We start from the raw sequence: 508,578 nt of genomic DNA, 5'->3' as shown, positions 1-508,578 counted from the left end.
GCAGAGCAGGCGGCCCCTGCACACGTTCTGTAATCGGTTTTCCAGCTTCGAGCTGCAGGGAAAGGTTCGTAGGTTCCCCGCCAGCGTCCCCGAGGGAAAGCGCTCTGCCGGTGCTTTGGTGTCAGCCCACGAAACCCAGTCTGGACTTCTGACCTCCAGAACCGGAGGATCATAGCTCTGCGTTGTTTTACGCCATTAAGTTGTGGTACTTTGTTATACAAGCAAAATGAAATGAATACAGTGGGGACGTGGAGTAAGCCTCCTGGGACACGTACCGCCCTTACTGTCACAGATCACTGGTCGAACTGACAGCGCTCCTTCGGCGTCCTCAGCTGTCCTTCACGGCACCATCCTGGGGGCATTTCTACGGAGGACGCTACCACTTACTTGCATACTTTTTTTTTTTTTTTAATCCTCACCCAAGAATATTTTTACATTTACCTTACACAGAGTGGGAGGGAGAGAGAGAGAGAGAGAAACATCGATGTGAGAGAGACACATCAATTGGTTGCCTCTCGCACAACCCCAACTGGGGCTGGGGCTGATCTGCAACCGAGGTACGAGCCCTTGACCGGAATCAAACCTGGGACTCTCTGGTCCACAGGCCGACGCGCTAACCACTGAGCCAAACAGGCCAGGGCGCTTGCATACTTTTTGCTTTATACATAATTTTAATACATATTGCAGTGTGGTTTCCGATTGTAGCAAAACTGGAAAACCTCTATTTTGAAGCAGAAATAATGACCGCTGAAAGGTAGAATATTAGCTAAAAGCAAGGAAAGAGGCAGGAAAAGGGAAGTAAAAGGGTGACGCCAGGACCCCGGTGCCGTCCTAGTTGAACCAGCTCTGCGAACACTATCAGTTCATCCCCAAGACCACAGCTATCTAACAGCACCAGTCCAGTGACTAGTGTCCATTCAGAACGATCAACAGGGAGATACTGCAGTAAATTATTTATGATGCACTGTTTAAGAAAGTAGGAGATTGCCACATAATATGTTTTGCAAGCTGTCTGTTAACATAATGCAGACTTTTATTGCAGCAGCTCTTAGATATGCTTCAGGTGCTGGGAAATTAACTTATGTGGAACACGTAGCTCCCCAGTGAGGCCAGATAATAACTGTCACTGAACTTCAGTTGCGGATAAATCCACACTGTCATGCGAGTCAGGGAAATATTGAAAGATTAGGCTCAAGCCCTGGCCGGTTTGGCTCAGCGATTGGAGTGTCGGCCTGCAGACCAGAGAGTCCCGGGTTCGGTTCCCACTAGGGGCACGTACCAAAAAAAAAAAAAAAAGATTAAGCTGTAATTGTGCACAGACCCTGTTGCTAACCTTTCCCTGCAAAATTGAGAGCAACTAAAGTAGCCCAAGAAGAGCAATGCCCTGGAAGTTCACTCCCCACGTTAGACCCCAAGCAGCAGCTTTGCTCTAACGATGAAGATGAAGAGGGTTTTTTTCTTTCAATTTCTTTAACGTAGCAAACAGCCACACTCGGCTTCCTGGGTGTGTGGTACTATTCTAAGCCCTTCGTATGTATCCACTAGTTTACCTCTCATAACCATAACTCTGTGAGTTAGGGACTGTCATTGTTCCCATTTTACAGATGGCAGAACTGAGGCACAGAGAGGTTAAGGAACGAACTCAAGTTCACCCAGCTGGTCAGATTCAAATCCAGGAAGTCTTAAAACTCCACGTGCCCAACAGTGATCTGCGCTCACCTCAGGGTCTTTCCGGCTCCGCTCTCGGGTGGCCTCCCACTTGCTTGTGCCCTCCCCAGTGGGGTTTGCGCAGAAGGTGCGGATGGGGTTTCTCTGTAACGCTCTTTGTCTTCATTCCAGTAACATTTTTGCCTGGGCTGGGCCAACGGTTCTTCTGCCCCATTGTTTCTGGAGTCCAGGTTTTATAGGGCTGCCTGACCTGATATCATTCTCCTTGTTTAAAGTCATGCAAGGTTTCCCGTTTCCTGCAGAGCAGAGGCCAGATGCCTCATCATGATGCTTGTATCATTCAAGATTCTTGGTTGTGAGCCAGAGAAGCCCACTCTGGTGGCTTTGAGCTGACAAGGAAGGCTGTGGGTGAAGCCTGGGTGATGGGCAAGAGCTGGGAGCACCGGCAGGGGAACGGGGAGGCAGGATGCTCCCGCTGGCCCACCCCTGCCCCAGGCACAGCCTCCGCTCCTGGCTGCCGCTGCCCACAGGGCATCTCCCACCTCCTCTCCCACCATCTCACCCACCACTGTCGCAGGCTGTGTCAGGGCCGGAGACGCAGGGCCCCACGTGAGAGCATTTGTTTGACCAGGCCCGGCTCACTTCCCTAGGGGGAGAATGGGGAGTTTTCCTCCTTGTTGCTTCTTTACTAGGATGGAGAACACCTACCTCCCCCAAGACGGCATTGAGAATTACCCCACATAGGAGTTGGTTTGTTTCCTGGCAGCCAAAAACAATGACAGACATCCTATAACACTGGTGCCCGAACTTTTTGTCTGCAACCCAGAAGGGATATACATGCATGTACCTGCCGGTGCACACACACACGTACACGCACATGCACACACACCCCTGTCTTCACTAAGAAAGATTTCAGGAAACACTGCTTATCCATGGACATGTGATAAACTGATCTTTTTTTGTGATAGTCTCATTTTACAAAATTCAGGTCATGAATCACTAAATTGATCCCGATTTGAAAGTCTTGCCCTCCAGCGGTCTCTGCAGCGGGTCACAGTGCTCCCGGCGGACCGCATTATGCACGAAGTGCTTGTTCATACACTAGGCAGCCTTCTCCTCACTTCAGCCTTTAAATGAATGTTTGAAAAATAGATCCTTCAGGAATGGTACTTGTTATCTTGACAACAAAGTAGGCAAAAGAAAAAGAAGAAAATATGAAACTGTTGTGTAATGAAAAACAACTTTGCCTTGGCCGGTGTGGCTCAGTTGGTTGGCGCGTCGTTCTGCACACCAAAGGGTGATGGGCTCGATTCCAGGTCAGAGCGTGTACAGAATGCAACCGACTGATGGATCTCTCTCTCTCTCTCTCCTTCTCTCCCCCTTTCCTTCTTCTTAAAATCAATACGCATGTCCTTGGCTGAGGGTTTTAAAAAAAGAAAAACTACATTGTAATTTCCAAGCAGAATACTCAATTGTACCACCAGAAAGTACCCAGTATAATAGTTCAGTGTGTTTGTGTATATTGCTTTCCAGGAAAATTTACATCAGTGACAGTTGCCAGAAAGTGACAGGGTTTTAGTTTGTGGCGCCTGTTAAACAGGCATGTCTCTGTCAACAGCGGTGCACCGAGGAGCTGCCCTGGTGTTGTGGAGGATGCCCAGGCGAGCCGGGCTGGGATCCTGGTCTCAAGGAGATGAAAGTCTAGTGGAGAAGAAAAGACAGGAGATAGAAAATAGTTGGACCAGGTACAAATTGACAAGGATCGTGAAAAAGGAACTCAGAAAATGCAGGAATTCAGAGGATGTGGCTGGTGCCCGGTTCCCGACGAGCAGGTTCTGTGGAACAAGGAGGACCTCAGAGGGCGAAGAGGGAGTTCCCCATCACCTGCCGTCCAGCCGGGTGCAGCTGGGGAGGCCACGGGCATCGGCACAGGCTTGCGGGCCACAGGGCATTGCTGCAGTGAGGGTTCCCGTCTCAGTTCCTCTGTTCCTGGCACTGCAACACCTTTGGCATGAAGCACGTGCTCAGTGCCTGGGGGGTGAACAAATTGCCCAGCAGCGCTCCCGAGGCCCTCCGGGGGGCTGCAGGGTGTGGGAGTCCCGGAGGGGAGGCAAGGCTGGGGCGCTGGCACCAAGCCCCGCAGCCAGGAGGGGCTGGCATCCACAGGCATGGCTTCATGGCAGTGCTTGCCCGGCCCCCGGTCAGCAATCACGTGTTACCTGTGGTCCCTGGAGTGCTCTGGAGTGCCTGTTATGCAAAGGCCCGGTGTAAGGATCTGCAGCTGCTGAAGGGCAGACACCTGCCCTAAAGAGCGGCCAAGCTCTGTGAACAGCAGGATGGAGGCTGGAGCATGTGCAGAAACGCCTGTGATCAGTAGGCAGAAGGGGTGAGGTGCAGGCAGGGAAGGTGTAGGCCCGTGGGCTCCGGCCACAGCCAGGTAGGGAACTTGACTTTGACAGGGGGCACCAGGCATGTCATGGTCTCTGTGTTACAGGTCTCTGGTAGTGATTCCAGTGTCTCGTAACCCTGCTTATTCCTCACCGAAACTCACCTCGTGCTGTTAGTTTAGTACTGGGTACACATCAGAGTGCTTCTGTGTACTACTGAGACTCTGTGAAGGCCGGAACCTGCTCTCTAGAGTAATCACCGTGGAAATAATGTTGAAAAGCAATAGCATCATGTCATCTGCCGTTACTCTTCCTGTGCCCTGGCAGATGGCCGACAGTAACTCTTCTTATCTGATTAGAGCCGATTCGTTTAAAGATGAAAGTCTGCCTAAGGACCACTCTCTTACAATGTAGGGAGTCAGTCTCTGGAAAAAAGGGTTATATTCTGTGTTGGTCGGCTGTGCAAATTCTAGAAGGGAGAGAAGGGTGACAACATAGCTGAGGGGTGGTTTGGACTGGGACCAGTGCCGGAGCCAAGGTTGGCAGAGGGCAGAGAGAAGAACCAGGTGGAAGTGGAGGATGTTCAAGGCTTCACGAAGGTTAGGTGCTGACATGGGCACTCTGTCCAGGGTGCTGGTAGGAACCGGCAGGGGCCAACAATTCGCTCTTGTGTCTGTGGGCATTACCCCTGCTGTGGCCCAGTCAACCATGTTGCAATGAGTTTGTGCCTTTTTTTAAAAAAAAAATTTGTTTCTTTATTGATTTTAGAGAGAGAGGAAGGGAGAGAAAGAGAGAGAAACATTGATGAGAAAGAACATGGACTGGCTGCCTCCTGCGTGCCCCACACGGAGGATCGGGCCCATGACCTGGGCATGTGCTCTGACCGGGAAATGAATGTCGACCTCTTGGTGCAGGGGTTGACGCTTAACCACTGAGCCACAGCGGCCGGGCTGTGCCTATTTTTTAATGCACTGCAATAATATTATCGTTTATTTAACACCCACCTGTGATAGCTGCATTACATACACCTGGCCCTTAGGGCCACCCTGCAGACTACTGTTTTCAGCTGTATTAAAATGCAGAGAGGAAACAGGATGTGATCAGGGAGGGACTACATAGCCGGGCTGATAGAACCAGGACCCAGGGCAGAGGACGCCACACTCCCTTTGCTTATTCCCGGGAACCTGCTTTGTGTTTACAGTGGTCACGTGCCATTCTGGGGGACCCCACACTAGGCAGAAACTCGTCTCTCCAGGCAGTGACACGGGACTGGGTCTTCCAGGCAGCATGCTTTTGACAAAACCTGCTGGACAATTCAGAAACATCACAGGCAACTGGGACATCTTAAAATTTGCTTCATATGTATCCAGATTGATGACACTCTTATGAAAGTTTGACTTTGTTTTCATTCAACAAGCTCAGCATTCAGCATTCCTTCCAAATCCTCCTGTGAGCTCAGGGGCGGGAATGTCCTCTGCAGTCACTTGTGCAGGCCACGGGTGAACCCGTCTGCCCCCCTCCGAAGGAACCGGGGACACCAGCGTTGCCTCCTGCGAAGCCGCTGCTGATGCCGTCATCGCAGGAAGAACGGCCGGGCATCCCGCCCCCTGATTGCTCAGGTCTCGAAATGCTCCGTTTAAATTTAAACCGAGAAGTCACTCTGTAGATGTTTGTAATGAGTGTGTACCTTCAGGTTTTCATTAGAATGATCTAAATCTTCACACTTTGCTTCAGCTTTTTAAAAATAATCCAGAAGGAAACAGTCGCTTAAAAGTGTTCACTTTTGTCCTGGCTGATTTGGCTCAGCGGTTAGAGCGTCCGCCTGTGGACCAAAGAGTCACAGGTTCTTTCCGGTCAAGGGCACGTACCTCCGTTGCGGTTTGTTCCCGGCCCTGGTTGGGGTCGTGCGGGAGACGACCAATTGATGTGTCTCTCTCACATTGATGTTTCTCTCTCTCTCTCTCTTCCTCCCTCCCACTCTAGCTGAAGATAAATGGAAAAGTATCCTCTGGTGAGGATTTAAAAAAGTGTTCACTTTCATTGCGATAAAAGGCTGTGACCAGACACTGGTGGCCTCTGCCCCTTCCTCATCCAGATCCCACCGGCAGAGGAGGTAGATTTCAGATCACTTTGCCGCCCCTCCTAGCTCCCCTTTCTAGCTCCCCTTTCTAGCCCCGTGCCCTGCTCCTGCTGCTCCTTGGGCTCCGCACAGCCCTGGGAGCTCACTGCTGTCACCCACACGCCCACCTCTCCCGTTCCCAGCGCAGGAAGAAGGCTGAGCCGGCAGACTAGTTACGTTATTGCACTGAATGTAAGTGACTGATGGCCGCATAGTGGACTAGGATGATCCATTTTCTTTTCAAACACAACTTTTTTTTTTTCCCTTCAGTTTTACTCCTAAGTCAGCGATTGCCACATGGGTCATTGCCAGTTTATTCTGATGTCCATCCTTTTGCCACTTGACTCAGTAACTTCTGATTATGCCAAGCCAGTCACTATGCAGGGGTTACTTCCGGGGAAGGGTTCTTTGTTCTGAGACCAATGTGGAAGGAGCTGCCTCCCCAATCACGTGGAGAAAAGACTTCCAGGAGCACTCCCTAAACAAATCTCCAGACACAGCTGGGCATCAGTGGCATTGTCTCCCCGGATCTGCCACCCACCGCCTTCTGTGTTTCTGTTCCAGTCGGGGGTGGGGTGGGGGGGGTCCTCTCTGGCCTGAGCACTCTTATTTTCTTGGGGGTTTTCCTTAGGTCCTCCTGTTCAGGATCCCGTCTTATTCATTTATATATTCATTTTGCAGAAGCATATTCTGTAGAGGTTTGGGAAATATATATTTGAACTTTTGAGTGTTTGAAAAGGAACCCATTCTGCACTCACACTTGGTCTGATGGTTTAGCAGAAAGTAGAATTCTGGATGGAGTCGCCGTCTCGGAGAGGCTCCGTCGCTCCCTTGACTTCGGGTACTTGTTATAACTGCTCAGATGTCTGCTGCAAGTTACTCCTTTGATTGTGATCTATTTTATTTCTCTGGAATTTCTCTTTATTCCCAGGACACTGACATTACATGATGCTACAGACAAGTTTTATTTTCTGTGCCCTCAGTGGGCCCTTCTAATCTGGACGCTTGTTTTCCTCCGTGCTAAGAATGTTCTTGTTTGGTTTCTGTGGTGATTGCTCCTCTTGGTTTCTTGGCTACCTCCCACCCCGCATTTCTGGTAGAATGCAGACTTACTGCGTTGACACGCTCATTATCCGGTCTTTGTTCTTTTCCTTTCAGGGGTTCTAAATTGGGGTTCTGATGGGAGAATTTCTAGATTTTATTCTTAAAGCCTCTTTGATTTTTTTACATTTTGTCATCATTTTAATCTGAGTTCTCATTTATTCTCTGTCTTTTCTATAGCTCTGTATTCTTGTTTTATGGACACTCTTCTGTCTCTGAGGGAATTAATTAGAAGTTTTAAATATTTTCTTCTGTCCTTCAACTGATGAACGGATAAACAAACAGTGTACAGCCATCCAGTAGAATGCTACTCAGCAATAGAAAGGAATGAATTATTAATACATGTAATAATATGGGTGAAGCTAGAATGCAATATGCATTCTATGTTAAGGATAATTGAAAATTAATTATATTAATACAATAACAATATAACAGTGTTATTATCTAGTTTCATCCAGTGAGAGAATTGAAAGAAGCCAGATGTAAGAAGTCAGATGCTGTGTGATTGTATTTTGGAAAAGGCCAAACTGCAGGATGGAGACTAGACCACTATTTGCTGGTGTTAGTGGGGGAGGGGCTAATTATAAAGGGCTGATGTGATAGAAGTTTTGGGGTGATACAACTGTTTTGTATCTTGATTGTGTTGGTGATTATTATATTTATTTGTCAAAATTCATAGGACTGTGCACCCAAAAGAGTGAATTTTATTGTATGTAAAGGAAAATACAAATTTTAAAAAGTTTTCTGTATTTTTTAATGCCTTATCTTTTTTTCATTTGAAGGCCTGCTTACGTATTTGGTAATTCTGAGCTGTTTATTCATATGAAGGGTGAGCTTGGAATCTGGAGCCACGTGGTATGTGTTGTATGCCTTCGCCCTTTTGAGGTGTTGAGAATGTGGGGGATGAGAAGCTAAGAAATGTTTACACATGTACACGCACACACACTTATGCACACTCATGCGCACATACTCACACGTGCACACTCACATATACCACTTCCACCCATAATCCACATACACTCACACATGCACTCATGCACACACACACACTCACACACTCACACACTCACACATGGAATTCCAAGCAAAAATGTGATAAATTACTGCTGACCATTTTCTCTTTCCAAAATGCATGGTCTTTTTCTTCTCTAACACCCCCGAGTTTTCCTTTTCTTTTCTCTCTCTCTTCTCCTCTTGCCTCCGAGCTTTAGGGGGGGCATGGAGAGTTTGCATTAACTTTCCAGTATTCCTTTATTCTTTGCACATTAATGGGAGTTCCTGTCATATGGGGTACAAGCTGCCGCTGCCTCCCCCTTGCCTGATGGGTTCTCGGCTGTGGGGCCAGGGCTCTCAGGACTGCGCCCAGCCTGTGCCTGGTGGGAAGCTCCGCCCGCTGCTGGGGAGGGGGTGTCCTCTGCTTTACTCCTGTCGACACCAGAGAGTGCTCCCACGGAGCTGGGCCACTCGTACCCCTTGTTTGCTCTTCCCCTCAGAGCTGTCCTCACACTTTAGTCAGAACCAGCCCCTAACAGTAAACCTGGAACAGATTTCTCCGGTTGGAGGAGGGTAGTCGGTTCGTAAACATGCTGATACCGGATATGGGATGGAGGACCATCTGGGCTGCAGACCTGGACAGCTGCCCCCCTCAGAGGAGCCGTCCCCAGGGTCGTGGGGTCAGAGCCTTCCTGGAGGCTGTCAGGACCACATGCTAGGGAGGGCAAGTTCGCATCCTTGCTCCCATTTCCATGCCTACAACATATGCACATGTAAGATGTGATTGTGAATCACTAAATGAAATCCTCTAACTAGCTTTTTGACTTTTTTATTTAGATGAAACATAAGATGACATTCCTTTGAGAGTCTTTGATTAAATGGGTGTTTGAGTAGCTCATGTTACTTACAGTGAATTTCTAAACTGTGATTTTAAATATTTAAAACATGCTCATTAGAATTCATATGTATTCAGGTTTGTGCTTTCTTGGATGTTTGATTCTTGTTGCTTACAGAAGCTATGTATTTTGGTATTTAGGATGTATAACTCAGATGGCATATTCCAGAAATGCCAGCAAGCCAATTTTCTACTCTGGGGTTGTAGGTTTGGTTGTTGTTCAAATACATGTCAACATGTTGCTCTTCAATAAAGCATTCCTGAATTTTGTTGGGAATATAAGTATTTTTGAACTTTTTTTTCAAGTTTTGGTAAAATATTGGCAGATTCCTACAAGTTAACTAAAGCAATATTATTCATTTTTCCCAGGTGTATTGAAAACCCAATACTTTTATTTTTATTGCATGTTTCTAGGCCAGGTAGGTTCCTAAGTAGTATATTTTTTCTTTTTCAATTTATCTTTATTTCTTTACCTCTTTCTAAGAGATAAAGGCATTCCAAGCATGGTGATCCAAAATGCCTTGTTTATTACATAGTGTTATAACTAATGAAAATACAGACTCTTAAAGGCTTTGGGCCGTGGAAGTATATGCCTTTCCACCTGGAGGTATTTGCGGCCACCGTGTACTTTATGTGCATACTTTCTGGTTGTTACAGACCCTTTGCTTGGACTGCAGAATGGTGTGAAGTATTTAGCTTCATCCTTCTAGGTATCTAATTGATTTGACAGGACAAGGTTTTGTGCTTCTGACAGAAGATAAAAGAAATCCACCTTTTAAAAAAAAAGGTTTGAACGAGCCTGTTTAGAGTAACCTGTGCAGGCTTTTGAGCTGGCGGTGATTCTGATTTATCCCCGATGATTTCTTTCTTCCTTTCAGACAGCACAGTCCCTGAGGTTGCAGCTGCAGTCCTGCAGACAGACGGGGGTCACGTGCCCCCCCATCCACTCCCAGGGTGTAGCGCACAGAAGAGGCCAGGGAGGTACAGCTTGAGCATGCCTACTACTGTGAAATTAACTCACTTGGAGAAGCTGGGTGAGCGGGGCCTGGCTGAGGAGTTCAAGGAAGTGTCTGTGCCGCCCCTCAGCGTGCACTGAGCTGGGAGTCACCTCCCCCCAGAGTTCGCCTCCCTCCCCATCTCATCATGGGTTCCCCCATCCACATTATGGAAGCTGACAGGGCCCTGGGCCTAGCGGTAGGAAAGACAGGATGGGTGGGTTTATTGGGAATATTCACCTAAGGAAGGCAATGGATGCATGAAATAGGGCAGTAGTGTGTCAACACTTGGGCAGGTGATGCGTAGGAGGAGAGGCCCTAAATCTGGGCGGGTCGACTGCCTTGGGTGCCAGGCAGGTGGCAGGGACTGCGAAGCAGCCGGGCGTGCGGTAACGGGCCGGATAGCTGCTGGAGAAGGAGAATCCCGTTTTTAAAAAGTGCTGCCCTCTCTTCCCATGACACTGGAACAAAACCTTGTCTGATCCAGCCCTTGAGATGCCAGTGGAAATGCCTTTGTTGGAATACATTCCCTTTTCTGTAAATCAAAAGTGTTTGCTCTTACTTAGATCTGAAGTCCCTTTTTAGTCTCCTGTTAGTAAACGCCAGTGCATAATAATGTTATCGGGAGAGCGTGGATCTGGAGAGAATAGTAATCGTCAGTCTGTCCGCTTTCTCACCGGTCTCGGGAGGTAACGGCAGATCATTTATTCCAGCTCTGGAGTGTCCAAGTCAGTGTTCTCGCTGCCTTCTGACACTGCTTGTCTTACACTACGTGCTGGCATTTCCTTCGCTGGCTAGAACACATCACTCTCAGGTTTTCTGGGGAGCAGATAGGGCTTGCAAAGACAAACGAGACCCACAGGTAATCCCCTGCCTCATCTTAGCTGTTCTTTCGCCCCACTTCCTCAGGAAACCCTTGTAGAGCAAGCGGTGCTCAGCAGATCTCATTCCATAGTGCTTCTCTCCCTGAGCATTTCCCCGCTGAAGCGAGCGCAAGGAAGGGGTGGCGGGGGACGCATCACCTACAAGTTCAGTACCCCAGCCACGACCGATGCCACTCATGGGTGCACATGAGAGTCAGGGAGCCAGCTGGAGTCTCTGTGAAAACACACACACACACACACACACACAGACACACACCATCCCCGCCCCCCCATAAATTGCCAGAAAGGGCAAAGATCTCATTTTCCACAGCCCCTCAGTTGGGATTTCTGCCTCCTCCTTGTCATGTGTTTCTCAGTATTTCTGCTCAGCAGCACACTTTACTCTGTCCTGCCTTGCTTGTGTTACCAGAGTTACTAGCTTTATGTACATATGTCCTCCTTCCCTCAGGGGAGTTTCATTTCTCTGAGGATTGGGACCTTTTATTGATCTTTTGTGTCCTAGTGTTCTGTGTACGGTGCTTTTCTGTTGGTCGACGCTCAGCCAGCTGGGTGTGTTTCAGAGCCCTCTGAGTCCTGTCGCCTTGTTCCCTCACCTCCCTAACTCCGGAGGGGCCGGGCCCCGGCCTGCTGTGACAGGCTTGGTGTGGGACTTGCAGTCACAAAGCCTCTCTCAGCTGTGGTTTCACATGTAAGGCAGGAGGGTCGCACTAATGGTCTCGCTCCTTTCCCGCCTCTGACACGCAGTGGTTCTGTGATTAGTACACGCCCATGAGACAGCTCCCTGAGAGCTGAGTAAATCAGGGAAGGTCAGATATGCCCCATATTCATTAGTTTCATCACTATTTGTTGAGTGCCTACAATGTCCTGGACACTTGGTCACTGGGGACCCGTGGTGAGCAGGGCTAACGTGACCCTCACCCTCCTGGAGCTGGTGTTCCAGAGGGAGACAAGGACCATAAGCGCCCGGCCTGGCTGGGGAAGGCTGCAGGAGCCAGGGGCCTGGCGACAGAGGCCGGCGTCAAGGGGCTGCCGGAGGAGGGCACGCTGACGCTGAAGCATGGGCTACGTGTAAGAAGGGTCCAGCCTGTGAGCAGCCCGGCACGGAGCGTGCAGAGCGGTGGTGCCCGTGTGCAGAGCCTGGGTGGAGGGGTCACTGCTGTTTGAGGAGAGCGGGAGGAGGGGTGCTGGGGATGGAGGAGCGTTCCACCAGCCACTCAGGTCGGAGCAAGGATGCCCTGGGAGGGTCGCAGCGGGGAGCCGGCCCCATCTGTCTCATACGCCCAGGCACTGCCCCGGCTGGCCTGTGGATGGAGAGTGGCTCTTCACAGAGCGGGGTGGAAGCCAGCAGATCTAGGAGGTTTGTACGTGGCTTACCTGGAGGCGGTGACTACAGAGATGCAGACCAGTGGATGGGCTGGGCGTGCACCGTGGAAGTCCATCTCACCGCCCGGATGGACTGGGTATGAGTCGTGGAGACAGAGTCCAGAAGCTTTCGAGATTTCTCGCTTTCGTGGTAAGGGAGACAATGGCGCCACTAGACCAGGCAGAGGGGACTGGGGAGGGCTGGGCCGGCCGTGTGAGCTGGGTGGCTGGCAAGAGGTCTTCTGTCCTGTCGTAACTCCCTGGAACAAGTCCTTCAAGTTCTGACGTCTCATTTTCTCTCAATAAAACCTGAATTCTGGAAATAGCTTGTCTCTAATGTTTGCCATTAAAAATAATAGTTAAAAAGCAGCTCATGTCTGAGATATGCAGTCTGAAAGAAGAATTGCTAATGCCACATGAAACGACCTGTAACCTCACCAGAGGTCAAGTAAAAACAAAGTACAGTAAAAACATTTTAATCCTCACCCAAGGATATGTTTTTGCTGATTTTTTTTTTTTAAGAGGGGAAGAGAGGGAGGGAGATAAAGAGAGAGGGAGAGAGAAAGAGAAACATCAATGTATGAGAGAAATGTTGATCAGTTTTGTGCCGTACATACCCCAACCAGGGTGCAAACCTGAAACCTAGATATGTGCCCTGACTGGGAATTGAACCGGCAGCCTTTAGGTGCATGGGAGGATGCTCCAGCCAACCGAGCCACACCAGCCAAAACTAAAAGAAAAAGTTTCAACCCATCAACTTTAAAAATGGTTGATTTATATCCATGTCCATCGGTTATGCGTACATGCATATATTCTGTGGTTTGTCTCTCCCCCAGCACCCTGTCTTCTGGGGATTGTCAGTCTGTACCCTACTTCCACGTCTTTAGGTCTACCCTGTTCCTCAGACTGTTATGTTCATTATATTCCACAAATAAGTGAGATCATGTGATATTTGTCTTTCTCTGCTTGGCTTGTTTCGCTTAGGATAATACTCTCCAGGTCCCTCCATGTCGTCTCAAAGGATAAGAGATCTCTCTTTCTTACAGCTGCGTAGTATTCCATTGTGTACATGCACCACAGCTTTTTTATCCACTCATCTACTGATGGACATTTGGGCTGTTTCCAGATCTTAGCTATTGTAAATAGTGCTGCTGTGAACAAAGCTGGGGACAGGGCAGGGGGGATGGGGAGGAGGGTGTCAATGAGGGGGGGGGGAACATCTATAACAAAAATAAATAAATTAAAAATAATAATAATAAAAACTAGTTAAAGACTCCATATAACACAATCATGAAAATAAAAGAAATAAAAACTAAAAAAAAAAAGAAAAAAAGGCTGATTTAGTGGAAGCTTGGAAAGGTGGCTTCAGGGCACGGACTGTGGGTTCAGGGTCAGCTCTTCCATCTGCTGTTGGAGGTTATTGAACTTTCTCTGCCTTAGTTTCCCATGTGTCAGGTGGGACAGTAAATCATTTAGCATCGGATTGCGATAGGATTAAATGCAGTGAAACACTGGATGCAGAGCCGGTATTGGTAAGTGCTATTCAGGTGCTGATGAAAATAATGCCCTAGAGTTGATCGAACTCTGTCCTGTTAAAAGATGTTTTTGTTCCTCTTCTGTGCCAGCTACGGTTCAGGCTTGAGACGAGAGGTGAACAGAGGAAGAGGTGCCTGCCGTCCTGGAGCTTCGGCAGGGTGGGGGAGGCGGTAATAAACAGGTCAGTGAGCACAGGCATCAGGTCCCCGGGGCGGGTGAGGCCTGTGTCCTCAACAGGGCGCTTGAATGTCCAGTTGACATCCGGTGTTATGGCATTCTGTCTGGTTTCGCATTTCTGAACTCTCAAGTGTTCCAGTTTCATATAAAAACTTATACACAAATATTTACAGTAATTTTATTTATAATTGCCAAACCTGGAAAGCGCCCCAGTGCCCCTCACCTGGGGACCGGGTACAGGGACGAGGTCTGTAGCACGGAGTCCTGTTTAGCCGTAGCCGGAGCTGACTGCACTGTGCTAGGGCAGCGATTCCATCCCTTTCCATCGCATGGCACATGCGACACACCAAAAATATATTTTTTCCCAATCTGACCAAAAAATAGGTATAATTTTGATTCATTCACACCGGATGGCTGTGGTGTTGGCTATTATCATTTTTAAAATTTGATAATCTAAGGGAAGAGAGGTCAGTGCCCCTGACTAAATAGTCAGATATTGCATGTTTTAAAAATTCTTGCAGCTCGGCCAGAGTGGCTCAGTTGGTTGAGTGTTGCCCTACAGGTTGCTGGTTCAATTCTCAGTCAGGGCACGTGCCTGGGTTGAGGGTTTGATCCCTGGTCGGGGTGCTTATGGAAGCCAACCGATTAATGTTTCTCTCTCAGATTGATGTTTCTCTCTCTCTCTCTCTCTCTCTCCCCCCCCCCCTCTGTCCCTCTCTCCCTCTCTCTCCTCTGTCTCCCCTCTCCTTAAGCATGTCCTCATGTCCTTGGGTGAGGATTAAAAATAAAATAAAATTTTGCTGCACACCGGCTGAAAACTGCTGTGCTAGGGGAAAGAAGCTAGACGCCAAGGCTGCATACTGTACACTTAGGCTAAGTGATTCTGGAAAAGGCAAAATGGTAGGAATAGAACTCAGATCATTGGTTGCTAGAGCGGGGGTTGGGGAAGGGTTGACTCTAGAGGGACTTGGGGAATTTCTGGAGCTCATGGAACTGTGCTGTATGTTGCTTGTGGTGGTAGTGGTCACAATTGTACTGCAAAAAGGGTGAATTTTACTGTATGTAAATTATTATTATTTTTTTTGTAAATTATTATTTAAAAATTTTTTTCTTTATTGATTTTTAGAGAGAGAGGAAGGGAGAGGGAGAGATGGAAACATCGATAAGAGAGAACATCAATTACTGTATATAAATTATACCTTAATATAAAATTGGTGAAAATTCTTACCCAAGAAAAAAGTGTCCCTATTTGAATGGTAAATGATTGGGTCATTCTAGTTGGGAAGAGCTTTGAGAGGGAGGAAATGGAGCAAGAAATAGGAAGAAAAAGGGATAGAATGAAGAGTGACACTTTTTTTTTTTCTTAAGGGTAATATGTGTGTATTCAACAAAGGATTATGGGACATCCATTATGTGTCAGGCCCCAGCATATAGTCTAGGCACAGGAGATGCACCTGTAAACAAACTCATACTGCCCCTTGTCAGCCCTGGTGGGTAGCTCAGTTGGTTGAGTGTCATCTAATACACCAAGGTTGCGGGTTTGATCCCCGGACGGGACACGATGAATGCATGAATAAGTGGAACAACAAATCTCTCTCTCTCTCTCTCTCTCTCTCTCTCTCTCTCTCTCTCTCTCAATAAAAACACAAAAACAAAACAAATACCCCTCAGGGAGCTTAGCATTCTGTGTAAAAACGCAATGTGCACACCTATTTCCACAGTGAGTCTAATCTCAGGAACATGTCGTAGAGAAGTATGGGATGCAATAAAGATATGCAGTCAGCAGTTCTCTGACAATAAGGGGACTGGTAGGTAAGTTCTGGTAAAAGTGACAATTAAAAATTATAAATTTATTACATGTATTTATGTGGGGCAGTGTCCGTGACATGGAAATGGAAAAAATGGAGTCATAGACACCCATTCCCTAAGTGTAAAATAAATCTGGGGTATTACGCATCAAGTCTATTTCTTGGGATGGGAGTAGGGACTTTGCTGTTTTTACTTTTTGTTATACAATGAGGATCCATTTCTTTTATATTGGCAGTTTTGAAAGAAAAATCCCATTCAAGAAAGACACAAAACAAAATAATTATTAAGCACAATAGGCAAGGAATTAATATCCTGTATTTTCTGTGTGAAATTTTGTCCTGGAAAGAAGGATTTGTTTTTTAAAGGAGAAAACAAGTGCTTTTTGTTGGCAAATTGAATGAGGCTTTTTTTTTTAGAGAAACACGCACATTTATTTTTTTATTGGCGAGACTTTAAATATTAATTAATAGAATATTTTGTTTAAATGTCAGATTGGTCTATCCTATGAAAAATGAAGTTACCTCTTTTCCTGGCCCTCTCTAAAGGGGAAATAGCAGCATTTCGTGTATGTCCGTAGTCTTCTTCACCTTCCTCTGGGAGATGTTCTTTCTGAACACAGTCCTGCTTATGTACTAGAATAAAATGTGGCACACGTGTGTTCTGCACCTGGACAAGGAGGGTGAGCAAGACCCCCAGAGCTGTTCTGTTTTACATTATTTGTCACGCTGTCCCGGAATTCAGCACCACAGAGAGCTACAGAGCCCCAACATTGCTTACCATTCCCCACCCAGCAAGTTGGATTTTAATCACGTGGTGAAGCCGAACCCATGAAGTTCGTTTAGTCTGCAGTGCACCGCGTTTTACATCACCTGTCATTGCGCCTGTTGAGAACAGACTTCACAGCAGTATGGGAGGGGCCAGTAGACAGCCTGGCTGCTCTTCAGTGGTCACAATGGCGGAGAGCAGAGGCATGAAACTTTCCAAAGCAGGTGAATACATTGGCTTGTATGCAAATATTTGCAAGTCATTTAATATAAAATTATCCTATTAAATATGGTGGAACATTATAGACTCCAAATAGATGCTCAGTAAAATGTGAACTAAAATTTGAATGTTGGGAGTTCGACTTTTTTTGCATTATTATACTTAATGTGAAATTTGGGGCTTATATCCTATACATTTTTCTGTATCTGAAGTCCTTCTGAAGGATAATTTATTGCATGGTTGGAGCTGCCGTTGGATGGAATTGCATTTATGTTCAAGGGCACAGCGCTTGAATATTTACATGAAAATTGGAAGCTGATAAAGCATGCACAGCGGACCTGGCAGCCCAGGAAGGCTGGACAACAGTGATTTTCCACTTTTAAAATCCATGCCTTCTTTTAATCATAAAAATTCTTCAAGCTTCTTCTAGTTTATTTTCTAATTAAATTAAGTATCATGGCCAATGTAAATCAAACAGTGATGGTCAGAATGTATTTTTACATGTCATTTCCCCGGGATATTCTGGGCCAGCCCTCCTGGGGTGAGGAGGAGAGGGTGCCTCACCAGTTACCCAGTTGGGAAGGGCAGCTTAATAATCTGTATCTTAGAAGACTGAGAAAAAAATAGGGCTTGTACTGCATAGAAAGTGGCGTCAACATTTGCCACTTTGAACTCCATTTGGGAGGAGATTGCTTCATCCCGAGTGCCTGCTGTGTGCAAATTGCTGTCCCAGACTCCGCGTGGGAGAGAAACAGAAGTTAGTATCTATTACCCTCCAGCCTAGTGAGTGTAGTCTAATAAAGGAAATTAGACACATATCGCTATAATAAAAGTAGGACAGCCCTGGCCGGTTTGGCTCAGTGATGAGAGTGTCGGCCTGTGGACCGAAGGGTCTCAGGTTCGATTCCTGATCAAGGACACATGCCTGGGTTGCAGGTTCAGTCCCCAGCCCTCATCAGGGTCGTGTGGGAGGCAACCAATCCATGTGTCTCTCTCACGTTGATGTTTCCCTGTCTCTCTCCCTCCCTTCCACCCTATTAAAAAAAAAAATCAATGGAAAAATATCCTCAGATGAGGAGTAAAAAAAAAAAGGGGGGGGTAGGGCACATGTAGATGTAATAAAGAGACACTCTTAATTATAATTTAAAAACATAATATGACAGCGCCAAAGGAAAGATGTGGGGATTCAGGGTATGAGGAGACAATCTCCAGCTCCTTCTGCACCATTTTTGGGCAGGGAGGGAGGAGAACATTTAGGAAAGTCCTCATGGGGGAGCTGGCCTTTGAGCTCAGAAGCTGGAGCTCCTACTGGACAGGGAGGGCAACCTCACAGGCAGGCGCGTTTAGTAGAGGAGTCAAGGGTTCAGTTTGGAAACGTGGGCCCAGTGTTCAGCAGACCTTGAATGTCAAACCATTACCAGAGATTGTGAGCTGGGGGGAGCTAAAGACGTGCGATTATTAAAGGTGGGCAAAGGCAGTTTTGTTTGCTAGCAAGGGGAGGGTGCAGTGCTCACACTACATGCCAGTGAGCCCGATGGGGAGCCCCCACTGGAGTTGAAAAAGCATTTGTGATTGGTGAGTTATGAGTACTGAGAAGAATAGACAGCGATCCTTTTGGATGAGAGGTGATGTTATAATTATTTCAGCAACACGTTTGACAAGGTTTCTTTCTTTCCAATGTTTTATTTTTATTTTTCAAGTTTTTATTCCTGTTCCTCCTCACCTTCTCCTTTGGCAACCATCAGCTTGTTCTCTATATCTAAGGGTCTGTCTCTGTTTTGTTTACTTATTTATTTTTAGATTCTACATATGACAGGATCATATGGTATTACCCTCTAGGTCCATCCTTGTTGTTGCAGATGGCAAGATTTCACCCTTTTTTATTATTGTTGAATAACATTCCATTGTCTATCTATCTACCTACCTACCTACCTATCTGTCTATAATAAAATAACTTTGAGAAATAACCAGGATTTGGACGAAACCTACATATCCATCCAGATGAATGGGTAGACTTCCGGTCAAGGTGGCGACATGGGTAAACATGCTACTCTCCTCCCCACAACCACATCAAAATTACAACTAAACTACAACACAACCATCATTCAGAACCGCCTGAAATAGAGCTGAATGGAAGTCCTACAACTACGAAATGAAAGAAGAAGCCACATTGAGACTGGTAGGAAGGGCTTGTCCCACACCCACGTGTGGCAGATGAAAGTCAGGAGGGACACCTCCGCTGGGAAGGTCCTCCCTGAGAAGTGAGGGATCCCATCCCACACCAGGCACCTAACTCAGGGTTTCAGTACCAGGAAGAGAAGTCCCCATAACTTCTGGTTGTAAAACTAGTGGGAACTGAGGCAGAGGGAGGATGAGGCTACTGGAGCCCCAGGCAGCTCCTCTTAAGGGGCCCACACATGGACTTACTCAGACTCGCTCCCTCTAAGCTCAGAGGGGAGGCAGCTTGAGGGGCACCAGAGACATACAGGGAAGAACTGAGCTGTTTGACCTTGGGATGAGGACTGGAGAGTTGGCTTTCTCCTGGACAGACGTGCTGGTAGAGGCTGATGTTCGTTTGGTGAGCCCTTCCCTGGGGCAACAGCTGCCATATCTGGGACTCCAGCAACCTGGCTCACACTTTGTCTTGCCCCGGTGACTCCCTGAGGCCCCGTCCCACCCAACTTTCAGGCCCACCCAAGCGGTTGCCAGTGGCTTTACCATAGGATTGGCCTGTCTTGGATCCTGCTTCAGAGTTTCCTAAAATCTCTCAAACAAGCAGCATCTGGTCTCAGCAAGCCCTATATCTGTCGTTAAGTGGCCCCAGGCCTGGCACTAGAAGCAGCCAGCCTTGGTCTACATCTTGGCTTTTCCTGGGCACCTCCAAGCCCAGCACAAGAAGCAGCCATTGGCAGATCACTGTAGCTTATGTCTGGTGCCCCGGGTAGAACACAGGCAGTGTGACCTGGCCTCAGAGCGAGCACACCTAGTGGACAGCTTCAGACCACATCAAAGCACCACCACCCAACCACTTCCACGAGTGACACACTCAATCAGTGGGTTCCGTGGGTACCAGAGCCCTGCTGAAGTAAGTCTTGCTCTGAGTGGTGGGCCCCTGCACAGCTGATCCTCCAAGGTAGTCAGAGGCCAGTGTTCAGTGGGCACAGCCAGTCCTTGCAGCTGATCAGCCTGAATAAATCCCTCCCATTGATGTGTCAACAGCAGTCAAGACTCAATTACAACAGAAGGGTATAAAGTCCACACTAGGGGTACACGTGGAGGGGTGATCATGGACGCCGTGCTACTGGATCCTACAGGACACCCACAATAACAGGCTACCCTAAGAAGCCTAGGAGACATAGAAACTCTAACTGATACATAGAAACAACCACAGGGAAGCAGCCAAAATGAGGAGACAAAGAAACAGGTCCTAAATGAAAGAAAAGAAAAAAAAACGGAAAATAATTAAACAAAATGGAGATAAGCAATCAATCAGATGTAGAGTTCAAAACACTGAGTTGCTCAGAGAACTCAGTGAGACCTTCAAGGAATTTAAGGAGACCGCTAAGGAACTTAGTAAGAACATCAACAACATCAAAAAGGACCAGTCAGAAATGAAGGATGTACTAACTGAAATAAAGAATAATTCACAGGGAAACATAGCAGAGTATGTAAAGCCAAAAAGGAAACCATTGATTTGGAATATAAGGAAGCAAAAAACACCCAATCAGAACAGCAAAAAGAAAAAAAAATCCAAAAAAGTGAGGATAGTGTAAGGAGCCTCTGGGACACTTTAAGCATGCCAACATTTGCATCATAGGGGTGCCAGAAGGAGAAGAGAGAACAAGAAATTGAAAACCTATTTGAAACAATAATGATAGAAAACTTCCCTAACTTGGTAAAGGAAACAGGCATTCAAGTCCAGGAAGCACAGAGAGTCCCAAACAAGATGAACCCAAAGAGGTCCACACCAAGACACATCATCATCAAAATGCCAAAGGTTAAATACAAAGAGAGACTCTTAAAAGCAGCAAGAGAAAAGCAGGTTGTAACCTACAAAGGAGCTCCCATAAGACTGTCAGCTGATTTCTCAAAAGAAACTGCAGGCCAGAAAGGAGTGACAAGAGATACTCAAGGTAATGAAAAGCAACGATCTACAACCAAGACGACTATATCCTCCAAAGCTATAATTTAGAATTGATGAACATATCAAGAGTTTCCCAGACAAGAAAAAGCAAAGAAACCCCCGGCATTGGGCAAGGAGACACCTGATTGGTGGTATTGGTCTTATATCAGTCAGGTGCAAAGCAGATGTACAGTCCTTAATTCATCCTAGCTTGATGCCTGTATTGGTGGCCAGAGCTGTCTCATGCCTGAGGCACATAAAATTATAATTTCTGGCTCTTTGAGGGGAAAAGATCAGAACACTGGTCTCATAAGTAGATTATTATTATTATTATTATTATTTATCCTCACCCGAGGACATTTTTCCATTTTTTGTTCAGATAGAGCAGGAGGGAGAGAGGAAGAGAGAGAGAGAGAAACATCGATGTGAAGGGACACATCGAGTGGCTGCCACCCTCACAACCAACCAGGGCCGGGGACAAACTGCAACCAAGGTACGTGCCCTTAGAGGGAACCGAACCCGGGTCTCTCTGTACCGCAGGCCGACGCTCCAACCGCTGAGCCAAACCGGCCAGGGCTCATAAGTAGATTATTATCTGAGGCTTAGGAGGTGTGGTTTTAAACTATTTTGTGGGGTGTTGTGATTACTCTGTGGTAATGTAAGTGAGTAGTTCTCATACAGCTCCACTCTACAACATGCTTTTTAAGAGTGAACATATCACCTAATAGTTTTTGTGGCAGCTGTGCAGTGCGACATGGATATGTGTCATTCTACACATAAAACTGGATGCTATGAGATCGAGTGTAAGTGGGCCACAGTTGGATTTCAGAAAGTTTGTGTGGGGGTCTAGTATGGTCAGCCATATTAGAATTATTTCAGAGAGCAGTTATTGTGAGTCATACGGTCTCAGGAACCCGAATGTGTTTGACAAGTGTCTTCATGATAGTGCATATCTGAGTTGAGGGGGGACGGACCATGGGAAGCACTTAAAATGGGGCCTGGTACAGTTGTGGCTAATATATGAGCACTTACCTTTTCTGAGTTTAGAATTTAAAAAAAAGGAAAAGCTAAAGGGGTTCATCACCACCAAACCAGTATTTTATGAAATGTTGAAGGGTCTTCTTGAAGGAGAATACAAACAAAAATATGAACAATGAAATGGCAATTAATATCTATCTATCAACAACTGGATCTACAAACAAAATGAGCAAGCAGGAACAGAAACAGATTCCTTGATACAGAGAACTTTTTGTTGCTTGCTAGAAGGGAGGGACTGGTTGGGGGGTGGAAAAGATGAAGGAATTAAGAAGTACAAATTGGTTGTTAGACTGATGAACCTCAAAGGGAAGGGGGGAGGGAGTGCAGGTTGAGATAAACCAAAGAACTTCTATGCATATATGCATAACCAGTGGGCACTGACAATACTGTGGTGAAGGTGGTGGCGGGGGGGGGGGGGGAGGGATTGGGGAGGAGGGGGTCAATGGGGATAAAAGGGAGGACATCTGTAATACATTCAACAATAAAGATGAGTTCAAAAAAATAGATGAATGAGCCCTGGCCAGTTTGGCTCAGCAGTTAGAGCGTCGGCCCGCAGACCAGAGAGTACTGGGTTCGGTTCCCGCTCGGGGCACATACCTCAGTTGCAGTTTGTCCCCAGCCCTGATTGGGGTCGTGTGAGTGGCGACCACTCGGTGTGTCACTCTCATATCAATATCTCTCTCTCTCTCTTTTCCTCCCTCTCTCCCTCCTGCTCTAAAAAAAAAAAATGGATGAATGGGTGAAGAAAATGTGGAATATTATGTATAGGTATTATCCATCCATCTGTTGATGGACATCCAGGTTCTCCCATGCCTTGGCTATTCCTTAGAGTGTCTTTGATTGTGATGTTCCTGTGGACAGGCTGGGCCAGGTGCAGTGGCAGGGCCTGGGCGGTGGAGGAGGGCCCGTGTGAACTTGCCCAGAGAATGCTGATGAGCAGATGAGTGTCATTGGGTTGCTTCTCCCTTCCACCAGATGCGGCCACGTGGTCCCCTGCCCTTTTCTGCAGACATTGCTATCAGTGAAACTAATGATAATATGGAGGGTGCACTTACCTCTTTGAAGATGGTATGAAAACAGAATGGACTGCATATATTTTGGATGAAAACTTAAAGGTCAGCCCAAAAAGTTTTGAATAGGCTAGAACAATGGGCCTAGACAGCAAGATGAAGTTCAAGGGGTATATTTTTAGGGTCCTCTCATGGGTGCTGAAAGCCAGTTATGAATTTCTAGGATTGAGTCAGTGTAGTTTAGGAGTAACTCATATAGTACTTGGCATTTTATTTGATGATATAGTATTTACAAGGTGATTTATATGCCCATGAAGAGGTCACTCTCGTAGGTTGTGTGATATAATTAAGGGAGTGAAGTCTTGTTTACACATAACCTTGGGTGATGCACCGAGGACTGGCGTACTGTGTGTAGCTCTGAGCACCCTACTTAAGAGGGCTAGGCCCCCTGGTGTGTGTGCTTAGATGGTGGGGAGTTTTCAAAAGCTGCTCCAAAAGTTGGGAGAATCTGAGTTCTCTTACAAGGTTTGGGGGAGAAAGAGAGCATCACAGCTCTGGACAAAGGATTGCATTGTTCTGTTCCAGGGAGGTGGGTATCAGCCTGGCTGGTCTGATGGTGGCCCTGCCCAGAGGTGTGGGGGGCTGCCTATGAGCTGGGGGATTTCCTGACACTGGGGTTTTCACCCTACTAGAAGGGGGAACTCCTTGGAAAACTATTAAGCATCTAATAGGCCACAAGCCTAGAAAAATCTTTAAATTTCTTCTGGACTTAGCACTTAATAGATTTTTTTTTCAAGATAAATTACCATTTACCTCTGAGGCCATTGTTCATAAGTTTCTACTCATGGATGTAGAGCACATGTAAGTTACACTTCCCACCCTGGGAAAATGCACCTCCATGGAGAGCGCGCACAGTTGGTTGACATATTTGTGTGTTTGTTTAATCACACACTCCTGTATTAGGAGTCTGACTTTTTAAAAAATATATCTTTTTATTGATTTTTTTTAGAGAGAGAGGAAGAGAGAAACATCAGTGAGAGAGAACATCGATTGGCTGCCTCCTGCATGCCCCTACTGGGGATGGAGCCCACAACCTGGGCATGTGTCCTGACCAGGAATTCAGCGGGGAACCTCTCAGTCCCTGGGAAGATGCTCAGTCCACTGAGCCACACCGACCAGGCATAAGTCTGACTTCTTATGATCATGTTTATATTGGGGAAATTTTTTATCTTAGTTGAGTACCCTGGATTGAAATCGAGGTCCAGGAAAAAGCTGCTGTTTATGTTGCCTTTGTGACTGTCCTCCAGTAGAACCACGGGGCTGCAGGGGTGCCGCCACCGGTGGCGGGGCGGGGCAGGGGTGGGGCCGGACACACCACCTGTGTATGAGTTCGCCTCTGTCATTGAAGAAGGTTTGGAATTTGACTTTCCTGTCTCCTGCGAGGTTTCTCTCCCTCTTTGGTTTCTGGTTTTGCTTTTTTGTTCTTATTCTTATGACAGTGACTTTTACTTTTATTCTTCCTGTCTGCTCTGTACAGTTTCACCAAGAGGCAGCTTTTCTTCTTATAACTTCCTTTTATTGCATGGATTTTCCTCCCCTGCCCCTGTCCTGCTCTTAGCTGTGTGACCTTGGGACTGTGACCCTCTCTGCTTTCATTCCCTTACCGGGAGAGACAGAAATAGTGCAAGGAGATGTTAAGATCTGTGTCTGGGGGCCATTATAAATATTAACTAGCTTAAATTAAATTAAAGATGAAATACAATAGGATTTAAAAATCAAATTTTACAAATATGTATTAGTGCTGAGAAAGAGTCTAGGCCCTGGGAGGTCCAGCTTCCCATGCCCTCAGCGGTGAGCAAACATTATTGTTTGCTGACAAAGGCAAAGACGAAGATCATCGATTAACGTCTCTAGCAGTTAAAATACAACTCTTTCTAGCGAGACCCTGATCTTAACCTGTTTGTCTCCTGCCAGCATCAGGTTGTGGATTGTGGTGTATGTGGTTTTGCTCGTCACTGTGGAGAAGAATTCTTTTCTTTCTCCCTCCCAGCCTCGGCAATTCAAACCGACCCGGGCTCTTGGTTTCATGCTTCTCATCCTGCCCCCAGAGAATTAGCGATGCCCTCTTTCTGTGGGTGGCCCATGTCTGTGGAGTTGCTTGCCCTCCCTGACTTTCTGGGACACCTGTTTTCCGGCCCAGGGAACACAGTATTCTTTTAAACTGCTGTCTTATTGATATGCCTGCCTGCTTTCTGTATTTGAACCTACAGCACATGTATATCTTTGAGAAGAACACTTTCAACATGGAGTAAGGAAAGAACGTGAATACAGAAAGGGGGTTCCTTGAGAAGCTCCTCTGTGCCAGGGAACCAAGGCTGGTATCAGAATAGCAGCGCCTTGGTTGGGCTTGAAGGAGAGGCCAGGCTGGGCCTGGGGTACCCCTGGCTTGCTGAAGTCACGCCTGGAAGATGAAAAGATAAGGTGATAGGGATGCGGAGAGTCGGGAGGACGGGAGCGGGGGTGCCCCGTGGGAAGAACAGAACAGTACAGCAGGACACAAGCGTGCGCACGTGTGCCGGTGTGCATATGTGGTAGGGTTATGGGAACATGGGGATGACCTAGATCAGGGTGTTAATGTGTCCTGGGGAGAGGGGGAGAAGGGTCAGATGAAAATAAATGGAATGTAAATTTGCTTTTCCTGTTTTGTGTGTGCTTTCTCTCTCTTATTGATTTCTGACAAAAAATCAGCTTATGGGAAATAATCTCATTTACATGAAAAGAATACTGTGCTTTTGTATAGATGTAAAAGAAATGAAAGGAAAAGAGAGGCCTGTCAGCATTTTGGGGTGCCCGAGGTAGCTGTCAGTGAAAAATTAAGTTGGGAAGGTAGGGGAGGGATGAAGAGGAGCATGGAGGTAGCTGCAAGTTATTGGTGATTTTTCCACCTTTTGTGTTTCTTGTTCATTATATTACTTTGTTTTATAACATATATATGTTATAACATAAATACACATAAACATATATAGACATATAGTATATGCTTATTATTTTGACTATATGAAATAACATATTAAACAATGATAAAGGGAAGACAAGTGGGTTGCCACATAACCAATTTTAGTAGAAACATCACAAGAGCCTCCCAGGTAATGTGTGTGGATATGTGCATGCACATGAGCTCACATATGTTTGTATGAATGAGGAGGAAGGTGTGGAAGACTATTCCCTTTGAATCTCTATTTAGGGAATTAGGGATGAGGCAGAACCTTTTAACTTTTTTTAAAAAATATGTTTTTATTGCTGTTGTTAGGTAGAGAGGAAGGGAGAGAGAGATAGAAGCATCAATGAGAGCGGAACATCACTCGGCCGCCTCCTGCACACCCCTCACTGGGGATCGAGCCTGCAACCTGGGCATGTGCCCTGACCAGGAATGAACTGGTGATCTCTTGGTGCATGGGATGATGCTCTAACCAAATGAGCTACCTGGCTAGGCAGAACCTTGTTACTTTTAACTCCAGGCCAAATAAAATGCAGTGATTGTGTGGTAATACAATGTTAGCTTTAAATCAAATGATTTATGGGTGATCTGTGAGTTCACTTTGATAGAAATTTAAATACTGTGTTGGGTTTTAAGCTCTATGAAGGACAGAAATAACACTGATCTTTACAACTCATTCAGTAATTTGTTCATTCATATTAAGTGCCTGATACATATGCTGAGTAGCAAAATTATTTTCTTCAGTGTCTTGCATAGCTGAAGGGTTTTTTAAAAGTAAAAATATGGGATATTATGAAAATTCATCATAGAAGTACCTAATCTATTCTAGTGGATCAGGAAGGCTTCCTGAAGAAAGTGGTATTTATATTGCAAACTGAAGAATATAAATGAGTTACTTGGGTGAGGTTGTGGAAGATTTCACATTCCATTTCTATGGAAGAGCATGTGCAAAGGTCCTGGAGCAGGGAGGAAGGAACATGGTGATGTGAAGAGTGTGAACAGCCTAAACAGTACGAAGGCAGTTAGTGGGGAGGGGGCTAGAAAGGGGTGTAGGGGCTGGATTGTGCAGGCATTGCAGGTTGGAATAGAAGCCTCCAACTTTTTATCTAAAAAATCTTCAAACCTACACAAAAGTTGCAGGCATGTTAGAGTGGATCACCTAGATTTTCAAATTAACATTTTCCTATAGTTGCACGCTCTCTGTCTCATTCACACACATGTGCATGCGCGTGCACACACACACACATTTTTCTCTTTGCTGAAACATTTGAGAGTAAGTTATAGACATGTCATATTAAGAAGCATATCATGTTTAAACACACGTATCTCCCAAAACCAAACATTATCTCTTATGATCACAGTACTATTCTACACTGAAAAAAGTTAACTCTGTTAAACACTTTTACTTAACATACAGTCCATATTCAAATCTTGAATTGTCCCAATAATGCACTGTGCTGACTTCTTTTTAATCCAAGGTCCAGTCAAGGATCATGCGTTAGATGTCTACCGGCCTTGGGGCCAAGGTTAGGCCCATTATTTTGTAGAACATCCATCAATTTAAATTTGTCTGATTATTTCCTCATGATGAAATTCAGGTTGAACATTTATAATAAGAATACTACTGAGTGACGTGAGGCTCTGAGAGCTACCTAACCTCAGGAACACTGATGTCAGTTTTCATTATTGATGCTGTTAAATTTGATCATTTAATTAGGGAGATGTCCACCAGTTTTCTCCATTGTAAAGGTAAAATTTTTCTCTGATAAGAAATAAGGTAAGCCGGAGGGTGGTGCCCTGAGATTCTGCAAATATTGTGTTCCCCAAGAATCGTTCACCCGGTAGCATCTGTCGGTACCCCTCACCCAAGGTGGTAATGACTCTGGTCATGGCAAAATGGCGATTTTTCTAACTGTTTAGTTTTTCCTGGTTACTTGGTAGTCTTTTGTGAAGAAGAGTCGTCTTTCCTCTTCCACCCTTTTAATCAGTATCAGTATGGGCTTTTGTATTTCTGAAATTTGAATTTAAGATTTAATATGGGTTTATTATCCATTTCTAATATACGAATTATTCTGAAGTTTCCACTTCCCCCTGTTTGGCCAGAAGGAAGGTTTTTGAGAAATCTGTGGATTGAATGAGTGAAATAATAGTATGAAAGTGCTGAGTAAGTCTGTGTTTAGCATGCCTTTTTCTTCCAGAATCTCTGTCAATCTGACGTGACTTTATTTTGCTTTCTCGCTAGGTCTCACGGATCAGTTGGCCTTTGTTCAGCAGGCCCCAGCAGATAAGTCATTGTGCCGTATATCAAGACAAGGTTCCGTTTTCAAACTGCTCTGAAAATGATTAAAAGCAGTATCTCAAGGTGACATTACCAGGGGGCGACAGCAGTTGCAGAATCTCCTGTTCATCCCACAGCAGCTTGGAGGAGGCCCCCTTCTGTCCGGGAGGGCGAGCAGCCCCCACTGAGGGTGGAAGATGAATGTCCCTTTGGCTCCCAAGAAATCATGTTATACTCAATTGCAGGACAACAGAAAGGGCGTGAAAAATAATAATGAGAGCCTCCTAAGTCTGGGCGATACGAACGCCAATCAAATCATGGTGGAGGTCCGTCCCCGTGATGAGTCTCAGACATGTGGCCTGACCGATGAAGTTGGAAATGCAAATTCACGTGAGCCAGGAAACAGTACCCATTCCCATCAGGACTTCCCCTCCCTTCAGGGCTCTGGGAGGGGACTGCATGCGGGCCCCAGTAGCCTGAAGGATTTGCACTTCTCTTCCACGGTCCGTGGGGAGGTAAGTGAAGGGCCCACAGTGCAGAGAGGCACGGCTCTCCCGCAGACCCCGCGGAGTGTCCAGGGACCAGGTCTGGCGGGCTGGCGGAATGTTCTGGGGGAGGCCAGTCCGGAAGTTTTGACTCCAAGGGATGCTGAGATGCCCCGGCGCCCTCCCAAGGATAAGTTGGCAAAGACCCTGGACAATGAGGAGCTGAGAAGGCATGCCCGGGAAAGGGGGGGCTCTGCAGTGGACACGGTCACGGGGGAGCGTGCTGGGACCCTGACGCGGCCAGCTCCACAGCCAGCCCCGCTGGACTCCCCTGAAGCCCTGGATTGTGTGCCCACAGCTGTCGAGGGGCCCCAGAAGATGGGGACAGCCCACGCCCCACGGACAGGGTTTCCTCCGGCTGACATCACCGCAGAAGGAAAGAGTGTGTGTCATCCTAAACCAGCTACCTCAGAAACCAAGGAGACCCCCTGCTTAGAGCCCCAGCCGGAGGGGGCGCACGGACCAGAAGTTAGCAGTGAGAGCACACGGCGTTCCACCCACCCAGAGCGTGCGCTGACCGCAGCATCCAAGGACGCGCCAGAAGCACAGCTGGGGCAGGGGAAGGGAGCGCCCGAGCTGGAGCCGCAATCCGTCCCGCCCTGGGCCACGCAGGAACTAATGGCAGCTGGGGCTGAGGGTCTGGGATGTCCCACGGAAGACAGCGTGGTGCTCCAGGAGAGGAGGGAGCCCGGCGGAGAAGCACAGCACGAAGCCCCCACGAGGGCAGTCAGCAGCCTGCCCCAGAGTGGTGTCCACCCGGTGGCCAGAGGCAGGGGTGTGCAGGACAGGAGCGCCGTCCACCTTGGGGAGCAGGGTTCTCTTCACACCGCCCCCAAACCCAGCGCTGCTCCCTTGCGACCTGCTGATAACCAGCCCCCTGGCAAACTGTTATCCACCTCAGCTCGGACACCGGGTGACAGTTCACGCGGCAGCATGTCCCCGCGTGATGGTCCCGCGCCCTCCATTCCGCAGGCCCTTTCTGACTGCGGGCCCTCAGATGCCAGTGAGGACCAAGGGGGGCTGTGCGGCGGGAGCCGGGGCAGGGCTGCAGTTTTTCCTTCAGACCCTTCTGTTGGAGAGAGCCAAATTGGGGTCCCCGAGCCCCTTGACCCTCAGAGCAGCAGCCCAGAAGCAGGGGAAAGCACAGGGGTCACTACATCTGCTGCTGAAGTTCTAGAAGATGCAGCTGAGACGGAAAGTTCCCCAGCAAGAACAGGTTCTCTTCTCCGTGCCCCAGCCCGTCTCCACCCAGAGACCGCTGTGACGGTGGCCCACCTGCCGGCTCTACCCAGCTCCGCTCCTCAGGACCCCAGCGTGCTGAGTGTGGACGCAGGGTCGTCCCCGGCTGCCCCACCTCCCACGGACACCTCCCCAGAAGTGCCCGACAAGGCCGTCTGCGTCAGCGGTATCCCCAAGCCTGTCTGCACACGTGTCGAGGATGCTCCTTCCTCCCAGGAGGGGCCGGAGAACCACCAGGTGGAACGCACAGAGGAGAGGACAGAACCCAGGCCCATCATTCTGCCGAAGCCCAAGCACGTGCGGCCCAAGATCATCACCTACATCCGGAGGAGCCCGCAGGCGCTGGGCCAGGTGGACGCTGCGCTGGTCCCCGTGGGGCTTCCCTATGCTGCGCCCCCAGGCAACTCGCCTCTTCCCAAAGAGGAGAAGGTGGCCGGCGGCGACCTGAAGCCAGCGGCCAGCCTCTACGAGAAGTTCAAGCCGGACTTGCAGAAGCCGAGGGTCTTCAGTCCTGGATTGATGGTCTCTGGAATCAAACCCCCGGGGCACCATTTCAGTCAAATTAGTGAAAAGTTTTTGCAGGAGGTAAGAGAATGTCATCGTGATACCATCTATAGGTTGAACACCCTAAACTTGGTCACGTATTTTCAATTAATTGTGAGAACAGAACAGTCTCCCATGGGAAACTGCAGATTTGGGTGGATACGCTTGTACAGAAGTGGATGTTTTTAATAGAGGAGGTTGTAGACAAACGGACGTTTTTGACTGGAGAAGCGTGGTGGCCACAATGAGATGGAGCAGCCATCTGAGGAGGCTCACTCAAATGCCGTGCAGTATAATACACAGCAGTTAGATGAGCATGCATTTAAACTGGCTTCCGTGTTTAAATAAGTGAACATAATTCTTCTATAAGCCAGGTCAATGGAAAAAGAAATCAGAAATAAATACATTGTTCAAAGTGGTCAGACTTCATCCTCTGAGGGGGATATGTCCCCTATAGGACACTCTCATAGTCACACATGTGAAGAACAGTGAGTAGAAAATTATGTGTTAGGCAAGGACCCTTTGTTTTAAGTCAGAATAATAATTACAACTGAAATTTAGTTGAGCACCTACTATGCCTTGGGATTCAGCTTTGTCAGTCTTCAGCAGTCGGTACTGTAATTCCCTGAGGTTGGGGTTGCTGTTTTCATTGTTGTATGGATGAAGAACCAGATGTGGAGGCGTCTGAGGAACTCACCCGAAGCCACAGACCAAGGGCCAGACCCAGATGCTCCCCTAGGCCCTTGCTGTTGCTCATGGTGCTACCCCTTTAAGTAACCGGGTGGTCTGGTGAGTCCTCCTCTCAGCACTCAGGAAACAGAGTGGTGTCCCGAAGCAGGCTCCTGGCAGGCAGAGTGGTCAGCTAACAGGAAAGCTGGCTCAGATCACTCCTCTCCCTAACACCCCTCAGGTCTGCCCAGGCCACTCAGACACAGGCTGGAGCCGGTAGGATGGCTCATTGCCTCCTGACTGCCTCTCCTTCCACCCTTCCGCCCTCCCTCTGCTGCCTCAGGCCTTTTGCACTTCCCTCTACTGGGAATGCTCTTCCCAGACACCTGAATGGCTTTCTCCTTCACTTTCTTCAGGTGTCTTCAAATGTCACTGCATTGGAGAGGCCTCCTTTCCTCTGAGACTCCTTCCTTTAGTTTCTTTTTTCTTATAACTTACCTCCCCTGACGTAGTCACCTTTTTGGTTTTTACGTCCTTAACTAGAATGTGAAGTCCATGAGAGTAGGGACTTTTTCTGTCTTTTGTTCCCTACCGTGACCTCAGAGTTCGTAACAGTGCTCGGCATAAACACATGTTCAAAAAGTGCTGAATGAGCCCAGCCAGTGTGGCTCAATGGTTGAGCATCCACCCATGCACCAAGAGGTCGCCGGTTTGATTCCCAATCAGGGCACATGCTCAGGTTGTGGGCCCGATCCCCAGGGGGGCATGCAGAAAGTGGACAGTCGATGTTCTCTCTTATCGATGTTTCTATCTCTCCCTCTCTCTCTAAAAATCAATCAAGTGTTGAGTGATAACTGAATTATGAACTCACATATGCTGGATCCGAACAGAAGTCAGCCCCAGCTCCGTAGAGGTAGAATGATCGAGTCCAGAGTTGGACTCTCTCTCTTGACTGACTGTATCAACAGTGCTACAGACTGTATTGATCACAGCAGAAGGTGTCATCTCTGGCCAGTCCATTCTCAGCAGCCAATCTTGACCGTGGCTGACCAGGTGCCCCAGCAAGCCAACCACCCGGCCTATCCGGCTCCCTGTCTTCTGCCTGCGCCCAGAGAGGCTTCCCCCTCACAACTCGAGAGAGAGGATGCTGACCCGAGAGTTCAGGAGTCCAGCCTCCTTGGTAGCGACTCAGCTCCCTGTGCAGGGCTGCATGGCATCCTGTTCTAGCCCTGGCCAGAGGACCTTAGGATCTGGCCTCAGGCAGTGCCATCTCACTAACAACGGGCAATTTGCCACTCTGGTTTATAGGTCAGTCTTTTAACTTGGTTAATGTGAGTCTTTCTCACATTTTCAAAAACGTATCCCCCTGGGCCTCTGAGACTCAGGGTCAGGCTCTGACTCTGGGCTCTTCTCCAAGGCCCCTGCGAGGCAACCACATACCCCCCTGCCCCAGGGCCCTGGGCACAGAGCTGGTTAAATGAGTGGACCTTTTTCTTTGCAAAGTATCACTGCAGAAGTAACCAACTCATGCAAGATAGAACCCCAGATACGGCACAGTGGAGGGACTCTTTGACAAGCACACCCTTGGGAGATAATGATAGTGAGAGCCAAGTTTTAGGCTGGCTTCTTTGTAGCCACTGGATGACTTCTCTGGTCACCAAGGCAGTGTGTCCATATGGGGTTAGCGTCACCTTTTCTATTCGTTGTACCCAAACATCCAGTTGAGTTCTTCATTGGTTCCATTTCTCCACATAAAGTCATTTGATACCTTTTCCCCCAGCCCCCAAAGAAAACGCCCCCTAGATTTATCTCTATAAAAAAAGGTCATGAGAGAAACTTTATTGGGAGATGTTGGCAAAAACTTACTGTCTACAATTCTCCCTCTGTGACCCTTCCCAATTTTTCTTTTGTGAATTTCTTTTCTGTATTACTTCATCTCCTTCCATGAAATAGAGAATAATTTCTATGTTATAGGCACATTTTCCTCCAAAATATTTTCTACACTTAACCCTCTGGAAACCATGCCCGTGTCAAGGAAGTGGGGTCGCAGGGGGTTCGTGTGGCTGCAGCAGTTCAGGAGTTGGCAGACCCCGCAGGTGTGGGAACAGCAGCCCTGCCCTGTGCCAGCCCCTCTACCTGGGGACCGTTTGCTGTCATAATCAGAGCCTCTGGGGCCCAGGCCCTATTCTCAGGCTACAAGACAGAGCAGAGAGCCCTGTGTGATGAGCGAATCTCTGTGACCATCTTCTTTAGTCAGAAGTGGGGGGAGGCTGGCCCTTGGCCTTTGTTCTGGTCTCTGTGGTGGAGACTCGTCCAGCAAGTCCTGGTCCCATGGTCAGGCCTGGCCGGGGAGGTCCGAGGGCTGTCATTGTGCCCGAGCTCCCCACAGGAAGGCTTCAGCCAGTCCCCAGGAAAGGAACACATTTCTGACCAGTTCCCACAGAAATATTTTTCAATTGTAGAAGTTATGTATGATTTTAATAAAAAGGGAAAGTCTTATAATAAAACCCAAACCAGCCTCAGCCTCGGCCCTCCTCACCACATATTAGACAGCATGGGTGGGGGTGGGGAGTGGGGGTGGGGAGTGGGGGTGGGGAGTGAGGGTGGGGAGTAGGGGTGGGGAGTGAGGGTGAGGAGTGAGGGTGAGGAGTAGGGGTGGGGAGTAGGGGTGGGGAGTAGGGGTGGGGAGTGGGGGTGGGGAGTGGGGGTGGGGAGTAGGGGTGGGGAGTAGGGGTGGGGAGTGGGGGTGGGGAGTAGGGGTGGGGAGTAGGGGTGGGGATAGGGGTGGGGAGTAGGGGTGGGAGTGGGGGTGGGGGAGGGTGGGGGTGGTGAGGGGAGGGTGAGGAGTGAGGTGGGAGTGAGGGTGGGGAGGGGGGGGGAGTGAGGGTGGGAGTGAGGGTGGGAGTGAGGGGGGGAGTAGGGTGGGGAGTAGGGGTGGGGAGTGGGGGTGGGAGTGGGGTGGGGAGTGGGGGGGGGGGAGTAGGGGGGTGGGGATAGGGTGGGGAGTGGGGGGGAGTGGGGGGGTGGGGGTGGGAGTAGGGGTGGGGTAGGGGGTGGGGAGATGGGGTGGGGAGGGGGTGGGGAGAGGGGGGTGGGAGTAGGGGTGGGGAGTGGGGGTGGGGAGTGGGGGTGGGGAGAGGGGCTGGGGAGTAGGGGTGGGGATAGGAGTGGGGAGTGGGGGTGAGGAGTAGGGGTGGGGAGTAGGGGTGGGGAGAGGGGGTGGGGAGTGGAGGATGGTGCTCCCCTGAGGGGGGAATACACGACATAGAGCTCCAGCGGTGGCCTTGAGGAGACTCTTGGGTGCAGCCATGCCAGGACGGTAAGACCTGCTTGCTCATGCCCTGCTCTCTGCTTTCAGAGCCCCTGAGCTCTCAGGGACACTCCCTCCTGCTGATGCCCAGGGGGAGTCTTTACATTTTGGTGTAGGGAAGTGGGCAGAAGGGGGCACGGGTAGGAGGAGAGCGGTTAGGCCGTGTGCTTGTGACATACAGAAGTGTGGTTTAGACTACTGTCCCTCTGTTTCTTGCCACCACCTCATCTCTGAAGAGCACTGTTTGTGCAGGGGTGTGTGTGTGTGTGTGTGTGTGTGTGTGTGTGTCTATGCATGTGTGTATGTGTCTGTGTATCTGTCTAACAAGACTTTTGGAGACTGGCTCATCCAAGTGTAGTGACTGGCAGGTCCAAGATCTCCGGGGTGGGCAGCCAGCGGGAGCTCCAGGGGGAGCTGTGCTGGCTCAGGTCCAAAGCCGCCTGCTGACAGGGTCCTCCTCTCCGTGGAGGGCAGACTGGCTTCTGAGGCTTTCGACTGATTAGACGAGGCCCATCTCATTATGGAGGGCAGTCTGGTTTATTCGCCATCTCTTGATTTAAATGTTGATCTCATAAAAAAAAATACCTTTATAGAAATATCTAGAATAATCTTTGACCAAACATCTGGGTACAGTGGCCCAGCCCAGTTGACACAATTAGTATCACAAGTCCTCCCCCTACAGCTGTCCCCATGTCTGCTCAGTGAAGCCCCTTGTTGACCCGAAACTGAGAAATGAAAATGAAAACATAGAGTATGAGTACAATATAAAAGCCCATGATTGATAGTGAGAGTAGGTAAAGAACACAACATTTTTCAGCAGAGTGCAAATGCAGCATGTTCTCTCACAGGAAGGTAATTTGCTGCAGCCTGAGTTTAGTCTGTCTATAGTAGCATTCATGCATATTTTACAGTGTGATTATGATAGAACTTTAAAGGCCTAATCCTTTGCTTTAATAATGTCAATTTAAGGAGAACTTTGTATCTATCTCAACATTAAATGAGTGTCATATTAAGGGGTTATCTCTTCCAACAGCTTGGATCAAGGCTTCATAGATCCTATTAAAAATATGGTTAATACTTGTGATTTCTGAATATGTATGACATAAAATATATTGTGACCTAGAGCAGAATTAATTAACAGATGTATTTTTTATGCATAGCCTCTGGCGCTATTTTTTTTTAAACTGAGAGAAAATAGATTATTGAGTTGTCATATTTTTTTTTTATTTTTAATATGAAGAAACACTGATAATATGAACAGGCTTTGTGAGTCCAGAATGGGTTTTATTTTAGTCTAAACGGTTAACTGTAGGAAGAAGTAACAGCAAGGGTCTGTTGTTAAGTTTAGGGCACAATAGAAACATGATTGCTTTATTTATTGAATACTTACTGCCCTCAGCTACGTGTAGACAATGTTCTAGGTGCTGTGAAGTCAGCAGACTCCACCTAGAGCCTCCATTCTGGTGAAACGTTCTCAGATGTCCCTGGAAGCACCCCCTCAGTGGGGAGGACAGTCAGAGGAGGTAAATCAGTCTCTCATTTTTAATGATGTAGATTATAGAGGCCTGAAAACACATTTTTTCCCCCTGTTAACTTCCCTATTCTTTCTAATTAGCCTTTTCTCCCTCATTAACAGTGCATATTTTATTTCCTAAGTAGCCTGGAAAAGACAACATAAATTGATGAAATCCATTTACTTATTATAAGACTATGTTATAAACATAGTCTTATAGAAATATATCTAAGTCTATGAAAAGTGTGCCTTTTCTCCTTAGGAATAATGAAACTCATAATTCTATTAACAGTTGCAAATTCTTTCCTTGCTTCCTTGACATTATTTATTTATAGATTGGCTACTTGCACAAATTCCAATAATTTTGTAGCAATCAAATTAAAAACTCTTACTGAGTGAGTTCCTTTTTGTCGCAGTGAAATGTAGATGTGTAGACTGTTAGAACCCGGGGGAATCGTCCAGGGTGTTGTCGACTCGGAGATGCGAGTGATCAGGGATGGAGCCGGTCTCCCGAGCAGGTGCCGTCCGCAGCCTGGGTGTGAGGTTCTCTGACTGAGCTTCCCTCGTCCTCACAGGTCACAGAACGCCCTGGAAAGGAAGACTTCTGTTCTCCTCCCTATGCGCACTACGAAGTTTCTCCCACCTTCTACCACTCGGCCATGCTCCTTAAGCCCCAGCTGGGGTTGGGCGCGATGTCCCGTTTACCGTCCGCGAAGAGCAGGATCCTGATCGCCAGTCAGAGGTCGTCAGCAAGTGCCGTCCACCCGCCCGGACCCATAGCAACAGCCACCGGTCTCTACAGCTCCGACCCTGCAGGTAACCGGTCCAACCAACCGCTTTTCTTGCTGCTCCTTGACACAGGGGTCACAGAAAATGTGGTGGCTGTCTAAGGTGGGATGCTTCTCACCCTTTAGGCAGAGCCTTTTCTCTTCTTCCATCTGACATTTATCAAGGCTCATCTGTGTATGGCAGTCACCCTTCATGCCACCTTTCACATGATGGCCCTTGTGACCAGCTCCTCTCTCCTTGTAGTTTCTCCCTCCTCCAGTACATCCTGTAGACCAGAGACGTTGTCTGTAAAGGGCCAGAGAGTCAATGTTTTAGGCTTTCCGGGCCACGATGGTCTGTGTTAACTGCGTGGCACGGAAGCAGCCACAGGCCGGCCGTGCGTGAGGGGTCGGGCGGCTGCGTTCAGTACCACGTAGTGTACACACAGGGCCGGCTGTGGCCTGCGGGCTGCAGTTTGTCAGAGAGCTCCTCCTAAGGACGGCCTGACGGTCATCTTGCTCCCCGTCCACAAACCTTGGGCGCAGAATGGCCCTGCCAGCTCTCCTGGCTTTGCCGTCTACCTGCAGTGCCGGCCAGTGTCGCCGCCTGCCGGTCTGCACGTCTTTGTTTTTCTCTTCATTCCTCTGCTCGTGTGGTTCCCTCTGGGTTTGAGCTGCTATTTTGTTATAGAAATAATTTTCTCTAAATTTTTTGAATACCGAAAAATAGGAAGAAAGTAATATTACTTATATTTTAGCACCTAGCCGAGTTAATACTATGGGATTTTTTCTTTCTTTTTTTTTTTTTATCCTCACCCAAGGACATTTTTCCATTTTTTGTTCAGGTAGAGTGAGAGGGAGAGAGAGGAACAGAGAGAGAGAGAGAAACATCGACGTGAAAGGAACACATCGAGTGGCTGCCACCCACACGACCGACCAGGGCCAGGGACAAACTGCAACCGAGGTACGTGCCCTTAGCGGGAACCGAACCCGGGTCTCTCTGGACCGCAGGCTGACGCTCTAACCGCTGAGCCAAACCGGCCAGGGCTGGGATTTTTTCTTTCCATGTTTTTTTCTATGCATTTTTCAGTAGCTAAAATAGCACTAATGTGAATTTTTTTAAAAATCTCCCCCGAGGATATGTTTTATCGATTTTAGAGAGAAGGGGTGGGAGAGAGAGAGAAACACCCATGTGAGAAACATCCATCAGTTACACACCACAACCAGGGTTTGAACCCGCAGCCTAGGCCTGTGCCCTGACTGGGAATCAAACCCACAACCGTTTTGGTGTATGGGACGATGCTCTAACCAACTGCACTACCCAGCCAGGCCTTTTTTTTTTTTTGAGGATTATAATTTTAAATAGGGTGGTTGAAAAAGGCCTCCCCGAGAAGATGGCTGTAAAGGAGGTGAAGGAGGGAGCCGCACGGACATCCTGGTGGAGCATTCCAGGCCAGGGAGGAGCCAGTGCAAAGGCCCTGAGGTGACGAGAGGCCAGGGAGGCTGGAGCAGAGTGAGTCAGCAGGAGGATGGTAGGGGATGCTGAGAGAGGTGATTGGCACTGAGGGAGTGCATGAGGCCTGAGAACCATTCTAAAGCTTTGCCTCTTACTCGAAGTGAGAAAGCCATTGGAGGGTTTGGAACTGGGCGGTACGATCTGATGTGTGCAACAGGCTCTCTGGGTCCCATGTTGAGAGCACACTCTCAGGGGACAAAGGCAGAAGCAGGGAGATGCAGTGACCTCGGTGATGTGGTGTCCTAGGCAGTGATGGGGCTGCTGACGGACTGCACGTGAGCCGGGAGAGAGAAAGAGCAACGAGCAGCGGCTGCAGGGCTTTGGGCCTGAGCCACTAGGAGGAGGGAGCTGCCATTTTGGGAGGAAGTGGTGTGCAGGGGAAGGTAGGAGCTGATTTAGGGCATGTTAAGGTTGAAATGCCTTTAGTCATCCTATGGAGTGAAGCACTGGATCTCTGGACGCGAGTTGAGAGGACAGGACAGCTGGAGACACGCACGTGTTGGTCAGCAGCAGATGGGCCGTGTTCAGAGCCGTGCTGTCCCTTGCCTGGTGGCCTGTGCTCTCCAGCTCCGTTTCACCTTCACCAGTGAGTCACACGTTTGATGGACATTGGATGATGCCCTTTTGAAATAGCATGATATAACAGACGTGAATTGTTTTACTTTATGTACAAAATTTGGAAACACTTAAAATTACTAAAAATAAACGTAGTTGAGATTCATCTTGCAGAGAAGTCAACTTTCAAGGGAAGCAAGGTGTTCTAGAATATGCCACTTGCCCGTGCCCAGGGGGGTGGGCATCTCTTCCACGGCCGGCTCGGCTCTGCTCCCACGTCGTGGCGAGACGGGCGCCTCTTCACGTGCAGCTCAGCCCTCACGAGGGCACAGGGAGGGACTCCCCCGCCCACTCCTTCCGAGCCCCAAACCTTTCCTCGGGCTTCTGGGTGTCTTCACGTAGAGAAAGGTGTGTGTTCACATGGCTGGTCACCGGGGACCCAGTGAAGCCTTGTGACAATGATGGGTGTCCCTCACACAGGACATTGAAGATGTGAACTCCTCAGTGCTGTGGGGCGGGATCGCCTGGTGTGGGTTCTGGGACAGTGAGAGGTTCTCACTTCAGATGCTGGGAAGCTCGAGGGTGGTGATGACTCGGCTCCGACTGGCCCCTGGGCACCGGCGCCGTGCCCGTGGCCCTTTGCTTGGCCTACGCACATGGCTTATCCCTGGCAGCGGGCCTCCCGTCCTGGGCAGCGCTGCCAGAGCCCCCGGCTCCCAGGCCCGGCTCTGGCAATACTCCTCCCTCAGTCCTTTCTGCAGACATCCTTCCATCTGTCTTCATGTTTCCCCAGAGGTATTCTCTTTCTCCTCAAACATTATCACCTTATAATTTCACAAGGTCTTTTAAATGATACCCAAAGAGGATGCCTTCAGCGGCAGGTGGGGACAGCTCAGCGTTCCCACAGAGCTGGGCTCACCTGTGCTTGGAGCAGGGGGCGGAGTCCTGGGCAGGAGTCAGGACTGTCCAGGGCCCTGGTTTTCGCCACAGGACATGGGGGGCAGGGCCGGATGACCGACAGACGTCTTACAATAGTCAGTCTGTAAGGTTGAGCGTCAAGAGGCTCAGGGGCAAGCAGCCTGGTAGTTGCCAACCTGGTTTGTCTGGAGAGAACAGGTTAAAAGCAGAGCCTGTGCTCAGCACAGGGCTCAGGCGGGGCTGCTGCGGAGCAGAGGAGCGGGGGTGGGGGAACCCCGGGGCTCTGCAGCAGCTCGGGCCCTTCCCGAGGGGCGGGGCGGCATGCAGGTAGCTGGCTGGGGGGTTCTGGCCTGGCGAGAAGATGGGCGAGAAGCAAAAGCCCGCCCCTCACCCCTCTCCCCACCAACACGCAGCCCAGCGGCAGAGCCTGGGTCTTCAGGAAACACAAAACCTATTTTCTTCTGTTTATCTCCCTTCTTTTATTACCATTATTATGCCTCTTATTTTTCATATTATCATGAAGTTGTTGTTTTTTTGTTGTTGTTTTTTTTTTATCCTCACCCGGGGACATTTTTCCTTTTTTTTTTTTTTGCACAGATAGAGTGGGAGAAAGAGAGAGGGGGGGGGGGGAAATCGATGTGAAAGGGACACATCGAGTGGCTGCCACCCACACGACCAACCAGGGCCGGGGACAAACTGCAACCGAGGTACGTGCCCTTAGCGGGAACCGAACCCGGGTCTCTCAGGACCGCAGGTGGATGCTCTAACCACTGAGCCAAACCGGCCAGGTCTATCATGAAGTTTTATGGAACTATTTCTACCTGTTCTGGTCTAAGACGATGTGCAGAGACGGGGTCTCTCCCTTAAGCAGCCCTGGGCTCCAGAGGGCTGGTTTCAGCAGTTGTTTTAAACACTCCTTCCAGCCACCAAGAGGATATTAGGGAGTCCAGTCTACACCTGCTTCTTCTAAAGCAAGTGATGCAGTCCCTAACAGCTCTAAAAACTCACCCTTCTTTTCTCCTAGACTCGCATATCTTGCAGTGTCTTGGGAGCCCCCCCCAATTCTCAAGTATCTCCCAGTAATGCTCCCAGTCTCCCCTGATGCCCACCCAGTCACTGTCATCAGGATCTTCTCCGCTCCTCCTGCCCATGCACAGTCTCACCACCATGGGACCCAGATACCCACCAGGCCTCTCTGTCTGCCTCCACCCCTGTCCTAGTTCCCCCAGGGAAAGGATGGAGAAGTTCCAGGCTTTCCACTTTGTAATTTGAGAATCTTTTAGATTGTGCTACATTGTTTCTTTTTGGACTCTCACTTATCTTTTCATTAGGGGAGGTCTTCCTGCCTAGCTCTTTGCACAAGAAATATGTTCCAGGTAGAAGGAACAGCACACACAAGGGCCCTGAGGTAGAATGAGCTTGGCGTGGTCAGAGAACAGGAATACGGTCAGCCTGGCTGGAGTGAGAGGTGGACGTAGGCGAGAAAGTAGGGAGGTGGATAGTGTCCAGATCACAAAGGGCCTTAGAGGCCGTGGTAAGAAGTGTGGATATCGGGGAGCCCCTGAGCATTGCAAACATGATCTGTGTTTACTGGCGATCTCTCAGGCCATCTGTGTGGAAGAGGGAGGGGTGGAAGTGGGAGAACAGTTAAGACCTGGGACCCTCATCCAGGTGAGAGATCCTGGTAGCTGGGCGAACAGGGAGAACGGGATGGGATTGTTGGGATTTATTCTGGAGATGGAGCCAGTAGGTCTGGACAGTGAGGGTGGGTGATGGAGAAAGAGGGGAGCTGATGAGGTCTCCTCGAATTTTGGCTTGAGGAACTGGATGGATGGTGATGCCATTCATTAAGACAGGTTGACTAGCCAGGGGAGCGGGAGCGAGCCTGGGAGGAGAGGAGAGAGTTCTGCGTTGGGAGATCTAGTGGAACCATCGCAGAGGCAATTAGATACAAGCCAGGGGCCCTGGGACAGGTCAGGGCTGGAGACCGAAATTTGGGGTTCCCCATATGCTACTACAAAGTCAAGGGAGTCAAGTGAATATCTGACAATAGCTAGGAGAATGGATCTTGAAAGTTCTTATCCCAAGAGAAAAACATTTTTTAGCTATGTGTGGTGACGGTTATTAACTACACTCAGTGTGGTGTTCATTTTGCAATATATACAAATATCGAATCATTACATTATGCGCATGAAACTAATATAATGTTATGTCAATTATACCTCAATTAAAAACGGAAGAAAAAAGTCCAGGGAATGCAGCGGGAGAGCAGAAGGCATCCCGGGGGTGCCTGGGTTCCCGCATCCATGCTCTGGCAGGGAAGGTGGGAAGCAGCCCGGCTAGAAGCAGGGACCCGGAGCCTGGTGTCCAGAAAGCGGAGGGAAGAAAGGACCTCAGAGCCGCAGAGGTGCTCAGCCGTTTTGAAATCTCCTGAGGAACTGGGTGGTTTGAGGGCAGAGACAGGATCGGTGAATTGGACAACATGGAAGTCATTGGTTATCTTTACAAGAACGATTTCCATGGAGTGATGGGACAGCACGCCGACCGGCTAGATAGACAAAAGGAAGTTGACACTCAAGCTTGTGGGCCGTCAGTGGCGAACAGCAGAAACGCAGGACGAGACAGTTGTATCATGATCTGGGAAATGAGGGTGGCTTTGTTGAGTTCAGGGTTTCTGGGAAACACTTTTAGAATGTGCAGAATTTCCCTGACAATGGCCTTTCTGGTGAATATGACCCAAACAGATACAGTACTGTCAGCTGCCCTCAAATGTGTATGGATGTCAAAAGTCAACAAACTTTTCAGGTAGTAACTGACAGTTTTATCTTATAGCTGTCAATATGTGAAATGTTTTCTGGGGTCCTTGTCCCAGGTCTGTTGCTCACCTTTTGGGAAACTGAAACAGCTGGAAAGGGAAGGCCTAGATGAGGAAGGAACATGAAAATGGTCCAGACAAACGAACAAGGCATTCGAATGGCTTCCTGCCACACAATCTCAGGAGGTGAGTCGAAGTTCAGGACGCCGCTGTCCCACACCGTGAAAGGTGTCTTTTGCAAGGCTGTGGGGCGAAAAGTGGTCGTCATGCTTTAGTGAGAACTGACTTGTTTTAAGGCTGAGCTTGTACACAAACTTATTTTGACAACCAAAGAATAGTGATGATGAAGACGGTAACCACTTATACTTGCAGAGTGATTATTGTAAAATTATCTTATTTAACCTGTAGAGAAATTTAGGAGGTAGGTTTTCTTTTCTTCTCTTTTTCTATCAGAGTAAAGACATGGTTTTACAGATAAGGCTCAGGGTGACTAAGTCACATTCACAGGGTCACAGACCTAATTTCGCATCCTGGTGCCCACAGGGAGATCTGCGGGTTAAGGGGTTATCAGCAGGCTGACAGAGCAGTGCCATTCATTGCAGAGGGAGGGCCCAGTGACTCTTTTCCCAGGCAGATGGGCAGGATCCAGTTTGGGGAGGTTTGCTTGTCAAGGTTACTATACCTTTATGTACCTTTGCAACCACAATGATGACACAGAACCTTTCCATTATCCCCCACATTCTCCTTTCCCCCTTTCCCAGACAGTCCCCACCACAGGCACATATACAGTCTGCTTTCTGTCATGGTGGATGACGTGCCCTAGACTTTCATGTTAATGGAATCACATAGCATGCGCTCCTTTGGTGTCTGGCTCTATCCCTCAGCATGTGTCTGAGATCCCCGTGACGATGTCTGTATCTGTACTCCGTTTCCCTCATTGCTGTGCGGCGTGTGATAGATGGACCACCGTCTGATTATCCACTCACCTGTCTGTGGACATCTGGGTTGCTTTCAGTTTTTGGCTATAGCAAATGAATGTACTGTGAACATTCATGTATAGATCTTTTTGAGGATCTAGTTTCACTTCTTTTAGGCAAAACCTAGAAGTGGAATTTCTAGTTGTTAAGGTTAGTGCAGACTTAATTTTAAATGAAACTGACAAACTGTTTTCCAAATTCGTTTTCCTGCCTCATAGTCTATAACATTTCCAGTTGCTTCATGTCCTCACCAATAGCTGGTTTTGTGAGTCTTTGTAATATTGGCCATTCTACTGGGCTACAGTTATATGAAACTATGATTACTTTTAATTTGCATCTCACTAATGACCAATGATGTTGAGCATCTCTTTATGTGTTTATTTGCATTTATATATCTTTTTGGTGAAGTGCCTGTTTAAATCCTTTGACCATTTAAAAAGTCTGTTTTAAAAAATAAATAAATAAAATATAAAGTCTGTTTTCCTATTTGGTTGTAAAAAGTCTTTATATATTCTGAATACACGTTTTCTTTTAGATACATCTTTTGAAAATGTTTCTTCTGGCATTTGTCTTGACTTTTTATTTTCTTAATAGTGCTTTTCAAAATATAGGCTTTTAATTTTGATACATTTCAGTTTAGACTTTTTCCTTTGTGGTTTATGATTTTACTTCCTATTGAAGAAACTTTGTCTAGCCCAAAGTTTCAAAGATTACTTTCTATATTTTAAGTTCTACAGTTTTATTTATTATGTTTAGACCTGTAATCCATTTTGAGCAATTTTTGTATGTGGTGTGAGGTATGGGTTAAGGTTCCTTTTTTGCATATAGTGCCCTATTGTTTCAAGTCCAGTTCTTGAAAATACTGTTGTTTCTTATCATTGAAAATGAACTGACCATATAAATGTACATCTATTTCTGGATTGTACATTCTGTTCCACTGATATACATGTCTCTCCTTATGCTAATAGCACTTTCTCTGAAGTACTATAGATTTGTAGTAAGTCTTGAAATCAGATAGTATAAATCTCACGACTTGTTATTCTTTTTCAAAATTCTTTGATTATTCTAGATCACCTGAATTTCTGTACATATTTTATAAACGGCTTGTCAATTTCTAATATATCTGTCTGTATCTATCTATCATCTATCATCTATCTTTGTTATGATTTTGATTGAGATTGTGTTGTACATGCAGATTAATTTGGAAAGAATTGAGGTTTTAACATTAGATTTTCGATATATAAATATGGTATATCTTTCAGTTTATTTGGGCCTTCTTTAATTTATCTTAGCTGGAATTTCTAGTTTAATGTGGAGATTTTGTATATTAAATTTTTTTACATATTCATAGCAGCATTATTCACTATATATATGTATATGTATATATATATATTCACTATATATATATATATATATATATGAATATTATTCAGCCTTAAAAAGGAAGGATGAACCTTGAAGACATTATGCTAAATAAAATAAACCAATCACAAAACATACTATGGTTCCACCTATATGAGGTATCAAGAGCAGAGAAATTCACAGAAACAAAGTAGAATTGTGGTTGCCAGGGGCTAAGGGGAGGGGGAAATGAGGTGTTGTTGTTTAATGGGTACAGAGCTTTAGTTTTACAAGATGAAAAAGTCCTGGAGATTGGTTTCATGACAATGTAAATAGACCTAACACTATGAACTGTACAGTTAAAAAATCTTTCAGATGGTGAATTTTATGTTATGTATAGTTTATTAAAATTACAAATTTCCTACATATTTTATGTTGTTTTATGTTATTGCCAATTTTTAAAAATTTCATTTTTTAGCTACATATTAAGGATTTGGGGTATTTATTTTTGTTATCATTCAGTTAAAAAGATTTCTTAATTTCTCTTGTAACTTCTTTGTCCTATAGGTTATTAGTTTGTGTTGCTACTTCCCCCAAATTTGGAGATTTTTCAGATACCCTTACATTGACTTTGGTTTAATTTCACTGTGGTCAAGAAAAATCCTTTGTTTGACTTGAGTCCTTCTAAGCTCATTGAGGCTTATTTGATGACAAAAAGTTTGCGTATGTTTAGTGTGTTGTTCTATAAATGTTTATTAGGTCTAGTTGGTTGATATTGCTGATCAAGTCCTCTGTATATTTACTGTACTTTTTATTTGCTCTGTCAGTTACTTAGAGAGGAATGATGACATAAATTTAATTGTGGATTTAAAAATTCTTTCAGTGCCCTGGCTGGTTTGGCTCAGCGGTTAGAGCATTGGCCTGTGGACCAGAGAGTCTGGGTCTGTTTCCACTAAGGGCACATACCTCTCTTGCAGCTTGTCCCTGGCCCTGGTTGGGGTTGTGTGGGTGGCAACTACTTGATGTGTCTCTCTCACATCGATGTTTCTCTCTCTTTTTTCCTCCCTCTCTCCCTCCCGCTCTATCTGAAGATAAATGAAAAACAAAAATTTTTTCAGTGTGCTATTTCTGCTTCATATTTTAAAATTCTTATTAAGTATATAAACTCATTGAGGATGTTGATTTACTGTATTTACCCCTTTTGATTGTGAATTATGCATATTTATTCCTGATAACGTTCCATGTTCTAAAGTCTATTTTGTTTGGTATTAATATGGAACATTCTAGCTTACTTTTGATTAATATTTAGCTGGTAAATCCAATTATTTTACTTCAAATGTATTTGTATTAATATTCAAAATGGGTTTTTAGAAAGACAACATGCTAATCTTTTTTTTCAAGTTACATTCAGTTTTGTGATGAATTCTGCTAGGGGCACGTACCAAACAAACAAACAAAAATACATTTCCTTTGGAGTTCCTCATGTGCTGCGGCACGAAGGGCCTGGAGGCAGTGGGGCTGGTGACCAGGGACCTCACCTGTTTGTTTCCCTCTCTCAGGGATCACATTCCTGTGCTGCTTGTTACAATGTTTCTGAAAACATTAGTCACCTGTATTTTGTTCTGTGTTCTAATTGTTTATGGCAGCTTCTACATCAATTAAATCTTCATAGGGGTCCCACCAGGTGTGGCTCAGTGGATTGAGTGTTGTCCCATGGACCGAGAGTCCTGGTTTCATTCCAGCCAGGGCACATGCCCGGGGTTTGGGCTTGATCCCCAGTAGGGGGCGTGCAGGGGTCAGCTGATCGATGTTTTGCTCTGACATCGATATTTCTCTCTCTAAAACTATGATAATAAATAAATCTTCATAGGTGGCATTTCTTTTACATATCCATCAAAGATTGCTAACATCAGATGGTGTGTGTTGTATCTAATAAAAACTTGCTTTCCCTTTGTGTTTATTTGTTTAGGTCCAGGCTGTTGGTGTAGTGGTTGTTTTCTTCTTTGTCATTATTTTAAGTATACCTAAATAATGTGTCTATATATGGTTGCACTTTGTGTTTAACTGGTATCACATATTTAACAGGTTGGATTCTCGGTCCCTCTTCCTTTGATTATTTTCTATCTTTATGTTCCATGGTCACTCGAGGCTCTGAGCACCATCACCCAGCAAATGGGAACTGGAGATAGGATCAGCCCTTAATGCTGCACCTGTACTTGAGCCTTTACACATTTCCAACCTTGAGTGATTGCCTTTATTCTGAATTCTAAGTCCTGGTTTGATGTGTGAATTGCATTATTATTATTATTTTTTTTTTCAGTTTTAAGGTAGGAAAACTCTTAGGTCTCTAACAGGTGGGTAAGCCTGTGGCTTAGACCTTGGGAAATTTCCTGATGTTTCCACTCCTGTGTTGGCTTTGTGAGTACCGTTAAGTGCATCATGGCTTTGGGTGGCCTAAAGGAACTGGATATGCAGTGAACGCATGCTGGCCCTCAAAGCAGACTGTCCCAGACTTTCTATGTCATAAGTTAATGCTGTTTCCTAAGGCGCTGAGGTCTGCAGATCTTGCTGCGACTGTGCCTGCTGAAGGGTCAGTGCACCTAAGCCCTTCCTTACCACTTACGTGACTTCTGCTTTTACACGCGTGTTTTCTGACTCCACAGTCAGGCCTAAAGCTGTGAAGTTGTACACTCTGCAGCCTGCGCGGGACCCTCGGCTGTTCCAGGGCTTGGCGTCCAGCAGGGCTGCTACCTCCCTTCGGGTGGAGGTGACATCTGATCAGTGAGACTCAGATGGTGCATGTAAACAGTTTGCTCTTAGACCCCTCAGTTCTGAGAAGTAAAAGGGCAGCACCTTTTTGTACTGCCTTTTTAGTAGATCTATATATTTTTATTTCTTCAGAGAAACATCGCTCACGGCCTAAAACATTATGTGAAAAGTGTTAATCTATACAGTGCACGGCACGCCAGGACATGGCTTGTGACCACGGAGACGAGTGTGCCCAGGGAGCTGAAGGCATGCTCTCGTCAGCAGCCCTGCTGGAAGAGCTGTGATGCTGTCTGAGAGGAGTAGTTCAAGGGTCAGAGTAGAACCTTTTTAAAAGACTAGGTAAGAATACTCCGTCAGATAAGAGAAGTGGGGACAGTTTTTCTCAAATGACATCCCGTTTGGTATGAAGTCTCCTTATTAAGGTAAGTTTTATTTTAGAAGCTAGCATACTGTGTGAACTTTCCTTTTGGTAGCTGCTGTAAAAGACAGGACGAATCCTATCGAATGTTAAACTGTAGACAGTTAGTGAAATATGTCTCGAAGAACAGGTGGGCCTTACGGGGACGTTGAAACGCAAGCTCAGTTAGCACTGGTCGAAAAGTCTGACTGGTCACGATAATGTCAGAAATGCAGCAGAATGTCAGCATATGGTCAGTGTTTCTAAAGTTAGAATTCTAAGGGGACAGCGCGATTCTTCCCTTATGGTTTCTGCCTTCTCAGTACCAAAGCAGGCAGGAATTCTGGCTCTTCTGATCTGTGTTGGAAGACTGGGTTGTGAGGCAGTTGCAGGACATGTCTTGAATACCTTCAGATAGCTGCAGGGTTTCCCCATCTAGCAGGGCTCAGTGATAGAAAGAATGAGACCTGGTGAAGCATTGGTTCATTCAGTAAACACGCCCAGCTCCGACTCCCTGCAAAGCACTGTGGTGCTGCTGGGAGGTGCTAATATGGGGGGAAGGTTAGCGGGGGAGTGGTGGGGTGACATGGGGGCTGGGCCTGGGGGAACTCATGGGATGGGCAGAGTGGTACAGTGAGTGCGGTCCATGCAGGCTTCTTTGGGAAAGAGGGACCAGTCTGAGGAGTCACTGGAAACAAAGACAGATGAGTAGACGGGACAGGTTTGTGACCATGATCATTTTTCAGTTGAGGGTCTACACTGTAGAATTCAGGTGGAGCAGACGGGAGGCTGTGGAGTCCACTGGGCTGAGCCAGACCGGGTTCTCGTCCCAGATTCTCGATTCATTGGCTCCTCAGTCCACACCTCTCTGAGCTTCCGTGTCTGCCTCTCCAAATTGAGAATAATAAGCGAACCTGAAAGAATAGATTGTCGAGAGGACTGAATGGAAGCTCTTAGAATAGCACCTGGCATTCAGGATGTCATCAACCACTCAGAACACCTGCCCTGGCGTCCAAGGCCAGGTCTGCTCTCCCTTCTCACCACACGCCGCCCGCGGCCCCACTCGGTTCCCCGGCATGCCAACCTCCTCCTGCCCTAGGGCCTCTGTACTCACCACGCCTTCTAGAACATACCTTCTCCAGCACTCTCCAAGGCTGGCTCTGTCTCCTTCTGTAGGCTTTAACATAAATGCCACTGCCCAGAAAGGAAGGCTGCCCTGACCCCCTGTCTGCAGTGACACCTTCCCAGCCAGATACTTTCTGACATGTTGCCCTGTTGTTTCTGTCACTGTCTCTTTCAGGATCTATAGTTATCTTATTTTGCTTTTGCATATTATTATCTCTCAGCCCACTATAATGTCTAGTATATGAGAACATCAATATCTGTGGAATAAATATTAGTAATGGCAGCAGTGGGAGTAATAGTTGCTGTTTTTTTCATCATTATGGAAAGTTGATCGGGTCCTGAGATATTTTGGAACAGGGGTGGGCAAATTCAATGCAAAATAGTAAATAGTTTAGCTTTGTGGGCCAAACAGCCTCTGTGAGAACTGCTGAGCTCTGCGGTCACAGTGCAGAAGCAGCCGCAGACGGTGCAGTGAGTGAGCCTGGCTGCGTTCCAGCAGCAGCTTTGAGAAAAGCGCGTGGCTGGCCTGCGGGCTGCAGTGTGCTGGCTGACCGCCCTTCCAGAGAACCAGCAGTCCTGGAGACGATCACATCGATCGCTTTATGTCTTTATTCAGTATTCATTCAGCTGTTCAACAAAGATTCTCCGAGGACCCGTCAAGGGACAGGAGCTGGTCTGTGTTCAGGATGCCCTGGTTAAATACATAGTCCCTGACTTTGAGGCACGCAGAGATAAGTCAGTAATTAAAACAGGAAGAGAGAAGTTCGTGATGGATTCATGAGGAGGGGTATTCAGTTTAGCCCAGGAAGACAGGGGCTCTGGGAAGATCCTCTAAATGAGGTGAGTTGAGATGAATTTTGAAGGATAAATAGGAGTTGTTCTTTCTCTTATCATTTTGATTTAATTTATGGGGTGATATTTGTTAGTAAAATTATTTGTTTCAAGTGTACAATCTATAATTAATACATCATCTGTATATTGTGTGTTCACCACCCAAAGTCAAGTCTCTCCGTCACCATTCATCCCCCTTACCCTCTCCTTCCTCCCCCGCCCCTTTTCCCTCTTGTAATCACCATGCTGTTGTTTGTGTTTGAGTTGTTGTTGTTTTTTTTTTGCTTAATCCCTTCATCTTTTTCACCCCACCCCCACCTCTGACAACTGCCAGCCCTTTTTCTGTATCTGTGAGTCTGTTTCTTTTTTTTTATTCTTACCCAAGAACATTTTTGCATTTACCTTCAGATAGAGCGGGAGGGAGAGAGGGAGGAAGAGAGAGAGAGGGAAACATCAATGTGAGAGAGACACATTGACTGAGTGCCATCCACATGACCCAACTGGGGCCAGGGACAAACTGCGACCCAAGGTGGGTTCCCTTAACGGGAACTGAACCTGGGACTCCCTGGTCTGCGGGCTGGCGCTCTAACCACTGAGCAAACTGGCCAGGGCTGTGAGACTGTTTCTATTTTGTTTGTTTGTTTATTTGTTTTGTTCATTAGATTCCACATATTAGTGAAGTGATATGGTATTTGTTTTTCTCTGACTGGCTTATTTCACTTAGCACAATGCTCTCTAGATCCATCTACATGATTGCAAAAGGTAAGATTTTCTTCTTTTTTATGGCTAAGTAGTGTTTCATTGTATAAATGTACCACTGTTATTTTTATCCACTCATCTACTGAAGGGCATTTGGGCTGCTTCCAAACTTCAGCTATTGTAAATAATGCTGCAATGAACATAGGGGGGCATGTATTCTTTCAAATTAGTGTTTCAGGTTTCTTTGGATATATTCCCAGAAGTGGAATCGCTGGATCAAAACATAATTCCATTTTTAACATTTTGAGGAAACTCCACAGTGTTTTCCACAGTGGCTGCACCCATCTGCATTCCCACTAACAGTGTACCAGGGTTTCCTCTTTTCTCCACGTCCTTTTCAACATTGTCGATGTGTTGATAATGGCCATTCTAACAGGTGTGAGGTAATATCTCATTGTGGTTTTACTTTTCATTTCTCTGTTGTTTAGTGATGTTGAGCATCTTTTCATATGTCTATTAGCCATCTGTATGACCTTTTCAGAGGAGTGTCGGGTCAGGTCCTTTGCCCATTTTTAAATTGCTTTTTTTTTTTTTTGGTGTTGATTTATATAAATTCTTCATAAATTTTGAATACTAACCCCTTATGAGATGTATCATTGGCAAATAAAAAAAAACTTTTTAGTTTGATGTAGTCCCATTTGTTTATTTTTCCTCTTTTTTTCATGGCCGAGGAAGTATATTAGAAAAAAATATATTGCTACGAGAAATATTTGAAATTTTATTGCTTATGTTTTCTTCCAGGATTTTTATGCTTTGCAGTCTTACATTTAAGTCTTTAATCCATTTTGAGTTTACTCTTGTGTGTGGTTTAAGAAGGTGGTCTAGTTTCATTTTTTGCACATTTCCAATTTTCCCAACACCATTTATTGAAAAGACTGTCTTTACGCCATTGTATGCTCTTGCCTCCTTTGTCAAATATTAATTGACCATAAAGATATGGGTTTATTTCTGGGCTCTCTATTCTGTTACTATTACTATGTCTTGTAGTATAGTTTGATATCAGGTAGCATGATTCTTCCAAGTTTGTTCTTTCTTGAGCTTGCTGTTGCTATTTGTTTTTGTGGTTCCAGACACATTTTTGGAATAATTGTTCTAGTTCAATGAAGTATGCCATTGGTATCTTGATAGGAATTGCACTGAATCCACAGACTGCTTTGAGTAGTATGGACATTTTAATGATGTTATGTCTTCCTATACATGAACACAATACATGCTTCCACTTACTTGTGTGTTCTTCAGTTTTTTCTTCGATGTCTTATAATTTTCTGATTCTACGTCTTTTACATCCTTGGTTGAATTTATTCCTAGGTGTTTTATTTATTTCTTTGAAGCAGTTGTGAATGAGATTGTTTTCTTAGTTTCCCTTTCTGATAGTTCATTATTGGTATATAAAAATGCAACCAATTTCTGGATATTTATTTTGTATCCTGTTACTTTACTGAATTCATTTATGAGTTCTAGTAGTTTTTTTTTTGTTCTCTCTAGACAGTATCATGTCATCTGAAAATAGTAACAGTTTTACTTCTTCCTTTCCAATTTGGATGCCTTTTATTGCTTCTTGAGTGATTGCTGTGGCTGGGACTTCCAGTACTATGTTGAAAAAAAGTGGTGAAAGCAAACATCTCTGTCTTGTTCCTCATCTTAAGGGAAACACTTTTCATTTTTTCCCACTGAGTATGATGTTGGCTGTGGGTTTGTCATATATGACCTTTATTACATTGAGGTATCTTCCCTTTATTCCTACTTTGCTGAGACTTTTTATCATAAATGGGTGCTGGATGTTATCAAATGCCTTTTCTGCATCTATTGATAGGATCTTGTGGTTTTTATCCTTCATTTGTTTATGTGTGGTATATCATGCTTATTGATTTGCGGATATTCTACCAGCCTTGCATTTAAGAAATAAATTATGGTGTATGATCTTTTTAATGCATTGCTGAATTCAGGTTGCTAGTATTTTGCTGAGGATTTTAGCATCTATATTCATCAGGGATATCAGCCTATAATTTTTTTTCTTTGTCGTATCTTTATGTGGTTTTGGAATTAGGATAATGCTGGCCTCATAAAATGAGCTTGAGAATCTTCCCTCCTCATGAATTTTTTGGAATAGTTTGAGAAGGATAGGTATTAGTTCTTCTTTGAGTGTTTGGTAAAATTTATCTGTAAATCCATTTGGTCCAGGACTTTTGTTTGTTGGGAGTTTTTGTTGTTTTTTATTACCGCATCAGTGTCATTAGTTATAATCACACTACTCAGATTTTCTGATTATTCCTGATTGAAGTTTGGAAAATTTTTTGTTTCTAGGAATTTATCTATTTTATTCAGATTGTCCAATTTCTTTACATATAGTTGTTTGTAATATTTTCTTACAATTGTTTGTATTTCTGTGGTATCAGTTGTTACTTTTCATATTTCATTTCTGATTTTATTTTTTGGGTCGTCTCTCTTTCTTGATGAGTCTGTTTAAAGGTTTGTCAATTTTGTTTATTTTTTCAAAGAACCAGCTCTTGATTTCATTGATCTTTTGTATTTTTCTTTCAGACTCTATTTTATTTATTTCTGTTCTGGTCTTTATTATTTCCTTTTTTTTTCTATTCACTTTGGGCTTTTTGTTTGTTTGTTTTTTCCAGTTCCTTTAAGTTTAAAGTTAGATCATTTTATTTGACATTTTTATTTTAACTGTGTTCCTTTGACATTGTCATCATCGTCGTCATCTCCTCCTCCTGCTCCTCCTCCTTTTCCTTCTTCCTTCTCTCTCCTCTCTCTTCTCTTCTTTCTTCTTCTTAAAGAAAACCCTTTATCAATTCTTGTAATACTGGTTTGGTGGTGATGAACTCATTTAGCTTTTTCTTGTCTGGGAAGCACTTAATTTCTCCTTCAGTTTTTTGTTTTTTGTTGTTTTGTTTTTTTATCCTCACCCGAAAACATTTTTCCATTTTTTGTTCAGGTAGAGTGGGAGGGGGAGAGAGGAACAGAGAGAGAGAGAGGAACAGAGAGAGAGAGAGAAACATCGATGTGAAAGGAACACATCGAGTGGCTGCCACCCGCACAACCGACCAGGGCCGGGGACAAACTGCAACCGAGGTACGCGCCCTTAGCGGGAACCGAACCCGGGTCTCTCAGGACCGCAGGCCGACGCTCTAACCGCTGAGCCAAACTGTCCAGGGCTCTCCTTCAGTTTTAAATGAGCTTTATTTGGTAAAGTAGTCTTGGTTGTAGATTCTTGATTTCCTTCACTTTGAACATTTCATGCCAATCCCTTCTTGCCTGAAATGTTTCTATTAAGAAATCAACTGACAGTCTTATGGGAGTTCCCTTGTAGGTAACTAACTGCTTTTCTCTTGCTGCTTTTAAAATTCTCTCTTTGTCTTTACCTTTGCCATTTTAATTATGATATATCTTGCTGTGGGCCTCTTTGAGTTCATCTTGTTTGGGACTCTCTGTGGTTTCTAGACTTGTATGCCTATTTTCTTCATCACATTAGGAAAGTTTTCAGTCATTGTTTACATAGGTTCTCAATGTCTTGCTCTCTTTTCTCCTTCTGGTACCTCTTTGATGTGGATATTGTTATGCTTTATATTGTCCTAAAGGTCCCTTAAACTGTCTCATTTTTTAAAAAATTCTTGTGTGCAGTTTTTTTTTCTGCTTTGTTTGCATGTTTTATGCTACGTTGTCTTCCAAATCACTGATTCAGTCCTCTGCTTCCTCCAACCTACTGTTTATTCCTTCTAGTGTATTCTTTATTTCAGATATTATATTCTTTATATCTGACTGGTTCTTTTTTATGGCTTTTATGTTTTTTTTTTCTTTCATGCTGTTCTAGTTCTCACTAAATTCCTTGCGCATCCTTATAACCATTATTTTTTATCCTCACCTGAATATGTTAATTGATTTTAAAGAGAAAGGAAGAAAGAGAGAGAGAAACATCTGTGTGAGAGAGAAACATTGATCGGCTGCCTCCTGCACATGCCCTGACCAGGAATTGAAACTGCAACTCTGGTATGTGCCTGCAACATTTGGTGTAAAGAATGATGCTCCTTCCACCTGAGACACCCAGCTAGGGCCTTATAACCATTTTTTATTTTTTTAACTCTATATCTGGTAAATTGCTTGTGTGCATTTCATTTAGTTCTTTTCCTGGAGCTTTCTCCTATTCTCTTATTTGGGGCATGTTTCTTCATCTCTTCATTTTGGCTGCCTCTTTGTGCTTGTTTTGTATTTTAGGCAGATCTTCTGTGTCTTCTAGTCTTGATAGGGTGGCCTTATGTACTAGGTGTCTGTGGGACCCAGTGGCACAGTCTCCTTGATCACCTTAGCTGGGTGCTCCATGAGTGCCCTTTATGTGTGTTATGTGGGACCTCCTATTGTAATTGATTCTTGATTTCTATTGACCTATTCATATGTGGGATACACCCTCAGGCTGACTGACTGTGCGGATCAATCCTGTACCTCAGTGTACAAGCTGCTGTGCAGGTGCTGACCACATGAAGCAGAATTCATCTCAGCAAGGTCTGGTGCCTGCCGTGCTCTCCCTTTGAATATACTGCTTGTGAAGCTAACTGGAGTCTGCTCTGATGTTGTCTGAAGCTGGCTACTGGGTGTGTCTGCTCTGGGGCCTCTTGGGAAGGACTCTGGTGCAGGTGAATGTCAGATACTGCTTGTAACTGACCCTGGTCAACCTATTTGGAGCTACAAAGTGATCCACAGTTTATGACTGCCTTTGTTGAGTCTGGGTGTGCATGAGAAGGACCAAGTTGTGCACCAAAGCCGGCTTCCACCAGCACCAAGTCCAGGGGCAGTTCAGCAAAAGGCCCAAAGTATTCCAAGATCAGCCTTTGCCTGCCTCTTGCCATCTGCCTGTTAGGGTCAGTCATTGAAAGATCCTCTGGTGGTAGTTGAGTTGCATGAAGAAGGTTCTCAGTGAGTCACTAAGTAAGGGTGAGTGATGTTCACCAGACTGATACAGGTTCAATCTCAGTTCCAGCTCTGTGTCTGAGGCTACTTAGCAAAAGTCCCAGTGTACATCAAGTCCAGCTGCTTCTTGCAGGGCGCCTGCAGTACTTCGGGTGGTGTGGGGGTCTCAGGAGATGGTCAGAGTAAGGCCAGCAAGTTTGTCAGACTCAAATACACCAATATTTGGCCATGTGAAGGGAGGGTTCTGCACTGGTCGGGATGTGCGGGCAAGATGGCCCCCACCCTCGAACCACACAGCTCAGCCTGTCTCAGATTCTGCCCGGAGCCCGAGCTCAGCAGGGCAGGGCTGCCTGGAGTCGGGTGGGTGAGGCCAGTACATCTCCTGTGAGGCGGAGTGCCAGTCAGACTTGGAGGAAGGAGGGAGGTGTGGTCTCCCCCAGACCCACACAACTCAGTCACTGATACCCCCTGAGTCTGCCCAGACCTTTACACCCCTGCTTCTCGACACCACTGCCCGGGCAGCTGACTCCTCAGCACGGGGTGAGCTCCGCAGTGTGGGCTGACAGGGATTCCAGAGAGTGGGCTCTTGCATTCCCCCAGCCGGGCCATAAGGAGGGGCATGCTCCACCCAAGAAAGATGGCAGCCTGGTGTGGGAGAGGGACTCAGCACAGGGGGCCTGGCAGCTCTTTCTTCCTCTCTCTCCCCAAAGCCACAAGCTGAAGTCTCTCCTCATGCAACTCTAGTGTGTTCTGCCCTCCAAGGTGAGTGACTGGAAACATGATTTTGTGCATTGGCCCTTTAAGAGGCCACCTGCCAAAAGGCAGGATTTGGGGCTGGAGAGAAGTTTGACTCAAAGATAAAGAGTCGTTTCCCCCTAGATGACAGACGAAGCCATGAAAGTGGATGAGCTGATTCAGGGATAGAGGAGGATGGAGGAAGGAAAAGGTCAAGAGAAGAACTTTATGCCCACATCTAGGGAATAACTAAAGAAAGGACCTTGCAAGAGACCGAGCACTGTAGGACAGGCAGGTGCGGGTTGGGGGCAGGAAAATGTAGTGCTTTGAGTATAAGGAAGAGGGAGTTTCCAAATTAGAATATGGTCAAAACTGCCTCACAGAAGAAAGGACAAGTAAAAATGCAAAGAGACCGTTAGGATTGGAAATTAGGAAGCAGTTGGTGACCTAGTTTTGAATGAACAATTTTAGTAAAACGTGGGGGTGGAAGTCACATATTAGTAGAGCGAGAAGTGAATGAAAAGTGTGCGTGTGGAAGCAGTGAGAATAGGCTGCTGTTTCTAAAAATGTCCCGATGGGAACACAGCGCGGGTGCCAGCTGGAAGGGAGGCAGGGCTGCGTTTCGTTTTGTTTTTCAGAGCGTGGTGGGAGAGATTGGAACTAGTTGCAAATGTGAGAGAGAGTGGGCTGTGGAAAAAAGTTGAGCATGTGGTGTTAGAATAAGACCCCCAGGAGGGTGATAAACAATGACATCGAGATCACACGTGGAAGGGTGAACCCTGTAATAGAAGTTGAACATTGATTAAGACCCAGGAGGAGAGGAGGAGATGGAAAACAGGATGGGCAAAGTGTTGATTCCTGTGTTAAGAATGAGAACAGTTTATTGACATCACTTAAGTGCCATTTCACTATTTTCATCGCTATTTTACTTAATTGTATGAGAAATAGAGCATCTACCAAAGAAGATTTAATGCAGGTGGGAAAACGTCCCGATAAGACAAACAGGTGAATTACTGAGATGGTAAGAAAGAACATGGCCTAATTGCAGTTCCTTAATGACACTGGATGACCTTGGGGCCTATCTGGGAGGCTGCAGTGACCACTATTCAATTTGTTCCACATACTATTGAAATGGACATGGACAGTGCCTGTATTTCCACTGTGCATTTAGCAAAGTTGTTCTATGCTGCACTTTCATTGCAACTGAGCTTGCCTAATAGGTCCTGGAGAAATTCATTAAAAAATGCAAGTTTCCTCAGCCCGGACCCAGAGAGTGAGCTGCAGTGGCTCTGGGGTGGAACAAGCATAACAACGATTATTTTCTTCATTTGAACAAAGACTGTTTATATAGTAATAAGTATGTATTGAGCACCTACTATGGGTTAAGTTGTTCTAGGCACTGAAGATACAATCATGAACAGGATAGAAGAAATCCCATAGGCAATTATGATACACTGTGATTGAACATTGTGATGGCAAAGTCTTCTGAGCTCAGGAGAACATAGGAGAGGAGTATAACCCCAAGTTGGGGTCCAAGAAAGTTTCTCAGGTGTAGTATGATATGAAGGGCTAAAAATGTAGGTGTGGGGAGAAGGATGAGAAAACGCTGGGAGTGGAAGAGAGGCTGTTCGAGCAGCAGCAATGGCACAGGTGAAGACTCGTGAGACGAATGTGGTGTGCCAGGAAAGGACGCAACAAAAAGATAGAAGATTGTGATGAGATGGCAAGATGTGTCGAAGAATTTGCCTTTTTCCCGAAAAACAAATGGTGCTGTTAAAGGGTACTAAGTAAGGGATTGATATGATCATATTTCATTTTTACAAAATACCAGTTGGACTGAAGTTTGGAGAATAGATTGAGGGACAGGAATGGGGTGGGGTTGGGCATAAGGATTAGAGGCAGAGACCCTTTAGGAGGCTTTTGCCATAAACCAGAATGACAGCAAAAATCCACTACTAATTCTACTATGACTCAGCTGAAGAGTACGACCCTCTTGATTGGCTGATTCATTTGCTTGCTTTTTAAAATGGTGGTAAAGATGAGGATGAGTAACACAGATATTTTTGTCCTGTTACTGTTCACATTGGCTGTTGTGGAATCTCAAGACATCCATCTGATCTACCATTGTGTATAAGTATCCAGCTCAGAGCTGGTCTCCCTGGATTTATATGGTATGGAAAGGGGCTGTATCCTCATCTTTATGCATTCTTCTCCCTTAATCCAAAACCGTATAAAAACACAACTTCAAAGCGTAGGTCTAGAAGTTGGAGAGTATTGAGTGGTAGGTAGAGTCTCAAACTGGAGTGAGGAAGGAATCATGCAATAAGTATTTTCTGTTCACCGGCTGTGTCTTAGATTTTCTAATTCAAGATGCCTTCTTCTGTGGGCCTTCTCAACTACATGTTGTTCTTCTGGAACTCTCTTCAGTTTTCTCTTGGGGTAGATACATGTGTTCTGCCCTTTGCATACCTTGTTTTGCTGGTATATCCTCAGTAATTTACCAAGAGAAAGTTTGAGGAACACAAACTAGCACCGTTTTGGCACTTCTGAAACTGTCCGTAGTCTTTATTTACTAGATTGAATACAATTTTCTACATTGAAAATGAGTTTCTTTAAAAACAAAGGTTTCCAGTGTTGCTCAAAAAAACCCTGATGCCAGTCCAAGAAATATTTTTCTGTAGGAGACAGATTTTTTTTCTCTCTAAAAGCTTTAGAATCTTCTCTTGTCTTTGGTGTTTTAAAAATTCACAGGTGTCTGTGTGTGTGTGTGTGCGCCGAGAGAGAGGAAAAGGAAGACAGACAAAGATATGACAGAGAAAGAGAGTGGGTGGGAGACAGAGCGAGAGACTCGGGGAGAGGAAGAGGGATTGATTGATCTTGTTAAGCAATTGTGAAACTCTTGGCTTGAGACTTGAGTTTCCCTTCAGCTTTGGGCTATAAATCATCTTCTCTGCTTACTTGTCAATTTCTACTTCTCTGTTTTCTTTCTAGAATTTCTACTGTTTGGTTGTTGGACCTCCCAAATTGATTAATTGTGCCTACTTTTTCATACATACTTTCTCTTATCACATGTGTTTCTTGTTCATTTTAGACAGTCTTACTGGACTTACTTTCTAACACTTCTGTTGAATTATTATTTGCGTATTTTTAAATTCAAGAATGCTTTCATGGATTCTGAATGGTTTTTTTTCATAACATATTAGTCTTTATTTTGTTGCAATTTCTAAATTTTTCTGAGAACACTAATTAGATTTTATTTTTCAATATATATATATATATATATATATATATATATATATATAATCTTTATTGTGGAGTGTATTACAGATGTTCCTCATTTTTTCCCCATTGACCTCCTCCTCCCCAATCCCACCCTCCTCCTACCTTTTCCCACACTGTTGTCTGTGTCCATTGGTTATGCATATATGCATATAAGTTCTTTGGTTTATTTCTTCCCACCCCCCAACCCCCCTTCCCTTCGAGGTTTGTCAGTCTAACAACCAACTTGTACTTTTTAATCCCTTCACCTTTTTCACCCATGCCCCCAACACCCCTCCCATCTGGCAACCAACAAAATGTTCTCTATATCTATGAGAATGTTTCTGTTCTGCTTGTTCATTTTGTTTGTAGATACAATTGTCGATAGATGTATTCATTGCCATTTTGTTTGTTCATATTTTTTATCTTTTTCTTCAAGAAGACCCTTCAACATTTTATATAATTATGGTTTCGTGGTAATGAACTCCTTTAGCTTTTCCTTGTCTGGGAAACTCTTTATATGGCCATTGATTCTAAATGACAGTTTTGCAGGACAGAGTAATCTTGGTTGTAGGTTCTTGCTTTTCATCACTCTGAATATTTCTTGCCACTCCTTTCTGGCCTGCAAAGTTTCTTTTGAGAAATCAGCTGACAGCCTTATGGGAACTCCCTTGTAGGTAACTAACTGCTTTTCTCTTACTGCTTTTAAGATTCTCTCTTTGTCTTGAACCTTTTGCATTTTGATGATGATGTGTCTTGGTGTGGGCCTCTTGGGGTTCGTCTTGTTTGGGACTCTCTGTGCTTCCTGGACATGTATGTCTGTTTCCTTCACCAAATTAGGGAAGTTTTCTGCCATTATTATTTCAAATTGGTTTTCGATTTCTTGTTCTCTCTCTTCTCCTTCTGGCACCCCCAAGATGCGAATGTTGGTACCCTTGAAGTTGTCCCAGAGGCTCCTTACACTATCCTCATTTTTTGGATTCTTTTTTCTTTTTGCTGTTCTGATTGGGTGTGTTTTGCTTCCTGATATTCCAAATCGATGGTTTGCTTCTTGGCTTTACCTACTCTACTAATGAATCTGTGTAAATTATTCTTTATTTCAGTTAGTGTCTCCTTCATTTATGAATGGTCCTTTTTTATGCTCTTGAGGCCCTCACTAAGTTTGCTGAGGTTCTCACTAAGTTCATTGAACTTCCTTATAAGCAGTGTTTTGAACTCAGCATCTGTTAGGTTGCTTATCTCCACTTCGCTTAGTTCTTTTCCTAGGGTTTGTTCTGTTCTTTCATTTGGGACCTGTTTCTTTGTCTCCTCATTTTGGCTGCCTCCCTGTGTTTGTTTTTATGTATTACTTAATGAGAGGTATGAGGATAGCTGAGACCAGATGCTGCTTGTTTGAAAGAATTTAGAAAAACCTGAAGCAGTATCCAATCCTATAGTTAACCAACTGACAACAGCTTGGGTGGGACTAAAAGTTGGGTGGGGTGGGGCCTCAGGGAATCACCAGGGTGGGGCAAACAGTATGAGCCAGGTTGCTGGAGTCCCAGGTCTGCCGCCCCAGGGAAGGGCTTACCAAAGGAACAAAATCCTCTGACAGCATGTCTGTCCCGGAGAAAGACCCCTCTCCAGCCCTTGCTCCGGTGCCAAACAGCTCAGTTCTTCCCTGTATGTCTCTGGCACCCCTTGAGCTGCCTCCCCTCCAAGCTTAGAGGGAGTGAGTCCACTAAGTTCGTGCGTGGGCCCTTTAAGAGAAGCTGCCTGGTACCTTGATTGCCATTTGTCCCCGGCACTGGTTGGTCGTACTGGTGGCAGCCACTCGATGTGTCCCTTTCACATCGATGTTTCTCTCTCTCTTCCTCTCTCCCTCCCACTCTGTCTGAACAGAAAATGGAAAAATGTCCTAAGGTGAGGTTAAAAAAATAATAAAAAATAAAAATAAAAAGTAAGAGGAGCTGCCTGGAGCTCCAGCCACCTCAGCTTTCCTCAGCTTCAATTCCCGCTGGTTTTTCCAGCCAGAAGTGATGGGTGATGGGGATTCTCTTCCTGGTACTGGAACCCTGAGTTGGGCGTCTGGTATGGGACGTGGACCCCTCAGTCCTCAGGGAGAACCTTCCCAGCTGAGGTGTCCTCCTGATTTTTATCGGCCACATGTGGGTGTGGGACCAGCCCGTCCGCCTCCGCCCCTCTGCCTCCGCCCCTCCTACCAGTCTGGATGTGGCTGCTGCTTTAATTCCGTAGTTGTAGGACTTCCATTCAGCTCAATTTCAGATGTTTTTGAATGATGGTTGTTCTGTAGTTTAGTTGTAACTATGATGTGGTGGTGGGAGGATGCGATATGGCGCTTACCTACCCACCATCTTGACGGAAGTCTAAAGATATATTTTGTTATTTGAATTTTCTCTATATCCTCAGAGGAAGTTTTTCTCTTTGTATTTTAAATTTTGTTGCTGTTTGTTTTATGCTGGAAGATTTTTCTCAAATTCTTTGTGATTATTCACTCTTGTGATTGAGTTGAATGAACTTGAAGTTCATTTGTTCCAATTCTTCTTTTTAAATATTTTTTATTGACGTTTTTTGTTTTAGAGCGAGACGAATGGAGAGAGAGAAACATTGATGTGAGAGAGAAACACAGATAGGCTGTCTCCTGCATGCCCCCTACTGGGGATCGAGCCTGAAACTCAGGCATGTGCCCTTCTTCAACGGGGACCTCCCAGTCCATGGGATGGCGCTCAATCCACTGAGCCACACTGGCTGGGCTAAAGTCTTTTTTGAATTAAATAATTTTTGGCAGTCAACGTCACCAATCACCAGAGAGATGCAAATTAAAACAACAATGAGGTATCACCTCACACCTCCCAGAATGACTGCCAACAACAAATCATCAAACAAGTGCTGGCAAGGGTGTGGAGAAAAGGGGACTCTAGTACACTGCTGGTGGGAATGCAGACTGGTGCAGCCACTATGAAAAACAATATGGTGTTTGCTAAAAAAAATTAAAAATTGAGCTGCCATTTGACCCAGTGATCCCACTACTAGGAATATATCCTAAGAAGCCTGAAACACCAATCAGAAAGAATATATGTACCCTCATGTTCATAGCAGCACTATTTACAATTGCTAAGATCTGGAAACAATGTCCATCAGTAGATGAGTGGATAAAAAAGCTGTGGTACATATACACAATGGAATACTATGCAGCTATAAGAAAGAAAGATTTCTTATCTTTTGAGATGACATGGAGGGACCTGGAGAGTGTTATACTAAATGAAATAAGCCAATCAGAGAAAGACAAATATCACATGATCTCACTTATTTGTGGAATATAATGAACAATATAAGCTGATGAAAAAATGTACGCAGAGACATGGAAGTAGGGTGCAGACTGACAAACCTCAGAGGAGGGGGGTACAGGGGAAGGGAAGAGATAAACCAAAGAACTTATATGCATAACCAATGGACATAGACAACAATGCTGGGGGGTAGAGGGGTGTGGGATCCAGAAGAGGGTGTCAACGGGGGGAAAAGGAGAAACATCTGTAACAAAAATAAATTAATTAAAAAATAATAAATATTTTTCGGCAACATTGGTTTCAAGTGTACAGTTTTATGATACATCATCTGTATATTGCATTGTATGTCCACTACCCAAAGTCAGTATCCCATCACCATATATTTGACCCTCTTTGCCCTTTACAACCCTCGCCAATGCCCCTTCCCTCTAGTAACCACTATATTGTTGTCTGTCTGTGGTTTTTTGTTTGTTTTTCTTGTTTGTTCATTTGTTGCTTTCAGTTTTATATCCCACATATGAGTGAAATCATGTGGTTTTTAACTTTTTCTGTCTGACGTATTTTGCTTAGCGTCCTCAAGATCCATCCGTGTTGTCTCTAATGGCAGGATTGTGCTCCAAGTCTGTGGAAGTCTCTTTCCTTTCCCCTTGGGCCTGGCTGGGCAGAGGTAGGAGGTAAACACCTTAGTTCTGGACACTGCACTTCTCAGCCCCTCCCCCCGCTCCTTCCCTTGAGCTGCGCCTCTGCGCCCTGGCTGAGGGCTGGGGTCCGAGGGCTGCTTGCTGTCCTGCGCACGGCACCCCTCTGCCCGTCATCCCGGGGCTGCCGTCTGTGTCCTGTGCTCCAGACACTGCTGTACTGGCCGGCGCAGCACATGCCTCTTCTCTGTTGTTCTAGGTTCAGACATGTAAATGCTTAACAGAAAGAGCCTCACAGATGTTTAGCTATTATTATTATTATTATTAGTTGTATCTCTTAAAATTGAATTCATCTTGCCAGGCTGGTTGAGCTTAGACCCGTGCACCAAGAGGTCGCTGGTTCAATTCCCGGTCAGGGCACACGCCCAGGTTGTGGGCCTGATCCCCAGTGGGGGCATGCAGGAGGCGGCCAATCAGTGTTCTCTCTCATCGATGTTTCTATCTTCTCTCCCTCTCTCTCTCTAAAATCAGTAAAGGAAAAAAAAAAAATTTTTTTTAATTGAATTCATCTCATTTTAAGGCATCTTTGCTTAGAGATGTGTTCTGTCTCCTGCCTTGAGCTGCATCCTCCTCTTCTGCTTAAATCTAGTCTGGGCTGCTTACCAGCACCTCTCTGGGGGCTGTTGGCATTGTGAACTCATGGCCAAGCATGTTACATCATTATATAATTCTCTGGGATTTTTTGTAATCCTCACCCAAGGATATTTTTCCATTTATCTTCAGGTAGAGTGGGAGGGAGGGAAGGAGTGGGGGTAGAGAGAGAGAGACAAAACAAAACAACTTTCACTGGTTCCTTTTTCTGGCCTGGATAGTAACTAATGCCAGTGAGTCACCCCGCTCAGCTAAGCTTTTCCTCTGCTCATCGTGCCTAGGTTATGAACACTTCTGCAGTGAGGGTGGCGATAGCTCTTTGTATGCTTTCGCCCTTTACGTCTGGGTAGGCTGAGTTTTTAACAAAAGCATGGGCTGGAAGCTCCCCTCCCTCTGCCCACACCCTGTTCTGTGCATCGGGGTCCACTCTGCTCTTCTTTCTTGGGCGCCTTCTTGGGGTTTGCTTGGCTGGCCGCAGGGAGTGGCCCCCGGCCGTCCAGCACTCGGTGGGAGAGCCTTCCGTGGGCTCTTCTGACCAAAGCTTCCTGATGTTCTCTTTGAAGGGAAAAGGATGTTCCTCAAGTTCCTCCTACAAGGTGTATTTTCAGGTGTGCGTGATCTCAGGGGGGCATGGCTTACCTACATGGTTTCCTTGGAGACCTCAGGTATGTAGGCCTTGTCTTTTCCCTATAACAGAGAATTACTCTTGACTCACCCTCTACCCGCCCTGCTCCACCCCAGTCAATCAGCGAGACCTGCTGATTCTGTAGCTTGAATCCATCGGCTCCATGGATTCCTGCTCTCAGACATGGACTTCTCTCCCTCCTTGCTGGCGCCCAGCTGACTTTCTCCGCCAGCCTTGGCCCTCTTCACCTGTCCTCCACAGCAGACCAAGCCCTCGTCTCCTGCCTTCCACGTTTTACAGTGTCTGTCCATTGCGGCCAGGAAAGGAGCCTGGGTGCCTTCATGTCGGCCAAGCTCTTCCAGCCTCTGTCCACCTCCAGACCCGCTCCTCCTGCCTCCCTCAAGCAGCTCCTCCCAACACACCTCCTGCCCTCTCTATCGCTGACCCACTTGCTCCCTTTCTCCTCTCTGACCCAGCTCAGTTTACCCCTGATGGGAGCTAAGGCCTGGGCTTAGGGATCCCCCACTTTGGCTCCCCCAGCTCCGGTGCTTGCCTCTGTCTTGTCACTGAGCACACTGGATTGTGATTTTCTGCCTGTGCGTGTGACGCTGATGTTTGTATTTCGGAAGAGCTGGGAAGACATCTGCTGTGTGCTCATTCGGTGTTTCTTGAATTCAGCCGAACTGAGTACAGCCAGAGGATCTGCCGTTCCGCTCTCCTCCTCCTCCTCCGTCTGTCCCTCCTCGCGGCAGTTCTTCCTCTGCCCCTTGCTGGCCTCGGGGCTGGGCCGCTGGCCGCCGCCACGCAGCCTCTCCCGTAGTCATCTATCTTCGGGGTCGCGCAGGGCCCATCTAGTCATCCGTCTTCCGCCTCATTTTCTGTATCTTCCATCTTGTCTCTGTATTTGTCTTTCTGGGGGCTCGTTAACCAGCCAGCCAACTCCAGGGCTTTCTGTCTCTGTCTCTCTCTTAGATAATAGCTTTACTGTGATATAATTTATATTTCATACAATTCACCCACTTAAAGTGCAAGTTCAGTGGTTTCGAGCCTGTTCACGGAGTTGTGTGACCATCGTCACCCTCGATTTTAGAACATTTTCATGACTTTAAAAAGAAAGAAGCCCTGTCCTCATTATCAGGCACTCATTTCGCCAAACCGCAGCCGCTGGCCACCACTAATCTGCTGTATTTGTCTGTACAGATTTGCCTGTTCTGGACGCTCCATATAATGGAGTCATGTACTATGTGTCTAGCTCTTTTCACTTGCTTTAATTTTTTAAAAGGTCATCCAATTTGTAGCGTGTGTCTGTACTTCATTCCCGTATTAGTCGGCTCAGGCTGTCGTCGTAGAATACCGCAGACTGAGCGGCTCACGCCACAGACTTTTATTTCCTCCCAGTTTGCAGGCTAGAGTGCAAGGTTAAGATGCCTCCAGGACTGGTCTGGCGAGGCCTTTCTGCATTTGCAGATAGTCACCTCCTCACTGCATCCTCACGCGGGCCTTTCTTTGCATGTGTAGAGAGAGATGGGCCTCTGGTTTCTCTTCCTTTCTTCTAAGGACATCTGCCCTATTGGGTTAGGGTTCTACCCTTATGACCTCATTTAGCCTTAATTACTTCTTTAAAGGTCTATCTCCAAATGCAGTCATGTTGAGGGTAAGGGATTTAACATATACTTTTTGGCGAACACAATTTATTTCATAACAATTCTCTTTAATTGCTCAGTAATATTCCATTGTTGTGGATAGATCACAATTTATTTATCAATTCATTAGATCATTGACACTTGGGTTGCTTAGTCCCTTTTTGGCTATTATTATTATTTTTTTTATCCTCACCCGAGGACATTTTTCCATTTTTTGTACAGATAGAGTGGGAGGGGGAGAGAGGAAGAGAGAGAGAGAGGGAGAGAGAGAGAGAGAGAAACATCGATGTGAAAGGGACACATCGAGTGGCTGCCACCCGCACGACCAACCAGGGCCGGGGACAAACTGCAACCGAGGTACATGTCCTTAGCGGGAACCGAACCCAGGTCTCTCCGGACCGCAGGCCTATGCTCTAACCGCTGAGCCAAACTGGCCAGGGCCTTTTTGGCTATTATTAATGATGTCACTATGAAGATTTGTGTACAAGTTTATATATAAATATTTGGTTTTGTTTTCCTTTTGACTATATCCCTAAGAGTGGGATTGCTGGGTCACATGGTAGATAGTTCTATATTTAATCTTTTAAAGTACTGTCCGACTCTTTTCCAAAGCAGTCACACCATTTTATCTTCCCGCCTTCAGTGCTTGAGGGTTCTAATGTCTTCACAACCTCTCCAACACTTGTTATGATCTGCTTTTTCATTCTGACCGTCCTCTTGATGCGAAGGTGGTGTCTCGCTATGGTTTTGATTGACATTCCCTGATGACTAATGATGTTCAGCATGTTCATGTGCTTCTTGGAAAATTCATGTGCTTGTCAGACATTTGATGTCTTCTTTGGAGAAGTATATAATCAGATCCTTTGCCCACATGTAAACTGGGTGTCTTTTTATTGTTGGCTTTCAAGAGTTTTTTGTACACTCTCAATACAAATCTCTCATCACACATATTTACAATTTATATTTATATATATATTTTTTACCATTTTGTGGCTGTCTTTTCACTTTATGAGTTGAGTCCTTGAACCGGAAAAGCTCTGTACCCACACTTTTCCATGCTCACCAAGGAGAAACCGTGCGAGGACGTGGTGAGAAGGTGGCCGTCTGTAACCCAGGAGGGGGGTTCTCACGAACACGGAGTCTGCCTGCCCCTTGAGTTTGGACTTCTAGCCTCCAGGACTGTGAGAAATAAATAAATGTCTATTGTTTAAGAAAAGGAGGCGGAGACAGAGATGGAGACGGAGGAGGAGGAGGAGGAGGAGGAGGAGGAGGAGGAGGAGGAGGAGGAGGAGGAGGAGGAGAAGATTTAAAAGTTGATAATGTTCAGTTTATTGATTTTTTTCCTCTTCTGCGGCCTATGCCTTTGCTATCATATCTAAGAGGCTTACCCTAACTCAAGTTCTTGAAGACTGATGCCTGTGTTTCCCTAAGAGTTTTATCATTTCAGCTCTTGAATTTAAATCTGTCACTCATTTTGAGTTAAGTATCGCATATGATGTGAGGTAGGGATCCACCTACGTTTCTTTGTATGTGGCTATTCTGTTATCCCAGAACTGGAGCCTCTCTTTTCAGTGTGAATGCTTTGGTTTTGCTGAGATGTTGAAATCATCACCAGTTGTTAGGGAATTTACCCTCCCCTCTGGTTGGTATGTCCGGTATTTTCATCACTCTTCACTGAGAGATTTCCCCCCAAATCCAGATTTACAGCCATTCTGTTATCTATTGCAGAAGTTGCTAGTTAAGCCGGGTAGTTAAAACTCTTGGGTGATCAACCATTTTGGTTAGTGTGGTAAAGTGCTGAGGGGTTTCCCAAGATGTGGGACTTTAAGAGTGCACTAGGAGAGTCCTTGTGTAAAGCTGAGACATCACTGCCCTGGTGGAGAGAATGCCTGTGGAATTGAGCCTTGTCCTCAAATCCTGAGAGTCAGGCGTTAGCTGAGCATCTGCCATCGGAAAGCTGATGGCCAGAGGACCCAATCCCAAGGTCACTAACAAGTTGGTGCTGGCTATTGACTAGAAACCTCAGCTTCCTCCATGTGGGTCTCTCTTTACACACAGTTGTTATAACACAGTAGTTGGCTTTCCCCAAAGGGAGCACTCGAAGAGACCAAGGAAGAAGCTGCAATGTATTTTGCTATATAACCTAAGAAGTTTCGTACCTTCTATATTCTATGAGTCACAGAAGGCTGCCCTATCTCACCGTGGGAGGGAACTACACAAGGGTGTGAAGACTAGGAGGTGAAGATCATTGCAGGGGGAGGGCATCTTGGAGGCAGGTTACCACTGGCTTCCAGTGATTTGTGCCCCTCCTACATGCAAAAAACACTCACCCCATTGATGGCCCCCCAAAGTCTCATTCTTAACAACATCAGCCCAACATCTAGAATGTCATAATCTGAATCAGGTCCAGGAATAAATGAAAATACTTAGATATAGTTGAGTACAGTTCCTCTTGGAATAAAAATCTGTAATCTAAAGAGATACGTTTTCCCCTCTACCCACCCAGTAGAGAGCGGTGGAACAAGCATAGGAAAACTTCAATAGACTCTCCCAATTAAAAAAGGGGGCATAATGTGAGGCACACAGCGAGAGGAGTCACTGGCCCATAGCAATTCTAAATGCAGCAGGGTACGTGTTGGTGGTTCCTTGATTAGGACTAAGTTGTATGACTGTCTCGTAATAATGTTTTTGTTGTTATTGCTGTTGGCCTCATCCTCTGGCTCTTGGTTCTCTTTGCCTTCCTCCTCGATGAAAGGTTTGCATTTTAGGGGTTTTCTTAGCCTGCTTCCTGCACGTGGAAGTTTGGATGTTTAAAGACCTCCTTTCATTTGGTATCGTCTCTTTCCTATTTCAGTGTGAGCTGACAGTATTTGTTAATATAATTCTCTTAAATTTTTTATGAATATTATTGGGTTAACTTCATTTGACAAAAGCCACACTCAAAATTCACTAGAAAACAAACCTTCTCTTCTTGGGCTTTTTCTGAGGCTACTGAGGGACAGTAATAAAGCTTCTTTGAGGCCCTATTATTTAAGAGTTATTAAGGCACTGCCTTAGATAGTTCTGAAGTCCTGTAAGTTATTTTACAGTTGAATCTTTGGCTTCATCAACTAGATCATATTTCCTAACAGTAGCCTAGATATGATCTCTGCCCAGAAGCCATTTCTTATTTTGGTGTCTAGAGAGGCTGGGGATTTTCAGCAAGTCCTAGCTCCTTTATGTTCAACAGCTCCTTTACTTTAACATCGTTAGCATATCCCTGTACTCGTCCATTTTACCAGAAGAGTAAGAAGCTGGGAATGTCTTCGGCACTCTGCCTGGGAAGCTCAGTAGCTAAATGACTAAGTTTATTAGATAGAATTTCTAAACTTCATAGCACAGTAGGTTGGTTGCTAAACCTTCTGCAACTGATTAACAAGGGTGCACTTTCCATGGGTTTCTTACTTTCTTTTAAGCCCTCACTGACAGCGTTTTCAAGGGCACGGGCGTATGCTAACAGCTTCTTTGAAGCTCTTTAGGCCTTCACTGATGCTCTCTTCAAGTTCCTTATAGCTTCTGTTCTGCCTGGTTCCAAAACCACTCCTAACACTTAATTCTTGTTATGGTAGCACCCAGGGGCCAGTATCCATATCGGTTATAGTTGCTGAATAACCAATCACCCACAAGCATAGTGGCTTAAAGCTACAATAATCATTTATCATCTGATGGTTTCTGCAGGTCAGGAATTTGGGAACAGCTTGGCTGGATGTTCCTGGCTTGGAGCCTCTTGTAAGGTTGCAGTCATGTTTGGTTAAGTCCATAGTCACCCAAAGGCTTGACTGAGGATGGAGGATCCACCTCCAAGGTGGAGTTGTTGCTCACTTTGACGATGAGTTGGTGCTGGCTGTAGGCATGAGTGCCCAGGTTCTCACCAGGCTGCTTCAATACCCTGATGGCATGGCTGGCTCCTTCCTGAGAGCAATCCAAGAGCCCAAAATAGAATCTTCAATGTATCTTTTTTGACCCAGACTGAGAAGTCACAGTCTAGAAGTTTATCATTTACCCAATATCCGTATCACACTTGTCACACAAGTCAACTCTGATTCACAGGTGAGGGTCATTGGAGAGCCATCCTGGGAATTAGCTAGCATGTACTGTGGCTTTTTTTGTTTTTGGTGGGAGATACTTTTTTCAGTTGTAACAATAATGGCATTAATGGTAGCAACAACAGTAATGCCTATCATTTACTGGGTTTTTACTACCAGGCAGTATGATATGCACTTTAGATGCAATTTCTCTATGGTCACTAAAATGGGTAGATGTTTTTGTTTTTTTGTTTTTATTTTCAGTGCTTCCTTTTTTTTTTTTGGTACGTGCCCCCAGCGGGAACCGAACCTGGGACTCTCTGGTCCGCAGGCTGACGCTCCAACCGCTGAGCCAAACCGGCCAGGGCAAAAATGGGTAGATGGTTTTATCCTGATTTTTCAGGTGAGAAAACTGAGGTTCAGAGAGTTTGAGTCTGGCCTGCAGTGACATGCTTGATGTTAATCAAGCAAACCCAGATCTTTAGGACAATCCTGAAAGGTACCAATTCCCTTGCTTTGTTTAATTGTGTCCTCATTTTGGTCACTATTTCCCAGTATGAAGGAAACTTAGTAAAACAGCTGCTCTTGACTCGTTCCTGAGCAGGGTGAGGGGGATGGTTTCTCGACTTCCCTCGGCTGTTTGAACAGAGCTCGCCACCTCCCTACTGAGTATCTGTGGAAGAAGACACTGCTCAAAGAAACTAGAAAGAACCACAGTAACTCAGTTTCTTTGTGTGGGATTTGAATATTTGATCCTAGAGGGTTTATGTTTATTTTATTTTGAAGTTATTTTGATGACTTTCTCCACCATGGCTATATGTGTTTGGAAGGGTCTTTGATGTGTTATATAACGCGTTTCTTTCACCTGCCTGTTAGAAGGGTTTTGTGGGGGGCTCACAGTGACAGACCAGCTCTCTGTCCCACACAGGCCCTTTGAGGGTGGAGATAATGAAAGAGATTGGGAAAACAGCCATTGCTCTAGCTTAATGTAAGCCTGGTACTGAACTGAAGACAAGAATTATTTATTCTTTTAAACTTAAAAATATATATAATAGCTTTATTGAGATATAATTCATATACTACATAAAATCATCCTTTTAGGGGATAGAGACCATTGGTTTCTAGTATTTTCACAGAATCATACAACCATACTGCAACCAAGATTGGAACATTATCATGACTCCATGAAGAAAGAAACCTTGTGCCCATGATCAAGCATTCGTCATTTCTCCCAAACGCCAGCGCCGGGCAGCCGCAAATCTCCTTTCTGTCTCTATAGATTTGCCTGTTTGGGACATTTCATATAATGGAGTCATACAGTCCGGGGCCCTTTGTGTCTGCCCTCTTTCACATGCCTGAATGTGTTCAGGGTTTATCCATACTGTAGCTTGTGTCCCTACTTCCTTCTTGCTGTGGCTGAAAAACATTCCAGTGAATTAGCATGCCACGTTTTGTTTATCCACTCATCACTGCTGTGCATTTGTACCGCTTCAACCTTTTTGCTGTACAAGTAATGCCGCTGGAAGTAGAAAACTGCTTTCCTTTCATACCTAGAAATGAAATTGTTCTGTCATATGGCACCTCTATGTTCAACCTTTTGAGGAACTGCAAGACTATTTTCCGAAGAGACTGCACCATTTACATTTCAACTAATCTCTCTACATCCTTACCCACATTTGTTAATGTCTGTCATTTTTATTATAGCAACTCTAGTATGCGTGAAGTGGTATCTTATTGTGATTTTTGATTTGCATTTTTCTGATGGCTAAAGATATTATGCATCTTGTCATGTAATTATTGGCTGTCTGTATATTTTCTTTGATGAAATGTCTATTCAATCCTTTGCCCATTTAAAAATGCGGTTATTTTTCTTTCATTGCTGAGTCATGCAGTTATACATTTTTGGATGCTAAAAAGTTATCAGAAATATAATTTGCAAATATTTTCTTCCATTCTTCCATTGTTGTTTCCCCCCACTTTTTTGTTAGTGTCCTTTGAGGCATAAAAACTTTCAATTTTGCCCTGGCCGGTTTGGCTCAGCGGTTAGAGCGTCGGCCTGCGGTCCCGAGAGACCCAGGTTCGGTTCCCGCTAAGGGCATGTACCTCGGTTGCAGTTTGTCCCCGGCTCTGGTCAGTCGTGCGGGTGGCAGCCACTCGATGTGTCCCTTCATGTCGATGTTTCTCTCTCTCTCTGTTCCTCTCTCCCCTCCTACTCTACCTGAACAAAAAATGGAAAAATGTCCTCGGGTGAGGATAAAAAACAAAACAAAACAAAAAAAAAACTTTCAATTTTGATGAAACTCAATATATCTATTTTTTCTTTTGTTGCTTATGCTTTTTGGGTCATGTATAAGAAATCACTGTCTAATCTGAAGTTGGGAAGATTTATAGCTCTGTTTTCTTCTAAAGGTTTTTTAGTTTATAGACCTACACTGGGGTCTCTAATCCACTCTGAGTTGTTTGAACATGAGGTGAGATAGTAGCTAACACCCGTCTTATGTATATGTTTATCCAGTTGTCCCAGAACGATTTGTGGAAAAGTCTGTTTTTCCCCCATTGAATGGTCTTAGCAGCCTTGTTATAATTCAATTGAGTGTAAATGTTGGGTTTACTTCTGGAATCCCAATTCTGTTATAGTAATAATAGTAATATCCTGTGTTAGTACCACACTGTCTGATTACTGTAGCTTTAAACTAAGTTTTGAAATTGGAAAGTCTGAGCCCTCTAATTTTTTTCTTGTTTTTCAAGATTATTTTTACTATTCTGTGTCCTATGAAACTGAAATCAGCTTGTCAGTTTCTGCAAAGAAGCCAGCTAGGATTTGTACTGTTGTTGTTAAATACATTACATTTCTATGTTAAAGGCTCAGTAATACGGTTATATACCTATTATTTCATACAATTGCAATTTAGGTTACGAGAAGAGAAAAAATATGTATTTATACTGTCCTTTATAATTACATAATTCCTTTACCAGTATTCTGTGTGTGTGTGTGTGTGTGTGTGTGTATTTGAATTATCTGAGATCACTTGCTTTTAGTCTGAAGGACTTTCTTTAATATTTTTCATAAATTGAGTCTGTGAGCAATAAATCTCTCACTTTTTGTTAATTTGAGAATCTTTGTTTTTGCCATATTTTTTAAAATATAGTTTTGTTGGATATAAAGTTCTGGGTTGACTGTTTTACTCCTTTAGCACTTGGAATATGTCATCCCATTATCCTTTGGCCTCCATTGTTTCTGATAAGAAGTTAGCTGTGAATCTGTTGGTATTTGCTCATACATAGTCATTTTTCTCTTCCTGCTTTCAAGGTTTTCTCTGTTTTTGGCTAACAAGATTTTTACCATAACATGTCTGGTGTAGAACTCTTTGCATGTATTTTATTTGGGTTTTGTTGAGCATCTTGCATGTTTAGATTAATGATTTTCATAAAACTTGGGAAATGTCAGCTATTGTTTCTTCAAAAATATTTTCTCCTTTCACTTTTCTCCATCTGATACACCCATTATTTGTACATCATTGCACTTACTGACATCCCACATTTTTCTGAGGCTTTGTTCATTTTTCTTTATTCTTTTGTTCCTTGAATTACATGATATTGATTGATCTATCTATAAGATGATGGATTCTTTCTCCCACCAGTTTAAATCTGGTTTGGAAACCCTCCAGTTAATTTTTTCATTTTAGTTATTTTACTTTTCAATACCAGAATTTTTGTTGGGTTCTTTTTTTCTTTCTTTATAAAACAGTTATTATCTCTTTGATGTTATGTTGTGTTTAATGAGACATTGTCATCATAGCTCCCTGAATTTTTTAACCATGGTTTCCTTTAGTTCCCTGAATATATTTATAACAGCTGTTTTGAAGTATGTACATTCATTAGGCAGTTTGCTAAGACATACATTAGGCAGTTTCTGTGCCTGCTAATTTCCTCCTATGTATGAGTCTTAGTTTTCTGTTTTATTGGCATGTGTCAAATTTTTTTTGTTGAACCCTAGACATTTAGATAATATATTGTTACATCTGTGGATACTATTTACCTAACTTCATGTCTGGGGCTTGTTTTTGTTTGCTTATTTATTTGTTTAGTTGTGTGTTTGGTCTATTTTAGTGAAGCCTACTTCCCCTGAAATGTGAAACCACTGATGTCACGCCACAGGGGGCACAGCCTTGGGGTGTGCATAGTCACTCTGACAGTATTTTAGGGGAGCTTTCTTTGTCTTTCTCCCTGATCTCTTCTGTTAAGCTATTCTCCTTCCTTTGATAACAAGTCCAGCTTTCAGGCTCCACTAATTACTGGCTGATTGCTTTATTGTTTCTACAGTGCCCTGAGGCATAAATGACTACATAGTGGGATCCAAGAAAATTCAGGTCCCTTTTCAGGGGTAGCTTTTGAAGTTGATCTTTGAGATTAGTCCTGAGTCTGAGAAGACTCTTCTTAGCTCTTTCCCTGGTTCTGTTTGGTAAAGTGGCTTACTGTAGTTTACCTTCATGATCTCATAGAGCTCCTAGCCTCCTCTCATTGCTTACCATAAGAATCTGCATTGTTTTCAAGAGTACCCTTAGGCTTGAACTTCTCCCATACTCTATTCCAAATAAAGTCAGTTTCTTTACACAGTGCTTCAGCCTTTTTTGTTCTTAAGGCTTGTCTCTACACTTGGGCAAAATCTTAGTGATGATTTTGCTAAGGAATGGGAATAGTGATGTGTTTCTCTAGAATGTAAACTGGAAATGGTGGTGACCTGCCTTTCCATACTGTAAGATACCATACTGTAACGGGGAGGAGGCCTGTCACCTTAGCCATACCAATCCAGAGTAGACTTTTCATCATGCTGCGATGGACGGGGTACAGGGAAAGTAGGGAATGGGTCATGGCTCAAGTGCCATCCACTGTCACTGTTCTTACTGAGATTTAATTGATTTTCGTATATAAGTGTTTCTTTATTTCCTGTGTGCCCTTAGAACAATTTCCAGAGACTTTACATTTTAAAAAATAATTTTCACCAATTTGGTTTGTTTCACTGGAGAATGTTCCATGGAGTTTTTCATGCCACCATTGTGGAAGTTGTCTCTCCTACATGCTCCTCAGTTTTATTATAATATTAATCACTATCATTAGTTTATCAAAGGCTTACAATATACCTTGATACATTATTTCTATCAAAGACTATGCTCTTGAATAGTCCAAGGATACAAACCACTTGAGAAAATATGTTCTGTTGACATGCTGGACTGGTTTGGAAAAAACAAAAACAGTAAGGACTGCATATTTTTATAAGGAACTAAGATTAAATTGAGACATATTCAATTAGACATATGAATGTAACCATTTCACAGGATGAGTTGGCATCTTCTGTTGAAGTTCTCAAAGTGTGGTCCAGGAAACTATCTGAATGAGAAGCACCAAGGTACTTGTTTAAAAAGTAGACTTTTGAACTCTACTTCCGACTAGTCCTCATGCAAAGAGACTAGTAGAAGTATTCAAGTCATGCTTTGGGCTAAATTAGTACAGTGCAAGCTTGGCTAATGCAAACTTCAAGTACACTTTATGGAATAATACTTGTTAAAACCAAATGATAACAGGTTTTACCTGTACTGCTGATGCTGGGGACTGATGGTCTAAAAGAGACTTGTTCCTCCAAACTCTGAAGGTGGATACTGTTTGTGAGATTTATCTGGTAGAAGGAAAGACAATAGTATAGAGACTTGATGTATACCATAGGTTATATGAAGTTTAGAAAAAGTGTATACACAGAGAGTTGGGACAAGTCATATTCCCATAATAGCTCCCACCCCACCCCATATGTGCCTTTATGAAAAGGAATAGCTGGCCTGAGGGAATGTGAAAGCTACAAAGTCATCCAGAGACCTACAGCCTGTGTACTTGGCATCCTGGGTTTTCAAGCCCTCCTCTCTCTACATGTACCATGGCTACCTTTCCACTGATGAAATGAACAATGACTAGCCCTGGCCAGTTTGGCTCAGCGGTTAGAGTGTCAGCCTGCGGTCCGGAGAGACCCCGGTTCGGTTCCCGCTAAGGGCATGTACTTCGGTTGCAGTTTGTCCCCGGCCCTGGTTGGTTGTGCGGGTGGCAGCCACTCGATGTGTCCCTCCACGTCTATGTTTCTCTCTCTCTCTCCCTTCCTCTCTCTCTCTCCCTCCCACTCTATCTGTAAAAAAATGGAAAAATATCCTCGGGTGAGGATAATAAAAAAAAAAAAAAGAAAGAAATGAACAATGACTAAATATAGGTAAGGGTAGAATAGGATAGATTTGTCTTTGAACATTTTCAATGGCTTAATTGCCTTACATAATGATTTAATAAACTTAGTTTTTATTCTTACATAAATATTAAATGAATGTTTACCACATGCCATGGTGCTCTGTTAGGAATTCTGACTTCTTTATTTCCAAATATGGATTTATTTTCCCTCCAAAAGTATTGTTTTCCTCACATGATCTTTTATAATCTTAAGTCAACTATTGATTAACTGGATTGAGAAGGTGGTTATCTATGATGAAAAAAGTATCAAAATGTGATGGGTTTAGCATATACTTATTGTTGAAATTACATCTGATTTTTAGCAATTCTTTTACTGTTCTACAGGCATCATCCAAAATTGATTTGGTATAAATTTATTGTGAAAATGATATCTGATATATGGGGACACTTTCATTGTTCTGGGGATATCATCTAAAAGTAAGCAAAATGACACGAAAGCAATTTAAAAACATTGGAAATGGCACTTAATTGCTAATGTAAAGGGGTCATTGCTACTTATTAAACAGTGATTATTTCTTCATTGTCATATTGGACCATTTTTTTTCTAAGCATTAGGACAGGCCTGAGTTGGGAATATACGCATCCCCAGCTCCCTGTTCCCTGTTCCCTCTCGCCGGGCTCCTCCTCGTCCCAGTCCTAACCCAGGCATCAGGAAACCACGGATGTTTAGGTTCCGCCTTCATCACACGTGCAGCTGCCCACAGCTCACTCTCGGGGGAAGCTGCTGGGAAGGGAGAGACACTGTAAACCCAGCCTGGATCTGGTTCTTTCTGGATTTCCACCCATAGAAACGTCCTAATATGTAGACTCTTCACTGATCTTTAGAATGAATTTTTTACAAATGAACCATTTTTTAACATGATGTGTAATCTGCATCCTGATTAATCTTTCACCGGATAATCACGAGTTATGAGTTGACGTGGCTGAGGGATCTGGATATAAGCACTCGCAGGGGAACATTGTGAAATGGCTTGGCTAAGAAAGTCAGGACACTGGGAACCTGGCCCTTATTCTTTTTAGATTTTGCATCATAGAGAATTTGTGTCTTGAGAGCATTCTGTTTCTGTCTGGTACTGAGAGGCTTCTTGTAGTGTTGAGACGATCATGGGAGCCCTGCTCAGACGTAGTGGTGCTGAGATGATGGATTTACGGCATGGTGTTTTATTATTCTAATAACTGGATTTGCATATATCCAGAAACTAGTTTTGAAGTTTGCACTAACATAAAAACAGGTGATAGAAAAAGGAGAAAAGAAACATAACATTAATTTGGCCATCTATCAAGTTCAGTGTTATAAGCGGGAATATTAAATCTAAACTTGCAAGGGCAGTGTTATGATCCTCGGTTCCTTCTGGGGAAGGAAACTGTGCTTCCTAGTGTTAGTGAGGGGCCCAGGATTACACGGCTGGTCCCTGAGATGGCCTTCATTCCGACCCGGCCAGCTCCACTGTCTGCCCTTCCACCTCCTTCCCGCAACCCACAGAAGGTTAGTAAAATGATTCTTTGTGCCTGTTTCCACGACTTACTACATATTGGTTACAGTTGCTAATGAATAGTTGCCACGAGGATTCTTTGCCCACAGTATGTTGGATTTTAAAGTGTATTGCCCTGGCCGGTTTGGCTCAGCGGTTAGAGCGTCAGCCTGTGGTCCAGAGAGACCCGGGTTCGGTTCCCGCTAAGGGCACGTACTTCGGTTGCAGTTTGTCCCCGGCCCTGGTTGGGTCGTGTGGGGGTCAACCACTCGATGTGTCCCTTCACATCGATGTTTCTCCCCCCCACCCCCCCTCCCCCTCTCTCCCTCGCACTCTATCTGAACAAAAAATGAAAAAATGTTTTCAGGTGAGGATGAAAAAAAGAAAATAAGAACCATAAAGTGTATTGCAGTTTCACAATTTCAGGGTAACTTGCAGCAGTAAGTACTCTCATTCCGTTCAGCTTCCTAAGCACTTTACATCTTTCTTTAGGACCCTACAATCGGGTTAGTTGTGTCTTCCGGTCTCATCCATCTTCTGCCTCCCCTGCACACCTTCTGCCTCTCCTCTCTGAGGCCTCTGAACGCCCGGCCCACAGTGAGGGGCTGTCTCGGAAAGGTGTGTTTGTGAATGTGCAAATTGGACCCTCAAGGTTACTCGTGGCCTGTTTATGCTAGAACTGGATTAATGGTCACACTCCGTCTATTCTCTACCTTGCTTTCAACTGAGAAAACATTTTTCTTTTGTTTGGGTTTATTTCAGCAGATTTAAAGAAAGCCTCCAGTTCAAATGCTGCCAAATCCTGTCTCCCGAAATCTGGACTCCGCCCTCCTGGATACTCGCGTCTGCCGGCAGCCAAGCTGGCGGCCTTTGGCTTCATGCGGAGCTCCAGCGCGTCCTCGGTCGCCAGCACCCAGTCCGCGGACAGCGCACAGCCCGAGCAGAGCCGGCCGGCCAACCGTGAGTGGGGCGCTGGGCGGGCGCCTGCCCCTTCTGCAGGGGCACTGTCCTGTAGGCGCAGGCCAGCAGCACGTGGCGTAACAGTGTCTTTTTATGGAATAAACTAGGAATTTGGGTTGACTAGCTTAATCGACCATTATTGAGATTAAAAAATAATAATAATCTACTGAAGAAAAGTAACCTATTTCACGCTGTTTTCTCAGTTATGGGGAATTTATGTGCTGGAGAAAAGACTTTTAAATTACCCTTAAATCTAGGAAGTGATTGTTCCGGGCACTGATTCCAGGAACCCTTTGCTTCGTGGATTCTAAGTAAGGAGTCCAAGATCCATAAAAGATGTTGCCACGTTGTGCTATCATGAAGCATATTAGATATTAAATATTAGTGGAAAAATCATTTTAGTCACTTGTGATTACCCATAATGCCTCCCTGTGGGTGGAGCACTTGAGTGGATATCTAAACGTTAGTTCAAGCCGTGAAGATAGGAGAGCAGAGCTGGGTTTCGTCCAGTCCGTGCCCGGGAACCTCCCATAGCTGACATACTGCAGTGCAGGCCTGGCTCCCGAGACTTAGGTTGTAAGCTATAGATATATATGGCTTATTAATTTATTTACTTTTGTTACAGATGTTTCTCCTTTTCCCCCCATTGACACCCTCCTCCCAATCCCCCCCCCCTCCCCGCCCCAGCATTGTTCTCTATGTCCATTGGTTATGCACACATGCATATAAGTTCTTTGGTTTATCCCCTCCACCCAGGTTTGTCAGTCTGAACCCTACTTCTGTGTCTCTGGGTCTGTTTTGTAAGCTATATTTCAAAGCATGATTTAATAGCCTCAGGGTATGTCATAAGAACCAGTGTCCTTAAAGAAGATCCAGAGGCTGCCCCATTTGGCTAAGCCTTTGATGACGAAATCCCATCTCAGCCTCCTCAACTTCAAAGTTCCTGTCACTGGATCTGAAGCCATGACGTCTCAGATGTTGGTTAGCAGACTGCTCGAGGGCCAGGGCAGTTTTAGAGGTTTTTGTGGGGAGAGTGTTTTGAAGGGATTACAGTAGTTGAATCAAGTTGGAGGAGGGAGAGGGAGAGGGATATCGAGCTGAGGAAGAGTAATTGAGAATGAGATTGATTTTATAATTTTTTTTTTTCAGTTTTCTTTCTCCAGGCTTGTTCTTTCTCTGTCTTGGGTTTATAGAAGTGATGTGTGGGACATCTGTACACTTACAGTTCTAAATTTTGGTCTACCTAGTTATTCCTAGAAGCATTGCCTTACATTTTCCTTTATCTTGATGTGTGTATAAGCAGTTCCCAAGACTCTCTGCTCACTTGGTTTCCTGAAGGTGCTATGGCTCAGACCTACTCTCCTACTGGATTCAATCTGAGAATACCATTGTGACTAGGGATTACGTCATGGCGCAGCAGATGCCTCAGACTCTGCAGCGGGAGTATAAGAAGGAGCTATTTGCAAATGTGTAACTCGTGATTGTAGACATGTGTGTGCATAACAATCTGAAGATGTTAAAATACAGGAGCGGCTCGTTGTCATCATTTTTAGTAGTAAAATTTCCACTGACACATTTCTCTTTTGGAGGGAGCATGAAGGAAACATATCTCATGTGGCATATATCTTCCTAAGGAAAAAAGTGAAGGTTTTGATTCCCTAAAAAAAAAAAAAAATTCACCTCAAGGTGAATCGAGCCACGTCCCCACGGCAGCAGCTTTTGCTGTGGCAGAGCTGACAGGTGTGGGCAGAACAATTCCAGCTGTGCTTTGGGCGTTTCTAATCTCTCTGCTTCAAAGGCTGCCGGATCGACACCGCCTAAGCACCCAGGGGCTGTGTGCCAGAGAAAATAGCTCCTAGTGTAAAGGCTTCCTATTGAGAGCAATAGTTAATACTGCTATTCAGAACGTTCTAGTTTTAAAACACAGTATGTTATAATTTATTTTGAATTATGTGCCACCTAACTGTATCCAAATTTGTAGTTGACCAGTAAATCACAGAAAAACTTCGCACGTATTTTAATTGATATCTTAGTACCATTAACCATTATTCTTATAGTTGTTATTATATTTAACGTCAAGATAATTTTTATTTTTGTTCCTTAGTGGAGAGAGAGTTGTCGACAAGGATTAAGTAAAGTATGAAGCTCTTAAAAGACCGGAAGTCCTTCGATCGTATCCTTAGGGCAGAGCTTTGTTGGTTTAGCTCCTAGGAGCAGCTAACGTGGTATCAGAGCTGGGTCCTTTTTTCTTCTTGGAATGTAGCTCTTTCTTCAGACCTACTTTCCCATCAGATTCATTATAGAAACCCCACCGCGCTTAGACATTACATCGTGCCACAGTAGATGTCTCAAAATCTGAAACGTGACTATAAAGAGGAGTTATTTGTAAATGTGCACTTCATATTTTTAGTTACTCGTGTGCCTATAACGTTGGAAGTGTCCACGGTGACTGTGGAATGATGCAGGTGATCCATTGTCGAATCCTTAGCGTTTCCTGGGCTAGCTTGGCTTTGCTGCAGCTGTTCTGTGCTGTATTCCTGGGTTCCGAGGGACAGGGATGAGCGTGGAGGGGGGCGGCCCGTGAGCCCCCGGGCATGGATCTCAGCTCCTCCGCGGGGAATCCACCCCACCTGGGTTCAGGCTCCTCGCCATCACTGCAGCCCCCGGGCACGGCTTTCTGTGCCAAGGCCCTTCCATCTCTTCTTCCCTTTTCCACACGATTTTGACAAATGGAACAGACACAGGGAAGTGGATTTGTCTCTAGGTCCTTTGAACCCAAGAGTATCTTAGCTTCCATTTTATAGCTGAGCACACTGAAATCAGGATGGCTCACTCGGGGTCCTGGGCCGGAGTTCTTCCTCTCTTTAGTTCTTAGAGCTGCCATGCAGGGCAAGGACACACCCAGGGTTCAAGCCTTTTCTTCTGTTAGTTGCCTTGAGAGGCTCTTCAGGCCAAGCCCACCTTCCCTGCCCCTTCCAGGCCATCGGCCGAGGAGCTGTAAGCGAGTGGGCTCTGGGAGTGGTGGGGAGCAGCCCGCCTTGTGGAGAAGCGGGCTCTCGGCTGGGCTGCTTGCTGTGTGGGCTCAGGCCGCCTCCCTGTAATTCCCAGCTAGCAGCCGGGTTCCTCTGGGGGAGCACAGAGCCCTTATCTTCTCTGTGCTGCAGGAGACCGTCCTCGGCGCCTCCCTTCTGTCCTTCACCGCCCCCCACCTGAAGGTTATGATGTAGGCCCTGTAGAACCTCCAGGAAACTTGAAGTTACATTAGCGATCCACAGCTTTGTTAAGACTGAAATTGAAGAGGAAAAAAAGTAATTCTCTAACTTGAAATTTACATTCAAAATCATTGTATTTGAGCAGGTCTGATCCAGGATATAGCTCATAATTTCTTTATAGTTTTCAGAGAAGGAAAAAAAAACACAAACCTCCAGCATATGCCTTAGGCACTAGAAACTTAGAGAAAAATAATTACTGTAGAGTTTGGTGTTGGTTACATGCTATAGACTAAAGTATATCTAGCTGTCAAATTATTCAGTAGTCAGGTGTAGACTTGATTTTCCCAGTGGGCAAGTAGGTATAATTTAAAGTTAAAACCTTTGAGTGTGTGTGTGGGGGGGAAGACTTGGGGTTTCGTGTATTAATCATTAGTGAAAGTAGATCCTGTCACTCAAGGAGAGAATGATTTATGTGGAGGGTCATACCTGGGTGTGTGTTCTGAATAGCACCTAACCTGCCGGGTGCTCAGAAACAGAAAACAGCAGAAAAGAGTATAAAGAAGGTGACATTTGCCGCTTCCTTTCCAACTTCTCCTCAGCTTCCTCCCTTTTAAATAGCATCATGTTTTCTCAATGAGGTGAGCTCAGACCAGAAATCATGAGACAAAGGAATTGAAAAGAGAAATTCACCTCTCCACCCCCAAAATAAGGTGGTTTTCCCCCTCTTGTTTTCCCTCCCTCCCTCCCTCCCCCCGTCCTTCCTTCCTTCCTTCCTTCCTTCCTTCCTTCCTTCCTTCCTTCCTTCCTTCCTTCCTTCCTTCCTTTTGGTGCAGGAAGTAGTAGAATATTTGGGAAAGTAAGGATATAGCTGAGGAGCTGGGCAGGGAGGCTGACACCCATGACACAGGGTGTACATGCCACAGCCTTAAAAATGACATGAAGTTGGACAGAAGTTCATGACTGGGGTGGAGGGTTGGCTTCTGATTAGGGTGATCATTTCTCAGAGGGCTGTAAGCTGGGCAATATTTTGGGAGGTGGAGACAGGTTCTAGGAGATCTTGGGGGTGCATCCAGAAAGCCTCCTGAATCTGAGGGCTGGTCATTTCTGCTGCAGCTAGCTGCCAGCCCATCAGAGAGCTGTCTGTCTCCTGACAGTGGGCCATGTGTGGGAGCTCCCCAAGGCTTGCCCATAGATGCACCTACTTCAGGGCTTTGGTCTCCCCTTTGGTCATCTTACCCGCAGCTTCAGCTCTCAGAACTTTGGGTTAGTGTTGAATCCACATTTTCAGCCCCAACCTGTCTCTAGAGCTACTCAGCTACCTTTCCAATGACCTTCCAAACAACCTCCACTGGGTGACTCAGTTACCTCGAGCTGAACATTTCCCCTAAGTGAATCTTGTACTGTATTAGCTTTTGCAAACCGATGCCTACTCTCCACGTTGCTCTGTCTGTTAATGATATCTATGACCTCCTGGCTGCTGAGACTACACATTTCAGAATCAACATTCTCTGTTGTCTTCCTTTGCTTTCTTTTGTGGTCAGTGATCAAATCAGATCAGTTCTTTCTCTCACCTTCACCTTGTCCTCTTTCTTCTCTCCTCATCATCTTAGTACCTCTCACCTAAACTAGTCCCCAAACATTTTCGCTCTCTAATCCATAAGGCACTGGATCCTCGATCGTTTTCCCTTTGACCCTGTTTGATTGCCCCGTGGTGCCCGTCGCTGCTTCTGCTCCTTGCTGGTGCCGCAGGCCCTCCATGAGCGGCCCGCCCGCTTCTCGCCTTCTCTGCGCCCCATCCCGACATCTGCCCTCAGCCGCCCACCAGGACCATTCACGCTTTTCTCTGCAGTGCCCCCCCCCTCCGCAATCTCTCTGTAGATTATGTCATTGTCAAGTGCAATTCAAATGCCGCATCCTCCTAAAAGCCTTCCTTTATCTGTGAACCCAAAAGTGTCTTTCTCCTGGGAGCTTCTACAGCCCCTTGCTTTTAGCACGTCTGTGAGTTCGCACGAACCATCTCGTTGGAGCTATTTGTTCCTGTGCCTTGTCCCCTGTGGACTGGAGGCTCTTCAGGAGCGGGGCCGTGTCTCAGTGGAAGTGTCCCTCATACTGCTCGCATGCCTCCCCCTAAATCTCTCCGTAGTAGGAGCATTTCAAAAGGCATTCTCTCCCGATGGAAGCTTCTCCCCTAGGTGAGTATGCAGCAGGAGGGACCCTCGAGAGTGACCTGGGCAGCTGTTCGAAGTATTTTGTACTGGGAATCATTTTCATTTTATCAAGATTTCTGCAGGTTTTGACAGTTGGTTTTCACAATTTCCTAGAATCTCTGAAATGCTGCTTGCTTTGACTGTGACGTACCTATAGATAATTTATACAGCTTAGAGAGTAGAACAGATAATAGGGCATTCAAAGTGTAATTGTATTCAGAGATAAATTATCATTGTAGACTAACCTCACAGTCCCACAAATGTCTAATAACCTATATCTCTCCTTGCACATAATTAGTCATTTTAAAAGAATTGGACTAAAACCCTACTGTTGAAGCTTTTCATGAGAGTATTGCAAAGTTTCCAAAATTAGATACCTTAACTTGGAGAGATCAGATAGTCTCACTAAATTCTAGAGTTTTTATTTCTTGTTGTACTACTGAAAATAAATACGTACATATTTTCTAAATTACTGGATAGAATTTAGGTTCTGGGCATATAACCTGAACTGGAAAATCCCTGGAGTTTTTGGAAAGTTAACCAGTGAAAATTAGGGTTAATGTGAAAGCCTTTTGCAGTGTTAACTTCAGTGTTTACACTCACGGGTATTATAACGTATATTTACATACAGGACACGTTTGGTTTTCTGTATTAGACATGCATTCTAAATAAGATCAGAGTTGACAAGAAGCATTGTCAGTGACTCCTACTGAAACAGCCAGTAACCGAGCTCCTGTTCCTTGGCAAAGAGGGAGTCGTTTTCATTCCTGAGGAAAGGAGCTGCAAGGTCTGTGAGGCCCGGTCTCGGAGGAGCTGTTGGCTGCTTGAGAGAGAGCTTTCTTCTCACCTTCGTACATCCTCCTTCAAGACACTCAGGCAAGGATCTGGTCCATCTAGAGATGAGATCAGACTTTAAATGTTTTCTGTTTTGTTTTTAAGAAAGTTGACCATTTATGGTTGTAAGTAAGATCAACTGTAATTTGGGGATATTTTTATTTGAAGAAAAATAATGTCCAGTTGAACTGCCTCATTTTTCTTGGCTGTCTGGTTTTCCGAAGGTCAGATGGCCCGTTTCGCCTTTCCCTGTCCCGCACACGTCACGTCTGTTCCCGGGGAAGGACGGGACTCGGGGCCGGCAGCTGCTATGAGCTGAAGCCGTGCCCTCGCCCCGTGAGTTAGACTCCGGTGGGGAGGCGGGGCGTGCAGGTTGGCAGGGAGCTGCAGTGTGACCGGGGTTGAGGACTGTAGGGCATTTGCTGGGCGGGTGGGGAAGGAGGTACATGCAGGAGGAAGCGTATGATGCTCCTGAGCGGGGGTGAGGAAAGATCACCCCCCCCCCCCAGGGCCTCTCCTGGCGACCACAGTGCCACTGCATTATATCCTAGGATCCAATTCTTCTCCACTGGTTTGAGATAAGGACAGTGCTCTGGATCTGCTGTCAAACAAGCCAGCCAGGAAACACAGCAAAGCAAAGCACCAATAAAAGCAGCAATGAAAGAAACATGATAAAAGATGAGTAAGTTCGGGGTAATCCTTGAAGCTGGATGATGGAACTGTGAGAGTTCGTTAGGCTATTTACTTCACTTTTTTGTAGGTCTGAAAATTTTTAAAAAGAAGGTTAAAGCTCCGTCTTCTCTCTGTAGTGGCTTTCATCAGAGACGACATAGCAGAGCGATGAAGAGTGTGGTCTCTGGCGGTAGACAGCCTGGGTTCGCATCCTGCCTCTGCTACTTACTAGCTCTGTGACTCTGGGCAAGTTGCTCATTAATTAACCTCTCTGTGCCTCTGCTTCCTCTTTGTAAAATAATATTAATGATAATAAATAAAGTGCAAAAAACCACCATAAGATTGGTGGGAACATTAAATGGAATTAATACGTGCAAAGTGCTTAGAACAGGGCCTTGCACATTAATAATACAATGTTTCTGTGGTCATTTCCGTCCACTGGCCACATGCATAGCATTCTGTGTTGAGAAGGGTTTGAAAGCTCACTTGGAAAAACGGCCGTGAAGGATTAAAGGTGGCTGCCATGGGGTAAGGAAAGTGATCATGATAACATACATCTAAGTCAGGCCATTTCATTTCTAAATTCTTATAATCATCTCTCTCATGGATGGTAAATATCTTTCTAACATTAAACAAAACCATAGGTCATTTATGAAGCCTTAATGCAGGAGTTCTGGGAGCTGATCAGTTGATTTCCACGGGAGTTTCTTTCTTTTGAGTAAGCTTATGGTTTGGGTATCAAGGAAAGTCGCGCTTTGATTTCCTTATCTGGAAGGTCTCTGCCGTGTCCTTAGCACGTTGTTATTTAAGAAAATACATCCAGTTGGGTTCCCTTTAAAAGAAGATATTTGTGCAAGGTGAGTGATGCATACCACATTAATCTCAGCTGATGGCATTGCAAACCTCTGCTCAAAATAGAAACTGAGAGTTGGACCTGACTCTATTTCCGTGCCTTTCTAACGTCTGAGGGAAGCAGTGGGGACATTTGATTTTGTATAAAGCTTCGCAGGGCTGCTTGTTCTGCTGGAGTCTAATTCCCTTGTCCTAGGGTTTTACTTGTCGAGTACGCAGCTATCGGGGGAGGGGGGGGAAGAGCAGAGTGAGAATAAAAACCAAAATAAGCCTCTGATCCCCTCTAGAAATGAGGAAGTTAAACACGTGTCACTGATGAATCTAAATATCTATTTCCCTGGAATCCGTAATTATGTAGTTTAAATCATTCTTTATAAGGAAAAAATAGAATCATTTTCTCTGAATCATGCTGTGAATTTTCCCAGTTATTTCCATACATTTAATTCATGCCTTTGCCCCTCTCTTTGCTTCCTTCACACACATTTACTAAGGAGACCGTGGCTCTTCTGAGTACCAGCCATCGCCTGTAGGTGAAAATACTTATTGCGTAAGTAACACCTGGTTTATCCACCTTGACTCCAATATGTGGGAAAAACTGTTAAAAAATTACATTGTTCCTCAAAAGTTTTATAAGTGCCAGATTCAAGCATGTTCTAGCTCACTTAATATATTTAATGGAGCCCGCTCAGTGGCTGAGCATCGACCCCTGCACCAAGAGGTCACCGGTTCTATTCCCGGTCAGGGCACGTGCCCAGGTTGTGGCCCCGATCCCCAGTGGGGGGCATGCAGGAGGCGGCCAATCAGTGTTCTCTCTCATGGATGTTTCTATCTCCCTCTCCCTTCCTCTCTCTCTCTCAAATCAATAAAGAAAAAATATAAATAAAATATATTTAATGGTGAAGGATACTTTAAACTACAGGAAAGTACTTAAGAAATATGCCACACTTGTGTGCGTAATATGCATCACAATCAGCATTCATGGTAATAAAATGATTTGGGGGAAGTCAGTTAACCTCCCTAGGTTCATATTTTTATTATGAAGTTGGGAGGGATTGAACTAAATCAACTAAATGACCACCTTGGGCTCTCAAGAGCTGGGATCCTGTAACTTTGTTCTATAGAAAGTTTGGAGCCATTATGGTCCTTGGTGAATAATTGTGAGTATTTGAGATAAATGAATGTGGCAAAGGTGAGCAGAGTCGTTTGGAGAAGACAGACTGAGGGTGAGAGAGCCTAGTTCTGCAAGTAGGCGCTTCCCTTTCAGACCTTGTTTTTGTTATTCCCTGCCACAGGAGATGGAAATTCCAGAATACTGATAGACAGAGAGCAGCTCAGAGGTGCTATGCCCTGGTTCCCCATAACGTGCAGGGCTAGACGTGCTTCGAAGTCGCCGCCTTGCCGCCGCACCTGCATAGCGCTGGGCACCCCGCTTACTGGCCCAGGACTGGAGGTGCAAACGGAAGGAAGGGTGATTGTTTTCATAGCTTTCATTGCTTTTGCCTTAGCAGAGATGATAGGTCAGAGGTAATATCCTGTCACAATTCCAACGTCACTTGGGACAACAAAGAAGACAGTGAAAAGCAAGCAAGCATGCCTCTAACCTCGTGCTGGCTCCTTCCAGGAACTTGGACAGCAGGCCGTGCTTTCCTGTGTCTGAGACATGTACGAGCTGTCTTTGGGGGAAGGCGCATCAAGATCCTTGCAGTGTCCTCCTGAGGGTGGAAGACAGGGTCACACGGTGACAGCTCCTTTTACTTTCAGTGAGAAAGAGAATGTACTTCGTGGTGACGTCCAAGGGTCCTTCGGCTCCCAGAACAGCAGCAGCTGGGGGGAGGGTTGGTGGGAGTCTGAAAGAGTGGCCGTGGGGAACGGGTCCGAGCTGACAGGTCAGGAGCACCTGAGAGGGTGGGGACTGGAAGGATAGGGGTGTCACTCACAAAACTGTGGGTTCGGGAGGACTGAGAGTTTGCAGAAGAGCATGCACAGAAATACATCCGGTGGACTTACAGAAATGCCGGCTGAAGTGAAGGGGAGCAGCCCTGGGAAATGCATGGTGTTTGGAACTAGGACTGAAAACCGGGGGGGTGCAGTGAGGACGAGCTCGCTGAGGGATGCCGACCGAGCCGCAGGGCGTCTGTCCGGGTCGGAGTGGGGACGAGACAACCCGGGCAGGTGTGGACGGCGAGGGGAGGAACATCAGGAAGGCCTGGGGAGGGAGGGAGAGAGGGCTGGAAAGGACATGACCAGTCACCACTGTCTGCGGCAGAGGCTGAGAGGGGCCAGTACTGAGGAAAACGGTCTGCAGACGTAATGGGGAGGAGGTCACGGGCGGCTCTGAGGTTAGCTTGAGCAAATGTCTGAAGGCAGACAGTGGGTTACGAGCGAGTAAGGAAGGTGGGGGTGGAGAACCTGGGTGATGTTCAGAGTTCGGAGGAGGAAAGACAAAGCACCGAAGCTCGGTGGAGGAGAAGGGTGCGTAGTAACAGATTGAAGAGGGAGCAAGGTAAGTGAGGACAGGGATGGAGCTGTTCCCGGGGCAGTGAGAGGGAACCGTACGGAATGCACAGCCGGGAGGTCAGCCATGGAGACAGACAGGGCGGGACCAGGGATGAGCACAGAGAAACGCTGGACAAAAGAGCTCCAGGGAGATCACATTAGTCAACTTCATTTGTCCCAGGTAATAAAAAAGTAGAGTTTTGGCGGAGCCAACATAATGGATTTGGGGTTTTGTAAAGGAAAAGGCGTTGAGCGCTTACCTGGAGTGACACAGTATGAGTCAGCGGGAGGTGAAGGGAGACTTGGAGGCTGGAGGGTGTGATTTCACTGGACACCACCTACCAGACTTCAGGACTGTCTCTAGTGATTGTGGTACATAGCCTTTTGTGCTGTAAATTAGAGCAATTCAAATCCCAGAGTAAATATCCTGTTTCTCAGGAGCTCTGAATCCACGGACATTTAAAAACAGCTCCATGCAGGCCTGGCCGGTTAGCTCAGTAGTTAGAGCGTCGGCCCTCAGACCAAAGGGTCACAGGTTCAATTCCTGATCAAGGGCATATACGTTGGCTGCAGGTTCGAGCCCTGGCCCTGGTTGTGGTCATGTGGAGGCAACTAATCGATGTGTCTCTCTCACATCGATGTTTCTCTCTCTCCCTGCCTCCCCACCACTGTGGAAAAGTCAATGGAAAAATATCTTTGGGTGTAGATTCACACACACACACACACACACACAGCTCCATGCACGCAGAGGTGCTGATTGACAGGGGATGTGGGGACCCGAGCCCTTGCTGCCTGTCCCCTTCCCACCTGCAACAACAATCTGTGTGGGAGTTCGTAGAGCACAGTTGGAAATCACTGCTTTTATACAAGTATATATAGTTGGCTCAAGATTTGGAGAATTCACTACTGTGGTCAGAAGAGTAGAATTCTGTTATAAAATTTAAATTCCTAATGGTCATTGCCATAAAAAGCACTTGCTTGTTCGGGCCTCCGTGGGTCTGTAAGCATCTCTGCCTAGTAGAACTTTCGGTGATGATGGAACACTTATCTGTGCTCTTGGTACTGTAGCCATTGGGGCCATATCACCAGTTAAATGTGGCTAATTTAACTAAGGAACTGAGTTCTAACTTTGGTTCATTATAATGACTTTAAATTTAAATAGCTACAATCGCCACAGTAGCTAATGGCTACCCCATCGGACAACATAGTCCTAGACTGTCATCAGTTTAGATTTTCTAAAAGATATAATAATGCCCCTGATGGTAACATCTTTAAGATTTATATGGCAGGCATTTCTTTTTTCATTCACAGGAGGTTTCCCACATGAGTCCCTGAAGACTGGAGCCTTAGGCTTCCGGGTTAGTGACAGGAACTAATGAAGATCTCATATTTGATCCCTTTAGTCTCGGATCGGGGTTAGGGCTGGGGAGACCCGCTGAACCCGTGGACGCTGCCTCTGACCCTGACTGGTTGTTCGGTAAGTTTGTACCATTGGTCGTCAGACTGGGTCGTAGGAGGTGGAATGAGTCCTGCCGAGAGAGCATCACCCCCACGTACAGGAACAGCAGAGCGCGTGTCGCCGAACGTTTTGTTTGCCGTGTCTTCGTGGGGTATGCACGTAATGACTTAGTCCCACTCTATCTGGACAATGTTGGACAATATCGAAACTAGAAGGAAAACGGTGGGGAGGAGAGAAATATATGAAGTCTGAGGAAGGATGGCGGGGAGGGTAGGAAGGACAGCGAGGGAAGTGGGGAGCAGGGGGTAACCTCCCGAGGAGGGGGTAGAGAGCCATCCGCTTCCTTCTGGTTCAGCTGTTCTGCCCAGAACAACCACCCCTTCCTACCCCAGGTAGGGGCCCCGTGAGAGCTAAAGTGAAAGCCTGAGGTCAAGGTCAGGGTCACCCTTAGGATCTTCTGAGATGCAGACAGTTGTATTTTCAAGTCAGGGGGATGCCAGACAATTGATGACATGTTATTCATCGGGTCAGATAAAACGTTTAAATGGGTGCTAGTAGGTAAAAAGCAAACTTCATTTCTGTGAGCTGCAAATCTTACCCTGCACATGTGCTCTGCAGACAGTGCACCTCTTAAATCCTCCGGGCGCCTTGTACTGTGCACGCGAGCACGGGCGGCCTGGGCTGAACGCCGGACGAGATGGGCGGGAAACAGTGTCGGTGACGTGCCAGATTGTTACCTGCTGGTGGGTGCCACCAGCTGAAATGAAGTGCCACAGGCTTTGTGATGAAGTGTCTAGATTGCATTAATGCCGTAACTGCTATTAATGGGGGTCTGTTCAGCCAGTAGACATAAAGCATTCTGTCTGGTGAGCATGGCAACCTTTGGAATCTAAACGGGCATCTCAGTGACGGTTCCTACACAGTCGAATGCATGCAGGTTGTACACGAGACAGGTTGGGTGGCTACCTGGCGATTTAGTAAAACAGATTCACCAGCTGGGTTGGAATACCACTGAGCAGCGGTGTGCGCTCTTGGGAACTGGGCATCCGGAGTTCCTCGTGGCTCTGATAGTATTGAGGACGAGCCCTGCCCTGGCTACATGCCCATTGGCCACGTGCTGCAGCGTGACCAGTAACCAGTCACTAAAAACTAGGTGGTGTTCTGTTTCCTTAGAATTTAGTTGGTCTTGTCAAAAATCACAAATTTAAATGTTGGAATAGTTGTTTGTACGTACTGAAGATAATCTACCTTTTGTATCTTTGTACTGAATGTATCTTTCATAGTAGTGCATGAGCATGCATTAGTTCCCTTGACATGAGCAGCGTGACCTGCAGGAGAGCGGGGGGCAGGAAGGCGCCCAGCTCAGCCGCTACGAGGGCCGTGCGCCTGGGGCGGTCCCGCGTCCCTCCTCGGGGCCTCCGGTCCTTCGCGGCAGTCAGACTTGGTGAAGTTCAGCAAGGGCCTCCGAATGATTCCTTACAGAAAAGTCCCATAATTTCAAGCTGAATGATAGAACAGATGTGTTTCTTCTAATGGTTGTGGCGACATAACAAAGTTTAATATCCACTGGGCCCACCAGGCAGGATAGGGTTGTTACCCCTGACTGTCAGTGCGTAGGTTTCTGGGAGTGACGTCCTCTTTAACTGGGAGCACCAGTTAGGGACAGGGACACTGGGGCCACATGGGCCCGGACAGAGAGCTCCTTGCCAAGCCCTTCGGGACCCCTGACGACAGCAGGGGTACCCTGAGGAGAAGGAACCCATACGTAGGATTAGATACATTTACTGTGGATCCAGGTGTTATTTCCACCCGAGCTGTGTGCAGTAGGTGTGTATTAAATGTGATAGGTTTTGCTGTAAGCGCCGAGTTCTTCCTCTGTAAGGTACGGGCGAGAACCTTCTGCCGGTGTAACTGTGACACTGTTTTCGGCGTCTTACTGCGGGGCCCTCAGTCTGCGGCTCTGCTTGCGTCAGTGCAGAGCTGACTCTGTGAAGCGTGTTGTCCCGGGCTGTGCTAAGGGTACTACTCCTTCCAGGAATTCTGAAAACGGCCCTCACGTCCGTTTTCCTGCACGAGGCTTTCTTACTGTCCCTGGTGTGTTCTCTGACGTCGGGCTCTGCTCTCTTTCCGTGTGCTGGGATTTCTGAGGGCAGAGGACGAGACACTTTACAGTCTTTCTTATGTAACGTCTTAATAAGGGGTGCAGGTGAACGTGGACGGATTTCTCTGGCCATCTCCTGCCTGCTGCCCCCTGGGGACTGCGGGTGAGGCGCCCGCTCCCCTGGTCTGAGCAGGCGCAGGCCGGCGCTCCTGGGCCAGCGTGGGGCACTGGAAGGCGGCGGCGTGGGCAAGGGTAGCCCTGCTGTCCTCCATCTTTGTAGGTAAGTGCCCTGGGGGTGTGCTGAGGAGACATGGGTCTGCTGACCCGCCCCCACTCACTCTTCCCTGTTTTAGGGTTGGCTGCTAAACGTGAGAGCAGTTGTGCAAGCATCCTCCAGACGGTCATGTCCATGAGCGAATGTGTGTAGGCATAGGTGTGCTAGTACATACTCTTTTTAAAATTATTTTAAATCCTCACCCGAGGATATTTTTCCATTTATCTTCAGATAGAGTGGGAGGGACAGAGAGGGAGAGAGAAACATCAATGTGAGAGAGACACATTGATTGGTTGCCTCCCGCACAACCCCTACCAGGGCTGGGGATCGAATCTGCAACCCAGGCACGTGCCCTCCACTGGGAATCAAACCGCAACTCTCTGGCCCGAGGGCCAACGCTCTAACTGCTGAGCCAAACTGGCCAGTGCCAGTATACACTCGCAACGTGGCTTTTCCAAAAGCCACCATGAAGTGTCCCACCCCACCTCTTGTCCCTGCCATAAGTAAGTGCGAAGAACAACAGCCCCCAGAATCGCCCACCAAGGCCACTGTGACGGAATCTGAGCCTGATCATTTCCTCGCGCTCTGTATGAGCAGTGGTGTGGCGGGAGGTTGAGACGACAGACAGCCTCAGCTGTCACCTGTCAACACCCTGTGCTCTGGCCCTTTGATTAGAACATAAAAAATGCAGCACGCCTCGGGCAGTGTCCCCCCACCCCGTGCGCCCCGAAGCGTGGTGCTGACAGAGGGCCTCCTGTTGCCACTGGTCAGGTTGGTTAATGAAGGCGAGTGAGCCTGGACAGACCTGGCAGAGCGGTTTCGCTGGACAGACTGCTGACTGAGCTGCAGGCCGGGGAGGGTGGTTCAAGCAGGTGCTATTGGTTGGTGACCAGGAGCGGGTCTGGAAGGACATGAGAAACAGTTCGTGTCTTCCTAATTTTGTATTTTTTCTTTATTGATTTTAGAGAGAGAGGAAGGGGGAGGGAGAGAGAGATAGAAACATCGATGAGGAAGAACATCAGTTGGCCGCCTCCTGCATGCCCCCCACCGGGGATTGGGCCTACAACCTGGGCATGTGCCCTGACCAGGAATCGAACTGGGACCTGTGGGTGCATGGGCCCATGCTCAACCACTTAGCCACACTGACCAGGCACTAGTTTCTATTACAGTTGAGGAAAGGGGTGCTCACTGGCTAGAGACTGGTTCTTGTCCAGGAAATAGAGTCCCTCTGGACAGCCTTTCTGTCCCGTGGGCACCTTCGTTCGCTCCCCGTCACGGCTGCCTAGCCTGTCCCTTAGTTATCACCCGGTGATTGTGGCCATTCCCCAGGGGGCAAGGTGGATGTCAGAAGAGGGAGATGACTTTTATCACTGTCCCAGGGTGATTTTGTGATGAGCCGGGGCTGGAGCAAAGGTCTGATGTCCTCATCCTGTGACACACACCAGGTGAGGCAGTAAAGGTCGCTCTGGGCTTTTGGGGAGAAAGGTGTACTTGCTCCACATGTAGCCTGAGTCTCTGGATGGGGAGGGCCCGCTGTCCAGGTCTTCCAGCTACTGGAATCCAGTTTCCTGTGATGCCCCTTTGGGAAGCTGAGTTCAGCTGCCTCCCTGACACAGGAGCCGGCAGCAGTGTGGAGATACCGCTCGAGGGTCCTCGGAGACGTGGGGTGTGAGTGTGTGCTGAGTGTGGGAATTGGCAGGACCCTGTGCTCCCCCAAGACCTCGCGAGGCAGTGAGTTGGAGTGAGGGTGAGTAGGATCTAGGAGAACAGAGACCTAGCTACGGACCCGGGCCATCCCCTTGGGGAAGTCACCCAACCCCTGTGGGCGCCTGGTGTCCTGTCAAGTGGGGGGGGGGGACCCTGGTTTGTGAAGTGCCTTCTGTGGATCTGTGTCCCTGGTCCCAGGCCTCCAGAGCAGAAGGTTCTCAGGAGGCCCCGGGGCCCTCGAGCACGGGTTTACTCCTTCTCACGTTTTCACTGAGAAACTGTCCGGAAGGACCCCTTTTATTTCCCATGCATTTTTCTTTTATCACAATTGGAGGACATACAAGTTATGCTTGTCAATAAAAATGAATAATTAAAGCTATATACCTAAAACGTGCAGATGTTGCATTAGCCCATTTAAGAAAATCTAAGCTCTTTTGGTCACATTGCTAAGAGGATAAAATCCTGAGTCTCGGTACGTGAATGTACGTCAAGCCATTTTAATTGAGGAAAAATTGCTCAAAAATCATTTTGTTGCTTTTGTTGTTGTTAATCCTCACCTGAGGATCTTTTCCCATTAATTTTTAGAAAGAATGGAAGGATGAGAGAGAGAGAGAGAGAGAGAGAGAGAGAGAAACATTGATGTGAGAGAGACACATCAACTGGTTGCCTCCTGCACAACCCCAACTGGGGCCGGGATTGAACCTGCAACCCAGGTGCATACCCTTGACCAGGAATCGAATCCATGACCCTTTAGTCCATGGGCCAACTCTCAAAACACTGAGCCAAACTGGTCAGGGCTCAAAAATTAATTTTTAAAAATCTAAATAATAGTAAGGCTATCTTGATCCCATGCCGTTGTTTTTGGTGCTCTGCCTCATATGTACTTCATTTTAAAAGTAGTGAACAGCCTAGTGTGTGCTGGAAAGCAATTACAGATCTAGTATTAAAAGTTTTTAATTTAAGAAGCATATGTGACAAACAGTATTCATATATTCTTTTATTAAGGTTTATAACTTACAAATTTTATATGTGAAAATTATATGATGATGATATTAAAGTAAAAAGTTAACTCAAATCTGTAGGGAAACTGAAAATAGAAAGAAGTGTCCTGATTTCTAATTCAGGGTCTGCCCCTCAGAACCTGACTTACCCCTGTGACTGATGACAGTGTCTGACTCTGAGACACTGTCCACCGACTGGCCCTGGCGGTGTCTTGACTAGTTTTTAAGCATATGGCATGTAAGAATGTATCCAAAACTAATGTTTATAGTTATAGCCCCAGGATATGAAACAAATGTATAAAAACATGCAATTAGCAAACGTCAGAACACGGCCAGATCGTTGCTGTGAACGTTTGGAACGAGGCAAGAAAATGCACTGTTACCACTGTTAATTTCTATTGTTCTAAAAACGCTGACCAAAGCCAGTTCTCCAAGGAAAAGGCGTGTGGTGCAATTATTGCAGAGGAAGAGACAAAATAATCATTATGATGATAAGATGCTGTTCATGGAAAAGCAAAAAAACTGAAACATTTTCAGAGCCAATTAGGAAGGAGGCCAGTTGTAATGAGCAGGATAAAAGTAACAGCGTTCCTCTCCAAACCGCTAAGGGGTGAGGCAGGTACAGAGCCACGGATCACAGCAACAAAGAGACGGAAATATGAAAATTAAGCTAAGCAATGCGAGGCTATGCGAAGGAAACTGCAGAACCTTGCCAAGGGAGGGAAAAGAAAATCTGAATAAATGAAGGTCCTTGTCCTGTTCCCGGATGGGAAGACTCAACACGGTGAAGGTGTTCTGGAAACTTTTCTCCTTAACCTGACTGATGTATCTGCTAAAGTGCCACGTAGACCCCGGCAGGACTTAACAAAAGATGCTAATATTCATCTGTAGGAATAAATGTACCAGAAACTATTTGATAATGAAAAGTTATAAGAAGGCACTTACCCTTCCAGTTTAAAATGGTTTGAGAGCCCTGGCCGGTTTGGCTCAGCGGTTAGAGCATCCGCCTGCGGTCCGGAGAGACCCAGGTTCGGTTTCCGCTAAGGGCATGTACCTCGGTTGCAGTTTGTCCCCGGCCCTGGTTGGTCGTGCGGGTGGCAGCCACTCGATGCGTCCCTTCCACATCGATGTTTCCCCCTCTCTCTCTTCCTCTCTCTCCCTCCCACTCTATCTGTACAAAAAAATGGAAAAATGTCCTCGGGTGAGGATAAAAAAATAAAATAAAATAAAATGTTTTGAGAGATTTGAAATTATTAAAATATAAGCAGTCATGTCAGTGGAATAGAAGATCCAAAAATAAGCCCAAGTCAATCAGTTAGTAAATTTCTTCAATTATATGTAATACTATATGTATATATATGTATATATAATATATTTTCTATATGTATATAAATATGTTACATAACATATGTAATGCACATAGTTGTTATGGAAAGGCATATTTTAAAATAAGTAGAATTGGGAATGAAAGAAGTTAGATCTCTTTTTTTATTTTTTCTTTATTGATTTTAGAGAGAGAGGAAGGGAGAGGGAGAGAGAGATAGAAACATCAATGAGAGAACACCAACTGGCTGCCTCCTGCATGCCCCCCACTGGGAATCGGGCCCACAACCTGGGCATGTGCCCTGACCGGGAATCGAACTGGCGACCTCTTGGTGCATGGGTCAACGCTCAACCACTGAGCCACAGCGGCCAGGCCCATCATTTCTTACTACTTTTGAAGAAGTAACAATATAGATTTTTTACAAGAAATGTATAAGCAATAACTCTCTCTTATTCTTGGAAAAGCTGTGTCAGTACAGTTTGACAGGTGTTATCAGGCATGAATCCCCGAAAATGTCATTGATCACTATTGTATTAAAAAACAAAACAAAACAAAAAAAACACTTCAGAAGCATTAACAAGCCCATTGTTTTTTCCTGTTCTTGGTGCTTAAGTATCAAGGCAGAAATATATGCAGATGATGAGGGTCTGGGCATTAAAAAACTTGTATTTATGTTATTGTTTTCTTTTTTTTTTATCCTCACCCGAGGACATTTTTCCATTTTTTGTTCAGGTAGAGTGGGAGGGAGAGAGAGGAACAGAGAAAGAGAGAGAAACATCGATGTCAAAGGGACACATCGAGTGGCTGCCACCCGCACAACCAACCAGGACCAGGGACAAACTGCAACCGAGGCACGCGCCCTTAGCGGGAACCGAACCCGGGTCTCTCAGGACCGCAGGCCGACGCTCTAACCGCTGAACCAAACCGGCCAGGGCTGTTATTGTTTTCTTAAGAAGACTTCTCTATGTACGGTTAGTTTTATACAAGGAATTACATATATTAATTTTGTACAGGCAATTTCATTCAGGTAAATGTGGGGAATCTTATAAAGAACTGTAATTATAATCCATCTGGTGGGGCTCAGTGGATTGAGCGTCATCCCATGGACCTAGAGGTCCCGGTTCTGTTCCCAGTTAGATCACATTCCTGGGCTGCTGGCTGATCCCCAGTAGGGGGCGTGCAGGAGGCAGCTGATTGATATTTCTCTCTCACATCGATGTTTCTCTCTCTCTCCCTTCCTATCTCTTTTAAAAAAAATCAATTAATAAAAGAGCTATAGTGATAAAGTTAAGTTCCGTCCAAGGCGTATTGGAGGCTAATACAGAGGCGTGGACGAGCTCAGGACTTCCCTGGGAGGACTGTAGTTCAAGTCCCCACTCCCCAACTTTCTCACTTACTTTTTCCCTTCTCCAAACCTCATTCTCCATGGTACTGGGAGAAAGAGAGCATGTGCTGAGGCTCCTTGTAGGCTAATGGGTCTAAAATGTAGTGTAGATAAGGATACTTATTATATAACTCAATCCAGAACAGAAAGCTGAACTCTACTGATGTGAAAAACGGCCCCTGAATTGACCCCTAACCCCCGAGTGTGGGGCAGTCATCCCAAATTAGCAGCTGAGGCTTTTTAGAGGGAGCAGAGGGGGCTGAGGTTTGGAGAAGGGAAAAAGTGAGTCAGAAAGTTGGGGAGTGGGGACTTGAACTACAGTCCTCCCAGGGAAGTCCTGAGCTCGTCCATGCCTCTGTATTAGCCTCCAATACGCCTTGGACGGAACTTAACTTTATCACTATAGCTCTTTTATTAATTGATTTTTAAAAAAAGAGATAGGAAGGGAGAGAGAGAGAAACATCGATGTGAGAGAGAAATATCAATCAGCTGCCTCCTGCACGCCCCCTACTGGGGATCAGCCAGCAGCCCAGGAATGTGATCTAACTGGGAACAGAACCGGGACCTCTAGGTCCATAGGATGACGCTCAAAGGACCAGGCCTCGGGGTGACGAAGGGCCTCGGGAACATCCCACTGGGAACGCGTGCTTCATGAGGAGGGCTGTCCGGACCAGCCTTCACCCGCGGGGTCTCAGAGACTGGGGCTGCGTTTCCTTCTCGCTAGCTGCACTGGCTTCTGCTGGTAGTTAAACTGAGGATACGCTTCCTACTACTTAATGCAAGACACTCATTTCCACCCTGGCTGACTTGGCTCAGTGGTTAGAGGGTCAGTCCGCAGACCAAACAGTCCCGGGTTCAATTCCGGTCAGGGGCATGTACCTCGGTTGCAGTTTGTCCCCGGCCCTGGTCGGGGTCATGTGGGTGACAACCAGTTGATGTGTCCCTCTCAGGTTGATGTTCCTCTCTCTCCCTCGTCCTCCCTCCCACTCTTTCTGAAGATAAATAGGAAAAAATATCCTCGGGTGAGGATTTAAAAAACAAAAGACACTCCTTTCCCAGCCGTATTCACAGCTGTCTGGGGAAGGTGGAGGCTGCTTCTGCGTCCCTCCTGTGTGGCCTCTGTTACTAGACACATTTTTGCAGTGTTGCCTAGAATCGCCTTCGTGTGTTTTTACTCCTGGTAAGTCTCGCTAAGGAAAGGGGAGGTTAGGAAAGAATCAGGCCCCAAAAGACACCTGTTTGATTTCCCTTTGCAGAAGCTGACATTTCCACCTGCCGAACCATCAGAAACAAAGAAAAGAAACTAAATGATGTGAGTTTATCTGAACAAATTCACATGACAACACACATCTCTGTGTCTTTCCTTCAATCCCTTTAAACTCTGTAAAAGGGATTTACCATGTGGAGAAGGAATAAAAAAATGTATTAAAGGACAGTACTGGCCGCCCTCCAGCGACTGTCAGCTTCTCAGCCGCTGGGTCTGCAGGGAGCCTCTGCCCCGTTCTGTGCCCGCTCTATGCCAGGGGCTAAGCAAGTGTTCAAGAATTGGAACTCATTCTCCAAAAAACTACGATAAAGATAAAAATTACTACAATTTCTAAAATATTTTTTCTTTATTTTTAGATTTAGCTTTTATTATAGTAACACATGCATATAATATATAGAAATAATAAAGTCTGAAAGGGTTACACCAAATCTACCAGCGCTCCAGCAGTGGAAACCACTCAGTTCTGTTACTTCCCCCGTAATGTAAACATGCTGCTTTCCTTCGCTGACTGTGGGTGTTATTCTTTCGTTATGACAGAGGAGAATTTTAGATCTTATCCCCGCCTCCCAGTCCTTTCACTCTTCGTAATATTCGAACGAGGGGGAAGATCCCTTGTGTAGACGGCCACGGACCTTCTCCGCACACACCACAGTCTGGGGGCAGTGAATGGTTACATTTAGACACGTGTCAGGTTTTTAAGAAACAACCCTATAAGTTCATTAGCAATTTGGCTAATAAGTATTTTGCAATAATATGTATGTGCTTCTAATTTCTGTCTCCTTGTTGGGGAAACGCAGATGGTAGAATCTGGAAGAATTCTACAGAAATTAAAGCAATCACACTTGAGAAGCTGAGGAAAATGCAGGTTTCTTCATCTTTAATGAAATGTAATGTTAGGAAAAATCTCCTTTTTGATTTTTGTCTACTAATCCACTGTTTTATTTCTCTTTATCCCACTTTCTCATTTATATCTTTTTCTACTGTTACATTGTATATATTTTTATAGGTTGCCATACATCTTTTTGTTGTTGTTGTTGTTGTTTTGGTTACTCTTCACCTGAGGACATTTTCCCATTGATTTTTATTTTTATTTTATTTTATTTTTTATCCTCACCCGAGGATATTTTTCCATTTTTTGTACAGATAGAGTGGGAGGGAGAGAGAGGAAGGGAGAGAGAGAGAGAAACATCGACGTGAAGGGACACATCGAGTGGCTGCCACCCGCACGACCAACCAGGGCCGGGGACAAACTGCAACCGAAGTACGTGCCCTTAGCGGGAACCGAACCCGGGTCTCTCCGGACCGCAGGCCGACGCTCTAACCGCTGAGCCAAACTGGACAGGGCCCCATTGATTTTTAGATAGAGTGGAATGGAGGGAGGGAAAGAAAAAGAGAGAAATAAACATTGATGTGAGAGAGCATTGTGAGGAGAATTTTGGTTGGTTGCCTTCTGCATGACCCCAACTGGGGCAGGGGATTAAACTTGAAAGCCAGGCATGTGCCCTTGATCAGAAATCAAACCCATGACCCTCAGTTAGACACTCCAACTGCTGAGCCAAACCAGCCAGGGCACCACAAATTCTTTTAAAACAAGGTATTGTATATATATAAGTGGAGGAGACTCAACTATATCTTGATGAATGAGTGAATAAACAAATATCTGTTCTCAGTCTTCCTTCCTTATTTAAAAAAAAATGTTTTCATTGATTTTTTTAGAGGAAGAGGAAGGGAGAGAGAGCTAGAAACATGGATGTGAGAGAGAAACATTTATCAGCTGCCTCGTGCACGCCCCACACTGGGGATCGAGCCTGCAACCTAGGCATGTGCTCTGACCGGGAATCAAACTGGGACCTCTCAGTCCATGGAATGACTCCCTCTCTCCCTCCTCTCTCCCTCCTCTCTCCCTCCTTCCCTCCCTCTCTCTCTTCCTTCCTTCCTTTCTTCTTTCCTTCCTTTTGTACTGAGGATACTGAGATCTTATGGATACTTGTTTAAGATAAGAGAACCATAAAGAGTTGGAAGCATAAAACGAGTCACAACACTATGCAGGCATATTCTTGATCTTTGTATGGTTTAGTTGTAAAAAACCTCCTATTTTATATTAATATCATCAATACCTGAAATATTTTATTTGAGTTTTCAATCAGTATTCATTGATTTAGTCTCATTTTAATAAGTATCACTTTAGGTTCCTTTCACTGTGCTTATACTTAACAATTATTATTTCTTGTTTATATAATTTACTAATTTCATATTTTCACTTTTCATGGATAGCTTACTCTGTAATACATTGTTTTCTTGATTTCTATTTTCATATTAATTTTTCTTCTCATGTTGAAGTTTTATTGTCATTTGTTAACACATTGGTATTTTTGCTTTTAATGTTTAGAACATAAAAATGTGCAAAGTACAATTTTCTGAACCATGAATTGAGCCCCTCTGTGTTAAACTGGGGATTTCCGCAGAGAATAAAGCCATAGTGTCCTGAGAGCGTGGCCACAGCCCCTCCTGGACCCCCGCCTCATTGCCTAGGCTGCCACCTCTTCCGACAGGCCTGCGCCCACCCCAGGGTGTCTGCCAGGTGAAAGATGTCAGGCCTCCAGGTGCCCCCAGTCACCATGGCGATGATTATAGTGTCCTGCAGAAAGAGCAAGTAGTTTCTCTCCCTTGTTATGGGGTCAGATCCTAGCCTGGCATTCAGGGTCTTCCTCCGTCTACTGTCACCTGGCTACTCACAGCCATGGCGTCCCGGGAGCGAGGGAGGGACAGGGACTCAGGAAACACATTCGGGACCAGCATGTTGCTGGCTCTCTGTTTTGAGTGAGGGGTATTCAGGATGAAGAAAACTTGGGTCCTGCCATGAAGGCAGTTTGTCAAAGGTCAGTGGAGAAGGAAACAGATGTTCTATTTAATGTAAAATATTACAATACAGTATAATACCTGCAGAAGTAGAGATATGAAAAAAATAAAGCATATATAAAATCTGGTTGTCCTTTATACCCATTAGGTTGGCAACTGTTTAAAAAAAAACAGAAAATAATAAGTGTGGGTGAGGACGTGGAGAAATTGGGACCCTGTGCGCTGCGGGGGGGGGGGGAGGTGTAAGTGGGTGCAGATGCTGTGGAAGACAGTGTGGAGGTTCCTCAAACAGTTAAACAGGATTCCCATATGATCCAGCAGTTCTGCTTCTGAGGATACACCCCAACGAGTTGAAAGCGTGGACTCGAAGAGATCTTTGTATACCCGTATTCATAGCAGCATTATTCATAATAGCCAAAAGGTGGAAACAGCCCAAATGGATAAGCAAAATGTGTTGTGCATGTATAATGGAATATTATTCAGCCTTAAAAAGGAAGGAACTTCTGCAATATTTTATAGCATGGATGAACGTTGAGAACATTGCAATAAATGAAATACGTTAGACAGGAAGGACAAATACTGTGATTCCACATATTTGAGGTACTGGAGAAGACAGTGTCATAGAGACGGAACAGAATAGTGGTCGCTGGGGCCTGGAGGAGGGGATCGGGGAGTTGGTGTTTAATGAGGACAGTTTTAGTGTTTCCAGATGAGAAGAGTTCTGAGGGTGGAAGGTGGTGACGACTGCAGGACAGTGTGAAGGTGCTTAGTCCAGACTTAAAAATGGTGAAGATGGTAAATTTTATGTTCTGTGTATTTTACCACAATCAAAAACTAAAAGGGATCTGGTGAGAGCCATTGACATAGTAACTATGAAGGAAATAGAGACCTAGAGCCAGTGGCCAGGATGTCATTCAGATGACATGGGCCAGCTCGTAGGCCAGTGGGACACGCGGGTAGCACGCGGCAGTGGGCGCATCTTACCCATCGAGATCCTACGTGTGAGCTTTGGGTGAGTGATAGGCGTCACATGCGGCTTCCTGAGCAGCTTCATTGGTTTAAAAATGGGTAGCTGCTCCCGTTGTTTGCAATTAAACTCCAGAAACACTTGGGGTTGCCAAGCAACACATGACTGCTGTCAACAGGAGCAGATCTCACATTAATTCTGTATCTCCTAAAGTGATAGGAGAACTGTTTAATCTAAATGTTTTCATTTCTACCTACTCTACTGAAGAATATAAACACTGGGACGTCGAGTGCTGTGCTGTATCCACAAGAACACTGCCCCCCGAGGCAGCTGTTCCCCAGGTTTTCTTGGCTGGAGCGCACCCCGTCTTCCAGGCCGGGCAGCGTGTGGCTATCTGCTACCGGACTTACACCGCGAGGACTACGCTTCACATGAGACCTTTGACGGTCGCTCAGCAAATTAAAGTCATCAAATGGCAACCTGTTTTCTTTACTGATTTTATTTTTTCAATCCGGAAGACTTCTTTTGGGTTCAGCGTGGGAGAAAAAAAGGTTAGGTTACTCATTGCACTTCCACACAGGGCAACAGAACCACCTTAAGGGCAGAGCGGTGGGGTCTGAGGCCATGGGTCCCTTGCTGATGTCTGTGAGCCACAGAAAGGAGCCGGTCAGAGATGCACATAATGGAGTGATTCAGCTAATGGGCCAGAGGAACCTGCAGAGGAAGGGATTCCTTTTCTTCTAAAGCAGCGGTTCTCAACCTGTGGGTCGTGACCCCTTTGGGGGCCGAACGACCCTTTCACAGGGGTCACCTAAGACCACTGGAAAACCATTCTGATGGTCTTAGGAACCAGACACGGCTCCTCTCTCCGTCTCCAGGCAGGTCCGCCCGCACACAGCATGAGGACCTGTATTAAAGGGTCCCGGCATTAGGAAGGTTGAGAGCCACTGCCTTAGAGCAAAACCAAGGCTTCCCCGAGAAAGAAGAAATTCTTCCCCAAGATGACAGCATCAGCTCCTACCGGAGAGTCTCCATGCTGCAGGCTTGCACAGTGTGTATGTGTGTGTGTGTACATATATGTGACTACACCTGTGGGTGTACGTCTGCCTACCTTCCCCTGGTCCCCTTCCCCTGGCTGATGCAGGCTCTGCCGGCAGCTCACGCTCCTCGTGCCGTTTGCTTCCGAATCTCTGCGCCGACGGTTACCCTCCCCGGTGTCTGTCCCACAGCTCCATTTGTATCCAGTGAGTCCGGACTGGGGACAGTCAGGCAGCATGTGCGACACACATCCCGAGCATAATAAAACTGGTCTCTAGAGAATAACTCCCCCAACTGGAGGGCGAGGCTCATCCCCCTGCAGGTGGAGTCCACACAGACGGGTCTCTTCTGTCTCCTGCTGGGCCAGAAAGGATGCTGTTATTACCATCATCTTCCAGTTCGCCCACTGGCTTCAGAGACAGAACCAGCCATTGATTTGACTTCGTGATTGATCCTTTCCCGTCTGTATGACCCCTTTTGGGCCTCAGCTCTGTAATTTTCCTTCTCGTGCATCATTTCGATGAGAACAATTCATAAACAGCTGTTCAGAGCTGAGTGACTTTTTCTCCAGACTTCATCTTTCACTGGTGTTTTTCACTTTCTGTAATAGAATTCTTTGAAAGTCCTGGCAACAGGTTTGTTTTGAAACCCAGGCTGAGGCCGAAATGCTCACGAAGATGCTGGTGTAGATTTGTGACGTGTTTTTACTCTCAAGTCCAGACTTTTCTTTAATGTTATTATATGAAATTTTTTCTTTTCAGAATGGAAGCTCATTGCACTGATCAGTATTTCTACTCTTTTGCCCTGACCAGTTTGGCTTAGCGGTTAGAGCGTTCTTGCAGACCAAAGGGTTGCAGATTCCATCCCTGGCCGCAGCCGGGGTTGTGCGGGGGGCAATCGATTGATATGTCTCTTCAACATCAATGTTCCTCTCTCCCTCCCTCCCTTCCACTCTATCGAAAAATCAATGGAAAAATATCCTCAGGTGAGGATTAACAAAAACAAAACAAAGCCCTGTAGCTGGAAGGATGGAATTATTATGATCTCCATTTTACACACAGATGACTCCAGCTCTTGAGTGACGTAGTTGGTCCCCGCACCCACATTGTCCAGCTCCAAGTCCACATTTTTTCACGAGACCGAAGCCAGCCTAAGCTGCTGCCAGCATGTGGAAACTCAGCTTCATATACTGGCTCTCTTACAGTCTTTGTGTGGTTTTTGAGTAAGTTATTCTACCAATACTTGATAACTAAAAAGATGGAAATCACAATATCTATCCCTTGTCAACTTGCATGGGGTGATTAGTGCAAAAGCTCACATTCTAGTGGGGAAACCATTGTTGAATGTCCTATTCAGTGAAATAAGTTCAAATCCCAGGCCCCCTCCCCATCCTGAGCCTCTCTTGGCTCTCGTCCTCGTAGCAACAACTTCACCTCCTGTTTGCTCAGCCCTGCATCGCGGTCCCTGTTTGCTCAGCCCTGCATCGCGGTCCCTGTTTGCCCAGCCCTGCGTCGCGGTCCCTGTTTGCTCAGCCCTGCGTCGCGGTCCCTGTTTGCCCAGCCCTGCTTCACGGTCCCTGTTTGCTCAGCCCTGCGTCGCGGTCCCTGTTTGCTCAGCCCTGCATCATGGTCCCTGTTTGCTCAGCCCTGCATCATGGTCCCTGTTTGCTCAGCCCTGCGTCGCGGTCCCTGTTTGCTCAGCCCTGCATCGCGGTCCCTGTTTGCTGAGCCCTGCGTCGCGGTCCCTGTTTGCTCAGCCCTGCGTCGCGGTCCCTGTTTGCTCAGCCCTGCGTCGCGGTCCCTGTTTGCTCAGCCCTGCATCATGGTCCCTGTTTGCTCAGCCCTGCATCGCGGTCCCTGTTTGCTCAGCCCTGCATCACTGTCCCTCTGAGGCTCCAGTGTCCCCCGACAGTGCATCCCTGCACTCCTTTTGGCACTTCTCAATTAATGTCAAGGAAGCACAGACCCTGGACGGGGTCTCAAAGGACACGGGACAATGACCTCCACTGTCTGATGACACTGGCTCCCCTGGGACTCGAAGCAGAGACACTGTTTCCCAGGAATCATGAGATAGAATGAATAGAGCTCCTTCCAAAGGGAAAAATGCCCGACACATTTCTCTCCCTGAGAAGTTATTTTTAGTTCCTTCAAGTGTCTCTGAATCCAAACAATTCAAGGAACTGTCCGAGTTCATAGTTTCAACGTGTTCCAACTTTGACAGATACATTGTGTCATGTGGGAAGAGAGCCAGCCACTCCTAACTGCTATGTGGGCCCTCAGCTGCCGCTCAGACATGGGGTCTTTATCAGCACTGGCAGCACCTAGAGATGACTTCTGAGTCCCGGTGGCCCCTTTGCGTTAAGTTAGAAAGGAAAGCAGGGCGTAGGTCAGCACTGCTTCAGATCAACTGACTTGAGGAGCAGAAATAATTGTTGTTGTTGTTGTTAATCTTCACCTGAGGACCAGAAGCAAACCCAAGACTCTCTGTCTGCCAGCCCCAGCCAGTGCTCTAACCGCTGATCCAAACCCACCAGGGCTACACAGTGCAGTTGTAAAGATGGGCACTGTAAGGAAAGAAAATACAGGCCAATGTTCCCAATGAATGTAGGTGCCAAAATCCTCAACAAAACATCAGCAAACTGAATTCACGAGCACATTGAAAGGATCATGTTCTGTGATCACGTGGATTCATCTCTGGAATGCAAGGCTGACTTAACATGTGCAAATCAGGAAACGTGATACATCGCATTAACAGAGCGAAGGATAAAAATCATATGATCATTTTAATAGATGCAAAAATACTTAACAAAATTCAATATCCTCTCATGAATAAAAACTCTAAAAATATTAAGTAGAGAAGGAATGTACCTTGACATAGTAAAGGCCATGGATGACAAGCCCACAGTAGACATGGTACTTGATGGTAAAAAGTTAAAAGGCAAATTTTCTTTAAGATGAAGAACAAGACAAGGATTTCCACTCTTGCCACTTCTACTTAACTTAGCCCTGGAAGTCCTAGCCATAGTAACTAGGCAACAGCAACAACAAACACAAAGAAAAGGCATCCGAGTCAAAGGAAGAAGTATAATGATCTGTTTCCAGATGATGTGATCTTATACAGCATATAGAAAACCATAAAGACACCACCAAGAAACTGTTAGAACTAGTGAATGAATTTAGTTAAGTTACAGGATACAAAACCAACATCCAAAAATCAGTCGCTTTTTCATACACTTAACAGTGAACTATCCAAAGAGAAATTAAGAAAGCAGTTCCGTTTACAATACCATCAAAACCAATAAAATACTTATGAATAAATTTAAGGATATGAAAGGCCTGTGCACTGAAAACCATGAGACGTTGATACAAGAAATTAAAGAGGACACAAATACATGGAAAGATATTAGATGCTCATGGATTGGAAGAATTAATATTGTAAAGATGTCCATAAAACCCAAAGTGAACTACAAATTTAGTGTCATCCCTATCAAAATTCAATGGCATTTTTCTCAGAAATAGGACATTTTATAAAATTTGTATGGAATGACAAAAAGACCCCCAAATAGCCAAAGCATTTATTTTATTTTATTTTTTTATCCTCACCCAAGGATATTTTTGCATCTATCTTCAGATATAGTGGGAGGGAGAGAGGGAGGAAGAGAGAGAGAGGGAAACATTGATGTGAGAGAGACACATCAACTGGCTGCCACCCACATGACCCCAAATGGGGCCGGGGACAAACTGCAACCGAGGTACATGCCCTTAGCGGGAACCGAACCTGGGACTCTGGTCCGTGGACTGATGCTCTAACCACTGAGCCAAACCGGCCAGGGCCGCCAAAGCATTCTTGAGAAAGAATAAAGATGTGGGCATAATGCTCTCTGATTTCAAGGTATATTACAAAGCTCTAGTAATGAAAGTATTATGATATCAGTACAAAAACAGCCACTCATGCATATATGGTTAATTACTTTATGGCAAAAAGGCCAAGACCATACAATGGGGAAAGAATAGTATCTTTAATAGGTGGTGTTGGGAAAACTACAGCCACATTCAAAAGAATGAAACTAGACCCCTATTTTAAACCATGCACAAAAATCAACTCAAATTGGATTAAAGACTTGAACAGAAGACCTGAAACCATAAAACCCCTGCAAAAAAAACATAGGGGTAGGTTCCTTGACATCAGTGGCAATGATTTTTTTGGATTTGAAACCAAAAGCAACGGCAACAAAAGCAAAAACAAGTGAAACTATGGCAAACTAAAAAACTTCTTCAGATCAAAGGAAACCATCAACAAAATGAAAAGGCAACCCACTGAATGGAAATCATACCTCTGATAAGGGGTTAATATCCACAATACACAAAGAACTCATACAACTCAGCAAATAATAATAACAATACTACTAATAATAATAGATTTAAAAATGGGCAAACAACCTAAATGGACATTTTTAAAAAGAAGGTACACAGATGGCCAGCAGGTACATTAAAAGGTGCTAAACAACCACTCATCCGGGCAATGGAAATCTAAGTCACCACGAGCCATCACCTCTCATCTAGCTGGGTGTCTATTATCCGAAAGACAAGAAATAACAAATGCTGGCAAGGATGTGGAGAAAAGGGAACCCTCACGCACTGTTGGTAGAAGTGTGAACTGGTGCAGCCACTAAGGAAAACAGTGTGGAGGGTCCTGAAGAAATTAAAAGTAGAATTAGCATATGATCCAGCAATTCCTCTTCTGGGAATACAGGCAAAGGAAATGGAAACAAGATATCGAAGAGATACCTCTATGCCCCTGTTCATTTCAGCATTATTTACAGTAGCCGAGATATGGAAACAACCTAAGTGTCCACCAACATATTAATGGATAAAGAAGATGTGGTTATGGAATATTATTCAGCCTCGAGAAAGAAGGAAATCCTGCCATTCATGACAATATGGATGAAACTGGAGGGCATTATGCTAAGTGATATAAGCTAAACAGAGAAAGACAAGTACTATATGGTATTACTTATATATGTGAAATTTAAAAAAAAAAAAAAAAAGCTCATAGAAACAGAATAGAATAATGGTTACCAAGAGCTGGGGGTGGGGGGCGGGAATAGGGAGATTTAGGTCAAATGGTACAAACTTCAGTTATAAGAAGGCTACATTCTGAGAATCTAATATGTGGTGACCATATTTATTAATGTGGTCTTACATACTTGAAAGTTGCTAGTGGATTCTAAACATTGTTAACACACACACACACACATACATAAAAGAGTAACTATGTGAAATGAGGGGTGTTTTAATTATATTAATCTTAGTAATTATTCCACAATGTGTATGCATATTACATTGTCATGTTGTATACTTGAAATATATACAATTATATTTCTCAATTATTTCTCCATAAAGTTCGGAGAAGAGATTAATGTTAACAAATGTCTTTGTTGACTATTTGCTATGTGCCACATTCCTTGTAAAGAAAGGGTGATGGATCCCAACCAGAAGAGACTCCATCCCACTTTCTAAGAGATCACCGTTGAAACGAACGTTTATAAGATTGTCTAACGAAGCTGTGTGCAGAGAAAGTGATCCTATTGCAAAAGTGTGTTTTCCTGGGCCATCAGAGGTGTGGTGGAAGAGGAGACCATGTGAAGGAGCAGATCCTCAGGTGCGAAGACAGAACAGCAGGGTAGACGCAGAGGGCGCAGGGCAGCCCTGGGTGCCGGGAATGACTGACTTGTGAGTTAAAGAAGACCACAGGGGACAGTGTGGGAGTGGGCTGGGGAGCGGATCTAGAGGGGAGGAGACCAGCTGGGCGTAGTGCAGACATGGGGATAGGGGCCGGAATGGGGCAGTGACAGTGTGGGAGTGGGCTGGGGAGCGGATCTAGAGGGGAGGAGACCAGCTGGGCGTAGTGCAGACATGGGGATAGGGGCCGTAATGGGGCAGTGGCAGGGTGGGGAGGTGGGGCTGGGTATATGTGGTATTTAGGATGAACCCACTTTATACATTGTAGATACCACAAAGTACCTGTATGAACACAAACATCATTGTGAGGAAGTGAAATCTCAGTACTGTTGATTAAAAACAAAAAAACTACCTTACGGTATGTGAATTATGCCTCGATGAAAAGGAAAAAGAGAACTGTCTGGGTCAGCAAAGTTCCCCACATCAGAAGTGACTGTGTCTGAATAGTGGCCTGTGGGGCAACTGTAGTTTCTCCTCCTCCTCCTCCTCCTCCTCCTCCCTCTTCCTCCTCCTTCTCCTTCTTCTTCCTCCTCCTCTTCCTCCTCCTCTTCCTCCCTCCTTCCCTCCCTCTTCCTCCCTCCCCCTCCTCCTCCCTCTTCCCCCTCCTCCTTCTTCTTCTTCCTCCTCCTCTTCCTCTTCCTCCTCCTCCTTTCTCCTCCCCCTCCCCCTCCTCCCTTCTCCCCCTCCTTCTTCTTCTTCCTCCTCCTCTTCCTCTTCCTCCTCCTCCTTTCTCCTCCCCCCTCCTCCCTTCTCCCCCCTCTTCCTCTTTTCCTCCTCCCCCTCCCCCCCTCCTCCCTCCTCCCTCTCCTCCTCCCTCCTCCTCCTCCTCCTCCTCCTCCTCCTTCCTCTTCCTCCTCTTCCTCCTCCTCCTCCTCCCTCCTCCTCCTCCTCCTTCTTCTTCCTCCTCTTCCTCTTCCTCCTCCTCCCCTTCCCCTCCTCCCCTCCTACTTTCCTCCTTCCTCCTACCTCCTCCCCCTCTTTCTCCTCCTCCTCCTCCTCCTCCTTCTCCTTCCTATTATTTAGCATCATGATGGCAGCCATGTAATAATAGGTGTACAGTTAGTACACACATAAGGGAATGCCCGGTGTCCTCCATCTGTGTTTATCGAAAACGATTCTTTCAGCTTTGATTCTTTCTATGCCTCAGTGTTTTGCTCATATATAAAAATATATCCAGTGAGTACATGGGAAACGAGAAGGAGGACACCCTTCATCTTCAGTGGCTTTGTATTCGAAATCACTAGATGACCTCAGTTTGGAAGGAAATTGTAAATGATAAAATAGAGGTGTGTTCAAGCCACAGCCAGCAACGTGGGCCTCGCGGAGCATCTCGTGGGCGGTTCTCAGCGCTGCCGCCGGCGTGACTTTACAGAACGATGGACCTGCCGTAACTTTCCCGGCTCATAAGTGTTTAGCACCACAGTTGCTCATAAATCTGTGGTTGCCGCGGACCTGTCCTCCTGGCAGTCTGTGTTCTCATCTGGAATGACATTAAGATTCAGGAAGGACTGGCTGTCATTTCGCTCTGTTGTTTGGGAGAAGGGTAGTTCCGTTTTTCTGTCCTTGGGCCCAGACTTTGTAGAATAATATTCTAATGTTCTTTTCACAATTGGACTTATAAAGGAATTTTTAGGTTTGATCGCAAGCTTTTCTGAAGGCCGGTTCTGTTCACTGTGCAGCAGAGTACAGGCGATCTTTCTGTTTGGATGCATTTCCCTTGTCTTCCCAGATTGCCACCGCTTCCACAGCAGGTTGGTGGACCGTGACTGTGAGGGAGGGGGACGCATGAGCTCGGCTGGCAGAGGAAGGGAGCTCTGCTCACACGCCGGTTCCGGCAGCCCCTTTGCTTCGTGGAGGGGGGGGTCCTGGCTTCTGATGCCGACGATACTCACGCTCTCTTCAGAACGTAACAGGGTCATAAATGGTCAGTTAACTTACAACACAGGAGGCAAGAATATAGAAGGGAAAGGATGGTCGTTTCAATACATGGTGTGGGGAAAACTGGCCAGCAACATGCAAAAGAATGAAACCGGGCCCCTATCTTACTCCATAGACAAAAATCTACTCAAAATGGATTACAGACCGAAACCTTGTAAAACTCCTAGAAGAAAATAGAGCGGGTAGGCTCCTTGATGTAGGTGTTGGCAGGATTTTTCAGATTTGAAACCAAAAGAAAGGCAATGAGAGTGAAGTAAGTGGGACTGCAGCGAACTCTACAGCGTCTGCACAGTAAAGGAAACCAACAACACGCGCAGGCAACGTATGAAACGGGAGGAAATATTGGAAAAGTATATATCTAACAAGGGGTTAATTTCCAAAATATATAACTCAATAAGAAAACAACAATCTGATTTAAAAATGGGCTGAATGGCCATTTTCCCAAAGAAGGCATACAAATGGCCAGCCAACAGGTCCATGGAAATGCGTTCAATATCACAAATCAGGGAAATGCAGATCAAAACTGCAATGAGACATCACCTCACACCTGTTAGAATGGCTATTATCAAAAAGACAAGAGTTAAGTATTAGTGAAAGAGATTGCTGAGCACTGTCAACGGGACTGCAATTTAGTGTAGCCACTATGCAGAACAGCATGGAAGTTCCTCAAACATTTAAAAATCGAATTACCATAAGATCCAGCAATCCCACTCCTGGGCATACATCTAAAGGAAACGAAATCACCACCTCAGAGATATCTGTACTCCCCTGTTCCTTTCAGCATTATTTACAGTAGTTAGGACATGGAAACAATCTAAGTGCCAAATCACGGATGAATGGATAAGGAAAATGTGGGCTTTATGCACAATGGAATATTATTCAATCATGAAAAAGAAGGACATACTGCTATTTGTGACAACACTGATAAACCTGGAGAGCCCTGTGCTAAGTGAAATAATTTAGACAAAGAAAGGCAAATACTGTATAATCTCACTTATATGTTGAATCTACGAAACAGAGCATATTGGCCCAGCCAGTGTGGCTCCGTGGTTGAGTGTTGACCCATGCACCAAGAGGTCACTGGTTCGATTCCTGGTCAGGGCACATGCCCAGGTTGTGGACCCAATCCCCAGTGGGGCACATGCAGGAGGCGGCCAATCAATCTTCTCTCTCATGGATGTTTCAATCTCTCTCTCCCTCTCCCTTCCTCTCTCTCTCTCAAATCAATAAAGAAAAAATACTTTTTTAAAAAAACCGAGCATACTGGTGGTTGTCAGAGGTGGGGGATGGGAAATAGGGGAAAAAAGTGAAGGTGATCAAAAGGCAAAAACTTCCAATTAAAGATAAATACTTTCTGTGGATGTAATTAAAAAATAAGAAAGTGGGGACTCAGGGGAGGGAAGTCATGCATGGTCCATTACGGTAAGAACGGGCAGGTTTTAGTTTGACACTTACATGAAGCTCCTGACCCTGTCCATCAGGATGGTCCTATCAGCTGGCTGGGTAACGTTGCTGTCATGGAAACTTTGCTCTCCTCGATGTTGCTTAGCCGTCTATGGGAGAATCGGGTTAGAGTCTCACCCCCATCATAAGGAGGGCAAAATGGGGTCCAAGTGATACCGTTATAATAACCCAGTTATTAAATAACAGGAAAGGAGCAAGGGGAAGGCAGAATAATATAGACATGCCATTTGCACAGCTTTGCCAGAAAGCTGCAGTTCTATTCCCTGCAGATCGATGGGGGAAGGGGCTGGACAAAGGCAGTTTAGACGCATGCCCAGTAAGGCCTGGGTGATGTGGGAAGATGCTTACCTGTCAGTCACACATGGAAACAGGTAGTTGGCCAGAATAGGTGTGGCCACTGCAAGGGCACGAAATCTGAGACATTTAAATTCCTAAACAAAGGAAGCTCTTGCCCTTGGCTGACTCCCTTGCTTGCCCATGTTCCTGGCTCTTTGTTGCAGGGGCCGCTCTCCCCTGCATTCGCCCACATGGCTCATGGCGCGTGGGACCACACAGCGGGCTGATAGACTGAATCTAGCCTGAGGCTGTGCCAGACTCAACTTCGCCACTGAACGGAAACTCTGGACACTGTCCCTGCTTCTAGCTCTGCTGAAACCCCAGCTGCATGTCCCCCAGGACTGGCCTAAGGGACCTGGGACTTTGCAACCCGAGGGATATGACTCCATGCAAATGCAGCTTTTTACCACATTTCATTCTCCCGTGCGAGTCTTAGAAAATTCCTTTTCTCAAGATGTCACAAGAACCCCACTTCCACTAGTGCTGGAGCAATTCAGCCCACTGATTCTCCGGCTGCTCCAGGAGGGAGCAGGACCCGGCCGCTCCTCGGAGCCCCTGCGAGAGCCCAGGCACCCGGCTAGGTTTCGCGCATGTCGTCAGTCCTCCAGGTCTGCCACCACACAGTAGCTGCGGTTGGCAGATTGTCACCACTGCTGGGGAGGATGGTCCAGTTTTGTTTTTTCATAGAAAGGCAGATGTAAAGCTCCTGGATGAGGAACATAGCGGCCGAAGTGATCATTTTTACACACGGAGGTCAGATCAAGTTCTCCACTGCAGAATCTCCAAAGTTTCTCTCATCCAGAGTAAAGCCAGAGCCCTTTTCAAATGGTCACCATGGCCCCATGCTGTCTGGCCCTCATTCTTCTCTGGCTGCCCCCCCTCTCCCTGTGCCCGCCACCTGCTGCCTGCTGCCTGGCCATTCCGCCGCACACCAGGCTCTCTCCTGCCGGAAGCCTCCGGCCCCCCGCCCTCCCGCCCTTCACGTCCTCTTCTCAGCCTGTGCTCAGCATCCCCTTCCCCACGAGGCTGCTGGTCACCCACGTCAGGGACAGCCTCGCCCACCCAGCACTCCCGAAGCTCATTTCTTTATTCAGCTCTAGCATTTTCATCTAGCACACGTATCTATTACATGTACTTAATGTGTACACGTACTTGACTGACTCATGTGTTCGTTGATTATCCATCTCCCTCTGTTCCACGCGGGGAACGGTCCTTGTCTTTTACTCATTGTTGTATCTCAAGCTCATGGCACATACTAGGCCCTCGAATAGATGTGGAAGGGAATTGATTAGACTCAGCTCATCGGTTATCCCATCTGCTCCTTGTGTGTACCATAGGGTTGAGTGGACATGAAAGGGTGGGGGTGTTTCAAAGTCCTTGAGGACACAGGTTATAAATCTCTAGATTACGTAATAGTAACAAAACCAGCACCTTTACTAGTAATACTGGCTTCTTACGACATGAGCTAATCACTTTACAGTTGTGGAAGTAGCTGTTGTCATCCTTATTTTACAGGTAAGGGAAGCTGAGGCCTGTAGGGTTTGGAAAGTAACAGAGCACGGGTTTGAATCCAAGCCTTACTGACAACCCACGGTCTTGGTGACCGTGATGTATGCCGCCTGGACTGGGTGATGCCACACCTGGGACAGGTGGTGTTGCTGGCAGAGCTCACACCGCAAGCTCCGAGCTTAGGTGCACAGGTCTGACCTGCGTTGGGCCAGCTGCCTCCAAGGCCATGGCAACAGCAGGCCAGGGAGGCATCTTCCTCTTTCAAAGGGACACAGGCCACCTCCGAACATCTGTGACACAGCATCAGGGCTGGGACCGTGCTCATTGGGAGCTCCTGGGGGTGATGACCCCTCCAGGTACTGGACCATACCTTCAGCTGGAGAAGCTGGGCCTCCCTGCTCACTCCCCACTTGCTTGATCGTCCCTCTGGATGGCTTGAAACAATGTTTACTTTCCGTATTTCCTCACCAAAGCAATACCAGTGCATCCCTAGTATTAAGTGAACGTCATCCGTAATTCTACCACCTGAGATGTTGATGGTGGAATGGTGATAGCTAATATTTACTGAGTGCTGACTGTGTTCCAGTTGCTGCATTAAGCACTTGGGGTGAATTTTCTCATTTGAAAACGTCTCACCACCCAGTGATCCCACTTCTAGGAATATATCCTAAAAAGCCTGAAACACCAATCAGAAAGAATATATGTACCCCCATGTTCATAGCAGTGCTATTTACACTAGCTAAGATCTGGAAACAGCCCAAGTGCTCATCAGTAGATGAGTGGATAAAAAAGCTGTGGTACATATACACAATGGAGTACTATGCAGCTGTAAGAAAGAAAGATCTCTTATCCTTTGAGACAGTATGGAGGGACCTGGAGAGTATTTTGCTAAGTGAAATAAGCCAGTCAGAGAAAGACAAATATCACATTATTTCACTTACCTGTGGAATCTAGTGAACAAAATAAACTAACAAACAAAATAGACCCAGAGACGTGGAAGTAGGGAACAGACTGACAGGTCTCAGAGGGAAGGGTTGGGGGCCGGGAAGAGATCAACCGAAGGACTTCTGTGCATATAGGCACAGCCCCCGGACACAGACAACAGTGCAGCAAGGCCCGGGAGGGGGGGAGACGGAGCCGGGGGTGGGAGTCAGCGGGGGGACTCTCAACAATGAAGATAAATTTAAAAACTGCTCACACAAGCCCGTGAGGGGGCCTCTTTTTCTGCGTTACTGCTGAGGAAGCGAGGCACAGAGCAGTTCAAGGGCCTCTCACCACTGTGTCGCTAGGAAGTGCGCCAGGTCTCAACCCAGATATGAAAATGACTCCAGAACATGCACTTTATGTGTACGTGTGTTATAAAATATACACCTATAAATATAAACTGTATAACTCAAGCACAAGCCTGGAAGGACAGTACCCAAAATTCATTGGTATAGGATTGTGGGCAGTGACTAATGAGTTGCTTTTAGAGATGATGAATATATTCTAAAATTAAAATATGGTGATGGCAGCACAATTCTGAAAGTATACCAGAAACCCATTGAATTGCATTCTTTAGATGGGTGAAGTTCACGGTGTATAAATCACATCTCAATGAAGCTAATAAAAACCTCAGCCAGAGTCAACACAAATCCCTTAAAAATGCAAATGCATAGGCCGTTTTTGCTGGAAATGAGCCAAAAGTATATGAATAAATATTTTGGAATAAGTAGAATGAAAAGTTATTTTTAAAAATCAAGTTGGTATTGTAATAAGTCTCAGGCACCTTAATTTTTTTTAAAAAAAAGGATCGCCCAGTTGCTTTGGAAAAGTATGATGAGTCTATTCCTCGCCATGCTCATAAATATATATATTTGTCACACAATTTCTAACCGGTGCATAAGATTATGGATGGAGCCAAGTTCCAGTTGAGGACTTGGAGGCCGTGTCTGATTTCTTCCCGTCTCTCTCTCTCGTCCCCACGCGGCCCCACGCGGGTGCCCCCGGGCATGGGCTCGTGCAGGCCACACCTGGGCGCACGCTCACACACATGACGGCCTCTCCACGCCCGCTCGCGGGTGGGAACACTGAACACGGGGCGGCTCTCTCAGCCCGGGCCGCACACTCATGTGTCTCCTCCTTGGACTCTGCCCGCGAAGCTCAGCTCTGCACCCTGCTCTTCTGATTTCCTCCAGCTCGTCACCTCTCTGTGAGCCCATCTTTGTGCTGTAATTAACCTGGGGGCACAGTTAGGCAAGGCTGGGGGTGCGGAAACCACGGAAAACGGTGCGTTCTCCACTCTGCTGATGTGAGAGGTTCCCGGTCGTGCCAAATGCGTATGTGGGTGCACGTAGCTCGGTGCTCTCTATTCTTCTTATTCAGTTCTGTTTGAGACAAGGGGTTTTCTTGTTCTTTTCACTCCACTTGGTGGCCGTGGTTTCGGAGTTAGGTCATCATTACATTTTCCTGCACCAGTGGAGAAACCGCCCTGTTTTGTGGATCTGTACAACGGTCCTTAGACTCATTTGTGTTTTTGTTGATTTCACCGCTTAGCTCCAGTCCCTTGTGTCCTGCCCTCCTCGTCCTGTGCTCTTACCTTTCGGGCTAACGCAGGTCGGGGTCTGCGGGACCCTGGGGGTGGGCAGAGGAACGCTCCCCGCCCCCTCCTCGGCCTTCACTCCCAGCAGCACAGCTTAGGTTGGATTTTCTGTCCGGCATCACCTGCCCTCTGACTGGCTACTGTGTCCCCAAACACGCGGCTGAAGTGTTAGATTGTCTGCAGTCAGATTGTCAGTATAGAGGGTTTTCTTCATCCTCGGATTTTCACAGATAAGGAACTGCACTGGGGCTGCCACAGATGCCATTTTAAATGCCCCTTTTAACTTTCCTCCATCAAAACAGAGAGGTTTCATTGATTTATGCATGCATTCATCAGTTCTTTCCTGATCTCTTCAAAATAAGCAGTGTCTTAAAGGAGGTGCAGACCCTCACTCAGGAATGAAGGAAGGAAGGTGTCACATTTCAGATCTGCAAACTCGGACACCCACCGCGTGGGCAGGCTGTCTTCCTGTGGGGATGGCAGCTGCTCGGGGCTGTTCTGGGCACTGCTGTTCTCTCTGCTCTGCTCTGAGACATGTGACCAGTGCACACGTGACCCTGCCATGGCATGGCTCAGGCAGTACCGTCTCCTACTGTGTGCTGGAGACAGTGCCCAGGAGCGGGGATCAGCCCCGAATGTCATAGCGAGTTTGGCAGGAAACCAGGGTGTGAGCACCTGGTGCTGTTGGGCATCGTCTCTGTCCCAGGGCTCACTGGCCTGGAAGGTGATCACCCAAGGGAATTTGTTTATTGCTTTGTTCACCCCTGCCTGCCCCAACGACCTGTTAGGTGACCAGGCAACTCCAATCGCTAGAAAATGACCTTTTCCTCACAAAGACCCACCCCTGGCACAGCGTACATGGAGCCCCGTGGGGCACAGTCTGGGACGCTTTCCTCACTGGGAACTGCAGATTGTACTTGAAAAGACAACCAAGTGCATGTTCATGCTTGTCCCCTGTCTGCCCTGTGCGTCTGGATTGCTGGTATACCCGCTGAAGAAAGTCTGTGTCCGCGTGTACTGGGTATCAGGAGGGGCACAGGGCCAGCCTTATGCGCCCCTGACCCCGTCAAGAAGCAGTAGTGATGAACTTCATTTCAATTCTGAACTGAATTTGTTGTTGAGGAAATGAAAGCATAGGAAATGTAATTATGCCTCGTGTTACATTTGACCTTATTATTTTTCCTATTCAACAAATGTTGAACACGTTACATGACTAGCACTGGACTACAACCCTGAGAAACCTGTCGCCAGGTGTTTGCAGTGCAGAGTAGTGGGGCAGACAGACAGGTGGACGTGGTTCTCATAAGACAGCACGGGAAATGCCAGGATGGGGGTAAATACAGGGAACCTCAGGAGCACAAGGGAGCAGCCCCTCACTATGCTGGAATGGGGTCGGAGAAGCGTCCCGCAGGGGGGCCCTGGAGGACACAGAGGGGTTATCCAGGCCAGCAAGGAGCAGAGAAGGACATCTGAGGTGGAAGTTGCCACCTAGAGGTGCTTTCGGGGGGCACAACCTTGTGCACGCCTGGCGACGGGGCGATGCAGCTGTGGAAGTGCACGGGGGCTCCGTGGTGGAGCGCGTGTGCGGAGCTCGTTTGGTGTTCTCAGCCTTGAACAGAGCTGTGGATGCTTGGTCACTTATTTTCTTTCCTTTGTACCTTTTGGTCCAAGGCGCTTAAACGTTATTGAACCGAGATGGTATCAAGAGACAAGGGGTGTTAGCCAGAGTGAGTATAAACTTTGGGCTCTGTGCTAGGTGTTGTGGGTGTTAAAGATAATAGTAGTATAGTTATGTTTTATCACATGCTTCCTGACATCTGAAACAGCTTACAATCTAAATGGGGGATCTAACTAAATTTTTTATTTTTTACCCTCACCAGAGGATATTTTTGCATCCATTTTCAGATGGAGTGGGAGAGAGAGATAAGGAGGAAGAGAGAGAGAGAAACATTGATATGAGAGAGACACATTGAGTGGCTGCCACCCCCACGACCTCAACTGGGGCCGGGAATGAACTGCAACCGAGGTACGTGCCCTTAGCGGGAACCGAACCTGGGACTCTCTGGACCGCGGGCCGAAGCTCTAATCACTGAGCAAAACTAGCCAGGGCCTAACTAATTTTTTAAAATGACATACTGTTGAGAGAACGGTGTCCATAGGTGTGTGTGCATGTATTTTTACTTATATGTTGACACAGATCAGTGGCTCTCAGACTTCAGAATGCATCAGAATCAGGCCAAAGGCTTGTTAGAACCATTTGCTGGGATCCACCCTCAGTATTTCTGAGTCACTGTATTTGAGGTGGAGCCCACGAATGTGTGTTTCTCAAGGTCCTCGGTGATGCCGATGCTGCTGGTCCAGGGTGCTGTCGGTGCTGGTATAAATGTGAGCAAATGAATGCAGTCCAGGTGTTTGAGGGGCAAAGAGCTGAGACCCAATCAGAGTAGGATAAGGTGGACCACAAGGGGAATATTGTACCTGCTTTTAAAGGAGAGAAGGGTTGAGTTGTTAAACATGAGCCAGGAGGGCATGTTGTCTGAAGGGCTGGCATATAAAAAAAGAAGTAGAGCCCTGCCCATTGGCTCAGTAGGTTGGAGCATTGTCCCGAATATCAAAAGGGTGCAGGTTCAATTTCTGGTCAGGGCACATACCTAGGTTACAGGCTCGATTCCAAGTCAGGGTGGGTACCAGAGGCAACCAATTGATGTTTCTCTCACACATCAGTGTTTCTTTCTTTCTGTCTCTCTCTCTTTCTGTCTGTCTGTCTCTCTCTCTCACCCTCCCTTCTTCTCCTCTAAAAATCAATAAACATATCCTCAGGTGAGGATGAAAAAAAAACAAAAAACCACAAGTAGAGAAGAAGTTTTCCTTAAAGGGGCAATGGCTAGTTACCCTGGCTGGTATAGAGAATTTCTAGTAATTAAATAATGAAAACATTAATAGAGAACATTAGATGGGGAAGTGTCTGCAAGGGTATTAACAAAGCCAGAAGGTTTGCACCGTAAGTGACGGGCAGGAGAGGCCTCTGGCTCCCTGAGAAGCAGCAAGGCAGAGCTCAGCACGGTGTTCTCAAGTCCTCGGATCAACACAAGTAAAGGCTGTCGTACTTTTCTAGGCTTAAGGTGATAAAGGTTTATGCCCAGCTTTTGTGTGTGGAAATATTAGTAGTAAAATATTAAATTGAAAAACAACAGATAAAACTATGGAGAATTTGAAAGTTAAACAAGACAGATGCCTGCCTTTGTTTAATTCCTTTTTTTCTAAATACAGTGCTTTGTATATTTTCAATACTTAACAAATTGATCACTAAGCAAATAACTTACAGGTTAACTCCAAAAAACATTTTCTTGCCCGCCTGGTATGATGACTCAGTGGATTGAGCATCGTCCCATGGACTGAGAGGTCCCAGTTTGATTCCCAGTCAGGGCACATGCCCAGGTTGTGGGCTTGATCCCCAGTGGGGGGCATGCAGAAGGCAGCCAGTTAGTGTTTCTCTATCATATCAATGTTTCTCTCTCTCCCTCCCTTCCTCTTTCTCTAAAAACAAAACAATAAAAACATATTTTTTAAAAAACAAAACATTTTCTTATGTAAAAAATGGGAATTTTATATAGCACGGCTACCTCTGGGTATTACATGTATAAACAACATAATTTGTGTAAAGTACTTTCATCATCCAAAGTCTGAATATGATTATTATTGCTAATGACAGAGTGAGAAATCAAGTACTCATGTGGATTTAAATGGGTTCAAAGAAAGGGAATTTGTGCTAATTCCTTTCATAGAAACAAGTTAATGGGGTGCCTTAGGAATTGGAGTCTAGCATTTGTTCCATTTAAACCAGGATCATTTTAAACATTTGAAATAATGAGTTGGAGAAAAGTAACTGGCTGATTGAAGTAGCTGATGTCACAAAATTATGTAGGCTAGTAAGAACCACAGAGAATTCTACAAAATATTCCAGAAGGATCTAATCAAACAGTATGACCAGAAACTAGGACAGCAGTTCCATTTTAATGAAGATAAATGACTTTATTAAGAAAGGAAATAATTTCAGTTTTCTCAGCATGTTGATTAGCCAAGAGATCATAGAGGGAAAAGCAATGCATCATGGAAGTTAATAAATACGCTGGAATGCTAAAGTGTCATAGTCATTCATTCGTTCGTTCGTTCATTCATTCATTCCCTAGATTATTCATTCAGCACACACTTACTGACCTCCTGTGTCAGACAAGGCTGCTGAACACCGGGGGGAAAAGTCAGGCAAGACCATCCCTATCTTTAAACTTGCTCAGGGTCCAGTGAGAGGGATAGAAAGGTAAACAGATGTGGCTACAAAACCACCAAACAAGTGTATGTATCAGTTTTTCTATTGCCCTGTAACAAATTACACTAATGTAATGGCTGATGGCTGACACAGCACACTTCATCTCTCAGTTTCCGTGGTCAGGAGTCAGACACCGCTTAGCTGGTCCGCGGCTCAGGCTCCGGCTATAATTCAGGTGTCCGCTGGCTTCATCCTCATCGAAGGCTCACTTAGGTTGTGGGCAGACTTTCCTCGTGACAGTGTGACTGAGGGTCCCAGCTGTTTGCTTGCTGTTGTCTAGAGGTCACCTTCAGCTCCAGAGATCCCTGCAGTGCCTGGCGACCACCTAAAGTTTCTTGCCATGTGGGCTTGCTCAATGTGACCCCTTACTGCTTCAAGTTAGCAAGGAGAATCTCTTGCTCCAGGCTAAGGTGGAGACTTATGGGACATAACCTCATCTCCAGAGTGACACCATCAGTTTAGCCTATTCTGTTGGTTATGAGCCAGTCCCAGCCCCAGCTGCACTCAGAGTGGAGGGATTACATGGGTAATAGGAGGTGGAGCCTGACCCGTGTGGCTCAGTGGTTGAGTGTCGACCCAGGCACCAAGAGGTCGCCAGTTCAATTCCGGGTCAGGGCACATGCCCAGGTTGTGGGCCTGATCCCCAGTGGGGGGCGTGCAGGAGGCGGCCAGTTGATGTTCTCTCTCATCGATGTTTCTCTCTCTCTCTCTCTCCTTCTCCCTTCCTTTCTCTAAAATCAATAAAGAAAAAAAAATTTTTTAAATAACAATAGGAGGTAGAAATTGTGGAGTGAGGCCACACCATAGGGTCTGTCCGCCACAGTAATATGCTAGTGGACTCCTAAAAAAACACATTTGAGAGACACATTCGGACGTTACCAGACGCGTTATTCATCTATTTCTCTTGATCCTTTTGGTTATATCTTTTGGAGCATTTAAGGTTAAGGGGTGACTTTATTACTGGACTGTCCTCATTAAGTTGTACTTTGTTATGCTATTAACTTTTATCCCAGTTCACATATAATGGCTATAAGAATAGTTACTATTGTGAACAATGGTCAAGAAGACACGATTTACATATTTTTGTAATTATTGGTCAAAAAACTATCAGACAAAAAAAAGAGACAAATTATTTTATTTTCATCTAAAATTCAAAAATGCTGACTTAAGACCAAGACATTTACAATTTCCAGTTCTGTTTCCTTTTCAGCTGAGCAGGCTCTTAAAGACGTGTGTGAAGTAGACCAAGAAAAGAGTAGTTCTAGGGTATTATACCTGCCACAACCCCTGCCCCATGGTTGTCTCAGACTCTGAGAACATCTTTAAGCAACTTTCCACTGTCATTTTCCTTAAAGCTTCCAACCTCTTCTTCACAGAAATCTCTCCTTGTGCATTTGTATTTCAGTTTATGGTACATGGTATACACCATTGATCACAATAGCAACTATTCTTGTAGCCATTTTAGTTAAGTTACATAAGTACAATAGCAAGTGTGATTAGCATAAATAGTTTCAGAAGCAAGAATAGCCAATATATGGTAGCACCCACACACAACAGCAACAACAGTGCCTTCCATTGGGCAGACCACCAGGCGAGAGTTAGGTCCCTGATGGACCTGGGTCCCCTGGCACAAGCGGGTGGCGCTCTTGCCCACTGTGCCCCCACTGAGGGGTGGCTTCTGCGTTCGTTGTAAAACTTTGTTCTTAGTGGTGGTGATGTCGCTCAGTTAATTCCCCAAAGCTTTGAACAAAAATGTGTCAAAATAAAGTCTCAAATAAACCTTTACCCTCCCCAAAGAAATACCACCTGTTTGTAAGAAAGGTAGCATCCTAAACCTGAGCGTCTCCCCTTGGCCCTGGCTGCTTACGTACCACAGCCAAGACGTGGATGTTCTGCGCGTGTCGGAACTTTAGGAATGGGCAGGCCAGGCATTTGATGAATATTGATATCTGTACCTGGCCTGCTCGTTCCATTCAAAACAAGATAATCTTAAGAAAAAAATTTGAGAATTAAATTTTTGAGAAGTATGTACTAGGATGTAATAGATTTACACTCTCATTTCTTAATCTAAAGATTTCAGCTTTTTACACAGAGGTTTTAGAACAGCAGTGACCAAGCACTTCGTATCACAGATCATCACACATCTGACTTCAGCTGCTGTCGTCACCATGTCGAGTCACACAATGTTTGCCCTTTCTGAACCTCAAGTCAACAGCTCCTCACTAATGTTTGGTAACCGTGCCAGGAGACAACTGTTTGCTTGACAGGTGAAATAAACAAATTATCCCATGAAAGGCTGCTTACTGTCTGTGCGGATGTGACTAGAGGCCAGCGTGAGGACTGATGTTCCTGTCTCTTGGTCAAGAGGGCTGGAGCGCACAGCGGCGCACAGACCTGGGCTCATTGACCCCAGTCTGGAACATGGAAGCACAGTAATGTCTATGTTGCAGGATTGTTTTATGGATAAAAGATAATTAATGCAGAGTGCCTAGCACACTATAGGATATGTGAGGTATGTAATACATGTTTGATGAATGAATGAATGAATGAACGAACGAACGAACGAACGAACGAACGAATGAACGAACGAACTGGTGAATAATTACTGGGTGTCAGTTTTCAATCAGGATGGAAAAACCAGTCAGCTATCAAACCAAAGAAAGCACGTAACAACAGTATTTACAAATATTCTTGTTAACCTTCGCAAGGTGGCTGTAGTACCCATTGCATGTGGAAGAAATTCAGATGAAGCTTGTATGTTATGAGGTCAAAGCTGAATGTAGTGCCCAGTTATTCTAAGCCACACTCATTAACCACCAATGAAGTACATTCAAGGGGAAGTAATGTTCATCTTACAAGTTTATGATATAATTCAAATTGAATTCATGGTTGGCACCTTGTAATATTTGCATATCAGCTCCTGTCTTGGAAAGCTCCCATCACTGATACAGTGGAGGCCACCAGCTAGCTGACCATGTATGATTTCTACTGTCACAAGGATCTGTCAGAGCCACAGTCTGAAATCAGACATGTCCTATATTTCTGATCAGATTCTATGTGAAAGGGGAATTTTATACATACAGTGCTAATATTAACTAGGCCTCAATTAATATTTTGCAGTGAATTTTCATTAAAGAATAGCGCTAACTCACCATAATAAATGTTGTCTGAGACATTAACACAGAGAGGAGTCCCCTAAAAGTGTGATCGAGATACTTTCATTTTTTTCTTTTTAATCTGGAGACTTAATATGTGGAGAAGGGAAAATACTCAACGGATATAAAAGATGCTGATCAGCCCTGGGGTTTCACTCAGAAGTTAGAGCATTGGCCCGAGGACCGAAGGGTCTCAGGTTCAGTTCTGGAAAAGAACTGAAAAGAACTCGGGTTCATACCTGGGTTGCAGGTTCTGTCCCCAACCCCAGTTAGGGTCGTGTGGGAGACCAATCAATTGATATGTCTTTCACACATCAATATATTTCTCTCTTTCTACCCCCCCCAACACATACCCTCCCTTCCACTCTCTCTAAAATCAATGGAAAAATATCCTCAGATGAGGATTAACAAACAAACAAAGATGCTGATCATTTGTGTGACTTTGAGAGAATCCCCTAGCTTTCTGAATTTCGAGTTTACAAAACATGAGTTGTACCAGATGAACTTCATAATGCCTTCCACTTAAATAGTACAGAGGTCTTTGTAAGTTGTGTGACATGGCCAGTCGGCAGTCCTGGTGGCTCGGCCCTGCAGAGCACTGTGGCAGCGCTGGTTGAACTGGAGCTGATCCCGTGTCGGGCTGCTAACCTGGTAACAGCCTGAAGACATCTCGGGTTCAAAACCTCACATGTCCAGTTTTGCACAATAGAATTTAACTGAGAATTTTTAACCAATTGTTCTCAAATACACAGTGATTTATTTCCTCTCCCTCCTTCTCCTCCTCCTCTTCTTCCTCTTTGGTTTTATTTAACAGTGTTTCACTTGGGTTGAAAAGGGGTCAGGTGATACTGCATCTTTTACCACTTTAAAGTCTCTAAGTTTTTTCAATATCCTGTAGTTTTCTGAAAACAGGTCTTTTACTCCTTGGTTAAGTTTATTCCTAGGTATTTTTGTTGTTGTTGTTGTTGTTGCAATAGTAAATGGGATTTTTGTTTGTTTGTTTCCCTTTCTGAGTGTTCATTATTGGTGTATAAGAATGCTGTCAATTTCTGGATGTTAATTTTGTATCCTGCTACTTTTTCAAGTTCATTTATTAAATCTAGTAGATTTTTCATGGAGTCTTTAGGGTTTTTTTACGTACCATTTCATATCATCAGTGAATAATGACAGTTTCATTTCCTCTTTTCTGGTTTGGATTTCTTTTATTTTTTCTTATTTTCTAATTGCTATGGCTAAGATTTCATGGATTGGAAACATCAACATCATTAAAATGTCCATACTACCCAAAGCAATCTACAGATTCAATGCAATCCCTATTAAAGTACCAATGGCATATTTTATAGATCTGGAACAAACACTCCAAAAGTTTATATGGAACCATAAAAGACCCCAAATAGTCACAGCAATTTGAAAAAGAAGAACAAAGTGGGAGGGATCACAATACCAGATATCAAATTATACTACAAAGCCATCATAATCAAAACAGCCTGGTACTGGCACAAGAACAGACATATAGATCAACGGAACAGAACAGAGAACCCAGATATTGGCCCAAGATAGTATGCTCAATTAATATTCAACAAAGGAGGCAAGAGCATACAATAAAGAAAAGACAGTCTCTTCAATAAATGGTGCTGGGAAAATTGGACAGCTTCATGCCAAAAAATGAAATTATACCAACAACTTACACCATACACAAGAATAAACTCAAAATGGATAAAAGACTTAAATGGAGCCCACGAAACCATAAAAATCCTAGAAAAAAATGTAGGCTGAAAAATCTCAGACATCATATGTAGTGGAATTTTTACTGATATATCACCTAGGAAAAGAGAAAGGAAAACATTAATAAATGGGACTACATCAAACTAAAAAGCTTCTGCACAGCAAAAGGAACCAGCACCAAAATGGAAAGGGAACCCACTCTCTGTGAGAACATATTTGCCAACGATACATAAGATAAGGGATTAATTTCTAAAATATATGGAATACTCATCCAACTCAACAAAAGGAAGACAACAATCCAATTAAAAAATGGGCAGAGGACCTGAATAGACACTTCTCCAAACAGGATATACAAATGGCCAGGAGTCATATGAAAAAAATGCTCAACATCACTAATCATCAGGGAGATGCAAATTAAAATAACTATGAGATATCACCTCACACCTGCCAGAACGGCCACCATCAACAAATTATCAAACGACAAGTGTTGGCGAGGGTGTGGAGAAAAGGGGACTCTAGTGCACTGCTGGTGGGAATGCAGACTGGTGTAGCCACTATGGAAAACAATATGGTGTTTCCCACTTCTAGGAATATATCCCAAGAAGCCTGAAATACCAATCAGGAAGAATATATGTACCCCTATGTTCACAGCAGCACTATTTACAATTGCTAAGATCTGGAAACAGTCCAAGTACCCATCAGTAGATGAGTGGATAAAAAAGCTGTGGTACATTTATGCACAATGAAATACTATGCAGCTGTAAGAAAGAAAGATCTCTTTCCCTTTGAGATGACATGGAGGGACCTGGAGAGTCTTATGCTAAGCAAAATACGCAAATCAGTGAAAGACAAATATCACATGATCTCATTTATTTGTGGAACATAATGAACAAAATCGTCTGTTGACCAAAAGCCATCCAGTGTCATGGAAGTAGGGAACAGACTGACAAACCTCAGAGGGGTAGGGTGGGAGCGGAGGGAAGAGATAAACCAAAGAACTTATATGCATATATGCGCAACCAATCGACACGGACATTAGGCTGGGGAAGGCAGGAGGGGGTGGGAATGGGAAGGAGGGGGTCAAAGGGGAAAAAAGGAGGACATCTGTAATTCTTTCAACAATAAAAAAAAGTCTCTGAGTTTAATTTAGTGGGAAAGAAAACTGACGGATATAGCTTAAGACCCACCTATACCCTCTGGTGCTCAGTCAGGAAGTTTTGAGCGTCAAAAGGGTATCAAGGTGGCTGAGGAAAAAGCAGCCACGGGCCCTCAGAGGATGTAACCTGCTCTTGAAGAGCGTAAATAGATGCTGGAGCTCAGTGTTATTCCTGTGTGGCTCCGGCTCTGACTTTGCTGTCACGTTGCTCACGGGTGCTGATGACCAAAATCCGAGAGAAAAAAACAGTTCTGTGTTCCGTACACCAACTCAATAGAAAATCAATTCTTAGTTCAGATCATTTAAGACTTATGGGAAAACTAAGTGTTAAATGCTGGCTCTCCATCGTGAACTACACCGTTGTTAAATATCTGAACTCATTTGTTGGTTTCTCTTCTGGTTGCAAATGCTCTTCAAATGTTTAAACGCAGTGGGAACTAATCCATGCAATCGGTTTACATATCTTGCCTATAATATTGCAGAAATTGAGTCTTCCTGAAAAATAAACAAATCAAAAGGCTATCATCTCATGCATTATTAAACATACATCCTACCACTGACTAAACCAATTAACCATTAACCTTCTCACAACACAGTGTGTGAGGAATCAATTTCATAAATAATACACTTTTGCACTGATAGTGTAAAGAGGGATTTCTGCTGAGCTAACACTAGAATACTAAATAAAAAACCGTGTTGGGGATGTTACTAGATACTTCTGCAGGAAAGCAATGCGTGAAAAGAATTCAAATTACCTGTCATTAAGCCATATGCTACAACTCTGGCTTACATAATCTTTAATTGTCCGACAGATTTATCACACTTGAAATTATTTGCTATGGCTGAGCTGGATTGGATTTTATGTGTTAACTACTAGCTGTAGTGAATTATTCCATTGTTTTAGTGTTTCTGCTTCTCAATTCATAACCGCATTGCTTTCCCTCATATTTTGAGAAACTGATCATTTCTTAAAAAAAGAGAAGAAAACATAGCTACTGGTACAAAGATGTAAGTCACATTAAAAGAGCCACTTTCACCAGGCCGGTGTGGCCCAGTGGGTTGAGTGTCATCCCATGGACTGAGAGGTCCCGGTTCTATTCCCGGTCAGGGCATATGCCTGGGTTGCGGGCTCGATCCCCAGTAGGGGGTGTGCAGGAGGCAGACAATCGATCTTTCTCTCTCACATCAATGCTTCTGTCTTTCTCTCTTAAAAAAAAAAAAATCAATGAAAACATATATATATATATATATATATATATATATATATATATATATATTTAAAGAGCCCCTTTCAACAGGGTCCATGGAAAACGAGTGAAGTTGAGCTGATGCCAGCATCTGCTGGTGGAATAAAATGCCACAAGCCAGAGTCCAGAACACATGGATCTGTAATGGGAAATCCTGGCCAATTTTTAAAGTTCTAATTTCATTCCTCTGAATTGAAAGGAAGAATTCTCATGGTTAGGAAGGTTGATAAGGATAAAATACAATAGCATCACAAAGGTTTCTGAGATTTGAAAGGTTTGCCTGTATTTGATGAAACTGTACTTTGTCTGATAGCACTAAGCAGGCTTTTCAGCTTGGAAGACATCGTGGGTTTCTGTCCCATCCCGATAGGGAAAATAGGACCTGAGTGAACAGGGGGTTTGAGGGGATCAGAATTTCATTAAAAGGGGCTGATAGCATATGATCTTTCCCTGTCTCTGTATAATTTGTAGTGCTCTTAGCGAAATAGAAAACATCAATAAGTCGAGTGCCTTTGATTTTATCACTGGAAAGACAGCGGCGTCCTCGTCTGTCCTCTTGCGTCATGCGTGACACTTCCTCCGCCCTCGAGCTGTGCCCCCGGGAACAGAACGGAGCCAAGGGGTGGGACGGCGTCACGGAGTGGCTGACTCAGGATGGGAGCACGCTAAGGAAAGGCTCCAGTGCTTAATTCCCACATTTACGTCTGTATAAGATTGTGGGAAATGTGTGATATAGAGGGCAAATCACCAGGAATTCTGACACTCTAACTCTGTGTGTGTGTGTGTGTGTGTACATATTTTTATAATGTATGCATATCTCTGATTTAATCATGGTGACTTCTGTTTCTTCACAATTAACTTTGAATCTGAAGAAGGGTGGTGTAAAGACACTCAACAACTGGAATAGCACCGGTACTGACACACGAGGTGTGGGCAGTAGCTGTTCAGAATGGACGCCAGCCAGGGGGCCTTTCGCCGAGACCCACGCACGCTGGCTCGGTACCGTTCTTATCCACTGCTGCGGAGTCTTCACGACGAAAGCATTCATCACTGACCTAACCACAGTTACCCAACCCCTGCTGGTAATAATTTAAGTTGCTATTATTTTTTTGTGTTACAAGTTATGCAATAAAAGTTGTTAACATCGTTTTTAAAAATCAGATGACAAACACCTATAAACTTGATTTTTAGCTGTGAAAACGGGAAGGTTGACAGTGGCTGGAAGGAATGAATCAAGAGTTTCTGGGTGGCATGTAGGTTCCAGCACCGCTTTACTATGGGATCTCGCATATGCCACTCAAATAGATCATAAAATAGCTAACTCTATTGGTTTTTCAATCTGCCAACTGAAAAGCATACCCATCATTGACAAAAAGTTCTCAGAGAATGTAATAAAAGGTACGGAAATGCTCGTTACCAATAAAAACGTCTAAAACGTTTTTGGATGGATGCTGGGGGGAAGAATGCTGAATTAGAAACCTGGGTTGAGTCCTGGCTGGACTTCTCACTGGCTGTGTGACCTCGGGCAAACACCGGCCACTCGGAGCCTCCCCTTCTTCAAAGGGAGGCGGCGTTTCTCACGACTGTCTTAGGGTTACTCCAAGGTACACACGAGAGTCTCGTCCACTCCAAAACACTTTGGGATGGGAAGAATTACTACTGAGTTCATGCAAAATATCTGTGTTGATATCTTTGAAAATCTATTCCAAACACAGAACACTGGAGAATAACAGAACAAACATTTATGGAATCAGCTCTCAAATGCGTAAATGTACGTTTTGGCCAAATGTGCCCCTTGTTTCCAGCCACTCCCAGAGGCACCTGGGGCTGACTGACGAGGGCTCCCCGTGCACGCTGCAGACCTTTCACCGTGGAAGTCATGTGTATCCGTGGATAAACAGCGTCTTGTGTTACGTGTCTTTAGATACCAGGACAAGCAGACTGTGTTGTAACTGGTTCCCCCTTTGTGAGATCCGCTCGTGTGTGAACACGAGCCCACAGCTCTGTCCATCCATTTCCACTCCTGTGACCGCTGTTGTGTCCTTCCCGCCGCTCGCAGCGTTTATGTTTGTTCCACGTGGGCTCCTGTACACAGGCTGTGAGCGTGGTGTGAACAGTCTCTAGGTCTGGAAGGGGACTTGGTGGGTCACGTGCTGACCTGCGCATCTCCACCTTCCCAGACACGGCGAAAGGCCCTGGAGGGGATTCTGACAGCGCACGGCCGCTGCATCAGCTCGTGTCCACGTGCCCAGCGGCTTCGGTGTTGGACGTTCTAATTGGAATAACATCCTTAAGTAAAAAATGGGCCCACAAACAGATGTTAGAATTTGATTTGATGTAGAAAATGGTAATGATGTTTTTGTTTCAGCACTGAACTGTGTTATGCGAACTAAACACCTGCTGTGGAGAAATAGAAAGTACCCAGGGCTTGAGTCCGAGACCGATGGAAGCCGGGTGCCACGCCCGCTGCAGGCTTCACACGTCTCCTGTGGGGGGAACTGGCGCCCCACACCAGGAGGAGCACGGGATGCTCTATGTGGCTGCTGGTCAGAATCACCGAAACTGAGGCAAGGAGTCTGCATTTCCGACACACTTCTGGGGGAGTCTTTATACCCAGGTCAGTGTAGGTAAACCGAGTCCTCAGACAGGGTGGGAGAGACCAGGTCAGCGTAGGTAAACTGAGTCCTCAGACAGGGTGGGAGAGCCCAGGTCAACGTAGGTAGACCGAGTCCTCAGACAGGGTAGGAGACCAGGTTAGCGTAGGTAGACCGAGTCCTCAGACAGGGTGGGAGAGCCCAGGTCAGTGTAGGTAAACCGAGTCCTCAGACAGGGTGGGAGAGACCAGGTCAGCGTAGGTAAACTGAGTCCTCAGACAGGGTGGGAGAGCCCAGGTCAACGTAGGTAGACCGAGTCCTCAGACAGGGTACGAGACCAGGTCAGCGTAGGTAAACCGAGTCCTCAGACAGGGTGGGAGAGACCAGGTCAGTGTAGGTAAACTGACTCCTCAGACAGGGTGGGAGAGCCCAGGTCAGCGTAGGTAAACCGAGTCCTCAGACAGGGTGGGAGAGCCCAGGTCAGTGTAGGTAAACTGACTCCTCAGACAGGGTACGAGACCAGGTCAGCGTAGGTAAACCAAGTCCTCAGACAGGGTGGGAGAGCCCAGGTCAGTGTAGGTAAACTGACTCCTCAGACAGGGTACGAGACCAGGTCAGCGTAGGTAAACCAAGTCCTCAGACAGGGTGGGAGAGCCCAGGTCAGTGTAGGTAAACTGACTCCTCAGACAGGGTACGAGACCAGGTCAGCGTAGGTAAACCAAGTCCTCAGACAGGGTGGGAGAGCCCAGGTCAGTGTAGGTAAACTGACTCCTCAGACAGGGTGGGAGAGCCCAGGTCAGCGTAGGTAAACCGAGTCCTCAGACAGGGTAGGAGACCAGGTCAGCGTAGGTAGACCGAGTCCTCAGACAGGGTGGGAGAGCCCAGGTCAGTGTAGGTAAACTGACTCCTCAGACAGGGTACGAGACCAGGTCAGTGTAGGTAAACTGACTCCTCAGACAGGGTGGGAGAGACCAGGTCAGCGTAGGTAAACCGAGTCCTCAGACAGGGTGGGAGAGACCAGGTCAGCGTAGGTAGACCGAGTCCTCAGACAGGGTAGGAGACCAGGTCAGCGTAGGTAGACCGAGTCCTCAGACAGGGTAGGAGACCAGGTCAGCGTAGGTAGACCGAGTCCTCAGACAGGGTAGGAGACCAGGTCAGCGTAGGTAGACCGAGTCCTCAGACAGGGTAGGAGACCAGGTCAGCGTAGGTAAACCGAGTCCTCAGACAGGGTGGGAGAGCCCAGGTCAGCGTAGGTAAACCGAGTCCTCAGACAGGGTGGGGAGCCCAGGTCAGCGTAGGTAAACCGAGTCCTCAGACAGGCTGGGAGAGCCCAGGTCAGCGTAGGTAGACCGAGTCCTCAGACAGGCTGGGAGAGCCCAGGTCAGCGTAGGTAGACCGAGTCCTCAGACAGGGTGGGAGAGCCCAGGTCAGCGTAGGTAGACCGAGTCCTCAGACAGGGTGGGAGAGACAAGTGTTGGACAAAACGTCAATCAGGGTTAATTCAAAAAGTTTGTTAAAGGGGGTTGAAGAGACAAAATAAAAATAGAAGTTTAATCACTATGTCATACATCTGAAACTAATATAACATTGTATGACAACAGTAATTGAAAAATAAATTTAAAAAATAAAGAAATTAGCCAAGATATGGAAGCAACCTAGGTGTCCATTGACAGATGAATAAAGAAGTTGTGATACACACACACACACAGGAATATTATTCAACAGTAAAAAAAAATGAAATCTTGCCATTTGCAACATGGGTGGACCTAGAGGGTAACTGGCTAAGTGAAGTCAGTCTAACAGAGGAAGACACATACTGTGTGATATCACTTACCTGTGGAGTCTAAAGAAGTGAATTAACAAACCAAACAGAAGCAGACCCATGGATACGCTGAACAAGCTGATGATTGTCAAAGGAGACGGGGTGAGGGAAGTGAAGAAAAAGAATTTAAAAAATTTAAAAAAAAAAACAAGGAAGGGAAGGAGGGGGAAGAAAGAAAAGCTTCTTGGTGGGTTTATGAAAATTTTGATATTATTCATACATTTTCCAAATGCTTGAACTGTTTTATTAAAAATAGAAGTGAGGAAAAAAGGTACAGACTGTTATAAAATCAATAATAGGGATTAAAAAACAAGCAACTGAACACTGATTTATGGCAAGAGTGCCTCCTCGTGGAGGATTTTAGTATCACAGCCTTCCAAACGGGCAGATGCCCTCACCCAGGCACAATCAAATGCTTCCTTTAGGGCCCTGGCCACCCGGGACGCCCTCACATTCCTGCTCCTGGGAGCAGTGCCCTGCAGAATGGACCGAAGGTTATTCCCTCTGGAGGACCTAGTGAGCGCCAGGCACCCATGCTGTCCACTGTTATTTAATTGTCAGGACGATTCCACACATTAGGTTCCAAAGCAGAAAGCAGGGACACAGAGCAAGAGCAGAGCCCCCGTCGGTGTGGGAGGCTGAGCTCCCTGCTGTCCCCCCAGACCCCAGGACCCCAGAGGGCCCGGGCGAGGGCAGAAGAGTCTGCAGCAGTTTGAAGGGCTCTTCTCTGTCACACAAGAGAGGCACAGCAACAAGAATACCTCCTTGGCTCTGTCACACTCGGAGTCCGAAAGAAATGCAGGGCACATGTGTTGCTGTCCCTCCCACCCCTGTCCACTGGTTCACCCCACACGGCGCTCGCCTCTCGGGAGGGGATGATGCGTGGATGGAGAGACAGCTCGTTGAACCCCAGGCTTCAGGTCCCTCCCAGCTCTTTACCAGAGGGATTTGGAATTATTTACATTTCAAGAAGTTTCGGGAACCCTCTGTCTCAAGATGGCAGTATGACAAGGAAGGATGGGGAGCAGGGGTTCTTCAGCACATCAGCCCGTCCTCCAAGCCGCCACACAGTGAAGGACATGGCAGAAGTCAGCAGAGCCCAGAAGCTGAGAGGCCTCAATGTGACAGAGCAGCGGCTGAGAACCAGCCCACGGCTGACCACAGGAGGCCTGTGAGACAGGCGGAGCGGCCTGCCGTGCGCTCTGGGCAGCTGTAAAACGGTGTTACAGAGCGTTGCCGGGGACAGTGGTCATGGTTGTTACTGAACAATTCAGGTAGTGTAATCCTAATTTTGTGTTTTCAAAGTGACATATGTATGTATATGTAAACTTTTTAAAAATATGTTTTTATTGATTTTTTTAGAGAAAGAGAGAAATGCTGATGTGAGACACAAAAATCGATTGGCTGCCTCCTGCATGCTGCCTACTGGGGATTGAACCTATAACCCGGGCATGTACCTTGACCAGGAACCAAGCTGGGACCTCAGTCCATGGGATGATGCTCAATCCACTGAGCCACACCTGCTGGGCTGTGTATGTAAACTTTTAAAATCTAAGAATGTTGGTGTTTCCTCAAAAAATTAAAAATGGAACTGCCATTTGGCCCAATGATCCCACTTCTCGGGATATATCCTAAGAAGCCTGAAACACCAATCAGAAAGAATATATGCACCCCTATGTTCATAGCAGCACTGTTTACAATAGCTAAGATCTGGAAACAGCCCAAGTGCCCTTCAGTAGATGAGTGGATAAAAGAGCTGTGGTACATATACACAATGGAGTACTATGCAGCTGTAAGAAAGAAAGATCTCTTATCCTTTGAGATGACATGGAGGGACCTGGAGTGAAATAGCCCGTCAGAGAAAGACAAGTACCACATGATCTCACTTCTTTATGGACTAACATGAACAAAAGAAGGTGATGATCAACATAGATTCAGAGGCATGGAAGTAGGGAACAGACTGACAAACCTCAAAGGGAAGGGGAGGAAGGGTAGGAAGAAATAAACCAAAGAACTTGTATGCACATATGCACAACCAGTGGACACAGACAATAGTGTGGGGAAGAGAGAAGGGTAGAAGCAGGAAGGAGGGGGTCAGTGGGGGAAAAGGGGTAAACATCTGTAATACAACAATAAGATAAATAAGTAAATAAAATCTATGAATGTAAACTTTAGAACACAAATACAAGACTGGAAGGACATATACCAAAAATTAATGGGTAGTTTTATAATAATTCTTGGAGCCATTTACTAATCTATATACGTATATGAATTTGTATACACGTGTATACACACATATGCACATACATATATACTCCAAACTATAAAAATTTTAGAAAAAAATAGGAAAAACTTTTTAAGATCTAGGACTAAGCAAAGAATTCTTAGATTGGATGTCAAAAGCATGGCCCATAGAAGGAAAAATTGATAAACTGGACCTCATCAAAGTGAAAAATTTTGCTTTACAAAAGACTGTTAAAACGATGAAAAGACAAGCTAAAGACTGGTAGAGATATTTGCAAACCAAATAATCAACAAAGGACTAGTATATAAAAAGGACCTTAAAACTCAGCAGTAAGAAAACACAAACAGTTAGAATATAGGCAAAGACATGAACAGCCACCTCCCTGAAGAATACGTGCAGATGGCCAGTAAGCACATGAAAAACATTCACCTCATTAGCCATTTGGGAAATGCAAATTAAAACAATGTCACTTCACACCTGTCATAATGACTGAGACAGAAACTGGTGACAACAGCAAATGCTGACAGATGTAAAAAGGCTGGGCAACCCCGCATCGCTGGAAGGAATGTAAAGTGGCACACCCTTCTGGAGGGCAGTTTGGGAGTTTCATATACAACTAAACATTCGATCACCCTGCAACCCAGCAATTATGCTCCCGGGTGTGCCCCACACCAACGAAGACTACGTTCACACAAAACACCCGACACGACTGTTCATGAAGCTTTATTTTTAATAACTGAACACTGGAAACAACCTGGAAGTCCTTCACTAGGTAAGTGATTAAACACCTGTAGTACATTCGTACTGTGGAGTACTACTCGGCATTTAAAAAAGAATATACTACTGATAGTCACAACCTGGATGGAGCGTCAGAGATTGTGCTGAGTGAGAGGAGCCGATCCCACAGGGTTCTGTGCTGGACTACTCCATCTATCTAACCTTCTTGAAATGACAAAATTGTAGAAATAGAGAATAGATTAGTAAGCACTTCAAGGGGTTATGGAGGGGAGATGGGGTGGTGGGACACAGGTGGGTGTGGTGATAAAAGACCAACATGAGGGGTCCTTGTAGTGATGACATTTTCTGCATGTTGATTGTGGTGGTGATAAAATTGCATAGGAATGTGCACGCGCGCGCGCACACACACACACACACACACACACACAGTGTGGGTAAAATGAGGGAAACTGAACAAGACCAGTGGATTGTATCCACATCCATACCCTGCTGTGATACAGTGCTTCAGTTTTCCATGACATGACAGTTGAGGAAAACTGAGTATAGGCTATACAGGATCTTTCTCTATTATTCCTAGTGACTGCATATACGTCTACGATCTCAGAAAGTTTGATTTTAAAAGTTATGTAATATTTATAAATATAAATGACCTAGCATATATTTATATAATTATATAACATGTAATTATAGCACAGCAGTCCCCTTTCTCCATGGTGGGCCTTTCTGGTTCAGTTACCCACAGTCACCTATGGTCTGCAAACATAAAGTAGAACATTTAAAAAATAAACAATCGTCAGTTCTAAGTTATGCAGATTTCTGAGTAGCAAGATGAAATTTCACAGTGTCCCACCCCTGCCTGCCTGGACGTGACTCCTTCCTTTGTCCGGCGTCTCCTCGGGTGTCCACTCCCTGCTTGTTGGTCACTCAGTACCCCTGAGGCATTGCAGTGCTGGTGCTCAGGTGGCCCTTGTTTTACCCACTGATGGCCTGGAAGTGAAGAATAGTGATGCTGGCAATTCAGAAGTGCCCCAGAGAAGCCATAAGTGCAAAGGTGTGTGTCGGTCCTTGTGTAATGTTTCGTTTATCATCACTGCATTGTCATATTTGAGAGAGAAAATCAGTTCCGGGCCAGGGCCACTGTGTGGAATTTGCCCGATCTGCCATGTTTCGTGGGTTTTCTGTGGGTCCTCTGGTTTCCTCCCTCCTCCCAAAGGTGTGCACGCGAGGTGAGCTGGCCGGTCTCCCCTGTGCCAGTCGGTGTGGGTGTGGGCGGCCCTCCGATGGAAGGGCATCCTGCCCGGGGGGTCCCGCCTGGGGCCCTGAGCTGCCAGCCAAGGCTCCGGCCTCCCAGAACCCTAACCTGGAATAAGCAGGTTGGAAAAGAAGGATCGTAGGTGTGTCTTACTAATCTTTCTTAACTGTATGTAGAGCCCACATGTGTGTCAGCATTTAGTGTCGGAAGTGTTTGGGGTCTTTGTTTAGAGGCTTGGTGATGTTTTGTGACCAGCAGGATGCCGTAGGAACTTAACTCTTGTCTGTGTCAATGACCTGTGGCAGAACCGGTTTCATTATGTCGTTTTTCTTAAGCTCGCAGTTTCCAAGCACCTGTCAGAGGTGTAAGGGAGGACTCACTGTATAGGGGACGGACAGTGTACGTAGGGGTGGGTTCTGCCTGTGGTTCCAGGCACCCACTGGGGGTCTTGGAACATGTCCCCAGTGGGTGAGGGGACTACTGTCTGTATATTACACTGTAGGGTGTTATTTAAAAGAAATATATTTATTATCAATACAAGAACTTGACCCATTTAAAATATTCAAGCATTTTGTTGCAACATACAATTAATAATGTGCTCTTTTTTTAAGCGAAATTCTGTGAAAGCATCTATTCTCATTGTAGCAGCTCTTCTGTCCTCACTCAAATCCACTTTTATCAGGATTCGCCAAACCGTGTCACCAAACAATACTGAAACCACATGTTGACCTCAGGCCACTTCTCGGCCCCACCTCTCCTGACCCGCAGCGCGTCGGACATGCGGGATGACACCCTCCTCCCCCGCATACTTTCTTCGTGTGGCTTCCTGTCCCCTCTTCTGAGAGCAGAGTGCCCCGGATCCGTGGCGGGACTTCTCCCCTCTCTGTCTGCATGTTCTGTGATATTACCCAGTTTACGGTGTTAAATTGCATTTATGTGCCAAGGGCTCGGTTTTCTGTTTCTAGCTCATTCCTTCCTGTTACCTGCAGACGCCCGGCGTATCCACCGCACCCCTGATACCACGACGTCTTAAAATTCAGCAGACCCCTACCCAAGCCTCTGGCCTCCAACACCATTCCCCCAAACAAGCCTTCTCCATCACAGTCTCCCCCTCTCGGTCGATGGCATTTCCATATTTCCCTTGGCTCGGGCCAGAATCCCTAGTGTCTTGTCTCTGACTCCTCTTTATCACACCCGACATCTGGTCTGTCAGCAAATCCTGATGATTCTACCTTTGAGATTTATTCGGGATTAAACGCCTTTTCCCCACTCAGATCTCTGCTCGTCTGGTCCTAGCCATCAGTGTCTCTGAATAGGCTACTACACTAGCCCCTACCCCTGTCTCCCAAGTCACCATAGCTTCCCAAGCGATCCTTTAGAGCTCAGACCAGATATCAGTCCTCCGCTCCAAACCGTCCAGTAGCCACGAGATGCAGTCAGCCAACCCGCTGCGCTGGCCTGGCCTCCCTGGTCACCTCTCGGCCACTTTGCCCGGGCACTGCGGCTGCGCCGGGCTCCGTGCTGTTCCTCGTGCGCTGGGCTCACGCCACGTCGGCCTGGAAGGCTCTCACCCCGGGAGCTGCGTTAGGGGTTCTCCCAGCTCCTTCAGAACTCGGCTCAGCTCATTCCCTGTGAAGCCTCCCTGACTGCCGCTCAGCAGTGAACACCCTCTCCCACGGAGAACGCAGCTTCCTCCGTGGTTCTTCCCGTGGTACTTGCTCCTTCCAACTCACAGCATCGGTTCACGGACCGCTGTCACAAGTACCGCGCATTGAGACACCTTACACAACAGAAATGTGTCCTCTCCGTTTTGGAGACTAAAGGTCCCAAATCAAGGTGTCAGCAAGCGTTGCTACCTCTGAGGGCTCCAGGAGGGAACCCTTCCTCGACTGCCCTGGCCTCTGCTGGTCGCCAGCAGCCCCCGGCGTTCTTTGGCTTGTGGCCGCATACGTACCTCAGTCTCTGTCTGCACGTGGCCACCTTCCCTCTGCGTGTCTGTGTACAGACGTCCCCCTCTGCGTAAGGATGGCAGTCGTATTGGATTCAGGGCCCAACTAATCCGATGTGACCTCACTTTAACTTGATGACATTTGCCAAGAGTCTTTATCCAAATGAGGCCGCATTCACAGGTCCCCGGTGGACGTACATTTTAGGAGGATACTATTGAACCCACACACATACCATATAATTATGTTATTGATTTATTTTGTTATTATAGGGCCCCCTGTTCTAGAATATACTTTTTCAGAGGCAGGAATTTTTGTCTGTCAGGTTCTGAGTCTATCCCAAGTTCCTAGTACATTGTCCAGCACACAGGATAATCTCAGTAGGTTGAACATACACTTCTGTATCACACAGTGAGTTTGAGGGGTTATTGACACCCCTCAGTGGTGTATTGCCCATGGATGAAGTCAGTCAACTCCTTAGACAGTGTTTACTGAACAAACAGACAAATACAAAATACCACGTGTTCAACTTAAAACTTAAAATGACCTTATTTGGCCATTTAAAATAACTCTTAGGTTTTCTAAATCAAATTATTCTGGCATTTTTTAGTGAAAATTTCCCAATACTCGAGAAGATTCGTGGAGGTAAGGGGCTGTGTCGGCCTCATTCAGATGCACGTGTACCTGTTAGCAAAGTGTGTTACAGGAGAGCCGCTTCTTTGCTTGCTTTCTGGTGGGCTGTGGAGTTCCTGGAGCCAGAGCAAATCCCCGGGATCTAAATAAACCCGGGGTGCCTGCGGCCTGCTGCTGCCCCTGATGCACCAGGCGGTTCGCTCCGTGTGTGCTAGGGGCTGCGAGATTAGCAAAAGGGTCCGGTGGGATCTGAGGGCCGTGGAGAAGGCTCTCTGGGTCTCGTCTCCCCACCCCTCAGAGTTAGACCTTGTCCAGTCCAACCGTGGTGTATGTGGTGTGTGCATGTGTGTTTGTGCATGTGGACACGTGTGTGGTATGTATGGCACAGGGCCAGAGTGAAGCCTTCACCTTGGGCACCCAAAACCTCAGTAATCCAGTAAATAATATTTTAATGCAATGTTTTTCAAAATAAAAAACAATGTAAAAAATATCTGCAACAAACAAATTACCAAAATCTTTAATTAAAGCAGGCCGTTGGGCGTTTGTTTTATGGCCCTGCATCATTGTACATGGGGGACGACCAGCCGTCCCTGGTCCGTGTGACCAGTTGTCCCACCCCTTTCGGGCGGGCTCCTGAGCGCTGACAGGTGTAAGGGAACAGATTGAGCAAAGTGGGTATTGTATGCAGCCATCTTTCATTGCAGAGTTTTGATTAAATGTTGTACTTGGTTCAAAGTATGAGGGGATGCCGTGATAAGTGTGTGTAGGAACACGTTTTTCCTTTTACCTCACACTCCAATATGGGTCAGCACACCAGTGTGCATGTGTGTTCATATGTGTGCATGTTTGTGTGTTCACTTCCCATTCTGGGCTTTGGCTCTGAAACATCTCTGGATGGTTATGTGATGATTGGTCAGATCCATTGAAGAGCATCCCACAGGCGTTGCCTTCATTCCTGCACCACTGCATGGCAGGTGCATCCTGGCGTACCCCAAGGTGCCCTGGCTGTTCCTGAGCCCCCAAGGGGACACGCAGCCTGGTCTCCCTAGCCTGGCATAATCGACATTGCAATCCATACACAGGACACTGTGGGACTTCTAAGAAATGCAGTCATTAATAAATCAACAGACAGCGCAGCCGGTGTGGCTCGGTGGATTGAGCATCATCCCACGGACTGAGAGGTCCTGGTTCGATTCCTGATCAGGGCACATGCCCAGATTGCGGGCTTGATCCCCAGTAGGGGGTGTGCAGGAGGCAGCTGATCCATGTTTCTCTCTCACATAGTTGTTTCTATCTATCCCTTCCTCTCCCTCCAAAAATCAATAAAAACGTATTAAAAATAAAAAATAAATCAACAAACAAAAAGTGCTGGTGAGGTTGTGGAGAAAAGGGAACCCTTGTGCTCTATCAGTAGGAATGCAGATTGGTGCAGCCACTATGGAAAACAGTACAGAGGTTCCTCCAAAAGTTAAAAATAGAACTATCATATGACCCAGCAATTTCACTTTTGTGTATTTATTCTAAGAAATTCAAAATACTAATTCAAAAAGACATATATACCCCTCTGTTCATTGCAACATTATTTACAATAACAAAGGTATAGACGTAACCTCAGTGCCCAATGACGGACGATTGGATAATGAAGCGGTGCATATGTGCAGTGGAATATGACTCAGCCATAAAAAGAACGGGGTCTGGCCACGTGGGAGTGGTGGGCATCAAAGTGAGGGGACTGAGAAGTACAAGTCCGTAGTCACAGACAGTCACGGGAATGTAACGGGCGGCACAGAGTGGACAAGAGTGGTTTACAGTTGTGAGCGCACGGAACACAGAGTGTGTTCTTGTGTGATTAGTAATTGTATTATTTCCTTGCATTACTATTATAAACCTACTTTTGCCCACCCCGGTATAGCCAATGACATGCTAATGACTATGTGGTACCAGCTGGGTACTAGACTTACCGGGCCATCACTTCCTAAGTTATGCAAATGTCTAACCACTATGCTGTACATCTGTGGGTAATACAATGCTGTATGTCAGCTGTAACTGAGTAAACAGAGACACGGCCATGCACGTTAGGGGAAGACAGTCTCCACGATCTTTTCCCCACACCAGGCACCACGAGTCCTGAATCCTTACATGGATGAAGACACCTCTGTCTTGAGCGTGTGCCTACAGCTCAGACACTGTTCAACTGAACGTGGATGAAAACTCAAGTTCCCACCCTCTCTTTCATTTATTAACTGGACAGATTTAAGGAAGAGTTGCAAAGCTGAAGGACGGATTGGCGGCTGCGGTGAGGAGGGTCCGGTTCTCCTTTGCACCTCCATGGCGCCCGCAGCCCGCGCCCGCGTTCGGTGAGCTGGGGCCGCGCAGCTTCGGGCGTGTTTCCTGCTCTTGCGGGAGCCACAGCTGCTCCCCAGCTCGGGAATCCCTCCGCTGGCGGTTTCCAACCTCTCACTGGTCCCTTCGGGCTCACTGCTTTGTCCGGGGACTGGTCTGGCAACAGCCCCTGCAGTGCTGTGGCTGGAGTTCCCTTGGGGACTAAATCTGCGAAGGGCAAGCTGGGCAGGAGCTGCAGATGGGATCTGGCCTTCTGCACTAGGCCCCCAACTTCTGCACTAGGCCCCGCCTTCTGCACTGGGCCCCGCCTTCTGCACGAGGCCCCGCCTTCTGCACTGGGGCCCCGCCTTCTGCACTAGGCCCCGCCTTCTGCACTAGGCCCCCACCTTCTGCACTAGGCCCCCGCCTTCTGCACTAGGCCCCCCGCCTTCTGCACTAGGCCCCCGCCTTCTGCACTAGGCCCCCGCCTTCTGCACCAGGCCCCCACCTTCTGCACCAGGCCCCCCGCCTTCTGCACTAGGACCCCCGCCTTCTGCACTAGGCCCCCCCCCGCCTTCTGCACTAGGCCCCCGCCTTCTGCACGAGGCCCCGCCTTCTGCACTAGGCCCCCCGCCTTCTGCACTAGGCCCCCGCCTTCTGCACTAGGCCCCCGCCTTCTGCACTAGGCCCCCGCCTTCTGCACCAGGCCCCCACCTTCTGCACTAGGCCCCCCGCCTTCTGCACTAGGACCCCCGCCTTCTGCACTAGGCCCCCCCCCCGCCTTCTGCACTAGGCCCCCGCCTTCTGCACTAGGCCCCCCACCTTCTGCACTAGGCCCCCGCCTTCTGCACTAGGCCCCCCGCCTTCTGCACTAGGCCCCCCCGCCTTCTGCACTAGCCCCCCCCCGCCTTCTGCACTAGGCCCCCCGCCTTCTGCACTAGGCCCCCACCTTCTGCACTAGCCCCCCCGCCTTCTGCACTAGGCCCCCCGCCTTCTGTGCTAGGCCCCCCACCTTCTGCACTAGGCCCCCGCCTTCTGCACTAGGCCCACAAGTGGCTCAGACGCTATGCCAGCATGAGTGTTTTCTGTGGCGGGCACCGTGCAGCTGGTGGGGAGAGTACTGCCAGGTAAGGGGGACTGCCGGCCCATGGGACTAGAGGTCATGTTTAGCAGAGTGGCTGCTGGGAGTGCTGTGGTTTCACTGTCCCTCTGTGGGTAACTGCCGGTTCCCAGGAGCCCTGGAGCTGTGGTCTTCAACTGCCCTGAAAGCGGCTCAGGGAAGCCAGAGCAGGTCCGTAGGCCCGCCCTGAGTGTCCCTGCGAGGACAGAATTCAGGGGAAAGGACTGTATGCAGCACTCCGCTGCCCGCCACCACAGAATCGGCCCGCCTGCTGGTGGCTGGCCGCGCGGACTGTGAAGTGGCAGCGGCTGTAGCAGCTCGCAGACCACTGGTCCCTGAGCCCGCACCCGCAGGCCCGCGCGCCTGCCATCAACTGCAGGGCCCCTCCGCCTTGGCTTCCCAGGCTCCACTCAGACTGTCGCGCCTCGTGGCATTTCCGTCTGCCCATTTTCGCATTGTTATTCTGTCTTAAGTTCAGCAGCATTGTGCACTGAGCTCACATTTTTGACAGCGATTTTGGCTTAAGTGCCCTGTGGTAGGAAGACAGGTGCCTTACCCAAACCTTAACGGTCTCAGCGATTAGAAACCACCATGACACTCAGAGATGATCTCTTTAAAATTGGTTATTGACAGTTCTTGGGGAAAAGCCTTTCTAGTATCAGACTGTCATGTAATATGTAGACTGAGGTATTCCCATCCTTCGTCTAGGGATAACACATATGTGAATTTAATTCACAGCATTTTTGCACTGGTGTGGGAACCCACAAAGAGAAAATGACAAGACAAGATCCTTTTCCAGGATATATAATAAAGAAACAATTTCTGGGAAATTCTGACACTACAAATAATTATGTATTGGTCTTATTAAATAATTTCAAGTAGGAAATAATTTTTTTTCACCTTAAGTAAAAGTAATTTAAAAGCAAGTGCATTACCAGCATAATTCTAATTCCAAAACCAGAAAAAGACACTACGAAGAAAGAAAACTACAGGCCAATATCCCTGATGAACATAGACGCCAAAATCCTGAACAAAATATTAGCAAATCGGATCCAGCAATACATCAAAAAAATTATTCACCATGACCAAGTGGGATTCATTCCAGGGATGCAAGGCTGGTACAATATTCGCAAATCAATAAACGTGATACACCACATAAACAAAATGAAGAATAAAAACCACATGATCATATCAATAGATGCTGAAAAAGCATTCGACAAAATCCAGCATCCATTTCTGATAAAAACGCTCAGCAATGTAGGAATAGAGGGATCATATCTCGACATAATAAAGGCCATATATGAAAGACCTACAGCCAACATCATACTCAATGGACAGAAACTAAAAACATTTCCATTAAGAACAGGAACAAGACAGGGATGTCCACTTTCGCCACTCTTATTTAACATTGTACTGGAAGTCTTAGCCACAGCAATCAGACATGAAGAAAAAATAAAAGGGATCCAAATTGGAAAGGAGGAAGTGAAACTGTCATTATTTGCAGATGACATGATATTGTACATAGAAAACCCTAAAGACTCCATCAAAAATCTATTAGACTTAATAAATGAATTTTGCAAAGTAGCAGGATACAAAATTAACATCAAGAAATCGACAGCATTCTTGTACATCAATGATGAACTCACAGAAAGAGAAACTGAAAAAACAATCCCATTTACCATCGCTCCAAAAAAATTACGATACCTAGGAATAAACTTAACCAAAGAAGTAAAGGACCTATTTGCAGAAAACTACAGGTCATTGAAAAAAGAAATAGAGGAAGATATAAAAAAGTGGAAGCACATACCCTGTTCATGGATTGGAAGAATTAACATAATTAAAATGTCCATACTACCCAAAGCAATCTATAGATTCAATGCAATCCCCATCAAAATACCAACGACATATTTCATAGAACTAGAACAAATACTTCAAAAGTTCATATGGAACCAAAAAAGACCCCAAATAGCCACAGCAATCTTGAAAAGGAAGAACAAAGTAGGTGGGATCACAATACCAGATATCAGGTTAAACTACAAAGCGACTGTAACCAAAACAGCCTGGTACTGGCACAAGAACAGGCATATAGACCAGTGGAACAGAACTGAAAACCCAGAAATGGACCCAAGGCAATACGCTCAATTAATATTTGACAAAGGTGGCAAGAGCATACAGTGGAGTAAAGACAGCCTCTTTAATAAATGGTGTTGGGAAAATTGGACAGCTACATGCAAAAAAATGAAACTAGACCATCAACTTACACCATACACAAAAATAAACTCAAAATGGATAAAAGACTTAAATGTGACCCGGGAATCATAAAAATTCTAGAAGAAAATGTAGGCAACAAAATTTCGGACATCATACGGAGCAGAATTTTCACTGATACATCACCTAAGGCAACAGAAATAAAGGAGAAAATGAACACATGGAACTACATCAAACTAAAAAGCTTCTGCACAGCAAAAGAAACAATCATCAAAATGCAAAGGCAACCCACTGTATGGGAGAACATCATTGCCAATGATGTATCAGATAAGGGGTTAATTTCCAATATATATAGAGTGCTCATACAACTCCACAAAAGGAAGACAAAGAACCCAATTAAAAAATGGGCAGAGGAGCTGAATAGACACCTCTCCAAACAGGACATACAAATGGCCAAGAGACATATGAAGAAATGCTCAACATCACTAATCATCAGAGAGATGCAAATTAAAACAACAATGAGGTATCACCTCACACCTGTCAGAATGGCCGCCATCAACAAATCATCAAACAACAAGTGTTGGCGAGGGTGTGGAGAAAAGGGGACTCTAATACACTGCTGGTGGGAATGCAGACTGGTGCAGCCGCTATGGAAAACAATATGGTGCTACCTCAAAAAATTAAAAATTGAACTTCCATTTGACCCAGTGATCCCACTGCTGGGAATATACCCTAAGAAGCCTGAAACACCAATCAGGAAGAATATATGTACCCCCATGTTCATAGCAGCACTATTTACAATAGCTAAGATCTGGAAACAGCCCAAGTGTCCACCAGTAGACGAATGGATAAAAAAGCTGTGGTACATATACACAATGGAGTACTATGCAGCAGTAAGAAAGAAAGATCTCTTATCCTTTGAGACGACCTGGAGGGACCTGGAAAGTATTATCCTAAGTGAAAGAAGCCAAGCAGAAAAAGACAAATACCACATGATCTCACTTATATATGGAATATAATGAACATAACAGTCTGAGGAATACAGTAGACCCAGACACATGGAAGTAGGGCACAGACTGACATCCCTCAGAAGAGGGGATGGGGGGTGGGGGGGTGGGAAGAAATAAACCACAGAACTTATATGCATGTATGCATGACCAATGGACATGGACAACTAAGCCGGGGACAGGGTGGAGGGGGGTGGGGTGGGGTGTGCCAATGGGGTAAAAAGGTAAAATATCTGTAACAAAAAAATAAATAAAAATTCATAAAAAAAAAAAAAAAGCAAGTGCATTACTATTAGTAATAAAGGAAAAATTGAAATAATTATATAGATATGTTTTCTGCTTGAGCATTGAAATTATGGAAAAGGAATTTTGCTTTAAGAATAGGGATGGATATTTCTCTGTAATCAGGAAAATATTGAAAAGCTTGAATGTAGTTGGCTGGCCATGGTTCTTAGAATAAAAACCACGCTGGCCGACAGGAGCTGTTCGGTACAGTGACTCTCCTTCCTCTCTTCACTCTGTTGTCACTAACCTAGCAGGCTGCCCTCACTCTCTCCACAGGCATACCCCTCACTGTCCTTCAGGTACTGACATGTACCTCCTGCCCCAGGGCCTTTGCATATTCTGCTCCCACCCCAGTCTTATCCTTCCCTTTAGTCTTCACACTAGTGAAGATCTCAGTTAAAGTATCCCATCTCCAGGGAAGCCTGTCCTGACCTTCCTGACTAGATCAACCCTCACTCCCCCACCCTCACCACATCAGCTACACACACAATACCCCCTTCAGAGCTCTTACCAGAGTTCCACTTTTATAGTTACACTGAAGAATGTTTAATAGACCCTCTCGTCCAGCCGGTGTGACTCAGTGGTTGAGCGTCGGCCCATGCACCAAGAGGTCGCGGGTTTGATTCCTGGCCAGGACATATGCCCAGGTTGTGGGCCCCATCCCCAGTGGGGGGCATGTGGGAGGCGGCCAATTGATGTTCTCCCTCATTGATGTTTCTGTCTCTCTCTCCCTTTCACTTCCTCTCTCTCTAAAATCAATAAAGGAAAAAAAAATAATCCCTCTCAACCTCTCTATAGCCCATGAGTGGCTTAAGAGCTGGGACGTAAGCCTGGCTTTGCTTATCATAATATCCCTTTTGTCTAATTGGATGCTTTAATACAAATTTTGGAAGGAAGTGAAGACAATCATTATGAGACCTGTTCATTTTTAATGACTAATTTATTGGCTATAAAGAATTTGTTTTAAAATCCTTGCTGTATTTCAGATAGAGGTTTTGTGTTTTGATGAGTAGACAATGTTAGAACTTTTTTTTTTTAGATGTAATTGACATAACATTGTATATAGGTGTTGATTTGATACAGCCAACAACTCCATCATGTCACATGATTATCGATTCTTTTTAATGGTGAGAACATGTAAGGTCTAGTCTCTCAGCAATTTCAAGTATATAACAGTCCTGTTGACTATAATCACACGCTGTGGACTAGATCTCCAGAGTGTACTCATCTTTTCATTGCAAATTCTTTTCTTCTATATTTGTTTGGCTCTCACTACAACATGTCCACTGTGGTCTGGGTGGAAGCAAATGTTTAAGATGCAGTTCCTGCTGCTCTGAAGCCGATCCCCACCAGTACAGGGTGGGGGAATAGCTAAGTGCCCTGAGAAACTGAATTTTCACAAAAGTGATGCAGTGATAAAGCATAGTTCTACCCAGACACTCATGGGTACAGCTACTGGGGAGACAACTCTGCCCTTACTGTCAAAAGAACGGCCTTTTGTAAGTTTCATATAATATCTGTTGCTCTAGGACTAGGGTTTTATGTGTTAACATCAACACTTCTGGATTGGATATCCAGGAACTTTGAAACACAATTTTATTGATCCATAGAATTAAAGAGAAAAAATAGGCTGATGAGGAAGACCAATAGAACACTGGAGTAGAATTCCATATAAAAATTTTCCAACAAATGAACCCTTCAACAGACCTTCCTGAGGTGTCGTTTATTACCGAACATGATGGGCACTTCCTTGCTCCGCAGTTCTAGGAGCGACCCTTGCATCCTGTAGCTGTTGATGGGTGTCTGCTCCAGGCCCGTGACCCACCTCCACCTCCCTGACACTTCCTTTTTCCTCTAGTAATTCTCAGCAATAACTATCCAGGTTTCAATGTATATAATTTATGTTTGTTTTTTTGTATTTCGAACATACTTAAACACATAGGTTTTTTTGTTTTTGTTTTTGTTTGTTGTTTGTTAACCCTCACTTGAGGCTATTTTCCCATTGATTTTTAGATAGAGTAGAAGGGAGGGAGGGAGAGAGAGACATCGATGTGAGAGAGACACATTGATTGGTTGCCTCCCACACAACCCTGACTAGGCAGGGGATCAAACCTGCAACCCAGCTATGTGCCCTTGACTGGGAATCGAACCTGAGACCCTTCAGTCCAAGGGCCGATGCTCTAACCGCTAAGCCAAACTGGCCAAAGTGGTTGGTTTTTATTTAGGAAGTCAGACTATTAGATGTTTCCAGTGATAAGTTTTCTAAGCATGTATATATGGATTTCTAAAACAAGTAGGTTTTATACAGACATATTTTTAGACTTTAGGTTCTGTAAAACATTGTTTGAGGATTTGGCATTTAAATCCTTATTGGATCATTAGCCCACCACTTGACCATAAAACTTAATTTAGTTTAAACATAATCCAGTGCAATTAATGATAAAAAAAAAAAAAAGTAAATGAATTTTAATTGCCTTTTAGTGTGTTCTATACTGCAGTCAGTTCAGTTCTTCCAGGAATGTGCTGTGTGGCTCTGTGGAAGAACGAAGCATCTGTCAAGCCATGTATTTTACATTTAATATCACAGATGGTTCTTGTGTTCGTGAGCTTAATTCTCAAGTATTCCCCAGAACTGATTATTAGGCTTTTAAAAAATAAAGTATTTCTAATAACTTAATCACTTTAAAAAAAAAAAAAAAGAAACTAATACTCGCTTAGTGGTTTATGTAATTTGAATTGTAATATGGTCTCTCCCAATATTGATAACTAAGAACACATGGCTTCTACATTTGATCATGAGAAAAAAGTTCATTTTTAAAAATTGTCTTATTTAACCAGAAAAGTTAAAATCAGAATATATACTTGGTAACAAACCGGAGCACAGGACCCAGCCGAGCACTGTTGCGCGGACCCTGGCAAGGCAGGGTGTGGCGCTGAAGGCGAAGGAGGGGCCTGAGCGGAGCAGCCCGGGGCTCTTCTGTCCTTTTTACTGCTGTCGAAAAGGGACACAGGGATATGCATAATTTTGTTGAGCTAATGTCATTTTAAATCACACCAGCTGTGTTTAGTGTATCTATTATGACAAATTAATTTAATGTGTACATTAATGAGGAAACTTGAAACAAGTCAAAACAACTCATGCAGTCCAGACAGCGGAGAGGAGGGCTCACTCTGAGTGCCATCTGAATGTTTTCCGTCACCCAGATGACTGCCCTTGAGTCTAGGTCAGTAAACAGAACTTTCCAAAACCCCCGTAGCCCTGGAGGAGGACTTGGAGGGTGTTTCCGATTTCAGCCGAGCTCCCATGTGTGGGCACACAGAAAAGCACCTTGTTCCTCAATAAATAATATTAGATGATCGCTCTGTTCTTGTAAAAAGCTTTGGATCTGACAGTCTAGCGGTTGGTGGTCTCTCTCTCTCTCAGCACTCTGCAAGACAGGTACTTGCTCTTCATCTCATCTCATAGTTGAACGGGTTAAATAACCTACCATTGCATAGGCGGTGCCCGAGCAAAGGTCACAATTCACGATTCAGAAACCTCTGTCTGCCTTTGCTTACTGAAGTTTTCTGCAAATTTCCAGTACAAACAAGGCAGCCCCACTGTCAGGCAGGAAGACGGACTAGACATTCAAATGGGATACTACTGACAGCTGAAATATTTTGTTTCCAGCCGTGTAAACAAATGCACCTTCTTTATTCCTCCCTAAGTCTTTGACCATTATTCCAAGATCACTGTATTCTAGTTCAAGGCCGGAGGAAGAGTTCAAGCTGGGAAATCCTGGTTCTGTGATTTAGCCTTGCCTCAGGGGGAGCATGCTCATGTTTTGCAGACATCCTCACACACGTTTGACACCTTGCACGCTATTAATACAAGTGTACCTGTGAAAGGAATGTGTCGTGTCGTCAGTGTCATTTCTAGGTCATGCATGTGTGCATCCTGCCCCAATACCAGCCGCTGAAGCTGGCACCCAGAGAACTCGCCAATGAGGTGACTTTCCTTTTAGATTTGTGACTTGCCCAGAGCTGTCACTCAGTAGGATAACCGCCTCAGCCTTCTGCCCTCCAGGCTTGTTGTGGGTGAAAGAGCAAATGAAGTCCAAGATGGACCTGGCTGAGTCTACTGAAACCGCATCGATATCGAAGAGAATGGACGATCGTGCTTGGCAGTTTATAAAGTGGGATTTAATAGTAAAGAGGAATTTAGCCCCAGGACTGGGTGCTCTAAAGGTCCTCTGGCGACGGGCCCTTCTCTTTTACAGCAGGAAAGCGAAGCACATAGATAGTGTGCGAATGTCTAGGTAACACGGTGTCTTAGCATTTAAAAGTAAAATACAAGTAGTTGTTTGCAGGAAAAAAAGCTTTGAGTGTGTGATTCATCCTGTTTTATTTTCATATGAGGTGGCACTTGTAGCGGTGAGCTTTTCCCAGAAGTGGGGGCTTTTAATTCGCAGGCGTGCAGAGCATCGATCAAGTATCTGCTGGGTGTGCGGGAGAGGTGCTGGGCTGGGGCACAGAGAGGCAGAGTGTGTGTGTATTTTATACCTATAAACATAGTTACATATTTCATTCTCATTTTATCTGTGTCTTTGCTCTACACGTATTGACTTTTCTGTTGTCCTGCTGAGCGTGGGTAAGTGGAGAGGACATTTTCAGCCAGCTCTCAGGTCGCCTTACATCACAAGGACCGTCTCACGAAATCTGCAGGCCGTGCAGGAGATGCCAAGAAGGATGCAGACAGGCCTGAAACCAAGAGTCGACACTTGGCATCAGCCTTTGCTAGTGCCTTACCTGTAGCCAGATCCCCCAGCCCTGTCCAGGGACCCTGGGCCCTTTGCTGCGAGGAGCACGTTGGTGTGTTAGCAAGGGCTCAAACCGAGGCGCAGCAGTGACCAGAAGAGCGTGGAGACATGAGAAAGGCTTCATAGGAGTTGCCTGTTAAAATGAGAACTATGAAGCGGGCACAGATACCCTGGGGAAAGGAGACACACTCAAGTGAAAGGGGCCCGACTGATTTAGGAAAGGGAGAGGGTCGTGTACAAGAATTCCACGAATCTGAGAAAAGGAAAACTTAGGGCGAGTATAGAGAGTTTTTAATGAGAACGAAGAAAGTGCAAGGAAGCTGGCTAATTACCTATGACTGTTACGGCTGTTACTCTGTTACTGTTGCCCTGTTACTGTTACCTCTGCTGACAACCGGAAACAAAATTGGGCACTGATGAATTACAGCTTAATTCCCACTCTGGGTTCATCAATCCCCACTCCTAGTGACATGCCACTTTTTATCAGCGCCTGCTTCTAAGAGAGCTGTGGAGTGAAGGAAACTGCACTGAATTTAAAAAATCAAATGACATCATTTATATAAAAATGCCTCATGCACTGCAAACTGAAATATGACTGTTAGTAATAGTAAGTCCATTTCTGACGGAGCCCATCTGTCTGGTTTCTTTACTGTCCCTCCACCCTGAGGTCTCCCAGCTGGGGTGGGGGTTTGCCCCCAGGTCCCGCGGTGCCTGAGTGAGGCTCACCTGGTGTTAGGGCTGACCCGCGGTTTGGAGAGATGCTGCAGACCCAGTCTGTCCTCCCTGGAAACGGATGGGTATTCTCCCTCTATTAAGTGTGTGCCTTTTGTTGTTGTTGTTCTGTAATGGAGTTCTTTAAGACAGCTTTCTATATGTCTTAATTTTTTTATTAATTTATGTTTGCCACAGATGTTTCTCCTTTTTCCCCATTGACACCCTCCTCCCGATCCCATCCCCCCACCCCACCCACAGCACTGTTGTCTGTGTCCATTGGTTACGCATACACGCATACAAGTTCTTACCTCTTCTCTGCCCCACCCCCTCCTCTGAGGTGTGTCAGTCTGAACCCTACTTCTATGTCTCTGGGTCTATTTTGTTCATCAGCTTATTTTGTTCTTTATATTCCACAAATAAGTGAGATCATGTGGTATTTTTCTTTGATTGGCCTATACAGCTTTCTATATGAAAAAATCATCTCTCTGGACTGTGACCGCCGTGGCAGGTAGAATTTCGGGGATGCAAGGCTCACTCTCTCTAGTCTGCGCATCAGGAAGGAAGCTGTTCCCTGACTCCGGTCTGACTTTCAGAAATCTGCTGTTCCTCCTCCAACTGCCTCTTCTCCGTCTGTGAACCATGGACTGCTGTGCACATTCTGGCAGGGAAACGTGGAGACACAGGATCTCCATATAGCGGGAGACTTGGTGCCTGGGGAGGAGCATGCTAGTGAACGGAGTTTCCTGCTCAGTGTAGAGCTAACAAGAATCTTTGTTCAGGTTCTGGTCACCAGCCTTTCTCCAAAGTTTCACTGTGCTCCTTTGCCTTATGAATATAGAACGTTGAGTCCCGTCAAATCCTGATTTGGCGACCAAGAATCTTGCAGGCTCCGAGGGTGCTCGTTCTCAGCGTCAGGGGATTTTATGCACTGCTGACAGCTGGGTGGTCGGGCGGAAGGTCGAGCTGCAGGAGGACCTTCTTCCTCTAAGTGAGCAGTGAGCAGACCTGTGCGGTGGGATGGGGCAGGTGTGGAGTTGTTCTGAGTCCTGCAGAAGATGAGTAGACTCGTACTTAGTGTTAGTAGTAGTGGAGGTGAGATCTCCAAGTAAAAGAAATCAAACGGAGGAAAAGACAAGGCATCTGGGTTCTGTCCATCAGGATGGATTTGTGTGCCACAGAAAGTCCAGCACAAGCATGGCTTAAACAAGGTAGAATTACCTTTTCTGCGCCGTAAAAGGAACCTAGAGAAATCTGGAAAGCTTGTATGACTGTGTTAGGGACCCAAGCTCCTCCTATTATATTTCTCTGCCAACTTAAGTTCAAAGCTTCTTCCTCCCGGTCCAAAGGGCCGTTTGAACTCCAACCATTACGCCGGCATTTTTGTCAGTAGGAAGGAACAGCGGCCTCACGTGGGTTAGTTTCTTTCTTTCCAAAGCAGTTTCTAAAAGATGCACTTTATGGTTCTGCTGACATTTCAGGGCTCAGAACTTAGATGCTTGGTCCTACCTAGCTGCAAAGGAGGCTGGGAAATGTCTTCTTTCCCCAGGAGGCCACGTGCCCTATTACAATGTGGAGTAGCCGATCTAAGCTGGAAGGGGAGCATGCACACGGGAGCATGCAGCAGCCTCTACAGGAGGCTGAGAGACCAAGGACGCTTGTTGTGTCGGGGAAACAACACCTGTTAGAGGGAACCATGACTGGACTCCCATGACTGCTTTGCTCCTGACCCCGTGCATGACATTGGGGTCAGTCACTGAGGCCAAGTCCCGTCGGTTTGAAAGTGTAAGTGCCGATTCTGTTCATCTCTCAGATCACTTCTCCCTTGAACTTGCTATGCCTTCCACCCTCCTGAAGGCGGTCGGTCAAAACCAGAGTGCCCCACGATTTTGGTTAATTAGCATTTAATGCCTCAGGGATTGACTGTGTGAATGCTCTTCAGCCTGTGAAAAGAAAAGTCACTCGGTGAATTGAAGCATTTAATACACTGAATAAAATGGTGTAATGAATTAAAAGATTAGTGAGACCTGATATTTCACAGTGAATTGAATGTTGGCAGCGTCCAGTTCAGTGTGTTCTTCAAGTGAGCATTCTCGACTCTGACTGAAATTAGCATGATAATTTATTATAATAAGATCCAGTTGCACACTCAAGCTTGAAATCGTTCAAGAAGATAAAATTACAAAAAGAACCCCAGGCAAGGGGATTGTTTATCTCAACAGAAATTTGAGTATCTCCTGATTGTCAGGGAGGGTCTTAGGGGCAGAGAGACATTTCCAAGCTGGTGTGCGGCACAGCCAAGCACGCAGAAGCCCGTTCAGGTGGGTCCGCGCAGTGACTGGAGTGTACAACGCGGCGACAGGAAATGGAGGAGAGAGCAAAGTGCACTGGACCCTGGAACAACATGGCTTTAAATTGTGCAGGTCCATTGATGTGCAGGTTTTTTCAATAAAAACCTGTAATCTGCCCTGGCTGGTTTGGCTCAGCGGTTAGAGCGTCTGCCTACGGTCCGGAGAGACCCGGGTTCGGTTCCCGCTAAGGGCACGTACCTCGGTTGCAGTTTGTCCCCGGCCCTGGTTGATCGTGCGGGTGGCAGTCACTCGATGTATCCCTTTCATGTCGATGTTTCTCTCTCTCCCTGCCACTCTGTCTGTACAAAAAATGGAAAAATGTCCTCGGATGAGGATTAAAAAAACAAACAAACCTGTAATCTTTTGGCTCCATGGTTGGGACTCTGGGTGTGGAGGGCCGGCTGTGTGCATTGATCTGCGTCATTTCATAAAGGGGACTTGAGCATCTGGGGACTTGGGTGTCCAAGGGGTCCTGGAACCAATTGCCCACAGATACGGAGGGCCGACTGTAGCTAAGTTTTAGGGGAGCCAAAAGTCATAGTCTTTGTGAGGGGTCAGAGCCCCTAACCGGCCTGCACTGTTCAAGAGTCAAGGGTGAGGAGTCGGAATGGGACGCCGTGTCTGGGGGGCGTGAGGGCCGTCTAGTGAAAATATGCCACAGGAGGTGGACATGCAGGGTAAGCAGGTGGGTTTAGAAACTGTCACTGTGTAAGTGCTGGACGGAATCACGGTACTATCCGAGCCCACCTTGGAAGTGGCCTGGACTGAGAACTCAGGACAGCGGCCACAGTTAGGGTAGAGAAAAATCAGTGCGGAGAGGCAGGGAGGAGCCTGGAGCTGACCCGATGGAGGAAACTCAGATCAGGGCTTCACAGGAGTCACTCCAGGAGAAGCAGGCCCTGTGTGCATGTGCGTGTGCATGTGCGTGTGCATGTGTGTGTGCGTGTGTCTAACATAATAAATGTTCATGTCTCACATGACACGTGGATTAAAGCAGCCCTTGTGAAGTATGTGTTAAAGAAAGGAACGAATGTAAGGCGCACAGATGAATGTGTGTACGTGTTAGTTAGGAACGGAAGGTGTCCATTGGATTTAGAAGGCGAAGGGCACTGGAGCTGTGGAGGTGGGGGACAGCCCAGTGGGGAATATGAGAAATGAGTGGGGCGCAGGGTGGAGAGGCCACAATCGCATGGTATCATGATTGTGCCCTGGGACAGGAGGGGGGTGAGAGATCTGAGGGCCCATCAGAAAGGAGCACCTTCGGGAACAAAGCCCCCGTGTGGCTCAGAGCCCGAGGGAAAGAAGAGGGAGAGCTGTGTGTGTCCTGCGCGGCACGGCGATCCGAAAGCCTAGGGAACCCCACGAGTCACTCAGAATGCTGTGGGAACCCCACGAGTCACTCAGAATGCTGTGGGAACCCCCCGAGTCACTCAGAATGCTGTGGGAACCCCCCGAGTCACTCAGAATGCTGTGGGAACCCCACGAGTCACTCAGAATGCTGTGGGAACCCCACGAGTCACTCAGAATGCTGTGGGAACCCCCCGAGTCACTCAGAATGCTGTGGGAACCCCACGAGTCACTCAGAATGCTGTGGGAACCCCCCGAGTCACTCAGAATGCTGTGGGAACCCCCCGAGTCACTCAGAATGCTGTGGGAACCCCCCGAGTCACTCGGAACGCTGTGGGAACCCCCCGAGTCACTCGGAACGCTGTGGGAACCCCACGAGTCACTCGGAACGCTGTGGGAACCCCACGAGTCACTCGGAACGCTGTGGGAACCCCACGAGTCACTCGGAACGCTGTGGGAACCCCACGAGTCACTCGGAACGCTGTGGGAACCCCCGAGTCACTCGGAACGCTGTGGGAACCCCCGAGTCACTCGGAACGCTGTGGGAACCCCCGAGTCACCCGGAATGCTGTGGGAACCCCCGAGTCACTCGGAATGCTGTGGGAACCCCCGAGTCACTTGGAATGCTGTGGTTCGAGCCAGGCGGCGTGGTGGGCACACGGCCTGTACAGGGAACGGAGCTCTGCACTCAGCACGCCCCACACTTGCTTTGCCGTTCTGTTGTCACCATTTTGAAATTTTTAAAAATTTTTAAACAAGGGACCTTGTATTTTCATGTTGCACCTGCAGATTATGTCATAGGCCTGGGTGCGAGCATATAAATCACGTTTTTTTATAGATTTTCACCCTCATTCTTTCATTGGTTTTTCACCCAACATATATCTAATGTGTACCGAGTGTGTGCCCGGTACCTTCTCTGGGACTTGTTTGTATTGGTTGCAGAATAATTGCACCTATTGTTTTGTTGTAAATTTTTTAATAACTTTTTTTTTTTTCTTTATTGACTTTGGTGTAATGCATTAAAATCAGTATCTGTATCTTCAGTTTTCACTTCTTAGAGTCAGCCACTCTACTCTCACGGAGGTGTCTGTTTGCAAACACGTCTGGGAAGGGTGCTGTCACTTGGCAGTTTCAAGCCCCAGGATGTGGGAGTAACTGAGGCAAAAGTGCTTATTGGCTTGAATTGCCCATTCACGTGCTTAATTGTAAGTCATATTTTTGTTTTCTTTAGGTCTTAAGGAAATCTGTGTGATTCTAAATAATTAAGCGTTGGTGTTACTCTCACATTGTCATTCATGTGTTTGTTTATAAAGCTTAGGTTTTGATCTCTTGCCCAGCTGTCTGTAATTTTCACCTGTGAGCAGAAGGGTTTATAATCTGAGCTATCAAGGCCTTTAGCAGTATGTTAACGTCTTTCATTTCCTTAGGAAAAAAATCACAGTTCAGAGTGAATGATTAGGATAGAAATAACATATTGATTCTCTCGCAGAGAAGGTCAAGATGATAAATTATTTGAACCCTTCTGAGGATATTATGACTGGGTCGGTACCACATTCAAAGAGATTACGTTGCTCTTCTCACTTTATTTGGTGGCTCAAATAAACATATTTTTTAAAAGCTCCCATTTGTCTATTTCTTGAATTTAAAATAGAAAAACATCTCTTTTGTATGTGTTATACCTAAACTCGGAATTTAATTGAGATGTTTTTATCTCTCCTCCCTATGTGAATATTTAGAGGATATTTTTCTTGTTCTATTTCAGGGATACAGACTTCTATAACTCCCTTCCCTCCAAGGCATACTGCAAACAATGCACTGTGCTTGATTTTATATTAATTTGGAACAACACGTCTACAAGTTAACAATTGCTTCACTCTCGTTTTCTCTTTAAATCAGCTTTTGATTTTTTACTTTATTGGAAAATGTGCTCCACTGATTCCAGATGTTTTCATGCTACCTGGGCACACTGTGATATGCCTGCCCCATTTATTTTGCACAATGTGACATATTGCATCTTTGGGAGCACTCCTAATGCATGCTGTTCACCTCTGAGATCATCAGGAAACCAATTTCCTGACAACAAAGGAAGGAGGGTCCCGCGGTAGTTTGCACATTTGTATTTACCGTTTACCCTTGAGAAATCCTTCACACTGGTTAAGCTTAGCAATTTAAAAAAAAACAGTGAGCCATCAGAACCAGAACGGTAGCTTGCACGCTCTGTTCATTAGTGTTTGCCATGGTTGTCCGTATTGAATTATGACATTTGAAAGTATTTTATTCCATGGAAATAGGGTTAGATTTGAACTGTAAAGATGAGTGATATATGAATAAAAGATTAGCCAAACATCATTCTGTTTTGCATTCTAAAATTACCCTCCATTTGCCTAACCAAAAAAAAATACCCCCTATTGACTTGGGACTTGTGTTTAATTTGGTTTATAGCAAATGATTGTTTTTCTGCTCCTGCCGGGGTGGTCATGTGGACCTATTTCCCCTCTTCATAGTATTGCAGAGCTCGTGTGGAATGAATCGAAGGGCTTGCTCCTTTGTCCCAGTGGGGCAAATGGTGATTATTTATGGTCAGTATTTTAGGAACATTAAGTTCTGTGAGATTTATGTTTTATAAAGTCCAACTGTTTGTAGAGTAAAGTAAAATGCTGGACTGACGCGGCCCAGTGTGCCCACTGCTGACAGTCATTCAGCCTCTTACCCCTCAGTTACTTTCAGCCAGTAACATGTCCATAAATCAAATGCATAGTTTGAATCTGAGGGGAATATTTATGTCTTATATATATCCAGGACCTGAGAATCTTATTTTTGAGGCTCTTAATATATCATTATTCAATTCTGTTTTCAGGACATTTACATTCATTTATTATAAGCTGAAAACAATTTAAAATGGAAAAACAGATGTTGCTGTTCAATATTATTCATTCATTATAAACACAAAGTCTAAGGTCTTTCTTTGAATAATGAAAATGTATGATAAGAACATACGTATTATTTTTGGAATGCAAAGACTAATGGACAGTACAGCATAAATATTTATGGGCGATTATAAAGGAAAGGACTGTGGTTCCACTTGCCCTCAGGGAGGTGATCTGTGTCCCTCCTTTTATTGTTGGAGTCATTTGCATTTGAAATGTCTGTAGGTGCTAACAGAGGAGAAAATGACAATACTCCATTGCAATAGCCATTAGACAGTGTGTGTTCTCCACTTGATACGAGTGCTGGAAGAAATTGCTTTGGGATGGTGACAAAGGAGGCAGCCTGTGTGGATATCTGTCATTTCTGCTCTGTGCAGATTGTCGATGACTTTACGAAGCATTGTGGCATTAAGGGGTTACAGTACGTCCAGTGTTTTGTTAGATTGTGGAGACACATTGAACTCACTAATGATCACCTTTGAGCAAGACAATGGGGTGTTGTCAACAGACATGGACCTATGGCTCTGTGTGCACAAGACCAGCAAAGGCTGCAGAGAAATCAGCCACCCAGGTCTCAGCGATGTGCTTGGTTTATTGATCTTTCTTGAAACTTCCATCAGAGACTTGCTTAAATCCTGTTGTGGCTGCTGAACATTTATTTAAATATCACACATACTTTAATTTATAATTTACGTAAACATTAAAGGACAGCCGTGACAGAGATAGGCTGGCTTTTTCACTCAACAGCCACATGTACTGATATGTTCCCTGTATATATTTCGTGGGTTCGAATCTTTCAGTCTCAAATTGATCATAAAGGGGAACATGTCTCATTTTGCTCAGCTTAGACATGAGCCACCCTTTCTGTGGAAAAAAGAAACAGAAACTGATAGTAGCTCATTTTCTGCAGGGTGGAAAATATGTGTTGGATAATAGCTCAAACAGTGCCCCCCATTTTATGGTAGTGAAGATTTAAAATGCTCTAATTGTACTTTCCTCTAAAAGGTTTTCCTTGGCTTTTGGTTACAGAGTGCAGTATCCTGCAAGCGTCTGGTTGGCCCTCAGTCCCCAGCCCTGCCATCTTCTGAGCTGTCCTGTCCTGCTTGGTGCCGGAGGTCAGCATCACTGTCATCCAGCCCCACAGAGGCAGCACTGTCTGGCCTCTCGTGCAGGAGGCACAGGGTCCTGCTCCGGGCGTGGCTGGGCCACTGGGAGCTTCGAGCCTCTCAGGGGGCATGGTAGCTCTTTCCTCTGTGTTCTGTTTGCCTTAGAGGGACTGTGGGAAGACTTTCAGATCTCTTCCAGGCCCAAGTCCGAGGGCAGGGAGCAGCGGGTCACCTCACCCCGGGACTTGCCTGGATACCATCCTCGCTGTCCTGTGGCCACCGTGTTGGGGCAGGAGACAGGTTTGAGGGCAACACCAGACGTTCCTTTTTTAATCCTGCACTTGGGATGCCTGAGACGTACAAGTGGAGTGAGCAGTTGAATAGCCACGTCTAGAATTTAGGGGAGAGTTCTGGGTTGGAGATTGGGACTAGGAAGTCATTAACCTTGAAGTCATACTTAAAGCCAGAAGACTGGATATGATCACAGAGAGTACATGGAGGTAGAAGAGCGAAGAGAGAAAATCCTTTCCTTCTAAGAATAAAAAAGATCCCAAACCTTAACTACGATGATGATGGATCTTCTAGGATCCAAGCGTGTTCTCATCTGGAGAGCCAGACGCTGGGCCGTGGGCCTTTGTGGAACTCATTCCACCAAGTGCTTTGTTTGTGTTTATAGAATTTACAATGGATTATTTCACATTTAGCTTACAGGTCAAATCACATTGAATGCCGAGCAACATAAATCCTATAAAATCTTAACTTGTTTAACTGGCTAAAACTTTAATATCCATGAAACTCAAACTTGCTCAATTTTATTGTCTTGACCATCTTTGTTTGGTTACCCTCCCTGACAAATGACCATATCGCTCATCTTTTTATCCAGTAAAATACATTGCAATTAATTTTTTTCAATTTTTATTGATTTATTTTTGTTACAGATGTTTCTCCTTCCCCCCCCCCCAGACACCCTCCTCCCCATCCTGCCCCCCACCCCCAGCATTGTTGTCTATGTCCATTGGTTAGACATACATGTAAGTTCTTTGGTTCATCTCATCTATCCCCCTGACCCCCTCCTCTGAGGTTTGTCAGTCTGAACTGTATTCCTTTCTATGTCTCCGGGTCTATTTTGTTCATCAGCTTATTTGTTCATTATATTCCACAAATAAGTAATATCATGTGCTATTTGTCTTTCTCCGATTGGCTTATTTCACTTAGCATAATACTCTCCAATTCCCTCCATGACGTCTCAAAGGATACAAGATCTTTCTTTCTTACAGCTGCATAGTGTACCATTGTGTATATGTACCATAGCTATTTATCCACTCATTTATTGATGGACAAAGAATTCAGATAGTTTTGAACTCCCAAGAGAGACTCTAAGAATTTCAAAACAGGAATTAGGAATTACTATGTAAAGCAAGGTTTCTGAACCTTGGCATTATTGACACGTATTTTGGGGTACTGTCCTGCGTTCCACTGTGGGGTGGTTTGCAGCATCCCTGCCCTGTGCTCTCTGATGCCGGTAGCACCCTCAATCTAAATGTGACAATAAAAATGTCCCCAGACATTGCCCTGTGGGGCAAAATCATTCCTGGTTGAGAACCACTGGTCTCATGGAATAAAAGGGCTTGTATTGCCATAGTCCTGCGATTTTCAACTGGGGCGCCACAAGAATTTTTTAAAACATGCACTATCCTACTATTTAGTCAGGGGCACTGACCCTTTTTCCCTTAGACTGTCAAAAAAAAAAAAAATGACCAGCCAACACAACAATAGCTGACTGGTGTGAATTAATCAAAATTATACTTTTTTGGGGGGTCAGATCAGCAGAACATACATTTTTTTTTTTTTTAATCCTCGCCCGAGGATATTTTTCCATTTTTTGTACAGATAGAATGGGAGGGAGAGAGAGAGAGAAACATCGATGTGAAAGGGACACATCGAGTGGCTGCCACCCGCACAACCAACCAGGGCCGGGGACAAACTGCAACCGAGGTACGTGCCCTTAGCGGGAACCGAACCCGGGTCTCTCCGGACCGCAGGCCGACGCTCTAACTGCTGAGCCAAACTGGCCAGGGCAGAACATACATTTTTATGGTATTCTGCAGAATCTTAGTAATTTGTTTATGTGTGCCATGAGATGAAAAAGGTTGAAAATTGCTCCTATAGAAGATGTATTTAAGACACTAGTATTTGTACGTGTAGATTTTACATCTCCCAGTACCTCTTCTCTTCTCTGCTGAGTGGAGAGAGCCATGGACTGAAGGGTTTCATTGGCCAAATCACACCTGCCGTAAGGATGCAGGGAACCCGGTGGCCGCGCAGCGTCGCGTGGCGGTGGCGGTCCTCCGGGGAGAGTCCGTCGGGTTGGTGCTTTAGAGGAGCACTGAGGTGGGAAAGATTCGGTCTCGCCCACAGACCTGGACCCCGAGGTACACGGAATAATTCCAGCAGATGTGTGAACTCTCCGGGGCCACCCGGGCTTCCCAGGTCACTGTTTAATTATAGGAAACTGTGCTGTTGATTGAATTTTTACCCAAACAGTCTGAAATTTTGGTAGCGCACTTTTGTGTTCAGCAGTTTGATATAACGTAGGCCAGAGCTCAAAATGGAAAAATAACAGATGGGTACTGATCACCGATTCATAAGAGGCAGTGAAGTCAGTTTTACCCCACCTGCACGAGAAGATAAGGCCCAAGAAGAAAATACGCCTCTGACTACAGTCCAAACCCCATTATCACCACGTGAACCACGGGCAAGACACAAAGTAATTGTATGGAACTGGAAAGAAATGAGCAAACTTAAATGTAAAGGGAGTTACGATTTTAGTAGATCAAATACTGGCCTGCATTTTGTCTAAAGATGTTGTTTGGGGCAATGGTCCGGGAAATATTTAGCAGCAGCTGAGGTAATAACCATGGAGAGCGTCCTCCTTAGAGGAGAGAAACGGAATCATCCTTGTGGATGACTGAAGAGGGTTTCTGTTTGTCTGTTTGTTTTTTATCCTCACCTGAGGATATGTTTATTGATGTTAGAGAGGAAGGGGGGAGAGAGAGAGAAAGAGAAACATTAATGCCAGAGAGAAACATCGATCGGCTGCCTCCAGGACATGCCCCAACTGGGGATAGAACCTGCAGCCTAGGCATGTGCCCTGGCCAGGAATCGAACCTTCAACCTTTTGGTGTACAGATGATGCTCCAGCCAACTGAGCCACCAGCCAGGGTTTTATCCACTGGGTCTTTTAAATTTGTATGTGTACTCTCAACAAAGTAAATATTGTGCAAGAATGCTATGTGTCCTCAACCCATGGGATTTTCTAGAAGAAGCATAAGAAGTAAATATCTTTCTTAAACAATTAAAAACAAACTTTAAAAATTTGGTCAGTTTTTTATCCTTGTCTGGGAAATCTGAAAACACATGTGATTGCACACCGGTTCCTATAGGTAAGCTGTTGCTTAACATTGTGGGCGTGAATCTTGACCAGGTTGTTTGGGTTCCCATAGTTTCTGGTTTACCCCACTTGGTATACAGAAACAGTCAGGTCCTTTCAATTTAAAATATCTGGAGGAATTTTTTTCTTATGCTGAGGAAAAAATTTGTGGGTGGGCTGTAAATAAACCCCTTAAAAACTACTAACAGTTGCTGTGTTCTTCGGCATTAACACCATATAGGTGCTCGGGTGGACAACATTATCCACCAACGAGAACATAATATGTGTTAAGCGATGAGATAGCTTTTTCAGTCATAAATTTGGTTCATGAACCTCTTTGTCTTTCGTTGGTTTCCAAAGGAAGTTGTTCTTCAAAAAAAAAAAAAAGATTTGTAACTGCTTCGAATACTTCTCTGTAAAACCCTCATGTAAGGGGCTTGAATAAGGAATCCAGCCTGGGTCCGGAGGGGGAGTTATCCCCCAGGGGCTGGCTAGCTTCACGACCACTTTGCCACGGCTGCCTGACCCCCTCGCCAGGACGTGCGACTGCGAAGCACACACCCAGTGTATCACTTACCACCACCACCCCCCCGTACCTCTAAGCACCAAAGTGGGTCACGTGAAAACAGAGTCACAATTCTAATTGCAAAATACGAGCATCAGAAAGAAACATCCCTGAGGTAGAGAAAGAAGAGTGGGACACGGGACAGCGGCAGAAGGTGTGCTTCAGGGCAAGCAGGTCAGCTGAGCCCACACGGGGAAGTCACTCGCTGGGCAAAGGACGAGAACCTTTTCCTGGGAGACTGGACTCACGGGCATCCGCGGACATCTGTATCTTCAGATAAATCTGCAGCATTTGACGTAGTGCTTCATCCTCTACGCTCTGTGTTCTTTGGTTTCCAATTGCCCCTATTCATTGTTTTGTTCCAGGTCACAGGTCACCGACCAGCCTGTTCAAAGGCTTGCCTTGAGCCCGTGGCACCTCGGGTCCAGTTTGTTACAAACAGGGAGGCAGGGTTGGTCACATGGTACCAGACTTGGCCATTGGTGGGACAGCACCCTGTGCCAGGTATCTCAGGGTAGGCTTTCTGACCTCACTGGTGCGCCCATGCCCCCGTCTTCTGATGAAAGCGTAATTGTCCATGAAGCGTGTTCTCAGTATGGCGTACAGATACCAATAGCAGGGCTTAGGAGCCTAATTGAAAAGCAGGTGTATTTATATCCACTTGATTTTATGTCTAACCACTTTGAGTCCACCTCAAAAAGTTCCTACCTCTCCTGTGATTGAACTGTCTCCTCTCTTCACAACCAGATCTGGAAGGTGTTAAATTCTTCCAGAAAAAACCATAAGGCAATTTTTCACCATTTCCAAAACCTTAGAGACCAAGTGTCAGAGAGCGAGCCATGGATAATGGCATGACGCCCACAGCCTTGCTATCCTGGCCAGTCCAGTGGTCACAGCATCGCGTTGAAACGGTGGCTCCCTCAGTACTGACTGCGCCCCCATCAGCTTGGGGGGCAGAGGGTGTCCTGCTGGTGCACCCAGAGGTGACAAGAGGTTCCTTAGGAACCCGCCATGGCGACCTGACCTGGCCGGACCGATATGAGGGCAGGGAGACCAGCTGTCCCGTGTGCCACATCACACCTGGGTTCCTGCTGACCCTGAGCCTCCCATCGCCACACAGCGCCCCAGCCTGGTGGTGGGGACTGTCACTGCAGAAAGCTGGCTTCTAACACCAGTGCCTCCGAACCTTGCAGGCCAAGTGCTGCCGTTCGTGATCCCCAGATGACGACTCTCGGGCAACAGGTTCTCTGTTCTCCTAGCCTTTGGGGTTAGAATTTGGTGGTTTTGAGCAGCTTTGTTTAATATGTGTGATTAAGGGATAGAAACAGTTGCCAGGGAATTTTACTGTAACAATAAAATCTATATGAATAATTTTAATAAATTTTTGAGTAAAGGGCTTGAAAAGGCATTTTGAAATTCTGTAGTATATAGAACTTTCTGAGAAATCATGATAACTTGAACATACTATGTATATATGTGTTCGTGTACATGTGTGTATGTGTTAATGTGTGTGTGGTGAAGTTTGTGATCAGGGAGTTTTTAATGAACTTTTGTTTTTGTAATAGGCATTCTTGCTTTGTGGTCAAATACTCCTAAGAAAGTACTCAAACACTGTGTACATTTGTATTGTAATGCAGTGTCAGGAAGAAGAATTACATGATTTACTGAATGTTTCTCGGCCTTTCTTTGTCCCTGCTTAAGTGGGTTAACTGATGTGTCTGCGGCTTTCTCCTTGGGGCCACCCGCCGCGATGGCCAACAACAGGAATGTTCGTCATGGTTCTGAAATCTCTGGAGAAGACGGTTCAGACGTCTGCAGTTTGGAATGAGCTGGGCCTGAGGCTAAACCCTGCTCACAGAAACCTTACAGTCACCCCTGTCGCTCCTTCCTCGTGCCCAGCATCCAGCCCAGGGCACGTGGGCACCAACCACGAAGCAGAGCCAGACCGGCTGCTTGGCACCGGCCCTGCTTAGGCTTCAGCATCTTCACCTACTTCCCCCGTGGCTGGCTCTGGTCTTCCAGAGAGCAGCAGGCACCCCTTCTCCAGCAGCCGGAGACAGGGGGTGTGCCTTAGGCTGGCCAGTAGTGTGGGTCCTGGACTTTGTGCAGGACGGAGCTCACAAGACGAGCCCAGGTGATTTTGAGAGTATGTTCATTAAAGCTGGGAACAGTGAAACAAAGGCGGGTCTGAGGGTAGAGGCGCGCCCAGGCCGGGCTCGCTGTGCTGTCCAGCATGTTAGGGAAAGAGTGAGCCAGGGTGGGCTGCTTCAGCTCCCTGGAAGACCCGAGTACAAAGGGGCATGGAGACGGGTCGGGGTAGGCCTGGGATGAGCCTGCCCTGCCTCTGCTCCCCTGCTTGCAAGCTTGTCGGGACCCCTGGAGTCTAGGAGAAAGACAGAGTTAAGGCGGAAAGCCAAAGAGAGGCCGCAGCTGGTCCTTTGTCTTGAAACTTTTTATCTTTCTTTAGCCGAAAAAGTCCTGGGGGTGGGTCTTAGCAGAATATTCATCAGCTTTCCAGGTGTGTCCTTAGTATGTCCATTCATCAAAATGTGGGTATAGAGGTGTCAGAGTTATTTTCTAGTTGGTTTTATTTTTATTTTTTTAATTCTTACCCCAGGATTACTTTTTTCCATTGATTTCAGATGGAGTGGAAGGGACGGAGGGAGAGAGGGAGAGATAGAAACATTAATGTGAGAGAGACACATCGACTGCTTGCCTTCTGCTCGACCCCGACCAGGGTCAGAGATCACACCTACAACCCAGGTACATGCCCTTGACCAGGAATCGAACCCCAGACCCTTTGGTCTGAGGGCCAATGCTCTAACTGCTGAGCCAGGGCAATTGGTTTCATTTTTAAAGAACATCACTGATGAGGGACCAGGACGGAGGCCCCTCTGTGCCCGGACAGTTGGAGTGTATAAACCACTTGCTCCTGAGTGCCCTTGGTTAGGGAAGCTAAAACCTCATGATTCGTTAGCTGGCTGTACAGTGCTCAAATTGTTTGGCCTTGTTTAACCATTTTGCCTCAGTTTCCCTTATTCCACAATTCCCAGCTTCCTACAGCCTCCGTGATAATTATGAAGGGAAAACACTGACGTGACGCTCAGGAATACAGAAGAGGTTACCATTTTAAAGTAGGTGGTGAGGTTGAATGAAGCAAAGACTTTGAAACGGAGGAGTTGGTCCAGCAGATACCGGGGAGCAGCCACGGCAAAGATCTGGAGGAACTCTGAGTGCCGGAGCGAGGCCGCCTGGCTGCAGGGCTGAGCAGGGGGAGGGGGCGGCCTGGGGCCTGGGCGCCTCACGGAGAACCTTGGCCTTACGTGGAGAAGGGAAGCCAGTAGGTTTTGAGCCTCTGCTCAAACGTAAACAGAATTATGTATTAATGAATCTCTCTGGCTGCTTTTGTTGAGAAGAGACCCAACAGGGCCATTGCAATAATCCGGGCGAGAGGTGACTGAGCACGGGAGCAGGAGGGGTGTGGTGGAGGAGGGTTAGCAGCCAGGCTCTGGCTATATCTCTGGAGTCAGTGACAACGGGATATCCTGATGGATTGGAATGGAAGCGTGAAAGAGATCAAGGATGGTTGCAGGGATTTCGCCCGGACACCTGGAAGGGTGGGGTGCCCTCCACTGAAACGAGCAAAACGGAAGGTAGAGCAGGTTAGGAGATGTGTTAGGGCAGGGGCGGCAGGGGCTCAGTTCGGACTTGTTAATTTGAAATGATCCGTAGACTTCCAATTGGAGATAGCAACTAAGGACTCTGAAGTTCAGAGGGGAAAGTTGGGGCCAGAGATATAAAGTTGGGGGTTGTAAGCAAATGGATGGTATTTAACACCATGAAAGTGGAAGACATCAGTGAGAGAATGAGTTTAGGAAAAGAGAATTCTGAAGACCCAAACCTTGGGGACATTCTGATGTGAAGAGGTTGGGGGGAGGAGGGGGAAACAGCACAGGACACCGAGAAGAATCAAACAGTGAAATAGGAGAAACCAGGAGAACATGGGATCTTGGAAGCTAAAGGAAAGAAACCATTGAGAAAGTAAGTGATCAATTGGGTCAAATGACATTGCTAGATTGACCTTACAAATAATGTTCTTTAGGTCTTCTGCATCCTTATTTTTCCCCCACACTCTTGGACTCCTAATTTTACTACAAATGAACTTCCCAAGGTCTGTTTCTTTTGTATGACTTCAATATGCTAATTTACACAACTGAATTTGTAGTGAAAGATGGTATCCTTTGCTGCTCTCCTTCTTCCCTAATATTTTAAAATTGTTTAAACATTACAAGGTTGAAGTAATCCTACCATGTTTACCTACTAACCCACCATCTAGATTCAACAATTAACATTTTACTATATTTGCTTCATCATATATCTCTCCATGTATCCATCAATCTGTTAATTATTTTTGCATATTTCAAAGTAAGGTGTAATCATCAGTACACTTCACCTCTAAACATTTCAGCATTCATATTATTAGGTAGAGTTCAGTATTCATTCACAGGTTGTGTTTTTTTTTCTTTTAGGTAAAATATGCTTGTGGTGGGATGAACAAATCTCAAGTGTTCCATTCAGTTAGTTTTGACAAATGCACGCATCGTGTAACCCAAATCCCACTGAGATGTAAAACAATGCAGTCAGCCTAGGGAGCTCCCTCGTGTACCTCCCAGTAAATCTCCAACTGCCCCTCCTCCAGAGCCTGTCACTGCTCTGAACATTCTCACCAGAGGTTACTGTAGCTTGTTCTTGAACTTTGTATGAATGGAATGATACAGTACACACCTTTCATTTCTGACTTGTTTTATTCAGCATGGTTTTGAGATTCACTACATTGTTGAGTCTGAAACAGTAATTTGTTCTGTACTCTAATAAAAAAATAGAATTGAACACTGGATTTTACCGGCCAGTTTGCCTTAGAATGTTTGCCTGCAGACCAAAATGTCGTGGGTTCAATTCCCAGTTGAGGGCAAGTACCTCTTTTGGAGGTTCAATCCCCAGCCCTGGTCAGGGTTATGTGGGAGGCAACTGATTGATGCGTTTTCTCTCTCTCTTTCCCTCCCTCCCTCCCTCCCTTTCTCCCCTCTATCTAAAAAGAAAATCAATGGAAATATATCCTCAGATGAGGATAAAAAACAAAACAAAACAAAAAAACGGTATTTGATTATATGCTATCTACAAGAGACACACTTCTGATTTAATTTATACCCAAATAGGTGAAGATAAAAGGATGGGAAAAGATATACTATAGGAAACAGTACCCAAGAGAACTGGATCATCTATATTAATATCAGACAAAATTGATTTTAAGATAAAAAATTGTTACTAGAGACAACTAAGAATACAATGATAAAACGTCAATCTATTGAAAATATGTAAAAAATTATAATCATATATGCACCAACAGCTGAACCTCAAAATACATAAAGCAAAACTGACAGAATTGAAGAGAGAAACAGAGAATTCAGCAATATTAGTTGAAAACTGCAGTAGCCCACCTCAGTAATAGAGCACTTAGCGAGAAGACCAGCAAGGAAGTGGGCACTTGAACCGTAAAGTCAGCTAGACCTCATAGACTTGCACAGGACACCTTCCTGAAAAGTAGGGAACACACACTTTTCTCAAGTGCACATGGAACCTTCTCCAGGACGGACCACATGTTAGGCCATAAAACAGGCCTCAATGAATTTAAAAGGACTGAAATTATACAAAGTATATTATTCAGTTACAATAAAAAATAGGAATGAACAAATGAAAGAAACTTGGGAAATTATAAAAACACACCCTTTTTTTTTTTTTTTTTATTCTTTTTTTTAATTTTGATCAGATAGAGCAGGAGGGAGAGAGAGGAAGAGAGAGAGAAACATCGATGTGAAGGGACACATTGAGTGGCTGCCACCCGCACGACCAACCAGGGCCGGGGACAAACTGCAACTGAGGTACGTGCCCTTAGCGGGAACCGAACCCGGGTCTCTCTGTACCGCAGGCCGATGCTCCAACCGCTGAGCCAAACCGGCCAGGGCTAAAAACACACTCTTAAATAACTAATGAGTCAAAGAAGAATCACAAGGGGAAAATTAGAAAATATTTTGAGATTAATTAAAATGAAAACACAATGTGCCAAAACTCAAGGGGTTCAGCTAATGACTGCTCTTCAGCTGTCAGACGCCTTATAAAAATGTAAAAGCAATATCAGTGCTTGGAAGTTAGAAAAAGTAGAGCAGACAAAACTCAAAACAAACATAGGGAGGGAAAAAAGGTTAGAGAGACAATGAAATAGAGGACAGAAAAGCAGTTGAGGACATAAGTGAAACCAAAAGTTAGTTCCTAGAAAGAACACTACTTTGAGCATCAATGAGATGTTGGTAAAGCTACAATTACAGGCATAGGCCCATAGTTATAACTAAATAAATGTCAGTCACTGTTATACTCAGGCTTATTCATTCCTAGCCTTCCTCATGTCCCAGATTTAGAAACAGGTTTTCATAAAGATACCTCCATTTCCATAGCAGAGTACTTTACCTGTCACCAAAAATAATTTAATTTAGTTTCATTTCCTGACCTGGTTATATAAAGATTAAAAATCTATGTTTAAACTCTTTGCCCTAAAATGTTTAATGCTAAGCTTACTAATAATTAGAAGAATCTAGAATGTCTGCCCCCTTCTACCACTTTCCACGGTTGCATCGACAAGGTTGCTGCACTGAGACCCTCGAGTTTCTTTCCGTGTGTTTTCCTTTGTACGCTTCTCTGCCACACCTGTTCTTGTCTCTTTCTAGCGTGCCATTCCTTTAGTGAACATTGAATCATAGAATGAATAACCTCAAATAAAGGCCTTTAAAACCCTGATATGTATACATAGACTCATTTCCAAATTCATTCATTTCTATCTTCTAGTTTTGATTACTTTCCTTTTCATAATACCTAGTGTCGTTGTACCTGAGAGAGTGAACACAATTCTTAAACGTGCTCAGTTTCATCGCAGTGAAAACCGTACTGGATATGGAGCGAGAAGAACTGAGTTGAGATCCGTAATTTCTTATTTCCTCTCCATTATGTGGCTGCTGACAAGTTACTTAGCCATCTGGGACTCTGTATCATCAACTAGAAATGAACAATTTCACCTGTCTCAAAGCTGTTGAAATTAGATATGATTAAATAAAATAATTTTCTGAAAGTGCTTCATCCATATCCTCATTAAGAGTTTCCACAAGTGTTCATTTCCTTCCTTCCTTGAGCAAGTAAATGACTGCTTCATCAATAAGATTAGATTCTGGATCTCACAGGATTTGAAGAGATGAAATATTAAATGTAATTGAAAAATAATTTACTACTCTAAGATATTATGATTCCCTTATGTGTTGCTAAAATGTCTTATTTGTTGATAACTTGACTACATATTAGAGTTTATTCGGAGAGACTTAGATACATATGAGATGTAGGGATCTGTAATAGTGTCTGACTGCAGCTCATGCTCCTCCTCCCATCTGAACTCTTCATTGCCTCTCAACACACACCTTTTTTTTTTAATCCTCACCCGAGGACGTTTTTGCATTTATCTTCAGATAGAGCAGAAGGGAGAGAGGGAGGAAGAGAGAGAGAGAAACATCAATGTGAGAGAGACACATCAAGTGGCTGCCACCCACACGACCCCAACTGGGGCCGGGGACAAACTGCAACCAAGGTACGTGCCCTTAGTGGGAACTGAACCCGGGTCTCTCTGGTCCGCAGGCTGACGCTCTAACCACTGAGCCAATCCAGCCAGGGCTCAACACACACGTTTGATGGAGCTCATGGCACTGCTTTCATTGCCCCGTAGACACCGTGCTGACCTGTCCTCAGGCTTCATTCAGGATTTTCTGTCACCTGAATCTCTGTCTGTTGGTCTCAAAGTGCATTTGTCATGTTTCAGTGAAACAACAAGGAAATTTCTTGGGAGCAGAGACCACATCTTGCATTTTCCCACGCAAGCGTCCAGACTCCTGGCTCACACCAGGCTGCCCCTCACCTGGAGAGCTTTCTAGAGCTCTGATCCCTGAGTTTCACCCCCAGGAATACAAGCTTGGTAGGGCAGACGTGTTATCAAGCACCTGGGGTCTCCCCAGGCATCTTCTCTAGGACTTATCAGTGCCAAAGCGTCCAGGAGGGGCAGTAAACACTAGAAGGTGGTCGACTTTTCAGACATGGGAACTAGGTTTAGAAAAATGAAATAAGTAGCAAAAGTGTCAGAGATTACCAGTAGGTTCTTAGGTTAAATAATTTAACCATTTAGCATCAATTATACTAGTCAGGAAGATGTATGTCTTCTTGGATTTCATTTGGCTTGACTGACAGGTTATAGGAATGAGCCAAAAAGTCTGAGACTTACCAGCTCAAAAGCCCACGAACACCAGATTCAAATGTTTACATGTCCAGTTGTTTTCAACACAGTCCAAGTAAGCAGACGTCTAGCCATTTAAAGTCTGCCTGCTTTGCAGACCGAGTGAAGCTGTGCGACGGCCTCTGGACCGTCTTGTGCTGTGAGGGACTCCCCTGCGAGCAAGCCTGTCAAAGGGCATCACCCTGTAACCCTTGTTTGTGTGACTCACCCTGTGCTTCTAGCTTTTCCTTGCTCAGCCCTGAAATTCCTTGAACCCCCTACACAGCCACCACAGGGTAAATGGACAACATGTAGATTCTGGGATTCAGAAAACATTAGAATGGGAAGCACCAGGGGCCAGATAAGATGCAAGTCAGCTCTGACCCTGGGGAGGCATCTCTGTGTCCAGCAGACCAGAGCTCAGGACCCCGATGGAACTGGGGCAGTGCCGAGTTCTGGAGTCCTCAGGGGTCCTCACACAAGCCTGGGTTGCCACGTTTCTCTCTTTTCTAGAGAGGGTTGTGGCGCACAGGGTGACGGGAAAGAATGTTCAGGTCCAGACGGCTGTGGCGCACAGGGTGACGGGAAAGAATGCTCAGGTCCAGACGGCTGTGGCGCACAGGGTGATGGGAAAGAATGTTCAGGGCTTCAGCAAACATTAGAATTTATTCTTGGAAACTTGAGAAACTTCTTCAGAGGATAGAAAACCAAGAGTGATGTGTTTCTTTATGGAGATCTTTTTTCCTCCTACAGAAGAAACAATTAAATTGTTATTATTTCTCTCACACCATGGAGAGACCTGCTCCCATGTGTTCAACTCCCATAGCCATTCTTCATATTATCCTCACAATATTAAGGCTATAAAGCTGTCTTTGTTTTAGTTATGCTATTAAAACTATGAAAATAATTTTCTCTACCCCAGCCAAGGGGACCATTGAAAAGTAAATTCACTGGAGAAGAAGAGACTTTTCACCTGTAATTATTTAACTTCCCAGCTTACTTGACTAATTCTCTGCGCTTTGATGTTGCTCAACTGCATGCCTTTTTGTTTGTTTTATTCTATTTCCCTTGGACTAGAATTGATTGCCCACTGAGTTCGGCTGAGAAGCTCCATCTCACAACTGAGGTGGACCCGAAGCCGTGTCTTCTGGGTGAAAAACTCCCAGCGGGGCCAGCTGTTTTCTTCTCCCATGTGCTGTAGTAACAGGAAAAGCAATAGAGTGATTGACACCTGATGTTTACATGGCACTTACAATACCAGGTGCTTTTCACATACTAACAGCGCTTCCACTACCCACCAGGTAAAACTATTTAACCCCATTATTCAGATGGGAAAACCGAGGCAAAGAAAGCTGACGCAAGCTGTCCAGATTGGTGAACTAGCACGTAGTGGAGCTGGATTCCACCCAGGTCATCTAGCTCCAGATTCCATGCTCCCCACGCTCTGGCACCCCCGCCACACCCCAGGCTGTGGAGGCGGCTGGGAACGGGCCTGGCTTGGAATGGACGTGGCGGGCTGTGGCTTCGGCAGGACTCCGAGCGGAGGGGTCTGTGGGTGGCAGGCAGGGGCGAGCACGGAGAGCCGGGCCTCAGTAGCTGTGGCCCGTGGACTGGGTGCAGAAGTTCTGTGCTGCAGGGTGGAGATGCACTCACGGCATTTTTCCCGCTTACCCTGCTGTCATTCCTGAGCTGGAGCATTTCGTGTCTCTAAGCTGGTTTGTTGTCACTGCAGCACTTCGGAGGTTGTCAGAGTGACAGCGTGGCGGCACTCTGTCAGCAAAGGGCTGCTTTCTAGGCGTTCTGGGCGGGGAACCCTGACCACCGGTTGGTGTGGGGCATTCACTGTGACCTGCTTCGTCACCACAGTGGACTTCAGTCACCATGTTTCTTCCTTTTAATCCAAACACTCGATTCAAGGGGTATACCCTGAGATACCACACCCTCAGCTTGCCAGTCTAGGCGCGCTCACGAAAGAATGCTGGGCAGAGAAGCGGGCAGCCCCGTCCCTGAGCTTCCCCACGGCGGGATGTGGGGTGGCCTCGGGGACGTTGGTCACCGGCATTCTCAGATGTGCCTTCCAGACCCCTTCCTCCGGAGTCTCACAGTGCGCAGCTCGCCCAGATAGCGGGCATTATCAGTCACGGTGTAGTTGGGGCTTCAGAAATCCAATCTGAGTTTGAGGGTGTCTCTTAGACACTATAGGCAGTAGGTAACGGGAAAGGTCAGGAAGAATGTCAGTCTCTCGGTGACGTCAACATTCCACTAGAATTTCCAGTATGTAAATGTGGGTTTGGTTTTGTTTTTGTCTTCTGTACATAGTTAGCTCACAGGGATTCTGATTTAGGAGCAGAATTACAGGTGTAAAAACGGTGGTTGTTAGGTACAAGGTGGTGATTAAAACGTGTCTCCCTGGGTGCCAGCACCACGGAGACGGGACGTCCCAGCCTCTGGATACGCGTCTGTCCTCTGCCTCTGGAAGCTCTGCTGCGGGGTTGTGAGGGCTCCCTGAGGGCAGATGAGGGGGGACTGGGCTGCTGTGCCGCAGAGACCACAGCTGGGCCGGGCAGGGCTGAATCTCCAGGCTTTTCATCCCCTGATCCCGGAAGCCCTGGTGGAGGAGCTAATTGCGAACTCCCCTGCTTGCTCTTGAGAGCCTTCCCAGGCAAGCCTGGAAAGAGATAACTAGCCCAGGGTGCACTTTCCCTAGGTGTCTGTCTGAGCCTTCCGAGTGGATGTGGTGCTGTGGTAGGCGGTGATGACAGTGAAACGGCGTAATCATCCATTTCGTGCCTTCCCCGTCCCATAGCGAAGTCTCCTGTTCCTGTAGAATGGGACTTAGTATTGCATCTGCAGAGAAGTGTGTGTCAGGGATGCAGTGCGGGTAATGCTGTGAGTTATTCCCAAGGGGTGCATAAAGCTGGGCAGGGACGTTAACAGCACAGAAGTCCACGAGGGTGTCATAAATCTGAAAATTTGCTTTGTGCCAGAATATTTTATCACAGCATTGATGGTACTTGGAAAGAATTTACTGAGCAGTAAATCAGTCAAATTAAGTAATTATAGTTTGTTATCATTTAGTTTTAAACCCAAACTGGTACATTATCTCTGAGGTAATAGACAAGCAACCTATCCTATATCTAGGAACACCACTCTACAGTTTAAACCTATGAGCTGAGGCCCAGAGTAGAGGAGACGCAGAGATGATCATTTAAAACGTCAGAGGATGACAGGAAGAAACCTGGGCTTGGGGGGAAGGGCGGGGGAGGGGGTACCACAGGAAGTGCTAAAAGAGAGCATACAAGAAATGCTGACTATATTTTCGCTCTTTGGGGAGACTGAGTCAATAGCATAAGTTTACATTTTAGGCCAAGAAGCAGAACATTGAGAAGGGATTGTTTCCAACCTTCTAACTGCAGAAATGCTGTTAGTGTGTACCTCTGCCACCTCTCTAAGGTTGCTGAACCATGCAGGAGCTGACGGTGAGTGGCCTGAGTTTATTTCTTGTTTTCTTAGACAGTGGGGTGAACTCTGCATCAGTGAGGGAGAACTGGAAAGGGCAATGGTAGTACACATAGAACACCTGCAGCTCAGCTAAGTGTTTCCGGGCCAGGCATTGTATTCACTCCTAAGGGCTATAATAGGCAATAAGTCACACCCCTTCAGTGTCAACTTCCACAAGGCAGGAGAGACGAAGGCCCTCTGGAGGCTGGAGGAGGGGACCCAGCCCAGCCTGGGCCAACCAAAGAGGTTATCCAGGTGGAGGCAAGACCTGAGCAGTGTTCCATGAGGGAAACGACCTGAGCAAATGGGCAACAGTGGAAAACAGTGTGATGTGTTCAAAGGAACAAAAAGAAATTGGTATTTTGAAATGATGGCGGGAACTGGGAGATTAGGCTGCACATGGGTTTCTGGGCTGCCTCGAAGGCCCGTGTGCTGACGGGTGACTGGTGGTCAAACCTGTGTTTTAAAGAGATCACCCTGGCGGCAGGGAAGGAGGAAAGGTGAATTCGAGAGGCACAAACCCTGACTACAGAGACGCGCGACATCACCTGGGAGAGATGACACGGAGCTCGAGGACGGCAGGTAGTACAGGTCCAGGGAAATCGGCAGGCTCACATTCTGTGGCTTTCTTTAGTCTGTTTCTTTAAGCACGGGCCATTTTATAAACGTGCAGAAAAGTATAGGAAATAATACAAACACCCATGTTCCACCCACAAGAGTTGAACAGATATTAAGATTTTCCATAGTTTGGTGTATAAGGAGGTAAAACGTTACAGTTGAGTGGACTATTCCTCCCCTCAGCCCCCGTCTCCTCTCCCAGTATAAATATGTGGCTTAGCCGTCCCTTGCATTTGCTTTATATTTTTCTACACATATTTGTACCTACCCTTAAAATCTAGTACTATTGATTTTATACATCTTAGACTTTTACACGCACGGTGCCAGGCAATGCAGCGCTCTGCAGCTTTTTCATCTCCATTACTCTGGAGATGTCGCTGTGTCAGTCTGTCGCATGTACCACACAGCATGACACGGTGTTCTGGTATATACTGCAGCGTGTACATCCTGTGGTGGACACATAGTCTACCTCACTTTAGACTATTGCCAGCAGCGGGGCTGTGAACGTCCCTCACGGCCTTCTTCACTCCGGGCGCCCGGAGAATTGAGCCGCAGTGCCCGTGTCCCCCGCCATGGACGCAGCAGCTCCTCACCTGTGCGTCTAGAGCGCCGCTGGTTACGCACCGTCCTGGGATAGTTGGGAACATGCTCCCGCAAATCATTTTCTTTTTCTTATTTATTTTAGGCTCTTTTATATATTCTGGTTGCTAATCCTTTGTTGGTTATATGAATATCAAACATGTTTTACTTATGGTGTTCTTTTGGACAGAGGATTTTAATTGAGTTTAATTTAATTTTAATAAAATGTATGAATCTTTTCTATTATGGCTTGCACTCTGCATTTCTTTAGAAATTCTTCCCGTCCCAGGTTTTTTTCCCCAATATTGTAAGGTTTGAAGTTTCACTTTTCTTATGTAGTTCTTATTTTTTCTGCAAATTATCAATTGATTTTTATGTTTAGCATGAGGCAGAGGTCTTTTTTTTTTTTATCCTCATCCGAGGACATTTTTCGATATTTTGTTCGGATAGAGTGAGAGGGAGAGAGAGAGAGAGAGAAACATCAACATGAAAGGGACACATCGAGTGGCTGCCAGCTGCACGACCCAACCAGGGCCGGGGACAAACTGCAACCGTGGTACATGCCCTTAGCGGGAACTGAACCTAGGTCTCTCTGGACCGCAGGCCAATGCTCTAACCGCTGAGCCAAACTGGCCAGGGCAAGGCAGAGGTCTTATTTCTTTCTTTCTTTTATTTTTTTTTAGAGATAACAACTTATTAAATTGTACATGCCAAGGTTCATCACCACCTCGTTGCTCTCTCCACGTGCGTAGGGTTGCTGGAGCTCTCTGCTCTGCACACCCTGTCTGTTTCCTCTGTGGCTAACTGCAGCCTTCATTATTGCAGCTTTATACTAACTTTGAGATCTGGCAGAGAGATTTCTTGTACTCTTTTTTCTTTATTATCATCATGCCTATTTTTGGACCTTTGTTCTTACATATGAATTTTAGGATCAAACTTAGGACTTTTGTTACAATTTTTTTTTTGCTTAATAGAATTATCAGGAGAGAACTAATATTAATGATATTAAGTTTTCTTCTCCATAAATATGCTATATCTGCATATACCCAAGTGTTCTTTCATATTTCTCTGTAACATTTTGTAATTTACCTCCTGAAGGTCCTTCATGTCTTGTGTATGATTTAGTCCTGGGTACTTTGTAGTTTTCTAGCTGTTGTCTTTTTGGATACTTTTTCCTACTCTTTGTCTTCCAGGCTCCTTAACTCTTCTTTGTATCTCTCTTTCTGGACTACATTGTGGTAAACTCCTCAGAATTCCTCCAGTTCACTAAATCTTGCTTCCACTATCCAGTCTAGAGTTAACCCCATCTGGACTGTTTTCATTTAAGTGGCCAAGTTTTTGTTTCCAAAGTTTTCTTTAATTCCAATTAATTCCTTTTGTATTGATATGTTTTATTTCTGCCTGTTTTCTTTCCATAATATCTTGTGTGTGTGTGTGTGTACACATGTGTGTGTTTGCACATGTGTGTGTGTGTGTGTTTAATGGGTAAGCTTTAATTTACTTCTCTGAGTATCTGAAACATATTTACTTTAAAATCTTTGTCAGACCAGTCCATAAAATGAATTCGTTCACAGTAAATTCAGGCCAGTTTTGTGGTCTGCCTTTCTGAGCATTGTACATTTTGCAGCTCTTGTGTGCAGGCTCATATTGTTGTTACTGTTGTTTCTGTTTTTTTTCTGCCATGTTCACTTTCCCTGTGAGTGGTTGCATCTGCCAAGCTCTGGGTCCTTCAGCCTAGAACGAGGTCTTCACAGGTGACTTGAGGTCCTGTGCCATAATGACATTAATGCTGATCCGATCACAATGCCAGATGTAGGGAGTCATCATGTGGAGGTGACCATGATTTCTTCTAATTTTCATTTTCCTGTTTATTAGTGGGAGGCGAGCAGACTGTGTCTGCTTCTTCCAGCCTCCCTAGGTCTGCAGTGAGCAGCGAGTTCGTCCAGTGCTCTTGGCAAAGCTGTTCCTTCCCTGAGGGTCACCTTGGACAGGGTCACCTTGGCGTACAGTGTGTCCTTGTAGGAGCCTGCCTCCAGACTGGGAACCTTATGGACCCTTCCCATGGCTTGTGTTCTGTTCCAGTTCTGACTCACAACTTTGTCCTCATTTGAAAGGTGACCATGGTTACTTCTATATATATTTTAAATCTGTCATTGGCATATGTTGCCACAGAGGATGTACATCAAAGTGTGATTACATGTTGCCATCTTGACTAGTCCTCAAACCTGATTGGAGAAATGATACTTGTCAGAGTTGTGGGGTGTTATCCTAACGTTTTCCTATCACAGCAGTGTGACTCTGTACCCTTCCAACCCCTGATCCCATCTGTCTTTGTGCTCATAGAATTGAGGGCAATATTCCTATCATGTTTCACCTGCTGAGAGATTAATTCAGGAAACATGATTAGAAAGAGACATCTGAGTCTCTTTTCTGAGCCATAAGGCATGAACAACAGTGACAGGATTTAAATAACTGAAATGAATTATCTTTAGTTTTCTTGTCTTACCAAATTATCATCAAAATGTTTTTACCAGTTTTGGTTAGGCAATGTCAGAAAGTCTAACTGCTTTGCTGGTTATAAATTATCACTGTGTTCGTGTGCTAACTGAAAGAATGCTTTCTGTTACTAAAATACCTAGTGTTCCTTTTGAAACAAGGATGATAATATTGAAGAATAATTAATATCTGAGGTATACCATATTCTGTGTAATTTTCTCAACAACTTGTCAACAATCTAAGTAAGAAATTGCATCGTCTCTTTAATAAATTCTGTGTTCATGACTTCATTCTTCCAGTGTAACCATGGAATCAATCTGAAATTGATATGTCCTTTGGAATTAGGGCTGTGTCTTCCAAAGTGACACATTAAATTTAGGTCAGTGCTGACTGTCCTTGCCCCGTGTTCTGCCGGGTTAGTACGAGCCCGTGTCTCAGCATCAGCACGCTCTCTGACTTTAGAACCTACTAATGAAACATCCTCCCTCAGATTAACAAGATAGCATTGTACATTCTTCATGGACCTTTTAGATTTATGTTCATTTTTAACTGAAATAAAAGGTGTGCATTTCAAAGATGAAATAGGTACAAAGTACGTGGGATCATTCATTTGGGGTTCTGCCTAATAATATTTGACATTGTGGCCAAACTTAAGTGCTAATAAGTGGCTTTTCATGCTCACATTTATATTATCAAGAGAAAAGGATGGCACTGGGTTTTAAATATTAAAACACCAAAGCTTTCTACATGAAGGAGTCAGAGACTTAGACACACACTGTCTGAGACCACCATCACTTGATACTTCAAGAAAACACCATTTGAATTCCCAAAACAGCACCTAGATTCATTTATTTATGTTTAAAAATTTAAACATGAGATACACATTAAATTTTTCTTTCCAAAGCTTTCAAGAGTAAAATTCATTGGGGATCATCAGAATTTATAGAAGGTGGAAATAAATTCTTAAAAACTTGAATTGCCTTTGTTTATGTTTGAAGCCTCTTCAATGTTAAAATCTTTACTGAGGAAATGGCATTTCTCTAGCCTTTGAATCACCAAAGAAAATAATTTAAATAAATAGAGATAATCAACCACACAGACAAGCTTTGTGACTCTTAAGTGTCACTTAAATGCCAGAGTTAAGCCATTGAAGATGTTGTTGTTCTTAGAATCCTTTCAAGAAGAGCAATCACAGGTTTTAGAGTGACATCAGATTCCTGAGTCCTGTCTGTCTCCTGTGTGCCTGGAACCCTTATCTGGAGGCCACAGAGGCAGCTCCATTCCAAGCAGAAAAATCCCCTTTGTGTCATGAAATACTGAGAGAGCTGCCTGTGGCTGGTGGTGGCAGCCAACCATGGACGGTCTCCTTGCCACACTGGATGTATCTCCAACCCGAGAGCATGTGACCCGGGGTGGTTTCTGGAGCTGCAGCAAGAGACCTGAGCCTTTGGTTCTTCTTCCTGTGGGGGAGGAGCTAAGGATTCCATCCAGTCAACTTCTGGAAGTGGTCCCTAGACAGCCTCCTCCCCAGAAGGCTGAGGAGACTCTGAGGACGCTCTAGTGCTACCTGGGCTGGGATCCTCCTCTTCTGGAAAGACAGGATAAAATTATAGACCGGGCTGCGTCACTCCAACCCAGGGAGGGAAGTTCCTATCTCCTTGAAATGGACTGCTGCCCAGCTTAGCTGTTACACGCTCCACCAGAGAAGTTCTGTACTATTTCTACAGGTTATGTGCTGTGTCTGCATGTAACCTAGGACTTCTCCAACTTGGCAGAGAAGAGAAAACCCACTCCCTAGAGAATACTAGGGAAATATTAGCTGAAAATCCCATGTATTGTTGAAGGCTTATATGTTTTCCAATCATGCAAATTTTGAATTTTATTCCAAAATAAATCCAGTTTTATATTAATAGAGTTATAGTGTTCCATTTGTGAATTATTACAGCATTTTTGTAGAGCAATTTGACAATATCTGTTCACATTAAAAATGAATGTACCCTTTCACCCAGCCATCTTACTCCAGGGAGTTTGTCTCATAGAAATAACTGCAACAGTATATACAGATATATGTGTATTTGTGGCCACATGTCATGTCAAACACTGGAGTAAAATGAATGGCATTCAGCAAGGAAGTGGTTGAATACATTACGAAGCAGGGAGCCAGCACGTCGTGAAATTGCTCGGCCACTAAGGACAGTGCATTGGGACTCTACCAGACTAGAAGAATTTCCCGTGAGTGAAGCGAAATGCAAGAAAGTGCGCATAGGAGCCCTTTTATAAGACACCCAAACAGTGACAGAATAACGCTATATGTGTCTATCTGCATGTCTTGTAAATAATGATATCAATATGTGGTACTAGGTAGCTCACCAGGTCACCTGCAGGAGCATGGATACAGGGGAATAGAGCATGACGGAGCAAAAAGGAGAGAAAGAGACAGAGACAGAGAAAGATACTGCATTTCCATAATCATGTGATATTAGATATGCATGTGTGATATATGTAATACAGATTTTCAATCAACAAGTTGCTTCCCTTCTTATGAATTTGGAAAGTGCACAGGCTTGTGCTAAGTGGCTTTGCTGCCTCCCTGGCCCATAGCAGCGCAGCCCTGGGAGCAGTGGTACCGTTGGCTTGAGAAACATGGGCATGACCACATCCTTGGTACAGAGATCTGAGGGGGTAGAGGGCACACTGCCTCCAGCTGCTCGCGTGCCTGCACGCTGCGGGACTCGGTTGCTTCTGCCATCCTATAAGCACGAACGGGCTTCTTGACTGAGGCAGGCTGTGGCCATTTCTAAAATCCCCTAGACTTTGATACCTTGATTCGGAAGCTTGACTTCTGTCGGCTCTCTGACCTTTGACGCATCTCCCGATTGCTCCTCTGGCTTCCTGCAGTGAATCCTGGTTCTTTCGGTGGTTCCACCAGTGGTTATCGGCTTTAACCTTGTCTTGACCTCTAGTTTCCATGCATTATCTACAACCGAATCGCCCCTTTTTGTTGTACGGTACTATATGCCTCAACTTTCGCTTCCTTCTCTTCTTGGCTTTACTTAGAACAGCCTGTCTTTTGATCCATTTTACCAGGATCAATTATACCTTTAATATGATCTCTATTCAATGCAGTATTCTCTCCCAGTGACTTTTCATGGAACCTTCTGAAATGGCTATGTTATTGATAACAATAGAGATTCAGATGGAATCTGTTTCATGTTTGTTTAGAAGCTTTCATTCTGTGTTGGGTGAATTTGGATGTTTTGGTTGGGACTTTGTCTCCTTTAGCATAGTCGTTTCTTTGCCTTCAAAAATAAACCTACAAAATCTGTTTTGGACGGGAATCTTGAAGGTCATCTAATCCAACCTACTTCACATACAATAGTCCTTCTGAAACGCTTCACAGAGTGCTTGGCCAAACCTACTCCAGTCACTACAGGAAAGCCACTATTTTCAGAGGCAATTCATTTTTATCTGCGCAAAGTTCTTTATTGATACTTGTTTAAATCTGACCATGAAATGCTCAAACTTATTGGCAACCAGGTAGAAATTAGATTTTTCCTTGATAGAAATAACATCATCAAGACCTTCTAGAATGTGTCATACACAAGTGGCGTCACATTTAGCAATCACCAGCTATTCCGAAGAGAGAACCAAATGACTGAAAACCAAGAGGGAAAAAACTGATAATATCACCGTGTGAGGCCGCGGGACGTGCACATTGCTGCCCTGTGCCCTGTTTCAAATCAGCAAAGGCTCCCAAGGGAACGGTAGCAGGAAGGGATGGCTCACATCTTAATGTCTTTTTGCTTCATGCTCATCTGTTGGCTGCTCAGATTGCTCTTCAGTGCTTTCAAGCAGCTATTTTTGTATTGTGTGTGTGTGTGTGTGTGTGTGTGTGTGTGTGTTTTGTTTGTTTGTTTTCATTGTTGCTGGTTTCAGTGGGAAGGTGGTCTGATGCAAGCTACTCCTTCATAGTCAGAAGCAGCCTGAACACACATGATAATGAGAAATGTCAATGAAACATTGATCATTTATTTTCATAAACTTTGAAATCAGATAACATTTTGGAGGTATTAAGAGTTCAGAGTTCCCGCCTGGCCAGTGTGGCTCCATGGATTGAGCGTCATCCCATGGACTGATTTGAATCCCGGTTTGATTCCTGATCAGGGCACATGCCCGGTTGCAGGCTTGATCCCCAGTAGGGCACATACAGGAGGCAGCTGATCGATGTTTCTCTCTCACATCAGTGTTTCTATCTCCCTTCTTCTTTCTCTAAAAAAAAATCAATAAAAATATTTTTAAATAGAGTTCAGAATTCAGAGGAATTAAGTCTTCCCAATTCAGGCCCTCATTTTCACTTCTGAAAACTGATCTCAGTATAGGAAAATGAAATGAAATACTCATGCCAGATGACTTTACCAACCAATTCCTGCATGTGTGAGCTGCTTGAAGAGTATTCAAAGTATTTGATAGGTTGCAGCAGTATCCAAGAATTTCAAGTCTGAAACACCTTTTCACCATCAGGATTATGCTTTCATGAAGAAAACATTTTTTTTTTTCTCTTTATCATTCAAACAAGTATCTCCAGCACCACCACCTGACATTGTATAGTATAGCTAAATACCAAGTAGCACATCCAGTCCATCAAGCCGAGCATTCATAGGTGTGGTTTAAGCCATAGGAGTGCACGTAATTCATATTATTATTTCTGTTTTTAAATTTTTATTGGAAAGCTTTTCTTGGTAAATTATTTAATGAGCTGACTTAAATTATCCTTATAAATGTTGTTACTAAAGGTCATATAACATCAAATGAACATGTTATGTGTTATACTGTTGTGAAATTATCACCAAAGAAGATTTACCTTTAGACATGCTTACTATGTTAAAGGTTCTAAAAATTAAAATTAAAAACATTTCCTAACCCACCAAAATAAATAATTTTCTGCTGCTGTCTATTTAATGGCACTATGTCCCAATAGTTTTTCAATCACATAAAAGTTCTCTTCACCTTACCCATACATACAACTTACATTCCCTCATCAGCTAGAATAGAAAATATCACCGTTTATCTTTTTCATGCAACTTGTCCTGTAAGTTTTCCACCAGTTCTTCAATACCCTGAATAACCGTGTTTCAGATTGTACTTGTATTTACAAAAGGCTATTTCTGCCTGTTCAGGATACATTAGAGCTCTATTCAATACACAGTTTTATAGTCACCATTTCTTTTTTTTTTTTTTTTTTTTTTATCCTCACCCGAGGACATTTTTCCATTTTTTGCTCAGGTAGAGTGGGAGGGAGAAAGAGGAACAGAGAGAGAGAGAGAAACATTGACGTAAAAGGAACATATCGAGTGGCTGCCACCCACACAACCCAACCAGGGCTGGGGACAAACTGCAACCGAGGCACACGCCCTTAGCGGGAACCAAACCCGGGTCTCTCAGGACCGCAGGCCGACGCTCTAACCACTGAGCCAAACCGGCCAGGGCTAGTCACCATTTCTGAAAGGTCGAATGCTGAGCAACTTTTCCCTTAATTCATCATTCAGTTACAACAGCTATTTCATGCACATTCAGAAACCAATCTGATAGTTTCTAACAGAAAAACAAAATCTTTTTTCTCATTTGATTCAGTTTTCGTCCCAAATACTTCCTCATGCCAGCATTTATTGTGGCCTATTGCAAAATGACGTCCTGTGTGGTCTGCTTTCAGTGCCCACATGCTCATTTGCATATTAAATACCCAGCATATATTCATGCGAAAGTGAAGAATATTACTATCTCACATTTTTTATGTCATGCTTAGCTTTTTGGATCTGCCTTTCCTTTTTTTGCTTTTACTATGAAATGTTTCACTTCCTTTTCAATCAATTGTGAGAGAAACAGTGACACAGCTTGATGACCGATGGCCACTGACATCTGACCTTAAAGTTGTGTGGGCATTAGAGAACAGCGGAGACTGTGGCACACGGGAGAGTCAGCGCCCTGGCTACAGATGGAAGCCACTACCCAGCCAGGTGTCATTTAGTATTTCCAGCTCCTCTGTCTTTTAAAAAAAAATAAAAGCCAGGCCCTGGCCAGTTTGGCTCAGCGGTTGGAGCGTCAGCCTGCGGTACAGAGAGACCCGGGGTCGGTTCCCACTAAGGGCACGTACCTCAGTTGCAATTTGTCCCTGGCCCTGGTTGGTCGTGCAGGTGGCAGCCACTCGATGTGTCCCTTCACGTCGATGTTTCTCTCTCTCTCTCTCTTCCTCTCTCTCCCTCCCGCTCTATCTGAACAAAAAAAAATGGAAATATGTCCTCGGGTGAGGATAAAAAAAAAATTAAAAAAAATAAAAGCCAGAAATTCAGATTTTTCTTGAAATCCTCAGTTTCGAGTATTGCTCATTGATTCCATGATTTCTGAAAACAATGCATGAGCCAAACAGAATCTGTCTGTCAGGCTGTTTTGGCATGCCGGTGTCGTGTTGGAAGCTAGTATGTGCTCGTACACTCCGAGAACGCGAGAGCTGGAAGGACTGTAGGGTTTACCATAAACCAACAGCCGTTGACAGTTCAGACCGGGACCAGACTCTCAGTCCCATTTCAGGACGCCACAGTTTCTAATCTGCTTAGTAGAAAATCTTTTTGAGCTGCACTAGGAATGCAAATCCAGCTATTACCAGATAGCTGAAGCAGAACTAATTCAAAGAATGGTGGTTAGTTGGATGTCAGCGGCCGATTTTTTGTTTGTTTGTTTTCTACCTGAATTAACTGAGTGGTTCTATTTACATTTTTCTCATTTCTACCTCAATAGATACGGATGTGGGGAGTAAGAGGGTGTTAGTACGTCTGGGTTTCCCCACAGTACCTGTGATTCAGAAGTAATTACTGTTTGCTTTCTTTCAAGTAGGTAGAAAATTCTTTTTCACAACACGGGACATAGTGCGATTCCAGGAGAAATGCCCATATTAAATGGGATGAAAAAACATTCCTCACAGGAGTTTGTTTGAACTTAGATTTGCTCTTTTAAAGACACTGAATTAGAAGGGATTTGACAGTGGATGTCCCTAAAAGTGACGAGGCCCTGGCCAGAGGCAGCATGAAGGCGTCGCCCGGACGGGAAGAAAAGGACATCAAATGGCCGAGCAGCTGCGTCCCGGCAGCGCCGCGTGTCCCGTGAGCAGTGCGCTCGGTCCCATTAGCCTTGCTGGTGCCTTTTCAGAAACCAGGTTAGCGAGGTGGCCTTTCTTTCTACTCTGCTTCTTCTAATGTGATAGGGCTCAGCCACTGCCTGGGCCATTGATTTGAGGCAGAACAGTAAGAAGCTGGGAAAATTCCTTGGCAAGCGGAATGGGGAAACTGAGACAGAAAGCTGAACAAACGGGCCGAGCAGTCACAGCCAGATAAGGAAGGTCACGGGACAGAAGGCCCTGGGTGGCTAGCAATGGGCAAAGCTGGCCCAGACCTCGCCCCAGCCTGGCCTTTCTTCCCCTGGCATAGTGCTGTCCTGCGGCTTAGACCCTCTGACCTTTCCTCCCTAGAGATAACATCGAGGCCTCCGCTGTGTTTCAGCTCCAGGCCCAGAAAAGCAGCAAAACCAGGTGGGTGACACCAAGACCAGCTACAATGACTAAGGACCCCCTGCCCTGGTGCTAACCGATCAGTAGAGACTACAACTCTGAAAGGGTACACCTGGAAAACCGATGAATATTCTGTTGAGACCTACCTAAGACCATCCCTAAACTCCCAGCCTTTAAACATCCTCAAAACAGAAATCTCGACAGGCACGCTTTCTCCAAGAAGCATGCCTGTGCCTTTCCCTTCCCCCTCTTCTTCCTCCGTAGGCACCCATCTCCTGAACTCTGGGTTCCCACAAGACTTGCAACCTGGGAGCAATGGGCAGTGACAGATGGTCCTGGGCTAACCCCTGAGCCTGTCCCCAAGGTCCCCGTTTCTCTGACTTCTGGGTGAGCCAAAGCAGCCCCGCCTACACCTAGGCTCCCCTGCGGCTGCTTCTACCCTCAGCCTTTCCTTGTTTCGCTGTCCCCAGCTCAGATGGACTGTGTTGTGAGCTCTGTCCTGCACAAAGGCAAGAACTCACACACTGCTGGCTGGCCCCAGGCAGACCCAGTCCAGGCCCGGTCCCTTCTTTGGTAACATATTGAGGGTTTTGATGTTTGCCTGTTTTGAAGAATCGTTTTGGCGCTGTGGAAGCATCCTGAGCCTGGCGTGGGGGAGGGTAGGTGGCAAGATGTGGACTTGGCTCCAGCACCTGGAAGGAGGACGGGCAAGTGATGCCACCGGTGGGGACAGTGACACTAACCCCACTGGCTTCTTGGGGCTGTGTCCGGGAGTGTGCCCAATGTAAATTTACCCAGAAGTAAAATGGGTAAAATCGTAGTTACCTTTGCTGCCCTTTTAGATTTCTATTTATATAAATTTATCATCTGAAGCACAAAACTAGGTAGTTGTATTACCACTGACGGTTACCAGTACTCTGCTGCAGAGGCTGCGGGGTGCTGTCACCCGGAGCACATGCTCGGAGAGGTGGGCTCTGTGTTCACCCGCCCACAAACATTCTGTATTAGTGATGATCCGATCTCAGCTTTTTATTTCTGTTTTAAGAAGTCGCTATTTCCAAGGAAACATTTCCGCCATAATTCAGAATGGGAGAGGTAAATCTACCAGGTGGCCTGGAGGGTGACAGGGAAGGGGGAAAACAACTCCTTTGAATGCTTTTGGAAGGAAAAAACAGTCATTTTAGCCATTCCCATTTCAGAAGTTATTCCCACCTGAAAAGGACATGTGAGGGGTTGGAATGGAATATTGCCATCGCATGGTAGAGAGAAGTAATAGGCAATTATTTTTGTAGGTGCAGCTTAAAAGAAAAGCCATGTAGGACTGGGCCCACATTCATTAGATTAAATGGGGAACTGAGCAGTTTTTCAACGAATTTCTAACAGTGTCAAGAGCCAATTATGGTTTTTGCCCTGAAGTATGTAGACTGACTTTTCTAAAGTGAAAATAGCTTCTAGTCCTGTCCCATTTTAAGGATAATAAGGTTTCATTTTAAAAGGTAAAAAAAAGAAAAAGGCAAACAATACAGAAACCCACACAAAAAAATTGACTTCAATGTTTCCCTTCAGAAGTATCCGTTGAGTACCTACTGCGTGCGGGTTGTGTGCCGGGGACTAGCAGTGCACAGACAGGTCCTTGCCCCTCAGCCCTGCCTGTGCAGGCCGCTACCGGCCCTGGCAGATGAAGAGAGTTGATGGATAACTGCAAGAGACCAGCTGATACCCATGAGCAGTTCTGCTGTGTATGTTCCATCCAGCAGCTGCTTCTGCACCGGGGAATATAACCATGTCTGACACTTGAAGGACTGCATAGTGCTCAGTTGTGGGATCCCACCATTATTTAAGTGAAACAGTTCCCGATTGAAAAACATTTAGATTGTGTCCAGTTATTTAATTATCTTATTTACTTAATTTCTTTTGCTCTTTTAAAATAATTAATAGACTTTATTGTTTTGAACAGATTGAAGTTTATAGAAAGATGAACAGAAAGTACAGAGTGTTTCCATACACCCCTTTACCCTCATTCACTCTAGTAATCATAGGGTAACACACCTTGCATTCATGTGGTATATTTGTTACAGTTGATGAACCAACATGGACAGAGCATTAACTAAATGTAATAGTTTTCATCAAGGTTCCCTCTTTGTGTTGTACATTCTGTGGCTACGACGCGTATGGAGTGGTAGGGATCCACCATTACACTTTCATACAGAGTAGTTTCACTGCCCTAGAAAATATCAACCCTGTGCCCCTCCTGTGTATCCCCTTCTCATCCCCAATACCCAAACAACTGGCAACCACTGAGCTCTTTACTGTCTCCATGGGTGTGCCTTTTCCAGTATGCCATGGACTTGGAATCATACAGGATGTTACCTTTTCAGATGGACTTTTTTCACTCAGCAATGCATTTTAGGTTCTTTCCTGTATTTTGTGGCTTAATAGCTCATTTCTTTCTTTCTTTTTTTTTAATTTTAAATCTTTATTGTTGAATGTAGAATATATTACAGATGTTCCTCATTTTCCCCCATTGACCCGCTCCTCCCCCTCCCGCCCCCCTCCCACATTTTCCCACACTATTGTCTGTGTCCATTGGTCATGCATATGAGTTCTTTGGTTTATTTCTTCCTACCCCCCAATCCCTTTCCCTTTGAGGTTTGTCAGTCTAGCAATGAATTTGTACTTCTTAATCTCTTCACCTTTTTCACCCATTCCCCCAAACCCCCTTTCATCTGGCAACCGACAAAATGTTCTCTGTATCTATGAGAATGTTTCTGTTCTACCTGTTCATTTTATTTGTAGATTTCATTGTTGATAGCTATGTATTCATTGCCATTTTGTTTGTTCATATATTTTATCTTTTTCTTCAAAAAGACCCTTCATCATTTCATATAATAACGGTTTGGTGGTGATGAACTCCTTTAACTTTTTCTTGTCTGGGAAACTCTTTATATGGCCTTCGATTCTAAATGACAGCTTTGCAGGATAGAGTAATCATGGTTGTAGGTTCTTGCTTTTCATCACTCTGAATCTTTCGTGCCACTCCCTTCTGGCCTGCAAAGTTTCTTTTGAGAAATCAACTGACAGTCTTATGGGAACTCCCTTGTAGGTAGCTAGCTGCCTTTCTCTTGCTGCTTTTAAGATTCTCTCTTTGTCTTGAACCTTTTGCATTTTGATGATGATGTGTCTTGGTGTGGGCCTCTTGGGGTTCATCTTGTTCGGGACTGTCTGTGCTTCCTGGACTTGTATGTCTGTTTCCTTCACCAAGTTAGGAAAGTTTTCTGCCATTATTGTTTCAAACAGGTTTTCGATTTCTTGTTCTCGCTCTTCTCCTTCTGGCACCCCCAAGATGCGAATGTTGGCATGCTTGGAGTTGTCCCAGAGGCTCCTTACACTATCCTCATTTTTTCGGATTCTTCTTTCTTTTTGCTGTTCTGTTTGGGCGTTTTTTTGCTTCCTTATATTCCAAATCGATGGTTTGCTTCTTGGATTTACGTACTCTACTATTGAATCTGTGTAAATTATTCTTTATTTTAGTTAATGCCTCCTTTGTTTCTGACTGTGCATCCATTATTTCTGGTCCTTTTTTATGCTCTTGAGGCCCTCACTAAGTTCACTGAGGTTCTCACTAAGTTTATTGAGCATCTTTATAAGCAGTATTTTGAACTCAGCATCTGTTAGGTTGCTTTTCTCCATTTCTCTTAGTTCTTTACTTGTTGTTTTGTTCTGTTCTTTTGGGGACCTGTTTCTTTGTCTCCTCATTTTGGCTGCCTCCCTGTGTTTGTTTCAGTGTATTACTTAACGAGCGGTATGGGTCTAGCTGAGACCAGATGCTGCTTGTTTGAAAGAATTTAGGAAAAACCTGAAGCAGGATCCAAGACAGGCCAATCCTATGGTTAAGCTAGTGGCAACAGCTTGGGTGGGCCTGAAAGCTGGGTGGGGCGGGGCCTCAGGGAGTCACCAGGGTGGGGCTACCAGTGTGAGCCAGGTTGCTGGAGTCCCAGATATGGCTTCTGTCTGCTGTCCCAGGGAAGGGCTCACCAAAGGAACAAAGGCCTCTGACAGCACATTTGTCCCCGAGGAAGCCCCCTCTCCAGCCCTCACTTCAGTGCCAAACAGCTCAGTTCTTCCCTGTATGTCTGGCACCCCTCGAGCTACCTCCCCTCCAAGCTTAGAGGGAGAGAGTCCGATAAGTCCATGCGTGGGCCCTTTAAGGAGCTGCCTGGGGCTCCAGCCGCTTCAGCCTCCCTGAGCCTCAGTTCCCGCTGGTTTTTCCAGCCAGAAGTGATGGGGATTCTCTTCCTGGCACTGGAACCCTGAGCAGGGCACCTGGTATAGGATGGGGACCCCTCAGTCCTCAGGGAGGACCTTCCCAGCCGAGGTGTCCTCCTGATTTTTATCCGGCACACGTGGGTGTGGGACCAGCCCGTCCGCCTCCACCCCTCCTACCAGTCTGGATGTGGCTGCTGCTTTAATTCCGTAGTTGTAGGACTTCCATTCAGCTCGATTTCAGGCGGTTTTGAATGATGGTTGTTCTGTAGTTTAGTTGTAACTTTGATGTGGTTGTGGGAGGACGCGATACCGCGTTTACCTAACCACCGTCTTGACTGGAAGTCCTGCTCATTTCTTTTTATTACTCAATAATAATTTCATTTTAAGTGTGTGACACAGTTTATTTATCTATTCATCCATTGTAGGGTATCTTGGTTGCTTTCAACTTTTGGCAACCATGAATAAAGCTGCTATAAATATTTTATGGGGGTCTGGCTGGTGTAGCTCAGTGGTTGAGCATCGACCCATGCACCAAGAGGTCACCGATTCGATTCCTGGTCAGGGCACATGCCCAGGTTGTGGGCCTGACCCCCAGTGGGGGGCATGCAGGAGGTGGCCAGTCGATGTTCTCTCTCATTGATGTTTCTATCTGTCTCTCCCTCTCACTTCCTCTCTCTGTAAAATAAAACATAAATATTTTAGGGTTTTTTTTATGTAGACATAAATTTTCAACTCATTTGGGTAGATGCAAAGGAGCACAATTGCTAGATCCATGGTAAGAGTATGCCTAATTTTGTTTAACATTTTTTCTTTATTGATTCTTTTTTTTTTTAGAGCGAGAGGAAGGGGGAGGGAGAGAGATAGAGTCATTGATGAGAGAGAACATTGATCAGCAGCCTCCTGCATGTCCCCCTCTGAGGATCAAGCCCACAACCTGTCCAGGAATCAAACCAGTGACCTCTTGGTGCATGGATCGACGCTCAACCACTGAGCCACACTGACCGGGCAGTTTGTTTAATTTTGTAAGAAACTGCCAAACTGTCTCCAAAGTGGCTGTACCATTTGCATTTTCACCAGCAGTGGGTGAGAATTTCTGCTGTTCCACATCCTCCCCAGCATTTGGTGTTGGCAGTGTTTTAGGTTTTTTCCATTCTAAAGATGCATAGTGGTATTTCATTATTGTTTTATCTTGCAATTTCCCAATTACAGAGAATGGTGAACATCTTTTCATATGCTTATTTGACATCTGTCTATCTTTTTTTAACAAATTAGTTTTTGCTTTGTTTTTTATATTTTTTTCTTTATTGATTTTAGAGAGAGAGGAAGGGAGAGGGAGAGAGACATCGATGAGAGAGAACATTGATTGGCTGCCTCCTGCATGCCCCTCACTGGGGATCAGGCACACCACTTGCGCATGCACCCTGACCAGTAATCAAACTGGTGACCTGTTGATGCATGGGTCAATGCACAACCAGTGAGCCACACTGGCCAGGCTATATATCTTCTTTATTGAGGTGTCTTTTCAGATTTTTTTGCTCATTTTTAAATTGGGCCATTGTTCTTTTACTGTTAAGTTTTAAGAGTCCTTAGTATATTTTGGATACCAGTACTTTATGAAATAGACATTTTCAAATATTTTCTCCCAAAACTTAACAATTTTTTTCTTACATCTTAATTTTGGTGTTATCCCTGAATTATCACTGCCAAATCCAATGTCACCTAGATATTATTTTATCCTATGTTTTCTTGTAGGAGTTTTATAGTTTTGTACTTTACATTAAGTTTATGGTCCTCTTTGGATTAATTTTTATGAAAGGTGGAAGGTCTGTGTCTAGATTCATTTTTTTGCATGTGGATATCTAGTTCCAGTGCTATTTACTGAAAAAATGATCCTTTCTTAGATGAATTGTCCTTGCTCTTCTGTCAAAGATCAGTTGACTGTGTTTATCTGGGTCTATTTCTGGACCCTCTTTTCTATTACATTGATCTGTTTATTCTCTCTCAGATACCACATGGTTCTGATTACTGCAGCTTCATAGTATGTCTTAAAGTGGAGTCATGTCAGTCCTCTGTTTTTTTCTCTTAATATTGTCTAGACTATTCTGGATCTTTTGTCATTTCTTAAAAGCTATAAAATCAGCCTGCCAATATCCACAAAATTGCTTGCTGAGATTTTGATTGGTATTTCATTGAATCTATAGATCAAGATATAGACTGACTTTTTGACAATATTGAGTCTTCCTATATATAGAGTATCTCTCCATTTTTTAAATGATCTTCTTTGTTTTATAGTTTTCCTCATATAGATCTTATACATATTTTGTTAGATTTATACCAAAGTATTTCATTGTGTGGATGCTAACGTAGATAGTATTATGTTTTTAATTTCAAATTCCAATTATTCATCAGTGGTATTGAAAGCAATTGACTTTTGCATGTTAATATTATATCCTGCAACCTTGCTATAATCGCTTATTACTCTCATAATTTTTTTTTATTCTTTGAGATTTTCTTTATCATCTGTGAGCAAAAACAGTTTTACTTTTTCTATTCCCATCTGTATATCTTTTATTTGTTTTCCTTTCTTATTGCATTAGCTAGGACTTCTATTAGAGTGTTTAGTAGAAGTGGTGAGAGTAGACACCCTTGCCACGTTCCTAATCTTAGCAGGAAAATATCTATCTTTTTCTAATGTTGGACCAGCCTCATATCTCTTGAATAAATCCTGCTTGATCATTAGATTAGTTTTCTAGGGCTGCCATAGTAAAGCACCACAAACCGAGAGCCTTAATTTCCTTTTATTGTTTCACAGGTCTGGAAGCTAGAAGTCTGAGATCCAGGTAGTCAGCAGAGCAGGATCCATCTGAGAGCTCTGAGGGGTAATCTGTGCCATACCTCTGTCCTGGCTTCTGGTGGTTTGCTGACAACCTGTGGTATTCTGTGTTTTGTAGATGCACCACTCCTAGCTCTGTCTTCGTCTTCACACAGTAGTCTTCCTGTGTGCATGTCTGTGTCCAAATTTCCCCCTTTTTATAAGGACACCAGTCATAGGGGTTTAAGGGCCCACCCTACTATAGTATGACCTCATTGTAGTTAATTATATCTACAATGACCCTATTTCCAAGTGAGATACTTCAAACATATGAATTTTGGGAGGACAGAATTTAACTCATAACAATTTATCCTCTGGCTCCCAAAACTCATGTCCTTCTCACATGTAAAATACATTCACTGCCCCACCCTCAAACCCCCAAACATTTTAACCCATTCCAGCATCAACTTTAAGTTTAAACTCATTTAAATATTATATAAATCAGATATGAGTGAGGCTCAGTGTATGGTACATGCCGGGGCAAAATTCACCTACATCTGTGAATGTATGAAACCAGATAATGCATTATATTCTTCCAAAATACAATGGTGGGATAGGCATACTATCAACATTTCCACTTTAATAAGGAAAAACCAGAAGGAAAAGGTCACATATACCAAGCAAGTCTGAAACCTAGCAGGGTAACAACTCCAGAGGGACCCAGTCTTAGGGGGAACCAACACTTTTGTGAGTTTTACCTCCAGGAGCAATACCGTGGATGAGTTTGCTTCTTTCCATGTATCATCACCAACACTGACTATTGGATTTTAAGGTTTGAGGATAATCCTCTTTGGTTCCTGCTCTGGGCTCACTGGGGAAGCATCCTTACCCTCCATGTACACTTGGGCGGCAGCTCCACTCTCTGAAACCAAAGAGTTGTCCCCACCCTCTGGAATCAGGGAGGAGCCATCCCCTGAGCTGCCTTTGGAGAATAGCACATGTTCACAGGCAACTAGCTCTACGGCCCATTTCCTGCCTATAGAACCCAGAAGTCCAGCGGTCTTTCTTCACTTCATCCTTTCTTGGTTCCTTTCAGTCCAATTTTTTCTACAAAGTTCTGGCTTCTTTTTTGTTGAACACTTCTTCCTTAAATTATCTCTCTCCTCTTGTGCTTTTCTATAAGCCACAAAGAGAAACCAGGCCTCACCTTCAACACTTCCTTTAGAAATCACCTCAGCTAAACATCCAAGTTCATCACTTGCAAGGTCTACCTTCCAAAAGACAGCAGAATACAGTGAAGCCAAGTTCTTGCCACTTTATAGCAAGTTTCTTCCAGTTTCCAATAACATGTTCCTCATTTCCATCTGAGACCTACCAGCCGCACCTTTTAACATCTGTATTTCTAGCAACAGTTGGTTAGTTTCTGGTTAAATACTTCCTTCTCTCAGGGCAGGCCTTGTTAAGAAGAATAGAATGCTCTGGGCTCACTTCAAAATGCCTGCTTTTCCCTTCCCTTCCCTTCCCTCTGCCAGATAAGGAGGAGTTTTCTCTGATCGTCACTGTGAAAATGTGAATCGAAGAAGAGTTGCTGTTTTTAAGTTTGTTCAGTGTTTTTCTTGTTGTGTGGATGGGAGTGATGACTTCCTGGTCCCTTACATTCTGGACTGGAAACTGAAGTCTGTTTAAGTTTTGTTTTTTGATTCTGTATGTGTATGTATCAGGAGGGGGTTTCCACTGTTATTAGCAGTACTGTGACCTTGCATACATGAACAGTCGCCTTGTGCAGATTGAGTCTTCCAAGTGGACCAAAGGTTATACAAAATGCTAGTAAATACATTGGGCCAATTTCCTCATTGTAAGGATACTGCATTCCCACAAGTGTGTCTGAGTTAGCCTCTTTGCACACACCCTTACCAACACTGACTGTTGTCAGACTTTTGTATCTTTGCCAATTAGACAAGCAGAAAGTGATATTTCAGAATTTCACCTGCATTTCTTTTATTAGTCACCAGTCTCTCTTTTCACATTTATTATTCCTCATATTTCTTCTTCTCCTAATTACCTGTGTATACTTTGCCTATTTCTCTATTTGGATGTTCATCTTTTTCCTATTAATTTATAAAAGTTTATTTTAGGGTTAGTAAACCTTTGTGTATCTTATATTTTGCAAGTGTGTTTTCCACGTGTATGTTGTTTATATTGACTTTATTTACAATAGGGTTTTTGTTCATTTTTTTTTTACCTTTTAGAGAAAAATGTATATATATATTTTATTAATTCTATTTTTTAAATATATTTTTATTGTTGACAGTATAATAGATGTCTCCCATTTTATCTCCCTTTATATCCCTCAACACAGTCCCACCCCCCTGAAGGCCTGCATCACACTATTGTCGGTGTCCATGGGCTATGCATGTACATATATAAACTCTTTGGTTTATCTCTAGTCATCTCCCCGACCCCCGCCAAGATATGCCAGGCTATTTCATGCCTCCATGCCTCCATGCATCAAGACTTATTTTGTTGGTCAATTCATTTTGTTCATTAGATTCCACAAATAACGTGAGATCATGTGATATTTGTCTTTTCTCTGATTGGTTTATTTCACTTAGCATAAGAGTCTCCAGGTCCCTCCATGTTGTCTCAAAGGGTAATAGATCCTTCTTTTCTTTTTTACAGCAGCATAGTATTCCATTGTGTATATGTACCACAGCTTTATTATTCATTCATCTGCTGATGGGCACTTGCTGGGGTGTTTCCAAATCTTAGCAACTATAAATAAGGCTGCTGTGAATATAGGGGTGTATATATTCTTTCTGATTGGTGTTTCAGGCTTCTTAGGATATATTCCTAGAGGTGGCATTACTGGGTCAAACAGCAGTTCCATTTTAAATGTTTTGAAGAAAGTTTTCCATAGTGGCTGCACCAGTCTGCATTCCCACCAGCAGTGCACTAGGGTTCCCTTTTCACCACACTCTTGCCAGCACTTGTTGTTTATTGGTTTATTGGTGATAGCCATTCTGACAGGTATGGGTGGTATCTCATTGTGGTTTTAATTTGCCACATGATTAGTGACTTTGAGTATTTTTATATATGTCTATTGTTCATCTGAATGTCCTCTTTGGAGAAGTGTCTATTCACATCCTCTGCCCATTTTAATTGGATTATTTGTCTTCATTTTGTTGAGTTGTATGAGTTCTTTATATATATTTTGGAAATTAACCCCTTATCTGATCTATCATTGGCAAATATGTCCTTCCATACAGCAGGTTCCTTTTTCTTTTTGATGGCTTTTTTTTTTTTTCTTTGCAGAAGCTTTTTGGATTGATGTGGTCCCGTTTGTTTATTTTTTTCCTGTGTTTCTCTTGCCCTAGGAGATGAATTGGTGAAAATTCTGCTACATAAGATGTCTGAGATTTTGCTACCTGTTTTCTTTTAGGATTTTTATGGTTTCACGACTTATACTTAAGTCTTTTATCCATTTTGAGTTCATTCTTGTGTATGGTGTTGGTAGTCTAGTTTCATCTTTTTATATGTGTCTGTCCAGTTTCCCAACACCATTTACTAAAGAGATTGTCTTTACTACATTGTATGTTCTTACATTCTTTGTCAAATATTAACTGACTATAATGGTGTGGGTTGATTTCAATTTTGTCCCATTTGGTCCATATACCTGCTTATGTGCCAGTACCCTCCTGCTTTGATTACAGTGACTTTGTAGTATAGTTTGATATCCAGTATTGTGATCCCTTCTACTTTGTTCTTCATTCTCAAGATTGCTTCAGCTATTGGGGGTCTCCTTTGGTTCCATATAAATTTTTGGAGTATCTGTTCTAGTTCTGTGAAGTATGCCATTGGTGTTTCAATAGGGATTGCATTGAATCTATAGATTGCTTTGGGTAGTTTGGTCATTTTAATGATGTTAATTCTTCCAATTCATGAACATGGTATATGCTTCCACTTGTTTGTATTTTCTTCTCTTTCTTTTTTCAATGTCCTATAGTTTTCCAAGTGCAGGCCTTTTACCTCCTTTGTTAAGTTTATTCCTAGGTATCTTATTTTTTGTTGTTGTTGCAATGGTAAATGGGATTGTTTTCTTGGTTTCTCTTTCTGAGAATTCATTATTGGTGTATAAAAATGCCATCAATTTCTGGATGTTAATTTTGTATCCTGCTACACTTCTGAAGTCATTTATTAAATCTAGTAGTTTTTTGGTGGAGTCTTTAGGGTTTTCTATGTGTAATATCATGTCATCTGCAAATAATGATAATTTTACTTCCTCCGTTCCAATTTGGATGCCTTTTATCTTTTCTTCTTGTCTGATCACTGTGGCTAGGATTTCCAATACTATGTTGAATAACAGTGGTGAAAGTGGACATCCTTGTCCTGTTCCTGTTCTTAAGGGAAATGCTTTTAGTTTTTGCCTATTGAGTATGATGCTGGCTGTAGGTTTTTCATATATGGCCTTTATTATGTTGAGGTGTGGTCTCTCTATTCCCACGTTGCTGAGAGTATTTATCAAGAGTGAGTGTTGGATTTTTGTCGAATGCTTTTTCTGCATCTATTGATACGATTACATGATTTGTATTCTTTATTTTGTTTATGTGATGAATCACATCTATTGATTTACAAATATTGTACTAACCTTTCATTTTAGGAATAAATTCCACTTGGTCATGGTGTATAATCTTTTTAATGTATTGCTGGATTTGATTTGATGATATTTTGTTGAGGATTTTAGTATCTGTGTTTATCAGGGATATTGGCCTATAATTTTCTTTCTTGTAGTGTCTTTATCTGTTTTTTGTGGGGTTTTTTTCTGTTTGTTTGCTTTTATTAATTTGTTTTTGTTACAGATGTTTCTTATTTTTCCCCCATTGATACCTTCTCCCCTCGCCCCCTCACCCCATCCCCAGCTTTGTTGTCTATGTTCATTGGTCATGCATACATGCGTGTAAGTTCTGTGGTTTATCTCTTCCTCTATACCCCCCAACCCCGCCCGCCCTCTGAGGCTTGTCAGTCTGTACCTCACCTCTATGTCTCTGGATTAATTTTGTTCAGCAGTGTATTTAGTTTATTATATTCCACAAATAAGTGAGATCATGTGATATTTGTCTTTCTCTGATTGGCTTATTTCGCTTAGCATAATACTCTCCAGGTCCTTGCAGGCCATCTCAAAGGATAAGAGATCTTTCTTTCTTATAGCTGCATAGTATTCCATTGTGCACATGTACCAAAATTTTTAATCCACTCATCTACTGATGGACACTTGGGTTGTTCCCAGATCTTAGCTATTGTAAATAGTGCTGCTATGAACATAGTGGTACATATATTCTTTCTGATTGGTGTTTTTCAGGTTTCTTAGAGTATATTCCTAGAAGTGGGATCACTGGGTCAAATAGCAGCAACAAAATCTCAGACATCATATGCAGCAGAATTTTCACTGATACAATACCTAAGGCAAGAGAAACAAAGGAAAAATGAACACATGGGAATACATCAAACTAAAAAGCTTCTGCACAGCAAAAGAAACAACCATCAAAACAGAAAGGGATCCTACTATGTGGGAGACCATAATCATCAATGATGCATCAGATAAGGGGTTAATTTCTAAAATATATAGAGTGCTCATACAACTCAACAAAAGGAAGACAAAGAACCCAATTAAAAAATGGGCAGAGGACCTAGACACCTCTCCAAAAAGGATATACAAATGGCCAAGAGACATATGAAGAAATGCTCAACATCACTAATCATCAGAGAGATGCATATTAAAACAACTATAAGATATCACCTCACACCTGTCAAAATGGCTGCCATCAACAAATCATCAAACAACAAGTGTTGGCAAGAGTGTGGAGAAAAGGGGACTCTAGTGCACTGCTGGTGGGAATGCAGACTGGTGCAGCCATTGTGGAAAACACTGTGGTGTTACCTCAAAAAGTTTATCTGGTTTTTGAATTAGGATAATGTTGGCTTTTTAAAAAGAGCTTGGAAGTGTTCTTTTCTCTTGCATTTTTTGGAATAGTTTTAGGAGGATAGGTGTTAGTTCTTCTTTAAATGTTTGGTAAAAGTCTCCTGTAAATCCGTCTGGTCCAGGGCTTTTGTTTCCTGGACATTTTTTTTATTACTGATTCTATTTCATTGGCTGTTATTGGTCTATTTAGGTTTCCTGATTGAGTTTTGGAAGATCGTATGTTTCTAGAAATTTGTCCGTTTCACCCAGGTTGTGCAGTTTGTTGTAATATAATTATTCATAGTATTTTCTTACAATCCCTTGTATTTCTTTGGTGTCTATTTTTTTTTTTTTTTTTTTTATCCTCACTAGAGGATATTTTTCCATTTTTTGTACAGATAGAGTGGGAGGGAGAGAGAGGAAGGGAGAGAGAGAGAGAAACATCAACATGAAGGGACACATCGAGTGGCTGCCACCCGCACGACCAACCAGGGCCGGGGACAAACTGCAACCGAAGTACATGCCCTTAGCGGGAACCGAACCCGGGTCTCTCCGGACCGCAGGCCGACGCTCTAACCGCTGAGCCAAACCGGCCAGGGCTCTTTGGTGTCTATTTTTATATTACCTCTTTCATTTCTGACTTTATTTATTTGTATCCTCTCTCTTTGTTTCTTGATGAGTCTGGCTAAGGATTCATCAATTTGGTAATCTTTTCAATAACCAGTTCTTGAAATCATTGGTCTTTTGTATAGTTTGTTAGTCCCAATGTCCTTTATTTCCTCTCTGATCTTTATTATTTTCTTTCTTCTATTTACTCTGGCTTTTTTTTCTTCTGTTTTCTTTGTATTTATCTAAGTTGTAGGGTTAGATAGTTTATTATAAATTTTTCTTGTTTTTTGATGTAGGCCTAGTGCTATGAACTTTATTTTCAGGACTATTTTCACTGTGTCCCATAGGTTTTGGGTTGTTGTGTGTTTATTTTTATTTGTTTCCAGGAATTTTTTTTATTTCTTGCTTATCTCATTGGTAACCCATTCATTATTCAATAACATGCAATTTACCCTCTATGTAGTTGAGTGTTTTTGAGTTTTTTTGTTTGTTTGTAGTTAATTTCTAGTTTCATGCCATTGTGATCTGAAAAGATGCTTGGTATGATATCAGTCTTCTTGAACTTCTATAGACTTGGTTTGTGTCCTAGCATGTGGTCTATCTTTAAGAATGTTCCATGTGACTTGAGAAGAATATATATTCTGTCACTTTGGGGTGTAATGTTCCATAAATATCAGCTAGATCCATCTGTTCTGGTGTGTCCTTTAAGTCCACTGTTCCCTTGTTGATATTTTTGTCTGGAAGATTTGTCCAGTGATGTCAGTGGTGTGTTAAAATTCCCTACTATGACTATATTGCTGTTAATCTGTCCCTCGAAGTCTATCAAAACATGTTATATATATTTGGGCGCTCCTGTATTGGGTGCATATTTGTTTAGAAGGGTTATATTTTCCTGTTGGATTGATCCTTTTAGTCTTATGTAGTAGCCTTCTTTGTCTCTTGTTATGGCCTTTGTTTTGAAGTCTATTTTGTCAGATATGAGTATTGCTACCCCTGCATTTTTTTTTCATTTCCATTTGCATGGAATATATTTTTCCATCAATTCACTTTCAGTCTGTGTGAATTTTTGTTTTGAGGTAGGTCTCTTGTAAATAGCATATATATGGACTGTGTTTTCTATTCACTCCTTCACCATTTGTCTTTTGATTGGAGCATTTAATATATTTACATGTAAGGTTATTAATGATAAGTACTTATTTATTGCCATTGTTATTTTCTTTATGCCTATGTCCCCCACCCCCACCCCTCTCATTTTCTTCATCTTTTTTTTTTTTTTTTTTTATCCTCACCCGAGGACATTTTTCCATTTTTTGTTCAGGTAGAGTGGGAGGGAGAGAGAGGAAGAGAGAGAGAGAGAGAAACATCGATGGGAAAGGAACACATCGAGTGGCTGCCACGCGCACGACCGACCAGGGCCGGGGACAAACTGCAACCGAGGTACGTGCCCTTAGCGGGAACCGAACCCGGGTCTCTCTGGACCGCAGGCCGACGCTCTAACCGCTGAGCCAAACTGGCCAGGGCTCTTCATCTTCTTAAGGCAGTTTCTTTAACATTTCTTAAAATGCTAGTTTGGTGGTAATGTACTCCTTTAGGCTTTATTTTGTCTGGGAAACTCTTTATTTCTGTTTTGTTGTTTTGTTTTTTAAGTGTTGCTAACAGATATTTTTCCCATTCCTAGCATATTCAGTTGTTTATCTTGAGTTTGGTCTTGGATTTTGCTTAACCACATTTTATTTTTCTCTAGTCTTTAAAATATAAATCCCTGGTTCACCTATAATTTTTTTGTGGGTGAAAAGCCTGAGAATGGGGTCAAGCTTGGTTTGTTGCTAGACAGCTTGCCAACTGTACAAACAGGAAATAGCTCTTTATTTCACTGACTTGTAATGCCACCTTTATCACCTGCTGGGCTCTCCTCCCGGGCTCTACTTTATGGATTTGTCTACTTCATGCTGTATAATACATAGCATTTACTGCTGTTATTTATATAGTACTTATCTCTGGTGGTGGTACATCCCCTTTACCATGTCTTCTATTCCTCACACCCCCCACTAATCTTCCAAAGTTATTTTTAAAATAACCTTTCAAAATCATTTTTCCAAGGTCACCTCCCCACAATAGGAGTTAATTATTTGAATTATTAGTCTCACACAATTTCAGTGTAAATTTGTATGTAAGTGTTTTATTTACTTGTAAATAATTTGAATGAGATTCTCTCTCTCTCTCTCTCTCTCTCTTCCTTCCTTCCCTACCTCCCTTCCTGCCTCCCTCCCTCTTTTCTTTCTTTCTTTTCTCTTCTTTTCTTTTCTCTTCTCTTCTTTCCTTTTCTCTTCTTTTCTTTTCTTTTTGTTAATCCTCACCTGAAGATATTTTTTCATTGGTTTTTAGAAAAAATGGAAAGGAAGGAGAGGGAGAAGAAGAGGAAGAGGGAGAGAGAGAAACATCAGTGCAAGAGAGACACATCGACTGTTGCCTCCTGTACGACCCCAACTGTGGCCAGGGATCAAACCTGCAACCCAGGTACATGCCCTTGATTGGAATGAAACCCATGACCCTTTGGACCACTGGCTGACACCCTCACCTCTGAGCCATTGTGGCCAGGGCTGTATTTTATTCTTAAACTAATAGAGTTATTGTTATTTATATTTTTAATTGATAATTTCATTGAATGCTTATTGATTACAATATTTTCAGTTGAGGTTTTTTTGTTTGTTTGTTTACTTACTAGGTATGTTAATAATGATTTACTAACAAATGAATTAAATAATGATAATTATTTTTTATTTTTTAATACTTAAAGCTTTATTTTTTTCTCTTGTTTTTGCTGCAGTTTTAAAATAATATTAAATAATGGTGTTAATGAATACTTTTTATCTTACTTTCAGCATTGCTAAGAATGCTTGTAGTGATTGTTAATCTTAATGGTTTGGCTGGTGATGTGAAACACATCCTTTTATCATTTTAAGGAATTATCCCTATCTGTTTTTATTCACGCTTTATTTTCTCAATGATTTTTTTTTTTAGCCTATTTAGGTATTTCAGTTAATTTCTATAACATATATTTTTAAAAATGTTTTATATTGATTTTAGAGAGAGAGGGTTGGAGAGAGAGAAAGATAGAAACATCAATGAGAGTGAACATCAATTGGCCACCTTCTGCATGCCCCCCACTGGGGGATTGGCTCACAGCCTGGGCATGTGCCCTGACCGGGAATTGTATTGGCGATCTTTTGGCGCATAGGTCGATGCTCAACCACTGAGCCAGACTGGCTGGCTATACATATATATATATTTTTTTTTTACAAAATTCTCTACTTCTCCCAAATTTCCTAATTCATTGGCACACAGTTCAAATTTTATCTGTATCTCTGTCTTCCCATCTTATATCCAATATTATATATTTACATGTTTTCTTGACTACCTAGAGGTTTGTATGGTATATTAAGATTGTTTTCTCAAAAAAAATTTAATTTATCAATCTTTTTTCTTTTTTCTAATTTATTACCTTTTTAAATCTTTAAATCAGTCTCTTCACTTTCAGTGGGCATATTTCTTTGTACTTTTTATAACCTCTTTTCTTGATTGTTTACTTCATTTCTTTTATTCTCTCTTGGCACAGAAGGTATATTTCACTCTGATTATAATCTTTGACCGTGTTCTGTAGATTTTATTAAATAACTTGGGTGAAATAGGTTCTGTTTGATCACTTTATTTTCTGGGGCTATAAGGACACTGAATCCTGACCTCCGTCAGTCACTTTTCCCCACAGGGTCCCCAAGTGTTCAAGTCCTGGCATGCAGACCCGAGAAAGCTGGGATAAATGGTGTAGATTGCTAGTTTTTCCTAGCCAGAAGAGACTTAAATAGCTTCTGATAGACAGCACTAGTGAGGTCTGTTCTGTTTTACCCTTTTCAACATGCAAACCCAAATCCAATCCGATATTAGAAAAAGTATAGTTACATGACCACCAGCTCTATGAGGAATGGAAACAGCGGGAGGCATTGTTGAGCAAGGCAAGGCACATTGGTGCAAATGTCTGGTGCTGGGCTGGGCTGGGCTGGGCCACAGCAGGGTCTACAATGGAGGAAGAGAGAACACAGGGAGAAAACTGGATGTCTGTGTTCTTCCAGGCAGGAACCAGTGTTGGGGTTACACTCCAGCTTTCTGAAGGGAGCGTGCAGAGCCTGAAGACCTGCGGGTCTCTGTCTAACGTTGCTCAGTCTCGGATGTGTCCCAGAGTCCTGGAAAGTGGCTAACTGTTGAGTCATGTTCCCTGTTGGGGGAGAAAGGTAGAAAGATGAAACACAGAAAATAAAGTTATTCCTGAAGGCCAACTCTTTTCATTTGTATCCTTTAAATTTGTATTTTCTTTGGTTGTGGTTTTGATAGTTTATTTGATCTTAGGGTTAACCATTTTTTACATTTCCAATGGCTCTGGTTTGCTTTAATTTTAGGTATTTATGTCGAATTATATAGAACTGTGAACACTGGAGGTGATTTAAAGGTTTTTAACATTTTGTAATTGACTGACTGTGTGTTCATGTCCCAGCACAGTCCTGTGTGCTGGGTCATAGACACATCCTTGTAGATGATTTTGTGCCTCTTAACAGGCCAGGGGTTTTCATTCATTTTGGATCCATTTTATGGTCATTGCTCAGCCTGGGTTCCTGTGCCCAAGTATCCACCCTATTCCAGTCCAAAGGTACTCCCCTTCTCAGGGGACCCTGCTACCCAGGCCGCAGGCAGATGGCAAGCTTCCGTGCTGCTTCTTCAGGCCAAGGATAGAATTCTCTGACCCTTCCATGTCTTGATTTTAGGCAACTAGACTAATCTTCAGCTCACTGTGGTCTCTAGTCTGCACACGACACCCACAAGGCTTTTGGGACCCCACACATTAAGGGCATGTCCTTTGCATTGGTTGACTTCCACTCCTACTCACTTGTGTGACTTTGCTTCCTTCTTGACTTCCTATAGCTGGGGGTTTCCCTTTCTTGGTTTCGGCTCAACTATGTACTTGAAAATTATTTTGCTGTATTTTACCCAGAATTTTCATGTGTGAGAAACAAAGAGGCAGAGGTAGGAGAGGATCCTTGAGTGCCAGTGTGTCCACATCTTTGCCTGGGGGTCTGGCAGTGACTGATTTGGGTGCTATGTGAGAAATGGTCTCGATGGCCAGTGTGAGGCCATCATCATCTAGTGGGAGGGACATCCGGCCAGAGCACAGAATGAATGGCACATCTATTACCTCTGTAGTGCTTGGGGTAACTCAGGGGTCAGGCCATTTGTTGGATTCTGGGGGCAGAACTAAACAGAATAGAAAGATGTGGGTACAACCTAAGAGGCTCTCAAATTTGGAAGAACTCCTAGACTCCTCTGAAAATCTGAAAAAATACCTATGGACCTTGGTCTCAGAAACATACTCATTTTGCACATGGTTTCTGAATACCTGAAGCCCTCTGAGGTTTGTCAGTCTGTTCCATGTTTCCATGCCTCTGTTTCTGTTTTATTCATAAGTTTATATTATTTATTAGATTCCATATATAAGTGACTTCATGTGATACGTGTCTTTCTCTGACTGACTTATTTTACTTAGCATAATACTCCACAGGTCCCTCCATGTTGTCTCAAAGGGTAAGAGATCCTTCCTTTTTTTATAGCTGCATAGTATTTTACTGTGTAAATGTACCACAGCTTTTTTATCTACTGATCTACTGATGGGCACTTGGGCTGTTTCCAAAACTTAGTTATTGTGAATAGCACAGCTATGAACATAGGGGTGCATATATTCTTTGTGACTGATGTTTCAGGATGCTTAGGATATGTTCCTTGGAGTAGGATCACTGGGTCAAATGGCAGATCAATATTTAATTTTTTGAGGAAACACCATATTGTTTTCCATAGTGGTTGCACCAGTCTGCATTCCCACCAGCAGTGTACTAGAGTCCCTTTTTTATCTGTATATCCTCTTTGGAGAAGTGTCTATTCATGTCTTTTGGCCATTTTTTAATTGAATTGTTTGTTTTTTAATGTTGAGTTTTATAAGTTCTTTATAAAATTTGGATATTAACCCCTTATCATTGGAAAATATGTTCTCTCATTCAGTGGTTTGTCGTTTCATTTTGTTGATGGTTTCCTTTGCTGTGCAAAAACTCTTTAGCTTGAGTCCATTTGTTTATTTTTCCTTTTGTTTCCCTTGCCCAAGGAGAAATATCAGAAAATATATTGCTACAAAAAATGTCTGAGATTTTACTGTCTATGTTTTCTTCTAGGATTTTTATGGTGTCAAGTCTAACATTTAAATCTTTAATACATTTTGAGTTTATTTTTTGTGTGTGTTGTAAGATGGTAGTCTACTTTCATTTTTTGGCGTATATCTATCCAGTTTTCCCAGCACCATTTATTGACTAGACTATCTTTAATTGATTGTGTGTTTTTGCCTTCCTTGTCAAATATTAATTGAATATAAAGATGTGGACTTATTTCTGGGCTCTGTACTCTATTCCATTGATCTGTATGTCTGTTTTTATGCTGGTACCATGCTGCTTTGATTACTGTGGCCTTGTATAGTTTAGTATCAGGTAGGGTGATTCTTCCAACTTGGTTCTTCTTTCTCAAGATCATTGTTACTATTCAGGGTCTTTTGTGGTTCCATACAAAATTTTGAAACATTTGTTCTAGTTCTGTGAAATACTCTATTGGTATCTTGATAGGAATTGCATTGAATCTGTAAATTGCTTTGGATAGTATGGACATTTTAATGATGTTAATTATTCCTATCCTTGAACATGGTATGTGCTTTCATTTATTTGTCTTTCTCACTTTCTTTCTTCGGTATCTTATAATTTTCCAAGTATAGGTTTATTGCATCCTTGGTTAAATTTATTTTTAGGTATTTTATCCTTTTTGAAGCAATTGTGAATGGGATTGTTTTTTCAGTTTCCCTTTATAATAGTTCATTATTGGTGTATAAAAATGCACCTGATTTCTGGGTATTTATTTATTTATTTTGTTCCTGCTACTTTACTGAATTCATTTATCAACTCTAGTAGTTTTTTGGTGGATATTTTAGGGTTATCTATATACAATATCATGTCATCTGAAATAGTGACAGTTTTACTTCTTCCTTTCCAATTTGGATGCCTTCTTCTTTTTGTCTGATTGCTGTAGCTAGGACTTTCAGTACTGTGTTAAATAAGAGTGGTGAAAGTTGACATCCTTGTTCTGATCCTGTTCTTAAGGTGGACACTTGTAGTTTGTGCCTTATTGAGTATGATGTTGGCTGTGGGTTTGTCATATATGGCCTTTATTATGTTGAGTTATGTTCCCTCTTATTCCCACTTTGCTGAGAGTTTTTATCATAAGTGGAGGCTGGATTTTATCAAATGCTTTTTCTGCATCTATTGATATGATCATGTGGTTTTTATCCTTTAATTTGTTTATGTGGTGTATCACATTTATTGTTTTGCAAATATTGTACCAATCTCGCATCCCTGGAATAAATCTCACTTGATTGTGGTGTATAATCTTTTCAATGTATTGCTGGATTCTATTTTCTAATATTTTGAGGATTTGGGCATCTATGTTCATCAGGGATATTGGCCTATAATTTTTTTCTTTGTAGTGTCTTTGTCTGGTTTTGGAATTAGGGTAATACTGGCTCCATAAAATGAGATTGAGAGTCTTCCCTCCTTTTGAATATTTAGGAATAGTTTGAGAAGAATAGGTGTTAGTTCTTTGAATGTTTGATAACATTCACTTGTAAAGCCATCAGGTCCAGGGCTTTTGTTTGTTGGGAGAATTTTGATTACTGCTTCAATTCACTAGTTTTATCTGCCTATTCAGATTTTCTGATTCATCCTGATTTAGTTTGGAAGGTTGTCGTTTCTGGGAATGTATCCATTTCTTCCAGATTGTCTAATTTGTTGGTATATAGATGTTTGTAATATTTTCTTACAATCCTTTGTATTTCTTTGGTATCAGTTGTTACTTCTCCTCTTTCATTTCTGATTTTATTTATTTGGATCCTCTCTCCTTTTTTCTTGACGAGTCTGTTGAATGGTTTGTCAATTTTGTTTATCTTTTCAAAGAACCAGCTCTTGGTTTCATTGATCCTTTGTTGATGGTTTTAATTTTTTTAGACTCTACTTCACTTATTTCCACTCTTATATTTATTATTTTCTTTCTTCTACTCACTCTGGGCTTTGTTTGTTGTTCTTTTGCTAGTTACTTTAAGTGTAAAGTTAGATTGTTTATTTGAGCTCTTTCTTGTTTCTTGAGATAGGCCTATAATTCTATGAATTTTCCTATTAAAACTGTTTTCCATGTGTCCCATAGATTTGGGCTTGTTGTGTTCTCATTTTTATTAATTTCAAGATATCTGTTTATTTTTTCGTAGATCTCATTGTTAACCATTCATTGTTTAGTAATATGTTATTTAGTGTCCATGTCTTCTGTGTTTTTCAGTTTTCTTGGCGATTGATTTCAAGTTCTATAGCATTGTGGTCAGAGAAGATACTTAATATGATTTCAGTCTTCTTAAATTTATTGAGACTTGTTTTGTGTCCTAACATGTGTTCTATTCTAGAAAAGAATGTCTCTTTTGCTGCCCTGGGGTCTTATGCACTGAAGATATTGATTAAATCCATTTGATCTGGTGTGTCATTTAAGGCTGTTTATTGATTTTCTATCTGGAAGATCTATCTATTGATGTCAATGGGTGTTAAAATCCCCTACTATAAATGTATTACTGTCAATCTCTCCCTTTATGTCCATCAAGATTTGCTTTACATATTTAGGGCTCCTATGTTGGGTGCATAAATGTTTACAATGGTTATATCTTCTTATTGGATTGATCTTTTTGTCATTATTTAGTGTCCTTCTTTGCTTCTTACTATATCCTTGGTTTTAAAATCTCTTTTGTGTGATATAAGCATGCCACTTCAGCTTTTTTTCTTTTACAGTCACATGAAATATTTTCTTTCATCCCATTACATTGAGTCTGTGTGTATCTCATTCTGAAGTGTGTCTCTTGAAGACAGCATATACATGGGTCTTGTTTGTTTGTTTGTTTTTTTATCTAGTCATCTACCTTATATCTTTTAATTGGAGCATTTAAGCCATTTACATTTAAAGTGAATATTGATAGGTACGGTTTTTTGTTGTTGTTGTTTTTTTATTATGTTTCTCTGTTTTGTTTTTTTCTTTTTCTCCTTCTCAAAACAATCCCTTTAACATTTCTGGTAATGCAGGTTTGGTGGTAACAAACTCCTTTAGCTTTTTCTTGTCTAGAAAGCTCTATATTTCTTCTTCAATTTGTAAATGGTAGCCTTGCTAGGTAAAATAGCCTTAGTTGTAGGTCCTTGTTTTTCATCACTTTAAATATTTTATACCAATCCCTTCTTGCCTGAAATGTTTCTGTTTAGAAATCATCTGACAGCCTTATGGGGGTCCCTTATCGGTAAATGTCTGCCTTTCTCTTGTGACTTTTGAGCTTTACTCTTTGTCTTTAGCTTTTGCCATTTTAATTATGATGTGTCTTGGTATGAGCCTCTTTAGGTCTATCTTGTTTGGTACTCACTGTGTTTCCTGTACTCATATGTCTTTTTCCTTCACAAGGTTAGGAAAGTTTTCAGATATTATTTCTTCAAATAGGCTCTCAATCCCTTGTTCTCTCTCTTCTTCTGGTACCCCTATCATGTGGATATTGTTATGCTTCATGCTGTGTGAAAGGCCCCTTAAACTACCCTTATTTTTTAAAGTCCTTTTTCTTTTTACTGCTCTGAGTGGGTGTTTTTTTCTACCTTGTCTTCCAAATCACCAATTTGATCCTCTGTTTCCTGGATCCTGCTGTTTATTCCTTCCAGTGTATTCTTTATTTCAGATATGGTATTCTTCATTTCTGACTGGTCCTTTTTTATGGTTGCTATATCATTTTTCAAGCTGTTAAGCATCCTTATAATCATTACTCTGAACTCTATATTTGATATATTGCTTATCTCTACTTCATTTAACTCTTCTTCTGGAGAACTCTCTTGTTCCTTCATTTGGGGCCTGTTTGTGTGTCTCCCCATTTTGGCTGTCTGTTTGTGTTTGTTTCTATGTATTAGGTAGATCTGCTATGACCCCGAATCTTGATAGGGTGGCCTTATGTAGTAGATGAGCTGTGGGACCTAGTGGTGCAATCTCCCTGAACACCAGTAATGGATGCTCTAAGAATGTCTCTTTGCACCTTGTATGGGCCCTCCTGTTGTAAATAAGTATTGACTGCTATTGGCCCATTCATGCATGGGCTTGACCCTCAAGTTGGCTGACAATGAGCCTCAACCCCCAACACAGAGTGCAGGCTGCTGTTCAGGCGTTTATCACACAAAATAGGATTCACTTCAGCAGGGTTTGGTACCTGCCAATATCTCTCTGTGGATATGTTGCTTGTGAAGCTTACTGGATCCTGCTCTCGTTTTGTCTGAAGCAGGCTACTGGATGTACTTGTTCTGGGCCTCTTTGGAGGAACTCTGATGCACACCAATGTTAGACACTGTCTGTGCTTGGTCCTGAGTGACCTGTTTGGAGCTATCAGCAATCCACAGCTTGTGGCTCCCTCTGCTGGGCCTGGGTGCATGTGGAAAGTACCAAGTTGTGCACCAAAGTCTGCTTTCATTAGTCCTGGGCACAGGAGCCAGTCAGGCAAAGACTCAAAGCACCCAGGGATCCACCTATGCCTTTAGGCTGTCTGTTAGTCTCATTTACATAATGAACCTCTATTTATAGTCAGGGCATAAGGTTCACAGGATGGGATGAGAGGGATTTGTTTGCCCCCAGGCTAATGCTACATGGATGGGAAAGGTCTGCCTGAAAAGGATGGCTTCTGCAGGATAGGAGAATAACTCAGCACAGAGATCCTGGAGACTGTCTTCTCAGCTCATTTTCCAGAGCCACCAACCCCAGCCTCTTCTCACACAGCTCTAATCCATTCTGTCCTCCCTCTGCTGCAGCCCAATGTGAGTGGCTACAAATGAAATTTTGTGCATTGGCCTTTTAGGAGAGCGCTTGCATTTTTATCTGTCTCTCCATGGTGGACAGAAATTCCACTGCTTTTCATAGCTAGATGATATGTGGGTACCTTTTCTAGTTCTGGTGTTCTGAACTGGGAACCTGGCTTGGTGTTTAGACCCCAGACTTCTCAGAGGGGATCCTCCTCAGCTGAGATATCCCTCTGGAATTTCAGCAACTGCCTGTGGGAACTTGGCCAGCGCTCTTGTGCTTCTGCACTTCCTATCGGTCTCAATGTGGCCTCCTCTTTAAGTCTTTGGTTATAAGGTTTCTCTCCAGCTAGTCTTCAGTTGGTTATTCAGGATGACTTTTCTATATTTTAGTTGCAATTCCATTTTTGTCCTAGGAGAAGGTCAGTGTAGTTGCCATCTAATCTTCCACCATTTTGGAGTCCATAAATCAAATGCAGGTTGCCTGAATCTGAAATTATGAAAATGAGAAGACATTTCCACATAGTTGAGAGAGGCCCAGACCTGGGTTGACAAGAGGTCACCTGTCTCTGGGCCTTACTACCATCTATCTGTGTGACCTTGAGCTAAAATCTTTCCATCAGTTTCTCCTATCTTGTCTAGAAAATTAATATTTCTATAGTGACTTTCAAAGAAAATCAGATGCCTGACACAGTATAATATCACCCCAATATCTAAACCTTTTCCTTTCTTAGCAATTATCTCATTTGAAGATGTATTAGTATTTTGTTTACTTGTATATTGCCTTTGAACTTGTTGGAGATGTAGATTACATGCATGTGCTAGCCCACTCTCTCATCCTTCTAGGGTCACATCCCCTTCAAAGCTTTTTCTGACCTGCCTCTCTCCTAGTGGGTAGAAGTGACATTTTAGCTCTCTTCAAACTTTACCTACCTAGTACAGACTTCTAAAAAAGCATATGCTACACTTACCTGCATTTGTTTTTGTTTAAGTCTCTTTATTCCTTTTACTCATTAAGCCTGTCTAGGGCAAGCATCCTTTCTTATTTATCTTCATATTCCTAGCATCTAGGATAGTGCCTTGTCTATAATAGACACTTAATTTTTAAATGAATGAAAAACATTAAAACTGGGGTGTGTTGGGAAGCCCAAGAGGTGAATTGACTTACTCTCTGGAACCTCATCCTATTAACCTCAGACACTAGCCTATTTCTGGGTTGGGAGGGGGTTGTTGGTCTGAGAGGTGTGCTGTACTTCATGTTGTTGTCCCTGCCACCTCAACCAGAACAGTCCCATTTCATGTCCACTCATGCCAGCGTTCATTAGATCTATTAGTCATCCCAGACATATGTGATTTTGATATTTAAGATATAGCTTCAATTTTGGAAGTGTTTTTTTAATTTATAAAACTCTACTATTTATTATAAATATAAAAATCTTATATTTGTATAATTTTAATAGCTTGATCGGGGTATATTTTACATACCATAAATTTTCCCACTTAAAGTGTATAATTTAATTCTTTTTAATAAATTTACTGAGAGATTCAACCATCACCATGTCTAGTTTTAGGACATTTTCATCACCCAATAAGAGTTTGCATGCCCATTTATACCACCAACCAGTAATCTACTTTTGTCTCTATAAATTTTTCTTTCTTGAAATTTCATATAAATAAAGCCATACAATACATTGGTCTCTTATATCTGGCTTCTTCAGTAAGGATTGTGTTTTTGAGGTTCATCTGTGTCATACTATATAGTGGTAGTTTATTCCTTTTTTGCTGACTAGTATTCAAATTTATGGATATAGCATATTTTATCTGTCCAGTTAAGAGAACTGTGTTATCAACTTATATGCATGTATGCATGACCAATGGACATGGACAAGTAAGCCGGGGACGGGGCATGGTGGGGTGGGGAGGGGGGTGCCAATGGGGTAAAAAAGGTAAAATATCTGTAACAAAAAAATAAATAAAAATTAAAAAAAATAATAATAAAACACTTAATTTAATTGAAAAAAAAAAAAGAGAACTGTTATCATATAAAACCAATTATTAGGTAATAAATATTTGAAAAACACTGTATAATTTAATTAATTTAGTGCCCTCTCTCTCTCTCTGAATTATCGGTTGGATGATATGGTCACCCTGGTTGTAGTTGGACTTGTTTATGGGTGGTTTACAGTGTAGACAGGCCCCATATCTGGGACTCCAGCAACTCTTCAACTTCTGTTCATACCAGCAGTTGTGGAGCACCTTTGTGCTAAGCCCTGAAGGAGCAAAAATGAATGAGACATCATTCCTGCCTTTGAAGAACTTACAATCTAGTGATAATAGCTACCATTTATTGAGTACCTACTATTGCCGGGGGGTGGGGGTGGGGGGGTTGTTCTAAGTACATTACATGAACTCTCTCGTTAAATCCTTGCATCACATATGAGGAGGATAGAATCGTTGTCATCCCACTTTTATAGGTGAAACTGGCCCAGCGAGGTTGAGTAACTTGCCCTGGCTTAGGAGACTGGGATGGAAGTACCAGTGATGGAGATAAACGCAGGAGGAACAATTCTTAGGGGAGCAGGAATGGAAAAGATACAAAGAGAGTTTGAGACAGTTTAAATGTGAGACGCCATAGGAAGCTCAGGGAGAGAGGTTGGGCAAGTATTTGTATGTACTCGTGAAGTTCGGTATGAAGTCAAGGTTAAAGATATGAATTGAGTATCATCAGCATGTGAGAGGCGGTAAGGTCATGAGAGGGGCTGAGGTCACCCAGGTCGAGTGTGAAGAGTGAAAAGAGCCTGAAGCTGAGCAGCTGTGTAAAGGAGAGCAGGAGGGTGACTCCACACCGAGAGGGAGTGCCGATGGAGCTAGGAGGGGAGCCTGAAGAGAGAGGGGCCCCCCAAGCCCATGGGCAGACAGTGAATGTAGCAGCAAGACCCAGGAAGGCGAGACCAAAGTCTCCTGAGTATGGGAAGGTGGAGGCTGTTGATTACATCTCTGAGCACTGGAGAGATTGGAAGCCAGTTTGTAGTGGCTTTAGAAATTGATGAACCGACTTCTAGTCAAGATGGAGGTGTAGGTAAACGCAGTAATTACCTCCTCCCACAACCACATCAAAATTACAACTAAGCTACAGAACATCCATCATTCATAACCACCTGAAATCAAGCTGAATGGAAGTTTTACAACTATGAAATTAAAGAAGCCACATGGAGACTGGTAGGAGGGGCAGAGGTGCAGTTGGGCTGGTCCCACACCCTCCTGTGGTAGATAATATCAGTACAGATACCTCGACTCTGAAGGTTCTCCCTGAGGAGTGACGGGACCCTGTCCCACACCAGGCCCCCCAGCAAAGGGTCCCAGTGCCAGGAAGAGAAGTCCCCATAACTTCTGGCTGTAAAAACCAGTGGGAATTGAGACTGAGGGAGGCTGAAGCTGTTGGAGCCCCAGGCAGCTCCTCTTAAAGGGCCTGCCCACGGATTTACTGGGACTTGCTCTCTCTGGGCTCCAGCGTGAAGGAGGCAGCTTGAAAGGTACCAGGGACAGAAGAGGAAGAACTGAGTTGTTTGTCATCAGGGTGAGAGCTGGAGAGGCAGCTTTCTCCCAGACAGACATGCTGGTGTAGGACACTGTTCCTTTGGTGAGCCCTTCCCCATGGGGCAGGCAGACAGTCACCATATCTGGGACTGCAGCAACCTGGCTCATACTGTTTGCCCAGGCCTGGTGACTCCCTGAGACCCTGACCCACCCAACTTTCGGGCCCACCCAAGCTATTTCCAGTGGCTTTATCACAGGATTTATCTGTCTTGGCTCCTGTTTCAGATTTTCCTAAATTCTCTCAAACAAACAGCATCTGACCTCAGCAAGCCCCATACCTCTTGCTAAGTGGCCCTAAGCCTGGCACTAGAAGCAGCCAGCCTTGGTTCACAGCTTGGTTTTTTCTGGGCACCTCCAAGGCCAGCACAAGAAGCAGCCATCAGTAAATGGGTTTGTAGCTTATGCCGGGTGGCCCTGGGTAGAACACAGGCAATGGCTAACATTGCCCCGGAGCCAGCACACCCAGTGGACAACTTCAGACCACATTGAAGCACCACCACTCAACCACCTCTATAAGTGACACACTCAAGGAGTGGACTCAGTGGGTACCAGAGCCCTGATGAAGTAAGTCTTACTCTGTGTGGTGGGCCCCTGCACAGCTGATTCTCCAAGGTAGTCAGAGGATAGTAGTTAGTGGGCACAGCGAGTCATTGTAGCTGATCAGCCTGAGTAAATCCCTTCCATTGATGTGTCAGCAGCAATCAAGGGTGCACCTCGAGGGCCCAGCTGTGGTGATCAGGGAGGCTGGGCCACTAGACCCTACAGGACACCTACTACAATAAGCCACCCTATGAAGCCTAGGAGACATAGCAACTTTAATACATAGAAACGAACACAGGGAGGCAGCCAAATGAGGAGACAAAGAAACATGTCCTAAATGAAAGGACAGAACAAAACTCCAGGAAAAGAACTAAATGAAACAGAGACAAGCTATCTGACAGGTGAAGAATTCAAAACACTGGTTACAAAGATGCTCAAGGAATTTAGTGAGAACATCAACAACATAAAAAAGGGCCAGTCAGAAATCAAGGATGCCCTAACTGAAATAAAAAATAATTTACAGGGAATCAATAATAGAGTAGGTGAGGCCAAGAAGCAAACTGTCAATTTGGAATATAAGGAAGCAAAAAACACCCAATCAGAACAGCAAAAAGAAATAAGAATCCAAAACAACGAGATATTGTAAGACACCTCTGGGACAACTTCAAGTATACCAACATTTGCATCATGGAGGTGCCAGAAAGAAAAGAGAGAGAGCAAGAAACTGAAAACCTATTTGAAAAAATAATAACAGAAAACTTTCCTAGCTTGGTGAAGGAAACAGACATACAAGTCCAGGAAGCACAGAGAATCCCAAACAAGAATGAACCCAATGAGGCCCACGCCAAGACTCATCATCATCAAAATGCAAAAGGTTCAAGACAAAGAGTGGATCTCAAAAGCTGCAAGAGAAAAGCAGTTAGTTACCTACAAAGGAGCTCCAATAAGACTGTCAGCTGATTTCTCAAAAGACACTTTGCAGGCTAGAAGGGAGTGGCAAGAAATATTCAAAGTGATGAAAAGCAAGGACCAACAACCAAGATAACTAACTCTATCCTGCAAAGTTATCATTTAGAATCAATGGACATATAAAGTTTCCCAGACAAGAAAAAGCTAAAGGAGTTCATCACCACTAAACCAGTATTATATGAAGCATTGAAAGGTTTTCTTGAAGAAGATAAAACATATGAACAATAAAATGGCAATAAATACATATCTATCAACAATTGAATCTACAAACAAAATGAACAAGTAGAACAGAAACAGACTCATAGATATAGAGAACTTTTTGTTGGTTGCCAGATGGGAGGGGGTTGGGAGGATGGGTGAAAAAGGTGAAGGGATTAAGAAGTGCAAATTGGTTGTTAGACTGACAAACCTCAAAGGGAAGGGGGTGGGGGGTGGGAAGACATTAATCAAAGAACTTATATACATATATGCATAACCAATAGACACAGACAATAGGGTGGGGAAGGCAGGAGGGGGCATGAGTGGGGAAGAGGGGTCAATGGGTATGAAAGGGGGGACATCTGTAATACATTCAATCATAAAGATAAGTTAAAAAAAAGAAAAAGAAATTAATGAACCATTATCTGTAGGGGTCACAAGTGGGAGCTATTCTTTCAAGAGATTCAAGAGCTGAACCCTTGAAGACTCTGACCATCAAGCAACAATTTTCTGTTCAATATCACAGCCTTGAGAATAAAAGTGAGGCAGAGAGCCAAGAAAGAAAGAGTGTTGAAGGTGTAACAGTGGTAATTTCATGGTTCTCAACCCTGATTGCATGTTAGACCCCAGGGTTGGGGCAGAAGGCGATGCTGCTTGAGAAACACAGACGCTCTCACTCCGTTGGGAGTGGGGCTCGGAAATCCATAATAGTTTTAGAGCTCCCTGGGTAATCCTAATTTTAACCAGGGTTGAAAACTCAGGTATAATTGATAGAATGGTATTCCAGAGATGGGATAAATAACACCTTGACCGAAACATAAGGAAGGAGTATGAATCTCTGGGACCAGAGGCGAGGGTGTATATATTTGTAGATAGGTCTACAGTTGTGTAAGTAAGAAGTTGAATCTGCCTGTTAACCTCAACTTACTCAATTGAAGGCTGAAGCTATAGTGAGGTGAGGGGAGTTGAGGCTAGCTGGCTTGTGAAAAGAGGTAAAACTTTTCAGTACATGCTGAAGGGACAGGGATGGGCAGGTGTCGAGGGGCCAGCTAGTGCTGACAGCCCATCTACTGTTGGAGACACGCAGCTCTAGTGCAGTCCTATCCCAGATGCAAACAGGGAAGGGCCATTTCTGCCGGTAGCAGAGAGAGAATCACATTCATGATCCAGGGCTGGCGTTTTGCCAAGGAGGGGCTCAGTAAGGACGGGGCATTGGATGTGGAAGACCCTACTGATGGACTAGTTCAGGTTTTCGAACGTGGGTTTCAGGATACGTAGTGGAGCAACTGAAAGCAGGAAGAGCTGACTAGGAGAAAGTGAAGGATATAGAAACGGAGTAGGACCCAGAGATCCAAGTGAAATGCTGCTGAGGTGAGGGGCATGGGAAGTGGGGGAGAAGGAAGTTACGCTGGCGTATGGCATTGGAACTTACGGTGTCTGACGTGGACCAGCTCCGGGGTGCAGTGCGTGGCTGTGGTTCAGTTTGGATGAGGTAGATTAGCAGGAAAAGTTGGCTGAATTGAAGATGAAAGTAAAGATTAGGCTAGATAGAGGATTGCCCGTATCGTCTGTTTGGATACTGAAAACATTCTGTTCAAGGCTTAGTTTGGGATGTTTGAAGATGAGCCAGATGCCGGTGTTTTTGATGAATAAGAAGAAATGATCATGGACGTGGGGCAGGATTCCCGGGACAAGGAGAGGTACGCCTTAGTCATGAGCCGCAGGTGATGGGAAGATTTCACAGGAAGGCAGTGGCTAATTATCGGTTTGGATTGGAATGAGGGGAGCAGAGATGGAAAAGCTTCCTTCTAACTGAACTCCGTAGTATTGGGGCCATGGAAAAAATACACATTAAGGCAGGAGAAGGCTGCAGGGAAAAGAGGAACCCTGGCAGAGATCTGTTTGGGGGAGCCAGGAAGCCCAGACTGTGTTCCAAGCAGAGGCTGTTTCAGAAGGGAAGCGTTTCTCAATGCTTGGCGCTGGAAAACGGCAACCACACTGGGTCACAGCAACTTTCTTTTTTTTGTTTAATCCTCACCTGAGGACATTTTTGCATTTTTATCTTGAGATAGAGCGGGAGAGAGAGAGGGAGGGAGAGAGAGAGAGAAACATCGACATGAGAGACACATCGACTGGTTGCCACCCACACAACCCCAACGGGGCCAGGGACGAACGGCAACCGAGCTACGTGCCCTTAGTGGGAACTGAACCCAGGACTCTCTGCTCCACAGGCCGACGCTCTAACCGCTGAGCCAAACCGGCCAGGGCGGTCACAGCAACTTTCAACGTGACAGCTTGGTTCCTGCTTCAGTTTGCTCTCATCTTATCATGAATCAAGGAGGAAGTCTTTATTTCAGCTGCCATTCTTTAAAGACCCCACAAACACTTGCTAATCTTTTTCTGCAGAGAGAATGACTTCAGAAGTAGCTAAATTTTAATATGGTCTTGTTAGCTTTCATTTAATAGTTACCCCGTGTTTATGGAAAATGACACTGATGTGTTTATGCTGCTAAATACAGTCCATTCTAAAAATTTGTTTAAGTTTTTTGAAAGTGAGTTTATTTTGTGACATGAGTGAATGATAGCAGTGGCAGGCCTATGTGGCAAGAACAGCGGACGTGGGGCGGGAGTGACCGAGGGTTTGGAAGGAGGGTTTGTGAGGATGCAGAGAGGAGAGTGCCGCTGACCTAGCCCAGATCATTCCGATCCTCCAGATTCCCCAGAAGAGATTTCCAGAACCAGAGAGAGGCCCCAGAGTGCCTCCAGCCTGGACCTCACACTACTGCAGCCCACGGACCTCAGAGACCGGGCAGAGGGCGGGCTAGCCCAGGACATCCTGCTCCAGGCTGCGTTCACTAAGGGAGGTTATACGAAGACGAGACAGAGCCCCGGAGCTGACCAAGCTGCAGATGACCCCTGGCTATGGCTTCCTACCCCCACCCCCCCCCCCCCACACACACACAGCCCTCGTTTCCTTAGGAACAAGCTTCTGTAGGTCCCTGGGGTTTTGAAGCAATGAAATCAAGCAAAGGCAACCTTGAGAGGTCTGTATAGACCAGAGAGGGGCAAACGGGGGGCAAATAGTACTCCAGACAGTGAAAAGGAGGAAAAATGTTTATGGTGAAATATTTTGGATTATACTGGGGTGACCTTTGCTCTTAAAGTTCTTCTCTGACCAAGAAAAGGTTTTGTTCTGAAATCCAAAACCCAAAGTTCGGTTGTATGACGTTGAACAGGAAAACTAATGAGCATCAAGATCAGCACACCTTTCAATGCCTCAGAACGGGGCTGTTGAGGACAGCTATTCAGAATCATGTGCTCCTTTCCTTTACTTGAAACGTGGAGAGTTGCCCCATTGTCTTAGTCCACCTTGGGGAACAACGCAGTCACTTCATTTCTCCTGTACGGCTGCGTGCTCCCTCCGAGACCATCTCTGCGTGTCTCCCGCATCCACTGTCCAGCGAGGCACTGGACAGAGAGGGAAGGAAGGTGTCTCTGTCCCTGTCACGTGAAGCTCCTTCCCTTTCCTCTCCGTCGTCTTCACAGGGGGGAGAGAGGGCTTTTGATATTAGACTTGCAAACATGTTTGTTGAACGATGTCGTCTCAGATTGAAAAAAGAGATGGATCAGGGTTGTCATCTTTCGTCTTTTCCACACAGAAACCACTTGACAAGTTTAGTAAATGTTGGAAAACTTCTTGGTGACATACCAAGAATTTTAAAATTTGATTGCCTAGAAATTTCGGTTTAACACCTGCCTGCGGAAAAAAAATCGTCAGGGTTCGCCGATGTGAGATTTTCACAGGTCCGAGCACACTGTCCTATCAACCAAACTGAAACCCCGGGGCAGCACGGAGCGGGTCCCCGTCACCGGGTATGTTCTCACGTGCTTGGACACCAGGTCTCTCGAACTCCCTGAACTGCTCCCTGTTTTCACAGGCAGTTCAAAGTGCAGAGACAGACGAGAGTGACCAGGTGGTGATCGTAGCTTACTCTGGTGAGTGAGGCTGTGATGGCAATTAGAGGGGACAGGTCTGGCTCAGTCAGTGTGAACACCGTCTAGCATATCATCAAGACCAGGTGGTACGCTCGCTCAGGGCAGGCTGTCGCCCCCTCGGCCTCGGCTCTCAGCCGTGAAATCGGGGTGAAAGTAACGCCTGCCATCTAGGATGTGGGAGGCTCTGGGTTTGTTTGCTTGCTTGTTTCAAAAGTTCCCCCTTTTAACCACTTTAAAGTGTACAGTTTAGTACCGTTAAGTGTATCCCTTCGCTGTACAGCCAGCACCACCATCACCTCCAGGATGTTTTATCTTTTCATACTGAAACGTTTCCCAACCAAACAACTTCCCCTTTCCCTCCCCCCAGCCCTGGCGCCACCAGTGCTGTGAATTTCACTCCACAGGGGACCTCGTGTAAGTTGAATCAAACAATATTTGTTTTGGGTATCGGGCATTCACAGAGCACAATGTCATCCATGTTGTGCCAAGTGTCGGAATTGCACCCCTTTTTAAGGCTGAACAGTGGTGCACGGTGTGGACAGCCCACACTTGGCTTATCTGGTGATCCCGGGAACGCGGGCGTTGTTCCCCCTGAGCTCCGGGAGCAGTGCTGCGGTGACGCGGGCGCAAATCCCTCTTCAAGCCCCTGCTTTTCATTCCGAAGTGGGATTTCTGGCTCCTGCTAGTTCTATGTTAGTTTTTTGAGGAACCACCATGCTGTTTTGAGGTTTTAATGAAAAATTAGAACAGAGTTTTTGGAATCCTTCTGAACTCGGCACTCCAAGCTTGACATGGAGATAATATTGATCTATGCCCCGGGCTTTAGGGTCTCGCCTCCTGTCCACACTGATTTTACAGTTGTGGCGATTCTCTCTGGTGGGTTCCGAAAAAGTGACGAGGTCCTCCCAAGTCACGGCTCACTGAGAGCACACAGCACATGGACATACACATTTTTTCCTTTATTGATTATAGAGAGAGAGGAAGGGAGACGGAGAGAGAGAGAGAAACATCGATGAGAGAGAACATCGATTGGCCGCCTCCTGCAGGCCCCCCACTGGGGATCAGGCCCACAACCTGGGCACATGTCCTGACCGGGAATCGAACCAGTGACCTCTTGGTGCAGGGTTGACGCTCAACCCCTGAGCCACACCAGCCGAGCTACATGGACATTTTAAAGAGCATAAAATGGATATGTATTTTCTGACTGAGCTCTTAAATTAGGTCTAGTTACCACCTAATGTGTTAATATATTAATAAATATATATTAATATGGTATTAATATAATAATAACAATAATAATAGTGATGATAATACATAAGCAGAAGCCTTGGGACTCGGCCTGTGCCGGGAGCGGAGGCCCGGTCGCACTCGGGGGGCGCTGGGGGACTGCACGTTGAGCAAGGGTGAGGGCCAGATAGGACACATCGGTCTGAAATGGAAGGCAGATTTCAGATGTTGCAAGAACATTTCTTGATGAGTTAAGCAGGGAGAATATCCTGCCAAAGGGTGACCTGGAGAGCGAATTGGATATTCATGCAAACATGCCTCTCTGGAACTTTCCCGTCATTAACACCTCATTTTACATTTTGGAGGGTTGTGTTTTTCCCTGTCTTTGAGCGTTCATCCTGGGTCCTTTTCTCTTCTCCCTCCAACAAGCCACGATGGCTCCACATGTTATCCCTGTCCCCTGGCCACCCCCAGTGTCCACCTCCAGCCAGCCCAGTGTCTCTCCTGAGCTCCTTTATTTGTTCAGCTAACCTGACCGAGTCCTCACTGTGGACCGGGCACCGTTCTAATGCTGGGGGTTTGGCAGTGAACAAGCAGCGTGGCCCACGTCCTCGGGGTTGATGTGGTGGAGGCGACAGACCGGCGGAGGAAGCTCTAGTCGGGTGGTCCAGGGAGGCTTCCCCAGAGCAGGAGATCTCAGACACAGCTGATATTTCTCTCCAGACTCCTTCCTGTGACACCACGCCTCTGAAACTCAGTTTGCCCAAAGCTAAGTTCATGATCTGCTCTCCTTCCCTGCAATCTGTTCCTGCTCTGGAATGTTCTATCCAAGTACGTGGCGCTGCCCTCCTCCAGGTTGTTTAGGGCAGACACCTGGGAGCCATCTGCAAGAGCTTCCTCGACCCCCACATCCAATCAGCCACCGATTGCTGTCAGTTTTACCCAGTGTGTGTGTCCTGAATCTGCCCTGCTGTCTGTCCCTGCGCCCATCACCGTCACCCGGGGCCTGGCCTGCCGCAAACACAGCCCCTCTCTCCGCAGCCACTGCCGCCTGAGAGATCTTTGAAAAATGCCCCTCAGATCAGGTCATTCCCCTGTGAACCGTTTAGTGCCTTCCCCTTGCTCTTAGCTTAAAAGCCAGCTGTGTCACCATAATCTACAGGCCTGGGTGACCCAGGCCCTATCGGTTTACCGGATTCAGATTCACCCATCATCACCCCATCGCCTCGACCCCCATTTCCTGCCTTCCCCATCCTTCAGACCACTTATTTTGTCATTCCTTCCAGTCTCAGGGCCTTTGCATGTGCTGCTCCATTGTCTGAGCACGGCCCAGCCTATTTATGTAGCGATCTCATCCTTCAGCTTTCAGGGTGATGAGACTTCGTGCTGGTCTCAGCCTATCAGTAAGCAGTGCTGTGGCTGGCCCCGCCCTTGTGGTTCTTACTATGACTGCAAGGCGCCCTCAGCTATACCCATCAGGAAATTTAGATGAGATACAGGTTTCTTCCTTACAAGATCTGGAAATTACACAGCACACCTGGGGCCACAGAGGGAGGTGGGGGACAGAGACGGGGAGTGTGCACGGGCCTGGGGCTCTGCTTTTACTGGGGTGCAGGATGGGGGCCTAGGGTTTTTGTGGGATCACTTTTCATTGGTGGATTTAAAAGCAGCAATTTAAAGCTCAGGAACAGAAAGCAAACAAGTGGCCCAAAAACCAGTTATTGAAATCAAGATCTCTGACGCAAAAGCGCCTCAGGGGCTCTTTGCTAGTCTCCTGGCTGGGCTGCGTTTCTAGAGACCGCGGGCTGGTCTGTGAAGTGGCTGCCTCTCCGAAGTGGGCGCCCCTGCGGTCAAAGCTCTAACACAGGCGCGTGTGTGACCAGAAGAAAAGGACACGTGGCTGGGCTGACACTGCAGTGAGTCTTTTGAAGCCTTTCCAGACCTTCCTCGCCCCCAGATAAGCTTAGAATTTAGAGTCCTTCTTTCCCAAAGTTTCCTCTGCTTTCCCACCATGGACTTTACCCCATTTGTTCATCCCGTCAGGAGCTATGTAACGATCTCTTCTGTGACAGGCACGGTTCTAGGTGCTTGGGACATGTCAGTGAACAAAATAGACAACATCCCTGTAGACTTATATTCTACTAGGCTGGGACCAAATAGGTAAGTAAACACAATAAACTCAGAAATGCTATGTCTGTTGGAAGGTGAACCGGGCCCGGGACTAGAAATAGAGCACCTGGGGAGTTGTGCAGAGATGAGGTTGGGGGTTGAGCTGCATTGACAGTAGTCCCCCCTTTTTCTGTGTTTCACTTGCTGTGGTTTCAGTTACCTGCTGTCAACCAAGGTCAAAAAATCTTAAATGGAAGATTCCAGAAACAAACAACTGATAAGATTTAAACTGTACACATTCTGAGTAGCGCGATGAGATCTCAGGCTGTGAATCACCCCTCTGTCCCGGGTCTCCCCCCTGCATCAGCTCCCCGCCCATGGGCCACTTAGTGGCCATGTAGGTTATCAGATGAAGTTGTGGCCCAGGGCCTGTGTTCAGGTCCCCTTTATTTTAATTAATAATGGCCCCAAAATGCAAGGTTAGTGATGCTGGCAATTTGGATGTGTCACAGAGATGCCTTGAAGTGCTTCCTTTGAGTGAAAAAGCAGGTATATGTAGGACAAAGCACAGACTAGACATATAGGGTTCAGTACTGTCCATGGTTTCAGACATCCACTAGGGCCTTGGAATGTATAAGGGGAGACTATGGTAGGTCTAACTGTGGATAATTTTAAGAGATATTATGTTTCCTGTCTTGCTTGCTAAACGTTTAGTTCCACCAGGGCTCCATAGTGTGGTTCTTCCCCAGGCACAGAGGAGGGTCTGTTGAATGAGATGAATGTATGAGTGAGTATGTGAATGAGTGAATGAACCAACAAGCAAACATAAAGACAGAGATGGATGGCCCGGACCCGGAACCAGGCCACCGGGCAGAAGGAAGAATGGACGTGGGGGGCGCTTTATGCAGGGACAGGCAGCAGCATTTGGCCATCAGGTTGGCGTGAGGTACCGGAGTGCAGTGTAGAAATATGCCTTTATGCACTTGTTATGAATTCATTTCCCAACCGCAGTCAGCATACGCGATCATAGGAGTTTCAGGTGTACAACATAGTGAGTACACATTTATGTGTCCTAATGGCACTGAGGTTTCGTACTGGGAAGATGGGTGCCACGTGCCCTCTGGCTGATGCTTTGAGGAAGCTGGACGTGTCGAAAGCACTCAGCCTCGTCCGCGTGTCATTTGCACAGGCAGTGGGATTTCCACCCTGACAACATGCCGGCAGTTCCTCTCGGAAGAATTTTCCAGTCCACCCCAGTTTAACAGTGAGTGCCTCTGCCATCTCCGGAACCTCCGGTCCACTTAGTTTTCTCTCCCTGCACCAGTGATTCCGTCCTGTGACGAGAAAATGGATGGCACTTAGCAGGAGTATGGAAACACTGCCGGCTCTGATGACCTCCACCTCACCTCGCTCTGCTTCCAACTCCTGCTGTTGCTAGAGACGCAGATAACCAGCCGCTGGGCTAGTCAGTCGTCATCCGATGCAGTCAAGGGCCCCTTGCTTCCCCTCTCTCTCTGTCCCCCTCTGCCGTTCAGTAGTTTTAAAGTTATAATACCCATGCCACCACTTAAAACATTTTTTTCTCACAAAATAGCTTACTTGAATTAAATGTGCCCTGATTTTTCCCTGAAAGATGCCAGGTTCTGAGTGTGCCCTGGCTTACAAGCAAAATGGTCTTTGCCCCCAGCACCCACTTGCATCAGGACTAAGTAGCTCCCCGGTGGACATTTTCCCAGCGCTGCCGCTGTGATTCACCCCATAGCTGGAGGCAGAAGTCAGCAGACCTGCTGAGGGGCCTCATCTCCAGGGTTCGGAGCAGAGTAGAGACGGAAGGGTCCAGATGGGGGAGGGGGAGGGAGGGGTTAAGTCTCAGTCTTTATTTTCAAGGTTAATCCGGAGGCTTTTCCATTTCAGAGGAGATTAAATGAGGATTCCCTCCTGTTAGATGGTTTCTATTGGAATTGCATGCAGCCCCCTCTGGTCCGTCTGTCCAACTGAAATCCCAGAATGGAATTTCAGACTATTTACACACAGAGGTAAAGGAACTCACCCACATTCTATAGTGGCTCTAGACTTCTTTGGGGTCATTTGGTGGGCTTGTTCAATGATGGTTTTACATTTGTCTAGAAAGTAAAATCAAAGACTAAGTAACACTGTGAAAAATATACTAGAGTAAAGGCATCTCTAAAGTCAAACTTTGGAAATACCAGGATTTACCCTTTGGGGTTTGAAGAAGACAGTTGAGCAGTTCTGTGGTTTGTGGATTCATAACTCCTGTCTGGGTGGCAAAGCTGTCTGTTAGCTTCCTGCCGGAGTCTAGGCGAGGGCTAGAAGGTTGTGGGAGCACCAGGTGAGGGGAGCATGCTATCTAGAAGGTAAATCCTTAGCTGCTGGTCCCAGTCACCAGACCACTGGGGTTCAGGAGTAGCCTTCCCTGTCTGGGCAGGCTGTGTTGAATCATTGAAAGAACTTGAACTTTGGAGCCAAACAGACTTGAACGTGAATGCTGACTCTGCAGTTCCTGCTTTTGTAATCTAGCCTGATTCAAATTAGCCTTAGTTTCTCCTTTTGCAAAATGAGCAGGAGATTGCACAGGTAAGTTCATCTATGTAGGTACTTAATGAAAGTATTTGCAGGCATTAGCCCTTCGATCAGTGTTAGTTCCTGTTTCTTCCAGGCCTGGGCAATAGGACAGTGACAGGAGCCTACTCCTGGAAGGGCACTGGTGTGCTAGCATAAGATCAAGCAATAAATCAGAAACAGAAGGCACTTTCTAGATATTCTATCTGTGCAGCTGTGGTCCAGAGTTTATCAAAATGTTAGTCAGAGGCAGTGAACCAAAAAGAGCCCAGTGACTGGCAGGGGTATGTCTCTGTGTCTGCCAGACAGCAACTTGTGGTCAGGAATCTGGTAACTAATCTTGGGCCACCTTGTCCGAGGCCAGCTTCTCAGGGAGGCACTGACGTGGGTCTCTGGGCCAGCTCCTGCGGGGGGAGGTGGGTGAGCCTAAGCCCAATGCTGACTGCTCGGGGCAGGAGGCCTGGATAGGGGGTGAGGAGCGTGAGCACCAGCCAAGGGGAGAGGGCAGTGCCTTTTATTGTGATCATTATATGCTCATGTCCTAGGTCTCTTCGGATCTATGAACAGAATAGACTGTTATTTCATTTGATAAAAACAGAGAAGGAAAAAAATAGAAGATCTAATTCTGGTGTTTCAAAATATTTGACACATTAAAAAAAAACAACCAGCATCTCCACTACTAAAGGACAGTTGTTTGTCATTCCATGATTTGTTCCACTCATGACTCATCCTAAACCAGCTTTATCTACATTGAAATGAACTTTCCTCCCCGCTCAGTCAGAATGCTAGCACAACTTAGAGCTGGTTCAAATCCAGGCTCATTAGCACGTCTTAGCCCATTGGAGACTTATCCAGCAGGTATTCTCAAACCCGTGATGGCGCCTCAACAATGATATGGGCCCCTCTCACCTGCTTCTAAACATTTTCTCTCTGAAGTTGCATTCTTCTGGTCAGGCCTTCATTGTGGTCAAAACAGTTGATGTACCCTGGTGCTATTGACAAGGGACATTAGCTGGGCCCCTGACTGTCTCACTGATAGACTGGCACAGCTTCGGATTATTTCCTTGCCTCCAGTTGTGCCCCATTCCCACCCATCCTGCCACTCCGTAGCCTACTCCATAGCACCCCATATGCACACCCCATCCCTCCTTTATTGAAAACTTTCAGTGGCTTTCTGGTGTCTTCAGGATTGATTCCAAAGTCCTTATCACTACCATATGGCAAGTGCAAAAGTAAATATATGTGCAGAGGATGCCAACACCTCAGAGCGAGATGGTATTAGCATTGTCTGCACCCTTCCCAGAATAGTTGGCTACAGTCACAAGTCCTGAGCTGGGTTTTAAAGAATGAAGCAGACTTCACTTGGCAGGAAGGGGATGGGAAAGGCGTTCCAGAAAGAAGGACCCACACGTGTAAAGGCTACAAAGCCAGAACCCTGCACGAGTCACAGCATCATCAACAACTGAGTGTTGTTGGACCTTCAGATGCAAGGAGGGAATGGCGTCCTTGATCTCCAGGGGGCTAGGGTTTCACTAAGTAAGAGGTGGGGAATCACTGAAAGGTTGTCAACTGGGCAACTAATCGTTCTGGATTTTCCAAAGAGGAGGATGGCGAAGAGACTGGAACGGAGAGGGAAGTAGCATTTATTGTGTCTCCTTGTGTCATGGGTTCTCTTGGATGTTTTATCTGAGTTATTTCTTTAAATTTGCACAAGGATCCACTTTACAGATGAGGGAACTTAGATTCAGGAAGACAGACATTTCTGTGGGACAGTGTAACATGCATGTGGAACCATGTGCCCCCCACTGGGGAGCGGCCTCAGAGGGCAGGGCAGCCTCCGAGTCTGCAGGGCACGTGGCCAAGTGCTCATGCTGCCCCGCCTCTGAGGAAGTCCCCTTTCCCGAGGCTCACCGGGCTGGACAGCTCTGCTCACATCCCCTGCCGAAGTCACCCTTAGTCTGTAGGAGTTTTCTACTGCCACCTAACAAATGACAGCCGGCCCTCGCCACTTCACGCCTCGGCTTCTGTGGCTTCACTCTATCGCTGTTTTTTCAAATATATTCATTAAAAAGTTGATCGAGACAGTGAAAATGATACAGCGCGCTTGTTGTCTGAGTCAATTATGCACCCCTGTATTACAATTAAAATTAAAATTACTGTACGTATGGACTGTAGGCCTATGTATTCGAGCGCCCCAGGAATCCTTCAACACCAGGTGCAACTGCTAGAGTCTGGACCGGACTAACCGCCATAAACGAGGGACGACTGTACCACCAATTCAGGGATGTAAAGCTATGCCTGCTGATTAGCTCACATACAGCAGAGCTGAATTCTCTGCTTAGGGTCTCAGAGGCTGAGTTCAAGGTATCGGTTGGGTAGGGTTTCATCTCCAGGCTCTGGAGAAGAATCCACATCCAGCTCAGTTGCTGGCAGAATTCATTTCCTTGTGGTTGTAGGACTGAGGTCCCCCTTTGCTCACCAGCTGTCAGTCAGGAACTGCCGTCAGCAACCAGAGACTGCCCACATTCTTGCTGCTGGTCCCCCCACCTTCAGGCTGGAGACAGTGTGTTGAGTCCTAGTGCTTTGAATCTCTGACTTCCTCTTCTGCCTCCAGCAAGAAGAAATGCTGGGCTTTTAAAGGGATCATGTAATTAGGTCAGGCACACCCAGATCATCTCCCTTTTCCAAAGTCTGTGCCTTAGCGTAACCTAAGCATGGGAGCCAGACCTTCACGTTCATCCCCCTGAGGCCTGGACGGGGGGTGTGCACCCGGGAGCCGGGCTGTAGGGAGACGTCTCAGATTCCTGCTTCCCACACACACCTTGACCATATTTATGTTCAGAATTTGCCATTATTGAAAATAAAAATTTTCCTCCTTTGAGTAGCCCAGGGTTTTGTTCCAATCTGCTGCCAAACAGTTTACCAGAAGTCTCCTTAGGGAAGGAGACCTTAGCAGATACTGCATTTCATAAATATTTTAGGAAACAATTTATTTATTCCGCTTGTGCTTAAGCACTAAGGCAGCAGCAGGCTGGCCCATTCCTTCCTTCTGTGCACACAGCCTCTGGCCTCTTTCTCATCAGGATGGAAACAGGTCTCAGTCATCATTCATGGTACCCACCTGGCCCATAGCTACTCCTGCCACCTAGTTAGGGAGAGGCTCTCAGAATTCTGTTCTCTTGAGCCTCAGCTTCTGACTAATGAAGAGTTCAGATGTTGCTATTTGATTAAAATGCTTCTGCTTATAAACCTTAACTCATGAATTGTAAGGTCTATGAATAATTGATATATATAGTCACTTTCTACTTATACAAACATTCTTCAATTTTATGGATTAAAAAAAAAATAACTGCAACAAAGAGTAAAAGAGCTCATTAGCTGGCTCAGCTCAGGCGGGGGCTGCGGGTGTGCCCTGCGGCCGTGGGGCACCGTGCCTGGCGAAGCAGGGAGACCTGGCATTGCCTGTGCCTGCTCTGCGCCCGCCCCGTCGTCCAGCAAGACCTTGCCTCTGTTGGAAGGCCTCACGGGGAGGGCACCTGAGGAGGCAGAGGGCCGCGCAGACGAGGCTGATGAGGGCTCGAGCCTGGTATCAGAGACTCATCAAACCCAGAAGCCAAGACACGGCCCGGCTGCACTGCTTCCGGCGGCGTGTGGAGGCTGCGGCTGCCTCCTGACGCCTTCCCGGAGCGGTGTCCCTAAGGGGTGATCAACTTAAACCTTTGCTTCCGTCTCACAAAAACGGGAGACTTTAAAGGGGCTGTAAACTTCATTTATTAGGCCGTTTAGGATCATTTGCAAAAAACAGTTTGCATAGTGTTCACTTGAGTGATCTTATGATAGATTTTTAAACAGTTGTGATTTTATTTTGTATGGATGGTGTGTGGTACAGCGGGTACCACTCACAGAAATAAAAATGAATGAAAATAGGGCTTTCAATTTTGAAATTTTGAATTAGAAGGGACTTGAAAAAATAATTATATTTATAAACTAAAAACTGAGCACATGGTTTTCAGGGGCCAGGAGAGGGGAGCCTATCTGTTATTTAGTGCTTACTACATACATGTACTATGTATGTGATTCTTTAGTCCCACTGGGCTTGCTCTTGTGATGTTACAAAGGAGGACACGGGTAAAGAAGAGGTAATGGCTGCCCCAGGGTGGCCCTGGTCTCAGCGCTGTAGCGGGACCAGCACAGGGCTCGGTAACCACAGCCCCACCCATGGGGGCTCATGGCCAGAAAGGCGCAGACATAGTTTAAACTGCTTGACAAGCATCACCATCTGTTTTCTATTGGGATTTCTTCCATAGAATGTCAACTGAAATCAGTTGCTATTCCTGTTAATCAGATGTTTTTATTTGAACTTGAGTGCAGCTCCTGCAGTCCAAGGTTCATCCAAAGCTGTCAGAATCAAGATCATTTCAGTCCAGCTTCCGTTTCCCGACTGAGACTGATCAGGGTAATAAATATTACTGAACAGCCATTAAAACCTTGTGCAGTATTGCCAGTAGCATATTTATACAGTCCTAGTTTATCTAAAGAATTAATAAAAAATTAGCTATCAGGTATTGTTAAAGAATTAGCTATCAAGCTAAGTACTGTATTTTTATTAAATCAGTGGTTCTCAGCTGAGGGTGATTTTTGCCCCTAGAGGATATTTGGTGATGTCGGGGGACATTTTTTGTTTGTCACAACTGGGGAGTGGGCTGGGAGGGAGATGCTGCTGGGTAGTGACCAGGGATGACGCCCCGTCCTGCCTGTGCACGGACAGCCCACGCAGTGAAGGCTCTAGTCTACGGCGTGGATCCTGCCACATTGAAAAGCTCTGGGGTAAAGGGAACAAGTCCTGAAGGTGCTCTTTAGAAACAAAACCCGCCCTGGCCGGTTTGGCTCAACGGTTAGAGCGTCGGCCTGCGGTCCTGAGAGACCCGGGTTCGGTTCCCACTAAGGGCGCGTACCTCGGTTGCAGTTTGTCCCCGGCCCTGGTTGGTTGTGCGGGTGGCAGCCACTCGATGTGTCCCTTTCACATCGATGTTTCTCTCTCTCTCTCTGTTCCTCTCTCTCTCTCCCACTCTACCTGAACAAAAAAATGGAAAAATGTCCTCGGGTGAGGATAAAAAAAAAAAAAAAAAAAAAGAAACAAAACCCATGCGTTGAAAAGTCAAAAAGCAACATGACCGTCCTCTTGGACTCTGAAGAAAGAGAGGGAGTTTTCTAGCTCCCCGGAGGAAAGAGAAAGTTCAAGTGATGAATATAATTCTGATTTACAAGTTGACACGCCTCCTTAAAGTCAATATGTTGTTCGTTTTCTAAAAGGCTGTTCGACTTCTTCTCCCTCAGAGGTTTCCTGTTCCCCAGAAGTTGCTGAGTAGAAAGGGTCCTAAGAGGGCAAGAAATCCCAGCTGGGGGGTCGACCCGCCGCCTGCCAGCGGCCCTGCAGTGTTGATAATTCTACAGAAGAGGAGTTCGGGGCTCAGCTGCGATCATCCACTTTTCAGCATTTGACTTGGTTTCCTGGGATCTGAACTGGGTTTGCTGCTACATTATGGCTCACTAAAACTGAGTTTTGACACAGAATAATCCATGAGTCCCTCAGATGCCTCAAAACAACTAATTAAACGGACCTGCGACACAAAAGGAGACTCTGTTAGACCACCAAATCCACGCTATTGACAGGGAACACCCAAACGTTCTTATCGCTCTATTAATGAGAGGTGATATGTCAGCCCTTGATCATTTCTGTCATTTCTTAACCTTATTAATAAGTTCAGCAGAATTTAAATTGAGTTCAAATCAGATGCTCTTATCTTTTAACTACTTCTCTATTAAGCATCTAATTAAAATGCTTCAGTTTAAATATTTTCCCCAAGGTATAGACTACTGAAAGATTCAGATATTGATGACCCAGTTTTCTGGATAATGGCTCAAGCTTCTACGTATTTCTGATAGGGAGAGGAATTCACTACAACCAGTCTCATTGATATAAGGAGAAATGGTGAAAAGTTGCTTTTAATTACTCACATCCCTCTTGCTATATCTTATTAGCCCTTGGTCTTTTAAGTAACTAACCTCCATCAATATTTGACTATGTTCTCTCCTTTGGGAATGTGTCTTGGTAGATATTAAAGAGAATTTCTCAAATCAAAAGGAAGCTTTGACTCATGTATGTGGTGAGTGTTCGGAAGTCTTGGGCTGTGTGGTGCTGCCTTTCATCTCCCGTGATTACTTCCGTGGCTTTGAGATGTATTATCACCCTTGGCCTTTGGTTTCCCTGTTAGCCAGCCTGGTCTTTCTTCAGGTAGTTCTGTTACCGAGGGGGAAGTTGAGAGACGTTATCATAGAGAAGATGGCACTTGACCGGGCTGTGAGGGACTAGGAGACTGCCCAGGTCAGGATTGTCACACTCTCAGATGCAGGAGGGCACCCTTCATATGGGCCTGCCTTCCCTTCCACATTGTGCCCCTGGACTGTGACTCATTTCACCAGCTCACCTGTGTCCACACCGCCCATTTCCTGAGCAGAAATAAGAATGAGGACCCTCGTTGCTGTATATTATCATGGTGCCTGGGAGGGAACAGGACAGAAAGGAGGGAAACAACGATTTCCTTCTCTTCTCTGATGATTTAGTTGTGATCATTGTCAAAAGAAGGAAATTTGGGGGAACGAGCTTCCTGGGGCCCTGGGGAGACTACCACTTGAGGCAGTAGGACCTCGTGAAGGCAGAGATGACTGTCAGCTCCAGCGTGGCTATTTGCAGAAATCGTCTGCCTCTGTCATTGACCTGGTGGCCTTGGGGATGTCTTGAGGGTATTTCCATGAAACGGGATCTCCAAGTGTGGTGCCATCTGGGCTTGGGTGGCATGGAGAGGGAGCTTGCAGACACGACAGCTAATGGAGGAGCTGCTGCTGCTGCTGCTGGTGCCCGTACTGGCGATGACCGCTAACATTTGTTGAGCACCGGGCACTTTGCAGAGTACTTTATGTGCATTTTCTCATTAATTATCAGATTAACCTAATGACAGAGTGTAAATAAATACATAAATAATAAGGCATTTTATCAGAGGCTTAATTAACTTCTTTAAAAGAATATTACTGCCCTGGCCGGTTTGGCTCAGCCGTTAGGGCATTGGCCTTTGGTCCAGATAGACCCGGGTTCGGTTCCCACTAAGGGCACGTACCTCGGTTGCAGTTTGTCCTCAGCCCTGGTTGGGTCATGCGGGTGGCCGCCACTCAATGTGTCCCTTTCATGTCGATGTTTCTCTCTATCTCTCTCTTCCTTTCTCTCCCTCCCACTCTATCTGAACAAAAAATGAAAAAATGTCATCAGATAAGGATAAAAAAAAAAAAGCAAGAATATTACTAATAACTTTTAAATCTAGTGTTGAATTTGGGCAGAACCAGTGATATCCATGGCTCTCCTATATGGAACTCATATTATTACTGTTAGGACCTTGCTGTCTTGCCCCCGCTGGAGAGCTCAGGGGCTGAGACCTCACAGCAGGAGTCCAGTAAATTCCTGTGGACCCAGAGGAGCTGTCTTCCACTGTAGAAGTGTGTCCTGTGACCTGATGAGGATGCTGAGTGTAGAGAGGACATGTCCCCTGGTCTAGGGCTGGAACCCCTTACTGGACCCCTGGAGCGCTGCATTCAGAAGGGGTCCTCGGCCACCCCGGCTTTGTGAGAACTTAGCACCTGCTCTAGGTGAAGTGGGAGAAGGAAATACGTGCCACAGGCTTCTCCTTTCATGAGGACCTAGGCTACAGGGAAAGCTGGATAAAGAACCACAGTTCTCTCGAGTTACCTCTTTTTTTAAATTTATTTTGTTTTTGTTTGTTTGTTTTTAACTTGTCTTTATTGTTGAATGTATTACAGATGTAATACATTTTCCCCATTGACCCCCTCTTCCCCAATCCTACCCCCCTCCTGCCTTCCCCCCACTATTGTCGGTGTCCACCGGTTACGCATATAAGCATAGAAGTTCTTTGGTTTATCTCATCCCACCCAACCTCCCCTCTTCCCTTTCAGGTTCATCAGTCTAACAACCAATTTGTACTTTTTAATTCCTTCATCTTTTTCACCCATCCCCCCAGCACCCGCCCATCTGGCAAGCAACAAAAGGTTCTCTGTATCTATGAGTCTGTTCCTGTTCTGCTTGCTCATTTAGTTTGTAGATTAAATTGTTGATAGATATGCATTAATTGCCATTTTATTGTTTATAATTTTGTTCTCCTTCAAGAAGACCCTTCAACATTTCATATAATACTGGTTTGGTGGTGATGAACTCCTTTAGCTTTTTCTTGTCTGGGAAGCTCTTGCTATGTCCATTGATTCTAGATGATAGCTTTGCAGGATAGAGTAGTCTTGGTTGTAGGTCGTTGCTTTTCATCACCTTGAGTATCTCTTGCCACTCCTTTCTGGCCTGCAAAGTTTCTTTTGAGAGATCAGCTGACAGTCTTATGGGAGCTCTTTTGTAGGTAATGAACTGCATTTCTCTTGCTGCTTTTAAGATTCTCTCTTTGTCTTGAACCTTTGGCATTTTGATGATGACGTGTCTTGGTCTGGTCCTTTTTGGCTTCATCTTGTTTGGGACTCTTTTTGCTTCCTGGACTTGTATGTCTTTTTTCTTCACCAAGTTAGGGAAGTTTTCTGTCATTATTGTTTCAAATAGATTTTCAATTTCTTGTTCTCTCTCTTTTCCTTCTGGCACCCCTATAATGTGAATGTTGGCACGTTTGAAGTTGTCCTAGAGGCTCCTTACACTATCGTCATTTTTTCTTTTTCTTTTTTTATTCTTTTTTCTTTTTGCTGTTCTGATTGGTTGTTTCTTGCTTCCTTATAGTCCAAATCGATGGTTTGCTTCTTGGCAAACCATCTCTACTCTACTATTGATTCCCTGTTAACTATTCTTTATTTTAGTTAGTGTATCCTTCATTTCTGACTGGTCCTTTTTGATGTTGTAGATGTTCTCACTAAGTTCCTTGGAGGTCTCCTTAAGTTCCTTGGAGGTCTCACTAAGTTCCTGAATGTCTCACCAAGTTCCTTGAGCAACCTTATAACCTGTGTTTTGAACTCTGGATCTGATTAATTGCTTATCTCCATTTTGTTTAATTCTTTTCTTAGAGTTTTGATCTTTTCTTTCATTTGGGACATGTTTCTTTGTCTCCTCATGTTGACTGCTTCCCTGTGATTGTTTCTATGTATTAGGTAGAGTTGCTATGTCTCTTCTTTTTGAAGTCCATTAAGGAGACGGAAGCACACTGACTTGTATTGGCTGATATAAGAGAAAGAGAGACAATGGGATGATTCTGATACTTTCATTCTAATTTCCTAGAACAATGACGATGGTATTAATAATAAAAGATAGAGGAGGTTTGGGGGGCAGTGTACAGCTGACAGTTTACTTCAGTATTACTTCCTCCAAGAGGTCTTCCCCAGTCAGTTTACCTAACTTAGGTTTTCCCTCCTTCACCCTTGAGTTTTTCCTCTAACTCTGCCCCTTAACAATCACAGTTTGTGATGATTTTATTTGGCTACGTGTCTGTAGTCTGAGTGTCACCCCCACTGAAATGTAAGTCATATGCCTAGAGCCTGGCATATAGAAGGCTTGGTCTATTTCATGATCACAAGAAAAGAGCTTTGCTGAAATGATAAGATGGCAGGTTTACTTCATCTCTTTAAGAAATAAAACAAACACCTGGGTTAAAATATGCAGAAGATGGGAAATAAAACATTCAGTAGATAACGTTAAAAATGAAGCTAAATTTTGCCACCAAGTGATAAATGCTGCCAAATCAATGAAATATGCATCAATTAGGCAATTATGCAGCCAGAACATTATACAACTTGATTGCCTTGTATTGTTTTTTCAATCAGTGAAGGGAATAGTTTAATCATTATAATATGGATACATATTCATTTGGCTGTAATGCCTCATATTATTAATCACTGCTTTTCTTTCTTCTCCAGCCATCCTCTTAAGAACCTCACTGTGGTCTGGTTAGTGTGTGTCATTGCCACTCTTTCTTCTTTTTAAATTCCAGGATCAGTGATTGGCATTTCCAATAAATGAAGTCATGGAAAGATCATTACAATTTGTACCAGAAATCCTGACTTTTCATCCCAACTTCAGTTACAGTCAGAATCATCCTATTGAGAAGGTTGAGGAGGCTCCACTCCTGACTTTGTACAGGGAGATCAGGTGTCAGCTTCCTCCGCCCAGGGCCCACCTGCAGCGCAGTCCCTTCCAGCCTGTATTTGCGTGTGTGTTCCGCTCTCCACAGAGGAGATCGGAGCAGCTCAGACTCACGCCTAATTTGGTGGGAGAAGATGAGAAGGGCAAAGGGGTTTTGGGATGAATTGAATATCATTCTCCTCTCATGGGAGTTTGGTCATTCTGCTGTAGTGAATAGCATGCAATAATGAGTTTCAAAAATACTACTTTTTGTATTATACAAGAGTATGCCATCAGGAGACAGGCGATCCTGGGACATGCTGGTGGGACAGGCTGGTTGAATCAACTGTAGCCAGTGCAGGGACATGGGGCATAAAATAAGAATAACTGCCTGAGGAAAGACTATCAGAAGTCCCTGAAGGGAGAGGAGAGAGCTGAATCACAGTTCAAGGAACTTGTTCCAGCCAGGGACAGGAAAGAAACTTATAGAGGAGGCTTATTTGTACTGAAATATAATTCAAACACCATAAAGTTCACCCTTTTAAAGTGTACAATCTAGTAGTTTTTGTATATACACCAGGTTGTGCACCATCCCTTCTACTGAGTTCCAGAGCATTTTCATCACCTCAGAAAGAAACCCCTTACCTATTGGCCCCATTACCCTTCCCCCAACCCCTGACAGCCACTAATCTACTTTCTGTCTCTATGGATTTGTCTACTCTGGACATTTCATGTAAATGGAACCATACGAGATGTGGCCCTTTGTACCTGTCTTCTTTTATTCAGCATGTTTTCAAGATTCATTCCTGTTGTAGCTTTTGATCCCATTTGGTTATCCATTTGTCAGCTTATGGACATTTGGGTTGTTTGAACTTTTTGACAATTATGAATTATGCTGTTATGGACATTCATGTTCAACTTTGTGTGGACATATGTTTTTACTTCTGTTGGGCACATACCTAAGAGTACAACTTTGGGTCATATGATAACTATGTTTAACATTTTGAGGAACTTTCAAGCTATTTTCCAAAGCAGCTGCACTGGATTATAATCCTACCAGTTTTTCATAGCCTCATCAACTTGTTAGTGTCTGTATTTTTTATTATAACCATCCTAGTGGGTTTAAAGGGTACTGCATAGTTTTGATTTGCATTTCCCTAATAACTAATGACGTTGGACATCTTTTTATATGCTTATTGGATGTTTACATACCATTTTTTGAGAAATGTCTATTCAAATCCTAGGCTAATTTTTAATTGGGTTATTTGTCTTTTTATTGTTGAGTTATCAAAGTTCTTTATATATTCTGGATACTAGACCCTTATCAGATATGTGATTTGCCGATATTTTTTTTTAATTCTATGGGTTGCTGTTTCACTTTATTAACAGTGTCATCTGAAGCACAAACATTTTTATTTTGATGAAGTCTAACTTACATATTTTTTCTCCAGTTACTTGCATTTTAGGTGTCATATATAAGAAACTATTTCCTGGGTCCCTGAGTTCCCGCCTGGAGTAGAGCTTCCCAGAACAACAGACCATCCAGAGCACCTGTGTTAGAGGATTTATGCTCAACAAATAAACTTTTGCTATAAGTTACTGAAATTTGGGGGAGGTTAGATTCCCCTAATAATCCTGTCTATATGGAAACTTGACACATAACAGCTGGCAGTGCAGATATGGCAGAGAATATGGACTGCCCAATACACAGGCGGGACAATTAGCTGTCTATATAGAAAACAATAACAAGCCCAATCCCTGCCCTGTGCCCCATTCCAAATGAATTAATGATCGATTTGTGAAAAGTAAAACTTTAAAACTTTTATTTCTTTATTTTCCCTTAGGGAACACTGCCTAACATAAGACAATTTTTTTTATTTATTTATTTATTTATTTATTTATTTATTTATTTATTTATTTATTTATTATTTCATTATTATTGAAAGTATTACAGATGTCTCCCTTTTTCCCCCATTGACCCTTCCTCCTGGCTCCCATCCCCTCCTGCTTTCCCCAATCTAAGGTCTGTGTCCATTGGTTGTACATATATGAATATAAGTTCTTTGGTTCATCTCTTCTCACCCCTCCGACCCCCATCCCTCTGAGGTTTGCCAGTCTGTTCCCTACTTCTATGACTCTGGATCTATTTTGGTTGACAGCTTATTTTGTTCATGACATTCCACAAATAAGTGAGATCATGTGTCTTTCTCTGACTGGCTTATTTTACTCAGCATAGGATTCTCCAGGTCTCTTCATGTCATCCATTATGTATATGTAACACAGCTTTTTTATCCACTCATCTACTGATGGACACTTGGGTTGTTTCCAGATCTTAGCTATTGTAAATAGTGCTGCTATGAACATAGGGGTACATAATATTCTTTCTTATTGGTGTTTCAGGCTTCTTGGTATATATTTCTAGAACTGGAATCACTAGGTTTAATGGCAGTTAGATTTTTCATATTTTGAGGAAGTACCATATTGTTTTCCATAGTGGCTGCACCAGTCTGCATTCTCACCAGCACTGTACTAGAGTCCCCTTTTCTCCACATCCTCCCCAGCACTTGTTTGAGGATTTGTTGATGGCTGCCATGCTAGCAGTTGTGAGGTGATATTTCATAGTTGTTTTAATTTGTATCTTTCTGATTAGAGATGATGAGCATTTTTTTTTTTGTTTCCTGGTCATTTGTTTGTACTGTTTGGAGAAGGTCTATTTATGCCCTTTGCTCATTTTTAATTGGATTGTTTGTCTTCCTTTTGTTGACTTCTGTGAGTACTCTATATATTTCGGATATTAACCCCTTATCCTATGTATCATCAGCAAATATGTTCTCCCAGAGAGTGGGTTCCCTTTTCATTTTTGATGCTGGTTTCTCTTGCCATGCTTTTTAGTTTGATGTAGTCCTATTTATTATTATTTTTCTTTGTTTCTCTTTCCTTAGATGATGATGTCTGAGATGTTTCTGCCTATATTTTCTTCTAGGATTTTTATGGTTTCACAGGTTACATTTAAGTCCTTTAGCTATTTTGAGTTTATTTTTGTGCATGGTGTAAGTTGGTGGTCTAGTTTCATTTTTTTTGCATGTAGCTGTGCAATTTTCCCAAAACCATTTATTGGAGAGACTATCTTTTCTCCATTGTATGCTCTTGCCTCCTTTGTCGAATATTAATTGTGCATACTGTTTTGTGCCGATTTCTGGGTTCTCTGTTCTGTTCCATTGATCTGTATGCCTGGTCTTGTGCCAGTACTAGGCTGTTTTGATTACGAAGGCTTTATAATATAATTTGATATCTGGTATTGTGATCTCTCCCACTTTGTTCTTCTTTTTCAAGATTGCTGTGGCTATTTGGGGTCTTTTTTGGTTCCATATAAACTTTTGGAGTATCTGTTCTAGATCTGTGAAATATGCCATTAGTACTTTAATGGGGATTGCATTATTGCATTACATCTGTAGATTGGTTTGGGTAGTATGGACATCATGCTGATTTTTCCAGTCCATGAACATGGTATACATTTCTACTTTTTTATATGTTCCTCTATTTATTTTTTTAATATCCTGTGGTTTTCCGAGAACAGAAAACTTGGTTAAGTTTATTACTAGGTATTTTGTTTTTGTTGTTGTTGTTATTGCAATGGTAAAAGGGACTGGTTTTTTGTTTGTTTCCCTTTCTGGTGTTCATCATGGGTGTATAAGAATGCCATCGATTTTTGGGTGTTAATTTTGTATCCTGCTACTTTGCCAAATTCATTTATTAAATCTAGTACATTTTTTATGGAGTTTCTAGGGTTTTCTGTGTGCAATATCGTGTCATCTGTGAATAATGACAGTTTCACTTCCTCCTTTCCAATTTGGATCTCTCTTATTTTTTTCTTTTCTTGTCTAATTGCTGTGGCTAAAACTTCCAGTACTATGTTAAATAAAAGTGGTGAAATTGGGCATCACTGTCCTGTTCCTGTTCTTAAGGGAAATGATTTTAGTTTTTACCCATTGATTATGAAGTTGGCTGTAAGTTTTTTCATGTAAGGCTTTTATTATATTGAGATATGATTTCTCTATTACCAGTTTGTTGAGCGTTGTTATGAAAATTGGGTGCTGGATTTTGTCAAATGCATTTTCAGCATCTATTGAAGTGATCATATCATTTTTATCTTTCATTTTGTTTATGTGGTGTATCACATTTATTGATTTGCAAATATTGTACCAGCCTTGCATCCCTGCAATGAATCCCACTTGGTCATGGTGAATAATTTTTTAAAATATATTGCTGAATCTGATTTGCTAATATTTTGTTGAGAAATTTGGTATCTATGTTCATCAGGGGTATTGGCCTGTAGTTTTCTTTTTTTGTAGTATCTTTATCTGGTTTTGGAATTAGGATTATGCTGGCCTCATAAAAAGAGCTTGGAAGTCTTCCTTCCTCTTGAATTTTTTGGCATAGTTTGAGGAGAATGGGTGTTAGTTCTTCTTTGAATGCTCAGTAAAACTCTCCTGTGAAGCCATCTGGGCCAGGGCTTTTGTTTGCTGGGAGAGTCTTGATTATCTCTTCAATTTCCTTAGTTGTTACTGGTCTGTTCAAGTTTTCTATCTCTTCCCAGTCCAGTATTGGGAGACTTTGTGTTTCTAGAAATTTGTCCATTTAATCTAGGCTGTCCAATATGTTGGTGTATAATTTTCCATAGTATTTTCCAACAAGCCTTTGTATTTCTGTGGTGTCATTTGTTACTTCTCCTCTTTCATTTCTGATTTTTTTTACTTGGGTCCTCTCTCTTTGTTTCTTCATGAGTGTGGCTAAGGGTTCATCAATCTTATTTATCTGTTGAAAGAATCAGTTCTTTGTTTCATTGATCTTTTAATTATTTTTTTAGTGTCTATGTCATTTATTTCTGCTCTGACCTTTACTATATCTTTCCTTCTACTTGCTCTGGGTTATTCTCTTTGTTTACTTTCTAATTCTTTAAGTTGCAGGGTTAGATAGTTTATTAGAAATGTTTCTTGTTTCTTGAGGTAGGCCTGTAATGCTACAAACTCCCTTCTCAGAACTGCTTGTGCTGTGTCCCATAGATTTTGTGTCATTGTGTGTTCATTTTCATTAATTTCCAGGAAGTTTTTTTATTACTTCCTTGATCTCCTTGGTAACCCATTCATTGTTTAATAACATGCTATTTAACCTTCATATGTTTGAATGTTTTTGATGTTTTTATTGTATTTCTAGTTTCATGTCATTGTGATCTGAGAAAATGCTTTATATGATTTCAATTTTTTATAACTTGTAAAAACTTAGTTTGTATCCTAATATGTGGTCTATCTTTTAGAATGTCCCATGTGCAGTTGAGAAAATGTGTGTTTTGTAGTGTTGGGGTGTAATTCCCTATAAATATCTATTAAGCCCATTTGATCTAGTGCATCATTTAGAGTCTCTGTTTTCTTGTTAATTTCTCATCTAGAGAATCTATCCAGTGATGTCAACAGGGTGTTGAAGTCCCCTGCTATGATTGTATTGCTGTTGATTTCTCCTTTGAAGTCCTCCAGAAGTTTTAAAATATATTTTGGTGCTCCTATATTTGGTGCATATATGTTTACCAAGGGTTATATCCACTTTTTGGATAGAGCCTTTCAATATTATGTAGTGGCCTTCTTTGTCTCTTGTTATGGTCTTCATTTTGAAGTCTGCTTTATCAGATATGAGTATTGGTATCCCAGTTGTTTTTTCATTTCCATTTGCTTGGAATTTTTTTTTCCATCCCTTTATTTTTAACCTGTGTGAGTCTTTTGTTGTGAGGTGGGTCTCTTGTTAGCAACATATATATGAGTCATGCTTTCTTATCCATTCAGCTACTCTGTCTTTTGGCTCAAAAATTTAATCCACTTATATTTAAGGTTATTGTTGATATGTACTTATTTATTGCCATTTTAATTTATTATGACTATGTTTCTCTCTGTATTTCTTCTGCTTATTATAGCAGACCTTTTAACATTTCTTGTAGTGCTGGTTTGGTGCTATAAAATTCCTTAGCTGCCCTGGCTGGTTTGGGTCAGTGGTTAGAGTGTTGGCTTCCAGACCAGAGAGTCCTGGGTTTGGTTCCCACTAAGGGCACATACCTCAGTTGTGGTTTGTCCCTGGGCCTGATTTGGGTTGTGTGGGTAGCAAGCACTCAATGTGTCTCTCTCATGTCGATGTTTCTCTCTCTCTCTCCCTTCTGTTCTATCTGAAGATAAAGGCAAAAATGTCCTCACGTGAGTGAAAAAAATTTTTTTGTCTGGGATGCTCTTTATTTCACCTATTTTGAATGATTTTCTTGATGGATACAGTTGTCTTGGATTCAGATCCTTGTTTTTTATTACCTTGAATACTTTATGTCATTCCCTTCTGGCCTATAGTGTTTCTGTTGAGAAATCAGCTGATAGCCTCATGGAAGCTTCTTTGTAGGTAACCTGTTGCTTTTTCTTACCGCCTTTAAGATTCTCTTTTTGTCTTTAACTTTTGACATTCTAATTATGATGTGTCTTGGTGTGGGCTTCTTTGGTTTCTTCTTACTTGGGGCTCTCTGTGCTTCTTGAACTTGTATGTCTTTATCCTTCACCAAGTTAGGGAAGTTTTCTGATCTATTTCTTCAAATATATTCTCTAACCCTTGCTCACTTTCTTCTTCTTCTGGTACTCCTATGACGTGGATGTTGTTACATTTCATATTGTCCCACAGCTCTCTTAAACTGTCCTCCTGTTTTTATTGTTTGTTTTTGTTTTGTTTTTTTTTTTGGTTCTCTGATTGAGTGATTTTTTTTCCTAACCTGTCTTCTAATTTGCTGATCTGCTCCTCAGCTTCCTCTAATCTGCTGGTTATTCCTTCCAATGTTTTCTTTATTTCTGCTATGTCATTCTTCATTTCTGCTTGGTGGTTTTTCACTTCCAATTAGTTGATTTTTATTGTTTCTATATCTTTACTCACGCTGTTGAGCTTTTTACTCATGCTGTTGTGTTTCCTCATAATCATTACTTAACTCAACATCTGATAACTTGCTTAACTCCATTTCATTTATCCCTTCATCTGTAGAATTCTCTTGTTCTCTCATTTGGGATGTTTCTTTGTTTCACCATTTGGGCTCAACAGGGTTTGGAGCCTTCCAAATTTTCCCTGTGAGTGTTGATGTTCCACTGATTGTGGCTCCCTCTGCTGGGTTTGGATGAGTATTCAAGGGACCATGCTGAACACCAATGTCTAGTCTTACTTTCCCAGGTAGAATCACAGTCCAAGCAAAGATTCATTTATCCCAGAGCTTTTGCCTGCAGACTGGATATTAGTCTCAGTTACCTAATGAGCCTCAGGTTTTAGCCCTCAGCTAAATGAAAAATCTCACAGGTGGACAGGGTTATATTTCCAGAGGGTGGAGTAATTGCTTTCCCTGGGCTAAAGTTGCTTTGAGAAGAAAGTGGTTTCTGCAGTGTGCGTTATCAGCTCAGTGCAGGAATTCAGGCCTCAGCTTTCACAACTCAATCCCCAGAGCCATGACACCCAACCCTGAGAGCCAGGTCCAAGGCTCAAAGCCTCCATAATCTTGTCTCTGCCTACTGGTAATCTCTGGCTATTAGTGAGCCTCAGGTTGCCCTTCTCTGGGCTGGGTGGTGGTATATTCCTGAGGGAGGGGCAGTTGCTTCTGCCCCAGGCTAAAGCTACTCTGATGGAAAGGGGCTTCTTGAGGAAGATGGCTACTGCCATGTGGGTTAATGACTCAGCACAGAGTCCCTGATGGCCTCCTTCCCAGCTCCCTCCCCAGTGCCATGAACCCCCAACTCTCCTCACACATCTCCAGTCTGCCCTCCCTCTGGTGTGATTTAGTGCCCTGGCCCTTCAGGGAAGTGCTGGTGCTCCCAGCGCCTCTCCCTGTCAGATGAAACCTCTGCTCTGGGGATTTTCTCAGCCAGGTGTTATGTGGGCACCTTTCCCTGTTCTGCCACTCTGTGCTGGGGAACAAGCTTGGGGTTTAAACCCCTGACTTCTCAGACGAAGCTTTTCACAGCTGCTGCCCATGGGCACCCAGCCAGCACTCTCATGCCTCTGCACCTCCTCCCAGTCTCAACTTGGGGTCCTCTTTATGTCCCCGGCTCTAAGAGTTCTCTCCAGCTGCTCTTCGGTTGGTTTCTCCAGATGACTTGCCTTTATTTTCATTGAAATTCCAATTTGGTCCTGGGAGACGGTCTGTGTAGCTTCCATTCACTCCACCGCCATTTTCCCTCTCCCAACTTTAAAACTTTTAGAAGAGCCCTGGCCATTTTTTCTCAGTGGCTAGAGCTTTGGCCCATGGACCAATGAGTCTTGGGTTCTATTCCAGTCAAGGGCATGTACCTCGGCTGCGGTTTGTCCCTGGCCCTGGTCGGGTTGTGTGGGAGGCAGCCAGTCAATGTGTTTCTCTCACATCAATGTTTCTCTCTCTCTCTCCCTCCCACTCTATCTGATGGTAAATAGAAAAATATCCTTGGGTGAGGATTAAAAACAAATAAATAAATACAAATAAAACTTTAGAAGAATACATAGGAGAACCTCTTTAGGATATCAGGGAGCAAATGAAAAGCTGAGACATGCAAAGTACAAATCAAGTGAGAAAAGACAGAAAAATCAACTGCACTAAAATGGAAGACTTCCGCCTAGCCAGTGTGGCTCAGTGGTTGAGCTTCGACCCATGCATCAAGAGGTCACTGGTTCAATTCCCTGTCAGGGCACATGCCCAGGTTGTGGGCCAAATCCCCAGTGGGGGGCATGCAGGGGGTGGCCAGTCGATGTTTTCTTTCTCTTTCTGTTTCTTCTTCCTCTCCCTTCCTCTCTCTCTAAAATCAATAAAGAAAAAAATAAAATAAAATGCAACACTTCCCAATAAAGGCACCATACGTGTGAAGACCAGGAGAGCATTTGAAATATAGACCAATAAAACATCAGTATCCAGAATATTCAAAGAACTCCTACATGTTGATTAGAAAGGCAAAACATTTCTGTAGAAAAATGGGCAAAAGTTATGAAGGGGCATCTTATGGAAGAAAACACTTGAATGGATCATACCTATATGAAAATAATGCTCAACCTCATTACATGTCAGAGATTTATAAATTAAAATCAATTTAGTTACTAATTAATTGAAGTATGACTGTTGTCACTACCTGCGGTTGGTGTGAATCACAACCATCAATTTAGAAAACAACCGTGACTCTCTAGGGAAGATGAATGGTTCCAGCCCTCCATCCTGCCATTTGCCCAGTAATGGAACCAGTGATGTGTTGTGCTTCTGCAGCTTGGTGGTTCGTTCTGTCGTTCTTCTCACCTTTCCCTTTGTCTGGAGCTGCTCATCATATTTGGTGAAGATGATCATACTGCCACTCTTCTCGTCGGTCTTTCCTGCTGCAGTTACTATCACATCTCCTTCAGCCCTTTTCTCTCTTCTCACTGAGAGCGGCTCTCTTGATACTAATCTTGAACACTTTCCGAGTCCCAGTACAAAACTGATTTGCTGTGATGACTAGCCACTGAATTTGAAAGAAACCTATAAGTGTTAATGACACATCAGAGTGTCCCATGCACCGGACACTACTCGAAGCATAGTACTAACTCCTGCATCAGCTCATTAGCTTTTTAAAAATTCACTTACATTAGCTCTTGTAACTCTCACAACATCTCTGTGAGCTCGGTGACCATTATCCGCACTTACAAATGAAGGAACAGAGGTGCGGGGAGGGGCGGGGGGTGGGGGCAGAGGCCGTGGTTCCCACACCCTGGGTTGGGGATGAGACGACGGAATAGACACACAAACCACTTCCACTGGCTGAATTCTCCAGAAAAACATTTTTCTGGCTCACACAGCACAGTTTGTTTATTTCCAATTCTTTCCTTCCTCATATTAAACAATGATTTCCTATTGTCTGCATTGTTGTGAAGTACACAGAGCATTTATAGAATTCAGTACCACTTCCAGATTTAGAGTACTTTTCTTTTTTTAAATTTTTTTTTAGTTTTCAGTTACAGTTGGCATTCAGTATTCAGTCTCAAGGTGGCTTCTTCATATCCTGAGCTATAGGAGTTCTGGCCATCTGGTCTTCTGGTGGTTCTCAAGGGTGGTGGGTCTGTAATTTAGTTTTAATTTCGAGGTGGTCGTGGGAGGAGGTGAGCAGTGTTTGCCACTTGTCATCTTGACTGGAAGTCTCTAGAGTGCTTTTCATTTGCCAAGGTAATGTTTTTCTCATTCCTGGCCCACTTAAGCTGGTTTTCAAAGAGTGGTACTGTTTATTGCCGGTGGTATTCCACAATAAAAGATAGGAATAGAGTTTTATTTTTATTATGTTATTTTATTTTATTCTTTGGTAATTCAAGACCTCTCTCAGAAGAGAATACATAGCTCCCTTAACACTTTGTCCTTCCCAGCCTGGAAAGTGGCCAAATATCTACATTGACATGCCCATTGAATAATACATTCCGTGTAAGAGAATGATGCCAGTCGCAAGAGGATTTGATCAAAGGGCGTTTGAACTCTACACATGATACAAAATATATCCTTTATTAAGAAATGTACATAACTTGTTAAATAAGAGACTAGGAAAGGTTTTGTGCTCAAATCAGCTTCTACTCCACGTTTTGGTGAATTGGTCATCCTGGCAGTACTGGCTGCAGTAGGCTAACCATGAGCTAACCCCACAGGAAGTGTTTCTAGTGGCTGAGTCCCCCAGCCCATCTGACATATCCCACAAACCTCCAGAGGTGGTCTGCGTTCCGGGACTGGACTGATGGGCCTGGTCTATGATCAGAAGCGAAGACGCTGTTTTACAGAGCACAGTGCCCCTCTTCCTGCCGAGGTTGGGATCCAACATGCTTGCTTTTGTCTGCCATCCAGCACAGTGCAGGTCCTTTGGTGGAGTCCGAGGGCATTTCTTCTGTTTGCGCAGATCAAATGCATTCTGCCGGTGCTGTTCAGAGCTACTGAAATCTTTGCACGCTGCGTTGAGAGAGGTGTAGGGCACAGGTTCTGTTAGGAAAGGGCACGTTCTTTATTTTTCCTTTCTAAACACTTCTTTAGAAGCAAAACAAATTCCACCCCTTTTAATCAGACTCTCAGGTCTTCAGAAGGAGGAACGTGGCTGAATCTTTTACTCGACGTGATTGATAAAACCCCTGGATGGTTTAAACACTGAAGCCATTTTAATAATGTTATCATTTTCGTGCAGGCTCTAGCTAAAGAGAATGTTAGGACTATCCTTTTAAAATGATGAAAACAAAATAAAATATTACTCTTTCACTAAAATTCTGTATATTTCTTCCAGCCGTCAGGGCTGCTTTTCAACATTGGACGGTCACGTTCCTGTGACTGGATGGTTTTATACCGAACAGCAGTAATGCTAGTACTTCAAGGCTGTCTGTTGAGTCTAGTAAATCAGGCCTTGCAGCTGTACTCAGAGGTGTGTTTAGAAGGCTTATCCTTTAACAGGAAATAGATGGTGGTGTCCCTGTCTGTAGGTTTGGAAAGATCTAGACGAGGAGTGTGGGCCACGACGACACTGTGCCACAGCTTCAGAGCGTGGGAGCAGTTCATCATAAACACGCCGGCTTGTGGGCAGCGAGTCTGTTTCCGTATTGAATAGTATATCAAAGTGACCCATGAGCGTCCTCTGCCTCTGAAATGAACTAGGCTGTGACGCAGGGTCCTCTTTGTTTGGTGAGGCCTCAGCTTTTGGAGCGACAGCGTCCTGAGTGTCAAGGGGATTCTCTGTGTCCAGGTTTCCCACCCGCCTCCCTTCCCCCCAAGCTCCTATTCTGAGGGTGGAATTAGCCGGGTCCCGGGAGGCCGGGCCTAGCGGCGATGGGTCAGCTCTTATTCTCACCCACCCACCCACCCGGGTTGCCAGGAAGGGGTTGCTCATGCTCTGTGAGTTACCAGATACGTGCGTATTATCTGCATATACAGTTCCACATCCACATGAGGACATGGGGTGTGTGGGGGTGGGGTGGTGGTTTGTGTACACACGTGTAAAACCTTTGGCCTGAGGCTGCTCCTGACTGTTGGGAGCACCCTGCTCAGGGGGCTTAAATGACAGACTTTATGTGGTAACTGAAAGGAGCCCTTTCCCACATCTGGTCCCAGAAAATTGCTTTTCAAGGCTGCTCGCTGAGAGTCAGGTGGAGTTCAGAAGCAGGATTGATTGGCAGTGGCGAATGGCAAGGGTCCATCCATTTTTCATGAAGTTATAATTAACCTACTGTCTGCCTCCCACAGGTCCAGCCTTTGGGAACGAAGACCAGCCAGCCCTGAAGGCCACTCTGCCTTCCAAAGACGCACCCAAGGGAGCCGGCCGGGTGGCCCCTCCGGCATCCTCCGGTGTCACCACACCCCGCAGGAGTTTGCTTCCGGCGCCGAAATCCACATCCACGCCCACTGGTAAGCCTTTCTGTCCTGCAGTATCCTTTCTGCATTACCTGACTTTGGAAAGTCCCTGTGTACATCAGTTGTTCAGATGGGATGACGCATTTCAATGGCATTTAAAGTTAATAATATTGATCATAATACCATTTTTAAGACACATTCATGTTTTATATGTTTAAATGATCACAGCTGCCTCTCACTGTTTTGATTATATAAAAACAAGAATCAAGCTATTTTAGGCCAGATTGGCATTTGTCTCGGAGAAGCGGGTGCTGATGAAGCCGTTGGAAGGGCTGTCGGGACAAGCTCCAGGCGGTGCCTCCGAGTGAGTCCCAGAGCCCCCAGGGGACCTCTGCCTCTCGGGGGACCTGAGCACACTGTCCCGCTGCTGGCCCCAGGCTGGTGCCGCCAAAGCTGGGATCCTGGGCTCAACAGCTACCGCAGGTCTGACCCAGAGCCACGCTTTGCCTGGTCCACAGCAGCGAACAGATGACAGTGCCCTGCCCCTTTCTACCCGTGAAGCTAGTGACCAGATGCAGGAAACTCAGCTGAGACAACCATGGGGCAAGTGAGGGTGCTTGTCAGCGAAAACTGCTGGAGCAACCCCGGTGAGGCCCCGCCCGATGGCTGCTCCGGAACCTCACACTGCAGTTCCCAGCTCCCCACCTTCCGCACCACAGGAGGGCGCACTAACGGGGGGGGGGGGGGGGGGGGCACACGGCAGAGGGATGGGCATTGGGCCCTGGTCCACTGTAGGACAAGACCGGTGAAGGTGTGGCCACAATTCCTTTTGTTTCCCTAAAATAAGGAGACCATGCACGCTGCATAAAAACCCAGGGACAGTGGCGTTGAGTTATCAGGTGTGAGCTGGGAAAACAGGCAGAAAGCTCCTTTTCAAGATTTCGGGACGTCCTCTCTGTCTAACTCCATACCTAAGGCTTCCTTGTATTTCGAAACAATTGTTAAAAGAAATTCTGTTACTGAATTTTAGCACGTATGCCAGTGGTGGAATTTCTAATTTCAATGAAATCTAGTTTCTAAAACAAAGTCAGCTTCCACATGGACTTATTTGTTTGTCATCAAGCTAATTGAAAAGTAGAAGGTAGGCCTGCAGGGTACAGTTCAATCCCAAATAATTGGATTTCCCGGGACTGTGAGGTGTTCGGTTTCTTTCAGTTACTCGGGTCATGCCAGCCCTCGTTTTAACCCCTGCTGTTGGAAACGTTTCTGACCTGTGGCGCTTTGCTTCCTTCCCGTGGTGACTCCACCTAGTGAGGGGGAACTCTTGCACCTTTGGGTCATTTGCTCATTGCTGTCACCTCGGACTGTAGATGCCACATGTGCCCACGGGAGGACATGCCTGGGAGTCCCGGGGCTGCCTCTGTGAGCTAGAGTCCTGATGTGAGCTTTTCCTGTGAGGGGCTGTTTTCCGGTTCATTTGTTCCCCGAACATCTCGGTGCTCACTTTAAGCTACAGGTGACTGGGATTGGAGGATGATTAGAACCATCCTTACCCTGCAGGGGCTCACGATAAAGCGAACAGATTTGTACACGAATAATTAGAGCAAGATATTTGTAAACTTACCCGCTGGGTTCCAGTTCATTTTAGTAGACCACGGAGTCATAGTAAGATCTATTGAGACACAAGTTACCCGAAAAAGCTTAAATTAACAACAAATAGGTTTTGCCCTGGCTGGTGTGGCTCAGTGATTAGAGTGTCGGCCCACACACTGAAGGGTGGTGGGTTTGATTCTCACTCGAGGGCACGTGCCGACATGTCCGGCTCGATCCCTGGCCCGGTCGGGCATGTGCGGGAGGCAGCCAGCTCCACCTCAACGGGAAAAATATCCTCAGGTGAGGATTAACAGCAACAAAAAGGTTTTGTTGATTATTTGCTTAACTCCTTTCTGTTTTTATTTATTTAATTATTTCCTGATTTACTTTATGTTGAATGACTGTCTAATCAGAAAAGATCCAAGGTAGCAAGCAGTAAAGGGCCCAGAATAACAGGTACAAGGATAAAAATCCAAGTAACACAGAAGAGAAAATCCTGACGACACTAGGCTCGGAGCCCCCTGGCTATGAGGGCGAAACAGGAACGAGTCGGCGGAGCGTGGCACCTGGGCAGAAGGGACACCTTCGTTTCCCAGCACAGATTTCTAAGGTTTTAAACAAGTGACTTTAACACAATTATGTTGAACAGCATAATACACAATAACTTGAACTGTATGTCTTTACAACACCTTTTCTGATCATGAAGTAATTAGAAGTTTGTTTAAAATGTTGGAACAGGGAAAGCCTTTCCCAACATGACATGAAACCTGGAAATATTGTTTTAAACGATAGATTCACCTACACACAGATTTAAAATTTTTACGAAAGACATAAAATACATCACAGAGGTAAGGATGCTAAACCGATAGAAAATGCTGCCACAAAGAGTTAATGTGCATGCAACCGAAAGAACTCCTGAAAACAGTAGGAAAAAATACAATTTAATTTGAAAAATGGGTAAAAGATATGCCTGGGTGATTCACACAGTCGAAGGGCACAGTGGTCGATGGCCGTAAACATCTGAGGATCCTGTGTACTATTCCACATGCTTAGAGATTTGTGTACTCTATCCCGTTTAATTCCGGAGGAGAGCAGGATTATGAGGAATTAAGTAAACTGTCCCACTGATGGTCATACAGCTTCTGTGTACCAAAGCAGCATCCATCTCGGTCTATCTGACTTGAAAGCTATTTACCTAACCTCTGCCAGCCCTACGCTGCGTATGTGTTCTTCCTCAGCCGCAGGGCAATTAATTACATTTTATGAAACCACCACCAGTGGAAATACTTCTTAGAGATGGAGTTCTTTCTAAGACAATGCTGGGGACTCACATGGTTGCCCAGATCGCGTACAGTAATTCTCTAGTCTGTCCACGTTCCTCCGTCCCCGGGGTTTCAGACACAGGTCGAGAGCTGTGCTGCAGCATGTTGAGAGGTGTACGGTGTGGCCACTCCCGTGGTACTGCCTTCCTGCAAATGAGTCGTGACGACGGCCTCGTTGACACAGTGTGATGACCATGGACAGTTGTGGGTTTAGTGTCAATGGTAAAAAGGCATATGGAACGTCCTCCTCGTGGCTGGGTAAAGGGGAGGTTCCCAGGAAGGCAGCAGCAGCCGTGGCCTGCCAAGCTCCACGTTGTCGTGCAGAGGTCTGCCTCGCTCCACGTGCGCGGGCTTCCCGGAGCGGGTCCGCGCGCTTCTGCTGAAGAGTCCGCTTTGCCTCGCGCTGGTTTGTAGTTGTGACAAATGGGAAACTATTTTCAGAGGAAAATATCCATCTGAAGGTAGATGACTTCTTGTCAATATGCCCTCTGATTTTGTCAAGCTGACAAGGTGGATTATAAAAAACAAAATCCCTTTATTCAGCCTAAGGTATAGGGGGATTTCCTGGGGTTATATAGAAAATGAACAGCTGGCGCCTTATTGCCTGGGCTCCTCCCCGCGCGGGGGGTGAGTCCCTGGGGAGAGGGAGGCCTCATGCTGCAGACTCCGGAACGCCGCGGGGTCATCAGAATCAGTTTTACGACCTTAAAAGCTTGTCTTTATTGCTGCATTAAATTCCACAGATTTTGGTATTTGGGGACGTATTATAATTTAGAAATGCAGGTAACCGCCCACGTCCTCAGCGTGTGCTCGCGGAGCTCTCCGAGGCACGTGCGCCCGAGGGCTGCTCCGCCCACTCCGCCTGCTCCAGTCTGCCGGCGCAGCGCCCTCTCTGGCCACATCGAGATGAAGGAACGCAGGAAGAGCTTGCTGACCTGCAGTACTCTGCTTTAGGGAAGACGGGGCAGGGGGAGGGATCAGGGAAGCTGCACTGGCATCGGGTCTGGATGATTGGGGCGGTTCTCACTGGCGTGGGGTGTGCGCCCCTGTCACATTCAGAGCTCAACCATGTGCTGTTTTCCGGGCAACGAGAGCCGTGGCACCTCCTGGTGCAGAGCCCACGGTGGCACCTGCAGGAGGCAAGTTCAAAGCAGCCAGGCTGCTCTGGGCCTGGGTGTTGCTGCGTGGCGTCCACGTGTTCTCCCTGAGGCCGTCCCAACTGCAGCCACAGCTTCCACGTATGTCATTGTGAAGCCGACAGCGGAAGCAGTAGTTGGTTGGGATAGAGGAGGTAACAGGAGGTAAATGTGTTAGGAAGAATCTGTGGGGGAGAAGAATTAAAACAGTCACTTTGAGACCCATTCCTTTGCATGAGGTCACAGAGACAGAGAAATAGAGCGGGATCGGCGTGTGGGATGTGTGGTAAGAGGACCATGCATTTCGTCACTCAGAGTCACGTCCTGTTTGCTGTCCCATCTGGCCAGCGGTGGGAGCTTCCTAACCCCTCGCAGCAGGCCGGGGAGCCCTGGGAATCATGAGCGGTGGTACCCAAGTCCACTCCCGGTCCTCCCGGGCAGGGGTCAGGCGGATCTGGATGGGCACCCACTCACTCGGCACGTGTTTCCTGCGCACCTCCAGGGTGAGTGCTGTGAGGAACACCCGGCAAATCGCTCCAAGTGCAGCCGATGGTAGAACGGAGCGAGGAACACAGAAGTCGTAGCCGTATCTTCAGTTATTCAATGACAGTTGTGCTAAGAGCTGTGAAAGGGAAATGCGTGTACAGTAAAGGCCTATTGTGTCGACCAAGCGTAGTGTGCAGAGCACACAGCAGTCACCTGAAGGGTCGGTAGAAGTTTCAGAGAGCAGTGATGGGCACAGTATCCCGTGCGGGTGAGCAGCACGAATCCTCTAGGTGAACAGCACAGGTTCCCAAGGCTCCTCCCTTGCAGTCTTGGACTGGGGCTGCTGACAGTCACATGCCTTGCCAGTTTGAATATGCCCCCCTTCCCCCTTCCAAGCCTTGTAGGGACGGACTTGCAAGCAGTCAAGTGGGCAAAGGACAGACAGCATGGAATAAATCGCACAGAATCAGCTGCTTCCTCAGTCTGACTGGCCAGTCCGCCCGAGTTACGATCCTTACACAAAGCTTGCCCTTAAGCAGTTCTTTGAGGCAGTTTGATTTTTTTTTTTTAGGGCACTTGAGTTTAAATTTGCAATAACCTCATTCTCTGTTGCCGGTTTCCTGACCTAGAGTGCTATTAACAACTAATGGAAATGCTGCAGAGTGATCCAAGTAAGGGGAAAGAAACAGTTACCTTTCTTGCATTGAAACAACAGCAAGAATAGCACTATTTTAGATCATTCGGGAGGCAGTATAAGTCACACCCGGAGTACCAGAGGATGCGTGAAACCCTGTGACTCGCCTTGCCCTTAAGCGACCTGCAGGCTGGTCACACTTTTGTGATTCCCTGGCGGCTCCGCAGAAGTAGGGCACAGACAGCCATGGCCCTCAGGAGCAGGCACCCTGCACGGGAAAGGTGCACCCCACATTGTGCCTCTCTGCCTCCGCTGGGAAGACCACGGAGCAGTAATGGATGCCCTGTGCCTTCCTTCGGGATTGCTGGCGCCCAGGTGGGTTAGAACTCGCCTGCTGTACTGCGCGCATTGTTATGCAAGTGTCTGCCATGATGTAGCCCTCTCTTAATGTGACGAGCCTGGAACTTTTAATTACATGTCGCTATTAAAACTTTGCATTTCTTTCCAGACCTCTTACATCTTCTCCTGGCTATCTTACACTGATGAAGAGCCAATGTATTTGTATGGAGGGGCGGCGTTAGAAGCAGAGCAAATATAATAGAAAGAGATTAGTGCCAGTCGCCTATTTCCTAAGATAACTGGAAAAGAAGGACACGTTTCTTGGTCATTGCAGAGTCTCCATATCTTTCATCTTTAATCCGTCCATCAGCATGTTTCATGAACCACTTTGGGCCCTGTAACTTTGCTAATCAGTAATCGCTCAACCAGCCTACCTGAGATGAGTCCAAACCCTTCCAGCCTACCCTCCCCCCGTGGCCTTTACCACCCGCCTGCGTGCCAATCTGGTCCCGTGACTCCCCCGCGTGGGACCTTTGAGTGGCTCCCATTGCCTGGACACGGATCCAGACTCCCCGTCGGGCACACGGAGCCCTTTGTGGGCTGTCTGTCTCCACTTCGGGCTTCCCTCTGGCCCTGCCACCACGTTCACCTTCTGTTCCCTGCATGAGCCCCGGCACCGTGTCCCTGTGTCCTTCCCACTCCTCCCCGTGTGTACCTTTCTCCTTCCCTGCCACTTCCAGCCACTTGCCAGACATCTGGTTCGCGGTGGGACGGCTATTGACTGGCTGCACGGCTGTTGGAAGTCCTTCACCCGCCAGGCGCGTGGCCGCTGTGAAGACCACCCCCATCGTGGTGAACACGATCTCTGCCACGTATCGCCACTGTCACGTGCCAGACTCCAGCATAAGTGCTCTCAGCTCGCCACGTTCTTCCGAAATCCCAGAGCAACCTGTGGAGGACCTCTGCTCCCATCCTAAACACGAGCCGACTGTGATTTCCCAGCATCACAGCTATTATGTAGCTGACCCAAGAGCCGAGGTCTGTCTTTCTCCAAAGCTGCTGCTTTCTCTAACATCCTGCATTCATTTCCCAAAGACTAGCTGAATAGATAAGAAAGACCGCTGGATATGATGTTGACTTCGGGCTGCGGAATATGTCATATCATGAGAAGATCAGGCAGGATTCCTCATGAGAGAAACCGTATTTTTTGGTGAGTGCTTGGGGTAGATGAGACCCTAGAGGAGCCTGAATGTGACTAGAACTCTTCTTGTGTCAGATAAAGGAAAACAGTTTGCCTGCAACCATGTGTTATCTTGTTTCTTTACGGCTTCACCATGGTCACCTGGACCCCATACTGAACGTCGGAAGCCAGCATATGACCACCAGAGACAGGACCCTGAAGTCCAGAGCCCTCTGGCCTAGAAGTGGTTCTGACGTGGAACAGTCCACAGGCAGGGGAGAGGGGGAATATGAGTAGAAAGCCTAATTATTTGGTATATACAACCTAAAGTGATGTGACAACATCATGTCTGAGTGGGACGACGGGATAAACATTAAATAGGCCAAACTGAGGTGATGGCTCATTGATGAATAACTGTAATAATAAAACTAGCCAGCACTTATTGAATACTTACTGTATGCTTAGCCATACCCACCCTCTCATTTCAGCCTCACTTTTTTTTTTATTGGTTAATCTTTACCTGAAGATATTTTTCCATCGATTTTTTCAGATAGAGCTGAAGGGAGGAAGGGAGAGAGAGAGAGAAACTTCAATGTGAGAGAGATATACCACACAACCTGGGGGTCGAACCTGCGACCCAAGTACGTGCCCTTGACCTGGAATTGAACTCAAGCCCTTTGGTCCACAAGTCCACACTACCCGCTGAGCCAAACCGACCGGGACCATCCTCACTTTTAAACCAATGATGCGCAGGTACTATTAAAACCTTATTTTATAAATTAGGAAACTGTGGATTAGAGAGATCAAATAATTTTCTCAAGGTAACAAAACCAGGAGATGTAAGGGTTAGACACTGAGGCCTGGCACTGACTGCCAAGCTCGTACTCGCACCCAGTGCTCTTTGTGTAACCCTGGAGCCAGGTGCTCCTGACAGCGACGGCCCTCGTGCCACAGCCGTGATGACTGACGTCACCCAGCAGAGGACCACCTGACCCAGCTGCCCACCGGCAGTGCTCTTGTGCCCATGACCTGGGAAAAAATGACAAGTTATAGAGTCTTCTTCTTCTGCTTTTGTAATTGGCTACATCTTTTTAGGTTTAATAAAAACAAAAAGCACCTTGGACATATTTCTAAACACATGGTGGGTTTTGTTCCAGTGAGTGGAGCAACAGTGTTAGTAAGCCACAATAAATTGTTAGTTTCTATCACACAGAATTTGGATGGCAGACAAGAGAGGAAAGAGCTTTGAAGTTACACCCAGACTCCAGTCATGGTCACACCACTAATAGTTGTGTGACCTTGATTCAATTATTTAATCTTTTGACCTCAGATTCTTCATTGGAGAAAGAAGAGTGATACCCACCTCATCCGGGAACTATTTCATACACTAGCAGTGTCTGTAACCCATAGGCTCTAAGAGAGCTTTATGATGACAGCTAGCACTGTTGACGGGGACCAGCTTTTGCACGCCGAGTGAGTGCCTGCATTGTGCTGGGCACTCCTATGGAATACACAACACCACGTTAGCCTCACCAACTGTGGGGTGGCTGCTGCAGTTATCACCCGTTTTACACAGGAGGACACAGGATTCAACCTGCCTGAGGTCACACAGCTAAGGACACAGGAGAGCCGGGTGTCTGGGCCCTTAACAGATATGCAAATATAAGTCAGACAACCCCCCTATTATGTCCTTTACCTACTTCCACCTCTAACTTAAAATTCATATTTATAACCACATCTTCTATTTTATCATGGCTACTGTCTCCATTGGGAGTCATCATTTAAACTACCAAGTGAGGCTCTGGCTGGTTTGGCTCAGCAGTTAGAGCGTCAACTCATGGACCAGAGAGTCTCAGGTTCGGTTCCTACTAAGGACATGTACCTCCGTTGCAGTTTGTCCCCGGCCCCGGTTGGGGTCATGTGGGTGGCAACCAGCCGATGTGTCTCTCTCACATCAATTTTTCTCTCTCTCTCTTCCTCCCTCTCTCCCTCCCGCTCTCTCTGAAGATAAATGTAAAAATGTCCTTGGGTGAGGATAAAAAAATTAAACTACCAAGTTAGTCGTTAGTTTTTATTTGAAAAAAGTATTGTAGATGAATATTATCATGAAAGATGATCATAACATATTAAATTTTTTAGAACATTACACAAGTATAATATTGATAAGTCAGTGCAAAAAAAAAAAGGCAGACAAAAACGAAACAGGAAGACTTGGCCTACACTCCACAAAAGGAAAACAATCAAACATCCAGCCCTCACTTGGAAAGGGGCTCGACTTCATCAGTAACCAGAAGATGCAGTTCAGATCAGTGAGGTGTGCACCCAGCAGAACGATACTGTGTGAAACCGGACCTTCCTGAGTGTCGACAAAGACGCAGGACCCGAGGAGCTCACCATGGTCCTGGCAGGGACGAGGGAGATGGGCACAGCCCCTCCAGAAAACAGTGTGGCCTCATTTTGTAAGATGCCCCCGTGCTTTACCTCAGGGATCCTGCCTGTCGGTGTGTGAGAAACACACGGATTAGGAGATGCGACAAGTGTGTTCACAGCAGCGCTGCTTGTCATCGCTAAGAAGTGGGAGTGGACTTCCCATCAGTGGGAGAAGGACGGGTAGGTTGTGACACGTGCCCAGCCGCCCTCCGGCCTGAGAGTGAACAGGGCTACGGCCGTGCCCCTGCAGACGGACGTTACTGATGCAGAGTTTCGTAAAAACTGCAAGACAAAGAAATTACACACTGTATGTATGATTTCCTTGATATAAAGTTTACAAAGAGATTTCGGGAATGTTCAAGGGTGACTGTGGAGTAGTAACACTATGAAGAAAAGCAAAACATGAGCGAAGCGCGGTGACGGGTTTCCTTGAATGGGAAGAAGAGGGTTGACGCACCACGGCCTCTGGGTGCCGGGCATGTTCTGATTCTTGATTGTCCGAAGGTTCTCATTCCTGACCTGGGTACAATTTCAGGAGTATTTGCTTTATAATTATTTGCCAAAGTATACAATTAAGTTTGAAGTATTATACTTCACAATAAAAAGTATTTAAAACTGTATTATAATATTTTATTGAGAAAAAAGTCTAAATAGACATAATATGATCTGAAATAATGCATTTCAGTGGGTTCATAGTGGTTATTGCAGGGTGAGGACATGGTGACATGAAAACGTTTTTTCTCATTTTTCTGCAATGAGTACATGTCCTTTTATGAAAAAGGAAATGACTCATTTAAATATTTGCTTCCATTCGATGACTGAGTCTTGATGTCATCTTAACCAAATACCTTAGTTTGACTATAAGCAATAGCAGCCCAGACAGGTTAAATTCCTGGTTCCTTTCTGTTTCTTGTGTTTGTTTGTTTGTTTGTTTGTTTGTTTGATTAATGGTCGTTTTCATTCACTGGCCACCTCAATTGCATTTTCCCATTTATAAAAATAAAGGGGAAGAAACTATATAAATAGTACAATAAGTATTTAATTGAACAGTAGTCTAATTTAGCCTTAAATTGGATTTTCAGGGGACTTCGAATATGTTACGTGGAAACTTAGTAAGACATTTGCCTTGGTCTGATGAAGTTCAAGGCCGTAGAGGGCTAGAGGTTAAGGCAGGCTGGACTCGGGACAAAACCCTCTTCCAGTCTCTAACGCCCCTCCTCTTTCTGAACTACTGTTCCTTTACGCCTGTGTCTTTGCACATGACCCCTGCCCCATTGTGCCCTTTTCACCTTGACGATTCTTCTGCATATTTCATAGCTGAGCTCAAACGTAACCTTGGTGGAGCCCGACCTGGCTCCTCCTCCCGCTCCCAGAGGGAAATCCTCATCCGGACCTCAGGCTGGGACTTGTTGCCTTATGTTGTCATTATTTATTTACACATTCCACTCATTGGTGAGTTTCTGCAGATGGGGATTTTGTCTTTTCCCCTTGGACTCTCCGACAGCTAATACTATATCAAGTACAATGGAGGCTCGCAATACAGAGATAATGAATGACAGAATGAGTGAATGAAGAAAAGGATGCTTAGGAGCTTTCAAAGAATGAATAGTTCAGAAAATAAGAGAGATGACATAGACTTTTGAGTAAAGCTACAGGATAATAACATGATGGCACTGATTTGATACTAAATAGACTATTTTAGGGTTTTTTTTATTTATACGGAGAAAATGTTAGCTCTGAAAAGAACAATTTTATTGTGCTCTTGAATTATTGTGAAAGTAAATCATTTGGGTAGAATGAGGCAAATCATCCCGACCATTTCTGTCTCTGTGGCTCACTGAACTGAAGCTGCCACAGTGAGTAACACCCCAATAGCTACTTGTGCAGTTTCAAATACACAACGTATTTTTCCCACCATGACTGACTTATTTACTTTTTCTCAGGATGTAATAGATCACACAGTGTCTTGATTGCCCTGGAGAACTAGATTATTTTCTTTCTAGAAATCCATCATGTTCGAGACTTCACTCATTTTGTTGCTAACAATGTGTAACATGGTTTCTCATTACTCACTAGGACGTGCCTGTTTATTACGTAGGGGAGAGAGGTACTAGAGGAGAAACGAGGAGGAGGAAATAATAAGAGGTTTCAAAATGTCGGGAATTCGCCTCTTTGCAAGGCTGATTTCATTTTCCAGCAAGAAAGAACATGATTAGTTTGTAATAATAACCAGCTCATGTATTTACTAACATTGACTGAGGGGGCAGTTCTCATGTACTGTATTGTCTAATGGAAGTATGGACAGGTGACAGGCATTCAGCTGATAGTGACCTCAGAGCGTGCTAGCAGCATCCAGAGGCCTCTCGGTCAAGCTCTGAAGGAAGAGACGGGGCAGAGTTAACTGGAGAAAGGAAGCTTTTGCAAAGTTGCAGAGAGAAGTGACCTGGTCTACGTTAACAAGCTGCAGTGACCATCAGAAAATAAGTGGACTAAATTTAAAGGAGATACCAGATGCATATTTCCCCACACTTGGCATTTTATTGCATGTAAAGAAGCAAGAAAGAGGGAGGAGTTGAGGATGAGGTCAACATTTCTGCTTGGGCGAAAGACACCCTTTACTGTGACAGGGAAGACAGGGCTCTGAAGGAGTTTTCTTAGGTGACAAGAAGTTCAGTCTTGGGCATATTGAGTGTCATGTCCAGGGGAGAGGCATGATATATATGTTAGAGATCAAATAATAGGAATTCCATAAAAAGAAAACAAAGAAAATGAGAGGGGAGGAAATTCTCAAAGCAACATTTCAAGGTAATTTCCAGGACTATAAGATGGGTGTTTACAGACTGAAATAGCTGTAAATATGACACCAAGTGCCCAGTATCTTAAAGGAAAAAAGACCCACACCAAGGCACATTGGCATGACATTTCACAATGTTGAGGGAAAAGGGAGACACCAAAATCTTCCCAAGACAGCACACATCACAGACCAATGGCTGAAGTTTAGAATGACATCGAACTTCTCAGTAGCAACCCTGGTAGCTAAAAGAAAAGCTTAATTAATGCCTTCACTGTTCTGGGGCGAATGATGGCCACAATCGAATTCAGGATGAAGATAAACGATTGACGATATGAAGCTGTCAGATCATTGACCTCCCACATACCTCTGTCTGTAAAGTAAACAAACAAACATGCTCTGCCAACATAAGGAAGCAGATCAGGAAGGAGGAAGACATGAAGGGTCCAGCAGAAAGGAACCTGATGTCAGAGAGAGGCGAGGAGTTTCTCAGAGTGCCGATGACTGACCTTCCGGGGTGACAGCCCTGACAGCCCTGGGGATTCCCAGCTCAGAATAAAATGGACGTTGAGGGATCCATGGAAACAAAACAAAACCTTTTGTTTAATTGTGAGAAGAAAGTTGTGCTCTGATAGAGAATTTTGAGGAGAATTAGCAAACTGTATGTCAAAACCTAAGCAAACAAAAACCAAGGAAGCTAGCAAGTCCGGGGAAAACAGAAAGTCATACAAGTGAGGATATTGCCCAATTGTAAATATTTATGTAGTAACAAGATGAACAATGAATGTTGCACCGAGAATTATGGTACAATGGTATGGATGAGGGAGCCTACAGAGAGCAGAATTGTCATTTTCCATAATAGGAAGCTATTAAAATAGGTCTAAAATGTCATATCAAGAAATAACAGTATAAACACGTTACTTAAATATGGAGATATAGACGCTAGGAAAAACCACTTAAAATGTTCGAAATGATGAGTATGAATCAGGCATATGGACAATGGGACAAGACACTTTTGTGTGTATGGTCATAGGTCATCTTTATTTTTATTTATTTATGTTTTAATTATTTAAAATTTTTTTTCTTTTTTATTGTTGAAAGTATTACAGATGCCCCCCTTTTTTGTTTAAAGCCTTTTGCAGAATGATTTGGAAAGGTACAGATGTAGAACTTCGATGGTGGTTTTTTTAAGAAAAGAATTTTTTTAAGGAATGCAGCCGATGAGGGGAGAACTGGGAGAACTGCTGGACTGTGGCGGCCGCCGTCCCAGCTGGCGCCTGTGCGGTGGCCTCGTCTGTGCCGTGCGCTCAGCTGGATCAGAGGTGACAGCAGGGTGGAGCTGGGCTGGCTTCTGCAGACAGCTGCGACATGGTGGGCCCTGCACTTCTGAGGTGTTGGAGCAGGTGTGCAGACAAGAGGGCAGTAGAGGTGGAGGACGTCGGGATGGACCTCAGGTTGGAAAAGAAAGGAGGTGAAGGCAGGAGCCCTGTGGGCGGGGTGTAAAGGGATCCGTGGTCCAGAGACGTGAACTGATGGACTCGTCACAGCGTGGTGAGACAGCTGTGTTCCAAAAGTGGGGTTTGTGACTTTCAGAGGTGAGTTCCAGGTGGTGACAAGGTCCAGGGTGATGCCCAGGGGTTCTGATTAAAAATTCCCGACAGGAGTAGCAGATGTCAGAGGACCGAAAGCCTGGAATCTCAGATGAATTATGACGGGGTCACTGACACATACCAGGATGCGGGCAGGACATGGGGTAAGGGGGAGACCACAGCCGGGGGTGAGTGGGGGACAGTCGCTATGCTTGGTGATGGCAGGCAGCAGTGTTAGAGCAGGCAGGCCACGACTTCAGGACCTCCGTGGGAAAGCAGCTACAGGAGCAGGGAGCCCCGGGCTCTGGGGGGCGCGCGCGCGTCTGCAGGGCTCCCTGACTTGAAGACTGGCCGGCTGAGGAGGATGAGGGCAAGTGCAGCCATGTGAGAAGGCTGCTCTGAGAGGGGTGAGGACCCACGAGGGAGAGGAAGGTTATTTACCAAAGGAGTCAGGAGTCCCACGCGTGAGGACCGAGATGAGAGAGGAAGGTTGGCACCGAGGATGGAAAGGATTTAGGAATTCACCGGCCTCCAGCTTTAGGAAGCAAATGGCTTGGCCCGTCTCTTGGTCACACCATAAAAGAGAAGCAGCTGTGTTCTCCTGCACTGCCTCCCAGCTCTGCTCCGAGCATCTCACCCCTGCTCCTCTTCCCGTTAAACCCTCATCTGGAGCCAGACTCACCTGGGTCCGGCACGCGTCCGAATGTAGGTGCGCAGGCAGGTGGCCGTCGGGACTCGCTGAGGCCACTTCGGTGGTGAAGTTACAGGTTCAGATCTTGGCTCAGACACATACTGGTGAACATGGGTATTGCTACAACCTCCATACCTTTGACTTCTCCATTCGCTAAGTAACAATACCAGTAATAACACTATTTGGAGTGGGGTAGAGTGAGATGCTAGACACAGAAGCAGTCCAAGCCGGTACCTGGTATTGTAAATGCTTAGGAAAGTGCACTGAAAATACACGTTCACGATAGCTCCCACCTTCCTCTTTCACGGGAAAGGCACCTTGCATATCTGGAGCTTAAAAGTGAATGAATAAGAAGATATTTGTAAAGTTTTTGTATATATATGTATATATATGCAAAAAAACCCACAAAAAACCCTTCTTCATTCTTCTGTCCTTACCTTTTTATAACAATTTTCAGAATTAAATTATTCCTTAGTCTTATCGCAGAGAATAAGTAGGTCTGCACTATGAGTCTGCTTTTTGTAGGCCTCTTTGAAAATGACCTTCTTTGTTCTCCTTTGTGTCCCCGCGACAGTGTCTACCCTCCAGCCCGCAGGGAATGAGTGTTGAAATGGAGTGAACCACAGAGAGGTCAGACCCAGGCTCTTCTCAACCAGAGCCCCGTACTCAGATCCCCCCCTCAACTCCATTCTCCACCAGTCTCCCATAGTCCTTCTGATTTATTTTTTTTTTAATACGTGCCCCCAGCGGGAACCGACCTGGGACTCTCTGGTTCGCAGGCTGACACTCCAGCCGCTGAGCCCAACCGGCCAGGGCACCTTTTGATTTTTTAAAATTACAGTTGACAGCTTTGGCCGGTTTGGCTCAGCAGTTAGAGCATCAGCCTTCGGACTAAAGAGTCGCGGGTTCGATTCTGGTCAAGGGCACGTACCTCGGTTGCGGTTCATCCCCAGCCCTGGTCAGGGTTGTGCGGGAGGCAACCAGTCGATGTGTCCCTCTCACATCGATGTTTTTCTCTCTCCCTCTCTCCTCTCCTTCTTCTCTCTCCTCTCTCCTTCCTACTCTATCTGAAGATAAATGGAAAAATAACCTCAGGGGAGGATTTTAAAAAATAATAGTAATAAAGTTACTATTAACAGCTAAAAACGTTTCCCTCTCCTCTTGTTCCTCAACTGCATTGGAGCATTCTCCCTCCCCCTCTCCCTTCATCCAAGTTCTTCTTTCATTTGAGATGCTTCTATCTAGATCGCATTTCCTTCCTTCCTTCTGTTCAGTCCCTGTACATCTTTCCGTGAAGTGTTTCCCATTCTCTTGGTCTCGTCAGCGGCTTTGGAAGCTCTGTTCCTGAGTACAGCTTTCATTATGCTCTGTGCCCCCTTTCAGCGGCATAGGCACGGTTTAATCGCCTTGTTGCCAGGTTTGCATTTGCTTTGCTCCTCGCTCCCTTCCCCCTCCTGTGGCTTTTCAGGTCCGGTGGGGGCCTGCAGGGCAGCGAGTCAGGTGCCTGTGCTTTCCTGCCGCGTGGGGTACGAGCCTGAGCCCGGAGGCCATCAAGGCTGGGGCTGTGTGTGTTTCCTCATCCTTTTCTGTTTCTTATCTTTCCTTTCTCACTAGATTTATTTGCAGAGGTTTGTGGCCTATTGTGTGTGGAGCTGAGAGCCTGTAGAAATTCCCTTTGTTTGTTTTTTTATGTGCTTATTTCTTTAGATGAGACAAGAATAGAGCATTCTTCTAACTGCTGTCTTAAATCTAACTTTCCCCCCATTTTGATGGGCTCAGAGAGGATCAGCATTAGCCTGTCATTGCCTCATCTTCAGCCCGAGCCCATGACTCTTGGACGGGCAGCCTTGGTCATCCCTACAGCTCCCTGCACGTGGTCTTTGCTTTTAGCATCTGTGACAAACAGGTTGCTAGTCACTTTTATCATGTCCAGTTCAGGAATAAAACACAGAAATGGGTCTTATCCCAGCAGTTGCCAGAGTCACTTATTCCACTGTGGGAGGCCCTCATCCACGTGAGAAGCTAAGCTTGTACATTTTCCCTCCCCTCCCCTCCACTCCCCTCCCCTCCCCTCCCCTCCTCATCCGTCTTCCTCCCCATCCCCCTCACTCCCTCCCCCTCCCTTCCCTCTTCTCCAATTTTTTCTTTTCTTTCCGGATGAACTATGTATAGATTGCCAGGCAGCGTCTTTCAACGTATAGGCCTTCGAGATGCTTCTTGCTGCTCTACTTATGATGAAACATTTAGGACCATTCAGACTTGTAGTAAGTCTGTGGAATTGGGTCACTAGGATCAGTGACAGTGTTTCAAATGGAACTCTGTGGACTTCTCCTCCGAGATTAGGGTGAGGCTGGCGTTTCTCCCCTCCATGCCTTCTTCCACCCACTCCAAAGCCACAGTGCTGGGGCTCTGGATTTTGTACGTATACATGCTTTAAATAGCTCTGGATCTCCGTGTACATAAGGCGCACTGAGGTCACCGGGGGTCGTGTTGACCTGTATGTAAACCCATGAGAGAGGAGCGTGGATATCTATTTATGAAGAAGCTGTTTTCTCGGGCTAGCATTGGATGGTGTGGGTCTTGTTTGGTTGCAGGTTACAGAAACCTAATTCAGATTGCCTTGGGCAATAAAAGAAGCAAGAGACTAGAGGGACTTTGGCTCATGTAACTGAGAAGTCCGGGTGATAATGCTAACGTGAGGTGTGGCTGAACCTAGGACCTTAAACGGCGTCACCACAAACGTCTCTCCATCTCCTAGCCGTTCTCCTCCCGCTCCTGGCTTTCTCTTCGCAAAGGCCCTCCCCAAGTGGGACAAAAACGGTCAGTGGCATTTCAGATGTACATCCACCCACTCAGTCATCTAGCACAGAAAAGAACTCTCTTCCAGTAATTCCAGCCCAGTTCTCCAGGTAGGTCTCTTATTATCCCAACTCTGATTGCTTTCCTTCTCCAGCCATGCACAGCTCTGATTGGGCAGGCCTGGGTCACCTGTCCACCTCCAGACCAGGTGGGCCAGCCACCACGTGGACCGGGAGGAGGGAGGGTTGGTTCCCCACAGGTCGGTAAGGTACCATTAGACGAAGCTGGTCAGGCCACACGAGATGCCCCAGAAGCACTGTCTGCCCTGGGGGAGGCAGGGGAGAGCTGAGGGGTCTAAGAAAGACTTAGAGGAGTTGGGGAATTTCGGAAAAGCGACATAAATAAGTGACAGGGACTCAGGAGACTGCTACAGGCCAAGTAGTTAGTGCCTTGTTGGTGTGTAAAAGGTTTTCCTCATTTATTAATTCAGTTAGCGAGGGTGTGATAGGCTGAGTAACGGCCCCCAAACACATCCACGCTCTAGTCACTGGAGCCGTGCATGTCACTGTACACGGACAAGGGACTTCGCAGACGTAATTAAGTGAAGAGTCTCGGGACGAAGAGATTATCCTGAATTATCCGGATAGACCCAGTGTAATTACAAGGTGCTTATCAGAGCAAGGTGGGAAGAATTTGAGGAGAAGGAGATGGAGGGCAGAAACAGAAACCGCTGATGTGCGTGGAAGACAGAGGAAGGTTCTGGAAGCAGGGGAGGCGGGAAGCTGAAACAGACAAGCAGAGGAGAGGCGCCTGCAGCCCCCGGAGGAGCCCGCCCTCCGCCCGACGCTGGCCCAGGGAGACCGAGGCATGCCCTGCCGCCCAGGACTCTAGGAGGTCAAGGTCGTGTTGTTTCACACCTGCTAGGTCTGTGCCGTCGTTCCAGCGGCAACAGGAAACAGACCCAGAAGCTTAAGGGATGAGCAAGGAGCTGAACTGAGCATGGTCGGGAGTGGGCCCAGAAGATGAGGGAGACTGAGCACTCCTGCCTCAGGGAACAGCACAGGCTGACACAGCGTCACCCGGAAACCGTGGTGTCGCAGCAGGGGCAGGAGGCAGGGGGAGTGCAGTCCTGCGGGGCCTCAGCCACGCCACAGAGTGGGCCCTTCCTGCTGGGATCGCGGAAGGCGCGGGGAAGGACAGCCACGCTTCCACAGCGTGGCTGTTGTAAGTGACACTGCGGTGGACATAGGGGTGCAGATATTTTTTCGAATTAGTGTTTCCAGTTTCTTGGGATATATTCCCAGCAGTGGAATCAGTCACTGGGTCATAAGGCAGTTCCATTTTTTAATTTTTAATTTTTGTTGTTGTAAATCCTCACTCGAGGACATTTTTTCCATTGCTTTTTAGAAAGAGTGGAAGGGAAGGGGGGAGGGGGAGAGAGAGAGAAATATCAGTGTGAGAGAGACACATCAACTCGTTGCCTCCTGCATGCAACCAACCCGTGAGCTGGGAATTGAACCTGCAACCTTTCGGCCGATGCTCTAACCACTGAGCAACACAGGCCAGGGCTCCATTTTTAATTTTTTCAGGTAACTTTGTACTGCTTTCCACAGTGGCTGTACCAGTGTGCAGTCCCGCCAGCAGTGCAGGAGGGTTCTCTTTTCTCCACATCCTCACAACACTTGTTGATGGCGGCCATTCTGACAGTGTGAGGTGATATCTCATTGTAGTTTGCATTTGCATTTCTCTGATGATTAGTGACACGGAGCTCCCTTTCATATGTCTGTTGGCTGTCTGTATGTCCTCTTTGCAGAAGTGTCTATTCAGGTCCTTCGCCCATTTCTTAATTGAAGGGTTTGTTTTTTTGGTGTTGAGTTTTGTAAGTTCCTTACAAGTTTGGGATATTAACCTGTGATCAGATGGATTGGTGAATATCTTCTCCCATTCAGGGGGTTGCCTTTTGATTTTGTTGACGGTTTCCTTTGCTGTGCAAAAGCTTTTTGGTTTCATGTAGTCCCATTTGTTTATTTTTATTTTTGCTTCCCTTGCCTGAGGCGATATGTCAGAAAAAATCTTGCTGCAGGCAATGTCTGAGATTTCACTGCCTCTGTTTCCTTCTAGGATTCGTATGGTTTTGAATCTAACATTTAAGTATTTAATCCATTTCCAGTGTATTCTCGTCCATCAGTAGATGAGTGGATGCAAAAGCTGTGGTACATTTACAAAATGGAATACTCCTGAGAGAAAGACAGGTGCCATATGATTTCACTCATATGGGGGATCTAATGAACAAAATAAACTCACAAAGTGGAGAAAGACTCGCGAATACAGGGAACAAACTGACAGCTGTCAAAGGGGAGGGGGAAGGAGGAAGGGATTGAGTAAAGAAAAAACAAAGACTCAGGGACACAGAGAGCAGTATGGGGGGGAGTAGAAGAGGGTAAAGGGGGGATACATGGTGATGGAAGGAGACTTGGCTCGGGGTGGTGAACACCAATGCAGTATACAGATGATGTATTGTAGAATTGTATACCTGAAGCATGTATAATTTTATTAACCAATGTCACCCCAATAAATTCAATTAAAAAAAGAAAAAGAAAAAACAAGGACAATCATGTGATCTGGCTAATGATTAAGAAAAGTCATCCTGGCAGTGGTAAGGGGGTGGGTTAGGTAAAGATAAGACACAAGACAGAGAAGTCACTCAAGGTGTTTCTAGTTGTCCCTGCAAGAAATGACAGGGACTGAGCTAAGGTGAAAAGTGAGAACGGATGAAGGGCCAGATGCAGGAGCTACGTCCGAGCAGAATCAGAAGTGAGTGGCCAATCAGACGTGAGGACAGGAGGCGGACTCTCTGACTGCTGGTTTCAGTGGCTGGGGACAGTTGACTAGGACAGAAAATATAGGAGGGGGAGTGGATTTGAGAGGAACATAATTAGTCCCACTTGGGGCATGATGACTTGGTCATTTAGTAGGTAAGTGGCAATGCCTAGTCGGCAGTCACGAAAAGGTGTAAATCTCAGGAGAGACGTCGGAGCCCGTCTGGACCGGAAGTACCAGCTCTTACCGTCATCGGTGTGAACACTCAGTGGTGCAAGCATGTTGAGTAGGCAGGCTCCCCAGAGGAGGGGACAAGAGACGGCCGAGGCAGAACCCTGGGGACGGGCCCTCGGGTGTCGGGAAGGAGGAGGAGGAGCCAGGGAGGCTGAGGGAGAGAGGCCAGGGGGCAGGAACCCCATGGGACCGAGTGCACCTGCCCTCTGGCGACTCATAAATCTCCCAATTCAGTGAAAGCTGATGGTATATTAAGAACACTTGGGCTGAGTCTAGATCGCAAGGAAACTGCAAAGGAAACTGAAAGTCTTGACTGATGGCTCTAATTTCCATCAGGAATTCCCAGAGCCACACAAGAATCTCCCAGGCAGGGGATGTTCCTGAGGGAGGGACTCGCGAAACTTTTGATCATAGTAATTTCTGCCGAATTGGTTGTACTAGGCTTCTCTCTTTGTCCTTTCATGGATCAGACAGATTATTTTCATTTTGGTTTGGTTTCTCTCCCTTTATTGTTTATTTCTCATTATAAAAGTGATGTGTGATTCATCCTAAAAATGGAAAGAAGGCAGCAGCATATAAAATAAAGAGTGAAAACCCCTCAGTCCTACTGCTCAGAATTCACCGTTATTGAAAATTTGGTGCCTGTCTTTCAAATCTTTTTACATATTTACAATCATAGTACAGCTAACACTCTGTGTTATAAAAATGGGGTAGACATGCATGCTGTTCAACAATTCGCTGTGTTGTGTATCACGGACAGCTCTCCATGCCAGAGCACAGAGCTACCTCATTCTTTTCAAGGACTGCGTAGTACTTGGTAGTGTGGATGATCCATGATTTATTTACCCGTTGCCCAGTGTGCATTTAGGTTATTTACACTTCTTTATTATTGTCACAGTGCATCAAATATCTTTGAGCATACATTTTTCCACACTCATGCCAAGTGTTGCAAAGAAAGATATGTAGGAGCGGAATTGCCAAGTCAAGTCTATCAATATTTAAATGTTTGCTAGAAGTTGCCAAATTGCACTCCATGGGATGGAAACTATTGAAACTCTGATTAAATATGCATGTTTAATTTGTTTGTAAAGTACTATGTTCAGTGCAGACTTTGGCTGTAACATTTCCTGTCTCAGCTCCCAGGGGCCTTGGTGCCTTTTCATATTTGTTGATACCTGAGATCAGAGCAGGGGACGGGATGGGAGAGCGAGATGAGCCATGAGGACAGACTGGTACTCTGAAGGGTCGTGTGCCATCGGCGGTGTGCAGTGCTGGCCGGGACTTCAGGACCCACGTTCCAGCCTCTGTACACCCTAGGATGCCTGGGCAGGACCTGCCTTGAAAGAGTCCAGTGGAGGGGTAGGGAGGGCAGGAAGGGCATCAACTGAATGGCCACGTTGTGCAGGGAAGGGTGTGGCTCACCGCTGACATGTGTTTTCTAGTGGGGAGAGTAGACAGGAACCAAGCAGGTGAGTGTATACTTGGGGGTAATGACAAATGCTGTGAAGAACAACAAAGCAAGTAGAAAGGAGAGTGGCAGGTGGCGGGAGGACTGCTTCACCTAGAGGGTCAGCCACGGCGTCTCTGAAGGTTATTGTGTGTGCAGAGACCTGGATGCGTGGATGAGGGAACCATGCTCAAGGTCTGGAGGAAGCGTATTCTTCTTTTTCTTTTTTTACATTTATCTTCAGATAGGGAGGAAGAGAGAGAGAGAGACACCAGTGTCAGAGAGATACATCTAGTGGCTGCCACCCACACGATCCCAACCAGGGCTGGGGACAAACTGCAACCGAGGTACATGCCCTTAGCGGGAACCAAACCTGGGTCTCTCTGGTCTGCGGGCTGATGCTCTAACTGCTGAGCCAACTGGCCAGGGCAGCATACTCTTTTTTTTAATATCATTGATTTGAGAGAGAGCGAGAGAGAGAGAGAGAGAGAGAGAAACAATGACATGAGAGGGAAACAATCAGCTGCCTCCTCTACGCACCCCAGCTGGCATGCACCCTGACTGGGGGCTGAACCTGCGGCCTGGGTATGTGTGCAGACCGGGAATCGAAGCCACGGCCTTTCTGTGTGCGGGACTGCGCTCCAGCCAGCTGAGCCGCGCGGCCAGGCTGGGGGAACATGCTCTGTGCAGGAGGAACTCCAGCCAAGTGCCCGGAGGGGAGGAAGCGTGCATGTCTCAGCCCCAGCAAGGCGGGCGGGGGCCGAGCGCTGTGTGTGAGGGTTCTTCAGAGAAACACACCCAATAGGACATGTATGCATATATAGTACATTATATATATAAAGAACATGTATTCTTTACATTCTTTATATACTATATATTTATCAGATATTTATAATTATGGAGGCTGAGAAATCCCAAGGTCTCCAGTCAACAAGCTGGGAACCCAGGACAGCCAATGGTGTAAGTTCAAGTCTGAGGACAGAAGACTGATGTCCCCGCTTAACCCATGAAGCGGGCCAAGCTCCTTCCTTCTCGGCCTTTGTTCTGCTCAGGCCTGCAGCAGCTAGACGGGGCCCAGCCCGGTACGGAAGGAAATCGGCTTTCCCCGGTCTACCGTTCAGGGATGATCCCGTCCAGCGCCACGTGTACCCACAAGTGGTGGACCAGCCGTCTGAGCACCCCTTCACCCAGCCAGGTTGACCTATGAAATTAACCCTCACGTGTCTGTGAAGTGGCCAGGGGACCAGGTCGTCTGGGGCTGTGCTGTCACTGTGGTGGCCACCGGCCCCTGAGCACTTGAAAGGTGGCTGTGCCTCGTTGAAGTGATATCGAATGCATTGGCTCAAATAAAATGCACTGTTGCAATTAACTTCACTGTACTTTTTATGTTTTGTTTTGTTTTTTTGGTACGTGCCCCCTAGCGGAAACCGAACCCAGGACTCTCTGGTCCGCAGGCCGACGCTCCAACCACTGAGCCAAACCGGCCAGGGCTGTACTTTTTATGTTTTAAATGTTGTTACTAGAAAATGTAAAGTTGCCCAAGTGGCTCATACGGTATTCCCACTGGAGAGCGCTGGTCTCAGGGCCCGGGTGTGCTAAGGCATTTCCCTTAGAGTGTCTTGCAAGGTGGTGGAGGGTTTGAAACTGGGGAGGACTTGCTCCTCTTAGATTTTAAGTGGCTGAGCCGCCGTGGGGATGCGCTGCAGGGGCAGGCGGGGGAGCTGCAGAGCAGGCAGGAGGCTGCAGAAGAGGCGGGTGATGGTGACATGGGCTCCAGAGAGGCCGCCAAGGCAGGGGTGTGGTCAGACCGGGGACAGTCTCAGAGAGTCAGCAAGCTTTGCTGACGGGCTGAATGGGGGCAAGGAGCAAAGACACAGATCAAGGCCACTCCTGGTGTTTCTGACCTGAGCACAGCGAGTAAGTGGTAAGATGTGAAAGACTCTGGGTATGTTCACTAAATGCCTCAAAGCATATTGAGGGTGGGAAGAAAAAATGCGGGGGCGGCCCTGGCCAGTTTGGCTCAGTGGTTAGAGTGTCAGCCCAAGGACCAATGAGTCACGGGTTTGATTCCGGTCAAGGGCACGTACCTTAGTTGAGGTTCGTCCCTGGCCCTGGTCAGGGTCATGGGGGAAGCAAAGTCGATGTCTCTCTCACGTCGATGTCTCTCTCTCTCTCTCCCCACCCTCCCACTCTATCTGAAGATAAATGGAAAAATATTCTCAGGTTTGGATTATTTAAAAAAAATGTGGGGGTGGTGGGGGTGGGGGATGCAAAAGAGAAGTCAGGCCTTAGATAATTCAAATCAACAGTTTGTCCAAAGGCAGTGGAACAGGAGATGAAGACAGGTCTGTGCTGGAAATGCTGAGGCAGGTGGACCAGCATGGAGAGGGGCTGAGCAGATGCAGTGGCATGAGGGAGGCGGTGCCCAGTGAGGTCAAAGGAGAACAGGAGAGAAGGAGGTAGGATCGCCCTGGCTGGATTGGCTCAGCGGTTAGGGCATCAGCCCGCGGACCAGAGAGACCCGGGTTCAGTTCCCGCTAAGGGCACGTACCTCGGTTGCAGTTTGTCCCCGCCCCAGTTAGGGTTGTGTGGGTGGCAGCCATTTGATGTGTCTCTCTCATGTCGACGTTTCTCTCTCCCTCTTCCCCCCTCTCTCCCTCCCGCTCCATCTGAAGATAAATGCAAACAAAAATGTCCTCAGGTGAGGATAAAAAAAAAAAGGAGGAGGTAGGATCCAAATACCTGCCTCCCTCCCAAAACTCTGGAAATGATCCCTGCCCTCCACCCCACCCCGTCACACACACACACACACACACTCTCTCTCTCTTGCATGCGCACAGAGGTACAAATAACCTGTAATAGTGTTCTTAAAGCTGAACAGGGAAAGTTAACATATTTGAACACATTAAAACTGCATAAAACTATAGTATAGTGAAAGATACTATAAATAACTTTTAAAAAGTAAAAGTCTAGAAAACATAAGAAAAATGGGCAAAGGGTTTCATTAGGCAATTTTCAAATAAGAATATGCACATGGCCAATATGAAAAAACTCTAAGTACGTATCTGGCAAAAATTAAAATGACTGAGCCTCACTGTCAGTAGGGTGGGCATGCGGAGAGAGTTGCTCTCACACACTCTTGGTTGGGGTGCAAATTAGTAGTTCCTCTGGAGTTAACTGTGTCCAGGAATATTGCAAACGAGCAAAAGCATTTCTATGCATTTGTCCTGGAAAGATACTAGTACATATGAGCAAAGAAACAAGTAGGAGAATGTTTATTGTAGCACATTGAGCCATAGCCATTTTAATAGCCAAAACTTGCCAATAATCTAAACGCTCATCAATAAGAGATAGGTAATTGAATCATGGTACATCTTTGACCATTAATACATTGTGACTTTTTTAAAAGATCTACAAATGCATGATATGAAAAAAAGATCTTTAAAAAATGTGTGTAGGTAAAGAGAAATTGCAGTGTGCGGTTTCTTTAGTTAATTAATAACTATTTGTGTATTTTTTTTTTATATTTATATTTATAAATGCCTAGAGAAAGGTCTGGAAGAATCATCGCAGGATTGCCAGCAGCGGCTGCCTCTGGGGAAGGCGCGAGGGCGCAGGGTGGGGGGGAGTTGGAGGTTTGTGTTCTGCGTCTAAGGAGCCATCACCGAGGTTTGTCATTTGAAATGACATAAGACACTGTGCAGAAGTGGAGGCAGGTCTAGGTCCATCCAGGGGTGAATTATTTCTCTTATCTTCCTCCATTGTCCTTTGACTTTCTGATGCAGGTGACATGAAGGTGAGTGTCCCAGCACGCCAGGGAGAAATAGCCCCATGTGCCCCTGGACATAATTTGAGGAGCTGTTCATAGATGTCACCCCATGCTGCTGGGCCAGCTCTGGTCCCACTTGGCTCAGCTGCAGCCTAGAGCACAAAGACTTCTGTGGGAGCAGCTGCTTGGAAATTCACTAGAGGCGGACCACTGCCCCTGGCTCCGCCCTCCATGGTGCTGAAGTCAGAAGTTAATGTTCAGCGACCACTTCCTTCTTTCTCTTCTGAAAATTACTTTCTGCCAAAAGAAGCTGGCAGGTCATGTTGGTGGCCAAAGAAAGGACAATTTTAATTCCCAGATAGTTCCTCAGGGTCAGTGGGGTGCTGTGACCTCCAGAGATAGGGGCGTTTTTCACCAAACCAGAGACAGCTGTGTGCTTATTCCCCTGACCACTACCACTGAACCCCCTTTGCTGTGAACAAGTGTGTCATTTCTGAAGCGCAGGGGGTGGTGACCATAGCCACAAGTCATCCAAACACGACTGTTCCATTTGCCTTTTGCTAAACCTCCCTTTCCACAAACAGGTGGTGTTGCTCTTCCAAATGTAACTCGTTTGCTTTCTTTCTGTTTCTCTTTTTTAAACTATATAGGAACAAAGAAAGAACTACAGAAAGATCAAGAGGCTAATAAACCTGCTACTTCATCTCCAAAGAGAGTGGCAGCTTCGACCACCAAGCTTCATTCGCCAGGTATTTGGGAAATGTGATCTGTGTCGTTTGGGGAGAAACTTGAACTTGGAATGTATTTGTTCAAGTGTCACTAGTGGAGGCCATGCCAGCACGTGGGACATGCAGGACTGTCCGGGCCTGACACACGCATGCTGATGTGTTCCGACTCCAGACGAAATGAAGCAGCTGCTGGCATTGTTCTTACAGATCAAGGGTTATCATGCTCCGCTTCAGAGGTAGGCTCTTCTCTGTGTGGGAGTACCTGCTATCCGACAGCACGTAGAAATAATTTACTGTTGAAAAACAGACTTTGAAACTCTAACCTCAAGACATAATATTTTCTAAAAGGAAGAAAACCAGCAACCATGCATATCAAATACCTGTTATTTTGTCAATGAGGAAGCCGTTCCTTTATAGTCAGACATAAATCAGCTGCCTAATGTCACTTGAAAGTTGAAAATTATTTACTATGGAAATTCATATCCTAAGGCAATTACCCCTTTGTAGAATAGAATGCAATATAACCTCAGAACATTTTCTTCAAGCACAGAAACAGTGGCAGTATCAACAGCGCATGTCTGAGGTCCTGCTGTACGCCGGGCACTGTCCTGCGCTCGCTCTTTAACTGTAGTGATGTATTAATGCCCACAACAACCTATGAGGACGGCGCTGTCACTGCCCCTCCGTCTACATGTGATTTACATGTGAGGAAATCAAGGGACACATATTTTTATTCATTTGCCCAAAGACACATATTTTTATTCATTTGCCCAAATTAGTAGAGTCTTGGTTTGAACCCCAAACACTCGGAATCCCCAAACTGCATTCTTTTTCTACTGTTGTTAATCTTCACTGAGGATATTTTTTTCTTGATTTTTTTTTTTTTTTAGATAGAGTGGAGACATCGATGTGAGAGAGACACATCGATTGGTTGCTTCCTGCACAACCCCGACAGGGACTGGGGATCAAACTGCAACCCAGGTACGTGCCCTTGACTGGGAATCGAACCCATGAACTTTGTTCCCAGGCCAACGCTGTAACCCCTGAGCCAAACCAGCCAGGACCAGACTGCATTCTTAGTTGCTCCGCTATTAATGAGAAAACTTAGAGAATAGAAAACTTTTAAATATTTCTGGTTAATTTAAAATATATAGGGTGCGCTGGCTGGTGTGCTCCATGGCTAGAGCATCGGCCATGCACAGAAGCATCTTGAGTTTGCCGGTCAAGGGCAAGTACCTGGCTTGCAGATTCCATTCCCTGCGCCTTTTGGGGTGCGTGTGGGAGGCAACCAATCAATGTGTCTCTCTCACATCAATGTTTCTTTCCCTCTCTCTCTCTCTGTCCCTCTCTCCCTCCCTTTCACTCTCTCTAAAAATCAATGGAAAAAAATATCCTTGGGTAAGGATTAACAACAGAAAGAATGCACAGGGCCCTGGCCAGGTGGCTTTGTTGGTTGGAGTGCGGTCCCATACACCAAAGGGTTGTGGGTTTGATCCCTGGTTAGGGCGCGTTACTCTCTCAAATCAATGTCTCTTTCTCTCTCTCTGTTTCCTTTCTCTCTCCCTAAAAATTAATTAAAAAAACTGTCCTCAGGTAAAGAATTAAAAAAAAAAAATGTATAGGAAATAACCCAAAGCCACATCAGGAGAAAAAGCCAGGTGCCTCACAGGGTGGGACATCGGATGGAGGACCCGGCGTAAACCGGGGATTTCTGAAGGGCAGCACCCTCCTTGATGAGTGGGGGAGAAAGAGGAAATTCACCCTGAAGGAGGGCCTGGCCTGTTGCAGCTTTGGCTCTTGATGAGGTGGGGAGGGGAACCAGCCCTCCCTAAGGAATCCCTGCCCTACCGGATTTGAGAGGCAGATTCCGTGCTACCCCAATTTTCATGTGGTCTGAAAATTCCATGTAAAATTCTATAGGACTTGTGTCCACTTAGGAGAATAAAAATGAAATTACTACACACACAAAGAAATAAGCCACCATGCATAAGGTTGTTATATTCTAGGGAAAGGAAGTATTCTGTACTTCTAGACTTTAAGTTCAAATATATAGGGTGCCCCCAAAAAATCTATACATAATTTTGAATAATTATAAAGCCAATGTTGATTAGAATATATTTCATTTTCAAAATGTAATAGAATCTACAGACACCCTGTGCACATTTTTTGGGACACTTCCTAGGATAACCAATAAAATAGAGTATGTGGTTTTAAAACAAAAAAAGTGGGAAAAGTTGGAATGAGGGGTAAAAGCATTTCAATCAATGCAGATGAAGGCAAAACGCGAAAGAAAGAAAAAGCAGAGAAAATAGGGGGAAGAAGGAAGGGAGGGAGGGAGGGAGATGAGAGAAATCAAAAGAATAAAATAAGATATTAGAAATGAACTCCAAAATGTCATAATGAGTGTACATGAATGAAACTAGACCAAATCAAAGATTTCAATTACCAAATTGGATTTGTTTAATAGTCGGTAAGTATGTATGAAGTACACATTGCATGCAATAAAATCTGGCTTTAGATTGTTCACAAAGTACACACCTGAGCATAAGAATACTAAAAGGTGGAAAGGAAAGGGACTGAAATGTGTATACTAAGAAATACTAAACAGAAGCAAGTTTGTAGCGCTATAGTCTGAAACGTCTCTGATGTGGTATAAGTAGCAAATATTAAACTACACATGTAGAAAGTGTGCCGTGGACAGGGTTTGACATGGGTATGTACCTGTGAAGCCCTCACCGATGTCCTGAGCCCTTGGCAATCCTACCTGCCTGCTCTCTGTGCCCCACCCCAGTCCCCTGCCTGACACTATGGCTTAGTTCGAATTTTCTGAAGTTTTATAAAAAAGAGAATCACATGATATCTACTGTACCTTTATCCGGCCTCTTTTACTCAGCATGATGACTTTGAGATCCATTCCCTGGGGTTTTCCCGAGGATGTTCTCAAGGAGGCTGCTGTGCACACGTGTACAGGCGCCCCCCCCCCCCATTTCTCCCGGGCAGTACCTGGGAGCAGAATGCCTGAGTGACACAGTCGCTGTGTTTCACTTTCTTTAAAATGTTAAAGTTTTTCCAGCTGCTTACCAACGTGGTTGAACCATTTTATATTCTCACTAGTCGTGTATGAGGGATCCAAGTTCTTGCCAACACTTGGCAAGGTCAGTCTTTTCCATCATAGACGTTGTCGTTAAGCAGTGACACACTGGTGTATTGTTGTGGTTTTAATTTGCATTTCCTCAATAATTAGTGACGTGGGGGTGTTGATCATTTTTTTCTGTGTGTTTGGCATCTGTGTATACTCTTTGATAAAATATCAATTCAAACCTTTGCCATTTTATATGTGGGGTTTGTTTGTTTGTTTGTCTTATTATTGAATTTTAAGAGTTTTTATATGTTCTGGATTCCATTTTTTCAGCTATGTGATTTGCATTTTCCCCCACAATCTGTGGCTTGTTTTGCATTCTCCCAACAATACCTTTTAAAGAGTAGATGTTCTTAGTTTTCATGAAGTCTCATTCATAATTTTACTTTCTTTCACGGACCATGTTTTTGATGTTATCTAAACTGGAGGTCACAAGATTATCTCCTTAAAAAATGAGAGTTAAAGATTTGATATTTAAACTTATGATCTATTTGAGTTTATTTTTATTTATAGTGTGAGATATGACTTGAATTTCTTTGCAGAGGGATATTCAACTGATTTCTACTCATGATTCATGTTATTTTTCTCCTGTTTACACTGGGTTTGATCGGCTGACACCATTAGTTTGAAGTCTTTTTTCCTTTCTAATGTGTGCATTTAGTACAATAAATATCCTTTTATAGCAGAAATTCTCAACCTGTGGGTCGCGACCCCTTTGGCGGTCAAACGACCCTTTCACAGGGGTCGCCTCAGACCATAGGAAAACACATATTTCCAATGGCGATTCATAACAGAAGCAACAACAGTAATTTTTTGGTTGGGGGTCACCACAACAGAGGAACTGGATTAAAGGGTCACGGCACTAGGAAGGTTTAGAACCACTGCTCTATAGACTGCTTTAGCAATAATCTAAATTTTTGATCTTGGGTTTTTAGCTTCATTGAGTTTAAAATATTTCCAAATTTTCTTTTTTCATTTCTTCTTTTACCCAAGATTCTTTAGAGGTGTGTTGTTTAGTTTGCACATATTTGGAATTTTCTAGAAATCTGATTTTACTTCTAATTACGTTGTGGTTGGAAAACATACTTTGAATGACTTCAGTCCTTTTAAATTAATTAAGACATTTTATGACCAACAACAGAGTGTGTCTAGGTAAATATTTCATATGTAGTTAACAAGAATGTCTTCCTCTGTTCCTTGTGGCGGATTCACGTATACCCTCGTCAAGGTGGCTGATAGCACGGTTCAGTCTTCTATATCCTTGCTGATTTCTGTCCACATGTTCTATCAGGAACTGAGAAAAGGCTGTTGAGATCTCAGTATAACTGTGGACTCATCTGTTTCTTCTTCCAGTCGGTAATGTTTGCTTCGTGTATTTTGAAACTCTACTAGGCTCATCAACATTTAAGATTGTCTGTCATTTTGATGCTTTTCCACCTTAGCATTGTGAAGTGACCCTCTTTATCCCTGGTAACATTCCCTAAAATCCACTTTCCTCCGCATTCACAGTGCCACCCAGCTTTCTATCCGTTTCAGCGTGGAGACCACTTACTCCTCCTCCTTTTCCTCTGTGTGTCTCTTTATATTTAGGTAGGCTTCTCCCTGGCAGCATATAATGGGCCCTGGCATGCTTATTGCATATGAAATGTCTGCCTTTGATGTGCACATAATGTTATTGATTTGATGGGGATTAAGTCTACCATCTTGCTATTCTTTTCTGTTCCTCCCACATGTTCGTTTTTCTTTTCCCCTTATTTTCCTGCCGTAAGTATTGTTTATAGTTTCATTGGCCCCCTTTGTTGGTGTATGGCCTGTCTGTACCTCGTTGCTTTAAGGTTTCAGGCTGTGTCCTTAGCTGGTCACATCCTGGCTTCCAGGAGGGTCCACTTCACGTGGCGCAGGCGCCTCAGAGCAGAGCCTCCGCCCCTCCCCCGTTCGTGCCGTGCTGGGCATCCTGCTGTGTGCGGATTGCAACCCCCCACCCCCACCCGCACTGCTGCTGCTGCTGGTCAGCGCTCAGTCTTCTCGAAAGATTCAAATAAGAAAAAATGTATTTTACAGAAAAAGACAAATACAGTGTAATTTCGCTTCTTTATGGAATCCAGAAAACAAAATAGACAAAACCAAACCCAGATTCACTGGGACAGAAAACAGATTGGTTGTTAGATAAGGGGGGTTGGGAGGTGAAATGGGTGGAGAGGATCAAGAGCTAATAAAGTCCAGTTGTAAACGAGTCATGGGGTGTAACGTACAGCATGGGGAAGACAGCGAACAATATTTTATTAACTCTCTACAATGATAGATGGTAACTAGACTATTGTGGTGATCATTTCGCCAAATATACAGAGGTAAATCACTATGTTGTACACATGAAATTAATATAATGTTCTATATCACTTATACTTCAATCAAAAAAGAAAAAAATCTCTCATTTAGTTCTCATTCCTCATGCTCTTCCTTTCTTCATGCAGATCCAGATTCCCATCTGATACCATTGTTCTTCTGCCCGAAGGATTTCCTCTAACACCCCTTGTAGTGGATGCTTTCTGGTGATGAAATCTTTCCGTTTTTGTTTGCCTTCATTTCTGATAGATCCATTTACTTTGTCCAGAATCCAGTTGTGCATTTTTTCTTTACCCATTTAAAGATGTTGTTCCACTGTTTTCTGGTTTGAATGGTTCCAACAAAAACTCACCTGATGTCCATACCTATGTTCCTCGGTCTGTCATCTGTCTTTCCGTAATCCGGCTGCCCCACCGCTGGTTTGTACAACTGGCTACGCTGCACCTTGGTGCTGGTTCCTTATGCTTTTGGAGTTTGAGGTTTGTTCAGATTCTTGAATCTGTGGGTATATGGTTTTTATCAAATTTGAAAAGTTTTTCAAAACATTTTAGTCCTAACCCCTCCTCTTCAGTGACTCCAATTATACATTTAAACAATTTAAATAAGATTGACAGAATTGGGCCACGTGAGCGTGTCTCACAGCTCCTGTCCAAACGGTACTCTGTGCATCTCTTTGAATCTTTTTCCTTGTGTGTTTCATTTGAGATAGTTTCTTTTTCTGCATATTCACTAATCTTTAACTTTCTCTTTTCTTTTTAAAAAATACCCATATGTTAGTTCTCTAAGTCACAGTTCCATCGGTCAGACGTCCAACGTGGCTTAACTGGGTCTCTGTTCGGTTTCACAAGGTTGAAATCTCAGTGTCAGGTTGGCTGAGTTCTTGACTGGAGGTTCGAGACAAAAAAACCCCGCTTTTAAGCACATTTGGGTTGTTGGTAGAACTAGTCCATTGTAACTGTGGGACTGACGTCTGTCCTGAGGTCGCCTTGCCGGCTGTCAGTGACCACCTTCAGCTCCTAGGGCCACGAATATTACTTCCCATATGGCCTCCTCCATCTTCAAAGTAGTGATAGTGATTGACTCCTCCTCAGGCCTCAGATCTCTGACGTCCCACTCCATGACTAGCTGGAGAAAACGTGTTTTTAGCAGGATCAGCTGATTAGGTCAGGCTCCCCGAGGATAATCTCCCTCTTGGTATATAGTCACGGGCTAGATAACAGCCTTTCAGTCAGTGACGGACCACATACATGATGGTGGTTCCACACAATCATAATGGAGCTGAAAAATGCCCGTCCCCCGGTGACTTCTTAGCTGTCGTAACATCATAGCACAGTGCATTACTGACGTGTTCATGATGCTGCTGGTATAAACAGACCTCTGGTGCTGCCAGTTGTAAAAGTATTGCATACCGTATTTCTACATTGTATACCTTGCCATGTTTAGATATATTTGGATGCACAGACACTTACCTTGGGTTACAATCACCTCCAGTATTAAGTACAACAACGTGTTGTAGGGGTTTGTAGCTCAGAAGCAAGAGGTGTTACCATACAGCCCAGGTGTATAGTAGGCTATTCCTTCTAGGTTTGTGTATGATGGATGCACTCTGTGGTGTTCACACAACAAGAATATCACCAAATAAAAATCACGTTTCTCAGAATATATTCCCAGTGTTAAATGATGCGTGGTTGTGTAATGTAACACAATCATGTCACTGTATCTTGTCATAGTCACAGATGGCACTCATAGTCAAGGACGCGGTGCAGGGATCTCAGCTCTGGCCGCTGTAACAAATACCACAGTGCTGTGTTTAAACAACAGGAAGTCACTTCTCATCGTTCTGGGGCTGGGAAGTCCAAGATCAGGTGGAACTGGTGGGTTCCTGGTGAGAGTCTCCTCCTGGTGCAGACGGATGCCTGTTGGCTGTGTCCTCACGTGAGAGAGACCATCTCTCGTGTCTTTTCTGATAAGGGCATGGAGCCCATTCCTGAAGCCTCCACCCCCATTACCTCATTCTTCCCAAAGGCCCCAACTCCAGCCACCATCACACTGGGGATCAGGGGTATAACATATGAATTGGGGGGCACGAACATTCAGTTCACAGCAGCAGGATACACACACGAGGCGGCAGAAATACTGGAGACCAGGTCACCACAGGTGAATGTCAAGCTAGCCCTGGCAAAAGAAAGCCCGAAATGCCACATCACCATGGTGGAGTGCCCTGGAGGGTCATCCGTGTCTGATTACAGCTTCCAGGAGATCAGTGGGAACCTTGTGCCTGCGTCAGGCCTTGGAACCTCGAATGTCATCTGGCTCAGGAGTGTTTTCTGGGTGGTGAATTCAAGGGGCGATCCCCTCCCCTGGTGATCTGTACTTTCACCAGCACAGGGGCTGTCTCCCACCCGAACAGAGCAGCCGGCACAACAAGCTCCCCGAGGCACGTGCTTCTGACGCCTCTCTCCCGTCTTCGTAGCCAGGCTCGGGAAAGAGGAGCCCACGCCCCCGTGTGCCCCTTTGCCTGCGAGTGACCCTCCACTCGCTGTCACTCCCGCCATGCCACTGACCCGGCTCCTGCAGAGGCCACGAGCTACCGCGTGGGTGTGAAGTCTACACAGACATGTCCTGCTCCTTAGCCTGTCTCCGCGCCTGTTGACACTGATCACTCCCTTCTTCATGACACTTTGCTTCCTTCAACTCTGTGACAGGGCCCCTGCCAGTTCTCTCCTCGCATTTGCCAGTGTTGCCTTCACTCGAAGCTCTTCTCACTCTCTGAATGTTGCCAAAAGAACGCACTGAACTGGGTTCAAATCCTGATTCACTGGCTCATGTGATGTAAGACCTTGGGCCAGTAATTTAATTTCTCTGAGTCTGTTTCCTCTTCTGTAAAATGGGAATCATGCCTATGCTGTGGGGTATGGTGAAGATTAGTGATAGCGCATGCAAAGCACCCATACATCAGAGTGTTTATTCTCCAAGACGCCAAGCGTCTTAATATCAGAAACTGTATTTTAAAGAGACACAGGACATCCTGGTGCAGGTTTGATCAGTTTGATCACTGACATTCTGCTAAAATGGTAACCAAATGTCCCCATCTTCAAATGAGCCTATAAAAACATATTTTTTATCCTCACCAGAGGACATTTTTGCATTTATATTCAGATAGAGCAGAAGGGAGAGAGGGAGGAAGAGAGAGAGAGAAACCGATGTGAGAGAGACACACCTAGTAGTCGCCACCCGCACGACCCCAAACGGGGTTGGGGACAAATTGCAACCAAGGTATGTGCCCTTAGCGGGAACCGAACCTGAGGCTCTCCAGTCTGCAGGCCGATGCTCTAACCGCTGAGCCAAACCAGCCAGGGCTATAAAAACTTTCTTATTGACTTTTTTTTATTAGTTGATCTATAATTCACATGGCATAAAGTTTTCCCTTTTAAAAGGTACAATTCAGTGGCTTTTAGAATATTCACAAGATTGTGAAGATGTCACCACTAATTCCAGAACACTCATCACACCCAAAAGAAAGCCATACCCATGGCAGTCATTCCCCACTGCCCACATCCCCACCCCTGGCAGCCACATTTTACTTTCTGTTGGATTTGCCTATTCTGGACATTTCTTATAAATAGTATCATGTAATATGTGGCCTTTTGCATTTGTTTCTTTTACTTAGCATGAATGCTTTCGAGGTTTGTCCATGTCAAAGCATGAATCAGTCATTCACTCTTGTTTCTGGCTGACTAATATTCCATTGTGTGGATATGACCTTTTGTTTACCCAGTAAGCAGTTGATTGATATTTGAGTTGTTTCTAATTTTTGGCTACTGTGAATAATGCTGCTATGAACCTTCATTTTATTAATCGTTTTTTAATTTTTATTTTTCAATTACAGTTGACATTTAATATTACATTAATTTCAGGTGACAATCTTTTCTTATGTTGTATCTGATCTAGTGAGATGGTGTCTAACCTACTTAATCCCATCCAGTGTATTTTTCATCTCCAGTGGTTGAGTTTTTAATCTCTAGAAGTTTTACTTAGGTCTTTTTTTTCTTTATCTTCTTTGTTTCAACTTAATATATTCAATTGTTCCTCTAGCTTCTTGAACATGTGGAATATAGTTGTGATTAACTTATAATCGTTTGTGTCTTTTTTTATTTTATCCTCACCCGAGGACATTTTTGCATTTCAGAGAGAGAAGGAGGGAGAGAGGTAGAGAGAGAGAAAAACATTGATGTGAGAGAGAGAAATATCTACTGGTTGCCACCCACACAACTCCAGCCAGAACTGGGGACAAACTGCAACCGAGGTACATGCCCTTAGTGGGAACTGAACCCGGGACTCTCTGGTCTGAGGGCCGACGGTCTAACCCCTGAGCCAAACCGGCCAGGGCCGTTTGTGTCATTTTTTTGGTGGGCCTCCTTTGAGGGCCTCTTCTCCGTGTGGCTGGCTGTCCCTGTTATTTGCATACCTGAGGATTTTTCAGATGCCAGATATTGTAAATTTTCCATGTTGGGTATTGGATATATATTTTTTGTAATCTTTACCCGAGGATGTTTTTCCATTTATCTTCAGATAGAGTAGGGAGGAGAGAGAGAAAAAGAGAAACATCGATGTGAGAGAGGCACATCAACTGGTTGCCTCCTGCCCAACCCCCACCAGGCCTGGGGCCCGAACCGCAACTGAGGTAAGTGCCCTTGACTGGAATCGATCCCACGACTCTTTGGTCCAAGGGCCGACGCTCTAACCGCTGATCCAAACCAGCCAGTGCTGGTACTGATATTTTTATTCCTATAAATACTCTTGAGTGTTTCCCTTGGGCAACACGATGCCACTTGGAAAGAGTTTGGTCATCTTGCCAGCCATCTGCGTCGGGAAGGTCCCGGTTAGCCCGGGGCTCATCTCACCAGCTCCTGGAGAAGCCGCTTCTGAGCGCTCTGCCAGTGCCCATGGTCGTGAGCTGCTCCCCCGGCTGGTGGGGGCAGGAACTGTTTCTGGCCTTCTGGGAGCTCTGGCGCTGCTCCCCCTGACGCTGGGTGGAATTGCTCCCTGCCTTGGCTCCGCCCCTCGCAGGCGGGCGCTCATCGGAACTGGTTGGAAACGGGAGGAGCCCTCACCATGTCTGCAGACCTCTGTCTGAGGAGCTCTGTCCTGTCTGCCTTGTCTCCTCTGGCCCCTCGACTCCCTGGCCCCGAGCTTCATTTCCACATCCTGGGGGGAACTCCAGGCCTCCCTGGGTGACGGCTGTCACCCCACACTGCAGGCTGAGGCAGCCGTAGGGGTTGCCTTATTCACTTTCCAACTTCGGGGGATCCGCGTGCGTCAACGTCTGATGTTAATGCCTTGAAAACCATCACCTTATATATTTTGGCCAAGTTTTTGCGGGTAGTTTCAGATGAGAAGGATTAGTCTGATTCTTACTGCATCTTGGCCAGAAGGGGCTACATCTTTTTCATATAAAAATTTAGCAGTTGCTCTAATACTATTAAACCACTGTTTTTCACCCTTGTGGGGAAAAAGTTCAGATTTACCTTGATACATTTACCTGTACTTCTTGTATGTAATAATATATTTCTGAAGGTGAGAATGTTTTATGTCAATGTTTATTTTGTCCAGAGAGGGGACTACGGTCACTAGTTTTTCACAGTTGGCTTTGGAAACTCAAATGACAACTTCCTGCTTTTTCTTTTCTTCTGTGCATCAAAATAGAAAAGAATGTTTCTTCCTTGGAACAGGAGATGTAACCCTCTCTTTTCTAGAGTGTAGCAGGTCACTTGCCTGTGGTAGGGCTGGGCATGCCCAGTTCGGCTGCCCCTGACCTCACCGAGGCTCAGGACCCGCTGGAAGGACATTTCCCTCCCCGTCACCTTCTCTTCACCTTCCCACCACTAGCCAACCCCGGGCGAACAAGTGCAATACTAAGTAGGAAAAGAGAGCGCTACAGGGCAAACTCTCTGAAATACATTTGGATCAGTTTAAGAACCAGGGCCGGTTGGACTCAGTGGTTAGAGCATCAGCCAGCCCCATGGACCAAAGAGTTTTGGGTTCAATTCTGGTCAAGGAGACACACCTCATTGCGGTTCGTCCCCGGCCCTGGTCAGGGTCGTGTGGGAGGCAGTCAGTCCATGTGTCTCTCCCACATCGATGTTTCTCTCTCTCTCCCCGCCCCTACTCCCACTCTATCTGAAAATAAATGGAAAAAAATATATATCCTCAGGTGAGGATTTTAAAAACTTTTTTAAAAAGAGGAAGAAAAGAAACATGAAGCCTGTCAGAGACCACAAAGAACTCAGCACACGTGCTCCCCAGGGGGTCCTGCTGGTGCCAGGCCACCCCAGGGGTTCCTGCTGGTACCAGACCCCCTCGGGGGTTCCTGCTGGTGCCAGGCCGCCCCGGGGGGTCCTGCGGGTGCCAGGCCGCCCCAGGGGGTCCTGCGGGTGCCAGGCCGCCCGACCAGACACAGATCGGCTTTTTGTTAGGATGCTGACCAGACTCATGGATGCTTTTCCTAAGGCTATCAGTCATGCCTATGACTCCTTCCTTTCTTGTTTAGAAGGTCACGGGCCTTCTCTGGTGTAAATATACAGGTTTCAGTGCTGCATTTCGTTCATCACGTCAGTTAAACTTCCAGCTTGAAGGTGAAACCGAACTCGCACATCCATTAGCATCCTCTGGAAAGTGGCCAGATGGCTGCAGATGAATTTTTAATACTCCCTTTCCACTTTCCAGGGCTGATCTTCCCCCGGTGCTCAGGCTTTGCACGCACAGGGCTTGTGTTCACCTTGTGAGGACACGTATAAAGTTACTGGCTTTTTCCTCCGAGTGGCCAGTTCTCACTGGGCTCATCACAGAGACCATCTGCCCCCAACCAGAGTTATGGAGCCAGTAGGTGGCTGAAGAGAAACTGTGATGGGTCAGGACCGGGATGATCAGAGCTGTGACGCCAGACCCACGAGATCTGCTGGGGTGTTCTAGTGGGGCCGTCTGGGGTCCACACTGAGGGCCCTGGGAGTGGGGTGCATGCTCAGTGAAAGCTGTGAGGTTCCCGGGTCCCCTCCAAGCACACAGCGTGCAGCGTTCATGTGAAATCAGCTCTGTCCAGGCCGTGGGAAGACACTGGAGGACATTCCTCTCCGTGTTTCACATCGAAGATGCACCGGGGCTGAGCCTCAGCAGCTGGGACGGTCCCCGGGCAAACCTTCCTGTAGGCTCTATTTTGATGGTCTTGATTCACTCACGTCAGTGTCTTAGTTCAACTGGGAGGAAATCAGAAGGTAATGGAGCAGACCAGGGCTTCAAATTTTTGGGAAGAGGCTGGACGCACGCAAGTAGGCTCTGCCTCCTGCTGGGAACTTGCAGCGGCCCCAGACCATGTAAATGCCTCAGATTGCAGGGATAATGAAACCTCTCAGCACCCGGACGCGTCCTCGGTGGACATGGCACGCCCCTCATTTAAAGTGTGCACGGTGTGTGTGGGAGGTCAGAATGAGCCGCTGTCACCCCGTCCCACCCCGTGCCCATTGCCCATGGGTTCCCCGCCATCCACATGCTCACTGCTGTTCACGAGGTTTGCATCTCGTGGTCCCATTAGCCCCTAACTTCCTAAGCAGATTATTATTTAGTTTCACCGTGTGCTGGCTTTTAAGCGAAGACAGCAAAAGCAAACAGAGTCCTCCTTACATTTTAATGAAACAGATGAAGCCAGCTATGTGCTAGTCACCTTTCAACATAAGCTCTCGGTCCCCAAGGCAGTAAGTGAGCCTGGCGGCTGTCCTGTACCCCCGCGGATGGTCTCACGTGGGGCGGACAGGAACGTATGGACGGGACAGTACTTCGTGGAGTTAACTAAAGAAGTACTTAACAAAATTGACAACACAAGAAAGCATACTGCCGCCGGTGAAAGGATTATTAGACCTAGGTGAAGATTTTTTTCTAATCCTCACCTGAGGATATATTTTCTATTTATCTTCAGATAGAGTGGGAGGGAAAGAGGGAGAGAAAAGGAGAGAGAGAGAAAAGTCGACATGAGAGAGACACATTGACTGGTTGCCTCCCACACGATGCCCACCAGGGCCGGGGACGAACCCCAACCGAGGTACATGCCCTTGGTCAGAATCGAACCCACGACTCATTGGTCCGAGGGCCGACACTCCACCACTGAGCCAAACCAGCCAGGGTGACCTAGGCAAAGTTTTAATTTGATATAGTTGCAACGTGGCAGAACCCTTTTCATCTAAAAGCAGTAGAGAACGCCACGGCCAGCCTTGTTTCTGTTTCCTCCCTGAACCTTAGCCCCGGGGCCTGAGCGTTAGCTGTTGCTGGGACTGTGTGCGGGTGAATGCACAGCCGGCCTGAGTCCCAAACAAGCATCGGTTCGGTGCCACAAATCAGCTAAACTTTTGCTGGGTGTGTTGATACCAAAAGCTAATGTTCTCAGGGGAGCCTCTGTCTTCGCGCCAACGTTCATTTGTTGGCCCGGGAATAGACATGTGGGCTGAGTGTGCCGGTGCTCGGCAGAGCACTGGCATGAGTGTGTGGAAAACATCAGTGCACCAACACCACCAATAGCAGTGTGGGGGCAAAAGTACCCTTCTCCACCTCCTGAGTTCTTCTGGTCGGGCCAGTGATCCATTCACGCGAGACAGATCAACAGGCAGAAAAGGCAGCTTATGCTACAGATGTGCCCGTTCTGGGAGCTGTAAGAGAGACCCGAGGAGGCACTGGGCAGTGGAGGCTCATGGTTATCTTGAGCTGAGAAGAAAGGGGAGGTTGGGACTTCAAAGGGCAGGAAGGCAACTCAGGGAGCTGGAAAGCAAATGTTTTGTAAACAAATGTTTACTGAGCCAACTTTAACAGTGGGGCACAGGGAGGACCTGCATCAAAGGGGCCTTGGAGGTCCCTCCCTGGCTCTCACACCCGGGTTATCCTCGTGTGCAGTTATCTATGGTGATACTCCCTTCCTGGAGCAGGTCCTCTATCTGAATTCCTTCAGAAAGCCCAGCCGGAGTGGCTCCGTTGGTTGAGTGTCGTCCTGTGCACTGAAAGGTTGCTGGTTTGATTCCCGGTCAGGGCACATGCCTGGGCTGCAGGTTGGGTCACTGGTCGGGTCATGAACAGAAGGTAACTGACTGATGTTTCTCTTTCACATCGGTGCCCCCCCCCCAAATCAATAAAAATATATTCTAAAATAAATTCCTTTAGATATAGACAGGTAATGGGGGTGGATTAAAGGTTATTTCTGAGTCTTTTATTCTTTAATAACCGGCTTAAAATAATCAATATTCCAAAAGGCATATTTGGGGGGGGGGTGACAAACTTTGTTTCTCTTCAGCACCAAGAATAGGATTTCACCAAATCCTTTTTTTTAAATTTTTTTTTCTTTATTGATTTTAGTGAGAGAGGAAGGGAGAGGAAAAGAAAGACAGAAACATCGGTGAGAGAGAACATCAATTGGCCGCCTCCTGCATGCCCCCCACTGGGGATCGGGCCCACAACCTGGGCATGTGCCCTGACCAGGAATCGAACAGGTGACCTCTTGGTACATGTGTCGATGCTCAAGCAGTGAGCCACACCAGCCGGGCTCACCACATCCTTATTTTTTTTTAATTGATTCTTCTAGAGAGGGAAGAAGGAAAAGAGAGAGATAGAAACATCAATGTGAGAGAGAAACACTGATGGGCTATGTCCTGCATGCCCCCCACTGGGGACTGAGCCCGCAACCCGAGCATGTGCCCTGACCTGGAATTGAACCCGGACCTCTCAGTCCATGGGACAACACTCAATCCACGGAGCCATACCAGCCTGGCTCACCAAATCCTTTTATATTTTTCCTTTACCATTGAATATAATTGCTAACCTGATGATGATGATGATGATATTGACAGTAATAGTAATAATAACAGGGAATAAATCTGACAGCCAAAATACATGACAACACCAAGTGCTTACCACTGTCCACAAGCTCAGATGTGACTCTGTGCCTGAGACTGCAGTCGCCTTTAATTCACTGAGCTGCAAGTGTGGTTATTATTCCCTTCAGATTTCTGAAAGAAGTGTCTTCTATATTGGCGTTAGACACCTGGTACCGCAATACGTTCAGCAAAACACTCACCAGCTACAGCATTAAAACGGCAAACTGTAATCATGGAAGGAATCCACCTTAGGTCTTAGTCTGTGCCTCAGAGTTTAGTGCATGCAGTAAATCTCTCATATTTTGCTGGCAGTTATTTTTCTTTTGTGTTCGGTATTGAGATCGCTGGGATTAAGTACATACAGTGATACCTCGGTTCTCGAACGCCTCGGATTTCGACCAAATCGGTATTCGACCAGGAGATTCGAGAAACTTTTGTCTCGGAATCCGAACAAATATTTGGAACTCGAACTTCCGAGATGAGCCGAGTTGAGCCGAATGGCGTTCATTCGGCCCAGCGCGCCTTGCTGCGTCATCAGTGTGAGTGCAGAGAGAGTCACGCTTTGTGGAGAGAGTCACGCTTTACACTGAATTTAACCCGTAGACATACTGTACACTTTTATTTCTTGTTGAGACTTATGTTTTTCTACATATTATATACAAATTAGGCCAGTAAATAGGCATTTTCTGGGGCTTGGAACGAATTAATCCAGTTTCCATTATTTCCTATTGGTTTCATTGCTTCGGTTCTCGAACAATTTGGTTCTCGACCGTCCTCCTGGAACGAATTATGTTCGAGAACCGAGGTATCACTGTATTCAGATTGATTTGCCTGCAATGTGCCATACTACACATGCTTCTGTCATAAAGGCAGTGTAAAGGAGCAGTAAGTCCACATTCCACTGCTCTGTGAAGCCATGCACTTTCAGATACGTCATATATGAGGCCACACTGCGATCTCTGGTGATTTCTTCATAAGAGGAAGAGTTAATTAAAAAATGCATGGTTACCATTAAATTACCAATCAGAAGTAGTTAGAGAGCAATTAACCATCATTTCCCCTTAAAAGATGAGGCCACTTATGTGTTCCAGGCCCGTTACTCTGCTCTGGCTGTGCATCAGGTCCGTGTTCTGATTTGTTTTATGCGTTACTCCCGGCATTCTGGAGGTGGATGGGGAGGCTAAAGAACGTGTGGAATGTTACAGGCTATCCATGATTGTGTGGGCATGCCGTCCTCCAGGATCTGCTTGGGCAAAGGCAAGAAAGCACTTCTGGACTGTAAACCCATCGTGTAGCACTGAGTGCTCCGGGCGCCCAGCCTCTGAGCTCCCACGGGAAGGACAGCAGTCCCGAGGAGGGCCCTTCCTTACCCATGGGTCTTGGACCGCGATCCACTGCTTGTCTGTGCTCCTCCCTGGGGCCTTGCCTTTGCACCTTCAAGCTTCAGCCTAATACTCACTTTCCCTTAAAGCCTCCCCGACCCTGTCCTCAACAGGAGGAGTTTCTGATTCCCTTCCCTGGGCCCCAGCCCCCCACCCCCACCCACACAAACACTGTCTTCCTGGCAGGAACTGGATCTCAGAGGCTTCATGGGCCACGGGAAAATGAGCACTTTCTTACCGCAATGGAGCATAATGGGAGGGAGGTCCACACAGGTCACGAGCTGTCTTGCATTTGCAAAGGTCATTCTGGCTGCTGTGCAGTGCAAGGTGAGAAGCAGGGCTTCCCATGATTCCAAAGGTCGTGGCGGCTTGGACTGGACCTTGAGTCATGGAGGTGGTATGAGCGGTCACATGGGGGAAACATTTTGGAGGACGTTGATGCTGTAGAAATTTAAAGCGAGAAAACCCCGGAGCAGAGGTCATCAGAGGTGTGAGTTGATGCAGAAAGGGTCACCAGAACCAGCACAGAAAGGGAGGGAAGGGCACGTGGGCAGGACTCCCTGATGCTCAATTAACAGGTTGCTATGTTACAACTATGACTTTGACCTGAACTGATTGGCTTATTTCTCATTAGACATTTTCAAAGAGTGATTCCCTTGGAGATAAGACAGCTGCTCCGATCCCTCTCAGCAGTCCTGGAGAAAGGGAAGAAGCTGGAGGGAGTCCGGAATGGGGCCTGTTACTCCTCCCCCGAGCAGGAAACCTGGCTTGAACCCCATGAGCAGAGCACGTGTTTCCAGCCCCTGCCGTTTTTCTTTCTAATATCCGCGGTGACTAACCCTGGCAATTCCCTTGGTCCGCTCGCTCTTGATGAAATCCTTGACGAGAGCTGTTGTCCCTTTGGGGCTGAATGTTTTTTTCACAACTATTTTTTGTTTTTTTTTAATAGGATACCCCAAGCAGAGGAGCACGGCTCCCCGAAATGGGTTTCCCCCCAAGCCCGACCTGCAGGCCCGGGAAGCGGAGCGGCAGCTGGTCCAGCGGCTGAAGGAGAGGACTGAGCAGCAGGCCCGGCAGCTGGGCCTCGTGCAGGGGGAGCTGCGGCGGGCCGTCCGCGGCTTCCAGGCGCTCGCCGTGTCCACGCAGCACTTCTTCCGCAAGGTGAGGCCACGTCCGGAGGTGGAAGGGCTCTTTGGGCAGAGGGCGATCACGGTGACGGGTGCGTGTCTGTTAGTTTGGTTTGGGGGTTTGATTTTCAGAAGGTCATCACACATCAGGTGGCATTTGGAAGCCAAGCTTATAGTTACCTGTGAAAGAAATTAGTTTGGGAAGAATGATTTAATAACCTGATTTCCAAAAGGGAAAACTGTGTCAAAAAGAAAGCAAAGAACATAAGTGAACATTTTCAAGGTGAAGTCCTTGAAGAAAATGGAGCCGATGACTGTTTGCACTACAGGGATGAGGCGGCCAGGTTCAGACACGTCTGCACATTTCAGGCCCAGGGAGACAGGCCTGGCTGCTGGTGGGATGTGCCAGGCCTGGGCGGCTCCTCAGAGCCCACTCACGTGTTCCCAGGGCAGTGTGGGGTGGGGAGGCCTCCCTGATCCCGGGCTGTGTCTGGAAATGCAGACGGGGCTGGCTTCTTCCCAGCAGGCGAGTGTGCAGAGGCTGCTGGGCCATCTGGCAGAGGCGGGAAGCAGCCTTGTGTAGTCGAGCTCCCCGCCCATCGGCTGGAACGGAGGCTGGTGGAAGCCTGGGTCTGAGCGAGGCGTCGGTGGTTCACCTTGAGACAGCCAAAGCATGTTTGGGGCAGAAAACTAGCATCTTAAATTAGCATATTAAAAACCCATGGGTCCTGGCCGGTTTGGCTCAGCGGTTAGAGCATCGGCCTGTGGTCCGGAGAGACCCGGGTTCGGTTCCTGCTAAGGTCGCATACCTCGGTTGCAGTTTGTCCCCGGCCCTGGTCGGTCGTGCGGGTGGCAGCCACTCAATGTGTTCCTTTCGCATCGATGTTTCTCTCTCTCCCTCTGTTCCTCTCTCTCCCTCCCACTCTACCTGAACAAAAAATGGAAAAATGTCCTCCGGTGAGGATTAAAAAAAAAAAAAAATCCCATGGGACATTTTGAGTTTCACATGTGGACCTTCTGGTACTTATAAATGGGAAGAAGTGAAAATGCTATATATATGCGCTCCAAATAAGAAAACGGACTGACAAAATCCCTGGCTAATTTGAAGAACAAAATCAGAAATATTAGGTAGCACCGTGTCCACTGGTTTTATTTATCATCTGAACCTTAAAGTGTGGAGGACTCTTTGGCCTTTTATTGATTGATTGATTGATGATTGAATGATTTTTTAAATTGATTTTTTAATGAGAGGGAGAGAGAAACATTGATGTGAGAAACATTTATCGGCTGCCTCCTGCACGCCCCCTGCTGGGGATCGAGCCTGCAACCTGGGCATGTGCCCTGACGGGGAATTGAACCCAGACCTGTAAATCCATGGGCTGACGCTCCGTCCACTGAGCCACACCTGCCGGGCTCACTGGCCTTTGATGATGCCCTCCACCCTCCTCTCGTCCCCAGGACAGAAGCCAGGGCCGGTCTTTCCTGCTGCTCTGTTCTCTTCTGCTTAGAACTTCCAGCAGAAAGAGCCGATCACAGTATGTTGTAATGAAGGGCCCGGTGACCAGATTTCAGTTTGCCAATAATCTCAGTCTCTCTAACCAAAATGTAACCGCCGGCAGTAGTGGCCCAGTCTCAGTTTCCTGTCTTCCCTTCTGGTCCAGTACCGTCGGTGTGAGCCTGGCACAACCCAAGTGGCCGTGTACCCACCCCGGTAAGAATTAAAACTACACACTCATGTTGGAGGTGTCAGAGAGGCCTGCCCTGCCATGGGAAATGCTGGGCGTTTTGCTCATTAGAGAAAGAGTGGCATGTTTTCTGTTCTTCAGCTCGGTGTATTTTCCACTGCCTGTGAAGTCTTTAGCAAACAGGAAAACGGGCTATTCACTGGGATCAGTGATAACATTGACACTGTTACGCTGCCTGCGCCGGGTGACTGCATCATTCAGTCCTAGCAGGTCCTTGACAGAGATTTCACGTGGATAGACCTTGAGGTAACAGACTGGTAACAGGAGCTGTGTCCCGGCTGGAACTTTTGGACCTCACTATGGCATCACGGAGGAGAAGGGAGTTTCCGTGCTGAAATTAAGAGTCCATTTCCTATAGTTTTGTGTTTCTGTGTCCCGGGGAAATTCCTTGTTGGCCCACGAACCGTGAGTTTTATTTCCCTGCAGTGAGCACATGGCTCTTAAATCAAAGACCGACCGGGTGGGCGGCTGGGTTGCAGGGACCCGTGGGCCCTCCCTACCGTTCGGCTGCACAGCGGGCATTGCAGCAACACGGACGGGGGCACAGATTTCACTTTCTTTCCAGTAAATCACAGCCAGTGACTCCAGACAGGCCTCCCGAATGACCATGGAATTTTACCTCCACACAGTGTGTTCTTTTCAACTCTCTCTCCAGATAAATCCTAGAAGGAAACATGGATGTGACACAAAGTCTGTAATTGAAGTTGAGTGGCTTCCTTACAGATTGTCATACGTCCTGTGTGGTTTAAGATGATTAATTTGAGAGTTTGCCGTTAGTGAGCCAGGACGTATGACGTGGCATAAAGCACCTGGAAAACAGAGACAGAGACATCAGGAAGCCTCCAATGACGGAGCCTCTGTGACAGCAGCCGTGATCCTGAGCCGTTCAGTGTCACTCATGTGGGGAGCTGATGCATTGTCATTATGTGTGAAACTCGGTCATAGCTAAGCATGCCCACTATGAAGGGCTTGACCTCTCCAGCCAGCCTGAAAAGGCAGCATCTTTTTTACTTTTCTGGTTAGAAAACCTTGCTGGAACTCGACACATGTATCTTTTCTACACTGTAGCATATTCATCTGCAAAGTACCACCCAGAGGAGGGAGGGTGGGGTGCCACCCGGTGGAGGGAGGATGGGGTGCCACACGGTGGAGGGAGGGTGGGGTGCCAGTAGAGAGTCAGTCCCACCTCCGCCTCTGTCTAGCGATGATCGCCAGCAGGTGTCTGGCCCACCTGGAGCCTCGTCTTCATCACCAAAAGGAATAATATCCTCCCCTTTGTCCGGACTCCCATTAACTCAGTCACCTCTGTGTGAGTTTCAGTCTCTTCCATTTCAAACAGGACTAATAACTCTTCACAAGGTTATTGTGATAATGCTGTGAATTAATGGATGAAGGGACTTTGAGCAAATACTCAGTAAAACTTCCTTGTTGAGTGCCAGGACATCTGATACAGAGCCTGCTCTCAGATGTTTACTCTCAGGCAGGACGAGTGAGAGCTGGGTGAGAAATAAAACATAAAGTTAAAGCAGCACGGACCACTCTTATTTCATTCTCTATGTACGTAAAGGTTCTGGCCTGGGTGTACTTTAAGAACAGAAGTAATTTTCTAGTCCAGCTATTTCAGTGCTGCTTTATGCTTTTTCCAGAATGTGCTGAGCCATTAAGCATATATTGGAAGTAAGTCCCAATGTATGGGAGTCACCAGAGAACGGACTCGGAAGCGGATAAGAATCTCTCATTTCTGCCCTGCACTTTACAGCTCCAGGCAGGGGGGCTGTGGCGGTTCAGCTGTGACACAGCCTGAGCCCAGGGTCCAGAAACTGTAAGGTGCCACATTTCGGTGCCAGGACCCGCCTCACGCTTGCGCTGCTCGTCCTGCCACTAGGCAGGGTCCTCACCCGCCGGATGGATTTGCTGACATCCCAGCCCCAGACCTCCGAGCGGTGTGATAATGAGTGTGACTCTCAGGGACTCACACTTCTGAGGGTCAAGTGGAACAGTGTTATTTTTTTCTTGCTGCCTGGTTCTTGAGAATGCTACTCTTGATTCTTTAAAAAAAAATTACTGACTTTATTGGGGTGACATGTTTAATAAAATTATATAGGTTTCAGGTGTACCATTGTATATATATCATCTGCATATTGTATTGTGTGTTTACCACCCCAAGTCAGGTCTCCTTCCATCATCATTTATCCCGTTTACCCCCTTCCAGCCTTCCCTTCCCCCTTTCCCTCTGGTAATCACTATACTGTTGTCTGTGTCTATGTGTTTTGTTTTTTGTTTTGTTTTGTTTTTTAATATTTTTCTTGAAATCAGAGAGGAAGGGAGAGGGACAGTGACAGAAACACTGATGATGAGGGAAACATCGATCGGCCGCCTCCTGCATGCCCCCTACTGGGGATCGAGCCTGAAACCTGGGCATGTGCCCTGACCTCTCAGTCCATGGGACAATACTTAATCCACTGAGCCACACCTGCAGGGCTGTGGCTATGAGGTTTTTTTGTTTTGCTTAATACCTTCACCTTTTTTTTTACCCACCTCCACAATATCCCTCCCATCCGATAGCTGTCAGTCTACTCTATTGATGAGTCTGTTCCTATTTTGTTTGTTAGTTCATGTTGTTCAGTAGTTTTGATAAATGAGTGAAATCATTTGGCATGTGTCTTTCTCTGACTGGCTTATTTAACTTAGCACAATAATCTCCAGGTCCATCCATGCTATCACAAAAGGTAAGATTTTCTTCTCTTTACAGCTGAGTAGTACTCCATTGTGTAAATGTACCACAGCTTTTGTATCCACTCCTGCTGATGGACATGTGTACTGCTTCCAAATCTTGGCTATTGTAAACAATGTTGCAATGAACATAGGGGTGCATATATTCTTTCAAATCAGTGTTTCAGATTTCTTCAGATACAGTCCCAGAAGTGGAATTGCTGGGTCATAAGGGAGTTCCATTTTTTAAGGAACCTTCATAGTATTTCCCACAGTAGCTGCACCAATCTGCATTCCCACCTACAGTGCACAAGGGTTCATTTTTTTTCATATCCTTGTCAGCTCTTGTTGTTTCATTGATGGTAGCCATTCTGGCAGGTGTGAACTGATATCCCATTGTGGTTTTAATTTGCATTTCTCTGATGGTTAGTGGCATTGAGCATCTTTTCATATGTTTGTTGGCCATCTGTATGTACTCTTTTTTTTTTTTTTTTTTTTTTATCCTCACCCGAGGACATTTTTCCATTTTTTGTACAGATAGAGTGGGAGGGAGAGAGAGGAAGAGAGCGAGAGAAACATCGACGTGAAAGGGACACATTGAGTGGCTGCCACCCACACAACCAACCAGGGCCGGGGACAAACTGCAACCGAGGTACATGCCCTTAGCGGGAACCGAACCCGGGTCTCTCAGGACCACAGGCCGATGCTCTAACCGCTGAGCCAAACCAGCCAGGGCTGTATGTACTCTTTGGAGAAGGGTCTATCAGGTCCTTTGCCCATTTTTAATTGGATTGTTGTTTTGTGTGGTGTTGATTTTTGTTGTTGTTGTTAATCCTCACCCGAGGATATTTTACCAAGGAGAGAGAGAGAGAGAGATTTTTTTTTTTTTTTTTTAGAGAGAGAGTAGAAGGGAGAGAGGGAGGGGAAGAGAGAGAGAGAAACATTGATGTGAGAGAGACACATCAATTGGTTGCTTCCTACAAGCACCCTGACCAGGGCCAGAGATCAAACCTGTAACGCAGGTGTAGGCCCTTGACTTGGAATTCAACCCATGACCCTTCGGTGCATAGGCTGACACTCTGAGAACCAAGCCACAGAAGCCAGGGCTCATGTTGAGTGTTATAATTTCTTTATGAATTTTGGATATTAATACCTATTCAAAGGGGTTGTCTTTTCATTTTGTTGATGTTTCCTTTGCTATGAAGAAACTTTTCAGTTTGATGTATAGGCTCATTTGTTCATTTTTTTCTCTTATTTCCTTTGCCCACGTTGATATATCAGAAAAAATATTGCAACAAGAAATATCCAAGATTTTGTTTTCATGTTTTCATCTAGGAGCCTTATGATTTTAAGTCTAAAATTGAACTCTTTAATCTACTGTGAGTTTATTCTTGTGTATAATGTAAGAAGATGGTCTAGTTTCTTTTCTTTCTTTCTTTTTTCTTTTTTTTTTTTTTTTGCATATATGAGTCCAGTTTTTCCAATACCATTGATTGAAAGACTGTCTTTACCTGATTGTATGTGTTTGCCTTCTTTATCAAATATTAATTGATCATAAACGTATGGTTTTTTCTGGGCTCTCTGTTTTGTTCATTGATCTAATGTCTGTTTTTATGCCATAGCCATGCTGTTCTGAATACTCTGGCTACTCTGACCTTGTAGTATAGTTTGATATGAGGTAACCAGATTCCTCCAACTTTGTTCTTTCTCAAGATTGTTGTGACTATTTGGGGTCTTTTTTGGTTCCATGTAAATTTTTGGAATATTTATTCTAGTTCTGTGAAATATGCCATTGGTATCTTGATAGGAATTGCTTTGGATACTATGGACATATTGATAATGATACTTCTTCCTATCCATGAACATGATATATGCTTCCACTTATTTGTATTGTCTTCAGTTTCTTTCTTCAGTGTCTTACAATTTTCCAAGTACAGGTCTTTTATATCCTTGGTTAAATTTATTCCTAGATTTTTTTTATGTAGTTGTAAATGGGATTGTTTTCTTAGTTTCCCTTTCTGATAGTTCATTATTGCTGTATAAAAAAATGTAACTGATTTCTGGATATTTATTTTGTATCCTACTACTTTATTGAATTCATTTATCAGTTCTAGTAGTTTTTTTGGTGGAATCTTTAGGGTTCTCTATAGACAGTAAGTACTATGTCATCTGCAGATAGTGATAGTTTTACTTCTTCCTTACCTATTTGGATGCCTTTTATTTCTTTTTCTTCTCTGATTGCGGTGACTAGGACTTCCAGTACTGTGTTGAATAGGATTGGTGAAAGCAGACATCCCTCTCTTGTTCCTGATCTTAATGGAAACACTCTCAATATTTGCCCATTGAGCATGATGTTTGCTATGGGTTTGTTATATATGGCCTTTGTTATGTTGAGGTATGTCCCCTCTTATTTCCACTTTGCTGAGAGTCTTATTGTTATAAATGGGTGCTAGAATTTATCAAATGCTTTTTATGTATCTATTGATATGGTCAAGTGATTTTTATCCTTTATATTGTTTATGTGGTGTATCACATTTATTGATTTATGGATATTGTAACAACCTTGTATCCCCAGGATAAATTATACTTGATCATGGTGTATGATCTTTTAAATGTATTGCTGGATCCAATTTACTAATAGTTTGTTGCGGATTATAGCATCTGTGTTCCTCAGGGATATTTACCTATAATTTTCATTCTTTTTCTCATTTTGAAATTAGGCTAATTATTGCTGGCCTTATAAAATGAGCTTTGGAGGTTTCCCTTCTCTTGAATTTTTTTGGAAAAGTTTGAGAAGCAGAGATGTTAGTTCTTCTTTGAATGTTTGATAAAATTCACCTGTGAAGCCATCCAGTCCAGGACTTATTTGTTGGGAGTTTTTTTTATTACTGCTTCAATTCACTAGGTGTAATCTGTCTATTTGGATTCTCTGATTCTTCCAGATTCAGTTTGGGAAGGTTGTATGTTTCTAGGAATGTATCCATGTCATCCAAATTATCAAATTTGTTGGCATATAGTTGTTCTTGATATTTCCTTACAATCTTTTGTATTTCTTTGGTGTCAGTTGTTGCGTCTCCTCTTTTATTTCTGATTTTATTTATTTGGGTCCTTTCTCCTTTTTTCTTAATGAGTCTGGTTAATGGTTTGTCAATCTTGTATATCTTTCCAAGGAACCAGCTCTTGGTTTAATTGATGTTTTGTGTTGTGTTTATTTTTTTTATACTCTATTTTGTTTATTTCTGTTCTGACTTTTGTTATTTTTTTTATTCTACTCACTTTAGGTTGTTTTTGTTGTTATTTTTCAAACTCCTTTAAGTGTAAAGTTAGATTGTTTATTTAACATTTTTCTTGTTATTTGAAGTAGACCTGTAATGCTGTGAATTTCCATCTTAGGACTGCTTTTGCTGTGTTCCATAGATTTGGGGTTGTTGTGTTCTCATTTTATTTGTTTCAAGGTATCTTTATTTCTTCCTTCATCTCATTGTTAATCCATTCATTGTTTAGTAACATGTTATTTTGCCTCCATGTGTTTGTGTGTTTTCAGGTTTTTGTGTGTGATTGATTTCTTGTTTCATACCATTGTGGTTAGAGAAGATACTTGATATGATTTTAGTCTTCTTAAATTTATTGAGACTTGTTTTGTGGCCTAATATGTGGTCTATACTAGAAAGTATTCTACATGCACTGGAAAAGAGTGTATATTTTGCTGCTTTGGGGTGAAATGCTCTGAAGATATCAATTAAACTCATCTGATCTGGTGTGTCATTTAAGGCTGCTGTTTCCTTGTTGCTTTTCTGTCTGGAAGATCTATCTAGTGATGTCAATGGGGTGTTAAAATACCTACTATGACTGTATTACTATTGATTTCTTCCTTATTGTTCACAAAGGTTTTCTTTATATATTTAGGTGCTCCTATGTTGGGTGCATAAATGTTTACAAGGGTTATATCCTCATTGGATTGCTTCCTTTATCATTATGTTGTATCCTTCTTTGTCTCTTACTATAGACTTTGTTTTAAAGTTGATTTTGTCAGATAAAAGTATTTCTACCTCAGCTTTGTTTTTCACTTCCATTTGCATGAAATATATTTTTCCATCCTTTACTTTTAGTCTGTGTGTATCTTTCATTCTGAGATGTATCTCTTGTAGACAGCATTTATGTCTACATTTATTTATTCAGTTACCCTATGTCTTTTGATTGGAGCATTTAAGCCATTTACATTTAAAGTGATTATTGATTGGTATGTATTTAATGCCATTTTTTCCTTCCTTCCTTCCTTCCTTCCTTCCTTCCTTCCTTCCTTCCTTCTCTTCCTCCTCCTTCTACTCCTTCTACTCCTCCTCCTCCTTTTTTTTTTTTTTTTGGTACATGCCCCTAGTGGGAACCAAATCCAAGACTCTCTGGTCCACAGGCCAATGCTCCAACCGCTGAGCCAAACCAACCAGGGCGGCGGCGGCGGCGGCTTCTTCTTCTTCTTCTTCTTCTTCTTCTTCTTCTTCTTCCTCTTCCTCTTCCTCTTCCTCTTCCTCTTCCTCTTCCTCTTCCTCTTGTTTTTTTTTTTTTTTTATTTCTACTTGTTCTTCTTAAAGAAGACCCTTCAACATTTTTTTATAATACTAGTTGGATGTCATTGAACACCTTTAGCTTTTCTTGTCTGGGAAGCTTTTAATTTCTCCATCAATTTTAAATGATAGCCTTGCTGGATAAGGTAGTCTTGCTTGTATCTCCTTGCTTTTCATCACTCTGAATATTTTATTCCAATCTTTTCTGGCCTGAAATGTTTCTGTTGAGAAATCAGCTGATAGTCTTATGGAAACTCCCTTGTAGGTGACTGTTTCTTTCTTGCTGTTTTTAAGATGCTCTCTTTGTCTTTAAAATAACCTTTGCCATTTTAATTATGATGTGTCTTGGTGTGGGCCTCTTTGAGTTCATTTGGTTTGGAACTCTCTGCACTTCCTAAACTTGTGTGTCTTGTTTTTTCACCAGGTTAGGAAAGTTTTTAGTCTTTATTTCTTCAGATAATTTATTGATTCTTTGCTCGCTCTTCTCTCCTTCTGGTACCCCTGTGATGTGGATGTTGTTACACTTCATGTTGTCCCAAAGGTCTCTTAAACTATCCTCATTTTAAATCCTCACCTGAGGATTTTTTTTTTTTTCTATTTATCTTCAGATAGAGTGGGAGGGAGGGAGAGAGAAACATCAATGTGAGAGAGACACATCAACTGGTTGCTTCTCACACAACCCCAACCATGCCTGGGGACCCAAACCACAACTGAGGGACATGCCCTTGACCAGAATTGAACTCGCAACTCATTGGTCCAGGGGCCAACACTCTAACCATTGAGCAAAACCAGCCAGGGCAACTATCCTCATTTTTTAAAATCTTTTCTCTATTTGCTGCTCTGGTTGGGTGTTTTCTGCTACCTTTTCTTCCAAAATGCTGATTTGATCCTCTGTTTCATCCAATCTACTGTTTATTTCTTCTAGTGTATTCTTCATTACAGATATTGTATTCTCTATTTCTGACTGGTTCTTCTTTATGTTTTCTATGTACTTGTTTTTAATACTTGCTATCTCTTTGTTGAAGTTCTCACTAAGTTCTTTGAGCATCCTCATAACCATTTATTTTTAATTCTATATCTGGTAAATTGCTTGTATACATTTCATTTAGCTCTTTCTCTGTGTTAGGTAAATATACTATGACTTCCAGTCTTGGTGGGGTGGCCTTATGTAGTAGGTGTCTTGTGGGACCCAGTGGCACAGTCTCCTTGATCACCTGAGTTGGGTGCTCCAGGAATGTACCTTATGTGTGTTATATGGGTCCCCTATTGTAACTGAGTCTTGATATCTATTGGCCTATTCATATGTGTGGTTGACCATCCAGCTGGCTTACCGTGAGGATTGATTTGTACCTTAGTGCATGAGCTGTTGTGCAGGTGCTGACCACATGAAGCAGAATTCGCTTCAGCAGAATCTGATGCCTGCCATGATCTCCCTTCAGATTTGCAACTTGTGAAGCTAATTGAATCCTGCTTTAATGTTGTCTGAAGCCGGCCACTGGGTGTGTTGGTTCTGGGCCTCTTGGGAGGGACTCTGGTGCAGGCCAGTGTCAGGCACTACCTGTGATTGGCCCTGGGCAACCTGTTTGGAGTACAAAGCAACCCACAGTTTGCAACTGTCTCTGCTGGGCCTTGGGGTACACAGGAAGGACCAAGCTGCGTACCATGACCAGCTTTTACCAGCACTAGGCCTGGGGGAAGGTCAGCAAAAGTCCCAAGACATTTCAAGATCTGATTCTACCTGCCTTCACCTGTCAGCTGCCTGTTATACTCCATCACTGAAAGAGCCTCTGGTGATACTTAAGTTGTGTGAAGTAGGTTCACCAGGTGGGGCGAGTGGTGTTCACCAGATTGATACAGGTTCAAACTCGGTGCCAGTGCTGGGTCTGAGGCCACTCAGCAAAAGTCCCAGGGTCTACCAAGTTTACCTGCCACCTGCTGGGTGCTTGTACACCGCTGTGGTGGAGCAGGGTCGTCAGGGTGAGGCCACCAGCTTTTATCAGGCCCAAACAGACCATGATTTGGCCGTGTGAAGGGAGAGCTCTGCACTGATCAGGAATGCAAGGAAAGACGGGCCCATCCTAGAGCCATATGACTCAGTCTATCCAAGGTTCTGCCAAGAGCCCAGTCTCAGCAGGGTGGAGGTGGTAGGAGGTGCTGATCAGGCCTTGGGGATTGGGGAGTGGTCCCCACCTCAGAAACACACAACTCAGACTGTCCTGGATTCTGCCTTACCCTCAGCAGAGTGGAGCCACCAGGAGTTGGAAGGTGAGGCCATCAGAAACCCAGAGAGTGGGGCTAGCAGATCTCCCACGAGGGGGGACACCTGTCAAGTTCACTGGAAAATAGGAGGAATGGTCCCCACCCCAAAGCTGTATATTTCAGTCACTGACACCCCCGAATTTTTCCTGACCTCTACACCCTGGCCCAGACAGTTGACTGCTCAGCAGGGTGTAAGCTCTGCATTGTGCAGCTGTGGGGAGTCCAGAGGGTGGGGCTGTTGCTTTCCCCAAAACTGATGCTGCACTGATGGGTATGCTCCACCCAAGAAAGATGGTGTCTGCAGTGTGGGAGAGGGACTCAGGGATCTGGCAGCCGTCCCTACAGCCTTCTTTCCTCATGTGACTCTAGTTCGCTCCACTCTCCCTCCACTGGAGTCCAGGGTGACCGACTGCAAAGGAGATTTTGTGTGTTGGCCCTTTAAGAGGGTGCTTATGTCTCTAGCAGACTCCTGTTTCTCCCTGGTGGACAGAATCCCCACTGATTTTCATAACCAAATGTTGTGTTGGCGTGTCTTCCTGGCTCTGGTACTCCGAGCTGGGGAGCCCAGCTTGGAGTTGAGACTCTGTGCTTCTCAGAGGGTACATTGGGAGCTGAGATTCCCTCTGGAACCTCAGCCGCCATCCTTAGGAGCCGGGCCAGCCTTTTTTGTGTCTCTGCCCTTCCTACCAGTCTCGTTGTAGTCTCTTCTGTAAATTCTGGGTTAAAAGACTTCTTTTCACCTAGTCTTCAGTTAGTTATTCAGGTTGATTGCTCTGTATTTTAGTTGTAATTTCAGTTCAGTCCTGGGAAAAGGTGAATATAGCATCCACCTACTCCACTGCCACATTGGATCTCTCTCTTGAGAATCCTGCTCTTTAGCAGCCCCTGGTGGCAAATCTTGGAAACCATCCAGCTGGTGGTCCTGGACTAAGTGGTGTGCCTCACCCTGTGGCATCAACTTTTATCTGAGTGACATTTGTGGGTGTATTCATTTTCATTTTATTTTTAATAAGATTTATTATATTAATTAAATATTTTTATAATAACGTGTCATTTTTAGCATTAACTTTATGAATGTGATAGTAGATAATAGTTTGTAATTGCTTTTTATTTATTATTAAATAGTTTATACATAAAAGACTTGAACATTAATGTCAACCATTTGTGTACTTTCTAAGTTTAATAAAATTTAATGCATAGGTCTCCTTCTTCCCAAAGTGTGTGTTTGTGTGTGTGTGTGTGTGTGTGCTTTTACAATTTGACTTTTTATTACAAAATTTTTAAAATATAACATGGTAGGAAGAAGAATACTCAAATACCCATCATCTATACTTAATACTTATTAACATTTTGCCATATTCACTTGATCTGTGTTTATTTTTATAGTTTTTATATTTCAACTACAACTTTTCAACTGGAGTTCACTTATGTTGGTAGAAGCTTTTTATCAGCCCTGCCTCTACCATATGAAAGGTTCTGTGGAGGGTTCACGATGGAGACAGCGGAGCTCCTTAATGATAACATCACTGCTGTTTATCGACTTGCTCCCTAGTCGATAAGGCAATTTACAGATATTATTTTAACCCTGCCTGGTGTAGATATTATTCTCATGGGACACTTGAGGAAACCAAGGCTCAGGGAGACTGTGTAACCTTCCAGAGACAGCGTATTAGAAGGTGATGGAGCCACAGTACAGATGCAGGTCAGTCTGTATCCAACAGCTGTGTTTCCCACAATGTTGTGAAGCTACTTCTCCCTCTCCCCAGCCTTCATGGTGCTCTTGATATAGTTAAGGGGAAGAAACGTACATGGAAAAAAACAACAAGTGAAACAATAATACAGAAGTTAAACACATAAGATACAAACAGAAAATGACCTACAGTGAATTTTCACTGTTGAAGTAAAAACGTAGTATGTGCTCTGGCGAACACCCAGTTTTTGCGAGTGGGAGGGAGAGGTCTGGAAAGGAGACCGGGAGAGCCAGGGTGGAGACGGGCAGGAACAGGGATGAGTAACGAGGGGGGAAGAGCATGCAGAGGAAGGGCGCAGAGCCCGCTGTTTGCAAAGTGATGCCCCTTGCTGTCTTCCTGCTTTCGATCCATGAGCTAATGCCTGAGGAAGAGAGAGCTGGGGGCATGAGGACTTCTCAAAGTGGCGTGCTCCTCTGACCCAGGGCCAGCTCCCGGCTGTGAAGGGGGCCCCGGCCTCGTCGTCCCTGCTCAACCGCCCTGGGACCCGTTCTGGTCAGAGCAGTCTGTGTGGAAACGGGAGGAGAGAAGAGACAGAGATAGAGTCCTGCTGTAAACAAACGCTTGCTTGCTTTAGCCATTTAATACCTCTAGATTGTAAACCAGGAGATTCACCAGCATGAATGTCTGCCCCAGAGCTCCAAAAGCAGCAGAGATGCCACTGTGCCCACCAGCCACCGGACCCAGGACTTCGGAGACTCCTGATCGAAATGGAAAACAGTCGGCTTTCTGTTGCTCTCTAAATCCCAAAAGTGGCCATTTCACCGTAGTGTTGTGCCCCTCCCCTCGTAAGCAGTGCCCTGCGATTATGTCCTCTCCTTCATTTGACCTTGAGTGACTAAAGGCTAGGAGGACACGTGAGCGTGCCGGATGGCATTTCTGACAGTTCTTGGCACATAACCCGGTGGGAAAGGTTAATGGAGTAAATTGTTCCAAAGATTGTTGTTCTGGAAGAATGTTATGCATCATAGACGTGTCACCACACTGCCTGGCTGGGAGAACTGTATTTTCTTTTACTCTTAGGATTTTAAGCATCATTCTTAGCATAATCCCCCTGTACCATATATTCTCAATATCAAGGAATAGAAGTCACCCAGCTACACCCAGCAGGGCTTTGAAGTAATAAGAACCCCTGGCCTGGGGTGTCAAAAAGGAAAACATTGTAGCAGGTAGAAAATCAAACTCAAAACTGAAAAGTGTTCTCAGCTTTTATGGAACTGGGGCTTGATGAGACCCAGTTTCATTGATGACAATATAAATGGTATATGAAGTCATAATCAGAATAAATACTTGACTGAGGTAAACACAAGTTGCCCCCGTTTAGTTCATCTCTCTCACACTTTGTCATATGTGGTTTTTTTTCTTGTTAATTAAATGACACCCGTTTGAATACATTCATGCACTGCATAGTGGATATCTTAGTTATGATGGACCACATATACCATGGTGGTCCCATAAAATTATAACGGAGCTAAAAATCTTATCACTTATTGACTTCGTAGCGATTGTAAGTCATAGTGCAACATGTTACTGTTTGTGTGTCTCATTCTAGCAGTAGCAACATTATCATCTAAAAATGCCTGGGGACAGTCCCCTGGCCCTGAGCTCCTCACAGACATCTCTCCTTTCTAAACTAGTTACAACTGGACCAAGCTTCATGGTTCTTGTCATTGCAAGAGGCCCTTCGGTGATAACCACTAGGAAACTTTGCAGGAAAAAACAGTATTACGTGCAGGTCCTGGGGTGTATGAAGTTGAAGTTGCCGAGAGAGAGAGAGAAGTGGTTGGGGTTCCACTCATATTGGCTTTGCGGGTGGGCCTCTTATTTCTTCTGGGTCACTCTGTGTTTGTGCATTTAAACGTAAGAGCGAGAATTTAAAGTGTGGGAAAAGAAAACAACAAGCACCCCAAGTGGTCAGTTATTGAAATCAACCAAGATCTAGAGCAGAGAGCCTCGCTGGGGGCGCAGCCTGCCCTGTATCTGGTTGTGTGGCTGGCGGTGTGTTTATTCAGATAGCCTTCCCCAAAGCAGGTGCCTCGGCAACCCAGGCTTAAGTCAGGAACTGGTGTTACAAAAGGGAAAGCCAGCCATCGGGGCCAACACTACCGTTACTCAGGTGCGCGTGGTGATGCTGGTGTAACACACCTACTGTGCGCCGGTGGTATAAAAGCATCTGCCTTTCAGACAGTCTGAGATGCAGTGCAGTTTCCCTCCAGGCCAGGGAGGCAGCAGAGCGCGGTGGGGATGGGACCTCGCGTGGCCGCACCGTTCAACCCGTCTACACCCACGCCCTCTGACAAATACCAATGTCTCCACTTAAATGGCACTGGGAATTTGTTTTAAAATAAATGAAATGCCATAAACATCTCGAAGTAAAATCAAGTGGAAGGAATGGTAACTTTCGAAAAGAATTACTGCCTGGGGAGAGGAGATAAGGTTGCCTCAGCCCCGAACCCCTTTCCTGTGAGAGGAGTTGTAGCTTCCTAGACCTCAGTGTTCTTACTGTCGAGGGAACTCAGAGTCCAGAGGCTTTGCTAGAAATGAATGACGGAGACGTATTCCAGGGTCTTAGTTTTCGCATACGGGAAACACAGCTAGGAAAAACCCAGAAGCGTTTCAAAGAAGAAAGGGAAGTTAAGAGTTCTGCGTGGCCGGTGTATCTCAGTGGACTGAGCGTCGTCCCATGGACTGAGAGGTCCGGGTTCAATTCCCAGTCAGGGCACGTGCCTGGGTTGTGGGCTCGATCCCCAGTAGGGGGCGTGCAGGAGGCAGCTGATGGATGTTTCTCTCTCACATCGATGTTTCTATCTCTTTCTCCCTTCCTCTCTCTCTAAAAACTCAATAAAAACATATATTTTTTTTAAAAGTAAGTTCTTGAGGATCATGAATCCTGCACTCAGCCCTACGACGGGCCAGGATGGTTGTTAATCAGGGGTCAGGCTGTCTATATGACAGATGCCAGGGGGCCTGGTCATGTCCCGTGGTTGGACAATGGATGTCAGGTGGATGTGAACGGGAGTCCTTCAGGGGTCATCAGGTGACCTGGACACATAAGTCTTCAGGCAGCAATTCGAGGGCTGGCTGGACCTACAGACAGGCATTGACACAGGACTGGGAAGTTTAAAAAGGTTGGAGTTCCCAGGCTAGTTAGAACAAGAATGGCGTCTTTCTTCATGCCCCAGCCTTCATAATGCTAATAATAATTTTAGCAGCTTGGTTAAAGGGATTCCATTCTATATAGTCCCCATCTTCACCCTTTTCTCACTATAAAATGGGGTGACTAAGTGTCGAGCCTCGAGTGAAGGCGCCCTGGCGTCTGATTTGATTCTGTTCCTCTCACTGTGGCAAAGCTGTCACTTAAACCAGGAAACGCCTCGCCCCTCCTTGGGCGGCTGAGGGTGCCTTTCACAGTGTAGCCCACTTTCAGCGTGCCTGCTGTGACCAGCTCAGAGGGGAAAACGTTATATTTTTCTCTTTGGGAAAACCGTTGTTAAGTAGCTTGCTTCTGGGTAGCATTTAAAGCACCAATGAGTTTCTAAGGGTCCTGTCATCTCCGGCAGCTCCCCAGGGACGCAGCCAGCACGGGGGTGGGGGGGTGAGAGTGGCCCTGATGCGGCGGGGCCCTCCCCTCGCCCGCTTTGCCATCTGCTCTCCGAAAGGTGCGAGTGGTGGCCGAGCTGAACCTCTTCATCCGGGTTCAGACTGGGAGCAGAGCAGGGGTCCCTGTATGTGAGGCACCCGGATGCCCGTAGTGAATGACACTGAGAACCTCCCTGCACAGCACCCCCTCCCCGTCAGTGTCACACACTCTGAATTCCCTCTGTGCCACAGACACACCACTGCCCGCCCTCGCCATCCTGTGTCAGTCACCACCAGTCTGTTAAATGGGAGATCTGAAAACCAGGTCTCACCCTGACGTCCAAGTCCGGAGGAGAGACCTGACTAGATCACTGTGAAAGGGAGGGATTCCTCCAGCCAGGGTCCCTGCAGACGACAACGCGTATGCACTGGCCCTCAAGTGTCAGAGGGGAGGGACCGGCGCTGCAGGCCCCACAGCCTGGGAGAGGGCAGCCGGTGCTGGGAAGAGTCTACTGTGCTACAGGTTGGAGCATGGGACTGACGGTCACCGGAAACGAGGCCGCAGGGTTGGGAGACGCGCATGGCGATGTGAAGAGAAGGGACTGCGTTGGGGGCAGTCAGGAGGCGCTGGGAGTTGGGGACACAGTACGGAAGTGTTGGAAGGTGAAGGTGGTACCAGATTGGCATGAATGGTGGGAAGGAAACCAGGCAGAGAGACCGGAGATTCTGCCAGGCTGACTCCCAATCCAGGCGAGAGGTGAGAAGGGCTGAAGGAGGACCAGGGGTCTTGATGGGAAGGAGAGGCAGAGACGGGACAAGAGGCTCCAGGGCTCAGTGGGCCCGACTGGCTGCCAGGTGCCCAGGTGGTAAGTGACAAGCCCTTGCCCCAGCAACTCCCGAGCAAAATCACAAAACTGTGCAGCAGTGTCAAGAAGGTAGCACTTGTGTGTGTTTACAGCTCAGAAATATGTAAAGGGGTCCTGGGTTCTGTGGTTAACTGTCTGCCACGGAGCTACACACTTTGGGCACCAGCCAACGCTCACGGCCCAGGGCCACTCAAATGTCACGTCCCATTGAAATGCAGAAGCAGTTGTCTAGAATCTCATCCCACGTTTCAGGGGTGTCCTAGGTTCCACTCTCCCAGGCATTTCGGGTGGGAGGAGCTTCCACGTTTCGGACTTGACCTGCGGCTCTTAAATGTGGCTTCTCTTAAATTCACTGGCTGCGTGGCTCCCACCAGCCTGCTTTGCTCCTCCACCCCTGCCGCAGCCCCCACCCCTGGGGTGATTTCCCAGACTCCTCCTGCTTTGTGATGCCAGGAGTTTGGATTACGGAGTTAAATGTGAGGTGTGACGTCAGGAGAGAAAAAGGAGGCTCTCGGAAAATCAGCGTGGGAGCCATTTATACGGAACTGACATGGTCGACAGGACGGTGTGGACAGAGGAGCGAAGACACAGGGCACGCCCCGTAGGGCCAGAGCAGGAGAAGGGAGAGGGGAGCCGGAGCTGGTGAGGAAAGGTGTTGCTGAGACGGGGACCCCCACCTCCAAGAAGCCAGGAGGGGAATTTCTGAAAGGTGAGAGTCCTTGGAACACCAGGTGCCGTCAGTGGATGAACCTAAGAAAGAATGAGGAAACACCCTAGAATTTGGCATTTTTCGTTGTAAGCAGGTGTAGGTAAGCAGATTTTCCTGGTTCCCTGACAACTGAGTGATTTAACAAAGTTTGGCCTCCCTTCTGCCCACTGTGAGCGGGCGCTTTACCCTGTGAGAAGTGGCAATGGCGACATCTACAGGGCGTTGTCTGGAAGTGACCGTCTGTGCCGGATCTGTCCAAGCCTGGCCGGGGTTCCAGGGAACTTTTCAGAGCGGGTGCTGCTGTTCCTGTCCCCTTTGTTCACTGAAGTGCGAGCTGCAGACCTGCCCATGCCCCAAAGTAGCTGAAACTAGGTTTCAAATGAAAAACACACGCTTTCATTTTTTTACTTTATTCCTGACAATCAAACTATTGAGACAACAAGAATACGATTTTTGTCCTCCACTGCAAGCAGTTTGCCTATGAGATCGTTCACAAAAGCAGTCGTGTATTACACAAACGAGAGAGTCAGACTCTCTGTGCCTGTAATTCAGCCCCTCGGGAGAGTGAAAGTCCATCACTTCGCCTCTCTCAGGAACAGAAAGAGAAGCATTTAGAATTTAGAAAGTATTGAGACTGTTACATGGCAGTGTTCTCTTGAAAGCAGACTGTCCTGAGTACTGTGCTGACGAAACAGGCAAGAGGAGACATCATTTCTGAAATGTTCTTTAGTTGTATTTCCCCATTGTTTTTACAGTTTGAAAGAAACGCAGAGCCAGGAAACTGGGTTTATTTTACAAGTGCAGAGGAGGCGGCATAAGAGGGAGGGAAAAAAAAACAAGAAATGCAGTCGATAGAAAAGTCACAAAAATGGTAGATATTAATGCGGCAATATCAATAATGTGAGTGATTCAAATATACCAATTAAAAGGCAGAGATAGTCATAAATGATTTTTTTAAACCAACTATTTGTTGTCCACTTAAATATAAAGACTCAAGTCCAGCTGGTGTGGCTCAATGGATTGAATGTCATCCCATGGACTGAGAGGTCCCAGTTCAATTCTCCATCAGGGGCACATGCCTGGGTCATGGGCTCAATCACCAGTAGGGGGCGTGCAGGAGGCAGTAGATCAATGTTTCTCTCTCTCTCTCTCAAAATCAATAAAAACATTATATATCTAGATAGATAGATAGATAGATAGATGAGTCAAATTTAAAATAAAGGGATGGGAAAAGATACACAATGCTAACACATAAAAAGAAAGTTGGAATTGCTATATTAATTTGACAAGCAGACTTCAGAACAAATAAGTTTATGCAGATCTCCTGCCTCCATGGTATTTGACAACGACGTGAGATTGATTCATCGTGATTGGAGGGATGCAGAGGTGGGGACAGCCCATCAACATTGTAGCTGGGTGAAGCCATGTGCGACATCTGTTGCTGCCCCTGCCTCCGACCGGGGCTGCAGGAAAGGGACAGTTCTCCAGATGTTCACACAGGACCGTTGCTCAGAACTGCTTTGAATTTCCTTATTCCTGGATCAGTCTCGACACACCAAAATCTCAATGCAAAATGGCATCTTGACCTCATGCTAAGATGGCCCATTTCTGGCATTCAGTGAGGAAGAATGATCAGTGGCTGCAGGGAAAAGCTCTGCTCCAGTCAACAGGTTGGCACTGTGGGCCAAGGAGCACCAGTGTCATGTTGGTGTTGTATTGCCCTAAACTGCCAAGTCCTAGGTAACAGTGGTAGCTCTGTTGAGATTAACCATGAGGATAGCCAAAGCGCAGCACTCTGCCCCACTCCTGGGACAGATACCCATCCACAGAAGACCGCCCACCATGCCCAGGGCAAGCCATGAAACAGATCCGGGTGGCTGTTGAGTGAGAGCCACAGATGCTATGGTTTTCCCCAAAAGTAAAGGCTGAGCAAGTTTTCAGACCTGAGATATTCAGAATGTTTTTCCTCTTTATGTGGTTAAAGTTTTTCTTCTGCAGATCTTTTTTTTTTTTAAATATGATTTTATTAATTTTTTAGAGAGGAAAGGAGAGAGAAATAGAAACATCAATCAGCTGCCTCCTGCACGCCCCCTACTGGGGATCAATCCCGCAACCCAGGCATGTGCTCTGACCAGGAATCGAATCGGGACCTCTCAGCCCATCGGACAACGCTCAGTCCACTGAGCCCCACCGGCCGGGCTCTTCTGCGGATCTTAATGCATACTACTACCCACGAGCAGCTCCTCACACACACCGTTTCTTATGTGAAAACACAACACACGAAGCATGCAGGTGATCCAAAAGATCCCAGTTGAGTTCTGGTTCTGGGTGGGATGAGGGAGTCCGTGTCTCCCCCAGTGGACACAGCCATGCCTGGGCAGAACACAAGGAGCAGCAACTTGAGAGCTCTGGAAAGAGCAGGTAGTAGGCACGTGGGAAGAAGACCAGAATTTGAAGCATCACAGCACTGGTGGTGAATTTACAAGTTTTACCCTCCAGTGTTTTCTGGCCTGAATTCCGAGCGGTTTGATCCCTGGAAGTGGACACGTGGACATGGCGGAGGGAGCTCCATGAGAAGCCCTCTGTTTCTGGCTCCGGCAGCGGGGAAGGGAACTCCTCGTATGACCCGGCCTGCAGGTCGATCAACGAGGACTCTAGAGGGGGAGTGAGGATGAGGTGGGACAAGAGACACGAGAAATGGAGACAAGACAGGATTCTGATCAAGTCTCGTTTATTCAGGGGGAGTTCACATTATATATAGGGGGAAAACAGGTGAAACAGTTAATGAGTATCCCACCTGAAGCCAATTCCAGTAAATACCCCAGGTGGAACAAATGATAAGCAAAGAATGGAGTAAACAATTATCTAGAGGAATGCAGGCACTGCACGTGGAGAGGCACGGCACGCGGAGAGACCCCGCCCTGGGGCCGGAGACAGCAGAGCAGACTCTAACAAGATGGATACCATGCAAATGGTCTCCCACACTCGTACTCAGAGAGAGCCAAGTAACTCTCCCTTTTGTTCTCGGTGTTCTGACTCCCAGCCTCCCAGTGGCCTTATCATTGCCCCCGCAGCAGAAGTGGCCACCAGAGCCTACCAAAGCCAACCCGAGGGAGGGGACCTCTGCTTGGTGGAGCTGTGTCCCACGGGGGTGGGCCAACTCGTTGCTTTTACTCTCTCTGTTCTTCGGCCCTTTAGCCACAGATGTGTGCCCAGCGGGGAGAAGTGCACAGCAGGTGGGGTACTCAAGTCCCAGCCTTCTGACTGGAGGACTAAAAAGGGAGCCCCAGGAAAGTGGGAAGGACTGCAAAGATCGGGGAGAGGGAGGAACTTGGGAAAGTGAAACTTTACAAGTGTTTCTGAGCCCCTGGGCTTACCCCTGAACTACACGTGTGTGAATCTCACCGAACGGCGCACACAGACTCAGGACCAAACCACAGGATGGGCACATGTGGTCAGATCCCAACAGAACTTCAAAGGCTTTGAAAACTGAACCGACATCAGAAGCACAGCCCACGGAATTGGGTGGAACGAGTAGCCTGCACTCCAGCTGATCAGTTGCCCACTGTCAGTTTCCATAGGATTTAAACAAGACCAGACTGCATAATGTAACCTCCAGAGTGCCCAGGCCCCGTGTGAACTTACTCAGCACACAGTGAACCAGGAAAATCTAAACTGCTGTGGGGAAAGCCAGCCAACTGACAGTCAAGTCAGGGTGACACAGATGTTGGATTTATCGGACAAACACATTAAATGCAGCTATCTTTAAAATGTTCCAAGAAATGAAGTCAAGGACTCTTAACACAAATGAAAAGATGGAATGTGTTATCAAAAACTAGAAGATATCAAGAAGAATCAAATGGAAATTTTAGAACTGAAAAATATACCAACTAAAATAAGAAACTCACTGACGCAGATGACAAAGAGTAAGTAGAGATGAACCCCCAGCAGGGTCCCATCTGAACCCTGAAGGAAATCGATTTTAAAAGAACAGCATCAACAGAGAAGACCCAGGGACCTAAGAAATGATCAAATAAAAATTTTTTTGTAAAAAGAGAAAAGGAGACTGTGTTGAAAAAATTTTTGAAGAAGTAATGATCCCAAACTTCCCAAATTCGATGCAAGGCATAAAGCTACAGACTCAAGAAGCTCAGCGACTCTCGAAAAGGATGAGCCCAAGAAATCCATGCCCAGACTTACCACAGTCAAACTGCTGAGGACTCAAAACAAAGAAACAAAATGTTGAAAGCAGTTAGGGAAAATGATGCGTTACTTATAAGGGAACAACAATTCAAATGATCACAGATTTTTTTTTTTTTTTTCCTCACAAACCATGAAGGCCAGAATCCAGGAATATTTTCACATTGCTGGGAAAAAGAACTATTGACCTAGAAGTCTATGTCCAGGGACAATATTCCTTAGAAATGAAGGTGAAATAACAACATGCTTAAATAAAGGAAGACTAAAAGAATATTAAAAAGGTGTGCAGACCGGGTCTAAAACAACTGTTTCATGAAGTTCTCCAGACCGAACGTCATTGGGAAGTTACCTGCACGTGGTACCAGAAGGAAACTTGGAACAACAGAAATGCAGGGCGACAGCAATGGGAAATGCCTCGGTACATAATAAACTATTCTTTCCTACCGAGGTCTTTAAAATATATTAAAAAGCTGGAAGCCAACATTATAGCATTGTCTGGTGGGGTGCATTCCACTTGGGATGATAAAATATTAATTTAAATTAGCCTGTGAAAAGTTAAATTTGTGTATTATAATTCCCAAACTGACAACTAAAAAGTTATACAAAAAGATGTGCCCCAAATGCAATTAAAACAAAATACTGAAAAATATTCAAATAACCCAATAAAGGACGGCAGAGGGAAAACAGATAAACAAAACTGGGAATAAAGAGAAAATAAAATGGCAGGTCTGAGTTCAAATGTTTACATTGTTTTAATTTAGTAACTATAGTAAACATAACATAATGATTTTAGCAAACCGTGGCCAATGGGCCAAATCCATTTTTATAAGTAAGGGTTTATTGGAAAACAGCCACACTCGTTCCCGAATGCCCCGCCTCTGGCCGACCTCACTACAGTAGCAGAGCTGAGCAACAGACTGTATGGACCACAAAGTCCACAACATTTATTATAAAAAGCACTCTGCCAACCCGTGGCCTGAACACACCAATGAAAGACCAGGGTTGTCAGACTATGAGTGGAAAACGGATTAAAAAGACATGACCCAACCCTACGCTGTCAACAAGAAACTTGCTTCAAATAGGATGATATATGTTGGTTAAAAATTAAAAATAAAAGGTTAGGAAAGAATAAAACATGGACGCACAAGTCCAAAGGAAGCTGAGGTGGCTGTGAGGCTATCAGACAACGTGAACGTCCGAGGAGAGCACGTTACCAGGGATAAGAGGGAATTATGGAATGATAAAAGGGTCAGTTCACCAAGAAGACACAACAATTCTAAATGTGTTCGCATCTAACAATAGGCCTTTAACATAAACCCAGCAAAACTGAGAGCTGAGAGGAGAAAAAGACAAATCCAAAATTATACTTGGAGAATTCAGCACCCTCCCTCCCTCCCACCCTGCCCCCCCCTGCCCCCCCCCCCCCCCCCCCCCGCCCCGGGAGAAGCAGAAGCAGCAGCAGCAGCAGACAAGTCAGCAAGGATACAGAAGAACTGAACACCACCAACCAGCAGGACCTTCTTCGTGTTTATAAAACGGTTCATTCAACAACGGCAGAACACACCTACAAGTGCACATGGAACATTGGCCAACATAGATCGTACTCTGGATCATCAAACAAGCAAATTTAAAAAAATTAGAATCTTATAAAGTATGTCTGACCTTGATGAAATTAAACAAAAATCAGTGAGAGAAAGATAATGGGAAACTCTTTACACATTTAGACATTAAATAGTGCTCTTTTCAGTAATCCATGGGTCAAAAAGAAATCTCAAGGGAAATTAGAAAATATTTTAAAAGGAAGGATAATAAAACTACAACATTTAAAAATTTGTGAACATGGTTAGAATGATGTTTCTAGCACTAAATACTCAGAAAAGATGAAAGGTTTCAAATCAATAATCTGAGCTTGTGCTTCAAGACACTAGGAAAAGAATAGTCTTCTATGTCCATCAGTTCTGCTTCTGCGAACTTAACCAAGTGCAGATGGAAAGTATTCAGAAAAAAGTTACGTTACTGCTGATGTAGTAAGACCTAAGATGGTTGTATCGATATTGAACATGTACAGACTTTTTCTTGTCATTATGCCCTAAACAATAGAGTGTAACAACTATTTACAAAGCATTTCCATGGTGTTAGGGACTGAAGTAATGTAGAGATGATTTAAAGTACACAGGAGGATGTGTGTAGGTACATGCAAACACTGCACCATTTATATAAGGAACTTGAGCATCCATGGATGTTGGTATCCACAGGGGTCCTGGAACCAATCCCCGTGGATACAGAGGGACGACAGTATATGCTTACAGTATATGGCAGTTACATGATAGCACACACACACACACACACACACACACACACAAACAAGCAAAGGAAAGGAAATAAAGATAAAAGGAGAAATCAATGACATTGAAAACAGAAAAATAATAGAGTGAATCAGTGAAACCAAAAGCTGGTTCTTTGACATGGATGATAAAATTGATAAACCTGTGATAAGAACAAAGAAAGAAAAAAGACAAACTTATCAGGAGTGAAAGGGGATATCCCCACAGGCCCCATGGGGATTTAAAACCGAGCTATTGACACACCTAACGACTTGGATGATTCTCAAAGGCATTGTGCAGAGTGAAAAATCGGTCTCAAAAGCTTCCACACTCTGATTCCTTTTACATGAGATTTTCCAAAAGACAGAATACGGTGATGAGGACAGGTCAGTAGCTGTCAGGGGTCAGGGAAGGGAGCAGCTGTGCAGAGGGGTTTTGGGGGGCAGGGCAGCTGTTCTATTCCTGGCTGTGACAGTAGTTACATAAATCTGCATCAGTTGTAAAATTAATAGAACTATGCACAAAAAAGTTATAACACAGTGTCACTGTGTGTGAATTTTTTAAGTAATTTTTGAGAAAAGATCACAGTTCATGGGGTCATTTCCTAGTTGTCCTTGGGGGCTTGTTCATTTGAAATTTATAAGAAATGTGAATATATTTAGTGTTTGGTGGGTGGGTTCCCACTTCTTCGTGGAACCGGGTGGCCCTGCGGCAGGACAACGTGCGAAGTCGTCGTTAGTGGTGAGTCATACCCAGAGCAGCCTCGGATGTGTCCTTCGGCCTCTGCGCCCCTCACCACGTGGCCACGGAGCGCAACGAGGTGAAGTTTTCAGCTTCACCCTGAAAAGCCTGAGAGAGAGAGAAAGATTTGAGAAGTATAACTAATCTGGGTAGACATTCATCTCTAGCCTCCCAGTTCCCCTCAGTTCTAGGGAAATTATCCAAGCTGGGAAGGGAATTATCCAATAGTCCAGAAGAATCTCAAGATTTCATACTTATTCTACTGGTGCCTGCTTCAGACTGGGTCCGAGAGCAGGGACTCAAACCCAGTCGAACCCCCATATTTGGGGGGTCCCAGAGTGGTGGCCACCCTTGCCTTGCCCATCCCACCGTGGACTGGGGGTGGCAGAGCAGAGGATGCTGGGACAGGTGAGGGCAGGACCGTCTCCTGAAAGTTTCAGAGGACGAAGGACACCGCCAAAGGAGATGGCACAGGACCTTGTGACCTGACCTCAGAGGCCACAGACCATAGGACCCTCTGAGGACGGAGCCAGGTCGGCAGCCCTGAAGGCGCTTGGACACAGCAGCAGCAGGTAAGGGCCACACCCCCAGGCCTCCCCCAGATGACCCAGCTCATAGGCTGCCCGCCCAGGACTGGATGGAAGGACGGCGGAAACCAGCAACTCCCTGCTGGCACTGTGGCCAGTGAGTCCCCTAGGGCTTGGGATCCACCAGGTGGGGTCGGAGAGAATTAAACCCGGCAGGAAACTTTCCAACTAGCAAGCACCTTATTTATGTAACCTACACTGAGGACTCACAGGATTGAACTCTGTCCCTAAAAGCATTCAGTTACATTTTCCACTATGGAGAAAAACAGGCTCAAGGTTAGGGGTAAGGGCACTCAGAGATGAGAAAATTGTGCTTCATCTCTGTAACATACCTTTAAGTAAACCTGTTAAACAGAACCTGGGAAGGAGGGGGCTGTTCCTATCTCTGAGCTGGTAGCATGTCCCAGCCTGCAGAGGTCGCCCGCCCGGCCCTGAGCGGGTCTCCTTGGAGCTCGGAGAGGCCGAGTGGATGGGGACTCGGGGCCAGCCAGAGTTTAAGGCACCAGACTCCCGGCTGTGCTCTAGCCCACTCCGTTCCACCACCTCTCAGGACAGAGGAAACGCCAGGGTCACCCATCGCTCAGTCCACAGGGTGCCCCTGCCCTTGGCAGAGACCTGAGAGGGGCGCAGTGACGCGGCATCGGAGCGGCCACATCGGCCGGCACACTGGGCCGCTATGACCTCCGCTGACTAGAGAATAGTCTCCAACCTCGAACTGACTTGCTCCTATGAGTCTGTGTTGTCATATTGTTTGTATCATGAAAAACAACAAGGAGTTTAAAGTGGGGGCTGCCCAGGAGGAGGGGGCTCCCACACTCTTGTGCAGGTTGGGTTGGCTGACCTGGGGCGTGCACTGTGCTGGTGGCCTTGCCCACCTCTGCTGCAGTGGTGGAGGTGGTTCTGCAGTAGCGGAGGTGGTTCCGCAGTGGCGGAGGTGGTTCCGCAGTGGCGGAGCTGGTTCCGCAGTGGCGGAGGTGGTTCCGCAGTGGCGGAGGTGGTTCCGCACTGGCGGAGGTGGTTCCGCTGTGGCGGAGGGGGTTCCGCTGTGGCGGAGGGGGTTCCGCACTGGCGGAGGGGGTTTCGCACTGGCGGAGGGGGTTCCGCACTGGCGGAGGGGGTTCCGCTGTGGCGGAGGGGGTTCCGCACTGGCAGAGGGGGTTCCGCACTGGCGGAGGTGGTTCCGCTGTGGCGGAGGGGGTTCCGCACTGGTGGAGGTGGTTCTGCAGTGGAGGTGGTTCTGCGGAACTGGAACCAGGGTTCACAGCGGTGAGCTGCAAGGATTTTGGAAACACGCAGTGCCTGACTGGTCAGGGGCCCTGATCTCTGTTCCCTTGGGTTGTCAAGTTAAAAAAATGACAACGGCCAACACAACAGTAACCGTTCAGTGTGCACCAATTAAGACTATTCCTATCTTTGTGCCAATGTGGCAAAAGTACGTTTTGGTGTGCGCAGAATTGTAGTCATCGGTTCTTGCGCGCCGGGGGCGGGGGAGGGGGGGGGTCGGGTGCGGAGGGCGGGGATCGGGGCTGGAAGAGGGAATGCGCCTGAGAGGGACGCGGTGCTCCGCCTGTGTCAGAGGGGAACCAGGCCACCAGGCCGCTGCAGGTCAGCTGCCCGGGGCTCGGCGAAGGGCCTTTACTTTCCCTTCTGAGAAAATGTACGTGGATGTTGGGAGGAGTGCGCGCAGGGGAGAAAACAGGCAGAGAACAGCCACACTGTACAGCTGACTGGAACCCTTTCTGCCGCTGGCTCTCCGCAGCTGGGTCCCAGGGGGCAGTTTCCGGGCTCCGGCCCAGGTGGTGCTGGAATGGAGGAGGCTACAGGAAGCTCTGTGCCAGGAACAAAATCCAAGCCATCAGGTAGACTAGACGGAGCTAGGAGAACGTCTGTTACTGTAGGGAGCAGGGAGGACACTGGCTGCCATTCCTGGCACCGTGAAGGTGGCGAAGACGGTCCGGTCAGACACCTCGGTGCTGTAGCATACAGCACAGCGACAGCCCAGAAACGGCTGCCAGGGAGTAAGAATTGCCTGGAGGGCTCGGGACTAAGAGAGATGCATGCACTGTCTGTCCATCATGAGCGTTAGCTAACATTTCTGTGCCAGGCCCGTGGGGAGGGGCTCACTGCACCTGTCCTGTTTCCTTCCCACCACAGCCCCATAGGTGGGCACTGTCGTTAGTCAGAGAACTGCTTTGCCTGAAGTCACACAGGTAGGTCAGAGCAGGACTGCGGCCTGAGGCAGGGTCTCCTCGCTGTTCAAGCCCGCGTTCACCACGATGCTGCCTATCAGCTGTGACCTGGAAAACGTCCTCATCGTAAATGAGACGTGCGGAGGGTGAGCGGAGATCAGGCATGTGGGTGTGCTCCGAGAGCCCGGCCGCTCTGTGATCATGACTGGTCACCTGCCTGCTCTGGACCAGAAGGTGCGCTCAGCACCGGGAACCCTGCAGAGAGCGGGACAGACATGGTCTGTGTGCCCACGGAGCTGACTCCGGTGGAGGGACTGATCAAGTCAACACAAAAATAAATACAAGGAGTATTGGAGGCTGCGACCGAGTCTGGGAGGTCAGGACTTGTGCTCTGAGAGAGATGACAGAGGTCAGGGAACAGTATTGCTAGCGGACGGGGTGGGGTGAGGGAAGCTGCAGGTAAGTCACTGTGGAGGGGAGGGGCCACGCATGCCCCTGGAGCTAAAGGAGCCGGGGAGGCCAACAGGACCCTAGGCGGGGGAGCTGGTTGACAGCGAGACCTTGCAGAGCCCCCGAAGCAATGATGGGGATCCTAGTTCTTACCTACGAGCAAAAAGAAGACGCTGTGTGGAGGGTGATCTGAGCAGATTCATGTTCCGAAAGCAGCTGGCAGGGAGACCAAACGGGAGGCGATGGCTGTAGTCCACGTGGGAGCAGGTGGTGGCTGAGACCAGCACTGTGCTGTGGAGGCGGAGAGCCCGTGGTGGTCAGAGATGTTTAGCAGGTGAGTTGGTAGGCGGTGGTGATGCGTTGGAATAAGGGGTGAAGAAAAGGGAGCTGCCGAGGAGGAGGTCTCGGTCTCTGGCTGAGGTACCAGATGAACAGGGTCCCACTCGCTGGGAGCAAGATGGCAGGACACGTGGGCTCCGTGGAGCTTCAGGAATTGAGGTCTCAGACATGGAGAGCGCGAGGTGCCTCTGAGAGCTCGAGAGGATGGCAGGGACCTGGCGCTCTTCCAGCCACTCGCTTCGCACCTCGTGTGGCATGAAGAGGCAACAACAGCGCCTGCTGTAGGCGCAGAGGTCCCTTTCCTGTAGGACACGGCGCCACCTCTCGGCGAGGACGCCTCGTCTGTGAGATTAGATGAACACAGGACACCAAGAGAAAATGTAGGGCACAGCGTGATTGGTGATCAAAGGTTGGGGTGTGCTGGACATGAGTGGAGGAGCTTCCTCGAGACAAGGGAGGCCCACCTGGGCGACACCGGGCCAGCTGAGGGGCAGTGGGAAGGAAGACAGGCATACAACCATAGTAAGAGGAGAGAGAAAAGCCCTGGCTGGTCTGGATCAGTGGTTAGAGCATTGGCCCGCAGACCAGAGAGACCCGGGTTCAGTTCCCGCTCAGGGCATGTGCTGCAGTTACAGTTTGTTCCCGGCCCTGGTTGGGGTCGTGTGGGTGGCAGCCACTTGATGTGTCTCTCTCACATTGATGCTTCTCTCTCTCTCTTCCTCCTTCTCTCCCTCCCGCTCTATCTGAAGATAAATGCAAAAATGTCCTTGGGTGAGGATAAAAAATAAAATAAAATAAAAGAGGAGAGAGAATGAGCACAGCTGTGTTGGAGGCGGCGAGGCAGGAGGCTGACGGTGGGGTGCGGTGCATGTATTAGATGATTGGTTCACGCAGCTCAGCCACTGAACGTAGAGGTGCACTTGAAGATAAGACACGTGTTCTTTGAATTGGCTCTTTTCACTGGCGTCTGGTCTTGTTAAGGGACAGACCAGTCATGGCAACTGGCAAATACAAGTTCAAATGACATGAACATTGAGTGTGTGTGTGTGTGTTTCCGCATACAAGGCATTAGGCAGTGAGGTACCTAATAGCCATCTTAGTAAATATGATATTTTAAAATAGACATAAGGGACCTGAAGGAAATAATGTCTGTTTCCACTCCCTCATAGTCTCAGATTTGGGGGCAGCTGGGGTGACCCCATACTCTAGCCTGGAGGCGCTGCAGTGAGGAGGAGAGGACAGCCCACCGAGCCGAGGCAGAAAGGTGTTTCTGTAAGGAGATCGCATAAATGACCTGTCACCTTTTGGTTCACATGGGAAAATGTCTTCTGATTGGAAGGAAAGGTGTGTGGGTACAGGGAAGAGGACGCATCTTGCTGCCACCTGAGGCTGCCGTCTTCCCCACCTCTCTGGGGACCAGGCGCTGTCGCTGCAGAGCACGGGGAGGGGGGTTGCGGGCTGGGCTGCACTGAGGGGCGCTGGCCCTCCGAGCCTGCTGAGAAAGGAGACACAGCGCCCAGAGAATCAGCACCTTCCAGTTCCGCCTGCTTCTCATGCCCGGGAAGACCATCCACAGGCAACTTGCCCAGAGGAAGCACTTGGCTAACTTGTACCGTCCGCCTTGCTCAGCAACAGGGAAACTTACTCTTGCAGAGCCTGCGGAGCATTTCAGGGGCAGCCACCCTGAAGCCCTTTAAAATAAGTTGACCTATATTTATATAATTAAACCTGGAGTAGGGCTGCATTTTTAAAAATGCTTTTGAGCTAACGAATACTTTTTCTGTGCACCACTGCAAAATCCCCAAAGGAAAGGAGGGGGGAAATCTGTATGCATTCATAAACGTCCTCTTCACGTGAATATCTCTGTGGGACCCAGAGGGCAAGGAGAAGTTCTACAGCCAAAACAACACTCTTCCTTTCTACCCAAAGAGACTTCTCCGCAAGTGCCGGGGATTCCTGTGTTCACCAGGCTCCTGACGTCATGTGCGCTTTCTCATGTAATCACGATGCATGCCCCAACTCGACAGAAACGTCAGCTCTTTGTCAGCCAGGGTCTGGCCCCTTGCACTCTGCCCAGAAGACAGCTTTGGGTGCAGACTTGCGTGTGTGCGTGTCCTCGTTCTGACGCTGTTTTGGCCTGTCAAGAGGGGAACCGACACAGTGGGTGACAAGAGCTTAATCCAAACTGAGTTCTGAATTCCCACGTCCATTAACAGTCTGGATGCCTTGAGACCCACAGGCAAAAATAAAGGTCTCTGCTACTTGAGGTCGCCAGGGATGGTGTTCGGTGTGGTTTCTCTTATCTTCGGCCCTGAAAACAGCTCAGTCCCCAAGACCCGCCCAGCCACAGCTGCTGATGTCACTCCGGGAGCGTGGCTGCAGGTGGCCAGGCCCCTGCACAAGGCTCAGCCTCGTCCGCTCAGCCCCCCAGTCACTCAAACATGGCAGCCCCGAGCCTCGGACCCCTGCCAGCAGTGCTCCTAGCCTTGCCCCGTGTGCAGCTCGTCTCAATTCAAACCACTTAGCCTTAGACAGTTATTTCCATCAGAAAACAGCCCACAGCTCCTGTTCAGGTAGTGCTGGCAGCCTAGTAACATCTAGCTGTAGTTTAAAAATATGAGTTGGGGGAGGAGGCTACCATATCAGTTTGTAACACTAGTGTTGGGACCAGATTGAAATCCCAGTCTCAGTGAGATTCATCCATTCATCACGGTTTTCTCCTGAGTCCACGGTTATCAGACACACACCGGGGCCCCACGCCAGGAGGCACAAGACCACAGGCTTCCGGGCCGTGCTTTGTCAGAAAGGGACTTTGAAGGGCAGTCAGCACTCTCGAAGCCTGTCGGTGATATACCCAGCTATCCACGTGAAGACAAAGAGGTCCCTAGACACACACTTTGGGGACAGTGTCCCCGCTTCACTTGGAACGTGTGCTGACTGGGGCGGAGACCTTTGCCAGGCTGCCCTCTGGAGGCCCCAGGCAGCCCCTCCCCCAAGCCCCAGGGGGATTGCCCCTCAGCCTGCGTGGAATTAGCCCAGTGCCTGGGAGACAACCAGGATGGCGAGGTTGTGACTCACGCAGGTGTGTTCTCAACCCCAGCGCGTTCCCCGTGGTTACTGATCAGTGTAGCACGTGACAGGCCACCGCAGCGTTTCTAAGCTCACCGGTGAAGAAGTTAAGAGGAGAGCAGGAGGCTGGCTGGGTCCTCACTGTCTGCTGCCGTTCAGCCGTGGGTGCGGCGCGCGCCCTCGCTCAGTGCAGCGTGACTGGTGCTCTCAAGCGCAGCCCGGGAACGGGACTTGGTAGTTTTCTCAGGCAGGAAGGGACGGTGACTCAGCTTTGTTCTTTAGGACGCAGAGTCTGTCTACGCACCCGGAACTTGGACCCAGTGCTTCTTTTTATTTTTTTCCCCTTATTGATTTTTAAAGAGAGAGGAAGGGAGAGCGAGAGAGAGAGAGAGAAACGTCGATGAGAGAGAACATCGATTGGCCGCCTCCTGCATGCCCCCCACTGGGGATCAGGCCCACAACCTGGGCACGTGCCCTGACGGGGAATTGAACCGACGACCTCTTGGTGCATGGGTCAGCGCTCACCCACTGAGCCATACCGGCTGGGCCCAGTGCTCATTTATTTTGACTTCCTAGTTATCAAAACAGTTAAAAACTGAGCCCATTGTTCATACTCATCAGAGTCAATTTTGACTTTACTGTTGGGAAGCATTTTGTTTTAAAACTAAAAAATAATTAAGCCACCTTTGCAGGCACCGCAAACTGGGCTGCAAGCAAGGGCAACGTCCAACGACACACGCACGGTCTGTGAGTGACCAGTGTTGGGTCACCACCTCTCCATTGCCACGCGACTTTTCACGGGCACATTTTCAGCTCCGGTATCCAGTTGAACAGAAAGAGACAGGTTCGTATGTTATAGCTCCCTCTATACAGTTGGCCCAAGGCTGCTGTCTCCGTATCTCCTGTGGACGGCCAGTGCCAGAGCCTCCTGCATCCGTCCACACCCGTGCTTTTTCCAAAGCAGTGACCGTCTCTACCCTAAACTCAGGAACATCCCAAAGACACTGTTACGTTCTTGATGCCTTTGTTGCCATTGAAGCTAATCTGGGTTGTTTTCTTTTTTGAACTTGAAATTTTTAAATTAAATCTATGGGGGTAATTTTGGTTAATAACATTATATACATTTCAGGTGTACAGCTTTATGACATCTGTGTACTGTATTGTGTACTCACCACCCAAAGTCTAGTCTACTCCCGTCACCTTGTATTGACCTTTGACCCTCTTCGTCCTCCCCTACCCCTCTTCTTTGCTGGCAACCACTATTCTTTTGTCTGTGTCTGTGAGTTTGTCGTTGTATTTCCTTTATTTGCTGCTTATTTTATGTCCCACATATGAGTGAAATCATCCAGTTCTTGACCTTTTCCATCTGACGTATTTCACTTACACGGTGGACCCACGCACCTTGTCACAAACGGCAGTTTTCCGTCGTTTTTATGGCTGCCTAGTATTCTGTCGGATGTATGTGCCACTCCTGTGAATGATACTGCAGTGAGGTCTGGATGGTCTTCTTCAGTCTCCTTTCATTGACAGAGAGGAGAAACCAGAGGTTGTTTTGACAATAATCTTTTTTCATTTTAATAATGAGAGGAACTACTAGAAGGAAAGAAGGAGGAGGAATAATGAGACCCCAAACATTTGTAGGGTTGCGGGCATATCAGAGGGTCAAGTGGAGCTTATGAGTCACGTCCGCCGACATCTGGACAAATGGTGGGTTTGTATGATGTCTTTGCGTTGAGCCGGAGGGTGCTTTGAGCTCCCTGTGGGGTTTCGGTGGGAGTGGCTAGAGCAGAGCCGCTGCACCCTGCTGCACCCCATTACTCCTGACAGGCTTGGCGAGCTCCTTATGCTCACACTGGGCCCCGGGTTCCACGGAAGCCTGCAGGCCCTGGTCGCACCCGAGCTGTTCCCATGACAGCTGCGGGCTCCTTGCCCCGCCCTCTGCTGTGGTGACGTGTGGCAGGAACCTGCCAGTGGACAGGTCTGCTTCCGTATTCCAGAGTCCGGGGGGATGCCTAAGGAGGGGGCCCGGGGGAGGGGAGGGGCTTTTCTTCACGTCCTCGGTCCCCGTGTGTGTGTGTGTGTGTGTGTGTGTGTGTGTACATTTAATTTTCCCTAATTTTATTGTGGTAAAATACAACTATAGTAAATAATAAAATAAATACAGTATAAAGCAAAATTACCGTTTTAGATGTACTGGTCAGTTGCATTAAAAACATTCATAATGTTGTACAACCATCACTACCATCCGTCTCCAGAACTTTTTCAAAATCTTCCCAGACTGAGACTGTGCCCCCATTCAACAAGGACTCCCCAGTTCCCTCTCCCCCCGTCCTGGCACCCACCATTCTACCTTCTGTCCCTGTGAATTTGATGCCCCCGGGAGCCTTCTGTGCCCGGAATCGCCTGTGTCTGTTTGTGTCTGTTGGTCTCACCCCGCGTGCCTCCCCAGGCTCCCCCACGCACACTCCTGCCCTGAGATCTGCGCGGCGCGCTGGGCCGACCCAGCTGGGTCCCAGCTCTGCCGGACGCAGAGGACGGGAGTTCAGTCCCCGCATCCTCTCGGGCCGCCCTGGCCCTGGGGAAACGAGGCAGTAACGCGTGTCAGGTATACTGAAGAGTCCTTTACATCCAGGAAAATTCACCCTTTCTGCTGAACATTTATATGAGCCTTGAGGCACTGGTGTTGTATCGTGTTCCTAGTTCAGCAAGTGATAAATGGGTGTGTGAGATTCCTAGACTAGTCACATTCATAAAGTCGGAAGGTGGAACGGTGGCTGCGGGGAGAGGGGACAGAATGAATGTGTACCGAGGACAGTTTCGGCTCGGGGGATGGACGAGTTCCGGAGATGGTGGTTGTACGCAGTGCGATTGCACTGGACGCCACGAACTGGACTCTTACAGGTGGTTTTAAGTGTAACATCTGTGCACTTGGGAACCTGGAATGGTTTTCATCACAAGAAGAAAAATCTGTTCCTTTTCCTGGCTGAGCTGGAGAACTGCACGCGCAGGACAGTCACAGGACGGGGAAGCAGGAGTGAAGGGAGCGTGGCGGGACCACCCCCTCCTCCAGGCCAGCTGTGAGCGAAGTGCTGGGACGGGCGGGTAACCCGCTGGGTCCCCCAGGCCTCCAGGCGCCTTGGTTCTCATGCTGAAACGTTGCCGTTTCTACTCAGTCCTAGGGTCGCCCGGCCACTCTTGGCAGACTGGTCCGGAAAATGTCACAGATTCCAAAGGCCACAGGCCCTTCGTTTTTTCTTCTCTGACTGTAGTCCCTGGAGTGACCTGGAGCAAACCTTACCACTCAGTGCCCTGGATACCAAGTGGAACCGTCCCCTTGACAGCTTCTGTATTAGCTTCCTCTTCCGAATGGACCTCACCCACCCCATAACCTCCTAATTCATGTCAGTGGGCCATTCTCCCATCAGCAGTGCTGAGAATCTCGTGAGATCCTGAGTTCTTCCCTCCCTCCTCTGCTAGCCGACCAGCCACCAAGAACCAGGAGCCACCTGGGATGAAGACCCCAGTTCTTTGATGACTCTTAAGATGGACTCAGGCCCTGGCGGTTTTGCTCAGTGGTTAGAGTGTCAGCTCATAAACCAAAGAGTTGTGAGTTTGATTCCAGTCAAGGGCACGTACCTCAATTGCGGTTTGGTCCCTGGCCCTGGTCGGGGTCCTGCAGGAGGCAACCAGTCAATGTATCTCTCTCACATCAGTGTTTCTCTCTCTCTCCCTCCCACTCCATCTGAAAATCAATGGAAAAATATCATCAGGTGAGAATTAAAAGAAAAAGAAAGTAGATCTGCCCTGGCCAGTGTACTCAGTGGTTAGAGCATTGGCCCAAAGACCAGAAGGTCATGAGTTTGATTCCCAGTCAAGGTCACCTACCTGGGTTGCAGGTTCAGTCCCCAGCCCAGTTGGAGCACATGCAAGAGGCATCCAATTAATGAGTCTCTCTTACATCGATATTTCTCTCTCTCTCTCTCCCCCTCTCCCTCCCTCCCTTCCACTCTCTCTAAAAAAAATTAATGGAAAAAATATCCTTAGGTGAAAATTAACTAAAAAAAAAAGTGATCTCTATCAAGCACTGTGATGGTCACCATCTTAATTCCTAATATTAAATTTGTAAATGTATGTTACAAATTTTATGATACTTTGTAATAATTCTTGCCATATTGTTAATTCATTCAACATATACTACTGAATATCTACTATATACTAAGTACTATTCTAGGTTTTGGAGGTCCAAGGTAGAGTTCTTGTCCTCATGACCTTCTATTCTAGTGCAGGACATAAATATATGCATACCATCATGTAATTTCATATAGCATAATTTCCTTTTTTTTCAAATGTGTGTTTTTAATAACAGCTATATTGAGATGTTATTCACATACCATAAAATTCACCCTTTTAAAGTGTACCAGTCCATATATTCTCAGATATTTACAATTGTGCAACCATTACCACTAACTAATTTCAGAGCATTTCATCACCCCAAAAAGAAAACCCCATGTCCATCAGCAGGCACCTCACGTTCCCTCTCCCCCTCAGCCCCAGCAACCGCTAACCTTCTGTCTCTGTAGACTTTCCTCTTGGGACGTTCCATAGGACTGGAGTCATGTAATACGCAGTCTTTGTGACTGGCCTCTCTCATTTATATACGTTTTCAAGGTTCATCAATATTGCAGCATGTGTAAGTACATCATTCTTTTTTTATGGTCGAATAATATGCTGTTGCATGGATCGAACACATTTTCTTTATTCGTTCATTCGTCAGTTGATGGGCATTTCATTTGTTTGCTCCTTTTGGTCATTGTGAATGATACTACCATGAGCATTCATATACACACTTTTGTGTGGATGTGTATTCTCATTTCTTTGGGGTCTATATCTGGCAGTGGAATTACGGAGTCACATGGAAACTTCATGTTTAACATTTTGGGAGCTGTTAAACCTTTCCCAAGTGGCCGCACCATTTTACAGTCTCACCCACGACGTGCAGGGTTCCAGCGTCTCCATGCCCCTAGCAACACGTTACTGTTTGTGTTTTATGTCGTTATCCAGTGGGTGTGAACCACAATCTCACTGTGTTTTCTTTCAGGTTTATTTTCATTGTTGACATTATTGCAGAAGGCCCCTGTTTCCCCCACTTCCCTCACTGTGGTTTTGATCTGCATTTCCCTAACGGCTAGTGATGGTGAGCATCTTTTCATGTACCGTTTCGCCATTAGTATATCTTCTTCGGAGAAACGCCCATTCAGAGCCTTACTCCATTTTTTCATTGGTTTTTGTCTTTTTATTAAGTTGTAAGAGTTCTTTATATATTCTGGATGTGAATCCCTTATTAGATATATGATTTGCCAAAAATTTCTCCCATCCTGTGGGTTGTGGGTTGTCTTTCTTTTTTTTTTTTTACCTTTTTTATTGAATTCATTGGGATGACATTGGGTACTAAAATTATACAGGTTTCAGGTGTACACTTCTATAATAACATAAGTTCATGTCATCACAAATGCTGTGAAGAAAATGAAGTCAGGGTGACGGCGTAGGAGAGTCTGGCAGGGGTCGCTACTTTGGGACAGTCGGGGAAGCTCGTCTGAAGCGGCGATTTGAACGGCGTGAAGGAACCAGCCGTGTGGAGACAGGAGGGAACGTGACAGGCACGGGTCCTGAGGCAGCAGTGGGTTTCGTGCGTTTGAGAAACAGCAAGGAGGTTGGCTGGAATGCCAGGAATAAGGAGGAAAATAGAAGGAAGCAAAGACCGAGAGTTGGGCAGGTCCCAGACGGTCACAGGGCGACTTACTTGCTAAGTGGGATTGAAAGGTTCGGCGCAGATGGCGTGTGGTCTGATGCACGTGTTTCAAAGACCACCTGGCTGCTCTGCGGAGGACGGCCGGTGGGCAGCCACAGGGGGCGCAGGAGAGGGATTCAATAGGTAAATGTGGTGCTCGGAACCTCCCACAACCACATCAAAATTACACCTAAAAGCAGAAAAACCATCATTCAGAACCTCCTCAAATCTGCCTGAACAGGAGTCCTGTAGCTAAGGATATGAGACTGGTAGGAGGGACAGGATGGGGAAGGGCTGGCTCCGCGACCCATGTGGCAGATAGAATCCGAGGGATCTCTCGACTGAGGAGAGGCCTCTGAGGAAGGAGGAGGTCCCAGCCCACATCAGGACCCCTCCGCGGGGAGCCAGTGCTGGGGAAGAAGTCCCCGTAACTGCTGTCTGTGCAAACCAGCAGGGATTGGGGCTGAGTGAGATCAAGGGCTCCTGGAGTCCCAGGCGGTCCCTTTAAAGGGCCGTCACATGGACCGACTCAGATTCACGTGCTCTGAGCTCCAGCGCTGGAGCAGCAGCTGGAAAGGTGAGCCAGGGACATAAGGGGGAGGAACTGCTTGTCTGGCGTCAGACAAGGGCTGTGGCGCAGCTTTCTCCCAGACAGACGTGCCGGCAGAGGCCGCCGTTCCTGTTCTGAGCCCTCCCCACACAGAGCCACAAGCGGGCACCACATCTGAGTCTCCATCCATCTGGCTAAAGCAGGACATGGAAGTGGCCTGCTGTCGTCGAGGGGTGGGCCAGGTAGATGCCCACATGGCAGCAGCTGTGGCTGGGCCAGGGGTGGTCTCCACGGGGCACTGGAGCCTGGTACCATGAGTGTGGCTCACCAGCTCCTCAGATGCATATCCCCAGTCTTGCTGGTGATCCAGATGCCTCCCTCGTCCTCAGTATCCGCTACACGACATGCTGCTGGGGACTGTTTCTCGGCCAGTACTGCTGTGGCCATGGCCAAGGTGCTCAAAGATCCCATCTGCCTGCCCTGGCCGGTGTGGCCCAGTGGTGAAAGTATCGGCCCATGCACCAAAGGGTCATGGGTTCAATTCCCAGTCAAGGGCATATACCTGGGTTGCAGGTTCTATCCCCAGGCCCAGTTGGGGCATGTGTGCGAAGCAACAAATCAATGGGTCTTTTTCACATTGATGTCTCTCTCTCTCCCTCCATCCCTCCCTTCCAGGCTCTCTAATAATCAGTGGAAAAAATATCCTCAGGTGAGGATTAACAACAACAACAAAAAGTCTCCTGTCTGCTGCTTCTCTTGACATGGGGGGGGGGGGGCGGTATGAGCCAGGGAGGGAGGTGCACTGGAGTTGGGGGATAGGACTCTGTGTGTATGTGTGCGAGTACACCTGCACTGACAGGCAGGGTTTGCTGGGGGGTCTCTGTGTCTGAAACTGCACGGGAAGTGTGAATACAGCCAGGCTGCCTTGTTCCTCCGGCCGTGAGTAGCTGCATCCACTTTCATGCCCCAGAACCCTTGGGACCTGGCAAGAAGGGAATGTGGAGTCAGACTATCTATGCCCATAAGTGGCAGATGACCCTTACATGATGATTTGCTTATTTCTCTTTAACTTTTTATTATGGAGCATTTCAAACACAAAATCTGAGAGAATGATAAAATAGTGAACTATCCATGTACCCATCACCCAGATTCAACAATTACCAACTCTTGGCCACTCTGCCGTGCAGCAGCACCAGAGGTCACCCACTCATGCCAGTCTGTGTGTCTGCCTACCTGCCCCCCTTCTTCTCCTGAAGTCCTGAGTCCTCACTGAGCGCCACCCATAGGTTCCGTGACTTTAAACGAAATGATGTATAATGAAACCAGTTTTACTATAGGCTAATTGACACAAATGAGTCAAGTTCCTGGGCATGTCGTAAACAGTTATAACACAATGACATTGAACAAAACAATGTTATTTGAGGACCTGCCCCATGTCCCACATGAAGTATTATTTTGAAATAAATCCCCCTTATTACCTTGAATATATGTTTTGGTACATTTAGAAAAATAACTGCAATATCTAAAATTATACATTAGAATATTATCAGTAATTTTAAAAGCTAAAATAATCAAACATCCAGTTCCCTCCTCCAAAAAAACTGGCTGAAGCTGTTAGCCCCAACCCTAGTGATCACCTGAGACACCACCCAACCCAACTTGCAGGCCCAACCAAGCTTTTTTCCAAACACATGGCCTATTTTGCATATTTCAGACTTTCCTAAAATCTCTGAAACAAATAGCATCTGGCCTCAGCTTACCCTGTACCTCTTGCTAAGTGGCCTCAGGCCTGGCACTAGCAGTAGCCAGCCTCGGTTTGCAGCCTGGCCTCTCCCAGGCACCTCCAAGCCCAGCATAAGTAGCAGCCATCTGCAGATCGCTCTCCAGCTCATGTCTGATGGCCCTGGGCAGGGCACAGATGGTGACTGACCCTTGCACTTTCCAGGAGACCCCAGAGCCAGTGTTCCTGGTGGACAACCTCAGACCATGCAGGATTACAACCCACCCACCTCCACAAGCACCACTCAAGGAGTGGACTCTACAGGCACCAAAGCTCCACTGAAGCAAGTCCTGCTCCCTAGGGTCAGCCCCTATATAGTTGATCATCAGCTGTAGTTGCAGTCTGTCCTTGCAGCCAATTGGCCTGGGAGTCAACCCCTCCCAGTGATGTGCCAACAACAATCAATGCTCAACTACAAAAGGACAGAGCACACAGCCTACACTGGGGTGCACCTGGAGTACCCAGCTCTGGTGACCAAGGAGGCTGCACCACTGGACCCCACAAAACACCTACTACCAACTGTGGGAGACATAACAGCTCTACCTAATACATGGAAACAAACACAGGGAGGCAGCCAAAATGAGGACACAAAGAAACAGGTCCCAAATGAAAGAAAAGGAGAAATCTCCAGAAAAAGAACGAAATGCGATGGAGGCAAGCAAACTGCCACATACAGAGTTTGAAACAGTGGATATAAGGATGCTCAAGGAACTTGGTGAGAACTTCAACAGCAAAAAAAAAAAAAAAAGACATGGAAACCATAAAAGGAATCAGACTACAAGAATATACTAACTGAAATGAAAAATAAATTACAAGGAATTAACAATAGAGTAGATGAAGCAGAGAATCAAACCATCAATTTGGAAGATAGGAAGTAGAAAATGCCCAGTCAGAACAGCAAAAAGAAAAAGAAAATCCAAAAGAATGAAAAGAGTGTAAGGAGCCTCTGGGACAACTTTAAGCATACCAACAGTCACATCATGGGGGTGCCAGAAAGAGAAGAGAGAGAGAGCAAGAATTGAAAACCTATTTGAAAAAATAATGATGGAAACTTCCCTAACCTGGTGAAGGAAATAGACATACAAGTCCAGGAAGCACAGAGAGTCCCAAACAAGATGAACCCACACCAAGACACATCATAATTAAATGCAAAAGATTAAAGACAGAGAGGATCTTAAAAGCAGCAAAAGAAAAGCAAGCTACAAGGCAGCTCCCATAAGATTGTCAGCTGATTTCTGAACAAACTTTGTAGGCCAAAAGGCATTGGTAAGAAATATTCTAAGTGATGAAAAGCAAGGACCAGCAGGCTCTGTAGCACAATGGATAGCGCATTGGACTTATAGTGATGAAAAGCAAGGACCTACAAATAAGATTATTCTACCCAGCAAAGCAATTATTCATAATCAAAGTACAGATACAGAACTTTCCAGACAAGAAAAAGCTAAAGGAGTTCACCACCACCAAACCAGTATTATAAAAAATGTTAAAGGATCTTATTTATGAAGAAGATGAGGAGGAGGAGGAACAAAAATGTAAATAATAAAATGACAATAAATACATATCTATCAACAATTACTTTCAATTCAAATGTATTAAATGCTCCAATAAAAATACTGAATGGATAACAAAGCAAGACCCATGTATATTGTGTCTACAATAGACTCACTTCAGATCCAAGGACACAAGCAGTCTGAAAGTAAAGGGATGGAAGAAGATGTTTCATAGTAATGGAAACAAAACAAAATAAAGCTGGGGTAGCAATACCACTACCAGATAAAATAGACCTTAAAACAAAGGCTATAAAGAGACAAATACCCAGCAACTACACTTCTGGGTATTTGTCCAAAGAAACGCAAAACACTAAATTAAAAAGACATATACATCCATGTTTATTGCAGCTCTATTTACAACGGAAGTAACCTAAGTGCCCATCAATAGATGAATGGATAAAGAGGAAGTGGTGCATGTAAACAATGGAATATGACTCAGCCATAAAAAAGAATGAAATCTTGACACTTACAACAACATAGATAAACCTAGAGGGTATTATGTTAAGTGAAATAAGTCAGACAGAGAAAGACAAATGCCATATGATTTCACTTATATATGGAATCTAAAAAACAAACAAATAAAATAGACCCAGAGACATAGGAAGAAGTACAGTTCAGACTGACAAACCTTAGAGCAGGGGGGTGGGGGTGGGAGGAGATAAACCACAGAACTTGTATGCATGTATGCATAACCGATGGACATAGACAACAACGCTGGGGGGAGGGAAGGATGGGGAGGAGGGTGTCTGGGGAGAGGGGAAGGAGAAACATCTGTAAAAAAAAAAACAAAACAAATTAATAAAAATTGAGAAAAACAAACAACAGAAACAGACTTGTAGATACAGAGAATATTTTGACAGTTGCCAGATGGAAGGATGTTTGGGGGAATGGGTGAAAAAGGTGAAGGATTTAGAAGTACAGAATTGGTAGTTACAGAATAGGTATGGGGGTTAAAGGAATATAGTCAATAATATTGTAAATATTGTATTAACTCTATGATGTCAGATGGTACTAGATTTATCAGGATGGTCACTTTGTAAGTCATATAAATATCTAATCATGGGGTTGTACGCCTGAAACTAATACAATATTGTACATCAACTTAATCTAAATTTTTTTAAAATCATGTCAAAAAAAGAAAATTAACCGAACAAACAAACAGAAAAAGAGTGGACGCAGGAGGTCAGTTCAGAAGTTGTGTACATAACCCAGGTAGAGGCCTGGGTACTTGGATCAGGGTGATGGCGGAGAAGATGCCAAAAGTGCACTTGGAGTGTGTTTTGAAGGTCTGCTGGGTCAGATTGGGGGAGGCAGTGAAGGGAAAGAGGAATTGGAGATGCCTCCTTGGTTCTTGGTCTAGATACTGAATGGATTGCAGTGCTGTTAACTGAGATGAGGAAGACTAGGAGGTGCCAGCTGGAGGAGCGACAGCGCCTCACACTACAGGTGCATCTGGAGTCCAGCTGAGTTTATCAAGAAAACCCAGCCAAAGCAATCTTGAGAAAGAAGTACAAACCTGGAGACATCACACTGTGGTTCGAACTATATTACAAAACTATAGTAATCCAAACAATATGGTATTGACCCAAAAACAGACACTGCACAGCAAAGGAATCCATCAACAAATCAAAAGACAACTGAGTGAGAAAATATTTGCAAATCATATATCTCATAAGGGGTTAATATCCAAAATATATAAAGAACGCATATAATTCAATAGCAAAAACAAAACAAAACAAACAAACAAAAAAAAAGCAATCTGATTTTTAAATGGGCAGAGATGAATAGACATTTTTCCAGTGAAGACATACAGATAGTCAGCAGGTACATTTCCCTAATTATCGGGGAAATGCAAATCAAAAATCCAAAAGAAATTTTTTTTTAAAAATCCAAAGAAAATTAAAACACCACCTCAAAAAGATATATGCACTCCCAAGTCCATTACAGCATCATTTACAATAGCCAAGCTATGGAAACAACCTTAGTGTTCATCAGTGGAAGAGTGGATAAAGAAGTAGGCTTACAGTGGGGAGTATGCGAAAGACAGAGTTTGTTCTTACATTGTTATTTATTGCTGTATTGTTTTCCATACGAACAACTCTAAACCTACTTTTGCCCCACCCTGCATATATGATGCATACAAATTCCTTAGCCCACATATCACATTATTCAGCCATAAAAAGAATGAAACCTTGCTATTTATGACAACATGGATGGACCTTGGGAACATAATGCTAAGTGAAACAAGTCAGACAGAGAAAGACAAATACACTATGATCTCATTTATATGTGGAATCTGAAAAACAGCAAAGAGAAAATGAAGCTCATAGACGCAGAGAGCAGTTGGTGGTTGTCAGGCAGAGGTGGAAACGGAGGGTGTGGGGGATGAACTGGGTGAAGGGGTCAAAGGTACACACGTCCAGTTACAAAGTAAATAAGCCCCAGGGATGTCGTGTACAGCACGGAGACTGTAGTTACAATTCTGAATTGCATATTTGAAAGTCACTAAGAGAGTAGATCTTAAAAGTCCTCATCACAAGAAAAAAATTGTAACTATGAATGGTGATAGATGTTAACTAGATTTATTGTGGTGATTATTTCACAATATATATATAAATATCGAATCATTATGTTGTACACCCAAAACTTATATAATGTTATTTGTCAATTATACCTAAATAAGAAAAGAAGAAAAAAGGAAATTCATGGCATTTGTGCATGGCAGGGCCAGGGCCAGAGTCAGGATAGAGACCCCTGCCCACCATCAGCCCACTAGGCTGAGCGGGACTGCAGCTTGACAAACCCTTCTGGGATCCTGCTGGGTTTGCTCAACCGACTATTTTAAGAAGACAAAGGAGTATAACTCTTTTTGTCAGAGTTAATTAATAGATTTATTATGTAGAAGAAACATTGTCATGCTTTCAAAGTATGATATCTTTCCGATCTTTTTAAATTGGTGCCTGCAAAATGGATCAGCGGTACGCAGGAAAGGAGTAAAGAAGTCCTTGTCTCTCGTGCGCTCGAATTTGAAAGGAGTAACACCCAGCTGGGACTCCCACAGAGACAGCTGTGAGGTCTGGGTTTACAAGCTTCATGAACCTGACTACAGTTGCTTGTGGACTTAGGGATGTGTGTGTTTGTGTACTAGTGTTCAGCTGTGATTAGGATGTCACTCGTCACCCACTGGGAACAGGACACTGCTAGACATGATACAAAGACATTTAGAAAGAATGGCGACATGGTTTGCATCATCCAGAAGCTCATAATCCAAAGAAGGAAAGATTGCCATCTCCCGGGTCACTCAGACACACGCAGGGGACACACACGCAGTGTGTACTAACTATGGTGTATATGTTTCAGCCCTCTGGCATTTACCTCTGTGTGGGGAAATGCCGTGTGGAAAAACCCCAGAGCCACTGCTCACCAGCCTAGAATATGCCTGGTTTCTAGCAGACGTTCAACAACTCTTATTGAATGAATTCATGACGTGAAAAGAATTACCACAAGTGTCATACATTTTTTAACATCTAAAAAAGGTGATATTAGGACTTAGATGGTGACTATCACAGTGTTTGATAGAGATCTACTTCTCTATTTTATTTATTTTTAATTTTTTCAATTACAGTTTGACATTCAATATTACTTTATTTTAGCTTTAGGTGTACAGCATGGTGGTTAGACATGTACATAATCTAAGAAGTGATCCCTCTGATAAGTCTAGTGCCTGCCTGGCACCATAAATAGTAATTACAATATCATTGACTATGTTTCCTATGCTGTGCTTTACATCCTGTGACTGTTTTCCAAGTACCGATCTGTACTTCTTACTCTCTTCACCTTTTGCACCCAGCTCCCTACCCCTCCTCTCTGGCAACCATCAGTCTGTTCTCTGTATCTATGACTCTTTCTGTTTTGTTTGTTCATTTATATTTTCTTTAGATTTCACATAAAGTGAAATCATATGGTATTTGTCTTTCTCTGTCTGACTTACTTCACTTATAATACCCTCTAGGCCCATCCATGTTGTCACAAATGGCAAGATTTTATTCTTCTTATGGCCAAATAATATTCCATTTATATATGTACACATCTTCTTTATCCATTTGTCTACTGATGGGCGCCTGGGCTGCTTCCATGTCTTGGCTATTGTAAATAGTGCTGCAATGAACACAGTGGTGTATACAGTCTTTCAAATTAGTGGTTTGGATTTCTTCAATTATATACCCAGAGTGCAATTGCTGGGTCATCAGGTAGCTCTATTTTATAATTTTCTGAGGAACCTCCCTACTGTCTGCAATCCCACAAATGATAGAGATGCACATTATAACCAGATTCAATGCAGGAAGGCTTTATTGTGTAGCTACCATGGTGCCTGCCCGGAATCCAACGAGGGAACTCAAACAGGACCGCGTGGTACGCAGTGCGGTTTGGCTGCTTGCGGCGCCCCTGGTCAGAAATACGTCCCCCAAATATTCGTTCCACGTGTCTGTACTTCCCCAAATTAGACATTTCTGGGGAGATGGTGAGCCAGGGACCAGGGACTGCAGCAGGCTTTTTGTCCTTGGTGAGCGTGCTGTGAGGGGCCCTCGCCCAGGCCACGGGGCAGCGCCTCTGTGGGACCTACGTCCAGTGAGGACACGCAAGGCCATCCCCATTTAACCACACTTGCATTCCTTCCTGAGACAAGCCCCCACCCCCACCTTGATTGCCCGTTCCCTTCGTCTTCCCCTGAGTTCCTTAGAAGCAGGAGTGAGACCCGGATCTCAGAGCATGTGAATGGCTGGGGGACTGTGCTCTGAGAAACCCAGGGGGCGCAAGGGAGCAGACAGGGAGATGGCAGGGCTGGGGGCCACAGCTGCGACTCACCAGAGAGCTCTTCCCGATCACCTGACCAATGGGCCACCGTCTTAATCTCAGGGGAGGAAATCCTGCCTCCAAAATGCAAAGCTGCCTACCAAGGTTCTAGCTCTTTCCTAGTGTTAGGAAGTGCAAGGTATGACCATCTGTCCTTCACTTTGAAGAAGTGTTAGCCTTGCCTCAGCCCACCGCACCCCTGAAAATGTGGTCGATGTGCTGGGCCCCTGTACCACTGCGGAGTTCACCACTCACCGCTGGAGCTCGTGTCTTCCCAAGGCCTCCAGCTCACTTGCCCACTGTTTGCTCATCCAGGTGGATTAACATGATTTCATCAATGTGGTGGACCCGTGAGATGCTCTGCCTGTGTTCCTTCAGACTTGACTATGACGCAGACCAGAAGCATTACGTGGCCCTGGGGCAAGGTTCGATGAGTAATGTCCGTCCCCTGTGGGGTTAACTGTGTGTGGCCTCCGTGCTGGTTGGTATGGAGAAGAATCCAGCTGCCAGCTTCACAGCCACACAGCTCACACCACTGCCGGTGTTCTGCGCTCGTGAGGGCCACCACATTAGGGACACAGCCTGCTGTTTGGTCGCATGCATGGTGGAGCAGTGACTTCTACCGTGACCCTTGTGGTTTTGTTGGGGGCCAGACGGAGAATGAATGGGGCTAGGAGGAGGACCATCAGCCTTGCATCCTCTAAGTCCTCGAGAGCGGTGCTGACCTCCGCCATTGCTTTTAGGGTACAGCAGTGTTAGTAATTTGCTGTCTTACCTGGGGCGGAGGGGGCAGTTCCATGGCCTGCTTCCTGACTTTCCTATCACAACAGTTACTCCTCAGGTGAAGGAACCAACGTGAGGGTTCTGCTGGGTGCCAAGTACATCACTTTTGTGAATTAGAAAATAATCCCTGAGGCCCGTGGACTCTGCAGATCCACTTTGATTTGAACCTGGGCCAGGACTGCATTCATTACCTGACCCCACTGTGCTCCTGCTCTAACAGGGGGTGTATGATAGTGCTTAGCACCAGATACTGGGTGCCAGAAGGGATGTTCATCCTTTATTTTCATTCATGTTTGATTGCCCCGATCTGTCATTGTCTCTACTTCAAAGAATCAGTGCTGTTCTACAGTACAGGATAACTCTGGGGGTGATTATGTTCCAGGCACCCCGCAGAGTTGTCCCGTCTAGAGGTAAAGAGCTTTAGTACTGCACACCAGTCAGTACTGGCCCTTGTCGGGGTGGGCAGTGTCAGCCTCATGCCCCATCAGCTTTTATGAACCACCTCTAGAGTTTAAGCCTAGATTTTACTCAGAATGAAGAAGAGAGAAAGGTTGGATGGAGAAAGAGATGTGCCGTATCTTCTTCCCCTTGGAGCTTGTGCTCAGGACAAACAGAATAGGCAAGGCAAAAAGGCTGGTCAATCATCAAAAAGAAGATACGCTTAAAGTAGTGTTTTAAGCTAAATGTCTGGTAAACTGAAAAGCTGGGTTTTCTTCTGCCTTACTGAAAGCCCTTTCTGGAGTCCCCCCCAAACCCAAATGAGAGGTCACTGCAGACGTGCTCAGTAATGACAATTTCTTTTTAATTTATATATAGTTATTAAGCCTCAAGAAACTTTTCTCATTGTTCACTATTTCTATATTGTTGTGGAACTACAGGGTTCCTGACCTCCTTTAGACACTGACCAGTAAATCTTCGATTGTTTTCCACATTACCCAGAAAAGAAAAGAATCCAGCATATAGTCAATGAAAGAGTAAAATCATCCATTTTTCTAGCACTGGGGAGTAATTTAATGTTCTTGGGAAATTTGTGACTAATTAATTTCATTTAAATCATCAGCACTTATAATCAAGTTAAGTTGCTATGGCTTAAGCATTTTGATTTGCTTCTTAATGAAATAATTTTACCAGAACATATACAAAATTTTCAGCTTTAAATAATATTGACAACCCATTCTTGACTTCTTTATTATCCAATTATGAGGGCTTTTAGAATGTTTATAAGCCTCATACTTTTTAAAATGAATATGTCAAGTTTAATACTGTTTCTCGTTTATTGTAACAGAAACCCAAATTACATAACACAACCAACCCAAAAGTGTTAGCTTCTGAACTTCTGTATTCTAATGCTGTGGAGAGTAAATGACTTGTTGATGCTTCCAGAAAAACCTGGTATATTTTTAGGTGAGAGAGCAGAACCATCACGTGCTACGGGTTTGCCTTGGCTGTGAACAATGTCCTGCTACCAGGGAGGTAGAACATTGGAGAGCACTGTCCTTCTGTATGTGAGACACTGCGAATGTACCCAAAAGTATAAAACATTATGTCATGACAACCATGTGCTTGTTATATAAGTTTAATAAACCTTAACATCTTGCTACATTTGCTTTAGATATTTTATTTAAAAAATAAATAGTTTGGCCAGCCTGTGTGGCTCAGTGGATTGAGCGTTGTCCCATGGACTGAGAGGTCCCGGATCCATTCCCCGTCAGGCCACATGCTGGGGTTGAGGGCTTGAGCCCCAGTAGGGGGCATGCAGGAGGCAGCCGATCGATGTTTCTCTCTCACATCACTGTTTCTAGCTCTCTCTCCCTTCCTCTCTCTAAAAAGTCAATAACGACGTATTTTAAAAATAAATAAATAAAAATAAAATATTTGGAGTAAGGTGAAGTCCCCTCTTTACCTCTCCATGATGTTAGGGCCATGGCTCCCGAGAAGAAACCTACTGTACATTTATAAATTGGGGTTTCTCTCCCATCATTTCTCTAGTCATCATTTGTTTGTGTATATGAAGCTATTGAGTTGCCTCTTAATTTTAAATCTTGCTACCCTACTGGATTCTTACACTGTTTGAGTCAGTTTTACCATTGACTTTTGATTTTTCTAGAGCTTTCCAGTTATACTATCTTATGTAAAAATAGAGTTTTACTTCTTTACCAAATCTTTTGCTGCTAATTAATTTCTCTTTTCTTATTGCATTAGCCAACACCACTGGTACAGTTTTGAACAGTTTTACAGATAAGAGGTATCCTTGTCTTGTTCCTAATTTGAATGGAAATTCTTCTAGTGTTTCCACACTAAGCAAAATAATAGCTTTAGCACTAATTTTTTTTTTTTTATCATGTTAAGGTGTTTTATCATGTTAAGAAAATGTTCTTTAATTTCTGTTTCCTTGAGTGCTATTAACACGAATGGATATTGAATTTTGTCAAAGGCTTTTTTAGCATCTGTGGAGATTATTATTTTTTCCCTTTGATCTATCAGTATTGATTTACTAATATTGAAACAACTTTAAAAGACTAAGATAAATCCTAATTGGTCATGGTGTATTATTTTCTTTATGTGGAAGTGGGTTCTGCAAATATTTTATTTAGTTCTTTGCATCACTATTCATGAGTGGCAACAGTCTACAGTTTTCCTTTACTTTTTCTTTTTTTTTCCTACTTTTTTTGGAGAGTCTTCATCAGGTCTAGGTATCAAATGTAGGTCATGCTCTATTTAAAGAATTAGGAAGTTTTTCTTTAATTTTTTATTAGTATTTTGAACTAGTTTTCTATTTGCCACTGTAACAAATCACTTCAAACTTAATGACTTAAAACAGCACAAGCTTATTATCTAATGGTTGTGGATATCAGAAGTCCACAGTGGGTCTCACTGAGCTGAAATCAAGATCATGGCAGGCCGTGTTCAGTTCCGGAGGCTCTAAGGGAAACCCTTGGTTTTTTGTCTTTGCCAGCGTCTAGGGGCCCCCGTATTCCTTGGTTCATGGCCTCCTCCCATCTTTAAAGCCAGCAACGATCCTGTTTTTCTTTTATGACATCAACTCTCTTGTCTTCCTCTTGCACATTTAAAGACACTAGACCCTCCCAGATAACCCAGGATCATCTCCCCATCTCAAGGTCAGGTGATCAGCAGCCTTAATCCTACCTGCATCCTTCTCTCCATTTTGCCATGTCACCTAACATAGCCATAGATTCTGGGTATTCAAACATGGACGTCTTTCAGGGGAAGGGGGCATTTTTCTGCCTGCCACAATCTTCAGTGGCCCAGAGCAATTTATAGGACACTGGGACTATCTGATCTTCAAAGGTTTAGTAGAAGAACATGATGAAAACATCTGAGCTTGATGCTTTCTCTGGGTGGTTGTTCTTTAATAATTATCTCAGTATCATCTATGGAAATTTGGTCAGTTTAAACTTACTCTCTCTGATGGGTTCAATTTGGGTAATCAGTGTTTTGTTTTGTTTTTTAAGAAAATTATCTATTTAATATAGGATTTTAAATTTATTTGTATAGAGCTCGCAATGATTTTCAGTTCTTTTTTTTGTTTCCCCTTGTCATTTCTTGCTCTGTTTGTGCTTTCTCCCTTTTTTCTTCTTCAAGTTAGCTAGTGATTTGCTATTTTTGTTGTTGTTGAGTTTTTTCAATTAAGAAATGTTTGGAGATATGGACATACGTAGATACTGTTGCCTTCCTTCTTTCTCTTTTTAAAATCTCTACAGTATCTATAGAATAACCTCTTTTACCTTTAGGACATTTATTGGCCTTCAGTCATTTATCCATTAACCCAATAAATATTTATCCAGTTCTGCTCTGTGCTAGACACTGTGAAAAGTAGAGAATATAGCAGGCAGAGAACCACCAAAATCCCAACCTAACTGTGAGTACCTTCCAGTAGAAGGAGATGAACAACAAACAGGGAAGGCAAGCACCTTGGAGAAGGGAAAACCAGGGGAAATGGTACGGGAGCACTGGGAGAGGTGGGGGGGTGTGGATTCACAGAGTGTGCTTCAGGAATGCTAACTGGTGAGGGGGCAGCGGTGGGGAACAAGGCGCGGGTATCTGCGGAAAGGGTCAGCCAGGCACAAGGACCAGTCAGAACAAAATGCCTCGGGTGGGAAACACTTGTGCTGGAAGTACAGCAAGAGGCCAGCGTGCCTGGGTGTGGTCAGTGGTGGGGAGAGTACTGGGTCCTGAGGTCAGAGAGGTCACAGAAGATCATCCAGGAAGCCACAGAAAGGACTTTGGCTTTCATTCTGAGTTCCGATGAGAAGTCACTGGAGGCTAGAGGAGGGGGAGGGGCATACTCGGACCTTCATTTATAAACCTTCTCCCAGTCTAATTTGTTAAAAATAACTGGGAGGAGAGGCAAGTGTAGATACAGGAACATCAATTGGGAGGCTATTGCCATAATCCAGTGAAATATGATGGCAGCTTAGACCAGGATCCTCACAGCAGAGGTGTAAGAAGTGGTCAGATTCTCCACCTGTTTTTAAGTGGAGCTGACAGGATTAGCTGCTGGATTGTGTGTAGGATTATAGTTCATTGCACCATTTTCAAGGAGCGACGGCCACCTTCACTGTAACTGTAGGCTTTCTGCAAACATCACATGTAATCACTAGTTGTGGGACACCTGCTGTTTCCTTCCCTGGAGCGGTGGCAGGTGTGGCAGGTTGGGGCTGTGGTGCAGAATGACAGCATGTGGAGTTTGGGGGAGGCCATGCGGCAGTCCGGAGCGGGCATCGCTGGCAGCTGGGCGGCCCACTCGGGTAGATGCCCAGGCTCTTACCATCAGAGGGAAACAGGAGCAGAGAGACCTGGGAAGTGGTTAGAGAGTCAGCTTTCACTCTTACACAGATGAGGATGCAAAGTGGCCTCTTGAAACCTTAGGCTTTTCCCTGCTCTTAAAAGGAAAGTCCGAGTGGGTGTTGGAGCAGTTTCTCCCTCTCTGCTGGGCAGTGTCTGTGCATTCAGGCCCAAGGACGTCTGTCCCTCGGGGCTTTCAAACACCCTCCAAACGTTAGAGCAGCCGCTGTGTTGTTGCATATTGGCAGGCTCTCTATGTCCTGACGTTCTTCAGCCTTACCTAGGGTAGGCCCACGTAACCGTTCATGTATTTAATATTAACTGGTACTGTGTGCCCAGCCCTGTGTAAGTGATAAGGATATAGGTACATATGGTCACTGCTTTCATGGAAGACAGACATTAAGCAGGTCACGTGACTGTTGAATCGACACGGTGAGAAATGCTACAGAAGAGGAGCAGAGGTTTCTGGGAGAACCTCAACCTGGTTGAGAGGTTGAGGACTGGTAAGAAGCCATATGCTGAGAAGCCATATGCTGACATGTTTCTCCCGTTTCTGCTGTGACCCCAGTCTGTTTCACCACAGGATAGTAGGGAGGATCAGGGCATAGAAGAAACACCTAGATTGGGCATAGACACCATTCCAACCTCCTTATCCTTTCTTCCTTTCTTTACAATGGCAGGCACCCTAGTGACTGATATTCAGCTAATGGCCCATGTAATCACCCTCTCATTTGATGTATGTCAATAGACAGGGCACCTTGGAGCTTTACCACGTGCTTCCCATCTCTGTGTCTGAGTCCACCTGTCAGCTATCCAACCTTGTCCAACCCATCTGTCCAACTACTAAAGATCACTGTAAATCCCACTTCTCTTACGAGAGTAGTCAATTCTTCTAAATATAACACAGAAACCTAAAGATGATACCTGCCTGCAATCATCCTAGTCATTGACCTAAATGAAAAAAAGTAAATAAGAGTACTGTTGCCCTGGCTGCAGTGGCTGAGTTGGTTGAGCATCAGCCCATTCACTGAAGATCTCAGGTTCGATTCCCAGTTAGGGCGCATACTAGGTTGTGAGTTTGATCCCCAGTTGGGGCACGTGCGGGAGGCAACTGATCAATGTTTCTCACATTGATATTTCCTCTCTCTCTCTCTCTCCCTTCCTCTCTCTAAAATCAACTTAAAAAAATAATACTGCCAAAGACTAACAGACTACACAAAAAAAGGTTGTCCTACATAAGTAGCAATCTTCTACTTGGGTATTACAGAAAAGGGACATTTTTATGGTTCTCTTTTGACAAGTATCTAAGAACAGAATAGTACATGTCATTTGTTTTGTTCCCTTAACATTTTAAATCTTGGTGATCACATCAAAGGCATTTTAGAACATGTACTGTCTGCATGCAGGTGACTGTAGCCATCAATCACTTCCAGTTTAAAGATGTCTGCTTTGTATTTTCCCTTCCCAGCCCATTCCCACCTCATTTAAATCTCTAGGTGGATCCTATTTGTAGGCTACACATATTTTCCTGGCGATGGCTTTGCTGAATTCCTTTGTAAGACCTCCAGCTCCTATTTCGGATGCATGGAAAAGGGAGGGGCGTGGAGGGTGGAGCCACAATAAACACACGGCTGCCATGAGGCTTTCTCATGATCGTTTTTCTTGGTTTTCTTTGGAAATAAATAGTGAGACATAAGTACAGTTTTTATGTTGTTGATCTCCTGCAAATGGTCCCTTGGCTCACAAACTACACGAAACACCAAAGTTCCCCTGCCAAGAAGCCACCTTTACTTAGTCTCCTCTGCGGTCTCGTCCCTCATCACCTCTGGGAGTGGCCACTGAAACCTGTTCTCAAGGCAGATGACTAGTGTTGTGGGTGCGAAAATGAGTGAGGCACAGTAAGGGGGTTGTGTGTGTGGGGGAACAGATGTAAACAAGGATTAATACATGAAGCAGAATGTCATTAGCAAGATCAAGTATACAGGATGACAGGAAAGGAGAAAACTCACTCTGAATTGGAGGATCAGGCAAAGGAGCGGAAGTGATATTGACAGGAACCGAGGGATCCGGTTCGAGCAGGAGGAGACTTGAGTCTGATAGAGGTGATCAGGAGAGGGGGATGGGTAAGGAATTCCAAGTTGAAGGAAGACAAAGAAACAGAAATAATCAAATGGAACATTTTTTTTAAAAAAATCTTTATTGTTGAATGTAGAATGTATTACAGATGTTCCACATTTTTCCCCCATTGACTCCCTCCTCCCTGACTCCCACCCCCCTCCCACCCTTTCCCACACTATTGTCTGTGTCCATTGGTTATGCATATAAGTTCTTTGGTTTATTTCTTCCCACCACCCCCCAACCCCTTTCCCTTTGAGGTTTGTCAGTCTAGCAATGAATTTGTACTTCTTAATCTCTTCACCTTTTTCACCCATTCCCCCAACCCTCCTCCCATCTGGCAACCAACAAAATGTTCTCTATATCTATGAGAATGTTTCTGTTCTGCCTGTTCATTTTGTTTGTAGGTTTCATTGTTGATAGATATGTATTCATTGCCATTTTGTTTGTTCATATATTTTAGCTTTTTCTTCAAAAAGACCCTTCATCATTTCATACAATAACGGTTTGGTGGTGATGAACTCCTTTAACTTTTTCTTGTCTGGGAAAGTCTTTATATGGCCATCGATTCTAAATGACAGCTTTGCAGGATAGAGTAAATTTGGTTGTAGGTTCTTGCTTTTCATCACTCTGAATATTTCTTGCCACTCCCTTCTGGCCTGCAAAGTTTCTTTTGAGAAGTCAGCTGACAGCCTTATGGGAACTCCCTTGTAGGTAACTAGCTGCCTTTCTCTTGCTGCTTTTAAGATTCTCTCTTTGTCTTGAACCTTTTGCATTTTGACGATGATGTGTCTTGGTGTGGGCCTCTTGGGGTTCATCTTGTTTGGGACTGTCTGTGCTTCCTGGACTTGTATGTCTGTTTCCTTCACCAAGTTAGGAAAGTTTTCTGCCATTATTGTTTCAAACGGGTTTTCAATTTCTTGTTCTCTCTCTTCTCCTTCTGGCACCCCCAAGATGCGAATGTTGGCACGCTTGAAGTTGTCCCAGAGGCTCCTTACACTATCCTCATTTTTGTGGATTCTTTTTTCTTTTTGCTGTTCTGATTGGGCATTTTTTGCTTCCTTATATTCCAAATCGATGGTTTGCTCCTTGGATTTACGTACTCTATTATTGAAGCTGTGTAAATTATTCTTTATTTCAGTTAATGCCTCCTTCAATTCTAACTGTGCATCCATGATTTTTGACTGGTCCTTTTTTATGCTCTTGAGGCCCTCACTAAGTTCACTGAGGTTCTCACTAAGTTCATTGAGCATCCTTATAAGCAGTATTTTGAACTCAGCATCTGTTAGGTTGCTTATCTCCATTACTCTTAGTTCTTTTCTTGGGGTTTTGTTCTGTTCTTTCATTTCGGACCTGTTTCTTTGTCTCCTCATTTTGGCTGCCTCCCTGTGTTTGTTTCTGTGTATTACTTAATGAGAGGTATGGGGCTCGCTGAGACCAGATGCTGCTCGTTTGAAAGAATTTAGGAAAAACCTGAAGCAGGATCCAAGACCGGCCAATCCTATGGTTAAGCAAGTGGCAACAGCTTGGGTGGGCCTGAAAATTGGGTGGGGCAGGGCGGGGCCTCAGGGAGTCACCAGGGCAGGGCTACCAGTGTGAGCCAGGTTTCTGGAGTCCCAGATATGGTGGCTGTCTGCCGCCCCAAGGAAGGGCTCACCAAAGGAACAAAGGCCTCTGACAGCACGTTTGTCCCAGAGAAAGCCCCCTCTCCAGCCCTGGCTCCAGTGCCAAACAGCTTAGTTCTTCCCTGTATGTCTCTGGTGTCTCTCGAGCTGCCTTCCCTCCAAGCTTAGAGGGAGAGAGTCCAATAAGTCCGTGCGTGGGCCCTTTAAGGAGCTGCCTGGGGCTCCAGCAGCTTCAGCCTCCCTGAGCCTCAGTTCCCGCTGGTTTTTCCAGCCAGAAGTTATGGGGATTCTCTTCCTGGCACTGGAACCCTGAGCGGGGCACCTGGTGTGGGACGGGGACCCCTCAGTCCTCAGGAAGGACCTTCCCAGCCGAGGTGTCCTCCTGATTTTTATCCGCCACACGTGGGTGTGGGACCAGCCCCTCGTGCCTCCGCCCCTCCTACCAGTCTGGATGTGGCTGCTGCTTTAATTCCGTGGTTGTAGGACTTCCATCCAGCTTGATTTCAGGCGGTTTTGAATGATGGTTGTTCTGTAGTTTAGTTGTAACTTTGATGTGGTTGTGGGAGGATGCGATACTGCCTCAAATGGAACATTTTAACATTGATTTATGTCCCTGGCATCTACTATGTCAGTTTAAAGGTGTTTGTACATTGGTTTGTAAATATACAGTAAAAACAAATAAAAAACGTGCTGCAGTTGGAGGCTCTTATTCCAAGACCTGAGAGTGTGGGGCAATTTCATAAGTATGTTTGAATATTCTTTTACATTTTTCTCATCCAGATTATAAACTTAGGTTCCTCATCCAGATTATAAACTTACAAACTTAGAATTATATAGGCCTTACAGAAAAAAGGGCTCAGCGGTTGTACTGTACTTCGTAAGCACAGTAGCCAAGGACACGAGTTTCCGAGTCAGATCTGAGTTCAAGACCCCACTCGATCATTTCTTAGCTTTGTGTACACCTCACAGGTTCTGCAACCTTTGAGCCTCAGTTTTCTCATCTGCAAAATGGGGTGATAATAGGGCTTACACTGTTTTGTGAGAGTTACATGAGATACTGCATGCAAAACCTAAGCACAGTGACTCACTTCTGATCAGTTAATGTTCATCATTAGTCATTGCTCCAAAACATGCAGCGTTTATAAGGCTTTCTCTGAACAGATATACCAGTTGACCTTCATACAACCTTTAAATGCTCATTCCTCTTCCAATGCAATAAAACATGCCAAAAATAAAAACCATCTCAAACTTTTAAAAATATTAGGAACCAGAATGTCCCAGATTTCATCAGCCTGTGTGGTCATCACTTCCTTTTATGCTAAATCACAACAGTCTAAATCCCCATTCTATATGTTGCCAAGAAGGTCAGGGTTTTGTTTTCTATTTTTTGTTTTGTTTTGTTTTGTTTTGTTTTGTTTTGTTTTGTTTTGTTTTGTTTTGTTTTCAGATATACAAGCACTCTGGGGACTCCTTAGAAAATTTTTATGTCACAAAGTATCTCCCCACCTAAGCCTTGGTTTGCTACGTGTTATAGAATCCAGGGTACCTCCCTCAAAGTGAGCTTCATTGAGCATTTTTCCACTTCTAAGGGCCCCAGAGAAGGAACTGTTCCTTTCTCACTCCATCCTAAGGCCCCACACTGAGTTTTCCAGTGACCTCTTCCAAGGACATTTTGTTTGGGAAAAAATCACTTCCTTCAAAGGACCTCTCATCCCTACCAGGTAGTCCTCAAAAGACCGCAAACAGCCCTAATTTATCCATTCTCAACTAGAAGAAACCAAGGGTCCTGGAGGGGAAAGCTGGTCCTAGATTTGTAGCAAGAAATATTCCAGATGAGCCGAGAATACCATGTTAGGTCAGAGAGCAAAGGAGGTGGACAAATGAGTGGTGTCAAAAGGACACAGAGACCAACAAGAAGGCACTTTCATTGGCTAAAGATGAGATAAAATGAACATCTAAAAGGAATAATAAACACAGTTGATTAAAACGTGAATATTGACATAAAAACATGAACTCATAATAATGTTTTGAAAAAGCAAGAGAAAGCAAACAGCCTCATCAGATCCCATTGCAACACCAAGTCTCTGTTCAGGAAGTTGGCCTTGGACGGGAATAAGCATGTACCCTGTCTTTCCTGTATAAACTGTATTGCAGGACCTGACATCACCCTAGTTGATGATAAAAAATTCCTTCCTCATATAAAAATTCCAGTTAAATGCAAAAGGATGATGGAATCAGAACATCATGTTGCCACTCCCAGTGAAATAATTGATTGAGGTAATAATCAGTAACAAGTGAAATCATTAGATGAAAGGTTGAGGAGGAGAGAGACTCTCACATCCTATCCATGATAGCTCCACTAACAATGGAACATCCAGACACTGGGTGCTTCCTTCTGTGATATGATAGGATGCCCACAACATTACATCTGAGGTGATGTTGCCCAAATAAATTGAGCCTGAGTCTCATCCAGTCTCAAGAACTAAATTTCATTTTTAGGGATGTAGGAAAGAGTGACATGACATTACAAGGAAGCAAAGAGGCAAATCCAGAGTGTGGGACATTCTCCAAGCCAGCCCACTCAGTTTCTGAATGAGCCAATGGCAGGAAAGGGAGGGGAGGGTGGGAACTGCTGTTGATAAAAGAGGCCTAAGAGACTTAACACTTAATGTGATAAGTGGACCTAGTTTGAATCCCAATTCAAGAAAACCAACCATGTGGTAGGAATACAGATTGGTGCAGCCACTATGGAAAACAGTATAGAGATTCCTCCAAAAATTAAAAATGGAACTGCCTTATGGCCCAGCAATTCTACTTCTGGGTATGTATCTGAAGGAACTCAAAACACTAGCTCAAAAGAATACATGCACCTCTATGTTCATTGCAGCATCATTTACAATAGCCAAGCTATGAAAGCAACCCAGGTGCCCATCAATAGACAAGTGGACTCAGAAATTGTGGTACCTATATACAATGGAATATTACTCAGCAATAAAAAAGGATAAGATCTTACTATTAACGACAGTATGGATGGACTAGAGGGTATTATGCGAAGTGAAATAAGTTAGAGAAATGCAAATACTATATGATTTCACTTATATGTGAAGTCTAAAGAACAAAATAAACTAACAACAACAACAAAAAATGAAACAGATTCATGGATACAAAGATCAGACTGATGGCTGCCAGAGGGGAGGGAGGTCGGGGGGCTGGGTGAAGGGATTAAGAAGTACATATTGGTCGTTAACTAGTAGACATGGGGATGTAAAGTACAGCATAGGGAATATAGTCGATAACATTATAATGACTATGTATGGTGTCAGGTGGGTACTGGAAATATCAAGGTGAAAACACTTTGTGAAGTATGTGATGATCAAACCACTATGCTGTGCACCTGAAACTAATACAAAATAATACTGAACGTTGGCTGTAAATGAAAAAAATACATGCATGTGCAAAAAGAAAAAGGAATACGTTTTTGTTAATGTGGCTGCTTTCAGACCTTGAAATGCAGTCCAGTCCTTTGCATCCTTTGCTCGACATGCAGTAAAACAGGCTGTTTCCAAGCAATCTGATTTCTGGCTACTTATGCTTCCCTATTTTAAGTTAACCTTGGTACTTACCAATTGGAAAAACTATTTTACATGAATATAGTCATCATATAGAAATATAGAAAAAAATAAAAGTAAAATCATTTTCTTTCAGAAACTAGGAAAATTTTGTTTGGACTTGGTATTAGGTGCCAAGGAAATATTGTCAATTCTTTCAATGTTCCAGTGGTGTGTGGTTATATAAAAATGCTCATGGTTCTCAGCAATGCATACTGAAGTGTGCAGGGCTTTGCTTTCAAATACAAATTTAAAAGAGAAGGAACTGCCCTGGCCAGTTTGGTTCAGCGGTTAGAGCGGCGGCCTGCGGAGCAGAGTCCAGGGCGTGAACCCTGTTTGCAGTTCGTCCCTGGCCCTGGTCAGGGTTGTGTGGGAGGCAACCAGTCCCTGTGTCTCTCTCACATCGATGTTTCTCTCTCTCCCTCTCTCTCTCTCTGTCTCTCCCCCCCTCCCTCCCACTCTATTTATTTGAAGATAAATAGAAAAATATCTTCGGGTGAGGACTTAAGGAAAGGAACAAGCAAACATAAAGTAACAAAACCTTGATAGTCACTGAATCAGGGTGATGGGTGTATGGGGAAAAAAGAATTTAAAAGGGACAGATGAAACACGTGTGCCAAAACCTTGATAACTGTTGAAACTGGAAATGTGTATACGAAGGTTCTTTGTATTTTTCCAACAAACACGGCACAACCCTGGGACCTGGGTTCGTTTCTCCAAATCTGGGTTGTGTGCACTGATCTCAGCACCGCGGACGGCGCTAAGGCTTCAGCACTGCTGTCTGGGACTGACTGAGCCAGACGGGCCAGGCCGCGCCCCTGTTCCCTCTGCAAGGCGGAAGGCTGTGTCATCTTTCTCCGGGCAGCCTCCCTGACCTCATCGGATCTGTGGGCAACTGCGTGAGCGAGCTCTCTGGTACATCGTGCAAGAATGAGCCGTTCTGAGCACAGTGCATCCAAGTCCTAATTTAGAAAGAAACAGTTTGCTAAGCGGCAGACAGTCAGCTCTCTGCACCACTGCTGACCCCGTGGGGCCTGCGCTCCCCCTCCGGCCTTCCAACGCAGGGGCTTTGCCTCATCTTGACATGGCCTCTTGCCCAGGGACCTTCTGCCTCCAGGTGCATGCAAGCCACCACATTTCTTCAAGTTTTAATTGTGATAAAATACACAGGACAAAAACTTGACCATTTTAATCATGCAAGTGTAGAGTTCAGTAGCAGTCAATACATTCACATTATTGTGCAACCAACCTCTAGACTTCTTTTTATTTTGCAAAACAGAAACTGTCCCCATTAAACAACCAAGCTCTCCATTCCCACTCCTGCCAGGCCCTGGCAGCCACCCTGTACTTTCAGTCCTGTGAATTTGATTACTCTGGGTGCCTCCTATGAGTGGAATCGTGCAGTTTTTGTCTTTTTGTGACCAGCTGATTTTACTCAGCATAATGTCCTCAAGGTCCATCCATGTTGTAGCATGTGTCGGAATTTTCTTTCTTTTTGTGGCTGAATGATATTCCATTGTATGGAAAGACCACATTGGGTCTGTCCTTCGCCACCGATGGACACTGGTTGCTTCCACCTTTTGTCTGCTGTGAGCGATGCCCTGCTGTGCCCAGAGGTGCACCAGGGCACTGCTTCTTGCAATATACACTCTTATCCTGTGGTTTCAAAAGTTTCAGGAACAGTTCTCCGACCAGGTTCAAGCTGCAGGTACAGAGAGCTGCTCTCCCTCAGAGAGGTCTGCCCCGCTCACTGCCGAGGACGGCAAGCCTGTGTGAGGGCTCCGTGGTTGCTGCCCTCTCCCTGGTACACTTTGTCTTTGTTTTAATGCTCACGTGAGGATATTTTTCCATTTATCTTCAGACAGAGTGTAAAGGAGTGAGGGAGGGAGGGAGGAAGGGAGGGAGAGGGAGAGAGAGAGAGAGAGAGAGAGAGAGAGAGAGAGAGAGAAACATCGACCTGTGACGGGGGCCAGGGGCCAAACCGAGATCTAGGTACGTGCCCTTGACTGGAATCGAACCCAAGACTCTTTGGTCCGCCAGCTGACACTAACCGCTGAGCCAAACCGGCCAGGGATGTTCACTTTGTTTTAAAACCACAAAAGTAATATATGCTGGCAAGAGGGTAAAAATTAGAAATTCGCTCCTATTTCTCATTTCATAAGTGGCGGTAGCTCTTATATGGAAGGCGTGAGTATCTTCCCCAAAGCTTTATTCTAGACACATACAAACGTATACATGAATATAGTTTTGCTCTGTGTTTTATGACAGCTTATTTTCCCTCTTAACAAGGTGTCACCTTTCCAGACCATGGGAAGGTGTGGTGTATCTAGAGTATTTTCCATTTCTGTGCTGTTACAAACAATGCTGAGTTGAATATCCTCACACATACCCCCTTCATATTTTTGTGAGTATTATCGTAGGACAGAAGCAGAAATGATGGCTCAAAGCGTAAGAACATTTAAAATGTTGACAGGAAGCCATGCTGTGCTCCTAATGGACTATGCCACTTTACCTGTTAGTTTAAAAGGGAGATTTGAGTTATTCTTTTGAGTTTAGGGCAAAAACATTTCAGTCTGTTCTTATTTGATCACCAAATATCCTTGCCCTTCTACAAGCAAATCTAAATAGCCTGTGCTACTTAATTAAAATCTGCTTGGAAAAATCTCAGGTTAGTAAAATTAGATAATTTAGCAACTGTTGTCTAATTTATATCTAATTGAGTGTTTCTACAGATTATACATTTCAGAATTTCTCCTTTGAAGTATCAGGAAATACAAAGTTAATCTGGTAAATATTCGCATCTTTTACTTGCAGGATTCCAAAAATATATATTTTAAATGCCATGTCTCTTGAAAAAAGAAAGAAACCCCTTGCTCCCTACACCTTCCTTTTTTTCTTTTTTTAACTGTTTTAAAGATTACAAACTGCCGGGAAAGATCAGTCCTCAGAGGCTTTTCTGTTGAGATGCCCAGGGGGAATGCCCGCCCCCAGCTCCAAGTTTAATTACTTAAGCCACTTGAAAGGTTTGTGAATGTCTGCCTAGGCAAGCAATTTCACAATTACATTTCAAATATAAAGATTTCATCCAATAAGGCGAAAATTGCTCATGGCACACGTATTTGAAAATGAGCAGTTGGTGGTCCCCAGAGGCAACCCACAGCCCGGGAGGCGGCGAGCGGGGAGGAGAGGCCAGCTCCCTGGCGTTTACAAGAGTGCTGTCCCGGGCAAACCGCGGGGCTAGCCTGGTCCTGAGCACAGCGCCGCGGCCGGGCTCCTCTTTGTGTTCCCTGCGTCCTCTGGCGTGTCTGCGTGGTGCACGGGCGCATCCGCACACGGGCAGGGATGGAGCGGCGGCCACTCCCCCACCCTTCCCGGTAGGGCAGGCTGGCTGTCCTCTTAGGGGGATGGCGATCGTGCATGCTCGATTGTTCTGCGACTATTGATTCGCCTCACTCTGAGGATTCCAGTGGCAAAGTGACCCTCCCTCCGCCTGTCCCCTCCCTTCCCAGCTCCTGCCCTCCCTCTCCCCTCAGCGGGATCCGCCGCTTGGTGCCCCTCCTCCTCCCATTTCTCTGGCTCCGGGATTCCTGAAGTTATTAGGAGAAATAAGGTAGCCGAGGGGACCACATGGAAGTTGTGACAGCTCCCAGCAGCGCGCCCCTTTCATTTGAGCCATTACCTCGCCTTAGGAATTACCGCTGACACGTTGAATGAAGGAAGTCTCCGTGCCTGTCAACCTGCCGGGATGGGCCACTGCTGCTGCAAGCCTTATATCTGCCTTCAGTGCCTGGACGCCACGGTACTTTGCCTTCCCTCTCTCTTCTAACCTCTCCTCCTCTGAAAGGGCAGAGAGAAAGCCAGAGCCACCTGGGTCCCTCCCCCAGCCTGTGGTGCGCTTTGTTGGTGAGCAGAGGCTGCAGCGCGGGTGGCCCACTCTGCAGAGCCTTACATAATTCTGTCTGCAGTCCCCACGGAACTGTTGCATTTCCCTGAAACTGCTGGGCTGTGCTCAGGCACCTCCAAGCCCAAGCTGCCAAAAATTCCTTGGGATATTCCCAGTGCATTTTAATGTACCTGTGAAACCTAAGATGTTTTAGTGGAGAATTTAGACTCGCTAGACATGTTTTCCTCCGCCAGCTGCTAACTTTGAAACTTTATCACTCTTTTTTACAAACAGCATTCATCCTTGTAATGTATATTCTTGCGTGCAGAGAAGAAAGCACCAGTACAGCTCTTCTCTGTGGGCTTCTTTGCATCGCATGGGGTGAATGGCATAGAGGTGAAAACTGAGAGCCAGAGTCTGCGGCTGTGTCCCAGTCTTCAGTGGCAGGAAATTCACAGCCAGGGACCTGGGGATACAGGACAAGTGAGAATTGGATGATAGTTCCAACACGAAGCCATTCTTTGCTTTTGACATTTGCCTGTGAGCTTGCAAATGGATTAGGATATGCTTTTAATTTTACTGCTAGGAATTTGTTGGCCAGAAATCTTGTCTCTGTGATATATTTTATGCTCATGCTCAATGGAATTCTCAAAGATGCATGAAATGGGATTTAGTGAGGAGTTGAAATCGCTTCCTTTCAATGTGGACGTCAGCTATAGAGAGAGCTCGAGGTATAGTGTGTGACCAGGTGAAGGAAATATATGGCTTAATATAAACTCATTACAGGAGTGTCACTTGGGAACATCTTAGTTATCAGCCTGTTTATAAACTGTGACCTAAAGTCGGGTTACATACAACCTAGGAAAATTAAACTATCCTAAAAGTTACCTAGTACTTTTGTCCCAATAGAAATAACTGTTTCAATGGCTTTGGCTTTGGCTATCATGAGTATGAACTAAAATATTTATATACACATTTATGTGCTTTTATCAAGAAGTAGAAATATAAGATGTTTGCATGCAGTTTGCAAATTCAACATTGACGCGATTAAGCCCTTTTTCAAAAGCAGTGTTCACAAAAAGACATTGAAGAAAGCTTTATAACAATAATTATAACAAAAAAGAAGGAGTTACTACATGTACAATATTATGTCCATATTCCTAAACCCTGGTACAAAATTTTTAGAAATTGGAGCTATAATATACAGACCTTGTATGAGAAAAATATATTGTACCGTGAACCCACCCTTTTCTTGTTTCAAATCAAGTTCTTGAAAATAATTAACCCTGTGTCATTCTTCTTAGTTTGGGGGTTGGAGAGATAATTAAAAGTTATTTTGTTTCTTTAGCAGTGTGACATTTAAGTAACTTTCAAACATTCTAGCTTTGAAACCTCCAACCTAACACATATTTTTTACCAATGAAAACTTAAAAGCTTATACTGAATCTATGAACTTCCTCATTGTGTTTATACCCACGGTTGTTGACTTCTCTGTACTGTGTTTTAGAATAGTATTTCCATCGGAGGTTTTGTAGATAAGTGTTCATGGGTGCTCATTTTAGGAATTGAGGGCTTTCTTTTGTTACGTTTTTTAAAATTAATACTTTATTTAGTCGCCCACTTTTCTGGATAATTTCACGGGCAGTGTGCCAAAATCATCTGTTTATTCAGTAGTGACCTGTTGGGCCAGGAATTATATACCAGGAGTATGATGGGATTCCACTCCAATCTCCAACTCTGGAAATCAATACTCCTTTAAATCCCACAATAAAATCCTTTAGTTTGTCAGTCAGCTGTAAGAACCCCAGCATCACCATTGAAAGAGGCCTGATAAAATTGTTGGTAAAGTGGTTTCTGGTTACTTTAGCCCAGCTTAATAATGAAGGAAGGAAGGAAGGGAGGGAGGGAGGGAGGAAGGAAGGAAGGAAGGAAGATACATTTCCTCAGAACTTTATATGGATACAAAATACAAAAACTTAATTTTGAAAAATAAAAACAGTTTTTTGACAATTTGATCATAATGCAGCAAAGAGTTTCTGGAAAGAGTGGTGGGACAATGAAAGAGACATTTAGGTAATTGATTGGTTTCAGAGATGGGCCGAGAATGAGAAATCTGAAAATGCTTTTTATTTTCAATCCTCTCCTGAGGATATTTTCTCAAATATCTTCAGTTAGTGTGGGAGAGGGGGAGAGAGAGAGAGAAACATCGATGTCAGAGAGACACATCCATTGGTTGCCTCCCGCATGACCCCGACCAGGGCCAGGGACAAACCGCAACGGAGGTACGGAATCGAACCCGCGACTCCTTGGTCCGTTGCTCTAACCACTGAACAACCGGTCAGGGCTGAAATGCTTCTTTAGCATTAACTTATTGGCAGAAACTATAGAATCTTGCTGGAGTAGGAAATAAATAAAAATGCGTTAAATGAACAAATGGTTATTAAAAGCTGCTTGTGCTCATGTGCTTTCAACTTTATGACACCTATTTGTTGGCGATATTTATTACTGGTTTACTCTGTGCCTACTTATTGTGGGGACCATCCAATAATTCTTAGAAGGCGTGTCTTGCTTAGCAGTTACGTGTTTGGTTGTACTTCTACCTTTTCCAAAAAAATTACAAATGGGGTACACAACAGTAACATACAGACAGCAACTACAACAGTACAAGAGAGGAGTATAGTCCAATGAGGTTCTGAGGTCCTGACCTTCCATGTTTCTGGAATCTAGTGAAAAGAGAAGTTAGTTCTGGAATCATAGGCAAGGTTTCTTGGGAGAGTGGAGCCTGACTTTCGCTTGGAAGAATGTGGAGGAGTTTCCGTGAGCCGTGGAGAAGGAGTGGGCTTCTGAGCAGGAGCGCCGAGGAAAGGGATTCTAGCCAGAGAGCTGTGAGCTGCGGCACGGGGAAGCTGAGCACGCAGGAGTGTGGGCAAAGGTTCTCCAGGCCGAAAGCCAGACCCAGGTTTTTCAACATGCGTTAATAAGAAGTAGGGGTCCACCTTGGGATTTTGAGCTGTTAGGAAACATCCAAACCTGTGGAGAATCTTTATGAGTGTATCTGAGCCAAACCGAAGAACCTGCCAGGAAACAAGATCTCAGATTCTCTGGGCGAGAGTTTTGCAGTTTTTCTTCTGCGTGTGGAATTAAGGAGGGAATGTAAAGACGATTACATGAAGGTGGGAGAAAGCAAGGTACAGGGTAGTTACCAAGACTACGGGCTCCCTTGAGGGTGGTTCCGCCTCCAAGGGGCCTCAGTGAGGGGACTCCTCCCCCTGGCCAGGGAGCTCCGCTGGTTGGAGCGAGTGTTAATACAGATACGCAAGAGCAATGGACAGGGCTGCTTCGGGCCCAGAGAAATCTTTTTATAGGCCTGGGCAGTGACTATCGGTCATGACCTGCATAGTTAGGAATTTATGATCCGCTCACCCTGTGAGGTTACTTTCGGTCCGATTTGTTACAGAGCCCCTTGTTCGTCCCCAGAGCAGAGCAGCAATCTGTAGACAGACTCATTCTGTAGATATTTTAAAAGTAAAGGTGTGACCCAGGAAGAACTTGGGACACCCAGATGGATTCCAGAGTCGTTCAGCTGTGGACTCAGCCTGTTCCCGGATCAGGCCAGCAGCTCCGGACCCTTCACCTGCCAGAGCTGGACCGTTCTTACGGACGCTGCGTTGTTAAGAGAAGTAACTAGATGTGTAGACCGGAATGCCACTTCACAAGCACACGAAGGATAATCTGCCTGAGAAATGTCATTTCTTTTGAGAGTCAGTGTCTGGCTTCCTAAGAAGCTTTGAGAAGAATGGAATCTGAGCCTCGTCACTTAGGCATTCGGCGGCCTCGGAGCCTGAAACTGCTGCAGTTGGGAAGGCTGCATGATTGTCACCACCTTGGTGGCTGCTTTTCCTGAGCTCCCTTGGCTCCTTCTGCTACAACTCACTTGGCTGGTTTAGTTCCTGCCCTGTCCCCTGTCGCTTTGGGGCTAATTTGCATAACTCTACCCTAACCTTTTCTGTTTTGATTATAACGGCAGAGGCTAATCTACCTTTTCTCTAAACTCTCAGGAGTTGGGAGAAGGCACCTCACGGTTCCTCCCTGGTTTGTGTGGGTGATCCGACAGCAGTGAATTTGGGAAGGTGATTAGAGGAGGAGAATCCAGAAAGGTCAGGAAACTTCTTAAGTAACACATACGTGGACTAAACTCGAGGCCCGGCTAGGTGTCCTTTCTTTTGCTCACTCTGAGATCCAGCATTTCCCAGCATGGCTTCTTTGGATGCACATCCCTTCTCCTTCGGCCCCCTTAAGTCTCTGTCTGCTCGAATTGTGCATTAGCCATCCAGGGGGGCACAACATCCCCTGGTCAGCTGCAGCCTCTGGGGTGAGCTGGTCATCTTGTGACCACTGACACTCCCCACCACGCACGAGGGCAGGGGCGGAACGAAGCACTGATTGAGTCCTTCCGATTTTTAAAATAAGGTACGCTTCGCTCATTTATCACACAAGTAGACATTAACACATATTTGAGGGTATTGAATATGCATGAAACCTTCCCTTTGACCAGTCTATGTTAAATGTTATTGCCACATGGAGAGGCAGATACAAAAACGCAGAGGGTCTGTGCTAATTCTATGCGAGAGGGCATAATACCCCTTGGCATGGCGTCAGAGCTGCCTTAAAGTCATAATAGCCGAAAGGAGCAACGAAAGGTCAGCGCACGTCCCAGAGGGACGTCCCACCGTCCTGCTATGAGTCTGGCGGATCGTCACAGCAGCGGGATAGAAAATGAACGCCGCACTCGCAGAAGGTTGCGTGACCGCGGCGCTGATGACTTAGGAGTTCTCTCCGTGTCGCCTTGTGGCTGCTTCGTTCTGAGAAACAAAAGCAAATGTTCCCCTATGTGACCCAGTTCCACCGTGCAGAATAAGCCATGACCTGAAATCCTGGAACCCGGGGGCAAAGCAATACTGTTCCTGGGAAGAAGGAAACATTCCTTAACCTCTTTGTAATTTCATGAGTATGTATGTCCCTTTGAATTTCAAAAATTCATGACAAGAAGGATCAGGATGTGTCCTCAAATACCAGAACTGTATGGACTTCTCGTTCAGCTCCGTCATGGGGCTTTTGTTTAGCCTGGAAAAAGCGACCCCGCTTGTTTATGTGGCTGCATTTTCCTGATCTGCACTGATTTTAGGGCAGGGAAATGATAGGAGAAATTAGTTGGGAGTCTTTGGGCTTACGACATATATTTATTTAAATGTACATATATATGCCCACCTTTAAAAAATAGCAGGTGGGAAAAGGTTGCTGATAAAATCACAACAACAGTGAATTTTGTGACATTGTCATCAGCACCCCTTGTAGCTAATCAAGAATTCTTACAGGAGGGATCAGACCAGAGGCAGAAACTCAGTGAGGAAAAGGGCCCATCTGATGGGGGTGACAGGTCCCCAGAAATAGCTCCTGGTGCTGCTTTGGTCATCAGCTCCCCTGGCCTTTGCCTGGGTGCTCCCGTCATGGCCTCTCGCTTGTTCATCCTCCGGGCTCAGGACATCTTCACGCCACCCCTGCTGCGTCGAGTTACCTCATGTCGTTTTGTAATCGCTCACTCGTTCGCTGACTCTGGGAGACTCAGAGGCTCCTTGAATGTCCGGAAATACCCTGCCTGGCACGTCTGCCTGGCACTCAGTGGGCACTCAGCAAAATGTGTTGTTTTGTATAAATTTCCTATTTGTGGATTAGTTGGGGTGAAAACACCTCAGAGTCACCCAACATTCAGTGTTAATAATAAACAGGCTGTTCTGTTGGTTTCTAATTCGGGGGTGGGGGAGGAGATGTCCAGGAAAAATCACACGGATGATGCTAATGAGGAGAGTTGTTTTTACATCCTGTTACCACCAAGTTCACATGGGTGGCGTCAGCCACTTGCATAGATAACTCCCACGACCAGGTGTTTAAAATAACAGAGTGCGGCAGGTTTGCCCGGGTGGCCACACATCCGGCTGCTTGGCGTCAGCGCAGAGCTGAGCAGGGCCTCCGCTTCGCCCGCTTCCGCGGCTGGGGAGGGTCAAGGCGGCGTTCCCAGGGCGAGAGCAGCCCGGCCTGGGGCCGTGGTGGAGCTGTGGGCTCCACTCTGGCAGACTTGCAGGGGTCTTTGGAGGGCTCGTGGAGGGGACAGTGGTTCTGGACTCCTCTGCGACCGCAAGGTGCCACGGAGAGAGGAACGGACAGCAGGGGAGCGTGGCCAAGTTAAAGAGGTAGCTGGGGAGACGCAGCTGCTGGTATGGGCTTGCTGAGTGTCCTCCAAGGGTCCGTTTGCAGTGAAGCCTGACACACAGCAAAGATAAAGAGGAGCGTTAGAGGGGTGGCCTTCTTAGACGTGGCGATTTCTGGACTGTATCACCAGGGTGGTTTGGATGGCTACTTCTAGTTCTATTTTTAACCCTTTGGCATGCAAGCAGGAGCTCGTGTGCTTGGCACCAGTTAGGAATTTCCCGCTCACCCCCCGGGTCGGGAAGCACTGACCTAACACCGGGCCACAGCGGAGGCCTGTCCCATGCTCCAGTCGTCCTCCCTGTCCTCACGCTGGACCTGGTTCGGGTGGAGGGGTGAGGGGTCGGGGCACGAGCTCCTTTCCCGGGAGGCTCTGGGACAGCCTCGCTCCTGCGTGTGCAGCACCTAGGGGCCGAGCAGGGCAGCCGGGGCTCTGCTGACACGGTGGTGGAGGACGACCCTTTGAGGCGAGGAGTGGAGCTGAAGGTCCCTGTCACCTCCTCCTGAGGCCCAGTGTCCCTACGGCCACAGCAGCTGACTCATTCCATCTGCTAGCATAAAGCAGAAGATACCATCATCGATGCCGAGAATTCATAAATTTGAAAAGTTGATACTTCAAGTACAAGCACTTAGGGAAGGTCTGCTGCCAACTGCACAGGCTGGCCTTCGCCAGCAGGGCTCGGCGTGCCGGCCCCAGACGGCGATGTTCATCCAGAGGCCACGGGAGGGTTAGGGAAGCTGAGCAGTGACCCTATCAGGAGCGACAGCCCCGTGCGGGCCACACTGGGGATATTCTGACGTGCAGCAGACGAATCAACGCCCAGGACAAGCATGATCTGTGCAGGTGGTGGGTGGGGGGTGAACACAGCCAGGGAATTTTTTCATTGAAACGATGGTCAGAAGCCGACCTCTCCCATCAGACGTGAAAATCTTCGTGGTAGGACGTGTTCAATCCGATCTGAGGAGCAATACAATTTCTTTTCTTTTTATCCTCAGCTGAGGACACTTTTTTGCATTTCTCATCAGATGGAGCGGGAGGGAGAGAGGGAGGAAGTCATGTGAGGACTGTTGTCTGAAACTGGTTGGTTTTACAGCCTGCGCTGAACGGGTGGGGATGAGGGTGGACGGGCTCATCCTCATCAGTCTTCTCCGTCTGTCTGCACGGCCTCTGCTTCCCGGAAAGCGGGCTAATCCTTTTCACCAAAGCAGTCAGGTCCCAAAACACTGTCTGCAGCTGGGTCCCCTCTTCCTCCCTGCTCGGGACCTCGGGCCTGTCCTTCCCTAAACGTCTGTTCCCCCGTGGCTGGAAGGTCAGGAGTTTGTCAGGACAGGATCCCCCAGGCGTGTCAGCGTTCCCCTCGGGGCTGCTTCCTGGCGTTGGGTGAGAAACCCGAGTTCGTTTGTTGTTTTTGTTAAGTTCTGGTTGTCCACTGCTGACCTCCGGGTCCCCGCAGGTCTCCACACTCCCAGAGCGAGGACCTGCGTGATGCTGTTTCTGGTCTGATAAGGACGGTATTTTGACCCTCAGCTCTGCTTAGGAACTGAGAATACTCGTGTTCAAAGGTATTCTTGAGAGTACAAACAAGATAAAGATTATGGTAGGGTAAATACGGAAACGTACCCTTTCCAGAACACCACGTTTTTGCAGTAGGAGCGACAAGGTGCATGTCAGCTGCCGTATCGTATAGAACGGGCACACGGTCCCGGTGATCAGTCTGGTTAGAATTCACTCCCTGTTCTGTTCTGTCTTTGAACGTAGAGTAGAATCAGGACAGAGGCAGGAAGGTGCTTTAAAAAAATTTAAAAAGCAGAGTGTAAGATTGGCATAACAATGTTAAACACGTTTTGGTAGCTAATATGAAAAGCACCTGTCTTTGATAGGCTGTTATCCAGTTACAAATCAAATCAAAGGAAACAATGGAGTTATGATAACAACTAACATTTCTAGAGAGCTTGCTAAGTGCCAGCACTGCTCTGGCTACTTCACATATTTTGACTCATTTAACCCTCATGACAGTCCTGTGCAGTGGGCATGGCAGAGAGGCCGCAACACTTAGGGTTAGCAACATACGCACTCCCAGGTGGAACCTCTGGCCTTCATTTATTTATTTTTAAATATGTTTTTATTGAATTTTTAGAGGGAGAGGAAGGGAGAGACAGATAGAAACATCGATGTGATAAACACTGATCAACTTCCTCCTGCACCCCACCCCCTGCTGGGGATTGAGCCCATAACCTGAATATGTGCCCTGACTGGGAATCAAACTGGGACCTCTCAGTCCTTGGGATGACGCTCAGTCCACTGAGCCACACTGACCAGGGACCTCTAATCTTTAAATTCAGGGGAGGCAAGGATGCTCTGGGCTGGGATGGAAGGAGAGAGCTTCACCAGTGAGATGGGTCTATTGTCCCTCAAAGGATGTATCATCGATAGTTTTCCTAAGAGAACCATGAGCTAATAACTGTTGATGCCTGAGACTAAAATAGCTCTCGGTTTACTCTGCAAATAGAGTTTTATTTTGGTGTTATGTATGATTACTTTGCCTAGCAAATGCCTTAGGGATGACCTGAGACCCTCCCCTTAACCCAAAGTGTTACACGTGTTACCCAGGTCAAACTGCAGCAGACACAGATATGAGCTTGTGAACACTATCTGTTCAAATTCGGCAGTTTCTCCAGAAGGGTTAAAATCAAAGTCAAAGGAGTTAATAAAGAAAGAACATTCACAAGGCCCTGATGATATTCATGCTGGATATTTGCTACACATTTTAGTCACATCCCCTCTTTAGAAACGTTTGCTTTGGGAGTGCATGCTACAGAATGACAGAGACTTTATATTCTTGGGATCTCTCACTTGAAGAGAATTTATATGGCACATCTTTCTTAGTTATTAAAACTAATAAAATCATAAGAAAAGTAAATGTGTGTGGTGACTCAACAATGAAGATGATCTGTTCAGCATCACTTCAACTGCACCTCTTTTATGTCATAGAATGTGGTGATTTGAACCAGCTTAGTGGTTAGTTACAGATGACATTCTTTGCACTAAATACTTCCAGTACGAGATTTCCTCTCATTCCTTCTATTGATATGGAATTCAGTACAAAAAATAACTCTGAAGCCTTATGTTTTGTTGTTGGCCTTATTACAAAGAAAAATGCTTTATGTTACATTTTGTACTCATTATTCATTAGGGAGCTGACTGTATATGTCTGGACAAAGGGGTACGTTTAAGAAGACTGTTGGTGCCCTGGCCGGTTTGGCTCAGTGGTAAGAGCATCGGCCTGAGGTCCAGAGAGACCCGGGTTTGGTTCCCGCTAAGGGCATGTACCTCGGTTGCAGTTTGTCCACAGCCCCAGTGGGTCGTGCGGGTGGCAGCCACTCGATGTGTCCCTTTCACGTCGATGTCTCTCTCTCTCCCTCTCTTCCTCCCACTCTACCTGAATAAAATATGGAAAAATGTCCTCAGTGAGGATAAAAAAAATATATAATAAATAAATAAATACAAAAAGAAAACAATGTCTAATAATATAGAGCATAGATGTGAAGGGCATAGCTCTGCGGAGAAGGTTGGAGGGTGACCGGGAAGAGAGCCAGCGAGAGCAAAGCACGGATGCGGATGCTGCTGATACGATGTTGCCAGCTTTGCACTTTGAACTTGATCCGAAGGAGTGAGTAGGACTTGGCTGTGTCAGTTTTATGTGCTTCTGTAATGAGGAAGTTTTCTCCTTAAGGGTTAGGCTTATAAATATTTGCTTAATATGATGCATTAATTAAACATGTGAACGTGCTCATCTAGCATGAAACTAGGGGACTCTCGGTGTCCATTTTGTTCTTTCAGAATGAAAGTGCCCTCGTGAAAGAAAAGGCGCTGTCGATCGAGCTCGCGAACGTCAGGGATGAAGTAGGTAAGTCGGGCGTGGAAGCGAGGGGCGCGCAGAACGTCCTTCCTGCTACCGGGGAACGTGTACCAAAAGCAGTTCTGTCTCGTGTGATCAGCCGGAGCAGAGCTGCCCAGGCAGATGAAGTGTCTTGCCCAGCACAGCGGTGGGTTCTCGCAGCCTTGCAGGGAGCCAAAATTTGTACGTCTCTGTGTTTATAAAGACAGCTTCGTAACGGTTCACAGAGGAGCTAATCAGACCTTGACTCGGCTCTTCGCAGATGGCAGCCCCCGTCCATCTGTGTTGTGCTGTGACGAGCAGCCCTCCGTTTACGTCCCCCACTGCGGGCTACACGAGGCACTCTCGGAAACATCAAGTGCCCCGTGGCTGCCTGCCACGGAATGCGCTCCGACGTGGCACGAGGTCAGCAACACGCATGTGGGTGCATTAAAAGGCTGAGGTTCGTGTTGAAACTCCTGGTCTGTGGATTGCATGGTGTCATTCAGTCTGAACCGTAAGCCCTCACGCATGACAGGCTGATTCCAGACCCTGGCTCCCACTTGAAGCCAAAGATCAGACCAAGCATTTTCCATCTTCCCTCTCTGCATCCCATTTCTCTCTTCCTTTTCCTGTTACTCTCTTTCCCCACGAAGCAGTCAGCATCGCCTACTCCCCTTGGCTGGCTCTCTTCTCTTTCCGGGGAGCACCATCCCCTAGCCACAGTGGCCCCGGCGGCCGGCTGGGTGCAGGCATGCCCCAAGGATGTGCGGTGGACAGGATAGTGATGTCCAAACACCCACCCCTTTTTTTAACCTTCAAAGTTTTTTTTTCATTGCTGTGAATCTTGTGACTTCTTTTCATCAAGAGGGATCAGCAGTGGCCTCTTCTCCCCTGTAAGGAGAGCAGGTCCCGATGGCAAAGCAGGGAATAAGAGTTCTCCTTCCCAGCCTGCGCTGCAGGGCGCCCCACTGGGCCACCAGCCCGGGGATGAGCCCCACACAGGTTTTCTGAGCGAGGTTGCCAGGAGCCGCGGCCGCAGAGCTGGGGGGGAAGCTCCTACGAAGCCACGGTCCGTAGGGCATGCGTTTCTCCGCGACGCGGGTGAGCTCTCGGTGGTTCTGAGCGTGGGCTCTGGAGGCAATGACCCAGCCGGTGAAGCCGGGCGAGTTGCCTCCCCTCTCTGTCCCTCGTTCCCCTGCATCAGGAAGGAAGTTGGTTAAAGAAGATGCTGGTGATGAAGCAGGCTGTGAGGGTGACTCTCATAACTCGTAGGTTTGTAGCACCGTCCATCCACAAACAGAGGGGAGATCTCTCCCCAGAGAGACGTCTGCACCCCTGTGGCCAAGCTTTGGATCTGGGGGTGTGCACCTGGACCCAGCTGGGTGTGGGCCACATCTAGTGCTGCTCCCCTCTGTCCTTTCCAGAAGAAGCTTCTGGATGAGGCAAGAACCACACAAAGATTGCATTGTGCTTTTTGTATTTAGGTTTTATTTCGTTTCTGCAGTGGTGCTAAAAATAGAAGCAGAAATCACCTGGCAAAGGAAAAAGCCATTGTGGGGGCAGCGGATGGCCTGGGCAGCCCCACAGCCTGGCCACTCAGCCCCGCACCCAGCGCCCGTGGGCGCCAGAGCCTCCGTACAGACCGCCTGTGTGAGGGACGAAAGCCAGGGGCAGGGCTCAACGTCAAGTGAAGTCCATAAATTCCCGTCTTGACCTGCGAGGTATTCCCTTGAGAGGCTGACAGAATTAAGCTTACAAACCTGATTTACAGATGATCACAGACAGAGATCGATGGTCAAGCCTATCTCTAAATGGAAATCAGGGATTTCTAAAGGTTGTGAGTTCAGACATGGAGGAGGGGAAGAAGCCACAAAAGGTAGGTTGTACCTGCGATCGGACACCCCTCTGAAAGGGGTTTCCATTGTGCCCCAGCTGGCATGGGGCCGCTGCCGCCCAGACGCAGGAGTGCTTTTTCCTCTGTGCACGAGGGCACCACGTGGGCCGGCTGTGACCGGTGCTGTGGAGCAGCAGTGTTGACTGACAGCTCGTGTCCTCAGGCTGACGGTCAGGGGCTCCGCGGAGGAGCTGTTGTCTGACATGGGCCTGCAGGTAGGAGGGGAGGACCTGATTACTGAGCTCGGATTGAAGCCTGCTGCCTGCTGCCCCAGGGAATGTGTCCTGGACCAGGGGCGTCCTGGTTGTTTTTCAGGCATGACTCACGCTGCGCACCTACAGGAAGAAAACCGTTTGTTTCCCCTTCCTCTTTTCGTGCATTAAAAAGCTCTTCGTGCTTGCATGTACAGTGCCATACTGATAAACTAGAATAAGCTATCATACTGATAACTAGAATAAGCTATCATACTGATAAACTAGAATAAGCTATCATACTGATAAACTAGAATAAGCTATCATACTGATAAACTAGAATAAGCTACTCTTCCCCTTTGAGTACCTGGCTTCTTACCACATTTGCTATAATACAACAACAGATGTACTGTTTGCAAAGTACTTCCTGGAATATAGTCTCAGAAGTGTGGACCAGTCCTGGCCAGTGTGCTCAGTGGTTACAGTGTCGGCCTGAGCACTGAAGGGTCACAGGTTGGATTCCCAGTCAAGGGCACCTACCCGGGTTGTGCTCCCCAGCCCCAGTCGGGGTCCCTTTGGGAGGCAACCAATTGAAGTGTCTCCTCTCTCTTATCAATGTTCTTCTCTCCCCCTCCCCCCGCCTGCCCTCCATCCCTCCTTTCCACTCTCTCGATGGAAAAAATATCCTTGGATGAAGATTAACACACCAAAAAAAGTGTGGACTAATAGTTTTAATAGGATTTGACATTTGTCCTAAAATCATCTGTATGTGAAATGTCCTTGATATTTATTCTATAGATCAAGGTAAAAGATTATGGTAGATTTAATCTCATTGTATCTAGGGCTGCCATATAAAGAGGAAATCTCTCTCTCTCTCTCTCTCTCTCTCTCACACACACACACACACACACACACACACACACACACACACACACACCTGAGAAGAAACAGATAATATCCAAGTATGTACCAGGGTATAGTTTGAGATGGAGCTTTTTGTGGTCCCAGAGTAGAGTCCTGTGGAGAGGCTGAAAATCATTGAGAGCGGTGTTACGTTGTATCCCCTTTGGAGACAGGGATCTCTGGTCATCCTCTTGAAAGCTTCTCATCGCTCTGGCCTTGTCTCTGGAGTCGGCCTTCGCGGGTTTGTCCTTGGAGAGGCCTCCCCCGAGCTGCAGTGGGGGGGGGGGACGGCAGGCACGGTGGGTCTCCAGGAAACCAGAACCCAGCACCACGCCCAGGGGAAGAGGACCCATAAAGCTAGTAACAGGTTTAATATTTAACTTTTTTTTTTTTAATCACATTTTAGCATTTCCCAGAAAAATGTAATTCTTAAATTGTGAGCCTTGATTTTTGGATGGAGTGTCATTCTCCAAAGTTGGAAGTCAGTATTGAATAAGGGAAGGGTCACTCTTCCAGGGTAAATGCTGAAGTAGATTTGTAAGATGCTCTTCCCAGAAGCGGCTTTCCTTTCGAGACCGTAGGCTTCGGGTTGTTCACTGCCACCGGGGGATGTCTGTGATCCTCTCTCCAGCAAATCTGCCTTAGTAGAAAACCTGAGCCTTAAAAAGTATGAGTTAGATGAATTCCGCCCGATAGAAGAACATGTGCATGCAGAGCTAGGTCCAGACGGGGCCTCTGGTTTCACTCCTGGTCAGCCCTGACGGCCGCCCAGCCGGACAGTCCTGTGGGGAGGTCCGTGCGGTGGAGCTGGGCCGGGGTCCTCGCTCACGCCTCGCCTCCTGCCGGGGTCCTCCTCCCAGCTGCTCACTGCTGTGACCGCCTGCATGGCGTGTGAACTTGCCTCTCGTCTTCGAAGTTCTCAGTCACCCCACCTGTCCTCCTTCTGATCGTATCTACCCGCCACCACCCCCAGTCCCCGCGCTGACGGACAGGCTGTCCTCTGCGTCCAGATGTGCCTTCCGCCCCCCCTCTCTTAGCCTCCTTCCTCTCTGAACTGTTACAACCTGTTACCACCAGGTCCTTTGGGTTTCATCTTTCTGCCAGCTTCAGGCTCGAGAGGGACTTTTCTTTTATATCTGTACTGAACACTTTAAAAACATTTAGCATGAATAGTTTTTAAAACAGAAAGTCGTTTTGAACAAAGCAATCATTCTGGCAGAGTTTCTCAGGTATTATACAGAAAGATAAATGGTTAAATTCACATTTTGATTAAAGTCACCCTATTGAAACAAAGCCAAAAATATATATATATTAAAGAATTCTAACAGTTTGAAATGAAGGTATGATAGGAACCTACATTTGTAGCAATACACCACAACTTGTTTCTTATTGTTTTTAAGTTACTAACTACAATGAATTTTTCAAGTTATTCTCATTTATAACTAGCAACCCACACAGACAACAGACACCACTGTATGTGTTTTGTGAGATGATTTGCCTTTTGGGTTACACTATCATTTGTCTTCCAATTTTATGATCATAACCCCAGGTATTTACACAGTGCTCAGTACTTACCAAGCTCTGTCACATGTATTTTATTTATTTATTCCAACAACTTGATGAAGTAGGTGTTGGTATCTCTATTTCATAGGAAATTGAGGCTCAGACAGATGATCCTCTAAGCACGTACAGCTGGTACGGGACAGAGTTAGGTCTTCTACACCCAGTGGGTGAGTTTCCCATGGCATTCCAGCCCAGCACCAAGTTATTTTTATAATTTTTCATTTAGTAAATTGAAAAATCAGATAAATAAAATGACCTTTCCCCCAATTCTGTGCAACTTGGACACAAATCCATAAAGGATGCTGGTACGGATCTGTGCAGACCTGGAGTAGAGTGTGATTATGTAACACTTAGGACGGTAACTGGTCCTACACTAATCCATTAGGGTTGGGTTCAGGGGCCAAAACAACCGCCCCAAGTAATAGCAGCTTAATCAGCGTTGATTTTTTAATTTTTATCCTCACCTGAGGACATTTTTGCATTTATCTTCAGATAGAGTGGGAGGGAGAGGGGGGGGAGAGAGAGAGAGAAACATTGATGTGAGAGAGACACATTGACTGGCTGCCACCCACACGACCCCAACCGGGGCCAGGGACAAACTGCAACTCAAGGTTGATGTTTATTTCTCTCTTATCTAAAAATCAGGAGAAACACCCAGAGTCCAGGGGCCCAGGCTTCTTCCAGCTCATTGTTCTGCTGCCCCAGACCGCGGCCCTCTCTTGGTCCGTGCAGCATCGGCGCTACAGTTATCATATTTATTCCAGGACGTGGGGTGGAGGAAGGAACGAGCAAAGAAACAGAGCTCTCTCTGGGGGGAGTTTTCAGGAACTACCTTCAGCATAGATCCGATTGACCAGAACTGTCACGAGGCAAATTTCATCAAAAGGGAGGCTGGGCCTGGCCATGTGGCTCAGTGGATTGAACGTCATCCCATGGACTGAGAGGTCCCAGTTCAATTCCCAGTCAGGGCACATGTTCGGGCTGTGGGCTTGACCCCCAGTAGGGGGCGTGCAGGAGGCAGCTGATCGATGTTTCTCTCTCACATGGATGTTTCTATCTCTCTCTCTCTCTCTCCCTTCCTCTCTCTCTGAAAAATCAATTAAAAAACAAAACAAAACACCATATTATAAAAAGATGGTGGGGAGACTGGGACATGCGCTCTAATACCTTGCCCAGATAGTACTTTATTCCTGTGGAAGAAGGGGAGAATGAACATGCGGGGGCTACGAGCCGCCAGTGTGATGGGGCGGAATTGCCTCCATCACTAAGTGGGGAGAACAGTCCTGTCACCCTGGGCGCTGAGATCAGAGGATCTAGCAGAGTATTTGGCAGAACAGAGGGAGCTTAATATGTGCTACTTCCCTTATCTCCAGTGAGGATCTTCTGTCTTCCTTCCTCTCGTAGCTTTAAAAAAGCTGAGTCAAAATGCAGCAGCTAGAAGATACCCCAGAAAAAAATAACCAATCCTGAGATCACAAAGATAATGGGCATTTTCTGATTGATAAAAACATCTCCTCGAAGCACACTAGCTTAACCCACTTCAACTATGAAGACAGAGGACTTTAAAGTGAAGGTCTAGGGGAAAGATGCTCTGTGCTTACACCAATCAAAAGGAAAATTGGAGTGTCCACGTTAACGTCACACGAAGCAAACTGCAGACCTGGAACACCACTGGGGATGAAGATGGCCATTACGTCATGATAAAGGAGGCAGTTTCCTGAAAAGACGGAACAGTACTAAATATCTATGTACCTAACAGTAGAGCTTCAAACACATGAAGCAAAAACTGGTAGGACTAAAATGAGAAATAGACAAACCCAGAATTATGTTGGGAGACTTCAGCATTCTTCTGTCAGCACCGATAGAACAAGCAGGCAGAAAGTCAGGAGAATATACAAGACCTGACATGGCCCTGGCCAGTTTTTCTCAGTAGTTAGAGCATCAGCCCGCAGACCGAAGGGTCTCAGGTTTGATTCCCAGTCAAGGGCATGTACCTGGGTGGCATGTTTGATCCCCAGCCCTAGTTAGGGTCGTGTGGGAGGCAATCAACTGATGTGTTTCTCTCACATCAATGTTTCTCCCTCTCTCTTCCTCCCGCCCTTCCAGTCTTTCTAAAAATCAATGAAAAAATATCCTCGAGTGAGGATTAACAACAACAAAACAAACCTAAGCTGAGGTATCCACCAGCTCCACCTGACTGACATCCCGCAACAGCATCCTTCTCAAGTACGCACAGAACATTGGGCAACGTAGACCGTATTTTGAGCCATAAAACAAACCTCAGATAATATAAAAGAATTGAAATCATACAAAATATTTTGGACTGTAACAAAATTAGACTCTGAGTCAATAATAAGAAAATACCTGGAAGACTCTAAACATTTGGAAATTACGCAACATACTTTTAAACAGCACCTGGGTCAAAGAGGAAACCCCAAAGCAAAATAGAAAATATGTTGAGTTGAGTGAAAATAAAAATGCAACTTATCAAAATCTGTGGAGTGGAAAATTCTCTCTGATCAGCAGAGTTAAATCTTCTCATTCAGTTATGCAACAGCATGGGGGGGGGGGGGGCACTGTGTGCTATCACTGTCCTAGCCTCTGTTGTGGGGAAGCGGGGAGTGTTATTTAAAAGAAGGTGTGGTTAGGCTCAGGATGCTGTCAGAAATCTGAGAGTGACGATACAGCTTCGAATACTGCGTTCTTCGCAGGATTGACCGCTCAGCGTGACTAGGTCTGGGCTTTGCCTGTGTCTCCTATAGGGAAATGATACTTGTTCTGAGCTGGAAAAAAAAGAAAACCAGTGATGTTAACTGCCATGATTAGGCTGATGTCAATAAATACAATCTTCTGAAGTTATTTTAGCCCACCCGGCACAGTAACATCAAGCTGCACACTCCTTACATGTGAGGCTGGGTCTGGTTGCCATGGGAAATGCATCATCAGCTACAGTCTCACAAAACTGTTCCTCTCTTTGAGACAATGATTTATTCCAATTGGCAGCAACACATTTTTTTTTATATTTATAAAATTCTGTGATATCTACACACATAGCACATTTCAGTTATTTTATGGGGAGATCTCTGTTTTGTGATCCTCTAAAATATTTATTCCTTTATGAATAAAGATAATTCTGCTTTCTGATATATGTTAATGGTGATATTTTTAAATCTGTGTGTTTCGTCCTTAACTAACCTGAATTGACTGACTAGAATAACTCACGGTGCCAAGGGCTGCCAGACCTTACCCAGAGGGCCAGCCGCTTCTTGACGTTACGAGTGAGCTGTCCCCATAAAATGGTGGCTTCATAAATCCCACATTTACAGTGGTATGCTTTTTACAAGGCCCTTTCATGTATTATTTCATTTGATCCTGACAACAACCCTAAGAGAAAGGTAAGCCAGACAATCCAACATTTTAACGATGACTAAATCATGTTTATAGAGAGTGAAAGCAAGCCCCATGTCATAACTGTGAGGCATCACGGAGCTGGGTCCTTATCTCGTCCCCCACGACCACGTGCTGCCTTCATGTCGTTAGGTCTCAACTGGTGTCTCAGGAAGAAAATAAAAAGCAAGAGAAAGAGGTGACATACTACATACATCTAACTCAAAAACTGCTGAAAACCATCTTGCAAAATACATATTTTTGATGACCATCACACATAAATTATGTAGATACAGTCACCTCCTCTTGTGAGTGTCTCATGCACACAGATCCCCCTTTATTTTTCTTTACATCTTGAGCCCCAGGCCAGGGCTGAGCACAGTAAGTGTGAAACATTTACTGCTTCATTTTATAAACTTGATGGAACCCAAGAGACATACCCATTAGCGTGCCAGGAGTAAGTCTGCACACAGCCTCTGACCTCGGGTGACTGTGTATTAGAGAGATGGACACATAACCAGATCATTTAAATCCAGTGTAATGAGTAAATGCTAGAGGGCTAGATGTTCGGAGGAGGGTGTATAACCCAGTCAGGGTTAACATTTGATTTTTCTTGTCTGGTCTCATACCACTGTGACTTATTTTTATTCATTCAGGTAACCACAGATATTAGCAAGGCCGTGTGCAGGGATTCTCAAGCACTATCGATCTATTCCTTAATTTGGCAGTTTATCTGAACAAAATAACATATAAATTGCAATATATGCTTATATAATATGCAGGTCATTTTTTTCTTTTTTTCTTTTTTTTTTTTTTTACCAAAACTGCAGTCTTCCAGCCAAGTGTCAGGTCTTTGGGAAGGTTCTGGTGAAAAGGATGATAACTAGACCAATTCTGCATTGCAAGTAACTGTGTAAAGACCTCCTAAATTTCAGCAATAATGAATCTGGTCATCGTCTCAGAGCTCCTTGACACAACTTTTCTTAAAAGAAAAAAAAAAAAAGCTGGTGCTGAAGCGTGTGGTCGAGTTTCGCTGCTCAGACGATGGTTCCAGATGGAGCGAGCAGGCTGGCAGGCTGGCAGCAGAGGGGGTGTTGACCTTGGTGGAGTCACTGTGGTCCAACTTGTTTGTTTTCCAAGAATGGCTCTGACTGTCAAGGAAACATCTTGTAACTGTGTTTACTAGAGCTTGATGGAGAAAACAAAAGTACCAGTTTGTTCATTTATAATGAGAAATGGGTCTCCTTATAGGCGGATCCACCTAGAAAGCTGAAACAGTAATCAGAGGATGGCTTACTGGCCCCAAATCAATCACATGCTGTCAATGATAAGGGCACTTTACTGAGAGAGCTTTGGGCAGCCATCTGTGTGGCTCTTGCTTTTCCAGGACCTTAATTCTTAGCCAGGGATCCTGATGGGAGGAGATGGAAGCCTGTTAGAATCACCTGGATGCTTTTACCAGCGACCTATGCCCAGACTCCTGCTCCCAGCCTAACAGAGTCACTAGGACTGGACTCCACATTGCACTCCTCACAGCTGTAAAATGGAATGTATGAGGCAGCTGTTCTGAAGCATTGGCTATATTTGTAAGGAAAGGGAGACACACTAAGTCAGTCCCATGTTGGCCTTAGAGCTCTGCCTGGGCTACTGACCAGACCCCAGCACCCAGAGGTGCTCTGGGAAATAACCACCGTCTCGCTGAGCTGAAGGTCAAGGTGACTGAAGTCATCGTGGGGCCGTCCACTGAAGAGGAACAAGCTGAGCAGAGCAGGGCCCCGGGGATCTGCATGGGGGCTGTGTGCAGAGAGGCCAGGCCGAGGGCAGCTGCTGCAGGACTGTGCACTGAGTGGAGGTGCCAGAGGTGTCAGTGCCGGGACACCGGGTTCCATCCCCCCGGGGTGGAGAGATCTCCCCCAGCACCTCGAGCAGGCAGTCAAGACCTGAGAAAAGCCAGGCGTAAGGAGTAAAGATCGCGACCTAGAATAAGGGTCTCTCTGGGACTTAAGAAAAACTGAAGTTGGCAGACCCTGACACCTGACAGAACCAGAGAAGTCTAATGATTTACTTACCTGTCAACAAATTCAATACCTGTTCAAAAAAGACATCATAATACAAACTTCCTACAATGTATCATCCACAGTGTTGAACATACTATTTTTAAAAATTAGACATACAGGGAAGCAGGACCCATAACCAAGGAAAAAAAGTATTAAAGTAACTCAGATGTTGCAGCTAGCAGATAGGAATTTTAAAAACTATTATAAACATATTCATCCACTTCTAGAAAAAGAGGAACATAATGAGTGAACAGAGAATTAAAACTATAAAAAAGAACATAATGGAAATGTTAGAACCCCAAAGTAGAATCTCTGAAATTAAAACTCACTAAATGGACTCTACAGCAGCTTGGAGACTGCAGAAGAAAGGGTCAGTGAACTGAACACCATCAACAGACATCTACAGTGATACCTCGGTTCTCGAACGCCTCGGATTTCGACCAAATCGGTATTCGACCAGGAGATTCGAGAAACTTTTGTCTTGGAATCCGAACAAACATTTGGAACTCGAACTTCCGAGATGAGCCGAGTTGAGCCGAATGGCGTTCATTCGGCCCAGCGCGCCTTGCTTGCGTCATCAGTGTGAGTGCAGAGAGAGTCACGCTTTGTGGAGAGAGTCACGCTTTACACTGAATTTAACCCTTAGACATACTGTACACTTTTATTTCTTGTTGAGACTTATGTTTTTCTACATATTATATACAAATTAGGCCAGTAAATAGGCATTTTCTGGGGCTTGGAACGAATTAATCCAGTTTCCATTATTTCCTATTGGGTTTCATTGCTTCGGTTCTCGAACAATTTGGTTCTCGACCGTCCTCCTGGAACGAATTATGTTCGAGAACCGAGGTATCACTGTAATCAAAAGAACAGAGGGAAAACGATTTTTAAAATAACGAAGTGTCAGTGACCTGTAGGACTGCATTAAGCAGTCTAAATAGATGGATTGACAGAAGGAGAAGAGAGAGAGATTGAGAAGAAAAAATATTTGAAAAAAATGATGGCCAAAACATTGCAAATTTGGCTTTAAAAGAACAACCTGCAGACCCAAGAAACTCAGTGAACCCCAAACAGGATAAATACTAGACAAATCACACCTGAGCATATCATAGTCAAATTGCTGAAAAGCAAAAATAAAGATGAAATATTAAAAGCAGCTAGATAAAGCCACATGTCGCATACAGGGAACAAGGATGTGAATACAGTTAATGCCACCGGAAACAGACCCGGTGCAGTGGAATGATGTTTTTAAAGTGCTATAGAAGGGGAAAATGTCAACCTAGAACCCTATATCCAAAGAAAATATCCTTTAAAAATGATAGAGATTTAGATCTACAGGAAAGAATTAAGATGATCAAAATGACAAATATGTGGATAAATAACATAAAAGACTATTTTGTTGTTTTAAAAAAAATTGATCTTTGGTTATAAATACATCCATGTAATCGCCACCCAAACAAGACATTTACATCACTCCAGAAAGTTCCCTCACACCTCTCTCCAGGCCATTCTACTTCCTCCCTACCAAAGTGACTTCTGTCTTATTTCTCACACCGTAGATGAATTTTCCGAGTTCTCCGATTTCACATAAATGGCACTCGCGGTGTACAGTCTTGTGTCTGGTGCTCTTGTTGCTGTTTCAGCCACTCTCATAGGTGTGAGGATGTCTCATTATGGTTGTAGCTTGCATTTCCCTGATCACGGGTGATGGTGAGCACTTCTTATGTGCTAACCAGCTATTTGGATGTCTTCTTTTGTGAAGTGTCTTTTGCCCAGTTTTTTATTGTGTTGTTTTTCTTGGGACTGAGTGGCAGCTGCCCCTTCACTAGGCACAGGCTCTCTCAAGTTTGCCACGGGTCCAGCTCGCCCCCCACTCACCTGTGCTCTTCCCCCTAGATCCCAGCACCTGTGACGGGCTCGGATGGCCTAAGTCTACAGTCGTGAGCAGGACAATGAAAAGCACAAGAGTATTGTTCTTAAGAGAATTTTGAAAGCCTATTCTGCATAAGTAAGGTATTCCAGGTGTTTTATCCAGGTATGAGAAAGCTGTAATCCATGACCCCAAAGAGTTTATAATCAGGGAAAACAGGCGTATTCACAAATGATTGTAACATAAAGATGACATGTCCCTCTCTGCCAAGTGTCTGTCCTGGATGCTGTTCTAGGCTTTTTTCCCTCTCATTTTCCATGATCTCTGTTAATCTCATCTACTGCTATGGTTTTAACTACTGCCTAAACTGCGTCTTCCCAAATTCACATCCCTAGACCTGGTCTCTCTTGAGGTCGCCTCTGGTGAACCACAGGCAATACCACTCTTCATGGTCAAGCAATTTTATCTCCACCTACCACGCTCCCCACCTCAGAGAAAAACAAGCAAAATCTCTGCTTCTCCAATATACATCAGTTCAAGTACAAGTTAAGCTGCTGTAACAAATAAGTCCTCAATGTATGGAGTTTACATATGGAATAAATAAGATAGAGGGATATTTTTTTTTCATGTAATAGTTCAAAGATAAGAGGCCCAGGGATGGCCATGTGACTCCGCTCCACTGTTCCCAAAGCCTCTGTGCCTGCCTGTGTGGCTGAGGCTGATGTAGGCAGGAGCGCGTTTCAGCCCGGGGGAAAGAGAAGGAACGAAAGTAGAAGGCAAGCAGCTTCCTTATAGAGTATGATTTGGATGCTCCTGTGTTTTCATGTCCTGTTAATGGAAGCAGAGTCACAGGGCCACAAGGAGCTACTAGGGAGGCTGGAAGACGAAGTCTCCAGCAGGGCAGCCGTGAAGAGTACTGTCAGTAAGAGACAGAATAGGAGATGGCAGACTCGACCACCATCTTTAGCTCAGTTATTGACATCAGAATCCACAGAGTAAGCTGATCCAGAAAGCTGGGGGTCATCATCGCTCCACCTCTTCCCTTCTTCATACGTATGTCCAGTGACCCAGCAGGTCCTGTTGATTAGAATTTGGAAGTCCGTTCTAATTCTGTTCTCTCCTCTTCATCCGTGTAGTAACTTAGTCTCTCCTTTTGCAAAAACCTCCTCACTAGTCCCTTGACCTCTCTGCTTCCCCGTAGATCCATCCTCTGTCGCTTGGGTGATTAAAACCCATCAGTAGCCAGCAACAGGTCTGCCTGTGACAAGAACCATGGTTGTCCCTAGCTTGGGGGTCTAGGACAGGAGGAATGCTCACCACATTCCTTTACAAGTTGCTTGAATTTTTTTTCACATGCAAAAAATCAAAATCAAAACACTATGATAAAGAAAGATCCTCAGCGGCTTTTATGTCGTTCCCAGGACAAGTCGAATTCAAACGCTTCGCATCCTGTAGTGGGGCTGCTGCGCTCCCAGCCACACCCCTGCGGCTCCCCGCTCCCGCCCACCAACCTCCCGGGCTTCCTGGATAACTGAAGCCTGCCAACACCTCCTCACACCCCAGTGGGGCCCTTCCTGCTCCGGGGAACGCCCCCCACAGCACCCCTCTGCCTCCACACAGTCGTAGCACTGGGGAAGTCGCCGTTACTCGTGTCTCCCTGGGCTTCTCCCTTCCCGCCAGCACGCTGTGCCCCTCGAGGGGTCGGCTGTGCTGAGGAGTCACGCTTTGTCTCCTGAATCCCTTGTACCAGAGACTGTATTCCAGGGAGTTAAGGCCACAGGGGAAACATTATTGGGGGAGATAGAAGTCACAAGAAAAACTCTTAAAAATACTTTTGTGCTTACTAAAATAAAGTAATACAGGAGACTAAATAAAAATAATGTTATGCCAGTTTGTACTTTTATTTTTTTTCTTATTTATTGATATTACAGAGAGAGGAAAAGAGAAGGAGAGAGAGATAGAAACATCGATGAGAGAGAACATCGATTGGCCGCCTTCTACATGCCCCCCTCTGGGGATCGGGCCCACAACCTGGGCATGTGCCCTGACCGGGAATCGAACCAGTGACCTCTTGGTGCATGGGTCAGTGTTCAACCACAGAATCACATTGGCTGGGCCCATTTTGCACATTTCAATCACTTTCCTTTTCTCGTCCCTACTGGCTGGAGGCACTCCAAGCTCTCCTTCCCGGGGATTTGCACCCAATGCTTGAGGACTCTGCGTAGATCATTCATAGTCAAAGCTGCCATCTGCTCCATGTGTACGAGCTGTCTGGAAGTGCAACCATGTGGTTCTAATTCTCCCAGTAACCCTGCGGCAAATGGCCTGTATTGTGCCTGTTTTACAGATAGGATTATGGAGGCTCAGAAAAACAGTCACTGCCCTGCCCAGGGTTATGCGCTTGGACCGCTTCCCCTACAAGCCTCTGCCTCTCATGCACACTCAGAGCCGGTGCTTTTGTTTTGCAGTTTTAATGTCTGCCTCTTTGTCCACAAGGTAGTGGTTCCCATGTCATGACTAGACCTTTGGGTGGCCCCTTAGTCCCAGCATCAGCTCCTCGTTCTTGTCTCTCAGTCCCTTTGCCCCCAACGGGCTCAGCGTTTAGGTCCAAATATACTTCAGTTGATTTTTCCGATCAAAACGTCAGAGCAAATGCCTGTTCCCACTCTGCCATCCACTGTTTCCCTTTTCTGTCTGCAAACCCGGTCCTTCTTCAGGTGCCCCAGCAGGGGGAGCGCATGAGGGCTTCTTCTGTCACAGCGATGCAGCGTCACCAAGAACTCGGGCAGGAGAGACAGGCTGTGAGAGGTGCCCGGCTCCTTACTGCCTGGGGTGGGTGGTGGGGGCAGGGGACAGGGTGTCACTACATATATGACTAAAAGGTGAGGAGGATGGGAAGCCACATGCAGGAACCTTGAAGGGAATTCGGTGTCCTGGGACTCGAATTCTCCAGAAAGGCACATCTTCAGAGCCAAGTCTGCACATACAGGCTCAGGGTCGGCCCTGAGAGCGCAAGACGGCTGAGAGGGAGCGGGTGGGCCTGGAATTCAGAGTGGCAGCAAGGAGCAGTCCCGAGGTCGGTGACAGGCACTGTCTGCCCTCTGCTGGGGACGCAGGTGGTGAAGGCCGCTGGTCTTCTGCACACCGGGGAGGAGGGCTCTGGGGCCTGAGCACCGAGCACCGGGGCCTTGCTACACAGTGGTCTGTGCACCAGCTGTGACTTGTTCTAAATGACGCTCTCGGGCTCCAGCCCAACCTCTGAATCCGTGTGACCTCGGCTTACCCGTCAGAGTTTAAGAAGCACTGTCTTGGCTTGGGGACAGGTTCTCAGCATGTGGTCTCTGCCGCACCAGTAGCAGCATCGCCTGGGAACTCGCTGGAAGTGCACATGCTCAGACCTGCTGAGTTACAAGCTCCGAGGTGGGCCCGGCAGCTGGCGCTTGAACAGCCCGCAGGTGCTCGGCCGCCCGCTCGCTCTGAGCTCCACTGGCCGAGGAGCGTCGCCTGGAGACAGCCACAGGTCTGGGCTGACTCGGTCTGCCGCGCAGGCTCCTGGTAGGTGACACGGGAACATCACATAGGAATCGCACCTGCGTCCAGAGTTGTTACTCCGACCCTCTCGCGGAGTGCTCCGGCCCGGCAGTGTGGCCGCCGTCCTTCGCTCTGCGGGGGCCTCTTTCTAGAAAGTGTGGAAGGGAAAGAAATGTTTGCACCTTCTGCTACCTACTGTAATATAAAGGCTTCTACTGCTTTTCTGTGAGTATATGTTAGAAAGCAGACATGTGCTGTTCTGACCGGCCGATCACTAATGGAGGGCTGTGGTCTTAGGGTTCCGATGAAGAGCACTCTCACGTCGGCCTCTCCTGGCGGGGGCCTTGGGCTGCCCTAGCACCTGGGACATCAGGCTTTGGATTGGACACAGCAGTCATCCCCCAGTCCCTGAGGCTCAGGACAGGGGTCACAGGTCCTTGTCCGGTAACGGCGTCCTCAAGGACAGTGCTTGGAGGTGCAGGAGGCCAGAGCGAATCACCTGCGTGGAGACCATGCTTGGCCAGGGCAGCAGTGTCCACACCGCACTGAGTCCTGACCTTCCGTAGTCACCCGGGCCCACCTCGATACGTGTGTGACATGTTTCTTATGCTTTGTCCCACCCTAGTGTTCGGGAAGGATGGAAACTAGTTCCATTTGTAAAACTGCGGTGATTCTATGGACCCCCTCAAAACCAATCCACAGCTACTACCTACTGAAGGCCTAATCAAGGCAGGCACCATGCTGAGCTCTTACTCTGAATTATCCCATTTGAACCTTCTAGCCTAGGAGGTGTGAACCCATTTTACAGAGGTGGAAACGGAGGCTCAGGGCAATGACTGCCCTGCTCAGGAGCATCAGGGCCATGTCCGGTGTACAGTGCAGCCCGTGCTCTGGCCACAGCACTTGCAGAAGCTCTGACTCAAGACGGAATGACTGGACCCCTTCTCCTAAATGACCAGAGAGTGTCCCAGCTGCAGATACGTGGTAACTTGTCTTACGAGCTTCGAGGGGGAATTCTGATATGATTCTTCAGATGTCCCCTCCTGAGGACGCCCATTGTCTTGTTGGGCCGATCCGATTGCCCCTCCAGCAGAGCCGGGATCCTGCTGACGCAGTTAGTCCCCCGCTGCCACCCCGGTGCCCGTGTGGCTTGGACTCCCTTTTCCTTACAGGCTTGTCAGCACTTTCCGGTTTGAATTTGCTCAAAGTCACTTTAAAAACCCCTGCATCTCAGCCTGTGGTCCATAGAGACCCGGGTTCGGTTCCCGCTAAGGGCATGTACCTTGGCTGCAGTTTGTCCCCGGCCCTGGTTGGGTCGTGTGGGTGGCGGCCACTCGATGTGTCCCTTTCACATCGATGTTTCTCTCTCTTCCTCTCTCTCCTTCCCGCTCTATCTGAGTAAAAAATGGAAAAATGTCCTCGGGTGAGGAAAAAAACCAACCCTGCATCTGGCAGAGCCTCCCACAGAGGCCTGTCCTGTTCAGGGGCACTGGGCAGGCTGCTCCTGACTCCCTCCTTATGTACCGCCGGAGACTGTAACCCTCGTGTCTCTGTGTCCACTGAAGGGACTGTGCCCACACAGGTTCTGCACGGTCTCGAAGCAGCGGGGGTGGCAGGGCAGTGAGCCAAGACAAACGTCCATCCCCCCATCGTCCAGCAACACGGTGGTCTGGTATTTTCTGCACAGTCCTAAGAAATGCTACAGGGGCAAGGGTCTCTGCGTACATCTTTCACACCTGGTAATCAGAGGGGCTACCCCTAAAATCTTCACACTGCTGTTTGGCTCTGTGTGAGATTGCATGTCCGGCCCCCATTTCCTGCCCTGAAAAGTGGTCGGCATGAGTCCTCGTCTGGTCTCCGCTGAGCTTTCTTTTCCCTAACTTGCCATTCTTCCTGTCCTCATGCGAAAACTCACCAGTCACTCCTCCTTGAGCTTGATCACCCCATGAAGCCAGGCCCACCCGCACCAATCCCTGCTGGTCCCGGCCCGCCTCACAGCCTTCAACCGGGGACAGGTGTCCTGCCCAGACGGGCCGATCCAACAGCACACAGCTTACCGAATGCTCCCTGGGACGAAGGACATCCTTGTAGGTTTGAGCGCTGTGAACGCTTTCTTAACTCGTAATCCTGAAGCGCTTAGAGAGGGAGCCACAGCGGGTGGAGTGTCCCCTCCACGCACCGTCGCGCACCCGTGTCCCTCGGAACAGGGCTTCTCGGACGAGTCCTCGCCCGTAGGTCTGGTTGATACGCCGGCCCTGATTCAGGGAGTTGTCTCCCCTTTCCAGTTGAAGGTTGTGTCTCCAAATGCGCATTTGGTGGTAGTGACTGCACATTGGCTCAGTCTGCCTGTCAGCAGGAAGCTGGACTCCGCGGAGAACCTGCCACTGTGCACACAGTGGTTCCAGGGACGCGGTGAGGCTGTTCTATCCCAGACTCAGGAGGAGCCGGTTACCCATGAAATGGGCTCCACCAGCCGTGGGACCGAAACCCGGCGGCCAGATCAGCGCCGCACCGCAGGTGAGAAGCTCCAGGAACTCTGAAAGAGGTCTGAGCGGCGCTCCTCGGAGACCGACATGGGCGGCCTGGCCTTGTCCCCATCAGCATCATTGTGGAAATCGTCCTGTCCTGTGCTAAGGGAGGGGTTCTGTGGACGAAGGCAGCACAGGTCCAGCTGGGGCATCAACAAGTAGGTCTGCCAGTCGTAACACACCCAGGCTGCTTAGGTCGCCTGTAAACTGCTTCTGCTGAGCCCGTGCCAGCAGTCAGTGGTCGAAACCATCCGGGGCGGTCGCTTCGTTCCTTGGAATCAACTTAATGTACTTGGACGTTACAGAGAGAGGCCGGGATGCATTCATGGGGAAATGCACATCTTTAAAAAATGAGGTTTTAGCTTGGCCAGTATGGCTCAGTGGTTGAGTGTCGACCCATGCACCAAGAGGTCACCGGTTCGATTCCCGGTCAGGGCACATGCCCAGGTTGTGGGCCCGATCCCCAGTGGGGGCCGTGCAGGAGGTAACCAGTCGATGTTCTCTCTCATTAATGTTTCTGTTTCTCTCTCTCCCTTCCTCTCTCTCTAAAGTCTAAAAAAAAAAAAGTTGTTTTCTTAAATGAGGTTTTATAGATTGAAAACATTAACTCTTCATTCCTGTGTAAAATTAAAAGCAGTAAGCCCTTGTACCAAAACGCTAGGCCTGGGCAGAGCACAGAGTCCCCGGCCCATGCCTCTGACACCCATGAGAAGGAATGACAACGTTTATGCCCAGAGCCTCAGGTGCCTTGGAATGTGTCAGCCAGCAGCCTCTCAGTCTCCAGATGCAAACAGCAAACGGGGGGAGGACTGAGGCGAGCAGAGAGTTATGGGACCGGACTCCAAGCGGTGACGCCTGGTAAGCGATAGGGTCACGAGGTCCCATTTTCAGCACTCCGGAGCATCTGTTCTCCAAGGAAGATGGGTGCAGGACCTCCACTTACATTTCTGTGTAAACATTTTAGAAAAGTTATTAAAAGCTCCTTTGAAAAGGAATTCAACATGGGGATGATGTTACTGGTACAATGTATGTAACAAGCAGGGTCACCTTGTGGATGCCATTTTTTGTAGGAGAAAAAAACTTAAGAGCAGTGACTACTCAGTACACCCACCTGGAGCCATTACCTGCCTTCGGGGGGCCCCCGGCAGGGCTTGGGGTGAGCTGGGGCCGTGGGGATGCTTTTAAAAGTCCGCAAGCCGAAATTAGCGTGGGAGGAAAGGAAGAAACAAGCTCTTGCAAAACCATTTCCCCATAAAGCCATTTCTTATTTATGGGCAGGTCTTATTAGTTCTCATGCAGACAGCAGTTTCTGTTCTTTTCAAAACTTATCATTATAACCACCCTCTTAAATCCATTTCCTCTTCCCTCCATTGTCTCCATAAATCATCCATGTGCTTTTCTCCTCCCAGACCAAGAGGCGAGTTACTCAGAAGCATTACAATTATAGTCACACAAAGGGGTCGGTCGTCATCCATTTGTTGAAATGCTCATCCTCTGTCTTTAAGAACATGTAGAAACAGCACCAGGTATTTATTATGACAATGGAACCTTAAACTCATTGGGATTTTTGTATCTGTTTTCCCTTATATTTCTTTGTTTTGCTTCTTCCAAAACACGAGGCAGAATAGAGTCATATTACTCACAGGGGCTCTACTGAGCTTCAGAACACCTGGGTGGGGTCCCGGCTCTCGCCTTTGGCCATGCCTCCTCGGGCAGGTGACGGACCCCTCTGTGCCTGCAGTGCCTGCTCTGTGAAGTCACAGCAGAGACGCCCTCTTTACCCAGCTGTGACGTTTTCTGGGAAGATTAAAAGGTACTATTGTGTGCTGAAGAACATTCTAAACTAAACCCATACAGAGGCCGACATCAGTGCTACTGCTCATGTCCCTCACCACTGGGATGAGTGACTTTACAAAAAGCACCTTTTCTGTTAGGTGAAGCTTCTCTCTTCAGAGGTCTCTTTAGGGAAGAAATCATAGTAAAAATGGGATGCCCTCCCCCGTCTTCTTCAAGTAAAGACTGTGGATGTAATAGAAACTCTTCTTGATGACCTGGGTCACTGTTCCATCGTCCAGAGGCGTCTAGGACGTCGTGCAGAGGGGCCTGCACCCGGAGCGCCTGCATCTGTCAGCGGGGACTGTGGCCACGTGCCGGACGGGCTCAGACAGCAGAGACGCATGCTCACAGCCCGGGCTGGACGTCCAGAGCCGCTGCCGGCGGGGTGGTTTCTGCCGGGGCCTCTGTCCGTGGCTCGCAGGTGCCCGCCTTCTCCCTGTGCCCGCACACGGCCTCTTCCTTGTCTTTAAGGACACAGTTGTATTGGGTTCGAGTCCCACCTTAAAGGCCTTGTTTGAACTGAATCACCTCTATAAAGACCTCATCTCAAAATACGGTTCCGTCCTGAGATGCTGGGGGTCAGGGATGCAACGTGTGAATTTAGGGGGAACACATTTCAGCCCATAGCAGTGCCCGACCTCCTCCTCTCACAGGTGAGAAACGTCCCAGGTGTGCCCATGAGCCTGGCACAGAGCCAGGCCTGGTGACCCGTGTGGCAGCTGCCTCCCTGGTCTGCCTGGTTCCGTCTCTGTGTCCCCTCCTTTCCAGGTGTCACTGACCGCTTCCCTGCCCGGGCGCCCTCCTCCCCAGTCACCCCTGCCAGGCTGCACGATCCAGAAACCCAAGCTTGGGATTCAGTGTACCGGGCGGTATCGAGCACCCCTTAGTGAAAGGTCCGGTTATCAGGGTTGTAACATGTATCTGGGGACCTTGAGGCCTCTTATACATAGTCATCCAGTTTGGACTGTTTCCAAAGTTTGACCCACAGATAAGTAAAATATTAGTGTATAAAACACGACCGTGATGAGAAACCTTCTGGTTTCTAGCAGCCAGAGAAGGCTCTTTACCTCACCGCGGCCACCAGGAGCGAACACGGCTGTCCTGCCCCACCTCACTGCCCGCTGTTTAACAACCGCTCTGCTCTGAGGTCTCGTGCTTTTACTACCTCTACGCTTTGTGAAACCGACCACAGCATATGAGCCACGTGAAATGGGATCTCGTCGCTAATCATAAAATCTCAAAATGCAGCGGTTCTGAATTTCCCGGTTTTCATACTAATTGATGACGTCCAGAAAGGCCCTCCCTGGCTGCCGTGGAGCAGAGCAGAATCCCACAGTAGCATCTGGGGCAGTGGGCCTTGGATGTACATGAATTCCTGTTAGTTCAGTAGAGACTCAGTTGCTGTCGAATGTGCGGTTTTCTCCCCAGTTGGACCCCTCCCGGCTGCCCCAGGTCCCATCTCTCTAAATGGCACCCTCGTCCCCATTGGTCCTACTGATAGCCCGAGGCTTCCTTGGTCCCGTCTTCCCCTCACCTCCCTCATCCAGTCCGGGAGGGAAGCAAGGTGGCTTTGCCTCCGGATACATCACAGTGACTCCATCCTCGCCAGGCGGCCGTGTCAGCCCGGTCACGCTCAAACCTGCCTGGACTCCAGACACAGCCCCAGCTGCCTTGCCTCCCGCGTCTGGGCGCACAGCCAGCAGGGGGTCCCTTGCAAGCCCAGAGAGGTGTCAGCCGTCCTGGAGGCTGCCCGAGGCTCCCACCACCACAGAGCGCAGCCCAGCTCCTGTCCGGGGACCACCGGCCCTGTGCGACCGGACCCTGCCTGTCTCTGGAATGTCAGCTCCCTCCACTCTGCCCGGCAAGGACACTGGAGCGGGGTTGGCTTTCTGTTCCTTGGATGCTGAATTGTTCCCGCCCCAGGACTTTGCCCTGATGGCTCCCCCACCCCAACCCGCTCCCTGTGTCTCCGCACACAGACCGTCCTGTCCACCCCAGCGGAGGAACCTCCCATGGCCCGGGCGGTCCCGCTTCCCCCTGTGTGACGTGCTTCCTGCCCCAGCTCAGGTGTTCTCTGCGCGTCGCGCGGTTAAAACTTCTGTCACGTGTTTGCCTCCAGGACTGTGCGTCTTCTCCCCCGGGCCTGGGCCTGGGCACACTGCGGGGGCTCGTACATTGATCCTCCCTGCTGACCGCTGGCCATGTGACCACAAGTTCAGAAAGGATATGACGCTGCCCCTGCCCACGGTGAGGGAGGAGGCGGAGAGTCGCTGCAAAACAATGGACGTCTGAAGGATGACAGCCAACCCGTGGCTCCGCTGAGATTGGGGAGCCCGCGCAAGGGCAGCTCCCACCGCGGGGTGGAGGAGCAGACGCCGGGCCTGGCTCACCCCTCGCGGCCGTGGGTCAGTTAGTTCCCTGCTCCTTGCACACGGACACTAGGCTCCCTACCGGACACCTAGGAGGGCGGGTGTCTGGGTGTCGGGCACCCGGGAAGCACGACACACGTGAGCTGCTGCGTGCACAGTGCCTGGAGGTGCGGCGTGGACCTGCAGAGTTCGCTCTTTACTCCCATTTCTGCTCGTGGTCCATGATCCTTCCGTAGTCCACTTCAGTCCCTCCTTGCCATTTTCATTCAAAAAAAAAAAAAGTGGGGGGTCTTAAGGAAAGAGTAGGGCTGCAGAGGGCAGTGTGGCCTGCATCCCGGGTAGCAGGGTTCATGAGACTGACCCCTTCACCTCCTGCATGTCGCTGAGATCTGGCGAGTTTGGACAAAGCGTCACCACTAGAGGGCATTTTTCAGGCCTCATGGCTCCCCCTGGTGGACGCCGATTTGTTATAGGATCGCTGCCATAAAAATAAAAAAAAACAAAACAAAAACACAGGAAAATAAAGAAAATAAAACCACAGCATAAAGATATTAATAATACTTACCCCCTAGGAATTTAGCCTAATAAATAAATATCTGAGTGCCCCAGACTAAATACCCAGTGGGAGGGCGTATAAGTATAGTGCCCCAACGTGGGAGTGTGAGGGAGCCCGCCGTGCCCGGTAGGAAGACATGGGACACTCCCAGCCGGGTGTAAAGAATTCACACGACTGCAACAGCTAAGAAGGGATAGTGCACTTGGAAATCCACCTTGCTTTGTTCGGTGAGATAAGGTGTGATTTTCAAGTTGCATTCTTTTCCTTGAAAGTTTTGTCTTTTTATTTACTTCCGTCTCCCAGAGAAACAACTTACTTCATCTTTTACCTACCTGTGAGATCTCCTGCCAGCAACAGTAATGACAGGGGCAGAGCACAGGCTGGGGGACTCAAACCACACAGATGTATGTTCTCACAATCCCAGAGGCTAGAAATCTGGGATCAAACTTGCTGGCTGTGTTGGTTTCTTCCGAAGCCTCTGTCCTCGGCTTATGGATGGCCACCTGCTCCCTGTGTCCTCACACCCTCCTCTTCTCTAGGCATCTGTGTCCTGATTTCTTCCTGTCGGGATGCCAGTCATACTGGGTTAGGATCTACCCTAATGACCTCGTTTTAATTAATCATCTCTGTAACATTCCTCTCCAAAGGCCATCACGTTTTGAAGTCCTGGGGGTTAGCACTTGAGGATAGGAATTCCGGAGGGGCGAGGGGGCGGGTGGCCCCATTCAGCTCTTAACAGTGACAATTATAATAGTACCACGTAGTTGAGTACAGTATCGTGTCATCATATTTAGATGACTCGTTTTATAATTGTTACATCCAAAGCACACTCTGGGACAGAAAAGGCAGCATAATATCATTCCTTACTTTTCTCATGAGCTGTAGGGCTATTACCACCAACTTTGCTACTGTTTTCCCTCGCACTTGATTTATGGACTGTGGTTGAAATTAAGCCTGTTTTACAAACAGCAATTGTCTGCCATTGTCCCGAGGAGCACGCGACATCCTCTTTCTGTACACTCGTAGGCTGATATTTGTATCTTCCTATTATATATGTCTGAGGATGTTCTAAATACAGCTGTAATAATATTTTAGGTATTTTAACATCAGATACACACACTGTAAGTAATCATGCACACATACATATGTATATGCTCAATTATTCCCAATTCTGCGTTTGCTCTCCAAACCCATGCTCATGAGTTAGAAGTGATATATTCTCTTGGCCAATCATAGTTCTGTTATTTTAGAAATTATTTTCTCAGCACCTTGGGTTCTAGTGATTATCACTATGGTGTTGGCCTCTTATGGAAAAGTACCAGATATTTTCACATGAAGAAATAAAGGAAGAATGAAAGGAAGGATCCAGGTGCTAATTATTAAATTCGCCTCCATTGATCTCTGTCTGCAAAATGCTTGTATAGATAGATTTTTGGAGAGTTACCAGAGGCAAAAGGGTATTTATTTCTTTAGGGACCCGTTGTGCTCTTCGTATCCAGTATCCAGCCCGGGGCTCACAACATGGGGTCATTGGGTGAAGATCAATGTCACCTCTGTGCTACATAATAGCAGTTGGGAATTTGGAGATCGGAGCTATATGAGAAAAAAGGAATTACTTTGCCACTTTATAGGCAGCAAAACTGAGCCTACACTGCTCCTGGTTTATTTAAGACAGCAGCGTGTTGGGGGGAAGCTCAAGAATGAAAACCGATTATCTCTGAGCCCCCAAATAGAGAATCATCCTGCCACTGACATAAATAAAATCACAGGTGAGATAGAAGAGTCGTGGGATCTCTGACCTCCAGACCCCTCAACCCTCGCAAACCTTATCTTTTCCTTAATTTTGATCGTGATGTTAAAAATGGTTTTATTCATAGAGCATGCACACCAACAACAGAATGTTGTTAAATACATACATTTGCAGGTGTTCACTGGGCAGTGAGCCCTGCAACTTAAGCACACAGCTCCTGAGGGAGGAGAGGCGGAGACATTTCCATTACAAATAGGACTATGTACGCTCGCTATTTCTGCACCTTGCCTTTTGTTAGCAATGTATTACAGATAGTATTCCATGACATCACAAAAAGATTTAGCTTATTTTTGTTACTGGTTGCCTATAGCCCATTGTATATAGGATTTATCCTATATGTACGGGGTGGGCAAAAGCAGGATATAGTTGTGGGTATGTGAAACACAGAGTGTATTCCTGTATTTTTATTTATTTGTATTACAAAAATAAACCTACTTCTGCCCACCCCTGTATATTGAATTTATTATCATTTATTTATGTAGCTCCCCAGTATTTCCCTAAGGCAAATCAGAATGTAATAATCCTTGACCAATTTTTGTGTGTGTGCACTTGTGAAATTATTGGGTTAAAACCTGTGTGTCATTTATTTTTTTTCTCCAATGTAACTGATTTGTTTTATTCATTTTTTTAACCTTTGTTGTCTGTTTATTGTATCTTAGGTTCCATTAGATTCCACCTATATCTGAGAGTGAGAGAGAGAGAGAAACTGCATAGTGTAGGGTTTTTATTTTTGTTTTATTTTGCTATCATATTTTCACCATTGTTATGTAGAGTTTTAAATCATTAATAGGCACTTTCCTTCTATAGAAACATCTAAATTTATCCTCTAAGGCATTTTTCTTATCATGTTATGTTTTTAAATTTTCCTTTCTTTTTTGTAAAAACTGTAAGATATAGCCCTGGCTGGTTTGGCTCAGCAGTTAGAGCGTGGGCCTGCGGTCCAGAGAGACCTGGGTTCGGTTCCCACTAAGGGCACGCACCTCGGTTGCAGTTTGTCCCCAGCCCCAGTTGGGGTAATGTGGGTGGCAGCCAATCGATGTGTCTCTCTCACACTGATATTTCTCTCTCTCTTCCTCCCTCTCTCCCTCCTGCTCTACCTGAAGATAAATGCAAAAATGCCCTCAGATAAGGATAAAAAAAACAACACTGTAAGATATAATTCATGTACTATATACAATTTACCCATTTAAACTGTACAACTCAATGGTTCTTCGTGCATCTGCAGAGTTGTGGCAACTGTTGTACAATCTATTCGAGAACATTTTTGCCACCCCAACAGAAACCCTGTACTGCTTAGCTGTCACCCCCTAATGCTACCAGTCCTGTCCTTTAAAGTTTAAAGGTATCAGGCCCTTGAAGCAGCTCAGCAGCTGTGTTCCCACCAATAGTCCATTAAATGTCAGCTTCCTCGTACCCTTCTGGTGTTATCAGAATGTTTCGTTTTTATCAGTCTTTTAGATTAAAAAAAAAAAAAAAGTGTCTTGGTTAATTTGCATGTATTTGATCATGAACGGTGCTGACCATCTGTTCCCATGCATCCTGGCCATGGGCGTCCCCTCCCTGGGCACCGCATGGTGGACCCGCTCTAAATACAAGGGGACATGTCATCATTGCTTTATTTTGATGCCATTGGCCAGTGCATGACACACAGGGTGAAGATCACTATGCAGTTAGTGAATCCCAATTACAAAAACAAAAGTGCCGTCCGAAGAGGCCCCGTACATCCAGAAACCCACCCTGGGCTCCTTCCCTAGGGCTCCTTGGTCATCCCTGGTGTCCCCAGGTCTGTGTTGTCTATAGGATGACTCTCTGTCTCCCCCCACTGGTGAAATCATTACTTCTCTATTTGCCTCAATTTGACTTTGTCCATCAATCACTGTTTTAAAATGGACAGTTTATGGTCTTTGTTCTATTAAAATCCAGTCATCCCAGGATAAGATAAGTGTGTGTGTGTGTGTGTGTGTGTGTGTGTGTGCGCGCGCGCGCCTCCTAACTAGTCTATGGCAGTAGGTAGTATTTTCTCTAGCTACAGCCCCTGGTGAAATCCCTGCCACGTTCCCTGGCGGCTGATCTTTGGGGAAAGCTGGAACTGCTAAAAGCCTGGGGGTCAGAACTCCTGGGAACAGGCATTTTACACCCCTGCCACCAGGCCTGAGCCACTTTGGCCATTTGTTACTGTGGGTTCTTTTTGTAGGAATGTAGCCTTCAGTGTCAGAGGTAGAAGAGGATGCTGACCTCCCTCACCAGGACCTCATGACCAGGTGTCAGAAAGCTTCTGCTAGTCACGTTCATCTTTATTAGGAAGCCAGCAAAATGCTGTTATACTACCTGTGGTGGGCAGCCTAGGGCTTGCCCAGCGATCTGTCCCTCACCTAAGAGATGTGACCATAATGTCTGCATTCAGGGGAACACCTAACATATTTGATGTTTGCCGGACCATTTGTAACACCCCTCTCTCCATACCACCAAATAATTTCCAGTAGAGTCTTGCAATCATAATGATTACACAAAGCATGATTTTCCTCACTCACTACATAAGCCATTAAAAAGGAGGAATTTCTGCCCTAGCCAGTTTGGCTCAACAGTTAGAGCATTAGTCCATGGACCGAAGAGTCGCAGGTTCAATTCAGGTCAAGGGCACATACTTCAGTTATGGTTCATTCCCCAGCCCTGGTCAGGGTTGTACTGGAGACAGCCAGTCGATGTGTCCCTTTCACGTCAATGTCAATCTCTCTCTCTCTCTCTCTCTCTCTCTCTCTCTCCTCTCTCTGTCTCTCTCTCTCTCTCCTCTCTCTCTCTCTCTCTCTCTCTCTCTCTCTCTCTTCCTTCCTCCCTCATACTTTATCTGAATGGGAAAAAAATATCATTGGGTGAGGATTTAAAGAAAAAAAGAAGTAATTTCCATTTTAAAGATTATTCAAACTTATTAACATTCAAATGAGAAGAGTACAAACAGCATCACTTCTGTGACATTTCTGTCAAATGTGCAGGACCTGGATCTAATACGAAGAGAATATCAAACACACCGAATGAGAAACTTTCTGTAAAACAGCTGGCCTTTCATCTTTAAAAGTGTCTGCGACCTGAAAGTTAAGGAAGGGCTGAGGACTGTCCTAGATACAAGGAGAGTAAGGAGACCACTCATGATTCAGACTTGGGTCTCTTTACTCAAAGGGACATTATTGGGACAACTGGTGAGGCTGAAAGGGGTCTGAGCATCAGATGGCGCTGTTGGGTCAATGTTGACGTCCTGGCTTGGATGACTGAAGTAAGATTAAGAGGTCCTTGTTGGTAGGGAATAGACACTAAGGAATTTGGGGCTGATGGGACAGTGGGTCAGCATCTCATTCTCAAATGGTTCAGGGGGAAAAAGTCATTTGTACAATAATGACCTGGTACCATACTTCCAACTTTTCTCTGCGATTTTCTAAATACAAAAATTATTGTGAAAAAACTCAACAGTCCTCTGTAGCAATTGTTTCGAACTTAGACCAACACACGACTGTTTTGAGGAGTTTTTTTCACCAGCATTCTTTAGAATTGCCGGCACAAGGTGCCGATGAAGAGCAGAGGGCTTTTCAAGTCGGTGTGAACGGCTGTGAAATTCTCGGCACAGTGCCTCCTCTTGTTGCCTACCCTGGGGGCAGCTCATCACAGCCCGCCCCTGGGCGCCCGGATCACAGTGGCCGAGCCTGCTCACAACTTCACCAGACTGCATCCGAGTCCCCACTGGGACAATTCACCAGAAAGGCCACCGGGGGCAGTGTTGGGCTGCTGCACTGTCCACACAGGGCAAGGTGCCCGTCCCTCCAACCCACACCTCTGCTCGTCAGGGGAAACGTACTTTGAAACATCCCTGTGCTAATGAACAAACTCTTCTAGAACTAAATGTGACAAGGAAGCCCTTGAATTAGCTTCCGTTAGGGCGGGACTTCAGGGTGTTTCAAAGGCTAACTACCTTGGACCTTGGACGTATATTTCTAATCATAACCAAGCCGGTGTAGATTATCATGGACCAGCCCGTATACCTGCTCACTCAATATTAAAGTAAGCAATGAACCCGGCCAGTGTGGCTCAGGGGACTGAGCGTGGTCCCTTGGACTCTTGGACTGAGAGGTCCCGGTTCGATTCCCAGTCAGGGCACATGCCCGGGTTGTGGGCTCAATCTCCAGTAGGGGGCATGCAGAAGGCAGCCGGTGGATGTTTTGTTCTTATATCAATGTTTTAATCGCTCTCTCCCTTCCCCTTTCTTGAAACACTCAATAAAAACATATTTAAAAATTAAAATTTAAAAAATTAGGTGATGACAGCTCCCCAGCGTGAGCACAGGACGGAGCCCATGGCAGCGCCCCCTGCAGACCGTAACCGATGCACTCCTGCACCTGGACGTCTGTGCCATGCGTGCGCATAATCAGTATCACTTGACCTGAACATAGTAGGTTGTCGAGAGGCTTTTCTCCTTCGTGGAAGCAGTTTGCAGTGAAGAAAGAGACCTTGCAAGCAGAAGCAGCCCCCCGCTGGAGGCCCAAGGGAGGCACGGATATGAAGGAGGGTCAGCGGGCTGCTGTCATTGGCTCATCCCCTGCTGGGGCCTGGGAAGCACACCCGGACCGGGACAGGGTGGCATGCCAGTGCAAGGGGGCACTGCACAGTTACTTTCGGGCCCCCGAAAGGAAACCCACACTTTCTCTGTGATTGTCCAGTTTGGCATTTCAACCCGGACAGAACAGCCTTTAGCCTGGTGCCTCTTCTGTCCTGTCTCAGCTCCCAGAAGTGCACAGGTCAGCCAGGCAGAGGAGTCACTGAGGACCTTGTGAAACGTTTACCTCCTGGGCTGCTGCCCCAAAGGCTCTGACCCACCCAGGTGTGCCTGGGAGAGTGCCTGCTCATGCCCATGGTCCGTGGGCCCTCGGAGGACCCTGCTCCAGCAGCAGGACCGCGGGGCGGGTGGTCAGAAAGCTCAACTTTGCCTTTGCAGCTCCTTCTCTACACACCAGGCGACCTTGGGCTTCCCCGCAGGGTCAGTGCAGTCGAAGGGAAAGCCCTCTGCAAGGCTCTCCCAAAGCAGGAAGGTCTTGTCCCGGTTATGACGTTAACCTTGATGCCCTACCCGTGGGCGCTGAAGCCTTTCGGGGCCTCCTCCCCAGCTTTTACAAGGATGCTATTCTGTCCCCAGCCTTCAACACAGCCAAGTGTGAGAGGCTGCAGAAGGAGAAGGAAGAGCTGGAGAGGCGGTTTGAGGACGAGGTGAGGAAGCTGGGCTGGCAGCAGCGGGCGGAGCTCCAGGACCTGCAGGGGCGCCTGCAGCTGCAGTTCCAGGCGGAGGCGACGCGGCTGCAGGAGGAGCATGGCGCCCAGCTGCTGCGGATCCGGTGTCAGCACCGCGAGCAGGTCAGTGCGCTGCGCCTGGGCCGCAGGTGGAGGGGGGGGAGCAGCACTCCGTGAGCCAGAGGTCCTGTCGGTGGGTGAGCTACTCGCGAGGTTCCCTCTCCGACCTCACTTCTGTCTTCTGTGGCCTCCTTTCCTCCCCTCCAGCCCCAGGGCCTCCCGCTCCTCGTAGGCAGGCTCCCCTCCCGCCCGGAAAGCTCCCCTAGACACTCCGTGGCTCCCTCTCTCCCTGCCTTCCAGACTTTTCTCCAAAGTCACTTTCCCAGGGAGGCTTTTCCTCCTCTCGAATGCCAACTCCTCCCTACACGTACACACTCGTCCTGGCCCCGTCCTGCTGCAGTTTTTCCTCAGTACCAGCCATGAGGCCACAAATGTTATCTTTGTGTGCTGTTTATCACCTGTGTATTCCGCGAGGGCCGCGGTGAACAGGCCGCGTGTGCCAGGCACTGCTCCTCACCCTCACACGTACCAGCCCATTCAGTGCTCACAGTCACCCTGCAGCTCTGTGTCATCATTGTCCCCGACTTACAGGTGACACCGCCGAGCCCGGAGGGTGAACAGCGGGCCAGGACTCTCAGAGCTGGTGGCGGGAAGGCCAGGGCAGGCGCGGCCTGGCTGCGGAGGCCACGTGCTGATGCACGGATTAGAGTTGTGTGCCAGGCTCTCTTCCGGAACACGGGGCCTGACTGTGCCTGCCCGAGCAGGCTGCCACTTTGAACTTGCCGAGTGACAGCATGGGCGCCGCCAGCGGCCGAGTCTTACAGAGAGGGGGGTTCATCTGGGACGCAGAGGAAAGTTCCCAGGGAGCCTGTCAGGCGACAGAGGTAGGAGCCAGAGCCGCCCGCCCATCCCTGCTGTGGGCAGTGTCAGGACATTGCTTCCCCGAGAACCAGCTCTGCTCCTATCTTCCCTCTCCTTCCTAAACCCCCGGCTCTGCTCCCTCAGCCTGCCTCTGAGCGTGGATTGTTACTCATGGTCTGCTTACGGTAGTCCTCAGGGAACGTGGCATTTGCAAAGAGCGCTTCAGATCTCCTGCTGGTGCTGGGTGGCCCTTTCGGATCAGGAACATTTGGGCTGCCCTCCTCTGACAGCTTCCCAAGAGGCACCCTGGATGGGGACGGCCCCCAGAGGCTTGTGAATCCCAGGGCGCACAAGGGGGTTCAGTGTGATAATAAGTACTGTGGTTGTAATTAAAAATCTCCTGTTTGACGCATTTTATTCTGTTCGGCATCTCCTTTTCGGGTGGAAACCAGACACACCTGCCTGCTTGAGGCTGTTTAGACACAGAGACCAGGAAACACAATAGGCTGCAGCTAAAGTTACAGCTGGTGCTAATATTAGAACCGGCGTCTTGCCTCCTAAACTCAGGGAGCATAACTTCTGTAAGCAGACACTTGTCCCTGTGGCTGTCCGCAGTGCTAGCATGGTCCCTGGGGCATTCAGGGGGTATAGCCTGGCCTCCTAGCTCCCTTTAGTGCCTTTATAAATAAACTGATCCACAGAATAGGCCCAGGACCTGGAGTCACGGAACAGACTGACCAATCTCAGAGGGAAGGGGGTGGGGCCGGAAGAGAGGAAGCAAACAACTCATACGCGTATATGGGAGCCCAGGGACACAGACGATAGTGGGGGGAAGGCCTGGGGTGGGCCCAGGGACTGCGTGGAGGGGAGATGTGGGGGGAAATAGGGGACATCTGTAATAATATCAACAATAAAAAATAAATTTAAAAGAAAAAGGAAAAAAAAGGTAGGGTCTGAATTTCATTTCAAAAGTAAGACTACAAGGTGTCGGATGAAAACCAGTGCTCATGCAGTAGCTGGCGCTGCATCGCGGAGCCGGATTGCACATAGGACAGATGTTCACTGGGATCATGGGCCTCTCCCTTGGTGCCCAGACCTGATGCAAACAGCCTGCCCTGTGCCTCCATACCCCTGGGCCATTCACTCCAGTTTTACACAGAGAATGTGTTTGTACCTTTATTCACTAAAAGACGTCTGGTCCGAAGCTCTGAGTTGGTAGAGAAGCTGGGAAGAGGTTGGCGGGGGCTGCCAGGCAGGACAGTGTGCTTTGAGGGAGCCTCTGAACAAAGGCTCCCATTCGGGTGCCATGTACGGAAACCAGGGAGCTGGGGCCACTGCTGGGCAGAGCGGTCAGCCAGGGGCACGGCCAGGCAGAAGGCCTCCCTGGGCGTCCCGCGTGCAGGCGCTGGGAGGTGAGCGCTCACCTCACCTTTAAGCTGGGACACAGCAGAGATTTCATGCTGGGCGGCACTGAAGGAAAGAAGGCCCTGATGCTGAGAATGAGTTACAGAAGCTGCCTATGAATATTTGAAAAGGGCTGTGTTTTATGAGGGCTCTGAGTTCTGTTCTTTGTGGTCCTTTATGACAGCCAAAGCGATTCATCTCTGTATGCATTCACCTCTGCCAAGAACATTTGGGGAGTGCTTGCGGTACACGAGGCGCCGTGTCAGCGTCCTGCCTGGGATACAAGATTTATACACGGTGGGCCTGCTTGGCCCATGCTTCAGGTGATGGATAACCAGGGGGGTCTGAGGAAGTGCCCAGAAACCCATACTGGGTGAGGAGCACAGCTGATGTGTTTAGCACTTGAGAGTGTGTTCTAGCTGTGGGGATAGGGAACACTTCGTGGCAGAATAACATCTGAGTGGGTCTGAGCAAACCCTGCTTGTGGACACCCCTGGTGGCGGGTGGATGACTGAGATCCGTGAAGTACTCAGGCCGCAGATCTGGCCCCGCTGCTGAAGGCTGGCTGATAGTCTGACCGGCAGTCCCCGGCCGGCTGGCGCGTGCGGCAGTGAGGGAGGAAAGCGGAGCGACTGTGTTTCCATCCCTGGAACCAGCGCTCATTTGCTCTGTGCAGGAGGAGACTCGGTGCGTGGCTGCAATGGAGAGTTGTGTGGTCTGTGGTTGGTGCAGGGCTGCAATGGAGAGTTGCGTGGTCTGTGGTTGGTGCAGGGCTGCAATGGAGAGCTGCGTGGTCTGTGGTTGGTGCGTGGCTGCAATGGAGAGCTGCGTGGTCTGTGGTTGGTGCGTGGCTGCAATGGAGAGTTGCGTGGTCTGTGGTTGGTGCGTGGCTGCAATGGAGAGCTGCGTGGTCTGTGGTTGGTGTGTGGCTGCAATGGAGAGTTGCGTGGTCTGTGGTTGGTGCGTGGCTGCAATGGAGAGTTGCGTGGTCTGTGGTTTCAGCTCCCCAGGCTGGACTCTCCACACTCGGGTTTCCGTACTGGGGACAATGGCACCTGGCAGCTCCGACTCCATGGATAGTGACTTCTCTGTCAGAAGTTATGCTCTGCCAGCTTCAAAGTCCAGTTAACTGACCTGGAGTCTCCTCACCCTTTCACCCTAACCAGTGTGCAGGGTCTTCTGCAACTTTGCTCAAATGGGGAGCTCGGGGGCTGAGATGCAGGGTCTCCCTTGTGACAACTCCAGCCACCTCCACCCCTACCCCGCCACCCCCCGCTCACCTGCAGGGGCAGAGACTTCTCCCTGTGCCCCCAGGGACTCACTGGGGAGCTTGTGACAGGCCCCTCCTCATCCTTGCCCCACACTAACTGAGGCGGAATCGCTGGTGGGGCCGGGCACCAGGCCGGGTCTGCTCCCAGGGCCTTCCTCTGGGGCGGGGGCGTGGCCTGGCCTCTGGGGCGGGGGCGTGGCCTGGCCTCCCGGCTTCCTTAAGCGCCTTTGCAGACTCCTTTCAGTTGGAGAGTATGACGGTGAGGTGTCCACCAAAACTGGCTCTGCGTTACTAGGAGCCGAGCTGCCCGGGCCTCCCTGCCTCAAAGCACGCGGGACAGGCTTTCGCTGGAAACGCGGGCTTTTCCTTTTTTGCCCAAACACAGTGCCTTCCAGGTCTCCTCTCTGGCTGTCTCTGGCTGTTTCCCAAAGATACTCAGACACAGAGCCTGAGGCTCAGTCATCAGTCTTGTGACCTTTGACCCCATTCCTCCGAGACCCTCTGGCCTGTTGTCCTCCTCCCTGACCTGGCCCTGAAGCCACTGTGGATTCTGCTCCATGATGTCTGAGCAGAGGGGCCCTCCCCTCCGGGGGAGCTGCTGCTCCCTGGACACGCGTTCTCTCTGCCCACGTTCGGGACCTCCGTCCTGCCCTGCGGAAGGAGCCCAGCCTTTCAGACGACTGGCAGGCCCGGATCCCAGCGTGGTGAGAGTGCGCGGGGCCAGTGTGTTCGCCAGGCGTTGCACCCGCAGTCCTCCGACCTGACCTGCCACCAGCGGGAACCACGCTCCCCCCCTGGGACCCTCAGTCCCAGCACCAGAGCCCCACCCGGCACAGCCGGGAGTCTCGTACCCTGGGAGGAGGCTTTGTGGGAAGGCGGGTCTCTGTGAACACCTGCCCACAGGGTGGGCTGCAGAGGGGCCGAAGGGGTGGCTGGCTGCCCGCTCTCAGTACAGAGACGCCGAGGCCACTGTAAGCAGGCACCGAAGGGAAGGAGGGGACGTCAGTACGAGAGCCCGGAGCGAGTACACCAGATAGGAGTGTGTGTCGGGATGGGGTGAGTGGGAGTTCAGTCCGGGTTGGGGTGAGTGAGTGAAGCCGAGATGGTGCAAAGCACATGCATCTTCGTTCTGAGAGTCATCTCGTGAACTGCCCGGGCCTCAGGCGGGCACACTCTGCAATGGCTGAGGGAAGGAAGCCACGGCTGTGTCTCACTGGCCAAGAGGTGATCAAAGACTTCCAGAGGCGCTGCCGTTGCTCAGCCAGCTGAACCGCAAGCCCCTGGGGGAAGGGAGCCCGCTGCAGGAACAGCTGCTTCTCCGCACGACAGGGACTGCTGGATGCGCACAGTGACAGCCCCCCCTGTGGCGCAGCCAGAACTTCTTCCTGCAGGAGGAAGGAGGCTGGTCCTGCAGGGGTGGAAGGGCCCACGAGGAGGAAGCTTCACCCACCTAAGTTTGCCTGGCCTGACTGAATCAAAGGCTCTGGTGTTGCTTGTCTGATCCCCTCAAGCGCCCGCGGCAGGTGTCTGGGTCTCCTGGGCCGAGTCCGCACTGGCTGCTGCAGTGGCGGCCGCGCTCTGGAAGGAAGCCGGGAGCCCGGGAGGAGCCGTCCGGGGTTAATACCACGACGAGAGAGGATGGCCCAGCGTGGACGGCCCCTTCCCCACGGAGGGAACAGTCTTTAAAAACCATGAAGATGTATAGAAACTTTAATTACTGAAGAGTAAGGATTCCTGTGCCCAAGTCTCAGCTCATCCACTGGCATTGGTTTCCGCTTCCTGTAAACGGCCTTTCAGAGTCAGGCGATCCGTGTTTGTCATGCAAGCACCTCTGAGGCCCAAGCAAGCAGACGGTGGTCTTCCATCACACTCCCTAAGCCCGGTGCGGCTCGCCACTACATCAAAGGCCTGCCTCCCGGCAAACCAGAAGGGTGTGCATCCAGCTGCAGACACAATGTAGCACTGCTGCCGGGGCGTCACCACCAGGGGCACCCGAGGCTTCTGGAATGTGGCATTCTGTGTGAGTCCAATAAATCAGAATCACTCCCGGATGATCAAAGACGTGTCGTTAGACTGAACTGGGTAACGAGCATTCAGATAGCATGTGGGTACCTGTGTCTAGAGACAGGGTGCTCTCGGCTCAAGGAACACAGTAATGAAGAAGCAGAAAAAATATACTTCCTTATTTTAAACCAGTGACTTATTGTTTTAAGAGACTAAAATGCTTCCAACAAAGGTTCTGTAAAAACCTCATGTAAACAGGAGTTGGAACTTTCTGCTGGATGGAGGCCTAGCTCTGAGCCTCAGTGGAACCTTGTTCCATCAAGAATGGCCAGTGAGCCCTGGCTGGTTTGGCTCAGCGGTTAGAGCATCAGCCTGCGGTCCGGAGAAACCCGGGTTCGGTTCCCGCTAAGGGCACGTACTTCGGTTGCAGTTTGTCCCCGGCCCTGGTTGGTCGTGCGGGTGGCAGCCACTCGATGTGTCCCTTTCACGTCGATGTTTCTCTCGCTCTCTCCCTTCCTCTCTCTCCCTCCCACTCTATCTGTACAAAAAATGGAAAAATATCCTCGGGTGAGGATAAAAAAAAAAAAAAAAAGAATGGCCAGTGAACAAAAGTGAATCATTGCGGGTCATGTTCATTTGAAAACTGCGAGGCAGCTTCCCTAAGACTGTGGGGTTCATTGGTTTTGCCAGTGATATTTCTGTTTTCATGGATGAAGTTCTCATTTACCTTAGGAGAGAAAAGTCAGGCAAATTTTCCCATGAAATTATACTATCCAGAATGAAAATCTACCCCATTTTAAAAAAAATACTCCTGTGCGTCTACTCCACACATGAGCTTCCTTTCCTGTGGGGACCCCTTCCTCCTTGAAGGTCGGCCTGTGCATCATCTCCCGGGAAATGAAGGACCTTGCGCGGTGGCTAGAGGCAGCGTGTGTAACTGGGCACCAAGGAGCTTTAGGACCTGGACACATTTCTTGCTTCAGTGTTTTGCAAATGCCAGGCTTTGACACATCAGCAGGTTTACGAGCATTTTGAAATAAACAAAGTAACATGGAATCAAAATTTTAAAAACAGATCATTGCTAGTAGGAGGGAAAGCGTTGTTCTGTGACACTTTGGCTTGTGCGTGTGTTACAATGTACCATAGTGTTTTTTTTGCGATTGTCACTGACAAAGAATTTGGAAAAACACTCTTCTGGTTTGCTAGTGTGTGATGCAATTACTTCTGTAAGGCATACATTTGAAGTTAAAACAACAAAAATAACAGAAACGGTACAATTGGTGATGGTGGGGGGTTGGGGGCAAGGGTCAGGAAGAGTGGAAACAAAACATGCCAGGCTAGGTGTGCTACTGGTAATTAAACTCCTGTAAGTGACCTGAGCTGGACAAACAGCAGCCCTTCCAGGAGCAGCCTCACGTAGCTGGACAGAGGCCCAGGCTGCGAGCGTGGCTGGGAAGCAGGCGCCGGCCACCTGGCCTCGGTGAGACGCTCCTGAGGTCCCTGGTCTTGTTCGAAAGGCAGCAGGTCTGTGCTTGCGGGGGCTTCGCTCACCTTTGGAGTCAGAGAGACTGGGCGACTGTGCCTCTGCTCCTTCCTAGGCCTTAGGCAAAATGTTTCAGACCTCTGTAAGCCTCAGCTTCCTGTAAGATGAGCATAAATATTTATAATGTTGCTGGGAGGGTTAAGTAGTCGCTGACAGCAGGTAGCTTAGGAAATGTTAGTTCCCAACGTTTACCTTGTGCACCGTGGTCCCACCGGCCACTGGGAAACAGAACCGACCATCCAGAAGGGAGGTCCCCCCTCTTCCTGAGTCACCGGTAGCCACAGAGGGACTGGAGTGAGGGGAAGGGACGGGAGTGGGAAGTGGATGGTCCGGCAAGGCCCCGGATGGTGGAGAGGGGCTCAGGCAGCCATGCTCTGGGAGCTGCCCTCGTCCTGCCACAGCCTGGCTCCAGGGGCTGCCACCACGCCCCCAGCACGAAGACGAGGGCTGCTGCCCTCTCGGTAGAGTGACTTTTCCTTGACGGTTTGGACCACTGCCCTTTCTACTCATTGGATCCCACCTCTGTCCCCCAAGCAGTGAGGACGTCGCTGCCACCCACCCCGGCCCCGTGTAACCACAACTGTGACTCTCCACAGGTAGAAGACATCACCGCCAGCCATGAGGCTGCTCTCCTAGACATGGAAAATAGCCACACGGTGGCCATCGCGATCCTGCAGGATGACCATGACCACAAAGTCCAAGGTAGCTACCACCACCCCAGGAGTGTGTGTGTGTGTGTGTGTGTGTGTGTGTGTGTGGCCAGCAGGGGGGGCCGGGGAGCCAAGCCTCCGCTGCAGACTCAGGGAGCACCTCCCACCCGCTCGGTCCACTTTCTTTTCGTCCCTGCGTGTCCTTTGCGTTGCTTGTGTGGAACGAAGAGCTGGGAAGCCAGGGTCCAGGTAGCACTTCCTTCCTTTGAGCAGTTACTCTCCACCTCGCCTGGGTGTTGGAATCACTGGGCAGCCTCGGCCCTGCTCCTGGGCTCCCACGCAGCTGGCGTGGGTGCAGCCTGGGCATCGAGATTGTCTAACGCTCCGGCGGTGAGTCTGACGTGGCCGTGCCTCAGTGCCACTATTCTGAAGGAGGCATGGGAACCCCGGGCTTTGTCTTGGCCTCGTAGAATTAAATGCAGTTCCCTGTGGACACACCTTTCCCACCTGGGGTGCTCTCAGGACCACAGCAGCATCGGACTGGACCTGGGTCACACCTCGGGCTCACAGACCACGTTCACCAGGGAGTCTCTGGGTCCTTCTTATAATTTTGGTAACTTCGGATTATCTTTGAGGACTTAGGGCTCCATGTAGGTTACAACAACAGCAACACTTACCAAATACGACTGAGAGTGACTTTGTGGAAGAAGTTTTACACTTCTAACATGCATAGATACTAAATATACACCTTACTTTTCAGTTTTTCCTCCCCTCATTTTGCCCCTAGCCAGAAATTTAACAGTAGATTAATACATTTAAAACTAATAAATTAAAAAGCGAAGACTTAACATCATGTTTTATTTGTTTATTTATCTCTTGTCAATCCTCTCCTGAGGATATTTTCCCATTGATGTTTAAACAGAGTGCAGGGAGAGAGAGAAACATCGATGTGAGAGCGAAACCTCAGTGGGTTGCCTCCTGTACTCACCCCCACCGGGGATCGAACCCGCAACCTTTCCATGTAGGGGATGACGCTCAGCCGGCTGGCAGGGCGTGGTTCACTACTAAGTGTCCTTTGTGGACAGGAAGGCTGCTTGTGGTGCTCAGCACTCGTGTCCGTGCCCCTGAAGCACTAGCCCCCAGCCCTGGGAGCTGTTATACAGGAAGACGCCCCAGCAGGGCACAAGGGAGGGTGGCCCCCCGAGAACGAGGTCAGTGTGCCACCCGTGTCCCGACAGTGCACCTCCCAGAGCGAGCGCCGGTCCCTCGGAAGTGTTTTCACACCGGGGCGTCCGCATCTTTCCCTCAAGCATTCTTGCCGCACACACCTGCACCACGAACTAAGTGTGTACGCAGTTTTGCCGTAAAAAATAAAATCACAGCAAATAGAGGGACATTCAAAAGGACTTAATGAAACGTGGGGAAAAAAGGAATAACAAAATTAAGGCTTTATTTAAAAGGTGTATAAATTCACAGCGATGCTGCTCAAATAGCTGGTTTTATGTCGTGGCTCGGAGCTCAGCACTTGTCTCCTGCGGGAGACGTAGGTTCCCCTCTGCGCCCTCGGGAGGGCCAGGGCCTCCCTTTCCCCTCCCGACGCACTGTTTCAAAGTGAGAAACCAGCTCCGGAGCAAATCCTCTCCCCCGTCTCTGCTCACCCCTGTATAGACCACAGTGAGGGCGCTAACATTATGTACGATGTCAAGATGGGAGTCACGGTGAGAATCATCAGTGGAGAAATGACACTGAACAACCACCCCCAGAACTCCAAACTGCCCACCGGTTCTTTCGACTTGTTTACAGAAAAGTAGCCTTGGAGCCAGTTAGCTCTACAGGAAAAATGTTGGCGGCAGACGTCTGGGGCAGAAACAGCCCATGCCAGTTTGGGATCACCTGGGCGTTTTTTAAAAAACACTGATGAGCCCTGGCCGGTTTGGCTCAGCGGTTAGAGCGTCGGCCTGCGGTCCTGAGAGACCCGGGTTCCGTTCCCGCTAAGGGCATGTACCTCGGTTGCAGTTTGTCCCCGGCCCTGGTCGGTTGTGCGGGTGGCAGCCACTCGATGTGTCCCTTTCACGTCGATGTTTCTCTCTCTCTCTCTGTTCCTCTCTCTCCCTCCCACTCTACCTGAACAAAAAATGGAAAAATGTCCTCGGGTGAGGATAAAAAAAAAAAAAACAACACTGATGAGTAAGTCCCACCCCGGAGATGCCAATTGAATGGGTCTGGGGAGCAGCCCAGGCCTCTGGCGGTTCTGATATGCAGCAGGATGTGAGAACCGTTGTCTCAGAGTGCAGTAGTGACTCTGGGATAAGGACATTATGGGAACATAGACACGGGCCATGGTTTGTGCCAGGCCCAGAATAGATCCCGCCTTTTTCTCGAGGTATAAGGATCATCTGAAAACGTCCCGGAGCCCATCACTGTTGTAGAAAAGTGGTCTCCGGGCGGGAGTAGGAATGGAAATGGCGCAGCCACACCTGCCTTTTGTTTCCGGACTTTCGTATAAATAGACCTGGTAGGTTTTTCTCACTAGCAAAGCCTGCTTAGACACCATATCCAAGGCCTTTGAATTATACATATAATGCATCTAATAGTAGCAAAAACAGTTGTGATGACGGTTAGGACGATGTTCTCAATGCTTCATAAAACTAATCATTTAGACAGAAGGCAAATGGTTTTATCTTAGTGACATCAGCACACTTTTTTTTTCCCCAAATGTAAATTTCAGCTTTAACATCTGGATTTCTCCATCATTAGTTCAAAGATTTGGATCAATGGAAACGACAAAGTCTTGCCTAATTGCAGCTCTGGCCAGCCAGAGTGATCATGGTTGATCTCCTGTCTGAAGCATGTGTGACCCAGGCTGATTAATGAGACCTCTCCTCTCTCCAGTTATAACATCCAAACAAATTGCTTGTGTAGTCAGAATGAGATGAGCTTCACCCAGTCAGTGAGACTGTTCCCATCTGGAGGAAAAGAGAATCCATTTGCTTAATTAATAAGTCTTACATGACATCTCTTTCTGCCTAACTTGCAAATTACTACTGGAATGACACTTGGCTTAGCACAGACTGGTTCCAAGCTCTCCGAGAGGAACCAGTCCAATTAGTCTCCCGTCCGTCTGAGTGCCTTCGCGTCGACTCTCCTGGAGCGAACCCCTGGGCTGTGGTTCTCAGAGCGTGGCTCAGCGGCCCTGCAGACACAGGTTCGCTCGTCCTCCCGTTGCTCTAGTGAACCGCGGCGGAGGGTGGCTGCTCGCGGCTCGGCTCACCCTGAAAGCTTTCTCCGTCGGCCCAGGTGGCTGCTCTGTGGTGGAGAAACGGTGACCCTGGGAGAGGATGGAGACGGAGCCTTAACACTGATCACCCAGTTGTTTTACCATTAGGAACACTTGGAGAATCCACGGGGACCATGGATGGAGAGCTGACTTGTCCGGGATGGTGGGAGAGCAGGGTAGAGAGTGTGTGTGTGTGTGTGTGTGTGTGCGCACTCCCTCTACCTACTTCCCCCTCATTTGTTCTTCTTTCCCCCCTTTTCCCTCCCTGTCTCTTATTCCTCTCCTCTTTTTTTCTCTTCTAAATAACACCACATACAATTCCAAAGTCATGGAGGCTCTCTGGGCTCGATCTGCTGTGTACCAGAGTCCCTTGGTCACCCAATCCCTCATTTAGAGTCTGGCAAAAGAGTCTTGTTTGATCCTTTTCGGAAGTAAGACCAACTTAACCATTTGATGTCTTCTCTCCAGAACTGGTGTCTACCCACGAGCTTGAAAAGAAAGAACTGGAAGACAGTTTTGAAAAGCTGCGGCTGTCATTACAGGTTAATATCGCCTTAACTCTGATGTCAGGCTGATGGCAGCGTCGCTGGTCCTGTCCACAGACACGTACCAGCACCTGCTGTGTACCAGATCCTGTGCTAAGCACTGGGGTACGGAGGGAGACAGGACTCCTCTGCCTGAGGAACTTCCTGGCTACTCAGAGAGTTGTGACAGTGACAGGCAACCACAGAAGGTGACACACACTTGCCGAGTGAGTAGCACCGTGAGCACCGTGGGCGGCGCGAGCGACTGCTCCACACTCCTGTGGTCCGAGGAGTCCCCGAGCTGTGTGGGAGGAAGGGGGGCTTGGGAGAAGGGCGTTCCAGGCTGTGGAATGGTGTAAGGGGAGCTGTCAAGGGCAGAGGCCACACGACAGTCTGGGATTATAAAAAGACATCGGTCATCTGGAGGTGGGGGGATGGAAAGAGCCTGCCACTGCCAACCTACAGAAAATGTGGGGCCCCTGCCAGGGAGCAGCCTGGCTTCCTTCTGAAGGGTCCCCCAGATCACCTGCACCTCCCTCCTGCCTTCCAGAGTCCTCGGCCAGCTGCCTTGTGAAAAAATGCCCCCCGGGGGGGGCACCTGGGAAGCCAGCGTGAGGTTGGTGGCCCAGCCTCCATCCCCAGCTGTGGGCATCTCGATCAGAGCAAAGTTATGTTTTTAAATATTGGGGACACTCACATCTGGACGTCGTGATGACGATAACAGTGAGGGTCCACTGGGCACCATGACAGACAGAAAGCCGGGATGTGCCTCTCCCATGGCTCACTTTCCCCTGAGGTGGCCCCGCCCAGACAGGGTCCCGGACGGTGAGATACCAGTATCACAACTGCCGAGAGCACAATTCATAATTTAAAAAGACATTTTTTTCTTCATTGATTTTAAAGGGAGAGAGAGATGGAAACATCGATGAGAGAGAACACTGATTGGCCGCCTCCTGCATCCCCCCCCCACTGGGGCTCGGGCCCACAGCCCGGGCATGTGCCCTGACCGGAAATCAAACCGGTGACCTCTTGGTGCGGGGTCAACACTCAACTATTCATAATTTTTAAATGGGGAAGAGCCTGCCGTGAGCCCACCACTGGCCTGTCGATGGGCCTGCAGGACGCGGTCCTCACGCGGCGTGTCCTCAGCAAATTCACGCCACTGCTGTCTGCGCGCACCACGCGCCCCTCCCCCATCACCGCGCTGCCCTCCAGGCGTGCGCACCGGGGCGTGAGAGCCAGACGTGACACAACAGAACCCCGTCCAGCCCCAGAGGGAAGTCGAGTTTCGTTTCATCCGTGAGTGAGTGAGTCCTCTTCTGCCGTCACCTCAGTCACACGTGGCACAGACGTGAGCTGGGACGCCCACGAGCAGAATCCACTTGGGCTGGAGGTGACGTGGTGCAAGGAGATGGAGTTGCTAGAACCAACTTCCTGGAGCAGCGGGCAGTGGAGAAGCAGGCTTGGTGGTACAGATCTGAGCTCTTGGGTTACATCCCCCCAGCACCCCCTTACTGGCTTTGAACCCTTGGGCAAGATGTAAGCTCTGTGAGCCTTAGTTTAGTCATCTGTGAAATGGTGCTGATAACAGCTCCTCCTTAAGCAGTGAGCCGGCTGAGAACTGTGTCAAGTGTGCAGCCCTAGGTAGGCTCATGGCACATGCTAGTAAGTAGCAGCTATCGCGATTCTCATAGTTGCATATATTATTGTTATATTTACGTCTATCATCATCGCTGTTATTGTCATGCCATTGCTTAGCTCCTGAGTGGCCAGTGCTGGGCCCCGTCACCAGCTGGGTCTTTGTGCCTCTTACCTGACCTACAGGAGCCAACCCAAGCCGGGAACAGTCAGGGCTGGGCACCCGTGTGTGCCTTTGGGTCGGTTTTGAGTCCTGGTATGTATGGCAGAAAAACCACAGTTTGATATTTGAGATCCAGCCGAGGTGGTATTTGCCTGGCGGATGTTCTGCTGTGGGTTTTGATGGAGGAAGAGAGGCCTGGAGGAAATGCTGGTGCGGACGAAGTTGGCGCAGGAGCCGGTGGCAATACGAGGCGCGGGCTGGGCTCTGACCCACACAGCCAGGCCGGTGGTACTGACAACCCACTGCCCTGGTGCATTTAATGGCACTCTGGGGCTCTTGTTGCTTAAAATGAAATAGAAGCAACTAGAAACAAAGAAACAAACAAAAAGGACGAGCAACCTTCAGAGGATGGTTTGCCAAGCAGGCTCGTGTGCCCGGAGGAAGGGCAAGCCTGGCGCTGCCCACATTACGCTGTTACTGTGCCGAGTCACGGAACCAACGACCCCGGCTCCTCAGATGGGCCGGGATGAAGCCGGTTCTCTGTGCAGAAGAGTTGGTTGGAAGGCTGTGGGTTCTAAGGTTACAGACCTGCCTGGGAACTTCCGAGTCAGCCATTGCTGGTGCCGCCAGGGAGGGTGAGCCCGAAGGGGTGGGGGCCCTCAGACACCCTCCCTTCCGCCTGCACACAAGGGCTGCCTGGTGGCCGCTGCGTGCTGGGGCCAGGAGCATGGCCTAAACAGGTCTCAGCTGAGGGGACAGATGGGCTGCAGGGGGAGGACGGACTCAGCTCACAGCAGGGACATGCAGAGCCTGCGCCCTGGAGGCCGCGCGGAGGCTGGCCGTGATGCTGGGCGACAGGGAGCTGACGGTGCAGCCGCGGAGCTGGGGTGGGTGGGGGCGGCGGCAGCCTGCTGGGGCCCGGCCAGGCGCTGCGGGAGGTCCCCGCGTGTGGGCGGAGCACCTCAGCTTGCTGCCCGTGTGCTGCCCAGGGCCGCCTGGTGGCAGCTCCCAGGCCGCAGTGCCCTGAGCTGGTCTTCTCTGTCATTACTTGCAGGACCAGGTGGACACGCTGACCTTCCAGAGCCACTCCCTGCGGGACCGAGCCAGACGCTTCGAGGAGGCTTTGAGGAAAAACACCGAAGAGCAGCTGGAGGTGCTGGAGCTTCGAGGCCCCAGGCTCACCGGGGGTCTCTGGGGGCCTCACCCCAGAGGCCGTGTGGCTTCCTCCGCAGGGTCCCCGGTGACAGGGCCTCTGTGCTAATCTACTGCTGAAGTGACAGCTGGGCAGGACCCCCTGGGACTTTTCCCTGCTCCTGTCAGCACCTCTCTTCAGAGAGAGGACAGCTGTGGGTTCTCCACCTAAATACTGCGTTTGCCACATGTCCCCAGCCAGCCCCCGAGCTCCGGAGACAAGCTTGCCGGGAACTCTGCCCTCCCAGCACCCCCACCCGCTGTCCCCAGCTTCCCTAGGCGGCACCGGGAGGCTCCAGCAAAGCCCGAGTTAGTAGGTTGAGCAGATTTTTCCAGGAAAGTTGGCAAAACACCCTTTCCTCTGATGTAGGGTTGCATATAAAACACATCCCAGCCAGTTAGATCTGCATTATAGAGACGTGGGCTTTTCTACTAGAAATATGTCCCTTTCGATACTATACTAAAAAATATATAGTTTATCTGAAATTCAAACTGAATGTACCTAATATATATACACACACACACAGATTTGTTACACCTGGCACCATCACACTAACATTTTTTGTCCAAAATGCCTTTTCTGTTTTTTAAACCACTTTGCTCATGTCCTGAGCTGGGCTGGGCCTCTCCATGGGCTCAGGTGGGCCTGGAACTCCCCACCTGTCTGCTGCATCCAGTGGTCAGGTGACAGCCAAAGCCAGTGTTGACCTGACTCCTTTCACCCCACGAGTTCCCTCTGGGGGAGCTGGCAGTGTCGAGCCGTTCCAGCATCCAGACACTTCAGTGGTGACTGCCTTCCCTCCATTTCCCAGGGAGCTGGGCGTTTAGTTGCGTTCCCAGTGGGACACCAGTGGGCTTCTTTACCAGGGAAAGCTATGTGCTAATGTTCTCTCCCTCTCCCTCCTCCCTCCTCTCTCTCCCTTCTCCCTCCTCTCTCTCTCTCTCTCTCTCTCTCTCTCTCTCTCTCTCTCTCTCTCGGGCTCCAGCACCTACTCTGCAGCTTATTAAAGAAGAGTGGCTTTGGTGAAACCGGTGACCTGGGTGAACACTGGCCTTGCCAGACCCCGATGACAGCTTGTTGCTCCCCACCCCTGTAGGTCGCACTGGCTCCCTATCAGCACTTGGAGGAAGACATGAAGAGTCTGACACAGGTATTGGAGATGAAGAATCAGCAAATACACCAGCAGGAAAAGAAGATCATGGAGCTGGAAAAGCTGGTGAGTTAGTCTGTTTCCTGGAAAGAGGTTAGTGACCTCCCTGCCACCACTGATGTCCACATTGACACTGTTCAGGAGTGCTTCCCCGGGGGGGATAATTCCATTGTCGAGTCTCAGGGCCTTTATCAGGAAGCCAGGCATTCTTGGGAGGATCTCAGAGGTGGCCTCAGTTTGCACCTCTCGGGCACCCTCCTGACCGCCTGCCTCCATCCCCGACCCATGGCTCTGAAGTGCTGTTTCCTCCCAGGGGGGAGCCTGCACAGAGAGCAGCCCTGACCCCACGCAGAGCACTGTGCTGTGTTCCCCGCCTCTGCCGGCAGGGGGCGCCCAGGACCCGCCTTTCCCAGGAGATGGGGCCTGAGGACGGGGCAGCTCAGGAGCCAGCAGGGGCCGAGCCCAGGAGGGAGCCCAGGAGGGAGCCCAGCGCTCTCACCTTTCAGCCTGGCTCCCACAGAACAGCAAAGGGCGCCCCTTTGCGGGAACAGAGCGCCCAGAGTCCACTCCCTACCTGCAGGCTCAGGGCCATGCCAGGGCTAGAGAGTGTTGTCCAAAGTTAGCCGCAGGGAAGCCTGTTTCCAAGGAGATACCATCCTGAGGCGGAGCTGCCCCAGGCTCTCAGATTCTTATGGTTTGTTTTGTTTTCTCCTTTTAAAAAAATTGTTATATGTAAAACAAACTTTTAACAGACTAACCTCAGAGGGAAGGGGGTGGTGGAGGGTTTGGGAAGAGATAAACCAAAGAACTTCTATGCACAACCAAAGGACACAGACAGTAGTTTGGGGAAGGCAGAAGGGAGGTGGGAGCGGGTAGGAGGGGTCAATGGGAGAAAGAAGGGGGGTCATCTGTAACACTTTCAACAACAAAGATAAAGAAATAAATAATAAAATAGTTAGAAAATATTAACAGTTCTAAGGCATGCGTTATCAACAAAATTTCTAAATAGTAAATGGAAAACATGTGCACTATAGGAAATGATAAGATAGACAAAAATAAGAAAATTAAAATCTATTTCTACCACAGTTAACATTTCCATGAACACGTGTACACGTACCAGACAGCCCTGCACACGGACAGTTTCACGTCTCGTTTTCCTTCCGTTAGCACATCTTTAACCTGCCACCTCAGGAACTAATCACCTGCTCTGACTTTTAAAGTTCTCCCCTTGTTTCCAAAGTGTCCCTGAAGCGGGTCCCCCATCAGGAGCTGGTGCAGGGCTCAGGTTTGCACTCAGCTGTCATGTCCCCATCTCATCCGGCCGGCCCTTTCTGCATCACCTCTGTCTGCACTGTCCTATCAGTTAGGAGGGGCACACCTGGCTGGAGTGTCTCCCCAGCATCCTGGCTAACGTCGGCCACCTGGCCCACTCAACAGCCCTCAGCAGCCCAGAGCGTCTCAGCAGACCACAGCTGAGACCAGTGGACGGTTCATGGACAGAGCCCTGCCTTCCTGTGCTGCCTGTAGTCTGGCTGGGGGGGGGGAGCAGTGACCTCCCTCCTCCAGGCTGGGCCCCCGCGTCCACTTGTCCGATCACCCGCAGCCTCGAGGTCGCCGTGGCTGTCTTTACCGTGCACCAGGCATTCCGCAGGCGTGCGTGACTTCTCCCCCCAAACCCTTTCGGGGGAGAAAGGTGATCTGATCACTTCCCGCTTCCCGGGAGCAGAGAGGAGGGCTGTGGCTCTGATTCCTAACCCTTGTTCCTGGAGAAGTGACGTTTTCTTGAGAGATTAACTACACTAATTGTGAGTGTGTCACTCTCTTTTCAAAACCTGATTTATTTCCAACTTCACCTTAGAACGGGGCTGTCCCTCAGCTAGGTCTCCGGCCCCGCGAGACCCCGTGACAGGCAGCATGGCATCGATTGTGGGGCAACGACCACCTTGGAGGACGTGATGTCCCGCTAACGCGCCAAGCTGGCCCTGTGCGCTGCGTTCCGGCTGCCTGTAGCCTCCGAAGGAACAGCGTGTCCACATTATATTTCCATCTTTCCTTAACTTAGACCCTCACAGGGCGTGTGCACCCCAGCAAGGGGGCCTGATGGCGAAGAGGGAAGGACCATGGGGCCCATTAGCCAAACGAGGTCCTCGTGCTGACCACGGCTTGTCCCTGACAATGGCAAGGGCCTGGGGACACTCACTATAAAAAAATGTATTCTACACAGGATTCCAGTACATGCACATACACACGTGCATAATATATATGAAATCAAACTGTCTAAAATATATATAACAATACTTACTTTTATTATATACAGTACATTCCGGTGTTTTCTCTTCTGCGTTCTTTTTAAAAAATGCTGGCCACAGCCCTCTAACCTGATTTTACAGCCCACCAAAGCACTACCCACTGTAGCTTGCCAGACCCTTCTTGCTAACCCTGCAAGGGCACTGGTCTCCGTCCTGCCAGGTGGCCCTGCTGGGGACCTCGTAACACTGCGCCCTTTCCAGGCGGAGAAGAACATCGTCCTGGAGGAGAGGATCCAGGTTCTCCAGCAGCAGAACGAAGACCTCAAGGCGAGGATTGACCAGAACACCGTTGTCACAAGGTAAGCGGGCCTGGGTGTCCCAGCTCACAAGCCAGGGGTCACCCCCAGGGGGCTCTGCTCTTGAGCTGGAGGGCTCTGTGTTTGTCCCCTCATCCACCTGACCTCACTCTGAGCTGCGAGGCTTCCCTGGCCGTCCAGACACAAGCATGTGGCAGGAGCCCCTGTCAGAGCTGGTTGCTGGGCGGGTTTGTTCCTGGGTATTTTGGAGAGGGGTGCCCGCGGGGTGTCCCCAGGGAAGAGGGAACCGCCGTGTGCCCGACCCTGCGCTCTGTTCACTCGGTGGTGCACACCCACGTCCCCCTCGGCTGCTGCGCGGTCGTCCTGGGCCACCCTGGCTGAGGCAGTGAAGGGCTGGCCCCGCAAAGGACCGCAGAGAGAAGTCACGCAGCGGGAAGCAGCTGCTCCTCAGTGATGTTGTTTCCATTTCGGTCCCCTGCTCTGAGGTCCCCCAACTTCCGAGGAAGGATGTGGAGATAGCTCCCTTCTGCTGTCAGTGTGGAGTGAAAGTGTTTGGCTTGGAAAGCCAGGTTCTCTTTGTCCATGAGGGCTGAGACCTGCCAGGCACCCAGCTGGATGCTGGCAATTCGAAAAGGCCATCTCTGTCCTTCAGGGCTCACAGTCGCTGTGCCTGTGCCATCATTATTGTCAGCATCACTCTCTCCAAGCCTCCCCAGGCCCTCCCACCAGCTCCCTGCGCCCCTCGTCCCTCTCCCGCCCCTGGGTTTGCTCTGGACAGCCAGCACCTCCCTGACGCACGGGATGTGAGCGGTTCGGTGCTGGCAGGGAGGCTCTGGGAAGTGTGTGGGCGGGACAGGCGACAGTCACGGCTCAACCCAAGGCTGTGGGTGACGGCGGCCCGACTCATCCCCGCCGTCCCCACAGGCATCCTTGGCCTGGCATCTCAAGCCAAGGCCTTGGGCATGACTGCTGCTTGGTGTCTCCTCCCCATGCAGACAGCTGTCCGAGGAAAACGCCAACCTCCAGGAGTATGTCGAGAAGGAGACCCAGGAGAAGAAGAGGTTGAGCCGGACCAACGAAGAGTTGCTCTGGAAACTCCAAACTGGAGACCCAACCAGCCCAATTAAACTCTCACCCACATCCCCTGTTTACCGTGGCTCCTCCTCTGGGCCCTCCTCACCCGCCAAAGTCAGCGCCACGCCCAGATGACGCCGCCACCAGGCAGCCGCTGGAGCTGCGGCTCCTCGCGCGCCCTGCGCTTCCACCTGGAGGGAGGCCCCGCCCCGCGCTTCCACCTGGAGGGAGGCCCCGCCCCGCGCTTCCACCGGGAGGGAGGCCCCGCCCGCCCCGCCGGTGCGCATGCCCGGTGGCTGCACCGCGCCCTGACCCCGCTGTGAGCCTGCCCCGGTATTGGCACCTAGGAGCGTGCTCACCTAGTGTCCGATGAGCAAACGTTTGACGTAGTTAGAGCCGAGAGAAAGACATGTCCGTTGTTCTTGGGCGATGAATTTCAAGTTAGTGACAAGTAGTTGAGTCTGGAACCTACACTGAGTCGCCAAGGGGACTGCACCGGCGTGTGTTTGAACGTGTCTGCTGCGCACGCGGCGGTTCTGAGTTGCATTTTTTATACCACGAAGTGCTGACATATTTTGGTGAAGGTCAGCAGTTTTCTAATTTGTGCCTAAGAAAAATTCGGAAATGAAAATGCATTTCTATCTAGCTTCCCAGGAATATTTCTACCCAAAATAGAAAAAAAGAGAGAGAGAGAGAAGCGCCTTTGACCTGCCACCAAGTGGTACTATATTTAACACAGACACCAGCGACTCCTGCACGGTAACTGCCTTTGGAACTATCAGCTTCTTAGTCAACGTGATGTGAAGTCACCATTACTCCTTCGCAGGTTATAATTACGAATCTCCTGTCGTGAGTGGCCAGGGAGAGAGTGGGAACCCCTGTGGGTTTACAGCTTTTTGGAGCAGCCCGCTGGGGTTCTGTGGGCGCTTTCTCCAGGCCGGCACGAGCCAGCATTTCCTCAGGACCGGTTTCGAGAGGACAGTCCTTGGGGTTCTGGCGGGATGGTGTTTTTGTGAGCACCTCCTGTGGATCATCTTGTAAACACAAGTTTTGCTTTTTTCCGAAATGGCATCTTGGAATCTGTCATTCCGCAGCCCCCCCTCACCCCCCCCCCCCCGGGAAAGGATGGAAGAGCAAGCCCTTCTGGAGTGAGGGTGAGGATGACCTTGGAGTTGACCACGACCTTCGCCATCCTGCCTTGAGAAAGAAAACGGATGGCGAGATCTGTGCTTTGACTCAGCACGGAGCAGGGAAGCTCCGGCCGGCTGTGTGGTTCGCTCCAATCTGATGCTGCAGATGGTCGGCCCTCCGATAGGACCCTCAGGCCCCACATCATAGCACCGCCCTTTCCGTTTGGTTCCTGCATCCCCATCACTGCATGATGCGCTGGCTCAGGGGTTCTAGCAGGGGCACCCAGAAAAACACCACCTCCGTCCTGGGGGCATGTTCCAAGCAGTGCGAGACCACACACGACCTTCCAGGAACAAGGTGCACTTTCCGCAGGATCAGTGAGCAATGCCACAGCTGACAGTGGTCTCGTCTTAGACCCAGAGGTTCTTCCACACGGAGGGGCCTGTTGAAACCGCCAGCCAGTGGTCGCTGCGACTGGACTGGCATCTGTCTCTGAAATGGTAGAAGTAGAATGTGAAAGGTATTCCTGTAGTGCGTGGAAGGTTAGGAGCATGACACCTAAAGAGAAGTAGTTTTAACAGTTGATTAGTGATGATAACGATGCCTTTGTTTCCTGTTTGTGACAGAGGCCCTGCACTTTCTTCCCTAAGACCCCTGGAGATTATCCTGAGCACAGGCTGTCTTTGAGCGTGACCAAGGCAAGTGGACTCATGCAGGGACACCTGTGGTGGGGAAGAGACAGCCACCGAAGGAAGGAGTCGGCTTGACCAGGGGCCTGCCTGCTTGGCTGGCATGAAGACAGACCTGGTCTGTGTTCCCCACCTGAGTCAAGGTTGGGCTTCCTGGCCTCAGGTCCATCTCGTTCGTTTCTAGCAAATCTCCAAGGGTATTTGCCCGCCCTGGGGACATGCACAGTAGATACCCATCGAAGACACATTAATCTTTTCCTTTCGTGGCTCCGCATGATGCTGTGATACTGAGTGGGGCACTCCATTAGAGTAGGTCATGCCACGTTGACAAAATGCACAGTTATGTCTTCTTTTAGCGGGCACCACCTGCAAACAGTCTCAGCAGTAGCTCAGTTCTCCAAATGAGGAACCAGATGCAGTTACACAGCAACACAGATGCCAGTGCTCCGTCAGGTGCTGCAGGTGTCAGCCTGCTGAAGTCGGAGGTGGAGTGGTGGCAGCACTACCTCGTCCCCTGTCGGGTGGACTGGAGCTCTGCCCTCACCTTGGGCACTGGAGCTCATTCCTACATGCCCTGGCTTCATCGCTTGGTCATGGACACCCATCACGTCTGGCTGTCATCCTGGAACACGAGGGGTGGCAGCCACGGTGCCCCCTGTTGGCAATGCACCCGCACTCCATTAGGACTTGGACCTCTCTCAACGTGGAAGTCCTGTCGTCCACCTCCCAGGCCGGAACTTTCCCACACACAGATGCTGCAGCCCCGCCGGCTTCCGACAAACCACCAACCTCACCAACACTTCCTTGGTATTTGGAAGCTGAGCCTGTGCCCTTCCCCATCCCCCAGACCCCCAGAGCTGGGGCAGGATTCTGGCTGGGTGTCAGGGTGGGGGAGGGGCTGATGGATTGGCACACTGGGTGTGATTGTTCAAATGGGGTCACACAATCCTTACCTGACCCCTACACTTCTGTGTTGCATATTTGTGTTTGAAGCATATTAAAATTGATTTGAGGGAGCTCCTGTGACATGCACTTGATGTAACTCTTGGCCGGGCCAGCTCAGCCTTCAGGGAATTCGGGTGGGATCCAAAGCAGCCGGGGAGGCCTTTGGCAGGCTGGACTTCGTGTCTGTTGACCAGGGTTGGCCCCTGAGTCTCCAGAGCCCTGGCCCTGACTCAGCAGGTCTGAGATCCCCACACCCATGTGTGCAGCCCGGGATCTGCAGCAGCTCGGCGCTGACTTCGCCGAACGAGAGAGCTCTTGTGGGTAACAAATCCCCTCGAGTCACTCCCAGACCTCCGAGGACCTCAGCATCCCCGCTCAGTCACCCACACTTCCAGATGATTGATGGCGACCACCTATGTATTAATGATTCACTTGTCAACCTGCCCCAGCCCCCCTCCACTTTTATAATAACCACCTTCCATTTCTTTTCCCCCACACGTGAGGTCTCGTCTTCACAGACAGAGGAGCAGTTGGTGCCTCGGCACCGGTGTGTGCAGAGAGCGGCTTCCTCCTGTCTGCGGAGAGCTGCCTGCTCCCACAGCTGATCCGCGGCGACACCCCTCATCACTCCTCTGTGCCAAGGAGCCCTGCACAGCCTGCTCTGCCTGCTGGAGGCCTTGGGTCGTCTCAGAGGAAGGAGAGGCTCCTTCCAGCAGTGGTTACAGGCATACCTCGAAGGGGTTGCGGGTTCAATTTCAGACCACAATAAAGCAAACATTGCAATGAAGCAAGTTGTAATCCTTGAGCTAGCGGAAGGTCCTTCCTTCAATTTGTAAAAAACACAACATCTGTGATGTGCGGTCAATCAAAGCACCGCGATAGGAGGTGTGCCTGTACTTCCCACCTGTTTGCACAGCTGGTGGCCTCGGAGTGCAGGCATCGGGCCAGATCTCTGGGGCTGCGCCGTTATCAAGAGTTAGGGTTCTGCCCACTGGAGAGTGTGTGTCAAATGTTTAATACACACACCCCAAAGGCTGATATGCTGTCCTGGTTAAGACAAGGGCAATTAAAGCACTTAGGTTTGCTTAATATCTTTTTTAAGCACTTGGCTTCTCTCAAACCTTTTTGTTTGTTTGTTTTGGTACGTGCCCCTAGTAGGAACCGAACCCGGGACTCTCTGGTCTGCAGGCCGATGCTCCAACCGGCCAGGGCTCAAAACCCTTAAAAACAAAACCAAAAAACATTCCCCTGGGGTTTCTACCAGCCCAGCTCTCTTCTCTATCCACCCCAGAGGGGCTAATTTACCTAAAAGTCTACCAGGTTTTTCCGGTGCAGGCACCACGGGGGGTGGGGTGCTATACAGCTCTAAGCTGGGGTCACCCTGCCGCATGTGACTGAGGGCCCCGCAGCATGCCAGGGCACCCCCTGCATGGACAACCAGCAGGCCACTGCGCTCCCTGCTGCTGTGTGTGGTGGTTTCTGTCTTCCCTGCACCAGACATATAGCCCGGAGCATATGCATCCCCCCTCCCATGACTGCAGACCACGTGTATCTCAGCAGGCACTTGACAAGTAACTTCATTGTGTTTTTACTTTTTTTTTCTGTTTATTGATTTGAGTTGTGGGGGGAGAAGCATGGATTTGTTGTTCCATTTATTTATGCATTCATTGGTTGATTCTTGTATGGGCCCTGACCAGGGATTGAACCCACAACCTTGGTGTATTGGGATGAAGCTCTAACCAACTGGGCCAACTTCATTGTTATAAGGAGTAACATTTTAAAGCATCCATGGGAAAGTGTGACCTGAACCGCTCTCCCTTCCCCAGCTCTGCCTGATTCCCCGGGATTGGGTGCTGCTCATGCCGGGAAGCAGGCCAAAGGGCCCGGCTCAAGCAGAGGTGCTGCCCGTTGGGATCCCTGAGCCTTTTCTCACAGTGCATTTTTTCAATGGCTGTATTGATGGGTTGGTGGACAGGCTCGATCTGTTCAAACAAAACTGTTCCCTTTGAAGAGGGCCGGCAGTGTCACCCCTAGTAGATGTTCTGACCTTGCCAGGCTCTGGAGGCTGAGCCAGGCTGGGCTAGCATGGCTGTTGTGCACAGTGGCCTGCAGTTCCCAGCTGTCGCCTGGTGCACAGCCTTTACTGGACTCCTTGCTATTGCGAATGCCAAGCTGTTGGTACAGCTCTGGATTCACCAGAAACGTATCATGACCACATCGTGCAGGGAGGGTGCTCCAGGCGACTTCCCCTCATGCCTGCAGACTGGATCGCTTCTGCGGACTGGAGAGTGTCCTAATGAGGCTGGAACGCAGCGGAGGGAGGCCGTCGGCTGCATGCCGACCACCAGGTGGCAGTGTGGCGCTGCGGGACCGGCCTTCGCCACGTGCTCAGCCCAGGCTGGTGCTTAGCAGACACGCGCATCCCCTGCCCCCACCGTTGTCCCAGTTCTGGGCTCTCTGGGACCCTCCTGAAGCCAGTCCGTCTATAACTGAGAAGCTGCCCTGAGGGAGCCAGCTGAGGGCGGTGCAATGGACGCCTGCCTGCCCTTGTCCCCAGACACCCTGGGGACGCGCTGGGGACACTTCCACACCCTCCGGTTTGTGGTTAGTTCACCATTTGGCAGACCACCATGCGATGGGCCTCGGCGTCAGCATTCTATTCCCCATGACAAGCTGCCAGCGCCAGGCCAGCTCCCTCCAGCACTGTCATCAGCCCAGAGGACACAAAGGTTAGGCCTTATCTTTCACAAAAGATCTTCCCACAGGATCAGGAATCTTTGCCTGTCAGTGTCTGAGAGCCGAGCCCAATTGGACTGCGTTGGCCTCCCTTGCAAGAAAATCTTCCTTTCTCAGGGGGACAGGGGGTGTGCAGGGGTGTCCTGGTGTGAGGCTGCACCCCACCCAAGTCTGGAGAGCGGGAGGTGGGGAGACGGTGGCCAAGGATCCTAACTCAAGCTGGAGGGGTGCCCTGGTTGTGGGTTTCCCAGCTAATTGTTGGAATAAGGATTTCCACCTGCCTGTGGGGAGCAGGACGACACAAAGAGCAGGGTGCGGGACTCTCCGCGGCACTGCCGCTCTTGGGCCTGGCCGCGAGCTGCTGGGACCGAGATGGACACCGTGCTCGCTGAAGCCACAGCAGGATTTATTAGAACGGAGAAGCATGAGATCATGTACCACAAACAGCCTGGCTTTACCACAGTGTGGCAGGAGTTGTCGATGGACAGTGCTGCCCGTGCGAACGCATACAGAGCAGAGGTTCACATTTTAAAGGCGAAGGACATCGATGCTTGTTCTTAAGATAAAATAAAAACAGGTGGGACCAGCCTGATTTGCAGTTAGCATCAAAAATCTAAATCTAGTATCACAATCGTAAGAAACTATAAGAAAACTATTAGAAAAATAGAGCATCAAACAACCTAAAAATATTTTACAATTTACATAATAAACACAATTCATTGAATAATGGCTCCATGTTCAATGGAAGAAAACGTTTATGGGGAAACCACAGCTCTCAGGCTCAGTAATAAACCGCTCCTCACACCCATCGACGAAAGGCACAACCAAACAGGAAACTTAAATACTTAACTTCTCAAATGGGAGAGTAAGTCCCCAAAGTAAGAGGGTTGCCATCATGAAACACAAGATCCTACACCTTGTTACTAAACGAAGTCCGAGTCCGTCCTCCAGCCCCGCCTGAGCCTGCTGGACTCTCGCCCTGAGAAATCCGACGTCACCGCCAAGCTGCCCGTCTCGCGCGGCCCGCCAGCCGCGGCTCGTTCAGGGGACGCTCCAGGAGGCTCCTTGGCAGCTGTGCCCGAGACCTCTGGCCCGTCCACGTCCTCTTCGAAAGGGAGCGCACCCTCAATGAAGTGATGGGCACAGACTGAATTATAGTGATAAAGGTGAAAGTCAGTTGACATTTTTTCCCCTAAAACTCCATCAGGCATCATCATGGCGATGACGGGATGCAGAGTGCAGCTTCTTACACCACTGGATCGATAAAGCATTTCATTACCAAAAACGTCCACACGAGTCTGTCAAAGTGTACATCCACTCTCCCCGAGGAAGCTTACATACAATACTCTCATTCTGATGGCAAACAGATATGCTTTAAATTACACAGAACACGATACATAGCATATATTTAGTCCCATCGAAGGGAACTAACAGCCCACACGCACGAGTCACACCCCCGCCCCAGCAGTGTGGACGTGCCAGACAGGCTGTCCGCCGGCCGGACACCCGCCACGGGCTGTCTCACGGTGACGGCTCTCACTGTACTAGTAATAGTGGGCGTTCAAATCAGAGAGGACGGGTCCTGGTACAGAGCCAGGCAGAGGTCCCCAAAATGCCAGTGATCTTTCCTGTCATCTGGACAGGGCCTCTGTGAGGTGTGTGCACACTCATCCAAGGAACCCAGCCTCCCGCCCTGACCTCATGGGTCTGTCTCCAATGTCAGGCTAGAGGCCATCCTATGTGGGACAGCAAGACTCAGTCCATTCGGAATGCCTGCTTAGTGGTGGGGTGGAGGGGACACCTGGGAGAACCCATCTTTCAACCCGCACATGTAGCAGAGGAAATGCAATGGCCAAGGGGGAGGGGCCTCATCCAGGTGTGGACACGGCCATGCCAAGGGAGAGGAGAGGGGCAGGGCCATGGGAGCTGGGGCGGCACACTCAGCAAGGGGAGACCTGTGGGGTGCAAAACACACAGCACATGGGACCAGGTAGCTGGCTGCCCCGAACTCGATGGAATAAAAGCAAAGGTGGGGAGAGGTGACGGGTTCTGATGACAGCCTGAATTTAACAGTCCTTCCAAAGCACCTGGAAAAGACGGCTCTATGGCCACTCCCTCTTGGTTTGGGAAAACAAATCCAGCCAAAGTTGGCCGAGGGATGTGAGCAGGCGGGTGGGGCGGGGCACGCGCAGGGCAGAGGTCCTCTCCTGGAGGGTCCCCAGGGGCTCCCATGTGCTCAATGTGAGTTCCGGGAGTGAGGTCAGAAAGACGTGCCCTGGGCCTTCAGAGGCTGGGAGGGCACCGATGCGTCTCCATCCCGAGCCTGTGGGGCTGGAGCACAGAGGAGAGACAAGATCCCCAAAGGCTGTGTCTACATGTGCGGAATTTCTGACATGTGGGAGCATACTGGGTGAGCCACAAACTGACAATCTTATTCTTGTTTGGTGGGAGGGGCACTGTTGATGGGTTTTCCTTTTGCTGGGGGGGGGGGGTGTCTGTGCGTGTGTGTGTATTTCGGGGCAGGATGAGGAGTGTGGTAAGTTTATTCACACTGAGGTCAGCCCCGACACCACCCCTCCGTCACGGCCCTCAGCCACAGCAGAGAACAAAGTACCCAACAAGAGCACAGGACCGTGGGCACTGTGTCCAAGTCCCTCCGGGGCCCTTCCCTACATAAGGCGCTGGCACTGATGGGAGGGTCGGGGCCTCCCCTTAGGCTGAGCCCTGTGCCTCGTGAGCACCTCTGGCTCTGGGGAAGGAAGGGACCCGTCTGCTGGGAGGTTCTCATCCATGGAACAGTTTAGGGGAAACGCACCTTTTCAGTTTGCAGAATGGATGTTGCTACTGAAAAGGTCGGCTGTAATCAGTCTGCTGGGCATTGTCTTGAATGGGAACTACAGCCAGAACGAGAAAGTGAAAAACAGAACTTCTCCTTTGGACCCACTCTCCCTCCAGTGCTTTACGCGGGGAAGTCGGCCACATCGAGCCAACGAACAGCCAAAGCAGACAATCCGAACCCAAACAAAATAAGTTAATATTTATCAAAATAGTTTACAGCACCAAGCTACATGAATTTAAATACCTTTCTTTGGAAATCCAAGCTGTGAGCTCTTGGGATGCTCCGTCTGGGGCCTGAACACCGGCCCAGCCCGCCCTGCCCGCCCTCCTCTGACCACCTAGCCACCTGAAGGTTCAATTCTTCGATCTTTCTCCAAGAGCTTCCGCGGCAGGAGAAAAGACAAGTGCTATCATGCACCAGGCTTCTTTCTACCAGACCTATGCCAAAGCCGGGGGAGAAGAAATGGGAAACTAGCTTCCAAAGCAGCATTTACATCTTCTGTGTTGTCCAAAATGTCCAGCTCCCTCGGCTCCCGCCAACACGGGCCCGGCTGACCCTGGGTCACTACCTGGAAGCAGCCAACAGCGTGTTCTCTGCTTCCATCTGCGAGTGCACGGAGGGGTCGGCGGGGTTACACACCCGTGCGCAAGCCCAGGTACACCAGAGGGCCAGCATACAACCCTCCCTGTCTCGTGTGCGGGCCCCACTCTGAAAACACAGCGCTGGCAGAGGCTAATCATTTCCCAAGGGACCGTGCAGCACCAGCGTGTCTGGTGGAGGGACTCACGGCGATACCTGGACGACTCCTGCTGCTTCACTCCAGAGGGACCGCGAGGACCCGGCACCGCCACCTCAGAACGAGCCGGCGCCTGTCCTGGGGACCTTCACAGACCCAGAGGACAGGGTTTAGTGATGGCAGAGACCCGCGGAAAGGGGTTGGAGCTCTGCCTACTTGAGGCCCATCCTACACCGCGTCACGTTCCAGGTCCTCAGGACACAGCCCTCGGGACGCAGAGCAGCAGGACCAGGCCGAGCCCGAGGGCACGTGCTGCAGGGGCTCCTGTGCGTGCAGCCTCGCTCGAGGGGCGCGGCTGCTCCTCCGCCCTCGGTCCCGCGGTGGGGCGGTGGGGCGGTCGAGGAGGCAAAGCAGAGCCCGGAGGCGAGTGCGGAGGGGCTCACAGTCCTAAGGCCCCTCTGGAAGCAGGAGGAAACCAGTCCTTGTTCCCTTCTCGAGTAAACTGCCGTCGTTCGGCTCGGGGTGGGCCTGTGGGGACACACTATTTTGTGGTACTCATCTCGCGTCTATGGCCGGCGGTCTGGGGCTCAGCAGGGAGATGGCGACAAGTCTGGAGCAGGCACGTCTTGGAGACCAGGGCGGTGCCTGAGGACAGAGCCCGGGGTCGCAGCAGCACGCAGGGAAGGAGCTGCTTCCTTCGTTCAGAGGGAAGTTAGGAGACGAAGTGGCCAGCTACAGCCACGCGGCCTGGGAACGAGCCGTCAGAGGAGACCAGGCCGGGTGAGCCGGGGCTGCAGGGCACCTTCCGCTGCTCCGGGCACCTGTGGTTGTGGGTGGTCCCACTGCACGGGTGGGACAGGAAGGCGCTCTGGGTCCTCTGTGGGCGTCCCTCAGGCCTGCTGTCACCTCGGGGGGACGAGGCCGTGGGTCACTTGCAGTGGTCCAAATTGCCATCAGGAGTCCTTGCTTGGCCAGCGGCCAGGGATGCCTCCTCGCTGTGCCACACCCCGTAGCCAAAGTAGATGGCAAAGCCTGTCGGAGAGCAGAGAGCGTGAGCAGAGCAGGGCCACGGGGGCAGGTGGGGCCCCGGCCCCCAGCCTCTCTTAAAGAAACAGCACGAGCCTGCTACTTGGGCTCAGAAGTCAGAGCATCAGTCCGAGGACCCAAGGGTCTAGGGTTCACTTCCCGGTCAAGGGCACGTACCGAGGTTGCAGGTCCAGCCCCTGGCCCTGGTCCAGGTAGTGTGGGAGGCAATCAGTCAATGTGTCTCTCTCACACGGATGTTTCTCTTTCTCCCTCCCTCTCTCTCTTCCTCCCTCCCTCCCTCCCTTCCTTCCACTCTATCTAAAAATCAATGAAAAAATGTCCTCTGGTGAGGATAAACAACACACACAAAAAAGAAAAAACATGACTTTTCTAACAGGGTCAGCAAAGGTGACCCTCTGGGGAGCCACACACCAGGGAAACTCCCTCCCGAGCAGGGGAAACTGCTCAGCTGGGGGCCCCTGGGAGGGGCATTGGTCCCTCAGCTCCCCCCACGGACCACCTGACTGAGGGGCCTGTGGCCGCCAGAGGGGCAGGACAGAGGCTCCGGCAGCGGTGCTCTCTGCGCCGGGGCGGGGTCTCCATGCTGCCTGCAGCCCCAGCTGCTCCTTTCCTCCCCAGGAACCCGGCCCAGACCAGGGCTGGGCGCCCCCAAGGTCTGTGGCTGGGTCCCGAGATCTGTGCTTCTAACGGACTCCCAGGGGCTGTGACGCACGTGGCCTCGGGCCCTCTTTGTGCTGGGGACGTAAGGAGCCGACTGAAGGAAGGACTCAGCCCCCAAAGGCACAGGAAGCAGCGAACGGCCAGGAGCCGGGAGCCCGCGCCTCCGGCAGGAAGCGCCGAGCCCTGCAGTCTCAAGGAATGGCCACGGCGGCCGGGCGCAGACCGAGCCAGCGGTCTCCCAGAGGCTCTCCTGACCCTGTCTGTCCAGCAGACACAGGCTTGCCCGAGGGTGAGGATCTGCAGAGAACAGGGCGGCCAAGCACCTGGACATGGCACAGCAGCATCTCCCACACTGTGGCAACCCAGGACTGAGCGGCTGGCAGAACCCTGACCCCGAGGTTACTGCTCTTGTCGGGGACACTGAGAGACATCGGCTAAGGCCAGTCCCAGACAGGACCAGCGCCCACAGCCAGGAGAGGTGGAGCCCAGCTTCCCCTGGGTGGGGGACGGACGGACTGATGCTCTGTGGACAGCCGACTCGGCCTTGTTCTCGCTAACTCGAGCTCTTGCCCAGTGACATGACTATTCAGGCAAGAGGCTAAGAACACGAAAAGTACCCAGAAAGGAGGGAGGACCCAGTCACCAGCATCCTTGTTTGAGAGAAAACTGCTGACACCTGTGTTTGCACTGTGTTTGGACATCTGAACCGAGGGAGGTTCAGACACATCAGCCATCAGGCCAGACAGCAGGGACCTGAGTGAGCAGCCGGGGGGGGACCCTCAGGGGACATGTCCCACACGTGCTGGGCACGGCAGAACCAGCGACCTGACCTACCTATCAGCATCCACACCGCAAACCGGACCCATGTGCCTTGGTCCAGCTGCATCATGAGATAGACATTCACAAAGATGCTCAGGACAGGAAGGACCGGCAGGAAGGGCACCTGCAAAGACACAATGTGGCAGCCTCAGCCTGGCGAGGGGGAGACGGAGCTGGCAGCGTCTGCATCACTTAGCAAGCCTACCTGCAAAACATGCCACGCCTGACATGTACGAGGACCGCTTTATATGGGGGAGAGGAAGTGAGTGCCAGCCCCACCCCTGTGCCCCACCCGCCTCCAACTCAACACACCTACATGCGGCAAATGCTAACAGGTGGGAGCTTGGGTCTAGGCAAGTTACTGCCAAGTGAGCCCTATTCTTATCTCCCACTCCTGCTATCTTCCCACCAAAGGAGGGGCTAGCAGGATTCCACTTCACCTCAAAGGTTGAACTATTCTGTTATTTGTATAATCTGAAGTGCAAGCCTTGTCACCTCCAAGGCTTGGTGACGGTGCACGAGCCACCTGGCAGCACTGGTGAGAAGCCCCTGAGGATGAGGTGGTGCCACACCACTGAAGAGCCAGGCCCAGTCCCCAGCAGGCAAGTCTGCACGGCGCCCGCCTTCCCGAGGCTGGACGGCTAGCTCCTCCCGCCAGACACCCAGGCCTAAGGAAGCCCGCACAGAGTCTGTGCCATCCAGTGGTTCCCCGCAGGCCATCGGGCGGAGCTGCTCACCTTAAACGAGAGCTTGGTCTTGCTCTCAGGCTGTCTCCAGATGATGATCGTGACCAATGAGCAGAGGAGGGCAGAGCCAATGAGTATAAAGATTGCCCACAACTCCCCGCTGGCCAGGGCATCCTTCCCATGCACAGCCGCGAGGCAGAAGACAATGATAAGAATTGCTGAGAGAGAGAGAGACAGGGAGTGAGAGATGTATCTCAACCATTTCTCAAGTTTCCAGATATCCTCAGCTCCCCCAAAACTTTTGGAGAGGGGGCTCTATTTCTGTAGGCATCACCCACGGTGAAGACGGAGTCACTGCCAGCTCCGTCCAGCAGCAGGACAGATGTGTCTCCCTTCTGGCACTCACCCCATGCCCAGGGGCGAGAAACCATGCAATGCCAACAAGCAGGACCCCAGACACACTACAGGGAAGGGCAGGCTCTTACCTATTAGGCTGGCTGAAATGTTCACAATTAGCCCAGAGAATCTGGAGGGCTCCATGTTTTTGGGTGAAAGTATGGCTTTCAAAGAAAACTTTTCTGCTTCCGGTAAAAAGCCTGTCTGGGAGTCGCTGGTGCTCACCAATTCATTCTGGTCTACTTGGTCCAGCTCGTCGGTAGTTCTGGCCATCTGGTATACCGTGTTAGGTTGCTCTGGCTGATACCTGCACATGAATGTGACCATCATGATATGCTTTTATTAAGCAAACGAACAAGCAAGAATTCAAGTTCTTGGTAAGCCTTCAAAGGTAAGGCAGGACATAAGGCATCACAGGAACGATGTCTTTGCTGGCAAAGTGGAGACAGAGAGGAGGCCTGGGTCCTCACCTTCTGCTCCTGCTCTGGCAACACCCTCCTTAGTGTCCGTTTTGAGACAACGTGAGCTCTACCATAAACCATCCCGAAGAAATGTCCTGAGATGGTTTCTCTGACTCTGAGAAGTAGCATTAGCCCTTAGAAGCTTAAGATTTTAGGCCACTTCTGCCCTGGCCAGTTTGGCTCAGCAGTTAGAGCATCGGCCTGCGGTCCAGAGAGACCCGGGTTCGGTTCCCGCTAAGGGCATGTACCTTGGTTGCAGTTTGTCCTGGCCCTGGTTGGGTCATGTGAGTGGCAACCACTCGATGTGTCCCTTTCACGTCGATGTTTCTCTCTCTCCCACTCTATCTGAACAAAATATAAAAAAAAAAAAAGATTTTAGGCCACTTCTAACAAAATTAGGCTGCAGGGAGTTAAATGCACAGACAGAAATAGAAGGCAGTACATTAGGGTCCTATTTGGTGTAGAGACCTGGAGAAATGTGTCTGCAGGCTGAGGGCTTTGATATTGTTTGTGAGCCTTAATTGGATCAGTTTATTTTACAACTCCAATGCCTTAGCACAAATAAGTCTACAGAGCTGGATGAAGAACCCAGCCCGTGGCATGATTTCCAAGGTACAAGCTACTTGCGAACGGAGCTGTCCTTTTAAATAAGGCTCCTTATTTTCCGACCCAAAATGAATGCAGCTCAAATCTTTCTACCAGTGTTGAAAAACAGACTGCCTGATGAATTACCCTGCACACAGTCTAAGAGTAGGCATAAAGATATTCACCATATTTTCACTGATTCACTCACACACCATTAGGTCAATGAGGAGAGTGGCAGACCCTGGAGAACATTCTAGCACTGAGCCCTCGGGAAGCAGTAAGTGGCAGGAAGACTAGCAACCTCGTGTGAGCTGATTCTATATACTCCTTGCCAAGGCTCAACCCAGACTTCACACGCGAGCCGCTGAGCACGTTAGAATGGGATTGGTGGTCTTGCAATAGGAATACCTAGAAGGAAACAGGGAGGCTCTGCCAGGGGACCAACATTACGAGTCTTCACGAGCACATGTTCTCAGAATGAATGCCACCTCGGGCCATTTCTGGGACTCGGGACGCAGAGCCTGTCCTTCCAGAGCAAAGGAAAATTGGTGCCCAGAGGTACGCTTTGGAGGGGAGGCCCCGGGGTAGCTGAGACACCACGCCTAAACCCAGGCTGCTTTATTATCGCCAGAACATGGAAAGTGTTCCTGAATGTCAGCCGTAGCCACCCCACCATGTAATGGGACTCCTCTCTCTAGCAGGAGTGCAACATCATAGTCACCTGACTTTCAAAGGTCAACACAGTGACTGAAGTTTCACTGGACTCTCCCAATTCCCACCAGGGCCAGTGCCCAGTCTCCTCTGTCCCAAGAAGCTGGCCCACACTGAAATCATCACCCAAGCCTTCAAAAAAATCTGATCCCAGGACCCAGGCCCAACAGCTGGGCTGAGAACCTGTCTCTATTCTCCCAACATCCAGCCAGAAAAATGAGGGCACATGATAGAGGGAGGTGGGGCCACCCCTCACTCTTTTCAGATATTCTCTATAACTAGGTTCTCAACCACCACATCCCACCCTCTCCTGGGCAGTTCCCAAAGGAGTTATCAACCACCTAAAATTTACAGTGTAGAAACCGTTAATCTGAACTGCTGAGAGGCTAGCAGGGTTCATGTGCATCTGTCGTGGGGCCCAGAAAAGCCATACATACCGTAAGACCAGCACACAGGCAGCTACCAGAGAGTACGCCAGGAGAGTGCCGATGGACATGAGGTCCACCAGGTCCTTCAGGTCAAAGAGGAAGGCCATCACAGCTGGGGGAGACAAACGTCAGGGTTCATGGGTGGCCTCTCACATACCGACAGCCAGAACCACCTCCCACCTGTGATCCAGAGCATACGAGAGGTACTGCCTTTTCCTGCCCCCACACCCTTGGCCCTTACCATGGAAAGAGGCTTCAAGGAAGAAAAGCTCAGGATTAAATCATATACACAGTCCTCAACAGATGGTGACTCTGCAAGCTATCCCTGCACTACAGAGGGAGAAACTAAAGTTCAGACAGGTTGGGAGAGTTCCCTAATGTCACTCAGCTTGTAAGTGGAAAAGTCTGAATTTGAACTAGGTTCTTGTGACTCCGAGTCCAGTGTTTCTTATTCTACATTATGCTGACTCACAGACAAACCATGTATATCTATCCTTCCACCCATCCATCCATCTGTCCATCCATCCACCACCCATCCATCCATCATCTATCCATCCATCATCCATCCATTCATCCATCCATCCACCCGTCCATCCATCCACCCATCCATCCATCCATCATATGTCCATCCATCTACCATCCACCCATCCATACGTCCATCCATCTGTCCATCCATCCACCATCCATCCCTTCATCCATCATCCATCCATCAATCCATCATCTGACCATCTATCCACCATCCATCTATCATCTGTCCATCTATCCACCATCCATCCATCATCTGTCCACCCATCCACCATCCATCCATCATCCATCAATCCATCATCTGTCCATCCATCTATCCACCATCCATCCATCATCTGTCCACCCATGCACCATCCATTCATCCATCCACCATCCACCCACCCATCCACCCACCATCTGTCCATCCATTCATTCATCATCCATCTATTCATCTACCCACCCACCATCCACCCACCCACCCATCCACCCATCCTCCATTCATCCATCACCCATCCATCCATCCATCCATCCATCCTCCACCTGGCACTCACTGAATGTGGCATGCACCACTGAAGAGGTAAGAACGGTCTCTGGCATATCATCCATGACACACGCATCAGCCAGCAGCAGTCATGAGGAAGTGGAGGAGGAAGCGGGTGAGGAGGTGGGTGAGGCTCTTCACCCAGACAGTTGAGCATGGAACACTGTTACCTCCCAAACTATTTCAGTCCCTTCATCATGACCACACTTGAAAAAACAACAACACATGCATGCTTATTTGAAATCCTTTGTACTTTCTGTGAGAGTATCTATACATGTATTTATGTAGTATATCGGTTGTTTCCCATTTAAACAAAAACTTGGCTAGGTCTATTTTGGGGTATTTTCAAATCATTCACAATTGAGACAAGTTAAAACATAAACACAAAACCACTGCTTTTCACAAATACTTCTCAAGTCCCTATAAATCACTGCAACTAAAACAAATTTAAATTGTGAATAAATAATAGGACTTAGGAGCAGGGAGGAACCTTCTGGATAATCAGAACAGTGACCAACTGTACATGCCACAAACACCCGTGTCCCCACTCACAGAGAAAGTGCACACAAATTTCTTCCAGGTGAGGTGATCTGAGAATACCTAATCTTGTTTACACTCCCACCAAATAAAAGGAAAGAGTAAGTCCTTGGTTTGGTGAGTGCACTTTGTGTTCACGTAGAGTCCCACCCCCTTCATCAGCACAGGAAGGACATTACGGCCAGCCCTTAACATGATCAAATGACATGTAAATACTGAAAAAAATCTTCACTGTTTCCAATGCCTTAATCCCTTCAATATATTGGTCGTATTCTGACATGTGGTGTCCTGTAACCTGACCACTGCAATCACTCTCAAGACTGTAGAATTACAGGACAAATTTGGTAAATTATGAAAAACTAGCTTTCTTCCATTATGTAATATTAATCCACAAAAGGAAGCACACTTTGCTCAGGGCATAAATACTACTAATAACAAGTCATTCATTTAAGATGGTCAAACGTCTTACCAACAGCTGTTTGACAGGTCCCCGTGGTACAAACTGTCACACATCCTAACTGACCACAGGGCCCACTGTTCGGCTCACACCCTGGAGGGGCAGCCTCTTTGGCATAAAAACAAACCAGGAACCAAAAGCCAACTTTACACACGGTCTGCATCCTGCCCTCCCCTCTCTGTACCCCTCCTCTGTACAGGGGGATCACACTGCCCCTCTCTGCACCCCAGCTCTGTACAGGGGGATCACGCTGCCCTGGGACCGAGGAATGCAATCACTAACTGGGGACATGTCAACCACAAAAGGGAGGTGGTGCGTATGCAAATAAGGGTCAGCTCCCATTCCTTAACCCAGGGCCACCGGATCATGCAGGCCACACTCTTCAGTCCACTGACCACCTGTCAAAATCACCGTCGTGGTGAGGAGCCTCGTGCTTGGCCAGATGAACCTCCTGTGGGCCTGCCATTACTGACACACTCAGGACAACTGGCTTCATCAGCAGCACCCTCAATACTCCCTGGGCAAGAGGCGGCACTTTTTTTAATTCTCACCTGACGAATGTTTTTTATTGATTCTAAAGAGAGATGAGGGAGTGAGAGAGAAACATTAATAAGCTGCCTCCTGCACATACACCGACTGGGGATCAAACTCACAACCTGGGTATGTGCCCTGACCTAGAATTGAACCCATCACCCTTTGGTGTATGGGACGATGCTTCAACCAACTGGGCCTCACCAGCCAGCACAAGGTGGCACATCTTACACACTGCTAATCATAAGGGACCCTTGTTTCCCAGAGAGTTCTCAAGCTAAGATACAAGGACACTAAATTTCCAGTAATAACACAGTCTCACTTGGCTTGTAAATGCAAGGAGATGTCACCTCACCAAAATCTGCTCAGGGACACACTAAACGAGGAGACTAATGGCCAAGGAGAGGATAATAATAATAATATAAGAATTCAAACTTCTGGGAACTCAGGTACATCCTCTGTAGCACTGGCCTCTCTCTGCCTTTCATTGGAAGGGCAGTTACCCTGCAGCAAACCAGGTTCTAAGGGTAGAAGCCCAATGTTAAAAGGCCAGAAAAACTTCCCCGGGATCACGGTGCCACCCGGATACTTCCCTCGGGCACAGTGATGACTGTTGACACACGGGTGTGTGAAATGAATTCCAAGTCTTACCAGCGATGGCGCCTGAGGTTAACGTGGCAATTATTGGTGTTTTGGTCCTATCGTTGATTTTGGCCAAAAATTTAAATAGCAGTCCGTCTTCAGCCATGGCGTAGATAACCCGAGGCATGGGAAACATGGAGCCCAAGAGGCTGGAGGGAAGGAGAAGGAAAATGCATCAGTCAGACGAGCTCTCCAGGAATCGAGGCACGGGGACCGGAGCAGGCGGCAGCCCCCGAGGGGAGGCAGCCAGAACCCTCCGCCAGGGCCGCCACCCGCCAGCGGAGCGAAGCTCATGGCTGCCCGCGGGATTCCCACATCGACCCCAGAAAAAGACCTACTCTGAGGAAGGGTACAACGGGAAAGTCCTAACCAAGCAGCACAAACCTCGTCATCATTTTTCCAGAAGGGAAATTTTATATTTATTCCTGGGTGTCTCCGGCTGAATCAAACAGAGACTAAAAGCACCCCGCATTCACGAGGACGTCTCTGTGGTAAGGCAAAGGTCCGGCACTGCTCCTGTGGGCTGCTGGGAAACCCGAGGGGCAACGGGCCTCATGGAAAGGCCCTCACTCCCTCTTCGAGGCCGGCTCCACTTTACAGCCAAGCCGAGGCCAAAACGCGGTGCTCAAAGCGCTGGCTGGTCCCGTGGCCAAAGTTGGGGACAAAAAGCCAGTCCTTTGCTGAGCAGATGATGTTACCAAGTGGGCCTCGGGCTCTTCAAGATCAGTACACAGTCGACTTGGGTGATGAGCAATAAGGGAGAAACCAGGACATTGGGGTCGGGGCACTGGCTCCATTTGCAGGGAAAAGAGTAACGTTAAGAGCCCACCTGCCTGCCCGGCTCTATCCGCCCGCCACCGACGTCGTGCCCGGGACCCAAACCCTCACCTGGTGGACAGAGCGCAGAGGGAGCCGATGGCCACCGCGTACTTGGCGCCGTCCCAGCCCACGTGCTTGAAGGCCTCGGGCAGGGGGCTATTCTTGTCCAGGCAGAAGTACGGCATCATGAGTGTGAGGGCAGCCGACACCCCGAAATAGGCGATGAAGCAAATCAGGAGGGAGGCGACGATGCCCACGGGGATGGCCTTCTGGGGGTTCTTGACTTCTTCGCCTAGAGACAGCCAGGACTCAGTCCAGGAAGGCGAGACAGTGAGGCCCCCCCAACCCGGGGTCTGGGCGCCCACAGAGTCTCCCGCAGTGCTCGGCCCGTGGGGCCGGGTCCCCCGGTCCGGAAGCACGCGGTGGCCCTCCGCGGCACAGGCCAGGTGACCGCACACCCAGAGGGTGTCCTTGGCCTGACGTCGTGGTTCCGCCAGGACGAAGGGAGACGCGGGGGCCCGGCGGGCCCGCACTGGAACTCGCCAGCACGGGCATCCGTGCGGCCGGGCCCTCCCGGATGAGGCCCAGACACGGGCCAGGCTCAGCGCGGCCGTCCTCAGCCCACTTAGCGGGGCGCTCAGCACGGGCAGGAGGCAGTTTCCTGTCAGGAACTGCCACTTGGGGAAGGGACAAGGGCGGAGAGATCATCAGGAAGCGGCCATCCACACGTCACCGGTGGAAAGTCCGCGGCCGCACATGCCCACAGGAAGGAAGCAGTGACCGGGGTGAAGGAGGCCGGAGGCCGCGCGGGCGCCGACCGGGGCGGGCGTACCTGTGGTGGCGATGCAGTCAAAGCCCACGAAGGCGTAGAAGCAGGTCGCTGCTCCTGACAGGACACCAGAGAACCCGAAGGGCATGAACCCACCAACACCGGGTGCCCAATCTTTCGTGTCACTAGAAAAGGAGCCACAGCAAAAATCACAACACTGACTTCATGGTCCCCAAGAGAAGCTGTCCCAGAGCCACCACCTGACTATGACCCCTGCCACAGGCCCTCAGCCCACGGTCCCTGACCCCACCACCTGACTATGACCTGCCGCAGGCCCTCAGCACACGGTCCCTGACCCCACCACCTGACTATGACCCCTGCCGCAGGCCCTCAGCACACGGTCCCTGACCCCACCACCTGACTATGACCCCTGCCGCAGGCCCTCAGCCCACGGTCCCTGACCCCACCACCTGACTATGACCCCTGCCGAAGGCCCTCAGCACACAGTCCCTGACCCCACCACCTATGACCGCTGCCGCAGGCCCTCAGCCCACGGTCCCTGACCCCACCTCCTGACTATGACCTGCCGCAGGCCCTCAGCACACGGTCCCTGACCCCACCACCTGACTATGACCCCTGCCGCAGGCCCTCAGCACACGGTCCCTGACCCCACCACCTGACTATGACCCCTGCCGCAGGCCCTCAGCCCACGGTCCCTGACCCCACCACCTGACTATGACCCCTGCCGCAGGCCCTCAGCACACGGTCCCTGACCCTACCACCTGACTATGACCCCTGCCGCAGGCCCTCAGCACACGGTCCCTGACCCCTGCCGCAGCCTCTGTACCAGAATCCTTGGACCACAGGCCTCACTCTGTGGGGCCCAGAGCCAGAAGGGTGCACACTGTGCCCTTTCCAGAAGCAGCTTCTAAATACAGACTTGGGGTGGGGGTGGGTGGAATGAAGGCACTGCCAGGGTGTCCAGCAGGAAAGAGAGAGACCAAGAACTGCTGCCCCCCCAGCCCCCTGAGAAAGAAAGGGGCCAGGCAGTGCAGGGGCCCAGACCAGGAACCAAATGCAGAGTCTCCGTCTCTACGGTGACTCAGGCCTAAGATAAGCATTTCCAAAGACACTGCAAAGTGCTGTTTTGGTCAACAGACGTGCTTCCTAAGCACCATGGACACAAGGGAAACTGCTGGGATGCTTCAAGGGGGTGACGGGTGCCCAGCACCGGGGCGGGGGGGCGGGGGGGCTCATGGGTGGGACTCAGTAGTTTGCTGGTAATGAACTCAAAGCCAAGCACATGTTGTGGACCCCAAAGTCCCTGACGATTCAGAAGCCCCAGTGGATCAAAGCCTGTGACTCAAGTAAGCACAGTGTCTGAGCTGGAACAGGGTGCTTTCAGCCCTGCGGGACCCCCTGGGCAGCCGGCTCTGACATCAGTCTAGCAGGGGCCCCGCCTCTCACCATGTAATCTTACGCCTCAGCCCCGAAGAGCAGCCCCTCCCTGTCTGGGGGCAGCTCCAGCGTCCCCTGCCGGCCACCTCTTCTGCTGGCCTTGTGGCTGCAGGCTTCCTGTCACTTACTACAGAGCCTGGAGGGCGGTCACAACCCCCACAGCCCCTCCCCAGACCACTTCACCCCCAACATGAGAACAGGAATGAGAATGAGAATGTTCCGACCCTGCGACGCCGACCACTGAGGCTGGGTGAGCAACTCCTTTGGGCGAAGTTGCTTTCCCTGGGATCCATCGCCTGGCTAATGAAACAGACGGACAACGGGCGCAACCCTCTCCTAATGGGGACTGAGCCCTGCACTGACCCTCGGGGACAGTCCCACTGCTCAGCTCCAGCAGCTGCCATGGAGCCACTGGGCAGGAAGCATGAAGATCTTGAGTGTGGGGTTTCTTGTGGCCCAGAAGCAACTGAGGGAAACCCCAAGAAACACACTGTGATGGACGTGGGGAAATGGTCACCGAACTCAGAACAGCAGCTTGTCATCTTTAAGTACAACTGGAATAAACCGCCAACCCAAGTACAAAGAAGGCAGCCAGGACAGGTAAGTGGGCAGGCGGCAGCCGCTCCCCGGCTCCGAGTCAGAGAAGTGGGCACGGTGAGCCAACCGCCACAGGCCCCGCAGGGTGTGGGCCTGCCTTCGACCCGCGCGGGTGAAGCCCCTCCGTGCTGCATGCTCTCGCTGGGTAATGCTTTAGTACTTCCGACTGTGTGGCCACTGTCAAAAACACAAATCTACAGCTGGTAAAAAATAAAGGAAGAATCTTACAGCTTTTAATAAAATGAACAAGAAGCCATGTTCCTCCTAAAGTGGCAGACTTGTTGCCCTCCATGGCTGTCCCCAGAGGTCACTGAAGGGGTCCCGCCCAGGACCAAGGGCTGGCAACAAGTGCCACTTAGTCTGGGAGGCCAGCATAGTCCAGCATCCTAGGACATGCAGGGCAAGGATGACTGAGAAAGGAAACACCATCTGCTGGCGGGAACCATCTCTTCACAAAGACAGTACAATTAAATCCTGACTGACAACCGGGAAGCATTTCATTCCTGATCTGTAAACAGCAGCCAGTAAGACAGGAGCCCAAGGTTTGCAAAGTCGACTGTTTCTTCAGAGCGTATCTGAATTGGCTTTACTCTACCTTAAGTGAATGGGCACCAAGAACGTGTCACAAATAAGACTCAGGAACGCTTGGGAAGAAATTTCACCCTGGCCAGTTTGGCTCAGCAATTAGAGCATCGGCCTGCAGATGGAAGGGTCTTGGGTTCAATTCCCGGTCAAGGGCACATGGCTGGGTTGCAGGTTCCATCCCGGCCTGTGCAGGAGACAACCAATCGATGTGTCCCTCTCAGAGATGTTTCTCTCTCTCCCTACCCCCACTTCCTCTCTAGCTGGAAATCAGGGGGAAAATATCCTTCAGGTGAGGATTAAAAACTAAAATAGCCCGGACTGGTTTGGCTTAGCACATCGGCCTGCAGATTGAAGGGTCACAGGTTCAATTCCCAGTCAAGGGCATGTACCTGGGTTGCAGGTTTGATTCCTGGCCCTGGTCAGGGTTGTGTAGGAGGCAACCAATCGATGTGTCTCTCTCTCCCATCAGTGTTTCTCGCTCTTCCTCCCTTCCTTCCATTCTAACTAAAATACAATGGAAAAATATCCTCGGGTGAAGATTAACAATAAATAAATAAATAAATAAACAAACAAATAATAAAAAATAATAATAAATAAGTCCTCATTTCTCTGTCATAGGGTTTAGTCCCCCAAAGAAAAGCTCTTTTTATTTGAACTGTTAACCATATAATAGAGTTAGTGAAGTTTCATGCATTTAATTCAATAATTTCCTGTTGAATTCTGGTGGAGAAATAGTCACACATCAACGGCTGCCCATTAACCAGACCACGGGGCATCTGACCCTTAACAACCTGCAACCAAGCTGGGGTTGACTCAGCCTCCCCTGCAGGTGCATGTGGCTGCCTACTGGATCCTGGCCGGGGAGAGTGGGCAGAAGGGGCCCGTGTCTGCCGGAATGGTCCTCAAAGCGCTGGAGACACCCCCCTCCACACCGGCTCCCTTCTGGGACAGCGGCAGCACGCAGCGCCCACAGCCAGCTCTGACCAGGCAGACACGGACAACATCCCCAGAGAGGACAGGAAAACCAGGTGCACAGCCTGGGTCCCGGAAAGCCCACGGCGAGCCACGCCGGCCAGCCAACTCAACTGCTCACTGCGGCACGTGAGACGTCATTAACAGCCACCGCATCATCGAAGAGTCTCTTTATCTGAGCATTTAACCTCTAACTGTAATTAAAATAGACTGGTAGGCAAAATCACACTCCCTGTTCTCCATCCAGGGACCCTAAGTTTCACTTGAAAATCTGACAAAAGAAGATAAAAAGAATACATTATAATTCTTTGGCTTTGTGTCCTAGATAATGAGTTTGTTGGTGCGGGTTCACTCCAAGGCCTGCAGGCAGGGGGTTGAGAGCCGGCCTACCAGCTGACTCTAACCCTGGGCCGCTACTTTTAAGGGCTGATGCAACCCAAGTCAAGTGAGGGAGAAAGAGAGTATTATAATCACATTTTGATACTTCAGTAATTCTGAAAACCTTTGATAAAAGTTCCACATATGCCCTGGCCAGTTTGGCTCAGCGGTTAGAGCATCGGCCTGCGGTCCGGAGAGACCCGGGTTCGGTTCCCGCTAAGGGCATGTACTTCGGTTGCAGTTTGTCCCCGGCCCTGGTTGGTTGTGCGGGTGGCAGCCACTCGATGTGTCCCTTCACGTCGATGTTTCTCTCTCTCTCTCCCTTCCTCTCTCTCCCACTCTATCTGTACAAAAAAATGGAAAAATATCCTCGGGTGAGGATTAAAAAAAAAAAAAAAAAAAAAAGTTCCACATATTTCTTTTTCCGTGTTATTAAATATTTTGAAATAAAGCAGTATCACCATGGTATTGCAGAGGAAATCTTTTCTGATCACAAAACTCAGAAGGTCATGGAACAGAGTACAAGAGAAAGGGGGCTGCTCAGCGGAGTCTGACGTGACCCCTGACTGTGTACATGCTGGGTAGAAGGAAATGCCGTTTCCCCAGCAAGTGTCCTTTGTCACACCGCATTCTGTCTAGTAGAGGGAAATAAAACTTAACACAAACTTCAAACCAATAAAACACCCTTAGCTACTTTACTACAAAAAGAAATTAACAAAACATTCAAATTCAAATCACATCGTTAAAAAAAGGGCTCATATGGTTCTACCAATGACATCCCCCAAGCACACAGACTGTCACCGGCCGAGGGACAGACAGAGAAACCACTCACTTGTTTGAGCACAGGTGGCCAGAGTTGTTCTGCAAATACTCCTCTGTGAACTGCCAGTTTTTAATCGATCCTTTCACAAAGCCTGACACCATGATGAAGCCCAGGACCAGAACGTTGACACAAGTGAATATTTTGTTGACCATGGCTGACTCTTTCACACCAAGAGTTAAAAGGCCTGAAAACGTGCACAGACAGGAAACTTTGAGCATTAACCTCATACCAGGAAATCCTTCCTGGGGTGGGGACAGGGATGAGGACGATGACTTCAGAAGAATCCACATGGCTTCAAATCTCTGAAGACGTCTGTGAGCCCCTGGGAATGGGGCTGAATTCATGGTCTTTCTCGAGGCAGTGATCAAAACAACGCAACGCCGTGAGGTCATCCGGGGGTACCAGGGGACTGCAAAGGGGGGGACATCAAGCTCCCCCAAGAGATGAAGTGCCCTCTTCATTAAAGTATCTTACTGAGAACCACCCTCAGGAGCAGGATTTTATTTTCTCCAAGGAGGAGACACTTTGCTCAGTTTCTTGGTAGAATGAGCTGTTCAGATCAGCTGACGGACTTGAGGACGTCAGCAGTATCAGCAACGAGCAGTGTCTGTGGTTGTGGAGCCACCAGCACCACGTAGGGTCCCCGTGAACGTGGTGCAGGACAAACACCAGACTAGCTCTAGCTCGGAAACTCACATTAAAAAACACACCAAGTGATGAAATGCTCAGGAACACGTGACAACGCAGGGCCACCTCGGGTAAACATGCCACCTGGGGGCAACGGGGCACACTGTCAGCAAGGGGACACACAGCCAAGGCTGACCATTGATTTGAGATCGCTGATCTGCCCTGTTTGTCTTTTATATGTTTTATAATAAAACATATAAAATAATAATAAAACATATAAAATTATAATAAAAAAGGGCTCAGCCCAGCCAGTGTGGCTCAGTAGCTGAGTGTCGACCATGCACCAAGAGGTCACCGGTTCTATTCCCGGTCAGGACACATGCCCAGGTTGTGGGCCCGATCCCCAGTGGGGGCATGCAGGAGGCAGCCAACTGATGTTCTTGCTCATCAATGTTTCTATCTGTTTCTCCCTTTCTCTCCTTCTAAAATCAATAAAGAAAAAAATACTTTATTATAAAAAGGGCTCACATAACAGATTGAATTCTGAAATGCAGGCATCAGAGAAGAATGAAGCCATTTGTCAGGGACCCGGCTCCCCACTCTGCTGCCCCCCCTCTCACGTCCTGCCTCGTGTGCATGGAGTTCTGGGCAGGGGCGACTTAATTTCTGATACATGCTGGGTCAGCGGGACCAGAACACTGCGGAGACTGGCCTGTGCAAAATGATCTCAATTACTCAGTGGGCAAAACTGGACAGGTTATTTTAAAAACCCGTGCATGGTGTTCTAGCCTCAAAAGAGAATTTATCTGCATTTCAGCTTATGACAACCAACTCCCACCCTAGTGGCTGAAACATGGATAAATGTCAGTAAGAAGCTGCCATCAGTTGTGGGCAAACACTACCTGGAATTTTTAAGTTCTGCACCCACAACTTTGTCATGAAATTTGTTCACTTCAGGGTGTTACGACGGCCGGGAGTGTGAAACCATCTAGATGTCTCTGACCCCAGACACCTGCTAGTGCTCCAGACAGCCCTGGATCTCCCACATCCACCCGGCTGATGAACAATTTTCCTTTCCAAATGGTCACCATGGGGTCAATAGTGTGTTCCTGGGTCACTTGAACAGAAAGCCTGGAGTACTAACAAAACCTGACTCCGTAATCTCATCAACATCTGAGGTTCTCTTTCAGCTCAATGACACATAACTCGGCAGTCAGTAAACAGCCAACCCTGCGTGAATCCATCAGAAGCCGTTAAGACAGAAAAGATGTCTGCATTAGTTACAGAAAGAAAATGGGGTGAGGAAGCAAATGGAAGAGGAGCTGCCTCATACCTTGGACCCTCCCTGCAACCTGATGGCTCTGTCACTCTGTGGCTGTACCTGTTAAGATGAGAATTATAATCACAGCAAAGATGTCTGGGTTTGCGGCCAGCACTCCGGGGGCGTTCAGAGCCATGTGTGTGCGAGAGAACTCCCCAATGGGCTTGCCGATCAGCTCGTCAAACGTCGCACTCCAGGCTCTTGCCACACTTGAAGTACCTGCCACAAAACACACACCAGAGGAATGTGAACAAAAGGTTTAAGAAAGCATCTGTCATGCAGCTGGACATTCAGAGCACCCGTGCGGGGTCAGACGGGGCGTGGAGCTGCAGCAGCAGCTGGACCTCAGCATGCACATGCTCAGAGGAGGGTCAGTCAGTGTTCACAGTGCAGTGACCAGTTCCAGAAAGCTTCTAGGGCCTGGAAAAAAATGCATTTTCCACCACGACCCAATACACACATGTATACTTGTGTTTCAAATCTATAACTAACTTATTAATAAAAGTTCACATTACCCTTGTCAACATATATATAACTAAATTATTAATAAAAATTTTACAGAACAGTGTTACCCTTGCCACCTGAGAGGCACTCAGATAGTGTTTATTCAATTCCACCTACTTTACTTCCGCACAGAAAGCAGCATTGGCTGTGCCCCGACACCGGGGCCCTCCGGGGCGCAGGGCACGTGCGCATCCTGCTGGGAAGCCCTTCCCAGCCCGGGGGGGTCACTGCTCTCCCAGCAAGAGCCCAGGGATCCCATGTGGCTGACCCTCCCCCTGCCACTCTGTGCCTGACCCTGGGCTCACACCCACAGGTCCCAAGCACCTGCCGGCTGACAAAGCTCCCTTCCTTCTCCCTGCGCCCTGGCCAGGAGGAAGGAGGCGCAGCGCTCCCAGTGCCAACAACAGCTGCCTGTGCCCGCCCTCTGCCCGCCCGCCCGCCCTCCCTCTTCCTCCCTCAACCCGAACAGTCACTGCTCCTCAGGAAATGCCCCTAAAATTCCAGTATTAACAAATGGCATTTTCCTTTACTTTCTCAAAGGGGGCCTTGCCAGTGATGGCGGTCTGGGTCACCCCCAGGAGTTTGCCAGAGTGACCTGCAGAGTCTCAGTTTTGCTAGTTGGTCTCACGGTAAGTAGCAACTCAAAAATTTAACCACGATTTATTCGAGCTGAGCAGCTCGCCTGTTATGCAATCTGTCCGTCAAGGCCACAACCCAGTGAAGAAACGTGGTCTCCCATCTGACCGGGCTCCCAAACCGCACCCTCCCTGCCCCAGCTGGGTCAGGGCTGTAAAACTCCACGTTGGCTGGTCCTGCAATGACATGACATACCGTGATCCCACACAGGCAAAGCAGTGTCATCTGTGGTCCGGAAGCATCGGGCCTCATGCTCTCTCGTGTTTCGTGCTCAGGTAAACCCTCTGGGAACCCACGACCCCTTTAAAATAGCTGCACTCCCACCGAGAGACCTCGGCTTGTGTGAGTGTTTGCGCTTACAAGTTTCAGTGCTGGGCTGCGAACACCACTGTGATGGGTTGTATTTCGGACGGTAGCAGAGTAAGCCAGGTGGGCTCTGAGCAGACACTGCAGGCTGAGGGCAAGGTGGCCGGGACGTGAGGCAGTGGCACCCCCAGAAGCCAGCCCTGCGGTCCCGGCAGGCCGCACGCAGCACCGCACACCATGGTCCCGGGACTCACGTGGCTGAACTGACATCTCACTGTCTTTTGATAATATTACAAAAAGCCTGCCGAACTATAAATGGAATATTTAATGGCTATTTGTATTCCTACTGCTGTGAATTGGCCATGCAAATCCTTTGGTTATTCTTTGATTCAGGTGTTTGTTTCAATCGAATGGTATGTAACCATCAGGAACATTACTACGGAAACATAGTTAATGCTCTGAGAAACGTTCAGTATCTATTGTTTTATAAATAGAGAGATATACTGTGCCAAAAATATGCCTTTAAATTCAGAAATATATGGACAGTGGTTAACCCCTAGACAGTAGCCTCCCATGAAGAACCGTGCCTGTTCTCCGCTCGTCCCTGACACCCAGCAGGCGGCTTCCCAGGGCGAGTGCTCACTAAGTCTTTGTTGAGAGAATGAATAAATGAGAGAACGAATGTTTCCACTCTCAGACTGGGGAATTTCTACTTTCTTCTGTGTGCCTTTCTGTATTCCCCCCATCTCTCTATGTCCATAATAAATCTACTCTAGTTGCCAAAAAAAAATTTTACTAAGAAAGGCTAAATCCTTTTTAACTAATTAGAAACATCCCACTAGTTCCACGTCTCCCTGGCAATACGAGCGGCCTCCCTGCTGGCCTGGCCCGTGCCCACGGAGCCCCGGCACACCTGACCGTGAGCACAGACGGCCGCCCAGCCGGGCTGCCCACAGGGCTGCCCCCGCTTCCATAAGGGGAAGGGAAGAGGGACAGGCAGGCAAGGAGGAGCTCCCGGGGAAACGCGAGACTTGGCCTATCGGGGACAGAGCGGAGCGTCTGCCACAGCTGGGAGGTGGGAGTGACAGACTAGGACTCACCGATGATGTAGGAGAGAATGAGGTTCCACCCGGTGATGAAGGCCCAGAGCTCCCCGACGGTGACGTAGCTGTAGAGGTAGGCCGAGCCGGTCTTGGGGACACGCGCCCCGAACTCGCCGTAACAAAGGCCAGCCAGCACCGAGGCCAGCGCGGCGATCAGGAAGGAGATGACGATGGCAGGGCCCGAGTTCTCACGGGCCACGGCTCCGGCCAGGACGTACACGCCGGCACCCAGCGTGCTGCCCACCCCCAGCGCCACCAGGTCAAACGTGTTCAGGCAGCGGGACAGCCGGCTGTCCTCACGGCTGCAGTCCACCACCTTCCGCCTGAGCATCTGCTGGCCAAGGCTGAACAGCACCTTGCATCCCATTCTGCTGCTCACGTCTGCCGAAGAGAAAGAACAGGCGTTCACCACTGCCACCCGTCCTGCTCACGCCTCAGGGCCCGCAGACAGCCGCCAGGCCCCTCCCTGCCACTTGTTGCTGAATGTTTCAACCTCAGATCCGAACACCAGGCCTCTGCAGCCCGAAGCCCGACCTGAGCGCACAGCCACGCGGGCCAGGACGCCCGCGGGCTCCACCCGAGGTCCCTGAGCACCCACAGCTCCGTAAGTTCCTCACGGGAACCTTGTCTGGGCGGCAACTACCAGTACGGGGAGCACACATTCGTGAGGTGCTTCCTGCCCTTGACAATCATGCAATTTACCAGGAAAAACAAGATGCCATTCTAAGTGGACTGTTAGGGGAGGCAACCAAACCACATTTTAATGTAATTATTCTAACTCCGAGGCCCCGAGTTGCAGTGGCAATGCTCTTTAGATCTTTCTGGAACCCTCTGGGGGCAGGAACCAAGCAGTTTCCACTCTTAGCACAAGAGTCGGGTCCAGAGCAGGAAAGTGCTGACTCCCTGGACGTAGGGTTTTCTGTAACTGTTACTACTCCAGAAATCACTTTTTTTCTGGACCCAAACGTTAGCCGGATGTGTGCACACTGTGCTCCTGAGCACGTGTTCACATGTGGCTCATGTCACACATCCCTCACACGGGACACACCCACGAGGGCTTCAGGACGCCAAGTCAGCATTCGACGGCTCCTGCCACGCACGGGCCAACGCGCCCACTCGGCTCCCTCCGGGGGCCTGCTGTGAGCCCTTGACCAGGATGGGCCAGTGCCCACTTCAAGGAGGCAGGGCTCACCCCACCCTGAAGTGTGGGCTGCCCACAGTGACTCTCTTCCAAAGAGGACTGTCTGGAAAGGGGAGAGAAAGAGTCACTATGCAGTGGAGAAACGAATGGTCAACATCAGCAGTGACAGTCACATTGATGGTAGGTGTGACGTGAAGGACATCTGTGGTCTTCATGCCCAAACCCAGAGTTCCAGTCTCACGAGAAAAATGCCAGACCGATCACAGACGAGCATTCTACACAACACCCAACCAACATCCTCAAAACAGTCAAAGTCATCAAAAACAAGGAAAGTCCAAGAAACTGTCACAGGCTAGAGGAGCCTGAGGAGGCACAACAACTAAATGCCACATGGAGTCCTGAATGGGGAAAAGGACGGCAGGGAACACTGAGAGCATCTGAATGAAGCACAGCCTTTATTTGCATCGTATCGGCTCATCAATTCTAAGGAACACGCCACAGGAACGTAGGTGCTAGTCACAGGAATCTGGGTCTGGGGCGTACAGAAACTCTGTAGTATCTTCACAATTTTTCTATAAATCTGTCCTAAAATAAAGAGCTTATTTAAAAATAAAACACACACAGTGCAGAAATAATCTACCATCATTACTTTTGGCTACTGAAACACAAAGAATATCACTGATTTTCCTTCTCTATTATGAATTGATACCTACAGCCCTAACTCTGCTGCAGTAAGGTCACTGGAAAACAAACGCCCGCATGGAGACCACAGATCAGCGAAGTCCACACCTCACCCCCCATGCTCGACTACCACACTCTGTCCTGGCCCCAGGACAGGGCCCCTCCACACGGGTCATGACACTGGCCAGCTTCTGGTCATGGAGAAACAGGGGTGGTCCTTTTTGCATTTCCTCTGACAGTTTTTAGCTAAAATGGGGAATAAAAAGCAACTCGGAGAGCCGAGTGCCACGTGAGGCCACGGAGCTCACAGCACGGCAGCCACGTCCTCTCCAGGGAGCTGGCTTCCCAGGTGGGAAGGAGATGACTTCACTGTGCAAGGTGGGGAGGAAGTGAGGAGAGATGATGTCTTTGTGGAGCAGGAAAATCAGACACAAGGGTTTGATAAGAGCAAAAGAGGGCAGGTGACCGGAACCAGAGAAAGACAAGCAGAGGTCAAGACTTCCTGTCTGCCTGCAGCGCCACGCCGGCCTGCTCCTGAGGCGAGAGGTCAGGAGCGGACTCTGGGGGAGGCAGGTGTCCCGGGCAGAACCCTTTCAGATGTGGGTGGCTTGAGGGGGAGCTGGGCCGGGGGAGCTGCCGGGGAAGGCCAGGTGTCACTGCTGCTGGAACCGCCTTCTTCCCTCCTCAGAGGATTTAACTGGATTTATTCCAACAAGCTGTAAACCACAACGATGTCAGTAGCAAACAATGGCCCGAATAATGAGTTAAAGGGGAAGACACACATTTATCACAATCCTTGGCTCTGCTGGGGGAATGTGTAAAAAGTCACAGTGAGATAGCTTCTCAATGTCACTTTAGGTGAGGAGGGAGGATTTTAAGGAGATGGAAATTTAAAAGAAAAGTGGGGGTAGAGGCCCCTTATTCTTTGCATTGTTTTTAAGTTGGAGGGAGAGGGGAAGACACTGAGAGAGCCTGCCTGCCCCCATCCCTGCCTAGATGTGGTTTTTGGTGAATAATAAGCAGATTCTCTCCCCAAAATAATAAAAGCCAAGTGCAAGGCAAAAGCGACACAATTAAATAGCCTCTTCCTTGCTGGGCCTCAGAGCAAAGTACCCCAAGGCCCAGAGAACTGAATGAGCCGTCTGCCTTCCTCCGAAAGACAAACCCGTCCCGGGCTCCAGCAGGATCGGTCCAGAGCACACGCCCTTCTCAAAGGTGTGCTGCTGTCCGAAGCGGAAGAGTGACCACACTGGACTCTGGGGAGGGGCACACGGAGCCCAGGTGCCCGGGAACAGACCTCTGAGTCTTGTCAGGAAGGCAGACGGGAGCCCCGGGAGCTCACGTGAGGCAGAAATGGCACACCCGGACGTGCCTGGTGCTGCCAGCCCTGAGGGGGCTCCCGCCAGCAGAACCCCTTACCAATACTGGGGGCACAGTGCCGTTTTCAGACAAAGGGGCAGGTTATTGGATTCTGTAAATCAGATACAGACACTGGTTTTCAAACATCATATGCAAGGGAATTCTTTGAGGTGACAGCCCGTCTGGTGCAGACGCAGTTCCCTGGGGACACGGAGGCCGTCTCCTCGGAACAGTCCTGCCCACTGCTGCCCCAGAGAGCCCCGGAGCAGTGCTCTGGGCACCCGTGGGGCAGGCAGGGCAGGAACCCCCAGAGGACCAACGGCCCATTACTCTCGCCTCGGTTCCTCTGCGAGCACAGCTTGTCTGCGGAAAGGGAAACCTCGGTTCCTTTGGGAGACACTGGAACAAAAGTGCACCCGAGCGCGGCCGAGCGGTCAGAGCAGATCATCAGGCGGGCACGACGGTCTCGGATTAGGGTCAGGCCTGCCTTCCAGCGCAGGAGAGGAGACAGTCCCCACGTGCTGGCTGTTTGGAGAGAGGGCCTCTGTCTCCTCGGGAGCAGTGCAAAGCCACGTCCTCCGCGCGGCATCCTGTTGGTGCCCGGCACGCCTTCCACCACCGACACTCGTGCCGGGGCTGCGCCGCCGGAGGTCCAGCCAGCAGGGAGCCTGCGGAAACCCCTCCCCGTGGACGCAGCCCACACGCAGCCCCGGCCTCGCCAGGCCGGCACGGACATCCTGCTGGCGGCATGGACATCCTGCTGGCGGGGCCGCGCAGAAAGTTGCCAGAGGCTCTGAAAGCCGTTGCCTGGGGAGGGATGTACACCGCGGTTGACACCTACTTTTCTTTGAGGTTTTGACAGAAATCTTGCGACAGCAAGGGTCTCCAGTTGTAAGAGCACTTGCCTTGGGTGTGCATCCTAGAAAAGCTGAGGAAATCTGTTCCTTTCCCACGGAAATGCTAACTCCAAGTGTTTTCCAGGCAATTGCTATGTAACAACCACCAACGGTCAGGATCTCAGAGACAGAGGCTTTCTCGGCTCTGCTTCGAGGGCCTCTGGATGAAGGCAGGCATGTGGGAACGGTATGCTTTTCCAAACCACATATGCCGATAGTTCCATCGCTGAAAAAGTCCAGCTCAATGGCCTGAAACAGTCTGACCCAGGCTGTTATATATACTAAGTTCATAAATGCCATCCTTTGAACAAAATCTTGATACTGACATTTTACGAATCAAAACGTTGGCCTTTCCTTGAAGTGAATGATGGTCTTTGGAAGGGCCCAGGCTCCAGGGCCGTTCACCAGGCACCTGGTGGAAGCTGCAGTAACATCTACCATTCCGACAGGATGCACACTGTGGGCCACACCTCACCAGGCTCAAGAAAGCAGGTGTGTGCTTGGGTGCCGGCCTTACGGAGTCAACTAAATCATTTCACCGCCTACTGCAGGAACGCTGGCCAACCATGGGGGGGAGGGGCGGCGGCATGTGGGGCAGGAGGACTGGCCAACCATGGGGGGGAGGGGCGGCGGCATGTGGGGCAGGAGGGCTGGCCAACCAGGGGGCGGCGTGTGGGCGGCTGCTCCCAGGCACCTGGAGGCTCCAGAGCTCGTGCAGCTTGAACAGGAAGGAAGGAGGAGTCTGTGACTGAGATCTGCGGCCAGGTGGCAGGGGGTTCCAAAGGAGGCCATTCCAGGACACTGGCCACCGTGGCAGAGGAGAACAAGGAAGGGAAACCTGTGTTGAAGGAAGTGTTCTCAAAGCCGGGTCTGCACTTCCCCCAGATGTGATGTGAGGAGGCCCAGGTGTAAGAACTTAAAATTTCAAAAACAATCAGAGTGCAGATGGGACTGGCAGACAGTGAAGAAGTAGGCATGGCGCTGTGGGAGGACAAGAGATGACAGAACTGGACCAAAGTATGGGGGATGGGAGGGGGATAAAACTACAGAAACAATGGTCAAATTTCAGAGTTGAAACTGGGGCCGGCTCGCACCAGCGCCCTCAGTGGGCAGCCGCGTCCTGGGCCTGGGGGCAGTGCGACGTGGGGACCTGGACTCTGATCTCACGCCTGTGCTGGACACTGCCAGGGTTTACGGAAGTGCACCAGGAAGCAGGGGCAGGGCGGGCAGTCCGGCTGGGCGATGGAGCCCCTGGGAGGAGTGTGGGACCAGGAGGAGGTCTGTGTGTCTGTCTCGAGGCTCCATTGTCATGGGTCAATTTCATCAAGGGAGGACAGAGGCAGACAGCCTGAAAATCCACCTGGGCACCCTCCACATCTAGTCAGAAGCCTGTTATAACGACACTTAACGTCTTCCTAAAACCCACAGCCACAGGGGACATGGCTTCGCTGGCATGGCAGGCACATGGTCCAACACGACGGCCGCACCTCACACTCAGCTTAGCAAACCAGTGAGCCAACACTGCCCCCGCCGCCCGGCCATAACCAGCGGAGCCAGGACCCGACAGGAGCGGAGGTCACCTGATGCCGGAAGTGCTGGTCCACACCAGGTGCAGCCTGACTCAGTCCTTACTCTGTCACCTGGTCTGAAACCCTATAAATTAAAGGTCGGCGTGGGTGAAGTGGCCACCTCATCGTGAGTGAGAACACTCCTGTAAAAGGTAGTCGCTTAGTTCATCACAAGGTGCAGTTCATCAGCGCGATCCTCACACTTCCTCCAGCCGCTGACAAAGGTCCTCAGTGTCTGAGACCATCAGAGCTTTATTTGGGACAGAGGAAAGGTAGGCACAGTCATCCTTCAGGATCCGATGGGGAGGTTCCAGGACCTCCCCCCACCCCCATGGACAACAAATTAAAGAAGCTCAATCTCTTCTATAAGATGCATTTAACCTACACGTGTCTTCCTGAATACTTAAAATCATCTCTAGATTACTTAGAATACCTAATGCAATGTAAACGCTATGTAGTTAGCTGTTATACTGCACTGCTTAGAGAACATGAAGAAAAACAGTCTGTAATGTTCAGTACAGACACAGCGATTGTAGACCTAACTACACAGTACATGCTCGCAATAACGTAACATTTTATTCAAATATTTTCAATCTGCAGTTAGTAGAATACGCAGATTCAGAACCTGCAAATGTGGAGGGCCGACTATAATTTGGGCAGCAGAGCCCAACCAGGACTTGGGTGAAGAGTTCTGGAAGGCACACACAGAGCAGAGGCTTGGAAAGGTACATGAAGAGAGAGCTAATCAAAGCAGACAACTTTCTAGAACAAGTATTCCAAAAATGTACATGGAACCAAAAAGACCCCGAATACCTGCAGCAACCTTGAAAAAGATCAAAGTTGAAGGGATCACAACACCGGATATCAGGTCACACTCAAAGCCACTGTAATCAAAACAGCCTGGTACTGGCACAAGAACAGGCATACAGACCAGTGGAACAGAACAGAGAACCCAGAAATCGACCCAAGATATGATGCTCAATTAATATTTGACAAAGGAAGCAAGAACATACAATGGAGTAAAGACAGCCTCTTCAATAAATTGTGTTGGGGAAAATTGGACAGGTACATGAAAAAAATGAAACTAGATCACCAACTGACATGACACACAAGAATAAACTCAAAATGGATAAAAGACTTAAATGTAAGTTGGGAAACCATAAAAATCCTAGAAGAAATCATAGGCAGCAAAGTCTTAGACATCACACGTAGCAGAATTTTCACTGCTTAGGGCAAGAGAATAAAAGGTAAAAATAAACAAATGGTACTACATCAAACTAAAAAGTTTCTGCACAGCAAAAGAAACCAACATCAAAATGAAAAGGGGCCCTGGCCGGTTTGGCTCACTAGTTAGAGCAGCGGTTCTCAGCCTGTGGGTCATGACCCCTTTGGGGCTCGACCGACCCTTTCATAGGTGTCACCTAAGACCATCGGAAAACACATATTTCCAATGGCAATTCGTAACAGTAGCAAAATTACAGCTATGAAGTAGCAACAAAAATAATTTTATGGTTAGGGGTCACCACAACATGAGGAACTATATTAAAGGGTCACGGCATTAGGAAGGTTAAGAATCACTGGGTTAGAGCATCAGCCCATAGACCAGAGAGTCATTGGTTTGATTCCAGTCAAGGGCACATACCTCAGTTTTGGTTCAGTCCCCAGCCCTGGTTGGGGTAGTGCAGGAGGCAGCCATTCGATGAGTCTCACGTAGATGTCGATGTCCCTCCCTCCCTCCCTCCCTCTCTATCTGAAGCTAAATGAAAAAATATCCTCAGGTCAGGATTAAAAAAAAAAATTGAAAGGGAACCCATTGTATGAGAGAACATATTTGCCAATGATACATCTGATAGGGAGCTAATCTCCAAAATATATAAAGTACTCATACAACCCAACAAAAGGAAGATAACAATCCAATTAAGAAATGGGCAAATGATCTAAATACAGTGATACCTCGGTTCTCGAACATAATTCGTTCCAGGAGGACGGTCGAGAACCAAATTGTTCGAGAACCGAAGCAATGAAACCCAATAGGAAATAGTGGAAACTGGATTAATTCGTTCCAAGCCCCAGAAAATGCCTATTTACTGGCCTAATTTGTATATAATATGTAGAAAAACATAAGTCTCAACAAGAAATAAAAGTGTACAGTATGTCTACGGGTTAAATTCAGTGTAAAGCGTGACTCTCTCCACAAAGCGTGACTCTCTCTCTGCACTCACACTGATGACGCAAGCGAGGCGCGCTGGGCCGAATGAACGCCATTCGGCTCAACTCGGCTCATCTCGGAAGTTCGAGTTCCAAATATTTGTTCGGATTCCAAGACAAAAGTTTCTCGAATCTCCTGGTCGAATACCGATTTGGTCGAAATCCGAGGTGTTCGAGAACCAAGGTATCACTGTAGATACTTCCCCAAACAGGGCATGCAGATGGCCAAGAAACATATGAAAAAATGCTTAAAGTCAGTAATTATCAGCGATGCAAATTAAAACAACAAGAAGGTATCACCTCACACCTGCGAGAATGGCTACCAACAATAAATCAACAAACAACAAGTGCTGGCGAGGGTGTGGAGAAAAGGGGACTCTATCTAGTACACTGCTGGTGGGAATGCAGACTGGTGCAGCCACTATGGAAAACACTATGGTGTTTCCTCAAAAAGTTAAAAATGGAATTGCCATTTGACCCAGTGATCCCACTTCTAGGAATTTATCCTAAGAATCACAAAGAATATAAGCACCCCTATGTTCATAGCAGCACTATTTACAATAGCTAAGATGTGGAAACAGCCCAAGTGCTCATCAGTAGATGAGTGGATAAAAAAGCTGTGGTACATGTACACAATGAAGTACTATGCAGCTGTAAGAAAGAAAGATCTCTTACCCTTTGAGACAGCATGGAGGGGCCTGGAGAGTATTATGCTAAGCGAAATAAGCCAGTCAGAGAAAGACAAGTATCACATGATCTCACTTATAAGTGGAATCTACTGAACAAAATAAACATGAATAAAACAGAAACAGAGGCATGGAAACATGGAACCGACTGACAAACCTCAGAGGGAAGGGGAGAGGAAGAGATTAACTAAAGGACTTACATGCATATATGCATTGCCCATGGACACAGACAATAGGGTGGTGAAGTCCTGGGGTGGGGTGGGAACTGGGAGATGGGGAGACAAAGGAAGAAAAAGTGGGGGGCACCTGTAATATTCTCAACAATAAAAATAAAAAAATAAATATTATGCCGGAGATACTATGTTGCTGATAAAAGTGGAGGGAAGTGACCCTTAAAAATAATAACATATATGAATATATTCATGTAAAGAATGATCTACACGGAGAATGAAGTGGTTGTCTCTGAGTAGACTATGGATATTTGTATTTTCAGCATTTTGACAATTTTCTTTCTATGAGTGTGTATTGCTTCTGAATTAAAGGGAAGGACATTTCTCTTAAGGAAACAAAGAAACTAGTGGGAAAGGAAGGCAAGAGCGTCCCACAGTCCAACCCACGTCCATGTGCGTCAAGAGCCGTGGGTAACTGGGTACAAGGGGTTCACTTTGCTTTCTCTCTAACTCTGTGCATGTTTGAAAATTTCCAGAAGTGTAAAAAGAAATTCATCCGGGGCGGATCCAGGAAACAAGGAGGGAACTGTCCACCTTCAGCCCCGGCGGCACAGTGACGCCTTGTAGGCAGGATTGGGTCGGACCACGCGGAACTGTCGATGCCCACGCAGTTTTCACCTAGGACACAGCCAGGGTAAAGGGTCTGTCGTGGGTGGCTGTCATCTCGCCTCTCACAGGCCAGGCCCGCAGACGTTCTCCGAGCCTAACTCTACCACCGGGGGAATGAGACTGAAATCAGAGAAGACTAGATGGAAGAACGGGGTGGTTCACAGGTTCTGCAGAAGCAGGCAGGTGCTCAGATAGAGAAACCTGTAGATACACACGTACTGTGTGCTACACGTCGTGAGGGACAGAGTGAATGTTGTGGGTGACCTCTCACCTTCCAGCACGACACATCTCAGGGGATGGGAAGGTGGGGGTATAAAGCACAGCTGAGCCACAGGTGACACGGGACATACAGGCGAGGCTGGAGTACAGGTGTGTGGAGAGGAGCAGGAGAGTCCTGAATGGCCAGCGAGAGATTTACACTTTACTGAGGTGAAACATTTTTAAGCAAGAAAGGGCATCAACAAAATAATGTGGGAAAGATTACTCTGGTCTCATGGTGAAGGGCAGACTGGAGGAGGAAGAGACACCAGAACGGCCAGGTCTGGCAGCTCAGCCTTCTTTTTTGGGTAGCAAATCAGCATGTTCACCTTGGACCATGGTACATCAATCCAACTAACAAAGCACCTTTTGCACAAGCCAATGCTACCACCTCTCACAGTTACCTGCCATTTGTTCCCCGTCCCTGTGTTTCCTCCAAGAACCCCGAGACACGTCATGCACACCCATGGTTACCCAGGGACTATCTCCGTGGTGCATGCCATGCACACACTACCCCTAAGAAGGAAATGCCACGTTTATGATAGGTCTTACTGTCCAATTTGCAACCGTACTTCACAGGTGGCCAAGACTCCAGACACTCACTCCAAGAAGGGCTCCCAAGTCTGAAAGCAACACCACAGCCTACGGCCGAGGTTCACCTCACCTGTCTTCAGCCCAACAACCGTTTCCCCTGAGGTCGTCCTCGACGTGATACACCTGGAGGAAACATCCTGGTAGGTGGCCACAGAGCAGCCTGTTAGAGAGTAGGATGGGACTCCATTTGTCGGAAATGACTGAGGCATCAGAAGCAAACAAACAACTAATTACACGAGGGTCTGTGAATTCCACAACAACCACAGACCCGGAGAGGACGCACCAGAGGGAGGGCTGAAGCCAGAGACGAACAAAAGTAGTTATGCCCACTAGGCGAGAGCGGCGTGGCACCCGGACCGCACTGGCACCATACATGCATCCCTGCAGTGCTGAGGATGCAGCGGGGGTGGCCAGAGCTCCCTGCCCTCGTGCCAGAGGAGATGTGATCAACCAAAGTGCAGCATGCTCCCTGCACTTGACCCAGAGCTCACGATATGCCAACCCACAATCACCCAGACTGCGCTGAACTGATTCTCCTGCCGGCTACTGCTCCACGACGCCGTGTCTTCAGAGACTCAGGAGACACAACACTGGCTTCTGCTGTTCAGAAATTCTTAAAGGCTGAAAACAGACACTATAACTTACGTCCCCAAAGTGCTCTCTGCAGGCCCCACAGCCACAGAAAACACTGTGAGGGCCTCTCTCCTGGAAGTTCACTGACGCGCCACTTGAGATGCAGGCCACGTTGTCTGACACAAAGCCACATGGGTGCAAAGGCAGCTCACGGAAGCAGTCTGACCTGCAGCATCTGGAGCCGGGCGCCACCCGGCAGGCCCGAGAGGGCGCCAGCGCCTCCGCGTGGGTGGGAAGGACAAACAGATCCTGGAGAGTTGTGATCTTTTAATAGATTTGAAATTGTGGGTAATTGTGGAAAAAAGGAAAACAATGTTTCATAAACATGGATAGCAGGTGGCAAAAATGTTCAATCCCTCCTCTCAAGGGGCCAGGAGAAGGGACCTGGGTGGACACTACGGGGCGCCATCCCCAGTGTTCTTGTGAGTGTGGGTGGGGACTGGGACTTGCTTCTAATCAACAGAACATGGCAGAGGGGATGATGTCTCTCCCGTGGCGACGCTGCATTATGTGAGCTCCATCCTGCGAGCTGACTGTCCTTGGCTCGATGAAGTCAGTGGCCATGCAGGTGGCCTCCAGGTCAGCCAGTACAAGGCCGGGGCCCAAAGTCTTGCGAGCACAGGAAATGCATTTGGCCAGCAACCTGAAGGAGCGTGGACACAGATGCCCCCAGCCGAGCCTCCGCATGAAAACCCCACTGACGGCAGGCACGTGAGACTCAGCCTAGTACCGCCCCACTCCTGACCAGAGAAACCAGGCGCTGTCGGAGCTGCTGAGTCTGGGGAGGTGTGTTATGACTAACCCATGGTCCAAGCAGTCAGGAGATAGTGAGTCTGCGTTCCTCCTCCCGTAAAACCTTCAAGGAAGTAAAAACCAGAGCCCCGACATTTCCTTAACCACCTCCGCTTTGGTAGTTGAACTAATCTTGACTTCACCTGAAACTATTTTTTCCTGGTTAAGGCTGAATGATTTGAAAGTAGTTTTCTCCTTCTGGAAAAATGGCATCTATTAAATGGCTATTATTGTGGTTTTTTTAAATTGTGTTTCTACTCTGTGCTACGCTCCATACTGTCCCTGCCCTCGGGGCGCTCACACGCTGCACAGGACAGCCACCACCCATCCCATCGGCACACTGCCTCGCACCCCCTCCGTGCCACCCCTGCCAGTGCTGAGGATGCAGCGGGGAGCGGGCCAGAGCTCCCAACCCTCTTGGCAGAGGAGACAATATGATCAACCAGCGCACAGACAGGCGGGGCAGACTGCAGACCCTCCGGGGGACGGCCCACCTGGCACCGTTAGGCACCTGGTCTGCATCTCTGCACCCAAGGACGGCACCTGGTATCCAGTAAGGTAGTGGTTCCCTCTGATTTACACATGGTTCAGGACCTGTGTCCAAGGACCTAAGGACTGGCCAGGGCCTCCCCACACATTTTTGTCCCAGCACTGTCCACCCCAAGAAATGGAACAGCCTAACTGAAGCTTCTCACACAGATGTGAACACTCACTCCCCGCCGGCCCAGGATTAGGTAGCGGAGGAAGAAATTGTAAAAGTCTGTTGCAACAGCAAAGACACGTTTGATTATGGCAGCAAGAGGAGGAAGAATGCAGAAGGAACTTACTCTAATTTCAGCACTTTTACTAAATAACTGCCGAGAAGAGGAAAATAATATTCGAGGTTTACAGTGGCTTCCAGCTCCCCACGGAATGGCCTCCCCTTCCCTGTCAGCAAGGATCGCATTTTACTGTCTTTGGGAAAGTGTACCTGGTAACTCTGCACCTTTGCTTCTGACATCAAGGTTGCAACAGCCTCAAAAATAAGGTGCTTACTCACCTGGCCGGCATGGCTCAGTGGTTGAGAATCGACCCATGTACCAAGAGGTCACCAGTTCGATTCCCGGTCAGGGCACATGCCCAGGTTGTGGGCCCGATCCCCAGTGGGGGGCATGCAGGAGGCGGCCATACAATGTTCTCTCTCATCCATGTTTCTCCCTCTCTCGTCCTTTCTCTCTAAAATCAATAAAGAAAATACGATTTTTAAAAATAATAATAAGGTGCTCACTTATAACTATAGACCCCACGCCCGGGGAACTGGGGGCTGTGGGAGCCCCTCCGCCTTCCTCCTGTTTAAGGCAGCTGCTCGGAGAGGCTGCCGTGTGGCAAAGGCACTGGCGAGAGCCCCCACGACCTCTGTCTGGTGAAGGCGACGCAGGCTGCTGATCCCTGGCACGTGAGCTTTCTCAGTATAGCTACTGGGAGCTGCTGGGAAAGCAAGACTCGGATGCAAGACTACGGATGCCCCCAAGGAATGTGAGGACGTGAGAGGAGGGCAGAAGTCAGGTGACATTCTTTACACACACACCCCTGAAAACACAACCTCCATTTTCTTGAGATGAATAAAATAGTGACAATGATGAAGTTATGTGGTAAACCCACTTTTTAAAATAAAAAAACAAAAGCTTTCAAGTATTTTAATAGCAGAAGCGTTTTTCCCTTACTACATCCTATGCCAAAATCAATACAAGAGTCAAAAAAACTGGGGCCACTCTTATTTAAAGAGAAACGGGCCCTGGCCGGTTTGGCTCAGCGTTTAGAGCTTCAGCCTGTGGACCAATGAGTCGTGGGTTCAATTCTGGCCAAGGGCACGTACCTCAGTTGCAATTTGTCCCTGCCTTGGTTAGGGTCGTGCGGGAGGCAACCAGTCAATGTGTCTCTCTCACGTTGATATTTTTCTCTCTCTCCCTCTCTCTGAACAAAAATGAAAAAAATACCCTTGGGTGATAACTTAAAAAAAATGTTTTTAAATAAAGAGAAACAGTACGCTGAGCCTCACTGGCTAGCCTTGACCTCCCCCCACCCCGCCGCCCCTGCCTGGCTCCTGTGTCCCTCAGGACTCTAGGAGCCCAAGGACCTGGCTGACACGCAATGATCTATAGTAGATCCTTAGGGCGCCTAAACCCCAGAACAAGTGAAAGAGTGAGAAATAGAAGAGGAAGAGAAAAAAGAGCAGGAGGAAAAGTTTGGGAGTAAGAAAGAAACTGGAGCCTGCCTTGACCTTGAGAAGTGCAAAGGGAGAACCGCAGCCCGCGGTACCGTGGCACCCTGCGCACACCATCAATCAGGGAGCAGCCCGCGGCCGCCGCCTGGAGCACAGGCCCCTCCGCATGCTGCTGACCACGCAGCCCTCGGCATCTGCACCAGGAGCATGCCCAGGGGACCAGGCCTTTGTGCGGAAGGCCTTACCGTCTGCAGGTATTGAGAGTTCTGTTTGCCCTGGCCAGTGTGGCTCAGCTGCATGGGTGTCGTGCTGTGCCCCAAAGGGTTACCCATTCGATGACTGATCAGGGCACATTCCCGAGCTTTGGGCTCAATCCTCAGTAGGGGACATGCAGGAGGTGGATGTTTCCCTCTCTCTCCTCCTTCCTTTCTCTCTCAAAACTTAAAATAAGAGTCCTGCATGAAGGAATGTAGGGCTTAAACCCACCCCTGTGAAAAGGCAAACCTGTTTTCTGATGAGCTGGACGTGCCAGGTGACTCTAGGAAAGCACAGCTGCTATAAATTGTAAAAGAACAACAACCTACCAGAGGTCCCAGTGAATAATACACTCTAGCACAACAGTGACGGCCACCCTGCTGGGCGCGGAGAGGCACACTGTACCTGGGCTATGATGCGAGGACCGTCACCTTGTCACCCGACGATCGCCTGGGTCTTGGAGCAAAGATGTCTCAGGAGGGATGAGCTGGGGGCTTCAGGCTCCTGAGAGGCAAAGAAGAGACATCAGACAACCGGTTTGGCCCCAGGATCTCCACGCCTGTGGCCGTTACACGACGAATGGCTCCAGCTGGCTCAGCACCAGGACGAACATCCCTGCTGGAACACCAACTGAAGATGGGATGAAAGCCGGGAGGCAGGGTCACGTCACAGGAAATAAGCAGACACAGGCAGAGGCATCAGTGAGGAATTCAGAAGACAGAAACCGGATGAGCTGGCCTCGAACCCAGAGGTTCTACCACATCACTCTACAAATGGAAGATCCTATTTTAAATAAAGATGCTATCAAAGCATCCGCCAGACAGGCTGAGTCCATACATCTAGGGCATAAACGTGGGTATGCGAGAGCCCGGAGGCCCTTACTAGGGACCACGAAGGGGACTGAACCCTCTCCTGACACTGGCTTTGAGAAGCAGGGTCAGTAGGGGCAGAAAACCTTAGCTGGTCCCGTCGGGAAGCAGCCATCCTCCAGTCTGCACATCAACCTTTCGTGAGGGGGCTCTATCTCCTACCGCCTGCCCCGTGGGCACTGAGCAAACCTGCTGTTCTCAATGTGGGACGTGCACCGCTGGCGCGTGGGTGGGGTGGCCCTGCAGCCCCGGGCTCCGGAGTGGGGGCCACTGTCTGAAAGCAGCGAGCTCACACTCCCCGAGGCACACGAGGAAGAACCTTCCAGATGAGTGGCACAGAAAGGCCTCTGCTTTCTCAACCGTGTCATTTCCACTGTGCACATACGCACTCCCCCGGAGCTGGAGAGGTCTGAGTAAGCTTCCTGAACGCGGCGGGCACCCAGAGAGGAGGACCACTATGCGGGATGCAGTGAAGACGCAGTCTTGGCCAGCTTCCCGCCGAGGGGACCCGTTCCTTCCCACCGACACCATCCGTGCAATCCAGTGCACGTTAGGGTTTCATTCTCTCCCACTTTCTATTTCGAAAGTGTCCAAACCCACAGAGAAGTTAAATGAACTTTTATATACTCTTCATTTACATTTACCCATGTTTAACATTTTGCCATATTTGCCTTATCATTATAGAAATATACACTTTTTTCATGAACCATTTGCTAGTGAGTTCTAAGCCATGATACTTAACCTCTAAGCATTTTGGTAAATCCCAAGGAAGACACTGTCCTATATAACTGTGACATCATCATCACAACAAAGACACTCAACATTCACTCAAATATAGCCCATAGTCAAATGTCCAAAATCATCCCTATTTTGTTATTCATTTATTTTTTTACAGATGTTTCTCCTTTTTTCCCCATTGACACCCTCCTCCTGATCCCACCCCCACCCCTAGCATTGTTGTCTATGTCCACTGGTTACACATACATGCATATAAGTTCTTTGGTTTATCTCTCCCCTCCCCCACCCCTATCCATGTCCCCCTCTTCTGAGGTTTGTCAGTCTGTACCCTACTTTTATGTCTCTGGGTCTATTTTGTTCACCAGCTTATTTTGTTCATTATACTCCACAAATAAGTGAGATCATGTGGTATTTGTCTTTCTCTGATTGGCTTATTTTGCTTAACATAATCCTCTCCTGGTCCTTCCATGTTTTCTCAAATGATAAGAGTTCTCTCTTTATTACAGCTGCATAGTGTTCCATTGTATATATGTACCACAGCTTTTTTATCCATTCGTCTACTGATGGACACTTGGGCTATTTCTAGATCTTAGTGATTGTAAATAGTGCTGCTACGAACATGGGGGTACATATATTCTTTCTGATTGGTGTTTCAGGATTCTTAGGATATATTCCTAGAAGTGGGATCAAATGGGTCAAATGGCAGGTCAATTTTTAATTTTTTGAGGTAACACCATGTGTTTTCCATAGTGGCTGCACCAGTCTGCATTCCCACCAGCAGTGTACTAGAGTCCCCTTTTCTCCACACCCTCGCCAACACTTGTTGTTTGATGATTTGTTGATGGCGGCCATTCTGACAGGTGTGCGGTGATACCTCATAGTTGTTTTAATTTGCATCTCTCTGATGATTAGAGATGTTGAACATTTCTTCATATGTCTCTTGGCCATTTGTATGTCCTGTTCGGAGAGGTGTCTATTCAGCTCCTCTGCCCATTTTTTAATTGGGTTCTTTGTCTTCCTTTTGTTGAGCTGTATGAGCACTCTATATATAATGGAGATTAACCCCTTATCTGATGCATCATTGGCAATTAAGCTCTAATAGTTTGCTATTTCTTGATGCTCTACCATCGTGCCAAGTACCAGAAGGGCCCTGTGAGAAACAGATGAATAAGGCCCAGGTTCACAGCCCAACAGAGGAGACTGACAGCAGACCCCGGGGTGAGATGGCCGCCGGGCGCTGTCACGTGTGGGGCTGTCTTGGTGGAAGATGGAGTCAGCTCCATCTACGGCCTTCAGGAAAGGCGTTTGCGATGAGGTGATGTTAGAAAGGATGACTGTACCCAACATACTGGGGGGAGCTAAATACAAAACTATAGAGGTTGGAGTGTGACAGCCAAAATAATGCCCCCACCCCCGGTAGCCAAATCCTAATCCCAGGAACCTGGGAATATGTTAGAGTCCACAAGGGGAACTCAGGTTGCAAAAAGAATGAAGGTGCTTATAGCTGACCCTGAGATGGGGAGATGTTCCTGCGTCCTTAGAAGATGAAGAGGGAATGAGCGAGCCAGTGTCTCAGGGACGCAACATGAGACAAACACCATCAGCGCCCGTCAAGGGCACGGCCGAGGAACAGGCAGCCCCCAGAAGCCACAGAGACAGGGAACTAGAGTCTCTCTCAAGGGCTTTAAAGAAACACATCCCTGCCGACACCTCCATCTGAGCCAGGGAGACCTATTTCAGACTTCTGACCTCCAGAACTGTAAGGTAATAAATTTGCGTTGTTTTCAGCCACTTAAAAAGAAACACGCCTGGCCCTGGCCGGTTTGGCTCAGCGGTTAGAGCGTCGGCCTGCGGTCCGGAGATACCCGGGTTCGGTTCCCGCTAAGGGCATGTACTTCGGTTGCAGTTTGTCCCCGGCCCTGGTTGGTCGTGTGGGTGGCAGCCACCCGATGTGTTCCTTTCACATCGATGTTTCTCTCTCTCTCTCTTCCTCTCTCTCCCTCCCACTCTATCTGTACAAAAAATGGAAAAATGTCCTCGGGTGAGGATAAAAAAAAAAAAGAAACACGCCTGGAACCAGTCGGAGTGCTGGGGCTGGGGGTGAAGTCATCCAAGTCCTGCGGCCAAACCGAGAAAACGGCTTTATTCATGGAGGGAGGGAGGGCCAGCCAAGAGCCACGATCGGATCTGTGCCTTAGGAAGAAAATCCTGGAGTAAATGCAGCAGAACCTGGAAGGCAAACACCTGGCAATCTTTGTTGTCACTGATAAAACGAGAGCTTTCAAGCAAACAAACAAACAAACAAAGTCAGAACTTTGGAAAACTTGGATCTATCACCAAGATCTCAAGAGCTTCCCCAAACCTAGAGGTTCCTCACGGCACTGGTAGGGGTACTGACCAATGTGATCTTTGGGACAGTGCTACACGATGAAGATGCTACATGTCATCTTGTCGGCTCGGCGTTAGTTCAGCCAGGGCAGTGCCGCGGGGACGCAGGGCACACCCGGGTGATGGACCGACTCCACAGGCGGAACACACAGACCCGGTGGCTTACAGCACGCGAGCCCACTGACGGTTTCCACCCCACCGAGGAACACGCCCCGCCTGTGAGCTTTTGTGTAGCATCGAGAGAGCATGTCCACGACCCTCCGGAGGCCTGCTTTCCAAGGCCGTCGCGGAGGCCACCTTCCGTCAGACCCCGCAGCCCCGACCAGTGCGCCAGCAGACACACCAGTCCAGCCGCCTTCCGCGAAGCTGAACATCAGGCCTGTGTAAACCCGCAGGACAGCAACTCTCCCATCAAATGTTTCTGTTTGGGGAAGTAGTTATTTTCATTAAAATGTTATTTATGTTAACATGAAATGGTTTACTGAAGTAACTTTTGAATGGATTAATATACGAATATTTGTGATGTGATAAATACTGACACATCCAACCCACGTAAGCCAAAGCTCCAGGGAGCCCTCCACAGTGCACGGGAGTGAGGGGTCCTGAGAGCAAAGAGCGTGAGAACGGCTGCCTTCTGGGCTGCCCACTGCCGCGAGCACAGCCAGCCTCACGCCCACGCGGGTCAGGACAGCCTGGTGGTAACTGCTGCTTGTTCACACCGTCTTGTCTTCCTAGAAGCAATTCACGCTCAACTTCCAAGTCCCGAAGAGGAAAGGCTGCCCGGGAACCTGGGGTGACCCCATCAGGATTCATGGGACCGAATGCCTGGCAAATAAATTCGTTAGCACCGCTCTTTTTAAATTCCAAGGGTACTCGTTCAACCAATTAACTCCATTTTTTCAGCTTTGAAAATTCACTTGCTAAAAACAGCCATGAGAATGCTGCACAAACCCTGTGCCTAAAGGACTCCACGTCACTTATTTCAGACAGACACAGCGGCAGCGTTCCAACACCCCCAGGTGACCGTGACACTGTGACGCCGTCACACGGGAGATACGCACCTGAAATAACCTGAAAACATCTGCAAATGTACTTCCACTGAACAATTTATAAGTCAAAAGGAATCAGATCTTTCTATTCAGTACCTTCCATTAAACAAAAATAGGTGCTTTGCCCATGAATGAGGTTTTGTACTATTGTCCGTTCTGCAAGTGTCTGAGTGCCTGCCACACACTTCCAGAAACCGGGCACACGGCAGTGACTAACCAGACCAAAACACCTGTCTTTGCAGAGCTGATATTCTATTACTGGGAACGTCTTTTCAAAAAATAAGAATGGATGAAATATCAGGTGGAGGTAGCACACTTCTGATCCCTTAATGCAGTTCCATTACATGATTAGAAATAAGATGAGCCCCAACGACCTAAACCAGTGCTCCATCCCACGAGGTCAGAGATCAGCGTTATTGGCAGGAGTGAAGCCACAATAGGAAGCACAGTTCCCGGCAGTCAGGGGATGTCTGTTCAGTCCGCTGACAACAATCAAGAACTGTGGCAAGAACAGAGCTCCTTCGGGATGGCCAAGTTCCTACAGCCAAAGGGCCAAGCAGGGGTCAGAATTCTGGAACGAGGGCACTTGTTTGTTAAAGGGGAACATGGGCCGAGGGGCTGGAAAGAACTGGCCTTCCTGTTCAAGGACAGACAGATGACAGAGCCCAGACCTGGAGTCCAGACTAGAGCCCACGACGTCTCCAGAGCCATGAGGCCTCCAGGCATCACCGAAGGACCCAGACTGTCCTCAGACTCTCACCTGTAACATGGGCATTGTGGGGATGGCACCAAGAACTGACGCAACACGCTAAGAGAGGGCAATTCCAAAATGGTTTTCAGGGCCACAGGAACATGGGTGCTCTCCTCTGCCTGTTAGCTTCCCAGTCTTGAAACTCTGAACTTTGGATTGACCCACAGACCACCAGACCCTTGTTAACTAGCAAGAGGCAGGCTTGGACAGTACCAGAAACAACGTGCTTTTACACATCACGTTCCCCTACACTTCCGTCTCGCCCGCACTTTCTGACCTCCATAGCTCTGACTGCACAGTACAGTCTCACTCACCAGGTTCTAGTGATACGTCCTGTCTTTGCCTGATGACAGTGATTTTTACGCTGTTACTAATGGTCCCCAGGCAAACTCGCGGAAGGGACTTCAGAGTCCAACTGCAAACGTGAGGGTCTCACCTCTTCTCCCAATTGCCAGTGTCCACGCTGATTCCACCTTTATTTGGGACCCACACCAGTTTCTGTCCACTCCCTGAGTCAGTAATGACATTTACACAGAAACGCTGTGTGAAAGACCGCACAATCTACATCGACACTGTGGTTCTACAATGCTTATTGGGGAGAAAAAAGTGCAAAGTCAACAGGAAATGTGCTCAAGGAAAGTCAGATATTCCTTCTACCCACAGCCCCTCAGTAATTACAATTACTCCAGCCCACTCTGCACCAAGGCAAGGCCCCGTGTTTGATGATTCATCTTTCCTTTGAGATGGAAAATACTCTCCGAAGGCCCCAGAATTCTTTGCTTGCACTGGGACAGGCCAGTGAAGGCCACTGACCCCACCAGCACAGATGTCCTGGGAAGGCCCCAGGGGAGGGGCGACAACAGGCTGGGGAGGGCCGAGTCAGCGGCTGCCAGACAGTGGTTTGCAACTGGGGTGATATGGCCCTAAGGGCACTCAGCAATGTCTGCAGACACGTTCGGTTGTCCAACTGAGGGCCGGTGGTGTTGGCATCGAGTGTACAGAGGCCAGTGGTGCTGGGGACCACCTTACAGGGCACAGCACAGCCCCCAACACAGAACGATGGCCCGCACTGAGGTGGAGGAAGCCTGCCTTCCTGTGTGGAGCTGTGGGCTGCAAGGCACTCTACTGATATGCTTCTGAGTGAACTAGTTTAAAAATTATTGTTAAATAATGTTTTATTTAAAAAAAACAAAACACTACAAACAATGTCTGCAAATGAGCATAAATTCATCACTAAAAACATGTCACCATATCCCTGGAGAACCCTCAACATCCCCAAACCAGGACTGAGAATAACTGAGAGGCAAGCAGACGAGGAAAAAGTAAAAGATTTAAAAATGCAATGTGAGCCCGGCCTGTGTGGCTCAGTGGCTGAGTGTCGACCCTGCACCAAGAGGTCGCCAGTTCGGTTCCCAGTCAGGGCACATGCCCAGGTTGTGGACCCAATTCCCAGTGGGGGGCATGCAGGAGGCAGCCAATCGATGTTCCCTCTCATGGATGTTTCTATCTCTCCCTCTCCCTCTCTCTCTAAAATCAATAAAGAAAAAAAATAAAAATGCAGTGTGAACAGACAAGCTTCACCTCCTCATCTGGGTTCTCACTTCTAAGAGTGACTCGGGTATCTCGCAGAACTGCTTGAGTCCTTCCTCTGCGAGTATCACGAAGACGATGAGAAGTTTGGACAGCGGCTGCAGGCGGGGCTGTGCCGAGCACCTGCCACGTGTCTCCGTTAAGGCTCCGACCCCCAGGTCACAGCCGAGGTGTGGGGGCTCGGGGCAGGTGAGCAGCTCGGCTGACACTCAGCTCCGAGGCCAATCACAAAGCCCGGCTCCTGTAAGAGGGAAGCGCAGCTCTGCCCTGGTTCTGAAGACGCACAGGATGGGGCGGCGATCCGGGGCCAGGAGGGCAGCTTCCTCCCCAGAAAAGCTCTGCCAACCAGTGAGTGTGAACTTTTATTTTTTAAAGCCTGAGAATTTGGAAAACAAAAACCATAGGTTTTAGGAGTTGGAAGGGTCTGGCGAGTCACCTGATGCAGAGATCCTCTCATACTGTGAAAGGCAAAAATGATGAGAGCAGGAAAACAGTGGAGAGAGAGGAAGGGGAGGGCTGGGGCGGGGCAGTCCATCCTTTGCTTCCCCATCTTTAAATGCTGCCGCCAACAATCCTGAGTTCTGACTCTGGTCCCACCATAATAGACACACACCTGGGTCAGACATGTCCCGATGACAATGGCTCACATTTACATTAAGTGTATCCGCTGCCCCCTGCACTCCCCCTATGGGAATCGAGCCTGCAATCCAGGCACGTGCCCTGACCGGGAATCGAACCCAGACCTCTGAGTCCATGGGGGGACACTCAATCCACTGAGCCACGCCGGCTGGGCTGCAGTATGGTTTTTCTATTCGGTGCCAGCAGACAGTAGTTTCCACCACGTTCAGTTGCTAAGGGAGCACTTTCTCTCACACATGCATTCTGCTTCAGGTCAGAACTGCACCGCCTCCCCCAAACAAATCAGCACAGCCCTGGGGCAGGGGGTGCACCCACCAGTCCCGCTGCACGGCCAGCCATCTGTGGGACAGGCTTTTTGCTCTGAGTTTCGGGAATTGACTGCTGGGCACTGCTGCATCTCTGGTTGTCCGGTTCCACTGTGAACATAAGCTCCAGTTTTAATTCACAGCTTAAATATTCCATGGCAACAGGGCATAGAATAATGAAACTGAGGAAGACTGCAGCATTGGCTGGTTTCAATGACATGGGACAGGGAGAGGGACCCTCTCGCTCTGTGTACACATGGTCCAGGATCTCCGAGAAAACGGGATGGCCTTCACAGGTAAAGATTACCAGGCAGTAACACATGTTTAACAGTCTCTTAGCACCAACACAGTATGTTCTAAGACCAGCAAGGTACACATCCCATGAGGCAGGGAAAAGACGTGCCTCGCGTGGGAAGCGGGAAAGGTGTCCAGCAGACACATTAGGAAATGCTTCCCCGCTGGAGGTCCCAGTGCTCAGGAGACCTGGTGGCAAGCCCTCTGTCTGCCCAGGCACACCAGAGAGGCGAGTTCACGCTACTGTCCTGGGCACTGACAAGCTATCACACAACTCCCTGCAGACGGGTGTAAGCCTGCCCGTCTTCCCACTCCCCGGATGGACGTGTCCCCAGGGTGCAGCTGCTCTGAAGCAGCCTTGGATGTGGCCAGGAGCTGCCAAGGGCACCCAGGTTCAGGACAGAGGAGCCTGCCTGCACCAGCCCAGCGATTACCAAGGGAATCAAGCAAGCACCTGCAGGTCTGAATTGCGAGTCCCTGCTTTGATAGACTTAATTTGTTCTCCTGAGGCAAAATCACTTGGCAGTGTCGCTACAATTCTACATGTGAATACAGTCAGGGAAATGCAATGTGTGGGGAGTGATTTATGATGCCAAAGGGATCCCACCCAGGAGACCATTTTCTCCCAGGGGAGGGAGGCACAGGGCAGGCGGGGAACTGCACACACCTGCCATTTAGCAGTGGGGACTCAATTTAAAGATGGCTCTGTCCTTTGTTTCCCTCTAAACGCACACAAGATTTCTTCTTGAGAACATTTTCATCTGTGTGAAATGGTCCCCACAGGCTACCTATGAAATGTGAAATAATGAAGGAACACCGGTGCTGGTAAGAAGAAATTTCGTGATCTAGTACATTCCAAACCAGCCTGTCTGCATATCGCTTTCCATCCAGGCAATGCATAGTTATTCCTAGTACTGTTCCTTACAGAAACCCACCTTTGAATAATTTAAATATTCTTTGAGAATCTCTTGTATTACTCTCAAATAGGGCACCACCAAAATGCTCTGAAACCAGAAATCCCACAGCTCCACCACGCAGACGCCACCTGCTGTCAGCAGGGCCCTGACGGCCACAGCCTTATGGGCAGTGAGCTCTGGTTGCATCAGGTACCTGTTTTTTCTAATATGCATTTTCATTTAACATATTATTAAGATATAAATGTTTGTGCACTCCCTAAGATCATCTGGCACACAGCACACTTAGGGAAACAAAATATCTAGTCCACGAGTTGTCAAACTATGGCACTTGGCCCACTTTTGTACTGACCATAGTCAAGAATGGTTTTTATTGTTAAGTTCATTTAAAAAGAGGAGGAGGGGAAGGAAGAGACCAATTATTCAACAGAGACTACATGTGGCCCAAAAAGCCTAAAATATTTTCTATCTGGACCTTTTCAGACCAGTTTCCTAAGCCCTGATCTAATCTATGCCTTAATTTTACCAATGGGGCCATGGAAGTCCAAATAGACTGAATGACTTGGATGAACTTGCTCCAAGTAACTCAAGAAAATTACCAAAGAAACCATCAGCTTAAACGCTTTCAAAATGGGCCTGTGTCTGATCGTTTTGACTACATGTTAAGAACGAAGGCTTGTCTGAAACCATCCAAATTGGGGCTGCACAGCTCAGGTAGCTGGTCTGTCCTCCGAGGCCTGAAGTCACACCCCACTTCCCCAGAGCCACTGTCCACCCTGTCCACGAGGGCTCTGAGCCAGAAGAGGATGAGGCCTCCCTGATGGAAGCTGTGGTCACCAGCCCTGCCCTGCGCCCTCCAGGCCTAGCCTGGCCGCTAGGGCCGCTCAGGGTCCCCTTCATCACCCACAGGCTCTGGAAACAGCAGCTCTGCTCTTACTTCAAACCATGTGATGTGAGAGTTGCCATGTGTTCCCTGCAGGGGCCCTAATGGTGACAGCCTATGGGCAATGAGCTCTGTCACCTGAGGAATGTGGGCAGTCCAGGCCATGCCAAGGACAATGCCTCTATTATATGCCCACACAGCTGGAGCCATCGAGTAAACCTGCCCTCCTCCCTCCACAGTGAACTACAAAGACCTCCCCTAGTATCAAAAATGCCCAACAGCCCTGGCCGGTTTGGCTCAGCGGTTAGAGCATCGGCCTGCGGTCCGGAGGGACCCGGGTTCGGTTCCCGCTAAGGGCATGTACCTCGGTTGCAGTTTGTCCCCGGCCCTGGTTGGTTGTGCGGGTGGCGACCACTCGATGTGTCCCTTTCACGTCGATGTTTCTCTCTCTCTCTCTTCCTCTCTCTCCCTCCCGCTCTATCTGAACAAAAAATGGAAAAATGTCCTCAGGTGAGGATGAAAAAAAAACCAAAACAAAACAAAACAAAAATGCCCAACAGCTACAACACACCACATTATAAAAACACATTTTTAAAGATCTCAATGTAACATAATAGAATCTGAGCAGCCGTATGTTGCAGACACTGCTAAGTCTTCCGCATGCACAGAGAGCCAACACTCAGTCCTCACTTTAGAAACAAGAAGACCGAGCCTCAGAGAATCTCAGTGGTGCTCATCAGGGCTCTACGTAGCTGATGGGGCCTCGTCCCAAACCTTTCGCTGGGCCAGTTCCTCGCCACGTTCCACCTCTGTGGCTGACCAGGCCCGACCATGACACAGCAAGGCCTCCAGCCAGTCGGTCCACAGACCTCCAGTCACATCACACAGCTCAGTTACAGGACAGGAAAGGTCAGGACGCGGTGGAGAGGGGCAGGTTTTCTGACATAGGTGGACGCTCCCTCTTCTGACCTTCCTGTGCCCTGAAAAGAATGCCACCGTTCCGGGCACCTTGCTGGAAGGCGGCCACTCGTATCAAGATACATTATTGATTTGGCTGAACTAAGTACCAACTGAATGAAACATTTTTTTCCTACATCTCATTTTATATCCGCTCAGTGATCTATCTGATGAGGAATCAGGAGACTTGCCTGCCCCTAGCTGTGTGATCTTGGACAAATTACCCTGCTTCTGTTTCAGTCTTACCATCTGAAAACTGGATAACAGCGCTGACCTCACCGACACCTCCCAGCCCACCCCAGCCTCTTCCCCATTGTGAAGATCAGGGAAGGCTAGACAGAGCTAACTTCTCAGATAAAACTGGATTCAAAATACGGTGGGCAAGTTACTTAACTTTTCTGAGCCTCCTTCTTTCCCTCTGCAAGGTGAGAATAGTAAAAGCTACTTCAGAGTTTGGGGAGGATCAAATGAATAAACACACGCAATGCACCAAAGCGTAGCTGGCACACAGTAAGTTTGTATGTTCACTGCCATTATTATTACTATTGCTAGTTTGCTAATCTATTAGTAACAACGTGTAAAGTGCTGTGGAGATTAAACCAAAATAACTAAATTTTTATTATATGACAGTGTTCTGTAATTGACAAAGGACCATACAAATATACAGCTTCAAAATAAAAACAAGCTTACTGCATGATTTACTTCCATTTCTGCTCATTCAGATGGCGGAGAATGTGAGGGCAATTGCCTAGAAATGCTTAAAATCACTTAAAACTATTTACAGAAATATAAACAATACAATTAATAATGACTGAGTTTTTAACCTGATTTTAATTTGTGAACATTTCACTCTCTCAGTTTCTGTGGAACTAACCACCACAGTCCTCGTGGTGGGTGTGTCGGGGGCTGGCAGGGACCCGTCCTGGGTCACAGCGTGTCATTTTGGTGCTGGGAACTGCTCCCTGATGTGCCTCCTTTGAAAAGCAGCCGGTCACACACACGGCAGGCTGTGGGTCACTGCCCTGGGGACACGGCCCCGCCCAGGGCCTTGGCATCCGGCTAGCCCCAGAGGTGGAAGTCCTGCCTAGCATTCCGCCACGGGGCAGCTTCTCCCACTTGTGCTCCTCTGAACTCAACAGAAAGACGGCCCAGCCATCTGGACACTCACAAAGCCCAGTTATTTGCTTTGCCAAACTGTGTATACACTGAATACAAATGTTTGTTTTCCATGCCCTACTTTCCGTCTCTAAAGACAAAAGATTAAAGAAGAATTTCAAGGACATTTCTTTCCACTCATCCCCTCAACTCAGTTATACTAAGCAGCCTCGTTTCCTGCCTTTTAACTTGCACTTCTGTCCGAGAATCATCCACTCTTCTTTGTTGATCTTTACGTGTATAATGTTGCTTCCAAACCCTTCTTCAAAGGAAAGGTCAAAGTGCACGGCACAGGCGCCAAGGCAGGTGGGAAGGGGACCAGAGCTGGGCCGCCTGACCCACCGCCAGATCACACCCCACCCACAAGTCCAATCTACGGGGTCCCCAGGTCCTTCCTCCAAGAGTTGTGTACTGAGTCCACTGCGCACACTTAGGACTGCAGGTGACAGAAAAAGCGCGGTGGTCCCTGCCCTACAGGGCCTTGTAGTTTAACAGGGGAGAAAGGGCAGATACCAAAACATAAAATATATAAAAGCAGGGGGAAAAGAACATAAACAACAACAACAAAAAAACATGTCCAAACACACAGGACTTCAGAAGCATGGAGGGCTGGGGAAAGGAGAGTCTGGCCAACAAGATACAGTATTTTGAAGAGACACCGGGGTGAGGGCTGATGACAGACCACGAGACTGCGTAAGCACAAAGAGGCAACTGTGCGCAGGGCTAGTGTAAGAGCAGCATCCTCGTTGTTGGGTGGGGGGGGGGGGGTGAAGGTAGGTGGGAAGAGACCAGCACTCTCTCCAGTTGGCTTCGTCATAAAGGAATGGGGTGCTCAGCCAACTGCTTGCACCCTCAGTGTCTGCAGAGGACTCCACAGTTATGCCCCAGGAGCGAGCACGTGGGAACCCGGTTCTAGCACCTATATGCACCAACCAGCATCTGCTGAGTGAATGAACACGAGTGAATGTTGTGCTTCCCAGAGAGCTTTGCTTTGACACTTGAAATCTTACATAACTACCAACAGTGACAGTCTCGGGTGTAACATCACATCCGTGGCACTCACAACAGGCGCGAGGCCTTTGGCCCTGCCACCAGCTTGCCCGCTCATTACCTGGAGCACGAACCAGGTGGTGGCACGGGGCCTCCCGCCACCTCACGATCAGAAACACCTGCCGTCCCTCCCTGGCGCACAGGGCCCGTTACAGACGGAGCTGAGAAGGCCACCACCTCCCCACGAAGCCGAGCTAGTCCAGACACCTTTCTTTCTATGCCCCTTTGTGTCACAGGTGCACCTGTTCCTTAGCTACAGGGGCGCTTAATCAAACACACATCTAGGAACAACACCGTTTTCTATTTATACATAAAAGTAGTATTCAACCCTGTGCCCGTTTCCCTTGGTCTGTGCTGGAAGAAATCCCAGGGCTGCCTTATCAAAACAACAAACTTCAAAAAAAGACAACGACATGCATTTTCGAAAATGAGCACTGTACCCTGCCTCTAGCTTAGGCTGCACCCCCAGGTTATTTTACATTTTCATAAAGAAAACAACCTGCTTCACTGTCAACTTTCCATCCTGCTAAAAGGTCCCAAATTCAGGCTCTACGAACAGATCAAGGGTGGCCAACGAAAAAGCTGTCTCGAGCTTTGGGATCTGCTACGTGTACAAATTAAACCAAAGGTTGTCCTACCAATGCCTGAAAAGTTTAAATTCCGAATAGAATCTATGTTCTTAGTACTAATTTTTTCAAACTTGGCCCGAAGAGTGTCTCTCTGTCCTCATGTGGGGACACTGGTGCCAGCTCTGGGCACCTGCCGCTGCCTTGAACTTCCAAAGAAGGACCCATCCGCCCACCACTCCCTCCTCAGAGCTGAAGGTCTACGTCTGTTATTAATTCGCACCAAACATCATTGCAGCTTCATGCTGCCTAGTGCTCCCGTGAGTAAGAGCACACACTCACGGCGGTCAGGAAACAGGACGCTGTCTGCAGGCAGAAAGGACCATACGACTATCTCGGACGGGGTGGACCAGTTCTCCACCAGCAGGGAGTTAGTTAATGCAATTAACGTGGCCTTAAAATTGATGTCACTGGTGTAATGTCATTGTTTCTTGGGGTCCTCAGTTCTCCCCACTTTCTAAAGGCTGACACCAACAATACCAATTTCAGATCAAACATGTACTTTGTGGAGCTGCAGAAGGTCAGGCCTGGGAGGAGCTGGGGGCTGGCCCTCAGAGGCCCTGAGTAACGGGGAGATGGGGTAGGACACCCCAGAGAGCACAGGAAGCTCCAGGAATTCGGCTCCAAGTGGGGCTCTGAATTCAGGCAAGTGGGCTGTGTCCATCCTGGGCTGCAACTCACCTCACAAAGACAGCTCGGCTGGCATCCCGCTCCTCTCGGAAATGCCGAGAACGTAAGAAGCAGTATCTCGGGCAAACGCGGTCTGCTCTGGCCAAGACGCTATCCTTGGAAGAGCTCACAAAGCAATCTTTGTAGGCAGACATGTCCCATGTAGCATTTTTAGAAGATAAACCCCAAACCCTCCTGACCCCTGTGCTATCAATAAGGACATTCCTCTCCAGCTGCTTCCCTTTCACACCTGTGTCCCTCTGGTTGTCAGTTTGTCATCAGCTGTGAAAAGCACTATTTGCTTTTCATTTATTCTAAAACATTCTAGAGCGCAGACGAGGGACAAGCTCTGACTTCCAGAGCCGGTGGATAAACCTGTGGTTCAACCCGCCACAGCCTGTCAGAGTCTTACACTGTGGCTACTTGGCTTTCTCTCGGCAGTGCCAGGCTGGGAAGCTCCAAGTCTTCCGATCACCCCTCGTATGAACTCTCCTCCACCCTTGGGACTGGCAAACCAGAAAAGTCCCCTCTTCTGTAACACAACCCTTGTTGGATTTCTGTCCACGGAGCAGATATTTAAGACGTCTAAACTTGGGCTGCACAACTGAAGTCTGTTTTGCAAATTTGACTATTTGCCATCCTTTGTCTTCCTCTGAACCTTCTGTGAACTCCATCAGAGGGCGTGCTATTTTTATATACGCACATATGCATATCTAAATAAGAAGGCTATGCCATCTGGGGATCAGGCCTGATAAGCAAGTCTGAAGGGCTTGGGCAGAAGCCCTTAAGAGGGTGCCACCCTCTGTCCCCAGGCTGGTCCAACCCAGAACACAGAAAAGCAGTGATCCTTCAACACTGCCTGGGCTGGGTTCCCAGTCTCGGCCATCAAAAGCAGTGAACTTCACAGAGTCATGTCTGCCTCATTCCTGCATGCTGCCTGGCAGCAGGCAGGACCTCCCCCTTCTCTCCCACACCTCTGACACCACCCTTGTCTTTCTCCCACTAGGAAGGCAGAAGTATGTCTCATAGGAGGAAGGAAGAGGCAAAGGCAGGAACACTGAAGGATTTTCCAAAAGGAACGATTCTGTCCCGACCGGTGTGGCTCAGTGGTTGAGCATCGTAGATCCATACACCAAGAGGTCGTCGGTTCAATTCCCGGTCAGGGCACATGTCCAGGTTGTGGGCCAAATCCCCAGTAGGGGGCATGCAGGAGGCAGCCAATTGATGTTCTCTCTCATGGATGTTTCTGTCTCTCTTTCCCTCTCCCTTCCTCTCTCTCTAAAATCAATAAAGAAAAAACATTTTCAAAAGGAAGGATTCTGGCAGAAGGGCCCTTCCTAGAAGCTCTGCTGGGATGAGGGCTCACCTACATCCCAGGTGGGGAACAGGGGCCAGCTGGCTCTCTTTTCCTTTTGATGGGGACTACACATATTTGTATGTGTATGGCTGTCTGATCCTTTTGGACAATAATAGCCTCTCTCAAGCTCCCTCCCTGAGATAGTTTGGGACTGAAACTTCTCAGGCCTACAGCAAACCTCAGCAGAAGCTGCCCCAGCCACCAGCTGCCCGGGGGGAAGTTCTTGTCCCCCCTGGGAAAGCACCCACGGAGTTACATCCGACCATGAAAGACCTAGTCCAAGACTGCTCGCTCTGGCCAGAGATGCACTAGGAAACGTACCATTCTAGAGTATTCCGAGGAGGGGCACAGATCTGGACGCGAGGCCCAGGGCCTTTTCTGTTTGGAGCAGTCCTGCTCAACATGTCTGGGCACATTCACTCAAAGTCTTTGTCATCGTCCTAACACCAAATCTTCTGTTCCTACTCCATCCATGTTTCAGTATGGACACTAAACCACACAGAGCTCTGTAGTGGACAAAAAATCATGGAATGTCTCCAATCTTCTGCTTAGGACTGGAAACCCCAAAGGAAGTATCCTAACACAATGTCTTCCAAGTCCAAAAACAAAAACCGTGACCCTGAGTACCGCGTCTGGCCCAACATCACAAGTCCGTGGCTAGGCTGGTGGCGTGGAGATCTCTGGACTCCCAGGCGTCTGACTGAGCAGGAGGCAGGCCAGGGGCTCCGACAGGAGGAGGGGTTGGGCCCGGAAGGAAATCAGGGCCCGGCAGCGGGGACAGACGACCCCAGGCTCTCAGCACCCTTCCTCAAGCCACGTTCACATCTGACTTCCCAGCACAGTCACGCGGCACCCCTGCCCTACAGGTCACCCTTCACCCTGCTCAGACCACCCACAAACACCCCAGCCTGTCCTGGAAGCACAGCCTTCTCCTTTATAGGCTTTTCCCACACTTTACAATGTGTCTTAATTTCCTCAGATCTCTCCCACCTGCTGAGTCCAGTGCTTCTGGGACCCACGTGGGCCTGTCCTTCTGCCTTTAGCCATCCACCCATGTTCTCCAGAACCCTGTGTAAGTGAGCGGTCAGCAGGTAAACACCTAGGCGTGCAGCCAAACGTGTGCCCTCCCTGGCTACGTGGCATCCTGATTTCAGGCCTTCTGGCCATGGAACCTGCTTCCTGCTCCAGCTCTGGAACTGCCATGCCCCATTTGCTGAACTATTAAGACATGTTCCCCCAAGGGTGGGGAACCTTTTTTCTGCCAAAGGCCATTTAGATATTTATAACATCATTCTCGGGCCATACAAAATTATTAGCTTAAAAGTCGGCCTGCTCTATTTGGTCAGGCTAATTTGGTGAGGAGTGCGATGTCAGCTGGATGTGGATCTCGGGCCTTATCCGGCCGGCAGGCCACATGTTCCCCACCCGATGGACTTTCCTCACTGCCAAGGTGAGTGTTAGAAGCTGCACAATCATTATTCACACTCAGCTGCAAAGTTTCACCCAGGCAACATGCGGCTCATCTTGACACCTGGTGAGACACCTATAATGTGCGAGTTTCTAGAGACTGAAGAGTGTAAACAAGAGGGTGATTAGAAGCTACCCTCTCCATTTCTGCACGAGGTGCTGTAAGTTAAATCTGACTTTCCCAAAGGAACAGTGTTATGATGGGATTTCATAAGGGTGCTCCATGCAGGATGCAAAATGCAAAAGCTACCGCTGGGCAGAGTGAAGCACAGAGGTGAGTCCCCCACCCTGACCAAGCCCTGACCCCACCACCTGGAGCACCCCCAGAAGTTCCAGTTTGGGCTCCAGATCCTTTACAAAAGGGATCACAAGTCCCAAATTTTGAAGAACAATATTAATGATGTTTCTGTGTCACTTAATAGAAAGCCTTCTAAATGAGCATATGAATTAATGAAGCGGACAACCCAGCAAAATAAAAACCATCTACCATGGAATGCAAGAACTCTCCACTCCTTGACTTCTCCCCTCTTCTTCCCACTGGAGAAAGTACAAGAACTCCATTTAGATGAAGCAATTTCAGGGGACTTCTCGACACTTTCAGAGCATTTGCAGCAGGACCACTGTATGTGTTGCCGACCTTAAATTCCCCAGGGCAAATATATCCACACAAGGCACAAAGCTTTTTATTGAATGACAGTCCAATGCAGCCAAGTTTTCCCCTGACTACTCAAAGGCAGATCTCTCCCACCTGCTGAGTCCAGTGCTTCTGGGACCCACGTGGGCCTGTCCTTCTGCCTTTAGCCATCCACCCGTGTTCTCCAGAACCCTGTGTAAGTGAGCGGTCAGCAGGTAAACACCTAGGCGTGCAGCCAAACGTGTGCCCTCCCTGGCTACGTGGCATCCTGATTTCAGGCCTTCTGGCCATGGAACCTGCTTCCTGCTCCAGCTCTGGAACTGCCATGCCCCAACCCCTCTTAATTAGCTCTGACATCAGCCTCTTCCATTACAATTTCCTGGCTAAGAGAGGGCAAACAGCAACCTCTCCTGAGCCCCTCCACCATCCTCAGCCTCTGGAGGAATCATTTTGCCTGTTAATTCACACCTTCTCTATCAACACACATATGTGCAACCTCAGGGATGCGATGTTTCCCTCGGCAGAGACCTCCCTGAAGGCTGAGTCTAACCCCTTATTCCTAATGACAGCCGGCACTGACTCAGCTGCACGGTGACCCCCGCAGTACACCTAAGGCACAGAGCTGCAGGCAGTCACACGCAGACCTCCTGAGGTGGGAGGGGCTGGCCCTCCACTCACGAATCCCGAACCTTAGTGGGGTTAGTTCTTACATCTGTTGGCCACGGGCTGTCTTTCTGCTGGGCCCCAGCTATCACTTCTCCCCACTTGTGGGGGCCCCACCTCTGCAGTCTAACTCACCACTTCCTATCCGCACCCAGCTGCACACAGATAACAGGCAGCCCAGAAATAAACACACGAGTGGGTCCCAAGCCCCTTCCATCCCAGGGCTGCAAAGGGCTTCACGGACTTCAGTTCTGTTGAAAAGATACCTTTCAGTGTCTGCTCTAGAGAGCACTGCCCCAGCTACAGGGGCCACCCCACGAATGCACCCAGGCCCTGCCTGCAGGCCCACGGTGGCTCGGGTGTCCCTCACTCATCCCAGACCCCAGCAGTTTCACAGGTGCCTGCTCTCCAGGAGCTCCAGGGAGCTGGTACAAGATGCGCCCCCAGACCTACTGAGTCAGCTCTGGGTTCCCACAGACACCCATAGTCCGGGTGTGTTTGGCCTGGCCTAAGATGTTAAAGACATCTGAGGTTTGACTTTAGGATTTGAAAGGCTCTATTACATTATGTAAATTACTGAACTTAATAGACCCACTGAAATGTATTCTTTTTCCACCCTTAATGCGTGCCTCTATTGCCAGGTCTGTCCAACCCATGCATATACCTCCCTGGACTCTTTTTAGACACTGATGGAGAGATAGCAATAATGAAGAGGCAAATCACAAGTCACTCAAGATGCACCCCACAGTGAAAACGTGTTTTGTATGCTACATTTCCAGAAACAAAACTCAACATGGTCAGTCTTGTCCCTGGGTTTACAGTTTTTATCAGTGTACAGTTTCCATGTGTAGGTGCATTTTTCTCGAGAGGTCCAGACCTAGCAGGTAGGTGGCCCTCAGGCCATAGAATTTTCAAGAAGCCTTTCCCATGCCCAGACAAGTAATTAGTCCTGTTAGCTCCAGACTATCTAGCATCAGGGAAATTCCAGAAGAAGGGAAGAGGACTATAATGTCTAGTCATCCACTCATTTAAATTGGGGGCGCGGCTGCCTAAAGTTGGAGGACTGCTCCTCTCCCCCCTGGCTCCCAGAGCCTCTGCAGAGCTCAGGGTGTTCCTGACTACTCAGCCACTCACCCAGCACGAGAGGGATCCTTGCTGGGCCGGCAGGGGGGGCAGAGCCACCCAAGGTGTCTCACACATCCATCTCCCACCAACTCAAACGCTCTCCAGGGTGATTCAGTGAGAACCCCTCGCAGGTCCTCCAGGCAAGATGCTCACAGGCAGCCGGAGCAACAGGACAGTGCCCCGAACTTGTATGTTCCAGCCACAGCCCCCACTCTAGGCACGGCCCCACTCCAGGCATGGCCCCCACTCCAGGCACCGCCCGACTCCAGGCATGACCCCCACTCCGGGCATGGCCCCCACTCGAGGCACGGCCCCACTCCGGGCATGGCCCCCACTCCGGGCATGGCCCCCACTCGAGGCACGGCCCCACTCCGGGCATGGCCCCCACTCCGGGCATGGCCCCCACTCCGGGCACGGCCCCCACTCCGGGCATGACCCCCACTCCAGGCACGGCCCCCACTCAAGATCGTCCAAGGAAGCTACGCCCTCACCTCACCAGACCACAGACCCAAGAGAGTCTTTCAGCCGCGAGGCCTGAATCCTAGTGAAAATTACATCTGATAATTTCCCCAAATTCTGATTGCATCAAACTCAGACTAGAGAGACATTCTTCCCAGTTCAGTACAGATCACTCAGAAAATTAAGGAATGTTCTTGCCTAACATCTCCCAAGATTGCCGTTTAAGGGAGAGAGACGTGTCTTTCAACAAAAGCTGTTTTTCAAAAGGAAAAAAGGAGGGACATTTATAATACTTATAATACTTTCAACAATAAAGGTAAATTTAAAAATAAATAAATTGCCCAGCCGGTGTGGCTCAGTGGATTGAGCGTTGTCCATACACCAAGGTCACCGGTTCAATTCCCAGTCAGGACACAGGCCTGGGGTGCTGGCCTGATCCCCAGTTGGGCGGGGGGGTGCAAGAGGCAGCTGATCGATGTTCCCCCTCATCAATGTTTCTATCTCTTCCTCTCTAAAAATCAATTGAAAAAACATATATATATATTTTTTAATCCTCACCCGAAGACATTTTTCTGTATTTTGTTCAGATAGAGTGGGAGGGAAAGAGAGAGAGAGAGAGAGAGAAACATCAATGTGAAAGGGACATATCAAGTGGTTGCCACCCACACAACCCAACCAGGGTCGGGGACAAACTGCAGCCGAGGTACCTGCCCTTAGCGGGAACCGAACCCAGGTCTTTCCAGACCGCAGGCCGATGCTCTAACCGCTGAGCCAAACCGGCCAGGGCTGAAAAAACATATTAAAAAAAATTAATTTAAAATAAACTAGCTGCTGCCCTGGCCAGTTTGGCTCAGCAGTTAGAGCGTCAGCCTGCGGTCCAGAGGGACCCGGGTTCGGTTCCCGCTAAGGGCATGTACCTCGGTTGCAGTTTGTCCCCGGCCCTGGTTGGTCGTGAGGGTGGCAGCCACTCGATGTGTCCCTTTCACATCGATGTTTCTCTCTCTCTCTCCATTCCTCTCTCTCTCCCTCCCACTCTACCTGAACAAAAAATGGAAAAATGTCCTCGGGTGAGGATAAAAAAAAAAAAAAAACTAGCTGCTAAAAATTTGAGGTTATAGGTTTATGGAGAACATGTTATGTAATGACAATGACAGAGTATCTCTTATTTCACAGAAGATCAACATAATAACAGTATAAAACCAAGCTCTGGAAGAATCTTCTCAACTACTAACAGTGATGGTGATATCTGTAACTTAGAGATACATTTTTAAGAGACTGTGAATTAAGTACTCTGAATTCTTATACTAAGCTAATTTTTATTGAGAAGTACAGTATATAAAAGAAGCTTACAAGAAACAAGGACAGGGATTTGTACAGTTTCAATAAAGGAGGAAATGCCCCTGTTTCATCTTCTGTGGAATCCATTCCCTTTATCTACTCATTTCCAGAATTACGCACACAGACTTGTTAAAGAATGTTTGTTTTCGCCCAGGCCGGTTTGGCTCAGCGGTTGGAGCGTCGGCCTGTGGTCCAGAGAGTCCCGGGTTTGGTTCCCGCTAAGGGCACGTACCTTGGTTGCAGTTTGTCCCCGGCCTTGGTTGATTGTGCGGGTGGCAGCCACTCGATGTGTCCCTTTCACGTCGATGTTTCTCTTTCTTCCTCTCTCTCCCTCCCACTCTGTCTGAACAAAAAATGGAAAAATGTGCTTGGGTGAGGATTAAAAAAAAAAAGAATTGTTTTCTAAGCCAAATAAAAAACCATTCATACACTTCTGAAGCAACATTTAAATGTACGTAAAATCCATTCAACCTTTACAAAGAGAACTATTTAATGGCACAACAGCTATTTTAAGTTTTAAATACTCTGTTCAACTTTGATCAGTCAGGATTTTAGAGCCCACAAATTAACATTCCTGTAAGAGTATCGGTCCGCCCTCTTCTTCCCATAAACCCTTAACTCTGAAAGAGAAGGTTCGCCTTTCAGACAGGTTCTCCCTCAAACCACACCGAGTGAAAGAAACTCCAAAGACTTATCAGTGCTAAAACTAACGGGCATCTGGCCCACCTCTGGCAAATCACAGGCAGCCCGACCAGGCCGCACTCACAACACGGTGTGGGAGGTGGCGAGGGCCATGCAGAACTTGCACAGGTATCCCCCGCACCCCCGGCTGGCCTTCCTGGGAACCATCACAAGGGCTAATGAATGGCTGCCTCAGTCAGAAACCCTCAAATAACCACACAAAGAAATCTGCACCCTCCTGAAAATCTTTGTCCAAACTGGTGTGGACAGAGAATTACCCCCCCTCCCCAGCAGACCTGACCTTTAGGACGGCAGGGCGGTTGGGGCAGGGGGTAAGCAGGCCAGCAGGCCCGCCCGCAGCACGTGCAAACTGCCAGTGGCCACCTGCTGTAACTCAACAGAAAAGAATCGAAACGATCGCAGTGTACTACTGCAGGCACAAGAGTCCTGTTTCCGGAAAACTCTCGTTTTAATCTCTATAGAAATAGGATGTCCTTAACTGGTGTAAATGTATTTCTTATTACAGATTTCAACCAAGGACGTTAGAGAGCCACCGCCCTCGGAAGCCCAGTGAGGCCACCCCACACACAGTGAGGTGAGGCTTCCCGAGGAGCAGGCTTCCAGACCCCACGCTGACGGCCCAGTGGACGGGCAGCTGCTTGGGCTCTGAGACCTGACTGCCTGTGTCCTTCTGAAGGAGCCGCAAAGTGACCTCACCAGGGACAAGTAAGGCGGCTGTGACATTCATTCTCCAGCACAGAGTCAGAGGCCAGGGTTGTTGACAAAACGAAGCCACAGCGCGGGTCAGAACAAGAGGCTACTTTTGCAAAGAACCTCATACATTAGAAATCAGGACAAGTTCTAGCCAGTATCCTGCAGTACTGATGCTCAAAGATGATAAATCCTGAGCAAATCAGACAGGACGTCTCACAGAGAACAGAACAAGCTGGTTCCACGGTGTGTGAGAAGTTGTCGTTTTACCCCGTCTGCGGCAGCGCCGAATGACAACCCAGGGGACGCTTCTTAACATTCTGACACTGATTTTAACAGACGGGATTATTACTAAAACAGAAATGTCAGAGTCACTCATTCATGGAAGGATTTGTATGAAGTACGAAAGGGTGGTACATATTTATACCAAGAAACAAAACCCGCAGAGTGAAATGTCAGGGCAGGTTTACAATAATTTAAAATAACTTCTGGTTCTTTCCATTTGTCATGTTACTCCTTCAAAATATCCTGCTGTTCTACTAATTACGAAAATATTAATTCAGCAAATATTTGTTGAGCACTATTTTAGAAGCTGCATACGAAGCGGTGAACAAAACAAAGTCCACAGTGTGTTCTTTCTGTGCAAACACATATATCTTATTAAGATAACACTCAATATGAAAAATTCCATCCAGATATTTTTCACTTTTAACAGTAAAGCTTTTCCCATAGATCAAATGTCCTTTGAAAACGCCATTTCTGCCCTGGCTGGTTTGACTCAGCAGTTAGACCGTCGGCCCGCGGACCAAAGAGTCGCGAGTGATTCCGGCCCAGGGCACGTACCTCAGTTGCGGTTTGTCCCGGCCCTGGTTGGGTCCTGCGGGAGGCAAACCATTGATGTGTCCCTCTCACATCAATGTTTCTCTCTTCCCCCCCCCCCCAATCCCTCCCTCCCACTCTGTCTGAGGATTAATGGAGGAATATCCTCAGGTGAGGATTTAAAAAAAAATTAAGAAAACACTATTTCTATTAGTATCAAAGTTCCCATCATGGCGATGTCAATTTCCCAGAAGACCTTTCTAAATGCTTACCACAGATAAAACACACAGGAGAGACGCGGTTAAATACTACACGCTAGAGCTAGATTTGGGACCTCAATTAAATAAAATACATATCAACTCACCCACCCGCACCCCGGGCACGTCTCCCCCACTCGCACCCCGGGTAGGGACGTCTCCCCGACTCGCACTCTGGGCAGGGACGTCTCCCCCACCAGCACCCCGGGTAGGGACGTCTCCCCCACCAGCACCCCGGGTAGGGACGTCTCCCCCACCAGCACCCGGGCAGGGATGTCTCCCCCACCAGCACCCCGGGCAGGGACGTCTCCCCCACCAGCACCCCGGGTAGGGACGTCTCCCCCACCAGCACCCGGGCAGGGATGTCTCCCCCACCAGCACCCCGGGTAGGGACGTCTCCCCCACCAGCACCCGGGCAGGGATGTCTCCCCCACCAGCACCCCGGGTAGGGACGTCTCCCCCACCAGCACCCAGGCAGGGATGTCTCCCCCACCAGCACCCCGGGCAGGGACGTCTCCCACACAGGCACCCCGGGCAGGGGCGTCTCCCCCACCGGCACCCCGGGCAGCGGACGCCTCACCCACTCGCACTCCGGGCTGTATGGTCACATCAGCGCCGCGCCGCGGTGCAGTGGAATCTGTGAATCTCCCTTTATAAGCCCCGCTCCCTCTTTGATCTAAGAGAACATTGTCTGCACAGAACAATTTCAATTTCCCTTCTCTTCAGGAAAGGAAATGTTTGCACTTCAAAGGGTTTCTTTGAAGAACAGCCCTGCCATCCTGGCCTGTCCAGGTTGAGAGTCCTTGGCCCAGCAGGCCACCCTCCAGGCCAGCTCCTTCAAGGCGAGGGTCTAGTGCAGGGGAAGAGAAAACAAACATGGAAAATACTTGAGGCTTTTGATCACGACCTTCAGAGGTACCTTTTCATACACAATGTACATTCCCAACTCAGGGAAACTGAGGTACAGATGACAGGGAGCCACGGACAATGCAACAGCTTCTAAGAACAAAATCATTCCCGAAACTAGACTCACTCAGCACAGACCCCTTCCTGGCCAGGACAAGGGGTGCCCTCGGTCACTGCCGTGATGGCACGAAAGGCAGAGGAAGGCCCCCACTTCACACACAGCTCCGACGCCTTCGCCTAGGAGATTCTGCGCAGTCACTCACCGAAGCAAAATTCACAGCTTAGGATTCCATCTCTTTTTCTCCACAGGCCCACTGGTAGGGGGCCAAGAGGGTCAACAAAAGTGATACGGAATAACCATGGGGTATTTGCCAAGAGCCGATCTTTCTCCTGACCAAGCCCCGTGCCCACCTTGCCCTCTGCGAAGTCTAGGAAGCCAGAGGTACAGAGCAAGCCAGAGTTTGTGCAACATTCCTCAGGCGCTGAACAAGTTCTGGGTATTTAATAACGACCCACACCCTTCCCCATCCCGAGGTCAGTCAGTTCGGCTGCTCTGGTGGGCAGCAGCCCAAGTGGTGGGCAGGGGCATGAAGTCAGTTGGCGCCAGTCGGGGGCCTGCTTCTCCCCACAGCCCAGAACTGGCTCTGGGCTGCTGCCTGGATGTGTGGGTGCAGGTCACGGTGACCAGGTCACCCTGAGTGGGAGTCTTCCAGCACCTGTCATGAGCCCTCCTGGCACACTTAGCCTGAGTGCTGGAACGGTCGGTGGTTTTCCTTTTGTCCTTCTTTTCTTTCCCGTACTTTCCAAAATTTTCACAATGAGCACTCTAAATTTTAGAAACATTTTTTCTTAAGGTGGCTTTTGAGATAGAACATTCGACTACAGTTCATTCCCTACAAAGCTCTACTCCTGGGAAAACAAAAAACAAAAAATCAAATAATATATATAGAGAGAAAACTAAATACACACACACACACACAGTTGGACAACTGAAAGTTGAATATGGACTATGGGCTAGATAACAATGTTGACTTGCTGTTAAATTTCCTGATTTTGATACTGTGTTATGGTTAAGGAAGAGAGTGTCCTTCACTGAAGTATGTCAGGGTAAATGAAAGGACATAATGTCTTCAACTTGCCTTCGGATAGCTCAGGAAAAGAACGCATGTATATGTGCAGATAGATCAATCAATAGAAAGAAAGAATAGAGGGAGCAAAGTGTGAAGAACTGGTGAATCTGAGAAAAGGGGCCATAGGACTTGCATTGCACCTGCCATGATTCTGCCTGAAACATTATCCAAAAGAAAGTTGAAAGAGCTCTTTCCATAAGTGGCCAGAGGTGACCTCTGAACATGGTTCACTATTCACTTGACCCAGAAAACCCCACAAAATTATGTAAATCAAGAAGTTCAAATCTTCGTGTTCACTATAAGAACACTCCTGAAACTGCCCGGGCCATCAAGGGTACGCACACCCGCAGTCGCCGAGTCTCTGAAGGATGCCACCTTACAGAACAATGTGTGCCATCCCGTGGTTACAGTGCTGGAGTTGGCAGGTGGCCCAGGCCCAACAGGGGCTGTCTGTGCGGCACGTGGTGACAATACAGAGAGCAGTGCGGAACTTCAGGGCTTAGATGGAGACTCTGCTCATGGGCTCACCCGGGGAACAAAGCTCCCAGGACGCGGCCGGAACTGGCAGAGCTCTCGGCAGACGGACCCCCACGGGCTCGCCCTGCCCCCGGGGAGGGTCCTGCTGAGACAGAGCAGGCTGCTCCCACACCAGAAGAGGGTGCACAGAAGAAAATAATTCCCCCGAAGAAGCTGAAGAAACAAAAACTTGTGGCCCGGGAATAAATTCAACATAAAACGAATGCTAATAAAAATTTTTTTAAAATAGTAAGTTGAAAGCAGGAAGGGGTGACCTGCTGCGGAGCGGCCCCAGGACAGATGGCCCAGGCGCTCTGAGGAAGTCAGAGTGTTCCCAGGGAGGCAGGTGCTTCCCCACCTCACCCCACTACAGCAATCAGCAGGTGGAGGTCCGAGGGCAGGGCCACTCCTGCCGATGGGACAGTCCTGAGAAGGATGAAGTATAGTCTGGAAGTGACTTTTCCCTATAAATGAAGGCCAGCTCCCATAAGACCCCTGCACAGGGCCGAACCAGTGTGGAGATAACTGGGCATAGACAAATGGATCAGGGCTCCCCTGTGGCCTGGCAGGAAGCTCCCCCCCTCCCCCCCCATCTAGCCTGGCTCTGGGGATGTGAATGTCCAACAACCAACCCAGAAAGAAGGCAGCCCAGCCTCCACCACACACACCAGCCCCGGGGCTGGCCACTGCCCAGTACGGCTGTTCCAGGGACACTGGTACCCCTGTACCCAGCATTCTGCTGGGGCTTACGGAGAAAAGACCTGTGTTCAAAGACCAGAGAGAGAAATCTGGGCTAACAGAGGGAAAATCAGGGCGCTGTCCAGCGGCAGAGTGGCAGGTCCCTGAGCCCCTGGGTCTCAGAAAAGAAGAGGAGTGGGGCAAACCCCTTCAGGTTCCCATGCTGAAACCTCGGTGCCTGGCCCTGGCCCCTGCACATGGCACTCAGAACACAGTCCAAGGAGGCCCAGGCACAAGGCCCAGGAAATGGGACTACATGTTAACACCTTGGCAAAATGGGACAGCAAGATAAAGTTGTTATAAAAATGATGTCTCCACACCTAAGCCAAAGAACTGAGCTTTCTTTCCAATCTAACAGCTAACATTTATATCAAGCACTTAGTCTGTACCAAAAGCTGTGTTAAATGTACAACCTGGATTACCTCATTCAAATCCTCACTCCTGTGAAGAAAGCACTAGAAGACTAGAAGACTTATGCAAGCTATCCGGAAAAGAACGTAAACCTGAATCTGAGAGGTATCTTAGAACAGGCTCTCATCCTATAAGTGGAGCCCCGTCTGGGACCCGTCCTTTTTCGGAGGGGCCCATGGCATCCCCTCTGACCCCACCACGCACGGCCCCATGACAGCTCCGGCGGGCTACACCGCGCAGAGGCCAGGCCCCTGCAGCTTGGACTCGGCTCGGCTGGTCTCCGCGGTGCAGAGCCCGCTGCACACGGAGCGCAGGCAGGGCAGGACCTGCTCCTGAACAAAAGGAAACCTATTTGGTTGTTCTCACAGTCATCTGACTGAATCTTGTAAAGAAAGCATTCAGGAGGAATGTGGAATGTTTAGGAAACAAAACTGCCCGTCCCCTCCCTACAGAAAAGGGAGGAAAAGGTCCATCCAGGAACGAGAGAGATGGTGCATAAGTGCACACAGTCCTACTCAGGGAAAGGAGGCGCTGCCTCCTACCTCCATGTAAGTCCCTCTTGCCATAGCCTTTAAAGGTTTCCCTGAACTGGATTCCTAGGTGCCATCAACAGAAAGAACGTATTTCATGAAAGGGATCTACATGTATTGACTTAGCCCCCTTTTCTTTCACAGAATCCTACAGATAGAGGAAGGCTTCCCCAGTCTACAGGAAGAGCAGGTCTCCCAGGTTCAGGTCTCGGGGACTTTCTGGAGGCTGCGCTATCCCTGCCTGGGTAGCACCTGCCCCCAGCTCCTAGCGCATCCTTTCCCACGCACACAGGCGCTCGGAAGCTGTGAAGGCCTCGTCCCGCACCGCAGAGCCGAACTCCATGCCTTGCAGCAAATGTACATCTGCTAACAACTATATCCGGGGGGGAGGCCAACAAGAACACTGGGTGCAGCAGGAAGGGTGAGCCTCACTCCAGAATCTACTCTGCTGTCCAGACATGTCATTCCTGCAGCCTGTGTTCCTGGGTTGAACAAACCCTGAGTGCGTGTGGAGAGCACACGTCACCCACAGCTCAGCCAACGTATGAAGAAATGCCTTCGGAGTGAAATGAACACATTTAGTTGTCCACCAGATTGTTCAACCAACTGGCTGCTTGTCCTTCTAGCAGATCCCCAGGTGGCAGGCGCACTAACCCTTCCATGATCAACTATGACTCACTTCGACCTGCACGGGTAGTTTTCTTTTTTTTTTTCCTCACCCGAGGACATTTTTCGATATTTTGTTCAGACAGAGTGAGAGGGAGAGAGAGAGGGAGAGAAACATCGACGTGAAAGCGACACATCGAGTGGTTGCCACCCACACGACCCAACCAGGGCTGGGGACAAACTGCAACCAAGGTACGTGCCCTTAGCAGGAACCGAACCCGGGTCTCTCCGGACCGCAGGCCGATGCTCTAACCGCTGAGCCAAACCAGCCAGGGCGTACGGGTAGTTTTCTCAGAGCAGCTTGGAGTTGCGGTGCGGGCGGGTGGGGGTTATGGAGAAAGAAAAAGAGGATTCCTGTAGTTGACAAAGCTAACATTCTGCCGCTGAAGTCCCTACTACCATATTCCTTGACTAGAAGACACCTAAAACATTGGGGTGGAGGAACCTTGGACCGGGATCCAATGCCTGTTGCCGAAGGAACCCCTGGAATGTAGGTGTCCCAAAGGCCCGGGAATAGAAAAGCACTACACCCAGGGCTTTGGAATCCCAACTGGCAAAGGGTCTCTCCCCTGCCCACTGAAGGCCGCAGGGGAGCAGAGGGAGGCCAGGGGTGAGGAGGCATGAAACCAGGTGAGAAGGATGCCTGGGGCAGGTGGCTACCAGGCAGTCATGAACCTAGGAAGGGCCCCCAAGAGGGAAGATCTCCTTCAGTCCGTCCCTTGAGGATGGAAGTGGCACTTATGACTTCAGTACTTCCTCACCTGCTCTCACCTCAGCCTCCCCCATCTCGCTAACGTGGCAACTTGACTCCTCTTAGAATCCTAGCGGGCTTCATTCACACCTCGCACAGACTCTACTGGCCAATCCTGTTGACTCTACAGGGGAACAGCATTCAACCTCCTCATATGTCTACTGTGTCTACCCCAGCCCAAGCTGCCCTCATCTCTCACCAAAATACTTATGGTCACTGTCTCCTGTGTACAAATAGCCTAGACTAAGGTTTTACTCCAGAAATAATTACAAGTCTCTGAACTGGTGTCCCTGCTTCCATGTCTGCCTGTCCCCCTCATCTCTTCTCTACTCAGGGTTAGAAGTCATAGTGAGAGCCTGCAATGGTTCCCCACCCTCACTCAAACTAAAAGCAAAGTCCTCGTGGCTTATGGGACCCACAGTGGTAGAGGGCCCCCAGGTCTGAAGAGGCCTATCACACTGAAAAGCACTAGACACTCTGGCCAGTGCGGCTCAGTTGGCTGGAGTGTCATCCTGTACACAGAAAGGTGGTAGGTTCGATCCCTGGTCAAGGTGCATACAGGAGGTAACCTCAATGTTTCTTTGCCACATCGATGTCTCTCTCTATATAAAATCAATAAAAAATAAATAAAACTTTAAAAAAAAAAAAGAAAAAGAAAAATACTAGGTCCCCACCTCAGGTCCCACTTAGCATGAGGACCAAGAGCCAGGTAGAATGATGGATGTCTCAGAAAGTGCCTCTGGCCCAGACAACTCCAGGAATATTTCTCTCCATAACAAAAGTACACTTATACCTGTTCCAAATCTCCTGGATTAAAAAACCAATACCTCCGCCCTGGCCGGTCTGGCCTCAGTGGTTGGAGTATCAGCCTATGGACCAAAGAGTCCTGGGTTTGGTTCCTGCAAGGGGCACATATCAAAAAAAAAAACAAAAAAAAAAAAACAATACCTCCAAATACATAGTTAGTAATGAAAAGGGATTATATACCTTGTGATAATCCAATATGGAGTCACTGTCAGCCATGACAGTTATGTCAAGTGGTAATATGCCCAAGACGGAGGTAATGGGGTATAATGGGAATAACTTTTGGAGGGGCCCGGAACATCCAAAACCTAAGTCTGGACACTCCGATAAGGACTCCATCTGGACACTGATATGAATGGGACTGCTACCCACTGTGGATTATCTATAAGAACTTGGAGCTCTAACCATCCCACACTCCAGCTTGGCTGTACCACTGGTCACACTCAGAGCCCAATGGGACTTCTGCTCCACCAGACTGGAGCCGCCACTGTAGCTGCTTGGGTTGAGATGGACGACCACCTCTCCATCCCTGAAGGCTGCAATGACCTGGACTTTCAGCTCTATCCTGTAAGCTCCTGGTACCTTTGGCATGTAACCTTATTGGCTTATTGAGGAAGTCTCCCCTAATGAACCCTGACATTGTGGAAAGACAAACTTGTGTGAGTGACTCCTTTTGGGCATCTCCTCACAACAAGGATTAATTCAGTTAGACATAATGCTGGGCCCTCCGACGCTGTTACATATTTTTACTGGCCTTAGTAGAAAGAAACTAGACTAGAACAATCAATAAAACATGTATTTAATCTCATATAGGAACGGAACCTTCTTAGTGTAATTAGAATTCAAGCTCCTGAGGTCCACAATTTTGTCCTTCAAGCCTTTTTTTTTCCTCTAAAGCAAATGATTATGACACCTCAGAGCACCCAGGTGACTCAAATCCAGGTTCAAACAAGTGAGTATATTTCTGATCTCTGTTTTGTCTTGATTAGTCAAACACCTTCGACATCTCTTAAATGTTATGTAAAATGATTAAACATAATCTTAATATGCTAAACCTTTAAAACCTATTGTAATCCACTGTTGACTTTACCACCTAAATTTCTATTCTGATTGTGTGACTTAAATAAGACCTTTTGTTTTAAATACAGACGGCTGTGTTCATATAAAAATAATAATTTCCACTGAGACCAACTAAAAATATCAGGGGGATAACTGTACCATGGTTTCCTGTGATCTGAACCAAACATAAAAGGCAAGAGCTGATAAGCCAAATCATAAAGAACTTATAGGTCATATTAAAAACAATTAGGAAATTCAGCCCAAAGCCAACATACCTGCCCCTACTGGTCACATTTTTAAAGGCATATTTCAGGGACATACACCTGGGGCTGAAACCCCAACCCTCTCCTCTTGTAACTAAACCTAGAATAAATCCAACTCCAGGTTACTCCCACATGAGGAGCTGACCTTGCACAGATGCACTGGTCTTCTTCCAGAAGGTACATGTCTGGCTGTCCTCTCACACTGGTCGAAGACGACTGCTGGCTAGTCCCCACACCCACTGAGAAGGTGAAGGAGCTAGAAGCACGCCGCAGGAGGACCGTAGTACAACTGCTCTGTGTACACACAAGTTCTGGAAGGAATGCCTGACCTACGCAGCAAGGAACACGCTGAGAAGACATTGTCGTTATGAAGCCGGAAGAACTTCCTCCTGCTCAGAACGCTTGAATTACTCGGTCTTTTCAGGTAAAGTCGGGTTACAAGGAAGCCCACTCAACCGGGACTTCCCCGGAAAAAAACAAAAACAAAAAAACAAAAGAACCCGGGCTCTAGGTAAAGAAGTAGACAGGCCAGGGTGCGTCCAGGGGTTCCAGGGAAAAGAGAGGTGGGCGCCGCGGCCAGCGTGCGGGGGTGCGCGGCACTGTCCCCAGCCAGCAACCAGTCGCGGGACCACCTTCAGGGACGCCCGGCGAGCTGGAGCCCGGTGGCGGATGACACATCGCGGACCTCGTGGCGGGGTGGAGTGCAGTGCCCCGCGCCATGCACAGGAGGGTCGCCGGATGCTCCATCTGGCCCCGTGCCCGCTGCCCGCCCCCTACCCATAGACCAACAGAGCGTCCGGCCGCCCGGTCCCCCCGGACCCGGCCACGCGGCGCCAGGTGGCCCACGTCCGCTCACTCGGTGTTGCATCATGCACCACGCCGCGCCTTAGGGAAGCAAAATGGACTCCGGTGGCGGGGACACCCGCATGGCACCGGCCGCGCACCGCCGGGCCGCCCTGCCCTCGCCACCCAGAGGATGCCGGCAGCCCGGCGTGGGGGCCCGCGCCGCCCTCCCACGGCCCCACGCGGCCCTGGGGCCCCTCCGAGGTGACCTGGACCCGGACGCTGCCCTGACGCGGCGAGGCCGGGCACTCACCGAGCCGGCGGGCGGCGGGATGCGAGCAGGAACGCGCTCGATGGACCAAGGCTCGGACGGAAGCGCGCGGAGAGCTGGGCTCGGACTGCCGTTAGCGGACGCCGGTGGCCGCCCCGCCCGCGCGTGTACCGCTCACACCTGCTTGAGCCGACTGAATGGAGCGTGGCGGGTGGGCGGGATCCGCGCCTGGTTTCATCAGCCGCGCGCGCGCGCGCCCGCCCCCGCCCCCGCCCCCCGCCCCCTCCGGCCTGGCTGCCCCGGCCCGCGCGGTCGCGTCTGCGCCTTGCACCAATGGGAGCGCGCGCGGCGGGAGCCGGGCGGGGCGTGGCGCCTTCGCGCGCCCGGACCAGGGATTTCCCTCGCGCGCGGTGCCTGCTGACGCTGGTGCGGTCGCCCCGCCCGTTTGTTGCTATTTCTCCGCCAATCGGAGCCGGCGGGCGACCGCATCCTCCGGGCCCAGCAGCGCTGACCGCGTGTCCAGGGCGATGACCGAGCCTAGTCCTCGCTGGTGAGCCCAGCGAACCGACACCAGTTTGCCCTTTCCAAAAGAAAAAGATTCGGGAGGCACTTTAATGGTTTTTAAGAAATTATTATACATCTACGTTTCTTTTCTTTTATTACTATGCCCTTTCTTTTAAAAAAATTTATCTTTATTGTTGAAAGTATTACAGATGTTCCTCCTTTTTTCCCTATTGATCCCCTCCTCCCCGTCCCGCCCCCACTCCTACACTGTTGTCAGTCCATTTTTTTTTTTTTTTTTTTTTTTTTTTTTTTATCCTCACCTGAGGATATTTTTTCCATTTTTGGTACAGATAGAATGGGAGGGAGAGAGAGGAAGGGAGAGAGAGTGAGAAACATCGACGTGAAGGGACACATCGAGTGGCTGCCACCCGCACGACCAACCAGGGCCGGGGACAAACTGCAACCAAGGTACATGCCCTTAGCGGGAACCGAACCCGGGTCTCTCCAGACCGCAGGCCGACGCTCTAACCGCTGAGCCAAACCGGCCAGGGCCCATTTTTATGCATATGTGCATATCTCCGTTCTTTGGTTTATCTCTTCCCGCACCCCCGCCCCACTTCCCTCTGAGGTTTATGTGTCTGTACCCTACTTCCATGTCTCCGGATCTATTTTGTTCGCCAGTTTATTTTGTTCCTTAGATTCCACAAATAAGTGAGAACATATGATACTTGTCTTTCTCTGACTGGCTTATTTCGCTTAACATAATACTCTCCAGGTCCCGACATGTTCTCCCAAAGGGTAAGAGATTTTTCTGTGCCATTTCTTTTTGTAAATAACTTATTCTCACCATACAGGAAAGGTCCCAAAGCCTGCATCTGCCTGTGCCCCTGGCGAGTAGGACCAGGCGGGAGAGCTAGTCGTTTAAACACCTTTCTTCCCCCAGTCACCGTCCCAGAGATGGCAGAAATTTGAACACAAATCCCACACTATTCACCTCATCAACAACCTCTCTGTTGACTCTCTTTGCTCCAAAAACACAAGCAAGGACTACAATCTATAGAGATCCAGTAGTCTGTGATATAGGGAAAATGAGCGTGTCAGATTCAGCTGCCAGCCTCCTTCTGACTTTGTGGGAAAACCAAAAACCTATAGGTCAGTGAGTGTCCATGGCCTTTGACTCCTTTCCAAACCTCCTACCTGCCCAATGCCTTTGGGCAGTAATGGGGGCTCACTGTCAGCCACTGGATGTGATACTCTCTTGTAATTACACTAGCAACTTATACAGCATATAACCATATGGTGCTAGCTTGGGGAAAAGTTTATAATGAAACATAGAGGGGCTAATATTTGTAAAGCACATTGAACAGCACCTGGCATCATAATAAGCAACTAACTATGCCTTGTTTTAGAACTATACGTTCCAGTTTCCATTGTACAGACTAAAAAAATAACATACCCAGCCATGCCTAGGCCTACGGCTCTTTATCCTGGCTGAGTGGTCTTCCAACCCTTTGTCTGCAAACATTATCTTATTCACATGCAAACAAAGCATTAAGACACACTCAAGGCAGTTTTCCTGCCTTCGAGTCAAACCTGACTGTCCACACACACTTTGATTCTAGGCTGGCCAGATTGGGAGAATGCATATCACAAGGTTACAAATCATTCATCCACCAACCCCTCATCCCTACACCATCTAAGGTTTAAGTTGGCAGACCAAGTTCCAACCAGCACCATTGGGCAGCATGGATGTATAGAAAGAGCACAGAATCAGACAGATGTGGTTTTGAACTCTATTTCCTGCCATCTGCTGGCCACGGGAAATTGTGCTTGTTATCTCTTAGCCTCAGCTAGAAAGGATTTTACTACCTCTTGGATATGTATGAACTTCATGGTAAGAATATATATTCAATAAACATAAAGCTGAAAAAAAGAAAAATATACATAAGGCTCTTACAAAAATTAAATCAAAATGGATCAAAGCCTTAAGCATAGACCTGCCCTGGCCGGGTGGCTCAATTAATTGGAACGTCATCCCATACACCAAAAAAGTTTGCGGGCTTGTACGAGAGGCAGCTGATCAATGTTTCTCTCTCACACTCCCTTTCTCTCTCTCTAAAAATCAATAAAATCATATCCTTGGCCCTGGCCGGTTTGGCTCAGCGGTTAGAGCGTCCGCCTGAGGTCCGGAGAGACCCGGGTTCGGTTCCCGCTAAGGGCATGTACCTCGGTTGCAGTTTGTCCCCGGCCCTGGTTGGTCATGCAGGTGGCAGCCACTCGATGTGTCCCTTTCACATCGATGTTTCCCTCTCTCTCCTTCCTCTCTCTCCCTCCACTCTGTCTGTACAAAAAATGGAAAAATGTCCTCGGATGAGGATTAAAAAAAAAAACAGCATATCCTTGGGTGAGGATTAAAAAACAAACAAACAAAAACCCATAGACCTGATACTATAAAATTCCTAGAAGAAAATGTAGAGAAAAAGTTCGTCGACACTGGCCTTGGGAATGAGTCTTTTGATATGACACAAAAGCACAAACAACAGAAGAAAAAAATTAACAAACAGGACTATATTCACAGCAAGAGAAACAATGAACCAAATGAAAAGACAATCATGGAATAGGAGAAAAATTTTGTGAAACATATATCTAATAAGGGGTTAACATTCAAATATATAAAGAATGTATTTCTCCTCCAGCCGGTGTGGCTCAGTGGTTGAACATCGACCCATGCACCAGGAGGTCATGGTTCGATTCCTGGTCAGGACACATACCCAGGTTGTGGGCCCGATCCCCAGTGGGGGGCATGCAGGAGGCGGCCAATCGATGTTCTCTCTCCCTCTCCCTTCCTCTCTCTCTAAAATCAATCAAGGAAAATAAAAAGAACGTATTTCTCAATAACAAAAACAAAACAATAAACAATTCTATTTAAAAATGGGCAGAACTAAATAAACGTTTCCCAAAGAAGACATCCAAATGACCACCCGGTACATGAAAAGATGCTCAACCTCACTAATCATCAGGAAAATGCAAATCAAAACAACAATGACATATCACCTCACACCTGTTAGATGGCTGTTATCAAAATGTCAAGAGAAAACAAGTGTTGGGGAGGATGTGGAGAAAAGAGAACTGTTGTGCACTGTTGGTGGGATTGTAAATTGATGCAACCGTATGGAAAACAGTGTGAAGTTACCTGAGAAATTGAAAATACTACAACATGATCCAGCAATTCCACTTCTGGGTATTTATATGAAGAAAATGAAACACTGACTCAAAAAGATTTCAGCACTCCCATGTTCACCGTAGCATGGTTCATAAGAGCCAAGATACGGAAACAACATAAGTGTCTGTCAACAGATGGATGGATAAAGAAGACGTGATACATACAGCCGGCCCTCTGAATCCATGGGTTCTGCATCCAAGATCCAACCAACCAGGGATCGAAAAATTTTTTTAGAAAGGTCATATTGCTGCTGATGTGTACTATGGAGTTAGGCCTGTGATAGTTGCATCTGTACTGGACATATATAGACTTTTTTTTCTTGTCATTATTCCCTAAACAATACAATATAGCAACTATTTACATAGGACTTGCATTGTATTAGGTATTGTAAGTCATCAAGAGAAGATTAAAATATATGGAGGATGTACATAGGTCATACGTAAATACTGTCCCATTTTGTATCAGAAGCTTAGGCATCCTCCGGTTTTGTTATCTGTAGGGGAGGGGAGGGTCTGGAATGAATCCCCTGCAGATATGGAGAGAGGGCTATATAAACAGTGAAATATTGCTCACCCATAAGAAGGAGGATATCCTGCCATTTGTGACAACATGGATGGACCTTAGGCACATTATGCTAAGTGAGATTGTCAGGCAGAGAAAGATAGGTACCATAGGATATCACCTAGATGTGGAATTTTAAAAGATCAAGCTCATAAAAACAAAGAATAAAATGGTTGCCAGGGCATAGGAAGTGGGGAGGCAGGACAGCGGCTGTTAATAGTATTTATTATTCAGCAGATCATGGAGCTGCCCCATTTTCTGAAGTGTTTCAGGCAGTAATTAGGGTAAGCGTGTGGGCTCTGGAGTTGGAGGACACACCTTCAGTTCCTGACTTCACCACTTCTAAGCCACATATACTTCACTTTTCTCCCAGGTTCACTTTCCTCATTTCTGAGATAGGGGTTATAGTGCCCATGATGAATAAAGGACAATATACCTGGCACATAACAGAGGCCCAGAGGACACTGGTACCGACTTCGACACTAGACAGATTTGTGGGCTCCCCCGAGGCGCTCAGATAGGAGCATTGCTTCTTCCATAACAAAGGGCACTCTTCTCCCCAGGCACTTTGGCCCTGTAAGGACTGAGCGGTAAAACCTCACGGTCCTGCTTTCCCGGGGCCCAGCTGGGGAGGTAGGAACACAGGTGGCATCCTCATGGGCTCCCCACTGCTGCCTGGCCAGCTCCTTCCCACACTCTCAGAACCAGCCTTGTCCCCTTTCCTGGGAGACTCTGCTCCTCTCACTGCCGACCTCTCCGACTACCATGGCGACAGGACTGCCATCTCACCAAACCCTCTCCTTCGGCGTGGAGGGGGCCCTGGACCCACGCTGGCCCATCACCCCCAGCGGCGCTGCGGGCCCACGGTGTGGCAGCTCACCTAAACCGAGTCACCACAGAAGCCTTCCCAAGTCCTTCTGGAATCAGAAGTATTTTTCTCACTCTCCGCAGAGCTGGACAGATGTCAGCCGGGTGCCCCAGCAGCCCTGGTGGCAGCTGAGTGGGATTAGCTGGTGTGAGAGAACCACGTGGGCACACATCCCATACATCCGGGAAATCAACGAGGGATGAAGGGAGTGATCGGTCAGGGCTCGCCCGGCACCCCTCTGGGCGGAGGAGCCAGCGACTTTGCTCTTTTTTTGCCAAAGGCCCTTGTCTTGAATTTCCATCATTTACATCCCAAAAGTTCTTTTCTATCCTAGGAGCTGTCCGTCCTGGGGAGAATTATGACACTTGATAAGGACTGCCCCCGGCAGAGGAGACAGCAATTGACATGTCTGGCGTCCACTAGGGCGGAAAAGTGTAGCCTTGGAGCTTAGATGTGACTACTGGTTCCTTGGTAAGGAGTAAAGTCAGACGTCTGCAACATTTTCAGACCTTGCTGCGTGTGTGGCTGTGCTGCTTGTTGCAAAAGAAGAAACTTCACAAATGCCCAAATATAAAGAATGGTTAAATACACTCAGACCGACCACAAAATGGAATAGAATATTCAGCAGCTATTAAATGCCATGTTTTCATATAATATTTAATGTTGTGGAAAGTACTCTATGAAATGGGGTATAACACTTTTTCTGCATGTACTTCCAATTTTTATATATACTTGCATACATGCATATTTACATATGTAAGTATATATACATTACATATTATAGTCAGGGTGAAAACATAAAAATGTCCCTAGAAGGAGTTTCAATATTTTTCATACACTTACCTCAATTTTCTACATTGAAAATTTACAATTAACCGAATAGATGTTTTTAAAAATCAGAATTATAGCCCCAAAATAACATAAATTAAAATTCTGGCCCAGCTGGTGTAGCTCAGTGGTTGAACATCGACCCATTTACCAAGAGGTCTCCAGTTTAATTCCAGGTCAGGGCACATGTCCAGGTTGTGGGCCCGATCCCCAGTGGGGGACGTGCCAGGAGACGGCCAATCGATGTTTTCTCTCATCAATGTTTCCTTCTCTCCTTCTCCCTTCCTCTCTCTCTAAAATCAATAAAGGAGCCCTGGCCGGTTTGGCTCAGCAGTTAGAGCGTCCGCCTGCGGTCCGGAGAGACCCGGGTTCGGTTCCCGCTAAGGGCATGTACCTCGGTTGCAGTTTGTCCCCGGCCCTGGTTGGTCGTGAGGGTGGCAGCCACTCGATGTGTCCCTTTCACATCGATGTTCCCCCCTCTCTCTCTTCCTCTCTCTCCCTCCCACTCTATCTGTACAAAAAAATGGAAAAATGTCCTCGGGTGAGGATAAAAATAAATAAATAAATAAAAAATAAAATCAATAAAGGAAAAAATGTATTTAAAAAAATTCTGCCGCTAGCCTCATCCACCCTCCAAAATCTATATAGCCCATGTCTTCACCCTCAATTCCCACTCAGGCCTGACATGCAACTGTTGACGAGAGTTAGTCCACTAGCACCGGGCAATTAGGACTTGGGCTCTGAAAAGATAATGATGCCCCATCTTCCTCATAAGAATTCAAAATAAATATATTAAGATAAGTACGAGGAAGTCCAACAATTGCTGTTTGCTTTTCTATGCCGTCCTGGTTCCCCTCAATGCTTTTTTCTTTAACATCACATTTTTTGCAACAAAAATCTTTTGGGACCCCAGTTGAGCTGAAGCCCTACGCATGGGCATAGCCTACCAGGCCGGTACCCCAGTACTGACGGTCAGCTGCAACTGAGGCCTGGCCAGAGTCACCACTGAGAGACGATTCTCTTCACACCCCCACCCCAGTTTATTTTATTTTATTTTATTTTCCTTTATTGATTTTAGAGAGAGAGGAAGTAAGAGGGAGAAAGAGATAGAAACATCAATGAGAGAAAACATCGATTGACTAACTCCTGCATGCCCCCCACTGGGGGTTGGGCCCACAACCTGAACATGTGCCCTGACCAGGAATCAAACCAGTGACCTCTTGGTACATGGGTCAACGCTCAACCACGGAGCCACATTGGTCAGACCCCTCCTCTGATCCAGTTTAAATATGCTTCAAATTTGAAGGCCAACGATATGCATTTCTGAGTGGGTTTCCATAGTGTTTGGGAGTGTTTTGTATTCCATGAAAAAGCTTTTAATTAATTTTCCACACCTTTGCTATGTTCTTGAATATATGAATGCTATATTCATTGACATTTAATTTTAGGAAACACATGAGAACATTTTATAATATATAGTATCTTATGGACTGAATTGTGTCCTCCTAAAATTCTGTGTCAAAGCCCTAATCCCTGGTACCTCACAATGTGATCAATATTTGGAGAGAGGGCCTTTAAAGAGGTAAGTAATTAAATGAAATGAGGTCCTAATCCAACATGACCAGTATCTTGATAAGAAAAGGAGATTAGCTTGGAGAGAAAGACACCAGGGTGTGTAGGCGCCGCAGACAGGCCACGTGAGGCCACAGCGAGAAGGTGCTCATCTACAAGCCAAGAGGAGAGGCCTCAAAAAACTGCACCTGCCAACACCTTAATCTTGCACTTCCAGCCTCCAGGACTGTGAGAAAATAAATCTCTGCTGTTTAAGCCCTCAGCCTGTGGCATTTCGTAGCGGCAGCCTGGTGAACCAATGTGGTCCTCATATTTGAGAAGACTGCCCGTCCGAGCTGAACGAGATGTGAGCTGAACGAGATGTGAGCTGGGCACCACGGGGCCAACCTCCGGCTCTGCAGAAGCTGCGAGGCACCATGCTGTCCTCAGGCTCTCAGGGTCTCGGGACCAATCAGAGGCACAGCCAGGGCCTGGACTGACAGTGCAGGACTCTTCCCATGTAAGACTGAGGCCCTTGTTCACTTATTCATTATTTGGTGTTTCTCACAATCACTCTCCTCCCTCGGGACTCACACGTCCAACGTGGAAGGTGGGAAAGCCTGGACCTCCCAGGTCAGCCTCGTCTCTGTCATTTGCAGTTTAGCAGCGGTGCTGCCAACATAAGCAGTCCGCTGCTCCGAACCGATGGGAGCACAGAGCTGTCAGCGTGGAAGGCGACACTTCCCGCCGTTAGCAGCGTGTGGAGAAGGAAAATGCTCGTGTCACCGCAGAGGCACTGAGTGAATCTGCACTCCACCACCAGTTAACTGTGTGACCTCGGTCAACTTATACAACCTCGAGAGCCTCCCGCCCGTGTGGCTCAGTTGGTTGGAGTGTTGTCCCATGCACCAAAGGGTTGTAGGTTCGATTTCCGGTCAGGGCACATAGCCAGGTTGCTGGTTCAACCCCAGGCCTCCATACAGGAGGCAGCTAATTGATGTTTCTCTCTCTGCCTCTCTCTCTCTAGAATCAATAAAAAAAAATGTATCCTTGGATGAGGATTAAAAAGAAAAAAGTGCAACAATATCTACCTTTGACTGACTGTTGTGAGGCTTAAATGAGATACTGTGTGGAAGGAGTATCCCTCCTACCCAGCCTTCTTTCTGCTGTCCCCCTACTGTTCCTTTCTCTCCCCTTCTGGCAGGAAGAAAGGAAATCAGAGGGGACCAGGCCTAGGCTCCAGGTTTCTGACCCTCTTCCACTGCCCTTTCCACTAACACGCACCCCTGCGGCTGGACCCGGGAAGGCCTGCAGAGCCGAGGGCTCTGTGTGGCACCTGGAGGCAGCTCACCACATCATCGCCTTCTGTGGGGCTTGGCTGATTTCTGCAGAGAAATTTGATTTGGTAGAAATCATCCCTTTCTTTGGATTTCCAAAATGGTGTGCCTTGGGTGATAAGCCATCTTTAGCCGAGCCCAGACAGTGTGGTTCTTGCACTCTGGCAATGTTCATTACAGATCAGCCTGTCTTGCTGCACTAAGACTATATATATGTGATCTCAGCTCACTCAAACACCCTAGAAGTTTCTACTTGTTAAGCAAAATTATAACTGAGTATAAAGACATTTGGGGCCGTGGCTGGTTTGGCTCAGCGGTTAGAGCGACAGCCTGCGGTCCAGAGAGACCCGGGTTCGGTTCCCGCTAAGGGCACGTACTTCGGTTGCAGTTTGTCCCCGGCCCTGGTTGGGTCGTGTGGGTGGCAACCACTCGATGTATCCCTTTCATGTCGATGTTTCACTCTCTCTCTCTCTCTCTCCCTCCCACGCTATCTGAACAAAATATCAAGAAATGTCCTCGGATGAGGATAAAAAAATAAATAAAGACATTTTGGGCTTCTACACAGCTTGCCCATATTCCTTAGCCATCCCATTCTTGCCTTGAGAGACTCTGACCTCAGTCTTGGGATGAGGGCACACTGACCTGCCTCCCACGACAGTGGGCAACAGCCCAGTGCAGTGGCTGAGAACACAGAGAACAGAGGCAGATGATTTGTGGGATTTTCAGCAGGTAATTGACCTCTCTAGGCCTCAGTTTCCTCATCTAAAAAATGGGAAATCTAATGAGCTGTAAGAGTTTAGATGAAACCTGAAAAATCTCTCTCAGTGCCTGACACATAATAATAATAATAATAACAACAACAACAACTCCATAAAGGCTACCTATCATTATTATCATCATCACCAATAATTTTTGCCTAACAATGTTCTGCCAACACAAGGAAATAAATACCAGTGGAATACCTTCATCAGTGCCCAGTTATTTCATTTATTTATTTATTTATTTATTTATGCTCACCTGAGGATATTTTTCCATTATTTTTTAGATAGAGTGGAAGGGAGAGAGAGATGGAGGGAGAGAGAGAGAGAAACATGGACGTGAGAGAGACACATTGATTGGTTGCCTCCCACGTGACCCCCAACCAGGGTCGGGAATCAAACCTGCCACCCAGGCACGTGCCCTTGACTGAAAATCAAACCTGAGACACCTTCAGTCCTCGGGTCGACAATCTAACCACTAAGCCAAACCAGCCGACCCCAACTTATTTTAGTCCTTGACTACTAACAGGCTTAGTGCAGAAAAAAGCCACAGGGGCAGTAGTTTTTATAAATAGCTTTTCACTGTGAACTGACAGCAACGACCCCCCGCACCCAAGCTGAAAAGCTGGTAGTGTGGACAAAACTGAAAAATGGAGTGCTATAACGAATCCTACATTTCTAACTGGTCAGGGTACAGTGAGAAGGCGCGCTCCAAGCCTATAACTCCGTTAGTGCAAGGTGTTTAAGCCGGCCCTGTCCGCTGTTCTTGTGGATATGGGTTAACACACCTCTGAAATGCCAGAAGTAATGCCCTTTGAAGGCACAACCACCCCTCCCCAAGAAAGCAAATACTCGGAACTACCCTGTATTCCAACCCACTGACTTTCTCCACCTTCGTGTGACCTTCCTTACTGTTCCTCCTTAATCTCAAATGCATAAAAGAAACTACAAAATTGTCATTCTCTGGAGCAGTTGAGATCTTGCTGCCTGGCACATATCATCAGTTTGGTTCAAATCAACTCAAGAAAATTATCTATGGTTTTGGATATTTCTTACATAAGCAGTAAAACTGTGCCAACAAGACCATGTGCAAAAGGTGTGTTATGATTCAGAGTGTGGGCTGCTGCTGCTCAGACAGGGCTCCACCTCTCTCTCCGCGACCGACATTTGATAATTCTTTGTTGTGGGGTCGCCTTGTGCATTGTAGGAAGGTTACAGGATCTCGGGCCTCCACCCACCACTTGCGCCCTCCTACAACCAAAAATGTCTCCAGACATTGTCAAATGGCCTCCAGAAAGCAAGATTGTCCTCCTTTGAGAGCCACTGGTCCAGAAGAACATCTGGTCATCCTGCCCTGGGTGTAGAATACGTCTCCTGGGTGGATGGAGACTACATGATCCCAGCAGGTAAGGCTGAAATCCAGCTGGCTAGCCCCAGACCATTGTTTATAGTCTAGCACCTATTCTGCTTGGCTGGTCCCTGTGCCAAACCTTTGTTAAATGTGCTTAACATAATTCCTGCATCGCGGTGAGCTTCAGGTTGAGATTTCTTTAAAGAAGTGAAGATTAAAGCAGATCTTAGCTGCTATGTAGCAAAGGCGAAATTCATTCAAATAGCATCTTGGTGATTAAAAGTAGTCAGATGGCAGTTACTTTACCACAGGGACTTCCAGCAATGCACCAAGATGGGCGGTCCCCCACCATTACCTTCTCGCCTGCCTTCCCCAACCATGGCACAGAATGGTGTTTCAGACGGCTTGACCTGAATGGTGACCACAAGCCCCTCACCAAGCTCTGGACTTTTGCAGAGCAGGTTTAGAGATGACTCTGCTCCAAATGTCTCTGTAAATGGAGACCCCCCCACACTTGGGGTGATGCTTTCTGAGGCTCAGGGGTGCATGCACCACATTTCTCTGCAGGGCTGGTTCAGACTTCGGATCCCAGAGTGCTGGTAGTGGGGACGGTGACCTGTTCCTAAAACGAAAGACATCCAGAGGTGCTACCACTGGTCTTTATTCTGTGTCCAAGAGAGTCCTCCAGTTGGGGGCGGGAGAGCAGCCAGGTCACTGGAACACCAGTGAGTTCAGACTGTGGGAAAGACTAGAGATCAATTAGGATGGGTCACTCCCGAAGATTAGTCCACTGTGCCAAGTGAAGGCACACAGCTGCCAAAAGCAACACCACCACTGCTGCAGTGTTGTTGAGACTGCTGGAATCATGGGGCGCCCACGGTGAGCCTTCTCAAAAACACTGGTTTTGATAAGCATGTTTTTTGGTCAGAACTCTGGGCCGGAAATTTCTGGGTAAGAGTGGGAATTCAATGTGGTCTGTCATCCAGATCCTTGGTCAAACTGAATGGGCTTATCCATCCCTGAAAAGAAGGCTCTGGACGTACTTTAAAGGCAGCGGAGAAACAGATGCCAGTCACAGTTTGCTCATGTTTACCACCACGACTGTGCATTCCTCGTCCAGTATGGCCAGCTCCTCAGACGGGCCCTAGGATCTGCCCACGTGCTATTCACTACCTGAAAAATTCTCCCCTCCCACTTAATTTATCTAATACCCTGTTCATTTACTACCTGTGTGGCTATGGGGATAGTACTTAACTTCTCTGTGCCTCAATTTTATTTTCTCTGAAATGGACAAAAATCAGCATTTCTACTTTACTGTGGAGATTAAACAAGGTAACATGTGGAAAATGCTTAGCACAGTGCCTGGCACATGGCAAGCACTCAAGAAATGTTAGCTCTTGTTGGAGGAATTGTTATTTATCCTTCACATATCAGTTTCCTCCAATAAACTTCTCTAGATGCTCTTAACCAGGTCATTTGCCTGTCAGGGACTTCCTCAGCACCTGCACGGGGTACAAACGTTATTGTCACGGACTGCCCCAGAGTGTTCGGGAATACACTGTCAGGTGCTTAGCAGTGCTTCCAGAAACATGCACAAACAAGACCAGCCTGGATAAGCCCCAACTCTCTGGGCACAGTTACTGATACAGCGGTAAACAGGGACAAACAAGCTATTTGAAGAATCGAGGGTTTGCTGTGGAGACTGGGAGAAAGCGTGCTCTCTCTGGCAGATCTTGCGCACTCAGGATGATGCTGTCCTGGAGTTAGCGGGGCCTCTTTGCCCCCCAGAAATCCTGCCTGAGAAAGAAGACAGTGCAGAAGAAACCAGAGGTCAGAGAGAGATGGAGGTAGAAGAAGGATGCTGGGGACAGGGAGACTGGAATACCTTGTGGAAGCCTGGACCCAGCCACACCTGAAGATAAATGTCCCCAGGGCTACTATGCTGTTGGTCAGTAGCCTCTTTACTTAAATTAGCCAGAATTGGGTTTCTCTCACTTGTTTTAAAGTCTTGATTAGCCCGGCTGGTATGGCTCAGCGGTTAAGCATCAACCCATGCGCCAAGAGGTCGCCAGTTCAATTCCCAGTCAGGGCACATGCCCAGGTTGTGGGCCAATCCGCAGTGTGGGGCATCATCGATGTTTCTATCTCTCTCTCTCCCTTCCTCTCTCTCTAAAATCAATAAAGGAAATAAATAAATAAAATAAAGTCTTGATTAGCATACCATAATTCCCCATTCCTAACACATACCACATTTTATCCTAATGAATATTTACTTGTCTATCTTCTTCCAAAAAGACTGAAATCTCATAAAGGTGAGGCCTATGCCACCTGCCCACCACGGAGTGCTGAGCGGTGCCTGCCCAGAGGAAGCATTCAAACATTTCTTAACGATAAATAATAAATAACCGGAAGGATTCCCCATGAGACTCAAAGTTGGGAGACCGTTTTCCATGGGTCCCTCGTTTATCTGTACCTAATGGGGAGAGTCACTGACTTATCCTCTCAGGATGTGTGTATTAGACAATGTGCTTACTTCCCATTATAGAAGATGTGGGTTTCCTGAACTCAGAGGTCCGCTCCTTAACACACCCCACTGGGCGTTCAGGTGTCATCAGGCCTATTTGCATTGCTCTGTGAGAATCAGGGCTCAGACTGGCCACAAGGACACTTAAGCTCATGCTATGACACTGTCTTGTGAGCAGTAACGTCCTCTGTCTCTGAGCAAGAGGTCCTGCGTTTTCTGCCAGCATCCATAAAACTGTGACAGGCTAATGTTAGCTTGCACCCAAGAGAAACTCTGACACCCTTCCTAGTTCTTGGCTTGGGAAGATGTCAGCTTCCCCAAAGTGGTCTGTCGGGTTCCATGGTTCCAATCAGAGAGAGCAACAGCACTTGGTGTAACCTGACAAGCTGGTACTGTAATAAATACAGAATGTCAGAGATCAAAGATAACTGAGGCGTTCTCTAAGAACAAAAATGCAACAGTACGTGATCTACCAGATGTCAAGTCTAGTTAAGAAGATATTAGAGTCAAGGCAGTGTGGCAGCAGCACCAGCGTGGACAAAATGAAACGATGGGAACAGCATCATGTCCAGCCAAGTCCTAGGTGTACATGGACACTTGGTAACAACACAGATGATGCTGCAGTGGACTCGGAAAGGAGGGTCTCTGGCATCATTGGTGCTGGGACAACAGTGTCCAAAGAAAACACAGAGGCAAATCTGACAAATTTGACTACACTAATGTTAAACAGTTCCTCATGGTGAAGGTCACCACAGATAAAATCAAAGCCAAACAATGGGCTGATCCACAATTCTTACAAAATAATGCAACAGTAAAAGAAAATTCAAATTAAATAATGAGATCCTACTTTTAACCTATTAGACTGGCGAAGGAAAAAGAACTCGAAGCGGTTGACCGTGCACGGGTGCGTGTGTGTGAAGACAGGGCACACTCTTCTCCCCTGCGAGTGGGCGTGGAAGTGGCAGAGTTGTTTGGGGAGCACTCGGCA

General features: G+C 47.0%; 2 protein-coding genes and 1 pseudogene across 7 annotated transcripts; 2 read left to right on the top strand and 1 right to left on the bottom strand.

The window, feature by feature from the left end:
* The first annotated feature begins 21,148 nt into the window (after positions 1–21,148).
* LOC118624890 lies at positions 21,149–21,293 on the top strand (annotated as a pseudogene).
* Positions 21,294–28,554: 7,261 nt separating this feature from the next.
* MTUS2 (microtubule associated scaffold protein 2) lies at positions 28,555–417,989 on the top strand. 4 transcript variants are annotated; one of them, XM_036252379.1, is made up of 14 exons: positions 28,555–30,726; positions 36,752–36,992; positions 79,281–79,475; positions 251,078–251,239; positions 277,096–277,194; positions 294,895–295,106; positions 368,599–368,665; positions 398,310–398,524; positions 406,140–406,245; positions 409,939–410,012; positions 412,850–412,948; positions 414,084–414,203; positions 416,648–416,745; positions 417,699–417,989. In XM_036252379.1, the coding sequence occupies exons 1-14, from the start codon at positions 28,555–28,557 to the stop codon at positions 417,910–417,912; spliced, it is 4,074 nt and encodes a 1,357-aa protein (XP_036108272.1). In that variant the 3' UTR covers positions 417,913–417,989. The 4 variants fall into 4 exon arrangements, with proteins under 4 accessions (XP_036108272.1, XP_036108271.1, XP_036108273.1 ...); XM_036252378.1 differs by having other exon boundaries at positions 79,278–79,475; XM_036252380.1 differs by lacking the exon at positions 79,281–79,475.
* Positions 417,990–427,766: 9,777 nt separating this feature from the next.
* On the bottom strand, positions 427,767–494,205 carry SLC7A1 (solute carrier family 7 member 1). 3 transcript variants are annotated; one of them, XM_036251288.1, is made up of 13 exons: positions 494,128–494,205; positions 461,275–461,373; positions 446,754–447,137; positions 444,268–444,426; positions 442,269–442,443; positions 437,510–437,631; positions 436,747–436,969; positions 435,868–436,007; positions 432,656–432,758; positions 430,551–430,768; positions 430,117–430,283; positions 429,395–429,503; positions 427,767–427,885 (listed from the first exon to the last, which is right to left on the bottom strand). In XM_036251288.1, the coding sequence occupies exons 3-13, from the start codon at positions 447,121–447,123 to the stop codon at positions 427,782–427,784; spliced, it is 1,890 nt and encodes a 629-aa protein (XP_036107181.1). In that variant the 5' UTR covers positions 447,124–447,137; positions 461,275–461,373; positions 494,128–494,205; the 3' UTR covers positions 427,767–427,781. The 3 variants fall into 3 exon arrangements, with proteins under 3 accessions (XP_036107181.1, XP_036107180.1, XP_036107182.1); XM_036251287.1 differs by lacking the exon at positions 494,128–494,205 and adding an exon at positions 483,022–483,060; XM_036251289.1 differs by lacking the exon at positions 494,128–494,205 and adding an exon at positions 469,209–469,233.
* Positions 494,206–508,578: the final 14,373 nt, after the last annotated feature.

This window comes from Molossus molossus, unplaced genomic scaffold (genome assembly GCF_014108415.1).
Source record: "Molossus molossus isolate mMolMol1 unplaced genomic scaffold, mMolMol1.p scaffold_m16_p_10, whole genome shotgun sequence".
NCBI classification, from domain to species: domain Eukaryota; kingdom Metazoa; phylum Chordata; class Mammalia; order Chiroptera; family Molossidae; genus Molossus; species Molossus molossus.
This window is presented reverse-complemented; position numbering and strand designations above follow the sequence as displayed.

What these genes read in the sequence shown, in the direction of transcription:
- MTUS2 (XM_036252378.1), top strand. Translation starts at nt 28,555, where the DNA reads ATGAATGTCCCTTTGGCTCCCAAGAAATCATGTTATACTCAATTGCAG. An exon ending in CACCAAGCTTCATTCGCCAG is followed by an intron (nt 277,195 to 294,894) that starts GTATTTGGGAAA and finishes TTTTTTTAATAG; the next exon opens with GATACCCCAAGCAGAGGAGC. An exon ending in GGTGTCAGCACCGCGAGCAG is followed by an intron (nt 398,525 to 406,139) that starts GTCAGTGCGCTG and finishes GACTCTCCACAG; the next exon opens with GTAGAAGACATCACCGCCAG.
- SLC7A1 (XM_036251288.1), bottom strand. Translation starts at nt 447,123, where the DNA reads ATGGGATGCAAGGTGCTGTTCAGCCTTGGCCAGCAGATGCTCAGGCGG. An exon ending in TGACTGCATCGCCACCACAG is followed by an intron (nt 436,970 to 437,509) that starts GTACGCCCGCCC and finishes GGCTGTCTCTAG; the next exon opens with GCGAAGAAGTCAAGAACCCC. An exon ending in AACCTCAGGCGCCATCGCTG is followed by an intron (nt 432,759 to 435,867) that starts GTAAGACTTGGA and finishes TGTCTCCCCCAG; the next exon opens with CTGTGATGGCCTTCCTCTTT.